Source organism: Macrotis lagotis, chromosome 2 (assembly GCF_037893015.1).
Source record: "Macrotis lagotis isolate mMagLag1 chromosome 2, bilby.v1.9.chrom.fasta, whole genome shotgun sequence".
NCBI lineage: Eukaryota > Metazoa > Chordata > Mammalia > Peramelemorphia > Peramelidae > Macrotis > Macrotis lagotis.
This window is the reverse complement of record NC_133659.1, coordinates 150704263-151280978: the sequence shown is the minus strand read 5'-3', so window position 1 is coordinate 151280978 and position 576716 is coordinate 150704263. Positions and strand designations below refer to the sequence as shown.

General features: G+C 35.1%; 2 protein-coding genes and 2 pseudogenes across 3 annotated transcripts; 3 read left to right on the top strand and 1 right to left on the bottom strand.

Annotated features, from left to right (window-relative positions):
- The first annotated feature begins 100388 nt into the window (after positions 1-100388).
- NTPCR (nucleoside-triphosphatase, cancer-related) lies at positions 100389-142309 on the top strand. 2 transcript variants are annotated; one of them, XR_012475759.1, is made up of 6 exons: positions 100389-100475; positions 104118-104280; positions 105739-105835; positions 125096-125305; positions 134937-137733; positions 141069-142309. XR_012475759.1 is itself a non-coding variant. In XM_074222997.1 (5 exons), exons 1-5 carry the CDS (start codon positions 100442-100444, stop codon positions 135003-135005), a joined length of 573 nt encoding a protein of 190 aa, XP_074079098.1. In that variant the 5' UTR covers positions 100389-100441; the 3' UTR covers positions 135006-142309. The 2 variants fall into 2 exon arrangements, 1 of the variants encoding a protein (XP_074079098.1); XM_074222997.1 differs by having other exon boundaries at positions 134937-142309.
- Positions 142310-143829: 1520 nt separating this feature from the next.
- PCNX2 (pecanex 2) lies at positions 143830-557095 on the bottom strand. Its single transcript, XM_074222998.1, has 34 exons — positions 556923-557095; positions 533609-533814; positions 532936-533056; positions 531549-531585; positions 514379-515677; positions 498124-498271; positions 497796-497941; positions 495283-495376; positions 467267-467435; positions 455480-455625; positions 451390-451543; positions 451258-451290; positions 443171-443342; positions 427100-427210; positions 425325-425416; positions 387540-387649; positions 385766-385862; positions 382121-382213; positions 380030-380180; positions 328284-328425; positions 324794-324971; positions 293039-293147; positions 286234-286363; positions 224822-224880; positions 222490-222705; positions 199126-199379; positions 191037-191270; positions 188277-188380; positions 166536-166680; positions 165772-166002; positions 163949-164223; positions 163078-163265; positions 147034-147482; positions 143830-144881 (listed from the first exon to the last, which is right to left on the bottom strand). The coding sequence occupies exons 1-34, from the start codon at positions 557073-557075 to the stop codon at positions 144711-144713; spliced, it is 6417 nt and encodes a 2138-aa protein (XP_074079099.1). The 5' UTR covers positions 557076-557095; the 3' UTR covers positions 143830-144710.
- On the top strand, positions 458272-459813 carry LOC141510855 (small ribosomal subunit protein eS8 pseudogene; annotated as a pseudogene).
- Positions 538181-546876, top strand: LOC141510854 (uracil-DNA glycosylase-like; annotated as a pseudogene).
- Positions 557096-576716: the final 19621 nt, after the last annotated feature.

Genomic DNA, 576716 nt, shown 5'->3' with positions numbered 1-576716 from the left:
ATAAAGAGAAATACCATAGATAAATTAACAGACCAAAAAATACTCTATCTATCTGATCTATGGAAAAGGGATAAATTTATGACCAAACAAGAATTAGAGCACATTATAAACTACATAATGAATGATTTTGACTACATTAAATTAAAAAAAAAGTTGTTTCACTAATAAAATCAATACTGCCACAATTAGAAGAAAAGCAAAAAACTGGAATAATCTTCAGAACCAGGAGTTCTGATAAAGGTCTCATTTCTAAAATACATAGAGAATTGCATCAAATTTATAAGGTCACAAGTCATTCCCCAATTGATAAATGGTCAAAGGATATGAACATACAATTTGCAAATGAAGAAATTAAAGCTATATATAATCATGTGAAAATGCTCAAATAATTATTGATTAGAGAAATACAAATTAAAACAACAGTGAGGTATCATCTCACACCTATTACATTACCCAGATGAGAAAAAGGGAAGATGATCAATGTTGGAGAGGTTGTGGGAGGAGTGGGACATTGATGCATTGCTGGTGGAGTTATGAATGGATCCAACCTTTCTGGAGAGCATATGGAACTATGCCCCCAAAACAATAAAGCTGTTTATACCCTTTGACCCAGGAATTCCAATTCTAGGACTATAACCAGAAGAAATTGTAAAAAAATAGGACAAGTCCTACATGTTCCAAAATATTCATAGCAGCTCTTTTTTGTAGTGACAAAGAATTGGAAATTGAGGGGATGCCCATCAGTACAGATCTCTGTTCTGCATCAAGCAATATATATCCTCCCTTTCTGAAGGCACACTGTCTCTCAGGGGAATGATCAACCTATTAAGGACTCTGACAAGAATCTTACCAACAGTGACTAAGACACACCCCTTTGATTGTCACAGGATAAATGGACAATGGAGACCTCTTTGAACTCCTAGGGGGTAATCTCATGTTATATAATCTGGAAAATTTTAGTCAGCTCTTGTATGAGCAATGGGACCCCCCCAACACACACTCACACACACACACACACACACACACACACACAAACACCCTTGTAAATCTCAGCTGAAATAGAATCAGCGCCAGGTGCTTTGCCACATGAAAGAAACAGCCTAATGGTATTCAAAATCTCTTCTTTAGTTGAAACTTCAGCTAGGGACAGAATTGTAAGGTGGATAAACTAGATCTATTCTAGTAGGATTAAAGTGAAATAATTATGTCCATTGTCCTTATTTTTATTTGACCTCAGAGATGTGGGCTATAGAAATAAAACAAGAATAAGAAATTAAGTTGAAAAAACAAATGATGAAACTAACAAATTGCTCCTTTCAGATGATATGATTATGTACTTAACCCTAGAGATTCAACTAAAATTAAGTTAAACAATTTCAGTAAAATTGCAGGATATAAAATAAATCCACATAAATCATCAGTATTTCTGTATAATACCAATAAACCCCATCAAGAAAGAAATTTCATTTAAAATAACTTCAGATTGCTTAATATATTCAGAAGTCTGCCTATCAAGATAAACATAAGAACTGTTTAAATATAATTATAAACCACTGTTCATAGAAATAAAGACAGACAAAAATAATTAGAGGACTATTAATTGCTTATGGATAAGCTGAAAAAAATTTAATAAAAATAATAATATTACCTAAATTAATTCATTTATATAGGACAAGGTCAATTCAATTTCCAAACAACTATTTTATAGGGAAAAAAACATGAAATTTATATGAAGGTAGAAAATGTAACAAATCTGTAGAGAAATAGTGATTATATGCTTTGATCATTTATCTATTGGAAAATGGGTCCAATTTTATTTTGTGATTTTTTAATACTAACTTGGTCATGCTCTCTTCTATCAACAGATATGAAAAATAGTTTATTTTAAGTATTTTATCTTTTCCCCATTACATGTAAAACAATTTTTAACATTTGGATATTTTTTATTTTAACTTTCAAATTACCTTCCTCTCTCTCTCTTTCCCTCTCCTGTCCTCTATGAAGAAGGCAAGCAGTTTTATATAGTTCTACATGCATAGCATGCAAAACATTACTTCCTCCTTTAATTTGCTTATGAAGTTATTATATCTAAATTATGTACCCCTTGGAGTTATTGATGTATGTTGTAAGATGTTGGTCTATTCTAATTTCTGCCAAACTTGATTTCTAATTTTCTCTGCTGTTTTTGCCAAATAATGAGTCCTTACCCTCAGTAATTGGAATTTTTTTACTTTATTGAATATAATTGCATTGCATTCTGTACACTTAATTTATAACAATGACAGACCTATTTCTTTTTAATTAGAATCAAATGTCTTTAATGATTACTTCTTTGCAATAGAGTTTGAGATCTGATTTGACTGGCCTATGAGAAATTAATGTTTTTCCAAATATTAGGGTCTTTTAAAATTATTCAGAGTATTTTATTTACTTTAATTGATTTCATATAGTCTTGGCAGGTAGACATAAATATTTCATATCTCTTGTCATTTGTTTAATGGAATTTCTATATTTCTATCTCTTGTGGAATTTGGATAGCAATATTAAGGAATTCTGATGATATGTGTAAATATATTTTATATTCTGTGACTTTTCTTAACTCAGTAATGTTTCATTTCATTTATAAGCTAACAGTTTAGGGTTTTCTAAGTCAAACATCTTATCTTTAAAAAAAAAAGATGGTTTCAATTTTTATTTGACTATACTTAGTTCCATAATTTCTTTTTCTATTTTATTGCTACATCTAGTATTTTTATGACCATCTTAAATAGGAGTGGCAATAATGGATATGCTCTCTTTACCTTTTAGTCATATTTAAAAGATGTCTACTTTTTCTCACTTACATATGATATTTGTTTTTAATTTTTCATAGATAATATTTACTATATTATGGAAAAGCTTATTTATTTCTATACTTTCTAGTCTTTTTAAAGAAATATGTGTTGGATTTTGTTAAACACTTTTAGAAAGTGTCTATATAAACATGATTTGTTTATTATTTGCATTAGTAAAAATATTCATTATTCATATTTCCTTATTTTCAACTAGCCCTAGATTCCTGGTCTAAATCCCGGTCATATTATATAATGTTTTCAAGCTGTTGTGGTAGCCAATTTTCTAATATTTTATTTAAAAATTTTGTGTATTCATTAGGGATATTGGCCTCTATTCTTCTCTTTTTGCTATGTCTTTCCTTGATTTATGTATCAATAGATACATAGAAGGAAATTGGAAATGTTCTTTCTTTTCATATTATTATTATTATCATTATTTTAGTTTTTACAAGGCAGTGGGGCTAAGTGACTTTCCCAAGGTCACACAGTTAGGTGATTATTATATATGTGAGGTCAGATTTGAACTCAGGTCCTACTGACTCCAGGGCCAGCACTCTGTTGCTGCATTGCACCATCTAGCTGCCCCTTTTCATATTATTATTTAAAAATGTAGTATATTAATTGATTCTGTATTGAATGTTTGATAGATATCACTTGTAAATACTTCTGGTCCTGATCTCTTTCTTTCTTCCATCCTCTCTTCCTTTCCTTCTTCTTTTTTCTTTCTTTGCTTCTTTGTTTCTTCCTTCCTTTCTTTCTTCATTCCTTTGTTCCTTCCCTCCCTCCTTCCTTCCTTCCTTCCTTCCTTTCCTCCTTCCTTTCCTCCTTCCTTTCCTCCTTCCTTTCCTCCTTCTTTCCTTCCTTTCTTTCTTCCTTTCTTTCTTTCTTTCTTTCTTTCTTTCTTTCTTTCTTTCTTTCTTTTTCTTTCTTTCTTTCTTTCTTTCTTTCTTTCTTTCTTCTTTCTTTCTTTCTTTCTTTCTTTCTTTCTTTCTTTCTTTCTTTCTTTCTTTCTTTCTTTCTTTCTTTCTTTTTCTCTCCTTCCTTTCTTTTGTTCTTTTGGATTCATTAACTGCTTGTTCAATTTCTTTTTCTGATATTGAATTACATTAAAAAGTATTTTTTTCTTACTTTGAACATTTTATATTTTTGAAATTATTCATCTATACCCTCTAAGTTATCAATATTGTTAGAACATATTGGGGGGAAAACTATTTCTTCTAATCTTTATTTTCTCTTTAACTGTGAGTTCTTTTTATATTTAACACTTATACTTTATTTTTCCTCTATATGATTATATCATTGCTTATATTAGTTTTTTATTTCCTTTTTATTTATTGAATTAGTACATTTGTTTTAGTTTTTGACTTTCAATTATTTTTTTATTATTTTTTAAATTTCTATTTTTGTCACATAGTTGAAAGGTTTTTTGTTTGTTTTTAAAAGCTATATGCTCAATTTATTTATTTGTTCTTTATCTCTTTTATTGATGAGTTTAAACATATACAATTGCCCCTACCAACTAACTGCTTTAGCTACATCTCATAAATTTTGTCTTATCATTTCATTATTGTCATTTTTTAAAAGTAAATTTGCAATTTTTTCTGTAACTTCTTCTTTGACCCACCAATAATATTTATTATATTGTGATAAGTAAATATTGTGTTTAGAATTTCTGCTTTTCTTCTTTTTTGAATTTGTTCCATGGTTAAGTTTTTTTTAATTCATACCATGAAGATCTACCACAGAGTCCAAGATGAAAAGGATTTTTTTTTTAACGTGGGTAGTGAAGTTCTCCAGATGTTGTCTTTTTAGATGAAATCATGCTAGTTGTGCAAGCCCCAGAACACTGCAAAATCTTCTAGAAGTGATATGCAAACATTTTAAAAAGTTTGACCAAATATCTATAAGGAAGAATCAAGTAGACAAAGGATAACTATTAGTCAAACCATGAAGTATTATTAGATGGAATATCTATAGAGCACATATTTCAGAATTTGGCACATAATATTCACTTAAATTCTTTTTCATTCAGTGTCTTTCTGTTTCTCTCTGTGTATATGTATTTATACATATTTATCTATACATACACATATATTTTCTATATAATAATGATATGATGAAAATATTTGTCCTTTGTTCTTGAAGAAGACCATGATATCAAGGAGCTGATGCCAGGATAAGCAAGGAAACTGGATTTGAGTAAAGGAGTACTGTGTTAAATCACTAGCCTACTTTATTTTCCAGAATCTTCTGGATGCAGTAGCCAGATATAAATAAGGATGACTAGAGATGACCCTGAATGCAAGACAGTCAGGGTTAAGTGATTTTTCAAGGATACACGATTAGTAAATGTCAAATGTCTGAGACCAAATTTGAACCTAGATTCTCTTTCCTTCAGGGCTGGTGCTCTATCCACTGCACCACTTAGCTGCTCCTATGTATACAAAGCTAGACTAACAATTAAACAGAGATATGAGACTAGAATGAATTTCCTTTGAGAAATTATAAAACTTATTTGATTATTACTAAAACAAAGGTACACTTTTAATACCAAAATTCCAGTGTATGTTGCCAAGTCATGTGGTCTCTGAAAAAAATTAAAATTTACATCACACAAAGAACAATGGAGAGGCACAAGATGGATATTATGCTACAGAATATAGAAAATTGGTTATTTGAATGGTATCAGGACATTGATTATTTAAAAAAGTCTGTCTGGTCACATGAAAGGTTACTACCAGACAGACTATATATCTTCATAATATCAGGAGAAAGCAAGGATGGTTCCCAGTACATTGGGTTAACCTTCTATTTTGAACTTATGAGATACCATAGATAAGAGTTGTACAGAATGGATGGTCAAGTTGTGCATAATAATTTTCATAACTGAAAGAATTGCCCATTTCAATTAGTTAAAAATTCATTTGACCCTTTGAGCACATACAGTTAAATGAAAATCAGAAGCATTCCTCATAAGCTTTCCACAGAATAATATGTCTTCTAAAATTTTTACAGAATCTAAGAGTTTAAATGGATATCACAACCATTCCAACACAAACTGTACCTAACCAAGAATCACCTCTAAAAAGTTCCCCCCCCAAAAAAAAACTGTTGCCAGCTTCTGCTTAAGGGATTCACAATTTAAGAATATTTTAGAGGACCAAGTAATTTCCAGGGTCAATTGATGCTGCTGGTCCTTCTAGGCAGAATTTTAGCTACTTCTCAAGAAATCCCCTTTTACTTTTCTTATAGCTTTTTGCAAGGCAAATGGGGTTAAGTGGCTTGCCCAAGGCCACACAGCTAGATAATTATTGAGTGTCTGAGAACGGATTTGAACCCAGGTACTCCTGAATCCAGGACCGTTGCTTTGTCCACTGTGCCACCTAGCAGCCCCCAGAAATCCCCTTTTAAATCACACTAATAGTTTTGAAGTTTTCTCTTTCTCCTAGGAGAGAAAGATAGAGTAACAGGCAGATTCAGAAAATAGCTACCTTCAAGGTACAGCAACTTTGTGGGTTTTTTAAAAATTAAAGAATTTATTTATAACATTTATTTAAATTTTTTTTCATTTTTGGGGAGGCTAGGTGGCACAGTGGATAAAGAACTGGCCCTGGAGTCAGGAGTACCTGGGTTCAAATCCGGTCTCAGATACTCAATAATTATCTAGCTGTGTGGCCTTGGGCAAGCCACTTAACCCCATTTGCCTTGCAAATACCTATAAAATTATTCATTTCAGATACTCTCCATACATCTCCTCCAAATTCCCCATTCATTGAGAAAGTAAGAAATGTGATATTAATTATAGATATGAAATAATGCAAAACATTTCCAAATTAACCATGTTGGTGAAAAATAAAGTGGAAAAAATTATGCCTCAATCTGCATTCAGATTCCCACAGTTCACCCTCTGGAGGTGGATAGAATTTTTTAATCTTGAGTACTTTTAAATTGTCTTGGATCATTTTAGCTGATCAGAATAACTAAGTCATTCATAGTTGATCATTGTATAATATTTCTGTTAGCATATACAATGTTCTCCTGGTTCTGCTCATTTCACTCTGTTCAGTTCATAAAATCCTTCCCAGGTTTTTCTGAAACTATGATTTATTATAGCACAATAGTATTCCATCACAATAATATTTGACAACTTGTATAGTCATCTCCCAATTGATACTAATTCCCTTAACTTCCAAGTCTTTACCACCACAAAAAGCTGCTATATATATATATATATATATATATATATATATATATATATATATATATATATATCTGTTTTTTCTTTTTCTTTTATCGCTTTGGGTTATAGACCTAAATGTGATAATACTGACTCAAAGGGTATGCACAGTTTTATAGATCTTTGGGCAGTTTCAAATTTTCCTACAGTGCATTAGTCTCCCAATTGTTCCATATCTCCTCTTACATTTATCATTTTCCTTTTCTGACATATTAGCCATCTAATAAGTGTGAGATGGTGCCTCAGGATTGTTTTAATTTGCATTTCTCTAATCAATAGTGATTTAGAGCATTTTTCGCATTACTATAGCTAGGTTAGATTTCTTTTTCTGAAAACTATTTATTCATATACTTTGACCATTTAATTGCTTGTGGAATGGGTCTTATTTTTATAAATTTCACCCAGTTCTCTATACATGTGATAAACAAAACATATATCCAATAAATTTTCAGAACCCTGCCCCCCATTTTTCTGCTTTCCTTCCAATTTTCACTGAATTGATTTTGTGCAAAACTTTTTAAATTTAATGTAATCAGAATTATCCATGATACTTCCTATGATCCTCTCTATATTTTATTTGGTCATAAATTCTTCCCTTATCCATAGACCTAACAATTACATTTTCCATACTCCCCTAATTTGCTTAAGACTTTACACTTTATGTCATTTCATGAACCAGTTTTGACCTTAACATGACAAACAATATGATGTTGATCTATACCTAGTTTCTGCCAAACTGCTTTCTAGTTTTCCCAGCAAAATTTGTCAGAGTTCTTGTTCTAAAAGCTTGAATCTTTGATTTATCAATACTAGATCACTATGGTAATTTACTCCTATGTATTGAGTACCTGAGCATCTAGGCAGCACAGTGGGTTGAACACCAGGCCTAGAGACAAGAAGAAGAATTCAAATCTGGCTTCAGACTTTTACTAAATGTGTGACCCTGGGCAAGTCAATTAACTCTGCTTTAGTTTGCTCATCTGTAAAATGAGCTTAAAAAGAAAATGACAAACCACTCCAGTATCATTGTCAAGAAAACCTCAAATAGGTTCATAAAGAGTCAGAATTAAATGAAAAACAACCGGATAACATATGAATTGAATAAGTGAAGGAAAGTCAGGAAGAGTTGTACATGACTAAAATAATGACATACTGAGTACCTTATCTATTTCCCTGATCTATCACTCTATTTCTTAGCCAGTACCAGATTATTTTGATGATTAATGCTTTGTAGTATAATTTGAAATCTATTTGTGCTAGATGCCTTCCTTCACTTATTTTTTTATTGATTCTCTTGATATTCTTGACCTTTTGTTCTTCTAGATAAATTTTATAATTATTCTTCTAACTCTATTAAATAACCTTTGCTAGTTTAATTGGTATTGAAATAAATCAATTAATTTTCTATAGTTTTCAGTTTTATTATGCTGACTTGACCTACCCATGATCAATTAATATTTCTCCAGTTGTTTAGATACGTCTTTATTTGTATGAAAGGTGTTTTGTAATTCTGTTCATATAATTTCTGGATTTGTCTACTGCAAAGTATTTTATACTGCAAAGTATTTTAAAAGGAATTTCTCTTCACATCTCTTGCTACTGGATTTTGTGGTAAGATATAGAAATACCGATGATTTATGTAGGTTTATTTTATATCCTGTGACTTTGCTAAAGTGTTAATTGCTTCAACTATTTAGGATTCTCTAGGTGTGGGAACTGCAAAGAGTGTTAGTTTTGTTTTCCTATTTTACTATTTTTCCTTATTCTAATTCTTCCTGCTTTGTTTTAAAATTTCCATCTGAAAGTATCTCACCAGGACACAAGATTATAACATCTCAAGTCATTCTAAAGACATGTAAATAAACCAAGAAAATGTAGCCCATCCAATTGGTTTATATTTTATTAATTTGTTTCAAGGTGAGGAAAAAACTAGTGGGAAAGAACAGAGAATAGAAAAACTGGAAAGAGAGAGTAAGAGAGAGATGGCATTTGTATGTGTGAACTAGCTTGGAAAAATAGAGTGGAATTCCAACAACTAGTTGATTACTTTTAAAATTTCCAGATAATTATGGAATGATTTTTTCCCAAAGATCAGTTTGTAGGAGTAGAGAAAAGAAAGGGGGGAGAGTGATGCAAGTGCAGGAAACTTGATTATGGCCTTTTATTATTAATAATATGCCCTAAGTAGTTAGTGGATTTTTAGAACTCCAAGGTCACATTATCATAATTTGCCTTTTTCATTTACTATCTGAAAATGGGGAAAAAAATCTTCCCTTCTGTTCTTTTCCCTTCCCCTTTCTTTGACAATTTAATAAACTGAACTCAATAACAAATAGCAAATGGCTGACAGGGGAGGCCAAGGCAGCACTGTGCTATTACTGAATCAGTGGCTGACTATTTGCTGATGGTACTCTGATAGAATAAATGGACAGGGGTCACTTTGCTTGCCCTTATGTCCCTGTTGAACTTGTAAACTTTGCTCTGCCATGAAAATGGTTGTAAACGTAGGAAAGGTTGAGGCTGAAATCTATTTCATTGTACCCATCTGGGCTTCCAGGTTGATTGCCAGCAGTACGACTATATCCTTCTGTTGAACCAAGTCTGGGCACCATGCCCACTTCTGTAGTTTCAGAAATGACATCCACAAAGTCATGCCACTTTTCTGTCTCAAAATCTGGCTTGCAGGTTCCAGCTCTGCTGTGATAGTTCCACATACTATCCCCTACCATTTGAACAAATGCAATGAGCTTTTGGTTCCAGGGATATACCTTGTAATAAAAATAATCAGCATTTATATAGCAGTTTAAATCTTTTGGTGTGGGAGCATGTTATGATGAAAAATACATGCTTGTTTTAGATTCATTTTAAGACAGAAACTAACATAAATTGCAACTTTAATTGATCCCTTGTGAAATAAATATTTTGGCCCAAATTTGCCAGAAAATATTCAACACTGGGACAAAAGGAAAAATAAAATCAGCACCAAGAGTTAAAAAAAAAAAAACTTCAAAATTACAACATCAGCAACACAAATACACTTCTTCATTCAGTCCTCCCAAGAAACTTGTAAAATAAATACTATAGAGATTAGAAATAGAGACTAGACCTGTGATTTTATTAGTATAAAGAATCCTTAGGTAAGGAAACTTTCTCTACCAGCCTAAGTCCACACCTTCTTTACAAATTATGAACCAGAGGATTGCCTAGAGCAGTCAAAGGTGAAGTAACATCCAGAATTTTACAGCTAGTGTAATGTTAATGCTAGGATTTTAGCTCAGTTCTTTTTGAGCGTTGAGAGCCAATATGGTATGATGCATAGAAGCCAACCATAGAGTCAAGATAACCTGGGATAAAGTATTACCTTTGTCTCATATTGTGTCTTGTTCTCTTAGCATCCTCAAGAAATTCTCTAAGATTAAAAATTACAGACTAAATTACTCATTAGCAATGATAGGCAGAGGCTTTATTTTTGCTTTTTTTTTGCTTTTTTTGTTGTTTTTTTAAATTGGGGATTCCATACAACAGAAAGATGTGGTAGGAAAAAAAAAACTACAGAAGTTCAATTTTAATATGATACCTCTTTTTTGACTTTGGAAATCTTTGTTGATATTTATCATTTATAATAAATTTTAAATAAAATTTAAAAAACAAGATAATGAGTTAATTTATAAGATTAGCTAGTCACCTAGCAAGGCCTTCTCCAAGAGAATGAAGAGAGGAAACCCAAGAAAGGTCTGGAGCAGGGAGTGCTATCAGAGGACAGTATCAATGAACTATTCCATACTTGCTGCCAAAGGGAATTTCCTTAAGCCCAGATTTGGCCATAGCATTTCTTTACTCAATAAACTCTGGTGGCTCTCTATTGCCTCTGGGATACAATATTAGTTCTACTGTTTTGTTTTTTAAAATAGATAAGAGCCTGGTCCTAACTCATCTTTCCCACCTTGTTGTTTGTAATCTCCCTCCCTCACTCTACAAGGTCTTTTCTCTATTGTTCACATAGGACATGTCATTTACCATCTCCATTTTTTTTACAGTCATTATATCTTACATATGGAATTCACTTCCTCCTTGTCCAACCTCTAGAATCCCTTGCTTCCTTCATAATGTGGTCTAAGCACCATGTTATACATGGTCTTTTCCAATCCCACCAGTTACTCTCTTTCAAAACAACTTGTATTTAATTAACTCCTTTGTATTAATTCTACTTAAATTCCTTATAAATGTACACATATTTTTGCCTATCTTGGCAGAATGGAAGTTCCTTAAGAGGAAAGATTATGTTATTCTTTTTATTTTTATTCTAGCCCTGTGCCTGGTGCATAGCACACATAGGATATTTAATAAATGCTTTTTGATTTATTGATTGCTGTTATATAAAGAAATAATAGTAATCAAGACAGAAGGGTACTAGAGACAAATTAAAACGGATTGGTGATCTTTCTGATGGAAGCAAGTATAGATTGCAATCTATCTTTGACTTTTCATCTTTCATTTCACTTGTCCAACTGTGTTTTCTTATGAATCCTCTAGGGGCTAGGAACAAATATATTATTTGAAAATGTTATCTTTCTCTCAATCTCTCTGCATAATTTTTTTTCAGTTATATGTCTCTGAAAAACCTGGAAAGACATACATAAACTGGTACAAAGTGAAGTGAACAGGAAGCACTGTATACAGTAACAACAATTTTGAATAATGAAATATGTAGATGGTAATCTATTTTCAGTAATATGATGATCTAAGACATTTCAAAAAACTAATGATGAAGCATATTATCCATGTCTAGAGAAAGAACTAATATTACTTGTTTATTTCTACAAAATCATTTTGGGAACAACCTCCCCAATATACCTCTTTATAGAGGCAATGTATCCTTTTGAAAAGTGTGTTGAATTTGGAATCTGAGAAGACTGAGTTTGAACCATGCTTCAAACACCTGCCAATATCTGACCTAGGTCAAGTCATTCAGTTTCTGAGTCCCAAATTCTTCATGTAAAAATAGGAACATCAAAGGATTATTATGTAAGGATAAAATGGGGAAATATATTTGTGAGACCTACAGGGTCATAAAAAATGAATGTTGAGTGTAAGTAGCTAGCTTCATGTTACCAATAATAACTTGCATGTGAGAAGTTGTGACAATGACTGAAGGGATGAGTATGAGTTAAAAAAGGAGTTAGAATGGTCATGGAGTGAAAATGGAAGCTTTTTTTGTTTGTCAAAACAGGTGCTACATTGGTACCTATGTGTGGTGGGAAAAAAGATTTGACTAAGGAAACAAAAGTTCAATCTTCTGAGCATATTGATTTATTAAGCAATGCCTGACAATTGCCCAACAAACCAGGACTAGAGCTCCTCAGTCTGTGTTTGGTCCCCAAATACAGGTGTAGACAGACTTTTTTTTCAGTTTTTGGAAGGCAATGAGGTTAAGTGACTTGCCCAAGGCCACACAGCTAGGTAATTATTAAGTGTCTGAGGCTGGATTTGAACTCAGGTAGTCCTGACTCCAGGGCTAGTGCTCTTTCCACTGCGCCACTGGCAGCTGCCCCTGGCAGCCAGACTTTTATACATTAAAAACATTTAATCAGACCAAATGATTAAATAGAAAAAAAAATACAAAAATTAGGTAATTGAATTTCTAATCGATGAAAGATTAGGAACTTTCCAAATGGGGAGAGGCAGAGTAAACGGATCCTGAATTCAGAAAAAGAGGTGTCCTCTTTTTGTGGGAACACAGGCTATTTCTAATGGCCACATGGATAGTCTCAGGAGCTGGCATGCCTCCCTGAGAGATAAGGTGTACCGGAGTCCTTGGGAGCTGGTCTTTCCACCCCATGGCCCAAGGGCACAGGACACAGCTGTGTTTTACCATCTCCCCCCTAATGTACCCCCTTATCCTATAATGCAAGATGCTGCATGTACACACTGCTTGTGCACCCCCATTCCCTCATTTTCTTTGTTCTACCCCGGAAGACCTAACAGTATATATGTAGAAGCTAGGCAGTAATAAAATTGAGCTGGAGGCATAAGGCAGTGTGGCTTGACTCCTTATTCTCAGCTCCCCTCCTGGAGGGAGGTCATCTCCCCAAGGTGAAGCAAGCCGCAACACTCTTTTGCTTGCACAAATCTTTGCATCTGACTGAGTTTCTGTTCAGCAAAGTCTAGTTAAAGATATCTATAGAGAAGATAGATGTAGTCTGCTTTCCAAGTCATGTTAGGGTTAGGTTCAAAAACACAATGTTTTCTCAGTAATTCAATAATTTTTTGAACTTGCCTAATATTATATTTTTTACCAATTATGTGTAAAAACAATTTTGAACCTTCATTTTTTAAAATCTTGGGTTCCTAATTTTCTCTCTCTCTCCCTCCGTCCCTCTCCTTCCTCTCCTTGAGATGGTAAGCAATTTTTAAAAGTATATATATATATATATATATATATATATATATATATATATATATATAATATATGGCTATGTGCATGCAATCATACAAAACATCTTTCTATAAGTCATGTTGTGAAAGAAAACAAAGACCAAAAATGATGATAATAAGAAGCTAAGAAATGTATCCTTCAATCTGTTTTAGGACTCTATCAATTCTTTCTCTGAATATGGATACCAATTTTAAGTCATTAGTCAATACTTTGGCAATTTCCAAAGTTGAATAAAGGTTTTTCACAAGATAGAAGTTGGACTGGACCCATAATTGAATAGAAAGAGAACTGAGCTAGCTCCAGAATTGTATCAGAAGATGGAGCCACTGAGGTTTCCTTGAGTCCCACAGTGAACCACCTGCTGTCCTAATTCCTTCAATTTCCATCTTTTGATTCATGGGAGAGTCAGTATAGAACACTTATCTATAAAGCCAAATTGAAAAGGTTTTTCATATTTTCATGATCAGAATTAAGTATCATGTTAGAATCAAAGTACTTGGGGTACTCACAATGCACTAATTATGAGAAGGGAGATTTACATGTCACCAAGGTAACCAAGAAAAATTTAACAGCAGAAACAGACCAAAATAATACAATAATAGTTATCAATATTAGTTGACCTCAAATCTCCTTGGATCCCAGCCATCCTTTCTCAATAACCATTTAATGAGTACATTTTTAATCTCAGAGGGCCCAGGTAGTTTCCCTGAAAAAATATATTTTTGGGGGGACATTCTGGAATAGGTCTCATTTCTCAGAGCTTCTCTTTGTGTTTTTGGTTCCAAATCACTTGTAGAGGTTCCTAGATAATTCTGCTAGTAATAAAAAATATAATTCAGTACAATCTCTTAAATTTGATTTTCTAAACCTGAAACTTCAGAGAATTCCAGTTTTTTAATATCATTTGCCACTTTTGTCTTTACCCTCTGCCTGATAAAAGAATCTTTAAAAAATTCATGAGAGTTTAACTGTAAAATGAACTCTTTTCTCTTTTAATATTATTAGACAGTTACTTTAAAAAATGGGGAAATAATTTCATTTCCTTTATAATTATCAATGTAATTTTTAAAAGTAAAATCCTTAATCCAATTTTGAGAACTTATTACTAAAACATAGCCTGAATTTCCATACTAGATAGATTTAGAAGTCAATCAATATGTATATGATTCTTAAAAAAATAAAACTAATCCTTTGCTTTCTCAAGATTTATTATTCTACTTAATTAGAAAACTTCTACAATACATTTTTGTCTTATTACTTTGTTTCCCACTTTAGGAGCATATCTCTGTATTATAATTTGATTACAAATACAGATTAAAAATATAAATTTTTCATATTTACATTCTAACATAGTAATTCAGAAATATTCCAGTATCAAACTGCTAATCAATAGATTTAGAATTGTTGCAAAACTTCTACTATTTACCTGTCCTATTTATAGAAAAGTGCTATAAAAGGAAAAGGAAGGACATAGCTATAACAATGTCAAGACTCATCCCCTCAAAGGCACAAATTGACCTTACATATTTCATAACAAGGGAAAAAATTCCCTTAGTTCTGTCTGATTCCAAGTATGAGTCATATCTGACAGCCAATCATATAGTCACAGAGCATGAAGAATCAAGACTCAGGATTAACCAGATGGGAAATTTCTTGTTCAGAAAGGAAAACACAATGGGGAAACTGAGTCAAGAAAATTCTACTTTATATTATGCCATGGTCATCTACTCAACTTTTTCCCCAGGGACAAATATTCACCTGTTAACAATTCTCAATCTGAAGTGCATGTCATTTTTTACTATTGGCTTCATGACAATTAAGACAATCATCCCTGTAATCTAAACTCAAAACAATAATATTATAGATGCAAGAATTTTTATCTTAAGTAGCAAAATTTCACTAACCTAAACTTAGGACTTGGCTATTATTAATTTCTCATATTTTCCTAACAATTACATTTCTTTTATCCTCTGCTTTTAAAGTAAAACTAACCACATTCTGGAGTTTCTAACACATAGCAAATATTTGATATTTGACCCATATTAATATATTAAAATATATATTCATAAGCTACCTTACATATTTTCAAAGTTTTCATAAGTTATAGACAAAAATTTTCTAAATGAAAGCTTACTCTTATGGTAAAGTATTATTTGTTTCAAAACAAAACATACCCACTTAACAATTTTGAAATAACATTTTTATCATATGCTTTTAGAAGTTCAATTCATAATCTAATAGAATGAAGAGAAAAATAGATATTGTTTGTCTAATAGCATACAATGGTTTCCCAAATTTCATGATATAAAAAATAGTTAGAAATATGATATCATAGATACAATGACATATATTTAAAATATGAAACAAAATTTATTACCAGTCATATAATATCAATTCAGCTTAATGCATTTCCAAATTATAGAAAATTAATATTATTTCTGGCATGTTATATTAGCTATATCAAAAATCCAATATGTAATTACATCCAATTAAAAAAGTAATAATTTAAATAGTGCTTACCACTTCACAATATCTTCTTGACTCTCACAACAACCCAGGGAGATATATACCATTACTATTTTCCTTTATACAGATGAGGAAACTGAGGCAGACAGAGATAAGACAACTTGCCTAATATCACACAGCTAATAAATTTCTGAGACTGGATGTAACTCTGTTTCCCCTGCATTTTTTCTGGCACTTCTATTTTTGGTAGTTGCTATCCAATACCTTTATTTGGAACCTGGTATGAGATGATATAGTTTAACAGGGTCTGAGAGGGAGGGTCTCTGACTTGGTGATGGTGTGGTAAAATACGGAAATTTCAGAGCTGGATTGGGAATCAAATGGTAATCTCTAAATTGGGGAGGGTGTTGGGGTCTCTGACCTGCGGTGGAAGTCAGAGGGACTGGAATGGGGAACAGAGGGAGTCCCTTTCCATTTTAAATCACCTTACCCATTCCTTAATTAAAATTTACTGATTTTTAAGATTCTCTCCTATTTAAACAATATTTACTTTTTTTTTCAAGGTCAATGAAAGACATAGCGGGACAATCTGGAAGCCTCCTTCAGTGCACTACATGATATTTTTCAAGGGATTTATGCAAAGATATAAGTGAGAACTGCATAGAAGAAGGGATAGAAAAAATAGGCTATATGCTGGTGGGGGAGTCACCTCACCAAGGAGATCATGGATCCAAATGTAATGAGTCCCTGACCAATGAAGTTCCATCCTGAGAGGATGTACAATGGTCTCTGTCTACTTCTGGACCATGTGAAAGAGTCTGAGAAAACTGCTTCTGGAAAGTCTGAGAAACGTAATGAGTAATAGAAGGACCCTGGTCCTCAGCTTAGAGCTTGCTCAGAGCATGGTTCTGATCTGCTGACCACATGGTGAAGAGATTGACTTTTAATTGTCTGTTGAGTTAGAATTGGTAAAAAGTTTAAAAGACTAGTCAGCCAAAGCAAGTCTCATGCTCTTTCCTGCCTAGCTCTATTCAAAGAAAGAGGCAAGGGCTCTTCTGAAAGGAGTAAGAAACTTAAGGCCTCTCCCATCCAGATCCAGCATAAAGCCTTGAGCACGTGGCTCTGCATTGCTTCTTACACTGTTTTATCTGTACTTTCATAATTTTAGGAAAAGGATCATGACATAGGAGGCAATGTCAAGACATGCAAGTGAATTTGATTTAAGTGAGGGGATGCTGGGCAAAGTCACCAGCCTCTTTTTTCTCCAGAGTCATCTAGAATCAGTGTCCAGATATAAATCAGAACAACTGGAGATGGTCCCCGGATGCAGTGGGAGACCTTGACTTTTTAAAACTAGGTCTTCCTCAGGTCACTGTCTGATTGAGACAATACCTATTCAGTCATCAAGGTTAGATAAGAGAGTAATGAAACAAAGAGGCCAAGAATGAAGACTTCCAAAAAAGGAGAAAAAAATTGGGGAAGGGAAAAAAAGAAGAAAGGAAGGAAGGAGGAAAGGAAAAAAAGGAAAGAGAAGGGAAGGAAAGGAAAGGAAAGAGGAAAAGGAAAGGGGGGGAAAGGAAGAAAAAAAGAAAGAAAAAGAAAGGAAGGAAGGAAGGAAGAGAAAGAAAGAAAGGAAAGAAAGAAAGAAAGAAAGAAAGAAAGAAAGAAAGAAAGAAAGAAAGAAAGAAAGAAAGAAAGCGGTAAGGAACACCACAGTTTGTGTCATAATCATCAAATCAAGTTTTATTATCTGTATTTATAACAATTTATTTGTGCTTCTTCTTACAACTGACTTCCTTTAGATTATGAGCTCCATGAGGGCAGGGACTATCTTTTGTCTTTCTTTATATCTCTAGCATATATATGCTTGACATAAAGCAGGCACTTGATAAATGTCTATTCAATGGCTAACTAGCATCTCTATCCAGCCTATTTATTTTAGTCGAAAGAGAGAAGTAAAATTCTGTTGATATTATTTGTATGTCACATTTTAATAATGTATAGTATTGAATAAAGATGCATTTCTAGGTGGAAAAGGCTCATTTATGGCGTATGACAATTAATATAATTTTTATTGTTCAGTCATTTTCAGTAAGGTCCAACTGTTCTGACCCACATAGGTTTTCTTGGCAAAGATATTGAGTGATTTGTATCTCTTTCTCACTAACATAATAGTGAAGTGATTAGAGTCAGCAACTGAAAAGAAGGGAAGTTCCCTAGTTTCTATGACTCTGAAATGTATCTATTATAAGTTGAGGGCTCCTTCTGAGGCAGTGGCATATTGCCATCAAGTAGATGGAAGTTAGATTTAGTATGGGAGGGAAAGCAACCTGCTTATTCAGTGAGTATCATGGAAAATCAGATTTCTAAAGACCTGTAGTGGAGATTAGTTTATGAGCATAGACTCTAGATCAAATAATTTTATTATCAAGAGCCGAGCTAGATAGGAAGATACAGGTAAAAGAACTGACTTCAGATGGAATATCAAAAAAAAAATGGAGGTGGGGGCAAGACAACAGAAATAAATTTCAGGGGAGCATAACTATGCCCACAGAAATGTCAATATAGCAAAAAGATCTGGTACATGGATAATATGTCATTTTTCTACTCGAAAAGAATTCTGTAGCAAATGAATGTTGTGATACAAGTTGTCATTTCATAGACACCTTTGCAACTGAGGATTCAGACATTTCCCTGGGTGCAGAGTAAAGCAATGAAAACAAATTGTAAATTCTGGGAATTGGAACCCTAATTAAGCAGTGAAGTTAATTCCTCACCCAAGGAAAGAGATTATATGGTGACCTCTGAACAAGGACAGACCTCTGCATTGGGATTTTTAAACTAGAATGCAGCAGCCTTTCTGTTATAGTCCAGTTCAAAAGTTGCCTACATGTCAGGAAGTCTGCCCCTATTCCATGAGTCATGATAATCTCTTTACTAAGCCAGGGAGAAAATAACATCAGTTATCTAGACCTTTCAATTCTTAGGACTTGGTTCAGTTTTAGAACCTTTCTGTGAGTTTTAATATAAACTAATGCTTTTTCTTTCTCATGGTTTTTCTCTTTTGTTGTGATTCTTCTTTCACATGACTAATGCCGAATGTGTTTAACATGATTGAACAAATATAACCTATCTTAGATTGCTTGTTGTTTTGGGGAAGAAGGAGGGAAAGGAAGGGGTAGGAGGGAGAAAAATTAGGAACTCAGAATCTTAGAAAAACTAATGTTGAAAACTATATATATATATATATATATATATATATATATATATATATATATAATTTGAAAGTGTTTTGAGTAAAGGTATGACTACCTTCTTGTTCTTTCTTCATACTGTTTTCCCTGGCATGTCCCAATTTAGACCTTTGGAATAATCTCTATCAAACTCCATCTTTGATTTTTGAATTTGCATGTTTCTATTCTCTTAGATATTTGTGTGGGTTATTTCTTTTCCCCAGGAGTATGTCATTCCTTTTTCTTGATAACTTACTAACTGTTATAATCACTGATGGTCTATTCCCCCATCCTTATGATGGGGATCTGACAAACAGAATGAGGAAATCTCACTAGGGTTAGGGAAAAAACAAGATCTATACCCCAACTTAGCCTATTTGGATGTTTTTTCCTGCCTGGAGTTGGGGAAAGGGAAGGACAGTGAGTTAAAAGTAAGGTATCATAAAATACCTTTCTTCTACCTGCACATTCCACAATATCCTATGATCTCTATTGTACTAAAAGAAATATCTTTTGTCTTATATGTTTTTCATAGTGCTTGGTGGCAAAAGTCTATTGCTGTGCTGTTATCTAGGAGTAGGAACAGAGGTAATTCAGACAGCTTTTCTGCCTACTATTTTTGGTACTAAGTGATAGGAAATTCAGGAATCTAGGGAAAATAGTGAGTATAAAAACCCAGTAGAGGACAGATTCTGACCTGGCTGCAGTAAAAGTAAGGGGGGAATCCATGAGATAAGTTGACTTTGGATGGGTGGGAACATTTCTGTTTATTATTTGATTTAATGAGTGCCTATCATGGATTAGGTACTTGGAAAAAATTAAAACATAACTGGAAATTCTCTCTTCCTCCCTGAATTTTTCCTGCCTCTCTCTAATGTTTATTTTACCCTTTTACAATGTTTATTTGTATACATCCATTAATCTTTTACTAGACTGTCCAGTCCTTAAAGACAAAGGACTATGTATTCCAAGCACCTAGCAGAGGGTGTTACAAATAGTCAATTGACAAGCATTTATCAAGGATTTAAAATGTACTGGGAACTGTATTAAGCTGGGCAGATACAAGGAAGAAAAGAATAAGATCAAAGATCTTATATTCTAACTGAGAAAAGGAGACAGCCTAATTGGGGAGACAAGATACAAATTACCCTGTACATACAAGATAGTAGAGATGGTAAGTTGTTGTTTTGTTTGTCCTTTGTTCTCAAGAGGACCAATAACATCAGGAGGATGATGCCTTGACTTAAAAGTGAATTAAATTTTAGTGAGGCAGAGCTGTGCAGCCTTTTAATCTCACTATCTCTTCCAGAGTCCTTGGAGTTCAGTGACAAGACAAAAGTCAGGACAATTGGAGATGGCCCCAGATGCAGTGGGGAATCTTGACCTTTTGAAGCTAAGGTCTTTCCCAGATCTCAATGTAGCTGAGGCAATGTTTTTTGGTAATTGAAGTCTGGGGAAGAATTGAGGCAAAATGGCATAGTTTGCTTCTTAAAAGAATAAGATAGTATAAATAGCAAGCAATTTAAAAGGGAAGGCAAAGAGAGTGTGTTCACTCCTGTGCTTTCTAAACGTAGCTTTGCTCAAAGTTTTTTTCCCTATTCCTAGAATGTTTTCCTTCTTCTTCACCTAATGAAATCTTTACCATCTATTTAAAACATCCCCTCCTAATTCTAGACACTGAAGTGGTACAGTGAATAGAGTACTGGCCTGGAGTCAGGGCCTGAGTTCATATTCAGACCTGAGTTCATATTCAACCTCATACTTGCTAGCTTATGTGACTGGGAAGGCACTTTACCATTTACCCAGTTTCCTCATCTTTAAAATGAGCTGGAGTAGGAAACGGCAAACCACTCCAGTATTTTTGTCAAGAAAAACCTCAAATAGAAAACTTGGGGGCAGAGCCAAGATGGCGACATGAAGGGATCCAGTCTTAGGAGCTCTCTGATAAAACGTGGAACTAAGGACTCTAACTAAACTTTCAAGAGACAGAACCCACAAAGGGACTCAGTGAGGCAGTTCTCCTACTCAAGGTAACCTGGAAAAGAGCAGAAAGGCTCTGCTCCCCAGGATCAGAGGGGTGGCCCGCCAGAGCGAAAGAACTTCAGCCTCCCGGAGGCAGCCCCAGGGCGCTGGGAGCCGTGGCTCACAGCAGTGGTGGAGCCTCCTGAGCTGCACCCCAGGGAGCACTGGGCACAAAGTGGGGGAACAGCGGGGACCTCTGCCAGAGCGAGCACATGGAGCCCAGACCTCAGGGCACACAGCCAGCAGCTTGGTCTTTTGGCAGCCCAGACCCGGAAACAGAAGCAGGCTGAGCAGGTAAGCAGGAGCCCCCAGGGCATGAGCCCATTAAGCTGAGGGAGGGGAGTGAAGAGAGAGAGACTGCTGAGCTCTGTCCTCTGCCTCTCAAACAGGACTCTGGGGCTCTGACCACATTCAGATCCTGATCACAGTCTAGGCCCCACCACAGAACAACATGCCCCCCCCCCCTCGGCCCCTGTGGCAGAGGGGGGCACTTATGGTCATTCACAGATCAGGAGGGAGGACAGAGCCTGACACACTGAGACCCTTGTGGGAGTGTCCCAAAAGCTCAGGAAGCACCCCAAAGCCAGGCTGAGGCTGGGAAAATGAGCAAGCAGAGAAATAAGAGGAAGACCATTGAGAAATATTTTGCAAATGAGCTCAAGAAGGATCAAAACAGTCTGAAGATGAGGAAGCACAAGATCCTCCATCTAAAGACTCCAAGAAAAACAGAAATTGGGCTCAGGTTATAACAGAGCTCAAAAAAGACTTTGAAAATCAAATGAGGGAGTTGGAAGAAAAACTGGGAAAAGAAAGGAGAGAGATGCAGGAAAAACATGAAAATGAAGTCAGCAGCTTAGTCAAGGAAAAATGCTGAAGAAAATAGCATGCTAAAACCCAGCTTAGGTCAAATGGATAAAACAGTTCAAAAAGTTATTGAGGAGAAAGAATGTTTTAAAAAGCAAAATTGGCCAGATGGAAAAAGAGATAAGAAAACCCTCTGAGGAGAAAAAATCCTTCAGACAAAGAATAGAATTCAGGGAGACTGATGAATTTACCAGAAATCAGGAATCAATACTTCAAAACCAAAAATATGAAAAATTAGAAGAAAATGTGAAACATCTCATTGAAAAAACTACTGATATGGAAAACAGACTTAGGAAAGATAATTTAAAAATTATTGGAGTACCTGAAAGTCATGATCAGGAAAAGGGCGTTGACATCATTTTCAAAGAATTACTACAGGAAAATTGCCCTGATATTCTAGAAGCAGAGGGCAAAATAGAAATGGAGAGAATCCACCGATACCCCTGAGAAAGAGATCCCAAAAAACCAACCCCTAGGAATATTATAGCCAAGTTCCAGAACTCCCAAGTCAAAGAGAAAATAGTACAAGCAGCCAGAAGGACACAGTTCAAATATCGTGGAGCTGCAGTCAGGATCACACAGGACTTAGCAGAAACTACATTGGAAGCTCATAGGGCTTGGAATACAATATACTAGAAGGCAAAAGAGCTTAGAATGCAGCCAAGAATGAACTACCCAGCAAGGCTGAATGTCCTCTTCCAGGGAAAAAGATGAACTTTCAATGAACCAGGGGAATTTCAAATGTTCCTTTTGGAATGGCCAGAGCTGAACAGAAGGTTTGATCTTCAGATACAGGACTCAGGTGGAACATGGAGATTGGAGGAGAGGGGGAAAATATGAGGGACTTAATGAGGATTAACTGCATGTATAGAAAAATGATACTGATAATATTCATATGAACCTTCTCATTTAATAGAGCAGGTAGAGGGGGCTTTTATAGTTGAAGCACAGGAGAAAGCTAAATTCGAAGAAAAAATATGGTGTAAAAATGGAGCCAATAGAAAAAAGGGAAATGGAATCGGAGAAAGAAAAAGGAGAGGGGAATAGGCCAAGATATTTCACATAATAAGTTTTTTTTTATTACAATGAGCTACTGCAATGATATGGAAGGGGGGAGGCAAAGGGGAATGAGGGAACCTTTGCTCTCATCAAAGATGGCTAGGAGAGGAAACAGCAAATATACTCAATGGGGTATAGACATCTGGAGTAAGAAGGAGCAGGGAGCAGGGGGAAGGGGTGGGGATGTGAATAAAGGAGGAGAGGATGGATCGTGGGGGGAGAGTGGTCAGATATAACACATTTTCTTTTTTTACTTCTTGCAAGGGGCTGGGATTGGAAGGCCTGCCTAGGACCGTAGGGCCAGGTGGATTCTGGGCCTAAGGGGTGGTATGGGGGCTCAGGGCTTCTTGGCCCCAGGACCAGGGATCTGTCTGCTGCGCCACTCAGCGACCCTACAGCAGAGTCAGAGTGAAAGGAGAGAAAAAATATAGTACATTGTAGTGGAGAAATAAGAAAGGGAGTTGTGATCAGCAATGGCAACGTTGGAAAAATATGGAAGTAACTTTTGTGATGGACTTATCATAAAGAATGTGATCCACCTGTGACAGAGTTGTTGGTGTTGGAACAAAGACTGAAGCACATTTTTTGTTATCATTATTTAGGGGAGGGTGCAGGCCAAGTGGGGCTGGGTGGCCTGCCTGGGGCCACATAGCAGGGTGATCTTTGGGTGTCTGGGGCTGGATTTGGACCCAGGTGCTCCTGGTTCAAGGGCCAATGCTCTGTCTGCCACCCAGCCACCCCTACTATTATTACTATTTTATTTTATTTTGGGTCTTTTTTTTTTCTTCTTTTTGTTTTTTGCAGGGCAGTGGGGATCAGGTGGCTTGCATGTCACATGGCTGGGTGATTGTTGGGTTTCCAAGGCTGGATATGGACTTGGGTGCTCGTGGTTCCAGGGCTGGTGCTTTGTCCATTGTGACACCTGGCCATACCTACAATTATTACTATTATTTTTTTTTAATTTTATTTTTTTTCTCTCCCCTTTCCTTTTTTTCACCCAAGCAAGTCTATCTGTATTCATGGGGGGGAGGGGTATTTTGTTTACTTGTAAACAAGAATATTTTATTAATGTAAAAAAACATTTGTACAAAATAAGAATAAAAAATAAATTTAATTAATAAAAAAAAGTAAAAAAAAAAAGAAAACCTCAAATAGGGTCATGAAGAATTGTTCACAATTGAAAACATCATCATCAACCAAAAACACTACTTAACTCAAATGCTGCCTCCTCCAGGAAGCCTTCCCTCATCCCCCATCATCCCTGTCAGTAATGACCTTCCTTCTCTGACTCCACAATTTTTTTGTTGCATTTTCTAGCATTGTTACACCTCACTAATATATTTAAATTATATTGATTATTGGTTAACCTTCATATTAAAGTTATCTGTGATGTAGTATTACCATAATAAGATACTGAATTCCATGAAGATAGGATCTTATCTAAACCTCATATCTCCTTACTGAATAGGAACTTTATAATTATTTGCTGAATTGAATAAAAACATGGCCCCAACCTCCAGGGATCTTAAAATATGACAGAAAGGATAAGACACCTTTGACAGATGTGAATTCTCAGTAAGAGATGGTAAAGATCATGAAGTCCATAGCATAGGGGTATACACAGGAAAATGAACAATTTCACATTAAGAGTTGAGTCAGACTTTTAAAATTAAGCCTGGTGGTCTTGAGACCACCACAACAGTTTTCCCTTAAGGGAGGTGGATTATAGAATCTATGCATGGAAAGCATTGTAAATAAGATTAGACCTGATGGTTTTGAGGCCAGCATGAATTTCCCATTGAGGGAGGCTATAAGTGTATTGAAGTTATTCATGTAAAAATACAGGCAATTATATTTGTAAAGGTTAGTACAGCTGTATCCTCCAAACATTTTTTTTTGTCTACCACCAGCTTGTTTTGTGTCACTGATAATAAATCCACAAAATTGTATTCTGCCTTGATTCATGATACAATTCAGTCAGTTCCAAAGAGATTGACCAAAATCATAGTCTAAAAATCCAACCCTTAAAAGGAGACTTTGGAGCATAATCTCCCCTTCAGCAGAAGCACAATTCCCTGCTGGAGCACCTTCTTCCTGCTGAATGAATCTATTTCTTTGTGTTTCCTAAAGCAGTGCTACCCTTATGTGTGTTAAACTCTTTATATTAGTGTGTATGTCTGAGTTTTATGTTGGGTCTCCTTTTCCTCTCTCCTTCCCTCTATTCTCCATTGCTTAGATATGCATGGAACTGCCTCCCATTGTTTTTTTTTTTTTTGTTTTTTGCAAGGCAAATGGGGTTAAGTGGCTTGCCCAAGGCCACACAGCCAGGTAATTATTAAGTGTCTGAGACCAGATTTGAAGCCAGGTACTCCTGACTCCAGGGCCAGTGCTTTATCTACTACGCCACCTAGCCGCCCCATATCCCAGTTTTACATGCTATTCTCAGCACCCTAACTCATTAAAATGTTGTTTCCCCCCTACATCTCTGGCTAGTCTAAGAAACTTTCCCTAGACATACACTGGGTGCCCCAACAAGAATTTAACATATTGACAGCTGTATCTATATTGAGGGAGTATAACACTGTGAGTCCAGTTGTAGACACTAAGAGTAAAAAAAGAAAAAAAAAGTAAAGGTCAACATGGGAAACTCAGGTCTTCTGAGAAGGGATTCCTTTGTACCAAAGGGCTGTCAAAAACAAACACTTGGTGTAATAAGCAGGCTCAGAGAACATAGACTAATAGAAAAAGAAGAGATAGGGTAAGGCAACAAAGAGAATTTGATGAAATGCACAGGGTTGGTACAAATAACTATTAATACAGAAGGCAAAGAGTTAGCTTGTGACTAGGGAGATCAGATCAGACTTCATGGAAGAGGTAGGGTTTAAAGGAGGTTTTAAACAATAGCTCATCAGATTTTACTAGGTTGATCATAAGACCATAGACATAACCAGGAGAAACCTTGGTCCAGTAGCTTCAGGTGAAGAAACTTTTGAGGACCAGGGAAGCCAAGTTGCCCAAAATTATACAGGAAGATGGGAGTCAAGGATTTCTCAGCATAGGAAATCCATAGCATAAAGGAAAGAAGGAGATGATCAGAAGAGATGGTATAAATAAATGAAGTCTCATCATCTTGTTTTGCAGTGTCATAGGCTTTACAAATGCCTGTGCTATCCAATAGAGGATTCTATATTCAATGGCTGCTGCAACATAAGAAATGATGAAAGGGGTGGTTTCAGAAAAACCTAGAAAGACCCATATGAACTGATGTAGCATGAAGTGAGCAGACCCAGGAGATTATTTTGCATTCTAAAAGCAATAATTTAATGTTGATCAGCTATAAAAGATTTAACTCCTTATATCAATATAATGATCCAAGACAATTCCAAAGGATTCATGATAAAAATTATTGTTATCTACCTCCAAAGAGAGAGAATGGAAATTAAATTATAATTTTCTAATTTTATTTTTCTTGCTTTTTTGAGACATATCTAATATAGAAATATGCTTTATTTGATTTCACATGCAATGGTGGGTATCATACTTTTTGCCTTCTCAGAGGATGAGAGAGGGACTGAAAAGAGGAAAAGAATTTAGCACTCAAAACTTTTTTAAAAAAGTATAATTATTTCAAAACCTTCCTCATTGAAAGGAATAATCATTATGCCCTTAGAGTTTACTTGCCTCAAACAATATACTTAATATGTAAAAAGTACATGCTGTATCTAAATATACCAAAAAAGAGAGAATCAGATTCAGCCCTTGTTTCATTCTCACTGCAACATTATGTGGTGGTAGATGACAAATATTAAGTTTCTTCTGTCTTTTCTTGAAACAGCCCTGAAATACCCCTACTTACCACCTTAATGCCTGTATAGAGAGCTGCTTCAAAAATACAATTTCAAAACCTGAGTTAATTGCACTCTTGATAATTTAAATGAATCTTCTTTGAAATTGATGAAAATGACAATTTTTAATTTGAAAAGAAACTGGATAGAAAAGAGTCCTTCTTTCTTCTTCCCTCCATTCCATTCCTGATTCTGAGAAGGGAGGGTGAGAATCATTCTGTGGAAAATTCAGATGCAAATTGAATTTTTTTTAACTGGTACTTTAATTTGCTCCTCACATGCCCTTGTTATTTGATGTGAAAAGCAACTTTAAATGGTGATAGCAGTCCCTGCAAATTAAATATTTTCTTTCCAGTTAGTGGTATCAATCATGATGGTAGCCAAAGTGAAACAATTTCATTAGTTAATCAAATTATTTCTAATAATCTAAGATGAGCCAATTTCCCATTAGCTTTTTTTATTATCTCCCTGCATCTCCTTTTATTTGAAAAAAGTTTTGTTTCTACTCATTGAGAAACTTTCTTTCCACCCCAACCCCTGTCTTTTTCCTTCTACATTTTCCATAAAATATAGTCTAGAATATCTTAAACCTCCATGTCTCAGTAATAATAAGTGAATGTTCCAGTGAATAACTGCTGCTAATACCATAATTTTGAAATTGTTTTAGGTTTTCTGGATCACAACCAGTACTAAGTAACACGAACTCTACTTTTAAGATTTCCAATGAATAATGGTGCATTTTCAGTTGATTTGATTGCTCTTGTCTTGAAGTGCTTATGAAGGGTGGTGTTGGTGTTGGGCTGTTTATCTATATGACAAGAAACCTAGCCAGCTGTGTGCCAGAACTTAGTAGAAAGGAAACAAAATTTGGGAAGAGAGTATGCCTGGTGACCAGTGCAAATAGGCAGTCATGGCTATGTGTTGGCTTGTTTGGGTTCTCCAAGATAGGAATCTCTGCTGAAAGGTTGGAGCAATATCTTGATGTTGCATTTCATGCAACCTTGCTCTTGGTGATACAGATACTCTAGAGTCAGAAGAGCTGGGTTCAAATTCTATCTATGACTCTGTCTGTGTGATGAACCTCTTTGGTTCTTAATTTCCTTGACTATAAAAGGAAATTTGAAAAGGTATCTTCTAAGGTCCCTTCTAGATCTATCTACTCTCCGACTCAAAAGTGATTTGTGGGATGTAAATGTGTATACATTTATATGCCTATATTCACTCATACATACAAACTTGTATATACATAGACCCTTGTATATATGCTTGTCTACACATACATAATGCATGTCATATATGCATAAATACACAAACATGCATACATACACACATCTATGCCAGATAGCTATATACACATACACAAACATGCACATACATATATATATATGCATGTGTATATTTTAGCTCCTCTGTACTCTCCCAACTCCCACTAACACTGAGGAGTTTATGGGATTTTTGTATAACCAATGCCTTTTTTGTAGCCTATGGTGACTTGGCTGATGGGTTATTTCACTATGAGACTGGATCAATCAAATTATTCCAATATCTTTGTTAAGAAAGTTTTCAAATGATACCATGAAGAGTCAGACATGAACTCAGTACAATAAAAATTGTAAGTTAATATTATTGTTTACTCCCTCATTACTTTATGGTCCCTTTGTAAGAAGGTTTAAAGACAAGGAAAAAAATTCAAATGAATCAAATCTTGCTGCTTTCTACTCACTTTAGTTAATGGGAATTAGGAGATGAGGTTATAAATAAACTGAAATAAACTTTGGAGGTGATGTATGACTTTCATTTATCCTCACTCTCCAGATAGAGCAAGCTTTGGAATGAAGTACAAGACCCAGTACTACCACAGTATGAATATGGACCACACATCATCAGATTTAAAGCAGGAGTGGATCCTAGAGTTTGGATGTGATCACCTTTTTCATTGAGGAAACATTCCCAGAGAGGTTAATTGTCCCAAGTTACACAGAGAGTAGCAGAAGCAGGAATTTCATCTGAGATTTCTGATTTCAAACATGACAATCCTCAGTTTCCTCATCTGTAAAATTAGGAGACTGGATCACCTCAAAGGTGAGTTCCAACTCTAAAATGTATAATTAAGGGTTCATCAAATATACAGGAGAATAGACTCCCTGTCAATCTATATGTGGGGGCAGATTAATTATCCATGTTTCTATGTCTGGCCCATTTCTCACTCTTGAGCCCTCTGGTCCCTAGGGCTGTTACACAATAACTGCTAGCCAGGTTAAAGGATGGCCTCAAGGAAATGAACCAATTAAAATGTTCATTCAATCATTTTTCCCCCTTTTCTAGAAAATTAGTATTGGGAATGGTCCAATTAGTGGACCAAGTTGTACTTCCAGGTGTGACAAGATAGAGAGAACTATTGGGGGGGGGGGGGAAGGGAGGGGAGGAGGAATCATGGAATGAGAATAAGAATCCTAGCAACCTTGTCAATCTGTCCCAGCAAAGCTAAAAATTAACAATGTAAACTTTTATCCAGTTCAGAGGAGCTTTAGGTAGGCTAATTATGGGCAGAGCTATAGAAAAGAGGGTTTGCTCAATATTGTAGTGAAGGAAGATCCTAGATCTACCCAACCTCCCTATCACATGGAAAAAAAATAAGCATTGACTTTTATAATTTCTATGACATGGCAACTTTGTCTTTTTTTCCTTTTACTTCCTAAAATTAAAAAATCCTTTAGAAAATCTCAAAAAGTGGTCATTCAGTTCACTCCTTTTCTCTCTTCTCATTCATTATTCAACTTAATATTTCCTTACAGTTTCTCTTTTCTTTTGAAATCTTAAAATTAGGCCTACATTTCAGTCAAGAAACATTACACGATGCACATTCTCAAAAACACAATTCCCAATAGAAATAGTCTGAAAATGGCATCTATCTATACAATGTGCTATTTTGCTTGTGGGAGAGAAGGGGGGAAAGGATCCAAAAAGCTTTGAGTTGTCACATTTCCATGTTTAGAAACTGAAAGATTCTGATAATGGTTTTGGGGGAAGGAAAAAGAGTCTATGAACTTAACTTGTAAGAAAATGTATGTTTGATGAGTGGATCAACCAGAAATTCCATGAATGATTCCATTCCTATCAGCAGCATCTTGCTTGGAGTTTGAGATGGTAACAAGTAAGGAACTGAATACTTTCTTAATTAGAGCTGATAATGATTTATCAAGTATTTTGGTGTCTGAGTTTTAGGGAATAAGAGGAAAAGAAGGTAAAGAAAGAGAAGGGGAAACCAGAAAGACTATGTTTAGAATTCTAAAAAAGAAACTCATGACCAATACCCACATAGGGAAAGGGAGGGGAAAGACTTGGAAATATCTACAGTATGTTACCAGAGGGAAGAGCTTTGTTCTGATCTTAGGCCTGTGACTTGTCCCCAAAGGAACTAAAAAGGAATTTAGAATTTTCTAGCCCTGGAGTGCCTAGTCTTAGTTAGTTAAACCTATTGATTTTGATCTATATTTCCAACATTTACCTTAGAGCTATTTTCCTTTATTGAAAGGAGTTAGCTTATAGTCCCATTTTGATAACAATAGAAGATATCTATCTATATAGGACATTAAAGTTTCCAAAGTGAATATTTTTATTTCATTTTCTCCCCTCTCATTATTTCTATTTTATAGATGAAAAAATTGAGGCTTGGACTTGCTCCATGTCACAGGAATAGTAAATGTCTGAAGCAATATGTCAACAAGATTTCTTAACTCCAAATCTTGTGTTCTAAAAGAATTTGCCTGGCTTTATAGACACATAAAACAAGACAGAAATGAAGATAAGTCAATGACATAATCAAAGCTTGATCTTTTGAAGCCTCAATAAGTCAAGGCCATTGGTGTTAGTGGAAGTTTGTTTGTTTATACTAAATTTTGTTTTTTGACTATGCCAGCATTTCTTTAGCAGAAGGAAATTATCTCCTGCCTAGAGAAAAGATGGGAAATTTTCTATTAGGTACAATCCTATAAAGTTATCATAAGTTTCTTCTTTCCTTTCCTTGCCTTGGCTAGCTGCCCTTTATTGTTGCTAATAATTCATTTCTCCAAAAGTTAATGATATAAACTTAGGGTGCTGCTCTATCCCAAGAAGTTTTGGACTTTAACAGAGGAATCTTTAAAGATTAGCAAGGCTTTCCACATTAAAAGTAAATGTAACTCGAAGGAAATGTAGGTCTTAGTAAGGGTTGGGGAGGTGAAGGGTAGGAAAGGGTATATCTATCAATACCTTTCAATCTACCTGTAGGTGCCCAAACACTTTGTCTTACTTTGAAGGATGGTCCTAAATTCTGGAACTGACATCAGCATCTCTGGTTAAGGAACTTTATAAAATTTTATAAAATTCCCCATTTCTTTATTTCTTTTCTTTATTTGCAAAGTGGAAATAACACAACTCACAAGGATGTCAGAATTCTGTTGGGAAAGAATATATATTAAAAGCATTTAGCTACATGGAATAAGTGTTCTATAAATTCAGAGGATGATCCCACTTATGCATCTGGTCTCAGGTTAGCATTCTCCATAAAGAATGAGAGAACGTTCATTTATAAAGCTTTTGGAACTGGCAGCCTAGCCATAACCCCTATGGATTAAATTCCATTAAATTCCATTCCACTTATGTGTGGAATATGTGGCATCTTCTTAGGAATAATTGCCCCAGTGATTGATCATGGTTTTAGAGTTATTTAAATTTTTCAGATATTACATTATAGGACCAAATGCTGTTTACTGCAGTGGTTCCTTATGATTTGTGTTTGTAGTTGGCCTACTTACATCTCATTGTAAAAGACTGAAACACAGTCACAGGACTTGTTATTGGGGAGAGGAGAGAGGGAAAGAAAAATCCCATAACCAAATGCAACAGGAACCAGATGACTCATACTCAGAGAAGACCTCATATTCCCTAAAGAACTGTCTAATTTGAAAGCAAAGAGAAGAAATGTTTCATACCATAGTGATGCTGTTCCATTACTAATATCATTCATTAGGAGGGAAAAAAATATAAAATTTGTCAAATACAAAAAGTTTGAATAAGGACATGCAATCCAACTGTCTCCCCAGAAGGCACAGGGGATCAGCTGTATGACTTTGACAGCCAGAAGACAACATGAACAGTGATTTCTTATTCATGAACTTCAAGAAAAATGGTAGCAATTGCCAAATTACTATCTCTCTAATCTCTTCTTGACACTACTTTTCATGGCTATCTCTTATATATGTCTGGTTTCCCTATGTTTAACATCTCTGTTCCTCAGTTTCCTCTGTAAAGTGAGAGTTGAACTAGATGACTGTAAGGTATCTTTCAGCTCCAAATCAGTGATTCTATCATCGTCCCTATTAGAATATATTCTCCTTAAGGTCAGAGGCTATCTCACTGCTGTATTTGTATCCCTAACATTTAGAATTGTTTCTGACCTATAGTAAATACTTATTAATTTTTACTTTCATTCTTCCTTTCATTCATTCTTTCACAAGCCACTGTAGATCTATGAGAGCAGATGTGGATTTGGCATAGGTCAGGGGAAGAAGCTACCCAGGAGGGTCAAAACCCTAATCAATTCATCCTAGTAACAGCTCTTGATCAGGTCAGAATTCTTTGGGGGTGAATTGGCAAACTCAGATAAGATGAGGGACACTTAGTCAACATTCATTCTACTTCACTTTCAAGTCAAAAGTATTTATCTGTTTAAACTTTGCAGGCTGGGTCTCCCCCCCCCCCACTTAAATAGTAGTGTCTCATTAAGTGAGAAGTGGTTTCCAGCAGCACTTTTTATTCAGACACTGACTTTATTCAAAAGCTGTGAAACCCTTTTCAGATCTTGAATCACATTTTCCTATTGTGGAAGTTATTGCCTGGAAGTAAAGTTCAGCCCAGTTGGATGCTCATTAACTCTTCCAGGACACTCTTTCCTCAAAACACTTAGCAAATTATTACTTCAATCATTCAGGCACCAGGGAGAATCTGACTCACACAGCTTGAACTTCCTCTATATGCAGGAATGAAAATTGTAGGAAGGGTAAGAATTGCCCATATTCAATTCAATTCAACAAGCATTTCTTAAGCACCAATGTAATACTAGGCAAGGTGCTCAGCAATAGGGCAGAATTTCTTAATCATTTGTGTGCCACGGACTCTTTAGACAGTCTGATAAAGCCTTTGGACCTATTTTTTAAAATTCAGTTTCATGGACCCTTTTAAATCTATCCATGAGTAAGAACTACATACTTGAGATAAAAAGACTAACCAGTCTCTGTCTTCAAAAGACCTTGCCTTCTCCTGGGTGAGAGGAAAGACACAACATGAAAAGAAAACAGTAAATACAAAACAAAGTTTTTTGTACCAAATCTGTGATTTTGTTGGTACAGGGAACTTCTTTTGAAGCAACTCCATCGGCCAATGCACATTGGAACCTGTTTTTTCAAGTTATAGCCTTAGAGTCTTGCCTGAAGTACTGATCTGACCAGGATCTCATGTACAGGAAATATTGTTGCCAGAATATTTGGGGTAGGGGAAATTCAAGGGGAGCAACTATGGCTCGTTTGAGTGAAGAACTCACCAACTCTCTGATTCAGGAAAGTAAGAAAGACTTAGAATTTAATTCATAGGTACTGCAAAGGCTTCATAGCCTTCACAATACAAAGCATTCACAAATTACTAAAAGTTCACAAAAGTTAAGAAAGGGAAAAGAGGAAGAGGAAAGGAAACAACCAGGAGACATAACTGGGCTTAGATCCAGGTAGAGCAAGCATAAAGGAGGGGGTTGGCCAAACTTGATATGGTGTTTTAGTTCATCTCCTGTGCAGGGAGGAGTCAGGGGAATGGGGTCATGGAGTGACTCACCTGGACATGACTGGAGTCAGGCATCTACCTTGGAAGGCTGAGTCAGACAGGTGGAGGAGGGGTAGAGGGAAGGAGCTGAGGTTGTTTTCTGTTATCTTGGGAAATTTAAATTTGAGAAGAGAGTTAAACTGAATAATAGGGAGTCAGAGATCCACAGAAAATATCAGACAAGCACAGATAATGGTTCCTCAACATTCCCCCTGGGAAATCACTGGATTTCCTTTTGTCTCTTCCAGATTGGGGCATGCTGCCTTTTCTCATCAGTCAATCCTAAATACTCTTTCTCTATAAAGGAAATCACTTTTTCCCTAGCTAGGTTGCTGCATCCTTTAAAGAGAAGAGCCTACTGGGTACATTCCCCCCAAATAAACACCTTTGCTTGGTTTGGAGAGAGTACAGAGTATCTGGATCTGAATTCTTTAGACCAGCTACCTCAACACCATCAAATGTACATCTGACCAGATGAGTTTACCTCAGATGCCCTTAAGTGTCCTAAAGATGCCCAGAAGAATCAGAATCACAAGATCTGTCTTGGAGGGTATAGAAGAGAATGTGAAATCCAGCCCATGTCTGGACACAAATGCCCAACAATCCAACAAGTATTCTTCTCATGTTAGCCTGAAGATCTCCAATGAGCATTTTACCACTAGGGGATCAGTCTATTTTGCTTTTGGTTATCTTAAATTGTTAAGATTTTTTTTTTCTTAAGTCAACTTAAATCAACTCCTTGAAGTTGCCACTCATTGCAGCAAGACCACCCTCTGGGGCCAAGTAGTGCAAGTAGAATCTCTTGAGATATTTGACCTCCAGAGCTCACCAACATCCTTCAATGACCTTCACACTTAGGAATATCTCTTCATACCAATGGCCCACTTCTTCCACTGAGTTCTTCCTGGGCTTTTATGTTGAGGAGAGATGTGGTCCAACCTTCCTTCATTCCTCTTCCAGTTCTTACGATTTCTGACTCTCTGGACTTCAGCACATCACTTTCTTCATATGAGCTCTTTAAGGGCTGGGAATGCCTTTTTGCTTTTATTTGAATTCTTTTCTATTTGAAGAATAGGAAGAAAATGAGACTGGCAACTTTGCAGAGCACTCCTTCACTTAAAGTCAAGTCACCTGTATGTCATGACATCACCTCCCTGATGTCATGGTCTTCTTTGAGAGTGTAGGACAAACATTTGAATCCCCAATGCCTAGCTAAGTATGGGACACACAATAAGTGCTTAATGTTTGTTGAATAAGTAAGAAGACTTACATTTTAGTAGGGTGGGAGGGATGCTATCCTACAAATTCCCAGAAATGAAAGGGAGACTAAGAAAAATGGGGAGGAGTACATTCACCATGACATCCCTTGCCCTAAAAATAAAAGGGGAAGAGTGGAATCATGAAGTTATTCCTGCAGATTCCTGTTTGGGGGGAAGAAGAAAGAGAGAGAGAAAAAGAGAGAGAGAGAGAGAGAGAGAGAGAGAGAGAGAGAGAGAGACAGAGAGAGACAGAGAGAGACAGAGAGACAGACAGAGAGATAGAGAGACAGAGACAGACAGAGACAGAGAGACAGACTATTTATTAAGGCACTTACTAAGTGGAAGTCTTTGAGGTAAGCCCTAGGGATACAAATAGAATTTAAAAAGGCACTCTATGACCTCTTTGGGGCTTAGATTCTGATGGGAAAAGAAAGGAGAGACAGGGCAAGGTGGAGAAGTATTTGAGGTACACGTTTGAAAAGAACATAATGGTTATTACAATGCTTCCTCAAATGCAGCTTTGGAGAGGAACTTGCCAATCAGAAGAGGCTGTGGGATGGAGGCACTGACTTCTTGAGAAGAAGGCTCCTCGAACAATAGAAGATTGTCTAGGACATCATGGGTAGGTCCAGGTAGGAAGAGAGCATGATGATTGGTAAGGACACTCCCTTAAATGCATTTTTTTGGTTTATTTTTGCAAGGCAATTGTTTTAAGCAACTTGTCCAAGGTCACACAGCTAGGTAATTATTAGGTGTCTGAGGCCAGATTTGAACTCAGGTCCCCCTGACTCCAAAGCTGGTGCTCTATCCTCTATGCCATCTAGCTGGCCCTCAAATGCAGTTTTAAAGAGAAATTTATCATGAGAAGAGGCTAAAGGGGTAGAGGTGTTGCCAGTCTAGGAAGGCCACCAAGGCAGAGGCAGAGAAGTGACCATCCAAGATGCTAGCCAGCTGTATTCTCATCCTCTTAATTTAGGAATCTCTGTTTATATATGAAATAAATGAATGAAAATGCATTTATTAAGAACTTATTGAAGGACTTGCAGCCAAGATGGCAGAAAGAAGACAGGCACTGTGTTAAGTACTCCTCTTTCCCCTCAAAAACAACATGAGAGAAACCTCTTAACAGGAATTCAATATGCAACCAAAAAATTAGAGAAAGAACAAATTAACCCCCCCAATTAAATACCAAATTAGAAATTCTAAAAATTAAAGGAGAAATTAATAAAATTGAAAGAAAGAAAACTATTGAACTAATAAGTAAAACTAAAAGCTGGTTTTATGAAAAAAAACAATAAAATTGATAAACCTCTGGTCAATTTGATTTAAAAAAGAAAGAAGAAAACTAAATTGCTAGTATCATAAATGGAAAAGGTGAATTCACCATCAATGAGGAGGAAGTTAAAGTAATAATTTGGAATTATTTTGCCCAACTCTATGCCAATAAATTTGACAATCTAAGTGAAATAAATGAATACACCCCAGATTAAATGAAGAGAAAATTAAAAACCTAAATAACCCTATCTCAGAAAAAGAAATTCAAACAGGTCATTATTTGAACTCCCTAAGAAAAAATCACCAGGTCCAGATGAATTCACAAGTGAATTCTATCAAACATTTTAGTAACAATTGGTTCCAATTCTATATAAACTCCTTGGAAAAATAGGTGAAGACAGAACTCTGCCTAACTCTCTCTATGATACCAATATAATGCTGATGCCTAAACCAGGAAGGGTTAGAAACCGAGAAAGAAAAGTATAGACCTATCTCCCTACAAAAATCTTAAATAAAATCTTAGCAAAATGATTACAGCAAGTTATCACTAGGATAATACATTATGACCAAGTAGGATTTATCCCAGGAATGCAGGGTTGGTTCAATATTAGGAAAACTGTTACTATAATTAATTATATCAATAACATACCTATCAGAAATCATATGATCATATCAATAGATGCTGAAAAAGCTTTTGACAAAATACAGCGCCCATTCCTACTAAAAACACTAGAGACTGTAGGAATAAATGGTTTGCTTCTTAGAATAATAAGCAGTATCTATCTGAAACCATCAAGCATAATATGCAATGGGGATAGGCTTGGAGCTTTCCCAGTAAGATTAAGGGTGAAAAAGGTTGCCCATTATCACCACTACTATTCAATATCATATTAGCTTCAGCAATAAGAGAAGAAAAAGAAATTGAAGTAATTAGAATTGGGAAGAAAGAGACAAAACTTTCAATCTTTGCAGATGACATGATGGTATACCTAGAGAATCCCCAAAAATCATCTTAAAAAACTACTAGAAATAATTAGCAACTTTAGCAAAGTAGCAGAATATAAAATAAACCCTCATAAATCCTCAACATTTCTATATATAACCAGCAAGACACAGCAGCAAGAGCTAGAAATAGAAATCCCATTCAAAGTAACCTCAGACAATATAAAATACCTGGAGTCTACCTGCCAAGGCAGTCTCAAAAACTTTTTGAAAACAATTACAAAACACTTCTCACACCAATAAAATCAGATTTAAATAACTGGGCAAACATCAACTGCTCATGGATAGCTTGAACTGATATAATAAAAATGTCAATTCTACCAAAACTAAACTACTTATTTAGTGCCCTATCAATCAAAATTTTAAAAAAGTACTTTAGTTAGAAAAAGTTGTAAGCAAATTTATATGGAGAAATTAAAAGTAAGTAATTTCCAGGGATTCAATGAAAAAAAAGTGCAAAAGAAGGTGGCTTAGCCTTACCAGATCTAAAAGTATATTATAAAGCATCAGTCATCAAAACTGTCTGGTATTGTCTAAGAAATAGAGTGGTATATCAGTGGAATAGACTAAGTGCAGTAAAAGGAAACGATTATAGTAATCTGCTGTTTGATAAACACAGAGTCCAGCTATTGGGATAAAAACTCTCTCTTCGATAAAAACTGTTGGGAAAATTGGAAGTAATTATGGAAGAAACTTAGATTAGACCAACACCTCACACCCTATACCAAGATAAGATCCAAATGAATACAGGATTTAGACATAAAAAACAATATTATAAGCGAACTAGAAGATCAAGGAGTAGTTTACCTGTCAGATCTATGGAAAGGGAAGCAGTTTATGACCAAGGAAGAGATGAGAACATCACTGAAAGCAAATTAGATACTTTTGATTACATTAAATTAAAAAGCTTTTGCACAGACAAAACCACTGTAACCAAGATCAGAAGAAATGTAATAAATTGGGAAGCAATTTTTGCAGCTAGTGTTTCCAACAAAGGACTCGTTTCTAAAATATACAGAGAACTGAGTCAAACATGCAAAAAAAGCAAGCCATTCCTCAATTGACAAATGGTCAAAGGATATGCAAAGGCAATTTACAGATCAGGAAATCAAAGCAATCCATAGTCATATGAAAAATTGCTCCAAATCATTTCTTATTAGAGAAATGCAAATTAAAGCATCTCTGAGATACTACCTCACACTTCTCAGACTGGTTAATATGACCAGAAAGGATAACAATCAGTGTTGGAAGGGTGTTAGTGGAGCTGTGAACTCATCCAACCTTTCTGGAGAGAAATTTGGAATTATGTCCAAAAGGCAACAAAAATATGCATACTCTGATCCAGCAATACCACTACTGGGTCTATAACCTCAAGAGGTTATGAAAAAGGGTAAAAACATCACTTGTACAAAAATATTCATAGCAGCCCTGTTTGTGGTGGCAAAGAATTGGAAATTAAGTGAATGTCCTTCAATTGGGGAATGGCTTAACAAACTGTGGTATATATATGTCATGGAACACCATTGTTTTATTAGAAACCAGGAGGGATGGGAATTCAGGGAAGCCTGGAAGGATTTGTATGAACTAATGCTGAGTGAGATGAGCAGAACCAGAAAAACACTGTATACCCTAATAGCAACATGTAGGTCATGATCAAGCTTGATGGACTTGCTTATTCCATCAGTGCAACAACTAGCAACAATTTTGGGCTGTCTGCAATGGAGAATACCATCTGTATCCAAAGACAGAATTGTGGACTTTGAACAAAGACCAAAGACTATTGCTATCTTATACTTTATTTTTCTTCCTTAAGGATATGATTTGTCTCATCACATTCAACTGAGATCAATGTATACCATAGAAACAATGTAAACACTAACAGAATTCTTTCTATGGGGGGTAGGGGGAGGGAAGCAAGAATGGGGGGAAAATTGTCAAACTCAAAATAAAAAAAATCTTTCTTAAAAAAAGAATTTATTAAATGCCATACATTGTTCTATCTCTTGGGGATATAAATGCAAAAGAAAAGACTGTACTTGTCCTTAAAAAGCGAAAAGTAATCAGGATGATAAGTGGAGTAGAATAACACATGCTTTCCAGTAGCAATAGCTATATAGATTTTATTATGGTTCCAAAATTGGAAAAAATTAATTTTTGGAGATGGATGGATTAATACAACATTTTGGGGGTTGCTCAAATGACTATATAGCAATTGAACAAGAGTAAAATGAAGCTAGTATGTAACCAGCCTGGGCTAATATAGTAGGCCATACTATTTACTGCATTTGCCAGTGCAGATAGTGGAGTAACCGGGGTCTGCTGAAAGGCTTAAGTCTTCCAGAACATGGTGTCTGAGCTGGGAGGTCAAGTGCCAGAGGAGATGGTCATGGAGTAAACTGGAAAACTGGATTGCATCTGATAAGTGCTGGTGGAGAGGAATCAATGCAGTTCAAATAGGTGGGACACCCCAATAATGGCAAAATCCTCATTGTGGAGTGAATTAAATCCCATTGGGTTTCAACCTGCCAAAACCACCAGTGCTTCATTACATTCCTAATAGTACAGGGACTGAGCAACCATAGCAACAGTAATAATAGACATTGCATTTGTGTCCACATCATCTTTGTTCCAGATCACACACCCAACAGAGATGGTGTCTTGTTTGATTGATGGACCTATCAATTGCATTCATAGTCATTAATGTGAAATATTGACCTCTTTTCTCTCAAATTTCAATTTCCATAATATCAAATAAGAAGAAAGACCATATACCTTCGGAGTCCTTTTTAAAGCTCTATATCCTAATCAGGATATAAGCAAACATATTGTTGAACCTGAATCTGACTATTGAGATCTGCCCCCTTATCACCATAGGTAGGTGTGTGGTACAGTGGGTAGAGCACCAGATCTGGAGTCAGGAAAACCTGAGTTCAAATCCAGATTCAGACACGTTAGTTTTGTGACTCTGGACAAGTCACTTAACCCTTTTGCCTCAGTTTCCTCATTTGGAAATAGCAAATTTCTCCAGGATCCTTGCCAAGAAAAGAGTAGGATACCATTGAAACAACTGAACAATAATAATCTCACATTAATCACCCTAGGAATTTGTAGCTGATACTCCCACTTAGACATCTTGATGACATAACATTGAATGAAAAGTGATCCAGGATTGCTTGCTTTACTTCACCTGTGAATATCAGAGGTGATATTAATATAATTTTGGATCCTGCTTTGAATGAGAATGAATCCAGGGTGTTCATAGATCTCCAATGTGTGTCGCAAGGGTTAGTGAGAGTCAGAATCATTCCAGCTTCAGGCTGAATTCATCAGATTGAGAAATTAGTGGTTATGCAAACTCATTCCAGTAATAAAAGAATTCATATTTATATGACTCTTTAAGGCTCATAAAATGCTTTGCATATTATTTCATTTTATCTTCCCAACAACTTTGTTAACTATTAGTAAAGATGCTGTTAGCAAAATCCCCGTTTTACAGATATATAGAAGTTCAAATCCTTAAGCACCTACTTCACTGACTCTTCAGATTTTCTACTGTTGAAGCTAAGGAAACTTCCATATCCTGGGGTGGGGCAGGGGAGTATAAGGGTTGTACATGGAAGCAAGTGTCACTTCCCATATTTTTGCCTAGTACCTCTCAGAATCAAGATTATATAGAGCCCTGACTGGATTTAAAAATACTATGGACCTGATCAACTAATGGTTGGTGAACAGAATGAGGTTGTTTAATGGTTTGAGGAAGAGAAAGATAATGTCTTTGATCTCCAGCAAGAAGTACTCCATCACTGTCATCTGGATTACAAGGGTACAGGCTAAAAAAGACTCATGTTCCTTGCTGATATGAAATTCTAATCATAAACCTGAAGGAGATTTTTCATGTGCTCAGAATGAAGGCATTGCTGTGAATCTGATGTCCATAAAGTCCAATCCAACACTTGTACAAATTACCTTGCCTCAGTTTCCTCATCTGGAAAGGGGTCAGACCACAGAATGAAAAAGGGAGAAAAGAAATCTCTGCTTCAATGAGCCTATAATCTTATGTTAGCAACCATATGTGGTTATATTGTACTTAGTTACGATTTTTTCCAGAGGTTCTGATAGTTCTGTTTCTATCCTATGATTAATAACCACTGACACAAGATTTTATTCTTTATCTCACCAGTGTCAAATTCATAACCTACAGGTCACATCTGGCCCACAAAACTCCCAAATGTGCTCAGATAAAAATGTAATTGGGATATATTTATCAAAATTAATATAAATGCAGTATAGCATAGATAATTTGTGGTTTTCTAAGACCATTTGCAGCCCACAGGGATTTTTTTTCTATTTGAGTTTGATATCATTGTTTTCCACATAATGAGAAGAGAGGACTCATTAGAAAAGATCCTGATGTTAGAAAAGATTGAAGACAAAATGAAAATGGGATGGCAGAGGATGAGATGGATAGATAGTGTCATGGAGGCAATGAGCATGCCCTTGGACAGAAAATAAAACAAGGTTCTGAAAAATACCATGCTCATCCAAATATCTCCCCCACATCTACATTGAGACCTTTTTTTAAAGTCACAGTAAGTCTTTCCAAACTAGCATATCATCACTCACAGAATAGCAAATCTGTTACAACAATATAATACAATTTATTTTAACCATTGACCAATCAATGGGGATCGATGTTTTTAGTTCTTTTCCATATGATCATATTTTAAAGACTTCCTAATAGAATAGGATTCTTTTCTTCCTCTCTCAATAGAAGACAGGATTCTTAGAAGAATACTCCTTCCCCTTTTCCTGGGGAGTTGCCTCCCTGGGTTAAACATGGTTGATCAAGACAATCTTAAAGTTCAAATCATTGACAGTCTTCATTATATTGTGGTGATATGGAGATTCACTCCATTGCCCCACTGGCTAAGAGAGTGAAGGAAACAGTAAGCAAACAATTTGACCACCTAGTGGGGTGACTACATGACTTGTTCTCAGTGGGTTGCCAGGTTGGAAATTCAATGGGAGGCAAAACAACCAGTCCAGACTAAAAGCAATTTATACACATACACAGATACACACACATACAAAAAGAGAAAAAGAGAACTTATTTCTTTATATAGATATTTACACTTCTGGGGCTCTGTAGATCATTCCAGACCACATGCTTGCCAGCATGATTACCCAGATGTTCGCTACTACTTACATACTTGCCTGTGATGTGGTTATTGTTTAATTCTACTGTAAAGAGAGAAGTGCTCAAATTAAACAAGACTGTGTAAATCCAAACCAGGCACTGCATTCCACCATGCATTAGTTACAGTCCCTTCATCAAAGCTAGAAGAAAGCAGCTTAGCAGTTTCTTGGCATTCCTATTAGTCTCTCAAAACACACTAACTGATGGCTAATAGCATTTGTGTGCCGTTTCCATTTGCATGTTTAAATTCAACTTCATTTGGGAATCACCCTATTAGAGCCATTATGTCACTTGTTCAAAGGGGCCAGACCAGGCTTTGAAATATAAAGGCAAAAAAAAATAACAACTCCAAAACAAAACAAGACCTGCATTAGAACAGGTCTAACTGACACTGTGGAAATAGAGCAGAAATAGGCAGATTCTTTATGGCCCTCCATATTCCTCTGCCTGACAGAAACAGATCAGAGGTAGCATGGGAAAAACTGAAAGAGGATTAGTCGTCAGGGTCTGGGAAACATGAGCAGATCAGAGGCAGTTATTGGAGAGAGTGTTTGATTTAGAATCTTGAATACCTGAGTCCAAATCCAGTCTTACTAATAGCTATACAAGTGATTGTAGGTAACTGATTTAGTTTTTATCTGTCTCGATCTCTTCTTCTTTAAACTGGGGATAATAATATCACTTAGTTGCAAGGATATTTTGAGGATGAAAATGAAAAATTTTGAGGATAACATTCAGTAATCTGAAAATCTCAAAGAGCAATAAAAATACTTATTATTGTATAGAGTAATATCTCGATGCTTTGACTTTGAAACTTGGCTCTGACACTTACTGCCAGTATGACTTAGGTCATATCACAACCCATCTCTGGGTCTCATTTTCCTTATCCATAAAATGAGGTTCCTTTCAGATATAACTTTTTTTAGGAATATAAAACGAATTGTTCAGACATTGGTGTTATAGGAATCCAGAGGAGGAAGACCACTTGAAACCATTTCGGTGAGAGCAAACTGAGTTTTCAGAGGATACTGACATTTATGCCTTAAAGAACAGTAGGAATTATTTTTTATCCCTTACTCATACCTATAGTTTCACTAGAGTGAGAAAACTCCCTCTTGCTAATATAGATAAGTTGCTGCTTTGGAATTTATAATCTAAAACAGTTGCCTACATCATTTCAGTGACTTCACTAAAATCACACAGGAATCTTGTGTTAAGGGGGTTCTTGAAACCAGGTCTTTCTGACTGCAAGGTCAACTATCTAGGTCCTTAGGCCCCTGCTGTTAGTTTCACTCCTGCCTGAAAAGGTAACAGATTAAAATGTAATTGGGAAATATTTAATAAAACATATAAAATTTTGATAAAACAAATAACATCATATTTGAACATTCAATCAATATATAGCCTACAGGAATTCTTATCTACAGATTTATGGCACCAATTTCTATTTGAGTTTTGATCCTGGACTATACCCTACTGCCTATAAATGCTATAGGATTATATATTACATAAGTTTTATACAACTCTCAGAAGGAAAGAGTAAACTCTATTGTTGTCACATTGTTTCAGTTGTGTCCTATTCTTCATGTCCTCTTCTGGGGTTTTTCTGGCAAAAATACTGGAGTGGTTTGCCATTTCTTTCTCCAGCTCATTTTATAGCTGAGGAAGCTGAGGCAAACAGTGTCAAATGACTTGTTCAGAGTGATGCAGCTAGTAAGACCAGATTTGAACTCAGGGAAAGAAGATTTTCTGACTCTTGGCAGTCTATCCTCTGTGCCATTTAGCTGCTCCAATTAGAGTAAATGACAACAAAGGACAGTCTAAGGATGGCAAAATTTTTATAGAAAGAGCCACTAAAATGATATAGAAAGCATGGCATTCATGTTCCTATGTGACAGTGGGAACAATAACTGTATATTTACATTATGATATCATCCAGTATTGTCTTATTAACACTTTCCTGGATCACTCATCTTGTGCCTCCTCAATAAATCTCTGTCAGTTGATAACTGCCTGGATTTTTGCTCAATGATTGATTGATGTACTCCCATTGCTTTATGCTCACCCTCTCAGTGACTGAAAATCCTTAGCTGAACAAATCCCTATCCCCCTATCCCCAACACCCCTATCGACCTCACCTTTCTCCCCTGATGTCCCACCCTAGATCTGTCCACCCTTTCAGTGTGCCCTCTAGAATGCCTGCTTTTAAAATGAACTAAACTTTTTTTTTTTATCTTAAACCTCTTTTTTTCTCACTTTTATCTTCTAACTTGAGAGATAGCTCCCTCCTGGATTAGCAGTACTTCCCTCAATAGCCTTTCCTTCACTCTACACTGGTTATGGCAGGGATATTATAATGCTCCCTATTTCCCATTGCTACTTCCAAACTCTCCCTCTGTCTCTTTCACAAGTCATTCTTTAAATCATGGAATCCAATTTTTTCAACTAATCCATATCCTGTGTCTATTCTCCTACCTTTCACCACAATCTTTTTCTACTCGTTTTTGCCTTTATATTAGAGGACTTCAACAAACCCCCTCAAATACCCAATTTACCAGTTCCTCAATCTACTTCAATCCTATGATCTCCAATTCACATGCAAATCCAGACATCATCTTCTTGATGTCATTGTTCCTCTTTGAGAACAAAGGATGAATAACATAACATAATTGATCTTCTCTTCAACTGAGCTATACCTAGAGATAATTACACCCTTGATTTTGCCATCCCCCATAAGAATTAGACTTCATATTCAAATGAGATAATATAAAAAACAATACTTAGTACAGTATTTAATACAGTATAGTAAATACTCATAAATGCTTATTAAAATCTTCCTTTCTTCATGAACTCCAAGATTACTTTATCTGCCCATAATCTTTTATAATTCTATCTTCCCTATGCCTTTAACCCCAAACCTGCTCTTCATTCTTTCTGCGACCTCCATTTCCTTTATCCTTGAGTTCTTTCCCATCACCCTTGCATTGGCTTTGTTATGCAGTTACTTTGCAATGACGGTCCTCCAGTTCTAGAATGTTCTCCCTCACCTCTGCCTCTCCATTTCTCTGCCTTCCTTTTTAGATTAAACTCAAAATCCTCCTCTGCAGGAGACTTTTTCTGGTGCCCCAGTTGCTAATGCCCCCCTCCTTTCCAATTACCTTCAAAAGCTCTCTAAATATTTTCATCAACCTTTTATCTACTTGTTCCTCCCATTAGAATATATGTTCCTTTTTGGTAGGGGGTGTTTTTGCTTTTCTTTGCATCCTCAGCATTAGCACAGTGTTTAAGAAAGATTTGCTGTCTGACTGACTTTCCCCACTCCCACAACAAAAATCAAAATGGGTGACAGGGTCAGAGCTGCAACCTTCTGCTGTCACTCAGTAAAATCTCATTGCTCCCAGGATGACACTCAGCCAGCCTGTTCATGTTATTGCTTTGGGTCACTTAGCCCCCAACATCTATACCTCCTCTTTACCCCACAGGCAATTTTCTTCTCATATGGACAGCTAGGAAGCTCAAGACCTCAATCTTTCTCCTGGGAGCCCCTGTTACAAAAAAAGATTAATCTCTTTCAAAGTCGGTAACACTGTTTGATGCTTGTAGTACCCTTCAAACCTCTTTCTCCACTCTTTAGAAGGAAATTTAATCCTATGAAACCTAAAGAGACTTTGGTAGAGGAGTGTCAGCCTCTTCATTTCAACAAGAGAGGAAATTGAGACCAATGGAAAGTTTCACTTTCATAAGGACATATAATAAATCAAAAGAAGAGCCAAGACTGAGTGTTCAATGTTTAATCAAATCCATGATCAATAAATTAACAAACAAAAAAATGTGCCTCTGAGGTAAGACATGCATTTTGCAAAGTATAGGTCTATATAGAAAAATGTTAAATAATTCTTCTCAAAGAATTTACATTCAAATGAAGGAGACAACATACATGATCTCATTTAGTCATTATCATCAAATAAAATAATATATATGTGAGGTAAGGATTACAGGTATAATATTGCTTCCATTAAAGATCTTGCTAAGTATTTTATCTAGGCTCAGACAGCTGGCAAATGTCTAAAATAAAATGTCAATCTAGGTCTTCTTGATTCTAATTCCAGAAGTGTATTCACTAAACCATGCCTCATGGTCAGTATTAAAATGAATCAGAAATGTATGCTCTGAGATTATGCATCATCACAAAGTGAATATCCAAATTTCAAACTAGTCCTCTCTGATAGGTATTTTTCTCTAAAATTGAACTGCTGTGGGGATGCATTATGATGTGTGTTGCAAGGAGAAAAGTAGACTATTTGCTATGAAGTAGTGTAATACTATTTCTAGCCAGCTTCAATCAACCATAAGACACTATTGTACTATTTTTCAAGGTATCACTCATCATATTCCAATGAAATTTGTTTTCTAGTGATGTTAGATGCTTTAGAAGAGAAACTACCTTTATTTGTTTTTTTAGGTTTCTTGCAAGGCAAATGGGGTTAAGTGGCTTGCCCAAGGCCACACAGCTAGGCAATTATTAAGTGTCTGAGACTGTATTTGAACCCAGGTACTCTTGACTCCAGGGCTTTTGCTTTATCCACTGTGCCACCTAGCTGCCCCTGAGAAACTACCTTTACAAAAACACGCTTGCCTTTTACACACTGTATATTCCTTCCAACATAATTGATTTGCTTTTACTCATACACAACATCCTCCATCTAGGCTCCATGTCTTTACACAGATTCTCCTCAAGCTTGCAATGCTCTCCTTCCTCACCTCTGTCTCGTCCCATCCCTAATTTCCTTCAAGACACAGTTCAAAGACCACTTTCATTTGTGAGAATTTTTAAAATTCTTCCCTATTCCAAAGTACATTCAACTTCTACTGCCTACTTCACCTGGAAGTAATTATAGCCATTTCACTTGATAGAATATGAACTCCTCAAGGAGTTTGCATGTGTATCGAATTCCAAGGGACTAGCACCATGCCTAGTACTTAGTAAGCACCTAATAAATAATGATTGGTTATCTTATTATCTAATATGATTTGACTCCATTTGTTAAGCTCTATGACCCTGAACCCCTTGTTTTTATTGTATAGACCTTCTTCCTGCCCTGTTACCTGAATTGGTATTGCTAGTATACAGGCAAACTTGAATGATACCATCAGTAACTTTTTTTTGCTCATTCTTTGACTTTACTAAAATCCCTAACAATGGAACATGGTTAAACTTCCTATCTAGCAGTCATTAAGTTAAAAATATTGTGCTCTATTGACTTTCATCAAACAAAGATGTATTAAGTAGGGTTAGATGGTTTAGTAAGAAATGCTTAGAATAAGAAAGATTTGGACATAATTTCTGTCTCTCAAATATCATCTATGTGAATTTAGTAAATCTACTCTCACCTACTTTTCAGAAAAATGAGCATAATAATAATACTTAAACCTCACAAGTTTATTGTTGAAATGTGAACTCTAATTAGACTGTGTCTCTATCTATCATCTATCTCTCCCTACATCTGTTCATCCATCTATTTATCTATCTGGTTGTCTATCTATCTATCTATCTATCTATCTATCTATCTATCTAATCTATCTATCTATCTATCATCTATTTATCTATGTATCTATGTATCTATCATCTCTCTATTTCTTTCTCTTAAGAATGGGAACATCTTTTATACTAATCATTTCATTTGTGTTAGGAACTGCAAGTGAGGAAATGCCCTCTACCAAAGAACTATAGACTACACCAAGACACTGAGAGATTATGAGACATACACAAAGAAAGGTTTGAACTGCTTCTTGATGTCTCTCATTACTTGATTTTCAACAATTTTGTACTCATGCAGAGCTACCTGTCCATTTGACTCAAAATTCCTATCTTGGCCCTGAGTCTTCTCCCCAAACACCTATGTCTGGGACACTATCTTCTAGGTCTTCTAAGTATTCTTTCACTCTTGCAAGAGTATTCTGAATGCTCACTGTTTCTACCAAGAATTCTTCAAGTGAGCAGAACTGAAGTGATGATTTTCTTGACTTTGTACCCAAAACAAAAAAGTATTTGCATAATATGCAACAACTGAATCACAAATACCAGAGTTTATAGACTCTAATAATTCTCTATCTTCTTATGTTCTTATTATAATAGTTTACTAATGTCATAGATCCTGTCTGATGTGTAGGTAAATACTTCTACCACCCACATAAACTCAGCAGCCATTTGAAAGTCATTATTTTGAAAAGAAGTCAATTGTGAAGTAAGTAGCTATGTTCCCTTCCTTTAGGAATCCTAAAATCTGGGCTCCCAACTGAGAGATAATACTCATGCATAGTCACAGCCTTGAGGAAGTTGTGGTGTCTGGAGGAAAGTGAATTTTGCATTGTGAAAATTACTTAATTAAGGAATCCTCCTATGCAAGATCTTGGAGTAACAGATAGGGAGTAAATTTCAGAGTTGACATATGTTCCAGACCAGATTCTGTCACATATTGGCTGTGTGATTATGAGACCCTGAAATGTCCTTAACTTCGCAGTGCCCCTGATTATTAATTGTAAAGAAAGAGTGTTACAATGCATTGATAGAGGGAAGTTTCTCACCCAGAGTTCTCCGTTCCGATAAAATTTAAAATAATGCGGAGGGGGAAGAGGAAGGAAGAGTGGCTGTGACAAATGAAAAACCTGAGTGGTAAAGTTTCTGAGCAATTAAGAATCATGATGTCAATGGTTGTCCTTCATTCTTGTAGAAGACCATGACATCAAGGAGGTAATGCCTTTACAAGCATTGGAATCTAACTTGAGTGAGGGGGTGTTGTGCTAAGTCACCAACTTCACTTTCCTCTCTAGAGCCATTTGACTAGTGGACAGATAAAAATCAGGATGACTGAATATATCCCTGGATACAAGATAATCATGGTAAAATGACTTGCCCAAGATCTCACAGTTAGAATGTGTCAAGTATACAAGGTCAAATTTGAACTCGGGTCCTCCTGACTCTAGGGCTGGTGTTCTATCCACTGTACCACCTGGCTGCTCAATTAATAATCAATTTATTAAATGGCTAGTTAATGACCAATAAATTAATGGTCAATGCTTTCTTTGAGATAACCAAAGACAAAAGATATGGAAAGCCTGAAAGTTTTAAATAATCCTTGAAAGGAAATTCCTTTGGCAACTGAAAATCAACCCTGACTAGTGGGTATTTAATGAGGAAGTGGGCTAGAAGTCTTCAGCTTCTGCTGAGAACCTGACTCCATAATGAGATTTATCTACCTCTAACCAAATGGAAAAGAAATTCATCTCCATTCAGACCATTCTGGATAGTTTTCTCCTTCATGAACTGCATCACTTTAAAGGGTACAAAAACCAGAGCCCAGACTAGATTGTGTTCTCCCTCCAAACAAAAGTAAGGTCTCTTAGTTGGGTAGGGTCTCACCCAAGACTGAAGAGCATATTCCTTGAGGAGGAAGACCATCACATTAATCAGTTATGTCATTCAGAGACTTTTATTCAACAGGAGCTAGGCATTAAATAAGTGAATAAAGGATAAAGAACTGGACCCCAAATTAAAAAATTGGTCATTAATATAATAGCAAAATAATAATTTCTCTCGACTCCATGGAGGACATTAGTTTTTAACTTACTTTTGAACAAATCAGCATATATTGATCACATTATTCCAAGCATTTTGTAATGGGGGTGTATATATAAGAAATATAATATTGCATCCGTGATTTTGTGCTTATGATATCATTTGATAGACATGCATTTACACATGGAATCAAGAGCTCTCTCTCTCTCAATCTCTATAAATATATATATATATATATATATATATATATAATATATGAGAAGTGCTAAAATGCATGCTATTAGCAATTAGATATAATTCTACAGAATTACATTCCAAATTCCCTTGGCCATTCTTTAACACCTAATTAAAACATTTTCATCCAGAAAAATCTACTTAAGCACCAACTTCTCAAATTAGAAGTTCACTCCACCCTGTGACCTCTTTCTTTGGCTGGTTCCTCTGAGGATTTCCATTTAAGCCCAGGTTGGTGATGTCTTCATTTCTCCCAAGGCTCTACTTTTTACTCTCAGACTTTCTTTACTATGACCCTTGGTAGGTATTTTCCCTTTCTGTTTTCAGCTCCCTTGTATATATTCTCCCACAAAAATGTAAAGGTAGCACGATGGTATAGTGGATAGATTGCTAGATCTGGGGTCAGGAAGAATCATCTTCATGAGTTCAAATCCAGCCACAAAGACTTATTAATTATGTGACCCTGGACATGTCAATTCACCCTGTTTGCCTCAGTTTCTTAGTCTGTAAAATGAGATGGAGAAGAAAATGACAAACCACTCCAATATCTTTGCCAAGAAAACCCCAAAAGGAGTCAAGAAGAGTCAGCATGACTGAAATGACTGAACAACAAAAATTGGAATGAATGCTCCTTCTTGCATTTTTTTAGTTCTCTCCCTTAACACAGAAGTGTTGTTAGATGGTGCAGTAGATAGAGCATAAGATCTGTAATCAGGAAGATCTGAGTTCAAATTTTGCCTCAAATAGTTACTAGATATGTGAAACTGAGCAAGTCATTTAATCCCTGCTTGCCTTAGTTCCTCATCTGTAAAATGTAGACACATTGAAGAAGGAAATGGTAAAGAACTCAATATTTTTGCCAAGGACTTTGTCATATAGAGTCAGACACAACTGAATAGCAGTAAAAGCAACAATATTTAACACAGTACCTAGCATATAGTATGATCTTAATAAGCATTGGTTGATTTTTGTTACTGTTTTCCAGGCATTTCAGTTGTAAATGACTCTTTGTAACTGTGTGGGTTGGGTTTTTTGGCAAAAGTACTATGGTTTGCCATTTTTTTCCCTAGCTCATTTTACAGAAGAGGATGCTGTTATAAACAGGGTTGAGCAACTTGTCCAGGGTCACACAGATTTCAATCTGAGGTCAGATTTGAATTTAGATCTTCCTAAATCAAAGCCCAGTGCTGCCTCCTAGCTAACCACTAGTTAATTAATTGACTACATTATAGTATTGTGAGTAAAAGGCTTATGGTTATTAATAAAAATAGCAGTAACAGTTCTTCTCTCAGAGCCATAATATCTACAATATCCTTCAAGTTTCCAGAGGGTAATCCTCCTAAGGGGTTGGGAGTGTTTCTCTTCTTTACTATCAGAGTTTCTCCATTCCCATCTCCATTATTAGAAACTGTAACTAGTACTCCAGTAACATTAACCACTTAACATTGGATAGCTTTTATACAGAGATATTTACTTTATTTTTTCTTTTTTTATTGAATATTTTATTTATTTTGAGTTTTACAATTTTTCCCCTAATCTTACTTCTCCCCGCCACAGAAAGCAATTTGTCAGTCTTTACATTGTTTCCATGTTGTACATTGATCCAAAATGAGTGTGATGAGAGAAATCAGAGATATTTACTTTAAAAGATATAGCAAGAACAAAGATATAATACCACCCTCCAACACCTGAAGGGGAGGGAGAAAGTAGGCTCCATTTTAGCTCTTGTTATACATAGCATTGGTTCCACCAAGATGATGTCAAAAGGTAGCATCTCTATCAAATATATCGTTGTCTTATCTATTGCTGGATAGGGTCCCAAAGGTCACTCTTTTCTTGTTTAGACTGATGCTATGGAGGCTACCAAAGCTGGCTTGAATTTTGATTTCTTGATTCCTGCACCTCATTCTTTTCAATTCTAGGGTTGGTGACTTCACTCTCAATACATAGAATAGAAAAGGACAAACAAAAAAGCCAAAGGACAAGAGTCTTTGGTTTTGGGGGTCAATGTATGTTTTTTTTTTTCACATGAGTAAAAGAAACAGAGATTCCACCGAAGAATGATTGAGGTGAAAGAGCAGTGGTTGATACTGACAGTTTTTGTAAATGCCTCCCCTTGACCATATGATTAGCTATGCAGAACCACGTATAGAAAGTCTATACCTGCTCCACAGTTTTCCCAAAACTCTTCCCTTACATGCCAACATGACTTTTTCAGAAGCAAGTTACCTAGGATCTTCTTCATGGAGAGGTTGCATCAGCTGTGCAAACTAATTAGGTATACCAAACCCCCATTACATTAATATTTATATAGACTTTAAGGTTTCTGAAAAGCTTTATAGATGTTAGCAAGTCCAACACTCAATCCACTAGACTACCAGCTACCTTTTAAGATCTTAAAGCAATATACAAATATGAATACAGTGCTCCTCTCCCAAACCACATTGTTTTTACAATTTCAAGGATTGTAGATTTTTCTTTCTTTAAGTCAGGAGTTCTTAATCTGGGGTCCACAAAACCCCAAAGAGTCTATGGATACATTTTCATAGGAGGATTTGAAATTGAATGGGAAAAACAATTTTTTTTAGATTTTTTTTTGCAAGGCAATGGAGTTAAGTGGTTTGCCCAAGGCCACACAGCTAGGTAATTATTAAATGTCTGAGGCCGGATTTGAACTCAGGGACTCCTGACTCCAGGGCCAGTGCTCTATCCACTACATCACCTAGCCTTCCTGAGAAACAAATATTTTCACTAGACTTTAACTGAAATTTAGAATTTTTTTCAATTATTTAAAAATGTAATAATGAGAAAGTGTCAATAGACTTCACTGGAGTGCCAAAGGTTCCATGATACAAAAAAAATGATTAAGAAACCATGCTCTAGGGAAATCCCTTAACATCTTGCTGAAATGTCTCCTTTTATAACACTTAATACCCACTCGGAGCCAAATTCTGTTAAAGACAATCACCATTCCAGACCCATAATGAAAAGATTTGCAGTCTTGGCTGATGTGATTTCATTTCTTTCAGATGATATGTAGTTAACAAAAGTCGATCTTTAACCTACCAAAATATTTAATTTGGCAAAATGAACCAAGAGTACCCCAAATGGATAGATAGGTGACAGACACAGAACACAGGCCTGTGAGGCTTATAGACTAGACTGGGAATTGACTTTGGAAGAAATTATCCCCCTTACTGGGAACTGCTTACAGGAAAACTGCAAGCTTCTAACTTCAGAATGGAAGTCAGCCTAACATCCAGGGGGGAAATGTATTTTTAAAGTTACACGTCAGTTGAAGTCTTTTACCAAAATCCTAAAGGCACGATGTTGTGAAAGAAGCTCTAAGAACTTGAGGAAAGATGTGTGGGCAGGTAGGAAAAAAAAAGGAAAAATAGCTTATCCTAAAGAAATAAAAAGAGGGGGAGGGTGTGGGAATTAATTCTATCTTCTGCTTAAGAAAAACTTTTTTTTTGTTTTTTTTTTCTGTAATTAAGTTACTTCCTATTTGAAAGTCTGACAAGTCAGATAAGCAATGTATATGATTTCCAAAATCATCATTTCTGTTTTTATAACAACCAAATGTGATTTCAATAATTGCAAAAGAAGCATTGGATGTGAAACTACTTGAAATTATTGTAGGAAACTTTGACATATATTGAGAGAAGTTTTATTTTTCTAATCACAACTCAAGTTTTAAAGTTTGCAAATAGCTTAAGAGTAAATGCGATCCATATAAATTTTGAGGAGAGATTCAGAACCTGCCAAGGTAACTGTCTCATAGAATGGTAGAATATAGAGCTAAACAGAATGTGATTCCACATTAGGGAAGCTAAGGTTGATGGATCCTTTGAGCTTGGAAGTTTGGAAATACAGTTGTGTAAAAGTTGACTTGATGTCCACGCTAAGTTCAGCATTAATATGATAAAGTCCTAAGAACTAAGGCACTTACTAAGGTTGGTGACTTCACTCTCAATACATAGAATAGAAAAGGAAAAACAAGTTCTTCATTTTCTAGGAGGGCAAATGACATTACAAGGACAATACTATTACTTGCTTCTGAATTAGATTTAAGTGAAGCAGAGTCATCAGACATCAAAGTCTAGTGGCAAGACAAAAAGTCAGGATGACTGGTGGTGGTCCAGAATGTAGTGAATGACCTTAGTGTGATTAGCCATGGAAAGAGCTCAGCAAGCCCTTATACCAGAGGAACCAGTTATCCAGACATCCAGATTGTCTAAGAAGGGAAGGATTGACCCAAAGCAGGTCAATTGTGGGATCAGGTGGGATCACATCAAAGAGTAGTACTTCCACCTAGGATGGGAAATAAAATTAACTAGATTTAAAAAAAAGTTAGTGCTAGAAAGACCCCCCCCCAAATTTTAAGATCTTATTATATGCTTACTTCTTATACTAAATCCTAGGGTTAAAAATTCAAAAGTCCCTGCCCTCAAGAAGCTTACAATCTAATGAGAGTAGGAATTGAAAAATGGTGACCAGAAAAAGTATGAGAAATCAATGGAATTGTGAGTGGAACAAGGGGTCATTGAGGTCTGGTAGTATTGACCTGCTTACAATTCTCAGATTCAGAGTAAATCAAGCAAGAATTCAGAGAAAATTAGGTAAGTGGTATGGTTTAGTTTATCCCAGGCATGGTCTCTAGAGTTCACTGGTGGAGGATAGTGGGGAAATAGATGCAGGTAGGGCTAGGTGAGAATGAGATTTCATGGTCCCAGGGAGTACAAAGATCAAGTTTAATGCCCTCATTGTATAGATGAGGGAACTGAAATTCAGAAAATGGAGGTGATTTTACAAAGGTTGCACAGTTAGAAGAGTAGACAACAAATTTCAACTATCTATCTGTCTGTCTGTCTGTGTGTGTGTGTGTGTGTGTGTGTGTGTGTGTGTGTGTGTGTGTGTAGTGAGCTCTTACTTTGTGTAGAAGCTGTGAGATTTCAACACAGGTTCCACTTCTAATCCTGTGCTCTACCATTCTACCACAATTCTAGATTTCAAAAAAAACCAAACAAACAAGAAACCTTGAGACATGGTGCTAAAATACAGATGGTCCAATCTAAACAAGCTATAACACAGTAGGACTATCATTAACTTCATTCTAGAAACTGTACCACTCTTAATTGAACCATTTTGGTTGTTATATCACATTTTAAATTAATTTTGAGCTTGTGATTCCCAATTTTTTATTTGTGCATTTTTTAAAACTCAAGAATACTATAAACATTTGCATATAAATCAGAATAAAAGAAGATTGTGTGTGCAGCTATAAATCTGTATTCTGTGTCTTAAAAAGTATATTAAAAACCAAAGTTATTTTAAAAGATGTCTTGCATGTCTGTGTTTCATTATAGCATTCATTCTATTCTTGGCTATATATTTTTATTTTAATTTATTTAATTATTTTTATTTTAGATCAATATGTTTACAGATTAGTCATCTGAAGTATGATGAATTAGGATTAAGGGAAAGAGATACAGAAGAGATAATTTTTAGAAAATGTTCATCAGATTCTGAAGGATTCTTTTTGTTGTGATAGTTTTGTTTTGTTTTGTTTTTCTTCCTCTGGATGGGGATTACTTGTCCATAGCTGGTCAAATATGGTTGTTGTAGCTCTCTGAGCTGCTGAGAGAAGCTGCTTCCATCAAGGTTGATCATCTCCCAATGTTGTTGTTAATGTGTACATTGTTCTCTTGGTTCTGCACCATTCACTCAGCATCAGATCCTCTAAATCATTCCAAGTTTCTCTAGATTACTACCATTTATGATTAAGGTACCATAGTATTCAGGTACCATAACTTGTTTAGCCATTCCCCAACTGATGGACATCCCTTCAATTTCCAATTCTTTGCCCCTTCAAAAAGAGCTGATATGAATATTGTGGAACATGTAGGACTTTTCCTTTTTTTATGATTTCTTCTGGAAATAAACCTAGAATTGGAATTGCTGGGTCAAAGGGAATGAACATTTTTATTGCTCTTGGGGAATAGTTCCATATTGCTTTCCAGAATCGTTGGGTCTGTTCACTACTCCACCAGCAATGTACCAATGTCCCAATCCTCCCACAACCTCACTAACATTGATCATTTCCCCTTTTTCTCATCTTGGCCAATCTGATAGATGTGAAGTGATGCCTCCTTATTGTTTTAACTTGCATTTCTCTAATCAATAATGATTTGGAGCATTTTTTTCTTATGATAATATATAGCTTTAATTTCTTCATTTGAAAACCATCTATTCATATTCTTTGACCTTTATCAATTGAGGAATAATTCGTAACCTTATAAATTTGATGCAATTCTCTCTCTCTCTCTCTCTCTCTCTCTCTCTCTCTCTCTATATATATATATATATATATATTATATATATATATATACATATATAGATAGATAGATAGATAGATATTACAAATGATACCTTTATCAAAACTCCTAGTTGTGAAGATTGATTGCCAGATTTCTGCTTTCTTTCTAATTTTGGCAGTATTGATTCTATTGGTGCAAAACCTTTTTAATTTAATATAGTCAAAATCATTCATTTTGCGGAGTACTCTAATAATTTTCATTTGATCATAAATTTATCATCTTTCCATAGATCTAATAGATAAGTATTTCTTGGTTTATTAATTTATCTGTGGTGTCACCCTTTATGTCTAAATCCTGTACCTATTTGGACCTTATTTTGGTATATATGAGATGTGTGGATCTATACTTAGTTTTTGCCATACTATTTTCAAGTTTTCCCAACAACTTTGTCAAATAGTGAGTTCTCATCGCAAAAGCTAATGTCTTTGGGTTTGTCAAATAGCAGATTGCTGTAGTCATTTACTGTGGTTTCTTTTGAACCTATCCTAATCCACTGATCCATTACTCTATTTCTTAACCAGTACCAGGCAGTTTTGATGACTGCCACTTAATAGTATAGTTTTGGATCTGATAGAGATAGGCCACCTTCTTTTACATTTTTTCATTAGTTCCCTTGCTATTCTTGTCCTTTTGTTGCTCCAGATGGATTTTGTTACTATTTTTTTCCAGCTCAGTAAAGTAGTTATTTGGTAGTTTGATTGGTATAGCACTGAATAAGCAATTTAATTTGAGTAGAATTGTCATCTTTTTTATATTAACTCGACCTAATCATGAGCAATTGACATTTTTTCCAATTATTTAGATCTGACTTTATTTGGGTGAGAAATGCTTTATAACTGTGCTCATACAGTTTCTGGGTTTGTCTTGGAAGGTAGTTTCCCAAGTATTTAATGTTATCTATAGTTATTTTAAATGGAATTTCTCTTTCTATATCTTGCTCTTGGACTTTGTTGATCATATATAGAAATGCTAATGATTTATGTGGGTTTATTTTCTATACTGCTACTTTGCTGAATTTGTTAATTGTTTTAAGGAATTATTTAGATAATTGTCTTGGGTTCTCTAAGTATACCATCATAACATCTGCAAAGAATGTATTGCCATTACATATAATAATTGTTGATGTAATTTATTATTTTAAGAAAAACTCCATTTATTCCTAAACTTTCTTTGTTAAAATAGGAAGGATGTTACTTTTATTCAAAGCATCTATTGAGATAATTATATTATTTCTGTTGATTTTGCTATTGATATGTTCAATTATGTTGAGTGTTTCCTAATATTGAAGTAGTGCCTGCCTGGTAAAATCCTACCTGGTCATGGTGTATTATCCTACTAATAACTTCCTGTAGTCTCATTGCTAAAATTTTATTTAAGATTTTTGCATCAATATTTATTAGGGAGATTGGTCTATAATTTTCTTTTTCTGTTTTGGTTCTTCCTGTTTAAGGTATCAGCACCATGTTGGTGTCATAAAAGGATTTTGGTAGAACCACTTCTATTTTTTTTTAAATAGTTTACATAGAATAGGAATTAATTGTTTGGTAGAATTCACTTGTAAATTCATCTGGACATGGAGAATTTTTCTTAGGGAGTTTATTGATGGTTTCTAAAATTTCTTTTTTTCTGAAATGGGGTCATTTAAGTAATTCATTTCCTCTGTTAAACTGGGCAGTTTTTATTTTATAAATATTCCTCCATTTCACTCAAGTTATCCAATTTATTGGCATACAGTTCAGCAAAGAAGTTCTGAATTATCTTTTTAATTTACTCCTCACTGGGTTAGTTCACCCTTTTCATTTTTGATACTAGTAACTTGGTTATCTTCTTTCTTTTTTAAAAACAGATTATCCAAAAGCTTTGTCTATTTTATTGACTTTTTCATAAAACCAACTCTTGGTTTTATTTATGAGATTAATGGTTTTCTTGCTTTCAATTTTATTACTCTCTCCCTTGATTTTCAGAATTTCTAATTTGATGTTTAATTAGGGATGTTTAATTTGTGCTTTTTCTAGCTTTTTTAGTTGCATACCCAATTCATTGAACTCTTTTTTTTTCTATTTTATTCATATAGGCATTTAGAGAAATAAAGTTTTCCCTCAAAATTGCCTTGGTTGCATCCCATGAATTTTGTCATGATGTCTCATTAGTATCATTTTCTTGGATATAATTATTGAATATTTCTATTATTTGCTGTTTAATCCACCAAATGTTTAAGATGATGTTATTTAATTTCCAATTAATTTTTGGGTTATCTTTCCATGACCCTTTATTACATGTAATTTTTATTATATCATGGTCTGAGTAGTCTGTTTTTATTCTTTCTACCTTTCTGCATTTGATTAAAAGATTTTTGTACCCTAATACATGGTGATTTTTGGTATAGGTGCAATCTGCTACTGACATAAAGGTATACCCTTTTCTTTCTAGTTTTTTCCAGAGGTCTATCATATCTAAGTTTTCTAAGATTTCATTCACTTTCTTAACTTCCTTCTTGTTTATTTTGTTGTTATAATTATCTAGTTCTGAGAGAGGGAGATTGAGGTTCCCCATTATTAAGGTTTTGCTGTCTGTGTCTCCTTGTAATTCATTCAGCTTTTTCCTCTAGGAATTTGGATGCTATATCTAGGTGCAAACATGTTTAGTAATGATACAACTTCATTACCAATTGTGACTTTTAAGAAGATGTAGTTTCCTTCCTTATCCCTTTTAATGAGATAGAATTTTGCTTTTACTTTATCTGAGATCATGATTGCTACCCCTGGTATTTTTAGTTCAGCTGAGACATAATATATTTTGCTCCAATCTTTACCTTTACACTGTGTGTATCTTTCTGCCTCAAATGTATTTCTTGTAAATAGCATATTGTAGGATTCTGATTTTCAATCCATTCTGCTATCCACTTCTGTTTTATGGGGCAGTTTATTCCATTCACATTTGCAGATAAGATTGATAATTCTGTATTTCCCTCCATGCTCTCTTTCTCCATTTATTATTTTTCTATTTCCTTTCCTCTTATTCCTCCTCACCAAAATTTTATTCTCTTTTCCACTTGGTTTTTCTTTTAAAATTTAACTTTTGGTTTGTTTTCACTTATACCTTGGCCTTCCCTTTTATCAGTCCCTTCTTCCCTGCTGATTAGGATAATTTTTTAGGCCCAAATGGGAATGTGTCATTCCTTCTCTGAGACAAATCTATCAAATAGAATTTACTCAAAATTCACACTCTTCCTTCTTTCCCTCTAAAAGTATAAATTTTTGTGCCTTTTCACTTGATGTTATTTATCACTCTAGTACTATTAATCAGGTATTATCAATCACTGTTTGATTATTTGAATGCTTGATATGCTTATAGTGTTTTCAAAGTGTCATCACATATTGATTGCTTGATAAGCATCATTGTCTCAAATTACATCAAATTATAATTATAAAATTATAATCATTTTTTTTCGCCTTACTCCCTTTTCAAGTACTCTCCAAGAACACACAATCCTGTTCATGAGTCAAGGTTTCACCCAAAGCCAAATCATTTCTTGAACTATTTGTGCCCCTCCCCCCAGGCTTTTTTTCTCTTAAGCTTTACCCCCCTCCCCAGGGTACTTAACCTTTTGCTAAGTGAATCCTGATCTAATTAAGGGAAGAATCTTAAAGGGCTCTAAGTACTGGGAGACTCTGGACATTACACCTGTGAACTTTACAAATTATTCTAAGTTACAGAGACACTGATTCAGGACTGTCCAGTTTATGAGGTCCTCATCAGAGAAAGTACTCAACTTTGTCAGCACAACAGAGAGAGACACCTAAATTTAAAGTTAGCGTCTCTGCTTTTCATCAGGACTTTTTGTTTCAAACATAGTGAAGTCTTCTTGGACCTCTTCAATGGAGAGATAAAACTCAACTATACCCATATCCTTTAAGTCCAATCTCTTCAATTCAAAATTCCTTTAATTATCCTAAAAGAAGCAAAATTCTAAAGAATTATGAGTGTTATGTTTTCCCTTTTAGGGTTGCATACAATTTGATGGTCTTGATCAATATTTGTTGTGTTTTGTATTTTCCTTTGCCTTTTCATTTACCTTTTTATTCAAGTCTTGAGTCCTGTATTTGGCAATTGAATTCTCTGTTCAGTTCTGGTCTTTGTGTTAGGAAATTCTTCAAGTCCTCTATTTTGTTGAAAATCCCTCTTTTCCCCCTGACAGTATATGCTGAATTTTTCAGGGTAGGACATTCTGGGTTGTAATCCCACGTCCTTTGCTCTCCAATATATGATATTCCAGGACTTCTGATCTTTCAATGGTGAGGCTGATAGGTCCTGTGTGAGTCTCATTGTGCTTCCTTTGTATTTGAATTGCTTTATTTTGTTGCTTACAATATTCTCTCCTTAATTTGAGAGTTCTGAAATTTGACTGTGACAGTCCTTGGAGTTTTTATCCTGGGGTCTCTTTCTGGAGGGGTTCTGTGGATTGTTTTCTTATTCTAGCAGATTTGGACAGTTTTCTCCTATAATTTCCTGCATGATGTTTTCCAGGTTCTTTTTTTTTTTTTTTTTGATCTAGACTTTCTGGTAGTTCAATGAATTATAGATTGTGTGTCTCCTGGATCTATTTTCCCGATTATTTGTTTTCCCTAAAAAAGTTCTTTACATTTTCTTCAACCTTTTTCAGCCTTTTTATTTTGTTTGATAGAATCTTGTAGTCTCATAGATTCATTGATTTCTATTTGTTCAATTCTAATTTTTTAGGATTTTATTTTCTTCAATTTCCTTTTTAAAAGGTGTGAATTCTTTGGTCAATTTTTCATAAGTTTCCTGCATGACTTTCATTCTTTTTTTCCATTTTTCTTCTTCCACTCTTCTTTGATTTTTTTTAAATTCTTTTTTAAGCTCTTTGGTGAGCTTTTGTATTTGAGTCCAATTTATAGATTACTTTGATACTTCCCCCTATGAGTGATTTTTCACTGATTTCTTCTTCAGATATGGCATTGCTGTCATCTTTGTCTGTAAAGTAGTTTCCTATAGTGAGGATCTTTTAGCTTTTCTTCTGAACTTTGTTGTTTTAATTATGCTCCTGGGGTATAGGGAGTATAGATCCAAGCTTTCTTTTTTTTCCCCTGTGACTGGGGTCTGATCTCTGGCTTGTTATTGACCAAGATGTTGTCTGTGTCACATGTTTGAGTTCATTACCCCTCTCTTATCATGGATATTATGTTTTATCACCAGTCCTCTGGAATGTGAATGGTCATTGTATTGATAAGAGATCTTAAGGTTTTAAAACTATCCATATTGTTGTTGGTTTTATAATGTTGTTATTGAATAATTGTTCTATTAATTTCATGTGTTCTTACAAATTTTCTGTGATTTCTCTGAAATTGTCCTCTCTATCACTTCCTGAAGAACAATGATTTTCTCTTACATTTAAATGCTGTAAGTTTTTTAGCCATTCTCCAATTGATAGACACCTTCTTAGTTTCCTGTTCTTTGCCACTATAGAAAAGACTGACTATAAATGTTTTTATACATGTGAATCCTTTTTCTTTTTCTCTGATCTCATTTTAGTTCTATTTGGGTATCATTGGGGTCAAAGAGTATGAAGTATAATGACTCTGCAACACTTATTATTTTCATTGCCATTTTTACCAGTATGATAACTGTGAGATGGCCCTACCCTTTGTTTTAAATATACATTTCTTATTATTAGTGATTTGGAACATATTTTCTGTTGTTGAATGGAGTTCTTCCTTTGACCATCAGTTAACATTCTTTGACTATTTATCCAATGGGAAATTGATCTTCTTTTTCTTAATCCATTCTTTATATATCTTAAATATCAGATATTTGTCAGAGAAATTTCCTTCAAAGATTTTTTTCATAGTTAATTGTTTACTTCTAATTTTAACTACTTTGGATGATTTGTGCAAAAAATTTTCCTTTTTTTATCTTCATCATTGTCTCTGGGTAAGATTGCTGATTCACAGTAAATGCCACTAAATTTCATTAAAACTATAATCCTAACTGATTGGGATTCTTACTTTAGGATAAGCCAATATAAAAAAACTCTTCTTCCAGATTTTGTGGTATCTGTAATTTAAAAAAAATAGCTATCTGCATTGAGCATCTGCATGTTGGGTTGATGAGAGCTTTGGACAGGAAAGATTCTTGTTTATCTGGTTTCTAGCTTTAAGATATCATGGTCCCAGTGGGAGAGTTCATTCACCCTATATATTGTCTGGTATATTCTCATCCATATAATTTCTCCAATTTTTGATTGATATTAGCTTAGGTAAATGTACTGGTGATATGGTGGGAATGGAATCAAACCTTGGATATGTAGCTTGGGGTACTCCTTTCTCATTAAAGAATGGTGATCCGGAGTACAATTTGAACCTTAAAATTATTTCCCTTGCTATCAATATTTTCAGGGGTTGAATAGTTGTCATTTTAGCCTGATATTTCTTCTTTGAAGAGAGAAGAGTGGCCAACTCCATGCTCCCAATCTCCCCTCCTGGAAAGAATCTAAGTTTTTCTTGAAGAGATTTGAGTGGAGGATACTAAAAATATCTACTCATGCCTCTATGCTATCACATCTAGGCAGATGCATGTAAACATTCATCCTACATGGGCAACTCACATCTTAGATTTTTTAAAAAGGAAAAAAATATGCCATAAAAAGTAAAACAAAAATGTGGGTTTAAAAAACATATGTAGCCATAAAAATCTTTTAGCTATAATTTGAAGAATTATATTACGTTAAACAAGATAACAAAATCATTCTGTCTAAGATTCTTCCTGGACTTTTCTATGATTTGTTGAGGTCAACAATTTTCTGTATTTCCATAGTTAAACTCAATTGCTCCTTTTTAAATGTTTTCCTCATTCTGTAACACTTAAGGTATATCATTCCCTTTTTGTATTTATTAATTCATATTTCTAATGTCTTTGAAATACAAATTGTATTTTGACTTCCATTGACAAGTACACATATTCAAGTATAAAAATAAAATCATGAGGAAAGAAATTGAGAAAAAAAGTATGTAAACTGCAGCTACAAAACCAACAAAATCATCAGAGACTCTAAATTATGCTTATTAATGCCACCAAAGTAGAAGATAAGTGTTTGACTTTGGAATCAGGAAGATCTGATTCAAATTTTTCCTTTGGAATCTATTAGCTAAGAACTAGATCAAGTCACTTAATCTTGCAGTAAGAGAAAGAAATAAGTATTTATTGTCTACTATGTACATGACACTGTACTAAACATGTTGCATATAATCTTATTTTAAGTCTCATAAACATTTGGTATTTAACAAATGCTTATAAGTTAAATTTGTAACTTGCATAATGTTATGCAGCTGTTTAATTGGAGAGCTAGAACTTGTACTCATGCCCTATAAGCATCTATCAGAAACTAGAAATATTTAGCCTGAAAGAAAAAAATACATATGAAGAGAAGGTGATTTCAGGTTTTTTTGAAGGGTTGGTATATAGAAGAAAACCCAGAGAGCAGACTAATGAGTAATAGCTGGAAATTTCATGGGAAATACAAAATTCTTTGTATTTCAAAGAATTAGAAAATGTTGGGAAAATATCCTGAAAAATTAAAGTTTTCTAAAAGGAAGATGAACTTCCTTAGAAGGTAGTGGCATTTTTTGTACCCCTTGGGAGGTTTTCAGGTACAAGCTGAATGATTCTTTATCACATATTTTGTGGAAAAGATTATCATTGAAGAATATGCTGGACCAGATGAGGTTTGAGATCTATTCCAACTCTTAGGTTCTATTGTTTTATCCTTTCATGATTCTTAACCACAGACATTTCTATTAAATAATAGAATCAGCTTATTTCTATTGTTCACTCACCTCAGTTTTTTTGTTTTTGTCCTTGAGATCATAGAATCTGTAAAGTACAAGTTTTTTTGGGGGGGGGCTTAGTTCCACACTTATTCCCTAGTACTGAATACTTCCGAAGAGGCTAATTCAGTAAGAGTAGACCATATGGATAGAATTTTAAATGGTACCAAAACATGAATTTCATAATCTTATTTTGCAGTGTCTGGGTCTTTGCTAGACCTGCAGTTCTTACCTCCTTCTTAATGTTATGTACTGAAAAGACTGTGATTTTGCCAAACAAGTCTGCTATAATAGCTGAGATGGAGTATGTAATGACTTTAAATTCAGCACAATATACTTGGATTGGAGGAAAATACTCAGTAGTCAAATAATGAATTCAAGAAGAAATTGCAAAGAAATCTTTAGGTTATTTACTAGAGGATATAAATTAATGCAAAAATGCCTATGTGTCTGGAATAGTATATTCCCTGTTATTTCCACCTGGAAAGCAAGGTGGTAGAGCTTAGGGAGTAGGAAGGCAGCCTCTGAGGTCAAGAACCTTCATGAGAAGCTTTGCCTCTCTCCCACTCTAAGGTTGTATGTAGGCAGCATATCTAAATAAGGAGAGCCCAAGATATGGTCAAGTATTTCTTAAACTGACACTTAAGGTATTGTATTTATAAAGTTAATTGTGTTCAGATGATGATGAGTAAAAAGTCAGTTGAGATCTTCATATGATATGGCAGTATAGCTTGGAGATGGTAGAAGTTTGGTGTTCCTTGGAATCTTTCCCTGTATATCTATAGTTGTCAGGAGAATTCAATTAAAAATATAAAGCCAGAAGGGGCCTCCTAATTTTATAAATATGGAAACTAATTCTGAGAGAGGTTAAGTGACTTGCCCAGGGTCACATGGCCAGTAATTTATCTGAGGTGAGATTTGAACTCATGTCTTGCTGATTCTAAGCTCATCATTCCAGCTATATAATATTCCTCACAGTTTTTGTGTTTGTAATTCCTTGTATCATATATATTCTTGCACATGTATTGGGTATAGGACTGTGCCACACATTATTTAGGGTCTATAAACTGTAGAGATCATCCAACGACTTAAGTAATAATGTCTCTATCACAAAGTGAAAGACAGGTATATCACTGACAGTAGCTTCTGAGTCCTACCTTATTCTCTATGGCAGACCTATGTCAGAGGATACATAGAATTCATGCAGTCAGATATGTCACCTGGGAGATGGGTTCCTGTCTACCTACATCTGGACCTCACAATCTTTTGGAATGCCACTATTATTAGTTAGTATTACTCATAAGCATCTTCCTTTACTCCATTTTTAATCATTCTTATTTCCTGTAATTTTAGAATCTGACAGGCTGGGATAGAGATAGAGCAGGTAAATGGTACAGTAGATAGATTGTCAGGCCTGGAATCAGGAAGACTGAGTTCAAATATAACCTCACATACTTAGGAGCTATGTGAAGCTGGGCAAGTTATTGAAACCTATTTGCCTCACTTTCCTCATCTATAAAATGAGCTGGAGAAGAAAATGACAAACCACTTCAGATACTTTGCCAAGAAAACCCCAAATGGGGTCAAGAAGAGTTGGATACAACTAAAAAACTGAGTAACAACAACAGGATAGAGATAGATAACAGTTAGGTACTATAAATAGATCTGGTATATTTGCAGGATGAATTAATAGAAAAGTTTGAATGACTAAACATAGTTTTATGCCATACCTTCTTTGTTATTAAGGACCATTTTAATATGCCATTGAAAAAATATTATATAGCCTGCCAACGAAGATTGTCGATACTTTACTCCACTTCATTCAGTTTGCTATCAGTTTTAAAAAAAAAGGATTATATGAGATAACTCTTAGGCCTACCTTCCAGTTTCTCTAGAGGGAAATGAGTAGTAAAGAAGACAGAGAGAAATGTATTTATTTGCTCCCTTAGGACAAGTAATGTTGTACAGTAAAGGATAAAGGCATTATTTCTAAAGTTTTCCTATAATTTTCAGTCAGCAGAAGCTTTATAAACTTGTCAGACTGATGGAGCTGAAACCTATCCCCTTAATTAGGAATATACAAGAAGACATGATGAGGCAGTGAAAACTGCCAATATTCCTATGGGGATGAATAAGTCTAATTAAAAGAACAGCCTACTTTGCCTGCTTGCATTGTGCAAACAATTCTAGTGATGATGTATTCCAACCAAATTAAAAAGCAATTAGACTCCACATGCAGATGATTTATAGGGAGACAATAAATTTGAATAAACACAGTTCAGTTTACACTCTAGTAGATAGACAGGTACCTCGTTATAAAAAAGCACTAGGTATTGAGTTGGTCTCTTCAGAATAGACCTCTAGATAATCTACAGTGTCAGTATAATAAACTCCAAACTTAGCTTTAGAAAGACCTTTAGCAGTATAAGAGCAGGGGAATCCATCAAATCTATTTATTCCTTGTCTTTTTTCAAGAATATCCTTCACCCACATTGGGTGGGAGCTAAGTTGGGATGATTGAATGTGATATATACATTAATGAGATAGGATTACCCTGGAGCTCCCTGAAGATGAAGAATACAACTAAGACAACCAACTCACTACCAGCCAAGAGATTTGGGTCCTGGTTAATCTGAAATTGATTTCAACCAGAATAAATGATTTATTATCCCACAAACAATAAATTTTCCAAATGACAAGAGCCAAGTATAATGAGTGTATAGGAACCTGAAGTAAACATAGCTTCAAAATCTTATTATTCACCATCAAAAGAGATTTAAACCCCAACTGATGGTTGTATGAATATAGTTATATCTCTAAATCTATGTATGTATTTGTGAATATGTGTGTGTGTGTGTCACTGACTTTTCATTATGTACTATCCTTTGTCATGGCTTGGATGGCACCATCTCTTTGGGATTCAGCCTAATGTGCTGCTCTTATTAAAAAGAGCATTAAAAAAAAAAAGAGTGGATAATACATCCAGAAGAATAAGAAAACTCTCTAAAGGGCTTTTTTAAGTCTGATAATGTTATATCCAAACTTGCAATCTACAGTCAAATTTAGGATCCAATAAAGTGTAATGGACTAGAGATAGGATTCTCAAAATATTCTCAGGTGTTCTCAAGACCCTTTTGGGCAAAACTATTATTATAATAATACTAAGAAATTTAATTCTAAACTGAAGTAGCAGGGTATCTATGGGAGAAAATAGAAGAATGTACCAGATTAATCAAATAAACACCACCACTATAACAACCAACACCCCTCAAATTCAGGACTATGAATTTGATAGTAGTATTGCTTCCAGTCCAATGACCTCTGCTTTTATCCAGGGAAGCTACAACTATAGAGACACAGCCTTTCAGATGCTCCTATAGTAAAGACACTGAAAGGAAAGCTCTTTTCACCAAAGTAGTATGTATCTAATTGCTAACTCTTGGCATGCTCAAAAATATCAATATCAGAAGTTGATAGTATTTTATCAGTGAAAAGGACTTAAAGAAGAATCATTGACTTTTGCTTTACTGCTGTACCCTAAGAACCATAGGCTATTTCTATCTGACATGGCTGAAATCTTCTACTAGCACTCTCTTTCATTAAAAATGAACTCCTGAAAGGAAGCACCTTCTAACTTTTCTATTTGTATCCTCCATGCTTAACACATTTTCCCTATTCCAAATGCTTAATAAATGATGTATTTATTCATTTTAATTTCTAAATTCTATATATATATATATATGAATATATTTGTAAATGTATATGTATATATACACACACACACACACACACACACACACACAGAGAGAGAGAGAGAGAGAGAGAGAGAGAGAGAGAGAGAGAGAGAGTGAGAGAGAGACAAAAAGCTCCTGGGAGGGAGTCCTCAATAATGTTTAGGAGTGGTCTTGAGAACAACAAGTTTAAGAACCACTGGACCGTATCTAATAAGATGAAATTCAGTTGGGGTCAAATGTAAAATCTTACTTTTGGGTTCCAAAAAATCGACTTTATAATAGTATGAGGGAAGAATATATATATATATATATATATATATATATATATATATATATATATATATACACATATATATGCATATACACACACACACACACACACACACACACATATATATATATATATATATTCAGTTTGTCTGAAAAAAAGGAGTTTAAGTGGGCTGCAAACTCAGACTGAATCAGAAGTATGATGTGACTTCTAGTATGAATCAAAATCCATCATTTAAACTTTGTGGGTCATTTTTGAGATATCCCTTTATGGGATTAGGATGTGAGAATAGGAAAGACCTGTGATATAAGTAGTCTGGAGAAATCCTACATGAGGAAACTCCCTTTACCAATGTAGGTTAGCACCTTTTTTGAAACTCCCTTAATTAGTTGCTTAGAACACTAAATTTTAAGAGACCAGTTCAGACTCATAAAGCCAGTATGTGTTCAAAACTCTAGTGCATGCCCTGTCAATGTCTCCCGCATCCATGAAGCTGTATCTATTCTGTAAGTATTTCTAATGTAATTACATAGGTATATATATTTTGTCTTTATAGTTCTTCAAGACAGAGACTATTTTCATTTTCATCTTTGTGCTCTCAGAGAATGCAGGTAGTGTTCCCACAGATAACGCAGTAGGCAGTTATGAATGTAGCCTTCCTTCCCTATCCCTCCGACATAAATATTTTTGAGTGACTGACTAAAATCATATGTCCCCTATTTACTTTGAACATACTGTTAAAGAAAGGGAAGATAGTTGTCAATTGATAGGAGCCCATTAGCCAAAAGGCATCAGCTATGTAAAATATGCAGGTAGAGTTAGCAATTAGATACATACTACCAAGCTTATTTACCAGTTACATTTTAATTATACCACCTCTAGAGTCTTGCTGTTTCTGTGGGCTCTGAAGATGATTCTCCAAAGCAAGGCACAGACTAGTAAGGATTCAGATATGAGTTTGCTTCTATTGCCTGAGAACCAGCTTCAATAAAGTCCCAAGAGACTCCTTCCCAGATAATTATATCTTACAAAGACCTTCTACTAATGTGCTCAGGAGGTTGGATCTGCCTCAGTGGAGGAACTAGCTAATGGAAGCATAGGTTCTTTAAGCACTGGAATAGATATTTGAATGGGTGGAAACATGGTAAGCAATCAAGGTGCCAAAATCAACATATAATCCTCTGTCCTCATTTTTATCAATGGTTTCAATATTGTGTGACATTTTTCTCTTACTATTGCTTGTATGGACTGAGGGAGGAAAATAAATCCCTTTTGTTAGCTTTAATAATGAGGAGTAAGTGATATAATTAATACGCAAGCTAAGAATGTATTAACCAACTTCCTATTCTTCTTGGTATTGGAAGGATGGGTTCAAGTGTAGTGATTATGAGTCAAAGCTTCTGCAGAGGAGCATTAGAGAAATGAAAGATCTTTTTTTCCATCCACATGGCTGCTTCTTTGGGTCAGGATAAAGATTTTCAGTCATTCTTAGTACCACCCAAATAATTTTCTAAGTAAACTCACTCAGTAGCTATTTCTTTTCCTCACCTCTTCTATATTATCTTTACACGTTTTTAATTCTGTGGTGCAGTGGATGGAGCAGCAGATGTGGAGTCAAGAAAACCTGAGTTCAAATTCAGCCTCAGACACTTAGAGGCTGTATGACCTCAGGCAAATCACTTGATCTGGTTGCCTCAGTTTCCACAACTGTAAAATGAGCTGGAGTAGAAAATGGCAAATCAAGCCAGTGTCTTTGCCAAGAAAACACCAAATGGGGACAGGAGCCTAACTCAACAACAACAAAAACATCAAAGCTGTAGCTACAGGTCCTTTGGATTATTTTCATCTACTTTTTATTTACTCTTTTGATTTAGCAAATCATTCACATGTTCTCTCCTCCACTAGAATATGAACTTCTTGTGTACAGGGGCTATGTTTTTACCTTTGTTTATATCTCCAACACTTAACATAGAAGGCTTGGCTAATAGAGTTTTATGTTAGAGGAAAAATAAAATGTTTACTTCTAAATATTTCTGATAGAAAAGATGCTAAATAACATGGCTTTTATTTATTGCATATATATTTCCTTGCCTTCTTTCTGAGCAATTCCTAAGTATTGTACTGCAGTGTTCCAGAAAGAGCACTGGTTTTGAAAACAAAAGACCTGGGTTTGAATCCAGAATACCACTTAAATGACTCTGAGTAAATCACATCTCCCTTGAACCTCCATGTCCTCATTATAAGCTAGAAATCATACATATACAACTGACCTCACAGTACTTGTATGAATAATGCATTTTGTAAACATTGAAGTGTTATATAAATACAAATCATTACAGTAAATAAATGGCATAGTGAACAGAGTTCTAGATTTGAAGGTCTGTTCATATCTTGCCTCTAACACTAAGTAGTTACATGATTCTGGTCAAACCATTTTACCTCTATGAACTTCGGATAACTTTCTACAATAGGACTTATCTTTAGCATGGGTAGAAGAGGAATTCCTAAGCTCAAGAAATCACAGATCCTTTGAGTAATAACAAGTCTATAATAGCTTAGATAATATCTTTATATAGGTCATCTCACTTGGTCCTCATAATATTCCTTCAATTCAAGCAGGACAGATATTAGCATTCCTGTTTTTACAGGTAAGTAACTGAGGTCCTGAAAAATTAAATGATTTGTTCAAGGTCACATGGCTAATTCAAGATCAAGAGTAGATTTGAACTTCTAAGGTTTTCTTACTATAGATTGTTAACTTATCTTTTTTTTTTAGGGTTTTTTTTTGCAAGGCAAATGGGGTTAAGTGGCTTGCCCAAGGCCACACAGCTAGGTAATTATTAAGTGTCTGAGACCGGATTTGAACACAGGTACTCCTGACTCCAAGGCCGGTGCTTTATCCACTACACCACCTAGCCTCCCCTTAACTTACCTTTATTTTGAATATTTCACAACAATGGATAAGTATTAAACATATATAAGTACTACTGGTGCTCAATAAATACTTGTAGATTTATCAGCATAGAGTAAGTTATTATGTTCCTTTATATGGCAGTCTGGTTCATGTCTGGAGGCTGATTTTAATTCACTAGCTGATGTTAGGCAAAAGAATCCCTCTTCCTTTAATCTCCTTTCTTTATGGAAACCTTCCCGGTGGGGGGACCTAGTCTCCCTACCCTGACATCTTAGTTCATTTCCTTTAAAGCCTCTAAAGGGTCTATCCTGTTTGTGACATTCACTACTACTGTTATCTGGGGAATTTCATTTGTTGCCACTTGGTGAGTTGGCCTATAACAGGAAAGGGTTGGGACTAGATTGCCTCTAAGGTCCTTTCTATAGTCCATCATCCTCTGATCTTATGATCCTATGATCTTCCACAAGAATACCTTCCAAGGACTTTTCCTCTTTGGTTCATGTTGCTGCCACCTGTGATATTCCTACCCTTAATGAAACCAGACAGCCCTGAATTTCAACCCAATAGACTTGGACTGTATGTATTTTCTATTGTGACAGTTTATTAATTAATAAAAAACTAATCTGGGTTTATTGATGAGAGAGGGTTAGTGGAGTCCTCTAGGTCCCTATATTCCCTTACAGGTAACAAACATGAATGTTAACACTAGGGGACTCTTGCTTTGTTGTATGGACAAGGAAGAGAGGATATCAGAGTGGCTAACCAGATGGGTTGTGAAGCCTAGTCAGGATCCGGTAAATATGATGGGCTATGTAAGGTTATGCTCATTCTCTCAACAGTCATGGCAACTTGGCTTCAGAGAAGGTGTTTCAAACCTGGATTAAATTCAACAGTGGATTAAAAATCACTCTCAAAGCATGAGTAGTTTTTTTGGTCCAGATGTTTGCTATGGTAGAAGAGATGGCAAGAATATAGTTGGATAGGATATGAAAAATATATATTCAGGAACTGATAAATAAAAGGGCTAGGTGACATGGTGTGAGTTTAGTTCTAAGGCTTTCATTTGCTAGCTATGTTACCTTCTCCCTCTGTCCACATGGGTGCTCTGTGCAAAGAAATATAAATTTTGATCAATTATGTTTAGCAAGGTATCTTGCTAAATCATATTTCTTCTTCCATCCTTTATTCCATCATTGGTTTTGTTGTTGGTATTATTGTTTGAAAAACTGGGACAATTAACCTTTTGTCTCATGTAATTTTCATTTATTTCTAGAAATATAGTTCTGAAAAAATGGACTTTACTAAAGCCCACTGGGATTCAAATGGAACTACTTGTCCATGCTTTTTAAACCAATATTATTCTGGTTTTCATTGATTAGTCAATAATAGGTACTAATCTAAGCTTTACTTGTTTGTTTGGCTTCTGATGGCTCAGAGTGAGTGTAAATAAGAATTGTTTCAGTTTTGAAAGAAATGCTGAGGGTCTTCCCTTCCAAGATTAATTCTTTTGTGAACTAAACTCAGCCTCAATTCTTACCTCTTTAACTACTGAATGGATGTTTCCAAATAAACTGGGACTTGGGAAAGACCTTAGTTTAAAAAGATCAATGTCTCCCATTGTATCCTGGGCCATTGCCAGTTGCCTTAACCTATGTCTTGCCACTGGACTGATGACTCTAGAGGAGAGATTGAAGCTGCTAGTCAAGACATCATTATCTTCCTCATATAATTGGTCCTCTTCAAGAACAGAGTACAAACAATAACAGTTTGTGTGATTGGAAAAGTTCCTTAACCTCACTAAGTCTCAGTTTCCTCATTTGTCATATGGGAATAATAGTATCTAGAATATCTAGAATAGGAATGAAACTCAGAAGCTATCTAGTCTAACTCCCTTGTCTTCCTTCCCCTCCATGCCTTGTCCTAGATGTTATTTCACATGTTATAAGAATACAGTGAGATGATATATATCAAATTCTTTATAATATGTTAAAAAGTTATATAAATGTAAGCTATGTATTACAGTAATGGAATTTTCAGTCCAAGAAGAATGAACAATTAAACTCATAGCAGTTCAGTAAGGGAGGTATTTTGGGATAGGTGCAAATTTACAGAACAACAGGAAGGCATCTACTTCCAAACAGTCTATGATCACTGTTAGAGGGCAACAGCTACTACCCCATGTGTGAAGTTGACCCAGTAAATTGAGCATGGGATCTGAATTTAAATCCTGCCTCAAACATTTACTGAATGTCTTCTTCACTAAGCTCACTGGCTGTCAGAATTATCAGGGAGCATCAAACTAGTTAGTGATGGTTTTAACTGTTATCAAAAAGCACTGATGACTCAGGGACAAGTGATGAAAGAATGTCAGAGTAGTCTGGATGTACTATCTTCTTCCCACTTGTCTCTGATGAGTCAGCACCAGAGTCACCTACTCTGGGGACAGTAGTCTGAGGATGACAAGTTTTACTTACTGCTTCATAAATGGTACAACAGTAAACAGTATTGTCAGTAAGCTGAGAATCATTCTGAGCTTTTCCTTCTCTCTCACATCCCACATGCAGTTAGTAACCAAGTCCTGTAAATTCTTCCTCCATAATATTTCTTGCATCTGCCCCTTATTCTCATTAATTAATTTAATTAATTAATTTAAGCTCTTGAGCATTTCCCCACTCCAATTCTTAGTATTCCAATAATATCCTAGTCTCCCTGCTTCTTTCTGCAATCCATCTTACATACAGCTGACCAAATAACCTTCCTAAGATACAATTCTAACCAAATCAGTAGTTAACTCAGTGATACCACTACTATACCTATTCCCCAAAGAGATAAAAGAGAAGGGAAAAAGGACCCACATATATAAAAATTCTAATAGCAGCTTGAAATTAACAGTTACCCATCAATGAGAATGGCTAGATAAATTATAATCTATAACCTTAAGGAAATATTGATGTATAAGAAATGAAAAAAAGGACCATTTCAGAGAAACCAGAGAAAACTCATATTAACTAATTCAGGTTGAAATGAAAAGAATTAAGAAAACAATTTATATAGTAACAAAAACAGCATAAAAGCAAACCACTTTGAAAGACTTAAACCATGCAATAACCAACCAAGATTTCAGAGACTGTTGATGAAGCATACAAACCTGCTCCTTGATAAAGAGATGATAGACTCCACATGCAGAATAAGACATGTATTTTCAAATATAATTAACATGAAAATTTGTTTTTCTTGAGTAAGAATATTATAAGAGCTCCTTTTTGTTTTTTTTTTCAGTTAAAGGAAGAATGAGAGGCGGAGAATCACTAGCAATAGGATGAGTTCAAAAAAGAAAGAAGAGAAAGTAAACATTGTCATTTTTTTAATGCATAGAGATAAGCAAAATAGGGTCAGAAAGAATCACAGGCAAACAGTGTATATCTATCTATCTATCTATCTATCTATCTATCTGTCTGTCTGTCTATCTGTCTGTCTGTCTATCCATCCATCCATCCATCCATCCATCCATCTCCATCTATCTATCTATCTATCTATCTATCTATCTATCTATCTATCTATCTATCTATCATCTATCATCAAGAAGACTCATCATTCTGGTTTCAAATGTGACCTCAGACACTAGCTGTGTGATTTTGGACAAATCACTTAAACCTGTTTACCTCAGTTCCCTCCTCTGTAAAATGAGCTGGAGAAGGAAATTGTAAATTACTCCATTATCTTTGCTAAGAAAATCCCAAATGAGGTCATGAAGAGTTTTCAACATAACTAAAAAAATCGTGATATACATATACTTGTCATATACACAAATATATATGATATGCATACATACACAAATATATATATATATATATATATATATAAATGCTTGTGTGTACATGTGAATGAAAGCTACATAAGAGAGAACTACCATTTTATATAAAAATATTTCCTTATTCTACTGGGTTTATTTGTTACTGTTCAGTATTTTAGGTGTGTCCAATTCTTCTTGATCCCATTTGGGATTTTTTTTTTGTAAAGATAATGGAGTGGTTTGCCATTTCCTCCTCCAGCTCATTATATAGATAAGGAACTGAGTCAAATTGGGTTAAATGACTTGTTTGGGGTCACAAAGCTGATAAGTGCCTGAGACCAGAAGTGAACTCAGAAAGTCCAGTGCTTGATCCACTTCACTACTTAGCTACCCTTTATACTGTTTGTTAAATTTAGAATAAAAGTAAATATTTAAAAACATTCATTAACATACCTATTTTTCTTCACAATCCCTCTAACACTGATATCACATTGACATGATTTATTACTTTTGCTAATCTTCTGGCTATGAGGTAAATCTCTGTGTTGTTTTGATTTTCATTTTTCTTATTTTTAAAGCTTTGGGGGGATTTTTTCATATGGTTGTTATGGCAATTTTAGATCTATTTGTGCATTTCCTCTGACTAGTCTAATATAAATATGTAAATTATATTATTTGTAATTATATAATTTACTAATATGTTTTATTCATGGTTATATAAATATACTAAGTATATTTAAATAAAACTACTTTATGTATTGGAAAATGGCTTTTGGTCTTAAATGATATTTAAATTTCCTGTAGTTATCTATATATCACAGATCGCAGAACCTTCTCTGAAATTTTAGATACAAATGCTTTTCCCTACTTGACTACTTCCTCCTTATCCTTAATTGCATTAATTTTATTCATGATAAATATTTAGAATTTCATGCAGAGTTACTATTTCATTCTTTGTGATTGTCTTAAGTTTTGGCTAAGAAATCACCTTCTCCCTATCCATGGAAGTGAAAGGAATTTGATCTGTTTTTCTTATAATTTTTAGTAAGATCCTCATGATTATAATAAGATCTACATGATAAAATAAAGATCTGTATGATCTTTAATATTCATTAATTTTGTTCATGTATGTAAATGATTTGCAAAGTCAATAATCATTAAATATTTATTAAGTATCTATCATGTTAGTAGTATAGTAGGATTAAGTTCTAAGAATAAAAATACAAATAGAATAAAGACATCCCAAAATATCAAGGAGTTTATAATCTAATGGGATAAGGCAATAATAGAAAAGGAAACTGAAAAGTGGGGAATGGAGGAAGATGGCATGAAGACATGATGGAGAAGTCCAAAAACTCTAAGTGTAACTGATGGGAAATAGGAGAAAAATGGATTTAATAAACTGACACAGTAACATAACATACATAACACACATAACCCTAGTCTCAAAGTCCACTGGTATGGTACTGTTTCCTCATTGATGGAGAGCAATGCCCCGTATCAGCATAAGAGGAAGGACAGAGTTTGAGAGAGTGACAGAGACTTTTAGTGTCTCAGTCTTTCCAAATTTTCATTGAGTTACTTTAAGGTTCTCTTTAAATTTTAGACTCTGTGGTCACTTTGGGAACTCCTAGCTTTCACTTTTAAAAGGAAAGATCAAAGAAGCCAACCCCACCTTAGGTTGCTGAAGTAAAAAATTCTGGAAAGACTTGGGAAGAGCTTCTAGTTTCCATCATATTCCTGTCCCCAGCTTGCTGTTTCAGATTTAAAGGAGTATTTCAATTGTAGGGAATAGTTCAACTGAGTTACCTTGTTCCCATGTTACTTCATTCTGTATTGTCTGGCATGTATTCTTCTATGTATACTTTTCCTGATTTCTGTTTTGCTATGATTTGGATAAATAAGTTCCTTTGCTATTTGCTATGTATGTTCATTGTGGAACTGATAGAAAAGGATCAAGCCTTGATCCAGCCTTTATAGTCCTTGGGGTCTTTGTTTTCCCACTCCAAAATTAAAATAGTCATCAGAAGCTAGATTGAATTGACCACATCCCCTAGACTAACAATACTGAAGAGACTAAAAAATTTTAATTCCAGAGTAGTACTTGTTTTCTCTGAGGAGAGTGGAGAAGTCAAATCAGCTGGCTCTAACTTTTGCTTCTCCTCCTAGCAGAAATTTAAATCTCTCTCTCTCTTGAAGAAGAAGAAGAAGGATGAGGGGAGAAGAGGCCAGACATGTCCATTCTGCCTCCCTTTTAGTCACACAATGATATCCTCTATGTTACATATGGGAGAGAGTCCAATTCTACATGTGGGGACATATTACAGTAATAAAATTAGAAAAAAAGTTTTCACAAGTTTGCCCCATCCTGTCTTTCTGAGCTTATTTAATTTCACTTCAATCTACATACACTATGGTCTATCCACACTGGTCTTCTTGTTTTTGACCAAAGAAAGTATTCCATCCCATGAATCCATGTATTTTCAATGGCTATTGCCTACTGCTTGGAATGCTCATGAGAATCTCTAGCTTTTTTCAAGTTGTACATAAAAAGTCACCTTCCATAGAAGGACAAACGCTCTTCTGTTCTTTTGGTTAAAGCCCCAAATCTGTTACCAAACTTTTTATTTAAAGTCAGAAACCTTTGTCTGGTGCCAAAAATGCATTCTCTTTAAGTTTCCCTTTCTTCCCTGACTCAAAGACAGAGCATTGGCTTCTCCCAACTCTTTCAGTCAGTATCTTGGCCAAAAAGCATTTCCTCTCCTCAATAAGACTTTCACTCATTAGGACTAAAAACAAGATGCTTCCAGATAACTAGTACCCTTAGGCTTAATTTTTATCTGTTTAATTTTAAACTTTTCTTCAGATCAAAGGTTCTTAATTTTTTTGGTCTCAGCTTTACTGATTAATTTTTTTAGATATGTCTTTATTCATTTAAGATCATAAATATTTTTGAACAATTTTATAAATATAAATGTATTTCAAAATAGAAAATGTAGTGAGAAAGAATGGCAATGTCTTATATAGTTTTACAGATCTCTTTAATGTCTGGTTTAAAAGAAAACAGCTGAATTATTTGCTTCTTCATTCGGTCTGCTATGATATATTGTTCTGGTTGAATTATATGAAGAAAAATCCAGCCTTACACTAATTTGTAGTTGGAAAAGGGAAGAGTATTTTTACTAGGCAAATAAAGACTTAGTGTTATTATGAAAATAGTTTTGACCTCAAGTCTCTCAGAGAGAGAACTTTAAGAACTTCTGGTAGCCCTTTTCTGGTCCAGGTGCTTTGGTCTCTTATGTTAAAGACCTCATTGTAGGTTATGGTGATCATTCCAAATAGGACTCCTATTGTTTATCTTTGAAGATTAAATTTCAAAGCAAGTTTTTTTTTATCTAATGACTCCTAAACAGCAGTGGAGTTAGAAGTTTCCCATTTTCAAAAACTAAACTGCTTCTGTTGTCTCATGTAGATGAGTGGACAAGTAAATGACATAAAGACAAACTAAGCCCAAAGGTAAGGTCACTGTCTCCTCTGGCAGTTTAACCATATTTCTGGTCTTTTCACATGCAGATTAAGTCAACTCAAAAGCTCACAGAGAACTTTTAGTGCTTCTTTACACATAAAATTAATTACATTTTTGAAGGTTAAGAGAACAAGATATAACTTTTTAAAATTAGCAATGGTAAATGTATCCTTTTCAGATCATGATACAATAAAATTTTGTTTCATAAAGGATCATGAAATGATAGATTAAAGTTATTTGGAAACTAAATAATCTAATCCTAAAGAATGAATGGATCAAAGAAGAAATCATAGAAACAATAGTTTCATTAAAGGGGCAGCTAGGTGGTGCAGTGGGTAGAGCACTGGCCAAGGAGTACCTGAGTTCAAATCCATCCTCAGACACTTAATAATCACCAAGCTGTGTAGCCTTGGGCAAGCCACTTAACCCCATTGCCTTGAAAAAAATCTAACAAAAAAAATCTATGTTTCATTTTCTTCATTTGATTATATTTTTCTTAGGATGGAGAGGAAGAGGGGAAAGAGTTTATTCAGAAACTACTAAAGTCTCAAGAAATAGTTAGCCAGTGATGAGTATCAGAAAAGTAACCTTATATAGTGGCAAAAGCATTTGATTTTTATTCAGAGTTCCTGGCTCCTACTAATTATTATCTGTTTTACTTGGGATAAATCACTTAATTCTTTGAGCTTGTTTCCTCACCTGCAAAATGAGAAGTTAAACTAGATGATTTTAAAGGCCTTTTTAAACTTAATATCTATGACTCTATATTCTCTTTTCTTAAACTTAAAATCTAGTTTTGAAGACAAAATTACATGCACAAACTAATTAGAGAATCAGTGTTTGAATGTGTATTATTAATTATAAGTATAGTAGGGATTCAGAAAAGAAAATTCTATGTAGTTTAAAGTAATTCAAAAAAGCTTTGTGGAAGAATTGGGTCATGAGCTGAGACTTTAAATTATGCTTTCTCATGAATTTGGAGTTATAGCTTGAAGGAAATCTGCATCAGAAAAGTGAGATAATGTATATGATAGCACTTTGAAAACTAAATGACTATAAAAAAATGTAAGAGATAATGGTGATGACTGATCATGTGTGAGCTAGTTACTAAGGGCAACATGACCTGAAGTAGAAACCACAGGATACAAGGTACTAGTGACTACTTTAACTAATAGGTTTTTGTAGGGAAAAGGAAAGATTTTCTTTCCTTTGAATGGACTCCCTTTTGATTGGAAAAAATACAGTTACATTACTGGAGTTAAATCTGTATAACTCATCTTCTTTTCACATGTGAAAAAAGCAGAAATTCTTATTGTTTATGAATGCATGTAAAAGCCCTAAGAGTAGTATGATTATAAAATAAAATTCACAAGTAAGTTATATTCTATTCAAGTCTAGGAATAACATCAGGCTTAGGTTAAGCTATAATTACTATCCATTGAGGATTAGTTAGAAAGGTATCAAATTGTGCTTAGATATTTATTTCTTTAAACCTTGCTATATATATATATATATATATGTATAGATATATATATATAGCCATCATATTTTTTAAAAAATAATACTCTTTAGCATGAAGTTCTTTTTATTATAAATTATGAGTAAGGAAAGTGCCACATTTATGTAAATGGTTTATTTCTTTTATTTGCCAAACCATATTGTATTTTTCTTGTTTGTTGCATGCATAGTGAAGCAGAAAAAACATTTAAGTCTAAAGCAGAATATCTAGATTGCAAATCCCATCTCTGCTATTCTTAAGATTATGGTTTTAATCAGGCCACTCAATTTATGTAAGCCTGTTTCCTCTACTATAATTTGGGAAGATGGTTCCTTTCCAGGGCAAGAAGGAATCTTGACCTATAGTGGAAGATCAGGGATGGAAGAATGTGATACAGAAAAGAAAGATAAAAAGAAAGACCCCTGATTCCTTCATGCTAAATAATAGATATGAGACTATTTTACAGAGGGTGAATCTGGATAATCTGAAGAAGAATCATGTTTGGGTTTCAATCATAATTGGAGGATGTCATCCTACAAGTCAGATCTGATGAACATGACTTGTGGACCTATTAGTGTTTCAAATGGGGACCAGTGATACTGCTAGAGGAACCTTAGGAAGTATTACTAGGTATAATGAAGTCTTTGAAGAAACTGAATTCCTCAATTGTGATGGCTTATTTTGTTTTTATCACTGCTACATATTCAAATAAAAAACTGCAAATGAGAAATACACTTTTGGGAAGTAAACAGCTGGTTAAGATATCTGACAATAGAATTTGAATTTCTGGATCATTGCTAATAACAAAGTAATCAAAACCTTTTGATTGGGAATGGAATGTATTCAATGAGGTCTGGTCAAATATATTACCTGTAGCTCAGAATTATTCTGAATTAATGTCTTACTTTCAAGAAGTCTTTCCTAGTCTTCCTTTATCTTAGTGCCATTCTTCTGAGGCTATCCCCTATTTAACCTTATATCTTATTTGAACATAATTGTTTACATGTCTCTCACTTTGGATTGTAAAGAGGGTCCTGAGAGTAGCTGTTGGTATTTTTGCCTTTATTTGAATCCTCAGGGTTTAGAACAGTACCTGGTATATTGTAGATACTTAATTAATGCTAATTGACTAACTAACTCACTCAAAGGTTTAGGTTGAAGAATTTCTCTGTAAAATCCCAAGGATTTAACCTTGGAAACATTGGAATTTGGCTCATGTTATCTACAAAAGAAGAAAAAGTGCTCTTAGAACAAAGTTTTGCCTCTCTCTCTCTCTCTCTCTCTCTCTCTCTCTCTCTCTCTCTCTCTCTGTATCTAGTACTAAAGGATGATTGGTGGATACCTAGACAAAAAGGAAACAGTGATCATAAATAGCCAGAATAATTGAATCAAGAAGAGGTCATGATAAACCAACCTTGTTTCCTTTACTGACAGGATTATTAGGCTATATAACTAATGAATGTTGTAGATATCATTTAACAAAATCTCTCATTTTGTTAGTAATGTCAGAATAGAGAGATATGAGTTTGGCCTTGTACTTTTTTTCTACATTTTTATCAGAGATATAGGTTATCACAGATGATATGCTTGTCAAAATTTCAGATTGCTCAGAGTTAGAAGGGATATATAATATAATGGATGATGGAGTAAATTTAACAGACCTGTTAACATAACATAACATAAATATAAAAAGTTCAATGTTTGAACTAAAATTAATCAATACTATGAATAAAGGTAAAGGGAGACATGATTAGACAGTCACAACTCATTTAAAATAACTGGTATTTTAGTGAAGTACAAGCTTAATATTACTCAATAATGGGACATGACAACTAAAATACTAATGTGATCTCATATTACTTTAAGAGAAACTTGGTATCTAGAACAAGGAAGGAATTAGACCTGCTATACTATGCTCTGTTCAGACCACATCTGAAGTGTTATGTTCATTTCTGGGTACCATGCTTTTACAAAGACAGTGATAAATTTGAGAAAATTCAGAGGAGGTGATGAGGAAGGGTTCCAAGACCAAAAACATGTTGTTTAAAAATATATATTTAAATTGTAAAAGAAAAGACAAGGAGAATATGATACTTGTCTTCAAATATTTGAAAGGCAGTTCAGAAATAGATGAAAAGGGTCAAATCAGATGAAAGAGAAATTTTAGGGGCAGCTAGGTGGTATAGTGGATAGAGCACCTTCCCTGGAGTCAGGAGTACCTGAGTTCAAATCTGACCTCAGACACTTAATAATTACCTAGCTGTGTGTCCTAGGGCAAGCCACTTCACCCCCTTGCAAAAAAACAAAAAAAAAAGGTCTATAGAGAAATTTTATTTTAATATAAGAAAAAGTCTTCTAACAATTATAGCTCTCCAAAAATGAAACAGGAAGCTTCAAGTGGTAATGGATTATTCTTTTCATTGAGTGTCTTAAATGAATAATGGGAAACCACTTATTAAGGATATGGTAAAGAAGATTCTTATTTACAGGTGACTAGGTGGTGCAGTGGATAGAGCACTGACCCTGGAGTCAGGAGTACCTGAGTTCAAATCTGGCCTCAGAAACTTAATAATTACCTAGCTGTGTGGCCTTGGGCAAGCCACTTAACCCCATTGCCTTGTGAAAAATCTAAAAAAGAAAAAAAGATTCTTATTTAGGTATGAATGTCATTTGGAGTTACTTCCATCTAAGGTCTAGAATTCTGGCATAAAAAGTAGTTTATGAAGGATAACCCATTTTTTTTAAACATGCTCCTTTTTGTTATCTATCTTCTGTCCTAGAAGCAAGTTATTTTGTTCTTAATTTGCTAGTTTAGGTAACAGACTTTTTTTCAATCCAGTAGTTGTTTCTTGTCCTCCCTCTGATTTCTGATAGAAGTGAAAAAAAAAGAAAAGGGACAATAACATTTCATGAGGGTTTAATTTGCTTTTCGAAAAGGTCATGTGTAAAATGGGCAGGCAATAGGTGCCACTGACACTTCTGCTGTTGCCTGAACCTGATATTTTTTTCTAGAGAAAATTTCCTTTCAAAAGCATTTGGGAGTAGAAACACTAACTGGTGTGATGTAAGCTAAGTAGAACCCTGGAGGTCCACATGTGGGCACAAACCGATTAAGTTAAACACTTACTAAAATTGCTTTCTGTACCCTAGATGAGAAATGATTGATCTCAAGTCAAAGTGTTCTCATTTAGAGAGAAAAGGCTTACAGGTAAATCTGGCCTAAGGCTAACCCAGAATCCTCTTCTCTGACATTCACATTTTGCCTGGTAAAGGCTAGGGGAAAGGGTGCTCAGACTGAGGTCACTTAATTCCTCACATATAGCATTCCAGCTGGGTCTTCTGTTGGTTTAATCTTAAGATTTGAGACATTAGTGGGAAGTGGGGCTTCAGACATATGACTAATGACCATCAGAGTGCAGACGTGCAAGCATACAACACCACCACCACACCACACACACACACACACACACACCCTAAAGTTTCTGGTTTCAAAGCATCTAGATTTAATGAAACTCTTAAGAATGACATTATTTACACTTTTTTAAAAATAAATCATTTAAATAAGAGAATAATTATAAATTATATAAAATTATAGAATAATAAAATGTCAAGGGACCCTAGAGGTCATCTACTATTTCAGACTCTAAAGCACTGTTTACATGTGAGGAATCATAATGATCTAGGCCATCTGTTCCCTTTGATTTATAGATCATAGATTCAGAGTTGGAAAAGACTTCAAATGTATCCTAGTTTTATAATATGATAGATAAAAAAATAACTCAGGCTCAGAGATGGGGAATACTTAAAACAACAAAATAACTATACCTTTTATATAAAATTTAAAGATTTCAAAACTCAATGATTTTAAAATTATTTTTTTTCTATCAGGGAAAGATTGTCTTTTCTATTTCCCCTTCCTTTTCTATTTATTAAGAAAATAAGAAAAACAAAATTCTTTTTTTGCAAATATTATACATATGGAAAAGTAAAACAAATTCTAGACTTCTACAATAGAGATACATCAATCTGTGCTCTGAGTCTATCACCTTTCTCTCTGGGGGGTGTAGCATGTTTCATCATGTGTTTTCTGTAATCATGGTTGAGCATTGCATTTAAAAATTTATTTAAGGCAATAATTAATCAGAGTTCTTAAGTCTCAAAATTATTTGTCTTTACCCTGTTTTCATTGTATAAATTGATCTCCTGATTATGCTCACTTTATATGTTTGAATTCATATGAGTCTCTGGGTTTCTCTTCATCATTTCTTCCTGCACATTCCCTCCTCTTCTTTAACCTTTGGATGATCTCTTCATCTTTGATACTCTACCTCTGCTTATCTGATTCAAGGGTGGGTCCATGAATGCCAAAACTTCACTTAGAGATTTCCAGCTCAAATATCTCCTTATCTCTCACCTGACTGTATTGCCTTGGGATTTCTTTAACTTTTCAACCATGTACATGCTGGGGTACCTTCTGTATCCTTTCCCCCTCCTCCATGCCCCATTTCACCTTCTTTTTTGCATTTTATCTTCCCCCATTAGATTGTCAGTTCCTTTAGAGTGGGAACTGTTTTTTTTTTTCACCTTGTATCTCCAGGGTTTAATAGGGCACTTGGCATATTTTGTTGCTGTTGATCAACAGTTTCAATTGTGTCAGACTCTTCATGACTATATTTGCCATTTTTCTTGGCAAAGATAAGGAAGTGATTTCCCATTCCCTTCTCCAGTTGAGGAAAACTGAGGCAAACAGGGTTAAGTGACTTGTCCAGAGTCAAACAATTATTGTGTCTGAGACCAGATTTGAACTCAGAAGATGAGTCTTCCTCTCTCAAGGTCTGGCACTCTATTTCCTATACTATTTAGTTGCCTGATATAGGTTTATCTACATTGTTATAGCATTACTTGTTCAGTCATTCCCAAATTGCTAGGGATTCCTGGAGTTTCCAATTCTTTGCAACAGCAATAAAAAGAGAGACCTCTTTTTTGTATGTATTTTCTTTTTTCTCTTTCTTCAATCTCTTTGAGGTATAGGTCCAAAAGTAGTATCTCTTGGGCAAAGGATATTCAGTTTTGTAACTTTGAGGGAGAGTTCCAAATTGACTTCCAGAATGGGTGAACCCATTCGCCATTCCAACAATAGCATATTAATATACTGTTTTTTTCCACTAATGCTTATCTTTCTACTCATCCTCTCACCATAAACCCATACATTCTTTTCCTTTCTTTTCTCTTTAACCACTCTTCAAGATCTACCCACCTTAATTAAAGTTTGTTTTGTTTAAGACTGATCCTTTTTCCCCTTAATATAGTCTACCTATAAAACTCCTTTTTCCCTATTCCCTGCTCTCTCCCCATTAGGTGAAATACATTTCTATATCAACTGTGTATATGAATTTTCCCTTCCCTTGATCAGTTTAGATGAGAATGACATTCAAGTTTCACCTACTTTTCTACCCTTTCCTCTGCTTTTTTGTATAGTCTTTTATTTTACAACTAAATTAAGTAAGATAAATTTTCCTCTTCCATCCCCCGATATATTATTTTTTCTCTTTTGTTTTTATTAAGACCATCAAAACATAACAAAACCCATCCCAGATCTTCTATCTTCTTAGATTCCCTTGAGGACCACTGGTGATAAAAGGGTTCTGAGGGAACACATGTATAATCTCCCCATGTTACATTATAGTTTATCTTTGGTCATGTATACTTTTTTATGTCTGTTTGGCTCCTGTATTTGTATTTCAAAGTTTATATGCATTTCTCATATATTTATGAGGAATAATCTAATTCATTAAAGGTACATTTTCCATATATTATTATATTTATTTTCACTGAGTATGTTATTTTTGGTTGTTTAAATCTATATCTTTTGTCTTGTGAAATATTGTATTTCAAACTCTCCATTCCTGTTAAAACTTGTGTGATCCTTATTGACTCCTTGGTACTTGAATTCTTTATTTTGTTCTGCTTCCAGCATTTTTTTCTTTGACCTGGCAACTGAAGGCATGTTTTTTCAAATGATTTCTTACACTGATATCTAGGCAATCTTTCTGGTTATGATTTTCCTCATTCTAGTTTCAAGGTCAGTTAATTTTTCTGTAAGATTACTTTTATTTTTTATTTTCTTTTAAAATTGTTTTAATATTTCTTTATGTTATGAAGTCATTAGCTTTTATTTAGTTTATTCTAATTTTAAAGGAGTTTGATGCTTTGGTAAGGTTTTGTATTTCTCCTTCCAAATTGTTAAATTTTCTTTCCAGTTCTGTCTTCAATAGATCTTATTTATTTTTCTATTTCATTACCATTTCATTTGTAAAAATCAAATACGTTATATCAGAAAATGATGAAGCCGATGGCTAGTATTTATATAGGGCTTTAAGACTTGCAAAGTTCTTTGCAAATATTTTCTCATTTTATCCTCATAGCAACCTTGGAAGTAAGTGCTATTATTATTTCTCTTTTACAGAGGAAGATTGAGATGTTAAGTTTCTGAGACTGGTTTCTAACTCAAAGTTCAAAACTCTATCCAATCTACCACCTAGATGCCTCTGATATTGAATATTGTGTTATTCCAAGGTTTCTGGAATAACAGTCTGGGGACCTTCAAGTTTTCAGTGTTGCCCAAGTATTCTGATCTATCCTCTGTTAGTTCTTGACATTGAAAATATGGTTGTGCTGCAATCAGGAAAAAAAGCCTTTAATGTGTCAAGATTTTTTTTAACATAGTTACACTGGATAGAGTTTAGTGGAAACTTTCCCAGCAATGTCAGTTGTAGTCATTAGGAAACTGAATTTTATTCTGGGCTCTAATGAGTAAATCTAAAAAGAATGTTATACTTTAAGGGGGGGAAAGCACAGTTAACATGTGTATCCTGGGTTTAGGATCTGGAAAATGTAAGGGGTCTTAGTGGCCATCTAGTCCAACCATTTATTTTATAGGAGAGGAAACTGAAGCAGCTGAAGAAAATGAAGAAAAGTGAGAGCATATCAACATAGAGTTCTTTACAAAGTATATTTCTAGTTTTGTTTTTTTATAATTTTTACTAGAAATATATTTCTCCCCTTCCCTTACTCCTTGATAAAGAAAAATATAAATACCATAGAAGGACCAAATCTGCCAGAAAAAAAATAACTCGATTTAATATTATTCTACAGTCAAGCCATTTCCAATTTGAAGAGAAAAGTTCAAACTGACGTAATTTTCTTATACCCTCTGCCATGCCTCTTTACCTCAGGACAATCTGAGGTAGGAACCTTGAACAAGAAAAAGAAGATATTATGTTAAAACATTCTAAACCAACATTCCAGCCGGAATTTCTTCCTAGATCACTCCCCTTCCTATAATCAACTTTTGCTAGAAGGAATGAACAAAGATGAGACTGATCTTATTTAGCTCAATAATTTCAGAGATGAGGAAGGCAATGATCATTCTAGAACAAGAAAAGAGATATTCTTTGATTTAAGTTTGGTTACCATTCATAGAAAACTTTCCTAATAAAGGTCACAAATTGAAACTTTTTATACCAGAGAAAATATTTTTTCCCACATTAGCAAGCTATCTCTTATGGCAAAAAAATTTAAAGATATAAAGAAAAATACTTAGAAAAATTAAGCAACATCTGGTGAATCTGAAAATATATACTTATAGTCCATTACCTCTGTATAAAAATGGAGTGCTTTTTCTTATTTCTTCTTCATGTAAAAACTTGGTAATTTTAATTATGGTATTAAATAACAGGTTTTGTATCATTTGCATTGTTGAGGTCATGTATAAATGGAGTTTTGTGTATAGTTATTGTCTTCCTGGTTCGGTTTTATTTCACTGCATCTTTTCATGTTTTCCTATGTTCCCCTGAAATGTTTATATTCATTAAAAAACTTTATTTATTTTAAACCTTCTTTTCTTTTTCAGTTTTTTAGTTCTAAATTATCTCTCTTACTCTTAACCCTCTCTCACCTGCTGAGAAGACTGGCAAAATGATATCAGCTTACTCATATAAAATTATGTAAAACATTTATATATTAGTCATATCACAAAAAGGCAATAAAAAAGTAAAGTGAGAAAATCATACTTCAATCTGTACTCAGAGTTCATCTCTGGAGGTGAAGAGCACTTTTTTAAAGATTTAAAAATGTTTTCCAATTTTTTTAACATTTTTATTTAAAATTTTGAGTTTTAAATTCTGGTATTTCCTTCTTCCATTCCTATTCCTTTCCCTTCTCCTTGAGAATAATCCATTGCTGACCTTAGAAGTTTCAATAGTAGCAACAGCTTTATGGGTTTTCAGAACAGAGACAGAAATGTCTCTGACAATTGGTCAGAAAGAGATTTTAGGGAACCTTTTGCTGGCACTTTTTGGCGACTGTGTTAACCATACTCATTCTGGATCACAGTTCTAAGTCAGAGAAAAGTGCTTCTGGTTGATCACCAGGGAGCAGGGCTTCTGTCATACTTCCAAGGCAGAGACAATCAGAGATAGGTTGTATGTGTGCAATTATGTAAATCATTTCCATATTAGCTGTCTGATAATATTTTTTATCATGAGTCCTTTATAATTGTCAGCTCCTTTGCTATCCAAAATAGCAAACACTAAGACTTCTGTTTTTTTGTTTGTTTCTTTGTTTTTTACATTGCAACTGTTAAATGCTGTGTGATTCTGACTATGGCTCCATGGTATTTGAATGTTTTCTTTCTGGCTGTTTACAATATTTTTTTCCTTGATCTGAGAGCTCTGGAATTTGGTTATAATATTCCTGGGAGTTTTAATTTTGGGAATCTTTCAGAAGGTGATCTGTGCAACCTTTCAATTTACATTTTGTCATCTGGATGTATAATATTGTCAGTTTTTCTTTATAATTTGTTAAAATATGATATCTAGCTTCTTTCTTTCATCATAGCTTTCAGGCAGTCCAATAATTCTAAAATTATCTTTCTTCAATTTATTTTCCAGATCAGTTGTTTTTCTGATGAGATATTTCACTTTTTCTTCTTTATTTACATTCTTTTGAATTTGTTTTATTGTACCTTGATGTCACATGGAATCATTAGCTTCCCCTTACCAAATTCTAATTTTTAAGGAATTATTTTCTTCAATAGCTTTTGTATCCTTCTTCCATTTGACTAATTCTACTTTCTTTAGTGAATTCTTCTACCTCCTTTTCTGTTTGGCCTATTCTGTTTTCTAAGTGGTTCATTGGTAAATTTTTGTACCTCTTTTACCAGTAGGCCAACTCTGTTTTTTAAATGTGTTATTTTCTTCAGTATTTTTTGTGACTCTTTTACCAAGCAGTTATTTTCATAATTTTCTTGCATCACTCTCATTTATTTTCTCAAATTTTTCCTCTACTACTCTTAAGAGTTTCTTTTACTTTTTTTCAGGAATTCCTGTTGGGTTTTGGTCCAATTTTCAGTTTTCTTTGAGGTCTTTCTTGTAAATATTTTCACATTGTTGTCATCTTATGAGTTTATGACGGGGTCTAATTCTTTCTTTTTTCCCCAAAGTCTACTTCTTGATTTTGAATGTTCTGTTTTAGCTGGACTATATTAATCTTTGGATGAAGAAGAATCATCTTTAATGTAAGATTTTTTTTCATGTTGCTGTTTTCAGAGCTAGGTGTTTCCAAGGTGGTATGAATTGCAGAGAACTGTGGTCATTGCTTTTCTAATATCTGTTCTGGTCTTTACTCAGGAAGGACGTCTCTTCATTGGCAGCCACAAGCACTAGTGTTCCTCTCTGCCTTGAAAGTATAATGGATTCCCTGTTCCCTTGTGATCAACCAGAAGCACTTTTCTCTGACTAGAACTGTGACCTAGAATGAGTATGGTTAATTCAGTTGCCAATAAGTGTCAGCCAAAGGTTCCCTAAAAATCTCTTTCTGACCAGTTGTCAGAGACATTATTGTTTCTGTTCTGAAAACCCATAGAGCTGCTACTACTATTGAAACTTCTAAGGTCAACAATAGGTACCTTTGTCCTGTTCCAGGTCAACTCCTACCTCATTGTCCTCTCAGAAATTGTCTTAGGTGGGAAAAAATTGTCTTACTCTGATTTTTTGTTGCGTCTACTGTTCCAAATTTAGATTTGAGCAGTTAAAGTTTTTAGAAGGAGAATGTTAGAGGAGCTCAGTCTGCTCTCTTCCTGTGCTCCATCTTGGCTCCATCATCATATTCTTTGTTTTTTATTTTTTGGCGCAATATGGCACTTTGTGGGCAGTTAAGTGGCACAGTGATTAGAGTACCAAGCTTGGAGTCAGGAAAACTCATCTTCCTTAGTTCAAATCTGGTCTCAGACACTTACTAGCTGTGTGTGCCTGGACAAGTTACTTAACACTATTTGCCTTAGGTTCCATTTCTGTAAAATGAATTGTAGAAGGAAAAGGTATACTGTGCCAATATCTTTGCCAAGAAAACTACAATTGAGGTCACAAAAAGTTGGACCTGACTGAAATGATTGAATCAAATATGGCATGATATTTATGTTGTACAATTGGTCTGACCATTCTCTAACTTATGAACATCTATTTTGCTTCCATTTTTGTTTTTTGCTACTGCAAGTTGTTGTGAGTATTTTGTTGTTTCTGAGAACTTTCTTTTCTACCTCTGTCCTCCCTAAGGTATAAACCTAGCTGTGGTATCTTTGGGGTCAAAAGCCAAGCATGGGTTAGTCATTTTCAGAATGGCCAAACCAATTCACAGCTTGATTAAATGTATAATAATAAATCATTTGTATATTATGTGCCTGTCTTTCAATAACTCCTTTAGCACTGACTATGCTCATCTTTTTTTCCTCTGATAATGTTTTGTATGAGGTAGAGTCTGAATTGTTCTGATTGTATATTACTTATTATTGATGATTTAGGGCATCTTAGAATACTAAATGACAGAGTCAGGATTTGAATCTACACATTCTGATTCCACAATTCATGTTATTTTGTTGTTGTTTGAAGAGACTTTGGAAAGCATCTTGTCCAAATATCTATCATATACATGACTCCCCTTTTATAATGTTATCCTAAAGTTGTCACCCCATCTCTATTTGAAAACTTCTAAAATAGAGAATTTATTAGCCCCATAAGAGTCTTTTGCATATTTGGTCATATACAGTTGTAAGTTATTTCCTGTTTTGAGCTTGTATCACTCTGGGGTTGAATCCCTGATCTGGGACAAGAAGGTTCATGGGCATCTGTCCACTAGGCTGTCACTACTACCAGTTCTGATTACTGGTAAAATCTTTCTGACGACCTTTTGGCTTCACCAGTTGTCTAGCACTTCCATCTCTGGCTACTCATCCTAAATACAAGAGACACAGGCGCAACGCATTCAGAAACATGTGGCAACTGGGTAGGGGAGTATTTGCAGCTGCCCTTATTCCATCTGATAGTGCATAGCAGTCTCCTTCACTAAAAAATTCCTGGGAGTTTAAAGCCTTAAAGTTCTAGTCTGTAGTCAATTAAAGGAGTTCTTTGTTTTTGTCACCACATAGTATGGACTTCTGAGACATCATAGCTAACAGGAAGCAATAGGATAACCTGAACATGCAAGGAGAGAATGGATTCCATCACCTATGACTGAACTAAATACATCCCAAACTTTTATTTATTTGTTTGGAGTGCCACTTAGGCATTCTTCAAGGAGGAATGTTGCAGAGGCAATACTAGGAGCTGTAGTCTCCTCCTTAAAAATTTGGACCTATCAGATTTAGTCCACAAGATTTAGTCATGGTCCCAGAACTATTATGGGGAGATATGAGAGCTTCACAACAATCAATAAATTAATGATCTTTTTACTAAATATTAGCTAAACAAATTGAACATTTAGGGGACAGATAAGAGTTTCACAACAATCAATAAATCAATATTTTTTATTAAACTTTTATCAAGTATATTGTATATTTAGGGAAGATAGGAGCTTCACAACAATCAACCAATAAATCAATGATTTTTAATTAAATATTTATTAAACCTATTGAACATTTAGTATTAGAGTTCAGACCATAAATCAATATTTTTGTTAAGCATATTGAACATTTAGGGGAAATTAAAGCATCACAACAATTAATGATTTTTAATTAAACATTTATTAAACACATTGAACATTCTGGGGAAGTTTAAAAATTTCACAACAATTAATCAATAAATCAATGATTATTTTATTAAACACTATATGCAATGAACATTTAAGTCAGATATAAGAGCTAAACAACAATCAATTGATAAATCAATGATTTTTTTATTAAACATAGTGAACTATTATTAAGCATCTACAATGGGTTGGACATTGTGTTAACACAAAATACATTATAAATCACTGCAGTTGAAAAAGGTATCCCTATATGACTATTTTTTTAATATGGGAGAGGCTCTCATCAAACCAGTGTTCAGCTGGCTAGCTGAGGCAGCCAGGAGGTACACTGGCTTGAAGTCAGGAAAACCTGTTTAGAATCCAACCATAAATACATTTAGAGTTTAAGGTAATATTGTTTAATTAAACAAATCATTTAACCTATATTTGCCTCAGTTTCCTCAATGGCAAAATGAAGATGATAATAATGCCTTCAATGAGGATCAATGAAATATTTCTAAAAAGACTTAGGACAGATGCCATTGTAAAGCTAACATGCTCCTCGAGCTTTTAGCAAAAGATAAAGCCTCTATTCTGACATTCAAGCTACAGATCCCACCAAGAAAAAGAGAATATTCAAACAGTTTTCATCTGTAGTCATTGTGGAGGATCTTTACTGAAGATCAGTAAAGATCTGTTTCTTTGGAAGAAAAGGGGAAGTACAGTCCAGGAGGCAGGAGAGGGTAGAAAGTCAGCAGAAGGTTTTTAGTCAAGGTGCAATCCAGTTCCAGACAGATTAATAACAGAAGAGGTCCTAGCAGCTAGATAGCAAGGCAGCAAGGAAGGTCCCAACATTAAACAAAGTCTGAACTCTAGGAACACCAGGGTAAAAGACAAGTCTAGGTTGGAAACAATCCATTGCTAAGTCAGAACCTGGACATAAAGGAGGGGAAAAAACCTCTGCAAAGGCAAGGCCTGTACTGTATAGGTAACATCTTGGTCAACAACAAGCCAGGGATCAGACCCCAGCCCCAATTAAAAAAAAAGTTTGGATTTATACTCCCTATACCACAGGAGCCGAATTAAAACAACAGAGATGACCAAAAAAGGTAAAAGTGCCCTCACTAAAGAAAACCATTTTATAGACAAAGATGACAGCAATACCATGTCTGAAAAAGAAAGCAGTGAAAAATCACTCATGGGAAGTATCAAAGCAGTCTATAAATTGGACTCAATTACAAAAGCTCATCAAAGAGCTTAAAAAAAAGAATTAAAAAAAACAAAGAAGAGAGAAAGAAGAAAAAATGTAAAAAAGAAATGAGTCATACAAGAAAATTATGAAAAATTGACCAAAGAAATCAACTCTGTTAAAAGGAAAAATATACAACTGGAAAAGCAAACTCAAAAACTAATTGAAGAAAATAAAACAATAAAAATTAAAATTGCACAAATAGAAACCAATGAATCTACAAGATTACAAGATTCTATTAAACAAAATAAAAAGGCTGAAAAAACTGAAGAAAATGTAAAGTACCTTTTAGGGAAAATGAATGACCTGGAAAATGGATCAAGGAGACAATCTACAAATCATCACACTATCAGAAAGCCTAGATCAAAAAAGGAACCTGGAAAACATCATGCAAGAAATTAAAAGGGAAAACTGTCCAAATCTAGAAGAACAAGAAGACAATATAACCATCGAAATAATCCACAGAATGCCTCCAGAAAGAGACTCCAGGATCAAAACTCTAAGCTGTTATAACGAAATTCCAGAACTCTCAAATGAAGGAGAGAATATTTCAAGGAAACACAATTAGACTCACACAGGACCTATAAGACCCAACATTAAAGGATAGGAAGACCTAGAATAATATATATTTGAGAGCAAAGAACCTGGAATTACAACCAAGAATGTGCCACCCTGCAAAATTCAACATATATTGTTAGGGGGCAGCTAGGTGGTGCAGTAGATAAAGCACTGGCCCTGGAGTCAGGAGTATCTGGGTTCAAATCTGGCCTCAAACACTTAATAATTACCTAGCTGTATGGCCTTGGGCAAGCCACTTAACCCCATTTGCCTTGCAAAAAAAACCAAACATATATTGTCAGGGGTAAAGATGTATGTTCAACAAAATAGAGGACTTGCAGAATTTCCTGACACAAATTTCCTGAACAAAGAATTCAATCACCAAATACAGGACTCAAGAATTGCATAAAAGGGGAAGGAAATAAAAACAAACAAAACAAATGTTGCTCAAGACCATCAAATTGTATACAACCTTAAAATGGAAGATATAACACTTCTAATTCTTTTTTTGTTTTTTGTTTTTTTGCAAGGCAATGGGCTTAAGTGACTTGCCCAAGGTTACACAAGCAAGGCAATTATTAAGTGTCTGAGGCCAAATTTAAACTCAGGTCATCCTGACTCCAGGACCAGTGCTCTATCCATTGTGTGAGAGAGAAAATAGACCTAGGGTGAGGGGAACAAATAATTCAAGAAATGATATGGCTTTAGATGATACTTTGGCTCTTGAGGAAAATTGTATGTACTTGAAAGACAAATAAAAAAGAGGGTAAGGTAAAAAATGATTATAATTATAACTTGATGTAATTTGAGACAATGTTGCTTATCAAGCAATGAAGCAAACAATCTGTGATGATACCTTGATATTATTATTAAGCAATCAAGTAATCAAACTGTGATTAGTAATACCTGATTAATAGTACTAGAGTGATTATTTAACACCAAGGGAAGAGGCACAAAGATTTATAATTTTAGAGATAAACAAGGGATAACGTGAATATTTAGTACATTGTATTCAATAGATTTAGCACAGAGAGGAAATAAGATACATTCCCTCTTGGATTTAAAAATCTACCCTAATCTACAGGGAAGTGGCAGGGGGGTGGACTGTGAAAGGGAAGAAGGGACTGATAAAAGGGAAGGTGAAAGTGTAAGTAGAATAAACTGAAAGTTAAATTTTTAAAAGAAAGGGCAAAGGGAAAAGGTGGTGAAATTTTGGTGAGGAATAAGAGAAAAGGAAAGAGAAAATATAAATGGATAAAGATAGCATGGAGGGAAATACAGAATTAGTGATCTTAACTGTAAATGTTAATGTGATGACTGTCCCATAAATGGAAATGGATTGCAGAATGGATTAAAAACCAGCATCCTACAACATGTGGTTTACAAGAAATACATTTGAAGCAGAGAGATACACACAGGGTAAAGGTAAAGATTGGGGCAAAATATATTATGTCTCAGCTGAAGTAAAAAAAATCAGAGGTAGCAATCCTGATCTCAGATAAAGTAAAAGCAAAAATCTATCTCATTGAAAGGGATAAAGAAGGAAGCTACATCTTCTTAAAAGGCACCATTGGTAATGAAGCTATATCATTATTAAACATGTTTGCACCTAGTGGTATATCAAAACATTTCCAATAAAATCAGGGATGAAAGAAAGATGCCCATTATCACCATCACTATTCAATATAATATTAGAATTTTAGCAAAGTTGCAGGTTATAAAATAAACCCTCATAAATCCTCAACTTTTCTATATATGTCTAGCAAGATACAAAAGGAAGAGCTAGAAAGAGAAATCCCATTCAAAGTAACCCCAGACAATATAAAATACTTCGTAGTCTATTTGCCAAGACAGACTCAGAATCTTTTTGAAAACAATTATAAAACACTTCTCACACAAATTAAATCAGATTTAAATAACTGGGCAAATATCAACTGCTCATGGATAGGTAGAGCTAATATAATAAAAATGACAATTCTACCAAAACTAAACTATCTGTTTAGTACCCTACCAATCAAAATTCCAAAAAATTACTTTAATGAGTTAGAAAAAAATGTAAGTAAATGCATATGGAGAAATAAAAAGTCAAGAATTGCCAGGAGCTTAATGAAAAAAAAGTGCAAAAGAAGGTGGCTTAGCCCTACCTGATCTAAAATTATATTATAAAGCATCAGTCATCAAAACTGTTTGGTATTGGCTAAGAAATAGAGTGGTGGACCAGTGGAATAGACTAGGTGTAAAAGCAGGAGATGATTATAGTAATCTGCAGTTTGATAAACCCAAAGAGTCCAGCCATTGGGATAAAAACTCCCTCTTTGATAAAAACTGCTGGGATAATTGGAAGTTAGTATGGAAGAAACTTAGATTAGACCAACACCTCACACCCTTTACCAAGATAAGATCCAAATGGTTACAGGACATAGACATAAAAAACAATACTATAAGCAAATTAGAAGATCAAGGACTAGTATACCTGTCAGATCTATGGGAAGGGGAGCAGTTTATGACTAAGAAAGAGTTGGAGAATATCACCAAAAACCAGTTAGATGATTTTGATTACATTAAATTAAAAAGTTTTTGCACAGATAAAACCACTGTAACCAAGATCAAAAGAAATGTAGTAAATTGGGAAACAATCTTTACAATAATGATTCTGACAAAGGACTCATTTCTAAAATATACAGAGAACTGAGTCATATTTTTAAAACAAAAAGCCATTCCCCAATGGACAAATGGTCAAAGGGCATGCAAAGGCAATTTACAGATGAGGAGATCAAAGCAATTCATAACCCTATGAAAAAATGCTCTAAATCCTTAATTATTAGAGAAATGCAAATTAAAGCTTCTCAGAGGTACCACCTCACACATCTCAGATTGGCCAATATGACCAGAAAGGATAATGATCATTGTTGGAAGGGATGTGGGAAATCTGGGACACTATTACACTGTTGGTAGAGCTGTGAACTCATCCAACTTTTCTGGAGAGCTATTTGGAACTATGCCCAAAGGGCAACAAAAATGTGCATACCCTTTGACCCAGCAATACCACTACTGGGTCTATATCCTGAAGAGATGAAGAAAAAGGGTAAAAACATTACTTGTACAAAAAATATTTATATAGCAGCCCTGTTTGTGGTGGCAAAGAATTGGAAATCAAGTAAATGTCCTTCAATTGGGGAATGGCTTAGCAAACTGTGGTATACGTATGTCATATAATACTATTGTTCTATTAGAAAGCAGGAGGGACAGGATTTCAGGGAAGCCTGGAGGAATTTGCATGAACTGATGCTGAGTGAGATGAGCAGAACCAGAAAAACACTGTATACTCTAACAGCAACATGGGAGTGATGATCAACCTTGTAGGACTTGCTCATTCCATCAGTGCAACAATCAGAAGCAATTTTGAGCTGTCTGCAATGGAGAGTGCCATCTGTATCCAGTTAAGGAGCTGTGGAGTTTGAAAAAAGTTCAAGGCCTATTCCCTTTGATTTAGAAAAAAACAGATATCTTATTGTCTGATCTTGTTACCTCTTAGAATTCTTGTCTCTTCTCTAAGGATATGATTTCTCTCTCATAACACCCAATTTGGATCACGGTACAATATGGAAACAAAGTAAAGACTGACAGATTGCTTTCCATGGGGGGGGGGGAAGTAAGATTGGGAGGAAAATTGTAAAACTCAAATAATATCTTTAATGAAAATTAATAAAAAATATATAATATTAGAAATGTTAGCTCTAGCAATAAGAGAAGAAAAAGAAATTGAAGGAATAAGAATTGTCAATGAGGAAGCAAAACTTTCACTCTTTGCAGATGATATGACAGTATACCTAGAGAACAGAGAAAATCATCTTAAAAAACTCCTTGAAACTATTAACAAATTCAACAAAGTAGCAGGATATAAAATAAACCCATATAAATCATCAGCATTTATATATATATATATATATATATATATATATATATTTAAATATATATTTTTATATATATACATATATATATGTGTATATATATATATGTGTATATATATATATATATATATATATATACATATTAACAACAAAGCCAAGACCAAGAGGTAGAAAGAGAAATTCCATTTAAGGTAACTATAGACAACATTAAATACTTGGGACTCTACCTCCCAAGGCAAATTCAGAAACTGTATGAAAACAGTTATGAAGCACTTCTTACCCAATTAAAGTCATATCTAAATAATTGGGAAAATATGTTAATTGCTCATGGTTAGGTTGAGCTAATATGATTTTAAAAAAAGACAGTTCCACCCAAATTAAATTACTTATTCAGTGCCATACCAATCAATCTACAAAATGACTATTTTACTGAGCTAGGAAAAAAATAGTACAAAATTCATCTGGAGCAACAAGAATAGCAAGAGAACTGATGAAAAATAATGTAAAGGAAGGTAGCCTAGCTCTACCAGATCTAAAACTATACTATAAAGTGGCAGTCATTGAAACTTCCTGGTACTGGTTAAAAAAATAGAGTAATGGATCAGTGGATTAGGATAGGTTCAAAAGAAACCATAGTAAATGACTATAGCAATCTGTTGTTTGACAAACCCAAAGACATCAGCTTCTGTGATAATAACTTTCTAACTGACAAAAATTGTTGGGAAAACGAAAATAGCATGGCAAAAACTGGACACAAATCCACATACAAAATGGATACTGGATTTAGACATAAAGAGTGACACCAAAGATAAATTAATAGACCAAGAAATAATCCATCAGATCTATGGAAATGGGATAAATTTATGACCAAACACGAATTAGAGCACATTATAAACTGCAAAATGAATGAATTTGACTATATTAAATTAAAAAGATTTTGCACTAATAGAATCAATACTGCCAAAATTAGAAAGAAAGCAGAAAGTTAGGAAGTAATCTTCACAATTAGGAAATCTGATAAAGGTTTCATTTCTAAAATATATTGAGAATTGCATCAAATTTATAATGTCACAAATCATTCCCCAGGGACAGATAATTTTCAAATGAAGAAATGAAAGCTATATATAATCATAAGAAAAAAAGATCCAAATCATTATTGATTAGAGAAATGCTTATTAAAACAACAATGAGGTGTCACCTCACACCTATCAGATTGACCAAGATGAGCACAAGGCAAATGATCAGTTTTGGAGAGGTTGTGGGAAGATTGGTACATTGATGCATTGCTGGTGGAGTTGTGAATGGATTCAACTTTTCTGGAGAGCATATGGAACTATGCCCAAAAAGCAATAAAACTGTTCATACCTTTTGTCCCAGCAATCTAGTTCTAGGTCTATATCCAGGAGAAATTATAAAAAAAAAAAAAAGGGAAAGTCCTACATGTTCTAAAATATTCATAGAAGCTCTTTTTGAAGTGGCAAAGAATTGTAAATTGAGGGGATGGCCATCAATTGGGGAATGGCTAAACAAGTTACCATACATGAATACTATGGAATATTATTTTCTATAAGAATCCATAAATGGTTGGACTCTAGAGAAGCAAGGAACGACTTTGGCGATCTGAGGCTGAGTGAAGGGAGTAGAGTCAAGAGAACAATGTACACATCAACAACATTGCAAGATGAACAGTCTTGATGGAAGCAGCTCCAAACCAACTGTTCAGAATCTGATGAACAGTTTATAAAAATTATCTCTTATGTATCTCTTTCCTTTGATCCTAATTCCTCATATTAAAAATAACTAATTTGTAAACATGTTTATCAAAAATTAATATCTACAATGCTTAACTTGACTGTTCTGCATTGAGGGGAGGGGGGAGTGGGAAGGGAGGATGGAAGGAAATTTTGTAACTTAAAAATATACATGTGCATATGGATGAAAATAAAATTAAAAAATAAAAAAAAGGTTTAGGACAGAGCCAGGCAGGTACCAGATGCTTAAGAAACTATCAAGTAAGGACTATCAAGTAAGAACCAGTGTCAGGAACTAGTAATATAACATTTCAAATGTGGATGATCTTTCCCTTTTTTCTGGGCTGCAGGCTGTCCAGATCAGAATGGAATTTCCCCTTCAGTTAGAACAACTCTGGATGCTAAAGCAGAGGCACAGGGAGCATGCGCAGGTGCTGTCCACCCTCCTCCAGCGGGGAGGGGGGAAGAGGCAGGGAAGGGAAACGGAAGAGGAGGGGGAGGAGGCGGGGCTTGAGGTGGCGACTTCCGGGAGGGAGGATCTGAGAGCTGCCAGAGCCCAGCATGACCAAACATGTGTTCTTAACGGGGCCCCCAGGTAAAGCCAGCTCCCCGGCGGTGCAGCCCCTTTCGAGACTTCCACGACAGGCTCACGCTGCTGAAGAGGGGAAGGGAAGTTAGGCCCCCGCCCCGCGCGGTGCCCCCACTCGGGCCTGGCCTCCCCGCACCCCATTGGCGCCTCCTGAACCGCGGCGCGGTAGTTGGCCCCTTGGCCCCGCCCCCTCCCTGCCCGGGACCAATGGGATGCGCCGCTGGGCTCTCGCGGCCCCTGCCCTCGCCCTCCCCGTCCACCCGCGCCGGGGCCGCCTCTCTCGGGGTCAAGACTCCCACACGCCCCCGCTCGAGGTCAAGTTTATTACCAGGCTGGATGATGGACCGCAAAGCCCTCGTTTTTGGCGCCTCCTCATTCATCCTCCCCGCCGGGCCCTTTTGGGAGGCGCCGGATGGAGGCAGGGATGGAAGGAGAAGCCATAAGGAGAGATGGTTCAACCCTTCGCTCTCCTGTGGCGGGTGTCCAGTGTCTGGGACGTTGGTTTCAGCCACGTGCATCGGGGATGGAGGCAGGGAGACCCGGGTTCAAAACCGACCCAGGAAGCTCCCGAGCTGAACACCCGGATCAGTGTTCTTGTTTGTGAAATGGGGATTGTGGGATGCTAGCCATTATTAATAAATAGCCTCCCGCATGGCCCTGGGCCAGTCGCCTGTCTCCTGGGGCTCTTAAGAGGAATGGCAGGAAAGAGACTGACTTGCGAGGAGAGACAGAGACTTTCCTCTCCAACCCTCTTATATGATTGGGGGAGACTGAGTGAACTCTCAGGTCCCCGTGTTCTCAAATAGTCTGATTACTAGGAAGAAGTTTTCTTTATTACTCATTTTGCCCAGTGGGCCTTAGAAATGAAACCCAATCGATTGGATTGATGGATTAGTGAATTTAGTGTTACTTCCTAATCCATCACCTGATGCAATTACTGATTCTCCATGTAATAGCATCTTGTGTTTCTTATATGTGTCTTTATGTAAGTCTCCAAGAGCATCCTCTCAGGGTCCAAGGTGGTTTTCCAGGTTGCTATTATTATCATTATTATTACTACTACTACTACTACTACTATTATTATTATTATTATTATTTCCTGGGTGCTGGTGTCTGTCCATTTCTTATGATATTCTTGATAATGCCTTAGGCCACTAATGAGGACACATACTACAGGCACTTCAAACCACTATTCCTCTTTCCATTGCCCAACTGAAACACTGACCTCTGGTATTTTTTCAGATAAAATCCTTTCTAACATACATGATTATTTCCACTGTTTATTGCCCTTGTAGCAAAATCTGACTTTGAGGTTTCAAATTTAAAAGGAACCTAGAAGAAGGCAATCAAAAACATTTAAAAACAATCTACAGGCAGTTTTCCAACATCTAAATGGATTATATTCTGAAATTCCATACACGTTTCCATATAGAATTCATTTCAGTTCAGTGAACATTTATTAAGTATGCACTTTTATATTTGTAGAGGATTGTGTTAGGTTGGGAGATATAAACATGAAAAAAAAATGATCCTCCCATCAAAGAGTTGTTATGTTAGGTTCACTTCCCAGGCTAGCTTTTAGATCCCTCTGACCAATCACTTAGTGAATCTGTTATGTTAATAAAATCTAGCATCACTAACTAGAGATAGGAAATCTTAAAATCAGAAGAACTCTTTTACAGGAGGGAAGAAGGCTTTTTTTTCCCCTCTTCCTGACTTCAGAAAAACTTCAAAAGCACATTAACAGTGTATTATCTTGTTCTGATGACGTCCCTTTGAGAAACATACTTTGTAATAGTTATAGCTAGTTAGGAAGTGGGGACTAGGGGTTTGGCATCCTAAGTGTTTAAGAGGAGGGGGGCATTTAGAAGAAGGGACTCTGTTGAAAATTGGTGCTTTCCAGAGTCTATGTCACTCTAAACTGGGAATTCGGTTTAATTCAACAACAATAAGACACAAAGGTATTTAAGGGCAATATCCCAAGTGATGTGATTCCTAAAATGGTGCTTTTACTAGAAAATACTTTTTTTCAAATTATTTGAGGTGATTGAACACTTGCCTATTGTTTTTCATGTTACAACAGCCTTGATCCAATTGGAATATTAGGGTAGAATCAGGAGTTCCACCCTAAAATAAGTGAATATAAAATTAAATGGTTCTGCCTGATCAATAAATATTTTAAAGAAACCTTAAAGATTTTTTTGAGGAATTTGGGTTAGCCCTGTATTGTTGCAGAATAATTGATTTTAATGATTATTATTAACCTGATTTTATTAGAGAAGGGTTCAAAATAATAATGATAGCTTATCATGTACGTAGTGTTTTGAAAGTTCACAGAGCTCTGTCTTGTGAATTAAGTAGATAGTGCAAAGAATATTATCCCAGTTTTACAGTGAAGAAAACTCAGATAAAAATTAATATTGATTTTATTGATTTATTAGTAATCTGATTAATTTTACTAGAGAAGGTTCAAAATAATAATAATGATAGCTTGTCATGTACATGATGTTTTGAAAGTTCACAGAGCTCTGTTAAGTAGATGGAGCAAAGAATATTATCCCAGTTGTACAGTGAAGGAAATAGAAAAAATAATAATAGCTGATATTTCTAAATTATTGTGTAGATGACTTGAACAAGGTCATACAACTAAGGGAATTGAGGTTAGAAATTGGGTTCTAACTGCTGGTACAGTAGGCCCTTTGCATCTCATGTCTTCTTAGCAGACTTGGCCAGAATAATTAGTCACTCCATTAGGTCAAGTCTTGATGTCTACAGAAAGCAAAATTTAAATACTTCCAAGATAATACCCCCTTAGTACTTATTGTTCTGCAAGCAGAGCTAATAAACTAGCTTGTTACATTCTATACCCTATAGGAATGGGCCAGAGGGCCAGAAGACCTGATATCTCTCGGGTATGATGGATTCAGAGGGAGGCATTGTAGTAGAGGGCAGGGCTTGGAGAAGGATGGACTCCATTGAAAATTAGTGTTTTCCAGAGTCTTTGTGTCCCTGAGTTGGAAATTCACTTTAATTCAACAAACATTAGTTACCTGCTGAATGCAATGCTTTGTGGTAGGTTGTAGACAGAAGTGGAGCAGTTCCTGTTTTCAAGAATCCCACATTCAATTGGGGATACAGCATCCTCACAGACACAGTCCAGTCCTCCTGAATCAGGACATCATTTTTCCTTATACTTCTACTGTTAAGTGAGCAAGAAGTCCAAATCTGGGTTTTCTTTGATTAAGGCCTTTGGCCTAGGCTCCTTGGTTTCACTTCCTAGATGGAAAAATGAGTCAATCCCAAGTTTTCTCTCTGCCTGGAGAAAACAAAACCTTGTTCCATAGGATGTAAATTGCCAGGAGATGAATATCAAAGCCCCTTTTGTTACTTAGACTTGGCAGTGGGACCTTGTGCTGCAAAATTAGGCATGCTCCAGAATATAAAAAGAAAACCCAGAAACTACAGATTTTGATTCTTCTTTTTTCAACTTGAGATGAAAAAGTTTTAAACACCTGGAGCAATCAGAATTAAAATAAAATTAATATTCATGGAATTCATTTGCACACCATTGAGAATGATTACTACTCTGGAATCTTGCAAACTCTGGTACTCTTGGCTTTATTAATGGGCACTTGTTTTTTCTTTTAGGGGTTGGAAAAACCACACTCATCCAGAAAGCCAGTGATGCTCTCAGATCCCTGGGTGTGCCTGTTGATGGATTTTATACAGAAGAAGTCAGACAAGGCGGGAGAAGAGTAGGATTTGATGTGGTCACATTGTCTGGATTGAGGGGGCCTTTGTCTAGAGTTGGGTACTGATATTTATATTATGGGGGTTCTTTTGGGAAGCTTCCTATTCTGATAAAATGGAAGCTTATTGCTCTGTAGGCAGCTTCTAAAATCATATTCAGGGTGTCCTCATCAGATTGACTATTTTCCCCCCACATTCCTCCCTTATATCTGGACATAGTGTTTAAAAGAGGTAGGACTTTAGGAGCTGAGTAAATTTCTATAGCAAATGCAAACACAGAAATAGATTTTGAAATCAATTTAGTTCTATAAATATTTATTCAATACCCACAGTCATTGTGCTGTGTTGTGGGAAATGTAAAGAAGAGAAAAACACTCTTCTCTTGCCATATGGATTCCCATGTAGAATACATATATACACATATATGCATATAAATATAAGACACACAAATATATAAATGTATGATATACATTATATAAATATATATTATTTTAATTAAAATAAAATGTGAAAATACTGGAAGAACTTTTAAAAAGGAGAGCAAGAAATGAGATAACTTTGGACTGGGGAATCTGATAAAGCTCCATGAACAGGTCATTAAACTCCTGCTGTATACCAGATATCATGCTGTGTTCTGGAGATAAAATAATGATGACAAAAGGCCCTGCATTATAGGAACTTAGAATCTATAGGGGAAAGCCATCCTTCTGTAGAAGGAGGGAAAGGGAGAAAACAAGCATTTATTAGGCACCTACTGTATGTCAGGCTAAGTGCTTTTACATATGTCTCATTTGATCCTTGCAACATTCTTGTCAATTAAGTGCTGTTATCTCCATTTTACAGTTGAGAGAATTGAGTCGGAGATTAAGTGATTTGTTCAGGGTCTCACAGCTAGTAGGAATTTTGAGACTAGATTTGAATTCGGGACTTCCTGACTCACTTCAGCCCAGCACTCTATCTACTGTGCTTCTAACTAATGTCTCTAACATCAACCTCTAGATATATAAGGAATAGATAATACTCTGGATTTGGAAAGAGGAAGTCCTGGGTTTGAATCCTGCCTTAGATATACATTAAGGACAAGTCACTTTGTTTCTCAGTCTCAGTTTCCTTATCTTTTAGATGGGTGTATTAATAGGTCCTACCTCAGAGACTTGTGAGGAGCAAATGAGTTAATGTTTCCAAGGGCTATGATGTAATGATTGTATTTTTGTCTTTATATCTCCCATGCCTAGATATTGGTATATAATAGAAACCTAATAAATGCTTATTGAAAGAATAAACAAACAGATACAACATTTGGAACCAGAATCAGTGTGAGGACATGTTTAACCTCTCCAGGTTCAGTCCCCCAGAGCAGTGCCCTTGGGTGTGGGTGGAGTCAGTCCTCATGGCTAGCTACCTAGTCAAGGGATGAATAACTCTGAGGATGATCCAGCTCCAAAGATGTAGCTCTGTTACCAGAGACATCAACAGAGGAAACTGATGATATTCAGAACAATCTGTTTTTCACATTTAGGTCAGAACCTTCCACTGGAAGACGTGAATACCGAGTGGGGCAATATGTGGTAGACCTTCTTTCTTTTGAGCAGTTAGCTCTCCCAGTGTTGAAAAATGTGAGTATTAACTTAAAATGTCTTTAACCCAAACTGTCAACATTGCCAACCAGGGGTGACCTAGCCTACCAAAGTAGCTTTTTCTGATTCATGGAAGGTCAGTTTTTCACTTTTATGACATTTAGGTCAATTGATTGGTTATTTCTCAGGTACTATTATTAAGTAAGCTCCTAGACTTAAAACACTACAGTTCTAACAATTATTTGCCTTCATTATTTGCAAGTAAGCTATTTCTTTCCTTTTTTTTTTTTTTAAAGGTTTTTGCAAGGCAAATGGCAATGGGGTTAAGTGGCTTGCCCAAGGCCACACAGCTGGGTAATTATTAAGTGTCTGAGGTCTGATTTGAACTCAGGTACTCCCGACTCCAGGGCCGGTGCTCTATCCACTGCACCACCTAGCCACCCCTTCTTTCCATTTTTAAGATGCTGAATTTAGCCTTGTTAGGTCCTGTAACCCCTGCATTTATACAATTGAGGAAGCTGAGGCCTGATGGTGAATTGATCTGTTTAAGGTCCTAGAGTTTGTAAGTGGAAGGGCCAGGATTTGAACTAAGGTTTGAAAATAGTACTTCTTTTCCTCCCATTGCTCTGACAAATTGCCTCTTGCTGAAAAAAGTAGGTTGAAGGCACATTGAGGAGGACCTCAAATGCTTGACTATAGAATTTGTATTTTATTTAATAGACACTAGGGAGCCACTGTGGTTTTTGGGGTTTGGAATTTAGATGTATACATTGGGAAAAGTTTTTGTTGTTGCTGCTGTTGTCATTTATGTCAGAGAAGGTCAGTTAGGTTATTACAGTAGTCCAAGAGAGAAGTACTCAGGGTCTGAATTGTGATGGTAATCCTGTTAGTGCATGGAAAAGGATAGATAAAATACAGAGTGGATGTAATATTGACAGGCTTTGGTAACTAATTTGATGTGAGGGGATAGGAAGTATTGGTAATGATTGAGCTTTTTGAGCCTTGGGTAAGTGGGAGAATAGAGGTGTTAACAACAGAAGCAAGATTGGGAGAAGACATATTTAAGTGAGAAAGATAAGCTAGAAGAGTAAGTTTTAGACATGTTGGGGGTTGGGCTACCAGTGGGCATTCAGATGAAGATGCTCTTTGAACAGTTGGAGAGTTGGGATGAACAGGAGTGATTGGGGTTGGATCTATAGGTTTAAGAACTGTTTCCATTGTAATGCTAATCGATGTCCTGTGAGTGTCTGACATCAGGAATGGAGAGAGTGTAGAGAAAGAAAAGAGAGCCTAGGACAGAGCTTTAGAGAATGCCCATATTTAGGAGATGTGAAGAGAATGATAAAATTGGTCACATAAGAGGAAACTTAAGAGAGAGCAGTGCCCCAAAAATTGATGGAAGAGAGAGGAGAATCTGTGGTCAATCCCACCAAAAATGGTCATTGGATTTGATGATGGTGGCCTTTGAGAACTGAGTTTCAGTAAAATGGTTCAGAAAAGGACTTGAGAGATTTTGAGGAAAAGTGGGAAGAAATATAGATCATGTTTACAGGCTTAGTGAAGAAGAGATGGTATTGCAGTGTCAAAGGAAGGTTTTGCATTGATTAAGAAAATTTAGCCTCTCTGAACAGGTTATTCATTGAAATAGCAAGTGTTCTCTACTTGAGAAACTTTTTTTTTTTTTGCATTATTGTATGTATTATCGTAATGGGCTTAAGGAAATTGATCCTTTTTAGAATTTATAATCTCTCATTATTTGTTTAAATTTATATATTTCTCTATATGTTTTCTTACTGCATATTCCCTAAAAAGAGAATTGCCTTAGGCTATCAACTATGCATAGGTTTTACATTTTTCAAATGAAAGGGAATTGTTTGAATTTTGTTTGAGAATTGAATTGATTCATCTTGAGAAAGATAGATCTTGGAATCTAGTAAAGTGAGGGATATGGATCACTGATTCACAAATACAGAATCCCATCCAGGCAATGAATGAATTCAACAGAAGCATGGAAAGACAAATATACATTTTCTTAGTTAAAAAAAAAAAGGGGGTCACTCCATGCCTGAATAGAAAATTAGAACTGAGGCATGACAAGTACCAAATTCCTTGGTCTGGTTATCTTTGATCACACACACACTCATATGAATATAGCCCTATTTCCTCCATGGTTAGAGAGTAATTCTGTCCAAAAACAGAAAACAAATGACTTTGTGACAGTGGAAAGAGTACTTTTTATAGTCAAAGATCTTGAGTTTGAATCCTAGCCCTGAACCTCCAGGCTTCAGTTTCCTCTTTGATGGGTTTTGTGCCAGTCATATCCAAGGGAACTTTAAGTTATAATCTATGATTCTGAGAGCCTAGGGAATTTCAAGTTAAAACTGAAACTCAATGGCCTATAATATGACTGACCCTAGGACAGTAGAGAATAAACTGGTTTTCATTTACCTTGCTAAAGGTGCATGCACACTATATAGCCTAATAGAAAAGTAAATTTTTTATATTTATCTGTGAGGTTGCATAAAAAATCATTTTCCAGTCTGAATAAAGAGCTTCAGTCATTTAGAAAACAACCTAAAATTTCTCCTATCCACTTCTATCTTTATTATTGAACTCAGCCTCTCACAATATTAGGGGGATATAGACTTCAGATTTATAATTCTCTGCTTCCTCGCTTGTATGATTTGTGAATCATTTGTTTTCCTTCACTTAAGTAGAAGAAAAGTATATTTTGGGGGGACTGTAGGCAAAGATGGGGAGGAAAAACCTAGAAGGGGAAAAAGAAAGGACAGAATTCAGAATGCTGTCAATGCAGCTAAGCAAATTGAAGACTGAGAAATCTGAATTGAAAAGAGGACTTTTAAACTGGGATATGGCGTATTAATTGGAATTTTGTGGCAGTGGTACTCAACAAAAGATTCCTCGATAATTCACACACTAGAGACTTACTATACCAAGTTGGCATTACACACAATGAAAGACTTGAACTCTGGTTTTCTTTCTTTTTTAAAAAAATTTATTTATATTTGAATCTTAAAATTTTTCCCCTAATCTCATTTCCCTACCCCCCAACCCCCACAGAAGGCAGTCTGATAGTCTTTACATTGTTTCCATGCTATGCATTGATCCAAATTGAATGTCTTGAGAGAGAAATCATATTCTTTTTTTTGGGGTTTTTTTTTTTTTGCAAGGCAAATGGGGTTAAGTGGCTTGCCCAAGGCCACACAGCTAGGTAATTATTAAGTGTCTGAGACCGGATTTGAACCCAGGTACTCTTGACTCCAGGGCCGGTGCTTTATCCACTGTGCCACCTAGCCACCCTGAGAAATCATATTCTTAAGGAAAAAATAGAGTATAAGAGATAGCAAAGTTACATAATGAGATACTTTTTAAAAAAATTAAAGGTAATAGTCCATGGTCTTTGTTTGAACTCCACAATTCTTTTTCTGGATACAGATGGTATTCTCCATCACAGATATCCCCAAATTGTCACTGATTGTTGGACTGGTGAAATAAGCAAGTCCATTAAGATTGATCTTCAGGGGTGGCTAGGTGGCACAGTGGATAGAACACCGGCCCTGGAGTCAGGAGTACCTGGGTTTAAATCCGGCCTCAGACACTTAATAATTACCTAGCTGTGTGGCCTTGGGCAAGCCACTTAACTCCATTGCCTTGCAAAAACTAAAAAAAGAGATTGTTCTTCAACCCATGTTGCTGTTATGGCATACATTGTTCTTCTGGTTCTGCTCATCTCACTCAGCATCAGGTCATGTAAATCTTTCCAGGCTTCCATGAAATCCCATCCCTCCTGGTTTCTAATAGAATAATAGTGTTCCATAATGTTCATATACCCCAGTTTGTTCAGCCATTCCCCAATTGATGGACATTCACTCAGTTTCCTTTTTATTGCTCTTTGGGCATAATTCCAAATTGCTTTCCAGAAAAGCTGGATGAGTTCACAGCTCCACCAACAGTGAATTAGTTAGACTCACATTTCAGAATATAATATAAATATAATCATAAAATAAACATTTGAGATTTGAAATTGATCAATTTCCTAATATGTCTTATTATCTATTAATATAGGGAGATAATTATAGATTTTACTTTTTCTAAGTGTCAAGATTGGTTAGTGCAAAGAGAGCTAAAGTCAGAAGTTTGTTACTGTTTAGTTGTTTTCCAGTTGTGTCTGACTCTTTGTGGCCCTTTTTGAGATTTTCTTGGCATAAATATTGGTATAATTTGCCATTTCCTTCTCCAGCTCATTTTACAGATGAAGAAACTGAGGCAAATTGGGTTAAGTGACTTGTCCAGGGTCACACAGCTAATAAGTGTCTGAGGCCAGATTTGAACTCAGGGAGATGACGAGTGTTCTGACTTCAGGTCTGGTGTTTTATCTGCCACACCACCTTGCTGCCCCTAAGTTAGAAGACTTGATTTAAGTTCCCAGATTGTAGGGGACATCCTAATCTCAGGTGTCATGATGATAAAGACAGTGGATCATAAAATAGGTTAACAATGATAATGATTTATGTAGACAGTAGTTAAATTGGAAGAGTTCAAATTCTAGCTCAGACATAGCTGTTGTGACTCTTGACAAGTCACTAACCTCTCAGCCTCAGTTTCTTCATCTGTTGAATGGGAATGATAATAATAATATCCCCTTCCCCAAGGTTGTGGGGATCAAATGAAATAATAAATGCATAGTGTTTTGCAAAACTTAAAGTTCTAGATAAATGCTAGCTAAAAATTTTAATGTATTTCTGAAGGTCAAAGAATTGTAGGCCTTTCTTTTCTTGTAGGACTGTGGAAGGGAAACTATGAAATTAACAAAATAGAAAGAAGAAAAGCTTATTCTATAAATAGAATATACAATTTAACAAAGGAAGAAAAGCCACAAGTAATCCAAAATAATCACAAAAGATAAAATCACAGATTTAGAATCGCAAAGGACACCAGAGGTCATCTAGTATGGCTCCCTTATTTTCCTTAGGTGGATGATGAAACCCAGGGAAGTTGGGTAATTTATTCGAAGTAACAAAGATAGTTTCAAGTGGCAGGGTTAGAATTTAAGTCTTCTATGCCAGAATCTGCTTATTCCACCAAAGCATACTGCCAAAAAAGTTTCTTAAAAATTAGATAAGTAATAAATAGTTAAGAGCTGGAGGGGATGTGGAAAATTACCATAGAACTGGTCAATGCAACTAAAATCTGTTTCTTTGAAAAGACTGACAAATATCAAAAGAATCTTTACTAATCTAATCTAGTCTAAAAGAGAACAGAGAGGAAAATCAGATTGCCAAAATAAAAAATGAATAAGATGAAAGTGGCAGCAGAGAAGAAATATCAGAATCTCCTGTATCAAAGAATTATTATTTTTTTTATCCTGTACCTGAGATTTCATTGGCATTCTTTGTAAGGAAACTTCTTATACAGGTCAGTACCATATCTGCACTCCTGAGGCTTGAGACCATTGCCTGGGCCAACTCAGGTTCATACAATGAATATTTGCTAGACGTGGGTCTTCCTTGTTCTGGGCCTGGGTCACTAATCTCTTGCCATCTTTCTGTGTGCTAGACAGTTACATGCCAGCAACTCTGTAGATTTAAAAGAAAAGATTATTTATAGTTACATAAAATATCAAACCAACAGAACATGAAAGAGGCATTCTTTAAACAATCTAGTTTCAGAAAAATGATATTAAATTAGCTTTAAGGAACTTCTAACATAAGAAGATGGGGATGGAAACTCTTGTTGAGGAAAAATTCACTATATTTACAGGTGAATTCTACCAAATGCTTAAGGATCAATTAACATCTATACTACACAGATTCTCAAAAATTGAGAAAAAATAACATTCTATCAAACTTCTTTTATGAGACAAATAGAGTACTAATCCCTGAAGGAGAAATCAAGTACAGAAAACTATAGATACTATAGATCACTAATGCTTGTTCATTCAGGAACTTTAAACCTAGTATTACATAATGACAACAACAAGGTAAAAAAATATTCACTATGATCAAGTTAGATTTATTCCAGAGATGTAATAAAAATAATTCAACATTAGGGGAATAATATAATTAGCCATAAATAAGAAGAAACACAATTCTAGATTGAGACCACTAAGTGAAGAACTATAGCATTTTGAAATTCACATCAGTCTATTTTTTGTTCAGAGCGAGATTTGTCAGAAAACAAACAAACAAAAAACCATTTATTTTTGAGAGTAGAAGCTGCTTTTGATTCGGAAATAAATTCCACCAAAGAGTTGAGAGATGTCATGGGGAATGGGAGAGAAAGTAGAAACGACTGTTGTGCAGAGAAATTTATTTTCTTAATACTTGACCCAGTAATGATGCTTATTTTTTTCCAGACCACTTGAGACAAATTTTTTAGAAATCAGCTTCCAGTGGGGACATACCTCTTTGAAGGGTAGGGAGGGGCTTATCTATTTCTTTATAATTGATAGTATATAATATAGTATATATTCTTTCCTTAGTTTATTCTTTAATCATTGTTTTGTGATTAGGCATCGAAATCAAAAGCTATCACTTTCTGTTTATAGAACCTCTTTGTAGAAAAAAATGGAAATGCACTGAAACTTCACTATCCTGTTCTCTGCCAGACTGAGGCAAAACAGGGTTGGTTTGCTATTTTCCCAAGGATACTGATGTCCACTGAGGGAGGTAGGGAGTTTTCTCCCCAGATCAGCTCTCCTGCTTCAATCTATATCATTTTTCTTATACTTTATGGTCCTATGCTAGCAATATGGTATGACCACTCTTCTTCCCTCAGATGCCTTCACTATGATACTTCTCTCCTGGATCCTCAACCTATGTAGATCTTAACCTCATTCAGGGATGCATGGATCCATAACTATGGGTCATATTTTTGTGGCATTTAAAAAGGTTCAAGAAATATAATTTCTGGCTAATTTAATCATTTTATTAATAATACCAGCATTTTAATAAAAAGAGTGGTCATTTTTATTTTGATCTTTGATCAAAAAATAATAAAAATGGTGCAGTCATGGCTTATATTACCATTGGAAGTGTATATTCCTGAGAGTGGCAATAAATTCTGATTAGTTAACATGATAATGGAGAATGAATATTACAGTGAGGCACTGGACCTGAACTTTGATTTGTCATTTACTTCTAAATTAGCCCTAGCCATGGACAGTCTATTCAAACAATTTTTTCCTCCCAAATGATTTATTCCCACCTACCCAAGTGAGGTCTGTCCTACCCATGTGGGGTCTGGGTAAAGAAGATCAACCTTTAGAGACTGAGCTCTTGAAAGGAGGATAAAAGAAAAAGCGGGAAATCTGAATTTCCCCAAATCATTGGTGAATAATAATTTCTCTCACTTTAGGTGTTTTGGCTAGACTCTCTTTAAGAGCCTGTCTTTCCATGCCATTCTTTGCCATGTGGAATTGTTGTGCCATATTTCTCTCTCTCTCTCTCTCTCTGCGGACCCCCACTGAATATGTTCCAGTTAGTTAAAAAGAATTCCTAGCTATGACTTCTCTTCAACATTCATTCTTTAGGACCATTTTTATAAGTGATTCAATTAAAATTAGATCTTTCTAGTACTATGGTTCTAAGTTCTGAAACATCATTAGAGATTCATTTTTTCCTTCTTTCCATTTGTATACCCTTGATTTGCAAATAACCCCAAGAAAAGTAACCCTATAATTTTCAGTCATTTCTAGATTATGTGAGTAAATTATTTTGTATCTTTTCCATAAGTAAGTGTTTTGATTTATGCATTAGTTGGGAGCAGGAGAATGTTAGGTAGAATTTGGGGACAGGCAAGCCAAGAAGAAGGGAAAAACAATTTAGAAAGAGAAGTTTGGGCACACATAAGATGAGCTTCACCTGCTTCATGATTTGTCTAGAGTGAGCACAATTTAAGATTAGAGGGAAGAAAGTCAGCTCTTCCCTGAAAAGATGAAAAAGAAAAATTCTTGTTAACATCTGCTGGAATTGGAGTCTTTGCAAACAGATACAAAGAATTTCTTATCAGCATTATTTATTTACAAATGCCTTTTTATTATCTTTTCCAGTCTTCTACATCCATAATGAAGCCCTAAAACAATTCATGAAGGAAATTTGTTTTATTATTGAATTTGCTAACTGCAATTAATTCATTAAAAAATTAATTGAACCTGTGATTTCTTTTGTTTATGGAATTCTTTCTAAGAAAAGTCACTCTACCACAGCAGGTGAGCACTTGCTTTTTGACAAAGTCTCATTTATTGAGGAGTTAAAATAACTTGTCCAGTGGTACATAACCAATGGCACATAGCCATTATGTGTCAGATAGGACCTGAACCAGTTTTGAATCTCACAGTTAACTTTTCTATCCTACAATAAAGAATTGAACAAATATAACAATAAAGAGTCTAACAAACATATGTTAGCACCAGTTATCAAAAGTTTGAAAATTTATCAAAATATTTCTCAAAGCAAAGGATTTTTTTTCTTTTTTTCAGCAATTATCCCTGAACACTTACACAGTAAAACTTCAGACAGAGATACAAAGGAATTAGTGGGAAGGTCTTTTCTCCCCCTTTGCAAAATATATATATATATATATATATATATATATATATATATATATACATATATATATGTATATATATACACACATACTCTCAAAGTACTAATAAATATATTTAAATAATATTTTAAGATTTGCATTTTTATCACTTGTTTATTTTTTTAGTTGTGACTGACTCACTGTGTCCCCATTTGGGATTTTCTTGGCAAAGATACTGGAGTGGTTTGCCATTTCCTTCTTCAGCTCATTTTATAGATAGGAAACTGAGATTAAACAGGGTTAAGTGACTTGTCTAGGGCCACACAGCTAGTAAGTATCTGAGGCTGAATTTGAATTCAGTTCTTCCTAACTCCAGACCCTGCACTCTACACACTGTGCAACCTGATTGCCCTAAGATTCGTAAGGCAATTTACAAATATTATCTGATCCTTATGTCACCATTGGAAGGTAGGTGCTTTTATTATCCCCATTTTACAGATGAGGAAATTGAGGTAAACAGTTTGTTTACTGCTCATGTTTGTGACTTGCTCGTGGTTAATGTCTGAGACCATATTTAAGCTTAGATTTTCCTGACTCACAAGTCTAATATTCCATCCATTGTTACTATCTAGCATCCCAAATGTGGAAGAGGTTCTGCAGCCCTGCAAGGACTAATTTACCTCTTTGCAAATAAGTACTTTTCTGAAAATGGTTTATAATGTATACTTATGTAAATTCATGTGTATTTCATTATTAGGTAGATTGAGATCTTAAGTACCATAATCAATGAATTATTTTAGATAACTTAATAGAATTGGTCCATTATTGGATTTTCTTGATCATGATGTGTCTGTTATTAAAAATATGGATTTTTAAAAAGTTATTCAGAATCATTAGGTTGCAGTATAGTTTCTTAATAGTTAGAGAATTAAGAGCTCTGACTGCTCATTATTAGAGAGAAGAAACTTGGCACTGTGAGGAGATAGGCAATGGATTTGGGATTAGAGACCTTGGTTTTAAGTCCTAGCTCTGACATTTATAACCCATGTGACTTTGGGCAAGTTCATTTTCCTTTATGGTCCTCATTTTTTTTCATTTGTGAAATGAGAGGGATTAGAATCAATGCTTCCAACTCTAAATCTATATTCCTCTGACTGTTTCTTGGATGTTATTTCTTGAATTCCCACTGAAGAAACTGAATGAGTTGGCAGATATTTCTTTAGCATTTTGGTGTGGGGAAGTCATGGTATCTCAAGCTTACTATGCTTATGGATTGGATGGGAATAGTGCCATCTACCCTTTAATAGGGTACCATTATCTAGACCTCTAGGCCATTTCCCATATTACCTGGAACTAAAGAATAGGCTAGAGTATGAGTTACCATGGGCAATCCCCATTAATTCAGGATGGCTCTTGTAGTCTAGAAGATTTCAGGGACTGTATTTTGATTTATGACATGTCAGAGATGATGAGCAATAATACCCTTAAACTCCCCACAACTCTAAAATTCAACTTAATAGATTGGAACCTGCTCCCACACCTACTTTGCACTTCAAAACATATCAGATGTTCTGAGGATTCTGGTAAATATTGCTATGCAGAGGTGAGAGGATCCTTATGAAGAGACTTCCATTAGACAAGAACAATGTCAGGATAGAACAATCCTACCCCCTCCCCAGTTCAGAATATGCACAGCTGTATAATGTTAGACTGAGAGGAGAGTGAGATTAAACTTTTCTTTTTTTATGGTTCTTTCCAGATTGTCTTTTTATCCCATGGAGATACTACATTCACATGTCACTAGACTGGAAAGGTATTTTGAAACTGAATGCACTGATTACATAAATGTTTAATCATAATGTCACATTTTAAACTAATACAGTGAATGTAGAACTTTTTTGCTTGTGTGGTGACTATCTGGTAGATCTCATCTAGGCTAGAAATGTTATGTAAGGATGCTATCATCTTTAAAAATTTAATTTTTTTCAGTGAACAAATATCTGTGTTCTCTCCCTCTTATCTTAATTCTCTCTTGTTGGGAGCAGGGAGAGAAACAAATCCCTTTTAACAAAAATGCACCAACAAGCAAAAATTCCTAGATTGGCCTAGTTCAGAAAATGTCTTAATTCTATACTTGGGGGACCATTGCATGATAGATAGTTTTCTCTTAGATATCCTAAGACTTGTGGTTTGCAGAGAAAGATTGTAGCAGGACTGGAGAAAAGCATATGACAATAGGAAGATCTTTGGAGAACTAGGAGACAGATTTCAGTCCTGCTTGGCTCTGACACTTAACTCCCCCAAGACCTTGAGCACTTAGCCCTTTTGGACCATAGCTCATTATCTATTCAATGATGGGGTTGGGCTAGAGGACTTCTAAAGGCCCTTTCAGCTCTTCATCTCTGTCTCTGTCTCTCTTCTCTCTTTCTGTCTCTGTCTTTCAGTCTCTCTCTCTGTCTCTCTCTCTCTCTGTCTGTCTGTCTCTCTCTCTCTCCCTCTCTCTCCCTCCCTCCCTCCCTCTCCTCCCCTCCCTCTCTTCCCTTGCTACCACCTCTTTCTCCTTCTTCCTTTACCCTCTCCTCTTCTCCCCTTCTTGTGCTCCTTTATTTTTGTCTCTCCCCTCACTCTTCTTTCTTTATCCTTTTCCCTCCATCTTTCTTCTTCTTCCCCAACCTACCCTTATACCTTCCTATCATTTGATATCTCCCCCTGTCTTCATATATCTCTGCCTTTTCCTTGAAAAAGGTAAGCACAGAAACCTATCAGGATATTTATTGTTAAAAAATATTAACAATGATCATGAAAACCTTTTTACATCTTCTATGAGACTTCTTCTTAGATTAAACCATCTTATATATGAAGCTGCTTTTGTATGGAGAAGAGTAACCTAAGGCTGTGGGGTTTGGGGTGGGGGGCAAGGAATGTTTGTTTTGTTTGGCCCCGGAGGATAGAATGTGAAGTTCTTAATATAAGGAAATCCTTAAATAATAATAATATTTCTATAGCCAGATGATTATTATTATTACTTTCATTTGATGCTTACAACCTGTAGGAGATGTTATGATTCCCATTCTATAGTGGGGGGTCTTGCACTGCCCACCAAGGGACTGAGACAAGATTTGAACTCGGGTCTTCCTGATTCCAAGTTTAGTGTTCCATCAGAAGCCCCACTTAACTGCTTCTTTGGAGTAATCTAAAAGTGAAATGGTCAGCTGTGGGAAGATAGTGTGTTCTTTCTGATTGGAAGTCTTCAAGCTAGATAAGCACTTGTCAGATGTAGAGGACAGACTTTCTGAAGAATGAATTGGACCAAATGAGACTACTGAGAGCACTTCTAATTCTGAAATTCTGTAATTTTTTGATATTACTATTACTAATCCTCAACATAGACTCATCTGATGAAATACTGTTCTATAGTAGTCATCAAATCATAGTAAACCTGAGTTAGGCTTCTGAGGCCATCTTGTCTAACCCCCTAAATAGATAGTACGTTTCACCATGATGATTTGAACCCAGGCCCTATGATTTGAATCAATGCTCTTTCCACTCATCATACATAAATTGAGATTCCATTGAATCACCTTTCAATAGAAATACTGTTTCTCTTAGGGTCAGTATTCCAAATTCCTCATTCCCAAGGTTTCCATAATGCTTGGATAAGTCTAAATCCTATTTTTTTTGCAAGGTGTGAAGGCTTAAGGAAGTGATATTTTCAAAGTGAGCATTTCCATTTGGTTGGAAAATGGAATTTTCACATGTGTCCAAATGTCTCTCTCTTCCCAGCAGTGTTTGAATGATGTAGGCGTGATCTAATTTGGGTGAGGATCCTTGAGAATTACAGGAAGAGTTATTGGTTTTTTGTTCTTTTTTTCATATGCATGCATATATATATTTTTTTCTCTCTCCCCCCCTTACCTCCCTTTTGAAGTGTTACATACTTCTTGAATTGGCTGCTTTCAAAACTGTCACTTTGACATGCCAAAATAGAGTTCCATTTGGCTTCAAATAGTGGCATAGGAAATTCACAAGGCACCATAATTATTCATAGAATCTTGAGATGGAGGCAGCAAAATGCACCCAACACATCCCTGATAAGAGTCATGCCGATTAGACTGGCATGCACCCAGAAAGATAAAACCTGCTGGTGAGGTGGTTGTCTTTTATGAGTGTCTGGGGGACAAGTGACTGCTGGCTTCAATTCCATTTTCCTTCCCATCAGTATCAGTATTCTAAAGAAAAGGCCTGTGCTAATTTGTGACTTGCCCTGAGAGGGGAACTGTGCCATCTCTTCCTTACCACTATTGGATGTGGAGGAGTTCTGTTTCTGACTCCCATGTCTTACTTTCCAGGACTACTATTGCTTTCCCTGCATTGACAAAGATGGCTTTGGACATTCAAAATGATATACAGTCTCAGAACTTTTTGCCTTTGCTGTCATCGTTATAATTTTGTATTTATGGGCCAACCTCCAGTGGTATAGTAGAGTAGTCCATGAACCTGAGAAGCTGTGTTATAGTGAAAACAAGATTAAGAATCAAGCACTTTTTTTAATGGTCCTGGACTAAGCCCTGGGGATACAAATACATTTCCTGGAGGAATACATCACATAAAAGGGAACCACATGTTTAGGAAGGAATGAGGTGGAGATGTAAGAACTAAGGCCAGGAGGCTAATGAAAGCTGTTCTGGATCCCCTCACCTAATGGAGGCCTCATCAAGAAGTTACCAATGGGTACTGGTTTGGAGTCAGAAGACCTGAGTTGAAATCCTGACTCTGTTACTTGTTATTACTGTGACTATGGGCAAGCCACTTCATTTTTCTAATCTTTAGTTTCTTTATCAGAAAAATAAGAGTTACTAAATAACCTCTTATTTCCTTTCTAGCTCTAAAACTATGTTCCTATGTTTCTGTGAACCTACATTTTTAGAATCAGATTTTTTAATTGCACTAATTGACATATTTTTGTTTTTATATTATAGACATCTCCAGATAAACCCCTCAGTCTTCTCTTGTTATAAGAAATCTTTTTCCTAACAAAGTAAATGGTTAAGCAAAACAATAGTGACATCCCCTGAAAGTACATATATCATTCCACACCTCTAGCATCCCACCTCTCTTATTTCATTAAGAGAAATCTATTTTCCCTCCCTTTCCCATCTCATTTAAAAATTAGAAAAAAGAAAAACCCATATGTATAAACAAAATATAAACAGGATAAATTGGGAATATTCTCAGTAGGAAGGCACAAGCATTAAGGAGAAAAACTTTCTTATAGAAGGGATTTCAGCTGAAACTTGAAGGAAGCCAGGACAACTTAGAAGCACAGATAAAGAAGGAGAGCAAATAAACTAGTATATGTTGTTTTTGTTCTGTCATCTCAGTTGTGCTGACTCACCATGACCCCATTTGCAGCTTTCTTGGCAAAAATAATGGAATGATTTGCCACTTTCTTTTCCATCTCATTTTACAGATCAGGAAACCGAGTTAAATGACTTGCTCAAGGTTATACAGCTAGGAAGTATCTGAGACCAGATTGGAACTCAGATTTTCCTGCCTCCAGGTCCAGAGTTCTATCTATTGCACCACCTCACTGCCTTCAGACCAGTAGTACTGGACTATGGAATACATGAAGGGTATAAGGTACAAGAAGACTGGAAATGTAGGAAAGGGTCAGATAGCATGGTTCTTTGTGGGCAGTTTTAGCATCTTTTGCTTCAATTCTTACTGAGCTTTTAAATACTGAATGGGTGTTGTTTCAAACAAACTTAACCCTGGGAAAGACCAAACTTAAACAGGCCAAAGTCTCCCACTGAAAAGGTTTTCAGTGCTTTGCAGTACTTATGAGAAGATATGGACAAGAATAGCATCGGATGGCTTGGTTTTATGATCTTTACTGATGGAGTAAGTCAATAGGTATTGATTAAACACCCACTGTATACACTATTGTGCTTAGATACTGATCCTACAAATAAAAAGGAGTCAAAACAATTCCTATTTGTAAGGATTTTATATGTGAGTGTGGGAATACACCCACATACACATATGACCTAGTTCTCTAAATTATTTAATACTTATTTTAAATAGACATGTATAGGTATTTAAATATATAAATTTTTATATATCGGAATATATATACATATATGTATATGTCTGTATGTCTGTATGTATAAAATTATACATGTACAGAAAGCTAGATGATGTGATGGATAGGGTATCGGGTCTGGAGTCAGGAAGACTATCATCTTCCTAATTTCAAACCTGGCTGGAGATACTTAGCTGTGTGATCTTGGACAAATCATTTAACCTCATTTGCCTCAGTTTCTTCATCTGTAATATGATCTGGAGAAAGAAATGGCAAATCACTCCAGTATCTTTTGCCAAGAAATCCCAAATGGACTCAGGAAGTGTTAGACGTGACCGAACAACAACAACAAAGTTGAGGGAGAGAAGGCATTAGTGGCAGGAGTGGGGAGTAGGGGAATGGATCAGGAAAGGATAATGTAGAAAGTAGAGCTTGAGCTGTTTCTTGAGAAAAGAGAAGTCTGTAAGATGAAAGGTGAGGAGGGAATGCACTCCAGAAATGAGAGAGAGCCAGTGTAAAGGTATGAAAACTCTTGAGTATTGTGTGTGTGTGTGTGTGTGTGTGTGTGTGTGTGTGTGTGTGTGTATGTGTATGTGTGTACAGAAATTACCAGTTTGGGCTGGAGGGAGAATGTATTGCTATAGAGTAAGCCTGGAAAGATAGATTGAGTTCAAGGCTTTAAATGTTAAATGGAGAAATTTAAATTTTATTTAGAGGCAATAAATAGGAAGAGGCACTCGAGAGTATTAAGTAGGGGATTGACATACCCCCCCCCCCAACATTTTGGTAGTGATCTGCATAGCATGGATTTGGATGGGTTGAAATTTGAGTCACTAGGCTGTGAAAATAGATTAGGGAAGAGGGGATGGCATATCTCAGCTCTGATCTGAAACCCTTGCATCAGATCTCAAATCCATGGTTGTATCAAAGTATCAGGTTTCCTCTCTTTTTGCTTCTTTACACAAACCTTGAGATTGAGTGGAATTGAATTAAGGTTTGCCTGGGAATCGCTTAGCATTAGAAAGGCTGCAGCATTAATGTCCTTATTTAAAAACTCTTTCTTGAGTCTAGTGCAGTGGAGAAGAACTCTGAAGTGTGGAATCAAATCCTGCCCAGTCCCTCAGATCTCTACTCAGTGTTTTTATCTGTTAAATGAAGGGCTTGGCCTTGCTGCCCATAAGATTCCTATCAGAACTGAATACATGATACCATGATGTGTTATTGTCAAGTGGGAATGACAAGTCATTTGGGGGAGAGAGGAGTTGATAGTGTTGATGTTTCTGGGTAAATAGGGTATGAATTTAAGACTATGTCATGATTAAAATTAAGGTAAATGGAGGCACAAAGTTCTAAGCATGGTTCAATTTATTTGTAAGGCTAGGAGTTACCAATAAAAAAGGTCTCTCAGCTCCCCAGCAAGCCAATAGACCCCAAATCAAGGCAGAGAGATCATTTTTTTAAAAATGATATATGGGAAAAATAATATGATTGGTTACTTAGCTTGTAGCATCACAGGTATGAGGAATAATATGATTGGCTAAAAATTGGGAGTGAGAGGTGATAGCAGCAACTCTTCCATCATGTTACTAAGAAATTTTCACTATTTTGAAGCTACCTGCAAAGGCAGGTCTGTGATAGTGGACCAGACCACCTTGGATAACAGAACAGATTCTGTGGCATCCCACCTACATCCTTCCAGGATAACAGAATTCCTTGTGACAAGAATAAAATAGTGACTGGCAGAAGAAATGAACTTCTAAACTTAACTCCAAGACTATGAGTGATTTACAGGAGAGGTGAACTTAAAAACTTAGCTCTGAGACAAATGAAACATGACTTAGGCAGTTTCAAAAATGTCACCAGTGATTCGTAATGAAATCAGTAACAGAACTGGTTTCCAAAAAAAAAAGACTTATCAATTTAATTTTCTTATCTATTATATGATGACTAGGAATTGATATCTACACCATGCTTCAATATTAGCAAAAGATCTTGGCAAGCATGTTCTTATTCATTTCTCAACCATTCTGTGAAGGTAGGTGTTGTCTAACGTGGGTTGAGAAGCCAGCTCTTTGTGACTTCCAAGCACAGTGTTCTCCCTGTTTTGCAGATTTCTCATTTGCCCAAGTGCTGCAATTACATTGCCATAGGGATTTAGCTAAACTACAATAGTATTGGTGAAAAATGTGGAGGATGCCCAGAGATAATTTGAAATAGCAGTCAAAGACTTTTTTTTCTGAGCAATTTAATCATTTTATTAATAATGCCAGTATTTTAATAAAAAGATGGTCATCTGGTCATTTCTCTCATAAATTAAAGACAATCCTAATGCCAAACCTGAGTAGACACAGTAACTGCCTAGCTGGATGAGGTCTGAATAGAGGAGAACTTCAGAGACTGAAGTATTGAAATGAGAATTAAAAAGAGCAGGGGAGATCTGAATCTCCCTAAATCATTGGTTGTTAAATAATCATTTCTCTCATTTCCCCTGTTTGATTCCATTTAAAGGCATGACCTCTTCAATGAATCTCTCACTGATAGGACAAACACTTCATCAAGGGTTTCTAACTTTGAGATTTATGAGGGGAGCAGTGTAAGGGGAAAAGGGAGAGGTAGATAGGCATTTTTTGACTGTCAAGGACTTTTAAAAATCCTGAAAGAGGAAATGTTTAATAAGTGACCCTTAGATCAGTTTTCAAAAACTTTGCCCCACCAAAGTCTATGCACATTACAGACATTATCCTTTATCCAACATTAATTTGTTCATCTCTTTACTGTGTACTTTTCCCCCATGAAGTGTGGACTCTGGAGGGGCTGTGGGAAACAGTGCATGAGCACAAGATTAGCATAATGGTACTAATAGTGTAAGGACAAGTCTACTAGTATAAAATCAAGGGTTGCCATAAGTGCTGAGTAATTGCAGAGTAGAGAATGATCTGGGCCAGGTGGGGTTAAGCAGCAAAGTCTTCTGGAGGTTGAGAGCTGTTGGAGTTAGGAGGGACTTGGTTATCAGTTCTGCCCTTACTATTTACTAGCTGTAAGACATGGACAAATCACTCCCTCTTCTATATAGAAGAAACATAATGACAGCATCTGTTTCATTGGTCTTTAAAGTTCATCAAAGCAGTGGATTTTGTAGGAAGTAATGGATATAGATTGGTAGAAAGGGCATTCAAGGGTAGGGAAAACAAACCTACCTACCTTTAGTGATGCTCATATCTGGAAATCTTTTCACCACCCCTCCCCAGAGTGGCTGCTGAAGACATGGATAAATTCACAATTGCAATTCAATTTAACAAGTATTTATTAAGCCTCTACTGTATGAAAGATACTTTGTATAGTGTGGAGACCAAAATTCATATGGAAATTAGATGTAGACTTATGAAAATAGAGTTTAAAAAGATGTAGAGAAGAGGCTTAATATCTTATATTTCTTTTTTTTCTTAAGTGAATGGGAATAATAAGGGAATAGTAAAGAATAATAGGTGACACAGGGCACAGAATGTTGGACCAGCAGTCAGGAAGACTCATCTTCCTGAGTTCAAATCAGTTCTCAGATACTTCCTAGCTATATGACCATGAACAATCACTTAACCCTATTTGCCTAAGTTTCCTGATCTGTAAAATGAGATCAGTCCACTTCAGCTTCTGTTTTCTTTAAAAATTGTTTTATTGATATATATTTGATATCATCTTCATTCAAATTTATTTCTCCTTTTTCCCCTGCCAGAGAGTGATTCATTGTAATAAAGAGTGAAAAAGAGAGGGAAAAATAAGATTCAACAAAACTAATCAACACACCAACTGACATAATAGACAATTTTCCACATCACTTCTGTATAGAGGAAGGAAATTCATTTTTAAAAATCTCTTTAGAATCAAGTTTCGTCATTATAATTGCAGCATTGTTTCCTCAACTGTTTTTATTATTGCTCTTTTCGTTTTCATTGTAGTAGTTACTTGTGTATATTGTTTCCTTGTGCTTATTATTTCCTTTTGTATCAGATTTTATTAGACTTCTTATGCTTCTTTGTGTTCTTCATTTTCTTTTGTTTCTTTTGACAGAGTAATATTTCACTGTATTAATTTATAGCCATTTATTGGTATTCCTGGACCCATGGGCTTTTACTCTGTTTCTAGTTCTTTACTATTACAAGAAGTTCTTTTAATGAATTTTGGAATCTTTTAATAAATTTTGGAACTTTCTTGAGGGCATATGCCTAGCCAGTGGAAACTCTGGGTCAAAGAAAATGAACATCACTTTCTTAACATAGTTTCATATTGCTTTACAGAATGTTTGGGTCTATTTTGTTTTCGGGAATGTATATATAAAATTTGGTCATTATTTGAGTAACTATAGTGGTTAGACAGGGATTGATGAAACAACTTTTGTAATGGAAATATCTGTTTGGGAAAAACATAGTTTTTATGGGTTGCTGTAGAGTCTTAGAGATAACTTATTAAATATTTCTAGGTTCTCTAGATGGATTATTTGCTTGCCACAAGTGACTGATTAATATCTAAAGGGTAATTGACTTGCTCAGGTGTATGATCAACTCAGATTCACACTTTTATTGGTTGACTGAAATATTCATAGATGGAAGAAGAATGCTTGCAGTCTACCCAGAGGGTCTTTGGTATCAGATCTAATATATCTTTAAAATTCACAGGCAGATGCTGGCCACAGTCCTGGGAAGAGGGTGTGTATCATTGATGAGATTGGGAAAATGGAACTCTTTAGTCAGACTTTCATTCACGCTGTACGTCAGACTCTCTCCAGCCCAGGGACTGTGATCCTTGGCACGATACCCATCCCTAAAGGAAAGCCATTGACACTCGTGGAAGAAATAAGAAACAAAAATGATGTTAAGGTGTTCAATGTAAGTATAAACAGCTCTCTGCCATCTCTATTGTATAAGGAGAGAATGATCCTAACAGCAAGAAGTCCAAAAATAATTTGATCAATCTTGGGAGTGCCTTTTCACACTTAAAATTTAATATGGGTGTGTCTGACTTTCTGGGAATTCATAACATTTCAAATCAAATCATGGGGCTATACTGTGAAGACCAGACCAGAGTCAGGAGGAACTGGAAATCTCCCCAGATTTTTTATCCTGCATTTGCCTGCATGGCCCTCCTTACCTCTGCCCCTTGGAATAGTTAATTTCCTTCAGATGTCACCTCCTACATGAGGCTATTTCTGATTCCTTCAAGCTGCTAGTGTCTCTTCCTAAATCTATTTTCTGTTTTTTATATATACACTTAAATGCATGTTGTTTCACCTTAAAGAATATAAGCTTCCTTAGAACAGAGATTACTTCATTTATGTCTTAGTATTTCTAATATCTGATTTATAGTAGGTGCTTAATAAATGCTTAATAATTAATTAGTAACTCCCAGAATTGGAAACAATGTACTATAATGGAAGGAATTCTAGATGTAGAGTCAGGAGAGACTTGGCTTCCACAGTTTTTCAGTCATTTCATTTGTGCCCAATCTTGCAGTGACCCCATTTGGAGTTTTTTTGGGCAAAGATACTAGAGTGGTTTGTCATTTCCTTCTCTTAACTCATTTGGCTGATGAGTAACTGAGGCAGACAGGGTTAAATGACTTGCCCAGGGTCACATAGTAAGTGTCTGAGGCTGGATTTGAACTCAGGAAGATGGGTTTTCCTGACCCCAGACCCAGCTGGCCCACAAGTTCTATAGGACCCCTACCAATTATACACCTTTTTTCTTATCTTTCTTCTATTAGAGATGACCCATTGATTATCAAAGACTATTCCAGCATACTTGTTAGCATTGGTAGTTTCTACTGAGCTTTAGAGGCTATGAGGATGGATTTCAGATGGTTTGTGAGCAGGACCGACCAAGTTAAGTTTGATACAAGCTGCTGAAGTTGACATTAAGTGACTTGCCCAAGGTCACACAGTTAGGTATAACCTTGGATTAAGTGTCTGAGGTTGATTTTGAACTCAGGTCCTCCTGACTCCAGGACTGGTACTTTATCCACTGAGCCACCAAGATGCTCTGCTAAAGTTTTTCAACTGCCTCAACTCTTCAGTCTCTGGGGCTATAGTTCAATGTGGTCAGCTTGCATGAAAGGTGCCCTCCCTGACATTGATAAAATCGTGGGTTTTTAGAATATGGAATTACTCTGTTTTCTTCTTTTCTTGGTTCCCCCTCACTTCTCTCCTATTCTATTTCCTTTTCTGTTCCTCATTGATGGTAGTAGTACTTAGAACCAACTGCAACAAACCAGGGTGATGAAGTGGGGTGGTACAAATCCATTCAAGTTGGTTACAACTGTAGAATATTAATCAGTCTGTTTTAAGTCATCAGACACCATGTAATCATAGTCAACATGACCACAGATCAAGCTGTTGACATGAAAACACCAAAGAACCCTAAAAATGTAGACTAGCTTTACCAGACTCATGAGAGGAACAATCTTGGTGTACATACTTAAACACTCAACTTATTTTTCAGAAATGATGGGATTTCCTTTTTGTTTTCTTTCTAAAGTTTCAGAGAGTTCAGACATTCACTGTTCTTTTTCTTATGGGGCCTCCTAGATAAGGAGTTTTCTGTGATGAATATAGTGTTTCTAGGGAGATAGGCAGTGGAAGACAATTGGTCATAAAGACAGATTAAGTTATCAGAGGTCAGTAGGTACAAATTCTGGAGTCTAGTGTTGGAGTATGAAGCAGGAGTGGATAAACTAATCTAATCAGAAGGGCCTAACAGATCAGGCAAATGGGGGTGGCTGGTTGATTTTTAAATCCAGAAGTTAGGGCCTGTTAAGATAATGCCATCATTTTTCTCTCTCTAGGATAGAAATTAAGATGATACCAACATTTTTCCCTTCTAGGATTCAAAATTAAGAAAATGCCAAGATTTTTCCCTCTCTTAGGATTAGAAATTAGTCTCGACTAGCCTTGTGTTGTCAAGTATGTAATGGAAAGGCTCTGTTTTCTCCAAGTATTTTTGTTCTCCTTATGTTCCTTCAGGTTTTAAATGTGTTTCCTTATAACCACATTGAAAGTAGGATATATAAACATGCCACAACAAGCGTTTATTAAGTCCTACCATGTGCATGGCCCTGTGAGGAGTGATGCAAATACAATGGATGAAAAAATCTGAACTTGTAAGGTGTTTATATTATAATTGGGAAAAACAATAAGTACATATATGGGTGTAAACAGAATTAAGATAAAGAATCTATTCAAAGTAGTGGAAGATACGGTACTTTAAGAGAAAGAGTCCAGCTGTTGAGGGTGCAGGAAATGTGGCATGTAAATGGTAGTGTTTGAGTTGCATCGTGAAAGAAGAGAGGGATTCTCTGAGATCAAGGTGAGGAGGAAATGCATAAGAGGCGTTGTAGATGGTCAGTGTGTAAACCCAGAGGGGCATGAGAAAAATCTATATGTGAAAAAGAGAAAAGGTTGACTTGGCTGGATCACAGAGAGAGAAAGGAGTAGCAAGTCACAGTTGGAAGGGTAAACTGGGTCCACATTGGTAAGGGGTTTAAAAACTAAGCAGAGGAGAAACTGTTTTGTCTCTGAGACAACAGAAGCCCCAATGATTTATTGAGTAGGCAAGGGGAAGGTAAGTTCTTTACAAATATCTCATTTGATCATCACTGTAGTCCTTCCTAATAGATTCTCTGATTATCGTCTCCATTTCACAGCTGAGAAAACAGAGACAGATAGAGGTGAAGTGGCTTATCTAGGATGCCACAACTAGTTAGCAGCATTTGAACCCAGGTTTTCTTACCACAGACTCAGTGTTGTCTTCACTATACTGTCTCTCTTCCTAGGGGATTGACATGGCCATATCTGGGCTTTAGAAAAACCACCTTGTTAGCACTGTTTGGGCTGAGAGGAGAGAGGCTCTATGGAGACCAGTTAGGACACATATGTAACAATAATGAAGGGAAGTTGGGTTTGGACAATATGTATATGAAAGGTAGGGAAGCCTTGGCAGAGGTCGGACTAGAATCCTCATTCCTGGTACTATGTTCTTTCCAAGTATACCCCAGATACCTAAAATGTATATATGGGACTAAATTGCTTTCAAGTCAAGAAACACAGGTTTTAGTCTCAGATCTGCTACCAATTCATTCTGGGACTCTGAGCAGATCTTTCTTCTCTTATGACCTCACTTCTTTCAACTCTTAAATGTTAGAATCAGTTCTTTCCAATTCTAATATTCTAGGATGCTAGTATATCATTTGCAACGTTTCTCGATGGCTGCTTTTTCCAAGGATCAACTTGCTTAAAGTTGATGAGAGGTAGTCTTAGGATAGTAGCTAGAGAACAGACCCCAGAATCAGCAAAGAATCTGGGTTCTTTTCAGCTTTGTGATTTCAAGCAAGTCACTTAACACAGGGCCATGTCCTGAGGCTATATAAATTCTGATTTGCATTGGGAGAGATATTTTCTTTACTAGGAATTTCCCATACCTGTGAAAGCATATATCAGGTTAAAAAAGATGAAATGACTAAGTTTAGTATGCATTTCAAGAGGATCTGAGCCTAAAGATATAAAATCTCTAAAAGGCATATTTTAAAACATATTTTACAGATAACATTACATTAAAGATCTGGAAACACAAATGTATTATAACTTAGAAGCATTTATATATTATGTATTTTTATTATATGTGGCATATATAAATATTTATATACATATATATTTATAAGCATTTATAGAGTGCTTTAAGATTTGCAAAGTACTTTGTTGTTGTTCTTGTTGTTGAGTCAGTTTGGTTATATCTGACTCTCCATGACCCCATTTGAGTTTTTCTTGGCAAAGATACTGGAGTGGTTTTTACATTTCCTTCTGCAGCTTATTTTACAGATGAGGGGCTGAGGAAAAGAAGGTTAAAAGTGACTTTCCCAAGGTGACATACTTTGTAAGTGTCTGAGGGTAGATTTAAACTCAGGAAACAGAGCCCAGTGCTCTCCACTATGTCACCTAATTTCACTTTACAAATCTCTTTTCATTCTCACAACAACTGTATGAGGTTAGTGGTGTTATTGTTATTTTATAGGTGAGGAAACTGAGATCGAGAAAGATTAAGTGATTTACCTAACATCAGATATATGAAGCAAGATTTGGGTTCAGAAGTTCCTGATCCTAAGTCTAGTCCTCTTTCCATCTTGGTGCTTCAATCATAAAATTTTAGAGCTAGAATGGACCTTGGAGTCAATCAAATAAAAATTAGAAAGAAAAAATTGATGTCATCCCAGTGTTCTTGGCTGACAAGATCTTTTTAAATCTTGACTTTTTCATCATTGTGGTGTTAGTTATCTCTCCTAGTTTTGATTTATCTATATCTCTCTTCCTTCACTATAAGAATTATCAGGCATCTTGCTAAGATCTACATACCTATCTCCTCATCTACTCAGTGATCCTGTAAAAAAAGGAAATGAGGTTAGCCTAGCATGAACTGTTCTTAATGAAACTATGGGGGCCCTTAGTTATCACCATTTCCCCTTTCTAAATGCTCATCAAATAGAGTCTTAGCAATATGTTCTAGAACATTTCTCAGAATCAAAGTCAAGTTCAATTTATTGTATTTCCTTTTGGGATAATCTGGATGATTTTTGTTTTAATCATTATAAAGTACCTCTTTAATTTTCCGCTGATCTTTCCAATCTTACTGGCATTGACTTGGTAGTCCTGGCCATCTGCTAATTCTTTCAGTCTTCGAGGTTAGAATTCATTCGGGACAGGTGACTTGGTGTTGCCTTACTATTTTCTCATTTATCCTGTTATCAACACCCTATTATCTTGCTCTCACTCTCTTCTCCTCCTCCTCCTCCTCCTCCTCCCTCCTCTTCTTCTCTGCCCTCTGTCTTTTTTCACTTTTGTCATCCCATCAAAGTTGTATAATAATAATTATATAATATATGTAATATTTTATATATAAATATATAATAGTTATAAAATTATAACTAACATTTCTGTGGTGCTTACTGTGTGTCAGGCAGCTACATAGCTCAGTGCCTGGCATCAGATATTAGCTGTGTGATCTTGAGTAAGTCACTTCTTCTGTTTACCTTAATTCATGGAGAAAGAAAATCCCATGCAGAGTCACAAAAAATCAGGCACAGATAAACAATCGAACAATAATGTGTCAGACACCATATTAATTATCTTATTTATTATCCTTAAACAATTCTGGGAGTTGGGTGCCATGATTATCCCCATTTTACAGATGAGGAAACTGAAGTTAACTGATTTGCCCAGAATCATATGGCCAAAAGTGTATAAGCCATAGTTGAACTCAGCTTCCTGAATCTAGGCACAGTACTCTACCCAATGTGCCACCTAACTGCTAAATCTATTTCCAGGCTATCTAAAGATAATTTTTTATGATACATTATGGAATCTACTTAATGTAAGTGTCTTAGAAAATGGCTATTTGATTCTAGTAATCAAACAATTTTTAAAAAGATACCTTTCCTATGAGGGAGCACATACTCACATGTGTAAATATGGAATCATACATGCATGCATACATGCATTCATACATGTATTAGTTTAGGCTGAGGTGTTCTTAGCCATGGCTCATGATTCTCCTCACACATTTATATATCTGTTCACCTGAAACATTCAAGAGTCATTAATTCTTCATTGATGCTTTTGTACTTTTGCCCATTACCTGTCTATATTAGTGTCCTCATCTGTTAACTCAGGGAGTTGAACTGCATGGATAATAAAAAATATGGGCAGTAAATAATTATTTGACTCTAATTTTCTTCAATCTTACAATTCTGGGCTATATTTATTATTAATGTTAATAGCTAAAATTTGTATAAAATTTTAAGGTTTGCGAAATGATTTACAAAATTATTTCAGTTTTAATCTTGGGAAGTGGATTCTATTCTATTTTACAAAAAAGGAAAATGAGGCATAGAGAGGAAACCTCCCAAAGTCACTTGGATTAATAAATGTCTGAGTCTAGATTTGATCTCGTATCTTTCTAACTCCCAAGCATTCTATCAGATTTACCACTTAGTTGGGATTAATCAATCAGTTCCTATGACTCACCCCCCCACCTACACACACTATGCCAGGCTTTCTGTTTTATAATTATAAGGAACAAGACAATAACTACTCTCAAAAATCTTTACATTTTATTGGGGAGATAACATATGTAGGTATGAGAATATCCACAAAAAAATTAAAAAAAATGTGACTTCAGTCATAAAAAAACTGAATTTAGATCCAGGCTCTGGGCAAATCATGTAACAACCTCTTAGTTCTCTAGCCAGTTCTCCAAGGGTCTAAGTTGGAGAGAAGGGGCCAACCCACGTTGGTAGATGGAGTGTCTTCCTCCACGAATCTCCCCTCCTAATGAAACCAAGATCCTTATCCCTATTTACCCTTAGGGAAATAATGCTCTCCAAACCCCATGTTAATTTGCAGTTACTTCATGTGTTTTTCACTCAATTTATATTGTCATATTTATTCTGAGCAATATTGGAGCTACTCAAATAAAAGTCATTCAAGTCTGATGGCCATGCAAATTTTTATGCATTTGTACCAGAGATGTCAATGACTATGTTGAAGAGAAAAACAAAATATTTTGTTCATCATTTGTAGAAGGGTATCCCAGAGTCTGTAACATGGGAAGGCCAGCTCTTGGAAGCCTGGAAACAGACTCTGTTGTCTTGAGAACCATCTTAGCTAGGTTGGAAATATTAAAAGAATAATACTCATAGTTGCCATAGGATGGCCCTTAGGGAATGACAAATAGGGTTTATATGACCCTATTTGATTCTCACAATGACATTCTAATATTGGAAATGTTTTACAGATGAGGAAACTGAGGCTAAGAAGGAAAATGACTTGCTTACAGTTGTATAAGAGACAGAAGTCTGATGTAAATCCCATACATCCAACACTAGTTCTTTTTTTAACTATGCCAACTGACTCTCTAATTATATGTCCCCATTCCCAGTGGCATTATCCACTTGACAGGGAAAGATGTCATAGCTGGCATTCCTTCTGGCTGTTTTTGCCCTTAGGAATCTCTAGTTGATTTCTTTGCATCAGAAGAAATTGTGCTTACATCCCTTTTTTCCTTCTTTTCTCCCTCTTTTTTGTTTCTTTCTGTCTCTACCTTCACTTTGTCTCTCTCTCTGTTTCCTGTTTTCTTCCTCTTTGTTTCCTCAGCCCTTTTTCTGTCTTATGTTTCTTAAGAAGATGAAGGGTAAGGAATTTTCATATCATTAATGCTGTCTTGTCCTATATGTTGTGAGATTGTCCTCTGTCCTATACTGAAACCTTATACACTGTCTATAGTCTGATTGTTTTCTCAAGATAGAATTTTTCCTCTGAGAGGTCATTCTTTGTTTGTGGAAATCAGAATATTTTTGAATCCCCACAGTGTTATTGGAATAGAGGAGGTAAGGCTTGTCTCAGCCCATACAAGAAGCCAGTGAGGTTGGGTTAAAATGATGAACCTAGTTCAGTTTAGAACTCAGGACAGCAAACCCCAGGGAGTTGGCCACACACCTTCATATTGTCCTATACCAGGGCATTTGGTAGAGTCACTATTACATTGATTGGACCTTGACAGACTTTTTGCATTAGAGTGATATTTGCTGTAATAAGACTTGAGCCACAAATCTAAAGGAATAAATAACTGGCTTTCTGGAAGCATATTGATCCTTGATAGGACATTGGGTATATTGAGTGCTCTGAGCATCCCTGAGGCCTTTTTTGGTTGTAAATTTTAAAACCTGTTTTCTTCTACAAAGATCAGATGTCCTCACCCTTTAGTTTCAATAAATTCTCAAAGATATTCTCAGCCATTAGAGAAATTAAATATGTTTTTCCATGGAAGTTTCTCACAGATTCTTGAGAACCACATCCTATGTCTCACACTGTTTGCCACCATTTATATGGTAACTCCTATAGCACTTCGTGACATTCTTTGACATTAAACCATTCATTAATTCATTAATTTAACATTATTATTGCATATCTTCTCTGTGAATTGCATTGCTCTAGGTTCTGGAAGAAATACAAGAAGACTGTGATATGGTAGTATGATGGACTTGGATTTGGGAAGAACAGGTCCAAAGTATGTTTCTCTGCTACTTAATACCTGCATAGTAATGAACAGGCCATGTAACATCTTAGACTCAGATTACTGAGTCAAATGAGAATAATAACCATATACTTGTACAGCCTCAAAATCCAGCTTAGCATAGTAGATAGAATGCTGAGCTTACAAGACAGGAACACTTCCTTTCCATTCTTCTTACACCATGTACTCTGCCATCCACTGAAGTTGCTTCCTTGCTGTTCTTCCCACAAGTCTCACTACATCACCATACTCCAGGTTTTTACCCCTGACTGTCCCCAAAACCTAGATTTTTCTTTTTTCTCATATTGTGTCTTTTGTGGCTTTCTTGAAGCATCAGCTAAAATGCCACTTTCTAGAGGAAGCCTATCCCAATCTATTTCTAGTACCTCTGAGATTATCTCCAGTTTATGCTGTCTAAGTTCCTTGAAGTCAGGGATTATTTTCTTGTTTGTTTCCCCACCACCACTTGGCACTGCCTGCCCATGGAAGTTTAATGAATATTTGTTGACTTGATTTGAAGACTACTTTTAAACCTTCCTTCTGACCAGTCATATGATTATGGTCAGATCACTTCAGACAACTCCATAGGAGTTAACATCCCAAGCTATAGACATGTTGGGCTCTGCTAGTTAGTCAAGTGGTTATGTTGAAGAAATAAATTTACAGATCCTTCAAAGATTCCCATACTTCCAACTCAGGATTGTTGTGAGACTTGAATGAGATCTTGTTTGCAAAGTGCCTTCACAGATTGAAATGCTATATAAATCTCAGTTTAGATTATGATTGTTACAGAATTCAATCAAATGGAGTGCATTTCATGAAGAACCTTATAGACCCTAATATGATTATAGCTTTGGAATAGAAAAAGAACTCGAGACCCTCTCATCCAAACTTTTGATTTTATAGATGAAGAAATCAAAAATTAGGGAGACTGAGGGAATTGCCCAAGGTCACAGAGCAGGATCTGAACCTAGTACCTCTGTCTCCAAAACCAGGATTCTTTTTACTATACCATGTTACCTTTTAGATAAATGCTATCTTAGAGGGTTCTCTGCTTGTTTCTTTTAAGTTTTTCTCCCTATCCAAAGTTTAATCTTGAGAAATTCCATATCCTTAAGCTTATTACATGATTGCTGGTTTTTTTTCAGTCACATCCAACTCTTCATGACCCAATTTGAGATTTTCTTAGCAAATATCCTGAGGTGGTTTGCCATTTCCTTTTCCATTTCATTTACAGATGAGCAAACTGAGGCACACAGGACTAAGTAACTTGCTCAGGGTCACATAGTAAATGTCTGAAGCTGGATTTGAATTCAGGAAGATGAAGACTTCTTTTGGTTAGTAAAGGGCCCGAAGGGAAGCCTGAAATCTAACTTTAATAGTCTTTTTTCTATTTTCCCCACAGGTTACGAAGGAAAACAGAGATAATCTTTTAGAAGAAATCATGGCAATGGTGCAGAACTGCCGCAAATAACACTCTGTTGTAAAGGCTTTTCCGTCAGCTTAGTGGTGGCGTGCGTCAAGTGGTGTCTGATTGGGACTCAGCCCGTTGGTTTTTATGCCATCAAGGTTTATGATAACTGAGTGCTTGAAGCCTTTGTGGCTTCTCCAAAGAAGTCTTGACAGATGTTTTCCATAAAATGTTTAAAAGATCAAATTAGACTTAATGCTGGATTGACTATACAAGATTAACAATCCATTATGGTTTATTTATGCTTAAAGCTTTCTGTTTATTTCCTCTTGCAGTCGTGTGCATGATTTGGGTTAATTATGAAATGAGAAATGGTTTGGAGAATATTAGATGGAATTTGTCCCATTGAAGTTTATAAATGTGTTCAGAGGAAGGGGGGGGAAGAAGAGTTCACCACTTAATCAATTTTGCATGTCATGAAAATCAAATTCCCATCCAGGTGCATCATTAGTCTTGTGTAACTTAAAGTGGCATAAGGGTTTGATTTATTACTATTATTATTTCAGAGCAAAATTGTTTAAACTCCTTTCCCTATATTTTTGTTGTTGTTTGCTTGTTTATCCTTACAAATATTCAAATAAATAAGATGGTCGAAAACAGGTGGAGCCTCATGTTGAAGATATTAAGTATTTACAAAAATTTGGAATTCTCAGATGAACTCAGAGAGAATGGCACTTAGTAGGCTGATTAATAGCATTAGAAACTTGGGTCTGGTGAATTCTAATTCCAGCTCCATCATCCTTTGACTGTGTTACATCAGACATGTTGCTTGACCTCTCTGTGTCTTGTTTTCCTATCTGTAAAATGAAGACATGAGATGAGATGAGATTTTCATTTTGAGATTGTAAGGAACAGCTCTAAAATGAAAGGCCATTTAGTGATATAAACTGCACTAAATTCTTTTCTCACAGCAACTTTGTAAGATAGGTAGTACAAATTTTTTGTACCTGGTTTATAGATGAGCAACCTCAGACAAAGAAGATTTATTGACTTACCCAGAGCCAGGATTTGAACCCAGGCCTTTCTCAAATCTAAACCCAGTATTCCTTCAGCTGTATCACACTCACTACCTGTTGTATATAAAAGACAGAATGTCTTTAGCATTGTGGTTAACATAGAACCCAGGCTTAGAATTCTAACCTAATTTGAAAATGAAACTCACCATACATGTACTTTTCAAAGTCTTGGTTGTTCAATTCAACAAGCATTTATTGAGATCAAACTAAGAAACAGTCATATAAAATGTTCACTTTTTTACTTAATATATAGCAGCAGTAGTTACCATTCTCCTAGATAGTTAATATGGGGCAGCTAGATGTCAAAGTAGATAGATCGCTGGGCTTGGAATCAGGATGACTCATTGTTTGAGTTCAATCTGGCCTTCAAAATGTACTGACCCTAGGGCAGGTCATTTAATAGTTTGCCTCAGTTTCCTCATCTGTGAAATAAGCTGGAGAAGGAAATGGTAAATCAATATCTTTGTTTGATAAAAATATATTCACTCTCTTTGCCAAGAATACCCCACATGGAGTCAAGAAGAGTTAGATATGATTGAACAATAAAAATTCTTGATATAGAAAAAAGAAAAAAAAAAAGGAAAAATTTGTCTCCTCAAGGAACTTAAATTCTATTGGCAGGCTATTGTGATAGTCCAAATGAGATGTGATGGGGCAGGAATGAAGGCTACAGATGCAATCTTTTATATCTATGCCCTCCTCTGACGTAACGAATCGGCGTTGGGGGCATGTATAAATCTTACCAGTGGTAAACTCCCTCATGTTTTTCCTAATCAGTAATCACAAACTAATACTGGAAAGAGGAAACTGGAAATTAAATTAGTTCCCTTTAGAGGTCTTTACAAAACTCCCATTTTTTGTAACATTGGAAGGCCTTTAAACTAATTAAAGTCAGTTGGATAATAAGCATTAATTAAATATGTACCCTGTGCCAGTCATTATGCTGTGGGTTGGGTCTATAAAGAAAAAGCAAAAACAGTATCTGCCCTCAAGAACCTTAGTCTGATGTGGGGATCCCCATAGAAATGACTCTGAATATAAAAGAGATATATACAGTGTAAATGAAAGGTAGCCTCAGGGAACATACTAATGGAGAAGAAGGAGAATAAGAGACATTTTGAAGAAAGTCAGATTTGTGCTGTTTCTTGAAAGCCAAGGAGGTGAAGTGAGGAAGGAGAACCTTCCAGGGCTTGGGGTTCAGCCAGATGATGTAAAAGTATGTGAGAAAAGACTGATGTGAAAATTGATTTTGGTCTTTCATAAGTTTAGTGTCTGTGTAAAGGGACTTGTCACTCTCCTGTATGACCTAATCCAAGTGTTACTTTTAGACACTAAACAAATTTGGGCCTCCACTAAAGCTCTACTCTAATGTCCCCTAGCATAGAAGTGACCCAAGATTCACAAAGGCAAGGGTAGCAGAACATCCTATTTGGAAAAGTTTCCAAGCTGGAAAAGCTTAGACATAGATCCAGAAACAGTATCTATCTATCTCTTACCCCAGGACCAGAAAAGGCTCAAAACATGAGGATTCACTACCTTTGATGAGTTCATTCATGTGATGTGGGTCACCATTGAGGAGGAACAAATTGTGGAAGTCTATGTTTGGAGAACAAGCTTGATCCATGCTAAGACGATAGCATGAGCTTTCTGAAATAAGATCCTGGCAACACACCAAGCCTTCTTTTGAATCACTTTGAAATCATGCATCATCACTGGTAAGAAAGTTTGTTGTGTTGTAGTTTTCCCTTTCCAGGTCTGCATAGAACCATCAAGTGGACTCAACATTAAAAAGTGCTTTAGGTGCTTCTCAGCTTCATAACTACATAAGAAGAGATTAATTTTTAATTTTAAAAAATTATTAAAAAATGTTTTTATCATTAAAAAAGGTTTTATTGATCTTTTGACTTTTGCAGTTTAAGTCATTGACAGCTAAAACCCTGCCCCTCAACAAACTTCTTTTAACAAAGAAAAACCAAAAGACTGTAACTGTCTGATAGCTTGTACAACATCTCACATCCATACCACCCTTCTCCCCTATCTCCCCAAACAAAGGAGAGTGATACATTTCTTCATTTCTTCTCCAGGGTCAAATTTGGTCATTATAACTATGTAATATATAATTATATAGTAATATAATATATATAATTACATAGTAGAGAACACTAGAAATTATTATGTAGAATGTACCTAAGCAATAACTGTTCTAGCACATCCCTAAATTTGAGGCAGCTTATCACTCATAATGTAGAGTTAATAGATTTTTTCCCCAAAAGTAATCTACTTGTCTATGTCTGCCACTGTAGAGTTGATCATGGGAAATCAAGAGAGGGTCTGAGAACATGGGTATGCACAGTAAACCTACCTTATCCAATTCCAGTGGTCCACATGGGTTGGGTATGATCAAGAAACAACCACTACCCATGTTATAATGTTTCCTTTACCACCACTGACCATCCCATTCCTCCCCCCACTTACAAACTTCCCTTAGGGAAGTTGGTAAAAGCTTGTAAAAGCAGAAAGCAAGATCAGAAACCTTTATTTAGATTCAAAATGTCCGAGACTCAGAAATCTACTAGAGATTTTCTGCTGGGTAGGAAAATAATTGAAATCTTGTGCATTTAAAACTTATATTCAGTTTTCTATCTTATTCATAGCTCTTTGTAGATTTATATCTATCTCCTCTCTACTCGGACATGGTTCTTATAAAAGAAGTAGAGCGAGAGAAAGAGAGAGGTAAGAAGCAAAGAAGAGAGAAAGGGAGATTAGTTCAGCAAAATTAGCATTGAGTACAATAGGATATTGATGTCCATTAGCTATGGTCCCCACAAAGAAGGGATAGAGGTGCATTTACTTTTCTCTTTGGAATATTTCTTTTCTCTTTCTTGTCCTTAGGGTTTGGCTACTGTCTAAAATGACTCTTTAATGCTTTTCAACCAATTGCCTTTCTTAGTTACTTGGATGAAGAGGTAGGAGGTGGACCTTGAATGATCCTTTCTTCAAATTATATAAAGTAGCTTTTTTTTTTCTAGGCATGTGTCTGGATGCAGAAAATTCCAGTAAATGTTGGGAAAACTCTTTAACTTTTGGTTAAAAAAGTTTTATGAAAGCACTTGTTTTCCTTATTAAGGATCTCTTGTGGAGGTTGGAGGGTAAATGAAAAAAAATGTGCTTCCAATCAATTAGTTGGTATTTAGCAGATAGGAGTGGGATCAACACAGATATTATACTCATTCATAAGATGTAAACTTTATTAAAAAGAAAATTCAAATGTGGATTTGTAACTCACCACTTGAAGGAGGGTTTATCCAGGGAAAAAAATTGGATTTGGGTGGGGCTTGAGTGGAACTGATGTCAGAGAGTTATTTTCCTAAGAGTTGCCTTCATATGTTTTGCCTTTCCTTTTCATAAACCAGTTCATATTCTAACCAAATAGCATTTTCCTGAGCAACAATGTCAGAGAGTTATTTTCCTAAGAGTTGCCTTCATATGTTTTGCCTTTCCTTTTCATAAACCAGTTCATATTCTAACCAAATAGCATTTTCCTGAGCAACAATTTTATCTTAATTTTTTGCCTTTCCTTTGAGCTTTGGCTTAAGAGTAGAAATTTTAGGAAGATAAACTTTTTTTCTACAGAAACATGTAATTTATATAATGTAAAGGCTTTGATCAAGGAATCTGTAGGAGGGATCCCTAATCAAGTTGCTCTTAAAAGCCCTGAGTGTCATATAGCCACCCCAAAAATCATTCTCAGCCCTAAAAACCAAGAATTAAAGAGGGTCTATCTTTAGCATGATGAAGAAATGACTAAATTTGTTGGATTGTGCTGGGATTTTCTATAACAAAGTTCAGAATATTTTTAAACATTAAAAGAAAAAAATCACTTCTGCTCTGCAGTTTTAACAATGAGAACTTTATACTGTAGATTTTTTTTTAATTTTGTAGGATAATAGTACACAAATGATAAAACATAAATGATAGTTTCAGGTTATGAAGATACCAACTTCCTAGATACACACGTATAGGCACTTCACTACTTTAGTCAGGGCTGGATTTTTAAAGTGATTAGTGGGCAAAAGAGCAAGGGAGTGGGAATGTTTTCTGCTCCCATCTCCCTCCAGGGAGTTGTAGTTTCTTGGAGTAGGTGAGTCTCTGTGTACCCTGCCATCAGGGGTTGTTCTCTTAGTCTGATTGCACACAAGAGGAAAAAGTGAAGGTGACAGGAGAAGGGGCTGTAAATAAAAATAAGCATGCTGAATGCACATTATATGAGCCAAATAGAAGTTTGTAGATCTAATGATTTTAGTAAACAACTTTCCAGACATGGCTGATTCAGACACATAGTAAAGAGTTTAAATCCAATAATACCAGATTAGCTACACAGTTTATATGAAACTAAGTCCCACAGTTCTTATATTAACTTTCAAGGAGAAGCAATTTTCTACAGCTTCCAAGTACTGAAAATAATTATTCAGCCTTCTGCTGGCAGAACATTTGGATACTCTGGCATAGAAGTGTCAGCCCTGGAAATGTCTTTAAGTGGAGCTAATAATGCATTATTTTGTATGGAATACCCTCAGATGAGCCAGCTGACTGGCTGAAGGCCAGGTTATTAAGCTCATGAATTGTGAATGGTCATATTAAAAGTGAGACTACACAGTTGGGGCTGGCCAAGAAGTCTAATCTGGAAAGGTCCTGGATAAATCAAGCATTGACAGTTGTCTCTTTTTTTTTTGACCAGAATGATCCAGATAAGTGGCATTAATAGGTTGGATTTATGGAGTAACTATGCTACCCTCTGATTTATATTAGCTTTAGAGACTCAGACTTTCCAGGGTGAAAATTGTTCTAAGTATATGTCAATATAATGATTTCACAATATTCCAAATCTGAAAACTAAATCAGAATTCAAAACTACCAAGGAACAGGGCAGGTATTACATGTACTAAACCACAAACTTAGAAGCCTATCCTTTTTTCCCCCAGATCATGTTTTTCTTAAATGGTTTAAAATTTTTTCAATTAACAAGCATTTCTTTTATCTCTCTTATTAGAAAAAAAGAAAGAAAAATCATATATTACTATGCCATGAAGGATTTTAGAGAAACTGAGAAGACCTGTTTGAACAAACCTGTCTTTAATGGTGGTGGAAAATGTCTTCAGTGGTGGTGGAAAATGTCTTCATGTAGAACTCATCTGATTCCTCATGTGACATTTTTCTATATTTGTTTACCTCCTAGTTTATTCAGGATAGTATTACTACTTATTGACTTTTTTTTACATTTATAAAAATGTTGTTTTTTTTTTTGAGGTTTTTGCAAGGCTTGCCCAAGGCCACACAGCTAGGTAATTATTAAGTGTCTGAGGCCGGATTTGAACCCAGGTACTCCTGACTCCAAGGCTGGTGCTTTATCCACTACGCCACCTAGCTGCCCCTGCATTTATAAAATCTTGAAAAGACTGCAAATGGGTAGCCAGCTTCTTAAGAATGACCCTGGGGGTCTTGACTTTATTTTTTTCATTTACTCAAGGGGGTGAAAAGATTCTTTTTTTTTTAATACAGAACTTCATTCACACTGTATGACATTTAGGTCATACAGCATTAGGGTAAATTTTCAGAAGCTCCCCCAAAATACTCAGTCTGCAGTACAGAATGAGGATGGAGAGTATATTGGTTTGATTTTTTCAAACTTGGAATTTCTTCATTCAGAAAGCAATAGAGGACATAAAATAAAAATTCCAGTCACCTGAGCTGACCCTGAGCTGGGCAATTTGCATCCTAGGGTACTGAGAGAACTTACAGCTGTGAATTCTAAATGGTTATCAATGATTTTTTCCAGGAACGTTGAAGGAGAAAGGTGCTGCAGGACTCAAAATGGACAAATGTAATCTACAAAAAGGAGAAACCATTTTAGAACTAGCAAACTAGATGGCAATGAGTTTGATGCCTGACAAAATTTTAATAGAAGTATAATTTGAACTCAGAAATTCTGAGCTGCAGAGAGACAGTCTAGTGTCAATGTGGTAAGCCCCAGGAGCTATTGGGTTGCTTCAGAAGGGGTGAACCAGCTCAAGCTGACTAGTGGAAGTGGGACCATTTTCTTAGTAGTAAGATGGGGAAACCCAATCTTTTAAGAAAAATCTATTGCAGAAGTACAAGATGGGCAGCAAATGGAGACTATAGTTTCATGTAATAAAGATCCTGTGGTATTTTGATGAACTCAGGATATCATCAGTATGAGGTGAGAGAGCAAGAGAGAGAGAGAGAGAGAGCAAAAAAAGAGATAAAAACTATTGCAAACTTAGGCTATATTAATTGAAATAGTTTTTTGTTTTGTTTTTTGCAAGGCAATGGGGTTAAGTGGCCTGTCCAAGGCCACACAGCTAGGTAATTATTAAATGTCTGAGTTCAGATTTGAACTCAGGGACTCCTGACTCCAGGACCGGTGCTCTATCCACTGTGCCACCTAGCCACCCCTTTATTAATTGAAGTAGAATGAAGAATAAAGCATTGTACTTCATCTTGTTAGACCACACTCTAAAAGTATTATACTGAGTTTGGGTGCTCCATTTTTACCTAAGACATTGACTAAATGATAATGAGCAATTATGAATTAGGATAACACTGGAAACCATTTCTTATGAGAATGAAGAACCCCTTTCCCACCAAACCCTCTTCCTTTTATGCTGAAGAAAATTTTATTTTTCTTGTTTAATGTAAATCTGTACAGTTGTTCCCATGTTGAATACTACAATCTATTGCTTTTATAAGACACAAATAAGGGCAACCAGGTATCAGAGTGGATAATGCAGGGCTTGAAATAAAAAAAAAGGGCTCAGTTCAAATTCCCTCTAAATGTGTGACTCTGGTCAAGTCACTTAACTGCTGCCATATTCAAATTCTTCATCTATAGAATATGGGTATTAATAACATATACATCATAGGGCTACTAACAGCTTAAAATGAGATAAAATTCTTTTAGCATTTTGCAAACAGTAAAGGGCTATATAAGTATTGTTTTTTATTATAATCATTATCATTATTAGGATGAGAAAGAGGAAGAGGAGAAGGCAGCTAGGCGCAGTGTGTAGAGTGCCAGCCCTAAGGTCAGGAGAACCTGAGTTCAAATCTGACCTCAGAAACTTAGTATGTGACCTTGGGTAAGACTCTGTGATTGCCCCTTATCTGGGACAATCTCCAGTCATCCTGAATCATATCTGGCCACTGGATCCAGATGGCTCTGGAGTAGAAAGTGAGATTTTTGTCTTAGCACAGTACCCTCTCACTCAAATCCAAATCACTTCTTTGTCATGGCTTCACCTCCCCTGATGTCATGGCCTTCTTTGAAAATGAAGGAGAGAGGCAACTAGGTGGCACAATGGATAGATCACTGGCCTTGGAGTCAGGAGGACTTGAGTTCAAATCTGACCTCAGACACTTATTAATTACCTACCTGTGTGACCTTGGGTAAATCACTTAACTGTATTGCCTTGCAAAAACAAAAAACAAACCCAAAAACCTAAGGTCAAAAAATATCAAGTAGTAGTAGTGAAAGGGACAGAATGAGAGTTCAAGTGAGAATAAAAGCTTGCATTCTTATTGAATTACATTCTTGTTAACATGCAACCTGTCTTGTATGAGTTTGCTCAAGAATGACCAAGTCAGAATTTATTAAAATTCCATTCTCAAAGCAAAAGAAAGCCACTTTTCTTTCCTCCCTCCCCCAAAGGATAACAACTGTAGCAAATCAAAACACCTGAACCCATGAATCTTTGTAAACATTTTAATTACAAAAACAAAGATGTGGATCTATGTCCTATGATACATTAAGGGTTCCTTGGCTTCAGAAACAGGCATGCATCCCTGCAAACTAAACAGGAACACATAGCCTTTTTCTAGAAATAACTCTTACTGAAAGTTAGGACCATCGTAAGATGGCTTTCCATGCACAGATTTGTGTTTTGTTGTTTTTCTTAAACTGGATTTCTTAATTCATCTGCTATCGATATGTGTTTTAGTTCTTTTACAAAATACTTTAAACATAACTGCATGCACTATAGCATCTCCTGAAATATATTACTATTGTGTCCTTGATTACCACCAGCAGGAATGTGGTAAAGAGATGAGGTTCTTCTTAAAAACTTAAGATTTTACTGTATCATATTGTAACAGCTCATTATATATATTCAATGCTACTATTCAGAATTTTTCATGGTGATGCATTATGTATAAAATTGCCAATTATTTAACATGCAATTAGCTTCTTTTAGTAATGGCTGAAAATAGTAGTCCGTGTATGCACTACTTATGTTATGTTACGATACTAAATGGCTTTTGTTGGTTATTCCAATTTGTAATTGCTTGAGCCCTCCCAGAAATCCACCTCAGCAGGTCTGGTAGCCTGGAATTATTGGGGCAATTGAATGGGAAAAGGAGAGAGAGCACAAAGGTTTTAGTCATAAAGGGAAAAGTTTCTGAGAACCTGAGATAGAGTTGCATTGTGATTTAAGAAGCTCTCATGTTTCAAGTGAAGGTCCTCCCATAGTCTGACCTATCAGCTTTTTTTGTTTGTTTGTTTGGTTGTTTTAAACTTCCTGGATCTTGAGTTCCAGAGAAAGATTTTTGAAATCTGTCCATTACAGGGGACAGGACAAGTTGTCTTCTGAAAGTGAGTCCCCTGCAGCCCTCAGGCCCCTCATGACTCTTCGGATAAACTTTGTTGAGAAGCTGTGTCATCCAGACCCATGTCCTCCTGACTGGCCCTCCGACAGATCACACTAAGACTCTCTGCCATTGCCTGGGGAAGAGGTTGATCGCGAAGCTGACCCTGTTCTGTAGCATATGTCGTTTCACAAGGCTCTGAGAACTGTTTCCAAAACAAAAAAAGAAGTATTCAATTAGCTTAGTCAATGTCCCTAGTTTAATACTCTTCAGTAACATGCATCTCTGTGAATAGACCCTCTGTGAAGGGATGTAATGGTCCAAAGTGACCTTGGAAACTCTGGTAAGACAATGACTCCCATTCAGTAAACTGGAATAGATTGTGCTCTGGTCAGAAAATGAGTTGATGATGGCCTATTTAAAATTCTACTTTTAACACAGGGTTTTGCAAATTGTAGATGCTTTTCTCATGTAATGTGGGCATCAATGTATTGGAATGATGTGACCTCAGGAAACAAGATCATTTATATTTCTAGATTTCCTATGATTTCATTTCCATTATATTTTACATTCATAACAAAAATTCTGAATTTATGATGTTTTGACTCACATCCAATTGAGAGGCATTTTAGTTTTGACTGCAGTTGATTGGCTAAATATGACTTCTGTGTAGTGGAGAAGAGAATATATGATAAATAACAAAGCTGTTATTTTTTCCTTGCCTGGTACTTGCAATGAGACACAAAAGATGTAAAGCAAGGATACCCTGCTTCTTTGCAGAGGTAGACTGTAGAACTGGAGTATTGCATACAAAGTCAGACATTTTCAATATCATGATGAGTTTTGCTGAACATTTTTCTTCTTTTTCTTCTTTACTATAAGGGATTCCTCTCAGGTAATAGGAAGAGGAAGAATACACAGGCAATATTAAAACAAAAGATATTAATGATTTTTTTTAAGCCTGGGAATAATTTCTCTAGAGCCACAGCTTCAAACACTTATTCACAGTCATTCATAGATAGCCATTCTATTATAGGAAATTACAATTCTGTGGTTCTCTTCATGAGTGGCTCTCTCTCAAGATTGATAGCTTATAATCTTCAAGGTCACTGTGTCTTCTGATCACTTCCCTAAGTGACCTTTCTTTTAAAAGTAAGTAATAAGATTGAGAGTACAAATGATGTAAATATTAAATAAGGATAAGGACTGGGCCATGATTTCATCATTACAGGGAAATCCCTATAAGAGGAAACCTTCCCATCAATTAATTCATCATCTTCTCTATAACATGATCTTCCCCCCTTTTCTTTTTTTTAAGGTTGTTTTTTTTGCAAGGCAAATGGAGTTAAGCGGCTTGCCCAAGGCCACACAGCTAGGTAATTATTAAGTGTCTGAGACCAAATTTGAACCCAGGTACTCCTGACTCCAGGGCCGGTGCTTTATCCACTGCACTACCTAGCCACCCCCACCTTTCTTAATATATGACTTTTTCCCCAAATTTTACATTTTACACATTCATGTTTTAAAATTTTGAGTTGAATAATCTTAAAAGTATTTCTTAATTCACTGAGGCTTGATGACCAGAAGCACATAGTCAGAAGAGGGACAGGAGTCCAGATCTTTCTGACTTTGAGGTCAGCTCTCTAACTTCTAGTCAGTCCTTGCTGCCTTTCAAATGATAAAATGTAACATGGGAAACATCCAACTTCTAAGATTCCATTTGCTAAAGCAACTTTTCACTTGTCCATAGCACAAATACCATTAAAAGAGAAAAGAGGAGCCATGAGTTCCTTCCAAACTAATGAAGTTTATGTATTAATGTAATATCTTCTACTTGGGGTCCTGGACTGTTAGAAATTCCCAACATTTTACTATTTAAAAACAGTATCCATCTCACCAGCTTGAAAATAGTGATTAATAATAGACATTTTGTGTACAAATCACTCCTTCATGTTCTTTTTTCTTTCCTTTATTTCAGACCAAGATGATCTAAAGAGACTGGGCCAAATAGAAAATGCTGCTTCCAGTATGGATGAGTGAAGAAAACATTGTTTTCTCTCATCTGAAGATTTTGTGCTAATGACAGCATTTCTACTTGCTCAGTTGTATCTGGCAATCTCCAATAATACTAGTATATCATTATTCATAGTACATGTATTCTAGATCCTGTTTGCTTCACAAAACTGCCAAACCATTTCATGTCTAATTACTTTGTCATTTATCACTCTAGGAACCCTATAGTGAAGAAGATGGAATCTTGGAAGTAGATTGATGGGAATCATTAAGCATCAAATGTTAAAACAATGTAGACAAGTATCCAAAAAACTAGATTACTCCTGCTAACAGAGCCATCTTACCCTTGTAGTTTGGCTCATGGCTCGAGCAGAAGGGCCCATTGCAATGTTGACACTGCTTGAAGACAGGGTATCACTGGTATTTCCTCCATCTGCAGCTGAGAGCCCGGAAATGACCAATGCACTGGAAAAACTTCTCTTGCCAAACAAGAAACTGAGGGTAGAGCTGGTAGATGAGCCTAGGCTGGATCTGATTAGTGCCTCAGCTCTCTCTCGGACATTGAGGTGACCAGTCGTAGAAATAGGGCGAGGCTGAGAGTGCAGCGATGTGGTGGAGTTGTGGAGGGACAGCTGGCTGCTGGAAAGCCTTTGGGCTATTTCATGGACTGATGTGGAAGTTTGGAACAAGGATGGATGGCTTTCCAGAACAGGCCCAGACAAACTTGAAATGGGTGGTCTTTGGATGAAGGTCCCATGAGACTGAGCAGACTGACTCCTGCCTTTTCTTCTGCCTTAACAAGAGAAAAAAACCCAAACATTTTGTCATTAACATATGATACCCCTCCCCCAAATCCTTCATAAAATATGTTATAGTAGATGAAATGTTGACTGGGAATCGAGGAATATCTGGGTTTAGAGTCTGCCTTTAATACTTCCTAACTTTGTACTCTGTTCATTTTGCACATATGTATAATGGGGACAGGGAGGAAGATTAGACTTAATCTCTGAGGTCCCTTTCATCCTTAAATCTATGACTATGTAATTTCTATAAGGTGAATAAAAATTAAAACTTGCTATTATTTTGGAATACCTTAAAATGATATATAAATCTGACTTATCAGTGGTTCAAGAAGTTCTGGCTACTCTATCAGTAAAGGAATCACAGTTAACTAGGTAATTCAGATATTAATTAGAACAACCAGTTTACTTTTAGGTCTTTGGACCAAGGATTAGAGACCCAGGAAGTTAGTGAAAGAAATGTCTCAAATCCTAGTCTACTGATTTCCTCCCCCCACCTCTTTTTTGCTTTTCCTTTTCTTTTTTTTAAACTACTTATTATATTGATGGAGTTGAAATTAATAATTCAAAACAAGTAAAGTAACCTGAAAAATAATCTGCTCAAGTCAAATAACCATTGAGTGTCAAATTCCAAGTTCTAGTCTAGACACAATACTATTACTTAATTCTTGAGATTTTGGTGGGAAAAAAAAGCAAAAAAAAAAATTTGATCACTTTAAATTTCCCTATGGAGGGTAAGGGGAATATCAATTTTTTTAATATTATATATTCCTTTGCAATCTGATAAAGGCAATGGACCCCTTTTTAGAATAATGTTTTTAAATATATAAAATAAAATTCATAGGTCTATATTGTCATTTTTAAATACAATTAACAAAAATGTTTTGAAAAGTTCCCAGACCATAGGTTAAGAACGCTTTTGCCTAAAGGAATTAAATTGAAATAGATGGTGTCAACTTTTTGGTGAGGTTAAAATAAGTTAATATTCATAAAGCATTTGGAAAAGTATCTGGTAATTGTAGAACAATATACATGTAGAACAATATAAATTATTATTATTACAAAATAACACCTAACACTAAGATTTACAAAGCACTTTACAAATACTATATCATTTAATCTTCACAGCAACGCTGAGAATTAGATGCCATTTTTATACCTATTTTACAGTTCAGGAAACTGAAGCAGAGGTTATTCAAAGTGATCATTCAGCTTCTATGTAAGACCTCCACTGAGGGAGAATTCATCACCTCTTGAATGCATCTCATTTTAATTTTGAATAATTTTGTTAGGAAGCTTTTCCTGATGCCATACCTAAATTTGCTTCTTTTCAGTTTCTGCCTATTTTTCCTGTAAAGTAATACCCCTTTTTATATAAACTTTTTTTTTTCTAAAGGGATACAAAAAAAAATTTATATGGAAAAAAAACAACTAGAGACAGTTCCAAGATCAGGGAGAAACAGATAAATATACTAAGAGGACCTATTTGAAAGTAACTGAAGGGCATAAGTACTGAGAGAAGGTGGGGGGGGGGGTGGCTGCATCACATTAGTGTTCATCAGTTTATTTTCATGCCACAGTTTTCAGGATTTTGAAGGATGCAGCTAAGAAACTTACACATCACAGAATTGTTTGGGGACTGGGAGGAAAGTGTATATTGTTATCCAGACAGAAATGTGAGTTGAGTTACTGAGATGTGCTATTCCTCCTGAGGATGCTTTGATTTGAGACTTTAGAGTGGATCGGTGAAAAGAAGAGATAAGAAGACTCAGAGGGAAGATGCTGATGGTGGAGACAGCCTCCTCCAGTTCTAGAGAAGCAAGGTGGAGGAGACTTAGAAGATAAAAAAATCTGCTTTGGGTTTGGTGAAGCCAAACAAAAAAGACTGAGAATTCTAGGCATCACTGGAAGAAAGAAGAATCTCTCCACATAAAGAGTTGATTGGATTTATTACCCTACATACAATCTACAATCTGAGACAGATAAAACTTCCCCAAAACTTACCTATGATGTCCTTTACTGCCCTCTGTGGCTTAAAGTGGATAAAAAGAGGGGCAAAGATAGACTTTGCATCTCATTTGCTATGAGCAGTACTAGCTGGAGAACAAATGTTGCTTTACTGAGAGCTGATTGAAGAAAATAGAATCCTATGATATTTGAAGACCTGACTGGGAGAAGGTTGCATTGCCCTATAAGCTATTGATAATTTGGGAAAGGGGAAGCCTACAGTGGCTTATTTGTATTTCATTTTAGTGTCTCTTATGGCTTGAGATGGGGGAGAGCTCTCCTAGTCCACCAAGAACAGATCTAAATAACTTGACAAATTATAGACTTAAAGAAAATGCTGTCACCAAAAGAATGTAGTGCTTTATGAAATAAATGACTTTAAAACCATACCCTTCCCTTTTCTCTCCAAGGATCAGAAACATCACCATTTCCTTCTCCAATGAATCCTCAATCTCCTTTGCTGTGTCTTCACTCCCTACCTAATCTCTTAATAGGAGAGTTCCTAGTGGTCCATCCTTGACCCTCTTCCTTTACTAATTCTCTCTTTGCAATTTCATTTATTCCAGTGGCATCAACTCCCTTTCCAACTTCTCAGTGGCAGTCAGTTGTAAAATGCTATCAACTCCACTTTCACAGTATCCCTTGAAATTGCACTTTTCTCTTCCTCCCCCCTTCTAATCTTTGCACTCCCTCCTGCCCCACTCATCCCAGATCAGTTCTTTTATCAATACTGCCTGGATATTAAAAGGACATTCTAACAAGACGTCCTTTCTCCGATCTTCTGTTCATATTATTTCCTGAATAATTTTTCTTTTGCATTTCTAATTTTTAAAAAATCTTCAGTAGATTCTTGTTGCTTGCTGAATAAAATTCTGATTCCTTTTTCTGGCATATACTTTCTTTTTTTTTTTCAAGGCAATGGGGTTAAGTGGCTTGCCCAAGGCCACACAGCTAGGTAATGATTAAGTGTCTGAGGCCGGATTTGAACCCAGGTCCTCCTGACTCCAGGGCTGATGCTCTATCCACTACACCACCTAGCTGCCCCATCATCTAGTTCAGATTTTTCAGTCATATTCAACTCTTCATGATCCCATTTGGAGTTTTCTTGGCAAAGATACAGTAGTAGGTTGCCATTCCATCACCAGTGCATTTTACAAATTAAGAAACGGGCAAAGGGACAGCTAGGTGGCACAGTGGATAGAGCACCGGCCCTGGAATCAGGAGGACCTCGGTTCAAATCCGGCCTCAGGCACTTAATAATTACCTAGCTGTGTGACCTTGAACAAGTCACTTAACCCCATTGCCTTGCAAGAAAGAAAGAAAGAAAGAAAGAAAGAAAGAAAGAAAGAAAGAAAGAAAGAAAGAAAGAAAGAAAGAAAAGAAAGAAAGAAAGAAAGAAACTTGGGCAAACAGGAATGTGACTTGCCCAGAATCACACAGCTGAGAAGTTCCTAAGACCAGATTTCATCTCAGGTCTTCCTGTCCAGGCTAGATGTTGTATCCATTGTACCACCTTATTGACCTGTTATTATCTGGTACCAGCCTCCTTTTCCAGCTTTAATCTCATTTTTTATTCCTCTCAACTTGCTCTGTTATGGTCCAAATGAACTACTCTCTTTTCTCTATAATATATTCTGTGCTTTCAGACCTCCATACCTTAATAAATAAAAGCTTTATTGATGCCTTTGTTTTCATGTTACTGTAATTTCTGGACATACTCTAACCCTTATATCTGAGAATTGAATTCTCCCTTCTTTGAAGACTTTGCAGCCTTTGACATTGTGGAGGACCATCTTAATTCTCTAAGTTTTTGTGACACTACTCTATTGCAGTCATTTTCCTATTATTCTTTTACAAATGTTTTACTGAATGTTCATCCAGATTATGCCAGCTAATGCTAAGTGTCCTTCAAGGCTGTCTGTCTTTTCTTTCTCCTCTATATTATTTTGTTTGTGATATCATCTACTCCCAATGATTCAATTTTCATCTCTCTTACTCTCCAAGCTAGAGGTTAATGTCTACATTGTCTATTCAGATCTCAAACTCAGACTTCTATAGAGATCGTAAATTCAACATATCTGAAATGGACATCTTCCTAACTTTCCTATTACTGTCAAGGTACCAGTATCCTCCTATTAGCCAGGCTTGCAACCTAGATGTCATCCTTAATTGCTACTCTTTACCCCACCCCATATCAAATCTGTTGCCAAGGCTTTTTGACTCAACATTTATAACATCTCTTGTATATACACTTCTCTGACACTAACACCACCTTAGTTCAGATCCAAATCACCTCATGCCTGGACTATTACTATAGTCTTCTGACCAGTTTTCTTCAAATCTTTTCCTATTCCTATTAAATTGGTCGTCCTAAAGACCAGATTTGAACAGATCATTGCCCTATTCAATAAATATCAGTTCTTTCATATCACCTTTAGAATCTAAGATAAAATCATTTCATTTTCATTTATTTCATTTTCAAAGTCCTTTATAACCTAGACCTTTCCTACCCTTCTAATTTTCTTAAAACTTGTTCTCAGGGGTGGCTAGGTGGTGCAGTGAATAGAGCACCGGCCCTGGAGTCAGGAGTACCTGAGTTCAAATCCGAGGACCTCAGACACCTAGCCGTGTGGCCTTGGGCAAGCCACTTAACCCCATTGCCTTGCAAAAACTTAAAAAAAAACTTGTTCTCTCCAACAAGTTCTTTTAAAAAATATATTTATTTTATTTTTAATTTATGGAATAAAACTCGCTTGTCCATAACAGTATAATAACAAAGATGATTACTCATGAAAATACAAATCTCCTATGTACAACTTCCTATTCCTTCTATTTCCATAGGTGATTAGGGAAGAAAGCAAAGTCTTCTAAAATATTTATGGCAGCACTCTGGAAATTGTGAGGATGTCCATCAGTTGGGGAATGGCTGAGCAAGTTATGGCATATGATTGGGATAGGATACTAGTGTGCTATAAGAAATGATGAATTTGATGATTTTAGAAAAGCATGAGTAGACTTTCACAAAATAATGAAGATTGAAATGAGCAGAACCAAGAGAACAATGTATTTAGGAACAGTAATATTGTTTTAAGAACTTTGAGTAATTAAGTAATTTTGACTATTATCAATACCCAAATTAACTATGAAAGACAAATGAAGGAATATTTTTCTGCATGTAGAGAAACAACTGATAAATAGAAGTATGCATAAAACAATTTTATATACATATGCATTTTTGTAGTCATTAGAAGGGAAATAAAGGAAAAAAATTATGGAATAACTTTGTTATATATTTTAAATGAATAGCAGTTGCACCCAACATACTCTTCAATCTAGTAACAATGGTCTCTGCTGATCCTTGAACAACGCTTACTCCTAGCTCCATGCATTTTTACTGGCTGCTCATTTCATGCCTGAAGTCTGCTTTCTGGATTCCCTTACTTCTTTCAAGTACCACTTGAAATCCCACCTTTTTTGAGAAGTCTATCTCAATTCCTTTTAATTTTAATGCTTTCTCTTAACTGCTTATCTCCAATCAATCATGTGCATATCTTATTTCTACGTAATTGCTTGCATGTTACTTTCATCAGTAGAATTCTTGGTTCTTGAAAGAAGGATTTGTTTTTATATTTCTAGTACTTAGCATGATGAACTTGATGATCTTAGAAAAACATAGATAGACTTCCACAAAATAATGAAGATTAGGGAGTGAGATGGTACAATGAATAGTGCCCTGGCCCTGGAATCAGGAGGATCTGAGTTCAAATTAGACCTCACTTAATGATTACTAAGCTGTGTCACTTTGGGCAAGTCATTTAACCCCATTTCCTTGCATAAAAAATAATGAAAATGGAAAGTACATAGTAGGTACTTAAGCAATAGCTGCTGTCTTGACTTGTAAGATTAAAAAAAATACAATTAAACAAAACAATTGCTTCAATTGTGATGTCAGATAATATATACAATATTCTATATTTGATCCCCATCTTTCTGCTGAGAAGATAGAAGCACATTATTTTATATTTTCTCTATGACTAAGAATTATTTTAGTTAGAGTTCTGCTTTTAATGTTTATAGTTAAATTATTATAATAATTATTGTATATCTTTTTATTTATTTCATTCTGCATCATTTCAAACAAATCTTTCTCAAAATCCCTCATATATTAAACAGGCAGTTTCTATACAAGAAAATAAAAACTATATATAATGATATGAAAAAATGTTCTAAATCATTATTGATTAGAGCAAGGCAAATTAAAACACTTATGAGGTACTACTTCACACCTATCAGGTTGCCTAAGATGACAAAAATGAAAAACAACTCATGCTGGAAAGGTTGTGGGAGAATTGGGACATAAATGCACTGGTTGTGGAGTTTTGAACCAATCATTTTGGAAAGCAATATGGAACTATGCTTAAGCAGCAATGAACTGCTCATACCCTTTGACCCAGCAATTCCAATTCTAGGCCTATATCCAGAAGAAATCATAAAAAATGGGAAAAGTCCCACATGTTCCAAAATATTTGTAGCAGCTCTTTTTGTAGTGTCAAAGAATTGGAAATTGCTTGTCAGTTGGGGAAATGGCTGAGCAAATTATGGTACATGAATGTTATAGAATACAATATGTTGTTCTATAAGAAACCATGAATGGCTGGACTCTAGGGAAGCAAGGAAAGAATTACAGGAACTGATGCTGAGCAAAGGAAGCAGAACTAAGAGAACATTGTACACATTAACAACAACATTGTGAGATGATCAACTATGATGTATGGTGCTTCTCTCAGCAGTTCAGAGAGCTTGGACAACCCTGGGAGACCTATTATAGACAATGCTATCCACATCCAGACCAAAAGAAAAAAAACCCAGAAAAACAAAAACCACAGAATCTGAATGAACAACCATGTCCACTTTAAAAAAAAAAATCTATGTTTTTCCTTCCTATCCCATGGTTTTCTTTCTTTTCCCCTAAGTTCTAATTCCTCAAGAAAAAAATGACTTGACTAATATATAAACATGTTAAACACAAATGTATATGTACAACGTTCACTAGACTGTTCTCTGCTGTGGGGAAGGGGAAGGGAGAGAAGGGTGGAAGAATATTGTGTAACTTATTCAAGTGGATGAATGTTGAAAAACTTTCATAACAGGTAACTGGAAAATTAAAATAAAGTATCTATCAAAATGCATCATTCCTTAAATTAATTAAACATTAAAAATTCTATTTAAATATCAGTTTGTTCATCTATCCCCTAATTAATTGGCACCTACTTTGTGTGTAATTCTTTACTACAATAGAAGATTCTATTGAAAAATTTGGTGTATATGGGGTATTTCTGTTTTGGGCCTCCTTGAGATATGTGCCCCATAGAGGGATTCCTGAATAAAAAAATATGAATAGTTTAGTCACTTTTTTTAATGACTCTAAATTATTTTCCAGAATAGTTGAACCAATTCACAGCTCTATGAATAGTATATTAATGTGCCCATTTTCCCACATTGTTTCTAAATTTTTCTACATTTTTGCTATTTCCCTGGGTGAAAGGTGAAACTACAGAATTGTTTTAATTTGCAGTTCTCTTACCACGAGAAATTTGGCTCTTTTTCATGCTCTTTCCTAGGCCCAGTATGTTCTCTCTAGCCAGCCTTTAAAAGTCTAATTCAAATTACAGTTCTTCTATAAAGTCTTACAGGGTCATTATTCCTAACTTCTTCTACCCCATAGCATTTCACGCAACCTACAAATGTATGTATCATGTAGTAATGTATAATCTAGTTATTTTTGTATTAAGATCCATGAAAATTGGGAGGGGCAGGATCTTATCTAATCTGAATTCCCCTTTGCCCAATGTTTTTTGCATCACAGGCCCTAAATGCCTATATATTATTTGAGTAATGAAATGAATAAAAGCTTTTGTCTGGTACATTTTGGAACATTATATTAATTATCAGTCTTCCTTATCATTGTCCATTTACATTATCTTACTCTGGTGGTATCTTATGATAGTTGAGTTAGTCTTTGTGGCCCACTGCCACTGGAGCTCATTGCTATTTTGTGGGAAAGTCTGGTCTAGTGTTAGAGGGGACCAATGAAATATATGAGCAATAGTCACATTTTTTAGCCCTTCTAGGTTTGTAGGCACACAAATAACAAGAAAACCACAGACCTTTTGATCATAGAAACCACCAGCTCATGGCTTACATTTTGCATATGACAGCCCCTAGATGTAAAATTTTTATTGCTTATTTTTCATGCATAGCCAGATGCTTATTCCATGGCTTGTTCACTGAATACCTCCTAGCAGCAAGATTTTAACCTTGCTCTACAAGAAAATTTAATTTAGCATTTATTATACATAGACTACATACAAGTCATTATAATGGGTGGTGGGGATTCAAAGATAATATTGAGAAGTCCTTGACCTTTTAAAGTTTAGAATATTGTACAACAAAATAAATGTAATCTAATGTTTCATATGGCTCCAGCCTATGGACATAAGAACTCTCCTCATTGGTGAACAGAATGATTACTCAACAAGCCCTATCTGGTTAAGGGACAATTTTGGCTGGTAATTCTCTTTACCAATGAGGAGACCTTTATGTAAATCCATAGGTTTTGTCCTAGCTTATACTGTAATCAAAATTGGACAATAAATACAAAACTGTTAACAGAAATTTGAGGAAGTAGCCATCAAATATAGCTTGAGGAAAAGGATAGATCAGAGAAACCTGATTTTGCTTGACTTTTTCTTAGTGAGCTTTTTCTGTGTTAAACATTTTAAGACTCATAGAACTACTTACTAAAGAGAAATATAAGCTTTTGCTTAACTAACAAGAGAATATAAGTGCTTACTTAACTAACAACAAGGAGTAGGAGAAATATGTTTTTAACTTCACTAACAAGAAGAAGAAACTATGCTTCTAAAATCAATAAAAAAACCTTTCTTCCTGGACAAAGGTCCATCCCCTGAACCTGCACTATTTACACTGGGAATGCTTCATAAACAACCAGATTCTTATTCCTTGACTTATTCATTAAATACCATTGGAAAAAAAGAACATATTCTAGTAATTTTGAGATGCTCCTCTTTAGGGAGGACTAAGCAGTGAAGTGTTCATTGAGGAGTAACTCCTTAGGGGACAAAACCTAATTATACTGCTGAGAAATTCCAAAGAGCCAATTTCCTTCCAAACAGTTTATTGGTTGAAGTGGTTTCTAATGAAATGACCCTTCTCCATCACGTCAAGCAAAGAATAGCAGCTGAGAAACAGAAATGGCTTAGTTGAAGTGAAGGTAATGATGGCCCTTGTCAAAAGGCAAGTCAGTGGTTGTGGTTTCCCTTCCTTTATATGACCCAGATTTCAATTTTGTTCTGGTATGTAAGAAGGAGGACACATTTGGCCTAAAGGACCATGGGTAAAGTTTGCCTGAATTTCTATTAGTTCTCTTAGAATTAGTGTGGTCAGACCCTTGTAAGATGATTTCATCATAGCCCCATGCATCTGAAGAAAAAGGGAGAGTTGTGGCCTGGGTTAACTGTCCCAAATGATTAGTTTAATGTTATCTTTTTAAAAATGTGGGGGGGGGGGTGGAGAAAAGGAAGATGACCTTGATAAATTAGGATTAAGAATGGAGATGGTGATTTGTTAGTTTGTTCAGAGTTTAGCATGGCCAAACATCTGTTTGTGATTTAAATTGTAAAGCTGACTGCTGTACAAAAATATTCTATATTCATCCCTTAGTCATTGGTTATGGTGTTGGATAGTGGGCCACCCATATATGACCAGGAATAATACTGAGAGACAGTGACAAAAATTTCACTACATTAAGGACTCCATATATGATTGAAGGTCAGATTGAAGGACTGACATACTGTTTTAGGTTTTTCTCACTTGTTCTGTGCATTTTCTTTGAGTTTTTTTTCCTCTTTCTTTCTTTTTCTTTCCTTCAGACAGACTGGCACCAGCCAACTAAGTTAAGTATTAAAGTAAGAAAATCTAAGTCTATTTTTTTGCTAAGATCATTATTCCACAATTAATCTTACTTTTTCAATTACTTTGCTATCAGATTAAATGTATCTAGGGAGCTCATTCTTAAAGTTTCTTAGAATTACAAGTTATATCAATCATTTGTAGATGATTCATATTTATAGCAGCATCCATTCAATCCTCTTCATTATCTATTTCTGGGGCAAGAATCCTTACTAGTAAATAAATAAGCAGTTCTCCTCTCCAGTTCCCTGCCACAGATGGATATACCAACCTCAAATTAGTTGTGTTATGATACTGAAGTTCAGTGGAGTCAAATTCACATAGAAATGAGGGCCACCAAATCATAAGTAACCCCTATAGGCCAAATATTGGCTTTCACAAAATAATATTATTTATGTTCTATTGCATTTTAATTAATTTTATCAAGTATTTCAATTATATTTTAATCTGGTTTAGTTGCCCTTGAGAGTGTTGTGAGTCCTATATTTGACATGTCTATTGTAGCTCATGAATATCTCAGTCATATGACTATGATGAGATAAGTTTAATTTCCAAGTTATTTCAATACATACATAGATCTATAACTTCTTCAATGTACATATATAATAGGCATATACATGTTTTCTCCCTCAGTTGAAACATAAGTACCTTGAAGGCAGGGACTGTTTTATTTTTGCCTTCATGTGCCCCTCACCCACCATATGATAATGATGATATTTATCCTTTGATGTCAAAGAAGACCATGACATCAGGGAGATGATGCCATGAAAAGCACATGAATTGGATTTGAGTGAAGTGGCGCTGCACTAAGTCACCAGCCTCACTTTCTCCTCCAGAACCATCAGGATAACTAGAGATGGCCCTGGTTGCTAGGCAATCAGGGTTAAGTGACTTGCTCAAGGTCTCACAGAGAGTAAGAGTCAAGTTTTGAACTCTTGTCCTCCTAACTCCAAGACCATTGCTCTATCCACAGTGTCATCTTACTGCCCACCCACCACATAGTGCTTAACAAATTACCTGAATAAACCAGGTGCTTATTCCCTGATTGACTGATTGTAGGTTCTTCCTTCAACATTTCAGATCATATCCTGTCTATGCCCTAACACTGTGTTGCTCCCAACTACGACCAAAATTTGTCTCTAATATGGTGATTGTCAACAAGTAGATTGCAAGTCATTTTTATTATGAAAGGTAAAACCCTTAATGAGGGGGATGCTTCTATGTACATGAGAGAATGAATTCTCTACAGACATAAGGAATAAGCACAAACCTTTTTCCAAACAAAAGATGAGAAATTGATGATATGCCTCACTAATACAGAAATCTAACACTTTTCTCAGCATCAAAGGATTTGATGATGAGCTGTGCCTAAATCCTTAAAAGCCTATCAGCCCACTCAAACACATATTCTCTTCATTTCACTCTTCCCATTTCAGCACCCTCATTGATCATGTACACAGTTTGTGTCAGTTAGATAAATCACTGTCCCAAGTATTGGTGACTCTTAAATCTTTGACTGATTAGAACTAAAGTGTAATATTTTCACATCTGGAAAATACCAAGATCAGAGTTTCATTAAAAATTAAACAAACAGGGGCAGAACCAAGATGGAGATAGGAGAAGAGCCTCTCTTAGGTGTTCTCTATATAATATTTCAAAATTCATAAAATAATGACTCTAACTAAATTTTTGAGAGACAGAATCCACAGAGGGATCCAGTAAGGCAATTCTCCAGAACAAGGTAACCTGGAAAATAGTGTAAAGGCTCTGCTCCATGGAGTTAGAGGGGCAGCCCCACCAGAGTGAAGGAACTTCAGCCTCCCAGAGGCAGCCCCAGGTGCCTGGGAACCTTGGCTCATGGTGGCAGGGGCAGTTTCCTGACCTACACTCTGGGGAGTACCAAGCACAACTTGGAAGATCAGTGGGGGATCTGTGCCAGAGAAAGCGCATGAAGCCCAGCCCTCATGGCACTCAGCAAGCAGTGGTGGCCTGGCAGATCCAGAAAATAGAAGCAGGCAGAGCCAGTAAGTAGAAGCCTCCTGGCAACTGAGCCTTGAGTGCTCAGCCTACCAAAGGTAGGGGAGGGGGAGAGAGACTTCTGAGATCGGTCCTCTGTACCTGGAACAGGACTCTGGGTCTCTGACTACATTCAGATTCTGACCACATTCAGACCCTGATTACAGTCTAGGCCTCCCATAGAACATCAGGGCCTCTCCTACCTCAGCCCCATGGCGGAGGGGTGCACTTGTGGTCATTCACAGACCAGGAAACAGAGCCTCAAACACTGAGATCCTTGTGGGGGGGTGTCCCAATAATACTCAAAAGCTCAGAAAGTACTCCAAAACCAGACAGAGGCTGGGGAAATGAGTAAACAGAGAAAAAGGAGGAACACCATTGAGAAATGCATTGTCTATGATCCCAAGAAGTATCAAAATACTCAATCTGAAGATGAGGCAGTACAAGCTCTTGCACCTAAAGACTGTAAGAAAAAGAGAAATTGGGCTCAGGCTATGACAGAGGTCAAAAAAGATTTTGAAAATCAAGTGAAGGAGATAGAAGAAAAATTGGGAAAAGAAATGAGAGAGCTGCAGGAAAAACATGAAAAAGAAGTCAGCAGCTTAGTCAAGGAGATCCAAAAAATGCTGAAGAAAATAACATGTTAAAAACCAGCATAGATCAAATGGATAAAACAATTCAAAAAGTTATTGAGGAGAAGAATGCTTTAAAAAGGAGAATTGGCTGGATGGAAAAAGAGATAAGAAAGAAAGCTCTCTGAGGAAAACAAATCCTTCAGATGTAGAATGGAGCTAAAGGAAGCTGATGACTTTAAGAGAAGTCAAGACACAATACTTCAAAAACAAAAGAATGAAAAATTAGAAGAAAATGTGAAACATCTCATTGAAAAAACAACTGATCTGGAAAACAGATTCAGGGAAGATAATTTAAAATTATTGGGATACCTGAAAGTCATGATCAGGAAAGGAGCCTTGACATCATTTTTAAAGAATTCCTACAGGAAAATTGCCCAGATATCCTAGAAGCAGAGGGCAAAATAGAAATGGAGAGAATCCACCATTCTCCCCCTGAAAGAGATCCAAAAAAAAACAACCCCCAGGAATATATTATATCCAAGTTCCAGAACTCCCAAGGCAAGTAGAAAATATTACAAGCAGCCAGAAGGACACAATTCAAATGTCATGGAGCTGCAGTCAGGATCACAGAGGACTTAACAGTAACTACATTAAGGGCTCGTAGGGCTTGGACTATAATATTCCAGAAGGCATAAGAGCTTGGAATGCTACCAAGAATCAACTACCCAGCAAAACTGAATGTCCTCTTCCAGGGAAAAAGATGGACTTTCAATGAACCAGGGAAATTTCAAATGTTCCTATTAAAATGGCCAGAGCTGAACAGAAAATTTGATCTTCAAATACAGGACTCAGGTGAAGCATAGAGACTGGAGGAGAAGGGTAAAATATGAGGGACTTAAGGATGATGAACTGCATGTATTCCTGCATAGAAAAATGGTACTGATAATACTCATAAGAAACTTCTCATTTAATAGAACAGGTAGAAGGAGCTTATATAGATGAAGCACAGGAGAGAGCTGAATTTGAAGATATAATATACTGTAAAATGGAGTCAATGGCTAAAAGGGAAATGTAATGGGAGTAAGAGAAAGTAGAGGTGGAATTGGTTAAGATAGTTCATATAATAAGATTTTTTTTTATTACAAGAGCTGTTACAATAATATGGAAGGGGGAAGGCAAGGGGGGAATGAGAGAACCTTCGCTTTCATCAGAGGTGGCTCAGAGAGGAAGCAGCATATATATACTCAGTGAGGTATAGACATCTAGAGTAAGAAAGGGAGAAGCGGGGATGTGAGTGATGGAAGAAAGGGTGGACCATGGGGGAGAGTGATCAGATATAATACATTTTCTTTTTTACTTCTTGCAAGGGGCTGGGATTGGATGACCTGTCCAGGACCACAGAGCCAGGTAGTTGCTGGGCCTTGGGGTGGTATGTGGGCTGGGGGGCCTCTTGGCCCCAGGGCTGGTGATCTGTCTGCTGCATCACTCAGCTACCCTACAGCACATTTAAGAAGACAGACAGAGTGAAAGGAGAGAGAAAATATAATGTATGGTAGTGGGGAAATACTAATGGAGGGAGTTGTGATCAGCAATGTCAACAGTGGAAAAATATGGAAGTAGCTTTTGTGATGGACTTATCATAAATGATCCTCCCTTGACAGAGCTGGTGATATTGGAACATAGATTGAAGCACAAATTTTATTATAATTATAATTTTATTTTTGGTTTTTGCAGGGCAGTGGGGTTGGGGTGGCTTGCCCAAGGTCACACAGCTGGGTAATTGTTCGGTGTCTGAGGCTGGATTTGAGCTTCAGTGCTCCTGACTCCATAACTGGTGCTCTGTCCATTGCACCACCTACCTGCCCCTATTATTATTTTTTTAATTTTACTTTTACTTTTAATTTCTTTCTCCTTCCTTTATTGTTTATAAGGGTCTATATTTGGGAGGGAGGGGGTAAAAAAATAAAAATCAAACAAACTGAATAAAAAACATGAGGTTTTTGTTTTGTTTTTGCATGCAAGAGACTAATGTTAATCAAGAGACCTTCTCAAAGTTTAGAACAATCTCTTGGACTTGATTTTTGGATCTCTTCCATCTGGTTGAGACTAATTACTTGAGCATGAGTTCAAATGAGATTTTTAAACTTCTGACTCATTGCAGCCATAGTTTTAGCTATCACTTGCATTCCTAATTTCCTGGCAATCTCTGAAATGTCAGAGATGGCTAGAAGGAGATAAATACAAGACTTAGGGCTGCAGGAATGCTTCTGTAAACTGCCTATTTGATAGGGTGAGCAGCTATCAAAAGAAATGAATTATCATTGTGGATCAACCATGAAAGCTAACACAGTTCTGTGTCTAACACAGGAGCCTTATACATGATGAGGGCTCAATTGATGTTTGCAGAGTGAATGTGTGAATGAATGGCAAAAGCTGATTCATCAGCACTTTTGCAGTTAAAAAAAATTAGTGATTGCTTGTCCTAAAACTCAATTCTTTCCTACCATGAAGCTCCTGATGTAAATTTGTCATACTTGTTTTTAGGGCTAAAATTAGAGATAGGCAAAATGGGCAACTACTCAAGCTTTATCTTACTGGAAGAGGGATTAGTGAAGAAAGGAAGGGTATTTAAAAATTTTGCATTTTTAAAAAATACAAACAATCTGGTGACTTAACCCTGGAAATAGTTTCATCAACTCCTTCTATGAAGGGTAGTAGTGGTAGTAGAGTCTTTGGCACATATTCCCGGGACTTGGACCTTTTGGGCTAGTTCACCTGGTCTAGTCTTCCCTCTTCATACTTTAGTTGCTGCATCCCATAGGTATCAACTAATTAATCAATCACAAAGTATTTATTAAACAGTGCTATGTGCTAGGGATACAAACAGAAAAAAATAATCCAGTCTCTTCCTTCAAGAAGTTTTCCAAGAAAAGAGAACATCATCTGGACACTCAGCAAGCTTTTTGACTTAGGAGGCTGCTTCTTTTGCTTAACCTACCTGGCCTGTAGGTACCACCTTGAGAAGAAAACCGAAACTGGGAGATTTCTTTCCTAGGTTGTTCTACACTGTTCTCCTGGCTTGAACTGCTTGAGCCACTACTGGTCCTTGCTGAAGTACCCCCTCCACTGTCCACTTCTTCAATGTTGCCTCCACTGTGCTGGCTGGCATTACAATCCTTGCGCATTCTGTGAACACAGGAGATGCTTCATCAAATTCTCATTAGGACATTTCATCTTGGAGATTCTGCTCAACAACCGAGCTTAAGATAACTACTGATCCCCTTCACCATGTCTAGGAGGTTAATAATGCAAGTGGGAGTGTTATGAGAGAAAGAAGTGTCCTTATTCCCACTTTAATGATTTTGTAGAAGAAATGTCACTGGAGTGAATAAGCAGTAGCCTTTAACTTCTGCCTGTCCTCTAATTAAAAGCCTGAAGATAAGTAGTATTCAGGCATAGTTCCTTAGAATTCATTCCAAGGAACCCAGAGTAGGAAGACAAGGTTTATTTAACTGACAGGGTCATGCTGAGGGAGTTCAGATCTGGCTTTCTTTAATGTAAGTGGAACAATTACTCATAAAGATCCCTAGACTCTGAAGCTCTGTGGGAACAAAACCAGATTATCAACCTATATAACTAGGAAATAGCCATCTTTTCAGTTGTGTAAAAATTCCCATCATTTCCCCATCTCAGTCAGTGGCCCCAAGTCTATTTACTGTTTTCTGTGTACACCCATCATGGGCAATAGCTTGAATCACAAGAGTAAAACTATTAGCAATGGGATTTAAAGTCTGAGTAATTTGCAGTTTGTCCAATCTACTCCAATCCACTTGGATGCAGGGTTTTTTTTTTTCCATTGGAAAACCTACCTTAACCACTTGTTTAGGAACCAGGACTTAATGTTGTCCAAGCTGATAGGTCCACCCCAAACATTCTTCATCTGACTGTGGGTCCCCAGGTAGGATGTTGTTAATGGGGAAACATACATGGGGTATCCTAGTGGCTGATCACAGGAGGAATTAATCAAGTTCCTTAGGACCTGTTTATTATTCTGTATGCTTCCTCTCTCTGGATTACGGTTACGTAGGAATATAAGCTCTTGCTGTTGGCCAGCCCATAGTCCTCGGACACATTCCTTGTTAACCTGCAGACCAGGGTCGGGTCAAGGAAGAAAAGCAGATGAACTGTTAAGTCAGGATCTCTGTTTTAATTCATGTAAGAGACAATATGGTGTACAGTAGATAAATGTGGGTTTAAAATCAGAGGATCTGATTTTAACAAAGGCCCATACAGTTGGGATCAGTGGATAACAATGGTAGACCTAACACCAAGAAGATCTGAGTTCAAATGCTGTCTCAGATCCTTATTAGCTATATGACTTTGGGAAAGACACTTAACCTTTCTCTGCCTCAGTTTCCTCATCTGTAAGAAAAGGATAATAAGAGCACAACTTCTTGCTAGCTTCTCCTGTTTTAAAACATTATTGTGAATTCATTTCCTATCTCCTACCAAGCTCTTGTATTTACTTAATCTATGAACACTGACTTACTTGTCATGCATTCATATTATTCTGTTTTGCACAACTAGAAGTACATTTTCATTATTCAGCAAGAGTATTAATTAGTCCCCCCAAAAGGCACAAGGGCATCCTATCCCTGCCTCTGGTATTGGCAGTCTAACAGTCATGCCTGGAAACCGAATCACTTCCATTTGAATTGTCTTAGGAAGATTCTGAGAATCACCTGGCAGGAAAAGATGCCAAACACTGAGGTCCTTTCTTAAGCTAAACTGCCAGGTATTCAAATGTTCCTACAGAGAGGGCAACTAGATGGTCTGGTCAAATGTAATGTCAAATGTCAACTTTCCACAAAGTTTATTTTATGGTGAACTCACACAGGGCAAGTGGTCATAGTGGGGTCAGAAAAGGCGATACAAAGACACTTTGAAGGTCTTTCTTAAGAACTTTGATATTTATTTTCAGCATGGGAGACACTGGTGCAGGGCCACCCAGCATGGCATGCTGCACTCTATGAGCAAGGCAGAATTGAAGTGGCTCAAAGGAAACGAGAGAATCTACTCCAGGTAATCTCAATGGATTATTTATGGCCAACTTGTGATGGAGCATTCCAAGCTTATATTGATTTGATCAGCCATAGTCAGACATACTGTTACTTGTCTATAAAACAGTGATGTCATTTTTGTCCTCTTCAATAGCTAAGGACAAATTTAGACATTCAATAGGACAAATTCAGGTTACTTCCCAGAATGAGACATAAGTTTATTTTTGTTTTTACTTTATGATGATGGCATGCTGGACATTCCCCCTCCTTGCTCTTTTGCTTCATTTAGTAGACTAAATGTACAATGGGCTGAGAAGTAGGGAGAAATGGACTAGATGATTTCCAAAAGTACCTTCTTAATCAAACAATCAACAAACATTTATGAAGTTCCTACTATGTAGGTTCTGGGGAGACAAATATCAAAGTGAAATGATTCCTCAAGAACTTTGCAATCTAGTCAGTGGTCACCTTGTCACTCTAGTCTGTTGATTAGCAAGTGCTCATTTAGAAACAAATTACTGAATAGGGATTATGGCATATGGATTTATCAAGATGGCACCAGCAATCCATCTACATCTCCTTGGATACACCCCAAAATAAAAAATGACTTTTCAAAACAAATTCTACTGTACCTTGATCACCTTGAAACTCAGGTAGCTTTTGTTTAGCATGATAACCTTATATTCATCAGTGCCTTCATCTACCACATGCCTCAGAGTGAGAAGTTCCTCTTTGTTGGATAAGACAGCACTCCTCCAGGCAGGATCTCCTTCGTGGCAAATTACCACCTTTTTCTCAAAGGACTGAATGGCATCATAGAGGACCACAGGATCCTCATATTCATCTAGACATGTGAACTGGTCCTGAAGAAATAAAAGCCAACTACATTAGAACCAGAATATCTAGTCTTGGTTAACAGAGCCCCATCTCCTAAGACTGAATGGATCACCAAATCCACCTTTCTTCCTTTGTTCTCTTCTTTTTAGCACATGTTCCAGGCAGGTGTAATTTTACAATATCAGATGTGTTTCTTAAGACTGGTGAATTTTTACTCCTTTTCACTGGGAAGGCATTTGACTAAGATCCATATCCAAATGTAATTCCCAGTGTAATCTGGATAATTTTGACCTCTTTGGGAATATCATGGCCATTGTAGTTCAGCACCTAAATTCAGCTTCCCATGAGCAAAAATTAACAACTACGATGACAAAAATAAGTGTGCTGGAGGGATTGAGAAATTTATGTGGAATCCAACTTCATAAGCAAACTAAACATCAAATCCCATGAAAATGAAAGAGGGGATGGTTCTTTTAAGAAAAGGAACTTTCTACTTTTTACCTTTATATTGATAGTGTTGGGGAGAATCACATATGCAAGAGATTAACAAAAAACATACCTGATGAAGCTTTAAAGACATTCTGATAGCTGGGGCAACAACTTTATGCAGCAGATCCATGTCAGCAAAAACCCATTCATCTCTTGATGTTATTCTAAAGTCACCTTTGAACAGGGCGTGGAGACCATACAGAAAGGAATCTAGGCTGTAAAACAATGTTGTTCCTTGTTTTTAACACAGAACGAAAGAGGCTTGGAGGAAACCAGTTATTGCAAACAAGGTTTTTCTTCCCATTTGTCTTTGTCAAGCTCTCAATGTCATTGTCTTAACATGAACTGAAGAACTGGAAATGCTACAAGCTATTCCATTGGGTCAAGATGACTGGCCTCTGATTCATAGCATCACTCCGACTCCCAGAGACCACAAATCTTATTTCTGTCCTCATATCAAATAATGAGTATTATACTGTTGTAATCATTTTTATCGATTTTATGAGCCACAGAACTGTCTGTCTGATCGATGTTATATTAGAGAACACAGAAAGCACTTTTGGTCAGAACACACCTTTGTTAATGATGTTCATGGCTAACCATTTGGGGATTCAGACTTCAGAGCCAAGAAAATAAAGAGACCAGCTTATCTCAATGCTGACAACAATCACAACCAACAACTTGGTGCTTGTAGTCAACACTCTTTTATCTAGGGGGCTGGTGATATAATCTGTACTATCCAGGGTCATTTATCTCCCTGGCTTCTGGATGTCATTTAGAGTTATGTCATTACTCCTTGAGGGCAGGGACTACTTTTTTAATTTTGCTTTTGGCTTTGTAGTCACATAGTGCCTTGCACATTGAAGATGATTCAGAAACATTTGTTGAAAATGAATTAAATTGAATTGAATTAATGATGAGATTCAAAATAGTACAATAAAAAAACAATATTAATAGAGTCAGGGTCTTAGGTTTTAATCTTGCCTCCAATGCTTATGTGACTTGTGTGACTTTGAACAAGTCACTAAATCCATTGGGCCTCAGTTTTCTCATCTATTAAAAAAAGAAATGGGATTAAATGCCCTCTGAGATCCCCCTGGTTTTAGGCCCATGACCCTATATCACTCTACCAGAGAATGGGCTAGGGAAATAAAGGAAAATGAAAAAAATATATATTCATTAAAAACTTTGGTAGGTATTATAGTGAAAGAAGTCAAAACTAGTGATGGAAATGATCTCTGGGAATTATCTATATTTTTCAATTATCTATGCTCTCCCTTTCCTCATCTGCTACAAATATATGATAACTTTCTACATGTAGAACAAAAGCTTCAGTTAACTGAACTTTCTCTCAGTATTTAGACTGCTCTTCTTCTCCTTTCCAACACTCACTTTTTTTGTGGAATATGAGAAGTAGAGTTTAGGGAGTTAACTCATCTTAAATTCTTGGGGTAGGGGGAGGTGATCTTCTCTTCTCTCTCTTTATTAGCATTAAAGCATTGTTCAGTATCCTTCATCTCACAAGCTTGGGGCATTTTATTCTGAATTCCTCACTGAATCCCAGTGAGGTAGTTAAATGACAAGTACAAGAAACATCATCCCTAATAGTATTGAACTGGGAGAGAATGAGAAGGAAAACGTGTGTGAAAGGGGCTCTCTGAGGATGGCTGGCTCATAAGGATTTAATGACTTGGCTCACTGAACAAATCTCTTGACTCAACACAATGTATTTAGACCTGCACATTAGGGAAATGGTTTCACTGATTACCATTTTAACATTTATTTGCAAAATGTACTATGTTCATTAATTTCTCCTCACTACTCCCTAGAGAGAGATGTCTGCATTCAGTGGTCAGCTTGGACAGAACAAACTGAAACTGTGAAGCACTGGCCAAGGGGGTTCCTCATTGACAGGGTGAGAACCTCAGTGAGAGAATGGTTGTGTCTCCTGAATGCAGACAAGTCTCTTATGGGTTGCCTTGGAGCAATGAGGCCCTAAAGGAGAGCCTTCTGTTATAACTGACCACAGGGAATTTGCTACATAAAATAATCTATGCTGGTTGATTTTCCTAGGAAGGACAAGGGATTAAAGCCAAGGGTGTGTGTGGGGGGGTTAAAATGCTTAATGTGATTTTTTTTTCCTAAGCTCTCAACTGAAAGCATTTTAAAATATACTCTGTCCCTGGGGACAAAAGCTAAGTCCTGGAGTTGGGGGAGTAAGGAGTGGGGAGAATTGGGTTATTTTCCAGGAAGGACTCAGTAATTCAGTCCCACACTTTAGACATGGCCCTGTAGAAATGTATACATAAGAAAAACACCATTCCCATTTTATGGATGGAGGAATTGACAAGCAAAGATGAATGGGTTTGCCCAAGGTCCCCTAGCTAATCAAAACTGAGGCCAGAGAGAGAGGAATACAGGGCTTCAGACTGCCACTGTACTTCTGTCTCAATTGTATTTAAAAGGAACAAAATTTGACTTTGGCGTATCAAGGGCCAAGAAAAACAAAGTTTCACCCAGGACTTGCACAGATGCTGAGCTCTGATCCAAAGCCACCTCCAAACAACAACAGATTATACGAAGTTTCTATTTTCAGTGAAAATGATATATCATGCCACTCAATACTGCTCACATGGAATGGTGCAAAATGGAGAAAATATAAAAATAGAATTTTTCCTCAGCACCTTAGAAATGAAACATTCCAACTTTATGATGCATATATTACATGTCTTCTCTTGAGAAGACAAAAACTCTCTTTAATTGTATTTTGTTAATTGTTCCAAGAAAAATGAAAACAACTATATGTGAGATAGGGTGGGAGTAAGGTAAAAAGGAAAGACCTGAGCTCTAGATACTGATAACATATTTCTGATTTGGATATGATAAAAGCTCTTGAATTTCCAAGCTGGAAAGAACTTGAATCTCTATGGGCATATATGTGTGTGTGTGTATATATATATATATATATACATATATATAATATATATTACACATACATGCACATTTATCTAGATATATTATTGCTTTTAATCATAGATCATCTTATGTGGCAAATTCACTGTGCCCAGTTGGACCATAAGGCTTTGGTTTAGGGCTTCATTGCTCCAAGGCAAGCCATAGGAGGCTTGTCTATATTTTGGAGACACATCCTTTCATTGAGTCAAGATATATACATACAAAAAAATGTATATATCTTGAGGGGCAGCTAGGTGGTGCAGTGGATAGAACACTGGCCCTGGAGTCAGGAGTCCCTGAATTCAAATCCGGCCTCAGACACTTAATAATTACCTAACTGTATGGCCTTGGGCAAGCCACTTAACCCCATTTGCCTTGCAAGAATGAAAAAAACTAAATATATATGTATCTTGAAAGAGTAATGTATGAAAGAGCAAGAAATTAATATGTACATAAATACATAATATATATTTAAAGGTAGTAATGGTAGTGGTGAAAGATATCGTGGTATTGAACAGGGACAGGAAATGTCCAGTCCTCTTGGCTGCTTGCAATCTGGTGCTGCCATGGCAATGGCAGGCGGGACTCAAAATTCAATAAATCTAGAAGTTTTTTAGGGGTTAATTAATTCAATGCTTGACAAACTATAGCCTGCAAATGATGTTATAAATATCCGAATGACCCTTGGCAGAAAAAAAAAAAAGGTTTGTCTTCCCTGGTAGAGAGGCTGGATGAATAGCCTGAAGTCAAAAGAACCTGAATGCAAGTTTTGCCCCTGTCAGAGAAAAGTGATCATCTTGCTAAGACAGTAAGTTAGAACCCATTTACTATCTAGGATTGATAGAGGAAGTTTCTACTTCAGAAGTTGAAATCACAGGTCCAGAGCAATCAATCAATCAATCAATCAATCAATAATCAAGTAAATTAATAGACAAACAAATGAATAAACAGATTGTTCCTCTTTCAGTTCCTCTTTCACCTTCCCTGTCTGTCTTCCATAGTACTACTATTTCCTATAGCCTCCCACACCCTCCACACACACATGTACACATATATATATTTGGACACTCCCATGCTCACACACACACACACACACACACACACACACATATACACATATACACATTCACATAGACACATAAATACCCACTCACATACATACACAGACCCATTCATACATGCACACACACACACACACACTCTCTCACATACACAAAAACTCATACCTGCACATACACAACATACACACACACTCTCTCTCTCTCTCTCACACACACACACACACACACACACACAAACTCATACACACACATTCACACAAACTGCTGGAAAGAATTTCATTATAGAGAAACTGCCATACAAAGCACAGTTCCTTTGAAAGAAGCAAGATCAAGCATAGCCAAGGAAAGCCCCCTATGAATGACAAAGGGCAACCAGGATATTAACTTTGCCCCTCAGTTGGGAAAGGGCATGCTCTTCAGGTGCCATGCATCATTTGTAATGAAAGAGAAGACAGTCTTTAAAAATAGATTTTAAAACCTTTTGAGGAAGATTGTGCAAAGCTAGATTTAAACACATAAAAGCACCTTTATATCGTAACAGTATATGAACTTCTAGACAACCTTACTTCTTAACAGACTGAATTCAAATCTGACTCCACTTAACCCTGCTTGCCTCAGTTTCGTGATCTGTGAAGTGAGTTGGAGAAGGAAATGGCAAGCGATCTCAGTGTCTTAAACAAGAAGACCCCCAAAAGGGAGTGGAGTCAGACACAAGTGAAAAAAGCTAGATAACTAATACGTAATATACTAATATATAAATTATGTTTTTCTATATAATTAATAATGTCTTCATATCAACATATTGGAACGCAGTAACTATAATAATGATATAAAAGTGATGATAATCATAATAAAAAATGCATATAGTGTTTACTATGTGCCATTCACTGTGCTAAGCACTTTACAATGATTATAATCCTCACAATAACCCTGTACATTTTACCGGCAAAGATACTGAATCAGCCAGAGATTATGTAACTTGTCCAGAGTCACATAGCTAGAACATGTCACAGGCTGAATTTGAATTCATCTCTTTCTGATTCTAGGCTTGGGGTTCTATCCACTGGGTTATCTGGCTGCCCCTATTTAACTATATCGAGACTATATACAAAATAAATACAAATTAGTTTTGAGTTTGAGGGGAGATGGTATGGGTATCACAAAGGTAGCTTCCTATAGAAGGTAATGATTATGTTAGTCTTGAAAGGGATTTCAAGAGGCTGAAATGTGAGATGGGATTACATTCCAGATCTGGTAGATAGCATGGGGTACTTTGAGTTGGGATGGAATATGAAAGAACAAGTAGGCCAGCATAGCTGGGCTGTAGTGCAAGGAGGGATGTAATGTGGGAAAAGATAGGAAAGGGTCAGACTACAAGGAGGCTTAAATGCCAAAGAGAGGAATTTATATTTTATTCAAGAAGCAATAGGAAAATGATAAATAGCTGATATTTGGGCATGGATTTTTTTTAACTTGAAAAGGCTGTTTTTTATTGGTTTTGCTATGATATTACACTATTAGAACAGTAGCATTTAGCTTCCCAGGAATGAATCCATAACCACAAACTCAACTCAATTAAGAGATTATTAAAAGGAACAGTGCATCCTAAGCAACGAATGCTAGGTCCCCTCACAATCATGTAGTCCAGCCCTTTCATGTTTTAGATTAGGGAACTGAAGTTCAAAGAGATCACATGGGACCAGAACAAATCTCTTGTCTTAGTGCTGTACTTTTTTGCATTGATTTGTTTTGAGTTCATTCTCTAGGGCTCAAGGAATGAGTTTGAAATCCAGTGATCTGTTCATGAGTTGGAAGAAATTGGTGTTGACTAGTTGAGAGCACATCACCAAGCTTTTTGGAGGTGGAGGGAGATCAAACATATAGACTTGTGCTAACAATTGAAAGTTAATTTTAGAGATCAAGGACAACCCTGAGAGACCTGCTATGGACAATGCCATCTATATCCATAGGAAAAAAACATAGAATCTGAATGTATATATTTTCACTTTAAAAAAAAATTTTCCTATGATTTTCTCTCCTATCTCATGATTTTCTTCCCCTTAATTGTAATTTCTCTTATGAAAAATGTCTAATAGGTAAATACGCTGCCATGGGGGGTGGGGAGAGTGGTAGAAAAACATTTGAAACTCATAAATTTACATATGGATGGATGTTCAAAAACTAACCTAGCAGGTAATTGGGAAAATAAAATAAAATTTCAATTAAAAAAGTAAAAAATAATGGAAATTCTAACTTATGACATTATATAAAAGACAAAATCAGAAATGAATTGCATACATCTAAGGGAATGGGCAGGATACTGAAGTTATAGGTAAGGAAAAATAGATCCAAAGTTAAGGTGGGTTTCATAGAGAGCAGAGTCAGAAGAACCTTGTAAGATCTTGGAGCTGCTAATAAATGATGATTTATTTCACAGAAGGTTCTTGAAGAATTTTGTGGCATTTTAAGTCAACAACATTCTGGCCCCTTCACCATCTGCCTTTCCAACTAGACATATATATTCAACTGATGATTGTGTATCTATAGGTTTACATAATGTGAACACAATATTTTAATGAAAAGATCAACTTATAAGCATAATGGTATCGAATAGCTGAATGAAGGAAAAACTGATCCATGGTAGGGGGAGGATCAAGGAAAGAAGGTTCTATCTGACACTTCCTAAAACTGAGGAGTTAATTCGAGTTTATGGTGTAAACACAATGGCCTGTCATATATAGAATAACCTATATTGATCATAACTTCAAGCATTCGTATTCAAAGATGCAGATATTACCAAGAATGATGATTGTTCTTTGTATGTAAAAGGCTGGAGTTCTGTCAAACATCAGTAGAACATAAGGGATCAGCAGGACTTTAACATGCCCATTCCCTTAATACTGAATACCTATGTACAATCTTATTTTAGAATCACATCATAGCCTTTTTTTAGTGTTACTCAAATGGTTCAAAACATTGCAGAATCACTGGTGTTCATCGATTTTCTTCCCCCTTCTTGTGTCTACAGATTGTTTTCAGTGTAGCAAACTCCCAGTAGAGAAACTTCCTCCACCAATGCAAATTGGTCCCTCCACTAATAGAATAGCAACTCATCTGTGAGCTACAGTTTTAGTTTCCTGGTACACTGAGACTTTAAACCACTTGTCCATGGATTTACAACCAGGATGAGGGATAGTATATTTCAATGAAATATATTCTGACTTCAGAGTCAGGAAACAGAGATTAAAATCCCAATTTTCCCAGTCCCTTGCTGTATGACCTTCGAAAAGTCACAGTCTCTCTGGACCTCAGTTTATCTGTAAAAGGAGGGACTTGGAATAGATAAATTCCAAGATCCCTTCCACCTCTAAATCTAGGTTACCACAGTTTTCTTGATTTCAATGCCAGTCTTTTTTATTCAATATAACATGCTGTCTCTTACCTTTCTCTCCCTTTGTTAAGATAATATTTTAGTCAGCAAACAGACATTGTATTGTGCTAGGGATTTAGGAATACCTGGGAACCCATTTGAAGTTTCAATGGCTAGATTAAAAGTATTTCCTCTTAGCTAAAGGGATCTTAGTTCTACTCTCATTCCATGCATTTATTCTTCCTCCCCAGAATCCAGTCTATTAGATATCTCTGAACTCTGTCAGGATGGAGCTATACACACACATATGCATCTGTATGTATGTGTATATACAGGTATAAATCCATACAAACATATTGACTTTATAAGGAATATGGAGAAGTTGGTATAAATCCGCTCCATTGTCATCTTCTATTAGTGGGTCCAACCCAAGTATCAACAATTCCTTCTCCTGAACATTCTGCAAAGGAATTTCATAATGTCAGATCCCACAGCCCAGTTTTCAAAGAGATGCCAGTCTATAGAAAGATTTCATATGAACCTCCAAATTATTTAGGGGCAGAATCCATCTAGATCTTTTGAACTTTAAATCCTTTACATATCAACCCTTTCTCAGCACAGATCTCTGACTTTGGCTACTAACCTATTTCCAACTTATTCCTGGTTTAGAAGTTCTCTGCTCTTAAAAACAAAACAGGGGTGGCTAGGTGGCATAGTGGATAAAGCATCGGCCTTGGAGTCAGGAGTACCTGGGTTCAAATCTGATCTCAGACACTTAATAATTACCTAGCTGTGTGACCTTGGGCAAGCCACTTAACCCCCATTTGCCTTGGAAAAAAACCTTAAAAAAAATAAAAACAAAACAAAGCAAAAAAAACATGACAGTAAGTCAGTTGATAATTACCTATGGGCTATTGTGGAAAGAGCACTGGAACTTGTTATATGACCCACCTTCAAATCTAAGATGGTATTTGAGGAAAACAACAACATAATGTGTTTCTTTTATTGATGTTCCATAATCAGACTTGATTTCCCTTGATTTCTCAGCCATTTATATATTTATAAATATATAGCAAATACAGAAATATCCTGACATTCATTCTTTGACTCTCATACAGCTTTGACTTTATCTATGATGCTATAGAACATCTCTACTATGAAAGCTCATTTTAACACTTGACTGCTTCTTATAATGAAAGTCACTTCCTTCTCTGAAGTCTTGTCTTCTGATTGACTGGTTCCTCATAGAGCTTCCATTTTAAGGAGATACACCCAAGCTAATGAAAACTTCATTCCTCTCCAGGCTTTGCTACTGTCCTTAAGTTTATATTTGCCTCTCATAAATAACAGGACTTTATTACCATGACCCATGTGCCAAGTACCTTCATCTCTTCCACTTTTGTACTTCAACTCTCTTTTATCTATTGTTTACTCCCATTTGGAATTAAGCTTCTTGATGGGAGTGACTGCATTTGTGCTTATATTTTTAGCACTTTAGCACAGTTCCTTGTACACAGTGAAGACTTAATAAATGCTTTTTGATTTGACTACTGTTATATGAACAAATACATCACTTGAGGATATAAACTATTAACAATGATGGGTCAAGTTTTCTTGTGATTTATTTGAAATGTCATAGTTTCTCCAGTTACAACTTTTCTTGAAGGATTTCCATGATATAACTTTGAACATTTAAACAACAAAATTGGTAGAATCCTTCCTAAAATGAGAAGCGGTGGCATTTCTGAAATCATCAGTCCATGACAAGACTGGAATTTCTTCCTCTGTTCTCCTAACCCTGTTGGCACGAGTTCTCCACATACAAAGAAAATCCACATCACATTTCTAATAAATACCCTCTCTAGAGAAACTTATGACCAGAAAAGAGATAGTGCATATTACAAAATACAAAATAGATAATTTTGATTAATTAAATTAGAAAGTTTTTGCAAAACTAAAACCAATGTAAACAAGAGTAGAAGGAGCACAGAAATGTGAGAAACAATTTTCACAAGAAATATTTCTGATAAAAGACACATAGCTAAAATAGAGAACTGAGTCCAGTTTATAAGAATACAAGTCATTTCCCAGTTGATAAATGAACAAAGAATATGAACAGTTTTCAGATGAAGAAATTAAAGTTATCTATAGTCATATAAAATGTTCTAAATCATTGTAGTTTAGAGAAATGCAAATTAAAACAACTCTGAAATACCACCTCACACCTATCAGATTGACTAAAATAACAGAAAAGGAAAATCATCAATGTTGGACGGGATGTGGGAAAACTGGGACTAATGCATTGTTGGTGGTGTTGTGAACTGATCCAACCATTCTGGAGAGCAATTTGGAGCTATTCCCAAAGGGCAACAAAACTGCGTATATCCTTTGATCCAGCAATACCATTATTAGGTCTATATCCCAAAGAGAGATTGTAAAAAATGGGGGAAAAGACCAACAGGCACAAAAACTATTTAAAGCAGCAATTTTTATAGTGGCAAAGACTTGATAAAGGAGAGGATTCCTGTCAGTTGGGGAATGGCTGAACAAACTATGATTTTTGATTGTGATAGAGTACAATTATAAGATATCATAAGCAGTTAGACTTCAGAAAAACCTGGAAAGATTTGCATGGACTGATGCTGAGTAAAGAGAGCAAAATCAGGTCATTACATACATTAATGGCAGCAGTGTGTGATGATCAAGTATGATGGACTTATCAAATCTCAGCAGTTCAGTGAGCAAGGAAAATTCTAAAAGACTTGTGACGAAAAATGCCATCCACATCCAGAAGAAAACTGGTGCCTGTATGCATATCAAAGCATATTTTCACTTGTTAAAGTGAAACTTTATTTTCACTTGTTAAAATTTGTTCTCTATATTTTTCTTTCTCATGTTTTTCCCTTCAATTCTGATTCTTCTTTCACAACAAGACTAATTGGAAATATATTAAACATAATTGTTCATGTATAACCTATTCCAGATTCCTTGCTGTCATGGGGAAGAGGAAGGAAGGGAGGGAGGTAGAAAAATGTGGAACAAAAATATTGAAAACTATTTTTGCTTATAATTGGAAAAAAGAAATTAAAAAAGAAGTTCCCCTCTCTGCCCCCAACTGCAGCACTGCCTAGCTCAGTCTGGTTTGTGGTCTATTTACTCTCCTTCAGCTTTGCTGACTATCTCTCCTGTTTACCCAGGGTTTATGTCCTACCTGCATTTTGCTCACCCAGAAACCCAGGGCTTGTGTCCCAGATGCATTTTTCTCACACTTCTATGCTAGGCTGGTCTCCTTATTTTCTTCTTCAGTAGTCTTTGGGTCTAGAGCTAAAGGGAATTTAAAAAGTTATCTACTCTAATACCTATACCTATTAGAAAACTGTAGTCTCTATGTGGGACTTGCTCAGGTTATATAAGCAGTGACCTGAGATTTGAATTTATGTCCCCTGACTTTCTTTTTCTTATTTTTTACACTATATTATGGAATCCACTCTCCAAAGCCTAGTCTTAACTAGGGTTTTTCTATGGTCTGTTTTTTTTCTTTTTTCTTCCATTCTGGGTAGAAAGGTATAAGACAGAAGATGGTCATTTATGTTTTAGGGTGATGGGCTGCCACAATGGACTAAGTGTGTAGGTTTAGATTGTGAGGCCAGACCTCAATGAATGAGCCCTTAGGTGCAAAGGTTTCCTCAGGTCCCTCACTGGAACTGATATATATATATATATATATATATATATATATATATATATATATATATATATATATATGTATATTTGATCATTTTAGTTAATTTCTGAACACTGCCAATATACAAAAGCATTTACACATTCCTGTTATGTTGTGGCTCTGAAAGTCAAGTCAAAAAATAATTCAGTTTTCAAATTTCTCTTACTTCTCTGCTCTAGTACAATCCCATAAGTAGAAAGCTTAAAGAACTTTTGTACACAATTAAGTCTGATATACAGTCTGGGTTTATCCATGTTTACTGATTAGTAAATGAGAGAGTAGCAAACAATGTGCAAATATCTGTAAATCAATTTTTGAGCCATGATATAATCTGCATCTCTTGGACTGGAATATGGATCTCCTGACTAAGGATTTCTAATCTCACAGAGGTACAGAACAAAACAAGCATGTGGATTATGTCTGACTAAACTATATATTCTGCTAGAAAGATTACCAAGGAAAATTCCCTGCCCAGGAGAAACTTCTTGATTTCTATGGAATAATGACTCTCATAGAAGGTAGAATATAAACTCCCTGAAGACACTCTATTTTTCCCCTCTCTTTGTTTTTACATCTTCCTTCCTCCATTTCTCCCTCTCTTACCCCCTTCTCTCATCCTTCTTTCTTTTTTCTCTCCATTTCTTCCTCTCTTCTTTCCTATTTTTTGGTATTTAGCTAGTCATTCATGTTATTAGCATATCCAGCACCTATATTTTAATGTACGGTAGTTGAATATTTTATAGCTCTTTTGACGATTGTCAAAAGAAAATCCTTAATCCACTTTCTTGACAGCAGTCATTTGGTATTCCCTGATATTTAGATCAGTATTACCAGGAAAGATGTCATAATATAGTGAATAGAGAGAAAGTTAGTCCTAGAACCAAGAAGACTTGAGATCAAGTTCTCTCTCTGACATGTGATCTATGCAAGTCACTATATCTCAATGTTCTAGGAAACTCTTAAGATTACAGAGAAGGTGCCAATTTATATTAATAGGGAGGTTCCTTACTTGGGGAAGTCAAATCCCTATCTCTATAACCTTTACCACATACTGTGGATTGACAAACTACAAATGTTTCTTAACAGAAAAATCAATCTAAAATTTTTTTTTCATCCTGAAGTGAAAATACAGGATATTTTATAGACTATTTATTGGCATTGACTTTTTGTGTGACTCTGGGTGAGCACGTCTCTCAACCTCTTGGTTAAGCCTTGGCTCCCTTGTCTCTAAAATGAGGGGATAGGACTTGATGGCCACAGCCCCATCTAGCTCCAAAGCTAGATTCCTGTTATATTGTGGCTCTGAAAGTCAAGTCAAAAACTAATTCAGTTTTCAAGTTTCTCTTACTTACTAGAATTACTATTCTGACTTCATTTAACCTTAAGAATGAAATCTAATTAGGATACTGACAAGGACACTGGAAAGAATAGCTCAGTTTAATGACAGTAATCTGTTTCCTAAACTTAAATCCTAACTAAAAAGATAAAATAACTCTGTCTCCAACCCCAAACTAGATAGCTCCATTCTTCCTTTAAAATGGATGCAGCTCAGCCAATATAATCTGCCAGAAACCTTTCTTGATTCCTCCAGCTGCAAGTATCCTCTCTTGTTTCTAATGATTCTGCATAGCTTTGTATTTTTAAGCTTTAGATTTATGCCATATATATTGTTATATATACTTGCTGCCAATTAGAACATAACCCATTCCAATAGAGATTGGTTCACTCCTTGAATTTAAATCTCCAGAATCTAACATTCTTGATCTTAGACTATTTATTATATATTTTTTTTCTTCCAAGGAAATTGGGTTAAGTTACTTGGCCAAGGTCACACAGCTAAGTAAGTATTAAGTGTCTGAGGCCACATCTGAACTCAGGTCCTCCGGAATGCTGGGTTAGCACTTTATCCACCATGCCACCTAACTGCCCCGGACTGGTATACCTTGAACCCAATGGCTACCACGCTGATGGCTCAATAGGAAGGATCAGATCCCTTTTCCTGTCAGAAAAGGACTAATTTCCTTCTTTCTGATGAAAATACATACAGGTCAGGAGAGGGAAATTAGTTATTGTAATCCTTGGAGAAATAGTGTTATAGCTAAAATAACCCTATGTATCAACATCTGACATATATACCTTGGATTATCAATACTTAATTTAAACCTTGTGGGCTGATTAATTTTTCTATTCTACTTCTGGATGATCTCACAGGGTGAATGAAGGCAAACTATTCATTTTCGTAGTAGAATGTTCCTGGGGTATATGGACTACATAATTTTTCTTCTCTAAGCCTTAGAATTTAATACCTTGGTAATAATTTAAATATTGTTGAATTGAATTGAAATGCTTGGAAGTCTCTTATACTAAAGAATCCTCATTGATGTGAAAAACAAACAAACAACAGCTTCAATTTTGTTTTTACAAAATGCTCATTTACCTACTTTTTTTTCTTCCTTTGTAGAACCAAAAGCTTTATAGACCCAAAGGCTGTGCAGCATCTAACTCATTAAATGATCTGCCTTGTATTAGAGAAGATAATCAATGCATTTCTTAGCTTCCAAACTAAGTGACACCAACTCCTTTGACTTCTCAAGAGGAATTATTCCTTGTAAATTATTTTATTACTCTTTCCAGTTTCCCTGTTCTTTGTAGATTTTAAAATAAAAAAACAACTTTCTATGAATTGCAGAACTATTGGTACATTTTTATGTTTTCTACCTAAATTAAAACATTTCATTATAACATTAGTATTTTAAATAGCAAGAGTCCTTTACCCTTTTTCATTCAGTTCATTCAGTCATTATTATGACTTTCAAGTCATTTTATTAGTCCTTTCCCATTTTATAAATGGATGACTTATTTCATTGAAGAATGGCTTGGTGGGGGAGATCACATTGTAGTCATGTTGTAGAGAATAAGAGGACCAGTTTTCCATAACTTAATCACTGAGATATTTTTTAGTGGACCTAAAGAACACTTAGCTTATTTATGCCTAGGATCACCTGATACTATATGAAATTCATTGTATGATTGGAATGTAACTTATTTCCCATTTCTCTAGTAAAGCACCATCACAACTGGATGCATTGATATGCTCCAAAAACATGGTGGGTCTGACTTTTCTTTCTTTGGTGGAAGGCAATAGATAGGAAAAAAATGCCTTAGGTCAGGAGGTCTTCACCTTTTTTCTATATTATGAGCTTCTTTGGTAGTGTGGTGAAACCCATGGGCACCTTCTCAGAATAATGTCTTGAAATACATAAAATAAAATGTAGAGGATTGTGGGGGGAACTAAAAAAATTAGTGAAAATAAATGTAAAATTCTTTCCCATTCCAATGCATGAACTCCCTGAAATCTCTCCACAGAGCTTATGAGGTTTGTATATCTTGGGTTAAGAATCTTTGCCTTGGGGGGGCAGAGCCAAGATGGCAACAAGAACGGATAGTATCTTAGGCTCTCTCTCAAAATCTTCAAAACTAAGGACTCCCACAGAGGGACCCAGTGAGGCAGTTCTCCTACTCAAGGTAACCTGGAAAAGAGCAGAAAGGCTCTGCTCCCCAGGGTTGGAGGGGTGGCCCGCCAGAGGGGTGGCCTGCCAGAGCGAAAGACCTTCAGCCTCCTGGAGGCAGCCCCAGGGTGCTGGGAGTCACAGTTCAGAGTGGCAGGGGAGTTTCCTGACCTATGCCCTGGGGAGCACCAGGCACAAATTGGGGGGGGGGCTCTGCCAGAGCGAGCACGTGAAGCCCAGACCTCAGGGCACACAGAGAGCAGTATGGCCACCACAGCCAAGGTCCAGGAAACAGAAGCAGGCAGAGCCAGTAAGGAGGAGCCCCCAGGGCATGAGCCCATTGAACCTAGGGGAGGGGAGTGAAGAAACGGAGACTGCAGAGCTCTGCCCCTGGAACAGGACTCTGGGGCTCTGACCACATCCAGATCCTCCTAAATTGCAGTCTAGGCCCCCCCATAGAACAGCAGGACCCCCCCAACCTCAGCCCTGTGGCAGAGGGGGGCGCTTATGGTCATCCACAGACCAGGAGGGAGGACAGAGCCTCACACATTGAGATCCTTGTGGGAGTGTCCCAAAAGCTCAAGAAGCACCCCCCAAACAGGCTTAGATTGGGAAAATGAGCAGGCAGAGAAAAAAGAGAACATCATTGAGAAATATTTTGCATATGAGCCCAAGAAGGATCAAAACACTCAATCTGAAGATGAAGAAGCACAAACTCCTGCATCTAAAGACTCCAAGTAAAAACAGAAATTGGGCTCAGGCTATGACAGAGCTCAAAAAAAGACTTTGAAAATAAAATGATGGAGTTAGAAGAAAAACTGGGAAAAGAAAGGAGAGAAATGCAGGAAAAACATGAAAATGAAGTCAGCAGCTAAGTCAAGAAAATCCAAAAAAATGCTGAAGAAAATAGCATGCTAAAATCCACCTTAGGTCAAATGGATAAAACAGTTCAAAAAGTTATTGAGGAGAAAAATGTGCTTTAAAAAGCAAAATTGGCCAGATGGAAAAAGAAATAAGAAAACTCTCTGAGGAAAAAAATCCTTCAGACAAAGAATAGAACTCAGGGAGGCTGATGAATTTACAAGAAATCAGGACTCAATACTTCAAAACCAAAAAATGAAAAATTACAAGAAAATGTGAAACATCTCATTGAAAAAACAACTGCTATGGAAAACAGATTTAGGAAAGATAATTTAAAAATTATTGGAATACCTGAAAGTCATGATCAGGAAAAGAACCTTGACATCATTTTCAGAGAATCACTACAGGAAAATTGCCCTGATATCCTAGAAGCAGAGGGCAAAATAGAAATGGAGAGAATCCACTGATTCCCCTAAAGAAAGAGATCCCAAAAAAACAACCCCTAGGAATATTATGGCCAAGTTCCAGAACTCCCAAGTCAAAGAGAAAATGTTACAAACAGCCAGAAAGACACAATTCAAATATCATGGAGCTGCAGTCAGGATCACACAGGACTTAGCAGCAACTACATTAAAAGCTCGTAGGGCTTGGAATATAATATACCAGAAGGCAAAAGAGCTTGGAATGCAATCTAGAATCAACTACCCAGCAAAACTGAGTGTCCTCTTCCAGGGAAAAAGATGGACTTTCAATGAACCAGGGGAATTTCAAATGTTCCTGTTGGAATCACTAGAGATGAACAGAAGGTTTGATCTTCAAATACAGGATGCAAGTGAAGCATAGAGACTGGAGGAGAAGGGGGAAATATGAGGGACTTAATGATGATGAACTGCATGTATTCCTGCATGGAAAAAATGACACTGATAATACTCATATGAACTTTCTCAGTTAATAGAACAGGGAGAAGGAGATTTTATAGTTGAAGCACAGGAGAAAACTGAATTTGAAGATAAAATATGGTGTAAAAATGGAGTCAATAGAAAAAAGGGAAATGTAATGGGAGAAAGAAAAAGGAGAGGGGGAATAGGCCAAGATTTTCATATAATAATATTTTTCTTTAATATAATGAGCTATTGCTATGATATGGAAGGGGGAAGGTAAGGGGGAATGAAGGAATCTTCGCTCTCATCAGAGGTGGTTAGGAGAGGAAATAGCATATATATATATATATATATATATATATATATATATGTATGTATATAGGTATACACTCAATGGGGTATAAACATCTGGAGTAAGAAGGCAGGACAGGGGAAAGGGGGGGGGTGATGTGAGTGATGTAGAGGATGGGCCATGGGGGGAGAGTAGTCAGATATAACACATTTTCTTTTTTACTTCTTGCAAGGGGCTGGGGTAGGAAGGCCTGTCCAGGACCATCGGGCCAGGTGGATGCTGAGCCTAAGGAGTGGTAGGGGGGCTCAGGGCCTCTTGGCCCCAGGGCCAGAGATCTGTCTGCTGCACCACTCAGCTACCCTACAGCAGAGTCAGAGTGAAAGGAGAGAGAAAATATAGTACATGGTAGTGGAGAAATACAAAAGGAGGGAGTTGTGATCAGCAATAGCAATGATGGAAAAATATGGAAGTAACTTTTGTGAGGGACTTATCATAAAGAATGTGATCCACCCACCACAAAGTTCTTGGTGTTGGAACAAAGACTCAAGCACATTTTTTATTATTGTTATTTTGGGTGGGTGCAGGGCAAATGGGGCTGGGTGGCCTGCTTGGAGCCGCATAGCAGGGTGATGGTTGGGTGTCTGAGGCCAGATTTGGACCTGGGTGCTCCTGGCTCAAGGGCCAATGCTCTGTCTGCCACCCAGCCACCCATACTATTATTACTATTTTATTTTATTTTGAGTCTTTTTTTTTCCTTTTTTTTTTTTGTTTTTTTTCAGGGCAGTGGGGTTGGGGTAGCTTGCATGTCACATGGCTGGGTGATTGTTGGGTGTACAGGGCTGGATGTGGGCTCGGGTGCTCATGGCTCCAGCACTGGTGCTCCGTCCATTGCGCCACCTGGCCATACCTACAATTATTACTATTATTTTTTAATTTTAAGTTTTTTGTCTCCCCTTTACTTTATCGCTCAAGCGAGTCTATATTTTTTTGGGGGAGGGGGTATTTTGTTTACTCTTAAACAAGAATATTTTATTGATGTATAAAAAACATTATTTGTACAAAATGAGAATAAATAAATATTAAATATAAAAAACAAAATCAATAAAATAATCATTTGATATTTTGCTTGGTATAGCACAAAAATCTATAAATTAAAGTAGGCAATATCACCATTTTAAAAAAATGGTAAACTCCAGTCATGGGCAATTAATATTTCTCCAATATTTAATTCTTCCTTTATTATTGTGTAACCCTGGATTTCCAGCCAAATCTGGGGTATTGTGTATGACACTCTCCTAATTGGTTGTGGAGAGAGAGATTTTGAAGCTGTAAATATGTATGTAATTTCCAGATTGCTTTTCAAAGACTTTGAAGAATTTCCTTTTATGAGATGGGTGGGGGTCTTTCTTAGTTTGACATTATATATATTGCTTCCAACAGGAGAATTCATTCACTCTTTGCATCTTTTGGTACAATTTATCTGATTTTTGTTTGCCATCTATTTTGAATAAATGGGTTTACTTGCAAAAAAAAAAGAATCTTTGCCTTAAGTGATGTTGTGGTTCTGAGATACAACCTAGTTTTGTCTAGGAACAACAGATAAGGAACATCCTTTTTAAGTTAAAAAGAAAAATAAAACCACTTCACAGCTCTCCAGAGTGAAGTCAAACTGTAGCAGGCATAGTTATTTTAATCATTTCCTGAAAGTCCTCAGATTATTGTAGTAATCTTGAGGCCTTTCCAAGCCTCACAATGATTGGAAACAAACAAGTGGAGTTGACTTATTTTAGGACATGAAAGTGAAGAACAAAAGGAAAATCCCATTGAAATAGAATTTTAAAAATAATAAAAGTAGCAGCCAGCAAGCATAGTGCTCAATCAAGAGAAAATGAAAGGAGAGCAAGAAATGAAAAGCATGGACATATGTTGAATGAGGTATTCATGTTCAAAGGGAAAGATTTAAAGAAAACTTTGAAAATTTTTCTGATATAAAAAAGTAAAAAGATTCAAAATGCATGTTTACCTTTAAGTGGGAGATAGTTATAAAATAAAAGTTTTAAAAAAAACCTTAAAATGATGAAAAGCTGGTTTATGTTTTTGTCTTAACCACTCTCTTGAAATACCACAGAGAATTCTGTTGCCTCTCTGACTGGTTCCTGCTCAGTCTTTGTTACTAGTCCCTTTCTATATTACCTTGTATCTGACTGTGGTTTTAATAAGAGTGATATTCTGAGCAGACAGTATATTGTTTGAGAAAATATGTGAATCACTTCCTACAATTTTGAACATTCACCCTATTTATTCACATTCAGGATACTGTCTGTGGAGACTAAAAAGAGATCTGTCCTGTTGGTAAGTTGATTTGTTTGTAATTTGCTAGAGTTTGGGGAGGTTGCAAGACGGTGGGGAAGAATGTTTCTACAATATATCCTAATGGAACATATTTAAGGTAAGAGATTTGGCTTTCCTGAAAAATGGCAGGAAGTGCTAGGTGCAAGATTTGAAAGGTTGCTGATAAAATAAACTGCTTTTCTCATCCTTTATTACTTCCTTATTCTTAGTAACTCTTAGCAACTGCATTTCCCAGAGTGAAATGACAATATATGCTGATAACATGAAGTTTGCCTGCCTTATCAGTCAGCAACTTACAATTTCTTTCACCTAACAGGTTGCCACTGGTGAATTACAGCAGATTAATAATTTATAATCACTTTTAACAAGAACTTTAGAAGAAGGGGAAAAAACATTACAATGTATTTCTCCTTTCACATAAGGTGGTCAGCTAAAGTTATAGGGAACTCAAAAAGAGACAACTACCTTTTCCCTGCAAAGAATGTGTACCTTATTGTGTAATTTATAAACCAGGTACTTGAAATCATAGAAGACGTTTACTGAGTAATCTAAGGCAAATTTACCCAGTATAACCTGAGTTTAGTTCCCAAAAATCAGTGGTTCTTAAAGGATGTACACACAGGGTTCTGTCTAGGAAACCTATGGAAATTGTCTTCTGGTTTGCAGGTGCTTTAGGGAGTCTCCTCCTCTCCTATAGGGGGGCTAATAAAAATATTTTCTCTCTCCAATTAGTTTTTCCTAGAATATTTTTCAGAACCTGTGTTTCATGTTCCCTATTTCTTATTTTATTTATGAGTAAATCATATCCCTCAGACCCTTATGGGGATGGACTGCCATTAAATCATATATAATGGACATTTAATAAATATTTATTTAATTAATGATTTTTTAATCTATTTAATTTGGAAAAAAAGTATTTTTTAATTCCCTAGTGTCATTTTTCTCATCTTTACAATGAATATGGGGCAGCTAAGTGGCACAATGGACTCATCTTCTGAGTTAAAATCTGGACTCAGCTATGGCACCCTGGGCAGCTCATGTAATCCTATTTACCTCAATTTCCTCATCTGTAAAATGAGCTGGAGGAAGTACTTGTAAAACATTCTAGCATACTTGCTAAGAAAACTCTAAATATAATCATGAAGAGTTGGTCAAATGATTCAACAAGAAAAACAAAGAAAACACAATATTCCTTTAAAGTCTCCAGAAGAAATGGAGTTTTCACACAGCTGCCCTAAGCAGCTCAGAAAATTGTTTCCCTTCAAGTTATCTGAAGACTGTGTTATACACAACAATTCTGAGAGTTCACCTTTCCATTTCACTCACAGAGTTTTTATTAAAGTCCAATTAATTATATAAACTGCTTTGCAACCTTAAAAGCATTGAATAAATGAAATAATGAATAAATGAAAAATAAGTGAATAAATAAAAAAGGTTTTTTTTATTAAGTATATTTTGTGCTAGGCACTGTGCTAATCTAAAAAGAGTCCCTGCCCTTAAGAGGTTTATATTCAAATAGAAGTTAACACATATATATAGGATTGGTGACCAGGAAAGGGAGTTTGGGGTCTGGGAAGTTAAAAAGATTATAAATTAATATATTTTAATATATAAAGTCCTCTTTTCAGGAAATTGTGGCTGATTACTGTACCTGGACCAAGAAATGGGGGCAGGCAAAATGGAGAGGGAGGAAGTATGGCATTAGATAATTCTAGCTATCATTATTATAATTATTATCCCTCAATGAATAGCAAGGGATATTTACTTTCCTTTTGAATCTACTAGCGCTTTGCAAAGTGATGGTTTTTGTTTTTTATATCCCCAGAAACTTATATATATTTTCATTGAAGCTAATTTATTATTTTCCAGTGATACCTTTCTCTTGGATTCTTCCTTGATACATGGGGAAGCTTCCTTGAAGCCATATGTGTAATGGACATCTAAAAATCCAGAAATCAAATATCAGGAAATATGGGCACATGTGAGTGGTGGGTATAGCTGGGTATATTGGAATCACTCCCTAGAATAAACTCAACTGTTTCTTTAATAGCAGTCTTTGAGTGTGGAGTATGGGGACAAGATTGGGAGGTGGAAATTAATATCACTTGATCTTCAAACTGAATTAAATTAGAAGGGAGTATTTAGAGTATAATATGATAAAAGGTGGCATATAAGATAGAGTATCATGGTATAAGTTGTCATAAAAGATAGAGTAACATGGTATTAGGTAGTATATTATAGCATAATATGCAACAGTAATATAGAAAAAAATTTCACTTGTTCACAATCTAATAGGTAAATTAATAAAGTATCTCTGATTTTATCAGTGTGGGAGAATTCCTGGTTGAGAATTCTTTCCAGTGTAGATTTCAACCCATCTATGAATTAGTAGATTAAAATATCAAAGATTTTAAGCTGGAAAGGAGGTTATAGTTCACAAGGTACAAAAAGTTCAAGTAATTTATCTAGATTCATAAACCTAATAAATATTAAAAGCAGCATTTGAATCCACTTCTTCCTGCCCTTTGGTCTAGTATTCTATCCATTATGCCTTTCTAACGACCTATTAATACTATGACTTTCTTCAGTGCAAATATCCCAGTCTAGATATCTCCAGTTCTTCAAAACCAATCTAGTCAATAGTTTTCTAACCAAGACAAAAAAACAATTTACAAAAAGAAAAAGCAAGATTTCAATGTGTTATTTTTTTCCTTACTTTTAGCTTGAAATGATGACAACATTCTCTTAAAGCCTACAGAGAAAATCTCACAATCAAGAAAATCCCCATCATTTCCTCTCTAGTTACCTGAAAGCCATATTGTGTGAGGCGGTTCCCAGAGCTCGCCTTCCCATGATGCATAGGGCAAAGGAAAGAGTAACTAAAGGAGAATCCTCATCGCTGTCCAAACGCTGCAAAGGTTGAGAGACAAGAATGATCATTTTACTTTCAAATTACCTACAGCAAGTACTGAACTAGAAAATTTATTTCTATGCACAGAAATATAGAATTTAGAGTGAGACTTTTTAGATGTTTTAGCCCAATCTTCGACAAACTGCAAAAATCGCTACAGTGAGAGATGATCACCTAATCTATGTTTGAATATCTAGTGACAAGCATCTCATTATTTTATAACTGAGCCCATTTCATTGTTAAAAAGCTACAAGGAGGTATTATTTGAAGAGAAGAAAGTTGCAAAAATTAATATGAGTACTCAAATCCTATTAGTTCTCACCTTATTGAGGTTCCATATATAGACCCTTAATCTAAAAGTGAATGAAATTGATTTGAATTTAGCAAAAATTAATAGGAGTCATCTATATACTCATATGAATAGTGCCAGAGGAGAGTGGGGTCCTTATAATCATGGCCTCCTGGTTTAGGAAAAAGAACCTTATTTAAGTACCAAAAAATGCTGAATTCTCTTTCAGTGAAAAGTCTTCTGCTTTAGCTACAATTATACAATCTACAAATAGAAATTTTCTTGCAAAGAGTTTCTGTCAGATGTTAAATGATTCACATAATGACAGAATATCTTTTGCAAGAAAAAGAGCTCCTTCAATCAAAGAGCAAAGTCATGAGGCTTCAGTTTGTTGGGTTCACCAGCTGGGATTTCTAGAATGGCCATCAAGATAATCATTCACAGACCACAACTTGGTTGAGAGAAACCACTGTGACCTGTGAGAGTAGTTACTGATTGACTAATCTGATGAGAACAAGTTTTGTGATTGCTAATCAATAAATATTTATTGCTGAAATGTAGCACAGGTCTTGGATGAGGTCATAGAGATTATACAATTATTCTCTAGAGGCTATATTATTCTCTCTGTATCTAACATCTAACTATTCTGTATTTGTCTTGAAATTTCAGACACAAACATACATACATGCATATAGAGACTCTCTAACCTATGTATTCATGCAATATATATATTTTATATATGTATATATGTATGTGTGTATGTACTCACCCTTATTACCAAAGACAAGACAATGTTTTTGCTTTTGTCTATCCTCAACACAAAGTAGAGTTTCTGCTACATAATAGGAACTTAACAGATGTTTATTGATTGATTAATGACTTCATCCCTACCCCTCCACACCCTATACTTTTATTCTTTACTGAAGTTTTCCCTAACTTGTAACTGCAAGGTTCCTTTTACTTTCTTGGTTTTTTTTTCAGAAAGTCTTGGTTTTTTTTTTCAGAAAAAGCACAGTGAAAAAGGACTTTCAAACTATGCTTCCATTCTTTTTTTAAAATTTTAATGTATATAGACATTTCTATAAACACATTATATATTATATATGTACATGTGTGTACATGGGGATATCTGTGATTGTGTCCACATACACATACACATATGTACATACATTTTCCTTTTCTCATGGCTAAGAGATATCATTCTATTCCAGAATTAACCTCATAAGAAATAACTAGACATAGTGATTGTTCAGCTGTGTCTAATTCTTTATGATTCTATTTGGGTTTTCTTGGCAAAGATACTGGAGTGGTTTGCCATGTCCTTCTCTGGCAAATTAGGCAAAAAAGAGATTAAGTAACTTGTCCAAGGTCACACATCTAGATTAAAAATTAAGTTGATTTAATTTCAAAATGGATCTGCAGAAACAAAGACATAGAGTCAAATCCAGACTCCAGGTCCAACATGTTTATCCACTGAGCCATCTAGCTGCCTCAATCATATGGTAACAAAGTAATAAACTAGGTCAAATATTTGCAGGGCTACAATAATAAATTATAAGTTATAAATTACACTAATTGGCAAATCATCCTGAAGATGGATTTCAGTAGAAATATACTTAGTGTAATGTAAAAACAAACAGTTTCAAAGATAAAGTTTATGAACAATGCAAACTATAGTGTCCCTAAGATACCTGATATACTCATAAAAGTGTATGTGGAGGCAAAGGCTGCTATATTCATCCTTTCACTCTATAATAGTTAATGGTTTTTTAATTCATTTTTTCACCTAACCTGTGATTTTATTGGGATAGGGTATTATCCATTAGAATATTTTCTCTATTAAAATAATGCAGAATGGCACTTACTCAGAAAGTCACCAGGAGCAATGAGAAATTAAATGAATTGTCAAGGATAACATAGCCATTGTATGTCTGAGGGTAGGGAACTCAAACCTAAATTTTCCTGACTCGAGTCTATCCACTAGCTTATATTGTTAAGTTGTTTAAGTCAGGTCTGCTTCTTTTAGAACCCATTTTGGGAGTTTTCTTGGCAAGGATACTGGAATGGTTTACCATTTCCTTATCCAACTCATTTTATAGGTGAAGAAACTGAGGCAGTGTTAAGTGACTTGCTAAGGGAAAGTACCTGAGGTTGGATTTGAATTCAGCTCTTTCTGACTCTTGACCTGGTACACTGTACAGTGCCCCCAACCACCAGGCTATATGCAAAATTACTTAAGTATTAATCTTTTCTACATGAATGAAATCAATTATATAAAATAATGAACTCAGTAAGCATATTACAATTGTGCTCTCCGACCATTGTGCTATGAAGCTTCCCCTTGGTACTCATACATCCCCACATACCTCCCGTCTTTTGCGTGCACAAAACTGAATCCATTCCAGATACACATTACAGTAGCTCGCTCTGGTTATCCCTTGAAGACATGGAACATAATCGTCATCGATGTTAATGCTGAACATTGCAAGATCACGTTCAATGTAGTGCCACTTGGCAAAAGGCTGTAGGGACTTGAGGATTGATTCGTTTTTGATCCAGGACAGGAGTTTAGGGGAACTCACTGTAAAGTATATTATACTCTGTGGAGGAAAAGCAAGAATTTGAGAGTCTTTCATCCATTATAAAAGTCAAAAAAGTTACACCTGAAAAAGTAAATCAGGCTCCAGAGAATGAGAAAAATTTTCATATATCCTCTTAGTCCTGTTTCCTGTTGGATATAACTCATAAAACCACTTGTACATTTGTAAAATGTCTTGTTTCAGCAGCTATTGGGATAAGGAAGAAAATTATCAGAAAGCAATGGTTAGCAGAGCTTCAGTGACTAGAAGTGCAAAAATGGATAAAGACAAGTATCCCACTACATATTCCTATAGCTTCCTCTGCCTTTTTTGGATGGAGACAGGGACACACATGTTATATACAAGAATATAATAAGAATCATCAAATATGTCAGTGACATAGGCTAGGTATACTTGGAAAACCACTTAGAGAGGTGAAAGTGCTCTCTCCCAAGGACTCAGGATACCAGCTTATTCACTGATGACTTTATTGGGAACTTATGGAATCAGACTATTTAGGATAATAAAAATAATAATAATAGTTATGTAAATCTTTAAGATTTGCAAAACACAAAAATATATTTTACTTAATCATCACAATAACCCTATTAGATACCTGCCATTCCCTTTTTTTCTGTGTACACTCCTAGAGAAGGACTGTCTTCTTAATTTTTCTTTGTATTCCTAATGTTGGCTTAATACCTTACACAAAATAAGTGCTTAATTAATATTCTCTGATTCCTTCTCTCTCTTTTTTGTCATTGTCTCTCAATCTCTGACTTTAAACTTTGCCCAGGGTCAGAACTATCTGAGGCAGAATTCAACATCCGACCCTTTATCCATGGTAGCAAACAAACAAAAACAAAAAAGAAAAATCTGTTGTTCTTAAAAATAAACAAAAAAATGTGAAAATATGACATTTTTCTTGGGAAAGGTATTTATGGATATCAAATTATCTATGATGGCCTACAAAAAGCTATTGTTTTTCTCTCCATAATCAGATTGTTAATTTGGAAATACCATGGCTTTTTATTGTCAAATGAGAAAAAAAAATACACACCTTCCTTCTACCTGTACAATCTGTTCAAACTCTACAAAGGTTTTCTACAAAGCCTTCCTATAGCTTGTAAATGGCACCATTTTTCAAAAATTTTTCTCTGTTCCTAAAAAAAGAAAAATTCAAGTTGTATACATTCATATGTCCACTAGCATGTTGAAGGGAACTGGGGAAGAATTTGCTTCCTTTAAGTTTCCACATTCCCATCAGAAAAGATAAACTGAAGTGGAGCCTAATGTTTCTTAAAGCTTGATCCTGGTGCTTGAAGCATGATTGTGCATCTCATCTAGACATCATCTGCTGCGCATGGGTGTGCAATCATTGTCTTTGATTTAGCCAGAGAGGATTCATGTTCATGATGGGATCAAATTCTTAATTGGTAACCTTCTCTGACCATTAAAACTACAGGCCTTTCAAACAATGAAATGAAAGCAGTTACATAGAGGCTGCCTTGAACAAAGAAAGTCTCAGGTCTCCAATATCTGTGGAAGTAAGGTGGGAATTCATCTTATGATTAATAGGCATTATTTCCTCACACCCACTGTGATGGTTCCCACCCCAGCAATCCACAGTTCCTTCCTCCCCACTAGGGGAACCAAGATGATTGGACATTTTGCTTGGTTTTGTTTTAGTCTTTAGTGCCCTTTCCTACTGGCCTCTGGCTAAATGAATGTAAAATAGTGGACTCAGCCTTTCACAGATGCTAATGTACTGATGGATTTGAGAAAGTTCCACCCAGTAATGAGGGAAATATTCTAATCCTTCAGGCTGAGAAAAAGTACTATTATCCTCTTACTTAATGGCAACAGAAACTCCTCTGTTAAATGGCCCTGCTATCCCCAGACTCTAAAATGAGCCCAGGAACATAAAGTCTACAAGGTATCAACAACAATTGGAAGATGGCACAGTGGAGGGCACTAGACCTAAAAGGAAGCAGACCTGAGTTCATATTTGGTCTCAGATATTTACCGAGGACCAGTTCTGTTTGCCTCAGTTTCCTCAGTAAAATGGGGCTAATGATACCTCCTAGAGTTGTTGTAAGGATAAAATATCTGAGAAGTTCTTTTGAAAGAAAGTATTTAAAAAGTTAACTCATTGACTATCTAGTAATAGTGGTGATTGTAATTTTATTTGTAGTAGTAATAGTAGTAACAATAATAACAAAAGTAGCAATTGAAGCTGTAGTAGTGGTGATAGTGATGGTTGTAGTGGTAGTAATAGTGATAGTGATAGTGATAGATGACAGACATATAATCCATGACTAGATGTAATGGAAGTCTTTCAATTTGACAAGATTGTAAATATATAGGATCATAGATTTAAAGTGGAAAGAAACTTTTAGCTTAGAAGTCGTTGACTCTATTCCTCTTTCTGATGTTGAAAAGAGAGATAAATTAATGGGGCAGCTAGATGGCGCGGTGGATAGAGCTCTGGCCCTGAAGTCAGGAGTACCTGAGTTCACATCCGACCTCAGAAACTTAATAATTACCTACCTGTGTGGCCTTGGGCAAGCCACTTAACCCCATTGCCTTGCACAAAAAAAAAGAGAGAGATAAATTAAGTGACTTGGCCAAGGTCTCCCAGTTACCAAATGTGTGAAACAGGATTTGAACCCTCCTCTTCCTGATCCACTTTCAGTATCCTAGCCAACAAGTCATGCAGGCTCTTATATGGTTTTACCACAACTTTCATTCTGTTTGATAATTAAAAAAAAAACATCACCTCTGTATTATAAAGAAGAAGCCTAAAGCAGGACTTCAGTGGAAGGCATAAAAGATGGCAGGATGGGATTAGTTTATGAAAATAAAGGTGGAAATGATAATAATAACAACAATACTAACAGCTAGCATTTATATAGATCTGAAAATGTTCCAGATGCTTTTAAATTATTATTTCATTTGATCCTTACAGCAACCCTAAGAAGTAGGTGCTATTATTATAATACAGATGAGGTTATTGAGGCAAACAGAAATTAGGTGACTTTCCCAGGATCATAGAGTTAGTAAGCATTTGAGATTGGATTTGAACTCAGGTCTTCATGAATCCAGGACCAGGACTCTTTTCACTGTACCATCAAATGCTTAGGGAAAAAGAGAGAAGCAATCTTATCTCTCTCAGAATTTAGTTACAGCAAAGTTTTGTCTCCAAATATCCACAGCAAGTGTACCACATAAGAAAAATAGAAAAAAAAACAAGGAAATGGGACTTATTAATTCACCATTGTAGCCTGTTTTCAGTGGATACCTAGAGCTACTTGAAAATGGATATTAGACAGATTAGCAAGGATTTAGAACTTTAAGAGCTAAAAAGTCTGGTCACTTACTCTGTGACCTTGGAAAATTCATCCTCTTTTTCTCTGCTTTAGGTTCTCTAGGTAGATAAAGGAAATCATAATATCAAGATCTCTCATAGGTTTGTAAGACAAGACCACCAGAAACATCCAGATTATAAACCACACAACATTTTTCATCCTGATTTCTTAGGACTGATGGTAGAGGATGAAAGCAGCATGTAAAATTCTTCAGGATGCATCAAAATGAAAGATACAATAGGAATAAATAAAACTGATAAATATACATGCAGTATCAGAGAGCAAGATTCAAACAAACAAACAAAAAAAAAGATGAAACATATCCTGAAGCCCTTTGGAGACAGCTGTCCCTCTAAGTCATTTAAAATATCTGGCCACTATTATCACAGATCTTTTTGAATTGTCCTTTAAAGTGTAGATCAATATTTTAATAGAGAGCTAATTCTAGGGAGATGGACAAAGATGGACAGATAGTACAACATGATCATTAGGTGAGATATATCTTTCATTCTCAACCTGCAAAACAACTGATAAACACATTTCCTCTTTGAAGAGACTGAAAAGCAGGGCACTCAGAGACAGTTGATTTCTTGAATACTAAGAGGTATTTAAACAGGAATAAACTGAGGAGAGATAGAGAAGGCACAGGGGAAAATCTCAAGTTGTCAGGAAGGAAATGATTTCAAATATATGCAGAGAGGCTGAGGGAACTGACCCACTTTATTAGGAGAGAACAAAAAAAAAGTACTTTAATATAAAAAAATTATTGGGGGCTTTTTTCTTCCTTCTTTACTTCCCTGTCCAACACCCCCCCCCAAATAAAAGAAACTAAACTCTTAAAACTTGAAGTAGTTCAAAGAAACCAAAATAATTTCATTCACTCAGCAACCAAGGACAGAAGATACTAATTTTTTTCCTCTCTGAAAAGAATTGGTTCCTCCATTTTAAACAGCTATTTAATTATTCTGAATTCTGCATGGCTAGCTTAAAAGTGAATGTATTGTATAATTACCTGCCCCCGTTCACCCACCATCCCCTCCTCCAAAAAATATATTGCTAAATGTCATTTGGTATTGTTATTTAGGAGATGACTGGGTTGGCAATTGCCTACTAAAAGTACTATCTTTGAATCACAGGACGTAAGAGTTGAAAACAAGATGAGGGATCACATAGCCTAGATCATGGTAGATATTTAATAAAAGGTTTTTGGTTAATTGATTAATCATTTGACAAATGAAGAAACTGAGGATCAGAGTTTAAAAGTGACTTGCTCAAAGTCACATAGCTAGACAAAGGTACAAGTCCAGGGATCAAGGGATAAACTAAGTGATAAAGCATTTTAATATAAGTGAGTTCTGTAGGGATAGAAAGAATCTTGTTCTATTTTAGATCAATTCATTCAAAATTGAGAAATATTCTGAGGGGCACTATTGGGTCTCATTTGCATACACACATTATATATATTGTTTGATACCCATGCCTAGTCTCATAATCACCTTCTATGCCCTTAACTTTTTCTTCAGAAAACATTTTTTCCAAGATAACCATCTTATTATATGTATTTATATTTATATACAGACAGATGCAGAGAATTATGATGCAATAGCAGAAATATCTTTTTATATAATATTAAGTAATATAAACATTTTGATTTTTAATTTAATTAATTTTTTCCTTTAATTATCTCTCTCTCTCTCTCTCTCTCTGTCTCCCCTCTCTTTTGCTCATCATGACTCTTAGACAGGCTCCCTAGTCTCTTCCAAAAATTATTTGCCAAGTCAGTCCCCATTCTACATATATGCATACATGTACTCATATATATACATATATTCAGAGAATTATGATGACATAATAGAAATGCCTTAATTATATATTAAATGCACATACATTCATTCATATATATATATATATATACACATATAAACTCATATACATACATATATATACATCACACCCAGCAGCTAGATGACACAGTATATAGAACACTGGATCTGGAATCAGGAAGACATGATTCAAATCCTGTTTTAGTAACTGTGTGACCCTGGGCAAATCGTTTAATAATGCTTGACTCAGTTTCCTCATCAGTAAAATTAGCTTGAGAAAGAAATGGCAAACCACTCCAAGAAAACTCCAAATAGAATTATGAAGTCAGACACAACTGAATGGTTGAATGACATAACTACAACTATATACATGTATATATGAATATATATACATATATATGTGTATGTATTTAACAACAAAGTCATGATTTTCTAGAAGGATCCCTAGCCAATTCCAAATGAGGAGTTTGCAGAAGCCAAGTCAGTATCCACCCCCACCACACACACACCTCATTTTATCTTTATTTCTTTCTCTCCCTCCTTCCTTCTCTCCCTCTTTACCTCTCTCTTTTCCTTCCTTCTCTACATTCTTTCTTTTCTTCCTTCCTTTCTCTTTTTTCTTCCTTCTTTCCTTCCATCTTCCTTACTTTTTTATTTCTCTTTCTTTTCCTTCCTTCCTTCCTTCCAAATATTTGTAAAGCACTTTGCAAAACTTAAATACTTCATATATATGTTAGATATTTTTATTTTTATTATCTCAATGGGCAGGGACTTTATTAAGACATCCCAAACTTTAACCCTGGGAACAGTGATGTCAAACTCAAATGGAAGCAGGGATCACTAAATTGTATTTAAGGATTCTCATTGGCTACATATTGACTTCACACACACACATTTATATAAAATTTTATTAAATTATCCATTTAGGTAAATATTTTCCAACTACATTTTATCCTTAGAAGTATTGTGGACTCATATGTGACCTGCCAGACATGTTTGATACCCATACCTAGACTCATAATCACCTTCTATGCCCTTAACTTCTTCTTCTTCAGAAAACATTTTTTCCAAGCTAATCATCATATGTCCTTTCTTCCCCATTCTACTTTCATACATTTTGACATTTTTCCTCCAAGGGAAAGATTCCAAACCAGTATATATTTTCTATACCTTTCTAAAAGTTGTAACTTATGACTCTTAGTGCCCCAGGCATCTTTCTAAGACTATAATTTATAGATGAGTTGCTGAAGTGTATGAAGGCAGGAGTTGGGATTTCTTTGCACTAGGAATTCCCTAAACTGCCAGACTCATAGTTTTAGATGACAACAAAAACAATAAATCCCAAGGCTCAAAATATCAGCCTGGGATTTACAGGAACTGGTTCAATCCTGTAGGTTTCTCAATAATGGTTTTTGTCCCCACTTGAGGTTGACTTTAGGAACACCAGAATTTATCTTATGCTTATAAATGGTCACTAAAACTCTCTCTTTACTTTGGACATCCACTTTTCTACAATAAGCTATATAAATTTTTTATTTTTAAAGTAATACCTTGGCTCCTGTAGTGAACAAGAGAACATTACTAGAGGTTATCAGGGTAGATTTCTATTTCCTCATGGGTCACATTCTACCTTTACTATATAGGGCAGAACTATCCTGAGTGAGAACCCCCACAAGGTAAAAGAACTTTGGGGCTACTAGGGAGTTAAGTGTCCCCAATTTCAGTGTGCCAGCCTTTCCCCAAAGATCTGCACAGTCCATGTAACTTATAAAATTGTCCCAGATGAGTCTCCAAAAAGGGATACATTCCAGGTTTGCCCCCCCTAAGCCTAAGGCCAGGCTCTGTATCTTGCTGCCTCTTGGTAGAAACCTTCCCTGGTCATTGTTTCATCTATGTACTACTTTCATTACCATACTATTGGTGCTCTGGTCCTCTTTCTGAGTCTGCATTACTAGAACTCCTTCCAGATTTGTGTCCGTGTGTGTGTGTGTGTGTGTGTGTGTGTGTGTGTGTGTGTGTGTGTGTGTATTGAGCTGTGAATTTGAATCAAGGTAGAACAATATCCTCATCAGTGTAGCAAGGAGAATCGAGGGAAAAAAGCTTGTTTCACACCCTGTTTAGGGGATTCTTACCTGATTCAGAAGATAAAAAAGTGAGGATGAATTTACTTACATCAGATTAACCGCTGCTTTAGACAGACATATTTAAAAGGAAACTGAGAAATGCCCTAATTATGGGACAAGAATGAGGGCAACACAAGTTGGCTATTATTTTTGTTAGTTTAATGAATAGCATTTAAAAATGAGGAGTTTCCCTGGTGAAATCTATTTATGAATTTAATGTATTTAGTTCCTCTAACATCTTTGCAAATATATTTTCAATCTGTGTGTGTGTGTGTGTATGGGGGGAACATATTACATAAACGATCATGTTGCATATAATAGCATAGATGTTGAGATATGTTTAACATTTCAATGTCTTGTCTACCTTCTTTAATCATTATTCTCATTGGCTACTACTGATGATATTTTTTGAAAACCAAAGGAAAAGTTCAGATGGGAAATGGCTGATCCACAGCAGAACTGGGAGTAGAATACAGCTCTCTGGATTTGTAGTTCAGAGCCTAAGCTCTAATCTCAATCATAAAACCCTCCTCAACTGTCTTCTTATGAAAAGAATCAATACCTTGATATAATATCTAACAAGGATCCTTCGGAGATCAAAGACCTGTAGCATGGTGGCTGCATTATTGTCAATGATGTTGTATCCTTCCAGGATGTACTGAGTTCGAGTGATCTCCCAAGTCAGCCAGCGTAGATTGAAAGCTGCATTGCAGGACAACAGGTGGGGCAAGTGACCTGGCTTACAGCAGCAGCAGCTCCGGTCATACTCATCACCTTCCATGATTGCTTCCACCTCTCTCTGCTGGCAGTATGTCCCTGAGAGATTTGCAAAAGTAAATTAAGATGAAGGTTACCAAAGCAATTTCTATAGGACTGACTGCAAGTTTTTATGCATAAAAATTTGATAAGCAATATGGTATAGTGAAAACCTGTTGGGTCTGGTATAGTGATATCTGACTTTGAAATCCATCTCTGACAATTAATAGCTTTGACTATGGCAGGTCACTTAGTAAAATGGAGATAATATTTGTACTGCTTATTTCACTAGGTTGATATGGGGAAGAATGTTTTGTAAGCCTGAATATACTATGTAAATAGTTATTATTAAGAATAGAGAAAATTGGATAAACAGAGAGGAGACATAGGTTCTTTTGTTGACTTTTCAAATAACTCTTTTGTCAAAACTGAATAAATCACTTTTCTCTGTTAAAGTGGAAAGATATTACTAGTTCACAGGGATATTGTGGGGAATTAGTATTTTAAAACCAAGGTGTGTTCAGTCTGTCAGGGAAAGAAAATAAGCAAGCTGAGGAATTTTCCAGAAATTTAAGAAAGGTCTTGGAGGGGCACAGTGGCATATAGGGAAATGTAAGAAATCCCATGAGAAAGTGATGGAGGGAGATGTCTAATATACAGAGTGGCTGGCTTTGGGTGGTCCAGAATTTAACCTCATACTCTGTCAAGAGAAAGCAAAGTGATAGAGGTGATGAGTGTCTAAATAAGAGTGTTGAAGCAAAGTGATGGAGGTGATGAGTGTCTAAACAAGAGAGACCTTGAAGAATTCAATGCCAGCTGTCAAAAGAGCAAAAAAGTAGTCAGAATACAAGAGGTTAAGGAGTGAATGATTAGTAAGGAAATGAAGGCAAGAGATGTAGACCATGTTGAGAGATTTTATGATGAAAGGAAGCAGAGAATTAGAGTAGGAGAAGGGATAGCAAAATCAAGTGAAGGTTTTTCTTTTAAGATAGAGTAGACTGACGCAGCTAGATAGTGCAGTGCATAGAGCACCAGCCCTAGAATCAGAAGGACCTGAGTTCAAATCTGACCTCAGATATTTAATAATTACCTAGCTATGTGGACTTGAGCAAGTCACTTAACCCATTGTGTTGCAAAAACCCCCCCAAAAAAAAAGATAGAGTAGGTCTATGTATGTTTGAGGCAGCTATGGGGTACAGTACTTAAAGTGCTGGTCTTTGAGCAAGAAAAACATGAGTTCAAAACCTCCCTTGGGTACTTAACCTAGGGAACTCATTTAATTTGTCTTCTTCCATTTCCTCACCAAGTCATATACCTCACAGGGCTGTTGTGAGGATAAAATGATATAATATGAAAAGCACTTTGCAATCCTTAAAATGCTTTACAAACAATAGCTTGAGCAAAGTCTCTAAAATTGTTAGAGGAGATGGTATCCAGGGTGCAGTTGCAGTAAAAGAGGAAGAATATGAAAAAAGAATAGATACATAGAGTACAAGATTGTAGATTAAAAGCTAGAATCAACCCTACAGTACATTGATTTCAACTGTCTCATTTTACAGATAAAGAAACAGAGGAGAGAAGAGACTTTCCCGGGGTTAAATTGCCATTGTCTGTGGTGGGTCTAGAACCTGATTCTTTTTGATCCCAAATCTCACCACATGGGCTCAATGCTGGTAATGACTTTTCTATATAATAGAAGGGAAAATTTGGCAATGACATTTGAGGTGGGAAAATTTTAATTGAGAAAGTGGGGGGGGTTGACATGAGAAAAGCTTGGGAGCATATGAGAAAACACTTGAAAGAATGAAGTTGTGTGGAGTATGCATTCACGCAAAGGCTCTTAAGAAGTTTAAAACATGATTTTATGTTTAAAATAAATTATATGGATAGGCCACTACTCATTTCTTTTACATGCTATATAGAATAGAAAATGACCTATTATATTTTTCCCTGAAACTTTTAAAAAGAATAAGTGGTTTGAAAAGGAGATGAAATTCTTCTAAAGAATAGAGCAAAGAGGCTCCTTTAACTAATAGTGATATGGATCATCAACAAACCTTGCTAGGAAACATGCAGCATAATTGAGGTATCCTATATATGAAGGCAATTGGGGAAGGTACTATATGAGTTGAATTCCCATAACATACATACATACATACATAAAAGATATTCAGACACCAGGGCAAAGGAAGACCACAACCTTCAAGGTTATAATGCTGACAAGATATAAAACCTAGGAAATAAATGAAGGAAAATCACTAATAATAAATCATAGGATCTAGAGCTAGTAGGAACGCCAAGACATTTACATATGTATATATATATATGTATATATATGAATGTATTTATATTTATCATCTATCATATCTAGCTGTCTATATACTTATCAATCCATCTATCGCAATGGTCTCATGTTTCAGGTAAAGACAATGTTACCCATGGGAGTTGTATATGACTTGTCCAAGGTCACCAAGCCAGGATTTGAATCTAGTCATTCTAACTTCAAAGGAGCTTCATTTCAATCCAATTTTGCTGTTTATTACCTGTATGCCCTTGGTTAAATCACTAAACTTTCCAGACACTCATTTTTCTCCTTTGATAAAATATAAATATATAGTATAGATTGGAATACATAAAATGGGATACATAGACTCCCCAAGAGGTCAATGGATAAATCTCAGGTGGTCTGTGAATTTAAATGGGGGAAAATACATATTTATTATAACGAATCTTAAACTAAAATTTAACATTTCTTTCAACTATTTAAAAATATAATTCCGGGAACAGGTCTATTGGTCTTATCAGACTACTGAACGAGTCTAGGACATTAATGAAGACTAAAAATTCCTGGACTAAATAATTTCTAAACTTCCTTCTAAGATCCTATATTTCAAATCTCTTGAAATTCTAGGATTTAGTCATTCAGAAATAATCGAAGTTTCTAATAGTATGGAAATATTGAATAGCTAAATTTCCTACAAGTGAGCCTTCAGTACAGTCAGACATAAGTTTTCTAGACAGCCAGGTGATGCAGTGGATAGAGGGCTGGGTCTGGAGGCCTAAAGACTTGAATTCAAATCTGGTCCCCCATTCTCATATGATAGACCCTGGACATGTTACTTAACCTATGTTTGCCTCAATTCTCTCAGCTGGGCTGCTAATAACACCAGGATTGTTGTGAGGATTAAATGAGATAAAAATATCAAAGTACTAATAAAGCAAAAACAATTCTAAAAGACTTGTGAAGGAAAATACCATCCATATTCAGAGAAGGAACTGTAGAGTTTAAATGCAGAGCCAAGCTTACTATCTTCAATTTTTAAAAGTTGTCTTGGGTATTGTGTGTTTTCTCTGTAATATTTTCCTGTTTTGATTTTATTCTTCTTTCACAACATGATTAATATGGATCTATGTTTAGCAAGGATATACATGTAGACTATATTTGATTGCTTTCTGTCAGGGGGGAGGGAAGGGAGGGAGGATAAAAAAAATAAAACTCAAAACCTTCCAAAATTGATCATTGAAAAGTAAAATAAAAGATAGAAGAGAGCATAACAGTGTCTGTAAGATACTAAGCACTACATTAATGTCATTTATCATCATCATCATCATCATCATCATCATCATCATTTTGTTGGATAGGAAAAATCCCAAGAACAACCAATTAATAGCCCTGGTTTGCAGATGATTTCACTGAGACGCATTAAGGAGAAACAATCTTTACCAAGAAGATGGTCAATAGAGTTCTCAGAAATGTGCTATGTAGAAGTGTGGAGGAGGATTTTAGCATTATAGGGATTAACTCACTTGTTTATATAACACAATTCAAAATCCTAATTTATTTCCTACCGTTCTCTCCACCTCCTCCATCCAAACTGCAGCAGCTGTTATATAACACTGCTGAAAATTGTTTTTTTCTTCACATCAAATAAACATTCATTGTCTCCCATTGGGTGGGGGTTGTGGGAGAGGTGGGAGGAGGGGCACAGTTCCAAAGTGACTGAATAAAATGCACATTTAACACAACAGACTGTGAAGAGAACAAACAGACATTTTTGCATTAATTAAATGGCAACAGAAATAACAAATTTTGCCATGAAGGGGGCAGCCGCTTACTCAATAGACAGGCAGCCGCCACTGGTGAAAGTAGCCCAACCTCAGGATTCAAGCTACTTTCCTCGGAGGACAAAATGAAAAAAAAATCAAAACAGCAACAACAAAACAGTCCTTCAGTTACAGCCAAGCCCCAGGATCAAAAAGTCAATAAATTTGAGGGGCAATGAAGTAGAATTCATTGCGAGAAGACATTAATGCCACTTTGTTACAGAGAAGATTGACCAGTGAGAGACATACTAGCTGAGAAAGTTGAGTTTGAATCCCAGTTCTATTATTTTTTCTCTTTTATATAATGGAAATAAGAATTACCTATGCTACCTAACTTGAAGTTTGCAAAGGAAATAACCTTTTTTAAAATCTTACAACATCATACAAACATGAGATACTGTCCTTTCTAATTGGTCTCAAGGAGAAGCTACATAATCTTATCGGTATTGCATTCTGCAAAATGTCCACGATACTAATAGGGTGATGGATGGCTATACAGACTTCTTTCACTTTTTGCAGTCTTGCTTACCTCCTTGTTCTAAATGCTGCCTCTTTCATGCCTTTTTGTTTTTGTTTAGGTCCTCCTGACTCCAGGGCCAGAGTTCTCTCTACTGTGCTACCTAACTATTCCTATTTTATGCTTTTTAAAGCTTTGATCTGTTCTTTATTGGTGAAAACAAGTACTGTAGTTATATTTAATGGATTGAAAAATTAACTGTTTTCATCATTCTTCTTTCTGACAGTTTCCAGGGTATATTATTGACAAAGACTGAGGCCAGATATTCTTTTGGTACATCCAAACTCAAAATACGCCACACAAACTCATCAAATCTCACCCTTAACCTGCCGTTCCTCCAAAATGTCCTATTTGTCATTGATGGCACCCCATATCTCTATTTAATCCATAATTGAAAACTTGGAATCATTTTTGACTCTGTCCTATTCTTACCCTGTACATTGCTAAATCCCATTGATCCTCCTTCCACAACAACTCATGGCCCTCACCTGCCCTTTCTAATCTCTTTGTCATTCCTCTAAGGCAGACTCTCAGGCCAAGTCAAATCCACAAGCATATGTTAAGTGTCTAACAAATGGCAGGTACTACAATATATCTATGGAAAAAAATAATAAAAAATAATTCTGGTTCTCAGGGAGCTCACAGTGTAACAGGGAGACATCCTTCAAACAAGAATCTATAGAATGAATGGGTGATAATCAAAAAAGAAAAGCACTGGCAATAAGAATTGGGAAAAGACTTCTTGTAAAGTTATGCTTTTAATTGCTACTTGAAGAAGCCAAAGAAGCCAGGAGTTGAAGATGAAGAGGTAGAAAATTACAGGTATGGGGGAACCTCCAATGAAAATGAACTCATTTGAAAGAAGGAATGTCTTGTACAAGGAGTAGCAAAAAAATCAATGTTACTGGATCACTGAGTATGCCTTCACTATATTTGTTTGGTTGATTAGTACTGTCAGTCTCTTAATGACCCAGTTTGGGATTTTCTTGGCAAAGATGCTGGAATAGTTTGCCATGTCCTTATCCAGCTCAGCTCATTTTACAGGTGTGGAAACTGAGGCAAACAGGGTTAAATGACTTGCACAGGGTCATATAACTGGTAAGTGTCTGAGGTTAAATTTGAACTCACAACATCCTGACTCCCAGGGCCAGGGATCTGTCCACTGGGTCACCTGGTTGCCTCAATTACTTTCTTTATAAAAAAGTAAAAAAATAAATGAATACTAATTACCTTTTAACTGAATAGTTAGGATAGTGGTGTTCCTAATTTCAACCTCTTCCCAAGTAATCTTTCATTAGAAATCACATTAGTGATCACAAACATTCTCAAAAACTTAGGTGACTTCCTATCATATATAAAATGAAAAAAAAATCAACAACAATTTCCTTTTCTAGGCATTCAAGACTTTTTATAATCTGGCTCCATGCTAATTCTCCATCAGTTTCTTTTATGAATTCTGTCTTCAGTCAAATTGTACTGCTTATTTTTCCTCCCATTTATCTCATATCTTCTACTTCTGTAAGTTTATACAAACACATATAAACCATCATACATACCAACATACAAACCAACATACATATATTTCTAGTCATTGATATCCTTTCCTATCTTCAAGATCTAGCTCAAGTGCTCTCTTCCATAAACACTTCTCATGCCAAGAAGCCCTTGAAGTTTTCCCTAGTGCTCCCAATTAGAAGTGAGACCTCTCTGCCCAACACCTCATTCCTCTCTATTTGACTTTTCATTCACATTCTAGTTTGTTATTGTTGTTTACATGATGTATTACTCCATCACTAGCTTGTATGACAAGTCTTCTGGAGGCCAACATAGCTAAATTCATGCACACTCATCAGCAATTTGGCTACAGATGAGTTTTTAAGTCTTACACATTATCAAAGATTGCCACCAAATCCTTGAGGGAGTGGAAGTGGGGGCAATACCCAAATTGATGAAATTATACAATTCTAGAATGAAATATTGAATTAGGTCTTTCCCCATTATTAAATTTTAAGATCTATGTGAGACAGAGTCTATGTCATTTTTCTTCTTTGTATTCCCATTGGTATACATGTCCTTAATCATAAAAATGATTTAATGAGATAAGGAACTCCCAGTATAGAAACTTCCTCCACTGATGCCAATCTACATATAATTTATAAGCTTGGAGAGTTTCCAAGGGCAACAGGAGGCTAAATGAATTTCCTACACTCACAAAGATAGAATTTGAATACATTTCTGTCTGGCTCCAAGACTCAGACCCCTACAGACTATCTCATATGGCCTCTCAACTTGTTGCTGAGAGATATTAACTAGATTGGAGAAATTGCTTACCTAAAAAAATGATAATTAAACTTAATTATCTGTTAATAGTCCATCTGGTGCCATATTTTCTACCATATTCCCAGGTATTTAGATTTCTTGGACAGTCTAAAGGCAGTGATCTATTATTCATAGTACATCCTTTATAGAACATGTGTTCCTGGTAAATCCTCCAAAGTCAGAATTATCAGGATGCTATCCAGACATTCCCATCATATCTAGAAAACATCCCCATAAATAGGTTTTATATTTCCTCTTGTTTGAAGTATAACTAGTTATCTCATAACTGAGCTAACACCTCATAAGAAATGTCTTCAGTGGTTACTGTGGTATGCAAGTATTTTTGAAGACCATTAGTTAAACCAATTGTTATCAGAATCTAATCCAAATCCAGACCCTCACTTTTATTCTCATTGGTTCATTTAAGATGAGTCAAAGCCCTCTGCTAATCTTAGTGATATCTTCTGCCAACATTTGGGAACTTATCTTAAGCATTAGTTTAAAACCATCTACATTGGTTGAGCAATCTGTTAACCTTATTGTTCCACTGTTTTTCAGTTGTGACTCACTTTTTGTGACCCCATTTGAAGTTTTCTTGAATTGGCCAGCTCCTTTTACATCTGAGGAAACTGAGTCAAACAGGATTAAATGACTTGCTCAGGGTCATACAGCCATTAAGTGTTTGAGAACATATTCAGACTCAGATCTTCCTGACTCTGGACCTAGTATTCTGTTCATTATGGTGCCACCTAACTGCCTGTCTGCAAATTCTAATATTATTCTTTCTGTTCTCCTGAATTCTATTGCCTTCCCCATACTGATTACCTCCAGTTTATCCTGATTATATCTCATTTATGCATAACTGCTTGCAGATTGTCTTCCTTATTAGACTATGAGCTCCACGAGAGCAGGGATATTTCGGTTTTTGATTTATTTTTGTTTATGCCTTTCTTTAACTCCTCAGTGCTTAATTCAGTCCTTTGACATATAGTATGTGCTTAATAAATGCTTGTTCATTGGCATTCTCCAGGTTATCAAAGGACTTTCAGAAGTTCTAAACATGTATTTTTTCTTATTTTCTAGAAAGTGCAAAATAATAGTAAAACGAGAAAGTCAATTTTTACCATAGATAGTTTAGTGAAGAGATTAAAGCTATATTTAATCATATAAAAACTTGTTCCAAATCATTATTGATTAGAGAAATACAAATTAAAACAACTATGAGATACCACTTCATACCTATCAGAATGGTGAAAATGATCCGTTCTGGAGAGATTGTGGGAAGATTGAATGAACATTAATGCACTGTTGGTAGAGTTAGCTGTGAACTAATACAACCATTCTGGAGAGCAATATGGAACTATGCTCAAAGGGCAATAAAACTGATCATACACTTTGACCTAGCAATTCCAATATTAAACTTATATCCAAAAGAAATCATAAAAATGGGAAAAGTCCCACAGGTTCAAAAATATTTATAGCAGCTGTTTTTGTAAATAATTGGAAATTGAGGGAATGCCAATCAATTGGGGAATGCATGAACAAGTTATGGTATATAAATATTATAGAGTGCTGTTGTTCTATAAGAAATGAACCTTTAGAGATGCATTGACTTACACAAACTGATGCTGAGCAAAGGGAGCAGAACCAAGAGAACATTGTACACATTAACAACAACATTGTGAGTTGATCAGCTTTGATGGATGTAGCTCTTAGCAATTCAGAGAGCTAGAAAAACCCTGGGAGACCTGTTATGGACAATGCCATCCACATTCAGAGAAAAAAAAACCCCAACTCCACAGAAACTGAACAGATACCATATTCACTTTTTAAAATCTTCTCTTATGTTTTTCCTTTCTATCTATCCTATGGTTTTCTTTTCCCTCCGTTCTAATTTCCCATACACAAAATGACTAATATGTAAACATGTTAAGCACAAATGAACTTATACAACTTGTTTGTGGCTGAGAGAAGGTGGTTGGGAAAGGAAGAAAAATGTGTATCTTTATAAATATGCAAGTTGATGAATTGAAAAACTTTTGTAACATGTAATTGAAAAAATAAAATAAAATATCAATAAAAATAGTTTTAGAGAGGAAAGGAAATTTTTTTTGTATTGAAAATTTCACAAATTTCTACATATATTTATCAGTGTTAAAATGGGAGTTAATGGTGCTTCTGAAGAAAGGCTAATGAACCAGAAGAAAAGTGCATCTGATTTATTCTGTGTAAAGTTAGTTTCCCAACTTGAAAATTGGGAAAAGGGAACCCAGGGTGGCTAGGTGGTGCAGTGGATAGAGCACTGGCCCTGAAGTCAGGAGTACTTGAGTTCAAATCCAGCCTCAGGCACTTAATAATTACCTAGCTCTGTGGCCTTGGGCAAGCCACTTAACCCCATTGCCTTGCAAAAAAAAAAAATTAAAAAAAAAAGAGAACCAGTGTCTGTCTTCTGGAGATGCTTCAGTATGCATTATCTCTGTCTCCAAATTCAGGCAGGGTTTTATTACATTCCATAGACCACAGAGGACTGGTAGGAAAAAAATGGGGCTGTTAAACTTTGGCCTACTTGGCTTCATGAGTTATTGATGCTTCTTGGAGAAAATGGCAGATAACTCAAAGACATGATTATTCATTTTTAATCTTGTCTGCCAAAAAAACCAGCTTCAGAACAATTTTAATCCCCCTGGTATAGTCCCTAGGGGAAAAGGAAAGCTCCCAGGAATTGAAGACTATTAAAAAAAAAAGACCACTACTATGTCTACTAAATTAACAACATAAATTATGTTAACTTGACTCTGTTCCCTTTCTCAAGTGCAGACTAAGTCATATCTGGCACACTTGGCATAAACATTTGTCTTACTCTCACACATTTATTTAATATATTTACATACATGCATGCATATATAAGTATAAATATAAAAATATAATATATATATACATATACATACATACATAGAGAAATATAGAGACCAGGGAATCATAGTGTTTAAGAGATTTCTGAGGCAATGAAAAGTTCATTGGTTTGGGAGGTCAAAAGACCTAGTTTTGATCCTTGGTTTTGATTTTAATGAGTTTATGACTCTAGAGTGAATTGAACTTCCTAAGCTTCAGTTTCTTCATTTGTAAAACACGTGTCATATTATTCACATGCTTACTAACTCATAGATTTATTGTACAAAAATTTTTTATGAACTTAAAAGTATTGCATTATATAGCCTTAAAGACTTTTCAGACCTGTGGTTATAAGGAAACTCAGACTACCTGATCCAAACTTTTCTTAAAGTCTATGGCAATAGAATTAAGCTTTGTAAAGTTCTAAAACACTCATAAGACTTCAAATATAAACCTGTCAGTCTAATGATCTGACTATCTAAGTTGGGAGAGAAGCTTCTTCAGAAGGATGTCCACCAATGCTGATTTTTTAATCACCACATTTCATGAAAATTATTTTACCATGACATTGAAGGACAATAATCTCTGAAAGTATTCTCTACATTTAATGATAAAACCAGAAAATCTTGAATTATTAAAATAATAGTCAATATTATTAAGAATAATGCTTGTCCTTCATTTTCAAAGAAGACCATGACAACAGGGAGGTGATGCCATGACAAGTACATGCATTGGAGTTGAGTGAGGGGGATGCTGTGCTAAGTCTCCAGCCTCACTTTCTCCTCCAGAGCCATTTGGATCCAGTGGTCAGATATGACAGTACAACTGGAGATGGACCTGGATGTGGGGCATTCAGGGTTAAGTGACTTGCCCAAAGTCACACAGCTAGTAAGTGGCAAGTTGTCTGAGGTTGTATTTGAACTCCTGTCCTCCTGAATCCAACCTAAAGCACAGGGCCTATTGTTCTGATACTCCACCCTGCCAATGATTTCAGTCAACCCTAAATTTCTATAAGCAGAAAAGCTTGCTTATTCAGAATCAGAATAGTTTTATTGGGAAATGGTGCTTCATTGATGAGCAAATAAATGATCATTTTTTTAATTCTCCCCAGAGGTCTACTAATGATGAATTCCAGTTCTTAAAGGTTAAATGATAATGTAAATTCCCACCAGACTCATTAAATTTGTCATTTTGAATCTTTAATTTTGGTCTAGGATGGAAGAAAAAAGGAAACTTCTTTCTTCCTAAGGTCATTATGTTTCAAAGCTTAAATCTTTGAAGACTCTAACAATTAGAGTTACCCAACAATGAGACAACTGGCATTAAGAGGATAGTTTGACTAGAAGATTCTATTCCTAGATTTAATAATTTGCTGAGCATATCTATATCTCTCTTTTAGGGGAAGAGGGAGACTAAGGAGAAAAGACTGGGAAAGTCCTCCTTCCATTTTAAGGAAGGAAAGATGTCTTAGAAAAGAAACAAAATTACAAACCCCAACTCTGAAATGCCTTAACATTTCTGTTAGTAATAAATCAGATTCTCTGTTTAATAGAGGGTGCTAGAATAACAAAATCATTTTGCATTCATATATCAAGCAGGATGTTGAAGAATGCTTCTTTTTTCAACTTACTGCCACCGAATTGTCCTCATCTAGGGGTCCTATTCCTTTAGTAGGTTCAAAAAACTAGAAATTTTGCTGAAAAAGGAACTACTTGTAGGACCAGAAAGTATCTCTATCATCTAGACACTCATGATGGTTTTTTTTTTTAGGTTTTTGCAAGGCAAACGGAGTTAAATGGCTTGCCCAAGGCCACAGAGCTAGGTAATTATTAAGTGTCTGAGACCGGATTTGAACCCAGGTACTCCTGACTCCAGGGCTGGTGCTTTATACACTATGCCACCTAGCTGCCCCATCACTCATTATGTTTTTAATGGATATTCTAAACCTTGCTTCTCCTCCAACCTAGCATTCATTTACTAGTCATTTTGTTCTTTGATGGGATATTTTCAGTTCCAGTCTATAATACTTTAGACTATCATGAGATTATAGATTTAGAGGGAATTTTACAGACCATCTGTGACAACCCCCTCATCTTAGAGAAAATAATTGAGGCTCAGAGAGATTAAAGTGATAGCATGTGGCTGGTCTGGGATTTGAATTCAGGTCCTCTGATTACAATTACAAAGCATTTCCTCTGTATGCCTCACTAGAGGAATCAAGGGGTGATTGGAGTGTACATAGTAAGTTATGACCATAATTTTTATTAATTTCTTTTCTCAAAGTAATCTATGTTATGATACCTTATATATTATTTAAACTGGGATGAGGTTTTACAATCTAAAAACCAACAACACAAAGATTTAATTACACAGAAAATTATGCAGGTACCAAATAAATAAGTGATACATTCACAGATCAATAAGATTCTTTGTTAGCCTAATCCATACTATCTATCTTACAGTAGCCATACTTCATTCATTACATCTTCATGATACTTTACAAATTTTTATCAAATATAAATTTATCTCTTTCTACATATATATGAGATACAAATCATAGATGGATATAGAAACAGATGACTTTATATATATGTTGGATAGATGAGTAGGTAAATAATAGAGAAGTGGATATAGATGAGAGAGACAGAGAGAGGGAAGGGGAAAAGAGGGAGGGAGGGATAGAGTGGGGAGAGAGATAGAGGAAGAAAGGGAGAGGTGGGGAAAGGAAGTTATATTCTAATAGAGAAAAACAACACATAAAAGGAAGTAGAAAGGGGGAAAATATGGAGTACATATGGTAGAAAAGTGAAATGTAGGCCTGGTTCTGCAAAGGATGTCAAAAGTTTATCTATGAAGACTTGGACTATACAGCCCAAAAGGTTTGAGGATGAGCACTGGAGTGTTGGTGGCTTGGTGTGGAGATGGTTGGGAAGTATCATGGAAGCCAGGTTATGATTTCTGGAACCTGGTCTTCATGCTACAAGGTTGAAGATTAGTATAGTGAGAGAAATTTATCATTTGTTTTTGGTTGAAAAGCCACATAGTGTAGGGGACCAATGGCTATCCTTGGAGTCAGGAAACTCTAGGTTCGAGTTTTACTTCTGATACTGGTTACTTGACCATGAGTGAATTACTTGACATCTTAGTCCCCAGACAAGTCTCTAAGATTGTAAATTGTATAGTTGTTGATCTGCATTAGTGAGGTAATTTCTATATTGGTAGTTCCCCATGATGACACCATCGCAGATTTTCTCTTCCTCCCTACCCTTAACCCCAAAATACTCTTTACTAACTGTTTACAATCTGTTATGGCTGACTTTGATCAATTAACCCAAATTGTCAACCTAAATATTTGGTTAGGAAACTTTTAAACTGATATCTAATTGTTAGAGATCATTAACAAACCTATATCCATGTCTAGACTACTCATAATTAGCCAGTAACTTGTCTGGTGGCCTCTGGGACTTGACATGTATTCTTTTTTTTTCCTTTTTGGTTTTTTCAAAGCAGTGGGGTTAATGGGGCTTGCCCAAGGTCACAGAGCTATGTAATTATTGAGTGTCTAAGGCCGGATTTGAACTCAAGCCCTCCTGACTCCAGGGCTGTTATTCTATCTATTGCACCACCCAGTCGCCCCTTGACATGAATTCTTAAGGAGCAGAAGGAGCTGTCATGGACTTGCATCTATGGAAACTTTGACTAGAGACCTGATGTAGGGAAACCACTTTATAGATTTATTTCACAACCTTGTTTAACTGTTTCCATGTGTTTTCAAAATTTTCTCCTGCTATAACGATTTTCAGTCTTGTGATGTAGCCTGGATTTGTTCTTGGAAAAAGGATAGAGTTTCATTTAAAAGAAGCCAGGCTATAAAAGTTTAGTGAATCCACTTATCACTACATGATCATTTTAAGGAAATTCTAGGTAAGAGGGAAAAGGGATGGATCACTTTAAGGATGAGAAAAAAAAGAAATAGGGAAAAGACGGGGAGATAGAAATTTTCTAGTGTCTGGTGAAGACAATCAATTAGTTTCATATTGCTGGCAAAAGACACATACTACACCATTCCTCCTTATTAACAATGCTTCAGAATACCACTCAAGGAGTGAGAAGACTGTCTCTTGTTTCCTATTTGACTTTGGAAAAATCAGTGAACCTCTTCGGGCTTCAGGGTAATCCTATGTAGAATAGAAAATCTGGATTGTAAGGACTGAGGGCTGGCCAGAGGATCTTGTCTTCTGCTATTATTACTTACTTACATAGAACCTTGCCTAGCCTGGCAGAATGTACATACTACTCTTTACAGACCCTTAAGTTAAAATAACTGCTAAAAAACCAGAGCAGAGAGCAAATTCTTTTCTTCCTGTTTTTCTAGCTATACTACAATTGCACCTAACAGTTTCTAAACCTGAGCCACTGCCTATCTATTCTTTGTGTGCTTCCCCAGATTAAAACAATGACCCCTAGATTCAGCTACTTCTTGCTTCTTCTTGCTCCAGTCTGCTTAAATTGACTTCTGAAAACTGATTCTGTGTAGAAATAATGATGAAGATGATGATGATGCTAATGATGAAAAGAAAGCTTTTGGCAAATGACCTGGAATTTTTTCAGTGGAAACATAAGGCAAGGTTCTCAGCTGAGAGATGAGGGGGAGAGAGCTAGGGAAACTGAGAGGAAGGATAAAAAGGTTACAAAAAGCTGCTGTAATGAGGATAGTCACTTGGGAAGGTGTGAAAGGATTGCTTTGCTGTGGTGAGAGCCCAGATGAGATTACATAATATAAATTTAAAGTGGATATAGTTAGTAAAGTTTCATGATTTTCTCCACCTTTATTTGGCAGCATGTGAGTAAGAACAGACAGCTTTGTCTAGGTAGACCTAACTTTTGGGAGACCTGTATGCTTACTGTGAAAAGCTCTGTTGCCTTTGGACCTTTCCTTTTTACCTATGAGATTTGATTGACCCCAGAATATTCCCCAAACCCTGGCTATGCTAGTTTTGAACACTGCTGTTTTCCACTATGTCAACTTGATGAAATGAAAACTTTCTCTTATTTCTTGTTTTGTCAATCAGACTTGAGGGAAGTCAGTTCTATTTCTATGCATGTCCCATTTGGCCAGAATAACATTGTACTCTATTAACAAGCATTCAATAAATCCTTTCTGAGTTGCTTTTTGTCCCTCTTTCAATATTCACATTCCTTCTAATTATATCTCATCCAATATCTTCTGTCTTTTTTGGCTTCTTCCTTGTTCCTGGGAAGCTTCTCTCAGGTTACATTTTCCCAGTTGCTCTCTTTACTTTTAAACATTATTCCTCTCTGCTGACAATGCTAGTGATCCTGGCTCTTTAACCTCTCCCTTTAGGAGAATTAACCCATCCACCTGCTCCAACTAGCTGACTGAAGGAGATCAGAAATGACTGAACTGATAATCAACTCTCCCTGCTCTATTCTTTCGCTTCCAACTACACAAATGAATGACATTATAATGGGATGTGAAATCCAACAGATTCAATTTCCTTTGAGAAACTTTGAACCTGGTGCCCCTGACATCATTGCCCTCCTTGCAGAGTTCATTATTTGTTACCCTGACTTGGACCTAAAGCCGATTATTAAACTGTCAAATCTTGAATGACTTCTTTAAAAAGCCCATAACATTTGGTAGTTGGAAGAATTACTCATAAAATCTCAAAGTGAAGAGACCAGTGAAGTCCTGTAACTCACTGCAGCCCAGTTCTTTGGAATTACAAAAGAAGCAATGGAGTTTCTATTCTGGGACCTTCACTATGCCCAGGCTAAAAGAAAAAGGAAAATAGAAAAAAAAAATTGGCTCCTTCAATGAAATTTGTCTCCTGCTTGTGCTATCACAGCAGTATCCACATTAATCATTCACTTCAACCCCCTCAATATAAATAGGGTTGCTTTAGATTCAGACTTCCATGCTCAATTATTAGCAATACCCAACACAGAGAAGGAATCAGAGAGTTTTGACTCCTGTGCATTCACCCCTTGTGGGATGCCTTTTTTTTCTTTGAAAGAAAGCAAACTATATTTTTACTAGCTCACCCTTTAATTTCCTGCACTCGAGCTGGTGGAATTAGTGACTCAAGGAAGAATACAATGGGGTATTCTGAACCCAGTTTATCTGTTAGGGAGAAGGGTAAAATCATAGGGTCATACATCTTATATAGAGGCAGAGATGACAAGATATCTTAATTAAACAAGAGAGGAGGCAGAGCCATACTCAAAGCACTGGTTAGATGCAATTGAAAAAAAAATTGAATTGTGAAATGAGTCATCCCTTTTTTCTCTTTATCATTTTGGTTCCTTTCTTCTTATCTTCAAATCTAATTGTTTTCACCATCCTAAAAAACCTTCACTGGACCTTTCCAGTTATCGACCTAGATGTCTCCTTTTTATGAATTAAACTCCCTGAAAATTTAACTATACTGGCTACTTCCATTTTTCCCCTCACCCTCTTCTTTGCCCTTTGCAATGTCTTCTGCTCTTGTACCTCAAGTGAAAAAGTTTACTCTGAAGTTATCAATGACCTCTTAATTTCCAAACATGGTAACATTTTTCTTAGTTCTAATCTTTCTTAACCTACATTTGATATTTTGACTTCTGTGTATGGCTAGACAGATAAGAGAGCAGAACTCAGAGTCAGGAAGAACTTAATTTGAATACTGAATCAACATTTACTAGCTTTGTTGACTGAGCAAGTCACTTAATTGTGTACCTACATCAGTAGTTCTGAACTAGAAGTTCAGATAATAGCACCAATCTTTCAGAATTGCTGTGAGAATCAAATTAACTAATTTATATAAAGTAATTTATAAAACTCGAAATCACTATTTAAATGAAAGCTATTATTTGTGATGAAGCTAGATAGAGCACCGAATCTGGAGTTAGGAAGATTCCTCTTCTGATTTCAAATCTAGTCTCAATTTATTCAATTTGACCCTGAGCAAGTCTATAAGATATAAGCTTTTATAGTTTGCCTCAGTCTTCTCATCTGTCAAGTGAATGGACAAGGAAATGGTAAATCATTGCAGTATCTTTGCTAAGAAAACCCCAAAAGGGGTAATGAAGAGTTGGACACAACTGAAAAATGATTAGACAACAAATTAAAATTATAAAACCATAAAAAGAATCTCTTACTATATATACTGTCTCCTCTTTTTTTTAATGACAGTACTTTTCTCTTATTTGCCTCTTCCTAACCATGCTTCAATCACATTTGCTTGCTCATTATCCACATCATACCTTTAGGTAATTTTCAAGGTTCTAGCCTGTGCTTTTCTTTCCCCCTCCTCCAATCTTTCTCTAAATTCTCTAGTCAGTTTAATGGTTTTAATTGTCATCTCTATTCAGATAACTTCCAGATCTCTGTCATATCTTCCCTAATCTGCCCCCCCCCAAACTTCAGTCCCAGATTGGGCATTTCAAACTGGATTTCCTGGCTGCAACTTTTTTTTAATGATTTATTTTCACATTACTATAATAATCTTATTGTGAAAGTAGACATAAATCCCCCTCCCCCCCAAAAAAAGATAGAGAAAGCTCAAGAGAAATGAGGTGAGAGGAAAAACAGTGTACTTCAGTCTGTGTTCAGATACCTTTGACTTTGTGTTTGGGATGAGTTGCATTCTTTATCATAAGTCCATCAGAGAAGTTGCTTCAATATTTTTTCCCTTAGTTACTATTGTTAACTGTATTTCCCTCCATTCTATTTCTCCCCACTCCCATTTATTTTATTCTCTCTCTTCTTTCACCTTGTCCCTCCTCAGAAGTGTGTTTTATCTGACTAACCTCTCCCACAATCATCCTTCGTTTCTATTACTTATACCCCCTTCCCCTCCCCCTGTCCCCCTTCTCCCATCCCTTTCCTCTCCTTTTTCCTCTAGGGTAAGATTGATTTCTATACCTTATTGAGTGTGCATGTTATTTCCTGTCTGAGACATTTCTGATGTTCTGTCTGTATCTTAAACAACATATCTACAACTAAACTAATTATTTTTCCCACTATACCTTTCCCTTGTCTGATCTTCCCTATGTTTGTCAAAGGACCACTAGACTTTCCTGATTCTGGAGGAGAGAGTGAGATTGATGACTTTGTGCAACTTTGCCTTATTTAAATCCAATTTACTTGCAAGTCAAGATACAAGTCATCGCACTCATGATGTCATTGGTCTTCTTTGAGCACAAATGATTTATGTCATTGGTCCTCTTTGAGAACCAAAACAACAATTTATGTCAAAGATATGACCATCTTTCCAATGTATCTAGTTTGTAACCTTGGCATTATTCTGGACTCCTCACTCTTTGTCTTGCCACATATCCAATCAGTAGTCAAATATTATTTCTACTTTTAAACATTTCTCTTACTAAACCACATCTCTCTACTAATGCAGCTACCACCTAGATGCATTGACCTCTGGTCATTCCTCCAGGATTTCTGTATATTGCTGTCAAAGTTATTTTCCTCTTACTCAAACATAGAGTAATTCTCTATAGAGGTTTCTTATTGACTCTATGATAAAATATAAACTACTCTATTTAGCTTTTAAAAGCCTATGCAATCTAACCCAGATCCATATTTTAGGTCTTACTGGATATGCTCCCCAACATACTCTTTAATTAAATCAAAATCTTTGTCCCTAATGCCATTTCCTATTCCTGTGCCTTTATATGCCTGGAACATACTCACACCTAATCTCTGTCCCACAGAATTCCTTATTTCTTTTAGATGCATCTTAAACATCATGGACACCATCTTCTAAATGAAGCCTCTAAAAATTATTGCCCTCCTAACTATGCCTTCTTGTATGCTTACTTTGCCTTTTTCTTTTTTTGTATTCACATTATATTAATGCTGTATCTATTTTGTATATGCTTCTTGTCTTCCTAATTGGAAATGTAAGCTCACTATGAACAGAAACTGCTTCATTCTTTTATGTAAATCTCCAGTGCCTTGGTGCAAAGTTGATCTTTTTCCTTTGTTTTTGAAGAGGACCTTGACATCAGGAAGGTGATACTATGATCTGAATATGAATTGGATTTAAGTGAGGCAGGGCCTTTTTTTCCTTTCATAGTTTCTACCTGGTGCTCCTGATTTTACCTTCTGGGGTCAAATGGAACAAATCAAATCCTCCAAATGTTAATCTTTCCTTCTGACACTTGGACAAAGCTAGGAGGTTCACTCTCAGTGTTCTCAGATAGATAGTACAGTGGATAGAGCATTGGACCTGGAGTCAGGAAGACTGAGTTCAGATTTGACCTTAGTCATCCACTAGTTATATAACTCAGTTTCCTTAATTGTAAAATGGGAATAATAATAGCACCTACCTCCCAGGGTGAATGTTTATTAATTGATTAGAGTTAGGGCACCTAAGATGCAATGAAATCTCTGACAATTACTATGTGTTTGGCTATAGACAAGTCAATCTTGGTCTCAGTTTCTTTATATATGCCTACTAAAAGGTTTAGACTAGATGACCTCTATGTTCATCTTAGTTCAAAATTCATGATCCTATAGTCTGCAAACCAGAGCCTCAAGCACAGAAACATCACACCAGTGGACTAAAGTGGGCTCTGTTGGACCCAAATAAAGTCTTCAGTTTGGAAAAATGGAAAACAAAGAAGAAAACAGAAAGTTGAACAGGGCTGTCAAAACATATAGTCAAATAGTTCCAAGAAAAGCAAGACTTCCATATGTAACATAAGCCTACAAAACACAACAATCATTCATTACCTAGTGCATTCCTCTTACTGTAAATGTCAAAGCAAGATGGTGCAAAATTATGTACTCTTTGCAGTTGTGTTAAGGTAAAATAAAGCAAGGAAAAATACAATAGATTACCCAGTAGGGAGAAGTCCAGACCAGTTTAACTGGCCTTCATTTTTCTCCAGACATCATTATTTTGCCTGCATAACCCTTACAGGCTGGACATAATAATGTTCTGTTTTGGAGGAAGGAGGGAAATAAACCAGCGATAACAGAGAAAAATCTCCTGGGCAATCTCAGAATTACCCAAACAGCTGTCTCTCCACTGTGCACAATTATATCTGCTTCATGCAATTACATCTCTGCCTCTTTCCATATTTCATCTAATGAAGTTTCAAGTGAGGCATAAATGCTTCATTTGGTGGTCTGAGAGAAAGACCTGTGAGGGGCACCTGACTAAGAAAATGCCTGCAAGAATTCCATCAAGCAACCACACCTCCAATCTAATTAGCTTTGTTTGCCTCACATACACATGGACTCTTTTAGGTTTATTGAAAGAAAAGCAAGCCTCAGGAGAACAAAGATTAAAGTCAGCCAACCCACTCTGGCAGATGAAACTGGCTATTTTCATGGACTCCTTTGAAATCAGTGAAAGTGGAAAAGTATTAGGTTTATCTCTCATAAATTTAGAAGACAATTTCGCCCCATGTTATTTCCTAATATTTATGTTTGGTAAAGCCCGGACCCCCAAAGAATCATTGATACAGTGGAAATACAACTGAGTGCAGCATCAGAGGACCCAGGTATTTAAACCTCTCTTTGAAGCTTGAAACTATGCCACCTTGTGCAAATCCCTTAAGTTCCCTGTACTTCAATTTCTTCATCCGTAAAATGAGGAGAGTTGTCTAGATTGTCTCTGATGTATCCTAGGTGGTATGCAGACTTGGACCCTGGGTCTGGAGTCATCAAGACCTGAGTTCAAATCCATCCTCAGGCACTTACTAGCCATGTGACCTTGAACAAGTCATTTAACCTCAGTTTCCTTATCTGTAAAACAGGGATGACACCTCCCAGAGTCTGTGTGAAGATCATATGAGATAATAATAAAGTGTCTTGTACAGTGCTGGCAAATAGAAAGCACTGAATAAATGTTAACTATTGCTATTATTTGACTATCCTTTGGGGATAGCTACATGGTACAGTAGATTGAGTACTGGACCTAGAGTCAGGAAGACTCTTCTTCTTTGGTTCAACTCTGGCCTCAGGCACTTACTAGTTGTGTGACCTTGAGCAAGTATCTTAACTTTGTTTGCCTCAGTTTCCTCATCTGGGCTGGAGAAGGAAGTGACAAATCACTCCAGTATCTCTGCCAAGAAAAACCCAAAAGGGTCACAAAGAATGGGACATGACTGAAACAACTGAAAACAAGACTATCCTTGAATACTGATCACCATTGCCTTCTAATCAAGTATAATAAAGTCTAGTTTATAATAAAAATGTAAAAATGCTTAATATCATACAAAATTTGTTATACAAAATTTGATACATGAATATAAAAATTAGTTAATATAATATACAATATAATAATATAGCATGATAATCTAAACTAGATCTATAAAACATAAGATTACACAAAACAAATATTGAAGATGTGTCACTCTTCCTTTAAACTGAGCTTTAATTTTCAAATTGTAGCTTATCTAGAACTAGAGGGCTGAGTTGTTACTGAGAGCTGCCTAAAAAGTTATTGACAATTTTGATAGGTAGAAAGCTTAACATGTAGGTACTAACTGAAAATAATTAATTCAAATAAGAAGTTATCAGTTCACAGTCTTCTTATGCTACTCCCAACCTCCCCAAGCTTTACTTCAGATGAGTTTTTCCCTGACAGAGCTCCATTTTGCTTTCTCCCTAATATAAGCTTCAAGTTGTCTCTGGAGTCTTCACCCATACAAGGACCAAGGTGTTCCCTTCTCTTCTCCCCTTCCCCAAGCTCTTCCTGACTGATGCCCTTTCTCCATCTATACAGAAGAATGCCTCTCAGTCTTTGTAAGTATAATAATTAATAACAATAATTAAAATTTACAAGTATCATAAGGTTTGTAAAGCACTATAAAAATGTTTTGTTTTATTCTCACAGTTCTGAGAGGTAGATATACTATCTGTTTTTCAGATAAGATAACTGAGGCAGAGAAAGGTTAAGTGACTTGTCCAAGGTCACAGAGCAAATAAGTGCCTGAAGTAAGATTTGAATTCAAGCCTTCCTGATTCCAAATTTAATGCTCTAGTCATCATTTTACCCAGCTGTCTTTTAATTTAAAATGCTAATAAGCTTTCAGTGGATGGAGAGACAACTTCAAGGATAGGAAGATCTGAATTAAATGGCCACCTTCAACATATTCTGGTTGGGTGACTTTGGGCACTTAACCTTCTAGGGTCTTGATTGCCAAATGAGAAGACTTGGGAACATGACCTCTGAAGTTCCACCCAGCTCTAGAATTTGATGTTCTTTGTTAGTAGAAGGAGTATAGATGAAGTTGGAGAGCTTTCAGAAGCCTAACATAACTGGAGAGCTCCTGAATATTACATTTATGACAAACTATATTACCCTATTTTTAAAGTACATAGCAATCAACTGAGCTCTGAAGAATGAGGCATCAGTATTACAAATATACAAACACACACACACACACACACACACACACATACACACATCTCATCACTGAATTTTGTTTCATGATATTTTTTAAATTTGATCTTTTTTGTTCATATTAATATAAAAAGTAAGTTGAAAATCTTTAATGGTCAACTCTCAGCACAGTGGGTTATATTTACTCAACCAATTAATTGTCATTGTAATTATTATTATTATTACTATTACTACTACTTATGTGACTTTCAGTTTTCAAAAATGTCAGAGTACCTGTCTCCCATGATTTTTTTGGTGAAAGGAGACCACTATTTGATGGATTATGTGTAAATCAGGGGATATATAAAGTCCATGTCATAGTCTTATTCCTTTAACTCTCCCTCAGTGAAAGGTACTTTTTTTTAAAGATTTTGTCACTCTGATAATCATTCTTATATAATTATTTCATATCAATGATGTGAATACAATAATTAATTGGATTTTAATTGAATATTTTATTTAAAAGTAAAAGTAAATTAAAATTAATTAAATCTTTGTGATCTTAAAGTACTCCTGATCCTTAAAAAATTCTCATCTCTAATACACACAATGGCTAAAACTAATAAAATAAAAAGAAAATGGAAATTAAATACTATGTATTTAAAATGACTAAACTTGCAGCCAAAGAAGAGATAAGAAAATGAAAATTTTGCCTCCCTCCCTCTTTCTTTGAAACATTATATAAATACTGTTAACTCGTTTGATGTGTTAGTTTTGTTAAAAATCCTTTTTCTCTTGTTCTTCTTTCCTTTTCTTCTTCTTTCTCTTTCTTCTTCTTCTTCTTCTTCTTCCTCCTTCTTTCTTCTTTCTTCTTCCAATTTTCCAAATGATGACTTTCCAAGTAGGGGAATGGGAAGGTAAAAAGGAAATGAAGGTGATATACAAACAAAAGATAGAAATACAATTTAAGAAAAATTCTTACCTCTAAATTCCAACCCTCGAAGTTGAAAGGTAACAAGTCCATTTCCAATTTCAATAAGGTGGACAAAGGCATTGAGGTAATCTGAAGCCAAAATAAAGCAATCTCCAGAGCTGTAATTACCCCAGCGCCCAAGAACCAAATCTCCACAAAGAGATACTTGGAGAGATCTTGTCAAATGCTCATAGAAGATGGAATTCAGATTGTTGTCATCATTTCCTTAAAGAATAATTATAAGGAATCAAGTTATATTCAGTTGAGTATTTTATGCATTAATTTTTATCAAATTATATTCAAAGAATTTAGAATTCATAGAGGATTCCATTTATTCCAAAAATTAGATAATGCCTACAACCCTTGGAGCTTAGTGGAGCAAAGCGCTCCTAACATCTTGGGATCCTTGCATTACAGCTCCTCTCTCACCCTGTCATATTATTCATTTGAAATAATATTATTATAATAGCTATAATGTATAAATATATCATGTCATATGTCATACATAATATGCAACAATTTCTCAGAGAGTAATTTGTTACTCTGATAATCATCCTTATATGATTATTTCATATCAATTCTCTGATGGCACAAATTCAAACTCTCATACTATCATAGATTTTGAGCTCAAATACACCGTAGAAACCATCTAAATCCACCTCCCTCAATTTACAAATAAGGAAACTAGGACATAGAGAATTCAAGTGACTCATGTAAGGTCACAAAAGTAATAAGTAGCAGAGGCCAGAATGAACCCAGAACCTTTGACTCTGAATCTAGCCCTGTTTCTGCTACCTTGTCATGTTAAACTTTGTGGTTCAGAATCTGCTTTAGTTTGAGAATTCAGGGAATAATCACAAATGCAATGTAGACTTAGTTGTACTCCATGAGACAACCTTGTCAGACAAACAACATGTGCCCAATGCCTGCTTGGGCTACTGAGTGGGTTTTTCTGCCAGGATAACCATAAATCAATGTTTCATTTGATCTATGAAATAACAGCATCAGATTATGAATGTCCTCATCAACTGCCAGAAGCAGAAAAAAGAGGAATTGAGGAGACTGCATTTGTAGTCTAATTATGATTAATGAGATGAAATAAATTTCCTATGAGCTGAGACGGTGTCACATAACCTCATAAAGTATCAACATAACTGAAGTTCTGACATATTACCTGCTTGACCTGACTAGTACATTCATTTTTTACAGTGACTCAGCTTATATTCAGAGACTTATTTAAAGCCTTGGTGCTTAGAAGAAGAGACTCAAAGGAGGGAAATTTACTATATAGTTTAGTTATTCCCAACTTCTGATACCTAAACAGATATCTACAAAACATAGATATCAGTATATCTATATATAATGAAGTATACATATCCATATAATATCCATATATTATATATATATTCTAAATAGATGATAAAGAGAGATGGAAAATACACTTTAAGCAACGGGTACTAGACCTTTAGACCTTGCTTAGAATAATTTGCTAATAATATCACAATTACTGTTAAAATGGGGCAACATTTATGACTGACTGCTGATAGCACAAATGTGTAAGAGAAGACATCACTTTTATAGCTGAGATAGATATTACAGTTTCATGGATTCAGAGATATTGATTCATCATACTTACCAGATATATAATCACATATATAATTATTCAGATATGTTTAATTTTATATATATATATATATATTATACAAGTGTGTGTGTGTGTGTGTGTGTGTGTGTGTGTGTGTGTGTGTGTGTTACCCTGGTTACTAACTACTTCATTTGTATTATGGAATGTTTAAACAAAAAGAGATGTTATAGAAGAGAGAACATTCAGAATTTGGAGATGCTGGTTATAGGGAGATTTATTGCTCTTTGGAAATAGGAAAAGAAGAAAAATAGTTGAAGATGCAGCAATTTGTGGAGGAAAAGCATGTTTTTTTAGAGTCCTTTTGTAGATTCTAGGTCATGGAATCAGGAAAGATTTTGCCCAGTGGAGGGCAGCTTAATTCTGATTTCTTCAAGTTGCTGTGCTTGAATTTCAAGACGTACTGCCTAAGTTTGGTATTTACTCCTCTCATACTCAAATGTCTTGATTAACAAAGTTATTCACTACTCAAGACCTACCTAATCAATTCAGAATAACCAGTGAATGCATTTCCATACCAAATCAGGGGGCTTAATCAGTCCTCTTGCAGAATTTTATTTTATTCTAAACATATTTGCCCCAATGTGCTTTGTTCCCATAATGATTATTAAAAACAACGTGAACCTAATTTTCCCTGCTTAGTTCCTAGCAAAAACCCACCTACATTTTCAGAGTGGGGAAAGAAGGCTCTTGCCATACCTGGGTCTTTTTCAATTTGGACTGCAAGCCGTGTATTAGAGTTGTCTACTCGTCTTGTGCTGAGAGAGAGGAACAAAACAGTAAAAAAGAAAGACAGAATGAGACCTTTTAAAATTATAGTAACCAACTGCTACAGGACAGAAATAAATAGAATATAACATTTAGGGTTAGAAGGGTCCTTCTTTGAAACTTCTTTATTTTATAGAAGAGGAAATAAAGATCTTAAAAGGCTTATTTGCCAAAGTTGCAAAGATAGTAAATGAAGAGTCACTTTTTGGACTTAAGTCTTCTAAATTGCAATAAATTTGACATAGAGTATAATAAACATCAAAAGTATTTGTTACCTTCTAGTTTGGTGATGTTTGGCATGGGTGAGGTGAGGTAGGGGTTCGGGTGGAAGTAGAGAAAGGATTGTGAGAGAGAAGAATTTAACAATTGGAGGGTATTAATTCCTGAGTATTTTAAGAATCTGTATTCACAACCTGAAGTCAACATCTAGATAGCAAATGAAATTCCACTTTTCCCCAGTATGGTAGGAGAAATATCAGCCATATATATTGGGCTAGGTTTTTTTCCTTCTAATAGGTAGCAAAGTTGACCTTGAGTCTTGACAAGTTCATGGGAAAAACATTCAAGCTTGAATTCAAGCTTGATATTGATTTGCAGTAACCTAAAACATAAAAGGCCAGTTATAAGGAATCAGTGCCCTTCAGATTTGATGAAATTCCATTATAATGTGAGTCAACATACTCAGTTATGATGATGATGATGATGATGTTTGTCCTTCATCCTCAAAGAAGAACATGACATCAGGGAGGTAAAGCCAGACAAAAAAGTGAATTTCATTTGAGTGAGGGGAGTGGGAGGGGGGGCTGTGCTGAGTTACCAGTCTTGTTTTCTCCTCTGTGGTCATCTGGGTTCTGTGACCAGATATGAATCAGGATGATTGGAGATAGCCCTGGGTGTGTGTGGGAGGGGGCAGCAATCACAAGGTTAAGTGACTTGCCCAGGGTCACACAGTTAGTAAGTATCCAAAGTCAAATTTGAACTTAGGTCCTCCTGATTTCAGGATCAACCCTCTACCCACTGTACCATCTAGCTGCCCCATATATCCTGCTGATTAGAAATCCATATAGAAATGGTTGGGGGGATAGGGGTAAAGGGAACAAGGAGGCAGCATCTCTCACAGCTGCTGAGCATCTTTCAGCATATGCTGATTCCTTCCTGAATATTCTTCACATACTATGGATAGATGACTCTTTTATGTTAGATGGGCTATGAGTATGTCATTTCATGTCTCAAATCTGAAACATCAGACCAGTTTTAATCAGTCCTAGTCTAAAATATCCCCCGCATCTAAAGATACTGTGTATAAAACTCAGTGATGCTCTTTTATAACTGATGCCAGAGAATAATGAGGATAAATTGAATTGAGACCTAAATGATAACTACATGGATTTTCCTTCATCAAGCAAATTAAGAAGAACAGATTTTTTTTTACCATAAATATATTATGGTCCTATTAGATAATAACACGAGCAACTAGGTGGCACAGTGAATAGTGTTGGACCTAGAGTGAGGAAGACATCTTTTTGAGTTCAAATCTGACCTGACACTATCTATGTGAACCTGGGCAAATCATATAAGCCTCTTTATCTCAGTTTCTTCATCTATAAAATGAGTTGGAGAAGAAAAGAGCAAAACTACTCCAATCTTTTCCAATGAACTGACTGAAAAAAAGAATAAATATCAATAACAACTATATTTATTTATATAATTCTTTACATATTATAAAATGTTTTTACAATAAACTTGAGAGTAAAAGTATTATCACCATTTTACATATGAGGAAACTAAGGGTATGAGAAATTGGGCCAAGATCTCAAAGCTACTAAGTGAGAGGGTCAGAATTCAAACTGAAGTCCTCAGACCTCAAGTTCAGTATTCTGCATATATTTGTCCTTCATTCTCAAATAAGACCATGATATCAGAGAGGTGATGAATTGACTTGAATTGGATTTGAGTGAGGGATGCTGGGCTAAGTCACCCACCTCATTTTCTCCTCCAGAACTATCTGGGCCAAGTGGCCAGATAGGAATCACAATGACTAGAGATGGCCCTGGATTGAGGCAATCAAGGTTAAATGACTTGTTCAAGGTCACATAGCTAGCAAGTGTCTGAGGCTGGGATCTGAACTCCTGTCTTCCTGACTCCAAGACCAGTGCTCTATCCACTGTACCATATGTGGAAAGGTAAAGATGGTCTACTAGGCATGGTTTCATTATGGATGCTTATTGATAGAGCCCTATTTAGCAGTAAGTCTGACAAGGGACACTCCCTATGTATCTCCATATCTTTCCCTATGTCCTTGCAAATCCTAGGCTACTCTGGCCTTAATAGTAGCTGCCCATATATGTGATCTTGGTCATGTACACTTGTCTTTGGGGTAGACACAGATACTATTCCATAGCACTAGATGTTAGTTCGTGTTAACCAATCCTTTAACTCCACCCCCCACACACTTCAGAAGTGTATTTAAAGAGGGACTCACATCCCTCGCCCTCTTAGTCCTTTTCGATTTTTTCTACATGGCTCAACCAGGCTCAAGTGGCCCTGTTACTACTATAAGGTCTTCTCCATGTGGCCACATCTCTTAAAGAATTCTTAAACTTTTAATAAGATGTTGAACTGACTAACTTTCTCTGTTAATTGTTTATTTTTTGTTATAACTTTTAATATATATTTTTCTTTTTTTTAATCTTTGCACCCCAAGTTCAGATGGTTCTGTGAATTCTTCACTAAACCAACCCTAACTCCAATCTAGGAACTCAGCAATATCTCATTATACATAGTTTATCATCGATATTGACACATTTTATTAAACAGTTAATAAACATGGTGGCTTCAGTTCATGAATTAACAAGCATTTATTAAACACCATGGACTAAATGCTGAACTCTGACCAATGCAGGGTCCTATATAGTAAGGAACCTCTTTTTGCAAAGTCCAAAAGATAATCAATCTGGGAGGGGAAGACTCAGGGATTCTGGCCTAAACAGAAGTAATTACTGTTTGAATTTACTTTGAAAAAATTAGTGCCCAAACAATGGCTAAGTGGGATTAGTTTAAGACCCCTAATTGACCAATCAAGGAGAACCAGAGTCTTAATCACTGAAATACTCTGAGGGTCTTACCATTCCAACAATTTTTTTCTATCTTCTTTTTTTTGAGAAAGCAGTCATTCTTGATCTTTTTGCCTCTTCTCTTTCTTATCTAGCTTTAATGATTGATTGAGCACTGATCCAGTCAAACCTGGGAAACCATTTAGCTTTAAAAAAATCAAGGTCTGCATCCAGGATATCTCTAGTAGTCTTGTGATATAGCTGGCTACTGGACCCATTTCAAAGAAGTGAGGCTGGTGACTTTACAGAGTTCCCCCTCATGTAAATTCAGCTCCCTGATGTCATAGGCATTTGAGAATGAAGAACAAAGAACTACAGTCCTAAAGTGAATTCAGTGGGTGAAGGGTGAAACATGTCTCCTATTTCTGATGAAGTGGATGCCAAGTGAGGCATACATTTTCATACATGGACAATGTATTGATTTGTTTTGTCGTATGACTTAACCATTTTTATTTTATTATTATACAAATGAGGAAAGAGAACCTCAAGAAAGTTAAATGATTTACTAGTAGCCATATTGCCAATTAATAGATAAGTATTCAAACTGAGAGCTTTACCTGACTTCAAAAAGCAACTTTCTTTCCATTAAATCTCATTGTTTCCTTCAAATATTTGAGAGCTAGACAACCAAGAGAGTTTTTTAACTTCACTGAATGGGCAATTGGGTTGGTAAGAATGTGATGATTTTCCCTATCCCTAACTAAGCAGGTACCAGAAAACAGATTTCTACAGTTGTTCTGTTTTAAGAACCTTATGAGCAATCTTTGAAAATAAAAGTTCACAAGATTCTAGAAACTAAGACAAGTAGCAAAAAATCTTCTTAATGAAAATCTTTGCATAAATTTACCCAAACAGAAGTTTAAATTTTATCATAAAAGCTAATAAAATGGAATTTTTAGGGAAAGAATAAATAACTTTTAGAAAGGAACTGAACCAACCCACAAATCATCTCCAACATTTCTTTGGGAATTAGAACACTTTCTAAAAATCTATTAGCTAAAAGGCTGGTTTCTTCTTAAAAGTGATAGATAGAATTCCCAGTGTTAAATTCCATTCAACAATAACTAAACTAAAGTGCCTGTGCGCCCCAGGGTCCCTGGCTGTCAACCAGACTGTCTTAAGAAGATGAATTTTAAACCACAGTGAATAACTTGAATTTCCCCCTGTGATTTCTTACTGTAAATTTGGTGCTTACTACTCCAAGGTGCTAATTAGTTCAGTAATTGGATTTCTTTTGCAACTATACTATTCCATGAACATCAATTCTAAATCCTTTGCTGTTGGAAGGGAAAATGCTTGTGCCTAACACCCTTATACTTGGTGTGCAAAAATTCAGTTCTCTGAATGTTAGACATGTGAATGCATGCATATCCTGTTAGGTCACCTGTTTGAATTTTGCTCTTGCTATGTGGTCTCTGTTATTGTACTATCATGCTGTTCAATGGAAATACAATCCCAAAAGCCCAAGTAAAAAGTGTCATTCTCTTCCTCATATCCAGACTGATAATAATCACATTAATTATTCTCTTTTTAATTGCAGAAATTATAGATCTAATGCTTCCCTCTATTGTCTGCTCTCTGATTCTTGGCAACCTAGTTACTATCTGATGTAGTATACAATATATTTCTACCTAGAAACAGACTCAAATCCAAATATTCTTCCTCCTATATGCACTAACTACTTTCACCTGAGACATCTGAAGGATTCATATTCCATTTTCTCTAGTTGCTACAGAGGATGTTCTAATCTGAGTCTAAGAGGGAAATAGAATCTACACAGATGATAATGTCCTCTAGTTGCTCAGATTTGATGATGAAATTTCATCCAAATACATAACAGTATAAATATGTAAAACAAGTCCATCCTTACAAAACTTTGTTATAGGAAAAGTAGTTATTATTCATAAAAGTGCTATTTAAACATTTCATGGCTTTATTATTATTTAAATGAATCAATAAACATTTTAAATGTTTCTAATATGGTAAATATCAATCTATTGATGTTAATATGTTGATACTGAATATGATGTTGTCCTTCATTCTTTATTGTTCTCTTTTTTTTTTGAAGGGGAGGTTTGTGGGGCAATGGGGTTATGTCATCTTATCTGCTCAAGGTTACAGAGCTAGTATCAAGTATCTAAGGTTAGATTTGAACTCAGGTTCTCCTGACTCCAGAGCAGGTGTTTTGTTCACTGGACCACCTAGCTGCACCCTGTCCTTTATTCTCAGTAAAGATCATGGCATCAAGGGAGGTGATGTCATGACAAGCACATAAATTGGATTTGAGTGACAGGATGCTGTTCTAAGTCATCAGTCTCACTTTCTCCTCCAGTGTCATCTGTATTCAGTGGCCAGATAAGAATCAAGAGAGCTGGAGATGACCCTGGATGCAAGGCAATGAGGATTAAGTGAGTTCCCCAAGGTCACACAGATTGTAAAAGACAAGTGTCTGAGAGCAGATTCAAACTCTTATCCTCCTGACTCCACTGTATCATTTAGCTGCCTTTTATCCTATATTTATTGATATTAAGCACATAATTACCCACACTAGCAAAAACAGTTTGGGATTATCAATAATTTTTAAGAGTATAAAGCTTTCTGTGTCTCCAAGAAACTGTAGCATGGATAGTGGCCACATCCAAGAAACCATTTTGGTAGATGATTGAGGGTAACTGGGGGTGGGAGGGCTCAACCTATCAACCCCAAGCATGTGAAGATTTCCCTTTGTTAATTAGTTGATTGAGGAAAATTCATTCTAATAGCCATGAAGGCCACTAAATGTAAGCATAGTGGAGTACTTAGAGCTTGGTTAGACCTCAAAGACACCAAAGTCATCTATTGCATATCAAGCCATCTTGACTTTGTCTTACCACTGAACTATGATGACTTTGGAAAAGAGGGTAAGGCCAAGGACTTCATGCAATTCTGCCTCACTTAAATCCAATTTATACACAAATCAAAAAACATCACCCATATCGCTTTGCCATTCCTATCTCAAAATCCTGTAGTGACAGGCATATAATGAAGTAGCAGGTACAGATACACTGGCAGTGGTAGTCACAACTCAGGTCATAGGGTTGTCTCCTCTCCAGAAATAGCAAGCAGTGGGATTTGGCAAACTGGAGGTCTATAGACCCTTGGATGTCAGAGAATTTTTTTTTTTAGTTTTTGCAAGGCAAGGCATTAAGTGACTTGCTGGAAGTCACATAGCTAGGCAATTATTAAGTGTCTGAGGCTGAATTTGAACTCAGGTCTTCCTGACTCCAGGGCCGGTGCTTTATCCACTGTGCCACCTAGCCACCCCTAGAGCAACGTTTTAAGGATTACACTGCTCTCCTCCTGGTGTATGGAAGAGGCTAGAAAAAAATGCCCTAAAAATTGTTTGTGTATCCAACCCTGACCTGATTACCATGGCAAGTGAGGATCTCATCCTGCTGTCAAAATACAATAAAATGTACAAAAAGTTCTTCAAAGAAAATTCCACTCATCAATGGTGCTTGGAATGTATGCACACTCATAGATGCTACAAGATTAAATAGACCTTAAAGACAAACAGCTTTTGTTGCAAGAGAACTCAACAGTTATCACATCCAAATAGCAACCCTGAATAAAACAAGACTGGCAAATGAAGGTCAACTTATTGAAGTTGAAGTGGCCACAGTGAAGGGGAGCAATGCAAAATTGGGATAGGTTTTGCAATCTAAACCAATCTAGTCAACAAGTTTGTATGTATACCAAAAGGAGTGAATGAATGATTCATGACAATTATGATGGTTATTTGCAGAAAAACAAAAACAAAAGCATGCCACCATCATCAGTGCCAAGACAAATTATGATGAGGCCAAAGAAAAATTTTATGAAGACCTGGAGATTCTTATCATCAGTGTAGCAAAAGAGGATAAGTTTATAATTCTAGGTGGCTTTAATGCTAGAGTAAGCTCAGAATACCACACATGGTAGGGAGTCCTTGGGAGGAATAGAGTTGGAAACAGCAACTGCAATGGTCACTTACTACTGAAGACTTGTGCATCTTTTGGTATTCTCATCACAAACACTCTCTTCCATTTACCTAAATGCAAGAAAATTTCCTGGATGCACCCTTGCAGCAAACATTGAATTTAAGACACCATATGATTGTAAGGAGAAGAGACAGAGAATGAGGAAGGCAATGTATGATGCAGAGTGTTGAACTGATCACAGACTCATCCTTTCCAAGTTAAATATTCACATTCAACCATAGCTGCAACCCAAGGCAGAATGACTACCAGAAGAATTAATATCAAAAGATTGGACTGCTTTTCTGAGCAGGCAATTTGTTGATAAATTAGAGGGAAAGTTGAGCTAACACAGAGTTGGCAACAGTGGTGCAGAAAAGGAGTAGGCAACTTTCAGAGATTTGGTGTATAGCACTACATTTGCTCATCTGGGTCAGAACACAAGGGAAGGGGAAATATGGAAGCTGCCAAATGAAAAATGAGAACTCCTCAGGGGTTTGCCAGCAAGACGGTTCACCTATTTCTAAGAAGGCAGAATTTAATTCAAAAGTAAAATACAAATGGAACTTAGAGAGGCAGGATTCTTGACTCAGTAAGAAGACAGATGAAATTGAGTTTTAAGTGTATATTAAATCTAAAAGTATTTTAATGAAACCCTGAAGATAGATGGTAAATTCTTCAATTTGAAAAGGCTACAAGCCAAGACCACCAAAGTGGAGGAAATGTTGGTGCATGATTTTCTCTTTGTAGATGACTGTGCACTCAATGAAGCCTCTGAAGCTGAGATGTAACACAGTATGTATCAATTCTCTGCTGCTTGTACTAATTTTGACTTAACATCAAAGATGCCCCATCCGCCAGTACTGTGGATAGGTTCACTTACCTTGGTAGCATACTTTCCAGGGAAGTATACATTGAAAAATGAAGTTGACACATGCAATGCCAGAGCTAGCTCAGTGTTTGGGAGGCTTCAAAATAAAGTGTAGGAGAGAAGAGGTATTAGATTGACTACCAAACTAAAGGTCTATAGAGATTTTGTGCTGACCTCATTGTTGTACGTTTGTTAATCCTGGAAGGTCTATGAGTGCCATGCAAAGAATATGAATCACTTCCATTTGAATTGTCTTAGGAAGATTCTGAAGATAACTTAACAGGAGAAGGTACAGACGCTGAAGTCCTTTCTTTAGCTAAACTGCCAAACATTCAAAGATTACTACTAAGAGTGCAACTCCAATGGGTTGGTTACCATTGCATTCTGAGCTTTGTATTTACCTAAACAACCACAGTCAGACACACTGTACCTTGTCTCTAACATAATGATCTCCTTTTTGTCCTCTTTGATAACAAAGGACAAGAACCAACCAATCAGCTGGACAAACTACAATATCTGAATATAATGGAATGTTACTGCACAAAAAGAACTTACAAATAGGATAGATGTAGAGAAATCTGGGAAAACTTGTATGACTTATACAAAATAAAGTGAGCAGAACCAGGAAATCATTTTATCTGGTGATCATAGCAATATAAAGGAGTACAACTTTGAAAGACTTCAGAAAAAAAGCAGTTCTCTACACTGTATAGAGTGACTTGCATTTCTAAACTCTACTAAGTATAGAGATTAATCACGATTTCAAAAGATTGATGATAAAGCATGTTTCTCACATCTGCACAGAGGCAGCTGACTTGAGAATGAGACATTTTCAAACATGATCAATACACTGACTTTTTTTTATTTGAGCGCTTATTACAATGGGGAGCTTCTATTGGTAGGAAAGGGACAAGTTGATAAGTACTACTTGAAATTAAAAAAGCATCAATAAAATACTATGCAAATATGTTGAAGAAAGCAAAAAAAATCATCAAAAGGGATCTAAAGATAATTTTTACTACTGAGTTAAATATAATATATGGTTTTAAAACATACCATTTCAAAATTCTGAACTTAACAAAGAGAAAGAGGAGGGAGAAAAGAAGGGGAGGGGTAGAGAGGGAAATTGAGGGGGGAGAATAATTCAAAACACAAAGGAGAATAGAAAAAGTATTATACAGAAAACCAGAAATCTCTATTATTATAGCAAGTTTATTTTAAAACATAAATAACAAATTTAACATTTCACTTTAAAAGCTATCCTGCTTTTCTTCTATGCATTTTATTAAAAATACTTCAAGGATGTTTTCCTCTTTTTTGAAGGTAATACTATCTTTTCCCTCCCAAAAGTCTTCCCTCCAGTTAACATATAACAGAAGTTTATAGTTTCATATCTTCCCTTTCTTTTTTGTTCTTTGTAATAAAAGGTTTGTTGATTCTAATTTAATGCATTTTTTAAAGAAAAAAGGTTCATAGAAACAAATATTATTGCTTTTTCATCAATACTCAAGGTGAGTTCAAGAGGCAACTAGGAGTAACAGGATCTGGATTCAGGTTCTAAATTCAATCCTGCATCAGACATTTAGCTGTTTGATCCTAGGAAATTTAACCTATAGCTTCCTCAATTTCTTCAACATTAATATGAAGATAATACTAGCACCTGTATTCCAGAGTTTCCAAGATTAACAAATGAGATAATATTTGTAAAGAGCTTAGCACAATGCCTGTAATACAGTACATGCTTAATACTTGTTTTCTTTTCTCATCTTACCAAGTAATAAACATTGAGGGGCAGCTAGGTGGCACAATGGATAGAGCACTGGCCCTGGAGTCTGGAGTGCCTGAGTTCAAATCTGGCCTCAGATATTTAATAATTATCTAGCTGTGTGGCCTTGCACAAGTCACTTAACCCCATTGCCTTGCATAAAACAAACAAATAAATATTGAAAGTTCTTTGTTACCTTTAGTAAATTTTACCTAGTTTTTTCCTCAACATATGCTTGTTACCAATTCCTAGATTTGGACGACTCTGCAAAAAAGTCATTACCAATACAAAAACACAATATTTCTGTTTATTGTTAATTCTCTCTTTGTGTGCTTATTTGCTATTCAGTGTGACAATGAAACAACAGCTATAACTCATATAGCACAAGCAAAGAAGATCTCATACTGTATCCATGCATAGTATTACATGGAGGCCAACTTTGCTGAGTGCATTCTTATTTGCTTAAGTTTCTTTTTTATGATTAATATTTTATTTTTTCCAAATAACATACTATGAAAGTTTTTCAGCATTCATCCATATGCCTATGTATATTTTTAAATTAAAAAATTTCCTTCCATCTTCCCTTCCCATCCCTTCCCCTCAGTGGCAAACAGGTGAATATTGTACATACACATTTGTGTTAGGTATGTTTACAGATTAGTCATTTTTGGTATGAGGAATTAGGATTAAGGGGAAGAGATTTTTTTTTAAAAAATTGAATGTAGTGTTCATCAGATTCTGAAGGCTTTTTTTATTTGCTTTCTTTTTTTGTTGTTTTTCTTTCTCTAGATAGGGAGAACATAGTCCATAGCCAATCTAATAGGGTTGTCCTAGCTCTCTGAACTGCTGACAGCAGCTTCCTTCAACAGGGTTGATCATCTCATAATGTTGTTAATGTGTACATTGTTCTCTTGGTTCTTCTTCTTTTGCTTAGCATCAGATCCTTTTCATGCATCTCTTAAATCATGTATTTGGCTACTGAATTCTCTGTTCAGCTCTGATCTTTTTGTCAGGAAATTTTGGAAGTCCTCTATATAGTTGGACATACATCTTTCCCCCTGACAGTATTGACTGAATTTTGAAAGGTAGTAAATTCCTGGTTGCAATCCTGGGTCCTTTGCCCTCCAATACATAGCATTCCAGGTCTTCTAGAACTTCAGTGTTGAGGCTGATAGGTCCTGTGTGAGTCTGTGTTTCCTTTTATTTAAATTGTTTCATTTTTGCAACTTGGAGAATTTTCTCCTTTATCTGAGAGTTCTAGAATTAGGCTAAAACATCCCTTGGAGTTTTTATCCTGGGGTCTCTTTCTGGAGGGGTACTATGTATTCTTTCAATGGCTTTATTGTCTTCTTGTTTTAGTATATTTGGACAGTTTTCCCTGATAATATCCTGCATAATTTTTTCCAGGTTTTTTTTGTTCTAGGCTTTTTAGTAGTCCTATGATTCATAAATTATCTTTCCTGGATCTATTTTCCAGATCATTTAGTTCTCCTAAAGGTACTTTACATTTTCTTCATTTTTTTTCAGTCTTTTCATTTTGCTTGATGGCATTGTATAACCTTGTAGATTCATTGCTTTCTGTTTGTCCAATTCTAATTTTTAGGGTTTTATTTTCTTCAATTAGCTTGTGTGTTTTTTTTCCAGTTGATTATTTTTCCTTTTATTTTTAAGTCTTTTTTATTGTATAAATATTTTATTTGTTTTTCAACTATATGCAATAGTAGTTTCTACCAATCATTTCTAGTGAGGTTTTGAATTTTACATTTTTTTCCTCCCTCCCTCCCTTCCTTCTCCCCTTTCCCCAACAGAAGGCAATCTGATACTCTTTACATTGTTTCCATGATGTACATTGATCAAAATTGAATATGTTGAGAGAAAAAAACACATACTTGAGGAAGAAATAAAATATTAGAGATAGCAAAATTATGTAGTACATAACTTTTTTTTAAAAAAAAATGAAGATAATAATCTTTGGTCTTTGCTAAAACTCCACAGTTCTTTCTCTGGATACAGATATATTCTCTATCACAGATACTCTAAAATTGTCACTGATCATTGCACTGATGGAATGGAGCAAATCCATTAAGCTTGATCATCTCCCCATGTTGCTGTTAGGATGGTCTTCTGGTTCTGCTCATCTCACTCAGCATCAATTTATGCAAGTTTTTCCAAGCTTCTATGAAATCCCATCCCTCCTGATTTCTAATAGAATGAAAGTGTTTCATCACATACATGTTCTACAATTTTAGTCATTCCCAAATTAATGGACATCCCATTGATTTCCATTTCTTTGCCACTACAAACAGAGTTGCTATAAATCATTTTGTACAAGCAATGGTTTTGTCCTTTTTCATGATCTCTTCAGGATATAGACCCAGTGGTTGTGTTGCTGAATTAAAGGGCATGCACATTTTTATTGCCCTTTGTGAATAATTCAAAATTGCTCTCCAGAAAGGTTGGATCATTTTACAGATCCACCAACAATGTATTAGTGTCCCAGATTTCCCACATCTCTTTCAACATTGATCATTGTCCTTTCATATTGGCCAATCTGAGAGGTGTGAGGTGGTACCTCATAAATGCTTTAATTTGCATTTCTCTAATCAGTAATGATTTAGAGGAATTTTTCATATGACTATAGATAGCTTTGATTTCCTCATCTGCAAATTACCTATGCATATCCTTGAACCATGTATCAACTGGGGAATGGCTTAGTTTTTTTTTATAAATTTGAATCAGCTCTCTATATATTTTTAAATGAGTCCTTTGTCAGAAACACTAGTTGTAAAAATTGTTTCCCAATTTACAACTTTTCTTTTGATCTTGGTTACAGTAGTTTTGTTTGTGCAAAAGCCTTTTAATTTAATGTAATCAAACTTATCCAGTTTGTTTTTTTTATGATGTTCTCTATGTCTTCTTGGTCATAAACTGCTCCCCTTTCCATAGATCTGACAGGTAAGCTATTCTTTGGTCTTGTAGTTTGCTTATAATATTGTCTTTTATGTCTAAATACTGTACCCATTTTTATCTTATCTTTTTTCAAAGTTTTTTGCAAGGCAAATAGGGTTAAGTGGCTTGCCCAAGGCCACACAGCTAGGTAATTATTAAGTGTCTGAGGCCGGATTTGAACTCAAGTACTCCTGACTCCAGGGCTGGTGCTCTATCCACTGTGCTACCCAGCCGCCCCCTTTATCTTATCTTGGTATAGGGTTTGAGATATTGGTCTAATCCAAGTTTCTGCCATACTTTCTTCCAGTTTTCCCAGTAGTTTTTATCGAAGAGTGAACTTTTATCCCAGAAAGTGGACTCTTTAGGTTTATCAAACAGTAAATTACTATAATCATTTCCTGCCATCTCTTTTGCACCTGGTCTATTCCACTGATCCATCACTCTATTTCTTAGCTAGTGCTAGACAATTCTGATGACTGAGGTTTTAGAATATAATTTTAGACCTGGTAAGGCCAAGCTACCTTGAGTGTCCATTACTTCTGACTTTTTATTTCTCCACATGACTTTACTTACAATTTGTTCCAGCTCATTAAAGTACTCTTGGAAGTTTGGTATGACCCTAAATAAGTAGTTTACTTTTGGTAGAATTGTAATTTTTATTATATTGGCTTGATCTATCATTGAGTGGTTGATATTTGCCCAGTTATTTAATTCTGATTTTATTTGTGTGAAAATTGTTTTATAATTATTTTCATAGCTTCTGAGTCAGTCTTCACAGGTAAATTCCCAAGTATTTTATGTTGTTTGAAGTTATTTTAAATAGGATTTCTCTTTCTAACTCTTGTTTTTTGCATCTTGCTAGTAATATACAGAAATGTTGATTTATGTGGGTTTATTTTATATCTTGTGGCTTTGCTAAAGTATCTAATTTGCTAAAGTATCTAATTGTTTCCAAGTTTTTAGATGATTTTTAGAGTTATCTAGGTATACCAACATATCATCTGCAAAGAGTGAGAGTTTTGCTTTGTTAATATCAATTCTGATTCTCTCAATTTCTTCTGCTTCTCTTATTTCTACACCTAGCATTTCTAATACAATATTGAACAGTAATGGTGATAATGAGCATCTTTGTTTCACTCCTGATTTTATTGAAAATGCCTCTAGCTTTTCCCCATTGATTATAATGCTTGTTGATGGTTTCAGATAGATACTGCTTATCATTCTAAGGAACAATTCATTTATTCATATGCTCCCCAGTGTTTTTAGTAGGAATGGGAGCTCTATTTTGTCAAAGGCTTTTTCATCTATTGAGAAAATCATGATTTCTATTAGGTTTGTTATTTATATAGTCAATTATGCTGACAGTTTTCCTAATATTGAACCAACCTCATCCTAGAATAAATCCTGCTTGATCACAGTATATAATTCTTGTGATAACTTGCTGTAATCACTTTGCTCAGATTTTATTTAAGACTTTTGCATCCATATTCATTAGGGAAATTGATCTGTAATTTTCTTTCTCTGTTTTGACTCTTTCTGGTTTAGGTATCAGCATCATAGAAGGAATTAGACAGAATTCTGTCTTCACTTATTTTTCCAAATAGTTTATGTAGATCGGAATTAATTGCTCCCTAAATGTTTAATAGAATTCACTTGTTGACTCCATCTGGCCCTAGAGATTTTTTCTTAGGGAGTTCGTTGATGGCTTGTTGAATTTATCTTAGATAGGGCTATTTAGGTGTTTCATTTCCTCTTTATTTAACATAAGCAACTTATATTTTTGTAAATTCTCATCCATTTCACTTATCAAATTTATTGGCATACAGTTGGGCAAAATATTTCTGAATTATTACTTTAATTTCCTCTTCATTGTAAAAAATTGAGGTTCAACTTTTTCATTTTTGATACTAATAATTGAATTTTCATCTTTCTTTTTTGAATCAAATTAATCAAAGATTTATATATTTTATTTGTTTTATTTTATGTATTTGTTATATTTTATTTATAATTTTATTTATTTTTTCATAAAACCAACTCAGTTTAATTTATTAGTTCAATAGTTTTCATGCTTTTACTTTTATTAATTTCTCCTTTAATTTTTATAATTTCTAATTTGGTATTTAATTGTTCTGTCTCTATTTTTTTAGTTGCATGCTTAGTTCATTGAGTTACTCTTTCTCTATTTTATTCATGTAAGCATTTAGAAATATATCCCCTAATAACTGCCTTGACTGTATCCCATAAGTTTGGGTTTGTTGTCTCTTTATTGTCATTGTCTAGGATGAAATTATTAATTTTCTCTATAATTTGTTGTTTGATCCATTCATTCTTTAAAATGAGGTTATTTAGTTTCCAATTAGTTTCAGGTCTGGCTCTCCATGGCCCATTATTACATGTGATTTTTATTGCATTATGATTTGAAAAGAAAGCATTCACTATTTCTGTCTTTCTGCATTTGATTATGAGTTTTTTAATGTGCTAGTACATGGTCAATTTTTGTGTAGGTGCTATGTACTAAAGAAAAAAAAAATATTTCTTTCTATCCCCACTTAATTTTCTCCAAAAGTCTATCATGTCTAGGTTTTCTAGCATTCAATTTGCCTTCTTAACTTCCTTCTTGTTTATTTTATGGTTAGATCTATCTAATTCTGAGAAAGGTTGGTCGAGGTCTCCCACCAGTAGAACTTTGTTAAGTCTTCCTGAAAATTCATTCAGTTTCTTCTTTAAGAATTTGGATGCTATACCACTAGTTGCATACATTTTTAGTATTGAAATCACTTCATTGTCTATAGTACCTTTTAGGAGGATGTAGTTTCCTTCCTTATCTCTTTTAATGAGATCTATTTTTGCACCTGCTTTGTCTGAGATAAGGATTGCTACCCCTGCCTTTTTTACTTCAGCTAAAGCAGAATATATTATGCTTCAGTTGAAGAAAAAAGGCAGGGGTAGCAATCCTTTGACCTTTTCTCTGTATGTCTCTATCTGCTTAAGATAAGTTTCTTGTAAGCAGCATATTGGAGCATTCTACTATCAGCTTATGTTTTTGGGGAAAGTTCATCCTATTCACATCCAAAGCCATAATTACTCTTGATTACCCTCCATGCTATCTTCCCTCCATTTGTATTTCCCCCTTTTTTCCACCATATCCCTATTTCACAGTATTTTGCTTCTGAATACCACTTCTTTCAGTGTGTTTTCTGCCTTATATCCAACCCCCCTCCCCTTTGTTCCCTTTCCCTTTGCCCTTCATTTTGCCAGTTCCTCTTTTCCTACCCCCTCCTCCTTTCCCCTCTTAATACTTGAAAGATAAATTTCTAAACACAACTAATTTTGTGTGTGTGTGTGTGTGTGTGTGTGTATGTGTGTGTTAATCCCTCTTTGAGTCTGTTGAATTTACATGAAGGGAAACTCAAAACCTGATGAGATTAAGATTCAAGAGGTTCTTGCCTCCTCCCTTCATTCCCTCTATTGCAATAGATCTTTTGCACCTCTTCATGTGATATAATTCACCCCCATTCAATCTCCTCTATCCTGCTGCCTCTTTTTTTTAAGTATGATTTTGGTTTAATTTTATATTATAAAATTTTTATAAGAGTAAACATAAACACCCTCCTCTCCAAGAAGATGAAAAAACTCAAGAATAGTAAGAGAGAGAAAAAAATGTACTTTAGTCTATGTTCAGATTCCAATGGCACTGTCTCTGGGGTGAGTTGCTTTCTTTATCATAAGTCCACCAGAGAAGTTGCTTCAATATTTTTCCCACAATTACTATTACAAGCTGTATTTCCCTTGACTCTATTCCTCCCCACTCTCGTTTATTGTATTCACTCTCTCCTTTCATCCTGGCCTTGTCCAAAAATGTGTTGCATCTGAGTACCCTCTCCCACAATCTTTCTTTTTCTCCCACAATCTTCCCTCTTTTCTATCACCTATTCCCTCTTTCTTGCCCCCATTCCCTCTTATTCTGTCCCTCTCTTCTCATTTTTTCTCTAGAGTAAGATAGATTTCTATACCCTATTAAGTGTTTATGGTAATTCCTCTTTGAGCCATTTCTGATGAGAATGAAGGTTCACTCATTCCCCCTCACCTTCCCCCATTCCACTCCATTGAAAAAGCCTTTTCTTGACTCTTATGTGAAATTTCTTAGCTCCTTCTTCCTCTCCTTTCTCTTCCTCCCAGTACTTTCCTTTATCACCCATTGACTCCATCTTTTTACTATATTATACCATTATATTCCACTCTTTCCTGTGCCCTGTCCATATATGCTCCTTCTAACTCTTATAAATGAGAAAGTCCATAGAGTTATCAGTATCTTCTTCCCATGCAGTAATACAAAGAATTTAACATCATTAAGTTCCTCAGACTTAGTCCTTCTCTCCCACCCCCTTTATGGTTCACCAAAGTCCTGTACCTGAAGATCAAACTTTCTGTTCAGCTCTGGTTGTTTCAATAGGAAAATTTGGAAGTCCCCTGTTTCATTGAAAGTCCATCTTTTCTCTGAAAGATAATGTTCAATTTTGCTGGGTAGTTGATTCTTGGTTGTAAACCAAGATCTTTTGCCTTCTGGAATATCATATTCCAAGCCCTACCAGCCCTTAATGTAGATGCTGTCAGATCCTGTGTAATCCTGACTATGGAGCCATAGTAATTGAATTGTTTGTTTCTGGCAGCTTTTAGAATTTTCTCTTTGACTTGGGAGTTTTGGAATTTGGCTATAATATTCCTGGAAGTTTTTCTTTTGGGATCTCTTTCAGGAGGTGACTGGTGAATTCCCTCAATTTCTATTTTACCCTCTGCTTTTAGGATCTCAGGGCAATTTTACTGTATTATTTCTTTCTTTTTTTAGGCTTTTTTGCAAGGCAATGGGGTTAAATGGCTTGCACAAGGCCACACAGCTAGGTAATTATTAAGTGTCTGAAGTCAGATTTGAACTCAGGTACTCCTGACTCCAGGGCCAGTGTTCTATCCACTGTGCGACCTAGCCTCCCTGCTGTATTATTTCTTGAAAAATGAAATCTAGGCTTTTTTCCTGGTCATGACTTTCAGGTAGTCCATTAATTTTTAAATTATTTCTTCCATTTTCAAGGTCGGTTGTTTTTCCAATGAAATATTTCACATTTTCTTCTAATTTTTGACTTTTTTTGGAAGAGTTTTATTTCTTCCTGATTTCTTTTCTTTTTTTTTAGGTTTTTGCAAGGCAAATGGGGTTAAGTGGCTTGCCCAAGGCCACACAGCTAGGTAATTATTAAGTGTCTGAGACCGGATTTGAACCCAGGTACTCCTGACTCCAGGGCCGGTGCTTTATCCACTGTGCCACCTAGCTGCCCCATCCACTGCACTACCTAGCTGCCCCTTCTTCCTGATTTATTGCAAAGTATCATCTTCCTTTAGTTCCTTTCTCTGTTTGAAGAAGTTATTTTCTTCAGAGAGCTTTTTTATCTCCTTTTCCAGCTGGCCAATTCTGCTTTTTAAGGCATTCTTCTCCTCATTTGCCTTTTGTTTTGCTTTTTTTCCATTTGGCCTGAACTGGTTTTTAACATATTATTTTCTTCAATTTTTTTTTTTGTATTTCTTTCACCAAGCTGCTGATTTGGTTTTCATGATTTCTCTGCATTATTCTCATTTCTCCTCCCAATTTTTCTTCCACCTCCCTTAATTGCATTTCAAAGTCTTTTTTGAGCTCATCCATGGTCTAGTCCATTTTCTATTTCTCTTGGAAATTTTGGATACAAAAGCTTCAATTTTGTCATTTGAGTATGTGTTTATTTTTGTTTTGGGTTTTTTTTTTTATATTTTTGCAAGGCAAATGGGGTTAAGTGGTTTGCCCAAGGCCACACAGGTAGGTAATTATTAAGTATCTGAGGCCTGATTTGAACTCAGGTACTCCTGACTCCAGGGCAGTTGTTCTATCTATTGTGCCACCTAGCTGCCCCTAGAGTATGTGTTTTGATCTTCAGTGGGACTAAAGTAATTTTCTATGGTCAGATTCTTCTTTTTCTGTTGTTTACTCACTCATTTTCCCAGACCAACTAATTAACAGCAATTCCAAGGCTTTGGGTTTTTTGGGGGGACACCCCACTGGGACCTTTATTTATCCAAGGTCTTATGCTCTCTTGCCTGTGCTTTGATATGTAGATGACCACTGTGAGCAAGCTATAGAAGGCCAAACCGCAAGCTGGACCTGAGTGCTGATAAAAGCAGAGTCCTGCCCCAAGGAAAGCAGAGAGATTTCTGCAGTCTCCACTGACCCCCTTATCATCTGTGGCCTGTGCTTTGGAGGTGCAGTCTGGTTTCTCCCAATTCTCACTGCAGTTTCTGTGGCTGGTGCTCCTCACTGCACACTCTTTCTGGTATAACAGAGTTCTCTAACCACCCCTTCAAGCTGTTCCCAGTGATCCTTGGGCTGTGCTGTGCTGTGGCCAGGGCTTTTTGATGAAACAGACATTTCCCATTGAGCTTCTAAATTATCCTGGGCTGGTAAAATGTATCACTGAGTCTTTCTGTGGCCTCTGCCCCTCTAAATTTTGACTAGAGTCATAATCTGACAGCTTTTTGAGTTTTTTCGGGGAAGGAGTTCCCAGGAAATTCTGCCTTCATGCCACCATCTTGGCTCTGCCCCCATCCTACTGTCTCTTTACTGTCCCCCCTTTTTGAGGAGATATTATTTTTAAATCATTCTATTAACCTCACAGACAAGTCATGAGTGTCCATTACTTCTGGCTAGGTATATTCTCTCTAATAGAGTTGCAGTTCTCAAGAGTTATGAGAATCTTTTTCCCAGTTGGGGATATAGCCAGTTTTATCTTATTGAACTAGTTCCACCCCCACCCCCAACTCATCTCTTGAATTTCCTGTTTGAAGTCTAAATTTTCTATTTAGCTCTGGTCTTTTCATCAGGAAAAGTTGAAAGTTTCCCTTAGAATAGAAGGCTCAGTTTTGTTTGGATAGTGAATTCTTGACTGCATTCCAAGACTGCTTGCTCTTCAAAATACCATATTCCAGGCCCTTCAGTCTCTTAATGTTGATACAATTAGGTCCCATGTAATACTTACTGTGGTTCCTTGATATTTGAATTATTTCTTTCTGGCTGCTTGTAGAATTTTCTCCTTTATTTGATAGTTCTGGAGTTTGACTACAATATTCCTTGGTGTTTTCATTTTGGGATTCCTTTCAGGAGGGGCTGGATATATTCTTTCCATAACTATTTTGCCCTCTGGTTCCATGATATAAGGTCAATTCTCCTTCATTATATCTTGAAGTCTGGGACTAGGCTTTTTTTCTCCCCAAATTTTTCAGGAAGCCCTACTATTCTTAAATTACTATTTACTAATTACTATTACTACCTGGATCTATTGTCCAAGTCAATTGTTTTGTTGATGAGGTATTTTACATTTTCTTCTATTTTTTCATGTTTTTGATTTTGTTTAACAGATTCTTGGTGTTTTGTGAAGTCATGAGTTCCATAGATTCCATTTTCTTTTTTAAAGAAGAATTTTCTTTACTTAAATTTTGTAGCTCCTTTCCCAATTTGTCAATTCTATTTTTGAAGTTTTCCATTTGCCCAATTGTGTTTATGAGAGAATTATTTTCTTTTTGTACTTTTCCAATTGTACTTTCAAAGGATTTTTTTGATATGAGATATTAATAGTGTTAATTTTCTTTTGTTTCTTTTCCCAATTTTTTCCATTTGAATTTTAAATTCCTTCCTGAGCTCTTCTAAGAAGTCTTTCTGGACTGGAGATCAATTCATATTCTCCTCCAAAGGTCTAGTCCTCTCTGAGTTAGGATTCTCGTCTTCAAGGTTCTATTCAATGGACCCTGCTTTCTGTTGGCCTTTTTTCATTTTGGGCTCTTTTCCTAGGACCTTGTGTTAGGGAGGGACTGGTTCACAGATCTTTGATATTGCTATCCTTAGGGACTTTACTCATGGGCTTAGTAACTCCAAGTTAGCCAGTCAGTAGGGGTAAACCAGACACTTTCTCTGATGTGTCTGTGACCTTGATTAGTGTCCCATTCCCTAGGCATGGGAAGCTGGGGGGGGGGGGTAGCAGGATCTGTTTTATCCTCGAAAAATGTGACTTGGGTCCTATATAGTTAATATAATGAATCCTCAATCAGCACTGGTGGTGATCTGCCACCAATCCCTGAGTCTGGGGGTGGGGGAGACTGTTACTGTGTTTGTTCAGGGGAGAGTCACTTTCTACCACAAGAATAGGGAAGAAGGTATTTCACTGGAAACACAGGGACTTTGCTGAACACACCAGGGCTCCTGGCCCTGGTCTTTCAAACCAGTAGAGCTAAACAGATAGATATCCACCACTGTTCTCAGTTAAGTCCCTGTGTCTCACCCCACCACCCTGTGCTTGATCTTTGCTCTCTAATCACAGTTTGCCCACACTCCCCTGTGACAGACCTTGCTGCAAGATGTTCTCCTAGGTTCTTCTCTGGGTTCTGTGGATCCAAATTCTACTAAGAGGTTTGGTTCATGTTACTTCTGGGGGAAAGTCAGGAGAGCTTAAGATAGTGCTTGACTTCTCTCTGCCATCTTGGCCAGAAATCTATTTTTTCTTTTAACAGAGTTGATTTCTTTGGTCAATTTTTCATATTCTTTCTCCATGACTCTATTTCTTTTTTTCTGTTTTTCTTCTTCCTCTCTTCTTTGATTTTTAAATTCTTTTTTAAGCTCTTCTGTGAGCTTTTGTATTTGAGTCCAGTTCATAGATTCATTTGAGACTTCCCCTGTGAATGATTTTTCACTAGTTTCTTCTTCAGACATGGCACTGTAATCAGGCAAAGTAGTTTTCTGTAGTGAGTGCTCTTTTAGCTTTTTTGCTTATCTGTGTTGTTTTAGCTCTGCTCCTGGGGTTTAGGGAGTATAGATCCAAGCTTTTTATGCTGGGGTTGGAGTCTGATCTCGTCATTGGTCAAGAAGTTGCCTATGCAGTCTAGGCTTTGCCTTTGCAGAGGTTTATTTCCTCCTTTATGTTCAGATTCTGCCTGTGCAGTGGTTTGTTCCCAACCCAGTCCTGTCTGCTAATGTCAAACTATTGGGACCTGGACTTCCCTGTAGCTAAAAACCTCCCACTGGCTTTCCTCCTCCCATCTCTTGGGCTTTACTTCCCCTTTCCCCCTCATTTAGATTCTCCATGTTTACCATTGAAAATTTCCTTGGTTCTTCTCTTTTTCTTGGTGATATCTGTAACTTTAATGTCCATGCAGAGGCTTCATTTATCTTTTTCTCTGAGCACATTCTTACAATAATGACAAGGTGCTTTGGGACAGTTAGGAGGCACCATAATACACAGAGTGTCAGATCTGGAGTCAGGAAGACTTACCTTTCTGATTTCAAATCTGACTTTATATTAATTATCTATATGACCCTGGCTAAGCCATTGAACACTAACCACCTCAGTTTTCTCATCTGTCAAATGAGTTGAAGAAAGAAAAGGCAAACCCCTCCAGTATTTTTGCCAAAAAAAAAAAAAAAACAAAACCCAAATGGGGTCATGAAGAGTCAGACCTGAATGGAAAATGATTGTAACAGTTGGTTAAATACATATTTTTTCATGTGATCTTCACAACAACCCTGTGAAGTATTTGATCTTATGATTCTCAATTTATACATAAAGAAAATAAGATAGAGAGGGGACACATCACCTGTCTAGGATCATACAATTTAGTAAGTGTCTGAGACAAAATTTGAATTGAGGTCGTCTTTACTCTGAGGTTAGCACTCAATTCACTGTGGCACTTAGTTGCCTCTTGTCTGAATATTCTTTGGTAACAGAATAGTTAATTATATTACTTTTCACCATTAGTATTTTTTGAAACTATTATATGTGGATAGCTAGTTGAAATGGTGAAAAGCATATTGGACCTGGACTCTGGAAACCTGGATTTTCAAATCCTGCTTTACACTTAGCTGTGTGACCCTGGGCAAGTCACTTCCAGTTTTCTCATATGTAAAATTGGGATAATAATATTTCTCCTACAAGTTTATGAGGAACACATTAAAAAAATCTGTAAAGTTTATTGCAAACCTTAAAGCTTTATACAATTACTAGGAATCCTCTTCCTCCTTATTATTAATTATTGATATCCTAAAATTTATACTTTTGACTTGCTATTTTGAAATTATGTATTAAGGAACTTGAAAGGCTGAAAGCAAGTCATTGCACCAAATCTGACAAGTTGTTCTATTGACTACTATTTTTTTTTTGCAAGGCAAATGGGGTTAAGTGGCTTGCCCAAGGCGTACTCCTGACTACAAGGCCGGTGCTTTATCCACTATGCCACCTAGCCACCCCTATTGACTACTATTTTTAACTAATAACAATAACTAAAGTAATAATAATATAATTTATAAAAATCATTATGGTTTATAAAGCACTTTAACATATTAGTTCATTTTACCCTCAGAACTACTCTGGCATTTTGGAGATGAGGAAGTTGAAGTCCACAGAGGTTAAATGTACAACACAATAGTTGTTTTGTTTTGTTTTTAAGGCAATGGAGCTAAGTGACTTGCCCAAGGTCACCCAGCTAGGTAATTATTAAGTGTCTGAGGTCAGATTAGAACTCAGGTCCTCCTGACTCCAGGGACAGTGCTCTATCCACTATGCTACCTAGCTTCCCCAAAACCACAGTTTTTAAATATGTGAGACTAGATTTGATCTCAGGTCTTCCTGCCTCAGATATAGCACTTTACTGTGTCATTTAGTTACTAAATTATGTGCCCTGAATTTTAAAAAAAAGGGGAAAAATTTGGATGAGTTTTTCCTTTTTCCATTTTTAACTGATATTCTTCAAGTTTGTGTACTTTTTTGATGAGGCAATTGGGGTTAAGTGACTACTTAACTTCTTAGTAATTTGGGTGTTGGGTGTTTGAGACTGAATTTGAATTTAGGTCACCCTGACTCCAGGGTGTGCTGAATCTACTGTGCCAACTAGCTGCCCCCATGTTTATATGCTTTAAGAATCATTAGTCCCTGCCCTTCCTCCCTACATAGGAATCCAAAATGCACTATCAAACATGAAAATCTTGATATGAAACATGACCATTCATTTAATCAGTGGATAAGACTAGGGGAGGAAAGAAAAAAATTACAGTATGGAGATATTCAGCTTAGCAAATATCTACAAATAATAGTAGCAAAGTAGTCATAACAGCAACAGTAGCAGCAGCAGCATTAAAATTTAAATTGTGAAGAAACACACACAATTAAAGAGTAATTGAACCAAGGATAAAATGGAGGTCCAGAGGGACAATTGTAAACAGATGCTACTTTTTTTCTTCCTGTCTAATTTCCTTGATTTTCAGTTGAGGTCCACGGTGTCCTGTTCTGCTGGCTACAGAGAGAGTCAGTGTCCTTTGCCTCACACCATTATATATAACATAGCAGGTGAGACACCTGGGGCAGCCTATTTCAGGAGCATATCAGTTCCTGCAACAGTGTTATCTGCAGAAAGTATCTCAAGATGCTTCTGAATTCCAGTGTGACTCTCCTTGCAGTAAGAGGAAAATCTTATCCTTGGCAGAAATACTGTAGCATTTTGTACAGAAACACTTTCAAAGCTATTGGATTAATTTAGGTGTACAGACTTGAGAAAAAACTCTCCCATAACATGGAATTCATTAATACATGTTGTGATTGACATACTAGTCATTCATAGAACTTGACTGAACAATGAATGCCATCTCACCCAATTTCCTCATTTTACAGCTGAGTAAACTGAGATTCACTTAGCAGATGTGGACTTCAATAACATCCCTCAGCTACATTTTCCACTGAGATGATCTTCCTTTTTTTCCTTATGGTTTTGTCTGTTAAGTGTAGAGATTTCTGAAATCTGGTCACAAAAGCAAAAATTCATAAAACTGCTTGGAAATTTTCTTGAGTCATTGTATCTAGCAGGATTTAGCAAGTCATTTACAAACTGAACTGAAATTAGAAATGAAAGAATTTCTTACACTAAATTTTGACTTTAAAATATATCCCTTGGTTTTACTTTTTGAAATTGTTTCACTTGCTGAAAGAAGTGTTTGGGAAAAATACATTCCCACTCAGTGCAATTTGGTGGAAAAAATGAGAGAATGACCCAGTGGAGGGGGAGTCAGCAATTCAAAATTCTGATTTTCTTCCCATTATTGACATGCTGAATGATTTAGAATAAATCATTTAACCATGCTATGCCGAACTTTCTTGTTTCTTAAAAAAATGATAATTCATATATGTAGAAGCCATATTAGGAGGATTAAGTAATAAAGAGACCAGTATCCAATTAAACTCATAGTTAATTGTACTCATCTTGCAAATGATCCATTATCCAAGGAAGTAATTTACAAAAAGTGAGAGGAAAATATTTAGAATATTATTGATTTCCCTAAATAAATATTTCCTGGGATGATAGACAGCCTACTAAAAAAGAAAAAAAAGGAAGAAAATAAAAGCATATGTGGCTCTTTGTGTGTGTGTGTGGGGGGGGGGGTATTTCTTTCTGATCTAGAGTTTTTTTGAAACATCTAATTAGGTTGCTCTCCCCCTGAGCAAAAATACAACAACTAGGCTTTCTCCCCAATAGCTTTTATTATTACTAATAAAATATTAACAGCAATATTAATGATCATTTATATAATGATTTTGGCAACTAGATGGGGAAGTGAATAGTGCTGGACCTGGATTTAGGAAGACTCATTTTCTGAGTTCAAATCTGATGTCTGACACTAGCTTTATGACCCTGGGCAAGTCACTAAATCCACTTTGCTTCAACTTCCTTATCTACAACATGATCTGCAGAAGGAAATGGAAAACCACTCCAGTAACTTTGCCAGGAAAACCCTGAATACACTCACAGAGTTGTCTGCATCCAAACAATAACATCTAGAGCTTTAAGATTTTTGAGGAACTTTTCATAGACTATCTTACTTGATTCTGTGATGTGAGCAATTCTGATATTGTTATCTCTATTTTACAGAATAGAGGATAATATATTTCGAGATAAAAGTAACTTAGAGGTCATCAAATTCCAATTTCTAACTTTTACAGAGCGTCAAAATAAGGCATAGAGAAATGAAATTACTTACCCAGAGGAAGGCAGCTTACTAGCTGTCTCAGGCAGGATTTGAAACCATGACTTTCTGACTCAAATACACTGTGATGAGAGGCGGAGACAAAATGATGGAGTGAAGTCAGGGACTCCCATGGGCTCTCCCCCAAAGCACTCCAAATACCTTTAAATGATCAACCAAATTCTAGAGTGGCAGAACCCACAGAAAGATTTAGTAAAACAATTTTCCAGTCCAAAACAACTTGAAAGATTCACTGGAATGATCTGTTATACACTGGGGTTAGAAAGATCCCAAAGCACAGCTCAGGCTGAGCAGGAACATACTGGTTCCAGTTGTCCAAGAACAGATAAGTTCCTGGGGGGCATCTGGCATTTCCCTAACTGTCAGCCTAGGGCTTGCCAAGGACAACTGGGAAGCTCAGCAGGAAATTCTGCTGCATCAGAGTGAAAGAGGAGCCCCATCCAGCACAGACCTCAGCAAAGACCTGGCTCCAGAGGACCAGGAGCAGGCCTGGGAAGCCACCTGGCAGGGAGCCCCCAGGAAGCTGCTTCCAGATTGCTCAACTCATTGATGGAAAGGGGGTTGACAGAGATTGCAGAGGTCTCTTTGCTATCCCTGCAGGAGGGGGCAGCTAGGTGGTACAGTGGATAGAGTACTGACCTTAGAGGCAAAAGGACTAGAGTTCTAATTGGACCTCAAATACTTGACACTTACTGGCTGTTTGACCTTGGGCAAGTCACTTAACCCTGATTACCTCACATCCAGAGCCATCTCCAATCATCCTGATTCATATTTGGATACTGGACCCAGCTGAATCCAGAAGAGAAAGTGAGTCTGGTGACTTAGTACAACTCTCTCTCACATAAATCCAATTCATGTGCTTGTCATGGCATCATCTCCCTGATGTCATGGTTATCTTTGAAAATGAATGGCAAACAGTATGTCTGAGATAGGATTCTGTTGCTTCACTTATTCTCAGATCTGGCTCACATAATCATAGCCTTTCATAAGACCTTGGAGGAATTGAGTACTGTCAGGTCCCAGGGGTGTCTCTGAAAAACAGCTACCAAAAGAACCCTCAAAAATTTGGGACAGTGTGTCCTCCACCCTGGAAGCAGAGCCCCACTTTCTTTTTAATATTTATTCTCATTTTGTACACATTATATATTTTTATACATTAATAAAATATGCTTGTTTAAGAGTAATCAAAATACCCCCTCCGCCCAAAAAAATATAGATTCACTTGAGCCATAAAGTAAAGGGAAGAGAAAAAACATTAAAATTAAAATTAAAAAAATAATAGTAATAATTGTAGGTAAGGCCTGGTGGCACAGTGGATGGAGCACCAGCCCTGGAGCCAAGAGCACCCGAGCCCATATCTGGCCCTGTACACCCAACAATCACCCAGCTATGTGACAATGCAAGCCACCCCAACCCCACTTCCCTGCAAAAACCAAAAAAAGAAAAAGAAAGACCTAAAATAAAATAAAATAGTAATAATAGTAGGGGTGGCTGGGTGGCAAAGAGAACACTGGCCCTTGAGCCAGGAACATCCAGGTCCAAATCGGGCCTCAGACACCCAATGATCACCCTGCTATGCTGCCTCAGGCCCATTTGCCCTGCACCCCCCCAAAATAATAATAATAAAAAATGTGCTTCATTCTGTGTTCCACCACCACCAACTCTGTCATGGGTGGATCACATTCTTTAGGATAAGTGCATCACAAAAGCTACTTCCATATTTTTCCACCATTGCCATTGCTGATCCCAACTCCCTCCTTTTCTATTTCTCCACTTCCACGTACTATATTTTCTCTCTCCTTTCACTCTGACTCTGCTGTAGGGTAGCTGAGTGGCGCAGCATACAGATCCCTGGCCCTGGAGCCAAGAGGCCCCGAGTGCCCATACCACCCCTTAGGCCCAGCATCCACCTGGCCCTATGGTCCCGGACAGGCCTTCCAATCCAAGCCCCTTGCAAGAAGTAAAAAAGAAGATGTGTTATATCTGACCACTCTCCCCCCATAGTTAATTCCTCTCCTCCTTCATTCACATCCCCACCCCTTTGCTCTGTCCCTCCCCTTCTCTCCTTACTCCAGATGTCTATACCCCATTGAGTATATATGTTGTTTCCTCTCCTAGCCACCTCTGATGAGAGTGAAGATTCCCTCATTCCCCCTTGCCTTCCCCCCTTCCATATCATTGCAATAGTTCATTGTAATAAAGAAAAAATCTTCTTATATGAAACATCTTGGCCTATTCCCCCTCTCTTTTTCTTTCTTCCATTACATTTCCCTTTTTTCTATTGACTCCATTTTTACACCATATTTTATCTTCAAATTCAGCTTTCTCCTGTGCTTCATCTATAAAATCTCCTTCTACTTGCTCTGTTAATTGAGAAGGTTCATATGAGTATTATCAGTGTCATTTTTCTATACAGGAATACATGCAGTTCATTATCATTAAGTCCCTCATATTTTCCCCTTCTCCTGCAATCTCTATGCTTCACCTCAGTTCTGTATTTGAAGATCAAACCTTCTGTTCAGCTCTGGCCATTCCAACAGGAACATTTGAAATTCCCCTGGTTCATTGAAAGTCTATCTTTTTTCCCTGGAAGAGAACATTCAGTTTTGCTGGGTAGTTGATTCTCAGTTGCATTCTAAGCTCTTTGACTTGGGAGTTCTGGAACTTGGCTATAATATTCCTGGGGGTTGGTTTTTTGGGTGGATTCTCTCCATTTCTATTTTGTCCTCTGCTTCTAGGATATCAGGGCAATTTTCCTGTAGTAATTCTTTGAAAATGATATCAAGGCTCTTTTTCTGATCATGACTTTCAGATATTCCGATAATTTTTAAATTATCTTTCCTAAATCTGTTCTCCATATCAGTTGTTTTTTCAATGAGATGTTTCACATTTTCTTCTAATTTTTCATTTTTTTGGTATTGAAGTATTGAGTTCTGATTTCTCATAAATTCAGCAATCTCCCTGAATTCTGTTCTTTGTCAGAAGGATTTGTTTACCTCAGAGAGTTTTCTTATCTCTTTTTCCATCTGGCCAATTCTGCTTGTTAAAGCATTCATCTCCTCAATAACTTTTTGAACTGTTTTATCCACTTGACCTAAGCTGGTTTTTAGCATGCTATTTTCTTCAGCATTATTTTGGATTTCCTTGACTAAGCTGCTGACTCCATTTTCATGTTTTTCCTGCATCTCTCTCTCATTTCTTTTCCCAGCTTTTCTTCTAACTCCATCATTTTATTTTCAAAGTCTTTTTTGAGCTCTGTCATAGCCTGAGCCCAATTTATGTTTTCCTTGGAGTCTTTAGATGCAGGAGCTTGTGCTTCCTCATCTTTAGACTGAGTGTTTTGATCCTTCTTGGGCTCACAGGCAAAATATTTCTCAATGATGTTCCTCTTTTTTTCTCTGCTTGCTCATTTTCCCAGCCTAAGCCTGTTTTGGGGGTGCTTCCTGAGCTTTTGGGACACTCCCACAAGGATCTTAGTGTGTGAGGCTCTGTCCTCCCTCCTGGTCTGTGAATGACCATAAACACCCCACCTCTACCTCAGGGCTGGGCAGGGCCCTGTTGCTCTATGGTGGGGCCTAGACTGTGATCAGGATCTGAATGTGGTCAGAACCCCAGCATCCTTTTCCAGGGGAAGAGGACAGAACTCAGCTATCTCTCTTTACTCCCCGCCCTAGGTTCAATGGGCTCATGACCTGGGGGCTCCTGCTTACTGCTCTCCCTGCTTCTGTTTCCTGGAGCTGGGCTGCCTTGGGCAAGCTGCTTGCTGTGTGCCCTGAGGGCTGGGCTTCATATGCTTGTTCTGGCAGAGGTCCCCCACTGTTCCCCCAAGTTGTGCCCAGTGCTCCCTGGGGCATAGGTCAGGAAACTCCCCTGCCGCTGTGAGTCTGGGCTCCCAGCGCTCTGGGGCTGCCTCTGTGAGGCTGAAGTTCTTTTGCTCTGGCAGGCCACCCCTTTAGCAGGCCACCCCTCCAACCCTGGGGAGCAGAGCCTTTCTGCTCTTTTCCAGGTTACCTTGAGTAGAAGAACTGCCTCACTGGGTCCTTCTGTGGGTTCTGTCTCTCCAGAGACCCACTTTCACAAAGAGTTAGAATTAAGTCAGAGGTTGGGAAAATGAGTAAACACAGAACATTAAAAAAAAAATCAAAGCTTTTGTAACCAAAGACTCCAAGAAAAATATGAAGTGGTCTCAGGCTACAGAAGAGCTCGCAAAAAGATTTTGAACATCAAATAAGGTGAAGTACAGGGAAAATTGGGAAGAGGAATGAGAGCAATGAGGGAAAATTGTCAAAGCTAAATCAGCAGCTTGATGAAGAAGATACAAAAAATGCTGAAGAAGATATCATCTTACAAAACTAAATGGGTCAAATGGAAAAAGCTCTAAAGACCAATGAGAAGACTGTGCTAAAAAGGAGAACTGACCAGATAGAAAAGGAAATACAAAAGCTCTCTGAAGCAAATGATTCCTTAAAATGGAACTAAAGAAGCTGAAGACTTTGTGAGAAATCAAGAAACAATAAAACAAAGCCACTCTAGAATTGGTTGAAAAACTAGAAGAAAATGTGAAATATTTCATTGGATAAAGAAATGACCTAAAAAAAGAGATCCAGGAGAGATAATTTAAAAATTATTGGCACTTAAATAAGAGCCTAGATATCATTTTTCAAGAAATAATCCAGGAACACTTCCCTGATATACTAGAGGCAGAAAGCAAAATAGAAATTGAAAGAATTCATTGATCACCTCATGAAGGAAATCCCAAAATGAAAACTGCCAGAAACATTATAGCCAAATTTCAAAACTCCCAAATCAAGGAGAAACTATTACAAGCAATCAGAAAAAAACAATTCAAATACCATGGAGCTACAGGATAATACAAGATTTAACAGCTGCTACTTTAAAGATGTGTAGGACTTGGAATATGTTATTCCAAAAGGCAAAATAGCTTGAATTACAACCAAGATTCAACTACCCAGCAAAACAGAACATACTTTTTGAGAGGAAAAGATGGGTATTTAATGAAATAGGGGACTTTCAGACTTTTCTGATGTAATGACCAGAACTGAACAGAAAGTTTGATCTTCAGGTAAAGCATAGAGAAAATGTACAGGAAGGGAAAATTATGAGGGGCTTAATGATATTGAACTACTTGTATTCCTGTATGAAATGATACTTATAATACATATGAACCCCCTCATTTATTAGGGCAGTTAGAAGAAACATGTATAGACAAGGCACAGAAGGAAATTGAATTTGAAGGTATAATAAAAAGATGGAGTCAATGAAGGAGAAAGGAAAAGGAGAGGTAGAATGGGGTAAATTGTTTCATGTAAAAGAGGCAAGAAAAAGCTTTTGAAAGTTGAGTGAAAGGCGAGAAGATGAGGAGGAATAAGTGAGCCTCACTCTCATTGAAAGTGGCTCAGAGAGGGACTAACATAGACACTCAATTGAAGAAAGAATTCTTTCTTAGCCTAGAGCAAAATAGAAGAGGAAATGGATGGAAGAACAGGGACAGGGGGAGGGGAGGGGAGGCGTAGGTAACAGAAGAGAGGAAAGATCACAGGAGAAGGTAGTCAGATACAACACACTTGATGTAGGACAGGGTGAAAGGAGGGAAAGAGAAAAGAATAAATGAGGATGGGAGGATAGGATGGAGGAAAATACAGCTAGTAATAGCAATTGTGGGAAAAAATATAGAAGTAATTTTCTGATGTACTTATGATAAAGAATGTTATTCATCCCAAAGACAGAATTTATGCTGTCTGAATGTAGATTGAAGAATACTTTTTTCCCTCACTTTCTTTTTCTCTCTTTTTTTTGGTGTCTGAATATTTATTTGCTGTTTCTTAACCAAAAACTAGGCAGTTTTGATGACAGCTGCTTTATTGTATAATTTTAGATCTGGTAGAGCTAGGCCACCTCCCTTAATTTTTTTCATCAGTTCCCTTGCTATTTTTGACCTTTTCTTGCTCCAGATGAATTTTGTTACTATTTTTCCTAGCTTAATAAAGTAGATATTTGGTAGTTTGATTGGTATGGCTCTGAATAAGTAATTTCATTTGTGCAGAATTATCATTTTTATTGTAGCTCAACTTAATTATGAGCAATTGACAATTTTTCCAGTTTTTTAGATATGATTTTATTTGTGTGAAAAGTGCTTTGTAATTCTGTTCATACAGTTTCAGGGTTTGTCTTGGAAGGTATATTCCCAAGTATTTAATGCTGTATGCAGTTACATTAAATGAGATTTCTCTTTCTATCTCTTACTTTTAGAATCTGTTGTTCATATTTTTAGAAATGCTGGTGATTTATGTGGATTTATTTTATATCCTGATAGTTTGTTGAATTTGTTAATTGTTTCAAGGAAATTTTTAGATGATTTTCTTGGGTTCTCTAGGTATACCATCATATCAGAGAGTGAAAGTTTTGCTTCCTCATTGCCAATTCCAATTCCTTCAATTTCTTTTTCTTCTCCTATTGCTATAGCTAGCTGTTCTAATACTATATTGAATAATAATGGTTTTAATGAGCATCCTTGTTTCACTCCTGATTTTATTGGCAATACTCAAAGTTTATTCCCATTACATATAATATTTGTTGATGGTTTTAGATATACTATTTATCATCATCATCATCATATTATTATTATTATTATTATTATTATTATTATTATTATTATTATTATCTTTATTAGTAGGTTTTTACAAGGTAAATGGGGTTAGGGGGCTTGCCCAAGGCCACAAAGCCAGGTAACTATTAAGTGTCTAAAGCTGGATTTGAACTCATGTACTTCTGACTCCAGGGCCGGTGCTCTATCCACTGTGCAACCTAGCCACCCCTACTATTTATTATTTTTAAGGAAAACTCCATTTATTACTAAACTTTCTAGTGTTTATAATAGGAATGGATGGTTTATTCTATCAAAGGCTTTTTTCAACATTGAGATAATCATTTGATTTCTGTTGGTTTTTCTATTGATATGTCCAATTATGTTGACTGTTTTCTTAATATTGAACCATCCCTACCTGGTATAAATCCTATTTGATCATGGTGTATTATCTTAGTTATAATTTTTGCATCAATAACCGTGAGGGAGATGGGTCCATAATTTTCTTTGTTTTGGTTCTTTCTGGTTTAGGTTTTGGTATCATAAAAGTAGGTTGGCAGAACCCCTTCTTTTCCTTTTTAAAAAAATAGTTTATGTAGAATAGGAATTAATTGTTCATTAAATGCTTGGTAGAATCCACTTGTAAATTCATCTGGATCTGGAGATATTTTTCTTAGGGAGTTTATTGATGATTTCTTCAATTTCTTTTTCTGAAAAGAGGTTATTTAAGTAATTTATTTGCTCATCTGTCATTATGGGTAGTTTGTATTTTTGTAAATATTCATCCATTTCATTCAGGTTATCCAATTTATTGACATACAGTTCAGCAAAGTAGTTCTGAATTATCTCTTTAATTTTCTCCCCATTGGTGGTTAGTTCACCCTTTTCTTTTTTGATACTAATGATTTGGTTATCTTCTTTCTTTTTGTAATGATTAACCAAAGGTTTTTCTATTTTATTGGGTTTTTCATAAAAACCAACTCTTCGTTTTATTTATGAAATCAGTAGTTTTTCTTATTTTCTTTTTTTATTAAAGATTTTATTTTGAGTTTTACAATTTTCCCCCAATCTTACTTCCCTCCCCCCTCCTACAGAAAGCAATTTCTCAGTCTTTACTTTGTTTTCATCTTGTATATTGATCCAAACTGAGTGTGATGAGAGAGAAATCATATCCTTAAGGAAGAAACAAAAAGTATAAGAGATAACAAGACCAGACAATAAGTTATCTGGTTTTTTCCTAAATTAAAGGGAATAGTCCTTGAACTTTGTTCAAACTCCACAGTTCTTTATCTGGATACAAATGCTATTCTCTGTTGCAGACAGCCCAAAATTGTCCCTGATTGTTGCAAAGATGGAATGAGCAAATACATCAAGGTTGATGATCCTCACCCCCATGTTGCTGTTAGGATGTACAGTGTTTTTTCTGGTTCTGCTCATCTTGCTCAGCATCAGTTAGTTTTCTTATTTTCAATTTTATTAATCTCCCTCTTGATTTTCAGAATTTTTAATTTTTTTGCTAACTAAAATATTGCATACCCAATTCACTGATCTCTTCTTTCTCTATTTTCTTCTCTCTTTATTTTCTTCATATAGGCATTTAGAGATATAAAGTTTTCCCTCAAAACTGACTTGGCTGCATCCCATAAATTTTGGTATGAGGTCTCATTAATATAATTTTCTTGGAAATAATTATTGGTTATTTCTACTATTTGCTGTTTGATCTACCCATTATTTAAGATAAAGTTAATTTCCAATTAATTTTTGGTGTATTTTTCCACAACCCTTTATTACATAATTTTTATTGCATCATAGTCTGATAAGTATGTATTTATTATTTCTGCCTTTCTTCTTTTGATTGTAAGGTTTCTGTGCCCAAGTACATAGTCAATTTTGGTATAGGTGCCATGTACTATCAAGAAAAAGACAGATTCTTTTCTATCCCCATTAAGTTTTCTTCAGAAGTCTATCACATCTAAATTTTCTAAGATTTCATTTACCTTCTTAACTTCCTTATTGTTTATTTTGTGGTTAGATTTATCCAGTTCTGAGAGAGGGAGATTGAGGTTCCCCCATTATTAAAGTTTTGCTGTCTGTGTCTTCTTGTAATTCACTCAGCTTTTCCACTAGGAATTTGGATGCTATACCCCAAGGTGAATATATATTTGGTAATGATATAGCTTCATTACCAGTGATGCTTTTTAAGAAGATGTAGTTTCCTTCGTTATCCCCTTTAATGAGATCAATTTTTGCTTTTACTTTAACCTGAGATCAGGATTGCTACCCCTGATTTTTTCTTTTACTTCAGCTGAGGCAAAATAGATTTTGCTCCATTTTACCTTTACCCTGAATGTATCTCTCTGTTTCAAATATATTTCTTGTAAACAATATATTGTAGGATTCTGGTTTTAAATTCATTCTGTTATCTGCTTCTGTTTTATGGTCAGTTCACCCCATTCACATTTACAGTTAGGATTGCTAATTCTGTATTTCCCTCCATGCTACCTTTCTCCATTTTTATTTTCCTCTTTCCTTTCTTCCTATTCCTCCTCACCAAAATTTTACTCCCTTTTCCTTTTGACTTTTCTTTTAAAATTTCACTTTCAGTTCATTTTCACTTATACCTTCACTTTCTCCTTCCTTTTTATCAGACCCTGCTTCCCTTATCTTTCCCTTTCCCTGTCCTCCCTTCCCTGTAGATTAAGATAGTGAGAATGTGTCTCATTCCCTCTCTGGGCCAAACCTATTGAATAGAATTTACTCAGCATTTACATTCTCCCTTCTTTCCCTCTAAAATTATAAATCCTTGTGCCTCTTCAACTGGTGTTATTTATTGCTCTAGGATTATTAATCTAGTATTATTAATCAGGTATCATTGGTCACAGTTTGATTATTTTATTGCTTGATAAGCACATATTGCTATCAAAGGGTCATCACAGATTGATTGCTTGATAAGCAGCATTTTCTCACATTACATCAAATTAGAATTATAATCATTTTTTTACCTTACCCCCTTTTCAAGTACTCTGCAAGGACACAAAATCCTCCTCATGAGCCAAAATGTCATACAAAACCAAATCATTTCTTGAAATATTCATGCCCCTCCCCCCAAGCCTATTTTCTCTCTCATACTTTACCTCCACACACACACACACACACACACACACACACACACACACCAACCAGGATACTTAACCCCTTGTTATGTGAAGCAAGCATTAAATCAAACCCTGATCTATAAGTAATGGGAGGGTCTGAAGATCTCATCTGAGAACTTTACAAATGACTGTAAGTTATGGGAAACACTGACTCCAGACTGCCCAATTTATGATGCTCTCATCATACATAGTGCTAAACTTCTTCAGCATAGCAGAATTGAAGTGAATCAAAGGATAATGAGACACTTAAATTTAAGTTTAACACCCTTGCTTTTCATCAGGGATTTGTATCTCAAACATAGTGAAGTCATCTTAGACCTCTTCAATGGAGAGACAAGACCCAACTATACCCATATCCTTTAAGTCCATACTCTTCAATTACATTAGACCCTTTCATTATCCTAAGAGATGTAAAGTTCTGAGGAATTAGAAGTATTATGTCTTCTCTTTTAGGGTTGTATACAATTTGATGGTCTTGACCAACATTTGTTTTGTTTTTTCTCCTTCCCCCTTTCATTTATTTTTTTTTATGCAACTCTTAAATTGTGTGTTTGGGATTGAATTCTCTGTTAAGTTCTGTTCTCTATGTCAGGAAATTCTGGAGGTTCTCTATTTCATTAAACATTCATTGTTTTCCCTGACAGTATATGCTGAATTTTGCAGAATAGTATGTTCTGGGTTGTAATTCCAGATCTTTTGTTCTCTGATATATGATATTCCAGGTCTTTCAGTCCTTCAGTGTTGAGGCTCATAGATTCTGTGTGAGTCTGATTGTATTTTCTTTATATTTGAATTGTTTTCTTTTTTGCTGCTTTGCTCTCTTTTATTTGAATGTTTTGGAATTTGGAGTTTTTTTTATCCTGAGATCTCTTTCTGGAGGAGTTCTGTGTATTCTTTCAATGGTTATATATTGCTTTCTTGTTCTAGCAGATTTGGGCAGTTTTCCTTTATAATTTCCTACATGATGTTTTCCAGGTACTTTTTTTTTATCTAGATTTTCTAGCAGTCTGATGATTCGTAGTTTGTCTCTTCTAGATTTATTTTCCAGGTAATTTGTTTTCCCTAAAAGGTACTTTAACATTTTCTTCAATTTTTTTTTCAGCTTTTTTGTTTTGTTTGATGGAAAATTCTGCTCTCATAGATTCATTGGTTAATATTTGTTCAATTTTAATTTTTAGATTTTTATTTTCTTTAATTATCTTTTGCATTTTCTTTTCTTTTTTTGCTAGGCAGTCGGATTAAGTGACTTGCCCAAGGTCACACAGCTAGATAATTATTAATGTCTGAGACCAGATTTGAATTCAGGTCCTCCTGACCTCAGGGCTATGCTCTATGCACTAGGTCACCAAGCTGCCACTTGTATTTTCTTTTTAAAGGTGTTGAATACTCTAGTCAATTTTTCATAATTTCCCTGCATGACTCTTGTTTCTTTTTTCCATTTTTCTTCTTTCTCTCTTCTTTAGTTTTTAAATTCTTTTTTAAGCTCTTCAATGAGCTTTTGAATTTGAGTCCAATTTATAGACTGTTTCGATACTTCCCCTGTGAGTTATTTTTCATTAGTTTCTTCTTCAGACATGGCATTGCTATCCACTTTGTCTATAAAGTAGTTTTCTATAATGAATGCTCTTTTAGCTTTTTTGCTTATCTTTGTTGTTTTAGCTCTGATCCTGGGGTATAAGGAGTATACATCCAAGCTTCTTATGCTGGGGCTGGGGTCTGATCCCTGGCTTGTCATTGGCCAAGATGTTGCCTATGCAAGGTTTGTTTCCTCCTTTATGTCCATGTTCTGACTTAGCAGTGGTGTGTTCCTGACTCAGTCCTGTCTTTTGCCCAAGTGTTCCCAGGGATTAGACTTTGTTTTGGGTTAGGATTCTCCATGCTGGCTTGCTATCTAGCTGCTGGGACCTCTGCTGTTGTCAACTTGTTGGGACCTTGATTGCTCCGTGGCTAAAAGCCTCCTGATGGCTTTCCTGCTCTCCCTCCTCCTGGAGTTTACTTCCCCTTTCCCTCTAAGAGACCTTCACTGAAGATCATCCATGATGTCTTCAATTGAAAACTTCTTTGAATCTCCCCTTTTTCTCAGTGGGATCTGTAGAGTGAATGTCAGAGTAGAGGCTTCATTTATCTTTGATAGGGAAAGCTCCAGGAGAATATTAGCTTCAGGTCATCCATCTTGTCTCTGCCCCAGAATTCCCTCACTTCATTTTTCTTGATGTTTATCTTTCTTTTGGTGGGGGTTATGTTTACTTTCCATTGTGGATGACCTTGGTGTCTTTGATATCCAACCAAGTCCTAATTGCTCCACAGCACCTGCTTCAGCTGGCTTCTTGGCTGTTGGAATGAATTGTTCTCCTCTGCCCATTCATTCAATGGAAGACTTCACATGCTTGGGGTAGATGCCAAGATCATCCACTGCATAGAGCTATAACCAGTTGTCTTGACTCTGTCTTGCTATGCTGGATCATGATGACTTTGGAAGAGAGATGAGATGGTTGACTTCATGCAGCTCCTCTTCACTTAAATAAAATTTATGCATGCAACAAAAGACATCATTCTTAACCATTTCTCAAATTTCTGCAGTGACAGGCAAGTGACCAAGCAGCAGGTATGGATATACTGGGAGCTGTAGACCCTGCACATAGACAACCCAGGCCATAGGGTCATTTCCTCACTGAAAGCAGAGATGAAATTCAACTGCTCCCAAGTGACTGAGTAGCCTTTTTAAGGATCGTGCTGCTCACCTCCTGATGTGAGGAAGGGGATAGAAAAGGTGCCCAGAAAATTGCCTGCTTACCCAACCCTGGGTAACCCTGATTACCATGGCAGGCAGGGAATCACACAGTACAGTCAAGACACAAAAAATCTACAAATCTTCTTTAAACAAGATTCCACTCACCATAGCAGCCCTGAGTGAAACAAGGCTGGCAAATGAAGTCCAGCTTACTGAGGTCAGAGCTGGATACACATTTTCCTTCAGTGACTTCAGTGAAAGGCAACACCGTGAACCTGGGGTAGGTTTTGAAATCAAAATTAATCTATTCAATATTCCTGAATGCCTATCAAAAGGAGTGAATGGCAGACCCATGACAATGAGATTGCCACTTCTAGGGAAATGTCATGCCACACCATCAATGCCTTTTCTCTTACCATTACAAAACTGACAAAGTTAAAGAAAAGTTGTATGAAATACTGGGAACCCTTATCAGTATATCAAAAGAGGACAAACTTATAATTCTGGATGACTTTAATGCTAGAGTAGGCTCAGATTATCAGATGTGAGAGGGAGTCCTTTGGAGGAATAGAGCTGGAAACAGCAACAGCAATGGTCACCTACTACTGAAGACTTGTGCATCTCATGACCTCATCACAACTGTCTTTCATATACTTAAATGCAATAAAACTTCCTGGATATGTCCTCATAACAAACTTTGGAATCTATTAGACTATGTGATTGTAAGAAGAAGAGAAAGAGGATGTGAGAGTTACCAAGTCAATGTGTGGTGCAGTGTTGGACTGATCACAGATACCCTTTTAAGCTAAATATTCACATTCAAAGTGGCAGTCCCAAGGCAAAATGAATATTAAAAGAATTAATTTCAAGAGATTAGAGTGTTTCTCTGAGCATTTTGTTGCTAACCTGGAGGGAAAATTAAGGCAACATACAAATGGCAACAGTGGAGCAGAAAAAGAGTGAGCAGATTGCAGAGATCTGGTGTACAGTACTGCATTTGCTCATCTGGGCCAGAACATTTGCAAACATCAAGACTGGTTTGATGAAAATGATGGGGAAATACAGAAGCTGTTAATTGAAAAAGGAGAACTCCATAAGGTTTAACAGCAGGATAGTTCATCTATTTCTAAGAAGGCAGCATTTAATTACAACAAAAGTAAAGTACAAGTGAAGTTTAGAGATGCAGGAATCTTGGCTCAGGAAGAAGGCAGATGAAATTCAATTTTATGCAGACAGTAACAAACTAAAATACTTTTGTGATGTTCTAAAGGCTATTTATTGGTCAAAGACATATGGTGCATCTCAACTACTCAGTGCTGATGGACCCACATTGATTAATGATAGAGGCATAATCCTAGAGAGATGGGCTTAACACTTCCATAGTGTTCTTAAGAATCCATCATCAAGCAATGTAGAAGCCACTATTTACCTCAAGTTGAAGTCAGTCAGTCCCTAGCTGAGATTCCAACTGAAGAAGAGGTATTGAATCACCTAGTGTTGATTTTTATTCCCACTGAGATCTACAAGGTGGGGAGGCGGGGGGTTTCATTGCTCATCCAAAAACTGACTGAAATTTTTCAGATTATATGGCATGAAGAGGTTATCCCCCAAAATTTCAATGATGCTTCCATTGTCCATCTCTATAAAAGGAAAGAAAATGGATTGTCCTGTGATAATCACAGGGGTATTTCTCTTTTAGTCATTGCTGTTAAGATTTTTCTCCAGAGTCATTCTCAATAGGTTGATTCTTCATTTGGAAGATGGTCACCCCTCTAAGAGCCAGTGTGGCTTCAGAATGGGTAAAGGAACAGTCAATATGGTGTTTGCTGCCCACCAACTCCAGGAAAATGCTAGGAACAGAACAAAGGTTTGTATACAATACTTGTAGATTTGATCAAAAACTTTGATACCATCAGTTGTAAGGATTTATGGAAAATTATGTCAAAATTTGATTGCTCAGAGCAGGTCATTATGATGGCATGCATGCCTGGTTCTGGATAGGGGATGATGCTCTCGAGATTTCCCAGTCACTAAAGGAGTAAAACAAGGATGTATCCTTGCTCTCATACTTTTTAGCATGATGTCTTCAGCCATGTTATCAGATGTCTTCATTGAAGATGAACACAGACTCAAGGTCAGCTACTGCACTGATGGCAGATTCTTCTAATTTGAAAAGGCTACAAACCAAGTCTAAAATAGAAGGAGTGTTGGTGTATGATCTTCTGTTTGCAGATGATTGTGCACTCAAGGCAGCCTTTGAAGCTGAAATGCAGCAAAGTATGGAATGATTCTCTGGTACTTGTGCTAATTTTGGTCTAAGAATTAACACCAAGAAAACACAGATGCTCCATCAGCTAGCACCACACCATCCATATGTGGAATTATCAATTTCAATAAATGGAGAAGTTTTGAGTATTGTGGACAAGTTAACTTGCCTTGTCAGTGTCCTTTACAAGGAGGTGCACAATGACAATGAGGTTGACACACCCATGGCCAGAGCTAACTCAGTATTTGGGAGGCTCCGAAAGAAAGTATGGGAGAGAAGAGGTATTAGACTGAATACCAAATAGGTCTAGAGAGCCATTGTGTTGATCTCATTGCTATATGCCTGGGAAACCTGAACAGTCTACCAGCTCCATGTCAGGAAACTGTGTTGCTTCCATTTAAATTGTCTTAGGTGGATTCTGAAGATCACTTGGCAGGAGATACCAGACACTGAGGTTCTTTCTTGAGCTAAACTGCCTAGCATTTCAATATTACTACATAGAGTGCAACTACAATGGGCTGAAAATGTTGTTAGAATGTCATATGTACACTTGCCATAAAAACTATTTTATGGAGAACTCACATGGGGCAAGTGCTCACAAGGGGATCAGAAGTAATACTGAGACATCCTAAAGGTCTCATTGAAGAACTTTGATACTGATTGTACTGCATGGGAGACACTGACACAGGACCACCCAGTGTGACATGCCCTAAATCAGTGAGGGTCCTGCACTCTATGAGGAAGACAGAATTGAAGCAGCTCAAAGAAAACATGACAGCCATAAATTTAGAGTACCCACACCAGGTGTTCACATGCACTATTTGTGCCTAACCTGTGGTAGAGCATTACGAGCTCATAGTGATCTGATCAGCCACAGTTGGACACTGTAATTTGTCTCAAACATAGAGATGTCATTTTGGTCTTCTTCAATAAGAAAGGACAAGAGTTGTCGTTTTAACCTATACTAAGTAACTTGCTTTCTCCATAGGGGAAATGGGGTGGGAGTAAAGAAGAAAATTTGGAACTCAAGGTTTCAGAAGTAAATGTTGAAGCTTGCTTTTGTATGTAGCTAGGAGGTTAACTTACAAATAAAATAAATAAATAATACAATGTGATGAGGAAATAAACTGAGAGAATAAGTATTTGAGGAATTGGAGTCTCCTACCAGTGCTCTATTAAACATTGTCAGTGATGAAAAATATTATAAGGTTGATATAATTGATCTTATTGACCAAAGATCTTTATTTGCCATGCCAAGTCAATTTAATTTTCTGTCCTTATTCCAATCAGAACACTGCCAACACCATGATCATTTTATATTGTTCTTCCATTTGGACCAACATATTCCTCCAGTTCCATAATCATTCTCCCTCTTTGACTCCTTAGAAAAGGAAATATCTTCCCTCCATACCTACAAGCCTTTATTAGTTCATAATATTACAAAATCTAAAATGATCTCTCTCTCTCTCTCTCTCTCTCTCTCTCTCTCTATATATATATATATATATATATATACATATATATTATACATATATGCATACCACTTATCCTTTCACATGGTGATATCTTTTCTGATTTTGTGTGTCTAGGCATATTTTGTATTGTTTAGTCCTGACTAATATCATTTTTCAATTCTGTGCCCCACTGAAAAGTTTTGAAAGCCTGCTTAATCATTTGATTCACTACTCAAGGTAGACTAAAGGATTCAAGGAGAGAGAGAGAGAAAGAGAGAGAGAGAGAGAGAGAGAGAGAGAGAGAGAGAGAGAGAGAGAGAGAGAGCGCAAAATCAGTCCTTGTTTGAGAATAATAAGACCTAGGTTCAGATTCTACCTTTGACCTTTATTGACCTGGTGACTTTGGGCAGGTCAATTAATCTCCCCTCATCTGTAAAATATGAGAGTTCAATCAGACAGCCTCTTAGTCCCTTTGAGATCTAGATTTATATAATCCTGTGATTTTATAATTTTTTAAAAAAGAAAGTTATAAAGAAACTTTCTTGCTTTCCAATCACCAAAAATAAGACAGGGTCCTTTTGTAGAGATCTGAATTATTGGCAACATAATGTTTAATGAACTTCCCACTAATAAACTTGTTTTCCTTCCATATTTTGGTAATGAATGTATGGCTATGGTTGCTCTTCTCTTTTCCACTATTCCTCTCATACTAGTGCCCGTGATAGTGATGTTTCCTTTTTTCTGTCCCATCAGTTGCTGGGTGACTACCAACTCTAAAGGGTTGTTTCTAGGATTCCTGTCATTTACCTTTCTTCTAAGTGAAATATATATATATATATATATATATGTATGTATATACTCATATATACACCTAGAAGTACATATGTAGACACAGTTACACAGAAACATGCAGACCAAACCCTTGCATGAAAATGAAATAATTTTTCTTTTATTTTGATTCATTGGAACCTTAGTGTTTAGTTCCTCCTTTCAGACAGTTGAAATAGTCTTGTTACCTGGTGTCCCTGAACCTTAACTTCATATTCCTGGTACTGCTCAGCTCAGCCTAGCTCTGCATCTAGTTCTTGGTCCTTTTACTTGCTATTATAGTTTTAGTTCTCTGAAAAGACCTATTTTAAGCTTTCATAGGCTAAATTTTGGTTACTCTGGAATTTAATTCCCACTTGTAATGTTGTTCCTATATAACCAACTATTCTCTGTTATTTGGTTTCATGTATCATTTTTCAAAAAGCCAATTGTTATTAGGTGGAAGGGGCCCATCTGTGTAATTCCATACTCTATGAACTCCATAGGAAACACATATAGGATGAAAAAACCTTGCAGAACAACACTGGGGTCCATTTGATTGGGTTTGGATGGCACCCAAGACAGCAACCTTTAAATTGTAATGGTCCTTACCCTAGCTTTAATAATAATATTAAAAATTTTCATTTATATAGATTTTTAAGATGTACAAATTCTTTAGTATATTTGTAAAGAGTCATATAGAGGTTAAATAAATTGCCAAGAGTCATAAAATTTCTGGGTCCAGTATTCTACCTAACTGTGCTGCATTTAACTGCCTTCTTTGGTCATGATGATGATGTCAGAAAGTTTCCAAATTGATAATGTATTAGATTTTGAATTCTTCTTATGTTTTCATCGTTGCTAATCAAACAAGAAAATGAAATGTTATACAAGTATCTGATATATATATATATATATATATATATATATATATATATATATATATATATATGCAAGGCATTGGGCCAATTAAGCTTCTTTGAACTTGATCAAATATTATTAAAACTAGACTTTCTAAAATAATGACTCTATCAAAGAAACCCCACAAGAATTCATTAAAATCCCATATGAACATGTTGTAAATGCATAACCTTATTGTTTAATGTCACTGGGCTTAGCATTTATGTTTCCACCTCAAGATAATAATCAGATTAGAGGATCAAGGAAATTTAGGGTTGAAATAACCTTGGAGATTATGTAGTTCAACACCTCATTTTAGTGACATGTCTGGGGCGGCTAGGTGGCACAGTGGATAGAGCACAGGCCCTGGAATCAGGAGGACCTGAGTTCAAATCCAGCCTCAGACACTTAATAATTACCTAGCTGTGTGGCCTTGGGCAAGCCACTTAACCCCATTTGCCTTGCAAAAAAAAGAAGTGACATGTCCAAGGTCACACTGTCAGCAAATGGTAGTGTTGGCATTTGAACCCAACTTCTTTGACTTCATATGCTTTCCATTGCATCACACTATCTGAAAGATCTTTTACCTGTATTTTATACCTACCTCAGAGAAATCCAGCAAGTGATGAGTTCAGAAATACAATTGTTATCACCTCTATTTTATAGTTGGTGAAAGTGAGATTCAGAGAAGTTAAATTACTCATTGAGCTCTGATGGATAGTTAGTAAGGTAGAAGAACCAGGATGTGTATCTAGATTTCCTTTTTTAATGAAAATTTGCTGTGTGCCAGAAATGCTTGCCAAATATCTTGAGACAATATTTTTGATCTTTTCTGTTTTATAAAAAACAGTTTTCTAAGTTGCAAAGGTCACCACTTCTTAATTTCCTCTCATTACTCCAAGGTTTTTATGAAAATTAAATCCAAACAGAGTCCTAAGTTAAAGAAGTCTGCGGGAACAGTTAACAATTCCAAATACCAACACTTCTTAAATAAAAGGAATTAGAACTTAGTGCTTGGAAAGAATTATAAGATCTTCTATTTTTAAACTGCATAGAATACACAGTGTAAAATGAGATTCCTCCTTTTACATATGGGGAAACTAAGGTCTACGGAAGAGAAATAAATTGTCCAAGGTCACAGAAATGGTAAGTGATGGTGGAATATAGATCTTCTGACAACAGATTCCATGTTCTTCCTACTACCTCCTGCTGCCTCTCCCCTATCGTACTGATTTAGGAAAAAAGAAAGGATTTTTATTTGCTCTATGTTGTAACAAATCTGAAACAATCCATCAACCTGAATCAGTCACCAGAACCTGACTTCTGGGTGACCTTGAAGTATACAATCTAAGGCAACATTAGAACAGCTGGGAAGCAGGTGTGGGTGGGCCTGAAGCAAAGCTATTCTATGCCTTCATACATTGGAATGGTTTATTTGACTACTCTGCACTTTTCAAATACTATAGCTATTCAGCAAAAAGTTCAAGGGCCCTGAATAAAATTATTCATGGCAGCATCATGAATAATGAGCTAAAACCAGCACCATGTGAGAAGCTTAACATGTGGGGGTTTCTTCAAAAGCATCATCCTTCTGGAATACATTTGCATAATAACTCATCATCACACCTGAAGTGTCAAGCCTTGCCCTTGGATACATGTGTGTGAGTATACTCATCCATCAGCTCAATGGCAGGAAAGGAACCAAATTCATCATTCGGCTTTTTAAGGTACTCATCATTAAAGTACACAGCCAAGTTGTACAAATGCAGAAATCTGAGGCAAGGAACTTAGAAGAAGGAAAGTGACCCAATGTCATGTATAAAGTTGTAGCAGAAGTGGAACAAAATAAAAATCAGTGTTTGATTTGAATTAGGGCACAATTACCTCCCCCTCTCCCCATGATGATGGGTATTGCAGTTCCCAGTGACATTTTGGGCCCCTTTGCTAACAAACCCAGAGTAACAAGGGTCTTTAGTCAGGAAGATGTAGATTCAAGTCCTACTCCTGACTCTTATTGATTCTACAAGTCATTTATTCTTTCAGAGCTTAAAACAATTCCCTAAGATGATAAATCACAGAAAATATACAAACTGGTGTTAGATAAAGGAGTTTCCTAGTGTACAGTCTCCCCACCTATTCTTTAATAGCAGGTTATGACTTAGCTGGCTACCTCTGTTTACTCCACACTAGGACTTCTCTATTCACCTGCATTTCCTTCCCACAGGTACTCTTGGATCACTTTTGGCTTTTATATAGGTGAGTTTGTGCCTTATCTTATAGGAGTCCATGCTTCTCTATGCCATTTCTTGATACATTTTGCATAACATTGCCATGTAACCCACATCACCCCCCCCATTTTCCATCTCCCCTTTATATACTGGCATTCTTCATGAAAACTCCATGAGGGCAGGAACTGTCTTTTTTGCTTATATTTGTATCTTAGCTCTCAGGACAATGCTTATTACATAAACAATAAAAGCTTAATTTCTCTCTCTGCCTCTCTCTCTGTCTTTCTCTCTGTCTCCCTATTTCTGTCTCTCTCTATATATATGTCTCTATGTCTCTGTCTCTATCTCCTCTCTCACTCTGTTTCTCTCTATCTCTGTCTCCCTCTCTCCTGTCTCTGTCTTAATCTGTCACTGATTTCCTGTTGTCTGTCTCTTTCTGTCTGTCTCCATCTCTCTCCTCTCTCTCTCTTTCCCTCCCTCCTCTCTCTGCTTTGTCTCTGTCTCTCTGCCTCTCTCTGCCTCTGTCTCTCTCTCTCTCTCTCTCTCTCTCTCTCTCTCTCTCTCTCTCTCTCTTGTTTTGTCTCTATCTCTTTCTGTCTCTGTCTCTCTCTTTCTGCCTCTCTCTGCCTCTGGCCTCTGTTTGTCTCCCCTGTTTCTCTCTCTCTCTCTCTCTCTCTCTCTCTCTCTCTCTCTCTCTCTCTCTCTCTGTTCTCTGTCTCTTGCTGTCTCTCATTCTCTCTCTCTCTGGCTTTATCTCTCTGTCTATGTCTCTTTATCTCTCTACCTCTCTCTGCCTCTGTCTCTGTCCTCTTTGTTTCTCTCTGTCTCTATCATTTTCTCTTGTCTCTGCCTCTGCATCTTTCTGTCTCCCTGCTTCTCTCTGTCTTTCTCTGTCTCTCTATCTGTCTGTCTATCTTTCTCATTCTCTCTCTCTCTGGCTTTGTCTCTCTGTCTCTGTCTCTGTCTCTCTCTCTCTTTTTGTCTCTCTACCTCTCTCTCTGACTCTGTCTCTCTCTCTTTATTTTCTCTCTCTCTGTGTCTCTTTTCCTGTCTCTGTCTCTGTCTCTGTCTCTGTCTCTGTCTCTGTCTCTCTCTCTCTCTCTCTCTGTCTCTCTCTCTCCCCCCCCCCCCATTATATTCTTTCCAACTTTCAGATTATATGAACCAAACACCATCTTGGAACCTTCATATTGCCTCTTCAACCTTCTGCTTTGTGTTTTATCTTAGCTATTTCCTTTTTCCATTTTGTCACTCTCATTCTCTGTGCTTTTGTGAAAGAGATTCATAGAATTATCATTTATTGACTCACAAATGAAAGGGACCTTAAAATCATATTTTAAAAGGAATCATAGATTAAGAGCTAGATGGGGTCTTGGAGGCAATCTAGTCCAACTTCATCATTTTATGGATGAGGATACTGAGGCCCAAGAAGATATAATAATTTAGTCCATTTACTTATTGAGTTCCTATGAAACAGGAACAAAACCTCCCTCTATCCATTTTACAACTTCTATGAAGATTAGTTATGATTATTAGAAAATTATAATTTTATAAGTAACTTTATGAATTATAATTTTAGGTTACCCAAAGGGAAATGAAAATACACCTGTCATGTACAATTTGGATGTAACATGAAAATAAGGGCTGTATTATTTTTATCTTTCTATTATAACCCCTAATATAATGGCTGACCCCAAATAGAAGCTTAATAAAAGCTTGTTTATTGGCAGAACTCACTTGACTGATAACATCATCTTCTTTTTCATCATCATCATCAACAAAAACATTTAACTCTAGCATGTTTAGATTAATTTTAGAAACATTGAACAATAAAAAAAAAGCATTCAGGATAGTTAGTTGATCCATTTAACCAATTTCCCAATGTAACTCTGATTGTTAAAACTCTTTTTGATTATTCTGTCTTATGAAAAGAAAGACTCATTGAAACTCAAGTCAGGATGGTACAATGGAAGGTGTGCTACCATTGAAGACAAAGAACTTGAGTTGATATATCATCTCTTCCCTTTGTGACCTTGAAAAAGTCACTTAACTTCCAAGGGCCTCAGGTTCCTCATGTATAAAGCGTTGGAGTAGATGACCTCTGAGGTCTGTGCCAACTCTAAAACTCTTGTCCTATGATCGGTTGTTCTTCTAGGGATTGAAGACAGTCTAGAAATTTCTATTTTAGTCACTTTTAGATAATTCTTAGAAGACATGAGTTAAAAAAGAAATGAACACTATTTCAATGCCCCAAGAATAGCAGAAAAATGACTTTATCCAACAGGAGACTGAAAGGACCTAGTGGAGGAAGATACAAGTAGCTAATGCTTGGGTCATGATTTAGACAATAATGTATTTGAAAAAGTACTGGACTTGAGTCTAAAGATCCAGGCCAAAATCCTGATTCTGATATATAATTCATGGTATTTGAGGGCAAGTCACAACCTCTTTGAACCTTAGTGTTTAATAGGAATAAAAGTATTTGCACTATCTCTCTTCCCCCCACCTCAAACTCCTACCTCCCCACTTCCCCTGCCTCTGGTCGTTGGGAGGGAGATAATTCAAGAGCTGCAAACCTCTATGAACAAGGTAAATTTATGAAATAATAAGCAAGATATTATTATCGACCAACAGAAAGATGGTATTTTTCAAAGGCATGGAGTTATAAGGTAGGAAATATAGAGACCAGTGGGGAAGGAAAGAATAATTCAAGGCACTTTGGCCTGGGAAAGGAAGAAAAGAGAGTTTATATAGCTATAAGGTACCTGGTGATTTAATTACAAAATCCTTGGGGACATTTCACTGGTTAAGTTACAATGTACAACCATTCCCTAGAGACTTGCAAAAACCCATACAGACTTTAGACTAGAAAGCAAGCACACAGAGACAAAAGAAAATTGGAAAGTAAAGAGGAGAGCCAGGAGAAAGGATTGTAAATGAAATCCCCAGATTTCTGGTGGCAGTTTATCATAGCCCATTAACTGTCTCAAATTAGAATGTCTTTCACAGGCCTTTTTCAAGCAATGAAGTAAGCAGGAGGGAAAAAGTCACAAGAATACAGTCTATTATCCTTCTGCTCCCATGTAGCAAAAACATAAGGTGATAATGAGATCTAAAACTTGCAAACATTGGAGTAGTACTACTAGAAATCACTATTAGCAACCAACAAAGCAAAAGCAAGATATAAAATCGGTTTCAAAGAAACATGAAAAACTTTCAAGCCAAATGATATTTCCTGCCTACACTAACTCCAGTCTCCTCTCTCACTCTTTAATTCTTTAAACAGATGAACAAAATGATTCTCCATTCAGATACTGTAATAGCAGGTAACAACAGACCATGGATCTGGGTTTTGCATCATGACTTTTTTCCCTAAAAAAATCTGGAGGAAAATTTCTCAAAAGGTGTCGGGATCTCAAAAAGAGCTAATAAATATGAAAGCAGTGGAGCCTTGACAACCCCCTCCTTCTCTGTACCCCAGATCATATATGCACATATACACATACACACAGCACTTTGCACACACCAACATACTTACTAACATGAACAAACTTCATGACATTAGAGAAGGACTCTCCTTATATACTCTCCCATACTTAATATGGCATTATTTATTGATGCAAATCAGATCCTGATTAGATAAGATGCAGAAAACAATGTAACCTGACATTGGAATCCCTAATCTAATCTAAGGAAAAGAACACCAATAATTTGTAAATAAAAATATCATATAAATAGGTACTTAATCTTAGATTTCAGCTAAAATAACAGCAGTAAGTCATGATTCATATTGTTTTAGGGTGTTCTGATGGAGTCCTATGAAGCATCCTCTCCCAGATCCTTCCTTTTTTCATTTTCCTTGTAAGCTTCTCAGGTTATCCAGTTTATATTTGCTAATTTAAAACTCTCTCCCTTGGGAAAGACTAGGTGGTCTGAACAGAAGAAAAGTAATTTATATTCACCAAGGATTCTTTGCAAAAGATTTTGCACATTTCTTTTTTATAAATTTTAAAGTATTATATCACCAGCACTGTTTATATTATACTTTCTCTTTTAAAAAGTTTTATTGATATTTTTAACAACATTGGCATTTAGCAATGACATTACCCCAAACATCTTTTCTTTGTAAAAAATAATTATAACTGAACAAAACAAATCAATACATTGACCATGTTTGAAAATATATACCTCATTCTATACCTCTGCTTTGCAATTCATCATCAATTTACTGAAGTCATAATTGCTCATTGCATTAATTATTGTCCTTAAGTCTTTAAATGTAGTTTTCTTTTATATTACTGTTGTCATCTTGTAACTTATACTCTTTTTGCCTACTTTACTCTGCATCAGTATAAATAAGTTTTTCCAAGTTTCTGCATTTTTCAAATCTGTCATTTTTTACAATCCAATCAAAATTTGTTAAGCAGTGAACACATATTTTATATTTGGTTCTTTGCTACTTTAAAAATGCAGTTGTAAGGGGCAGCTAGGTGGCACAGTGAATAAAGCATGGACCCTGGAATCAGGAAGACCTGAGTTCAAACCCAGTCTCAGACACTTAATAATTACCTAGCTGTATGATCTTGGGCAAGTCACATAACTCCATTGCCTTGCAAAAAAACTCGCAGTTGTAGCTTTAGATATTTATATGTGCGCGTGTGCGTGTGCGCACACACAAACACACACACACACATACACACATATATGCCTGTGTATCTATGTCTACCCTATATTTCACTGGTATTATTTTGTTAAAGATATGTTCAGTTTAGTTCCATTTGGATAGAATTACAAACTATTTACATGAACAGTTGTTCCAATTCATAGCTAAGTTAATATTCAGTACATTAGTATGCATATCTTCCTACATCTGCTACAACATTTGGCATTTTTGTATTTCTGTCATCTTTGCTATTCTACTAGCTGTGATGTGCTATAAAACCTCAGTTACTGTAATTTATATTTCTCTTATTAATGATTCATTTATCTTGTATATATTTTGCACATATTTGCATTTTGCATATACTTAGATGTATACATATGCTTTGCTCAGTAGAATATAACTTTCTTGAAGATTGGGAATATTTCGTTTTAATTTCATATCTTCAGTGCCTACCAAGTGTTGGAACATGGTAGATACTTAGTTAATAATAGATGCTGATTGATTAATTGATCAAAAAAGCATCTTGTAGCTCATCTTTATACCTTAAGGTTAGTATAATATTATGGTTGATCTAGGACTGAACTCTTCTGTTAATAATATCACAGTAGCATAATAACTGCGTATTAATTTATATGGCTTCTTTATATGCAGAGTTCCTTAGCATATAGTTCTTTTCCTGTTAGGAAATTGAATTTTGAAAAAAAGAAATTAGGAGCCCAAGGAATCTATCGAATAGAGGGTGATGCCATTTCAAGGAAAGTCTTTCAGTCAGTCAGTCAATAAATATTGGAGGGCATACTATGTTTTAGGTATTGTGTAAAGTGCTGGGGATACATAAAAAAGCAAAAGACAATCTAAGGGGGGAGGCCTCCTCCAAAGCACTATGTTCAAACAAGCTATAATACAGAATAAAGTGGAAACAATTGATAGAGGAAAGGCATGGCAATGAAGAAGGATTGGGAAAGATTTCATGTAGAAGGTAAGATTTTAGTTAGGACCTGAAGGAAGCAGGTGAAGAGCAAGAACATTTCAGGCATAGTGAACAGCCTTTGAAAATGCTGGTAGCTGAGAGATATAGAGTCTTGCTTAAAAAATGGCAAGAAGTCCAATGTCCCTGTATTGCAGTGTCATGTAACTGGAAAAATAGGGACAAGGCCAGCTTATGAATGCAAAACAGACCATTTTATATTTGATCCTGGTGGGGATAGGGAGTTTCTGGACTTCACTGAGTGGGAGAGACATGGTTAGATCTGTGCTTTAGGAAGATGACTTTGGTAGCTAAGTAAAGAATGGACTAGGAAGGAGTGAGATGTGTGGCATGCAGATCCACCAGAAAGCTATTGCAACAACTCCAGGCTGGTGGCAAGGTCAGACGATAAAGAGGCATTGGTGAGAAATGTTAAGAAGTTAAAATTGACAGGTCTTGGCCACAGAATGGATATGGGGAGGTGAGAGATAAAGAGTGAGGAGTCAAGGCTAGTACTTAGTTATGAGCCTAAGTGATGGCAGGAGTGGGGGTGGGGGGGAAGGAATACCATATCCTTGAGAGTAATAAGGAAGTTTGGAAGATTGTTGGTTTGATAGGGAAAAATAATGAGATCAGTTTTGGGCATATTGAATTCAAAGTTATTATAGGACATCCAGTCCAAGATATCTAATAGGAAGCTAGAAATGTGCAACTGGAGGTTTGAAATGGATAAGTAGATTTGAGACTCATCAGCCTAGAGTTAATTGATAGAGATAATTGAATACATGGGAACTGATAAGATCAAGTGAAATAATATGAGGGAGAATTAAGGAGGAGCTAGGACAGAGATTTATAAAACATTCATGTTTAGAGAATGTGATCTAAATAAAGTCATCAAAAGATCTGAAATAATGGTCACAGAGGTAACAGGAGAAGCAGGAGAGAATATTGTCATGGAAAATGGAAAGGGGCATTTCAAGAAGGTGATTGATAGTGACAGAAACCATAGAGAAATCATTGGTTGTTTGACTTAGAATATTCATGGTTGTTGATAGGTATTTCCTGTTTAGACAAAATGTTTTTTTCAAGTCCTTTTATATTTTGTAGAATATTTCTTGTTCTTATATATTTGTAACATTTTCCCATATAGATGAAATATAAGTACTTTTATCAGAGATTTTTGCTGCAAAAATATTTTCCCTAATTAAAGGTTTCTCTTCTCATTCTAGCGATGTTGATCTTGTTTGTGCAAAATCTTCTCAATTTTATGTAATCAAAATTTCTTATTTACTTTTATGTTCTCCTATTCTTTGTTTATTTAGGAATTTACCACTAACCATAAATGTGTAAGGTGCTTCCTTCTATTCTCCTCTAGTGTATTTATGATTTTTAAATTTATATTTATGTCATATATTCATTTAAAGTTTAATATTTTATATATTATATAATGTGGACCAAAAACTCACTTCTATCAGTGTTTTCCAATTTTTCTATCAATTTCACTGAATACTGAATCTTTAATCAAGTAATATGATCCTTAGACCTGTAAAACATTCCTTTCTTGCTTACCTAATCTGTTCAATTCTCTATTTTTAACTAATATCAAATAGTTTTGATTATTATGACTATATAGGTGGCATTATGATTGACCAATTCCTTTTTTTCTCTCCTCTGACTATAATATGCAGAATATTTTGTAATATTCTATAATATGCAGAAAAGCTGATAATTTTATGGGATTATATATATGAATATGCATATATACTTCTTGAAAATTACCACTTATTTCATTTGATTTTTCTATTGAATCTCAAGAAGTCTCTAAACCATTAAATCATCTGCAAGATCATTTTTTCTTCTCTTTGTGCATGCTTTCCTCTTCAGTTTAATTTTTTTATTAAATTGTATTTTCTAGAACCTTGCAAATAAATAGCAATGACAAGAAACATTCTTATTTTCTCTTTCATTATAGTGAAAAGTTTCTATTTCTTGGTGTTATGGGAATATATGAAATGATTACATTATTCTAATGTGGAATATTAACAAATGATATAACTTATAATTAAAAGAAAATTTATGCTTATTCTTTTGATTTATTTTTTCCTAGCATAAATGAGAGCTGTATTTTGCCAAAGGCTTTTTAGTTATATAATTTTTTTATCATTTTTGTCTATGGTAAATTGTGTTTATAGTTTTCTCAATTTTGAACTATCCATGCATTGCTGGTATAAATACAAGCAAATATTCATTAGTTATTGCTAAGAAGCCTTCCATCTTTATTTTATTTTATTTTTTATTTTTTAGATTTTTGCAAGGCAATGCGTTTAAGTGGCTTACCCAAGGCCATACATCTAGGCAATTATTAAGTGTCTGAGCCTGGATTTGAACTCAGGTACTCCTGACTCCAGGGTCAGTGCTCTATCCACTGCACTACCTAGCTGCCCCCATCTTTATGTTTAAAAAAAAATTAGTGTAAATTTCTACAAAACAGAGTATAAAAGAATCTTTCTAATATGAAAAGGCTATCTACCTAAAAATACAAGTTAGCTCTATGTGGAATGGAGAGGTACTAGAAACTTTCCAAATAAATATAGTAATAAATCAGAGATATCCCCCTTCCCTCATCTTATTTAACTTAGTTATAGAACTGGATAGAGCACTGGTCTTGGACTTGGGAGTTTGAGAGTTCAAATCTGGACTCAGACCTTGACTCATATTAGCTGTGTGACCTTGGGTAAGTCACTTAACCCTGGCAGCCTCTCATCCAGGGCCATCTCCAGTTGTCCTTATTCATATATGACAACTGGATCCAGATGGTTCTGGAGGAGAAAGTGAGGCTGGTGACTTAGCACAGCACCCCCCTTGCTCAAATCCAGTTCATGTGCTTGTCATGGCATCACCTCCCCTGATGTGGTCTTCTTCGAAAATGATGGACAAACATTTTCATTCCAGCCATGAGCACTAAATGCCTTTAAATTTACTTGTTAGGTTTTGTGTTTTCCAAGAACATCTTATAGTCTTATCTATATTGGTCTTGAGAATGCCTTGAGAATGCAGATATTTTAGGTAGTCTATCTTGTAGCTTTTTGAATGAGACTTTTCTTTCCATTATTTCCCCTTGGATTTTTTTATTGTTCTATAATCAAGTTATTTGTTTTTGTTGATTTGTATAATAAACAAATATTAATACTAAATATTAAAAATAAATGCACGTGCATATATAATAAATATGTAAAAATAAATGCACATAAATAAGTTGCAAGTCTCTGTGCCTTTGTCTCTCCTGGAGTCCTAGGTGAGGTAGTAAAGTTGGAATTTTAATGGTTTATGGATTTGCTCCCAGCATCACCTTGGATTAGAACTCTCCTGGGGCCAATCTCTGCTTACTCCTGTTTTGGATAGGGTCACTAAACCTAAACCCTTTGCCTGATCTAGTCTTGGCGTTACTAGAAGTAGGAATCCAGGTCTTCTGAATGGGACCCTGAGATAGAAATCTTATTATGTGTACTTTTCAATTATAGACAGTTAGTTTATCGTGTGGAAAGGAGTTCACCTCAGTTCTGGATCAGATTCAGAACTTATATCATGATCCTTTATTGTTGTGCCTTTTTGGGGGGAAGGGTATAGTGATTATTTTGCTGTAGTTTCTTTTTTGACTCATTTGTTCTCTTCTTCACTTGCGCTTATTTTCTTTTATTCCTAAAGAAGTCCCAGTAGGAATTGTGAAAAATTGGAACTTTTTCCATCATAATCTTTGTAGTCCTGTTATATTGCCTAGAAGAATAATTCAGAGTTCTAGAAAACCCTCTAAAATGATTTTCTTCTAAAGTAGCTTGAAATTAAGTCATTATGGATATTCATGTCTTCATTATTGTTTGTTCCATAAATTTTATTAATATTTTAATAAATAAGGCAAAATAATAAGAATGCATAAACAAGAAAAGCAATTAGTTCAATGGATAGGATGCAGGATCTGGAGTCAAGAAGACTCATCTTCCCAAGTTCAAATCTGGTCTCAGACTTTTATTAGCTGTGTGACCCTGGGCAAGTTGCTTAGCTTTGTTTGCTTTAGTCTCTCATTTATCATATCAGCTATAGAAGAAAATGGCAAACCACTCCAGTATCTTTACCAAGAAAATTCCAAATGGATTCATGAAATTAGAAATTTCTGAAATAATTCAATAAAAGGTAAGAAAAACTGCTTTGGTGTCTGAAATTGTTACAACCTATGTATGGTATTAACTTCTAGTAGTGGATGAAGGTTTACAAGGTCATAGATTTAAACCTGGAAACAATCCCAGAAGTCATGCTAAAATTAGGAAACTGAAGACCAGAATGGTTGTGACTTACTCAAGGACATAGAGCTAGTATGTTATAGAAATTGGATTTGAATCCAGATCTTCTTATTGCAAGAAAACACTATCTTCACTGTTCTATACTGCTTAAATATTCTGGAATACAAAAATCATTAATTCTTTTGATCTCAGTGCTATCCTGGTATTCTCTCAGCTTGGATGTTTCTTTTGATTGATTATAACATTATAGAGGGTTTCTCTTAATATACCATCATTGGGGCAGCATGGATTAATAATGTTTGATATATGACAGCAGGAACAAATGTTTGGAACAGCTGTTTTTAAGAAAAGAAACATTATAAATGACTTATGTTTTTTGTGAACATAAACTTCCCATGGAAGAAACATTAAAACACAGTCCTCTTAACTTATCTTTGATTTAAGGTATAGATAAAGGTCACACTGTTAAGTGTCAGAGCTTTACAAAATGCAGACATATCAACCATCCAAAAAAGATCAGAATTTAAATGCCAACATGGCTAATGAAGTTGAAACAAATAAGATATGGAACTGATCTCATACTATTGTGGATGCATGAAGTACTGATTATCCCTGTGCACTAAAGCCCTATTAAAAGTGGTTCATGAAGTTGTATTTTTTTTTCATTTCTAGAATTTAATTTAGTTCTAGGAACGGTTAGGAAGTTCTTGTAATCAAGGATCATCAGAATGATTTCTTTTGGGGTGGCTAGGTGGTGCAGCGGATAGACACCATCCCTGGAGTCAGGAGTACCTGAGTTCAAATCCGGCCTCAGACACTTAATAATTACCTAGCTGTGTAGCCTTGGGCAACCCACTTAACCTCATTTGCCTTGCAAAAGCCTAAAAAAAAAAAGAATGATTTCTTTTAGGCTACTGAACTCTACCTACTTCTTTCTCACATTTCCCTATGTCCCAAGCATTTTCATTTGTTTTATTGGAATATTCCTGGGAAAGTGGTACAATACAAAAGGAACTGGGCTTCAGGTTTAGAAGAGGAGTTGAGGCAGCATATCTACCCTTAAGCATTTTGAGGCTATTATATGAATCAGAATTTGTCTTATCCTACATGACTCCCAAGAGTCACTTAGAATAGCCAGCTAATAATAGGGGAAAGTTTCTGAGTAACAGATTTGCACTTGATAAATAAAAGAACAAAACAAGACAAGAAAACCTCTTAATAATTAGAACTATTGTGGAAGAAGAAGGAAAAGCCTTGAAGGTTAGAGAGTTTTTTTTGACTTGTGTTCATTAAGAAGAGAGAAGATTACCACTGATGTCATAGGATGCCATAGGAAGGATTATTGTTCAGACCTTTGAGGGCTCTTAGAATTCTGAGATCTGTGAGAATTTAAAGATGGAAGAGACTTAACATTTTTTTTCAGACCTTTCATTTTTATAGGTGGGGAAATGTATGGGACTAGTACAATGTCATACCCATAGCAAAGAGTTAAAAGCTGTGTTTAAAACCTAGGTCATTTTTTTCCTTTTTACTCTTGTAATGTAAAAATATATACTTAATTATCAAACAAACAAGCAAATGTCCATATGCAAAGGGGAAAAGATGATTACACATGAAACCATGAATCTCTGGTAAGTTCAACTTTTTTGGAAAGTACATATTAAATTTAATATAATAGTAACAGTAGTACTCTTCCTGTCTGTGTTCCCTTCTGAACCTCCTTCTGTTTTCTTCTATGTATTTTTAAAATGTTTCATTGATGCTCTTTCCTTTCTTCTTTTTATGGCATCACTATCACTACCCCCTACTGCACCTCTCAACTTGCCAAAAGAAATACATAATAAAAATTCCTATAAAGATAAATATAGCCATGCAAAACAAAGTACACATTGGCCATGACTGAACTATATGCCTCATTCTGAACCTTTAGGCTATGACCTCTTTGCCAAGAGGTGGGAAGCATACTTCATCATCATTTTGCTGGAGTTGTAATTAGTGTTTACAAGTTTCAGAGTTCTTAATCCTTTTGAAGTTTTTCCCTTCTTTTACAATATTTCCATTTCATTCATAGGATGGTTCTGATTATTAATTGTTTGTTCCTTTCCATCTTGTACCCTTCTACTTTTACCTCTCTTTGTCCTTTATAAAGAAGTAGGCAGTAATGCCGGGGATGTCGTTCTACATTCTTCTCCATTCCCCCCACCATTTAAATTAATATAATGTAATAAGGGCATGAGAAAGTTTTAAAAGTGAATTCCTTTGATCTTTCATAAGAAATGAATCTTTTTTTTTGGCCATGAAAAGATAGAAAGATTGACTAACCAAAAAAGCAGACCATACCTCAGGGTAGAATTAAATGGAGAGAAATTTCAGCAAAAACTCAATCTAACAGAGAAGCAATCAAGCTTTGAGGATTTTCAGACTCAGGAGCATAATGAGAAGATAGACTCTTCCAACTATACCAGAGGATAAAGAGGTGGGAGAAGTAAACATGCAGAGAATGCTATACTCTACTTTTGTCTGTGTCATCAGAAAAAAATGGAACTAATAAGAGACAAACATATCCAATCAAGAACAGAGATAAAGTCAGAGCACATATATGGATACAGAATGGTACATAAAGAAAGTTACTCAGTAGTGGAAGGAGCCTTAAAGTGTGTAGCTCCTTGAGCCTGAAAATAATTCTGACTATAGACTCAAGAAAGGATTTCTGATAACTAGGAATTGGGAATTTATACTTTGTTTCCACAAGTTCACTCCAAGTTCACCCCATTGAACTACATTTAATCCTCATAACCTGAATTTTCTGTGGACTTGTGTAAGATTAAGAATCAGACTTTAGAAGTAAAATGTTTGTACCAACTTTTCTTACAAATAATACCTTAGTAAATACTTTGCTTAGACGTATAGCAGTGGTCTGGGAAAGATTATTTCATAAGTCAAATTTTTATGCCATTAGCTATCTGAGAATTTAATTAATTTATTTTTTTGACTTATCTATATTCACCTTTACACAGCACTTGTCTGGATGAGCAGGACCTGTTTTGTCCTGTCCCTATTATAGTCTGGATGTTGGTGAAATCTGGCATTAGATTCTATCATCTGATGGAAGCCATCACTTCTAGTCCTTTCTTGGTGACCCAAAGCAGATATAGGTTTCAGGCTTTTCTGGTGTCTTTATGCTTGTACAAACCCCAATTAGGGGTTGAATCTGTTCTCTACTGTGACCATGACATATTCCAATTGGATATTAGGATTATGCTGGCCTCAAACTTTTTAAAAATATAGTCATTGAATTAGATCTCTTTCCTATTGTTGGCTGCAAATGTTCCAAAGCATTCATTGCCCTACCTTATCTTCCAAAAAATTAACTAATTTTGATGACTGAATATGTCTCCCACTACTATTCTGATAGGTCAGGACCAAGATTCTACTAGCTTTAGGTCTATTATCACTGTTAATGATTATTTCTGTCTCTTCTAGCATATCCTTACTCAGAGAACCCACATCTTCCAGATCTTATGAGAAGACAGACTCCATTTTGGTTCAATTACTCAATAAGCATTTATTAAATACAAAAAAAACAAGAAAAAGGATTATTCCTGTTTTCAAGAAACTTACATTTTAGTGAAGGGAAACAAAATGCATAAAGATTGCAGATAGAAGACATAAAGAGTAAATGAGGGGGCGGCTAGGTGGCACAGTGGATAAAGCACCGGCCTTAGAGTCAGGAGTACCTAAGTTCAAATCGGTCTCAGACACTTAATAATTACCTAGCTATGTGGCCTTGGGAAAGCCACTTAACCCTATTTGCCTTAGAAAAACATAAAAAAAGAGTAAATGAGAGGTACTCTTAGAAGAAAGGAGTCAATTGTGGGAGCTCAGAGTGTCTGTGTACTTTTGGTCAATCACCAAAACTTTTATTGCTTTCTTCCTCCCCTGTGATAGCCCCCTTGCAAAGGCTTATGGAATTCTGGCTGTCTTTTCATGTTCTAGTCAAAGAACTTGACTGACTTTTCTCTTTTGTCTTCTTGAACATTGTCATGGTTGGTGCCTTTTTTAGATATGTGTTGAAGTGTATATAGGAAAGTTGGGCTCCTCTATTATTTTCCATATCATCACCATAACCAGAAGTTTCCAGTGCTCTTTTTATAAATTATTACATCATTATTTTATTAAATGGAAAACACAAAATCCCTGTTATTCTCCCTATGTTAAGGGCGGCAAATGATGGTCTCTTCTGAGGTATGTTCTATTCTGGTGTAAGAAGTGTATATTTGGGTTATGGGTAAATATCTTTGACTCTTAAAAAGATTGGAGAGATATTTTCTGGGTGATTTGATCATTTTATTAATGATATCAGCATTTTAGTAAATGGATGGTCATTTGGCTCTCTCTTAGACCAAAGACAATCATGGCAGCTTTATGATGGATTATATGTTCTTTTGGAAGAGGAGTTTTCAAAGGATGACATTAAAGGATGACCCTAATTGATCAACAATTAATGAGAGAATGAATATTACATTGAGGGTATGGAACTAAATTTTGATTATGCATCCATTTTAAGTTCCCCCTAATCTTCAACAATCTAATCAAAAAATTCATGCTTCACCTAAGGCTGAACAGAACACAATGGCTGTCTCATCTGGGTAAGGTCTAGATAGAGGAGAAGGTTGACTTAACCTTCCGAGACTGAGGTTTTGAAATGAAGAATAAGAAAAGTATGAAATCTGAATCTCCTCAAATACTGGTTATTAATAATAATTTCTCTCATATCCTTCTAAATGAACTCCAAACAGAACTAATGATAAATAAAAAATTGACTTATAAGAACCTTTCCCAGGCCACATGTCAATATATAGTAGTAAGTTACTGATTGCTTCACTACTGAAAACAAAATAGAACTATATCAGCACATCAAAATCTCATGTATTTCAAGACATTTAGTTATTTTCACAGAATATTACAACAGTTGATAATGGGTACATTGTGACCTAGCCCTTACCCTTCTTCTCCCTCTTAACTGGAGAGTTAATATGGTCTGATGGCTCATTTGCAACTTCTTCACAATTGTTAATACCCTTATGAAAGAAACTAAACAGTAAACTAAACTGGGCAAAAACAATGACTTGAAAAAAATACATCAACAGACAAGTGCTTGCCTATGTCCCACATCAGTAAGCATTGTGAAACCAAAAAGACTCTCCAGTCACAAAGGGATGATAGCTATCACTAGATATTTTTCTTCACTTATAAGGGGTTGAGCTAGAGAAGACCCTGATCAATTTGAGAAGTTTATCAATGAAATTTATAAAATTACAGAAAACAGGCCTTTATTTGAAGAACTCTGAAGGTTACTTCCCCATGTAGTAGTTAATGAATCAGTCAATAAATATTTATTAAGGGTCTATTATAGCCAACTACAGTGGTAAGATCTATACATATAAAATGAGGCAGAAAAATAGCATAGAATAAATACAAAATTCTTACTTGTAGTTCTTCTCCCAAAACTTGACAGGTCTGGCATAGGAGGTGATAAAAATGACACTTCCCAGGAATGGACTCAATGGAGTAGAAAAGATAGAAGTAGCAACAGTTTGGAAGAAAAGCATGGCAGAGTCTGAGGATGTTAAGTTAAGGTAAAAAGAAATTATTTCATCATTTTTCTATTAAACTTTCTTTTAGATAAGCCCTGACTTGTAATCTCCCTACCTCCTCCTCAAATAATTTTCAACTCAAGGAAGAAAAGAGTAAAAGAAAGACATAAACAAATCCTTTCTCTAAATATGTATGCAGAGAGGAATATAAAACTTTCAGTAGTACCCTGCTAATTCTCGTTTCCCTAATACACAAGACCAATAATTCTCATAAAATTCAAAGTCTCACTCTGCTTCTCAGCAAAAAAACCTAGAATCTGGAAATGAAAAGAAATAGTATCTTATTACAAAGATATCAATAATTGTACAAAATATACTCTGACACATTTACTAAAGTATTAAGAAGCATTATAAATAATTAAAATTAAATTACACTGTTCAAAATAAGTGAATACCACAGGCATATGTGTGAGTATCCTTGTTTTAAGACAATAGATAGTTTTCCATTAGTATTATTGGTACAATATTCTTTAGTTTATATCAATTTCTAATATGTCCATTCAGATTCTTAACATAATCATGCCTGTTTTACAGATTAGGAATGCATGTATTATAAGCAGTAGAATGAGGTAGCAAGTAGTATGGTAGATAGAATGCTAGGTCTTGAGTCAGGAAGACTCATCTTCCTGAGTTCAAATCTGGTCTCAAACACTTTCTAATTGTGTGTCCCGTGGCCCATCACTTAATCCTTTTCCCCTCATTTTCCTCATCTGCATAATGATGTGGAGAAGGAAATGATAGACTACTCCAATATCTTTGCCAAGAATCTTCCAAACAGGGTCATGAAGAGTAGGGCTTGACTTAAACAACTGAACAATGACAAATAGTGGTATGTTGATAAATATTTAACAAACATATCTCTAGAGAGGAAAAACTATGCATGCCATGTTTTTAGATTTAATCTTTCTTATTAAAATTTTCTATATGATTTTCTTAAGTATAACCCTACAAATTAAGGTCTGATTTCAAAGGTGTAAATAACTGCAATAAAATTTAACAATCTTTTCTCACAAGTCTCCAAAATATGATCCCAGAATACCCCTGACCAGAAGTCATCTCATTTCCTCTGCTTTGCTAATTTCAGCACTAAGGTTCTTCCCAGATGGAGATGTTCAGTCAGGAATTGAAAAGAGCAAAATTCTACCCTGAGATAACATGTGGGCAGAAGCAACTGTGGTGCAGTGAAGAGAGCTAGCTTTTGAGTTAGGAATTCTTGAATTCTTTTTCACCTTTAATACACACTTTTTGAGAAATAATGAGAAAATCATTTAACCACTCTAGGTTCAGGGATTTCCCTATACCAGTAGTTTTTAGGATACTTAAGGAAGAGCCAGAAATAAAGTTCTTATTCCCTGGACTCCTTTTCACTTCAGTGTGACCTAACCTTGCTCAACACCCTCAAGACAGGTTTAACCCTTGCTGTCCCTACCTATATCCTTTTACCAGTCACTCTCATAGTGGCAGACATAGAGATAGAAAGATCAAAAGGCTCATGAGATAAATTCTTAGTGGAACAGAAGGCAATGGGCAATGAAATCACAAACTACAAATGTCCCAAATAATGTCAAACTATTTAAATTTTTATAGATCCAAGATGATCATCTATACTCAGGCAATTAGAATGCTCAGGATTCTACAGTGGAATCCAGGGTGGATCTCTCCAAGAAGATTGTCATGTTCTCTCTTCAAAAAGACTCAAATTTCTGGGTCACTTGATGTACTTCCCCAGATATCAGGATATCTGGCCAAAGGTTGATTCATATGTCATTTGCAAAACAGAGATGTGAGCATGCTGCCCCAACACCATCACCACAGTAGATACCATATCTTTTTCCACATACTCCGTGTTTCAATTAGGCAACATAGCTCCTTCCTCCCTCTCTCCCTTCCTTTCTCCCTCCCTTTCCTTCATTCCTCTCTTCTTTTCTTCTCCCTCCTCTCTCTCTTTCAGCATAGGGAATCATGCCCTTACCTGTCAGTACTTTGCCCCAGAGAATATAAATTTTGATCCCTGAAGCCTAGCAAGATATCCTGGGGTTCATGAACTAGATTTTTTTTTCTTGGATCATACCTTAAACCCAAATCATTCTGGTTCTCATTGATTGGTCTACAATAAATCCTAGTCTAAGCCTCAGTTGGTCTTTGTTTAAATTCTGCGGCTCAGAGTGAATATAAATAGCAATTGTTTCTATTTTGACTTAGAATCCCTGAGGGTCTTCCCCTCTCAGATTAATTTTTTACTTGATAAAATTTTTAATTTTAATTTTTACCTAGCCTTGATTACTAAATGGGCATCAACTCAGACAAACTGAGATCTGGGAAAGCTTTTAGCTTAAAAGGACCAAGGCCTACCACTGCATCATGAGCTATCATCAGTATTGCTGAATATTGCCAAATGGACCCAAATGGACCCAAGGACCCTGGAGGAGAGTGAGGATTTTGACTTTGCACAGTCCTCTGTCACAGAAATCCAGCTCACTTGCAAATTATAATACCTCTGACATCATGATCCTCTTTAAGATCAGAGGACAAACAACAGTGCAATAGAGATAGACTCTAGGGCCATCTCATACATTACTCTTCTGATTTGACTGTTTTTCTTAATTGTCCCTAATGGATTAATATTTATCCTCTTTCTGAACATCTTTGGGTAATCAAATTCCACAGCCTCCCTTGATAATTCAATTCTAGTACTGAATCATTCCATGATCAAGAAGTTTTCTTTTATAAGAGCTAAATACTTTACAACATGATTTAAATCTATCTTTTCTCCCTGATGGTAACTAATCTTAATCTTTTCTATAATCTCTTTTCATACTGTTCCAATCAGTTATGAGATCATTCCTCAGATTTCTCATCATCTACTCTGTCTTTTAAGATGTGGAAAAGCTGAGTATATCAGAGCTACTTCTCCAAGGAAGCATCTAATCAATTATGTCTTTTATCTGAGTAATATAGGGAAGGGAGCACAGAGAAAATAGGGTAGAGTTCAAGTAGAATCATGATGGATAGGACAAGGAACTTAGAAGAAAGTTACACCAAAGTAAATACCGGCAAAACAACAGCTCAGCTTAAATGTTCAGCCCTCAAGTACCCTCTCCCCCAAATGTAAAAACCATTAAATGTCCTTGTTCTTTCATTCAAAGATAACAGTTTATATTTTTGAATATGATATAATTATATAGGAATTAATTTACAGAAGGGAAAAGAAGGCAATACTAACCTACTAATTATATATAACAAAATTCAACATGGTAATGAATAAAAACCTCAGGTCATTTACAAACAGAAAATTTAACAAGATATATTTTTAGTTCCTGTGTTGAAAGACTGAACTCATAGTATGGCTTCCTGGATAAGACTCCTACTTTACTTAGGAAAGAACAATAAATAAATATAAAATTCTCTGTGTAAGTATTAAAGAACACAATCATGTTCATCTCAGTGGAACCAGGAAAGGAGAATTCCTCCAAAGAGATGTAGGCTCTTCAAAGTCACTTTTTAGTTTGTCTTAGTAAGATGTAATTTTTGAGACATTTAGAGACTTTTGAAAAAATGCAGATCCAAGTGATATACATTTAAAATTGAAATGGCAGTGAGGTATGGGAAACTAGTTAGATAGAAAAGAAAATCCCCTGTAACAGAATAGGCTTTCATTAAACATCCAACTTCACATTTAAAGCAGTAAGGTGCCTCTCTTAATATAAATATTTAACAGAGATAACCCTGCAAATTCTTATACTTATTAAAAGATAATGGTTTTTGTGGTGCTTCAACATATTCAAAGGCAGAAATGTTCATCTCCCCTTGGAGATTAAAATTTCAGGAGGGAGACAATGTGTTAGTGGAGGACAGCAATTTATTAAACAGTGTGCTAACGGTCTGAGAGTCCATGTTCGGTATATTGCTCCCCAAATTGAAGAAATCAGTCCCTTCTCTTTGGCAAGATCATGGCCCCAGACTCCCTAAAGAGTGTGATGAAATGACTAGCATGGCAAAAATAGTCACTCTTTGTAGATGACATTTAGGAATACAATAGCTTATATCTAGTTAGCTCAACATAACATAAAACATTTTTTGATATGTGAAATACAGTGGTAGACTCCAGGGAGCAAATTTCTACCCTGACCCATGCTTGGACAGGGGCCTTCTGTGGTTAATTTGTGGGGGTAACATGAGAGAGGATTTTCTACAGGCTGAAGTTCAAGTACCATACCCTACCCAGTACTACACAGTAAATTCTAAGAATGACATTTTAATAGAGTAGAGGAAACAGATGTTGCTAATTGGTCATTGTATTTTTAGAGGACAAAGCATAGAGATGGAATGAGTGTTTTAAAATAGAATTACCAAATGTCTAATAAAATGGACATCTCTGATATATTCAATTACTTACTCTCCATAAGTACAAAAGATCTTGGACTTAAATACATGCTGCATGCATTACAGTAGAGCCATACTTGTGTTCTTTTTTTTTTCTTATTAAAGGGGAAGAATTTAATGCAAAACTTTATACCAATGTGCTTATGGTTGAAAACTGAACATGTAGGCTGGGCAGGTAATTCAAAATTAAGGTTCCCAGAATGGTCTTCAAGTGAGCCGTCTAGCCACATCTAGTAATTGGTATTACTGAACTCAATTACAATGTCTTAACATCGGTAGAAAGGCTATATACATAAAGGAGGCCAAAATTATGGGGAAAGTGGGAGCCATAACTAAGTTTTAAATTCACAGGGCCAATTCCCTACCATAAATATACATTAATGTCATGATTTAATAAACACACTTTAAATTCCAGATACTGAACCTCATACACTCTTAAGATATAGCCCTATAAATTACCTCATTAGCTTACCTTTCTGTCTTCCTTTTAGAGAGATCTGCTTAAGGAAGTAGAAGTTCTTTGGAAGGCACAAAAGGAATGTACTAGAAAGGAGGATACAAAATCTCTATGTTTGCAATTTCTTTTTTCTTTTGCCACTGCTAGCTTTTTCTGACAAATAACCTTGAAAAAAGTTGTTTCTTTTTTTTTAAAATATCAATGGAGGTCTAAAAATAGGTCCATGAAACAATATGTATTGTGAGACTGGCTCCTGTTATGGTTTCTGTAAGAAATGACATTATAGGAAAGCATTTTTCTCCAAATGATGACTTCCTGGAATATATTATCACTTAGCTATTACCCAGAGTATGCTTCCATCAGTGTGTACAAAGTTCAGATCACGGAGTCTTCTTTACTCTGAACACTCACACAGGGCTCATTAAAATGACTAGCAGAATGCAGTGTAGCACCTTGATTCATTAAAAATGCTATCAAATTGAACCAATAACACAGATGTGTGAACAATGTTGTCCAAAAGATATTAAGCAAGAAAAGAAATCCTTAGAGAGAAAACAAAGTTTCAGACTGCACTCAAGTACATTTTTCTTTTGATTAAACAGGACCCAGATAATCTAAATCAAAGTAGGTTATTTAGAAACTGAAACAACTCAAATATTTAAGGAAAAATAAAAAAATTTAAAAAATAAAAAAGATCACAGATAATATATCAACACCAGCTCTCTCATTTTATGGAAGAGATAACAAAGATGTGACTTGATTTGTCCAGTCATATAGGCAAGTAGCAGAAATTGAATTTCAACCCAGGTCTTCCAACTGCAAATCTACCACATTTCCAATTGAACCATTCTAGAAAGTCTAAGAAAGAACCATTAAGAGTAGGAAAACTTAATGAAGTAAAGTGAAAACTGGTGAGAGGAATCTAAGATAAAATAAAAAAGGTATTTTTTTAGCCTTAAGAACTGAACAAAGATTCCCCCTTAATCTGTGGCTTCACTGGAATAGGGAACTCCTGGTGTGGAAATTCCTTCTTTCAATGAAGATTAGTAACTTCAAAATTCACATTTCTTAGAGAGCATTCTGGGGTACCAATATAGTCAGATTAATGAATCAATTTCAGAGGCAGTGAAACTTGAACACACATCTTCAAACCCTCTATTCACTATATCTCACTTTCTCTTTTCCTGTGTTATGATGCAATATTAAATAATCTCTGCCCATATTTCTCTTTTCTTTTTCTCTAAATCATTTTAGATATTTAAAAAATTTTAACATTCAGTTTTTTAAATTTTGAGTTCCAGATTCTCTCTTTTTTCAGTCCCTCCTCCCCTTCATTGAGAAAGCAAACAATATAATATTCATTATAAATGTGAAATCATACAAAACATGTTTCCATCTTAACCATGTATAACAGTATTTTTCAAGTTTGTCACCAAGTATTAATAAAAGTATTCTGATTTGTGTTACTTAATGTTTCTTAACTTAAGATAATTGGGCTAGGAATAAAACAACAAAGCCTCAATTTCAACTTATGGACTAAGATATCTCAAAACAACTTCTGATTAGGTAATATGGAAATACCAGGGTGGGATGTAAGGAAGAGAATACTACCTAAGCAAATATTAAGATTGTAGAGTGGTTCAAAACTAAGAAATATCTTTAAGTCTAAATGAACTTGCAAACCATGTCTCCCATCATCCTCATTAAAAGTGGCATCAGATTCTTAAAGGATGGAGTTTGATGAAAGTGATACCCTTAGATTCCATGAGGGAGTACAGCAGAAGCAAAAAAAGGATACGAGGTATTGCAAAGAGCTGAGCAAACACATGAAAGGATGAGCCCCAAGCAAGTTGCCAGGGAGCCACGTAGGTCATAACAAACTGTAACTTGTGAAGCAGATCTCCAAGCTGAAAGCAAAGGAAGAAAAATATGTCCATCAATACCATTAACAAGACAAAATGGTTAGTAGAAGTATTATTACAATTTCACAAACATCAATCCTTCAATAAGCATTTATTAAATACCCATTGTGTGCTAAACATATAGGTGACAGAAAAACTCAGTGAGGTAATGAAGAGCACTGGGTCTGCAGTCAGGAATACTTGAGTTCAAATCCAGCCTCAGACACTTTTAATTGTGTGATCCTGGTCAAGTCCCTTGACCCTATGTGCCTCAGTTTCCTCATCTGTAAAGTGAGTTGGAGAAAGAAAGGCAAACCACTTCGGTATCTTTGCCAAGAAAACCCCTAAAAGGGGTCAGAAAGACTCAAAAACTGACCACAACAATAACTATGCTTTATGAAACTCATTTCTGTTAAAACGTAAGTTCATCCTGGTCAGAGATCTCTCTTTATCCCAGTGCCCAACATATGGGAAAGTACTAAATAAATATTTTTGATTTGCTGATATAATAGACAAAACAAAAATAGTACAAGGGGAAGTGGGGGAAGTTATGAGTAACAGGGGGAATCAGGAAAGGCTTCATGTGGAGATAGTGCTTGAGCTGAGCATTAAAGGAAATTAAGGATTATGGGAGATGTAGAAGAAGAGAAAGAATGAACAGTTCATTGTTAGTATATTGTAGTAAACCATCTCCCTCCATGCTGGGTCTTACAACACTCCTTCCTTTTCCCTTTCTCTTACTCTTGATTTGATTATTTAATGACAGTTTGAAATTGAATGACAGACTGATCAGAATCACCCCAATCTCATGTAGGCTCTTATTCCCATGCTTGTTATAAGCCCCAGCTCTGCCACATCTCTCTGCTGCTCTGGAGCAAGGGAGGGGGAGCAGTCACAGCTGGTGAACAGACATTTCTGGAGGCAGAACTTCCTCCTTTCAAATGAAGCCTTTTAGAGCTAAATCCATATGCAACTTAATCACAGAAGCTGTTGAGTTTTCTCTGTACTAATTTCCTTTCATAACTTCAGTTGCTCTTGCCAAGGAAACCAAAACCCAGACCACTGAGTCACGAATTGCAAAGTATTAAAAAAAAACAGAGTTAGAGCTTGGGAGGTGTGATATTTGCTGGGAAAGCCAACACAGACGGGAAAAAGAGACAGGTGAGAGGGAGAAAGAGGAGAGATGGGGCCAAGAATGGATAACCTTGTGGAGAATCTGACCAAATCCCTACCAGATGCTCAGCAGTACATGTTGGAACATTTAGCAAAGAAGTCTGTCATAGGAGAGAAACAGAGCAGTGAAGTATGTTGGTTATCAAGACCAGCTTTGTGATCATGGATTATCAATCCAGAATGGGAAACTACAGTCTTGTCACTTCTGGCTACAGTCAAATGCTCTGCAGATTCTGTTCATCAATAATGGGAAAGGAAAGTGACAGGTTGTGTTTTCATTTCCAGACTTGCTAGTATATGAGAAAACAAAACACCACTTAGGAGTAAATAAAAAAAAAAACTTGAAAATTTCATTTAGTTCTGCTACATACCACAGTAAACTTCCAGAGAAACAACAGTGACTTGTATAGAATGTCAATTGGATAGCTCCCCTACTACAGATGTTTATTAACAATGAAACTAGCTCAGGCACTGAGAAATAAGATCAATGAAGAAAGGATCAAAAAACAAATGAAGAAACAAAAGCGTCAATGAAACATTTAAAATCTACTTAGAAGGAGCAGAAATTTTGGAAGGGAACGTGGGCAAACAGGGCAAGTTTGGTCAATTACTGTGAGTTTTGCATATAAATTATTTTTCTGTTCTTTTTTGAGTATTGAAATGTTCATATTTAATGGAATTTGTTAAATTTATAATAAAACAAAGAGAAAAAGGAATGGTAAGGCCAGTTATATAAGATGCCAGAAAATGGCATTTCCTAACCCACTCTTGGTTTCAGAAGACCAAAACTGGTCCCAGAATTAAATCAGAAGTGATCTAGGGAGATCTTTAATATTGACACTGAAACATGTTGCAAAACTTTAGTTTTGAGAAAACTTTAAAATAAAATTGCTGACTTTTTTAAAGGTTTTTGTAAGGCAATGGGGTTAAGTGACTTGCCCAAGGTCACACAGCTAACAATCTCATTCCTCTAATTTCACAGGACATATAACTGGCCATACTGAGTGGTTAAATGATTTATGTGAGAATATGTATTCAAACACAGACAATTCTGGACACAGAACCCAGATTCATAGGCTCCAGTGTATGTGGTTGAAGCATGGGAATCATTCTAGTTGGCCCTAGAAGACAGCTCTAGCAACAATGGGAATAAAGAGTTAAGAAGCAGATTTTGACTCTACCTAAGGAAAACATTTATGTAACAGGTATTTGAAAACAGAAGGAAATTCTGGGATTTGTAGTCCAGAGGAACAAGTCTTGGTTCTCAACCCTAAAAGAGATTTGGTACTATGATCCTTTTTAGGTCCAAAGATGGGTTTGAGTCATGTCTAGGAATTTCTCTAATTTATCTCTCTCTCTCTCTCTCTCTCTCTCTCTCTCTCTCTCTCTCTCTCTCTCTCTCTCTCTCTCTCTCTCTCTCTCTCTCCCTCCCTCCCTCCCTCCCTCTCTCTCCCCCTTCTCTTTAAGGCAATTGGAGTTAAGAGGCTTATTCAGGGTCACATAGCTAGTAAGTATCTGAATCCCAGGAGTTCTTAAAGTAATATTTGCAATTGTGAGAAGCAGACTGAGACACAAGGAGTGGGAATGGCAAAAAAAAAATGAAAAAAATGAATGGTAGCAACAATTCTAACTTAGAAATTAATGAATAAAACTAGAAAGAATTGATGATACAGGGGCACAGGTGAAAGAAGTGAAAGGAGGTCTAAGTACAAAAGAGAACGGAAAGATCACAATGAACTATAGGACTTGCAAGCAGCTTGGTTGGGATTGATTGATTTTATTGATCTCTATAAAAATTAGCAAAGTTCTCCCCAAAATGATCTTATCTTTTCTCAGCTTGCTTATTTTACCTAAACATTTCCTATATCTTCATTTTGCCTCAACAAAAAAAAAGCACATGAATTAACTAGATATACACAAAACTAAATTAAATCAGACAGTTGAAACTCTGTCTAAATGTTAAGGATTTTCCTAACCGGGGGCAATGAGCAAGTTTGATTGTTTCGATAACTTTCCATCTAGTATAAAGTTCATACAATAGCAGAGAAGGGGGTCTCATGGGTCTGAAAATCTTTATATTACTTCTAAATTAAGGGTCTGCTAACTTTCATAATAGAGTGAACCTAACTACATCCCATGATTGATAGGAAAAAGGAAAAGAAGGTATTATTCAGAAAGGGCAGCTGAAGTCTAGGTATGATTTTGCTCTGCCCTTTCTAGAGTAAAATAAAAAAAGATTTATTGAATGACTTTTGCATTATCAACCACTAGTGTGATAATTAGGGCTATTTTAGACTAGAATGTTTGATGAGATAGTAAGTAGTGCTCTTATTAAGCAATATTTAAGTGAAAGCAATATTTTAAGATGTGGTAGAAGAGATTCCTATCCAGATATGGGCTGATTCTTTCTAATTCTTAAATTCTATCATCCTATAAAATATTACCTTTCCAATGCTGCATTATTAAGCAAATAATGCCCTGTAAAAACATGTATTCTCCCCCACCCCCAAATCAGTAGGTGAAAAACTTAGCTGAAAATCAAACAAAATATGTGGAAACCTAAGTTTTAGGCAAAAGTCAGAAGTGGAGTCATATAATATTTATGCTTAAGCATACTTTACTACAGGCCTTTGTGACTCACCTCCGGAGGTAGAATAAACACCTGCTGTTGTTCTGTCGTTGACATGTTGTTCTCTAAGTATTGAGGACTAACTTTAGTCAACATGACTCACTTTTAGATGAAAATTGAAGTCAGAAACCATAAAACTAAAATTTGCTTTATAAAATACAAAAACCCCCAAAGGTTGTTAAAATGAGTCATAGGTTGTTAAATGTTTCCATCATTGGGTTTTTAACGTATAGAGTATTCTGGGAAGGTTTTAAGCTACCTTCAGAGAACACCAATAAGTAGGTCAGGCGGAACAGCTACAATCAGACAAGCAGCCCCAGGGAACACCTCATCTGCAAGTTTAAGGTTCTAACAAGTTAAACTTTGCTGCATTATGATTAAATGAATCTATTATAATTATTTTTTGCTTAGCACGGCAACTTGTATTTAAACATAAGCAGCCACAGCAATCAGACATCGAGGGGACTGAGCATGGGGAGTCTCCTACTCTAATTGCAGTTAAGCCCTGGGGTACCTTGATATCTCAGGCAAGTCACTCAGTCTTTGCCTCTGTTTGTCCTTTAGGAATAGAAGGAACAAAATACTGACTATGCCTTGTTTAAAAAAATTAAGTTACACCAAAAACAAGATTAACACAGAAAAGTCTGTATTATGTCCATAGCCATAACAAAAATCAGGTTTTCTGAAACCTAATTCTTATATTTTATTTATCTTTACAAATAGGTATCACTGTGGACCCCAATATAGTTTTTTTTTTCTGGGTAAGGAATATCTTTAGGTGGCTCAATGATTAGAATGCTGGATTTTTGAAGACAACAAGACCTGAGTTTAATCCTATCTCAATCATTTATTAACTTTATGACACTGGGTTTATCATTTAACTTTTCTAAGCTTTAGTTTCCTTATCTGTGAAATGGGGACAGTAGTAATGCCCATTTCATAGACTGGTGAGGATTAAAGGAGGTAATCTATCTATAGAGCTTTTGAAAGTATAAAATATCACATTAATGTTAGATATTTTCTTTAGCGATTGAATAGTAACAAAGTAGTCAATGCATTAAATTGTGATTGCAAGTCAGAAGAGGAAAAGAAATATTTTACAGCATATAATTAAAACCTACCCAAGAATATCAGAAATGCAGAACTCTTGAATTGCAGAAATGTATGAATCCATCCCCCTCTAGTTTGAAATGAGGAAACTCAAAATTATCCAGAGTTAATGACCAAAGAAAGACTAGAATCAGCTTCTTCAGAATCCCATTTCAAGGTTCTTCCCACAACACAACAATTCAATATGGCACAGTTAAGTCAATCGGTTGGTCATCAATAAACATTTATTATGCTCTTACTGTCTATATGCCTTGCTATATAGCACTTCCACATTAGCCCTCCACAATGCTTTAATCTTTTAGAAAGTAATACTGGCTTTTAGACTTTTTTGTATCTCTTCTAGAAAGGTACAGCTGTTTAAAAACAGCAACAAAAACAACAAAACACAAACAAAAATACCCTGAAAAGTTATATTCAGGGAATGATGCCCTGAGCAGGAGAGGTCTATGCAACAGAGCTAATGAAACAACAGTAATCGATGAAGATGATGACAACAATACCTATCATGTTGTGTGATTTGGGATGATTTGACCCAGGCAGCCCCTTTTTCATCAAGAGGATATTAGAAGGAGTTTCTGTCCAGGCAAAAAAAAGCCTTTTATTTTTGTTTTCTTTTAGTCCAAACCTATGATTTCATTGGTCTAGGAAATTCTCTGCAAATGCTCTCTACCAATCAGCAACTTATCTATAGCTTAAGGGTCTCAGATCATTACCTGGGGGCATTGCAAGATTATACAGCTGCCTATAGTTGACAACCAATACAAATGAGGTCCAGGTCTTGAATTCAGGTTTTCTAGATTCTGAGACTGGAACATGGTACCCCCTCATCATATAATTGGGTATAAAAAAACCCAGATCATTAGCTTATAATCAATGTTCAACAATAATTTTAGAAAGATGAGGTAACTAGGTAGCTCAGTGGAAAGAGCAGTGAGTCTAGGTCAAATCTGACCTCAGATACAACTGGGCAAGTGACTTAACCTCTGATGATTTCAGTTATTTCAACTGTAAAATGTGGGGGGTATAATAGCATCCACCTCCCAGGGTTGCTGGGAAGATCAATTGAGTACATATCTGTAAAGTGCTTAGCACAGTGTAGTGGTTATGTAAAGAACTATACAACACTATATAAAGGTTATTCTCTACACCTTCCCCATTTTAGAATGAAAAAAATTCTGATGCCTCCTGCATAGAAACCCATAAGTAATTCATGATTATTAATAATTTCATTATTAATGTGGATGATTCCTCTGTTGATATAGATTGCAATCCTAGTGTGCCTTAGGATAAGTTTCTATGACTGACAAAAAAAAATCATCTCCTGGAAGCTAACATGTGCTGAAGAGCTTTTCTGACTTCAGAGTCTAGTCCTTGGACCCAATTGGAGTCTTTAGAAAATTGATATAGAGTTCAATCCTCTATCTGTCATTCAAGTCTTTCCAGATGGATAAAAATTGTCAGAAATGGTACTATGTTAGAATAGTCTTAAAAACCTCATGCCCTTCATGACTCTCCATGCTCCTCATGACTTCCTGAGATGATATATCCCTGTAGTAAATGTTCTGCTAATAACACTAATATTACTCATGAAAAAGGATTGAGTGACGTAACTAGATCAACTGACTTGTCTGTGATCACACTGTACATGCAAGAAGCAAAAATTTTATATATATGGAGGTGTATGTGTGTGTGTGTGTGTGTGTGTGTGTGTGTGTGTGTGTGTGTGTTATCTTTCTACCTCTAAGGCTGGCCTTCTTATCCATCCTCCTTTGGTACTTCTCTCCTTACAATAAATATTGCATAGTAAATTCTAGTAGAATGTAGGTCTTGAAGGAAGACTTTTATATGCATATTTATAGCACCTGGCACATAGTGCTTAATAAAACATTTTTTCACTGATAATCAATGGAATTGATAGACATTTTGAAGAAAAACAACTCAAACCATTTCACCAAGTGTTTTCTTTTGCTTTGCACTGAACTGAAACCAGTCACCAAATCAATATGAGATGTTACTTTCTCAAAATTCCCAATTTCTAAAAAGCTACTGCTCCTCCAAGTGTCTTTATAGCCCAATCCATTAAATAGAATACAGCTTTAAATAAATCAATATACCATGAGGATATTGTTTTCACAAACTAGTAGCACAGTCAATAACCTAGGTCTTACCATAACGTGCTCCTTCTCAAAATGCTTCCATGACTTTCTATTACCTTTAGGATTCCTTTATTGGTACTTAAAAACCCTTTAAAAATCTGGTTACATGCTACTTTTCCAGATTGACACATTATCACCTCCTCTCCAGATGTCCCCCCCTCTCTCACTTTACATTTCAACCAGATTGGGCTACTTGCTGTTTTTATTAATGACATTCAATCTCCCAACTTTGATGCAAAGTCTCTTTACTCTGCTCATTGCTACCACTTCGAATTCCTAAGTACATGCAAAACTCAAATGGGGGCAGCTAGGTGGTGCAGTGTATAAAGCACAGGCCCTGGAGTCAGGAGGACCTTAGTTCAAATCTACCCTCAGACACTTAATAATTGCCTAGCTGTGTTACCTTGGGAAAGTCACTTAATCCCATTGCCTTAAATTTTTTTTTAAAAAAAGCTCAAATGAATTGTCTCCTTCTACAAAAGTCCTTAGCTGATTCAAGTTGTTAGATCTCCAAATCCCCCAAAGGTACTTTGTACTTATGTGGTGAGTTGCATAGCTAGGTAGTACATAGGTAGAACACAGGGCCAAGCATCAGGGAGATTTCAGTTCAAATATGACCTCTGTCACTTACTAGCTGTGTGATCCCAGGCAAGCCATTTAACCTGTTTGCCTCAGTTTCCTTAACAGTAAAATGTGGATAATAATTATTATAATAATTATCAAGTGAGATAATATTTGAAGACAATATTTGTTCCTTTTCTCTGCCCCAGTTCATATCTTGTGTTTAATTATCTGTGAACTTGCTGGCTTTCCCCCTCATGCTCTTTGGGGACAGGGACCTTTCATTTTTGCATTTGCATCCCCACATTATAGCATTGATTCATAGAAGAAGTTTGATAAATGCTTGCTGTATTTAGCTGAGTACTTTAAACTGTGACATCATACTATCCTTTTTTGAAAACTTTTCTTCTGTTGTGTGAACATTAGTGTAAAAAGAAAGAAGTGGTGGGTGAAAGAAAGAATTTCTTAATCCCAAAGGCCTACAAATTTCATCAATGTAGAAAGATATTTGCAGAAGCTCTCCCTTGTTTCAGAACACTTGTGTTTGCAGCAATGACACATTTAAAACCCAAGAACACAAGATGTGATGGAAATAGCGACACCTTTATAGTAAACAGTGCCACCAGCCATTATAACATTCTGTTGTCATACTTTAAATAGAAATTCATTCGGATCAGCAGGAACAGATTTTATACAGCTTTTATTTTCCTCTCCTTAGACAGTTTGAGGACTCTGTTTTTATGATGCATGTCTCACTCTTAATGTTTGCCTCCCAAGCTCTTAAATCCTGGCCCTATTAAAACACAATAAAAATCACAAATTAGAATTTGACTATGACACACAGAGAGGAACAAGTAAGAGTTGTAGACATCTGGTATTTTCAACTCAATTAAACAAATGTATCAAGCAGGCAATCACCACACATTTATTGAGCACCTATTTTTGCCAGGCACTTTGTTCAGAACTAAAGGAATACAAATGCAAAAATGTAAAATGCTTCTGCCCATCAACATATTTGGGAGAGAAGATCAGTTATGGAGTTTGAAACTATAATAGCTTTGTGACTAGCCATGAATGTCATCTATTCTCACAGTCTCAGGTGAAGATCAGTTACCATAAGCTGCCAATCTACATTGATGAAGAGAGTTGTTCTACTTAGAGCTCCCCAAAGGGATAAAATCACAGGTATGGACCTTCCCTTACCATTCTGGTTGTTCTTCATTCTCCAAGAGGACCAAAGTGAAATCACTATGTTGAAGTCAAGGTACAATGTGTCCAACTGTGTCTGATCAGACCAATATGAGCTTGGAAGGTTTAGTCACAAATAGTCCCATCTGAACATTTGGAGTGGTTATGTCACCAAATTTGAGCATCTCATGTTTCTCCTCACCATAACAAAAAGCATAAGGCACTTCCCCCATAGAAAGCATCAGAATGAGACTAAAGAAAACTGAAATAGTCATCATTTTAGATAATCTCTAAGAATGCTTCCAGCTCTTCACATTTCAAAGTAACCTAATTTGAAAACGTCTTTTAGTTAGACATAGATATATAGATAAGACTTATAGCTTGTATACACAGTCGACACGCTTTGTATAAATATGCAAAACATCCTTAAAGAAGCTTTCCCATGAGCACTGAGCTGGCCCAGTTAAATATTACACTTGCTTACTAATGCATTTTAACTTGTTCTCTAAATGAGACATAAAGAAATTGAATTCATGTGGTGCTAATCTTGTGAAAGACCTCAAATTATTCTTTCAACATAATGTACAAAAATGAAAAAATATCACTTCCTCTACCTTAAAGAAGTTTACAATTTAATGGAAGTATAAAATGTGTAAACAGATAACTGTGCTATGAGATCAGTGGTTATGAGGAAATGAAAGATCCAAAGTGCCATGAAAATATTTAAGGATGGGGAAGAGAAGACTCTCAGACAATATTTGGGGCAGGGACAATCTCTTGAACTGCAACATTTCTATGTGGTTTAGGCCCCATATTAACCTTCTCTTCCTGCCCTAGACTTCTTGCTTTTGGTCTCTCAGAGTAGTATCTTGCTAGATCTCATTTTTATTCTGAGTTGCTAGGTTAAGCAACAGGAAGGATCTTTTAATCTACTTAAAGATTCAGTAGCTAGGAAAGCTTGAAGGGTCGATGCCAAGTCCCAGAGAGACAATTCAGTTCTGAGGAGAAGGAATGACAAGAAGAAGCAATTGAGAGCTGGGGGGTGGGGGGGGTGGGACATGAGTTAGCTGAGAATTAAAGGTTATTAGTAGGGATGAATGGAGTAAGAGAAAAGAGTCAATTGAGATTTAGAAGCAAAGGACAAAGCAAGATTTCCAGGGTTAATTGGAGTAAAGAAATATTTAACAAGCAAATAAAAACAATAGTTTATAAAACACTCAGCTGAGGTAGGACTCCTTTGGAACATCAACCTTTGTGAAAACAAGCATAAATATTCTATTCAATGTGAAATGATCTTAAGTGGGACCCAAAGAAGAGGAGAATGAAAGAGTTAAATAAACAATGGCAGGCTAAAAGGATATAACTCATTGCCAGGATTTCAATAAGCAAAAACAACTAATGATATAATTCTGGAAGCTTGAAAGCTTGTCAGACTTAGAATAATACTGGAAATGAGAAACTAAATTCCCATCAGAGTCAAGTCAAGAACATATTTGAGACTTATTCTAATAAAGACAATGGTGTAGGTCTCATAAAGTGAATGTCTAGGATTCAGTGAGGATAAAAGGTGAATTGGGGTTCTACTTTCCTGGAAGAAGATGGAAAATCTCATATATGAGTCCTGATTCTCTTCCTGGGGTCCTGGTTTCCTTCCTGCTTTTAAGAAAACTCCCTGGTGTTAGTGGCAGTATGAAGTCCAATGGGGAATCAGATTAGGAATGTGGCAAACTGGCTATTGTAGGGCAATTATGGTGGCATTACCAAGACCACTGGCATGTCCTAAAGAACACCAGAGCTAAAGTTAAAGGATATGATTTTAAATCCTCCCTCAAATAGTTGAGCAAGGAACATAAACCTCTGTGCCTCAGTTTCCTCATCTGTAAATGAGAGAGAAGGGATTTGCACTAAATTTGCCTTTAAGGTCACTTCTAGCTCTAAATCTATGATCCCATGATCTCAAACATTTAAGATATGAAAATGACTTGAGGGAAAGGGAATGATTGAAGGAGACTGAGAAGAAAAGAGGGGAAGACAAGCAAATAAAACAGTAGCTCCAGTTTAAAAATAGAGTTCCAGTTTTAAAAAGTTATCATTTGTGAAGTGCAATTTTGAAAAAAAAAATAAAACTAAGAAAATACAAAGGATTGGATAATGCAGTGATAAGAACACCCAGCAGGGGTAAGACTACTTAGGCAAATTAGCATGGTGTTAATGAAGGGAAATTTAGCAATCCCTGGTTCTTTGATTAGCAGATCTTATGCAGTAAGACAGGTTCAGACCTCTCAGAGAATATGACAACCAGAAAATATTAGGTGAGTTCATACTTTCTAATCACTAATTAGTGTATCCATCCATGCACATAAAGTCACCACTACACATTGAAATTGTCTAATATACCAAGAGATGATGAAGCAGAAAGTACCCCAACTCTTGAGCATCTGGATATTAATGTTGTCCTTTCCCAGAAAAGATGTCAGGAGATGAATTAAGGAGGATAGAAGGTCAGACTACACCTGCAAATTCTTTGAAACTGAATAATGGAGGGAAAATTCTTAAGGGAAATAGAAGATATGAAAATAATTAAAGAATGTATTTTCAGCTACCTGTCCAATTACTTACATATGAAGAGGTGAATAAAATTTCTCTGTCTCTCTGTTTCTGTCACACACACACACACACACACACACACACACACACACACACACACACAAAAACATAGGCACAAATTTCCTTCTACTTTTTTATTCCCTTCATTTCTAACAAAATTGTTCTTTATCCAATTCATTACTCCCCTCACCCTCCAATATCTCTCCATTTCCTGTTTATTGAGTGCAGATTTTCTACATCCCCTACTCCAGACCCATTTTCCTCCCAAAGGCCCTTTATCATGATTTTTGTTGGTTAGATTGCTGCTTTGGAACGGTGAAAGAGATTATCTTTCCATGTAACATTACAAGGCCTATTCATCTCTCCATATGGCTTCTATCACCAAAGTATCCCACTGCTTTGACCCATATACTATTTTAGCATGCAGGAAAATCAAATAATGTTAATAAATGCAACCGTGAGCCAGTTTTCTTACTCTCTTTGATTTTGCCTTATAACTCCCTCCTGCTCCACCCTTCTGCATAACCTATGCATTCCCTTTGGTTTACAATTACATTTATCTGGCTTATTTCTGAATCAAAACTTTTATTTTAATCCCTGTTCATGGAAATCTTTGTAAAACAAATTGGAATTTTAGAATTTGGAGGTATATGCAAATTAACTTCAAAAATATTTTTATGATGTTTGAAACACCAATTAAAAGGGATTTTCAACTATGTTTTTTGTCATGTTCTTCTCAACCAATCTGATGAAGTCTCTGGACCTCTTCTCAGAAAAATATTTTTAAATTTATAAAAAATACATAAAATTACAAAGGAGATAAATTATACTGAACTGCATTTATCAAAATATTTTTAAAAAACAAGTTCAGACTCCAGGTTAAAAAGCTTTCATATACAACAGTAGAACAAACAAAGAAAATTGAGCATGGAATCATGAAATTCTTTTAGCACATGAGTCTTAGAATTTGGGAGGGGAAAAGTTTATATGACAAGTATACATTTTGCTTTATATCACCTAACTTGTTAAAAGTATGTGTAAAATAAAAATAAATAGGAATTGAGCTAGTACTCTTGCATAGGCATAATTATGTAGCTTTTCTATATTGGCTGCACAGGCCACCTCTTCCCTTTTTCTTTATTTCCTAGTTTCTAGCTGGGTTCCACTTAGCTTGGCAGGAGATAGAAAAGTGAGTGATTGCTATATAATTGAGATGTTATTATGTTCCTTTCTCTGAACATCTATAATTCCCCAGAAATACATTAGAAATTTCTCGAGGACAGAAGCTGCTATAGTCATCTTTGCATCACCAGTAGGTAGTCAGTGTCTTGTCCATTTTAATAAATCTTTGTTAACTCAAATGAGTTAATATGTTTAAAGTATTTTGAAAATTTTAAAATGTGACACAAATGTTATTTTTATGTTTACTATTATTAGTGGAAACAAATTAAATTATTAACAAATGTATGCTATTCCCACTTAGAGCATTTTTTCACACATTATTGCCTACTTCCTCCCCCCCCCCCCGCCAAAAGGCAATGAGTAAATATGAGAAAATGTAGGGGAAATCCAGGATCCTATGCTTAAGTTAAGGTATAGGACGTCATCTTGGTATAGGAAGTCATCTTGTCTATGTAGCTCCTTCTGTAATATCTAGGCAAACTACAGATCCTGTAGAATATTCTAGTATACATGAATTCAATAATGTTTGTCCTTCATTTTTGAAGAAGACCATGACATCAGGAAGGTGATGCCATGACAAGCATAAGAATTGGATTTGAGTGTGTGTGTGTGTGTGGGGGGGGGGGTGTTGTGCTAAGTCACCAACCTCACTTTCTCCTCCAATATCATCTGGGTCCAGTGGCCAGATATGAATCAGGACAATTGGAGACAGTCCTGGATATGGGGCAATCAGGGTCAAGTGATTTGCCCAAGGTTTCACAGTTAGTAAGTGGCAAGTGTCTATTTGAACTCCTCTCCTCCTGAATCCAAGGCCAGTGCTCTATCCACTATACCACTTAGCCGCCCTCATGAATTCAATAAAACATTCAAAATAGCAATGGCTACAGTAGTAACTACTTATTCCACTTCAACACAACTATAACCAGGAAAATCCTAGCCTCATTCCTTATTAAGTTGATGCATCTTTCCTGGGAGGTTTTCTGGAGGATTTGCTTTAACCCCGATCTCAATTGCTATGTAGATGGAGAGCTCTCAGGGTGTATTAAAGTGAGTCAGAATAGCAGATTAGTTTTAGGACTTCTAACACCAGTCACCTTCTATGAGTTTTCATTCCTTAATGGAATCAGATTCCCTGGAAGATTTGGAATGCATCTCAAAGGCATACCTGCTCCAGAAATTTGTGAAAATTCCATACTGAAGATTCCAGATATACCAGAAGGAAAAATAGACTTGAAATTAGAAAATGAGGCTTCAATTTTTGGCTGCAACGTTTACTATCTAGCTTTTTGGAACCTTTGCCCAACTGTGCTATCCCAGGAAAAGTTAAATTAATATTTAATATTGAATTATTCATATAAGTATTAGTAATAATTATTAATAAATTAATATTATATTGAACTATATTGTCCAGCTCATACTGAGATTGGGAGAGAATAGGATAAGGATAGCAATATAATCTGGATTTTTCTCCCTGCTACTGAGAATTTAAGCATATTGAATTTTGATGGTTACGAATATGAGTATATATTGTAACCAAAGAGTATGTAAATCTTTGGTAATTGAGATGAAAAAAATGTACTGCCTCACACACTGAAAGGTAAGTAATGAGAAGTTAGAGAAAGATAATTTCTGCAAAGAGACTCAATACCCAAAAAGAGAATATAAATAAATTTACTAAAAGATAAGAGACATGAGTATTATTTAAATCTTTCTTCTTCCCCTCTTAGAAATTACTAAATCATTATAACATTACAAAGTTTACATTAAATGAGGTTCATTGTTCTGGCATGTGCTATGAAAGACTAGAAAATAGAGGGTAGAGGTAAGAAGTTAGACATTTGGGGCTTTTGATCATTAACACAGGGCTGTCCCAGTTCTCATTTGACATACAAGGTAATTAATAGTGTCATAACCCACAGTTATACAGGGTTGGCACAGTTGGGTCACATCTACCCGTCACCACCAGGTTAACTGTACACCTGGAAACAGATTTTGGTTCATGCTTCTCTATCTTGTAAGGAAAAACTTAGCCCCCTACAGAGCAGAGAGCAATACACTCACAGCTGAGAACCACCTCTGTTGGTCTTAAGCTAGATCCCCAGCTGTGCAAGGGACAGCAGGACAGCAATGAGGCGGCAAAACAAGATTTACAGGAAGCCAAAGAAATCAAAACACGCACCATGAAAAGACAGCTATGAGAACTCTAAGTGACCCAAGCATCTAAATGTAAAACCCTCCCTTCCACCCTCAGCTTTCCCACTGTGAATCATCAACTCTGAAAAATAGATTTAAAAAAATGATCCAACTACCAAATCTAGTTAGAATCTTCCTTTAAGCAAAACCCAATTTGTTTCTCTCAAGATTTTCAAATCAAGTCAACAAAATTTATCAAACAATTATTAGGAACTCAGTTCTGTGCTAGTTGCTTTGGGAGAGGGTGAGGTAGAAAAGAAATAAAAGACATGACTTCTGATCTGAAAAATCTCATAATCTTTTGGGGGTCAGAAAATTGATAAACACTATGGTCACATGAACCCACTTTGACCCTCAACTGATACATTTTTCCCCTTTCTACTAACAAATCCTAGAATTTCACTTGCTGTGATCCCCTGCTGGTTTCCATCCCTGCCACCATCTTTCTTTTTTAGGACTAGACTCCCTACCTCTCAGTTGACTCTGCAGGACAGGATACACATTTTTTTCCTCCATTCTTCCTTACCCTGTTCTCTGTTTATAACATACAACTCTTTAATGTACCTGTTGTTTTAAAAAGAAAGATTTACCAAAGCATGTAATAGAGGAAATAGACTGGGGTAGAGGGGAGAGAGAAAAGTGAGGGGGAGTTAGGGTTGCTAGATTATAACAACAAATTCAAGGAGAAAGTTCATGGGTCACTGAGGTCTCAGGAGCTAATTACTTGCCCTACATGACAGCCATGAGAAACTAAAAATGACTACTTAATAGTTTCTTTTCTGGAAGGGGAGTAGCCTGCAAATTTTACATATTAACAAACTTGGCTTCTAATTCTTGGCAAAAAACTAGCACATGTTATTTAAAGGAATAGTTTGTTAATACCTAAGATTTTAGATGACAAAAGACAGTGACTATCTGTTGTCTCTTTGAAGCATCAACATTTAGCACATTTCAATAAATGTTTATTGAATAAGAAAAGTAATACCTAGGAATTTTATATTATATGTTTAAAAAAATTTCTTAAAAGGAGAACACAGGCTTCAGCAAACTGCTAAAGGGTCCATGGCACAAAGAAATTTAAGAACCTGGAGTGCCATTAAGCATGTCACTAAATCTCTCTCAACCTCTGTTACATCATTTATGCAGTAGAGGTAACAATAGTGCCTAACTTACAGAGTAATTTTGAAGATCAAATGACCAATATAAGTAATTTATTTTCAAATTTAAGCATCGTGTAAATTCTAATTATTTATTACTAATGTGTTATTATTATTATTATTATTTCCTATTTATCCTTTGTATAGCTTGCTTTGTATATATTTGTTTGCATGTTCTTTCTTACTAGATTGTGAACTCCTAGAAGGATGGAATAGTCTTTTGTCTTTTTCTGTATCTCTAATACCTTGCATAGTACCTAGGTGCTCAATAAATGTTTACTGATTGATTTATTAATAATAATACCATGCTTGCAAGGTGAGAATTAATAAGATGCTTTCTTCCCCAAAGTTACTTCCAGGCCTATCATCTGTTGACATCCCATGGCAACTTCTCCTCCCTTGAGGGCTACTTCATCCATCTGTATTGCCATACTCAGATGATTCTAGCCTGACATTTGCCAGTAACTACCTCTGTGATCTCTGGATCTAAGTTTCCTTTTAGGTTCCTTCTAGCTATAATAATAATAGTAATAATAAAAAATAATAATAATAATAATATGATGATGATGATAATGATAATGATGATGATCTTCCCACTCCCACTGCCATAATATTTATATGGTACCTACTATATTTCAGAGACTACGTTAAATATTTTTAATGTAAGTAAATAATAAAATAATTAGTTGTACTATAATTTTAATTGCAACTCTAATAATACTAGTTAATATTTATCTATTGTCTTCCCAATCATTGTGCTGTGTATCTGATCCACAAAACAACCCTGGTTGGTAGTGCTGCCATTATTACCATTTTACAGTTGAGGAAAATGAGGTAGTCAAGTGGTTTGTACCAGGGGATTAGGAAGTACCTTAGATGAAATTTCAACTCAAGACTAAGTGACTCCAGAACTAGAACTCTATCCATTGCACCATCTAGTTGCTTTACACTCTGGTCATTTTTGTTGTTGTTCAGTCATTTTTTCAGTCTTGTCCAGTCTTGTGATCCCATTTGGGTTTTCTGGGTGAAGGATACTTCAATGATTTGCCATTTCCCTCTCCAGTTTGTTTTGCAGAAAAGGAAACTGAGGTAAACTAGTTAAGTGGCTTGCCAAGGTCATACAGCTAGTAAGTGTGTGAGGCCAGATTTGAATTCAGGAAGATGAGTCTTCCTGACTTATCACCTAATTATTTAATAATGGGCCCTATGATTCCCATACCTTTTAAATTTAGAGCTAGAAGGGATTTAGTAGTTTTCCCTCCTTATAGTGTTAGTAAAATTGAGTCCCCTGTGAGACTAAATGCCTTTAGTCATACAAGTGATACAGGTAATACAGGTGAGAGTGACTGATCTGGCATTCAAACTCAAGTCCTTTTAATCCAAATCCCACATATATTACAAATCCAACATACATTTTACACTGGTGAAGGGCAGGGTTTCTATCTGTTCATTTGCTTTGCAATTTATGTAGCACTGTACAAGGCCCATGTAGATATTTTATCTTTATTTTTGTTTTGGATCTGTGGTTCCATCAATTTAAGAGACACCTGTGGAGAAACTCTTTCCAAAAATGCAGATTAGCAATTTGTCTATAATTTGTAGTCTTGGGGATTTGTTTGGATGAAGTGATTTGTTCATGGTCACAAAGATAACATATGTATCAGAAGCAAGATTTTAGTTTAGGACTTCCAAACTTCTAGGAACTCCTCATATACTAGATACTATTATTTCTTAGGTAGTATATAAATTTTATCTTGAGATTCCAGCTGATAAGCAGCACCTTTGTCTCCCAAATTGCCTCTCTAGGAAGGAATGTTCCCTCAGAATAAACCTGAGGAAGAAATTTATGAATTAGAGAACAGAGCTGAAAGCATGTAATATAAATTTAGTGTCTTGCAGACAGATTCTATATAGATGCTAAAATGCAGCCAATACCCTCTTAAGCCTCACTCACACTTTAGCACTCCTTCCTGGGGTTATTTAACTATTTGTTATATATTTTCCCAAAAGAAACAAAGCTGTTGAACAATTTAATCACATGTTTTTCAGGAGACTATTGACCAAAACTCCCAGGAAGAAGCTCTAACCTTTTGCAAAGCTAAAACCCAGACTAAGTCTTAGTAACTAGATCACATCTTGAAATCCCTTTTCTGAATTTCTAGAAATAATTATTATCTGGGGCATTTGACCAATACAGCAAAACCTTAGCACTCAGGAAGGGAAAAGGATCTTTGACTAGAACAGTAAAATCCCTTGAAAACTGTATTTTGCTATATTAATCATAAAGAGAAGACCAAGGAGGTGAGAATCAGCTAAAAACTCTTCTTTCTTTCTTTCTCTTCCCTACATTAAGACTGGAGTGGAGATACTGGAATGAACTAGATCATATACTTATACTTATCATATATACTTACTAGCTTAGAGAAGAGGAGAAAAGACAGAGCTAAAGTGATAGTCTTTCAACTTCTTCCTGTCATTTTAAATCAGGTTTCAACAATCCAAAGGTTTTCAGCACTACATTAACTGGTAAGGGTACTAAGGATCATAAGTAAATATGACAGCTTCTTTATTTTCTATCTTTTCCATCTCTGACCTCCATTTTCATACTTATACCTCACAACTCCACCCCTAAATGTACAGTACCTTCTTGTTGACCTCTGACTATTCAAAATCTCCCACTTCTCCCAAATCAACCCTCTAATTCAAGATCTTTCATCTTACCAACCAGCCCAATCTTCAAAGTACTTTTTGGTTGTAGGACTCTGGGAGATAATGATCTGATTAGAGTAATTCACATTAAAGTGTAAGTGAGGCTTAAGAGGGTATTGGCAGCATTTTAGAATGAATTTACTAACCTAAAGTTAATAAAGTAATGAAGATTTTCCTGATTTCAAATGTCACAAACTAATTAGTAAAGTGTAGAGGAAAAAAAAACATATTTTGATTATATAAAGGGCTTTCCTGCATTCTTTACTGGTGTTCTGATGGCCTGATAAGCATATGCTCTGTGCCCCACAGTCTCATTTTCATAAACAGAACTTACCAAAAACCAAGTATGAATGGGCTGAAGAAATTGCAAAATGTGAATCTACTAATATAGAATGCATCCAGTACTGCATCATATTTGACACTCAACTTTTTCAAGTGTGTGTCTTCTAAGTATATTATAATAAACTGCAGAAAGATAGAAAGTGAAACTTAACTTCTATGTTTATCTCATTTTCTAGCACAGAAAAATACCCATAGTTGATCTTCCATAAATCCTTGTTAAATGAATTCAGTACTATAATTTGTAAGATGGTGAATTTTTTACTCTTTCTTTTTGGAACATCTGAACATTTGTAACAACAGCTGAATGATATTCTCCCTCCTTTTTGTCTGTCCTCTCCTTCTAACTGTTCTCCTCTGTTTTTGATGCCCTGTCCTCCTCCCTGCTTAGCTCCCTGGGTTTCTGTTCTTTTCTCTCTTACTTGTGTTCCCAGATGACAATCTGGTTCCCAGTATATTCATAGGTCTCCTTTAGAAAGTTGACAGCAATTTTAAACTCAACTTCTGAGAAGATGTCATTACCTTGAAGATAGGACACCATAGGGTAATAAAGATCATACCAAGCCTTAAGGATTGAAGTTATAATGGGGCTTAGACTTCTCTGGTGGAGAGGAAACTTTGAGATGACCTTACTGATGATTTCAGGATTCTTTAAAAGATCAATAAAGCTGACAGCTACATTTTTCAACTGCTGTGGAAAAATACACTAAAAATAAAATAAAGTAAAAGTGAAAAGGGCATAATCACCAGAGCTGTCTAGCCCAAGAGATGATCTAACAATATTCTTATTATTGCCATTTTGGACCTACAGTGCAATTAGATATATTAATCACTGTCAAAAGGCAGGAGCAGTATTACCAACTGGAAACTAGGAGACTAGAGAAGTGAATGTCAGGTCTAGATCTTCCTGACACTGGAACAATGGATCCTTCAGCATTCAACTCTTGTAATAGAAATAGCAACTCATGCACTAAATAAATAGCTTATGCAAGAGTCCATGAACTTATATCCTTAAGATTTAATTTGTTTATTTTTCTAATAGTGCTTAATACAGCTAGAGAGGACCAAGGTGTCTGAATTCTGGTTCTACCAACCTTTTAGCTGTTTGACCCTGAGTCAATCATAGAACGTTTTTGGACTTGAGGAGCCTCATCTGTAAAATGAGATTGTGGAAATATGTGAATCCCAAAGTTTTTCTCAGATCCAAATCTAAGATATTAAGATTCTAAATCCAAATTCTTTCCCACTATATATACACACTCTCTAATATAAATTAATAATTTATATCCACTACCCAAGTTCGAATCCAGATCCTCTCTATGATCATGGATTTGTAAGTCTGTTGAGGGTTGTAAACTTTTAACACCTGTTGTCTGCAAGCAACTGGGCATTGTTTGATTTGTAATTAGAGAATGCCTCAGGATTGGAAGTGGAAAAGGGTATTTAAGCACTTGCTTGGGGTTGAATAAACAGAGAGCTTTTCATCTTTGTCTCCTGCCTCTTCAACATTAGTCTAAGTAAAGGATAAGCTAGCCAGCAGGAACACAACATATGACACCCAAACAGGGACAGGAAGGCAAGAAAAAAAACTGATTTCAGGGCTATTGATTGGAGTCTGGGATAAAGACCAAGCAATATTCCAGGCAACATCCTGGAGCAAAATACTTCAAGTTAATTATTATCATGGGCCAGATATTAAAGGTATTTGAAAGGAAGTTGGAACAAGGAGGTGTGGATGAAATCAAAGGGAAAGGGAAAGTGTATTTGCCTCCATGGCCTGAGGCAGAAGAAATAAAGAAGTATTATCAAGACCTGCTTAGGATCAGTCCTACAGCACCTAGTGAAAAAACTTCAGCATTACAAAAGGCCATCAAAAGAGCAAAAGAGAAGGGAGAAAGTTTGGAGGATTTAGGAGCTGAGTTTCAGTCATATCCTGTTATTGAGGAACCAGATCCTTTTAATCTGGGAAACCTTAGGTGAAGACATAAGCCAGTAGATATAAAAGCAGTCAGAGATTTAAAGAAGGCAGTAGGGGAATACGGTCAAGATCACCTTTTGTCTGGCTTCAAATGGATGCTCTTGTATACTCCATATTAACACCTAAAGATTGGAAGCAGAAAGAACATGTTTGTCACCTGAACAATCTGTCTCTTGGATGATGGAGCTTATAGAACAATGTAGACAGATGGCTTTGAGGCATACGCAAGGTCCCAATGTTGCCACATATTATGAACAGTTAAGTGGCAGATCAATTTCTCAACAATGTAGACCAAATATATTATGGGTTAGAAACATATGACAGAATTGCCTGTGTAAAGAATGCTTGAGGATCTATTCCAATATAAAATGAAAAGACACAAGCATTTGCACTTATCAGACAAAGAAATGATGAGGCTTTTGTAGATTTCTTTGCCTGGTTACAGGAGGCAGTAGGAAGAACTTTAGAAGATGTATCAGGAATACATGTATTAATTTTAAAAATAGCATTAGCTAATGCAAATTCTGATTATCAGAAAGCAATGATTGGTTTAAGAAAGGATGCCACCATTGAGGAAATAATTCAAAGATGTGACAGAGTAGGGTCTCAGGTATATCATACAGAATTAATGGCAGAGGCATTTGCTAATATGCACATGGGAAATAAAGAGAAATGGACTTGCTTTGTTTGTGGAAAACCTGAATATTTAAAGAAAAACTGTTGGAGTGCCCAAGTAGCTAAACCCTGAAAGGCCAGGGCACATCATCCTAAAACTCTGTGCCCAAAATGTAAAAAAGGCAGGACACTGGGCATCAGAATGTAGACAAAGAAATTTGAGCAGATAGAGGGTCCCTCTCCTAAGGGCCCTTTAAAAACAATCATGGGGTATGACAGTTCAGGACAAGCAAGAGATAGAATGGAAAAACCAGTATGCAGCTTTGGCAGCAAACCAACTCACATCAAACTATTGATGGTCAAAGGTGCTGGGAAATTTGGGATGCTTCCATATGCTTCTACTGAATTACCTATTCACCCTTTATGATTAACGGATAAGGAGTTTGCGATCATTTTGGCTCCACCAAATCCAGAGTATACTCACATTATTTCTTTAGTAAAGCATGTGAGTGGGGAAATTTTCTCTATTGCAATAGTGAATGCTAATGATGATGAAAATTACAAAAATGAAAACTAATGCATAGCTCATTTACATGTTTTCTCAAGATCTGGTATAACTTGGAAGAAGGGAGTGATAAAAGGACTAAAACTGAGACCACAATGAAACTATGTTTACTACTATGATTTCTTCAGAAAAACCTCTTTGTTTTATCCAAATAGAAGGAATTGCTTTCCTAGGCTTGATTGACACTGGGGCAGATTGGACTGTGTTCCCCATACAGAACTGGCCATAAACTTGGCCTAAACAAGCTGCCTATACTAATCTAGTAGGCATTGGGGGTCAACAGGAAACAGAAATTTCTTGTCAACCCTTGAAATGGAGAAAAGAAGATAAAGCAGGGACTGTCACTCCTTTCATAGTTGAAGGACTCCCTACAATATTATGGGGAAGAGATATATTGTGTCAATCAGGGGCAAAAATTAGCACGGCTTCTTTGATTGGGGCTGCTTTTGAGTTGGGAAATGAAGTCTCCAAAGTGATGCATCGGGGGACAGAGCTTCTTCCTCAGCGGCAGTCCATCACCTGAGCACCAGCACCAGGAGATGCAGGAGACCTGCTGGCCACTCCTTTTAGCCTCCCCTGCCTGCCTGGCTGCATTATGCATGCTAAATGCTACCCAAACCTCTAAATCTATGGCCACCTCCAGAGACTTCTACATCAGTGCCCCCGACTCTGAAGTCCACTCTAATGCCCCCAATGAATTCCACTCCCAAAGCCACAACGAATTTCACTCTCCAGCCCACAACCAAGCATGCCACAACCCTTGCTCTGGCACCAGAAAGTCATGAAGTACACTGTACTTCCTATGTTGAGAGCAAAAATGTCACATGTTATTGGATAGTTGGTAATAGTGCTGGCTATTGTTCAGAAAATGCAACAACTCCAAATTGTACTGTTGTTAACAACTCAAGTAATTTCAAATGCTCTCTCTCATTCCCTGCCACCCCCACCCTCTGCAGAGGGAGGGGGAGGGAGAAGGGAAATCTTCCTTTTAAGAAATTCAAAACTCAAACCTATGTCTCAGAAGGTATGCATGATTTGCTGCAGGAAGGACAAGATGCCCCCCAAAACCTTATTTTAGAAATCAAGGGACCCCTATGCCTTCTTCCTGGTTTGGGGAGGGAGGATTGGGCAATGACTACGTTTTTCTTAGGCTATTGATTGGGAAGCTTCATGGTCAATTAGTTAAGAAAAAAGGGGAAGAAGCCTTTTTTATGGGACTGGGAAATTCAGGTTTCATCTTTTGAATGAAGCCTGTGCTTATGGCTAATATCTTTGTAATAGAGTAGCTAACTTTGAATTTTTGTGAAGTTGAAGAATGTATTCAATTTTTTTGATTGGCTGTTTCAAGATTTTCATGAATATATATATATATATACATATATATATATATATATATATATATATATATATATATATATGAGGTTCCTCAAGGAATTCTAATTGATTCCAAAAGTTATTTTTCTTTACAGGTCTTAATTGGTGCATTATGTGTATATATGTGTATTTAATCGTCAATAGGACGTTTTCACATGGCTCTCTACTGGCCTGGAGAGATGGAAAAATGTTTCTATATTCTGAGAACTGGTACTGACCAGGGTATCAATCTCAGCTTGGTAAACATGTTTCAAGAGAGTTATTTCTGTTGTTTGTGCCTGTGTCTATGTGGGTGTGTAATTCAGAAGGAAATTATATTGGAATAAATTGTATTTCTAGGATTTTGGAAATTACTAAATCATACAATTTGATGATTTCTTTTGGGAAAAAGATATTTGTACCATCTGATCTGTTTTGATGTTAAAGTGATATAATTGCCAAACAGCTATTTATGTTAAATATTACTCCTTTTGGTTTGGGTTTTGGATTTAATTGATTTGGGGAAAAATAGCAAGTGAAATTGATAATGCTTCAATACAAGATCTCCCTCATGATCATGCTGAGTCTGAAAATAATGATAGCTTACAGGAAATTCACCTCAAAAACAAAAAGGGGGATTTGTAAGAGTCCATTGAAGTTGTAAACTTTTAACACCTGTTGTCCACAAGCATCAGAGCATTGTTTGACTGGTAATTAGAGAATGCCTCAAGATTGGGAGTGAAAAAGGGTATTTAAGTATTTTCTTGGTGTTGAATAAACAGAGACCTTTTTATCCTTGTCTCCTGCCTCTTCAACTTTAGTCTGAGTAAAGGATAAACTAGCTAACAGGAGCATAACAATGGATGCTAGTCATCTCATCTTTCTGGGTCTAAGTTCCTCAAGTGAGCTGAAGAATGAAATGTCAAACCACTCCAGCATCTTTGCCAAGAAAAGTCTAGATGGGGTCATGAAGAGTTGAACATGACTGGAATAACTGAAAAGCAACTTCCTGAATCTAGATCCAATACTCTGTCCATTTTCTAACCTCACTGCTCCATTAAAATAAATCTAACACTTTTCACTGCACCAAGTTAAACAGTTGCTATACAATTCTACTGTTGATGAAGAGTTGCTACTATAATCAAGAAGTTAGAGCTTGTCTGAGTGTTTTGGAATAGTGAGTGAGATGGCATGAAATTGTCTAATTTCTCTTTGTTCCCCATTCTGATTTTTCCTTCCCCTCAGTAAGACAAAACGGAACACATAAAAACAATAACAAGAAGAGGTGAATGATCTAAGTCACCTGGTTCTAAAAGGAACGAGTACACCTCATGAGCTCTAGATAAGAGAGAGGGGAGTAGGAGTAGGGGAAAGAGAAAATGTTAATATCCTCCAGTCCATGCACTGAGAGGTAGCATATATGATGCCTCTCCCATTGTAGCACCACCATGGGACTTACAAGAGGACCACCCTTTTCCTATGGGCTAGATTAAGGAACTCTGAAGAGCTGTAGCTTATTAATGAGCTATCAGTCAGTCTCTCTCATTAATAGGATGATTTATACTAAATGTGGTCTGGCTCCAGGACTCATTATCTCAAATGTTTCAGTAGTTCTCATAGACTGAAGAGAATAGCATGCATTCGTCTTCCTTGGCTCACTGGTAATTTTCAGGCAGAGATAGATGGAATAAAAAGACCTCTGGAAGCTATCTAGTTCAGCCTTTCCCCTCTAGACACTACTTTTACTGGGAAGAGCATCTCTAATCTCTTCTCTCCCTTTATCTCACCTTGATCCTGTCAAAGAATAAGGGAGATTAAGAGAAACTTACTTTAATAATAATGCATTCTGTTTGTATAGTCTCTTTCTTCCAGGGAATTTATGTCTTTCTAAATGTTCCTTTATTAATCTTTCAACAACTCTGTGAGCAAAACTGGCAGCATAACAAGAACTGTCACCATTGATCACATAAGAAAAAGGAAGGGGAGAAGGGCATGGTGACAACAAGAGCCAGTCAACTAGAGAATGAGAAGTTAAGACATGCAAAAGAATTGGGGTTGGCTACTTCCCAATCAGACCAGAAAACCAAATGATTTCTAGGATCTTCTATTGTAAATACAATCAAAAGTTTTTAGAGTTTTTAAAGACAATATGAGTAACAGAAAAAATATGACAGCAATACAGAAGATCAGGTGAGTTAGGAAAACCAAGTAAGATGCATGTTGAATAAATGGGATGTTGTTGCAGTTAGTTTTTCATTACTGTAAACATAATATTTGTTGTAGCACTTTGTATTATATTTTTGGTTTCTAAAATCATGTTTTATATTATATTGCAGTGATTTGTCTTTTCCCTTCCAGTAGACTATAACCTTTCTGAGGGCAGAGACTGTTGTCTTTTTTTCTTTTTTATCTTTTTTTTATATTCATCATAGTGTTCTTTGGACATTTATCATATTTAAAAACTGAATTAAAGTTACATTCTTTCTAGGAGCTTAACTGTATTTCCTTTTTTTTAAACTATGTACTTTTGGTTTCCTCTGATGAAAGCAGATCTCTTTCTAATAGCTTCTCCTCAATTTTTGCTTTGTTTTTGTTAATGAACTTTTTTGGACCTCAGTAAATTCATTTAACCATCCTGGACCTCACTTCTCTAATTTGTAAAAATAAGAATATCCTTCTAATTAATCCCTCCCATCTTTGAACCTATTTATTTTTATTGTGCAAGAAAACTCACTTTTGGCAGATAGAACAAGGGTAGACCTCAAAGAGCACGGAAGCTCTCAAAATTCATCCATCTTCTTTCTCCCTTAGAGATTCTTTGCTTTTTCAACTTCTATCTCTCTCCATATTTTATTGGCTTTACTTTCAACTAACTTGGTTTTCACAGCATAAAGAACATAAAGAAAAACATGTGAATTATCCATTCAATAGTATGAATATAGAAGCTAGCACTGCTACATACTAAAAGAGTTTATGTTTCTATTATCTCATCTAAAGCAGTTATTTCCACTGGATACATGGATCAGGGCACACACAGGGGTTTTATCCCTCAAAAAAAGTATCAAACAGTATAAATTCATAAGTATTAAGATTAGTCTTAAACTTATATTTAAAAGTAACATGAAATAGTTAATTAAATGAGTATTATTCTTGGAATTAGGAAACCTGGGTTTGAAACTCTTATCTTCAAATCATTAATTTTATAACTTTGAGAATGCCACATAAACTTTCTTATCTTTAGTTTTCCCCCCTCATGTTTGAATGGGGGCAATAATACTTGTATCACCTAATTCAGGGGATTATTGTGAGGAAATACTTCTCTTTTTAGGACTGGGAGACTTGAGAATATTTTTAGGTATGTAAAAACTAAGGGAGAGGGAGTGCATCAAGATAACCAAGAGGAAGAGGATGACTACTGGAGAAAGTTCCTAGAGATGACTTGGAGGGTTGCCATCAAGGGTCCAGATAAAGGGATCAGACTTAGAGATAACCTATACATATATATAAGAAGCCAGGAGAAATAGATCACTGAGAACTTGTAAGTGGAGATTTGCTTTTCTTCATGAAAAGAAGGGCACGGGATAACTTAAGAGGAAACAGCTCTTTTTATTCCAGGTAATGGTGGTGTGGCTACTCAGGTAAGGGAACATCCAGAGCAAGTTAAAAGAAAAAGTAACATAAGTTATTAATTTAAAGGTTAATATCCCTGTTGATGGGATATGGTTAAACTTTAGTGCTTTTCAGTTATGTCAAACTAGTGCTCAGTACAATAGTTGATGCAGAGTAGGCAATTAATAAATGCTTGTTGTAGGGGCAGCTAGGATATGTAATGGATAGAGTACCAGTCCTGGAGTTCAAATATTGCCTCAGTCACTTGACCCTTACTAGCCATGTGAGTTTGGGCAAGTCATTGAACCCTATTGACTCACAAAAAATAAAAATAAATGCTTTTTAACTCACTGACTCTTCTCCTTTTGTAAGGAGGTAAATATCCTTGTTAAAAATGAAGATAAAATTTTTTTTAAAAAAGAAAAAATAAATTTTAAAAAATGAAGATAAAAATAGAACTGTTACTATGTTTTGCAAACTTCACATGTATAATATCATATTGGTTGCTTTCTCAATATAGAGGAGAACCTGTTGGTTGGGAGGGTGAAAATAAAATAAAAAAATAAAAACATAAGGCCTTATGGAGTTTACAGTTTAATAGAAAAGACGGAAGATCTTATTTCCAGCAAGTGTGAAGAGGAAGAAGAATTTTTACAATGACCTATAACAGAATTCAATGTCTATTTTTATGCCAAGGTTAAATGACCATTAGCTATTCTTAAGATATAAACTGGTCTTTCATTCCTAGAAATTAAGGTAAAGGACTTTAATAAATCTTCCTCAATTTTGTAGGTTATCAGGGAAAATGAGGTGTTCCTTAAAAATCAATCAATAAATGAAAAGTAACCAAAAGAGTTCCAAGTAATTCTAAGGAAATAAAAAAAAATAATTGAACCACAGGTCCTGATTTGTACTAGAAGGTCAGAAGGTAGAAGAATATTATACTTTATTAAGGGAACAGGAGAGATAGATCACTTAGAACAGGACTGTCCAGCCTTACTTATAAAAGTTTTTATTAAAACAATAGACTGTATATTTTTAATTTCCATTTTAGTGAGATTTCTGAGGTAGCTTGGCTTCATTTACTAAAGCATTTAGTAAATTCACAGGTGGGCTGCACAAAATTGTCCTGCTGCTGAATTTTAAACAGTCCTGACCCAGAACTTGAAACTTGAGATTTGATTTTCTTCATGCAAAGAAAGGCACTGGATAACTTGAAGCTACCAAATGATTTCTAAGTAAATCCAAAGGAAAAAAAATTGAACTCCTGATTTGTACTAGGAAGTCAGAAGATAGAAGAATAATATACCAAGGAGCCAGGAGAAATAGATCACTGAGAACTTGTAAGTGGAGATTTGCTTTTCTTCATGAAAAGAAGGGCACTGGATAACTTAAGAGGAAACAGCTCTTTTTATTCCAGGTAATGGTGGTGTGGCTACTCAGGTAAGGGAACATCCAGAGCAAGTTAAAAGAAAAAGTAACGTAAGTTATTAATTTAAAGGTTAATATCCCTGTTGATGGGATATGGTTAACCTTTAGTGCTTTTCAGTTATGTCAAACTTTTCATAACCACATTTGGGATTTTCTTGACAAAGATATTGTTATGATTTGTCATTTTCTTTTCCAGCTTATTTTACAGATAAAAGATTTGAACTCATGAAGATGAATTTTTCCTGACTCCAAGTCCAGTGCTCCATCAGCTGTGTTCACCTAGCTGCTGAAATAGTGAAATAGTTTTTTGATGATCAGTTGAAAAATCTTTCTGATCAATGTGTTTATATGCATTGATGAACAGGATGGTAACACATAGGACAAAATGTTATTGCCAGAACAAATATAAAAGCTTTGTTAAATATAATGAAATCTTAAGCTGATGACCTTAGTAACAGAGGTGGTGATACTGCTTCAGAAAAGGCAGATCTGGGAAATGAATATTAAGTCAAGATGATACTTTCTGCAAAAGGAATTTGGATTTCTGGACCAAGGCTTAAAATACGATAAATGACAGATTCCCTGACATTGATGGAGTATACCTAATATTGGTTGGTAAAAAGTCTATTTACTTAGAATCTTGCAAATCTAATCAAAATAACTATTGAAATTGAAAGAAGAAGATGTATGTGCATGTAGATACATACACATACACACAACTGAATATATTTATTCATGAATATTTATGTTTGTATATAATTGTGTGTATATATATATATATATATATACACACACACACACACATCACATACACATACCTCATGTTCTATAACATAAAAAGTAACTAAATTATAGGAAGAAGAATGGCAATGGTGACAGCACTTGGTAATAATTTAGAGAATACAAAAATTCAAGAAATAACGCAACAATAATAACCAGTCTCTCAGTCTCTGTCTGTGCCTCTGTCTCTCTCCAAAAGCATAGCAGCTAATAGTTTCATTGCTTTTCTTAATAATGATAGTTCTTCTAAAAGTAGAAAAACCAACATTAGTAATATCAATTTTGCATTATATTATCACTAACAAGGAGAAACTGGTTATCATAGTTGGAAACACAGTGCATCTTGGGGTACACAGTAACTACTTCATTAAGAGGAAAACTGAGCATAGTCTGACCTGTACTCTAGATTTCAAAGCATTCATAGAAGGAATAGGTAGAATATATGGGACTAGGACTGGGAGCACTGAAATGAAATTCTAGACTCCAAGAGAAATGTGAAAGTGAAGAAAAAGGAAGATTTGTTTTAAGAATTGGGTTTAGTTATACACAGAATTCATCAACCAGTTTAGATTAAGAATGACAGGTGCAGAAAATAGAACAAGTTCAGATAATAAAGGAAGAGTTCAAAAGAATGCCATGAACCTATAAAAACAACCTCATGAAAAAAATTAAAACACAAATCTAAAGTTTAGAGTGAATTGAGGTTGGTAAAGAAAGCTAAGGTTGGGGCGGCTAGGTGGCAGTAGATAAAAGCACCCGCCCTGGAGTCAGGAGTACCTAGGTTCAAAGCAGGTCTCAGACACTTAATAATTACCTATAGCTGTGTGGCCTTGGGCAAGCCACTTAACCCCATTTGCCTTGCAAAAACCAAAAAAAGAGCTAAGGTTGTTTTTGCCTTGTCTGTTTTTTAAATCTAAATTAGGGAAAAGAGAGAGTGTAAACAATGGATAGAGTAACACACATGAAGGCAGAAAGACCTGGATTTAATATCTACCTTTGATTCTTACTAGCTGTATAGCAATGTCAAAACCATTTAAATACTTTGAATATATTTTATCATCTTTCAAATGAGATGTAAAAACGGAAGTGTAGTTATATGTATCTTAATTTGTGAGCATCTAAAAGGAAATAGTCATCATCAAAAGACAAAGTGGTTTCATAAAGAATATTTTATGCCAGAATAATCACTCTCTCCTTTTTCAGGATTCCTAGAGTAGCAATCAAGTTAACAATGTAGATATAGCTAGTTAGACTAGATTTTAATAAAACTTCTGAAAAAGTTTAATGAAACTTCTTGTGCTATTCATCCGGACATAATGAAACACTGAGGACAACATGTAGATAAGTTAGATGGCTTTGAAACTATTTAAATGGATACATGAAGTAAAAAAAAATTAATGTTAAGTTAGAAGTTTTCCAGTGATCAGCTTGGTCCTGTGTTATTGGACATTTTTACTCAATGACTGATAAATGGTATATTTATCAAGTCTGCAGATATCAAAAAACCTAGGAAGGATGATACTCCATTGGATGACAGAGTTAGGATTCAAAAAAAACTTGACAGGCTTCAATGTTGGGTCAAATCTAATTTGATGAATTAAATAAGAATAAATATAAAATCTTGCACTTTGATTCAAAAAATACACTTTACAAAAGTACAAGATGGAGATGGTTACCTAGAAAGCATCATGACTGAAAATGATCCAGGTCTTTTAGCCAACTGTATTTATGATATGTGATATAGCAGTTAAATAGCAACCATGATCTTATACTGCATAAGATATTGCACTGGATATTTTGATTTTCATATTCTTTGATGACATATTTTGTTTTGTGTAGCTATATCCTTAATAATCAAAGAAAACTTGAGCTGAAATGAATTAAGGAAATAACACTACTTGGAAGTGTTTTAGAGACTAATAAGTACAAAGAAAAAGGACTAGACTAATACTTAGGTAGTATGAACCTGTATGAACACCACTATCCTATACCTACTCAACCTTATTGACTTGAGTTCTGTAACATGAATGCCAATAGAAAAATCTCTAAAAAGTGTTTAGTGAATATATGTTTAATAAACATTTGAGTTGATTCTTTTGAAAGCAGCAAAGAAATAAGTGAACATTAAAAATTGTGAATCTAGGAACTAATTTGAAATAGATTGAAATTCTATTTGGAATTTATTAAAATTAAAATAATATAAAATTAATTGCATTAACTCATTTCATTCTACGTATATCTGTAAAGCAAAAATAGTCTCAGCTCAATATCTGATTTTTGTTTGAAAATAAAGGTCAAAAAAAGTTAATCAACTTGCCTTGCTAAACAAAATAGACACCATGAAGAAATCCAAGAGGAAACTCTCTGAGAGATTTTTGCAGTCAAACTGGAAAAAGATGACAGTGAAACTCAAAGTAACAAAATGATGAACAGGATTACAGAAGGAGGTACGTAACAGCTTCATGCCAGCTATTGTTATCAGAAAGATATCACAGCTGTTGAAGGAGGAAAGAAAGGAGAAAAAAAGAGATCAGTAATATTTTCAAGTAAAGACTAGGTAAACACAAATAATTCACTTTAGGGGCATAGACTTCTCATTTTGCTCCTCTTCTAAAAGAATTCAAACATGGAACAGTCAGGGAGCTTATAGGAAATGGCACATTGGGAGAAAGTTTCACAGACTTATTGAATCAAAATCAGAAATAATCTTAATTCTGTATGTGTGTGTATGTGTGAAAGAGAAAGAGACAGGGAGAGACAGATAGAGAGAAGAGAAACAGAGAGACAGAGAGATAGAGAGAAAATAAGAGAGAGTGAATAGAGACAATAAGAAAGATAAAGAATGAAAGAAAAAAGTGAGATAAAGAGAATGAGAAAGACATACAGAGAGATAATAAAAGAAAGAGAATAAGAGAAAGAGAGAGAGAGAGAGAGAGAGAGAGAGAGAGAGAGAGAGACAGAGAATGCATACGAAACTTCAATTATGAGCAAAATCAAGTAAATGAAATACTCTTCTCTGACTGCTGAGCTCAGGAGTTACCTCCTACAGGGAACCAGACAGTCCTGAAAGAGACTATTAGTGTATAAAGGGAACATGTTTTACTCTTACTATTGCAAGGGAGAACTGGTTTCCACAATATTTTAAGTGGATATAAGGATGAAAGACTGCAGGGGGCTACCTCCAAACAGAGTAATAGGATGAAAAGGTATATTTTAAGAGGTCTGTCTTTGCTTGGGTTCACATTGTAAGGTAACTATCAACCCAGTAGCCATTTGGAACGTGGTATTAGCTTTTCCCCTGGAAAAAAAAAACAACAGGTGTACTAAAAGTCAAATATACTTCTTTCTCTAAGAAGATACAGAAAGGAAGGACCAAAGCTTATATAATCATGAAGGTTTAACAGTCTATATTTCTGAATTTCTCTCAGATTTAGTCCTCCTTCCCTGGTGCTTGACCTCTCATTCCATGAGATAAACTTTAAAAAATTCTAATCCAAAATTCTTACACATATTTTTTAAAAGCTTCAGTTTTAGAGTAGTTGCTTTCCCTAAGCCCCACTAGCTCTAGGCTTCATGGACCACATACTCAGATGAGTATGTTCTTTCTACTTGTCAAGCTGACAGAGCTCAATAACATTACCAATACTGGATTGTAAAGAAACCTTGGAGGCTAATCTTGTAGAGGATAATAGATCTAAAACTGGGTAGAACCTTAGAGGCCATCTAGTCCAACTACCTCATTTTGCAGAAAAGGAAATGGTGGCAAAGTGAAATTAAATTAAACCAAAGCCATGCAAGAAGTAAGTACCAAAGGTAAGTTCTTCACTTAACTCCTCTGACTCTAGTTCCAGTGTTCTTTTCATAGGACATTGATTGCCATCCAACCAATCCCTCCAGTTTTACAAATGAGGAACAGAAAGGGTGAGTTACTTCTCTAAGATTGCAAAGATAGTAAGTGATAGAAAGGCAGATTTGGAATCTAGAAGTTTTGACTCAAATCCAATGCTCTTTCCACAGTACTGTGCTATGAAGATGCAGATTTGTGACACTGTATAGGCTGGGATTTGGCTTTTGTGAAAAAAAATCGCATCCATTAATACATGGAGAGATATGGGAAATAGGATCTGCTTCAGAAGGCAGCTGCTATTGAACCAAAGCAGGATTACTTATTTCTTTCATGAATTATAAGACCTTAGATAGTGAATTTTCTCTGCTTCTTTTGCCTTCAAGAGCAAAGTGTGAAATCTATAGAATAAAAACTGCTGAAAATCTGTGGTTCCTCTTTAAATGGTAAGGGGAATTGTGACCAAATGATCTCTGCAGTGATGGAAGAAGCAAATGACTTTCTCTTTTTATGAAAGAGAGGCTAACTTCTAGGACCAAAGATACTCTGTGGGTCTCAGGAATCTTGTAACAACCTGGACTATTCTAGAAAATCACAGAGAAATGCCAACTCCAAGTCTGAACTTTTGGGGCCCCTGGTTTGAATGACTTATTTTAATTGGAGGATTTATACTGAAGAAATCTAACACTGAAATACTTAATTGATTCTACACCAAGACACAACAGATGAAAACCTAAAGCTGCTACTTATCAGGCTTTACCTGAGATAACCAAAGCATTCTGAGATGGCAGGACAAAACAATATCTGGTCCAAAGTCACTTTATAATAATGCAATGTCCAAAAAGAAATCAGAACTATAGTAAGATTATCATAGTTAAATGTTCCCCTATTGTAGAAATGAATTATGTAGATATCACTAAGCACAACTTAGTGATAAAATGCCATTAACCTTGGCTTTTACCAGTTTGGCAAATATCATTATGGGATCACAGCTTTAGAGTTGATTGGGGCTTTACTATTTATACAGTCCAACTTATTCAGTTTAAAGATGAGAAAGCTGAGATGCTGAAAGACTGATCAATTTTTCCATGATTGCAGAGGTGTTAAATAGTAATACTGGGATTCAAACCCAAATCTTTTGATGCCAAATTCAGTGCTCTTTCCCATTCCAAAAGGAATAGCAGTTTCACATTGTATGTCTGGTATTATATAGCATGGTTTTGCAGACATATATTGTTTAAGCAAAGTGCCCTGTGCCAAAGCAATAATTCTATAAAAAGAATTCATGAAATATTCTTTTTATTCTCATACAATCTAACAACTCATGTGATGAGAAACTTTCACCTCCTGACAGAATGATAAGTCCACAAGTTATCAGCTGGATTTTCATTTAGAAACTCAAAATTAATTTAAGTATGTAAAACTGATAAACCTATTATACATTATTAATACCATGCAAAAACACTTCCAAAGCATCTGGACTAGATGAAGCCTCTAGGCTCTATCCTTTTAATTATAAAACTGAACCTGATAATTGCAAGAAAGGGAGTGACAGTGATTAATTTTTCCCTCCCTCAACTACAGATTAGTTACCAAATGGAAGGACAGTAGACAGTCTGTTAAGTCCTTACAAGAGATTTGGACTTATACCATGTCTCTGTCAAATAATTTGGAATCTTGGTCTAAATATTTCTGGGTTGATTTTCATATTGACTGTCATTTATTTGTAACATCACCTAGAAAGATCTAATTTCATATGGATTCAGAACATTCAAAATAACCAACTAAGCAATGTCAAAATGAATTAATCTAATACTGGTTCCCATTCTTTCATGGTCAAATTTTTTAGTTTAAGACAGAGCAGAGGAGCCTGCTGAAATGTTTTAAAGCAGTTAAAAAATTCACTGTTGTTTTAAAGAATTACAATTTAAATTATTATTAGATTAAACTAATATCTACTTACTGGCTACCAAGTCTCCGGTAATTGCTTATAGAAAATGCATCAATAGTGAGGGCATTCAGAATTATTGCTGGGTACAAGATGTATTTCTCCAAACACTGAAGCCAGACATAAAGTCTTTCAAACCACATCAGATGGGCAACATCTGGGGAAAAGAAAGAAAAGCAAACAAGTTCAGAACCTCCATTTGCTAAATTATTTATTTGTAGGAGTATATTATGTAAGCATGATATAGCTTGAATCAAAAGATGTTGATTGAAAATCCCAGACAAAAGTCACAACTTCATTTATCTTACTCAAATAGATCTGTGATCTCATCACTCTGGATGTCTCCAACAATGAAGCCAATTTGCAATACATCTTTACATGCCCAATATGTATAACTTTTATCCTTTTTCTCCCATCAATTTATGATAAGGCATCCACTCAACATTTTGGAATGTTTCCTCACTTTCTACTGAAATTTCAAGGACACCACTGGAGCATCTGAGTCGACTACCTATTGCTGTTCACCTGGTTGCATGATCAGCCCATCTTTTTTTTCCATTATATATATTTCCATGATAATATTTTTACTCCCATTCTTCTTTTATGTTATTAATTTGTTCTATGTTGTTGCCTGTTCATAGGCATCATAAGGTTTCTCCATTGTGATATTCAGGTGTCATTTAGAGAGTCATTCAAATAACACAATTAAATATTAGCATTTATAAGATGACCCTTTGTTTCTGGGAGTTGGAAGTCATTGAAGGAGCTTTGCAATTTCCTAAAGGCAATCATTTCTGTTCTTTTCTTCTTGATTAATTAATTCTGGGTTTAACTCATTGTTCATTTATAGTGTCTATCCCGGATACACAAATAAATGGATGATTTCTATAAGCTATCTGTCATAATCTGAAAAAAATAAATATGCTTTATGTATTTGGTCATTTCCATGTGGAAAGTCAGGACATCAATCTTAAGGTCAGAAATATTCATCCAACTTCAGTATTGTGTTCGGGTAGTATGATTGATATAGAATATTTCTTCCTAATTAACCATTGTCCTTTTATTTTGCTAAATTGAGATGCTCAACCAAGCTGAGAAATTTTAAGTTGAGTGTATGGTTCAATTCAAAAATAATAAATATACAAACCATTTGTGTTAAATTCTTCAGCTATAACAATAGATACAACAATGGCAGTGTTAAATGAATTTCAGTTTAATAAAGAAGGGAAAGAAATAAGCATTTATATAGTGTCTAGTATGTTCTAAGCACTGAATTAAAACATAAATTAAAAGACTGCATTTGATCGGCACAACAACTTGAGAGATAGGTAATTCCATCTTCCTCACTTTACTATTAAGGAAACTGAAGCAAACAGAGGTGAATTGACTTGCCCTAAGTTATCCAACTTAGTGTTTGAACTAAGATTTGGATGGAAGTCTTACTTGACATTGAACCCAGCATACTTTCCACTCTGTTACCTATAATTATTGCTAATTGGAGCAGTGAATTGAGTCCAGACTTGCATAGAAAGCAGTTTAGTATATGATAATTTTGATATTTTTAAAAAAAGGAATAAATAAAAAGAAAACCAAAAGAATCAGAATCAATACTTCTTGCAGAAAGCATGTGACAATCAACTATCCTGATTCTATTTACCATTGTTGTGACTGCCTAGATCCAAATTTCCTTCCAGAGAGACCACTCCCAAATAAGGAATGTGAACTCCTTGAGGGCAAAGAATGTTTGACTTTTGTAATTATATCCCTAAAGCTAGTATAAGGCCTACAATATGTTATAGGTTCTTAATAAATGTCCTTTCATTCATTCATAATGACAGTAAACAATAAGATGTGAGTCATGGTAAAAAAAAAATTAAAAGACTGTATTAAACTACTAAATTCTGATTTTGCTAAAGTGTTATTCCTATATTTTATACTTGATTTAGAAGTTTATAAAGGTGAGATTAAATTGTGTTGATGAAGAGCTAACATTTTAAGGTTCAATCTACAATATTTTCCATCATTTTCTTAAGGTTAGTCAATCAATAAAATAATAATTCCAACCATGATTCACAGCATTTGTCAAATTCCAAGTTGTAAATGCTCACATTGAAAATTTAATCATCAGTTTTAATGAATCGATTTCAGCTGACTCCAGCATATCTTTAATTCCAAAATACCACAAACTTATGAAATAGGCAGCAGGAGGTGTGTCTATCATACAATGACCAGTCCAGCCTTGAAAAAGGCTTATTTTCATCTGGTCTTCAGTTACTGATTTTATTTTTGTCTAAAACAATTCATGGACACTGAAAAACATGGAGGCATAATCATACTGATGAAATGTCAAATATTTTGATATTCTGAAAATATTATGCACATTAGAAATATAAAAGAATAGGGTAGTCAAGGATCAGACAATAAAAGCCAGTATAATAAAAGAGGCTTAAAAATTCCTCAATATTAGGAGCTTTGTTAGCTCACTCATCATTTACAAAACAGAAAAAGATGTTGGACAATAAGCAATATCATTTTTTAAAAATTGTTAACATGCAAATATGCTTCTGAGAAATAAACAACTACATAATATAAATTCATCAAAAAGTTTGCAGGAAGAAGTTTAAAAGGTCAGGAAAATTTTTCTGATATGTTGATTCTCATACTTCTTTTCCTCTGTTCTTCTGGGATCAGTTTACTGTCCATTAGCAGTGGTTATATGATAAATAGACATAAGACATGTGCAATGATCAATCACTCAATGGGCTGCTCATCCAAAAATATGGCATCATTTAAGCAATATTTATTTTATTCCTATTTGAATAATAACATGTCAGGAAAAGTTGGTTGTAATGAGATTGTATGAGTTAATTAGAAATGAGTTTCCATTTTAACCCAGAGGTGATGTGTTAAGCTCCCTGAGGAAAGGACTAATATGGTTAGACTTGAACTTTAGGAATATCAGTTTGGCTGCTGTGTTGGGGACAGATTTGGAGAGGTAAGAGAGTAGAGGTCAAGGTGTCAATGATAAGGCTATTACAATAGTCCAGTTGAGAAGAGATGATAATTTGAACAAGAATGAGAGAAAAAGATGGTTCAAGAAATATTGAAGATGTGCAAATGACAAGATTTTGCAACTAATTAAATATGGCAGATTGGTGAGAATGAAGGTTTCAGGATGGAGGAATCCTAGGTTGGAAATGTGAGTGACTGAATGAATAGTACTGTTCATTACATAAAGAAGTTAAAAGAAAAAGATTTATGAGGAAAAAAAATCTATTTTGGTCATGTCAAGTTTGCAATGCCAGTGGGACATAAGAGTTGTAGAAGCAAGAGTGGAACTCAGGAGAGAGATGGATTCAGATTATGTGAATTTAGAAGTCTTCTACAGAGTAGAGAAACAAGTTGAATCCATGTAAACTGATGAGATCACTAAGAAAAAGAGAGGAAAGAAGGCAGATGAAAGTGCATGGGACAGAGTCTTATTTTACACCATGAATAGGGACCAAGATATGGATGGAAAATCTGTCTGAGAAGGATCAATCTTTTGGATTAGAGGAGAGCCATCTAGGGAATGTGGTGGAAAACAGTGTCCAACAAAGAAGTCAAGAAGTAGAAGGCCTGGGAAACAGTCATTGAATTTAAAATAGAAGTCAGGACTTTTGGGTCAAGATGGCAGAAAGAATCCAGGCACTGTCCTAAGGTCTCCTGGCTTTCCCCCAGAACTAATATGAATTAAGTCTCTTAACAGAATTCAGATCAACAAAATCCAGACAAGACCAAAAGAGAAGAATATCTCCAACAAGATCTGTCTCAGGGGAATGTGGATGAGCCAGAGTCAGATAGCAGAGAGCCAATGCAGAGGCAATGGGGTAAGAACCGGGACTAACCTGAGAAAAGTTGTAGAAGCCTTGGCTTGTAAGCAGGAGATCTCCAGCAAGGTTGGAAGGAGAATTCCAGTGCAGCAGGAGAGCTCCAAAACAGCAGCCAGACATCAATCCTGTCAGTTCTACTAGTCTGAAAGACCAGGGCCACAAGCCCATATTTTAAGCAGAGTGCCAGTGTTTCCAGTTGAATCCCCTCCCCCTATTCCTGTAGGAGAAAGTGATTCTTCCCAGAAGAAACACAGAAACAACCCCTCACAGCCCCAGGCTCAGGTGTGGGTAGCAGATCTTTCTCAGTAGAATAAGAAGATTAACTATATAGCCCAAGGGTCCAGCCCACATGGTGCTAGGCTAATCCAGACTATGTTGCCTACCCCAGGCCCAGGGAATAGGCCACAAATCAAGGTCACAGACACTCCAGAGAAAGCCTCTAGTAACCCTTACTTGCTGGCCCACTTAGAGTTACTAAATCCAGTGAGCAAATCCTCTGGGGATTTCAAAACCAAAGGTCTATGGACCCCCCCCCCCCCGCCCCCAGTACAAGATCTAGGAAAATATAAAAAGGTCAGTGGAAAGGGGGGGTTCCATTGAAATTTACCTCCAAGACAAAGACCCTAACTCAGAGAGAGCTAGAACTTCTGAGGAAAATGTGAATTGGTCTCCAGCACAAAAATACTTCTTAGAAGAAATCAGGAGGGAGTTTAAAAATCAATTGGAAAAATTGGGAAAAGAAACCCAAGAGAAAATTAACACTTTGCAAGAGAAAATTAACACCTTGCAACAAGAAAATAAATCCTTGGAAAATATAATTGGACAAGTGCAAAAATCATTCCCTCCAAACCACATTTGGGCAAATGGAAAACTCCTTCAAAAATAGAAATGACCAATTAGAAAAAGTTGCAAAAGGTAAATGAAGAATATTCTTCTCTTAAAAAAAGAATGGAATCCATGGAAACTAAAGACTTCATGAGATAACAAGATCCGTTAAACAAAAAAATAGAAGAAAATGTAAAATACCTCACTGGCAATAGTAACGACCCAGAGAATAGATCCAAGAGAGCAACTTAAGCATCACTGGGTTTCCTGAACCCACTGCGGATAAAAAATTTGGATCAATTTTTCAAGATCTGTTGAAGGAAAATTGTACTGATATCATGGAAACAGAGAGCAAAATAGTTATTAAAAGAATACATTAATCCCTTCCGGGAATGGATCCCAAAATGAAAACACAAAGGAATATTGTGGCTAAATTCTGGAACTATCAGATAGGAGAGGAAAGTCCTGCAAGCAGTCAAAAAGAAGCAATTTAGATACCAAGAAGCCACAGTAAGGATGACACAGGACCTGACTACATCAACATTAAGGGATCGAAGGGCCTGGAATATGATATTTTGAAGAGCAAGGGAGCTTGGAATGCAGCCAAGAATTCACTATCCTTCAAAACTGAGGCTTTTCTTCCAGGGGAAAAGATGGACAGTTAATGATATAGAAGACTTCTAACTTCTCCTGATAAAAATATCAGAGCTAAATAGAAAATTTGGGTTCAAACAGGAGTCTCAAGAGACAGATGAAAAGGTAAAAAAAGGGAAAAGAAAAAAAAACCTGCTATTCAATAGAATGAAATTGGCTATATCATCACCCGGGAGAAAGATTCACATAACTTGTGAAAACTGTAATTCCATTAGAGAGAATATACTTAACCAGAAGTAATGAACACTCATGACTTGTCTGTGACTCTGATAGAATGATTTAAAAACAATATCTCCTTTGAAAGGGGGGGCAGTAAAGAGACAGAAGGATGGAGAAGATTGAATGGGGTAAATCACATTACATGAAGCAGTACAAAGGACCTAATATAATAGAGGGGAAGAAGGGAGGAGGTGAGAACCACCTGAATCTTACTCTCATCAGATTTGGCTCAAAGAAGGATTAACATTCACAGTCAGTTAAGTTAAGAAACTTATCTTACCTTCCAAATATTAAAAGAGGAAAGGTGGAGGAGTGAGGAAAAGAGCAAATAACAGAAGGAAGAAGGGGCAAAGGGAAAGGGGAAAGACAGGGAAAGAGGGTGGATATAAGGGCATAAACACACTGAGGGAGGGGTATTCAGAAGTAAATACCAGGGAATGTGGATAAAGAGGAAAAGGGGGGGGGGAATACAAGTGGAGGAAAAAATAGTATGGAAGGCAATAAAAGGTTAGTAATTATAATTTAGTGAATAAGTGAATATCAGAGTGGATTAAAAAACAGAATCCTGCAATATGTTGCTAACAAGAAAATCATTTGAAGCAGTGAGATACATATAAAGTAAAGGTAAAAGGTTCGAGCAGAATATATTTTGCTTCAGCAGAAGTGAAAAAGGCAAGTATAGCAATCCTTATCACAGACAAAGCAGCTGATAAAATAGATCCCATTAAAAGAGATAAGGGGGTGTGGTTAGGTTTCACAGTGGATAGAGCATCAGTCCTGGAGTCAGGAGTACCTGAGTTCAAATCCAGCCTCAGACACTTAATAATTATCTAGCTGTGTGGCCTTGGGCAAGCCACTTAACACCACTGCCTAGCAAAAACCTAAAAAAAAAGAGAGAAAGAGGGAGATAAGGGGCTGGGGGAACTAGGTAGCACAGTGAATAAGAGCACTGGCCCTAGAATCAGGAGGACCTGAGTTCAAATCCAGCCTCACACACTTAATAATCACCTAGCTGTGTGACTTTGGGCAAGTCACTCTTAACCTCATTGCCTTAAATAAAAAAAAAAATGAAAAAGAGATAAGGAAGGAAACTATACTATCTTAAAAGGCACTATAGACAATGAAGCAAACTAAATATATATCTGTCAAGTGGTTTAACATCCAATTCTTAGAGGAGAAGCTGAATGAGTTACAGGAAGACATAGACAGCAAAGCTCTACTGGTGGGAGATCTCAACCTCCCTCTCTCAGATTTAGATAAATCTAACCATAAAATAAATAAGAAGTTATGGAAGTAAATGGAATATTAGAAAACCTAGACTTGATAGACCTTTGGAAAAAAATTCAATGGGGATAGGAAGGAATATCCTTTTTTTTCTGCAGTACTTGGCACTTAGTCAAAATTTGACCATGTACTAGGGGCATGAAGACCTTATAATCAAATGTACAAAGGCAGAAATAGTGAATACCTCCTGCTCAGATCATAATGCAATAAAAATCACATGCTAGAATGGGCCATGGAGAGACAGACCTAAAACTAATTGGAAATTAAATAGCCCCATTTTTAAAGAATGAGTGGATCAAACAACAAATTATAGAGAGGAATTAATTATTTCATCCTAGATAATGCCAATAACTAGAGCACATACCAAAACTTATAGTAATTATTACTATTCATTAATTATTAATTAATTGTTAATTATTATTATTAATGATTAATTATTACTCAAGGTAATTATTAGGGGATATATATATTTTTAACTGCTTACATGAATGAAACAGAGAAAGAGGAAACAATGAACTAAGCATGCAACTAAAAAATTTGGAGAAATAAATTAAAAGCCCCCAATTAAATACCAAATTAGAAATTCTAAAAATTAAAGAGAAATTATTAAAATCGAAAACAAGAAAAGTATTGAACTAATAAATAAAACCAAGAGTTGGTTTTATGAAAAAAACAATAAAATTGATAGTTAATTTGATTTTTAAAAAAAGAAGGAAACAAAATAACTAGTGTCATAAATGAAAAAGGTGAACTCACTACTAATGAGGAAGAAATTAAAGTAATAATTCAGAATTATTTTGTCCAACTCTATGCCAATAAATTTGATAATCTAAATGAGATGGATGAATATTTACAAAAATATGCTGCCCACATTAAATTAAAAGGAAATTAAATACCTAAATAACACTATTTCAGAAAAAAGAGATTCAACAAGCAATCATTGAAATCCCTAAGAAAAAAATCTCCAGGGCCAGATGGATTCACAAGTGAATTCTATCAAGCATTTAAGGAACAATTGGTTTCAATTCTATATAAACTCTTTGGAAAAATAAGTGAAGAAGGAACTCTGCCTAACTCCTTCTATGACACCATTATGGTGTCACAAAGATTCATAACAAAGAAAGAAAATTATAGAACAATTTCCAAAATGAATATGAATGCAAAATCTGAAATAAAATCTTAAGCAAAGCAATTACAACAAGTTATCACTTTGATAATCCATTATGACCAAGCAGGATTTATCCCAGGAATGCAGGGTTGGTTTAATATTGGGAAAACTGTCAGTATAATTGACTATATCAATACAAACCCAACAGAAATCATATGATTTTATCAATAGTTGCTGAAAAGGCCCTTGACAAAATACAGTACTCATTCCTCCTAAAACACTAGAGAGTCTAGGAATAAATGGATTGTTCCTTAGCATGATAAGAAGTATTTATCTAGACCAGGCAATGGGGATAAGCTAGAGGCATTCCCAATAAGATCAGGGGAGAAACAAGTATGCCCATTATCACCACTACTATTCAATATCATTTTAGAAATTTTAGCTTCAGTAATAAGAAAAGAAAAAGAAATTGAAGGATTTAGAACTGGGAAGGAAGAAACAAAATTCTCACTCTTTGTAGATGACATGATGATTTACCTAGATAATCCTAAAAAAATCATCTGGGTCAGCTAGGTGGTACAGTGTATAAAGCATCGGCCCTGGAGTCAGGAGTACTTGAGTTCAAATCCAGTCTCAGACACTTAATAATTACCTAGCTGTGTGGCCTTGGGCAAGCCACTTAACCCCATTTGCCTTGCAAAAACCTAAAAAAAAACCAGCTAAAAACTACTAGAAACAACAACTTTTACAAAGTTGCAAGATATAAAATAAACCCATATAAATCCTCAGCATTTCTATATGTGACTAATAAGTATTGCTGCAAGAACTAGAAAGAGAAATCTCATTTAAAGTAATTTCAGACAATATAAAATACTTGGGAATCTACCTGCCAAGGCAGACTCAGAAACTCTATTAAAACAGCTATAAAACACTTTTCACACAAAATCAGATTTTAAATAAGTTGGCAAATGTCTACTGCTCATGGACAGGCCAAGCTAATATAATAAAAGAAACAATTCTACCTAAATTAAACTATTTATTTAGTACCTTACCAATCAAACTTCTGAAAAATTACTTAAATGAGCTGGGAAAAAAATCTGTAATTAAATTCATGTGGAGAAACAAAAAGTTAATAAGATTCAGGGATTTAATGAAAAAAATGCAAAAGAAGGTGGCTTAATTTTAATCTAAAATTATATTATAAAGCATCAGTCATAAAAACTGTCTGGTATTGGCTATGAAACAGAGCAGTGGATCAGTGGAATAGATTAGGTACAAAAGAGACAGCAGGAAATGATTAAACTAATCTGCTGTTTGTCTCCTCAAAGAGACCAGCTTCTGCGATAAAAACTTTCTTTGATAAAAACTGTTGGGGAAATTGGAAGTTAGTATGGTAGAAACTTGGATTAGACCAACCTCTCATACCCTATACCAAGATCAGATCAAAATTGGTAAAAGATTTAGACCTAAAAGACAATATTATAAGTAAACCAGGAGATCCACAAATAGTTTACCTGTCAGATCTATGGAAGGCGAAGCAGTTTATGACTAAGGAAGAGATGGAGAACATCATTAAAAACAAATTACACAATTTTGACTACATTAAATTAAAAAGCTTTTGCACAAACAAAATAACTATAACCAAAATCAAAAGAAATGTATAAATTGAGAAAAAGTTTTTACAACTAGTATTTCCTGACAAAGAACTCATTTCTAAAATATAGAGAGAACAGAGTCAAATTCATAAAAAAAAATCAAGTATTCCCTAATTGACAAATGGTCAAAGGAGGAAATCAAAGCTATCTATTGTTAAATGAAAAATTGCTCTAAATCATTACTGATTAGAGAAATGCAAATTAAAGCATCTCTGAGATACCATCTCAAACCTATCAGATTGCCCAATATGACCAGAAAGGATAATAATCATTGTTGGAAGGGATGTGGGAAATCTAGGACACTAATACATTGTTGGAGGAACTGTGAGTTCATACTACCTTTCTGGAAAGCAATTTGGAATTATGCCCAAAGGGCAATAAAAATGTGCATACCCATCAATACCATCAATACCACTACTGAGTCTATACCCTGAAGAGATCGTGGAAAAGGGTAAAAACATCACTTTTACAAAAAATATTCATAGCAGCCTTGTTTGTGGTAGCAAAGAATTGGAAATCAAATGATTGTCCATCATTTGAGGAATGGCTGAACAAATTGTAGTATATGTATGTGATGGAACACTATTGTTCTATTAGAAACCAAGAGAGATGGGAATTAGAGAAGCCTGGAAAGACTTGCAAGAACTGATGCTGAGAGAAAGGGGCAGAACCAGAGGAATTGTACACTGTAACAGCAACATAGGGGTAATGATCAACCTTAATGGACTTGCTCATTCTATTAATGCAATAACCAGGGACAATTTTAGAGGATACCGTCTGTATCCAAGATAAAGAACTGTGCAGTTTAAACAAAGACCAAAGTCCTTTTCTTTAAGTGTTTTATATATTACGTAATTTTGCTATCTCTAATATTTTATTTTCTCCTCAAGGATATGATTTCTCCATGAAACAATGTAAAGATTATCAGATTGCCTTCTGCAGGGTGTGGGGAGTGGGGAGGGAAAATAAAAATTCAAAACCTTTCATAAAAATAAATATGCAAACTATTTTCTATAATTATAAACCAAATAAAATATTTTTAAAATAAAATAAAGTAACTTTTGATGTCATTAGGCTTTTTTTGTAACAATGTTATTTGTGACTTTTCCCATTCTTCTAAAATCTTCATGAAAACTAATACCTCCATGTCTTATAGTTCCTCCAACCTAGACTTCTTCTGAATGTCATTTAATTGGATTCAGTTATTCTTGTCTTCATTTTAGAGTGCCATTTCCATGTCCTTAAATAGCACACTGGATATGAAAATAGGAGAGCTCAAATGCTGCTCCATTGCCAATGATGACCACATTTGCAGTATTATTTTTTGTTCTTGGTACTGAATTTTATTCTCAAACAAATGTCTCCACAGAAGTGTGGTCAGGAAGATCTAGAGACTCATGAAAAATACAGATTATTTGAAGACACAGGTGACATTTAACTTAGAGAAAATGCTACTTGAAGGACATGATTGGGCATTCTCCACTTGGAATGCCGTATCTTTCCTTGGTAACTGTAAAACCATTCTATCTCTTGGTTATTCTCTTTACCTGTCTGATCACAATCTCCTTTGTTAGAACATCTTCTTCTTCACACCCACTAAGTAGAGATGTTTTCCCAGGACTCTGATCTGGATTCTATTCTCTTTCAACATTCTTTCCCTTGCTTATCTCATCAGTTACCAAGAGTTCAATTATTCTTTCTTCTCAAGTTGTCTAATTCTACATATCTAGTCTTATTCACTTCCAGTTCAATAGCATGAACTGTCTCCACCAGAATGTTTCTTAGGCATCTCAAACTCAGCAAGCCCATAATAGATTCCTTATATTTCCCTCCAATGTATCCCTTCTTCAATTTTCCCCAGATCTATTTATGGTCCCTCTATTTTTTCCTCCCCAAGTTTGAAGTTCATTTGATTTCTCCCCATATCCAACCAGTTTTTAAATCTTGGCATTTCTATTTCCATAATAGCTCTTGCATCTTATAGAGATGCTGTTGTTGTTTATTAGTTATGAAGGACTCCCTATAATTTTCTTGGCAAGTATACTCTATAATGGCTTTTGCCATTTCCTTCTCCAATGTGTCCACTTTTTACAATTAAGAAACCCAGACAAAAAAGGGTTAAGTGACTTACCCAAAATTATACAGTTAGTGAAGGTCTGGACCTTGATTTGAACTCAAATCTTCCTGACACCAGAACCAGTGCTCTAACCACTGCACCCCCTTACCTATTTTCCTTATAGTCATTATCACATTTCAAGTTCTCATTCACTCTTCCCTGGACTATTGAGATAACCTCTTGATTGTTATCTGTGCCTAAGATCTCTTCTCTCTCCAGTCCATTCTCCATCAGATACCAAATCGAAATTTCTAAAACCTGGATCTATGTCACAATCCCTCTCACTCACCCCCCCAACTCCCACAACAAATCTTTGTTACCTTCTGCCCCTAGGGTAAAATACAAAATCCTTGGTTCAACATTTAAAACACTTCACAATATGACCCCCTCCCTCTTTTTCCATCTCATGCCTTAGTTCTTCTACACAGGGAACCCTCCTCTCCCCTTACCTTCCCTTGTCCAAAATAACATTTCTCTCTTTACCTTCATCTCAGGATCCCAAGCTAACTTCAAATTACTGCTCAGGTATCACCTTTCCTAATAAATGTAAAATCTAACATTTTGTCTTGAAAATATTTTATATTACTTTGTATATCTTTCACCTTTACTTACTTGGGTGAAAACTGTTTTTTTCTTTCTTTTTAATATTTTTTGCTTCTCCAGTACCTACCAGTTTCAACATAGTAAGTGTTTAGCAGAAGTTTATTGAGGTTATTAATTACAAAGCACTCATGTGAAAGAGTTGTACTGCTTGTTCCTGATATAGGTGGAGGAGACATAGCTAGATTCTTAAAGGTTAGAAGCTGAAAAGAATTAGAATTTAATTTAATAGAAAGAAAAGCTTTCTAACAATGAGAGTCAAAAAATATTCTAAAGCTCCTTCTAAAAGACTGTTTATGCCTTGTTCATTAATGGAGATCTTCAAGGGGAGACTGAGTGACTATTTTTTAAAGATTCTATAAAGAGAATTTCTATTCAAATTTAAGTTAGACTAAATAAATAAGGGGCTGGTGAGCAGGCCTCTGCTCACTTAGATAATGCATTTGCTCACATGGAAGAACATGTAGAGTCTGTTCTAGAGATGTATGATGGCATTAATGAAAAGATCTTGCTTCCTATTTTGAAGCCTATGCAGATATTCTGTAACTAGTTCTATAGTCTGCTAACTATATAATGAATAGCAGTCTTTTTGATGAGCTACATAGGCAAAAATGGGCTGCATTCAAAAAAGATATGCCATCTTGCCTCTCTGGAAACAGATCCCCCAATCTTTTCCACATGGAGAATTGTATTAGTTGAACATGCTGATGTTTCCTCAACTGTCACCTATTATTCTTATATAAAACTGAATGTATTATAGAGCTCACATTCTATTCCACTGCTACCAGTTAGAAAATTGATGCATAGAGTTTAAATAACCAAGCTGATATAGATAGTAAGCAGAGTTTAAATTCCAAAAAGACTCAAAATTTAACCACCTTTTTCACCTTAACATATTTCATTTCTGTAATTTTGTGAATAGGTTGATCTAGGAACATTAATAAATCCCATCTTTTAAAAAAACTTTATTCAATTCATTCATCTATACTTTTTATATTCCTATATGCATCCTATATTTTCTTATAGACTGTTCTTTCTCGGCTGAACTCCCTGAGCATCTCTGCTATTTAGTAATAGTACTTCCTTTCCTCAGCTCCCATTGCAGTTGTGGGCATCAGTCTCTTTTGCCGAGTCTGATTAGAATTCCAAATACTCTAACATTTTCACGTTCATAAAATCATTACCTATTTAATCAATAACAGTAGAGGAAAGAAACTCTCTTTTCCTTACATAAGGCAATTTCCTTTCAGGTGTTCTTGCACAAGATCCTTCACTGTCCAACTGACTTACTACTAGAATGCTTGATTTCTAATTGGCTTGCTGTCTTATACAAAAGACCCAGAGGCTTTTTTGATTTCTTATGCCAAACACAAGCCATTTCCTATGAGGAGTCATCTGTCTTCATCCAAAGATCAATTTTCTTCACTCCTTCCACTGATTCAGGGCTTGTTCACATTTAGTTTACACCATTACTTGATTGATTGAGTCAATTCAACTATCTGGACCTTTTGTAATTAGAGTAATTTGAGTAGGACTAGAAGCCCTGACCTTTAGAAATGAATGATGTGAATAGTCTTGTCATTAACCATGTTAAAGTTAACACTCTGTTTCAGAAATCTTAGTGTTCATCCAACAAAAAGGAGAAATATCTCCTACCTCAATCTTCAGAATTTGTGGTTAAGATTCTGTGGAAGGAGTAAAATAAAAGGGAATGTCAAGCAATGCAGAACATTAACAAGAAGGTAAGGATGCTTGCTTTATATAGGGCAGCAGGAAAAGAATGATTAGATTTCAGATAGTTAATGGCATGGGAATTAGAGCATTATAGGAAAACAGTAATTAACACTTAAGAAACAGAAGGAGGCAATAGAAACTTTACCAAAGAAAGCAATCCAAATAATTAAGATGATTTAAACAGCTCACTATAAAATTCATTAAAATAATGAAATGAAATGAAAAGAAAATGGAGTTCAAAATATGAAGAATGTTGAACAGAAATATTGTTATATTCAGGTTTGTTTTTTATGGTTAATTTATATTTTCCATATGATCAATTTAGAAATAGTTTTTCACTAAATGAATGAGTATGTAATTTTAAAATGAATAGATGTTGACTTTGTATATAATATCCCCTGCCTCCATAAGTACTCAGTATATTTTAAATAAGGGTTCAAGAGGGCTTTAGATCCTTTATCTGTAAAATGAATTATTTGCTCATTTCAAATTCTTCCTGACCCCATTATAGGTTTTCTTGGCAAATAATCTGGAGATGTTTTGCTGTTTCCTTCTCTAGCTCATTTGACAGATGAAGAACTGAGGCATACAGGGTTTTGACTTGCCTAGGGTCACACTAGTGTCTGAGAACAAATTTGAACTCAGATCTTCCTGACTCTAGAACTGCCATTCTATCACGTTTATCTCACAGTTTTCCAATTTACTTATTTTTCACCTCACCTGAGCCATACACAGACTTTTGATTGGATCATTCACAAGTTTCCACTTCTATGTTAAAACTAAAATTCATTTTTTTGATTACAAGGTTTTCATTCCACCCCTTTCAATGTTTTCCGATTCAAATACTATTCTTCATTGTCACTGTGACCTCCAATCCCCCTGGGTCCTCTTTTCCTTTGAAACTAGTGATCTCATCAGCTACTATGGAGTCAATGATTATCACTATGCAGATAATACCCCTTCCTCTCATCTGACCTCCAAGTTCCCATACCCAAGTGTCCACTGACCATCTTAAACTAGATATCCTGTTAGTATTTTAGATTTCCTATCCCTTCTTACTAATGTGATTCACCTGAAAATATTAATCTTAATATTTTATATTAATAATATATATTAAATTTAACCTTAACTTTAATTTCTCCAACTGTAAAATAGAAATATTATTTTATTACCTTCATTGTTGTATAGTATATAAAATACATTATATAAAAGAGCTATATAAAACTAAATTATTATTTTTTTTAATATTTTAGATTATAAATTACTTCAGAGGCAGTATAGAATAGAAGACAGAATCCTGGACTCAAGTACAGGATGATCTGGGTTTGAATTCCTCTTCTGACATTCACTTGCTATATGTTGTTGAGTTGTTTCAGTCTTGTCTACCTCTTTGTGACCCCATATGGATATTTTTGGGCAAAGATACTGGAGAGGTTTGTCATTTCCTTCTCTAGCTCATTTTACAGATGAGGAAACTGAGGCAAACAGGATTAGGGGACTTGCCCATACAGCTAGTTAATATCTGAGACTGAATTAGAACTCAGGAAGATGAGCCTTTCTCATTCCAAGGCCAGTGTTCTAAGTACTATCAAGCTCCCAATAAGCCCAGCCATATGACTGTTGGTAAATCATATAACCTTGTTGAGTTTCAGCTTTTTTATTTCTAAATTGAGGGGGTTTGATTTGATAGTTTCTAAGGAAAGTCTCTTTGATCCTGTGCCTTTGTGTCTTTTGTTTTTGTATCTCTAGTGCCTTTAAAATTCTTGCCACATAGAAGGCACTTAATATTTCATAAATTAATGAATACTGACCAAAAATTTCTTGGTAGAGTATGTTAAAAAATCACTTCTGCATTTTCCTATTGTAAAATATAGGCAAATATAATAGGCCTTATTTCATTCCTATTCTATTTTTCTCCTTTTTCTATTTAGGCAGAGATCCCCCATATAGAGGGGCGGCTAGGTGGCACAGTGGATAAAGCACCAGCCCTGGAGTCAGGAGTACCTGGGTTCAAATCAGCTCTCAAACACTTACTAATTACTTAGCTGTGTGGCCTTGGGAAAGCCACTTATCCCCATTTGCCTTGCAAAAACCTAAAAAAAAAAAAACAAAAAGAGAGATCCCCATATAGCAAATAGGCTTCCCATCAAACAACAATCATCTCCCTTACAAAAATGCATCAGCTAAGAATACTTTTTGGATAAATACCTGCAATAAAATTTTAAATGAAGATAAAAGTAGGCCCACTTGATTCTCATTTATATTTAGACATTCTTTTGAACTGAAAATAAATTTCCAAGGACTCCTCAAAGCAGATTGACTCAAGGGGCTATTTAGATAAGGGCAGGTAAGTTTTATATTCTAATTTTTGAAAGCTGCTGAAATAGCTTTCAAAAAATATGATTTGAGAGGATGGGAGTTATGCTATTTAAAGTGATCCTGAATTTACTAGTAATTATTTTAAAACTTTAAAAAATCAACACATAAAATTCCCATAAAAATTGTAGTCCAGTAATTTTTCTAAAGCATTGAATTTCAAATAAATGAAAGGTCCTGAGTAATATTTGTATTCCACCCTTTCCTTCCTAGTGTAAGCTTCTTCTTTGTTATTACAACTAGTTAGCACAGTGGAAGAATTTAACAAACATTTGCTGAATGAACAAAAGTTCCAAAGTTAAAGTGAAATTCTACCTCTTTACAAAATTTTCAATTATGAACAAATGAAAGAAAGTACATTTTTAAAGAGCTTACTTTGTGTCAAAAATCAGAGAAAGTTCTGGAGATATTGTACTAAAGTGAGACAGTCTCTACCTTCATAAAAATTACATTCTAAAAAAAAAAGATTACATTCTAATTGGAGGAGAAAACACAAATAGGGAAATCATATCCAGGAAAGGAAATTTTGATTTGGGAAGATGCAAGAATTATTGGTAGAGCAAAAGGGCAATTCACTGATGTATTCTTTCCATAATAAAAGATTGCTCATTTGATTACAGTCTTAAAAGATGGAGATTGAAGGGAAAATAGCTGGTGATTCAGAGTGAAAAATGACTGGAGGAATCCATGTCCCCACTCAGTTCTTGCATAGTATCAAGCAGTTATCAATCAATAAACACAAAAAATCTAAGGTGTGATAGGCAATGTGCTAAGTGTTTTGGATATAAAGACAAAAATCAAACAGTCCAATTACTGAGTCTTATTATACTCTTCTGTTTGTCATTTTTACCACACAGAGAAGAGAAGAAATTCAGTGAGATTTAATGGAGTGATGGACCTGGAGTCAGGAAAAACTGGGATTATATATACTTCCTCTGATTCTCACTAGCCATGTTCCCAAGTCACTGACTTTTCAGAGTCATTTTTTTTCAGGTTATGATCTGCCTTGTAGAAGGGAACTCCCATTCTAATGAAATTATGTCATTGACATTCTTAAGGGAAGGCTTAGTTTTTATGCAACCCTTTGAGTGTCTTATTCTTTTAAAGAGGACAGAAAGATTCATCACCTCAGTGCATTCAGACAGAATTGAATTTAAATACCATCACAATAACCTATATCAAGGGTTAATTCTCAGATCTGTCAAAAAATGACAGCCAGAAGTCTGGCCAGAAACTAAAACAAGATGATAGGAGAAAAGTAGTCAAGTAGCACAATAGACCTTTAGAAGAAAATCAAAAACAACCTCGAAATCAAAACTGACAGAGAACTGGAAACTAATGTCCCCTGATATTTGTTGTTGTTTTTTTAATAGCACCTGCATTCAGTAGCCACAGGAAAAACCATGCTACAATCCAGTTTTAATACACAAGCTGACAGCCTGCAGAAATTACAATGATGATTTTTAGTATCTCAGTATAATATTAAAGCCACCACATGCCTCACTGATTACTGCAAAACATGGATTTGTTTGAATTCAAGATAAGAAAGTGCCAGCTGAGAGAACAATTAGCTTTAAATTGCTTATGGAAATACACTGTGTGTGTGTGTGTGTGTGTTTGTGTGTGTGTGTGTGTGTGTGTGTGTGTGTGTGTGTGTGTGTGTGTGTTCTGAAGAAAAAAGGATTATAGATTCAAATTAGTAGTGATCATTGACTCTAATCTATACCTGGAACATGAATTCCTGCTACAATACTACAGAATCACAGACTCTTTGAACTGAAAGAATTCAGAACCATCTGCTTCAATTCAGAACTGATTAAGAATCTTGTCTACAGTCTACTCAATAAAAGAACATTCCCAATTTGTCTGAAAATGTCTAGGTAGGAGAAATTCCACTACTTTGAAAGGAATCATAATCCAATTTGGTATAATTTTAATTGTTGGGAAGTTTTTCATTACCTCAAGTTGAAACCTATTTCTGTAAATATTTTTTTTTTAGGTTTTTGTAAGGCAATTGGGGTTAAGTGGCTTGCCCAAGGCCACACTGTTAGGTAATTAATTATTAAGTGTCTGAGACCAGATTTGAACCCAGGTACTCCTGACTCCAGGGCCGGTGCTTTATCCACTACGCCACCTAGCCTCCCCCCTATTTCTGTAACTTTAACCATTACTTCTGCTTCCACTCTGAGGCCATGCAGAATGAACTCTGATCCTACTTTAAAAATCTCACTTTACCCTCACAACAGCTCTGGAAAGTGTTATTATTATCTCCACTTTACAGATGAGGAAACTGAGGCAGGCAGAGATTAAGTGATTTGCTCAGGGTCACACATCTAGTAAGTATTTGAGGTTGGCTTGACCCAAGTTTCATCTTCTATCATCTTTGCCACCTAGCAGCCTCAAAATGATAGTCTACTAAATATTTCAAATAAATTATCTTATACCCATTCAAGTTTTCTCTTCTCAAGGCAAAACAAACCCAGTTCCTTCATTATTGTTTCACAGATTGTGATCTCAAGGCTCCTCATATCTTGGTTAATATCTTCTAAATACTCTTCAGATCATCAATGCCATTCTTAAATTATTAGCCAAGAGGAGACATTTTCTCAGTCTAGGATACTCTTTATGTCTTAATTTAAGCTAAGATAAAAGAAAATGACCCTAATTAACCTTGACCATAACTAGGAATAGTGAATGATCTAATATGGGTCTACCCCTGGTGAAGTGGACATTATCCCTGGTCTTCTATCTCCCATCAAAGAAAGTGTCCAGTGCAAAGGGGTGTGTCAGCACACCTACCATGCTAAATGTATGGTACTGATTCTTTCAATCCATTAAAATCTTTTGAATTTTTCAAGTTACTTCTTATCCAGGCATATTTTCCTATGCTCATATAGTTAATTTCTACAGCTCAAATGACTTCCCATTGTTTCTAGCTTTTTTATTTTTATTTAGCCTAGCATTCTTAATCCAATTGACAAACACACAACACAACTCTTATTTTAAGACCTCCAGTGTGAACTGACAAAATATTGTTGCATTCCTTTTTTAAAAAAAAATTGGAATAGAAAGTTTTTTGTTGAATTGAATCTAACTCTATATATCTTTCTAACAATGGCTTTAGTTTTATTTTTCTGAGTCAAGGTAAATATGTTAAATCTATCTTCCACGGGAAAGGATGCCTTAGAACATAGTTCTAGAAGGACTGAGGTGTAGTGGAAAGAATTTGATTCAGGAGACTTGGATTTCATCTGCATCTTTGATGATTAAAGGTTGTGAGAAACTAGGTCAGTCATTTAATTCTATGCTCCTCAGTTTCCTTATCTGTTTATGGGAATAATAATATACCTTGTTGAACTGCTGCAGAATCTACTCACCTAAAAAAAAAGAATCTACTCACCTAGCTCCTTGAAGGGTTAGCTGGGACCAGAAGTTGCTGGAATTCCCCACCAATGATATCACAGCTTAGAATAGGGAAAGCTCCAGTTCTAGTTCACACTGAATCCAAAGTTCTATATCCTGGGCTAAGTGTTAATCCAAGTTTACCTGGAACCCTAGTCAACTGTCCTGTACTTTGTTTCCTAGGTTAAGACTCCTCCCCTACACCCGTTTCTGCCTTTATGTGATGAGTTGTAGTTTGGGATCTATTTTGACTACTCAAAAAGGACTGTCAGCAGAAAACTAAAGCTAAATCTATACATGCCTAAAATTCCTAGGTCCAGATCATTCTTATAGATTTCTGGGATTTAGGAGAATGTCAGGCTTATAGTAATTTGAAAGATGTTTTATTTGTTTATTATGCATTGTATTATCTAGCCATCATATGCTGTTTATTTGCTTATTGATTGGACTCTAAAAGTAAACACTACATGCAATTGTATTCTTATCTTTTTCTGTATAATGCTGACACCATTACATCAAGGTCATATGAATACTTCTCAGGAAAATACAAAAAGCCACATAGAGGAAAGGGTTGGTCAGTGAATAGGGCTTCAGAGTTAAGTTCTGCAAGTCCACACATCCCTAGACAATGAGTCTGTGCTGTCTCATAGAGATGGGCAAAAATGAGGAAAGGTCACTAAATCTCTGAGAAGCACAGAAATTATGAGTTTATTTGCCCTTTGACCCAGCAAACTTCCCTAACTGTTGGGTTAGTCATGGAACTTCCCAATGAATGACCATCAGTGTCCTGGTGTTAAATATAAAATAAATAGCACATAATGAACTTAATAAATAAATAAATAGCAATGGCTTAAAAACTGAGGTAATGAGAAGAGGTCTCTGAGAGGAAGTTGCACTTGAGCTGAGCCTTGAAGGGGTTTTGGAATTCTAAGAGGAATGAGTGAAAAAGGAGGTATAAAGACAAAGAGGCAGTAGAGAATGCTGTGCCTAAGGGGAGTAGTAAGTGAGTAAGTAAGTGGTTCATATAGTACATGAGACTTGAAGGGGAATTGTGTGAAATCAATTGAGAACTACAGTCTCACCTAAATTTTGAAAGGCTTTAAATGCCAGAGGAGCTTGCAACTGATTTTAAAGGCAAAAAGGAACCACTGAAGCTTCAGGAACAGATGAGTGACATGGTCACACCTTTGCTTTAGGAAAATCAATATGGCAACTGAATAGAGGATGGATTGGAGAAAGGGTAGACTTGATGCAGTTCAATTAGAATGTCATTATTATAGTCCAGGCAGGAGGTGATGAGGACCTGAGCTAGGGTTGTAACTGTATGAGTTGAGAGGAAGGCTATATGAGAGATATTTTGTGGAAGTGGAATTGATAAAACTTGTCATTTTACAAGAGATATTCTCACACCTAGAGCAGAAGTTCCCACCACCCCTCTATAGAGGGTGTCCCAAATTTCTTAGGTGTAGTTTTAAGCTATTAAAACTTTTATATTATATACCTGGTATACATACATGTTTCTATTACAAATCAAAATTATACATGTATGTTCTAAGTAAATTCAAGATCAATATTGTATATACCTAAAAAACAGTGAATGGTAGAAATGAATTAGTTCACAACTCAGAAATTCGAAATCACTACCAATCTTGATTTTCTTACAGGGTAATAACTATAAAAATGGACAAGAATGGATACTTATATGCTAAACTTGTTTTTTTCAGCACTGAATTAATTTCAGATTTCATAGAAAAAGAGGTTTAAAAAAATCCTTCATTGCAGTGCCTCACTGTTATGTTTTCAGTAATACCCTTATGCAAGAGAAACAATGAAAATACATTATTTTAACCTTATTACTTCTCTTGCCACTGGAATATTATGCCCTTGAGAAAAAGAATAAAAACCAATTTTGTCATTTACAAGTTCATACATGAGTTATTATAATTAAACACTGTAACTTTTCCTAAAGGGTTTGCATGTTCTTTAAATGCTTGGGCTATTGAAATGAGTTTTTCTCCATAGTTTAAGAAGTTAATATTGCAGTTTTTTTCTTAAAGAAGTATATTTTCTCCATCAAAGATATTTTATTTTGCTTCACAGCTCCAAGACAGGTTTTCCTGTTTTATTATGTCTGGTCAGAGCTTTAAGCAGATCAGTATGAGTTCATCTTTAGATTTGATCTTATTTTGGTCCCTGGGGCATCTGACTCCAAGATAGTAACTCTTACAAATAGATTTAAGATCTGTGGGCTGTCACCCATCATTTTATCATAGGCAACATCTCTATTCTGTGAACATTTTCTGCTCCTTTCTCCTATTTTTTCTTGCAAGGTCAAATCCATAGATTCAAAATCCTCAGTACCAAGTACTCATACATGATGTAATTTAAGCTAAAACAATGTCCTTCACTCACAAACTCAGTAGTTTTGAAATTTATGAGTATAAAAGAAACCTTTCCTTTAATTCAATAAGCATTTAGTAAGTAATCACTAATGATGTAAACAGAATTGTGTTAGGTCCTGAGCTATAAAGTAACAGAAATCCTTGCCCTCAGGAGCTTACTATTCTACTGGGAGATATGAAATTTACACAATTAGAAACAATATAATTTGAGAAAGTGGAGAGAATTAACAGCTAAGGCATTTAGGAAAGGCTCCCTATAAGAGGGATACGTTTTAAAGGAAGCTAAAAAAATTCTACTGTAAGATGTGTGCTTGAGGAAAGAGTGCATTCTAAACAAAGGAGTACAGCTTGGTAAGAGGTAAGGAATGAAAAGCTGAAACACTGCATTAAGGGAGCAGTAAGTAGGCTGGAAGCTAGAATATATGAAAGGGAATAACATGAAATTAATTTGGAAAGGTCAACTGGAACTAGATTATTAAGGGCTCTAAATGATCTTCCAGATACAGAATAGAAAGCCTAGTCATCAAGGAATATAAAATCTGAAGAGTACTTTAAAGAGCATCTCATCTTATCCCATCATTTTAGTGATGATAAAATGGAATATTATGGTGATGAAATGACTTGACCAAAATCAGACAAAAAATTAGCAAAGACAAGAAAAGTGTACAGGGCTTCTGACTATCAGCATATGGCTCCAAGATTTAGTTTTCACTTGTTCTTTTTTAAAATATAAGTATCTAACTAGAGATGGTAACAGTCTTAAATCTAATATGATCAGTGAAATAATAATGGTATTCATAGCAAACCAACTTATCACTTATATGCTAGAGGTCATAAATTTAAAGCTAGATGGAACCTTGGAAGTAATTTAATTCACCATATTCATTTTAGAGGCAGGGAAACAATCCTAGGTGGAGTGATTTGTTCAAGTAACAAAATTGCAGAGTTAGAGATAATGATGATAATAATAATAATAATCTATTATTTACATAGCACCTTGTTTATAAATGTACAAACTGAAGTAAAAAAAGGTTAAGTGATTTGCCCAAATTCATATAACTAGGAATCCAGATTAATCCAGATTTAAAATTTGCATTTTCTCGACTAAGTTCAGTGCTCTCTCTATAATTCCATATAGCTGCCTAGGTGTTCTGACTTCATAATCAACATTTTTTTCCCACTCAAAAATCATTTACTATTTTCAGGTACTACATGTTTACAATTTTTATCACAGTTATGTGAATATATATCCTATCTTCTCTAGTATGTTACAAACAGTGAAGGAAAAGGGATTGAGCTTCATTCTTCTATGTATTCCCCTATTGTACATAGAATAGTATCTTACAAATAGTAGCTATTCAATAAGTATTTCTTAAGTTAATATTTCCAATAAAATACTCAATTTTTTAATATAATCTCTTTAGAAATTCAAAGTTATAGGTGATCTGAAGATAAATTGATAAAAGAGAGAATAGAGGTTGAGTGAGTGACTGAATATATGTCCTTTTATCATCTAATAACAAGATGTGCAATAAAACTTTTTTAAACCCATAATAATAGCAAAAAGAAGAAGAAAGAATTCTTTCTAAGGAAAGTCTCATAAAAAACCAAATAAAGAAACTGAAGAAGTAAGCAAGTAAAAATGAAGACCCCAAACAATAATTTTTAATTGAAGAGGAATTTCAAGAAGAAAAAATAATAAAAATTTAGTAATAAAATAGAGGAATATAAAAGTAAATGTAAGTAAGGGAATGTAAGATTGAATTGAAAATTAGAGTTCTTACAGATTAATTCAAAATAACAAAGAAGGTAATTAAATGTTTTTAATAAATGATACTCTCTAAAATAGAATTAGAAATGTAAAAAAACAGAAAATAAAAAATCACCATTTGATTTACAATCAAATGAGAAGAAAAAAGAAGATTGTGTTATACAAATGGAGAGTTAAATATGTGACTTTGAAGACAGTGCTGGTGAGATTTTCTCAAAAAGCACAACAAAACAAGATACTGAATATCTCTTTTTTTAAGAAAATCATTTTTAAAATATGCAGAATGTTGGAAACAGAAGGCAAAGTGCAGATTGATAAAAATCCATGAAATACTATCAAAAAAAGAAACCCAAATATAACTCACTCAGAAATGTAGTTGCCAAATTCCAAGGCTTTAGCATCAAATAATTTTAAGCATCCAATTCATATAACCAACAAGAAATAATTAATAAATGAAGAAACAATCATAGAAATCATCTAGTACTACCACTGACAAGAAGTTAAAGAAAATCCTATGATATGATACAGGCAGTATGGGATAGTAAAATGTAAAATAGACATGGATTCACTGATATGGGTTCAAACCTGGATTCTTCCACTGACTATGGGTGTGATCCTGGGCAAGTCTCTAACTCCCCAAATTTGTATTTTACTTAATGTAACAAAACATGTTGAGTTAGATGACCCTATTTTTCCTCAAGTTCTATATAAATCAGACTTTGAATATGTGAATTATCAAAAGGCAAGAAAACATATTATACCCTCAAAATATCATTTAGATGGAGATAGGGAGGTATTAGTAGAATATAAACATACAAAACTGAATATACTTAGTTTGAAAAGAAGTAGCTTCATATAAAATCGAAGAATTAAAGATTCAAAGTTTTAAAGGTCCTTAGAGATCAATGAGTCAAACCACTTCATTTTAAAGATGAGAAAATTAAGACAGAGAAGTTAAATGACTTGCTTAGAGTCAAAAAGTAACTGAGGTAGGATTTGTACTTGGGTGTATTATTTCTCAGAAAATCAGATATGACTAGAGCCTTTTATATGCAATTTCAATGATGGAGGGGAAAGGGGGAAGAGAAGATTATATTGTCCTTTGAAAGCACCATCTTGTTGTGGAACATTGAGAGATAAAATATAAATATATTCCAGCTAATTCCAATAAGGGATATCAGACAAAAATATCTTAGAATGGTAGAAAAGTATATTTAAAGAAAAAATAATCCCTATAAAAAAGAGAAAGAAGTCATTCTCTCAAATTTTGTTTCTGAGATAAAAATGGTTCTAATAAACTAAAAGGCATATAGAATAAAGAAAAGGAACTATGAGGAGCAATTATTAATGAATATTCATGCAAAATTTTATTTGTTTTATTTTAGTTTTTTTAGCTTTTATGAGACAGTGGGGTTAAGTGACTTGCCCAAGGCCATACAGCTAGGCAATTATTATGTGTCTGAGACCAGATTTGAACTCAGGTCCTCCTAACTCTAGGACCAGTACTCTATCCACTATGCCACCTAGCTGCCCCTCATACAAAATTTTAAAATAAAACATTAGCAGATACTCAGATACCTGTTACCAAAAATCATGTATTATAGCTAAGTTGTGCAAAGATAGTTCAACATTAGAGAAAAATAAATAATTAATTATAACAGTGAAATTTAATAAATTTAATAATTTTATAAATTTCATTTATAGCAATAAATGTATAAAAATGTTAGACATAATACATGTTCATATTAAAAACAATAAATTGTTCCAGAATAGAAAGATATTTCTTTAAAGTGATGAGAATAATTTATCTAAAACCAATCTAAAACAGGAAGCTTCTCTAAAAAGATTAGGGATAAAGCAAGGTTGTTACTGCTTCCACAATTAATTGAGATTCTAGAAATTAGAGCTTTAGAAATGCTAACTTAGGAATTAGAAAAAAAACAACATAAACATGGAAAAGAAGAGGCAAGATCCTCTTTATTTGAAGATTACATGATAGTTTACTTAAAAACCCTAAAGACTAAGCAAAAAAAAAAAAACCAACAATAGTTTCAACAAAGCAGTAAAATAAAAATAAATAACCAAAATAAAACATAAGTATTTTTGCATATTACTTATGGTTTTATTTTGGTTAATTATTTTTGCATATTACTAATAATCAGGAGGATAATATTATAAAGAATTTTATTGAAAGTAACAACAAAATGCATTAAATATCTGGCAATTCACCTAACCAGATAGAGATAGAATCTATAAGATTATAGCCACAAAACTGTTATCACAAAAATAAAAGACCTAAGGAACTGGAATTTTTTGTGTACTGCTGTTTAGTCTTGTATGACTTTTTATGACTATCTGTGGGGTTTTCTTGGTAAAGGTACTGGACTTGTTTGCCATTTTCTTCTCCAGATCATTTTATAATTGAGGAAACTGAGGCAAACTGGGTTAAATGAATTGCTCACCTAAAGCTAGTAAATTTCTGAGACTACATTTGAACTTTTCATCCTTCTCCTTTTCCTCCTCCTCTTCTCTTTCTTCTCCTTCTCCTCCTCCTTCACTTCTCTTCTTCCTCCTCCTTTTCTTTTCCTCATTATTATTTATAGTATTTTTACTATTATTATGACTATTATCATTGTGAGACTGATCAGGCCAAAAGTTTTCCATTGGTCACAGGTATCTTTCAAAACACTTTGCTATTATCAGAGGAAATGCAAACAAAAGGAAGCATGAGGTATCTTTTCACTATTGAGTTGAAAAATATGAGGAAAAGATGGAGGAACTCAATGTTGAAATAACAATGAGAAGACAGATCCAATAATTTACTATGACGTGATCCAACCATCCTTAAAAACAATTTGGGATCACATAAAAAATAATTAAGTTGTTTGTGCTCTTTGATATAGTGGTTCCACTGATCAGTTTATATCCCCAAGAAAATAAAAGTAAGGAAAAAGCTAATGGCATATAAATATTTCTAGCAATACTATTAATAGTATTAAAATACTGGAAATAAAATATTCTCAAATATTGAGTAAGGACCAAAAAACTGTGCTATATGAATGCATTGAAATATCATTTATTATTAATAATAATCACCTAGAGGACAAATTAAATACAGAAAATTGATGCTTACAAATACTTTGATATTCTCTAAGGAAGATACATCAAACATAAGGCTATGAAGACCCAACTAGGGAGAATCCTATCTCTGATTTGGAGAATGGGGTATTAGTATATTAGTGATGGTGGGAGAAGAACCTAGCTGACAGAAGTCAATGCGCAATCTTTGGCTAACCATTGGACTTGCAGTAGTCCACAGCCATTTGAGATTTGGCCTTGGGTGCCAGTTTCCCTGGGTCCAGCCTAGATTCTCAGTTCCGGGTCAGAGGTGCACTGTGGCACAGGATTCTGATCCAGAGGAGAGAAACATATGACTGAGTCAGTTCAAGGTGACTCTTGTTTACACCAGTCTAGCCAAGATAGTTTCCTGGGGTGTAGCAAATGGCTGGACATGTCCAGAAGGAGGCTACATATATTCTGTACTATATATACAACTTAAAGAGATAGGTGACTGAGACTCATGTGAGATGTAATGATGGTCCTGGATCCCTTGTAAAGATGCACAAACTGGAGACTTGTTAAGGGAAACTAATTAGGAGTTAGTATGGACTTGCAAGGAAAGTGCAAAAATGAAATTTGCAAGAAAAATAATTCAGAGAATATCATTAGATCTATTAGCTATTCTTGGGGTTGGTCCAATGACATAAAATCAGAGATTTATTTTGTTCAGTTTTGGAGCCAGGAAAACCTATCTAAGGACACTGGTATAAAAATCTGGCCAGTGGAAGGAGCTACAGCAACTTTGGAAATGTACTTTAATTATGGCTTATTTAGAAGGACCCTTTGGAAGTAAGGATGAACAGTATTATGTATTTGTTGGAAACCAGGAAGCAGTACTCCTGGAAGACCAAACAGCACTAAAGGTGATGCAGAAAATAGGGGTATAGGGGTTGATGGGATCAATTGAAGACAAACTTTGTAAATTTTTTTTTTTGCATAGTAAAGGGAATCTTCCGTTATCCTCTAATTTAGCCCACACCTGAGGGCCTGACCTTCAACTTGGATTGCAATGCTTATCCAGGAGCACAGGTCCTGGAAGACCACCCAAAAGAGACCCCTCCCCAAATCTCCAGTGAGTAACTAGGGTCATTCCCAGGTCACCACCCCCTCCCATGGACTGAGGGAGAGAACTTAAGGAGAAGGAGTGGAGGGCTCCAGTACCTGAGGCTCTTGCTGAATGCTAGCCAGCTTGGCTACGTGGCCTTCTCTTTAAACTCTAACTTTTCTATCTTTCTGAATATGCTGTAACTTTAATAAATCTATATTTTCTTTATAAAACCTGCATTCCTGAGTCTGAATCACAATTCCTCCCTGGGCAGAACTAAACCCAAGAAACAAATCAGCCACAACAAAGAGACATTATTGGATTTATGGGACTACTGCCTACACCCATTTGTCCAAAGGGTTGGTCAGGGAGTTGTTATGCAGACTTAGGGGCTTGGGCACAGGATGGGAGTTTGAGCTATGGAACCCCAATTTATATCCTGATTAGATTCTAGGCTATGGTGGAAAAATTACCAATTAGACAGCCTAGGACCTCAACTTGCTGGCTGGCTAAGCCATGCAACAAATCTGTTGATTGGAGAAGGAGGAGTTTGTGATAAATGTGGTAAAATCTTATCAAGATAGATGTCAACAGGCAAATAGTAAAAGATCTCAGAAAGTTGACATGTGCTTCCTCACAAACCTGGAAAATAGGATGGGTCCATGTCTCTGATAATGAGGAAGTAAAAATCTTGATAGAAGAAAAAGTCAGTAGTTTTATCAGTAGCAAGGGTTGTGATTTAAGAAAGAAATCTCTAATAATGTGTGGAACCCAAATTCTCTTTATAAAAGAAAAAGGGAAATTGTGAGGAAAATGTTTGGGTTCCAAAAGCATGTGAAGGAGGATTGTAAGTTTATATTACAAAGACTAGGGTCTGCCCATATTGTTGCCTCTAGGCAGGTCCTGAGTTAAGATAAAAGATTTAGCCTCCATTTGATCAAAAACTGATGAGATTGCCCCACCTGTTTTTAACAACCTAGAGACTTGACTTTCTCCTTTGCACATGCTCAAATAGATCTAGCTGTTCTTGCTCATTACTATAATGAGCAGGGTGGGGAAAATTATAGGAACCAATGTATCAATTAGATTTGTGACCCCAGCCTATGATTGGCATGAGGGGGCAGGAGCAAAGCCTTTCAAAGTGCATAAAAGAGCTTGTATGTTAGGGTTTCCTCACCCCTGTCTCCCATCATGAGACAGGTGTGCCATTTTATTAAGATATCTTAAAAAAATAAAAAAAAGATATCTTAATAAAAACCATTTGAATCACTCTGGATTAAGAATTCTCGAGCCATTTATAACACACTGTACACCAAGATAAGGTCAAATTGGATTTATGACTTATACATGAAAGGTGATGACATACATTAAGAGAGCATAAAATAGTGTATCTGTCAGATTTATTGAGAAGGGAAAATAGGATTAAAGATGTTAAAAAGAGCATTATAAAATGTAAACTACATAATTTTCTTTATATAAAATTAAAAAGCTTTGCACAAACAAGACTACTGCAACCAAAATTATAAGGAAAACAGAAAACTAGGTGGGGAAAGTTTGTAATATATCTCCAATAAAGGCCCCATTTCTTTTTTTTTTTAAATAAAGCTATGAAGAAGAAAACTGAGGCTGTATATATAAGAGATATTTTTGGCCCCTGAAATCAAAGTTCAAATGGAAAAACAGAGGAATAAATGAAATAGAAATTTTAATATATATATTTCTGCCTCAGTAAAAAAAACACCTCTATCTAGTGTCTGGAAGAAACCCTTTTTAATGTTAATGAAGTATAAGATTCAACACCTAAGGGCAGTTATAGAAAGCCTAATTATTCCACATCAAAAAAAAAAAAAAGCATTGATAGATGTTGTTAGATTATATAATAACTAGAATAAAAATTTGCAGAGGTTCTTTAGGAACAAATGAACCTAATAGTACAAATCTATAATAAACACTGACAATTGGTATATACAACTGAATTTGTTAAACACAACAAAAGCAGTTTATCTTTGGGTACAACCAAGAATGGTATCAAAAAGTCTTCCCTGGTTTTCCACATAAAATCAAAAACACTGAATAAAAGGATGAATCATGTGAAATTGCTTATAGCAATTGATGGACATATGTTGGGATGTAAAATCAGATCACTGGCATCAAAAATTACAGAAAAATTATCCTACTTACGCAGATTATGCAATGATATGATAGAAACTATGAAATATATCACTACAGGTTACCAAAATGTAGCATATACTGGATACCTAGAAAGACAGAATCAGGTGGCTACAATTATACACCAAAATTTTGTTAACTTTTATAAACTGACAGACAATAAATTCCTTTCAGATATCAAAATATCCTAGAGAATTAAATAAATAAGCAGTATTGGAATGGGGACATCATTAAAGACAGAATTTCTTGTTATCAATAACTTTCTTGACATAACATTTATCCATAAAGGTATAAAACCAGTATTTTTAATATGTGTTCTCAAGCTAACTACTCATAACTTCCAAATTATATGTAGCAAAAAGCTTTAAAATTATAGAGACCAAACAGAAACAATATGAGGTACCTGTCACCTTTGTCACCCCATTCCTGTAGTTGAACTAAAGATATTTTCAATGAGTCTAAAGCAGATGATCTGACAATGAAATACTGTTAGGTGAAAAAAAACAATCATTTTTAGCCTCCTCTACTTCAGTTGCAGAATATAAAATATTTATAAATAGAATAGTGACTTCTTCCTTAGACTACTTCTATCTGAATTCCATGAAAAAAAAAAAAGATGAAAAGAATGATATTCTCCTCTGATTGGACCATCTGACTGTAAGATATAGGTGCATGAGGTCCAGGGCCTCTAGTTAAGGAAGAGGCTCAGTACAATTTTTTTTTCTCCACAATTCCCACTGGTTGTTGTTCATCCTTTGTTTTCAATAAGAACTGATGACATCATGGGTGATTCTTGACTTGCAGTGAATTGAATTTAAGTAAGGCAGAGTTTCACAAAGTTCTCTTTCTCTTTCTGTTTATTTAGAGCCCAGTGGCAAGACAAAATTCAAGATGACTGGTGATGGCTTTGAATGCAGTAGATGATGACTTTGGTATCTTTGGTGTCTGACCAAATGAAAAACTTCCATTGCAATTGCTTCTGCCACTTTCATGGTCCATTAAAATAAAATGTTCCCACCATGTATTTTGCTAGGGAAGTCTTTATTTACATGCCTCCCTAACTCAGCAATGGTTTTTGTTGGCTACCTTCAATCTGATTTAGCTCATTTGCCAAGATGGTTTTATGGGGTGGTTGCTACACATGCTACACATCTTAGAGTCACAGTGACCAACTGGACACCAAAGTTGGAAAGCAGCCCACAGCCAGCAGCCCACAACGATCACACCAGAGGTATTAGTTCTCCCTAAATACCCCATTATACCCTACCAGCTACTCTGCCTCTGGACTTTTTTAGAACTCTCTAACAAGCACCTCATGCTGGGTAACTTGTTCACCCCCAACTTTTTAGTTTTCTTTGGTACATTGTTTTCTCCCATTAGACTGCAAGCTATTTGAGGACAGGAGCTTTGTTTTCATCTGTGTTTGCATCTCCCATATTTATCACAGTGTCTGTGATATAATTGATAAAAAAAAAAAGTTTATTGACTAACTGATAATAGTAATAATAATAACTCATAATAATTAATAATACTTAAAGACTTTCCAGATCCATTAGGCACAATGAAACAGTGTGGCATTTTAAATAGAGCACTTTCCTTAAAGTAATCAAATGAATATGGACAAAGAAGAGGGGCCCAAACAACTTCTTAGGGCCCAAACAACTCATTAAGAGAATAAATTGGAGACAGCATTGCTGTTCTCCATTGGTGAAAGAATTCCCATGCTGGGAGTTCCAAACCCAGTGAAATTAAAGGTCTAGAAAATTCTCTCTTACCTCCCACCCACCCTCAAAAAGAAAAATGAATATGAAGAATTAAGACAAATGTAGAAAGACCTGCTTGAAGCAATGCAGAGTGAAGAAAGCTGAGTCAAAAGAATAATGCACCATGTAAATCAAGACATCAACAAAAGGCAACAAAATTCTGGTCAAATCACTAAAGCTATAGTGTGCAAGCTTCCCTTCTGTTAAAAAATTAGTAAACTACAAAAATAGTCACATGTAATATCAATCATAATCACTGTATTGAAATTTTTTAGTGTTTTTTAGAGCAGAACGAAGTATATTAGGAATAAAAATCACTTTTAAAGATTTAAAAAAGAAAAAAAGTGATAATAAAGGAGAATTATGGTAGTTCAGGAACATAGGATAATATAAATAATTATCTAAACTCTACTCCCTAGCCTCTCATTGACCTATTCTCCACTAACTTTCCTATAAATTAAATGGGCATTATAGTTTGCTTTTCCTTCATCCTCACCAGACTGAAAGAATTCTGGGCATAATGAGTTATTGTATTCTGTTCTCCTTCTATCAATACCGAATGGTAGTGTTTATAACTGACAATTAACAAAACCCTGTCAAAAAGATTATACAAATATATCTGGGTCCAGTTTGACAGAGTCAATTGTTTCCATCATGGCAACATGGTGAAATATACTTCCTGGCAAATTTAAACCATGGACCATACTTTGTTTAAATTACAAAACTTTACTAAAAGCAATATTTCTATTTTGTCCTCTGCTTCAGTCCATTTTCTCATACCACTAAGGACTATAAGTGTTAAAACACTATAGGTATGATTCCTTCTGACAAGAATCCTGGAGACTGAAACAAGACTTTTCATTCTAGAGATTTTGATGCATTTGAATGACTGGCATAATCCCTCATCACAGCTTCCTTGAGTCCTTACTATGCATTAAATGTCAATACATAGCCTAAAGCTGTTGCCAAATTCCCCTGCATCACAAATTACATGATGCATATTTATACTTGGTGCTATTTCATCACTTAAAATTTTATCCTTTTCCGGTAGCTGTAAATGCATTTTATTTTTACATTGTGTTCAATTATCATTAGGTTTGAATTATTCCAGTGAGTACTAGAATATTTATGTATGTATATATGCATGTATATATAGACATATAAATATGTATGTCTATACACATATATATGTAAAACACATCATATTATGAATTACATGCATGTGTGTGTACTATGCCCTGTGGCTAGTCAGAAAGCCAGTGTGTAGTGAAGGGGTAACTGACTAGTAAACTTGCCTCTTTCCACTACTACATGATGTCAACAAGATTTTTGTCTATTCCTTCAGACCCCTTGAAGCTGAGGTAACCAGATCCTGCTTTTCTTTTTTCTATTTTAACACAAATCTGACTTTGCTGTCGATCTCCTTTTTCCGTGCTATTTTGACGACTGAAACAGAAATTTCCTGCTAAATTAGAAGGAGGTTGGGCTACAGTGAGAGACAGGGAATGGGTCTATAAGAAATCTCCTAAGAAGGTGGGTAGATAAGAGAGCAATGAGTAGAAAATAAACTGACAGGGATAGGACTGATGATGGTGGTCATAATAATAATCCTCAGAGTTCCCATATTACAAAAAAGGTTTTATTCTTTAAAAATTCTACAAACATTGTTTGGAACTTAAAATACATGTTTTCATATAAACACTGATATAATGATAGTTAAGTTCCCAGACACCAACAGTATTTATAACAATTTCCTACAAAAGTTTATCCAATGAAAATCAATTGTCACAATGAGCCCCCAAAAGTCTAGAAATTGGTTCAGCTAGCATAAACTTGGTTTCTTTGCCAAGAAATTTGCCAATCACTATGTGGTGGTCAAGAGCAACAAAAGTTTAGAAAGTAAATTAATTTATAATATCCTATGGAGAATTATCCATAGGATATTATAAATTAGTTTATATATAAATGGTATCACCTTGTAAACTGGAAGAAGCACTACAAGGAAAAATAAACTTAACAATGTTTGGTGAGAGCCTCAACTAAGCAGTCCCCCTAGGGAATTTAAGGATGACCATGGGAGAAAGACAACCACCAGAAGAAAGATAGAAAAAGATCTGTAAATAATTTTTAAAAAATATTTTCACCATCAAAAACAGTGGACTCACCATGTTTGGGATCTAACAATACAATCCCAGATGTGCTACCTGAGAAAGTGGTAATGGTGCTGCAAAAAAATATGGGAAAAGCAGATGGACTAAATGAAGTATATGTTGAACAGATCTGTCCTGGAGGCAACACAATTTTAAGGCCACGGAGGGACTGAATCTGAAGTTATATGAAAGACTGGAGAATATCAAAGGCATGGGGAAAACATCTTGTATTTCATTATTACTGCCACCATCACCACCCCCAGCAACCAGAAGGATATCCATAATTACCAGACCATATGCATATTTTAAGGGTTACATGAGCCTTTGAAGACTAACTTTAATTTAGCCACCATTTATAAAATTGTTTCTATGAGAAAACAAAGTCCAATTTGGAACTTTTTCCCTTCTCTCAGTACTTGTCTTCCTTCCCTTTCCCAATGCAATTATTTAATGAAAAATGAATCTACCTAAACCAGGACCACAGTGCTGTCTTCTCTTTCAAATGCATTAGACATTGATGAATCAGGTCTTTAGGAATCTGAAAGTTCTTATAATGATATTTTGTATTTCTATAGAACTTTAAGTCTTCCAAGACACTTTCATAATTATTTCATTTGTCTAAATTGCTATGGCAATCTTAAAAGGCAGGTAGCTGGATTATCACCCGGATAAAGAAAATTAGACAAAGAGAAGCTGTGTGAGTTTACAGAAACAGGACTAGAAGCCAAGTTCCTTAAATCTTGGCCAATGTTCTTTCCACTAAAAATAGAAAAGGGCTAATAGGAAGAAAAAGTCTCAGTGTTTGTGAAGATTGAAAGTCATCAAAAGTTGATCAGAATATACTATAAGTTGCTTGTGGGGGTCCAAATCTCTAGGAAGTCATAAGTAGTCAACTGAATGTATGTATGTATATATATATATATATATATATATATATATATATATATATGAATAGATATACATAAACATATATAACTATATATGCACATATTATGACATATAATACACTATATGATATATACAAATGTGATGATATAACATTAATATTTGCTAAATAATATAATACATAATATATGATTATATGTATTTATGCATACTGTTTGAGCAGGATAAGAAAGGTAGCATGGCACAGGAGGTATAAGGCTACCTATTCATATTCATTTCACCTTTGCTATTTCCTAGATAGGTGACCACAGATAAAACACTCATCTTCATTAAAACTCCATTTCCCCCCACTCTGGAAAAGGGGATAATAATGTCTATAATCCCTGTCTTTCAGGGTTGAAGGGTAAAGATCAAATGTAATAGTATAAAGTGCTTTGCAAACTTTTGGGGCTTTATCTAGATGTTACTTATTAAGATATGTGGAAAGATCAGTTAGGTCTTTGGCAAGTTGTTGAATTTTATATTGAGCTAGTATATGAATATTTTATCTGCAAGGCTAAATTAAGTTATAAATTGAAATATGCCCAGTAAAAGTCATGTTGATAGGTCCATGCCAGTTTACATATAAACAAGATTTTCTAAATTTGTATAGGCAATTTATCTCCATAATAGAAAATTATGCAATTAACTTAGAAAATAAATTAATGAGTCAATAAAAATGTGTTAAAAATGAAATTTAGAAAAGGGGTAAGCTTACTTTCCTAATTTTCTTAATCCAAGAACAATGTTAGACATCCTCTTAATAAAATATTCATACCAACACTCTTTGCACAAGTAAATAACTTGAAACAAAGTTGGTAATGGCTGAGCAATTTGTATATTTTGAATGTCATGAAATAGTTATATACTATATCAGATAATGAATATGAAGAATCCAGAGAAATAAGAAGATTTATATGAAGATATGTGGAGTAAAAAAAAACATTGCTAATTTATAAATCTTAGAGATAGATAAATTTACAAAATGACCAAGACAATGTAAACAGTAACAATGCTAAAATATAGCTGAACTCTAATGAATTGTAATAAATATTCCCCTTCATTTCAGTAGAGAAAAAGGGAAGTGATAGGTACCCTGTTAGATGTCTATGGTTGGCATTTGGTTGGTCTTGAAATGTCTTTAATTTTATCAGGTAAGTTTCAATAGGAACTGAGGCATTAAGGAGAAATAAATGTAGTAAAAAAATAAAAAGCGAAAATAAGATTTAATATGAGAACTAAAGACCCACTCCAATTCATATAAACATAGAGATCCCTAACTTCTCAGTTAAATCAATCAATCAAAAAAGATAAATTAGGGTGAATAAGTCCTTCATCATAATTGAATGAAAGTAGAAGAACCACCAAGAAATTTTGTGATTGTTCAAGGAGAATCAGATTTGTTTTGTGTTGCTATGGATGATAAGAGTATGAGATTTAAGAAATAAGATTAGATTAGCAATGAAATAGTTAAGCTTTTGAGAGTTTTCAGGCTTAGGAGCATCTGGAGGAGTCAGACCTTTGCACTTCTACTGGAAAGGAGAAATCAAGAAGGGGAAACTGAGTCTAGAGGGAATGTTACACTCCTCTACCCACTGACATGTCATCAGAAAGACTGGATCAATAGAACAAGCAGCTTCAGAAACAGAGAAATACGGTATAGGACTCTATTGAAGAGTAACTTTATGAGTACTCCACAAAGAGAGGAAAAGACTTATAGTAACCTAGAGCTGTTAGCTATTGTTTTGACACATAAATGCTATATGTTTGATTTACCATCTCTGTACTTCAAGACTGAGCCTACTTTTTCCATTTTTCTTATATAACATGTATATTTGTGGGAGAATGTGCCACAGAGCTTGGAGGGGAATATGTTTTTTGTACCAACTTTTGAACTAGAAGGAAGGAAAAAAGGCAAGCATATATCCAGTGATTACTATCTATTAATCATTCAACAAACTTATCTCATTCTTTCCTCACAATAATTCTGGAAAGTAGGTGCTAAAATTATCTCCATTTTTTTAGATAGAGATTTCATTTGTTCAGTCACACAGGTAGTATCTGAGGTTGGATTTGAATTTAGGTCTTCATGATTTTTGACCCAGTCTCTTATCTACCATGCCACCTAGTTGCCTCAGCTCCCCAATTCCACAAGGTTTTTTTTAGGACTATATCCTGAGTATCTCAGACTATCATTGTGAGTAGAAATTGATAGAATAATGCCAGAGAGATGCTATATTGAAATTTTTTTGAATTTTTCTTTCATTCATTAAATTATAAATATTTATTAAGAAACCATGCTTTGTAAGGCATGTGCCAGGCACCCATATGCTAAGCATTAGAGGTAGTTACAAAGATCAATTAAATATAATCACTGCTTTCAAGAAGTAAGTAATCTTAGCAATAGGAAAAACACAAAAATTATAATTCAGAATAGAATATAATACACACAATTACACAATAAACATGTATGTATATTGCACATGTTCATATATACCCATACACTTATATACATATATATGTCTCTGTGTATTTACAATTAAATTGTTCATCAATTTGGGTATTCCTTCCAAATACATAAATCTGTATCTGCTTGTCCTATAAAACTCCAGTTCATGTTTTTCCACAAGCTCATTATATGTGGCCGCTATATGTACTTGGAACCTTCATGTTCTTATGACATGAGGCTGCCAGTGGAGTACATCGGTGATCTTTTACTCTCACCACTCAGCTACTTTTTCAATTGTGGATCTCTCTAGTGATGCTCTTTACACTCCTTTTTCCTTATAAGTCCTTGTTTTTAACATGCTAGACAGTAATCACATTAACTATGTATCTACTCTATTGTTCTTTGGATCATTCTCAACTTCAATTCTGTCTCACACAAATAAGTAATATAAATATATGCATATATTTATCTAGGTTTATCAAACTAGAGCTCTTGGAAGAGTACTGAGAAGTCATCTAGTTTTTACAAATGAAGAAACTGAGACCAAGGAAGGTTGAGTGATACCCAATTTCATCCTATTTATAAATATTGATTTGAATTCAGGTTTTGTGAGTTCAGAGTTAGTACTCTTTCCACTATACTATATTTCTTGCCCATAATTACAACCTCCCTATACACTTTTTAAAACTGGGTTCATGTGGACATAGGAATGGTTTTACAAAATGGTCATGCCTATAAAATATATTTTCAGACTGAAATAATTAGATTTTATTGTCAATCATCACCTGCAAGTACATAGACATACCAGGTCAAAACACAGGCACTGTAAACATGTGCTATGTCTTCTTCATATTAGTCATTGCATACTAATTTGGGGAGAAAGGTGAGAATTAAAAAATACATAGAGTGCACAAAACCATCATTGCACCCTATATATTCAATTACCAGCCTTGTTCTTAATCTTCATTTTTATCTCTCTTTGGGCATGTGACATAATTTGATCTCTTTCTTCAACTTAATTAAACCTCTTCAGCTTTGACCTCCAGCAAAATACCTCATTCTCCTTCTTACCTCTGTAAGCTTCATGAGATCTTTTTGTCTTTCTGCTTTCTAACTGTGGAAGCTCCCCAAAGCCCAGAATATATAGCATTTTAATTTCTCTTTATCCTCTTTTTAGCAGAGAATTCACATGCTCTTACAGTTTCAAGTAACATTTCTATGCAGCTGACTCCTAAATGCACAAATCACGAATACGACCATGTGTAATGGACAAAAACCAACCCCTCTCCATTCCTGGACACATAAATAATACAAACAAAATAAAGATACACATCCTGGAATGACTCAGCGTTTCAGCCTAGGAGAAATCTAAGTGATCTTTTAATGCAATTCATTCTTCCAACATAGACTTCCGATAGTGGAGAATCTATTATCTTCTAACAATAGCCCATTCCACTTCTAGAATGATGTACATGAAATGCGAAGAAATATCTCCTTATATAGAGTTGAAATTTTCCCATCTGCAGCCTACATAAATGACCTCTAATTCTAGTTCCTGGGTCTATGGAAAACTAAGTTAATACCTCTTCTATTAGATCCAACTTCTCTTAATTCTATTACTTTCCTTTTGTTAGTTATTTCCAACTTTTCCTATAGATGACTTGATCTGTGAGTATGTATATTATTTGCATGTTGTTTCCTCCATTAAATTGCAAGTTATGTGAGGACAGGGATTGTCTTGCTGCTTTTTGTATCCCCCCCAGTAATTAGTGCAATGCCTAGGTAGGTGCTTAATAAATATTGATTGATTCATTGATTACCTTTCAAATGCTTGAAGATTGCTAATGTTTCTTTTCCTCAGGATAAATATCTCAAATAACCTCAAAAATTTAAGTCTCTTAATTGTCTTGGTTTCTTTCTTCTAAACTTGATCCAGCTGGTGAATCTCTTTCCTAAAAATAGGTATCTCACCAAACTCCAGATACTATCTAACCAGGCTGGATCTTTAACATCTTTCACTCTTGGGATTATGCTTCTATTATTAATTCGGCACAATATATTAAGTTTTTTGGCTGCCATTTCTTAATGTATCTTGAGATTGCAATCCAACAAAACCACCTATAATTGTCATCTACCTTTTCCTTTTTTGTACTTGTGTAGTTGATTTTTTTTTAACTCAAGGAAAGCACTTTTCATATATTATTATTAAATTTCAATTTATTGGATTTGGCCCATTGTTCTAGCTTAAACTATAAATATTGGTTTATTTCTCCCTACAGCCATTTATTTTTTTGACTTTTTTTTAAAGTTTTCATAAGGCAATGGGGTTAAGTGGCTTGCCCAAGGTCACATGGTCACATGGCTAGGTAATTATTAAGTGTCTGAGGCCGGATTTGAACTCAGGTACTCCTGACTCCAGGGCTAGTGCTCTACCCACTGTGCCACCTAGCCGCCCCCAGTCAGTCTTTTAAATAAACAGGGAGGCACATGCCTAAAGAGTATACATATATATATATATATATATATATATATATATATATATATATATATATATATATATATATATGCTGGTCAGGCAGGTAAAGTGCTGAACTGCAAAAATTATATATATATATATATATATATATATATAAAATATATTTTATATATACTTTAATTTACTTTCTTAGGATTCAGTGGGGAATATGTTGATTACTTATTTTTGGTTTATTGAATCAATTTTGATTTCTGCATTTAAAGAGGCATGGTATTCTGATATCACACTATGCTGATATGTATGTATATACATATACATACAGATAGATGATAGATAGATAGATAGGTAGGAATGAAATGGGAGGAACACTACTTCTCATGTAGGAATTGTTTCATATTTGTTTTGAAGAATTGATTTTTTTGACATCATTTTTATTCTTTGCTGTAATGGTTCTCTGGATGGGAAAGGAAGGGAAGGAAAGTGAAGGGAAAAGAAAGGAAGAGAAGTGATGAATATACACAGTTATACTATCCAACAGATATATGAAAGTCTAGTCTGTTGCTCATGAGACAGGTTAAGGTTGAAGGTATAGATTTTGGTTCTCAGGGTAGAGATGATAGAGAAAACATGGGAGCAGATTAGTTCACCAAAAGAGAAAGTGTAGACAAAAGAGACAAGGGAAGAACTTTGTAGAACTCCTATGATTAAGGAATGGAGGTAGATACAAAAATATTTAAACAAATTTATAAGGCTAGATTATAAGATCTAAGTCCTTCATAGTATCTCTATTGACCTCTAGTAAATTGAGATTTTTATAATAAATGCATGTTGGGCCTAATTCTCACATTGTTAAGGGTAATTGGTTTGTTATAGGCAGTATATGAGTAGTTCTGGTACTCATATTTATCAGTAAGGGCAAATCAACATATGTATATTCACAGAAAGGCAATATAGGTAGGAATAGAGATTAATAAGCTGGATAGATGATAGATAGATATAGTGATAAAGATTAGTGAGTTTGATAGTTTAACTAGTAAGCACTTATTAAATATTCAACCCTGTTCTCAGAACTGGTAATACAAATACAAACAAGACATACCCTACTCACATGGAGTTTGTATTTTGTGGGGGGAGACAACACATAGAGGGCAAAAAAGGTTGGAAGAGGTTGAGCAAAACAGCATATTTGAAGCTGGTGGACTAGAAAGAATGTGGATGCTTCATTCCTGTGATAAGGAAAAAGCTTACCTGAGTAGCTCCCAAGATGGGAGTCTAAAACTCCAGGTAGGGGAAGACGAGATTTATGGCCAGAGCAGAAGCAGCACAATGTGAAGTTGGTAAGCCAGGTTCAGAATCACAAAGGCATATTTCAAGACCCACCTCTAACAAGTACTGACTTTAGGATGATAAAAAGTCTTTTATTCTATAATGTGATAAAGTATAATAAAATATAATAAAGTATAACAATAAAAATGAATATAATAATAAAACATTTGCTTTTTATACAAAAAAGAACATATTTTTATGTGAATACTGAGCTGGCTTTTTCTATATCAGTGCATCTATATCTGGTTTGATAGTGGTTGTAGTGATGTGAAGAATATTTTCAAGGTGCTCACCCAAAATTTTGGCCTATTCTTATTTTTAGTTTGCATCATATGGGAAAAAAATGCTTGCAAATGTATTTTCCCAAAAGAGAAAATCATGAATAGAATATTTTCATTAAATTCCAGATAGTTTTCTTTAGACACATGCAACTTATAAAAGTCCAATAAAGACACAAATAAATTTTTCTTTCAGTTCCACATCTGATGCAACCTTATGCATTCTATTTACAAGTTTATAAGGCAACAGATCAACTGAGAATGGAGTAGCAAAATATACTTTTATTTTGTCGGGGGTTTCTTTGCAAGGCAATGGGGTTAAGTGACTTGCCCAAGATCACACAGCTAGGTAATTATTAGGTGTCCAAGGTCAGATTAGAACTCAGGTCCTCCTGACTCCAGGGCTGGTACTCTATCTACTGTACCACCTAGCTGCCTTCAAGTAGCAAATACACTGAAATGGAATTGGTGTTTTCTAAAATCTTAAAATTTATTCTCAAAATCCTGGGAAAAAATAGTTGATATTACATATTTTTCACTGCTTACATTGCTTTGTTTAGAGAGTACTTTAAAGTGAATTCAGATATTGATCTTAATCTGAGATGGTCAAAAAAAAGTAAATCTGCCTCAATAGTTAGTTTACAAAGTATTTAAAAACTCTTAAGATTTGTGATGGTTTAATGCTTTTGATCTTATGAAATTTATTGTTTTAATGATAATGTTCATAATATTGTCCATTTTTAAAGTCATTGGACACAAATTTTCTTGATATATGATATACCAATACTTCATGAAATGCAGATTTCTGATGTTTTTCATTTTCTTCTATTAGTCTTACTAGTCCTTCCTGCTTATCAATTATAACTGGCTCATCATCAATGGCTATATTAGATATGTTGTCAGTGGCTAAAGAAAATCTTCATAATGTTGCTTTTAATCTTTCATATGAATCAACAGACTTATTTCATCCTTCATTCATATTAATTCATTATCAATATTTTGAATAAATATGGAAAGTTGAACCATGTCCATAGCATCAGGACGTTGATCCAAAGCTAAGGAATAAAACTTGAAAATAGATCTCTGAAATTCCAAACATTTATCAATGGATTCCACTATATCTTCAATGCACCTAGAAATTGTTTGGTGTGATAAACTTATTTTTTAAAAAAATCAGATTTTTTTCCAGAAACAATGATGTCTGTTACACTTTCAAGACATTTTGTTAATAAATTCACCATCATTAAATGGCTTTGAGTTTTTAGCAGTTAAATTTACTATGACACAACTTGCCTGGGCTAATGAATCAGTTTGAGAAGTCATTTTTCAAAATAACTGTTGAAATGCAAGATTTTTATTTCAGATCTAATTTTTTGTTTATAGTTCTTTCTTGCAATTAATTACATTTTGAATGCATTTGAATATAATGCCTTTTCAAATTGTTGTCTTTAAAAATGGATACTACTTCTCTGCATATCACACCAAATAATTTATTATTAGATTCAATATAAAATAGTCAGCAGTCTATTTTTTGTGAAATGCTCTATTTTCATCAACTAATTTTCTTTTCACTTATCAATTTCATTTTGAGATGCTGAAGAAGCCATGCTAAAAAGTAAATGAGAAATTTTTAATTACTTATTCTGAATTATTACTTATTACTATGTTTTATTATTTTCATTTTAAATTCAAAAATTTTATATTTAAAATTTATTATAAAATTAAAATGTAATAGTAAAATTATTACTAACAATATATTACAAATGGAGAAATAGATTTTTAAGTTAAATGAGCAAAAGAAACACAAATATCTCACTAATGTAGACATATTGTATAATAAGAAAAAGTAAATACAGTAATTTTATACAGTTCAAAACAATTTTAAATATATTTTTTAAATATATACAATGATAAACTGCCTATGGAAAAGTGAAATTTTGCCAAGTGGTCCATGAAATCATTTAAGATGACTAAACTTGTGCTTGAAGGAAGTGTACAATAGATAGGTCTCATCTAAATTTCATGAATCCACACAAACTGATTTATTATCTATAAAATAAAGCAAATACTTAGATTATAACATGATGAATAGTAAAACACAATTGAATACTATCCTTTGTAATCGGCAATTGCACAAAACAATGTACCATGTCCAAGAGCACATTTTATACAGATTGACACATCACAAATTCATGGAATAAGCCAGAACTAACATTGAACAGTGTTGTTTTGCTTGTAATTATTTTTTCCTTGAAGTACTGGTGCCTTTCCTCCTACCTTTCCTGTAACTTATCATCTAAAGATAGTAGTAACAACCATGATATGATACCTTTATTGTTGTTGCTTATCATCACTTTTCTGAGTTGTCAATAAATACCTCTAGAGAACACATTATATATAGATTGTAGGATTGCACTCATTACAACCATATCATGTAAATTATATATAAATTTATGTTAATTTTTCAGTGCATAAAATAAAAAAATAACAAGAGTTGTCTGTTGCAATTATTATATCATGTTTTACAATAAAGATCCTATTATGCATATATTTTATGAAAAACAAACAGACAACAACAAAAGAAAACAGACAAAAACTCCAGCAGTCTGTAAGACCACACAATGATAGTTACATGAAAAATTAGAGCTATGTTAGTTAAAGGTTAAGCTGGTCTGTGATGCTGCAACATTGGCTCATGCATTTACCCATTCCTACATTTTTTGGTTACATGATGTGAGTCGCATGAATGGATTTGAAGACCATATACAACCTGCGGACTGTGGATTGGACACATCTGCTCTAGATTTTGATTATAGACCCTTTCCCAGCACCTAGTGGGAAGGAAAGCATACTGGATTGAGACAACCACTAGGACAAGAAGGTAAGGTAAATTTGATGAGGTGAATTAGTCTGCTAAATAACACTGCCAGTCCCTTTATTTTTTTTCACCCTGTTGTAAAGTTTCCTGGCCTATTCCCATTTATGACTGCTCTGTGATAAAGAGAATTTTGATGCGACTACATACAACAAAATCCCACAGAAATATTTTTAAATAATAATTTGTGAAGATATACAAGTAATTGCAATTCAATATAGGAAAAGTATGCACAACTAGAACCACTGTGGTAAAGAGAGCCCTACAGTTGTGTGTGACCCTTAGTGGCACCATTTGTGGTTTTCATGTTAAAGATACTGGAGTGATTTTTATTTCCTTCCCCAGTTCAATATACAGATGAAGAACTGAGGCAAATAGGGTTAAGTGACTTGTGTCCTATAGCTAGTACATGTCTGAGGTCAGTTTTGAACTCATGAAAATGAGTCTCCTAAGTCCAGGCCTGGCACTCTTAACTGCTGAAATACCACCATTGCTATATAGAAGTAGTAATAATAATAATTCACATTGATAAAGCCTTTTAGGATTTGCAAATTACTATACATATGTTATCTTAGTTTATTTGTATAACAACTTTTTGAGATTTGTAATCGAGTTGCTGCTATTTTACAAATTGAGCAATTGAGACTGAAAGAGATTAAATGATGATAATAGTTAATATTTATGCAATATATACTATGTAACAGGCACATTTGATCCTCAAAACAACCCTGAGAGGCAGGTGCTATTATTATTCCAATTTGAGAGATGAGGAAATTGAGGCAAATGGAAGTCAAGTGACTTGCTTGGGTCACACAGTTAGCAAGTGTCTGAGGCCAAATTTAAACTTAGGTCTTTCTGATGCTAAGAAGTCCATGATCCTATCCACTGATTCATCTTGACGTTTTCCTGATATCCCATTAACAGAGAAGCAGTTAAAATGCAGAAATGCAAACAGTAGGTACCTTTAGTATTTAGGCAGAGCATCTCTGCCTATTGGGGGAAAAAATATTTTTCCTCAAGTAGGCTACACTGTATCTTTCAAATGTGACAATAGCAATATGCTCAATGAGTTTCCTGCTTCCATCAAGCTCTTTCCCTTTTCAAACTCCAGAACAGTTACTGTCTGAGAGAAGTGCTCTCAGTTCCTGACTGGTGACTTGGATTTTCCTTCTCTGTTCTTGTGCAGTATGTGTTTCTCTCTACAAGTTCTTCTGTTTTTCTCCTTTTCATTCCACTTGACTACATCTAAACATGCTGATGAGATGGTACAATGTCTTACACTGCCTTCGACAACAATTGACATTTCTATAGTGTTCTAAATTTGTTTTTTAAAGTCATTAAGCTTTTGTTTTTCTAGCACTTTGTTTTCAAGTATATCCTCTTTCATTCCCTACCCAGAGACTCATCCATTCATTGTAATAAATAACAACAGGGGACATTTTGATCAAACATATCGACCAAATAAGTTAATATGCAATGATTTATGAAACTAACCCCCCATAATTCCATCTCTACAAAGAAGGAAGGGAATTATATTTTCTAATTCTTCTCCAGGACCAAGCTTAGTGGGCATTCATTTTTTTTCTTTTGGTCATTCTATTTACATTATTATATTCATTATACATATTAAATTCTTGGTTATGCTTAATTATACATTGCACATCATTCCTCTTGCTTCTCTGAATGCTTTATATCCACCAATAATATTCCATTACACTTGTATAACATAACTTGTTTAGATATTTCTCAATAGAAAGTTGTCTACTTTATTTTTAATTCTTTACTGATAAAAAAAAGCATTTTTGTGATTTTTGTAATGTATGTCAGACTTTTCCTTTTGTTTTTGACTTTTGGGAATGTGTGCCCATCATTAGGATCTCCAGATCAAAGGATATGACTGCTTTAATTATATGTTATCATAATTCCAAATTTCTATCTTGAACGCAAAACTTGATTGGAAATATATGAGTGACAACTTTTCCATAATTCCTCAATTATTGTTCATTTTCCTTTACTGTCAAATTTTTGGCAAAACAATAAAGAGTTCTTTGAATCTGCATTTCTCTTGCTAATAGTCATTGGAGTAATCTTTCATATAGTTCCTAAGAATGTGTAATTCTTTGAGAAATTTGTCATGTCCTTTTAATATATATCCATTGAGGTCATAAATATTTGCTTTGGTTCCATTACATTTTATATGACAAAACTTTATTAAAGTCATTAAATGGGGTAGCTAGGTGACACAGTGGATACAGCACAGGACCTGAGTTCAAATTTGACCTCAGACACTTAATACTAACTTAGCTGAATGATCTTGGGCAAGTCACAACTCCATTATCTTGCAAACCCCCCCTCCCAAAAGTCATTAGATTTTGTTTATGTAAAAGCATTTACATTATATGAAATTGTATGAAACTGAACTACTCTATTTTAATTTGATGGTTGTCTCTTGTGAAAGGTACCTATCTGATCTAGACAACTAAGTACTACTTATTATTTAAAGTTTGAAAAATGTTTTACAAATAGCATTTAGTTTGCTTCTCTCAACAATCCTGGGAGGTAGGTATAATTATCATCATCGTTTTATAAGTGGGAAAACTTGAGGCAGATAGGCTAGCCTAAGGTCACTTACCACTAATAAGTGGTAAGGTTAGATTTGAATTCAGATTTCCTAACTCCAAGTCCAGCACACTTCCCCACCTAGTTGTCTCAATTTCCTTCTCCTCTATTTTTTAATGATGTGACTTTTAATACTCAAGTTGGGGAATCCATTTTTTGTACTTGAGAGTTTACAAAAACATCTTCTTCTCTATACTACTTTTAGGTAGGCAGTTCAAATATTATCCATACTTTACAGATGAAGTTCTTGGAATCTATGTGTTTTGCCCATTGTCACAGTTACTGGATGTTAGAAAGAGTACTTGCTATTACATAATAATATCTCTACTTGTTGTGAGCTTAATGAAATAAAATCTCAATTCCTTTAAATCCTGCGATCCCACGATCCACAGAGTATGGATAAAATAGAGTTCTGTCTTTGAGTCATTTTTAATAGTTTTCTTGACAAAGATATGGAGTGGCTTGATAGATAAGGAAGCTGACATAAACAGGGTTAGTGACTTGCCTTGGTTCACGTAGCTGCTAAGTATCTGAGGCCAGAGTTTAACTTATGAAGCTGAGTTTTCCTGACTCCAGGTCTAACAATATCCACCATACCATCTCATTTACTATACTTACTATAGAGCAGATGTATCCAATCCTTGGCCTGTGGGCTGCCTGTGGCCTTGTGGAACCAGAAAATGAAGAAATGAGTGAGCACATAAACCAAGACTGAAACATCACAACCCTTAACGAACATGGTTCAAGTTTTTTATGTACCTAACATTGTGCAATCTCACAGATTGTTGGAATTTTTGTTTTGTTTTGTTTTTTTCAACAGATAGGCATATAGGAATTAGGATCGTTATTTTAAAACATTATGTGGCTCATTGTGATCAGAAAACAATTTTGTTGTTATTATTTTTTCCTTTTATATATATATATATATATATATAGTGAAAAACTAACATATTATATGTATTTCACCTGGCATGACTGTAAACAAGTGCAATCCTACAATCTATAAAAGGCATTCCTTTGGGACACTTGTTGACAGTTTCTCAGAGAAGTGATGATAAGCAACAACAATAGATGGATCAAATGATGGTCGTGGCCAGTATCTGTAGTTGATACTGCACAATGTTAGTTCTGGTTCATTCTATGTGTTTATGATGCGGCAATCTGTATTTAAGTATACATATAAATTTTCTGTTGTATAGCAGTTTATTGTTTTGTGCAATTATTGATTTCAAAGGATAGTGCCCAATTGTGTTTTGTTACCTCATCATATTAACACATATGCATTTGTTTTATTTTATAAATAGATAACAAATCCATTTGTGTAGGTTCATAAAATTTAGGAAATGGCTTGTCTATTGTGTGATTCTTTCTAGAACAGGCCTGGTCAAGCTAAATCATTTGATGGATCACTTTGATAATACATCACTTTTTTCCATGGACCACTTATCATTGCATATGCTTTAAAACATATTTAATTTTTTTTAAAGCAATATAAAGGGGCAGCTAGGTGGCACAGTGGATAGAGCACCAGCCCTGGAGTCAGGAGTACGTGAGTTCAAATCCAGCCTCAGACACTTAATAATTACCTAGCTGTGTGACCTTGGGCAAGTCATTTAACCCCAATGCCTTGCAAAAAAAAAAGCAATATAAAATTATTGTATTTGTTATATTATATCAATGTCTACATTAGTGAGATAGTTGTATTTATTTTCTTTCATTTAATTTTTTTTTTAGGATTTTGCAAGGCAAATGGGGTTAAGTGGCTTGCCCAAGGCCACACAGCTAAGTTATTAAGTGTCTGAGGCTGGATTTGAACTCAGGTACTCCTAACTCCAGGCCCGGTACTCTATCCATTGTGCCACCTAGCTGCTCCCCCATTTAACTTTTAAAAATCTATTTTTGTAGTTTATATTTTCAGTAATAATTTTAAAATGAAAACAATAAAGTAAATACATATTAATAAGTAACTAATAATTCAGAATCAGTAATTTAAATTTTCTCATTTATTTTTCAGTTTGGTTTCTTTAGCATCACAAAATGAAGCTGGTAAAAGGAAAAGAAAATTAGTAGACAAATATAGAGTATTTCACAAAAAGGGCTGATGATTATTTTTTGTTGAAACTAATAATGAAGTGCTTTGATTTGCAGAGAAGTAGTATCTATTTTCAGAATATAATTTGAAAATGCATTATATTCAAATGCATTCAAAAATATAATGAATTGCATGGAATTCCATGTAAAACAAAAAAAAATCTTATATATCAGTTTGGAATTTATCTTCAAGTTTTATTCCATAACTTTGGATGAAAGTGCTAATGCTATGGACATGACTCAACTAACCATACTGGCTTCCCTAGTTCCACTGAAGGACACAACTCAGTCTCTTGATTTGTGTGGAGTAAAAGCAACATTAGCAAGATTTTCTTCAACCATTGACAATATATCTAGTATAATCACTGATATTGTTACAACTATGATTGGAAAGAAGGAAGGGCTAATAAGACTAATAGAAGGCAATGCAAAAAAGATCAGTAATCAGCGTTTCATGAAGCATCACTGCATCATATACCAAGAATATTGCAACCACTTTTAAAATGGACAATATTGTGTTTTATAAGGTTAAAAGCATTAAACTATCATCAATTTCAATAATTTTTGAATACTTTGGAAACCATCTTTGGAGACATTGTGTAATTTACTGTAAAAAGATGGTTAAGTAAAGATAATATTCTTAAATGCTTTGATGATTTCAGAAATGAAATACAGTGTTTTATTGACTTAGGAAAACTTGCACCTGTTTTTGAAAATGAGGACTGTTGTCTGATTTCTGGATATTAATGCTCTTTTAAATGAACTGGACATGAATTTGCAAGACAAAAATCATCTAATAAATGATGTGTTTCAAACAGCGATGGCATTCAAAATGAAACTGAAATTGGGATAATCTTAGATTAAGAACAATAACTTAATTCATTTTGAAATACTATTTGAAGAAAACAACACAAAGAGTGAAAAATATGCAGCATTAATTACTATTTTGTCATAGGATTTTGAAAATAGATTTCAAGATTTTAGAAAACACCAATGCATTTCAATATATTGCTACTCCATTCTCAGTTGATATCAACACATCGCGCCTGCAAACTTGCAAATAGAATATATAAAGTTATCAAATACACAACTTAAAAAATTGAGTGTTTTTTGTTGGACTTTTATAAGCTATACTTGCCTAAAGAAAAAATATTTGGCATTTCACTAATATGCCCTGTTCATGGCATCTCTTTTGGAAAGTATGTATATATTTTCCCCCTTACGAAAAACACAAAAAAGTAAAAACAAAACAAAAAATTAGTAGAGCATCTTGAAAATATTCTTCATATCACTGCAACCTCTACCAAACTATATGTACATTCACTGGTAGAGAAAAAGCAGGCTTAGTGATCACATTAAAAATGGAATGTTCTTTTTTTGTTTGAAAATAAATGTTTTATTATTGTATTCATTATTTTTAATTATTAATTATAATTTTATTATTAATTACAATGTTAATTGGTAATAATTTTATTATACCTTATTACATTGTATTGTTATGCTATAGAGCTTACTAAAAACTTATTTAAATGAATCATAGTAGGTGAAATATTTAAAAAAAGACTTTACTTTCTGTGCCTGCTCTGCTATAAACTGGCAAAGTAACTTAAGACAAGTAATTTCTTTGCTTCTCAATTTCTCCTTCCATAAGATAATAATAATAATGCTAATTGAATTGTGTACTTCATAGAGTTTTGAGGATAGAGTAAGATTACATGTAAAAGCATTTTGAAAAGCCTCCTAGATCCCTATTTCTATCAGGTATACTTATAGTTATTGTTTCAGTTTTCAAAATATTCTGGAAGTTTCCTATTTGTGCTATAATAAAGATTTTTCCCTCTTACATGCCAAAAACTTGGCCATAAAATTAACAAATTAATCTTGCTTACTACTGGTGTAAGTAAAAGCAGTCCAGTAAACTTGAGCCCAAGGATATAGAAAGTATAGAGTTTGTTTCCTTTATTGCAACCTCTCTCTAGAGAATGGAAGAATATAGAATAGAAAGTTTCTGGAATTACAAAGAGCTAGCTCCCAAACACACCTTTCAAACAGAGTCTATTCTCCAAGTTATGGATGAATGGAATGGATGATTTATTAAATGCCTTCTATCCAAATATCAAGGCCCAAATTAATATTTTTTTTAGGGTTTTTTTTTTGCAAGGCAAATGGGGTTAAGTGGCTTGCCCAAGGCCACATAGCTAGGTAATTATTAAATGTCTGAGACCAGATTTGAACCCAGGTACTCCTGACCCCAGGGCCAGCGCTTTATCCACTGTGCCACCTAGCTGCCCCGCGTAAATTAATATTTTAAAGAAAAAAAAGTCTATCTTGCCTCACCTGAAGCCTTTATTAAGTTTGACCAGAATATTTGGGGATAGGATAATAAAATCATACTGTTGTTTATTTCTTGGGTAGCAGCAAGCATGACATTCTTAGGTAAAAGCAAGCTAGAACTCACCTTTCACTTCTTGTTGACGATATTCTTTGTTTTTAAGAATAGGGTGTGAAATCCACATCCATGGATGGTGTTTTCGGAGCTGAGGAAGCATATAATGCGTTACAAATCCCACAGCACAGGCCAGGGCAAACAATATGAGACCTAGGAATGGCTGAGATAAAAGGAGAAAATCCAAATTTCATTATTTAGTTGGGGAAAGGAGGATCCAGTGTTATTTAATCACTCCTGTCCTTTCTGTTTCCTTTTAAAGAAACACAGCACCTTGTTCCATAGCTCTGAGTTTATTCTGCACCTCATGAAATTGATCTGTCTGCTGAGAAACATTAATAAGCTCCAAATTCACAAATATTTATGATCTGTGAGGTTGGAAAAGCAACCCACAGAAATACAGAAGCTCATATGGATTCAGCAACTTGGTGTGACTTTACATTACTTCTAGCTGTGTTTGAGGGAAGGTTAAGAGCAAGAAATGAATTCGATTCATTTTTGTCATTCAATAGGTTGTGTTTTGGGGTTAAAAGAGTGGAAAGGAAGGCATCTGCCTGCTGGAAGTATCACCCAGAAATTCCATGGAGTGCTTTACTTTTTGATTACTAATATGTACACATGTTCATTTTTTAATAAAACCTGCCTCTAGTCATTTAATAAATAAACTCCTTGTGTGCTCACATTAATCTGTACCTACTATATTGAAGGTTCATAATGATACTCTTAATGACAAGAATTATAATGAATAAGTAGTTTTCTCACCTAAGAGAGTCCACCACAAAAATTAGGGGATAGGGGAAGAATTAAAAAAAGTTGCTGCATCCAGTTGTATCTACTCTTCTTTGGCTCCTGGAATAAGTGCATCTGGGAATGAGGTCAAAACTATCCAAGTAAAGAGATGCTGGAGAGGCAGGGGAATATGGAATAAATAGGTCAAATCAGGAAGAAATCATGGGATATTTAACAGGGATAGAGAGTTCTAAGATGAGGACAAATTGTTGTGTGAGGACTCCCTTTTTTTGAGGAGTATCTTTGAAGACACTATGCTCCATTAGTGATTTACAAGCCAAAATAAGTATCAGGACTCTCGACTGGAAAGGCAGTATCAGAGGTTCCAGTGACAAACTGTTAAGTGGGTGGAGGAGGAACCACTGCCTTGGGTCCCAGGCTCCCTTGATAACTAGATATTGAAACTCCAGCAGGATTTGAATGGGAATTTTTGAACAACATTGTCATTTCCCAATGGGAATTGCTAATGGAGTGAATTGATTTCATGAATCTGAACTGTGTTGAGTTTGGGGTATCTCATAAATTGGTTAAGGATTGCCTGGGTTTGGAAGAAATCATGAGTGTATAACATATATGGTTGTTGTATCAATATATTTAATTTTATTTGATTCTCTTTGTTTCTATATGAATTTAGAGCCCTGAAGTAAACCACATTAATGGGAGTGACTCCATTGTATTTTGATAGAGTGAATTGAAATACAAAATGAAAGAAAGAGATTAAGTTTTTCTGGTGAATGGGGGGGGGGGGTTGAACAAAAAGACTAATCTACAAAGAACACAAGATGAGTACTTCCACTCATAAAAGAAGTGGTACTGGGCATAAGAGGTTGCCAGCTCTCTGAGAATCATACAGAGGTTAGTTTTTTCCCCTGAGTACCTTGGACGGATTGGATGGATTGGATGGATGGCATAGCCACAAAAAAATTGTCCAAAAGTGATCCAGTGATCATGGATTGTCAGTAAAATAGTCTTTCCTACTGAGCAGGATCAACAGTTCATCCAGACAACTAAATACAATGTTTCTAATAACACAAACTCACTCAGATACATACATATATGTATGTATGTATACATGCATGCATATATATTGAATATATATCCTGAACTTTGTTCTAGGGCAACTGAAATTTGGGAAATTGAATAACTAAAAAGAATTTTCCTTAAGTCTCCAAACTTCCACTCATCTCCTTCCTCTGGTCTAACCATCCATTCAAAAGTATGCAACTCATAAATAGATAAATAGTACCTTGAAAACAAACAAACAAAAAAGTCACAAGTAACATGAAAGATGAATATGAGAAATTCAATACTTACCCTTAATGACAGAAATACAGTGCTAGCACTCACTGCAAATGAAAGAATAGCAGCTACGGTGCAGACAATGAGATCTGATTTTAGGATTTCCTTCTGTAAAGAGAATTTATATTTAAGTCTCTCCTCCCCATGTTCTAGGAACTCAAGTCCAAGGAAAGATGGATGGCATTCCATCAACCCACCTAAGAGAAGCTCTATAGCATATCTCATACTGGGATGCAATGGAACATGCAGTATTCCATGAGTTAGAAGCAATGGGATACCAAGGTTGGATAATTGGAGAGGCAAAGCATATATTCCTGGTAGGATATCCCAGACCCTATCAAAGAGCAGATCTTGCTGAAAGTACAAAAAAGCATAAAGTTCCAGCTCCATGAACAACAGTTAGGACAGTGTATCTGTCCTTGAAAAAGAGCTAGGAATCCTTGATTAAAGTGGTTCTCCCTATTCCACATGAAGACAAATGAAATGTTTAATATTGGAAGTAGCTGGTGGCACAGTAAATAGAATGCTACTCCAGGAGTCAGAAAGACTGTGTTCAAATGCAGGCTCAGACTCTTATAAATTGTGTGACCTTGGGTAAGTCCCTTAGCCCCTGTTTGTCTCAGTTTCCTCAGTTAGAAGGGTATAATAATAGCACCAACCTCCCAGGGTTGTTGTAAGGATCAAATGAAATATTTTTAAAAAGTGCTTAGGACAGTACCCAGCATATTGTGGGCCATGGATAAATCTTTATTTCTTTCCACACCATAATCTCTTCTTGGTTTCTTAAGCAAGGATAAAAGAAGATCCGAACAGACAGTCAGCAATCTTCCAATTTACTCCCAAAGAGTAAAGTCTTTTGAGTTTACTATGAAGCAGCATGGATTTTAAAATCTCCAACAGGACGGAGTGGAAATTATCTTATAAGAAAAATCCACTTTATCGTCAGGAAGATGGCAGGCTTATTTAAAGTGTTGTGGTAAAGGGTAAGCAAGAGGAACAGTGTCAGGATAATTGTTTAATGAATTAAATCCCAGAAATTTGGAACTAGAAAGGACCTTAGAGAACAAAATTACCAAATCAAGGTCCCTCATTTTCCAGATAAAGATTAGCAGTGCTACCCAATTACTCCAACTTGTTAGGAGACCATATTACTCAAGAGTTTCTCAAAGGTAATTATAACTGAGTTTAAACTGGAGTCTGAAAATTCAAAAAGCCAAAAACAAAGTCACTCCTCCTTTCTAGTCTGGAAAAGGAATTGTGCCATTTAAATGATTGTTTTTGGATGTGGTCTGCCTTGCTGAATGAATAGAAAAGTATACCTTAGGTTTTTTCTTTTGTTTTTAATTATGCTTTGGAGCTCCCTACAAGCCATGTTGCTAGTTATCTGGCTGTTTGTACTAAAGGCCAATCTAAAAGGAAGGAAGTAGGAAGCAAAGCTTGAATTAACACCCTCAGGCCTCATTTTTAATGTAGTAATCAACCATAGGCTTGCCTATAGGAATTAATTATAAAGCAAGGAAGTGCCATTCTCAAAGTTGAATGGTCAATTATCTACCACAGCTGCTTTGAAATTCAATTCTCAATAGCTGACAATCCCTTCCATAGTTATTGGATGGAGAGGAAATCATATAACCACACACACTATAGATGCCATGTTTATTTTCTGTAATGGTAATCTGAAATTAGCACAGAGAAGAACAGATTGAGTTTTAATATTCACCCTATTGAATGTGGCTCTCAGAGACTGTTAACAGTCATTTGCTTCTAATAATGGCCAATTTTCATAAGTCTCTCATTTCACATCAAATGCCTTATTAAAGTCTAGCCTTTCACAAAGTGCAGTTCACAGTCTCTGAATGATGAGGGACAATGGTAAATTCTTCCCTTTTAATTTTCATTGTCACATCAATTAAAAATAACAACAATAACAAAACTACAGCATCTAGGCACTGTTAACCCCATTTATTAGAGATTAAGAATATAAATCCTCCTCTACCTCAGTAACTTAACTCAAAAATCAGGGATCATCTTAAGCAAGTTTGCCATCTAACAGTGATTTTTGTTATTGTGATTGTGCTGTAGTTTCAGTTGTGTTTAACTCTTTGTAACACCATTTGGGGATTTTCTTGGCAAAGATGCTGGAATGGTTTTCCATTTTTCTTCTTCAGGACATTTTACTGATGAGGAAACTGAGGCAAATTAGGTTAAATGATTTGATGTACCAGATTTGAATTCAGGAAAATGAGTCTTCCTGACTCCAGGCTTGACACTAACCACTGTACCACCTAGCTGCCCACCTAATATTTGTGTTATAGAAATTCTAGCTATTGTTATTAGCATGTTTTGAAGGTAGATCTTAAAATTTGGTTTACCCTCTTTTTTAGGTCAACAAAAACCTCTCTCTCTCTCTCTCTCTCTCTCTCTCTCTCCCTCTCTCTCTGTTTATATGTATGAAAGCATACTCAGGTGTGATGTAAGAAGTTTCAAATTTCAACTCTTGAAAAAGTATTGTGACTAAAAAGTGAGAGTTGAATCTGATTTTTAAAAATATGGTGGGAGATGAATTGTGTTTCCTAATGGCCTAATGTACAATTATTAAGAATTATCATAAACATCATATCTAATTCCTAAAAATAATATCCCTGAATACTGTAAAACAAAGCATTTCTAAAGTGCACACTTCAAAAAGGGAAAGACAATAATCAAGCACAATGAATTAAATATATGATGCAATACAACTCTCACACACAAAATTATTCTTGTTCTTAATCACTTTTTTTTGCAACAAGAGGTCAATTGATAATAACAGTAATACTAGTAATAATAGCAGCTAGCACTATTCCACTTTAAGCTTTGCATAGTATTTTATCTATATCATCTTATTAAGATCATAGAATGTAGAAAGGGTATGTTTAGTTGATTTTTGAGGTTTCAGTCTTTGCATTCTCAGAAAACTATTCCTTAGCTCCTGTGTTCTTTTCCACTCCTCCTCCCTCTGCCTCAGTTTACTTAATCCTGCTCTTTCCTTCCTCTGTGGCTGTCAATAGCCTTGAAACTTCTAGACCCTGGTATGTTCTCAAGGTCGAGGAAGAGTCTGGGAAATACAGGAAGTTTCAGAAACCCATCAGGTAACATGCAGACTAAGATGAATTAATTATTGTATTACTTGCCTACCATAAGTGATTATGATTGGCAGAGTGCCCAAAATGTAAATTGCTGTGAGTTGGTACTGGTTTTTCCTAAGGTAGTCTGCAATTTAATGAATAGGTTGTGTTCCAAAGGATTGTTTATAAATTGGTTGTTTGAACCTAGAATGCCTTTTTACTGTAGAAATGAGATTTATACATGGTGGTTAGGATCCTAAGACAGCCTATAAAAGTCAACTGAAGTATCCAATACAAAAGATGATGTTAACAAAACCATAGAATTTAACTACCATGTTTCCATGGGAAACTTGTGTTGAGTTTCAACTTGGGATTCCAGAAACATATATCTTCCTTGCCAGACTTGCCAAGCAATGTGAAAGGGACTCCCTTGTCTCAAAGTAATTGGTGACCTGGGACAGGTTTGGCATTGAGTTGGAGGCTATGGAAAGGGATACTGCAGTGGTGGGGTTTGATGTCATTCATCCCAAATATTGCATAAAGACAATGGACTCACCACTGAGTCTCTCATCTTCTTGGGAAGTGGGTCTGATGACATCTCTTCCAAATTTGGTTGTAAGAAGTGAGGAAATAATTTACATCTAATAAAAGACCTGAAAAATGGATAAACACAAACTGGACCTTAGAAAACATGTTCTTCTGATAGTGTTTTTAAGTAAGGAAATAATTTATTTAGTTATATAGATAAATTTATTCCTAAACATATGACATTTGAACAACTGAGGCACACAAATATGATTTTTTGTTTCTCTTTGCTCTTAATAGACTATAGAAATTGTACATTAAGAAATGCCCACTCCCCTTCATCCCAAATACAATGATCCTCATCTTTTAATTTATAAAACCCATCTCTAGAAACTCAAAATTCTGTACCAAAATGAATTCAATTACCTGCATTAAATGGATATAACGAAAGGAATGATATCATATAACTTTCTAAGATAACAGAAGAGAAGAATTGATTTTTTGTGCTAGACCCCAAAGTGCCTAAATCAACCATAATATAGGTTGATCCCTCTCAAACCCTGAGGGGAGTAATGGCCAACCATTGTGAAGCAGCTTTGACAGGTGTTATATCTGCATATCCAGGTTCTAGCACAACATTTCCTCCCCGCACCCCACCCACAGATCTCATGTAGTAGTCATATGATAAAGGCTTAATAAATGGAACTGAATCCTGCTGAAATGAGAAAATCATCAGCAAGACACAAAGGTACTTTCATTTTTTGTGCTATTCAGTGTATAATTATCAGTACTGAGAATTTTAGCATGAGTACCACAATCTTTTCTGGTGACATCCATAAACTTTAATTTTATCATACTAGAATATCAGTTACCTTAAGAGGATAAAATAAGCAAGCAAAAGGCAGCTTTACATCTAAGCTTGGTCTTCTTGCTGCCTCTTTCTCCTGTGTTTTTCATTTTAACATTATGGAGTGGTTAGAGTCTCACTGATGTCCACAGACAACAATAACTGTCTGTATCAGTCCAAGTGTTTCCTATACCTTTGGGGAAAGTATGCAGGTTGGTATTTAGGACATTTAAAGTACAGTTTTGATGGGGAATAAAGATATTTTAGTCTAAAATGACATGTGCAGGAACAGTTTATATTGTCAAAAAATGTAAATAAGGAATGGGAGACCAGCAAGTGGACAGGAAATTGGCAAATGTTAATGTTAAAAGATTTAAAATTCTTGGGCCTAATAAGTAATTTTGGTTCCAAGGAAATCATCAATCCTTTGGCCAAAATGAGCTGAAACACTTTCTTTCATCCTGAGCATATTCTATACTACATTAAGAATTATTTTTTCCCTAATAGATTAAAGTCTTAACTTCAACCTCCAGAGTTAGATTATTTTAATTTGTGTATAGGTTTACTCTGCAGCAAAAACCCAGTGTAAATGAACAGATCACAGGTTCCTTGATTATTTCACCAAAGGGGAGGCAAAACCCTGGCATTGCGAACCACTTATGATCACAGCCCTGCAGAAATTCATCTGTTTATTCCCTTGCATTATTTACTTTAAGGCAATAAAATCTCAAGTAAAGTTGGATCTTGACCATTCATTTCACGTGTTTAATGTTTTGCCCCCCCCACCCAAGTGAATTATTAATTTCATGGGAAGATAGATCAAATCCCAATGAATGCTGAGCATGGTCTCCATTTTTTTTTTTTAACAAAACTGTGACCCTGCAGAAATCTTGTCTAATATGAGTCTGTGGGAAAATGTGGGAATAGCACAAAGTAAAGAATCAGCTGTGGTACTTACATTAAAACAGATGGATCACTGCTTTGTCTGCTAAGGTGATAAGAAACTGCAACCAAAAGACCACAGAAGGCAGAAAACAGGGCTGGAATGTGTTGTGTGCTCCAAGGTTCCTAAAGAAAAAAAAATTAAAAAAAAAACCCTATATGTAAATGATGAAGTAGATAAAGATTCATGGAAGCAAGAGCCACTTCCTAAAATGTCACTGATTCATTCACTCATCAAAGGATCTTAGTTCAATTCCTTTAGTCTTTCAGTACTTCCCATATCCTTAAAACCTCTATTGTCAACTTACTATTTTGGGTGACTTCCAGATTACTGATGCCTTTCCCAGATATATGGTAAACAGAACTGAATATGATGCTCCAGATGTGAACCAATCAGGGCATAGTACAAGATCATTACCTTCTTTACTCTTGATATTTTATCTTCTTGAGGGCAGGGACTTTTATTCTTTTCTGTATGACTAGCAAAAAGACCAAATAAATGCTCATAGATAGAGCTTAGATCTCATTGGCTTTTTTAGCTCCCATGTCACTACGCTGTTTTTATTTTTAACTATATAAACTTCTAGTTCTTTTTCATGCAATCACCTCCCAAATTTAAATTTCCTCATTCTTTGATTATGTAGCTAATTTTTTGAAATCAAGTATAATACTTTGCAGTTTTCTATTAAATTTCATTTTTTCTATATTTGAACTATGTTCTAACCTGCTGAGATCTCTTCATAATTTTATTCTGCAAATTTAATAGGTTACCTATCCCTTCTCACTCTGTATCATCTATAAATGGTATAAGCATGGGATCTATGCCTTCATTCAGTCATTGATAAACATGCTAAAAAGCAAAGACTAGATTCTTAGAAGAATATACTAGTGATCTCTCTCTAAGAATATAATGATCCACGTATCACCATCTTTCTGAGTATTCAATGATATTGAATGATATTCAACTCTTAATCCACTTGAATCTACTTTACATCTCTTTATCTTATTCACAAGGACATTATGAGAGACATTGCTACATGTCCTTTCTGAAATCTGGGAATAATATTATCATAGCATTTCACCAATCTATGAAAAAAAAAAGAATAAGCTAAGTCTGGTAAGCCCCTGTTGCAGTGTAATGATTGCTATTTTATTTTTTCAAAATTGTGGCCTAGATGATAGTACGGTTTAATGGAATTGGCATTGATTGAATGACCAAAACCAAAGAATACATATTAAGATAACAATGGAAGGAAGTCTCTAGTATACTCTCTCAGAGACTTGTCATTGGTTCTATACTATTTGATTTGGATATTAATAGCACAGAAGGATGAATAGAGGGCTTCCCTATCTCATTTTTAGATGACATAAAATTAGAAGAAAAGTTAATTATTCATCAAGATAGAACCACTATTAGGGGAATCTAGGTGGTGCAGTGGATGGAGCACCAGCCCTGGAGTCAGGAGTACCTGAGTTCAAATCCAACCTCAGACACTTAATAATTACCTAGCTGTGTGGCTTTGGGCAAGCCACTTAACCCCATTTGCCTTGCAAAAACCTAAAAAAAAAAAAGACAGAACCAATATTCAAAAAGATTTCAAAGGCCTTGAATGAAAGGAAGCATGGTATAGTAGATAAAATATTAGACTATGAAACAGAAAAATCTTGGTTCAAATTTTGCCTCAGTCACTTAGTAATTGTAATTCAGGGTAAGACCCCTAATGTCTCTGTGCCTCATTTTCTTCCTCTGTAAAATAAAAGATAAATGACCTTTTAATTTCCTTTTCAGTTCCAAATCTATAATCCTTTGGTCTAATAAAATGAAATTGAAAAGGGATAAGTATAAAGTCCTACAACTTGGATCCCCAGAATATACAAATGCAGAGTGTAGAAATCATGACTAGGAGATAATTTCTTGAGAAAAATCTGTGGTATAGGAGGTTAGTAGTTTGGGTTTTTTATTTTTATTTTTGTACAAATGATTTTTTTATACATTACTAAAATATTCCTGTTTAAGAGTAAACAAATACCCCCTCCTCTGAAAATATAGACCCTCATGAGCAATAAAGTAAAGAGAAAAAAATTAAAATAAAAATAAAAAATAATAATAATAGGGGCAGCTAGATGGCACAGTGGACAGAGCACCAGCCCTGGAGCCAGGAGCACCTGAGTTCAAATTCAGCCCCAGACACCCTACAATCCTGGGCAAGCCACCCCAACCCCATTGCCCTGCAAAAACCAAAAAATAAAATAAAATAAAATAAAATAATAATAGTAATAATAATTGTGCTTCAGTCTGTGTTCCAAAACCACCAGCTCTGTTGCACATTCCTTATAAGTCCATCACAAAAGCTACTTCCATATTTTTCCCACTGTTCCCTTTGTTGATCACAACTCCCTCCATTCCTACTTCCCCACTACCATACACTATATTTTTTCTCTCCTTTCACTCTGTCCCTTTTCTTAAATGTGCTGTAGGGTAGATAAGTGACAGCAGCAGATTGATCATCGGCCCTGGGGCCAAGAGGTCCTGAGCCCACAAACCATCCCTAAGGCCCAGCAACCACCTGGCCCTGTGGTCCCGGACAGGCTATCCAATCCTAGCCCCTTGCAAGAAATAAAAAAGAAAATGTATTATAACTGACCACCCTCCCCCACAGTCCACCCCCTCCTCCATCACTCACATCCCCTCTTTCCCCCTGTCCCCCTTCTCTCCTTCTTACTCTAGATATCTATACCCCAATGAGTATATCTGCTGTTTCCTCTCCAAAGTCACCTCTTATGAGAGTGAAGTTTCCCTCATTTCCCTCGCCTCCCCCCCCCCATAATATTCCTGGAGGTTGTTTTTTTTGGGGGGGGAATCTCTTTCTGGGGAGATCAGTGGATTCTCTCAATTTCTATTTTTCCCTCTGCTTCAAGGATATCTGGGCAATTTTCCTGTAGGAATTCTTTAAAAATGATGTCAAGGCTCTTTTCATGATCATGACTTTCAGTTATCCCAATAATTTTTAAAGTATCTTTCCTAAATCTGTTTTCCAGATCAGTTGTTTTTTCAATGAGATGTTTCACATTTTCTTCTAATTTTTCATTCTTTTGATTTTGAAGTATTGAGTCCCGATTTCTCATAAATTCAGCAGTCTCCCTGGGTTCTAGTCTTTGTCTGAAGGATTTGTTTTCCTCAGAGAGATTTCTTATCTTTTTTTCCATCTGGTCAATTCTGCTTTTAAAAGCATTCTTCTCCTCAATAACTTTTTGAACTGTTTTATCCATTTGACCTATGCTAGTTTTTAACATGTTATATTCTTCAGCATTTTTTTTTATCTCTGACTAAGCTGCTGACTTCTTTTTCATGTTTTTCCTGCATCTCTCTCATTTCTTTTCCCAATTTTTCTTCTATCTCTCTTACTTGATTTTCAAAATCTTTTTTTGGGCTCTGTCATAGCCTGAGCCCAATTTCCATTTTTCTTGCAGTCTTTAGATGCAGGAGTTTGTACTTCCTCATCTTCAGATTGAGTATTTTGATCCTTCTTAAGATCATAGACAGTGTATTTCTTAATGGTGTTCCTCTTTTTTTCTCTGTTTACTCATTTCCCCAGCCTGTGCCTGGTCTTGGGGTGCTTCTTGAGCTTTTGAGTATTATTTGGACACCCCTCCCACAAAGATCTCAGTGTGGGAGGCTCTGTCTTCCCTCCTGGTCTGTGAATGACCACAAGTGTACCCCTCTGCCACAGGGCCTAGGTGGGGGGGTCCTAGACTGCAATCAGGATCTTAATGTGGTAAGAGCCCCAGAGTCCCATCCAGGTACAGAGGGACAAATCTCGGAAATCTCTCTCTCCTCCCCTGCCTTTGGTAGGCTGAGTACTCAAGGCTCAGTTGCCTGTGGGCTCCTGATTACTGATTCTGCCTGCTTCTATTTCCTGGATCTGGGCTACTGCTGCTGCTCACTGAGTGCCCTGAGGGCTGGGCTTCAGGTGCTCACTCTGGCAGAGGCCCCCCTGCTGATCTTCCAAGTTGTGCCCAGTGCTCCCCAGGGTGTAGGTCAGGAAACTGCCCCTGCTGTGGAGAGCTGTGGCTCCCAGGCACCCTGGGGTTGCCTCCAGGAGGTTGAAGTTCCTTAACTCTGGTGGGCCACCCGTCTAACTCCATGGAACAGAGCCTTTCAACTATCTTCCAGGTTACCTTGGGCTGGAGAATTGCCTCACTGGATCTTTCTGTGGGTTCTGTCTCTCAAAAATTTAGTCAGAGTCATTATTTTATGATTTTTGAAATATTATAGAGAAAGAGCACCTAAGAGAGGTTCTTCTCTTGTCACCATCTTGGCTCTACCCTGGGTTAGTTTGAAAGCTCAAAATAAATTCACAGTTTAACTTAGGAAGCCCTCAAACTAACACAAATTTACTTAGGTAGAAATAAGGAAGTTATAGCATTTAAGACTGGGAAAGGGGATAGACTCACTGAATTTTGCCATGTTCAGACTAAAATTTGAGTCCTTTGTCAGATCTGAGTTCATATTTTACACTTTTTAGGAAGGATATTGAGAAACTGGAACATATCTAGAAAAGAAGTAGCAATACAATAAACCTTTATGATGTATGTAAGCAATTATTGAAGGAATAGGAAGAGTTAGCTTAGAGAAGAAAACACTTAGGAAAGATTGAAATATCTTCCAATGCTTGCAGATCTTTCATGTGAGAGAGAAATTAATTTTGGTCTGTTTGACCTTAGGAAGAATAACTAGGACCTAAAGATGGAAATGAAAGAGAGACAGATTTCAGCTTTACTTAAGGGAAATTTTTCTAATATTAGAGATCTTCAAGCAATTTCTAGACAACTTCTAGCCAATTATGCTTTAAACAGAAGTTCTATTCAGGTCTGACCTTAGATACTTACTAGCTATGTGACCCTGGGTAAGTCACTCAATCCTGCTTGCCTCACTTTCCTTATCTCTAAAATGAGCTAGAGAAGGAATGACAAACCACTCTAGTGTCTTTATCAAGAAGCCCCAAATTAGATCACCAAAAAAATCAGACTCATCTGAAACAACTGAACAATAACAACAGTGACTAGGTCTAGATGTCCTCTGAGGTCTCTTCTAACTTTGAGTCTGTATGAAGGGAAAAAAATGGCAGGCATCATTTTCAGAAAGGAAAGTTATATGCTCCTAGAGAAATAGAGACTGCATTCCTCAAACCCAAATATATTTATCACAGAATACTATCTTTTGACAAGATGATACATTATAAGATCCAGTCTCTAAATTCCAGGCTTATCTTTTTTCCTTACTCCCACACAAGAATCTAGGCAAAAGGAGAATCATAGCCAAGAAAATTAGAGAGATTATGAAATATTGGTATTTAAATCAAATGAAGATTTGATAGTACAACATGATTAAAATAGTAACACTATTTACTTAAAAAATAATATGGTTTAAGTAGTTTCTTCTCACTCTTGGATAATACAATCCAAAAACATATATGTTCTTTTGAAATATGGTGTGTCAACTTTTTTTATCTTTATGATGTCACTGTATTTCTTTATTCTTTGCATGTCATGTTCTTCCTTAGTTCTTCATCTGCCAACTAGATTGAAAACTCCCTGAGGACAAGTTTTTCTCAAATATTTCTTTCATATCTCTACTCCCAACTCAAGCCAAGAACAGTACTATAAAAGTGATGATACTCAGCAAATTCTTGAATATGAAAATTTTCTTCTATTATAGCTTAATGCTTTTTGCTTCTTTGACATCCTTTTCTGATTTCCTTCTCTGTCAGGTAAATTATTCCCCTTTCCTTAAATTTACTTTGCTCTTACAAAATGAAAACAAAACAAAAAAAACACTAAATGAGAAAAATCTTTAAAGCATTTCTCCCCCCCCCCCCCCCAGCTGGATAAGGTTCCTTACTCATTTTATTATATATTTTTTGCTTTTTTTAAAAAAATGATCTATTTATGTATATGTATATATACATATATAAATATATGTATATATATATATATATATATTTGGTCTGTGCTACTTTCTAAATTAGAAATTCTCATAGGCAAAGATTTTTTCTTTAAAAATGTGCTCCTATGCACATCTATGGATGTCCTTTGGACATTCAAAATCTACTCTTTAGTTGACATTATAATTTAAGAATATTAGATTATTTGGTTATTTCACATACCCACAAATTATTCCCTTCAAGGACACTTCATTTATTTGAAGATTGATCCATAAAGCAGAGATTCTTCATGTAGTGATCAGTGCCAAATCAATGAAACTGAATCCCAAATTAAGATTTATAGATGAACATCTTTATGGACAAAATGATATCTTGTTAGGTGAAATAAGAAAAATAATGACAATTCAAAGTTTCTTAAGTCAAATCATAGGACAGAATTTTAAAAGTAAATATTTCCACTTTAGTTAAAGAATTAAAATATCTTAAAGATACAAGATGTGCAAGCATTAATGAGAAATATCTCATGTAAACTAACATTTATGTCATGTTATAGTTTGGTTTTTATAAAGTGCTTTGTCTATAATACTCTTATGAGACAGATAGGCAGTGCAAGAATAACAATTATATCCATTTTACAGATGAAGAAAGATGATGAAAGGCTTGTCATAGTTATTTCAGTTAATGAATATTGGATCCAAGAGATAAAAGTGTATCTCCTAATGTAGTGGAATAATTATAATATTTGATATTAAAGTAACTAGGTTTGAATTCAGCTTCCACTTCTTATTACTTTTTGGTGAGCTCCTTAGCTCAGTTTTCTTATCCATAGGTTGACCTTTAAGATTTAGATGACTTTAGGGGTGGCTTGGTGGTGCAGTGGATAGAGCACTGGCCCTGGAGTCAGGAGTACCTGAGTTCAAAACTGACTTCAGACACAATAATTACCTAGCTGTGTGGCCTTGGGCAAGCCACTTAACCCCATTTGCCTTGCAAAAAATAAAAAAATAAAAAAAAGATTTAGATGACTTTCAAGGTGCCTTCAAGCTTCAAATCTATGATTTTATCATTCCTAAGCCATCACTTTTTCCCCATCAGTTCAGAATATCACTAATAAGTATGGCAATAGTTTTCATTACAGTTGCAATGTATATGATCTGTACATAAAACTAGTAAAATCCATGTTTTTAAAGATGGAATTAGATGGTCAGAGCATCTAATGGCACAGTGAATAGCATGTCAAGTCTGGAGTCCAGAGACCTGAGTTTAAATCCAACCTGAGAAACTTACTACTTGTACGAACCTAGACAAGTCACTGAACCTTATTTCCTCATCTGTAAAATGGGCTGGAAAAATGAAATAATGAACCACTCCTCTATCCTTGCAAAGAAAATCCCAAATGAGGTTAAGAAAAATTGGACATGAATGAAAATGGACTGAACTGTTGTAATATTTAGATGGGCAAATTTATTTTTATAGTCAAGCTTTCATGACTACTCTCACAGTAAATTTACTGGTTATATCAACCTTGTGTGAAAAAATTTAGTAAGCATCAAACTGCTTAACCTCAGATTCAGGACCCTACACAAATCTTGTGCCATCTTATCCCTTCATATCATTCACAAAACTCTCCTTTATATACTGTAATCAAGTTTTAATACTCTCCACCATCCATGTTCTTGTCCTAAAACAAGTAAGTCCTAAGTAATCTATATCAGGGGATCCAGACTTTTTCTCTATTTCCTCATTTTTAACTAGGTAAAAGCAGCCTCTGAAGGAGGATTAACATTCTACTCAAGCTAGAGTAAGACTCCACCCAACTGAGGATATAAGTGGTTTGAGTGGAAGCAGATCCCGGTGTGAACATTGCCCAAGGCAGGGGTGGTCTGAGTAGAGATAGGTAAGTGTGACATAATCAATGTCTCCAGCCCCTTATTAGGATAAATCCAGCTCTCTTTATAATATCATTCCCTCATTATCTGTTAATTTGTTGATTTCTACATGCCTGGAACACCAACTATTCTAAGTGTAGCTAAACTCTTAGCCCCCCCCCCCCCCCCTGTGCTGCTAACTCATTTCATTATTTGCTAGCTATAATTAATAAATTGATATCAGTTACTCCAAAACTATTTCTCTTGGATTTTCCATTTGTCACAGTTTTGATTTCCATCTCTATGACTGCTTACTACAACCCCCCCATATCTGGAATAGTTTCTCCACCCACCTCTACTTCCTTTTGACTCCCACTCTGTCTTCAAGACCTAATACCATGATAACTCCCTTGTGCTTATGGGAATACTCAAATACATCATATTTTCTAATTTCCCCCTCCACTTATGAAGAGGTGAGGTTCAAGACTCTTCTATTTTTAAATGGAATTAGAAAATATTACAACTGGAGGGGAATTTAAAGGTCACAGGGCTATTTCTCTGAATTTATATGTGATAAAAGATTCATTGTGAAGAATGTGTTTGACTTCCACAGAATGTAAGGAGATTGTTAGTTAAAACACACACACACACACACACACACACACACATTACAAAGTCTCCCAGGAGTCTCATTTCCTAGAGAATTTTTCACAACTGAATAGACACTTGCCTGGAAGAACTCTGATGTTTCCTTTGCTTGTAAAGTGCTTTACAAACTGTAAAATAGTATTTAAATACAATTTGAGATCTGATATGGGTATGACTAGACCACATTCCTTCACATTTCTTTTTACTTATTCCCTTAATATCCTTGGCCATTTGTCCTTCCAGATAAATTTTATAATTGGAGAAAATTATTTATCTATGAAAATAAAATTAGCAATATGTTTGTGGTAGGGGGGAAATCCCACTTATTCATCTTAAGAGTGATTGGTAATGCATATAAGATCCCATTCTGTCACCTAAAAATTTTTGCATAAGTGTTGCTTATTATTATAATAACCTGACAAATCTGTGAAGGTAGACAGGGTGACATTTAAGAATTCTTCCATAAAATTATTACAGGATATGAGTTAGTATTTTTTTTTTTTGGTGTTTTGATCTGTGATTTCCTCAGTGCAGACAGTTCTCATAGAGGAAAAACTCTCTGCTAATGCAGATGAGCAACCATTTAGCAATTTATAATCTTAGAGAGTTGTCTAGGGAACTGAGAGGTTAAGTGATCTGCTTCTGAGTCATATAATCAGTATGTGTCAGAGGCAAGATATGAGTCTAATTTTGTCTGTCCACTCTCCAATATTCCATGATGCCTTTCATGGATTACCATAGGATGTCAGTAATTCTGTAGAAGGGTTCATTAACTAAACAGTGGTGTTATCAACTTTTCTATAAAAATAGGTACACAACTGGGGCAGTTAGATTGTGTAGTGGATAGAGCACTGAAATTGGAATCAAGAAAACTCATCTTCCTGACTTAGCCTTAAACACTTACTTGCTGTGTGACCATGAGTAAGTTACTCAACCTTGTTTGCCTCAGTTCCTCATCTATAAAATGACCTGGAAAAGAAAATGACAAAACACTCTAGTATTTTTACCCCCCAAAACCTGAATGGGGTAAAGAAAAATTGAACATGACTGAAAATGAATGAATAACAAAAGGTACGTAATATATTCTTTTGGAATATTTTATTACTATGCCAAGGTATATATAATTTAAACTTACAATTCTCATTAGAAAGAAATTATCATTTAGTATTAGACCTCAAATTCCTTCTTGGATATGTCCTGTATTATTACACTAAATAAATCACTGTACTCATTCCTTCACATATGTGATTTCTTTCATGTATAATCAATGGTTTAAGGATTTATTATAGATGATAGTGTGCTCACAGGAGCAGGAGAGGTAATATATATATATATATATATATATATATATATATATATATATATATATATATATATTTCACTATAGTGGAGGCAAAGTAAGCCAAAATGGCATATTTCTTTCTCTCAGAAGTAGCAGGTCTGGATACCACATTTCAGGTCTTGCTTTGCATGTTTTTCAGCCTGGATTCTTATCTCCATATGGATCTCTCTCCCTTAGAAATAGCCAACTTTTTTCCTGAGCTCTGACAGACAACAAAGTGGCAGGCCACCCAGATGGTCCTAGGTTCTTGACTGGAAATTTTCCCTGGAGCTCCAATCCCTTCAGTTTGATCTGTATATTGTAAGAAGCAAATTTCCAACTCAAATGATACTGGACTGATGAGGCCACTTAGAAATTATCATGAATTCCTCATCCACTTATGAAGTGATGAGGTTCAAGACTCTTCCATCTTTAAGTGGAAGTAGAGGATTTTCCAACTGGAAGGGAATTTAAAGATCACAGGGCTAATTCTCTGCTTTTATACATGATAAAACTGAGATTTATTGTGAGGAATGTGGATGCTTGGTTTCCACAGAATGTAAGGAGATTCCTAGTTTAAAATATATGTGTGTGTCTGTGTGTGTGTGTGTGTGTGTGTGTGTGTGCGCGTGTGCCTGTGTGTCTATTTACATATATACATACATATACATTACAAAGACTGGGATCTGCCTGTGATTATGCCTATGTCCAAGCATGCAAGTATAAGACAAAAGAATTGATCCTGACCTGATCATACTTGAGATTAGATCAGACCTGCCCCATTTGTTTCCTGATTGACCTAGGGTCCTTGTCCTTTACAAGAGCTCCTGCTCAAGGTGATTAATGCATATTACTGTTCACTCCCCCTTGCTCATTAGTATAATGAGCTGGACAGGAAAAACATGTAAGGGTAATTCTATCAATTAGATTGTGACCCCGATAAATAATTGTCATGAAGGGAAGGAATAAATCTTTCAAACTGCAAATAAGATGGTCATTGTAATTCACTGCCCTCCCTCTCTAGGAGAGATGGTCTTTTGAAAAGAAGTTAATAAAAGCAATTTTAATCACTCTGGACTAAGTATAATTATAAGTCATTGATAACACTCATCAAGGTAAAATAATGTGTATGAGGTATTTAATAGGACCAATGTTTTCCTTGATGACTACCTTGATTTATCCTCTAATTCAATTTGATTGGCCCCAGTTTTCCCATGCAACTTCCTGGCCTGGGGGCATAACTATGTATACCTAGGGTCTCTAAATTTTCATGTGCCTGAGTCCACACAAGTCACCATATCCTAATGTCTGACTGACGAAATCTATCACTAGTTGGAGAAGAGAAATGGTATGTCCAGAAAAATCTAAATGTCACTATATCTTCATTGTATATCTTTGCTATTTTAGGGCAAAATAAACCTCTTCTTTTGTTCAAAGACTCACAAGTAACCCATTTCCTCCCAACATGGAACCTGAACTAAGAGAATGCTAGGGTCAGAGGCATGTCAATAACAAAGTCACATAGATTGTTATTGGCAAAACTACAACTAAAAGCACCACCCCATCCTTCTCACACACTGCTGTCTAATTCTAAAAAAGATCTAGGTCAGCCTCTTTTGAAGAAACTTCATCACAGTACTATGAATTATAAACTCCTGGAATTATAGTCTGACTTTAAATAAGATCAGAGATTCTTAACCTGAGGTTTGTGAACTTGTTTAAAAAAAACTGACTTTATTAAAAAAGACTAGAAAAATTGACTTTATTTAAAAAGACTAGAGAACATTGTAATAAATGAAATTTTTCTTAAATTATAAACTGCATTTATCTAAAATCATCAGCCAGAATTATATGTAATAGGTTAAGCTAAAAGCTTGCCCAATAAGTTCAGGGGTCAAACAAGGATGCCTGTTATCACCATTATTATTCAGTACTGTATTAGAGATGTTGCTTAACAATAAGAGAAGAGGGGCAGCTAGGTGTCATAGTTGATAAAGCACAGGTCCTGGAGTCAGGAGGACCTGAGTTCAAATCTGACCTCAGACACATAATAATTGCCTCGCTATGTGACCTTGGGCAAGTCACTTAACCCCATTGCCTTAAATAAATTTAAAAAAAAGAGAAATAAACTGAAGCAATGAGGAAACAAAACTCTAATTCTTTGTAGATGATATAATGGTTTACTTAGAGAGTCCTAGAAAATCAACTAAAAACTATTTGACACAACTAACAACTCTAGCAAAGTTGCAGGATGTAAAATAAACTCACGTAAATTATCAGCATTTCTATATATTATCAACAAAACCCAAAAGCAAGAGATAGAAAAAGAAATTCTGGTTAAAGTAACCGTAGCCAATATAAAATCCTTTGGAATCTACTTGCCAAGATAAGCCTAGAAACTATATGAGCACAATGACAAAATACTTTCCACACAAATAAAGTCAGAGCTAAACAATTGGAAAAATGTCAATTACTCATGGATAGGCTGAGTTTATTTAATAAAAATGACAATTCCACTTAAATTAATCTACTTTTTCCAGTGCCATACCAATGAAATTACCAAAACATTATTTTATAGAGCTAGAAAATAATAATAATAATAATAAAAATTTCAACTGGAAGAATAAAAGGTTAAGAATATAAAAGCAATTAATAAAAATGCAAAGGAAGGTAACCTAACTGTACCAGATTAAAACTGTATTATAGGGGCAGCTAGGTGGCGCAGTGGATAGAGCATCAGCCTTGGAGTCAGGAGTACCTGAGTTCAAATCCAACCTCAGACACTTGATAATTACCTAGCCGTGTGGCCTTGGGCAAGCCACTTAACCCCATTGCCTTGAAAAATCTAAAAACAAAAAGCAAAAAACAACAAAAAATAAACTATATTATAAAGCAATGGTTATCAAAACTATTTGGTATTGTCTAAGAAATAAAGTGATAGATCAATGGAATATGTTAGGTAAGTAAGAAACAGTATTAAATTACTATAGTAATCTATTATTTCATAAATTCAAAGTCTCCAGCTTCCATTAAATGCAGGTAGTTATATATTAGATATATTGTCATGTTGTGAAAGAAGTAACAGAACAAAAAGAAAAGAGAAACATGAGAAAGCAAAATAAAACAAAACAAATTTGAAAAAAGTAAAAAGAGTATACTTTGATCTGCATTCAGATTCCTTTGCTCTTTGATTGGATGTGGATGGTATTTTCCATCTCAAGTCTTTGGTCACTGTATTGTTGAGAAGAGCTAAATCTATCATAGTTGATCATCACACAATGTTACTGTTGTTATGTACAATGTTTTGGTTCTGCTCATTTCTTTCAGCATCAGTTCCTGCAAGATTTTGTCGGTTTTCTGAAGTCTAGGCTACTCATGATTTCTTATAGAACTGGATCAAAAGATATGAACAGTAAAAGCACTACTAGGTCTATATTATCATAAAAAAGGGAAAAGGATCCACAAAGACAAAAATATTTATAGCAGCTCTTTTTATGATGGTGATGATTTGGAAGTTGAGAGGATGCCAATCATTTGGGGAATGACTGAATAAGTTGTGGTATTAGAATGTGATATAATACTATTGTTCAATATTTATATGTAATTGGGAAAGTAAATTAGATTAAAATATCTTGGTTTTATTTTTAATATTTAATTGGTTTCTTTTGCAACTCTATGTATCTATCATCTATCTATCTATCTATCTATCTATCTATCTATCTATCTATCTATCTGATACATTATACTGAGAATGGACCCATGTGGTTCACTAAAAAGGGGTCCATGACACAGTAAAAGTTTAAAAACCCTGCACAAAAGTGTTGCCTACTGATGTGGACTTTAGGCCTCCTTCTCCCATTAATTTCCTTCTTTGGGTCTTCATTTTGGGTATGGGACAAGTCCTTGTTTATTTCATCCTCACTGTGTTTCTGACTCTAACTTCACCACCTTTCCCTAGGAAGGAATTTCTTCCCCTCCTTTTCCCAGTGACTATCTTTCTTTTAGCTTCTATTTATATTCCTAGTCTTTAGCAAAGTTCCTAGTGCTTTGTAAACAGTTAATGAATGCAAATTTTCTGCCTGGAAGGCCAGATAAAGGGAAAAACTTAGAAGTATCAAGGTCCAAACTTTATAAACGTTCAATCTGCTTTAATAAAATGTGATGTAATATGGTAACTGATGAAGGAGAGTCCAGCATCTTTGCATGCTTAAAGGACCTGGTCTTCACTGTCTACCTTCCTGCCATTACAATGATAATATATGTGTGTATATAGATATAGATATAGATGATATAGATAGATATAGATATAGAGATGGAGATAGAGATAGACACATATGTGTATGTATACACATATATACATTTATATATAAAATCTATTTTAAATTTTATTTATAATGTGTTAGAGATTATTTCTCCCTCCATGACAAAAATAACAAATGTTTTCAGAATGACTGATTGTGAAGAAAAAAAAAATACTAAAAAAATCACATTTTGTGAACTGTTTTATTCCAGTGGCAGTACTCCAGAAGTTCAATCCCAATAAAATATAGATAAAATTATGGATCATTAGATAAATGAATTATCAAATTAAAGAGTATGTGAAGGTGTTGATTCCATCATCCAGAGGTATGGATATATGCATCAAAAACTTAATAACCTAATCAACTCTTTAGAGTTAAAATCTATTATAGAATTCAGTTCTTAGTGGTAAATACAGTGAGAATTGATACACTAGCAGAAGAAGCGGCAGAACTTGGTTAGAACTTGAGCACTTGCTTCAATACACTTGACAGTTTTTGGCCCTAAAGTACCCATTAACTGAAAACCAAGACAAAATTCTTAAACGAAGTATTTTCTTCCAACCTCCATAATGCCTGCGGCCCTGGAGTGGCTGCCCACACTCCTATCCTTCAGCTTTACTCTCTTTAGAATCTGCATATCAGACTTAATATTCAATTGGAAGTCCGAATCAATAATAATGATGGCCTGGAATATAGCCTAATTGCTATCATTGAAGTCATATCATTTGTGTACTGTATTCTGGCAGAACTTATACAATAGAGGTATAATCATAGGATCCAAAAATAGATATTGTTTGAGATTCTACAACAGGGTGACTATAGGTTGGACAGGAAAACAAAATTCCATAGAGGACTCTCTCATGAAAGTCAATTCAAAGACTGAGGGACTGTCAGAAAATATGCCAATCTGACAGAAATGAGATTTTTCTTTGAACATTTTTGGTCAAAAGTCACAAAGCCTAGGAATCAAAGAAGAATCCATATAAATATGCATATACATAGAAAAATACTCAATAGAATGGGCAACTTTGCAGGGGAAGGAAGGGGAAGAAGGGAGGAGAGAAGGGGATGAAGAAAGAGGGAGATGGAGAGGAAGAGGGAAAGAAGGAAAAAAATGGGAGAGAGGGAGATAGAAAGAGGGATAAGTGAGGATATATTCTTTTGACTCCAGAAATGTAAAGGGTTTTGAACCACCATTTATAGACCCAACCAACCTCTATGTTCTCGACTTCTTTCAGTAAGATAAATTTGATAAATTAAAAGTCAAAGCTCTTAACTCTTACAAAACAAAATGAAATAAGACAATTTAATGTACATAGAGAAACAGGATGATAGAGAACAGAAAAAAAAAGAAGAATATTCTGATTCACTGATGCAGCAAATGTTTTCTAGCAAGGCATATCATCTGAAAGAGGGGGCTCTTGAATCAGCAGAACTATTAAGGAGCAAGAAAAGAAAAAAATAGTCCATAGCTAGATAATAGTTACACTAAAAGGAATAATATGAAATGTCAATAGTTTCAACATTGTAAAAAAACAGAATGTACTGGGCTTTAAAGTAGAACACACTTGCTCTTTATAAGGGGTAAAGCTATATCTCTACACATGTCTTCAAGAAAAAAAATAAGTGACTGAGAAATGGGTAAAAGCAGAATTTCTTCTTCAATCTGGATAATGACAGAAAAATTGATGCATACTTTCAAACTTGCTGAAAGCCACACTTCTCTTAATGACTATTATATGGGCTTAAACTGAGCATGCACATTAGTAGAAATGAATGTTTTATTTAATACCAGCATATATTTTTCCTTACCATGATCTTTTTATAAAATGTTTCTCATATCCCTCTTCCTTTCATTTTTTTCCACTTTGGCTTTTTTAGTCACTTTAAGTTCAGCAACATTGTGATATAATCATGCTTTGGAGATTTGCTTTTGTGTTTTAGCCATCATTGCAATCATTATCTTAGAAATAAAACACATTTTTCTTCATCTGCCTTGATTCAAGGGAATCTAAAACAAGGGAATTCTTCTCTAACATAGGAACTCTCTACCAATACAGGTTGATCACCATCTTCTAAACTGTCTATTGAATAGTGTTGTCTATTGAAGCAATGCTTCAGCTATTCTCTAACTCCACTGATCTCAGAAGAAAAAAATGTTTTAAGATTCACCATTTGAAAATTTAATTAGATACATGAATGATTTTCTTGATATCCTTGAAAATTTTAGTAGCTAAAAAAATGAAATGGATGAGCCAGGAAAGCAAAATAATTTCTTTTGCTGAAAGTCTTTATAAACAGGGCATATGTTTGTCTTGGGTAGCTTAAATGTAATTTGGATGAGACAGAAAGGAGCAACAGAGGCATTCTAGTAGCTCCCTGTCCTGTAATTACACTGGACATAAATATATCACTATTTGATAATTCTGAAAATCTCAAAATAGAAACTAAAACTGCTATTATCTTAGCTGTAGTTAAGTGTTTTTCAGTTGTTTTTGACTCTTCATGACCCATTGGGATTATCTTGGCAAAGATACTGGTATGGGTTTTCCATTTCCTTCTCCTTATTTTACAAATGAGGAGACTGAGTCAGACACAATAAAGTGACTTGTCTAGGGTCACACAGCTAGTAAGTGTCTGAGATTGAACTTGGATTCATGATGATGAGATGTCTTGATTCTAAGCCCCATGCTCTATTAGCTGTTGTGCCACTTAACTGACTGCCCCCTTGGTATATAACTGCTCAATACTAAAACATATGTATGTATGTGTGTGTATATATATATATATATATATATATATATATATATATATACACATATATATGTGTGTGTGTGTTTATTGCTTATGTGTATGTGTTTATACAGACATGTGTATATATACATATATGAAATCAATAAAAATTCATTTTCATACATTTCTGATTTCACTGATTTTCATCCATGCCCAGGTCAATTTCATACCAAATCCTAGCACATACTCCCCTCTATTGCCCTTCTCTAACTTGGCCTCTTGCTTTCTAACTCAAGCTCTGACAACATCAATCAAATCAACAGTACTATTTATGGAAAGGACTTGGTAATTTATTGTCCTATAATTCTATTCATCATTCTCATCATCCCTCTGACTTTTTTGGTGAAAATACTCCTACTAATTCCCCACTCTCATATAAATATGTGTATGTGTGTGTGTGTGTGTGTGTGTGTGTGTGTGTGTGTGTGTGTGTTTGAGTGTGTATTATCTTTTGCAACTAAAATGTTAGCTCCTTGATGGCAGAGACTTTCTTTTTTGGTTAAACCTGTAACCCCATCAAATAATATTATTCTTTGTACATATTAATACTTAAAGAAATGTCTTTTTTATGCATTCCTTTCAAGAGTTCTACCTGTCTTTTCTATGGACTTCAACCCTTAAATGATTAAAAAGTCAGTTTTGTGCCCTTATGTATCCCTGTTAAGTTGCCATTTGTAACATACCTGTTCCAAGCTCATGCTTTGCGAAATTTATACAGAAATTGACAAATAAACAAGAAGCAGACATTTCTAAAATGACTCATAACAAATGCCTGAGAGCACATTTGTCAAATCAGAGAGTTGACATAGGAACAAAAATGCATTTGGGGATATTTGAGTTTGGGGGTATTTGTTTTTTTTTTTATTTGGGGGAGAAGTGTTGCATTTGAAGACCTAGAACATGATTGACTAGAAGTTAGATTCTTGAAGAAAATTATAGATTCAATGGTTTAAATATGATATATAGCACAAAAGACTCTATCTCAGAAGAGTTTTTATTTCAAAATTAAAGATTGTGTAAGGAGAAGCAACATGGACCTGCTGATACAAACTTTACTAGAAGAATTCTTTCTGACAGATTTTTTTCTTTTCTGTGCATTTATGTCTAAAGTTGAACTTTTCCCTACCTTAACAATTTAACTAAGGATTTGCAGATTTTCTCCCTTCTATCCCCACCTTACTAAATTCATCATAGAAGGAAAATGCATACGTATGTACATAGATGTAATATATACACATATCTAAATATATGTGTTTCTCTATGCATAAATATACACACATACTTATGAATATTGGGTAGCTAGGTTGTACAGTAGCTAAAGGGTTGAGTTTGGAGACAGAAAGACCTGAATTCATTTCCAACCTTATTTGCTTTGTGACTCTTGGAAAGTCACTTAACATCATTTGCCTCAGTTTCCTCATCTGTAAAATGAAGTGGAGAAGGATATGGAAAACTAATCCAGTATCTTTACCAAGAAAAGCCTAGATGGGATCATGAAGTCAGAAATGATTGAAATGACTGAGCAACATGTGTGGAATATATACATGTTTATGTATGTATAATTTATGCATATTCATATGTCTTCTATGACTCTCAAATAGAGAAATAAAATTATATGAATTCACATATAAATTCAAGAGTTATAATGATAGTTGTTTTTAAAACATAGGTATCAAAAATCCATGTCATTAAAGGTTTGAGAGGGAGATGTAGTTTTAAACAATTTATCATCCACTAATAATAAAGTAAATAATATTTGACAGTTCTCTTCAAAATTAACATCCCTAATTGCTCTGCAATGGGTCTCAAGAGCCTTTGAATTGGGAATGATATGAATTGATGAGTGTTGGATACAGAAAATTCCCACAGGCATTGAAATGTTTTTATATCGTGGAAATACAACCATCTTATGACCTTAGAATTTTACAGTAAGTTACCTATGCATCTGCAAATTATATTGGTTTTAATGTATAGTTGGGTACAGTTTTGCTTAAAAAGACTTTGAGAAAAGAATCATATCTTTGAAGAGTATCTTATTTTCCTTATTTTTCCTGAAAAATTATAGATATGTATTTGTTGAAATATACTGCCAAAACAAATTCAAATTTTAATTACTTAATATCAGGAGGCCAAATTGTAGCTCACACCAATTTTAAATGACATCTTTAAAAAAGAAAGGAAAAGGATAACCTTTCTCCAAATAACAGAAGTACATTTTGAGCTTCATATCTTCACATTGACCACAATGTGGAAGACCTAGCCAAAAAATCAATTTGCTATTAAGCTAAAAAAAAGGATAAGAAGAAAATTTTTCATAGAAATTCAATAATGGAGAAATGTGCTGTAACTCTACTACTCTGTTGACTCCATAGTTCATATCAACCATGCTGCCTTCTGTCAAGTCTCAACTAAAACCCCATCCTCTCCAAGAATCCTTTCTCAATTCATCTTTATTCTAGTCCCTTTCCTCTATTAAATATCTCCAGTTTAACTTTTGTAGAATTGCTTGTATATAGTTTTTTAACATTATTTCTCCTATTAGATTGTCAACAAGGACTGTCTTTTACCTTTCTTTGTAACTCCTCTGCTTAGCACAGTGACTAGCATATGGTAGGCACTTAAAAAATGTTGTCAAAGATTTAGCAGATGACCCTAAACATATGTGGGCATCCATTTTATAAATGAGGAAACCGAAGCTGAAAGGTTGACTTGCCTATGATGACATAGCTAATAATTGTCTGAAACAAGATTCTAACCTATATCTTTCTTACCCCCAAACTCTGTTATCTTCCTACATTTCTCAGCTACTTTTCTTTGTTTCAAGAGATTTTTCCTAATTTCTCCTCCATCCCTTTCTTGTTTTAATTTTTATTTGCATAAAATACCAATACTTACTTTATAGAAGGGAATGAGCCAAGAATAATTTGATGCTTTATATTTATGTTCTTGATTGTGTTTTTCACAATATTAGGAAGATTCTTATTTTAAGAACAGGGACTTTCCTCATGGTTTTAGTCTGAATGTGCCCTTAAATTACATGCACAGAAATAACATAATACAAATTAATAGGTGACAAATGTTCCATAGCAACAAGTGTTCTAGAAGATGAAATGAAGGAAAGATCATGTTTGGATGGTGCAGGGGCATCTTCGTGCCTTCCCCAAGCCTTTTTAGAGATGTAGTCATCTTTCTACTCACCATTCAAATTCAGTCATTTTCCATTACATCATTTAAAGTACCTTCTAATCACTTTCTCCAAATAAGTCAGTTATAAAAAACACTAACAATTTCTTCATAACATCTCCAGTATGTATAGCTTGTTTTGTGTCCCCACTACTAAAGTACTAATCTAGATTTCACTTTGTCTAACAATTGCAGTTTGTTTTATAGCCATCTACATATTAGAGAAGGCTAGGTAGAACAGTGGATATAGTGCCAGGACTGAGTCAAGAGGACTCATCTACGTAAGTGCAAACCTGATCTCAGACACTTACTAGCTGTGTGATCCTGGGCAAGTCATTTAACGTTATTTACCTCAGTTTCCTCATCTGTAAAATAAGCTGGAGGAGGAATGGCAAACCATACCAGTATCTTTGCCAAGAAAACACCAGTTGGACAAGACTTAATCATTGAATAATAACAATTCCATATGTCTCCCTTGCTTACTGTTAGCTAACCCCATCTAATTCATCTAAAATACTGAGGATAAAATCTTTAGGGTTGATTTTTTTTTCTCCCCTTTTTAGAACAAGAGGGTTGGACTATCTAAGATCACTTCCAGAGCTAAATTCCACGATTCTACTGCACATTTCTCCATAGCTTATGGAGCTATCTCCACTCTTTCTACTTCCACAGGAGACAAGAACAAAAATTAAGAAAGAAGTACTCTTCTTGAAAATCCTCCCATGAGAATATGCCTGTCTGGATTGATGACAAAGTCTAACACTCATAAAAATATATTTTTAAGAGCCCTTTCCCCTAAGGTATCAGTATCAATTATTACAAAGTTCAAATGTTGCCACCTTCCTGGGATGCATGAGTGAAGGTAAACCATTCTATCCTATTTTTGCTTAGCCATCTTCCACCAAGAGATAAAGAACAATCCACCTTTTCCTATCTTTGTAGTCATTTCCCTTTTGTGGCTTTGAATTTACAGTCTCTCTTTAAATGTCAGCTATTGGGGTGGCTAGGTAGCATAGTGGATAAAGCACTGGCCTTGGAGTCAGGAGTACCTGGGTTCAAATCCAGTCTCAGACACTTAATAATTACGTAGCTGTGTGGCCTTGGGCAAGCCACTTAACCCCATTTACTTTGCCAAAAAAACCACTGAAATGTCGGCTATTAAACAGATCTTGACCTATTAGTCTTTTTATGACCATGACACATCGTTATCATCATATGAAGGAAGCATGCTCTACAACAGACATTTGCAAGTTATCTAAAGTCATAGAATATTTATGATAAAAATAGATAGAAGTCCTCAAAACCTAATCCAGATGGTTGTTTCAATTAACCAGGAAATAAAACAAGCATTTATTAAATAGTTACTATACGTTAGATGTCAAATGTGTACAGACAAAAATCAAACACTCCCTGTTCTCAAGGAGTTCATATTCTATGGGGGAAGACAACACACACATATATAAGAATATATCAAAATAAATGCAAAATAAATATAAGGTAAATTCATGATGTAGATAGAGAGTTCAGCCTTAAACCAGGAAAAGCTAAACTGCTTCTGAGACATACTAATTGCATGACTTTTGACAAATCACCTATCTTTTTTTAAGTTTTAAGTAACTGATTAAGACTAAATTGCAGGTAGGTGCAAAATTGTATTGGTGTAGGAAATTTTCTCTTCTGAGAACTCTCAATACTTATAAAAGTCCAGACACTGTCTCTAATATTTTTGGGGGAAGAGGGAAAAGATGGCATTAGAAACTGGGAAGATCAGGAAGGGTTTCATGTAAAAACTGATACTTGAACTGAGTTTGAAGAAAACAAGAGGTATCAAAGATGCAGAGGTGAGGAGGAGATGCATTGATATAGGGAATAGTCAGAGCAAAGGCATAGAGATATGAAATATTGTCATGTATGAGGAACAAGAAGGCAAATGTGGTGATTTCAAAGGGAAATAATATAAGAAAAGGCTCAAAAGATAGTTTAGGATTAGATTGTGAAGGGCTTTCAGTAACAATGGAGTTGGTACTCAAAAAGTTTAATATGTTTTGTATTTCAAAATAAAACCAGCTTATAGCTAAGAGGAAGTCTAAAATAGTATTATTAAGTATATTTTAGGGAGTAAGGTTGGGAATGAAAGTTATTGTTGGGATTGTGATAAAATTAGCTCTTTCCTTTTATATTGTTCCTTATCTGGGTCAGGGTAAAAACAAAGGTAATACATTTTCCAACTCTAATGGTCACACTTCACCATTTGTTTTCTGGCCTACTTCTTCACTGACCTGTGGAACAAATGCATTGCTGTGAGGGTGACAGTATCACTTGGAAACAGAAGAAAAAGGAGCTGGATTTAGAAATAATATCCTCCTCTGAACTTAAATATGGAAAAAATTCATCCATTTTATAAAAGCACCTACAACCTACTTCCACTAGTCAAATACCCCATAGAGACCTGGAAAGCTTTCACATAACCCTAGGGTTCTTCAAAACACAGCACGAAAAATAAGTTTCTAAGGAAAAGAAGCCTGAATTATATTTGCTCTGTCCAAGGTCTTTCTATTGACTTTCCATTTATATAACCTCTTTGCATTTTTTGTCTCCCACTAGGATATAAGCACCTGAAGGAAAGGAATATGTTCTTGCCTTTCTAAAGAAATTCCCAGAACTTAGTACAATGACTGAAAGAAAATAAGTGCTTAATAGAAGCTTATTGATTGACTCGAAGGTCACCTGTGGTCTTCTATTCACCAATAAATTATCCTTTCCTCTTCTCCTCATAGGTAAGTATCTTACCAGATCAGCTACAAAGTGATGAATTTTTCCATCACACCGATTCATGAAGACCATTTTCTAAGGCATAGAGAATCGTGATTTTTGTTTGTGAAAGGAGACTCCATATTGATAAAAATATAGATCTACAATGTATTGAACTTTGAAATATTTCTCTATTTCTATCTTCATCTTCCTCAATTGAAAACATTGTTGACAGTATCTTTTGTCTAGATCATTTCTTCTCGGTCTCTGTAACACTTCCATTTCATGATTCTTTTTTCTAAACACTGACTTGGCCTTTCTTTCTCCTCCCAGACTTTAAACATTGACATCTCCCAGGGCTCTGTTCTTTGCCCTCTCTTTTTTCTTCTATATTATCAACCTTGATGTCCTAGACCAATCCCATGTCTATAATTTTCAACATTATCTATAGGAAAAGATTGTAAAAATCTAGATGACCCCAAATCTACTATCATTTCCAATATCTCATAAAATTTCATTTCTATATTTCCAACTGTCTATTATCAGTTAATGTCCTGTTAGTATCTCAAACTCACAATGTAGAAAACTACCATTCTATAGTGTACAGGGGGAAAAACAACCCACTGGATTTTGTACCAATAAACCTGACTTTGGCTCTGCTAGTTTTTTTTTTATGTTTCTGCAAGGCAATGGGGTTAAGTGGCTTGCCCAAAGCCATACAGCTAGGTAATTATTAAGTGTCTGAGGCTGCATTTGAACTCAAGTACTCCTGACTCCAGGGCCGGTGCTTTATCCACTGCGCCACCTAGCCACCCCTTGCATCTAGTTTTCTTAAAAAAAGTCTCTTTAACCTATCTTGGCTTCCATTCTTTCATGTGTAAAATTAGAACATTAGACTAGATGGAATCTGAGGAATCTTTAAGTTTTAGATTATAATTCTATCACTAGATAATCTCTAAGGTACTCTATTTTTTTCATTTTTTTCAAACAGAAAGTTTTGAGGATGTATTACACAGGTGTGATACATTTAGCCACAAAGAAAAAAAAAAACTATTCCAGAATGACAAGAGTCCCATGGCACAAAATCATGAGGCAGGTAGGTGGAATTTGCATTAAAAGATGGTAAATCCTTTTTTTTGCTAGGGAGGTGTGCCAAATAGTGGTAAAAGAGTCCTTTATCAGATATTAGTGCTTGTAGAGTCTTTTGTAGGGTGGATGATGTCTCCTGAAGGAGTCTGCCTTCCCAAGAATGTCACCAAAGGTCATTCCATCTCTGCTCCTATGGCCTGTGGTCAGTGCAATCTGGTTACTTGGGCCTCTGCCTCATCTTTCTCCTTTTGCATTTCAGCCTACTCATTCGCTTCTTCTTCTACTTGGTTCTCATGGTGCAATGGACAAAATGGTGCCAGGAAGAAGAGTAAGGTACTCACTTGATATAAAATTCTATGTCCTAAAAAATTTGGTTCTTCTCCTTTACATGCCTATTTTTATTATTAGTAACACCACCCACCCAGCAACTTAGGCTCAAAACCTCAAAGTTATTTTTTGCCTTCTCCCCTTTCCCTCATCTCCAATATCCAATCAGTTGCCATGTCCTATTAATTCTACTTCCAGTGTATCTCTAAAACCTTTTCTCCCACATACATCTCCTTTCCCTAGTTTAAGCCTTCATCAGTTTTAACCTGGACATTTGTAATGTCTTCTAATTAATTTTCCTGCTTCATATTTTTCCTCACTCATTAATTCATACTTCATATCACTGTCTAATTCTGGACATGACTCAGTGACTATAATCTCAATTCTGCTAAAAGCAAAATAAAATAATTTATGGTTTTTCTTTTACCTGTTGAATAAAGTACAAAATTTTTATACAGGTATTCAAGACCTTCACAATCTAATGCCGAATTTAGTATTATTTCAGAACAACTCCTCTCAATATCTCTGTGTCTTTACACATTCCTGGAAATCTACCTGAATCTAACATCTTAGCTTGGTAGAATCTATCAATCTTCCTCAGATCCAACTGATGCCATGTCTTTATTCAAATTCAAAATGATCTTTTTTTTTTCAAATTTCTTAGATTAATTTGCTTGGAATGGACACTAGCATGGTACCCAGCTTACATGCTTTCTGTTTGATTGTATTTCTCTTTTGTATTTATTGTTTTAGCTATTTATCTATGTTTTATCCTCTTGTTAGACTGCAATTTTTTATGGGCAGAGATTATATCCCAGTTCATCTTTGCATCACCAGTATCTACCACAGTTGACTTTTTTCTAAATGCTGAATAACACTATCGAAGCTAAGATGTTTGCTTTCTAGTTTCAGTAGTGATACTGATTCATTCTGTGATCTTGGTTAAGTAATCTCTCTAGGTTACAGTTTCCTCATTGCCCATATGAGAGCATGAGGATCATGATTTTGATTATCTCTTCTAGCTCTGAAAAGTTTCTAGTTGTATGGAAGCAGTTTGCCCTCTTTCTGTGATTTTAAAATAGCAAGGGTCTTGCTCTGTAATCTTCATATATTATTAAGTACAGGGAAGGTTTCCTATAAATAATTGTTAATAAAGTAGGTATATGAGAATAGGTAGATTAAGGAGTACTTGAGTTTAAGTCTACTTTGACACTAACTGTGAGATTTCTGACAAGTGACTCAACCTCTATTTGCCCCAAGCCAATGCTTAGTATTTAAGCACTAAGCAGATTTTAATCCATGTTGGTCAAGGTCATTTCCACATTGAAATTTCTTCTCCTTGATGAAATCTAATCTCCTCCTATTAAAGTTTAATAATATCAAATTATAAGAATTCTTTAAAATATAATCTCTTAATAAGTAATAATGATAGTAACAACTACTTTAAAGTCTGAAGAGTGCTTCACATACTAAATCTCATAGAAAATATAATTTACTCAGGCACAAAGAAAGTACAACTAATTACTTACTAAATCACCCTCCAGGGGAGTAAATATGCCAGTTGTTTCCATATATCACTATCCAATACACAAGTCAATCAGGGATTCTATTTTCCTGTTCCATACTACAAATGTGGAAGAAGGGGGGAAAAGCACATGAAATTAAATGACAACTAATTTGCTTTTACTAATTAACATTCTGGAAAGCAAAATTAACTTACAATCCTTCAGTCTGGTTCTAAGTTTATTAGCCTATAAAGCTATTTTCAATAACAATAATAAACAACAGTGGTGAATAAAGATACCAAGGCAGGTCAGAGAAATCTCTTAGGTAAGATGTGGGATGTATTGTGATGGCTCACCAGAGTTCACCATCCTAAGGCATTTAAAAAATATATAGCCAATCAACTCACTGAACCCAAAGAATAGGTTATAAAGGCATAATAATAGCATTGTTAATTATGAAGGCAGATCATAGCTCTGGGTTTGGGTGCCTTATACTAAAGAGAACCCTGTTTATTCACCACCCCCCAAATCCTGCCAATTTGCTAGCCAGTCTTACACAACTCAAGGGAATTAATACATGCTGTATTTGAAAATGAAATCAATCTGAGAGTTCATAAGGAAATTCTCGTTACTAAAAAAAAATAGTGTGAAAAAACAGCTCTTCATCTGCAGTTTATAAAGAGATGTTAAGGATCTATGGACTAGATAATCTTAGACTGGTGTAGTAGAAAGTCCAAAAGACCTGGTTCAGAAGAATGTGAAAAAGGCTCTTTGCCTCAGTTCTTTATCTAGAAAATAAGGATAATAATACTTTTACTATCCATCTCACATATTTCTTCCAAAGAAAGCATTTTGTACAGCATAAAGTACTTCAGCATTGTGAAAAGTTGTTATGTGGACTATACAGTAATTGCATACTTGCTCCTTTGTCAGTCAAGAGAGCTAAGAACCTTTATTCAGTGTCTTCCCCCACTACCTCCCCTCCTTTATATTTGTCTTCACTGAAGAAGGCCAACTCTTCTAGATACACTCTTAATCTTTCCCCTCCCGTTTTCTCCAACAGACTGCCCTCACCATCTTCCCCCACTCTTTCCACTCTTCAGTCTCTCACTCTTCTGCTTTTACCTCTGCTGCTTAAAAACACACACTATCCACCCCCACCCCCACTTAAAATGTCCTCAACTGATCTGATGATGCCATCTAGCTCTCTTCTTGCATGGAGGTTCTCTTTCCTGGTTCTCCTCCTTCTTGGCAGATCACTTTTTGATTTTCTTTGCTAGATCTTCATTCAGGTCACACTCTTGATTATATGGGTGTTCCCCAAACTCTGGAATGGACTCTTTTATTTCTCCCTCTAGGCAGCTAGAGGAGCAGTAGACATGGAGTCAGAAAGACTGAGTTCAAATTGTTATTTTATCCTGGGAAAGTCACTTTACTTATATTTGCCTCAGTTTCCTCAACCATAAGATGGAGAACCAGAGCATCTTTCTCTCAGTTGTTGTAAGGATCAAATTAAATTATATTTGCAAAGTACTTAGTACAGTACCTGGCAAAACATAAATGGCATTTCTTTCTTGCCATCTCATTTGATGACCTCATCAGTTCCCATAAGTTCCCACATCATCTCTATCCAGATAATTCCCAGACCTGTAAATCTAGCTTTCTCCAGAGCTCCAGTCACATAAGCACCAATTGTCTTTTGGACATATTCAATTGTATGTTATATATTGGCACCTCAAACTCTTTACATCTAAATCATAACACTCTTTTCTCAGAAAATGTTCCCTTCTTCTCAACTTCTCTGTTACTGTAAAAGGGAATCAACAACCTCCCAGTCACCTAGGCTCAAAACCTCAAGACCTCTCTCTGTCTCATTCTACTCATCCAAACACTGCCAAATAGTGTTGATTCTACTTCTGAACATTTCTTGTTCATGTCCCTCTCTACTCACACAATCACCACTCTAACATAAGCCCTAATCACCTCTTTCCTAGATGATTATAATAAAATCCTTTAAACCAGTCTCAGTGATCCAGTTTTTACTTTCTTAAAGCATGGATCTCAGTCTGTGTTTAGGAAAAGGAATTACTTCTTTGTTTGAAATATGAAGCTTTTTTGTAATGTGATCCCCTTTTTTCCATAATAAATTCAGCAACTGACTCACAATCTTTCTTTCATCTCCAACTTTTGCCTTCCTACTAGGAGACATATATTTTATTATATATATATATATATATATATATATGTATATATATATATAGGAGATTATAGATATATAATTATATATAATAAAATATATATGTAAATCATATATACAGATTATAGATATGTTATTGCTTCCAACAACTCATCTTTCTAATTACTCAATTTACATATTTCCCATGACTCTTTCACTCTACCACAGCCACACAGAGATTGTTATAACTCTTCATCTTGGCATTAGCCAGAAGCATTCCACTTCCATGTTTATGGAACTTAACATATCTACTCACAATTTATTTTCTTTCCACTTTCCTCCCTGCCTTGCAATCCCTACCCTCCATTTGAGCCTTACAATAACTTTGGTTGATTATCTTCATTTTACAGATGGAGAAGCTGAGACTCAAAGAAGTTGTGACTTGCTATTTTCATATAGCTAGCAAATGGCTGAGGTAGGATTTGAACTCAGTTTTTCTGAACTCTAAGTTCATCATTCTATTCATTATTCCACACTAATAATAGACACCTAATAACTAATATTAGCCAATAGTAAGGGTAGGAGAGGGAATTCCTAATAAGTTTTTATTCAGTAACTCTGGAGAAGACTGAATCAGATTAATTCAGACTCCAAATGCTTAGAAGTTTCCATCAACAGTAATAACATTATCTTAGCATTATAATTTATTATCAACAGTATTATTAGTGCTATGAAGACAACTTGTGAAATTCCTTTTTTTTTAGATTTTTCAAGGCAATGGGGTTAAGTGGCTTGCCCAAGGCCACATGGCTAGGTAATTATTAAGTGTCTGAGGTCACATTTGAACCCGGTCCTCCTGACTCCAGGGCTGATGCTCTATTCACTTCGCCACCTAGCCACCCCCGCTTGTGAAATTCTTGAAGAGTAGAAATGACCATTAACTAAGTCTTGGAAAAGATAGTTTACCAATGACAGGTATTTTGCCAAGCTTTATCTAAAACAATCAGAATTCTAATGTATGTATTGCTAATTAAGCAAACTTAGAACATGGCACTATTGAGAAAAACAGGTTGAAAAATGGTTTAGAATTTTTCAAAAAATTTTCCAGGGAAAAGAGTCAAGAAAGGAGCAGGTAGTATGGTTACAAAGTAGAAAAAGTACTGACTCAAGCCTGGGCTCACATCTTGCCTTTGATACTTAGTACCTGATTTAGGACAATCCACAATCTTCCTCTTCTTTTAAATGAAGGGATTGACTTAGATGGTTACCTGATGTTTTTCTAGCTCTAAATCCTATGAAATCCAAAGAGAAGCTCTTGTGCTTTAGTTCAGGTTTTTACATATGATCCAAGTCATATTGTGTCCTGTTCCCCCAATATTTATGATGTTTATCACTTTTAATTTTAATAAAATAAAAACTCCTTTCTCACCAGGCTGTATTCCAGTTTAGTTCTCCAGCATGTCCTAGACTCTTCTTCATCCATCACTTCAGTCCTAGATTTCACCCTTCTGAGGTACCCTCTGACCCAGTGTCCCCTCTCTCTTCCATCAAGGAGAGAAGCCAAGTTTGCCACTTCCGATTACCTCTCCAAACTGTACTCCTGACTTTCTCTAACGTGCCCTTACACCTGGGTAATTTTCTTCCCTTTCCCACCTGCCCCCTTTTTAGTATCCTTTTATCTGTTGTCATCTCCCATTAGAATGTAAGCTCTTTAGGGACAGGACTGTCTTTGTTTCTGTTTATATCTGTATTTCCAGCACTCCAGAAAATGTCTGGCACATAGTAAATTCTTAAATATCTTTTTGCTAACTGACCACTGATAATCATGATGACCATCATCTTTAGTTTTAATAAAAATAAATAATAAATATTGCTTTTGTCTCTCAAACTTAGAAGTACTGCAGCAAAAACAAAGTTATAGATTAATAACATTCAGCAATTATAGAACACCCTCTAACTATCAAATCACAGGAGAAATTTGATTAAATTTCTCATCAATAAAAGAGCAGTTAAAAATTGCCTCAAAAAAAAAGATGGTCCAAGAGAAGCCAAAACAATAACAAAAACAAATTATACCTAGTATTAGAACCCAAGTTCTGGTCTTATGTATTATGTCTTTTTCTCTCTATTTTTTCTATTTGGATTTGATTCTTCTTTTACAACATGATTAATATAGTTATACATGTATAGCTTTTATTAAATTGCTTTCTGTGAGGAGGAGGGAGGAGGGAAGAGAGATGGAGAAAATTATAAAACTCAAAACCTTGCAAAAATGATTGATGAAAATTACCATTGCATGTAATTGGAAAAATAAATAAATAAAATATTAAAAATGAACCCAAGTTCTGCCTCTGATTCTGAAACAACTACACTAGCTCATGTTTCTCATTCATTAACATTTATAAATCTCATTTGAACCACTTAATTCAATACCTGATCAATGTTTGTTAAACTTTTTACTTTTTTACTATTTATTTATCCCTCTTCTCATTTCAAAATCCACTTTTAAAAAAGTCACTGGTTGTTTTCTTAACATATCACCACTTTAAAACATAAGAGAAAAGATTTTATGGATAATGCTCTCAGTCCTGAGCTTCCTATTACCTTCCTCCTGGCAGAAAGACAAGATAGAACAAGTGAAATGATCTTTCTGCTTGCTTTGAATTACCTGCTTAAAAACATAAAGAGAAAAGTCCTATCTAAATTCAAATTAGGTATAATTTTTCTATGTAAACAGAAAGAATAACTTCTTATATAGATAATTCACAAGTAATTTTCTGTAAATCTTGCAATTGTCCCCTGGAAACTTATGTTAGCATAAAAAATTTGTGAGTTTAACCCAAGGGCAAGATTGCTTATCAGCAAAATATACTTGCTTGTCAATATTTAGACTATTGTGTGAAAACAAGAGGGGCCTAAGTGAATATTTTAAAAAGGATTTCCATAGTATTCTTATATATACGACATTAAACATACCCACCTCCACAGAGAGAGTGAGAGAGCACTAAAATTTCTTGAAGCTTTAAAGTACTAATAAGTGTATAAATCTATTTCCTGGGCATCATAATCATCTTTCTTTCTTTCACACTGAAAGCTTTCTTTTTTTTTCAACATAATAAAACAACCTGAGTTATCTCAATATTGTTTTAGTGGGAGATCAGGTAAATTCTTTCTCCAAACGTCTCATAAAGAGAGAAGTCCTCTCCCTCCTTTTTATGTTTCAACTGTAAAAGATTCAGTTTGGACTGTGTTCATGATCTTAATTCCCTCCAAACAGAAAATTGTAGCTGATAACACAAAAATTCATGAAATCACGTTTTTATCTTCATGGAGAACATGAGTTATTTGAAAGAATGAATAAGCTAATATACATTCATAAAGCTCTGACTATGTACCAGATGCTGAGTACCAGGAATACATCTCCTACTCTTATAGAGGTTACATTCTAATGGGGGAAGATTTGCAGGAAAGTAATGACCAAGGAGGGGTCTTTTTATCTGGGAAGTCAAAGAGAAAGTAAGTAGTGTTATAAGGCAAATTATTAACACAATGTCTCTAGTGATGGTAGTGCTGATTTGATGACAGAAACTCATACATATCACAAGGATCTCAGTTTTTGAGTCTATCTATTAATATTAAAACAAAAGGCAAGGGAAAACTAATAATTTCCATTTTGGACATCTAAGTGTACATTGGGTAAGCAAATAGCAGAGATTAGTAGAAAAATATCATTTTGTTTAATTCTCAACAAACTTGTATGTGTGTGATCCTATGCCAGTTTTTCCTAATATTGATGGTGGGGAGAGGGAACCAATTACAAATTCAAAATGTACTTTTCCACATTATTATCTCTTCTTTCTAGGTTGAAATCTTTGACTGTGAGCAATCGATCAATATACATCTATTAAGAAACATTGTGTGGTAGGCACTAAGGATATAGATTAAAAAAAACACAGTCTTTGCCCTCAGTGACCTTATATTCTGACACAATCAACTATGCACTTCACAGGCACCAATTTATTGTGTATAAATAATCATAACTTATGAATGTGGCTCTGATATTAAATTCTATATTTTTGAATATTTTGTAACATTGAGATTACTGATATGTAGTTCCTGATTATCTAGTTTTAATGTTTGTTGTGCTAATTGACTACAATTTTTTTTAAAATCAATTCATTTTAGTAACTTCTGCATTTCACGCAAACAAATGCATTCCTGCCTTAGAACCATTGCTCACACTTTTCCAATGACAAAAAATGTCCTCCCTTTCTTTCTTCATGTGTTGAATTTAAACTGTCTTTTTGTTCGCAGGATTTCTAGCTGAGTCTGAGGCATGAAAATCTTCTGAGGCAGAGAATGTTAATACTGTGCTATATAACTGTGGGATGGGGAAAGGTGGTGCAAGAGAGTTGGAGAGGAAGGACATTTTTCTTAAATAGTGTCTTGTGTGGTTCCAGACTCTCTTCAGGTTCACTCTTAGTTACATGAATAGAGAAAGGTTGATTTTGAAAGCCATAGAGATGTAGGAGAAGATGGTCCCACAAAGGCTGCCTCATTTCTGGGTTGTCTCTCTGACTTCCAAAAAATGTTGTTCTTGATTGACATCAGGACCTGTGTCAGTTGAATTGAGATCTCATTTTGCTGCTATTAAAAAAATCATTCACTTTATTTTGTGATATATAATCTATATAACTTCTCTTATTGCTGTTTGCTGTTTATATAAATGAGTTTTTTCATTCTTCAATTTATGAGATTACTTTTGCTATAACTAGCAAACTATGGACAGTCTTTTATGATTAATCAGAAATACGTTTTATTTTTAAGATAATGTATCACTAGATCAACACCATTTAGGTATACAGAGAGATATAATTCTAGTCACCTAAGAGATTGCTCAGCCTGGCAATGCTCAGGAACTTGCCTGCCCCCCTAGTCATTTTCCTGGGGATGGTCCAGACTTTAGATTATATCTATAAGAACTCTGATGCCTACTATTCAGATGGCTCATGTAAACAAACATATAACAGGGGCACCCACATTCATTCCTACCTACTTTACACTTTGCAACCCAATTCAGATGCTACCTTCTCTGAAGATTTCCATGATTTCTCTGCTATTAACAAACGTCCCTTCTTACATAAGCACTTTTATTCATCCCCCCTCAATGTTATTGAACTTCATTGGGGGTTTTTTGTGTCTATTTCTTATCCCACTGCCAGGTTATAAGCTCCATAAAGGGCAAGACTATATAATTTCAAATGCTTATATCTTCTAGCTGTATTTTGCAAACCATAGATGTTTAATAAATACTTTTTGAACTTGTTGAATCTGACCCACAGCTAGAACTATTTTATTATATCTTATTTGGCTGAAATCAATTCCATTATCAGTTTAGACCACAAGCCTGAGTAGTGAAAAACATTGATCTAATTAGGGAATATTTCAGTACTACTGCTCTCTCCTATTTCTTCCTCTCTGCTTCTTCTCAGTGTGACAGCTGATTATCTCTTGATGACAAAAAAATTCAGCAATCAGAGTTATCTCATGACATTTGGCAGCACATTTTTATCATCACCATCAGCTGCCAGGACCTTTTTTTGATTGGAAAAACTAGCAGATTGATTGGTTTTCTATTGTTTCTTTTATTTGCCTTTTTTCTCCTTATGTTTCTTGCTGTCTAGTTTGTATTTTTAACCAGAAATTACAATGTTTTGTACATTGCATGTATGTTAAGGTTCATATATTATAAATAACACATATCTATACATATGCACATATATGTGTTGTCTATATACATATATTAATGTATGTATGCAAGTGTGTATATATAGAGAATAAATGAATTGCATACATATTCCTCATATACATACATATATATGTACATAAATTTTATATATATCCTTGACTTTCTAAAGTTGCTGACTTGTTTGTTCATGTTCTCAGTGAAGATGGGCTTAATTGCTATGTGGCATTACCGGAGATCACTGGGTTTAGTCAAGACAAACTGAGTTCAAATTTTACCTCAGACATTTACTGACTATATGACAGCCCCAGTTTCCTCATCTGTAAAATGAGGAAATTGAATGGAATAGCTTCTAAGGTCCCTTATAGCTACAAATCTATAACCTTATGAAACCAAAAGCAAATGATAGAGAAATTCCAATCAAAATAAAAACAAAGTATAAAACACATCTGAGATATCAAAATATTTTCACAGCAGATAATGAAAGTTAGCTACATTTTTGTAAAGAAAGTTAGATTTTTCTATTTCTGGGTCTCAATCTTTGGACTTCTCTACTCCCTTTCCATGAGACTTGCCCATTGTACCCAACACCACTTCATGAAGTCCTCCCCCTCAAGTGTTTTCCAGTTGCTCTCTTTCCTGTTTTCCATCACCTCTTGTGTTTTTTTCCCATTGGAAATGTATAACTGTCCTTGATAATATGGACAGTTGTTTTTGTTCATATCCTATGCCTGTCAGATAGCAAATGATTAAAGAAAGATTGTTTACCATCTGATGGTATGCTGGACAAATCCAATTGTCTATTGACTCAAAATCAACTTATCCAAAATAGAAATCATTTTCTCCTTAAACCTAGCCCCCCATCTAACTGTCTTATTTATATCAAGGACTTCACAACTTCAAAATTATCCTCAGCTATTCACTCTCCCTCCCTACTATATCCAATCAATGGTCAAACCTTGACTATTCGAAGACCATCATTCCATATTTATCCCCTTCTTTACTCATGTGTTACCACTCTAATCCAGGACCTCCTTAGCTCTCACCTGAAACAATTGCAATAGTTTCTTAATTGGTCCCTCAGCCTCCAATTTCTCTCCTCACCAATCCATCTTCCACACAACTGCCAATTTAATGTCCCTAAAACATAGGCCTGACCATGTCATTCTCCTGCTCAAGAGGCTTAAGCAATTTCCTATTATGCTACAAGATAAAATTCACACTCCTTTGTTGGGCATTTAAAACCCTCCATCATCTGACCAATATTTTCAAAGTTATGTTACCGGATTCCCCCTATATTCCAGCCATATTACTCTAGATAAGAGTAGTATCAACTTCTGCTTCAAAAAAGAACTGAAACAAGGCAATAATCATATAGAACTGATTCAAGTAACTAATTAAAAGAGGAATGAACATTTATACTTTTGAGTTTAATCTCCCATTTCCCAAAGTAGCAAAATTATGAAAGATAGAAATAGTAAAAACTGTGGATGGAAAGACACATTAAGGCACCCATAGCAAAGTTATGTTCTTGTTTACCCATTATGGGAAACAATTTAGAATTAGCAAAAAGTAACAAAATGCTATGTACATTTTAATCTAGTGATCCTAATGGTTGGCATATACTCAAAGAAAGTCAAAGACAGAAAGAAAATCCCAGATATTCATATTTGCACTTTGGATGATAACCTCTCCCATATGGGTTTTTTTTCCCTTTTGGTTCTAAGCTTAGAAAGCCTGGCTTTCTTGTTTCCTGTCTCCACCAATCTGCCCTCTCTTGTCTGAAATCTATTCTTCTTCCTCCTTATTCTTCCATCCCTATACATAGCAGATCAAAGATGTTTAGTGTAGGCCAGGCTTTTCACACTGCCAAATGTGTCTCAATTTGTAAACTACTGGCATTCCAATTAGTTAATGGGAATGCTGAAGGGCTTCATTTGAGAACAATTGACTAGAATTAAAAATACCTGGTAATAACCCTAGTCTTCATGATTATACCTTGCATTAGAGAACCCTTCTCTCTGAGGAACTCAGACTTCACACACATTCATTCAATTAATCCTTTTGGGAACACTGGAAGATAAAAACAGTTTCTATTTTACAGATGAGGAAATGAAGGTAAATAAAAAGAGAAGTGACTTAATCTATTCACATAATAGCCTGAACTCATTCACTGGACTACAATGCAGCTCATCTATTTGGGACACTTTATAACATTGTATTATGTACCTTACTATATGTAGCCTTTAATTATTTTTTAATGACTTCTTGTCTGGAAATTCAGTATCTTCAATAAAACTATAATGAAGGCAAGAATCAGGTCATTCTCTTTCCATAGATATAGAAGCCAAATAATGAAATGGAAAAAAACTTCATTTTTGGAGTCAGAGGACATCAACTCTAAATTACCATCTGTTTGACCTTAGGCAAGCCACTTCCCCTTTTTGTTCTCAGTTTCCTCATCTGTAAAATGAGAATGCTACACCAGTTAGTCTTTTCTAGCTTAAAACTATAATTATGACATACATTCCATATCTAACATAGTGTTACTCTATTTTAGAGGGATAGAAGACTTGCAATAAAAATATTATTGAATAGAATCACATAGAATGTCAGAATCAAATAAAACCAGATGATACCATCAGTGAAGGAAATAGTTCTTGTCTGACATTACTAATAGAAATGCATGTAAGTCACAACAAGAATTTTTTTTCCGGTTTAGATCTGTGATTTGAATATTGTCAGTCAACAGCATTTTTTAAGCATTTACCATGTAACAGAGACTGTGTTCAATGCTAGGTATACAAAGCAAGCAAATACAAATATATGATCCCTGCTCTCAAGAAACTCACATTTTAATAGAATCAATATCACAAAGTGGCAGCTAAGTGGCTCAGTGAATAGAGTGCCAGACCTAAAGTCAAGAAGATTCATCTTTCTGAATTTGAATCCAACCTCAGATGCTTAACTAGTTGGGTGAGTCACTTAACCCTGTTTGCCTCAGTTTCCTTATCTGTAAATTGAGCTGGAGAAGGAAATGGAAAAACACTCCAGTATTTTTGACAAGAAAATTCCAAATAGGGTCACAAGTCAGACACCACTAAAAAAAAAATGACTGAAATCAGAAATTACTTGATGAAGGGACTCTCCTTGTCAAAGCAGATAAACTATTGTTCTACAACTCACAGTTTTAATTAGTTGTCAAAATGAGAGATTAAATTGATTTATCTAGGGTCGCATAGCCAGAAACTGAACGAGAGACATCTTGACTTTGAGACTGGCTTTTTATCTATTATTCGATGCTGCTTCACAGCATCTTGTAAATAGGGCTTGTGGGATCATTTTGCATCATTTTGGAGAAACTAGAGAAAACTGGAATGATTTTTCCCTTGGCCTTGAAAAAAAGAGAATGTAATTCTAGATAGATACATACTGCATTATAAAAGAGCATTTCTGAAAGATTTTGGGGACATCATAGACACATTTACCTATACACATATGCACATTTATATGGGTATGTGCACATGTGTGTGTTCTTTTATACACACACACCCAACACACACACTTATTTATACCTCTATCCACTGTGTCATCTAGCTCCCTCAAGGAATATACATATAAATACACACAAACATAAATCTATAGATATAGACAGATAATATATACACACATACATACATTCACAAACATGAATGTGTATATGAATGTACATTTGTGTATTTTATATATATATATATACATATATATATAAAATGTATGAATGCACATGCATATGAAGAAAATGGCAAACTATTCCACTATTTTTGCCAATAAATCCCAAATGAGGTCACAAAAGTTGAACATAACTGAAAAATTGACCCAGACAACATGAATAAGATTGATTGACTGATTGATTGATTTTGGAAAATGAAGTAAGTGCCTGCCAAGATCACCTAACTAGTTAGAGGAAAAACTAGCATGGCTTCTGAAAAAGCGTTTAAACCATTCTACTCCCTCTATGTCTTTCAAGAAACATTAATAAATCAAACATCCAAAAGGCAATCTGTTAGGTTCCAGTGAAAAATCCAAACTTGATATGGAGACAAGAACAATTGTCAAATAGGCATGTGTTTTTTTCAGTCCGTATATTCCTTCTCATCCACACTTACCTTTACAGAGGTGAAACAGAATGCGTACAGCACGATGGCAACTACAAAGCTTCGGGAGATGCTATAAATTGCAGAGATTGTACCAGAGGCAGCTGAAATACAAACATCACCAGTTAACTCCTCCCTAGATCTGATCCCCTTTCTATGCTAAACTAAGTTAAAGAACAATGAAGACAGCAGGTGATAAAAAGGAACCATCAAAATGATAAGCAATGGAAATGACTTGGGGGTGGGAAGTGGTGGGGCCAAAAGAGAAGTTCAGGTTGAAGCAATCACAATACAAATCTGTCAACTATTTAATGATGGCAGGAAGCTTAATAAAAGTGAATATATTTAATTGCTTGGTGGTACATTCCTGTAGACATAGCCACTGGGGAAGCTGAGGCTGGATTTTTTTTTAAGCTCAGGAGCTCTGAATTGCAGAAAGCTATGCCTATTGGACATCTAGGATAGATTTGGCATTAAAAAAGGTAAACCCCCAAGAATAGAAGAGGGAGGAAAGAATCAGAGAGGCATTTTCTGATTGTTGCAGTGCAACTATGATAGGAAAATCCCAGAGATGCTCCTTCTGCTAATATATATTTATAATTCCATTGGAACCTAGAGTCATAGTATCATAGAATCAAGACTAGAAGGGATCTTAAAGGTTATAAGATCATAGATCTAGAGTTGAAAGGGATCTCAGTTACCTAGTTTGATCCCCTCCATTTGCAGATGTGGAAATTGAGGCACAGGGAGGTGAATATTCTTGCCCAAGATCACATGGGCAAGAAGCATCAAGAGATGAGATTTCAGCCAAGATTCTTTGGCTTCATAGTTGAAATACTTTTCTCTTAGAAAGTTTCTTGGGTCTCTGAGAGTCTAAATATCCAAGATCTTTCAGTTAGTATGTGACTGAGGGAGGACTTGAACCCAAGTATTCATGACTCAAAGACCAGACTTATGCTACAAAAGCCATCAAGTCAAACCTCATTATTTTTTTAGATAAGGAAACTTGAGCTTAGAAAACTTAACTGCCCTGCCCAATGTCACACAATCAATATGAGTCAGAAGCAAGACTTAAACCCAGGTCTTCCTAATTTAAAGGTCACCCCTCTAAGTATTATATAAGGCAGCTCTGGCTATATGCAATGGGATTATTTAATGTGTCATATCAATATACCAATATTCTTTCAAAGTTTACACAAGTCTACACTTCACTAATGCTCTCAGGATATCCTGGTGGGGGCAAAGTGAAAGAGTCACTTTGAATTATTCCAGGAAAAGCAGTGGTTTTTCACTTTCTTTTGCCTCCTGGACCCCTTTGGCAGACTGGTAAAATATATAGAACCCCTTCCCAAAATAATGCTTTTAAGAGCATAAAATAAAAACATGGGATTACAAAGAAAACAATTACATTGACATACAATTACCAAAATATGAATAAATACACCCATATATTTAAATATATGTATATATATACATATAAAGTTCTTAATATAAAATCATGGGACTACAAAGAAAACCATTTACATAGAAATTGTTACTAAAATACAAATATGTACACACAAAATATACACATATATGTATATATTTGAGTTCATAATAAACATGTATATATTTAAGTTCAATGACCCAGATTAAGAACTCTTGATCTAGGTAAACAAACAAAATAAAATTTTGGCCACAAAACAAACATAACTAACCCAGTCTCTCACTCTATGTTTTAGGATTTATTTTCTTCTCAAGAATTTTAGGCTCTCCTCTTAACAGAAAAAAGAAACTATATGACTTACCAGAACCACCAAAAATCAGCATGTCAATTTGTTCTAAGAGATAAATGCAAAAAGTGTTGATCTGAGGGAAGAGGCCAAGAAGGGAAATTGCAGGAAAGCAGTATAAAAATACTGAAAGATGAAACAGAAGAAAAAAGATTATGATACATTTCAATCAACTAATCAATCAATAAACATTTATTAAGTACCTGTCATATGCCAGGCACTGAACAACTTTACATATTGTAAGAAAAACAAACTAAAATTTCAGTCTATTAAATAGCAATTTTTTTTTAGGTTTTTGCAAGGCAAATGGGGTTAAGTGGCTTGCCCAAGGCCACACAGATAGGCAATTATTAAGTGTTTGAGACCGGATTTGAACCCAGGTACTCCTGACTCCAGGGCCGGTGCTTTATCCACTGTGCCACCTAGCTGCCCCAATAGCAATGTTTTATCAACAAAATCTTTGCGGGGTGGGAAGAATGCCAAGGTATTTTTCCTGATAATTGCATGAGCAATTCTCTATTACTTTCACTATTCACTTGTTTGTTCTGTTTAAATGGATTACTTCTGAGAAGGGTTGCATCTTTACATCAGTTTCTGTGGGTGTAACAGCATGACTTAGAATGGAGAGATTTCCATCAGAAATGCTGAATATAAGTAATTCAGAAAATCTCATTTGGACCCTAATTGTCCTTTTTGATGAGATGTGTCAGCATTCTCTATACACCAAAGCTTTTGTGGATGTTGGGACTGAATATGAAAGGTTTAGAGTCACTTTTGAATGCTGGGGAATAATGCTTATTTTCTGTAATGAAATTATGGGAGAGGTGACTTGCTTATACTTTTTCATCTCTCTATGCCCTAGTTGAAAAGAGATCTGAGTGAAATCACACTACAACTGTTAGAGAACTACTCCAATTCATTTCTCATAACATATATTTATTGAATTAATCATAGTAATAATAAATATAAGAAAGGGTCTTTGGTCTGGGGCATGAAACTATTTTTTCTTAGTCACATACCATTTTATGTTGTTATATAAGATTTAAATAAGCTCTGACTCAGCTCTTACACTTGATATCTATATGGTCATCCATAAGCAAGTTGATTAATCTTTCTGGGCATCAATTTCCTAATCTCTAAAAAATGGTAAAACTACCTCTTCCTATCTGTGTGACCTTGGAAAAGTTACTTAACTTCTCTAGGTCTCAATTTCCTTAGCTATAAAACAAAAAAAGAAAAAGTAGTTAACATATAAAATTCCTTCTGTCTCTACCTCCATGACTCTAAGTAAGCAAGGAAGTTTATAATAAGGATAGCTCAGAAAAACACAGATAGTGAAGTTGTCTGATCCATCAGCCAGGGAGCCTAACCTAAATGAAGTAAGGAGAACTTGAACACAATGAACAATGGAATCAGAAGCCTGAAAATGAGTATCAGAGACAGTAACAAACTATCTCGGGGGGGGGGGGGGGGGCGGGGGATGGTCTTGCCAGATGTGAGGAAATAGAATTTAATGACACACTATGATAACAATCGAATCTGTAAACTGGTAGCACCAGCAGCTAGACCTTCTGGGGAACATCTAAAAGGATGGAATCTACAGCCTTTATTTTTAAAGTGTAGAGGTGAAATGAATGGCAAATGGAGACTGTAGCACATCTGTCAGGTTGCAGTTGTGGTGAAAGAAAAGCAATCAGACTCTTATTATGTTAGTAGGGCTATTGGAAAATTGTACTTGAAATTACAGCCATTATTTTGTACTGTTTTTTTCAAAAGTAAAAAAATAAAAAAAGTAAGTCCCTGCTGCTGTTGGCAATGTTCCCTGGAAACAAACATATATTTGCTAGTATACCACTGAGCAGGTCTGCAATTTTCTCTCCCTTCTTCCTCATCTTCATTTTCCCTAATAATTATTATAAATGAAGAAACTTCTGGTAAAGCTCCCATTTTTTTTCTAGCAGCATTTATAAAGAAAACATTGGCAATTTGATTTCTTTCTTTGTTGAAGTCTGAAAGATTTCATGTTACTATACCTACAGGTTTGGGATTTAAACATTGTTCAGAATTAAAATTCTACAAAATAAATAACTAAACTAATTTTATCCAATGTGATTAGCTATGTCCTGTGTATTTCTCCATTCCATCCTATCTGACAATTATCTTCTTGTTTAACTCCTGGGATGTTAATAAAGTAAAGAGGTCCAGAAAAAAAGTAACACAAAACTGATAAACTTGAATATCAACTGAGACATATACAAGGAATAAATAATTATGGTTAACCTTTTAACAGTGTTAATATTATCTTCACTCTTTCCACACACATATTTCTAATATGGTTACATAGAATTGCCTTCAGTCTGCTACAGGATTTATTCCCATAATTTTGTATCATTCCAAGTTCTAAGGTAATCCTTAGGTATATTTGGATATTCTTTCATTAATTACTAAAATGCCAAACTTTTCTAATCAATGACATATAGAGCTCCAACCCTAGATTAAAAAAATATTATTTTTAATTGAATTGGAGAAACTTCCCTTGCTACAAATAGTTACTTATAACATATCTTTATCTAGATATATATAAAATCTATATATCTCTATAACTACAAAATCCACATAATACTAATCTACTAGAAATAAATGAATACCAAAAAAAGTTTATTAATAATGAATTTAATAGGAGCAGCTAGGTGGTACAGTGGATAGAGCACTGGCCCTTATTCAGGAGGACCTGAGTTTAAATACAGCCTCAGACACTTAATAACTGCATAGCTGTGTCATCTTCAGCAAGTCACTGAACCCCTTTGTCTTAAATGATTAAATGAATAATTTTTTAAAAAATAATGAATTTAATAACAAAATACATGAAGCATTATTATATTTCATCTATGTGAAAGATCAGTCCCCTTCAATCATTGCTGTATATGCAAAGTCTAACTTAAAAAATTCTCTTCAATAGTAAAAGTTAAAAGTTTCATATAAAAAGATCTTTCTTCTTTTTCTCTGTCCTCCATAGCTTCTCTATAAACATGACAACAAAATAGATTTTTTCAGCTTCTCTTAACCCATCATCATTTGTGTTTTTTCTTTATTTTCTTCTAATTACATGTAAAGTTATCAAGATTCATCTTTTGTAGGATCTTGAATTCCACATTTTTCTCCCTCCCTCCCTTTTTTGTCATAGAAGTTATCTGATAGATATGAGATAGCAGCTCAGAATTGTTTTATTCATTTCTTTAATCAATAGTTATGCAGAGCATTTTTTCAAATAACTAAAATTAGTTTTGGTTTCTTTATATGAAAACTGCCTGTTCATATCCTTTGACCATTTATCAACTGGGAAATGATGTATTTTTATAAATTTGACTCAGTTCTCTATATTTATGAAATGAGTAATTTATCAGACATTCTAGCTATAAAAAGTATTTCTCAGCTTTCTGAATTCCTTCTAATCTTGCTTGCATGAGTTTTATTTATGCAAAACCTTTTTAATTTAATGTAATAAAAATTTTACATTTTATAACTTATAATGTTCTTTATATCTTGTTTCATCTGACATGTCATAAATCTGACAGGTAAACTATTCCATGTTCTTCTATTTGGCTTATGATATCACCCTTTATACCTAAATTTATATATATATATATATATATATATATATATATATATATATATATATATATATATATATTAACTTTAACTTGGTAAAAGGTGTGAGATAATGGTCTATGCCTAGTTTCTGTCATACTATTTTTCAGTTTTCCCAGGAATTTTTGTCAAAAAGTGAGCTCTTGTTCCAGAAGTTGGAGTTTTTTGGTTTATCAAATAATAGATTACTGCAGTCATTTATTACTACTGTTTAGGTTGTACTTAATCTATTCTGCTAATCCAATGCTCTATTTCTTAACCAGTACAAGCAGTTTTGATGATTGTCACTTTGGTACAAGCAGTTTTGATGATTGCCACTTTGTAATATAATTTAGATCTGATATGCACCTTCTTTTGCAATTTTTTCATTAATTCCCTTGAAATTCTTGATCTTTTGTTCTAGATGATTTTTGTTACTACTTTTTTAGCTCTATAAAATAATTTTTCATAATTTGTTTGGTAAAGCACTCAATATGTAATTTAATTTAGGGAGAATTGCCTAATTTTTATTCAGTCTATCCATATACAATTAACATTTTTCCAGTTCTTTAGATTTGATTTTATTCATACAGAAAAGTATTTTGTCATGTTCATATAATTTCTAGGTGTGTATTGGGAAGTAGATTCCCAAGTATTTTGTGTTGTCTACAGTTACTTTGAATGAAATTTCTCTTTGCATATCTTGCTACTATTCTTTGTTGATAATATATGGAAATGTTGATGATTTATGTGTTCCTATTTTATAACCTCCTACTTTGCTCAATATGTTGTTTCAAGCAGTTTTTAGTTGATTTTCTAGGATTCTCTAAGTAGACCACCATATAATCTGCAAAGAATGAGATTTTTGTTTTTTTCATTGCCTATTTTTTCCTCATTGCTAAATCTAACATTTCTATTACAATATTGAACAATAATATGTATATATACTCAATATTAATATTATTTCATTGTCTGTAGTGATGTTTATATGTTTAAAACATTACATGTATTTATTCTTACAAGTATATGTAGAGATAATTTTATACTACCTTTTTTGAAAATTTTCCCCTTAATATAGATTACACATGTATAATCATGTTACACATATTTTCATATTGAATACAATGTTTGATCATATTGAACAAGTGTGAAAGATGAATCAGAGCAAAAATGGAACAATCACATGAAGGGAAAAGCAAAAAAACAAAATATAAAGGTGAACATAATATGTTTTGATCTGCATTTGGTCTCCATTGAGCTTCCACCAGATTTCATATGGGCAGCTAGGAGATAGAGAGCCAGCCTTGGAGTCTGACTTCAAACCTGACCTGAGTTTAAATCGGACCTGAGACACTTGACATTTACTGGTTGTGTGATTTTTGCCAAGCAACTAAATCCTGATTGTTTCACATCCAAGACCATCTCCAGTTATCCTAATTCATATCTGACCACTAGACTCAGATGCTTCTGGAAGAGAAAGTGAGACTGGTGACTTAGCATAGAACCCCCTCACTCAAAGCCAATTTATTTGCCTGTCATGATCTACTTTGAGAATGAATAACAAACATTATCATCAGACTCCATAGTTCTTTCTCTGGATGTGGATAGCATTTCCCATCAAAGTGCTTTTAGAATTGTTTTGATTGCTATATTGCTGAGAAGAGCTAAGTTCATCATAATTGACCATTGAACAATATTGCTGATAAGGTATACAATATTCTCCTGATTCTGTTCACTTCACTCAACATCAGTACACGTAATCATTCCAGGTTTTTCTGAAATGCCCTTGGTCATTGTTTTTTATAGATCAATAATATTTCATCACATTCACCTGATACAACTTTTTCAGCCACATCCCCTCAATATTCAATTCTCTTGTCACTACAAGAAGAGCTGCTATGAATATTCTTATACATCTTTTTGTGATCTCTATGGGATACTCTAGTAGTGGTATTGTTGGATCAAAGACTTTGCACAACTTTATTGCCCTTTGTGCATAGTTCCAAATTGTTCTTTTATAATGATTGGATCAGTTCACAATTCCACAAGCTGTGCATTAGTATACCAAGTTTCCCATATCACCTCCAATATTTATCACTTTCCTTTTTCTGTCCTATTAGCCAATATAATAAGTGTGAAGTGGTACCTCAGAGTTGTTTTGATTTGCATTTCTCTATTTAATAGTGTCTAAGAGTTTTTTTATATGACTACAAATGGGTTTAATTTCTTCATTTGAAAACTGCTTGTTCATATACTTTGATCATTTTTTCAATTAGGGAATGTCTATATTCTTATAAATTTGATGCAGTTCTCTATATATTTTACAAATGAGACCCCTATCAGAGACACTGACAGTAAAAATTGTTTCCCAGTTTTCTGTGTTCCTTCTTTTCTTAATATTGAAATTTCATTTAATTTTTTCAATGACATGCAAAAGTAGTTTTTAACATTTGCATTGATATGCAAAGTAGTTTTTACCATTTGCATTAATATTTAACATTTTCAAGTTTATGAATTTCATATTATTCTACCATCCTCCCTTCCTTCTCTACTCCCTGATGTGGTGACAGACTGGTAAAAGTTGTACATGTATATTCATGTTTAACACAATTCCATGTTAGTCATGTTGTGAAAGAGGAATCAGAATTAAAGCAGGGGAAACCATGAGAAAGAAAAAAATATATATATATATATATATATTTTATAAAAGTGAACATAGTATGCTTTGCTCTGCATTCAGAATCCATAGTTTATTTTCTCTATATAGATGCCATTTTCCTCAACAAGTTTCTCAGAATTGTCCAAGATCACTGAACTCTTGAGAAGAGCTACATCCATCATAGTTGATCATCCCACAATGCTTTAGTTAATGTGACCAGTGTTCTCTTGGTTCTGCTCACTTCAATCAGCATCAGCTCATGGAAGTCTTTCTATGCTTTTCTGAAGTCCAGCCTGTCAAGGTTTCTTATAGAATTATAATTCATATATTATAACTTGTTCAGTCATTCCCTAATTGATGGCCATCCCCTCAATTTTCAGTTCTTTGCCACTACAAAAAGAACTCTTATAAATATTTTTGAACATGTGAGACTTTTCTTGTTTTTACATCTCTTTGGGATATAGATCTAGTAGTGATATTGCTGGATCAAAGGGTAATCATAGTTTTATTGCCCTTTGGGCATAGTTCCAAATTGCTTTCTAGAATGACTGTATCAGTTCACAACTTCACCAACAATGCATCCAATTTTCCTACATTCTCTCCAAAGGTAAAGAGGCAAAGAGAGCAGTTGGAAGCTATAATGGTAATCAAATTGAGAAGATATGAGGTTCCAAAAAATGGGTGACTTCAGTGAGAATTGAAAGAATGAGATAGGCCAAGAGATATTCACAAAGTGGGGAATAACAGATCTTGGCAGCTATTGGATGTGTGTGACAGAGTGACAAAGAAGAAAGGATTACATATGTGTGAGCTTTGGTTTTTCCTCTGGGAGGCATAGTCTACATTAAAGAAGAACATATGCAATTCTCTGGGAAAGATCATTGGATTTAGAAGCACAGAGCCTAGGTTTGAATCTGTCTGTCCTACTGTAGAAATGCCACTTAAGCATTTTGGGCTGCAGTTTCTTCAGAGAAGAAACTGCAAAATCATATCATTTTATTATGCAATCTCTCTTAAGGATCTTTCCATTTCCAAATGTATAGTCTTTACTCTAACACCTTGTTATTATAACTAACTCATTTTAAGCCTAGGGCAGTGTAAGGGTCCCTGGGGTTCATATGGTTTCCTTTTCTGCTTTAGGGAGTTTATATGAAATAAAAACTTAGGAATACAATGACATTTACTTCAAGCCCCCAATTAGGAAAATTTCAAACATTTAAGCAGAAGTTTGTCATTCTGCATTAATATACATTTATATTTATCACTTGTTAATTCCTGTCCTCTTTGTGTTTGAAACAAGGTTCATGTTATTGAGAATGTTTGGGGAAAGAAGCAGCAAAGTATATTACAATGTCTTAATAGACAAGCACTAAAAGGGAAAAGAAAACTTTTTAGAACTTTTCGGTCCTTAAGAAGATGGATACAACTTTTGGCATTAGCCTCAGTCTTTGTTGCCAGAGATAGGTTATCTTTCTCTGATTGCTACTATTACTTATTCTTTCCATGAATAATGAAAGTAAGTTCCCAGATTTCTAGTTCCCTTCTTCCTTTCTGCTTTAAAACACTTGAAATTTCTCCCTGGTTCTCAAATATCTCCTTTAAAAATTTTTTAATATGAATTCCACAGCATATTCCCAATCTCATCCACAAAGACTTCCAATTGAACCTAATTGATTCTAATTGAACCTGCAATGGCCAGGACTCATTGACACCTGGTTAATTCTGAATTATTAAACCAAGAAGTGGTCTTATCTAACAAAAGTTATTACTTTTGAATTGTGGCAATCTATGAAAGGGCAGCTTAAATACTTTAATGGATAGTGCACTGGTGGAAGGAATCAGGAAGATTCATTTTCACAAGTTCAAATCCAGTCTCAGATACTTGCTAGCTGTGTGATCCTGGGCAAGTCATATTTACCTGTTTGCCTCAACTATAAAATGAACTGGAGAAGAAAAGGCAAATGACTTCAGTATCTTTGCCAAGAAAACCCAAAATAGGCCAGGCAAAGTCAGACATCACTGAAAAACAAGAAAATCAATGAACTCTTACATTACTTTTGCTCATCATCTGGTTGGTAACCTGAAAATACTGGCATCTCCTTTAAAACATTAAAAGTGACAAGAAATTTAAAAAAATGGCAACAATTATAATTGATAACATTTAAAACCACTTATTTCCCAAACATGAAATTTGACACTACCAAGGGATAAACTATTCATATGTCAACAGAAAAGTCAGAGACATATCTGATCCTATGTAAAACTCCATTTAGCTTTTAAGACATTCAATAAAAATAAAAGAGTTCTAAACAATCTTAGACTCAGTTCATTCAAACTAAGAAAAAAAAAGCAAGTTTGGTTCAAGCATAATACACCATCTGGCTTATGTCTGCTACAAATCAGTAGAGACATAAGGAGCTAAAGTGAGGGAACTAATAGCAGCACTATGACCACTATTGTTGATACTCACAGGAATCATTTAGTATTTCAATGCCATAAAGAACCTTTGGGATCATCCAGATCATTTTACACTCGAGAAAACTGAGGTCCAAAGGAACTAAGTGATTTGGCCAATGTCACACTGCTCAGCTAATAATACATCAGATTCGGTTCTTCTGAATCCTAGGCTGATGTTCTTTAACATGTGTTCCCTTTCATCTAACTACTATTAAATGAAATAATATATGTAAAGTACTTTGCAAAGCTTAAAATGCTCCATAAATGTTGGCTATTATTATTATAAGCAAATCTTTTAAATTATGGGTTTTATTCATTCTATTTCCTCCTACTCTCTTTCCACTCCTGCTAAATTTTATATTTAATTCCTTCCTGCCTGTTTCTTAGACCTTCCAAGGATGGTCATGGGAATGGAGCCTCAGAATACTGGAATTGTGTCCGAGTCTTCAGATGTCTTTGAAAGTGAGTGTAATCACAATCTAAGGGAAAAAATGTTTTAAAAGGAAAGGCCTCCCATCTTTCCATTTTCTACAATAATTTAGTTTATGTGTAAAAATAAAGTGATATTCTGAATAGGAAATTACAATCTCCAAAACATTCTAAGTAAAAAGTCAACTGTTTATAGACTAGTGTATAATCAAGATAAATCTCACAAAATAGAAAGGACTATGAATATCTTGCAATGGTGGTAAACAGCAATACAAATTTACATTTTAATTTTACATGATTATTTTACAATTAATTTTAGGGGTTTTACTTTTATTTATTTTTTCCCATTACTATAATAGTTACGTTAAAAAAGTAAACATAAGCCTCCCATACCCCTGCCACAAAGCAAGAGAAACCTCATGAAAATGAGAGAAAAAAAAGTGTGCTTCAGTCTGTATTCAGATACCATCAACTGGTTTGGGGATGGATAGCATTCTTTATCATTAGTCCACAGAGAATTTGCTTCAATATTTTTCCTCACAGTTGCTATTGTTAACTGTATTTCCCTCCATCCTATTCTTTCCCAACCCCCACTTATTCTATTCTCTCTCTCTCTCTCTCTCTCTCTCTCTCTCTCTCTCTCTCTCTCTCTCTCTCCTTTCTCTCTGTTCCTCCTTAAAAGTATGCTGTATCTGACCACCCTCTCCCATGATCTTCCCTCTCTTCTATCACCTACTTCTATCACCTACACCCCCACCCTGGACCCTTTTCTTCCATCCCTATTTATTCCACCCTATCTTCTTCTAGGGTGAGATAGATTTCAATACCCATTTGAGGTTATATATTGTTTCCTCTCTGAGCCACTACCTATGAGAGTGAAAGCTCATTCATCAACCCCCACCTTCCCTTTTTCACTCAATTTCAAAAGTTTTTTCTTGCTTCTTTTACATGAAATAACTTAGCTCATTTTAACTCTCTCTTCTCACTTGTTAGCTACATCTTTATAATCTATTATACCTTCAAATTCAACTCTTTCCTATACCTTGTCTATATATATGCTCCTTCTAACTGCTCTAATAAATGAGAAAGTTCATATGAGTTATCAGTATCATCTTCCCATTCAGAAATACAAGCAGTTCAATATCATTAAATCCCTTATAATCTGCCCTTCCCATTCACTCTCTCTATGCTTCACCTGAGTCCTATTCTTAAAGATCAAACTTTCTGTTCAGCTTTGGCCATTTCAACAGGAAAGTTTGAAAGTCCCCTATTTCATTGGTGTCTATTTTTCTCCCAAAAGAGGAAGTTCAGTTTTGCTGAGTAGTTCATTCTTGGCTGTATGCCAAGCTCTTTTGCCTTCTATAATATCATATTCCAAACTCTATGAACCCTTGATATAGAAACTTCCTAAATTTTGTGTTATCCTGACTAAAACTCAATAATATTTGGATTTTTTCTGGTTGCTTGTGATATTTTCTCCTTGACTAGGGAGTTCTGAAATTTGGCTATAATATTCCTGGAAGTTTTTATTTTAGGATTTCTTTCAGGAGGTGATTGGTGGGCTCCATAAATTTCTATTTTACCCTCTGCTTTTAATATATCAGGACAATTTTCCTGTAGAATTCTTGTAAAATGAAGTCTAAGCTTGTTTCCTGGTCATGACTTTCAGGTAACCCAATAATCTTTAAATTGTCTCTTTGTATTTTTTCCAGGTCAGTTCTTTTTCAAATGAGATATTTCATATTTACTTTTAATTTTTCATTCTTTTAGTTTTGTTTTATTGTTTCTTGATTTCTCACAAAGTCAGTTACTTCCCTTAGCTCCATTCTACATATGAAGAAATTATTTTCTTCAGAGAGTCTTTGAATCTCCTTTTCCATATGACCAGTTCAGCTTTTTAAGGCAATCTTCTCCATATTTACTTTTTGGACTGCTTTTTCCATGTGACCTAAACTAGTTTTTATGATGTTATTTTCTTCAGTTTTAGTTTATAACTCCTTCACCAAGTTGCTGATTTAGTTTTCATGATTTTCCTGCATCGCTCTTATTTCTCTTCCCAATTTTTCCTCTACCTCCCTTTCTTGCTTTTCAAAATCTTTTTTCAGTTCTTCCATAGCTTCAACCCAATTCATATTTTTCTTGGAGGTTTTGGATACAGAAGCTTTGACTGTTATCTTCTGAGTGTGTATTTTGATTCTCCAGGGGATCAAAGTAATTGTCTAAGATTGAATATTTTTCCTTCTGTTGTTTTCTCATTTTCCCCAGCCTATGACTTGATTTTAACTCTTTAAGGTAGAATTCTGCTTCCAAGATGGAGGACACACTATCCCAAGTCTTTGAGGGTTTTTGCAGTTGTTTTCAGGAACACTCCCACAGGGACCTGAACTCCTCCAAGGTCTTATAAGAGGTTCTATTTATACTTTTTTTTTTGCAAGGCAAATGGGGTTAAGTGGCTCACCCAAGGCCACACAGCTAGGTAATTATTAAGCATCTGAGACAGGATTTGAACCCAGGTACTTCTGACTCCAGGGCCGGTGCTTTATCCACTGCACCACCTAGCCACCCCCCTTATAAGAGGCTCTGGCTGCTCTCCTGGTCTGTTCTATGGTCTGTGGCTGACCACAAGTACTTCCCTCTACCCTGGAGCTGTGAGGAGGTTCCCTGCTCCACTATGGCAATAAAGCTCCTTTTCCTGAGACTGAGGCCTCAGACTGCAATCTGAATCTGAGTATGAGCAAAGCAAGAGTCACACTTCAGAGATAGCAAAGAGACCTCTGCAATTTCCCCTGATCCCTTACCATCTGTGGGCTGAGCATTCTGGAAGCAGCTGCCAGATGGCTCGCAGGTCTGTTCCTGGTTCCTGAACTGGTTCTACACTGAGACCTGTGCTGGACTGGGATCTGTAGTCACTCTGGTACAGCAGAGTTTTTTCTGCTGACCTTCCAAATTGTCCTTTGCAATCCCTAGACTGAGAGGTCAGGAAATCACCCTGCTACCAGGGATCCAGGAGACCCCAGGGACCCAGCTGTCCTGGGCTGTTCCTGGATGGCTGTTGGCAAGACCCAGCCTATGCTGAGGCCCTTACTAACCCAGGTGCCACAGACTTCCTGCAAGTTGTCTTGGACTGGAAAATTTTTTGACTCAGTCTTTCTGTGAGTTCTTTCACTTTGGAACCTGGTTAGTGTCATTATTTAGAGGTATTTGCATTGGTCTAGGGGAGAACTACCAGGATTTCCTGCCTTTACTCTGCCATCTTGGCTCTGCCCTATAATTAATTTTAATAACCATTCCTGAATTTAATTATGTAATATCACTTCTTATTTCATAGTAAATTCATGGGGAAAAATTAATCAACTTGTTGATAAAATGAATCAATGGTCAAGAAACTATCAAACCTCTTAAGTATCTTGGTCCCAGAGCAGAAAACAAGTTTCAAGATGAATATCTGCTTTTCTAAGGAAAGAATTTACCTTTGGATTACCGATTAACTACTTCTCTTTTTACACATATTTGAAATAATGTCTCTCATTTAGAATTTTTTCCCCCATAATCTTTTCTAGGCAAGCTCAGTTAATATAGTTAACATGACTATTGTTCTTTCCCCCCATTTATCTTTAACCCAGATGTCACGGAGTCTGCTTGCTAGTTTTTTTAACTGCCATTTTTACTTGTTGACTTTGACAAAAATAAAGCAAGATATTTTAATGAGGAAAAGCAATTTCTAATGAAAATTGCTAATGAGAATGAAAATGCTTCATTCTTTTCTATCTCTCTCATCATATCCTAACCCTTGCTCTTTCTCTTTTCCTAAAAGATTGAGTTGAAGTTAAATAAAATTAATATGTACCAAAAGTCAGTAAGCAGTCCATGAGTGAAACAGGGATTTCTTCTCAAAACAACCCTAAGGTTTTGCAACATACATTAAGGCTTAAGGTTTCAAAGTTCAAAGTTCAAATATATTTTACATATTACTGTTAGTTCTGATGTTACTGTAAGTTTTTCATGCCAAAATATTAACACTGTTGTTCAATTTTTTAAAAATAAGTGAAGAGGACAGTAATAAGAGAAGATTTATTTGGAGAGGAACTAGCTATAAATTCAATAATCTAAAGGAAATTTTCTCCAAAGACAGAATCTAAAGTATTTATAAGATCAAGAGTTGGAATTTTATATTTTACAAACAAAGAAGCACAAGACTTGGATCATAGGACTCCACTCTTTCAGTGTGGAGACTTGTCCAAGGTCACAAACATAAATCAGCATCAATGCCAAGGTTTAAATTACATACATACATATATATATATATATATATATATATATATATATATGTATATATATACATATATATATATATATTTCCTGACTATAAAACTAGTTCTATTTATATCATACTTTGCCAAATATCAGTAACTTAGTAGTAAATAGATAAAATGTTTTGCTCCAAAAGTTCATTTAAAGGCTAGTTGCTTATAATCTGGAAGACCTTTACCCTTAGAAATACCCCTAGAAATAATATTATCAATGGTGACTTTAGTCTAAAAGGGTGGCCAAGTTCATCTAAAAAAAATTAAACTATTATATATCACAATGATAAAATATGAATTTTTGGTCCAATGAAAAGAAGTTCAATGTGACTCAGGACAAAGGAAGATGGAGAAGATTTCATTTCCATTTTCTAAAATGGGGCAAGCTCTAGAAAATTCAAATCAAGGAATATTTTATCATTCAACAAAACTATATTGAGCACCTATAACATACAAACAAATAGTGTAGGTACTACAGTGATAGTTGTAACATAGTCCCTGCTCTCAAAATAATTTACAAACTAACAGGGGAGATGATACATGCATCTTATCCATCTGGATAAGACACTGCTACAGTCATAGGATATAACAATGTCACTACTGAATTTCTTCTCCAGCCCCTACCCTTTTCCATCTAGATCTGCAGATACCAGACCAGAGAGTTTGCCCAGGAAAGGTATAGTACAAACATATATTTTCCTCTATCCTTCTGCTTATTACTTAGGTGTATTTGTGGGTAAGGTTCTGTCTAAAATACTAGGTCACTCACAAGACTTGGCTGTATAGCCTGGTGGTCCAATATGCCTAGTAACAGAACTGAATTTTGAATTCTATGAAAAGTCTCTCTTGTATAAGTCATGTCATTAGAGTGACCACCTTGACTTGGGCAAGTCACTCTTAAATAAAATCAAATTCCTCCTTCAGATCTGCTCTACCAAGACTTCATCATTTCAGGTGATTCTTGACTTGGGCCCCAGAAGGTGCTACCATAGTTAACTACCAAGTCTCTTTCTGTTGCCAGACTGTCCAGATGTATCATCACCTGCTTTTCAAAATTTGATTTCCTGACCTATAGCTTCTCTAAGTATTTCCTTTTAAGATGAGAATGGATGAGGGGAAGATGTGTTACCATTTCTGATTAAAAGAATTAATCTGCTAAAAGGAGAGAGGAAGAAGGGGTGGGAATAAAAGAGAGCAATAATATATTTTATAGTCCATTAGTATTACAAATAGTAAGACTCAAGAAAGTAGTTTGAATAAAATCCAGCAGTATACCCTGACTTTCCTCCCTCTCCCCCCAAATCCTATGAATTTCTATAATTTGTACTGCTATAGTTCTGGTAGGAAATCTACCTCCATGACTGTTCTTTTGTCCTTTTCCAGCATCTTATTGAATGATATCTAGAGAAAGACCACATGAAGAGGAGTGCTTCGGTAATAGCTATGTCACAATGCCCTCCTTTTTTGCTTCAGTCCTGAATTTTCAATTTCACCAAGTGGCAAAATGTGGTTTATCATGACATCTCCTGCCCATGATCATCTGGGTCAGTCTTCAAAATGGACCAATGAGAAATTCCTTTTCAAACTTCAAAATTTAGTTTTTACAAACCATTCTCAGAATAAGGAAGCCTTAGTGGAAAGGTGCAGGAGTTTTGTATGACCAGCCATTTGTAAGCTGGAGACCACTGCATATGATTAGAGATAAAGAAGGCAGACATGACAATAAATAAATTTTGAAATATAAGAATTACGAAAGCATCTACATGATATACAAGATAAGGGATGAGTTCATCTTCTTTCCTCCCTTCCAATATTCTCATTCATTTGGAAAAGCAAAAGGTCAAGAATATTAATGGGAATATTGAAAAAAGTAAAGGAAGAAGGTTTAGTAGTACCAGAGTTTAAACTTTAAAGTATCATTTATCAAAATCATCTGATACTAAGAAACAGAAAGGTAGATCAATGAAATAGAGTAGATAAGCAATTTAAAACAGCAAATATACATAATAGCCTTGTATTTGGCAATGTGTAAAGATAAGATTTTGGAATGAGAATTCATTATTTGGTAAAAATTGTTGGGAAAATTAGAAATCAGTATGGCCCTGGAGCAACAGCCCTGGAGTCAGGAGTACCTGAGCTCAAATTCGGCCTCAGACACATAATAATTACCTAGCTGTGTGGCCTTGGGCAAGCCACTTAACCCCATTGCCTTGCCAAAAAAAAAAGAGAGAGAAATCAGTATGGCAGAAACTATACATCGAACCATATCTTATACCATTTACTAAGATGAAGTCAAAATGGATATATGACCTAGATATAAGGAAAAATATTCCAAGAAAATTAAAAGAAAAAGGAATTTATTAATTATCAGACATGGATATATGAACAATTTATGAATAAAGAAAAGACAGAGACCAAAGCTAGGTATAAAATGGACAACTAAGATTATATTAAATTAGAAAGTTTTCATACAAACAAAACAAATGTAGCCAAAATCAGAAGGAAAGCAGAAATTAGGGAAAAAATTACAGACTCTCAGAATATTTCTTCATTCAAAAGCTTCAAAAGGAAGTCCATTCTCTGCAATGTTATAAGCCATAAATAACTTACCTATCAAATGATCTCTGGCTGATTGAAGGGACCCTGATGAGAAGAACCTCAGACCATACATAGTGTAACTGGGAGGGTGCCTGGCCTTGGATGCAATGTCAAGAAGCAAAATAAATCCACAAAGAACACAAAAGTAGATGGGTCTGCTGTATGTAATTATTTGGTTGTGTCCCTAGAAAAAAAATACAAAATTTCTGAAGAGAAAAAAAAACAATGTCTATACTGTTGACATACAGAATGAGTGCTTAGAAAACAGTTTTTTGGGGGGGGAAGAAAGTTGTAGGAAACATTCCCAAACATAATAAAATACGATAGGTATTCTTTTGAATCTGGAATCTCAAGATTATTATCATGCTTCTCTTTATCAAGTTCATAATTAATGCTGAAAATTTACTTTTCCCCCATAGAGGAAAATTTAGATCTAACATCACATTCCCCCCTCTGATAAAGCATCATTTTTTTTTGTTGTGCTTCTTATGGGTAAAACTTAAGACATCATTTTTTCTGTGCTTTCACTTTGGTTCTACCTTAGTAAGATATGAAATTGTAAATTTTTGGTTTCAAATGCCTGGCATTTCATTAAGATAGGCACTTTTGCAGATTAAACATCTAAACAAAGTGAGTGTGATTTAATGCAGCAAGAATGACTAGTTGTATATCAAGTATTTCTCTGAAGAATGCTAAACACTTGTCAGACATCAGTTCCTGAACTTTCACAACATAGTTATTGGAAAGGAGAAGCAATCAGTCATATTGACCTTAAATAGTTAGAAAACCCAAGGCCCAGATGTGAAATTAATTTCCCAAGGTCACTGAGCAAATTGATGGAAGAACCAAGAAGAGAATCCCATGTCTCCTCAGTGAATTAAAGTAACAGTAGCATCCACAAAGTCACTGATAGGTAAAGGAGACACACTCTTCTGGAAGGGTACTTAAGGGCAAATAGGGTATATTATATTTTTATAATTTATAGGATGATTTAACCATGATTACTCAAGATGATAGCAATATGACCTCAGATCTGATCTTTTGTAAAGTTACTGTTTTGGCCCTGTCACAGTTAGAAAATTTAATTTACTCTTTCTGAAATAAAAATTCTTTTATTCTGAGACAATTTTTAATACAAGAGAAAAGTCCCATTTATCAACAGGGGTTAGGTATTTGGGGACAATTTTGGTCCTATATCTTCCCTTATTAACACATTCTGAAATTCCATTTTTGATCCAATCAATTTCATGTCATTGGATAGGGAAAAACTTCCTTTGCATCTCAAAATAATGATATTGAAATATTACTTAATATTAAAAACACAATTTAATCCAAGTATAAAAAGTTTCTTAATGTATGCAAAATGTATCTTTGCAAGGAGAGTTATAAAATCCTTTCTCCTATCAGATATATTTAGGAAATACAAATTAAATGTCCATCATGTGGGAAAGGAGAATCTTGTTCTGAAGTTCTTTTAATATGATGGATTGTCCTTAGGAGTTGTAAATTTTGGCACCGAATCAGCTGAGACTTCTGCCATATTAGTGTTAATCTGAAATTTATTTTTAATCCAACTAAGCCAAAGATCACTGAGCATGGGGATGCATGTTAAATTTATGAAATCAAAATTTAAGATTCAATTCCCCAGCACAGTACCTCATTATCCTGTTCATTTTTAACTTCATATTCCCACATTGCATTGTATTCCCAAACCATCCTAAATCCATTCCTAATATATGGGCAATAGGAAAAAAGCACTTTTATTTTCTTCAACCTCCAAAAAACATAAACTAATAAGATTTCTCAGGTGACTAGTTACATTCTTCATATGCCTAAGAATCACAAAAACCTAGGGTTTAATTTTCATTTTTCCATAGAATTTCATGAATTACCATGGAATGAGAAGCCTATCAGAAAATTTCAAAATCTGTTGGAATGCTTCTTCCATGCTTTTAAAATATTTTTCCCATCTATCTTTGTTCAATAACATGTATATAACAAAAAAAATTTCATCACAATATATCAAACATAGAGTAGACCTCTCTTGGAAAACTTTTAGTATGTCATGGATAAGAATAACACAGTATGGGCCAGCATGGATAGTTTGCAATCTACATCATTGGAGAGAACTCTAAAATCAATAGGATACAGATCTCTTCCTGTGTCTGAGTAGGCATTCCATTTTCTATCATTCATGTTAGAGTTAAAAACCCACCTCTTGTTCACAATACAACAAAAACACTGATTGGGAATGTTTACCAATAGTTTCTTCCCTACACACCTGTGATGGATATTATGGAGGGCAAATTTTAGAGCAAGTTGATAGATTATTCTATTGCCTTTGGGTCTTCTGAAGGTTGAGTCATGGTGGAAAACATGATGCTTTATTTTCAAGACTGGAACAAAATAAAATTTCTGACTGAATCCTTTCAGAACTGAGGTCATTATCTTTCATAGAAACTTTAATGTTTCATGTGAGATTGAGTGAGTTGTACAAAAGAGCACACTGCATCATGTTGGAAAAGCTTTAATAACTGTCCTCCCTTTCCTCTGGGTCTGCCTCTCCCCTCCCCAGATGGAACCACTAAGCTTTTCCAGGAAGATTCTTGGCAAGGAGAAAGGTTGCTGAGTTTGAAAAGCCTGCAGCATATCAGAAACACAATCTCCTTTCCATCACCATGTTTGCCTTGTCACTGACACTCAGTTGTTGGCTTGAGACTATGCTCAGGGTATGGGACATTTTAATCTACAGTCAATACATTTGTGATTTGGGACTTTCCTTTACATTTTTTACTTTTCTACTTTATATATTTTCTCTTGGTCTATTTGAATATTTAATTTCTTTTGTGTTTGGTGAATCACTCTGACTGTTGGCTTGCTCTATTCATGTAAGGACTCAGGAAAGAGATAGAATGAGAATAAGAGGGACCTAAGATTTCATTGGTTTAAGGGGCTCCCATTGAATATATTCTTCTGCAGATGACATTATTATCAATGGGTCATCAAAGTTTTTGACAGTATTCAAGTACTGTATTCAAGAAGAACCCCCTGCCTCTATAAGTTCCAATAGGCACTACATTGTGTGTACACAAGTGTGCCACAGACCATTGTAGAGAAAATATGCAAGAAGAAAAGGAGACTTTCTACTTTTAGGAATATCTCCTATTTTGCAAGGCACTTTACAATGCCAAAAAGCTCTTTCCTCACAACAACCCCTAACTTAAATTTTAAATAATGATATTTTAATTGTATAGATGAGCATATTGGGACTCAGAAAGGAAAAAAAAGGTTTGGAACAAGTGCTAGTTACTGACAGAGCTAGGTTCAACAACAAGCTGGATCATGAATGGAAGAAGGTATTTATGAGATCAAATAAATACAAAGCTATATCATTTGAACATTGGTTGAACATGGTCCAATGGAAAGAGGGGTAGTTTCATAGCTAGAAGACCTACTACCTAGCTTAACATAATGAATAGAATTCTGCACTTAAGAGTCAGAAAGAAATGAGTTCAAATTCAACTTCAGATATTTAATGGCTAGGAGATACTGAGCACTCTTGGCTTCAATTTCTATATCTATAAAATTGGTGTAATACTAGCACCTAACCCTCAAGAATTATTGTGAGAATAAAATTGCAATGTTTTCAAAGTTTCAAAGCTACTCAAATGCTAGCTATTATGATTATTAATACTCATGTGATCTTGGCAGCCTGATTTCATCTCTTTGGACTTGATATGCCTTATCTGTTAAATGAGGAGAACAAATTAGATCACCTCTGAGGTTCCTTCCAGCTCTAATTCTATGATTTTTTTTCCATAACACTTCTAAGAAAATAAAATATATAGGCTACAATTGAAACAAGAAGATTTCTGAAGAGAGATAACCTAGTTCTAAGTGCTCCTTATTCCTAAGATAAAGAGATCCATTGTGTCACACTTCTAAGAGGGATTCTGATGATCTCTTGATCTCTTTGTTCTTGATACCAAAGACTGGAATTGATAGATCTGCTTTTCTCAGGTAGATGATAAAGTCATAAGAAAAGTAATCTTACGATTATTAGATCTGGGAAAAGATACGTTTTAGATTATTAGGTGTGAACTAATTGTTAACATTCCAATGCCTTTCAAGGTAATTTTTATTATAATCAGGTAGAAAATAATAAGGCTAGAGGGAATTTGTATTTTATCTGATTTACATTTCCTGAATTTCTCCATTAGGTGCTAGATGTTGCTGAGTTAATTATACAAACATGAACCCCTACCCTCTATAATATAGATAAACAAGACAGACCAGACCTATGTATTTAGATTTATAGGATTGATTGAAATCTGCAGAAGGGAGCTCACATTTTTTTCTTCTTAGTTATTATTGTCCACGTGGATTAGGTTAATTGTGCTTTGATTAGAGAGACTCATGTAAGACTATCATTAAGTTTGTAATAGAACTATTCATATTGACCTTTAGCACTGTTTTTACATTAAAACTCTCAGCTCTTTTATGGGGTGGCAAAGAATTGAAAAAATGAGGGCATACCCATATATATTGGAGAATGGTTGAACAAGTTGTAATCTATAATTATGTTGGAATACTATAAAAATGATGAGCAGTATATTTTAAGAAAATCTTGGAAAGACTTACATGACCTGATGCAAAGTGAAGTGAGCAAAACAGGAAAATATTGTATGTAGTAACAGCTAGATTGTACAATGATCAACTGTGAATGCAATATAAAGATGTGAGACAATTCTAAAGGATCTACAATGAAAAATGCTATCCATCTCCAGAGGAAAAACTGATGGAATATGAACACGTATTGAAGCATGCTGTTTTCAAACTTTATTTTTCTAGGTTTATTGTCTGCTTTCTATCACCATATGACTAATACATTTTGCATGATGGCATAGTTATAATCTTTATCAAATTACCAGCCTTCTCAATGAAGGGGAGGGATTTTTTTTTAGGGTTTTTTTGCAAGGCAAATGGGGTTAATTGGCTTGCCCAAGGCAACACAGCTGGGTAATTATCAAGTGTCTGAGACCGAATTTGAACCCAGGTACTCCTGACTCCAGGGCCAGTGCTTTATCCACTGCACCATCTAGCCGCCCCCAGGGGTGGGAGGGATTTTGAAATTCAAAAAGGTTAATATTTTTACATCTAATTGAAAAAACTAAAATGTGAAAATTAAACAACAACAAAATCTGAGTTCTTGGCCTGATTTCCTATAAGTCTGGACTGATTTTAGTTTTTTTTCTTTTGTTTAGTCCTAAATTTATTACAATGTCTTTAACTGATTCTAAGTTCATTGCAGAAAGTCTGGAATGTAATGAATTGTGCACCAGAAATTCAGTTTTATTTCCCTTTTGTTTTCGTTTTTAAGATTTTTTTATTTGTTGCATCCTGAAAAGAAGCAGTGAGGGAAAAAAATCATTCACTCAAAGGAATATAAAGCTGAATCTCAATTGGTTCCCATTCAATTCAGCAGCATCAGGAAAAAGATAAAAAAAGAAAAAAACAAATCAGGTTCTTCTGACATACCATGTAAGAGAAGAGTGCAGTACAGTGCCTCAAACAGAATTGTTAAGGATAGGGTTTAATTTCTGCCTTAGACATTTAGGAGCTGGGTGAATTTTGGCAAATTTAATGACCTCTAGCTCTAAATCTGTCATCTTATCAATCAAGAGGACCATAGTTTAGACCAGCTCCTCCACTCTTTTAACTTGGGTCACTTTGAATACTCCCTTTCTAAGTTTCCTTCCCTCTAAAACAGAGACAATAGATTTTGCCTTCTAATGTCTGCCCATTAGTTTACTGAGAATTGCTCAGTTCACCTTTAAAATATTCTCACTTTGTCAGATTATAAAAAGTAAATACTTTTCAGGGAGCTGGTAAGAATTAATAAAGTACTAGCAACTCAAGTCATTCATTAATCAATCTATTGAGAACTAAGTACACAGCAAATTAATTACTCTACTCAAAAGTGTATTTTGTTAGATATACAAGATGACATGTCAAGTAGGGCTTTATTTCTTTCTGTGCATCAGTTTACAGAAAAAGGACAATGGTGGCTTAAAGTGCTTTAAGATTGGGCATAATTAACATCTCCTAAAAGTAGCCACAGAAGTAGGTATATGAAAAACCTTTCAAGAGGAATTGGATATACTCATGTGCAATAATATTTTCTTTGATATATTAAACCATTACTATTAGAATCAATAAACTAAGAGAATTTACCCTACCCCCACCCCATCATCTTATTCTCAGAGGTGGGAGAATATAAATATGGGAACCTTGCATATAATACTGGGCTTGGGTTAGTGCCCCAGTTTTATGATATTGATTTTTTTCCCCTTTTTCATTTAAATATTCTTTGTAATAAGAGGTGATACTCTGGGTGGGAGAGTGTATATATATATATATATATATATATATATATATATTATTTAAAAGATGAATATTTTTTAAAAGCTTCAAAAATAATTTTGAGGAAAAAGCCCTGTATTGAGGAAAGGTATGTTTCTTACTACGACAGTATTTCATATATTAAATTCCTTCCCTCAAGTCATCCCTAGAGGTAACACTAACTCCAGTGTGATCTTTCAAGAAATGAGAATTCACTGAGGCAGGATAATGGATAATTTGGGACTTACAGTTGGTTTGAGTGATGAATTTCAGAATTGCATATCTCTACCCATTTCTACCTCACCCAGATTTCTCCTGATAATCACAACAATCCATTCTTAAGACCCTAATTATGCTTCTTCTGCTTGTCTTGACATTCAGTCTCTGGGATAAAAGAGTTGTATTATATGTAAACCAATTACAGAGAGCAGACGAATTCAACAAGAAGGAAACATGTGTCATATGATCATCCAATCATGTGCTTTCCTTAATTACAATGGGGGAAACATTAGTTATAGCAGATTTAAAATCAATTCTAAATCCTAGTGATGAATTTTAAAACCAGAAAAGAGAATTGATCATGCTTTAATTTAGCATGGTTATTTCATGTACTCAAGGGAATGTAAGATAACAAAGAAAAAAAAAGACTGCTTAAATAGTAGAGGTTTTGAACTGCTTATCTGTCTGGCTCAAAAGCATTTGGACAGGCTCTGCTGGGAATATGATAGGTTATATTTCATAGCATATACCATAAGATGACTAATAAAAACAAAAAGACAACATAATTAAAGGGAATAATTTTAGCTTAAAGAAACTGAGGTTTCAGTTCCATGTGACTGAGTTTAGCTCCACTATCATCCATAAAATGGGAACAGTATTAAGTTATTCAGAGGATTGTTAGGACCAAATGAGACAAACTTGAAAGTACTATGAAAATGTAAAATATAAGTCATTGTTATCATTATTGATTTATTATGATTAATATTAGGCAGTCATATTATTACATTTACTTGTATAGAACTTTATAGTTTTATAAAATAATTGGAACTATATATAATGTCTAAATATAACAACAGATAATTACTAGGCTAAAAATTCAACAATGGGGGTAAAAAAGTAGGTAATAAGAAGGGTGAAACTTGTAAATTTGAACTGGCATTTTTCTCTTTTGTATAACAGAGATAGGAGATACTATCTTCTTTCCATATAATTTGTTTACTGTGGCACCAGAAAAAGGTGGTGATAAAGTCCAGGAAGGCTATTTTAAGCTCATCTTTCTTCATGTGTAGGACTCTCACTGTTATCATAAATATGTTTACAATATGTAGAACCTTCTGATAGATGAGGTAGGGGAATATGAATAAATTTCCCTTTGTTCCTGGGTCATCATTCCCTTGGGCAAGAAGAAAAACTGTTTGAGCAGTTAAATGTGAAAGGGGAAGTATCAGATTTTATCCACCCACCCATTCGTCCATCTGTCCATCCATTTTCCAAAGGAACAAAGCTTTTTAAAATATTACTCAGCAAATATTTGTTAAATGATTAGAAGAGGCTGGACATTTACTAGATGGCCCCCTTTTATTTAACACCATCACTGCCTTTTACCATAGTCACGTTCTACCAGGTGAATATTTTTGGATTTTGTCCTCAGTGAAAATGGACAAGACAAATTACTTGCCTGTGTTTTGAACACTTACATGTATTGGTGAGGCAGGGTCAGGTTGAACACTCTAAAACACAAATCAGAAGTGTCAGTGAGATCACATGATGTTTTAAATTACATACATTCGCAAAGACTTTGACCTGATAAGAAATAGCTTTGGTCTTGCCTTTAAAAGGGAATACTGGCAACTGGCCATAACAAGGCAGAAGAGCAGGAGCCATATATCTTTGCAGAAGCCTTGGTTCAGTGTTAGAAATCCAAGCAGAGATACCAGAATGATGAGCAGAACAGCAAATATATTTTCCTTAACGTCCTCAGTTCTATGAAAAGATAAAAATAAGGGGAAATTTTTAAGTCTCTCTTAAGTAGAGAAAAGCTCTATGCTTCTGAAGAGATCACAGTCAACATTTATTACCCTTTAAATAAATTTTTAAGCTCTGTAAAGGAAGGGAAGAAGCAATTTATGAAGCTATGGCCTGCTAGGTACCAGACAGCTTATAGTAATTATCTTATTTGATCCCCATAACAACTCTGAGAGGTAGGTTACTACTATTACCATTTTACAGATGAAGGAATTGAGACTGAGTGACATGCCTGGAATCACATGACAAAGTAAATTTCTGAGGCTGAAAATGAACTCAGTTCTCTTTGATTCCAGAGCCAGTACCTTCACCATTGCACCATCTAGCTGCCTTATTAACTAGTCAGAAATTTTAGTCTGGGGTGTGTGTGTGTGTATGTGTGTGTTTGTGTGTGTGTGTGTGTGTATTCATGCACACATACATATATATCATATATATATATATGCATGTGTATAATTATGTATATATGTATGATTGTGTCACCCTCAATTAAATTTAGTTAGCCGAGATGCCAAAAGCTCATCAGGTAAGAACATAACTTTGAGTTACGGAATTGATCAATTAAATATATAAAATTGGAACAAATAATTCCTATATACATTTATTAACCAATCAAAAGCATAGCCTAAGTTTAAAACAACTTTTGCTGTTTGGTTTTTGTAGGGGTAATGGGGTTAAGTGACTTGCCCTAGATCACATAGCTAGTAAATATCAAGTGTCTGAGTCCTGATTTGAACTCAGGTCCTCCTGACTCCGGTACTAGTGCTCTATCCACTACACCATCTGACTGCTCCTGGTTTAAACCAATTTTTAATCAAGAGATGTAGTAAAGGGCTTTCATTTGTTGGATGATATCAGATGACCAAATGCAATAGAACTAGTTGAAATAATTAGACTTCTGGACCTCTGAATTTTCGTGAAGGTGATACTCGATAGGAGCCTTATAGCAACTGTTTGGGGAGCATTTTGAGAAAGAAGACACTTTGAGCCTGTATCAGAGGCCAGTGTGAGAAAGGTAGAGGAAGTGTCCCATTTCTCACACACCCCCCCTCCCCTTTAAAACATTAGCCAGGTCTTGGAAAGTCAGAACCATTAACAATGTATCCCAGCTGGAACTTCAGAGAGAAAAAACTAGACACATTGAGGAAAAACAGTTTCAGTTAGCATGATTTACCTCTTTGGGGCAAAGAGACCTACAGTTTCCAGAATTAAAAACAAAGGTCTTGACCCTCAGGGACTAGCAGAGAGCTATATGATAACTCAAAAGGATTAAAAGGACTTCTCCAAGCAGTAGCTGTGAATTATTCTTTGGTCAAGTGGGTTCTTTAAACCTGAGCTCACTTTCTCCTGGCTTATATAGGCACTTCTGTAAAAATATATCACAATTTTTTTCCAGGGAAGGGGAGTGTTTTTGTAAGAATAGTCTTACTACACTAAATCCTTACATTTCCTTTTCTGAGAGCTGTCTGGGTGGGTTGTAATCAATGGGGCACATACTAGTCCAGCCTCATGATAGTAATCCAAAAGAGAGGAGTCAACTTCTTTCTGTAGACCTAGCTCAAGGTCTATATACAATTGATGCTATAAATGTCTTGTTTAATGTAATTGTTTGCACACCCATTGAATTATAAATGTCTTGAGAACCAGTTATTTTTTTGCCTTTCTTCATCTCCCCCATGTCTTTTATTCAGTGCTGGGCAACTAAGTACCAGGTGCTTAATAAAATGCTTCTTGATTTGACTGTCTCAAAAAAAAACAGCATTCTTTCTATTGTACTACATTGACTAAAGCTATGAAGGCTAAAATATTTTTTAATTATGCTGTATACAATTTATTTTTATAAGGAAATTTGGATTGAGTGACTTGTGCAGGGTCACACAGTCAGTAAGTATCAAGTGTCTGAGGCTGAATTTAAGCTCTGATCTGCCTGACTCCAAGAATGGTAAACTATTCATTTCACCACTTAGCTGTCCTTATAAAATTTTTATTTTTAACAAAGTAAGAGTTTGGGTTTTACTTTTCTGAGCAAAATATGTCTTTTTGGTTTTAGTCATTTTAAATGAACTTTGAAACAAGTCTATATTACTGAAATATTAGGGCTGATTTTGGGAATATTGACAAACATTTTAATATTGAATGAGCAATATATACTTACAGGAAATGCTCAAACAAACTATATTATCTTGGAATATTAGTGAAGCGTTAAATAAGTGTATATCCCTTGGGAAACAATGTCGCTAAAAGGACCATTATCATTCCATTTTCTGACATTTCAGTACTGATATTTACATTCCTAATTTTGTAGCACTGTGGTTTTTTATTATGTGATCATACAATTAAAGACTACTGAAAAGTAGTCACTAGGGGACATGTTACAACTGAGCAAGCATTCAACCTTTACTGTATTGCCTCTTGTTTGGTATTTAAGTATGAAATCTTAGCATTTCACTGAATAGGTTTACTAATAGAAACACATATTTGCAAAAACAGTATTATAATCAGGAAATTAAATCATCCATTCTAGTTACCTTAACATTCATATAAATTATCTTTTCTACCCTTTGATGTGGAGAAGAAATTTAACTGAAATATTAGACTGTCTCTAGCTGTACCCTTAACCATCACTCCCATTATCAGAAGCTAAACCTAGAACTACATGAGGAGACAAAGGCTGATGTAGCAAATCCTCAGAAAAGTCTATAGAAAAATCATCATCTGGTTGATTTATAGATTACCTCTCTCTAGCCCACTCAAAGCCCTTTACTTTCTTTCATGAAGATGAAAAGGTTGTTATAGATTCTCCTCCTATTTTTCCTCCTCCTCTTTCTTCTTTTCTTCTTCCTGACCTTTCTCCTTCTTCTTCTTCTTCCCCTTCTTTCCCCTCCCTCTTTTTCTCCTTGGTATGCCTCCTCATCCTTCTTCCTCTTCATTATTATCATTAAGATGATATTAATTAAATACTAACTACATATCAAGAACTGTGTCAATCAACCCCCCCAAAGGCAAAAGATGCAAGACATATATGCTCTGTGCCTAAAGAATTCATAAATTAATAAGGTAGATAATATGCCAAAATTGTATGTAAAAGATATATACAGTGCCAATGAAAAGTAATATTAAGAGGAGAGATATAAATAACAATTTACATATAAGAAAACTTGAATTTGTTCTTCATCTTGTTATCTGCCTACCTCCCACTTTAGTGTTTCAGTCGGAGGAGGGAAAGGAGAAGAGGTGAACCAATGGAAAAAAGGTCAAAGGAAAATTTTAGTGTCATCTCATCTGCATATTTTCTGAGACAGAAAATTTAAAGCTATTCCTTCCCCTCCAAAAAATGGCAATCATTAATACTTCCCTTTGTCCCCAGGTCTTTTCTTCCTACTCTCTATGTCAAGCACTTCTCTTTACAAAAATACGTGAACCTATCTTCAAGGCTGGAATAGACCAAAGATAACCTAGCCTCAGAAGTTGGAAATATGAAGTAGCAAACTTTCTAGTAAATGCTCAGAAAAGCTAAGGGGAAATAATCTTCAGACCACTTGAGGTCCTTTGCCCTCTTTTTTGCAGATGTGGAAATTGAAGCCAAAAAGTTGCCCAGAGGATTCTTTCTGATCAGAAAGTACTGTTAAAATATCATTGACAGTCCAAACCACATTGCTCAGATTGATTCTAGAAAGGCTCATTCCCAAATGTCCTGCAGTGATTACTAAACCATATTAATTCTTAAACTTTCATGATCTTTTTGTCTAGGTTTTGAGATTCTGGCAAAGAAGACAGATCCTTTTTGAACATTCCTGAGGTTTCCAGCATCTCTTATTCTTTGTTTAAATAGGGTGCAACTCTACACCACTTATTAGGTACTCCTGTTGTTCATCAGCATGAGCAGGGGCTTACCGATCCAGCAGTGCCAACAAGGTAAGTCGATCATACCAGACTTTAATCCACTTGCCAGGAAAAATTATAAATTTGTAGAACTGCTCTCGGTTAAATTTTTTGGGGGCTGAGGAGCAAGAAGACTCTTCCAGGTCCTGACTTGGATGCTTTTAAGTAGAAAAGAAAGAATAGAGGGTTTCATGTTGACATTATTGTTTTAATTAGAAATTCAAACTTTAAAATATGAGAGGCAGAAGATCAGTTTCAGAACTTTATATGAATATATTCTCATAACACAGATAAGGTAAGAAAATTTTCTAATTGATAGGAGGGTATTTCTTAACAATATAGCTGATTTTCTGTAGACCTGAAATTATGCCAATAATATATCACATCAATATATCATTATTAAAGGCATAAATTGCAAAAGAAATTTTGTGTAAAATGAGAATTTGGCATAAGATTATTTTGCAGGAAATGTTTTTGAAGTGCAGCAAGACATTTCATTTATGTTTTTTTCAATACTTATGTATTTAGAGTTTTTTTCAGTATAAGTACTCCCCCTGGCAAAATTTTTCTTGCTTGGCAGGATCCAGAGATAGGGAACTGCTGGTGTACTCTTTAGCTATCTAAGGTCACCCACACATCAAAATAAGCCATTGCTATAAAACTTGAGTAAATGTTTACTAGAGATAATAGAAAACTCCAAAGCTTAATGGAGAAAAGTCATTTAGCTGATATGCAATCCATAAACAAATATTTACTCAATATCTACCATATTTCAGGTACTAGGTATTGGGAACATAAATAGAAAATATGAGACAGCATCAGTTCAAAAAAACTTCAATTCACTGGAATTTCAAGGAAACAGAATTCCACTGGAAGTTACAACATATTCATAAGTAAATTTGAGATATGAGCCAAACAAATCCATGTAAATATGACAAATCACACATGTGCAGTACTTCATAGTTGAAAAATTGCTTTCCTTGCTACAATCCTGGGAAGTAGAAAGTTTGAGAGCTAGTCTTTCTTCAGAGCTATAATAATTAACCATCCCCAACTATCTTCTAGACGTTTTGAATATTTTAGTATTGTCAAGAACACAACCCTCCTCTTACATTCCTCATAGATATCTATTGCCAAATCTTGTCATTTCTATGTTTCCAACATTGTTCTCTCTCTCTCTCTCTCTCTCTCTCTCTCTCTCTCTCTCTCTCTCTCTCTCTCTCTCACACACACACACACACACACACACACACACACACACACACACACTTTCTCTATACTAATACTTTTGCTATCTTTGTTCAAGTCCTCATCACCTCTCTCCTAGAAGTCTTCTTACCAGTCTCCTTAGGTAGCAATGGAAGGAGAAATAAGCATTTATGAAATAATTACTATTGTTAGACACTGTGATAAGCATTTTGAAAATATTTTATCTACACAAGAACTCTGGTAGTAAATTCTATTACCGCTATCATTTTATATTTGAGAAAACTGAGGCAGACAGATTTGTTCAGTGTCATACAACTAGGAAGTATCTGAGGTTGGATTGGAATCCAGGTCTTCTTGAGTCTGGGTTCAGTGGCCATTGAACCATCTGTGAGATTGTGCTACCTAACTGCCACAAATCAAGTTCATATCTCTCTGTGTCAATCCAGACTTTATTCGGGTACCAAGATTTTTTTCTCCAGTATAGGTCTGATCATTTCAGTCCCCTTGTTCAGGAAACTCTCATTGCTCCCTATTTTAGACTTCTCTGTTAGACATTTAAAGCTCGTCATACTCTATCCCTTTTCTAAAGATTGCCAACCTTCTTAGATTTTGTTCCCTATCAAGCAGTCTAGAATCCTTCTTGCTTTGCCTTGGACATGATAAACTACTCCCCAACTTTTTTTTTTATTGTCTGTCCCCTACATACCTACTCTTTTAAATGTCTCTTAGTTACTTGCCCTGGCTTCCTAGAAGATTCAATTTAAAATCTCTTCTGCAGGAGACCTTCACCTTTCAAATTATCTTCTATTGACTCTTTATGGATCTTTTTTGTATCTAGTTATTTACATATTGTCTCTTCCATTCAACTGTATTCTCCTTGAAGGTAGTGATAGTTTTGTCTTGCTTTGTATTTACAGTGGTTACTACAGTTAGTACAATTACTAAGATTAATAATTGCTATATAATATTTTTTGATTGACTGAGAAGTATGATCCCTTTAAGAAACTCTAATATAAAAATGAAGAAACAGATAAAGGTGGACAATGAAATTTAGATCACCAGGGCTTCTGTTTCTTAAGTTTTCAAACAATTGAGGTAGATGTCCTTTATCCTTCTACAAATATTCTAGGATTCTAAGAAGCCAATACTATAGTTTATCTATTATATGTAGTGCTTGTCTAGCTAGCATATAGTTGAAGTGCAATTGAGCATTTCTCTTATCTGAGAATATACTTTTGCTCAGTCAGTGGTTAAATTTAGGCTAATGCTAAACTATGGCAAGTAGGTGGCACAGTTGATAGAGTCACCCCAGCTGAAATCATTAAAACTCATCCTACTGAGTTCAAATCTGGCTTCAAACATTTACTATGTGACCCTGAGCAAGACATTTAACCCTGTTTGCCTCAGTTCCTGTTGAATCTGGGAAGGAAATGGTGAACCATTCCAGTATCTCTGCCAAGAAAACTCCAGATAGGGTAATGAAGAGTCAGGCATGTTTGAAATGACTGAACAACAAAATGCTTAATAGATATATAAGAACAGCTAAATAAATGTTTGCCTCCAGAAAGACAGAGTTGGCACAATCCCATCTTGAGATGGTACTAAAGGAATTATGTAGAACAGCGGACACAGTAAGAAGATCAAGTAGTATTATCTGGGACAAATGACTCAGGTTTTTATGACCTTTGACTTCCCAGCTTTGTAATAGAGATAAAAGTCTGACAGATAACAATAAATCTAAACGAGACAATGAAGTGATCTCTGAACTACAGTAATCATCTCATTTTCCATCTTACAAAAGTCAATTTTCCAGATCACTAAAGTTTATTTTTTTTAAATATCATAACTCATTTTATGGATGGAAATTGTTTTAAAATATACTACCCACTTCTCTAACTTCTTAAATGATGTATATTGAATAAAAAGTTATATTTTCTTGTTGTTTCATACTAATCCCTATGAATGTCAACAACTTCATTTTGCTTTGCCCTGGAAGTAACTCAGAACTCTTTGTCCCTACCTTTAATAGCCCAAGATCTCTATATGTTGAGTTTCTTTTGTCTGGTTTTTAGAGTTTTTCTATGTAGACTATATGCTCCTTGTGGGGAGGAATTGTTTCACTTTGTCACTATCACCTAGTACAAAGACTCCACCATTAATAAATAGAACATTTTGATTTGATTTGAATTTGATGAATTCCTGTCAAATTGTCAGCTGCTATTCTTGCTTTCCAGTTCTAATTTTAATATCTTCCTTCTAATCTGCAATGATCTTGGAAACAAAATGAAAACTTGCTAGGATTTCATGCAAACAAAAGTTAAGTCTCTGAATGAGGGACTGAAAGACTCTGATGTGAGTAAATTAAATGAATTTAGTTCTAATGTTAGTGACAGCTAGTAGAGCCTCTCCAATTCCTTTTATGCTTCATTTCAGACTCTTTATCTTTTGGAGAGACGAAGATGTGGAATTTGTTGCTTTTGAATAAGTGAGACATTGCTTATTTCTTAGGAAATAGGGTTGAATTTGAAGTTAGAAAGAAATGAGTTGGTCTTTGCAGTTTGCCCAACCATTGGGATCTTCTGGAATAACTGGCACAAATGCCGCAAGACCAGTGGCAAGGGCAAGCCCTACCACAAGAAGCACAAGTATGAGCTGGGCTGCTGGCCCGCCAACACCAAGATCCACCAAGGAGGCAACTAAATGTGCCGGTTGCAGAGGCTTGGCATGGGCAACTTCTCCTGGGTCTCCGAATGCTGTACCCGAAAAACAAGGATAATTGATGTGGTCTACAAAGCATCCAGCAATGAGCTGGTCAGGACCAAGACACTGGTGAAGAATTACATTGTGCTTATCGATAGCACCCCATACTGCCCACTATGCCCTGCCATTGGGTCAGAAGAAGGGAGCAAAGCTGACTCCTGAGGAGGAGGAGGAGGAGGAGGAGATTTTATGAAGAGAGGAAGAAGAACAGGAAGATCAACTTAGTTCTGGAGGAACAGTTGCAGCAGGACAAGCTCCTTGCTTTCATAGATAGCATCAAAGTCAGACCAATGTGTTGGAGCAGACTGCTATGTGTGCTCAAGGGCAAAGAGTTTGAATTCTACCTAAATTAGATCAAAGCCAGAAAGGGCAAATAATCTCTTAATTTAGACATTTCACTAAATAAAACCCCAGATTGATTGTTTAAAAAAAAAAAGAAATGACTTGGAGTCCTGCCTCAGATACTACTAGCTGTCTGTCCCTAAGCAATTTATACTGTCATCATCATTGCTATCATTATTAACATCATTCTCATAAATATCGTGATTTAAGGTTTAAAAAGTAATTTTATAGTTATTATCTCATTTTATCCTCACAACTATCAGAGGATATAGGGCTATTTATTATTACCATTTTACAGCTGAGAGAAACTGAAGCAGATAGGGAATCAAGTGTCTTGGCTAGGATTACACAGAAAGTGTTTGAGGATGGGCTTGATCTCAGTTTTTTTAGATTCCAGATAGAATGATTTTTTCCAAATATCATCTCAGCCTCATCCATAAAGAAAACAATTATAGCATGTACTGAACAGGATTGTAGTGAAGATTAATGAGATAATATATAAAATGCTTTGCAAACATTCAAGAGATACAGAGCTACTACCTTTTATTAGTTTTATTCTTGACATAAAAATTATATGTAGAAATAAAGTTCCATCGAAATTCAGTTATCTGAAATGTAATTCTCATGTCCCTCATGTTTCTGTGACAGCTCTAGCTCCAAAAAGGGGTGGGAAATGAGAAGGTGGTAAGTCATATTTCCCAAATCCCTTTTTTAGGCAAAGAAGCATTTCTTCAATATATATTCAGCTGACAAGTGTCTAAGACTTGAAAATCATATTTGATATGCTGTGATTTACCTGAAAAAAAAGAAAAGGAATTCTCTGATTGACTGGTGTTGACTACAGAGGTCAGTCTTTCTGTGCTGAAAAGCATGAAGAGGTGACAAGTGACCAAAGAAACTAGAACAAAGAAATGTGGGGGGGGAAAAAAGAGGTAAGGGAACAACAGATGCCAGCAATGACAACATCCACAGTTGTAGCAATTAAGAGGAATGACAGGGGCAGTAAGCAGCAGACTGTCTTAACTGTAGAGGAAAAGAAACCAAAGAATGAAGAGAAAGAAGTTAGACAGCTCTTCAATTTGGAGGGGGGAGGGGGATGATAGTGGGGAAATAAGCAGTTCTGTTGAATATCATTGCTCTCAAAAGCATCATCATGGCATGCTGATAGGATGTTGATCAGGAGGGGTCAGAAACTGAGGGCAGGAGAGGAGATTCACAGTATAAAGTATGAAAGAATGTTGCAGTGATAGAGAAACAGTGATAGTCGAACTGCAGTGATCCTGCAGGCTACAAAGTTTGTTAGTATAATCAGCTCAATGTGCTGTCAAAACCCATATCTGGATATTGATTCCAAACATCCACCATTGAAAGGATAAGGAAGGAATCATAAAATAATTGTGCTAAACCTTCAATGAAAAAATGCACATTGTACATGATTCTAGTTTTCCTCAAATCTCAATTCAAATAGTATTTCTTGCATGAGGTCTTCCCCAGCTAAAAATGCTTCACTCTGAAAAAATATCATATTTGTATATTGCATGTGCTTATATGGATTGATAATGTGTCCTTTGATAAAAAGTGAGTTCCCTGAGACAGAAATGGTTCCATTTTTAGTTTTGTATTCTTCAATGATAGACATTGTATGTGGAATAGATATTTATTGATTGATTTATCTACTCTAAGTAATGAACTCTGAAAGGGCAGCTGCTCTATTACTATGTAAATTTATAAATCATCCAAAGATGGGGTAGTGCCAAATAAGGCATCTCTCCCTAAATCAGGCTACCTGAATCAAGTTATTTGAGTGGTTCTCAATTAAAAGATCCAAGGATTTCCTACTAATGACCTATTTACTGAAAAAATATATTTTTAAGAGGAAAATGTAGTTAACTGAGCTAAATTTTCAGTATTTCCAGAAGGATAACTTTGCTTTTTCAAAATGAGAGATCTTATTAAATGGCTAAACAGAATGAAAAGGAATCAATAAATTATAAAGAAAAGAACTTTGTGGAATTTTTAGAGAACTTTTTTCCTGAGTACAATCTATCCTTGAACAGTTTAAAATGGTGAAAAAAAAATCACTCTGTATTGACAACTGCTCTCCTGGCAGGTGCCAGTGAATTGTTTTCTCCAGGATTTAAGCAGAAGGAGGAACAGTTGACTTTGTTCACATGTTTTTCATTGCAGGTACCTTTGGTGATTAGAATTTTTGACCATCCTCGAATTTTCAAAAATATTACTTATATTTATATTATTTGTACTCATATATATGTGTGTGTGTGTGTTTATGTGTGTATGTGTGCATATATGTATGCACACTTATATATGAAACCTGAATATTCTATCCACTTTTCTGTTATGTTAATTGAAGAATAATTCTAGAAATAATAGATTTAATTGAGAATAGTTAAGATTTACTGAGCAAACTCCTCATTGCTAGTTCTATGTATTTTTAAAACCATTTTCTCCATCCAAATTTTACTTTGCTGTGATGTTATGCATAAGAAATATTGTTACAAAAAGTTCCTTGACAAAGTTGATATATCATTCAGAGATTATATGGGGTTTTTCAATTTTAAAAGATTAAAGACATTATCTAAATCAGTGTTTAATAAATGAATTCTGTCCAAAGTCAAATACTAAGAAGGAAGTCATAGGAGAAGGGAACAAGCTTTTATTAAGCACCTACTATAAATAGGTTTCAATCACTATACTAAGGATTTTACAAATATTATTTCATTTGATCCTCACAACTACTCCAGGAAATAGTTTCCCCATCTAAAAAATAGGTATTATAATAATAGTAGCTAAGACAAAGATTAAGTGACTTGCTAGGTTCCTACAGTTAGTATGTGAGAATGGATTTGAACTAGGGTCTAGTCCTCTAGCCATTATTCTACCTTGATACCTCAGTTATGTCAATAGAATTGTTATCTTTTTATGACTTGTGGTTTTTGGAATAAGTCTTTCACCAAATAGCCTTGCAAAAATATTTTAAAATGCTAAAAGAGACTTCTTCATATACCATAAAAAATGAAAACAGTATACAGATGTGCTTAAAGGTGATAAGCATGTGCCTTATAGACCCATGTGTTAGTGATGGAGATATCATGATGTTTTTAATAATACTGATAAGATAGAGTCCTCATACAAAAGCAAAGATGACTTTACAGGAAGTAATAAACCCATGGTAAAAAGTTATAGGTGTAGATAACAAAAACCTGAGCTGAAAATAATGAAAATGAAAATAAGGAAAGGCACTATGACAGAGGTGAGAGGACTGATATCAAAGTCAGGAAGATCTGCGTTCAACACTTGGTTCTCACAGGATTGTGTGATCCTGGGCAAATCACTTAATCTCTCAGTGTCTTGGACAACTGTTTGAGACTACAAATTATAGTCAAATTGTCAGTCTTTAATGGGGTGAGGTAAGTTTTGAGAATGGGAATTCCACAAACTGTTGAAATTCAGAAGAGAAGGAAATGATGATGATGATGATGATGATGATGATGATGATGATGATAGTAATAATGATGCTGCTGAATCTAAAATGTCTTACTTTATGGAATATGTCAAGATATATACATATATATATATATATATATTCCACTGAAAATCACCTCATAGAATTTTTCTTCAATGATATATATTTTTTACATTCCCAACATTTCAAAATTCTTAATGTACACAAAAGAAATATAGAGATTGAAGGCTGCAAATTTGAATCTGGAAGGCACATTGAATCACTGGATGAAAGCAATACATACACATAATTTAATCCCCTCTGAGCCTAATGCATTGATCAAAAAAATACCAGGGAGAGGGCTGTGCCTGAATACACAAAAATACAAACTGACACGCTTAAATCAAAGATGAATGGGAAGAACACATTTAAAGCAAGTAAAACTTATACAATAACAAGTCTTAATTTATACCACAGGAACAATATCCTGAGTACTATGACAGATTTGGAAAGAAACCTAATAAAAAATTTTACAATCACAATGAAGATAAGGGTTTAACCCTAAAATAGCTATAAAAAGATTAACACTTCCTTGACAAAAAGAAGTGAAAAAATTGAGACAGTTTCAAAGTATATAATAAACAAAACAATATTCTTAGATCAAGTAGGTATTGTTTCATGAATCAGGAGTAAATATTTGTGCTAATAGGTTTGGGTTACTGAATTTAACAAATTTACCTGGATGGAGACTATGAAATGGCAAAGGTCTAAGAAGAAAATTCAAAGGTTCCTTTCCACAAATGACATTCTAATGTCATTGGATTTCTTTGGTGAAAGGAATTAGTTAATGGTGGCAATTCAGTACCAGACTATTTCCAATGGAAATTACAGAAAGGTTTTTCTTAAAGAGAAGATTTCATCTCACAGCTAGAAAATCGCAAAAGTAGCAAATATGGGAATTCTCAATATTCAAGATATGTTAGAAATACATATTCTAAAGCATTGTTGGTAGAGCTGTCAGCACATCATTTTTGGAAAGGAATTCAAAATCATTCAAATAAAATGATGCCTTTTTCTACCCACAGGGTGCTATACTACCCTAATAGTTTCTTTCATATTCATTGTGAATTCTCTCTTTTCATTTTTCCTCTTTGTTTTACAATCTCTGGTTTTCTTCTCTGTTTTACAATCAGTCTAAATAAGTATTGAATAAAAAACACACTAATGTGGTGGTGGATTTTGTTTTCAGTCTTTTATTAATCTCTCCTTTGGTTTTCAGAATTTCTAATTTGGTCTTTATTTGGAGTTTTTTGATTTGTTCTCTTTCTAGTTCTTTTTAAATTACAAGCCCAATTACTTAACCTGCTCTTTTTCTATTTTGTTGATAAGTGTTTGGAGATATAAAATTTTCCTTAACTACAACTTTGGTTGCATCCCAGTATTGTCTCACTATGGTTGCTTTCTGTGGTGATGTTTTCTATTGTTTCTGTGATTTGTTCTTTGATTCTGCAGTTCTTCGAGACTAAATTATTTAGTCTTTAACTTTGATTTCTTTTTTTCAAATGCTCGATTGAATATAATTTTAGTACCTTAGGATAGTTAAAGAATATATTTTATATTTCTCTTTACTGTATTTGTGAGGTTTTATCCCTAATGCATGGTCAAATTTTTTGAAGGTGCCATAATACATAATACACATATAAACTTCTTTCTACTCCCATTAAGTGATTACCAGGCATCATTTCTCTGTAAATTTTCTAAAGTTCTGTTTAAGTTATTTTTCCCATTCTTGTTTGATTTATCTAAGTCTGAAAGGGATACATTTAACCTCCCCCCAAGAAATTTTCCTAATAATTAAATTAGCCTTCTCTTATATATTTTAGATAATATGTCAATCATTAAATAAAAAGAAAGATAGATAGCAATAAAGATATTAATTCATTATTTATAGCATTGTTAATAATCTCCCTATTTGTCTTTTTTATTGTGTCTATTTATATTGTTGCCCAGTATGATATCATGATTGGTTTTTCTAATTTTAAGTTCATCTGAAGCATAAAAAAATTTGCTTTAGTGTCATTTTTAATTATGCATAAATATTTATGTTTTGAGTGTGTGTCTTGTAAACCACATATTGTTGGATTCTGCTTTCTAATTATTTCTGCTATCTTCTCTTTTATAGGTGAGTTTATCCCATTCATAGAGATATTATTAATTGTATATATCCTTTCATCTTATTATTTTGTATTTTCTCATTATCTTTTTTCCTCTCTTTGCTTACTGCCTTACCTTTTAATAAAGACATTGAAAGAAAGGTTTTCTTAATAGTAACTTATAATTAAACCAATCTGTTTTTGTTTTTTTGCCTCTCCTTTCTTTCTCTTGATCTTCTCCCTAATCAGGAGTTTGTTTTGCTTATGACTTCTCCCTTTCCTAGCCTGTCTTTCCTCATAAAATTCCTTTCCCCTCTCCTTATCACCATCTATTTTCTTATTACATTTTATGCATTTCTAGCACAAGTTCCCCTGTCCTTCTCTCTCTCTCTCCATTCATGTGTGCATATGTATGTATATATATATATATATATATATATATATATATATATGTAATACCCTATCCCCCACACCTTTCTTCCATGTTTGTTTGCTCTCCAACTCATGAAGTCTTATTATTTAAGATAACAAATTCTTTCCCCTTTCCTCTACAATGTATTGTCTTTTCTCTTCCATTTCCATTTCCTAAGATCATTAGATCATTAGAACAGGAAAAAACATCCAACCCCCAGGGTCACTACCTTTGTTATTTTTCTGTGATCCTTTCTGACATTAAGATTCCAAGAGGATGCTTGTTTCTTCTCCCTCTATTAGAAAGAAAACAATTACATAGTCCCTTCAAATCAGTCAAAGGTGCTTTCTTTGCTCATATTTTCATTTCAAATGTTCTATTCAGTTCTGGCCCTTTCATAAGGAATACTTAGAAACTTTTTAATTTGTTAAGTATTAAGTCTTTTACCTGTAGATTTATACTCAATTTTTCCAGATAGGTGATTTTAGGTTGTTATCCTTTATGTCTTACCTTTTTGAATATCATTTTTCCAAATTCTCCTTTTCTTAAGATGCCCAAAGCTGAATCCATCATCTTTTCCCTAACTCCTTCTATCTTCCCAACTTTCTTAATACTACCAAGGTCACAACCATTCCTCTGCCATCTAAGCTTACAACCTTTGGGTTGTCCTTATAACTCTCTTCACTCTCTCAAACCCTCCATTCCTAATTAGTAGTCAAATCCTGCCTTTTCCAACTGCATAACATCTTTACACATGCATCCTTCTCTCCTTTTTAGAACTGCATACACTCTATTACAGACCCTTAACATCTTACATCAGGATTATTGCAATTGGTTATCTCCCTGCCTTAAGTTTCTCTCTACTTATCTTTTCATATTCAATTTATCTGTCAGATTGATCCATCTATAGTCCATGTCTGATCATATCACTTAAACTTCAGTAACTTTCAATCACCTCTAGGATCTCATCTAAAAGTCCTCTGGCACTCAGTGCCCTTCATAACATGATCCTGTCCTACATTTCCAAACTTCTTATATATTACTCCTTTCCAACCCTAACCTGCCCCATGTACTCTTTGATGTAATGAAATTCAATATTTCTATTTCTCCTCTATTAAATAGAATTTTATTTAAAGTGTTTATGATATGCAACAACTTTTTTAATTTTAAATAAGTGGAATTTTCTATCCTGAAGATATTCTTTATGATTACAAGTCAATATTTATGGGTTACAGAAATCTATTTCAAATATGAAAGTATTACATAGGCAAATTAGTTTGGGAAACTGGTCTAAACATATTTCTTTCTCCTTGCCATATATATCAGTGTAGTGTCCTCTACTGAACTACCCTGGGAAAACATCACAGAAGCTACTGCCATTGAATAAAAAGACTGAGTCCAATTTAACTAGCTTCTCAAGAGATCCCTTAATAATCCTATAGTTAGAAAATATAACCTACTGAAATATTAGGAGCAGTGATATTACACTGTACCCGTGGGGTTTCCGACTGGGTCCTACGAGCCACCATAAGTAAAAGCTGTTGTTGGAGCGCACTCAATGCTGGTTCCCCAGAAGATGGTTCTTGGCTTGCAGAAGTTGTAGTGCTGGAAGAACTGAAATGTCTTTCACTACAAATGGATAAAACATACAAATATAATATTTTTAAATTATTTGTAGTTGTTTTAGTTCATATACATATATGCAACACACAGAGAGAGACATTAACGTAAGCTGAATGACTCCCCAAAGTCTCTCCCTCCTCAGTGGTAAATGTTAGTTCCTTGAAGGCATGTATTTTATTGTTTCTTCTTAATCTTTGTATTTGCTTTGTATCCCTGACACCTAGACTAGGTTCTTGAACATAGTAGGCAATTTAATAAATGGTTGTTTAATTGAATTGAAGATTGGCAGTGAACTGACCATAATAATGATAGAAAAGACATTCCACAGCAAAAAATGTCAGTTTCAGTCAACAAAGAAATAATGTTGTTCATAAATAGGATTATATAAGATATACAAGTTGCACTGCTTTCTAGGGCCACTGAATATTTGTCTGGTAGTCTAGGGAATAACCTCAAATTTTTGCACTTTAATGGGCAGGAAGCTATCAAGAGTCATAAATTATCTTCTTGAAATAGTGAATAGTGGTTTGGAATCTTGGGAATGTACCTGATTTGTGGAAGCTGTCTAATCCTTATGATCCTCTATTTTAAACATTTCACAATAATGGATAACATCTTTCCATCTAACTTCTCTCCTTGAAACCAAGTTTTCTCAAGTCAGGCAGTTAAATTAATATGAGTTGAATTCTTTATCCCTTCAAACAACCAAAAATAAACATATATTTATTAAACACCTCTTATATGGCAGGCACTCTGATAAGCAGTAAGAACAGACATATAAAGAAAGAAGTCATCTATACCAGGAATAGTGTTAAACCATAAGAACGTGAAGAGTAACTGCTTTCTTTATTTTTCCACTATTCTCAACTCTCCCCTAATTGTCAAGGACCTTTTCTCACATAATCTAGCTCCGTGTTGGTTTATGCTGCTTAGGGTACTTTCTTTCCCATGTGGAGCCTACCAATGTTGTAGAAACAATCTTTGTTTTACATGGTTTCCTATAAAGGAAACACATATGCTGTCCTTAGAATATGGTTGGTCAACAGGTCTAGGGTCTGAATTGTTAGCATGGTTTCCTTGTCACCTGAGCATAAAAACACACTCTATCAAGCTCTAAAATGTTGGAAGCCTAACAGAATTCTCACTGCCATGCAAAATGCCATTCCAATTATGAATTGCTGCCATGGTGAATGTGGAGACAGAGGGGGCTAGCTTCATTTTTTTTGTAATTATCCAATTACCATTTTAAAATTTTATCACAAGTCAATTCATTTTATTGCATTTTTATCAGTCATAAGTATTTCATTATATTCCAAAAATAGATTTGAAACACTGACATGAGCTAAACCCAGAATATTTGGTATTAATTTAAAGGTTTCAGTTCCAATGATAATTGTGATTCTCAAAGTTGAAATGGGGGAGGGGAAATGTGAATAACCTATCTCAATTTATGTAAAACAAATGATGTTCCTCCCAACTGGAATGACAAAAATGAGCCATGAATATACATCTTTAGGGCTCCATCATCACTGCCCTCAGATTTGGAATCCCATCACAGGCACAGTAAGTACCAGCACATACTAAAGCTCACTGGCTAGGCACATCAGCTGTTGCTGCCAGTTTCTATGTGCTATCATAATCCTTACTCTTCCCTTACTCCCTAGGAGTAAATGAATACAAATGAATAAGTATGTTAAATGTGATCAGTACGGAATATTTTTTGCTCAATAAGATGTTCATATCTAATTTTTTACATTTGTATATGAAATATCTCAAAAATTTTAATATAGTTTAAGCTTAAATATTCGATGATCATTAAATAATAATTCTATTTAAATAATAATGAATTCAAATAAATTATGTTATTTTATAATAGTAAATTTAAAATTCATTAGAGTTTTTGGAATATCTTATAGATATATATCTAAATACAAATGTATACACTGGAATTGCAAGTTAGGATGAAAAAATATCTCATAGGATTAGGGTTGAAATAAAATCAAATGTAGAATAGAAATGAGGAGTTTTGTTTATATTACCATACTGATGGCTTGCATTCAAGGGTAAAAAGAAATGTACAGGTTCTCTCTTCTCCAAATTATTTGGAGCTGTATTTATTTCTTTGATTATCTCTCCTCATTCTTAGTTCCACCAATGACCACCATATCCGAGATGTGTCAAATTCCTATTGATTTGGCCCTGATGATATGTAAATGAGAGTTTGACGTATTTTCATGTTCTCTATTAATAATTATCTGTGATTTTTTATTTTTCTGCCTTCCACTTAGGAGAGAAAAGAGAGTAAGTATTAAGGTTTACCTTCAAAGGCAATTAAAATCCTCTGGAATCCACACCTAAAGATGATCACAGATTTTATAAGATATGTATCTAAAACATGTCCTCAAATTGCTCAGTGCTCTGCATCCATGTAACTCCACATAACACAATTCCACTCTCTAATCAGTCTCTCTCCTTCTGGTATTCACACAAATATTCTTCTTCCTTTCTCCATGAACACAAACTCATTATCTGTACAAATTGTATCAGAAAGTTAATGCCAAGAGCCAGCTTCCTAACATGCTTACTCCTCTGATTACCAGCATCAGGAGAACATCTTGAGCATTTCTTTAGAACTCAGTAGGCAATTCATAACCACAGACAGCTGGGAGACTTCTTTGACTTAGATATACAACTGTTTTCCTTTATTAGCTCTAGCAATATTCAAGAAAAAAACAAAGAGTTTAAAAAGAATAAAAAAGAGTGAAAGTGAAAAAGGCAGGAAGGAGGGGGGTGTTCCTAACAGAGAGCATACAAATAAGTAAAGTTCTGCACCTAGGTAGTTGCTAAATTTACTTAGGTTATTTACATATTGGCAGGGTAAATCACTGGGTAGTTGACACATCTCAGATATGATATTTATATTGTGGAACTAAGAATGAGTGAGTAGTGATGGTCTAGGAAATAAATAAAATCTCAACTGATTTGGGGAGAGAAAATCAATACCTTTCTTTTTACTTTCAATGCTTGTTGTCAGTACAGTGACATAAACAAACTTCCACCTCTTTCTGTTTCAAGATTTTTTCAGATATACTAGCTTAAAACTAGAATATCCTACATGCATGCATAAACAGATGGATGATATTTAACATGCATATTTATTTTATACACGTTTCACATAGAATATCTATGATCATCTGTAACATAAACTATATGCACTGAATACCTATATTATATACAGAACTATATCTAAATATATTCTTTATGCATATGCAAATATCATTAATTTCAAGGAGATGTACATATACACATTATATATGAATATATGCACACATGCATATATCACAGAACACATATATCACAAAAAACATGCATATGCTGTTATATTTTGAAAGTTTCCTAATAAGAATTTCCTATTTTTAAAATGGTAGCCAACATGTTTCTTTTAAAGAGCTCATCAATAGTTATCACATAGTAATATAATATTCCACAAACTGATTCAGGCAATATATAGAGAAAGTCAATCTTGATTTAAAGAACATTAGGATTCAAACTGAATATACTGACTCTGTGACTCTGGAAGTCATTTAACATATCAATGCTATAGGCAATTATTTGAGACTATAAATTGCAAAGAAAGTGATTGCTGGCTCTTGAAGAAGGAACTCCTTTATTGAGGGGTTCCCTACAACAATGAAATTACACAACTAGTCCCCTTCTCAAAGATATGATCATGAACTATAAATGTTCTAAGATAGACTCTAGATGCTTGAAAATGTGGGATTCCTATCTTGCCATTGTTCAAACGACCAAGTCAAAACAACCAGGGCTTCCTATTATTGAGTTTGCCATATCCAAATCTTTTGACAAACAACTCTCCTCTACTGGTAGCTAGGTGGCTTGGAGTCAGTAAGACTTATCTTCCTGAATTCATATCTGTACTCCAACACGTTCTAACTATGTAACGAACCCTAGGCAAATAACAACCTCATTTGTCTCAGTTTCCTCAACTATAAAATGAACTGGAAAAGGAAATGGCAAACCACTCATTACCCTTGATAAGCAAACCTCAACTGGGGTCACAGAGAGCTGTGTACATGATTGAACAACAACAAACCTTGTTTCTGTATCCTCTGACTCAGACTGGTAGAAGATTTGAGGGACCTGAATGAAGGGCATAACATTACTTGAAGGAGGAATTTTTAAACAACAAAAAAAAATGAACTTTGAGATAAAATTTCTGCTCATTGCCATGACACAACTGTAAAAGAAAATTTCTAGATAATGAAAATGGGAATTTGAACAATAAAAAGTATCATGTGGAACCTAACCCAGGAACCGAAGGATAGACAAGCAAAAGACTAAAGAAGAAAGAGGAGGGGGGGGGAGAAAGAAGAGGAGATGGGGAAGAAGGAGGAAAAGAAAAAGAACAAGAAAAACAAGAGGGAGAAGAAGAAGAAGAAGAAGAAGAAGAAGAAGAAGAAGAAGAAGAAGAAAATGAACCAGAGTCCCTTGCCCCCCCCCAGAGAAGAGAAGGGGAAGGAGCAGGAAAAGAAGGAAAAGAAAAGAAGAAGAAAGGAGAAAAGTAGGAGGAGGAGGAGGAGGAGGAGGAAGAGGAGAAGGAAAAAACAAGAAGGAGAAAAAAGAAGAAAATGAACCAGAGTCCCCTCACCCCCAGAGAAGAGAATCTTAAATTACCTCAATAGAAATAAAAAAAAAATCTAAAGTAATTACTACCAGGAGCTTCAGATGCTATGAGGGAAAGAAAATGAAGTTTTTTCCCTTTATGGAAGATTTTCTTCCATCTCCTGTTATGGTATAACTGGGTTGGCAGGTAAGAGATCAGAAGAAGTAAATGAAGTAGAATTCCTCCTAGAGAAGAGAGGAAAAGAGAGGAGAGGAGAGGAGAGGAGGGGAGAGGAGGGGAGGGGAGGGGAGGGGAGGGGAGGAGAGGGGAGGAGAGGGGAGGAGAGGAGAGGAGAGGAAGAGGAGAGGAGAGGTTGAAGTTAAGGGATGGGAGTCATTAAAAAGCTTCAGGAAGTTGTAGTCTCAGGACTACTGCTTGTTGGTTTAGGAGACTGTTCTGAAAGTTGGGAGAATGGTGAAATGAGAGGATGTTTTGGGATTGAGCTGATAGGAGATTAGAGCCTGAGGAAGTCAGTGTGGATATGGGTTAGAGCAGAGCTTAAAAGCTATAGCAGAATATTATCTGACATTAGCTCAAGAATACACACCTAAAAATGAAAAGGTGCAACTAAGAATATGTACAGTTATGATATAATTGGGAAGTGACCAATTGGAGACAGTTGAGTGGGAATAATAGTGATAATAATGAAAATAATAATGATGAAGATAGCACTTATATGGCATTTTAAGGTTTCAAAGCATTTTACACATGTTATTTATTTTGATCCTCATAACAACTCTGAGAAATCGGTGTTATTATTATCCCCATTATATAGATGAGGAAACTGAAGCTGAGAGAGTTAAGTGACTTCGTCATCAATCCACAGATAGTTTCTATCTGAAGCAAGATTTGAATTTGTGTTTTTCTAACTCTGAATTCAACACTCCATTGTTGACCTTTTGATCTTAGTCCCAGTGACACCTTCTAGAAATATGCATCAGTATGAAATGAGATTTACAGATCAAATTCTACCTAGAGCAATATAGCTGAATCATGGGGGTCTGAGCTCTCCTGATTTCAGGTTTGCATGGAAATTATCAGAGGGGCACTGTATTACTCTGGCATCAGATGATGGGATAACCACAATATGCAGGGACTTTAATAGAATCAAAACCTGAATTAAATTATGTTTTAACAAGTAGCTATAAATAGATCACAATTGAATGATTAATACATTCTGCATTTGTGAAAAATGTGGAAGGTACAGAGCATCCTCTACTGGTAATTGAAAAAAAATGAGCATCTACTATAGTAAAACATGGAAAAGATGCATTTTATGACATACTTTACTTCTGGGGTCCAGAAAATATGATATAAAGAAGATCAGGAGGAGAAAGAGAGGGAGTTTCCTTCCTACAAGTTTTCTCCATATACTGCTCTCAACAAGTTATATCATCCACAGATTATTAGGGGATAAAAGAAGAGTACTAACATTTTCAAGAAATAGGACTAAAGAACCTGGTTTATACCAGAGATTGGCAAGAAATGGTTGGCTATTATAAGGAGGCAGATTTTGGTTCAATAAAAGGAAGACATTTCTTATAATAGATCTGTCCAATATCAAAACAAGTTTTTGATCTCATTCTCTTCACCCACTCCAAGAATTACTTTGCTTAATTCATTTATGATATAATAATAGCTAGGACTTATATACTGCTTTAATATTTTCAAAATATTTTACAAATATTTTTTCTCCTGATCCTTATAACAATTTTGGGAAATGAGTATTATTGTTAACTCAATTTTTACAGATGAGAAAACTGAGGTAGTCAGTGGCTAAGTGGCTTACCCAGGGCCAAACAACACATAAATGTCTAAGACTGAATTCAAGTATTCCTAACTCCATATTCAATAGTCTATCCAATGTATTCCCTAATTACCACACGCACACTGGTCTAATGGAGAGATCACTGGAAATCAGGATACTTGATGTTAAATATCAGCTTTACCACCTAGAAGGCATATAAGTGGTAACTGGATAGAGTGCCAAGCCTGATTCAAGAATAATTATCTTCATGAGTTCAAATCTGGCCTCAGACACTTACTAGATGTTGACTCTGGGTAAGTCACTAACTCTGTCTCATCTATAAAAGTAGCTGGAGAATTAAATGGCAAACCCTTTCAGAATCTCTGCCAAGGAAATGCAAATCAGATCACAAAGAGTCAGACACATATGAAAACCTGAAGTCTGCCTGCACTAAGACTTCTGAGATATATACTTTATTTAATCAGCACAGTTCCTTGTTTTCTAGTGGCCTAAAAATACCAGATCTCAAGCTATATTATAAAGTAACATTCATCAAGGCAATTACTGGCTAAGACATAGAGAGATGAATCAGTAGAATAGATAAGGTACACAAACAATAGAAGATGACATAGTAATCCAGTGTTTGACAGACCCAAGGTTTGTGGACAAGAACTTATTTGACAAAAAATGACTGGCAAACTGGAAAATAGAATGGTAAACCATTTGGAAACTAGATACAGACCAACAACTTACACCATATATCAACATAAGATCAAAATGGATACATAATTAGGACTTAATGGATGATACTATAAACACATTTAGGGAACATGGAATATTTGTCAGATCTATGAATAAGGGAAGAATTTATGACTAAACAAGAGACAAAGAACTTTATGAGATGTTAAATTGATAACTTTGATTATACTAAATTTTAAAATCTTTTGCATAAACAAAAGCAGGATATAAGGAAAGCAGAAAACTGGGGAGAAAATTTTACAGCAAATGTCTTTGATAAAAGTCTCATTTCTCAAATATACAAAGAGCTAAGTAAAATTTATAAGAATATAAAATAGTCCCAAATTGATATAGTCAAAGGGTATAAATCTGAAAGTTTTCAGATGAAAAAAACTCAAAGCTATCTATAGTCAATTAAAAATGCTCTAAATCACTATTGGTAAAAGAAATGAAAATTAAAACAACTCTGAGGTTGTTAGATTAGCTAATATGACAGAAAAGAAAAGTGTTAAATGTTAGAGGGATGTAGGAAATCAGAATACAGATTCAATCATTATGTAGAACAATTTGGAATTATGCCCAAAGAAATATAAAACTATGCAAACCCTTTAATCTGTATCCCAAAAAGATAAAAGAAAGAGTTGGAAAGGAATCGATTTGTACAAAAATATTTAGAATAACTCTTTTATAGAGTAATAATGAATAGGTAATTGAAGATATGCCCATCAATTGAAGAATCTATGACCAAGTTGTGCTATTGTATTGGAATACTTTTGTGCTATAAGAAATGATAAGTAGGCATATTTCAGAAAAACTTGGAAAAACTTACATGAACTGACACAAAGTGAAGTGAGTAGAACAAACAGACCATTGTAAAAAATAGCAATATTGCATGGTGATCAGCTATGAATGACTTAGCTATCCTCAGAAACACATGATACATGACAATTCTGAAGGACTCATGATCAAAAAATGTTCTTTCATATGCAGATAAAGAACTGATAGAGTATTAATGCAGACTGAATGATACTATTTTTCATCATTTTAAGTTTTGTGATTTTTTTGGGGGGGAGAGTCTGTATTTTCTCTCTCAACATGACTAATATGGAAATATTTTTGCATGATTGCATATTTATAACCTATATCAAATAATGTCTCAGGGAAGGGAAAAGGATGGAAGGAGAAAATAGGGAAGTCAAAATAATTAAAAATTATTGTTATGTGTATTGGAGTGAATGAAATTTTAATAAAAGTTCTCCCCCTTTCCCCAAATTTCTTTAACATTTGCTAAGTACTGATTTGAATTTCCTTCTAAGAGCAAGAAAGGAAATAGGAAAGTAAATGATTGTCTTCTCTAATCACACATTTTTCCATTTTCCTTGCTCTACAAATTTAGGCATTTTAGTATTTCTCAGAATTGAAAATTTTAAAATAGGTTGGATAGATAGTATGTCAATTTCTTAAGCAGGTTAAGAAATGTCTTCTTATTAGACCTTGGGTTGATATTTCTTGAGACTGTCCCTAGATTCCTCCATTATCCTTTGTAAAATATACCTCATGCAGTGAGGAAGGGATCTCTCCATATTATGTCAGTCATATCCTATTTGCTAGGCTTTCTCTGTCTTGCTCACATTTATCTCTCTGAGAACCTATTTTCAGATAATGCTCTTTTATTTCATAGGCTTATATGATTATGGGTCTTTGGAAAGAGCTCTGGCTTCTGTACTCAAAAGACCTAGTTTCAATTTTGTCTTCTCATATTTGCTAGGAGCAAGTCACTCAATCTCCCTGGGTCTCAGTTTCCTCATTGCAAGACAAGAAGCAGAGAACTTTATACAATTGCCTAGAGTCACATGAGTAGTAAGCACCAGTCAGGATTTGAATACAGGTCTTCTAATTTGTCATTTTTCACATTCCTACTTGCTCAAAACTTGAAAGCAAATTATCCTATAATAATCATGGAAACATCATAGTAACCCTAGCTCACAGGAGTCTTTGTCTCATCTATCCTATCCTGAACATGAATTCTTGCTAAATATCACATATCCTGTTCCTTCTACTCTTTCTACAGATGTCAGCTGCACTGTTTTTAAATAGTTGTTGAAAATTGATATGTGTCTTAAGAGTTTTTGTGGTTCCCCACATTGTATCATGCTATGGTGAGGCAGCTGTGGTAGAATGGATAGAGAGCTGCCCTTGAAGTCAGGAAGATCTGTGTCCAAGTCCCATCTCTTACCCATAGTGTGACCCTGGACACATCAGTTAACTTTTTGGAACTCCAAGCAACTTGTTAAGACTACAGAGTAGAAAGCAGTTGGCAGTCTACTTAGTAGAGGAAATCCCCTCTAACCAATGAAACAAGTTTGATTCAACAACATCAGCAAATTACCTCATGGCTGATATTTTCCTATCAGTTGCTAGTGATTTAATACAGTACTACCAAATTTCACTGTATTTTTTTTTATAATTTGTAAAATATCCATTAGATTGCCAGTTCTTTGAGGACAGGGACTGTGTTTTTGCCTCTTTTTTGTATCTCCAGTGACTAGTATAGTGCCTGGAATATATAGACACTTAATAAATGTTTATTGATTATTTTCTTTAGAATAGGCATTTGAAATAGAGCAACAAGCACCTATTTTAAACCATGCTATGTTATTTAATCATTTTCTTTTCTTTTTTTAGGTTTTTGCAAGGCAAGTGGGGTTAAGTGGCTTGCCTAAGGCCACCCAGCTGGGTAATTATTAAGTGTCTGAGACCGGATTTGAACCCAGATACTCCTGACTCCAGGGCTGGTGCTTCATCCACTACTCCACCTAGCTGCCCCTATTTAATTATTTTCAATCGTTTCTTATTCTTTTAGAGTCACACATGTGATTTTAATAAATATATGAGGCTGGATTTGACTTCAGGTCTTCCTGACTCCAAACCTGGCACTCTATCCATTACTACCCACCTGCCCTCTGAACCATACAATAGAAGAATTTTGAAAATCTGGCATTGATCTGGGGTCAAGACAGGGATAAGACACAAGATCAAGGATGACTATAGGGTATTGTGGATTAGTGAATAATGAAGGTAGAATTGACACTCAGAGCTAGATTGGTCTGGGGTAGGAGTACAGAGTGAAAAGAATAATTAATAGGAGCAAAATAATTCAATCATTCATATGATCACTTATCAATTTATTTATATTGAATAAACTGAATTTAAGCTTTCTGAAACATTCTGCTACTGATATGTTGAAACATATCCCCAGATTCCCATTATGCCAAAAAGTATGCTTGACTCAGTTCTAATGGGAAAACCTGATTTTTATTTATTTACCAGTATGCCACTGTATATTGCTGTTTCAACTTCAAAGTATACTCTTGATCTCACACTTGATACAGAAATGGTTCTATTTCTGCATCTTTCTTGATATCAAGTCAGGCAGTAAAAAATTGAATAATTAGAGCTGATGGGTCATCTAGTTCAATCCTTTCAGTCTTAGGAGCTTAAACAAAAAGACACAGGAAGGGCTTATCAATATGATAAAGCTATCTGACCTATATTTAAGGTGTCTTAACACAAAATCCAAATGCTCAGAAAAGGGTTTCTACGAATCACTGGGGACAATTTGGACACACACACACACACACACACACACACACACACACACACACACACACAGAATGGGTGTGATTTGAGCAAATCTTGGGCAAATGGGTAGGATTGTTGGCAAAATCACTCAAATTCTTGTGAAATAGAGACGTCACTATCAAGGGCTGCCTACTTTCCTGAATGGACTATGGTTGCCATCTTGTGGCCAAAAAAAGCTATGATTTTTCCCAGTTCTCCATATGGTGAATGACTTATTCCAAATCCATACAGGCCTCTTGGGTTTGAACGTTCAAAGTAGGTGCCTTGTCTAGAGTGAGCTCTCTTTTAGGTGAAGCTGATCAGGAGAATCCCTCCACCATAAACTACTGCCTCTGAATGGAATTCCATTCTCAGATTCTGGAGATCATTGCCTACAAAGAGGAAATTAAGCTCGAAAGAACTTCCTGGGACAACTCCATCAAGTTTTATCCAATTCCAAAGCTGATACTTGGCTTATTATAGCAATAAAATTATTTTCCTCACTAGAACTTGAGCACTAATGTTTTAAGAGTTAAAAGATAATGATACAGTGGGTAAGTCACATGGGGTAATAGACCTTAGTTTTTGTACCTGTAATATAAAGAAAATAACTTTTACAACCCACTTCACAAGGATATAGTGAAGAAAGCACTTCCTAACCTAAAAGTGCTAAATAAATGTGAATTATTAACATTACCCTTACTAATAAGTATAATTGACTTCAAGTGACTAGAACAGGTTGCAAAACACATTTCAAGGCTTTTTGTATTTGCTATTTAATTATATAGCACTATTACTGATAAAAAATAGAACACTAAAAGCCAAATGAAAGACAGGAAAGGTGGCACTAGATTTAGAAGTCCTGAGTTCTAGTCCTTATCCCAAAACTATAGTGCCTTGGACAAGTCATTCAGCCTCTCTGAGTCTCAGGTTTTTTTCCAAGGGAATGACTACTAATGACTGCTATTCATATATTCCTGTTCTGAGATTTTGAAACTTTATTTCATATATTCAACTCCTCCTTCCCTTTTTATCCTTAACACCAAATCTCTCTTCTAGTTCCTAACCTGAATGTTCCCTTTGAATTTCCTAAGTATGTCCACATTGTCATTGCTTTTAGATTAAAAACTACTAAAGGGGGGCAGCTAGGTGGCCCAGTGGATAGAGCACCAGCCCTGGAGTCAGGAGTACCTGAGTTCAAATCTGGCCTCAGACACTTATTAATAACAATAAGTTGTGTAACCTTGGACAAGTCACTTAACCCCACTGCCTTGCAAAAATCTAAAAAAAAACTACTAAAGGACAGAAACTGTGCCCACTTCATTCTGCCAAACCATTACCTATGACAAATTCACATGTAACTGGATACTTAATATATCTTTCCTCAAGGACTTTAGGCCCTTTTGAAATAAAATGATTTCATTTGGAATAATAGAATCTGATCTAAATACAAATTTATTGGGGAGGAGGGGCTAGAGGGTAGATGGAGAAGGGACAATAAAGGAGTTGAAGATCTTGCACAGTTTAAATCACTGCTTTTGTCTAAAAGGCTATGAGAAGAGAATGAATATAAGTCTTTAAGAATAAATATGAAGTATATATATATATATATATACATATATTTAAAAGGTAGGAAATGAAAAGGAAGTTGTTAAATCAATGAGATATGATGAGGAAATACACAAGGGAAATAAAAGTGATTTAATGCAACGTCAAATCTGTTCAATCTACACAAATATTTGGGGAATTTTGAAAAAAAACTCTTGATTAATTCAGGGACAAACCACAATTCCAGAGAACTGAACCAATTGCCTGCCTTCTGATAGAAAGTATAAATTTAAGAAAAAGAATGACACGATACTTTTCAGACAGTGCACACATGGGAATTTCTTTTGCTTGACTATGTACATTTATTATGTGCTTTCCTTATTTCTTTTTTTCCCCTCCTAATGACCAAAGAGTTGAAAAGAGGGTGGGGATTAGCAGCAGGGACACCAAAAAGAAGAAAGGAAAAGAAAGGAAAAAGTTGTGATTAAAGTGATTTTTAGTTCACAGAAGAGGGAAATAGAGAAAAGCAAAAGAGATTTGAAATGCTGACTTTATTACAAGCTTTAAAAGAATAAAGTATTTCATAATACAGGTTCAGGAGTTCCTCTACAATGTTTTTTCCATTTTATTTATTTGGTGTTTTTTTAAGTTTGAATAAAGAAAAATAAGCATCACTTTTGGGGTTTTTTAAGGATCAGATTCTCTTCTTGTGCAAGAAGTAAGTATGGTTCAGGAGAAGTAGAATTGACTTTGGAATTAGATGATCTAATTTTTGAATGCCACCTCTATGAATTCATTCCCTATTCTAAGTTTGGGGTATGTGACAATAGCTCTAGGTCTCAGTTTTCTCAGCTGAAAATCAAAGCATTTGGACAAGATGACCTGAAAGATACATTCTAATTTCAAAATCTCATGATTTTTGGTCTTTGTTGGGATTAAAACCTTAAATATGATTTAATTGATAAGGATTTCACTTCTTTAAATTGTTTCAAGCAGCTTTTGCTTATACTCATCAACTCTGAATTATCCAAGAAAATAGATTACAATTCATACTTAACCACCATGTTCTCTACTAGTATTCTTTAAAATTGGGTGTGTCTAATGTTCTATAAATAAGACAATTAAGTCACAGTGGACAAAATGAAGGACCTGCAGTCAAAAAGACTCATCTTCCTGAATTCAAAGACCCTTACTAGCTATGTGACCCTGGACTAAGTAACTTAACACCGTATATAAAATGAGCTGTAGAAGCAAATGGCACACCATTCCAATATCATTGCCAAGAAAAATACTGTAACTGAAACAATTGAACAATAGGTTTCACAAAAATAACAAAGAAGCAACCACAGGAAATTTTGAGAAACTATTCAGCTTCTCTATTCCACAACCTAAGCAGGTATAAACTGTATCCTCCTCTCAAACTGATTTGAATCACCATAAGCAAAGCTATGCTTTGTCTCTATGCATGGGTCGACTGTCTGAATGCTATGCCCTATTTCTATTAGGATTACAATCATAGGATCATAGTTTAAAACCTGAAATGGATCTTTGAGGTCACCTAATATAATTCTTTTCTTTAACAGAAGAGGCTGATGCCCAGACAGTTGGCATGACTTCCCCAAATTCATACAAGTAGGAAGAGTAGGGAGTCACATTCAGGTACCATGAATCCAAATTTGGCAGTTCAAATTCAGTATTCTTTCTGATGTAGGATAATCATTCTCCCTTTATTTGAAGGGCTTTTTTCTCTAGTTAAATATAAGGAAGAATAAAGTTCATTGAAACAGAAAATGTCAATTGGGGAAAGGTTAAAAAGAAACATTAATAAAAAAACATCAATAAAGAATGATTTGTTTATGACATCACAAAACAGACTTTCTTCTAAATTCTCTGAAATTGCAAGTAAACAAAGTTGCTTGCATTGATTACTTAGTTATTCTTCCAAAAGTCCATTAAATAGTCTGAGTACTTGGGAAATTTTGATCAATATATATATAAAAATCTTATCAGAAAAAATCTCATATCATCATAATTCTCAGTAATACAAGTTAATTTATTTTAAATTGAATGTGAATATTTTTACTAGAAAAGAAAATTGGTTAAGAAATGTACATGGTCCAGACACTGGCATGCAGCCCATTGTATATGTCCACCAAGATATAAAACATTGTGCAAGTCACATCACCCATGATGACATTTGTCCTCTTCAGGAACAAAAACAAAACAAACAACGTAACATAGACAAAGGTTGTAATGTACAGGCAGATAGTACAAGTGTCATTTTCATTTTACACATAAATGACAACAAAACTTAGAGGAAGTAGCCTGCTCATGGTCTCATGGTAAATGTGGAACAGCATTCAAAGACTTAGGCATCATGGCAAAATGGAAAGGTTCAAAGACTTTGGAGTCAGAAGATTGAGGTTCAAATCATACAAATTCCTAACTCTGAGGCAACTTTTGGCAAGCCACTTCACCTTCCTAGCCCTCAGTTTCCTCAACTGTAAAATGAATGATTTTGTTGCTAGCCCCTTTAAGTGCTAGATCTATAATCCTATTCAGTATGCTCATTCAGTTATTTTTCCATTATACCACATTTCCTGCAACTTAAATAATATATAAGTATCCTCAAGCAACAAACAAAAGATGTCTCTAGTTTGCTGAATTTACCTCAGTACACAGATTTTTGATAACTCTTTTAAAATACTTTTAAAAAGTATAATTGATATCTTTAGCATATGATTTCCCCAAAGAAGAACATTGTAAGCTATTTTTTAAAGTAATGTACCTTCAATATACCTTCTTTATTTCCTTGGATGTGTGGCCATGCCATTTCCCCAGTCACTAAAGCCTAATGACTCCCCATTATGTTTTTTTTTGCAAGGTAAATAGGGTTAAGTGACTTGCCCAAGGCCACACAGCTAGTTAATTATTAAGTGTCTGAGCCCGGATTTGAACCCAGGTACTCCTGACTCCAGGGCCAGTGCTTTATCCACTGTGCCACCTAGCCACCCCTTCCCCATTACTTTTACGATCAAATAATATACTTCTCTACCATTAAAGTCCTTCATAGCCTTACACTAAATGTCCATGCTATCATCTATTCTGTTTACCTATTCTGAGTTCAGCAAAACAAATGTTTTTTGCTGTTCCCACATGGGCTATTCTATTTCCTTCTCTGTGCTTTAGAACAGTAGGTCCCACATATCTAGAAAGCATTCTTGCCTTATCCTTGCCTCTTATAATTCCTTGTTTCCTTTAAATTTATCTGAAACATCACCTCTTAAATCAAAAAATCGACATTTAATAAGCATCTCCTATGGGCTCTACCCCATGCTAGATACAAGGGATGTAAATACAATGACTGAAACAATTCCTACTCATAAGGAGCATCTAAGACCCCTCCCAAACTCCCAGTCACTAGTGCTTTTCCTGGTTTTTAGCCTTGTTTTGATATTATCTTATATTTATGTACACATTGTATGCCTTAATAGAATAGCTTTCTTGAGGGAAGGGACTGTTTAATTTTGTCTTAGCACAATGTCTAACAAATACAGTAATGCGTACATAATAAATACTTGTTGATTGATTGGAGAGGTAGGGAATTATAGTTGCAGAATGTTGCATGTGCTGTCCAACATGGTTGCTATGTTGGTTGGTTTTGCTTGATTGTATTTCTTTGTTACAAGATGATACACAGTGAATAGAAATTGGAAAGGGATAATTTCTAAAAATGACTATAATGTAAAAAAATATATATTACTAAAATGTTAATTTTTAAAAAATAAAAAATGAACATTCTATTCAGGTTGGTGAGTACTTCCTCTTTGTGGAATCTACAGCATGAAGTTAAATACACAGGTCTCAGTCTTTTATTTCATTTGGGAACTCAATGTATTCATTTTGCTTGATGTACTGATATATTGTCAGGCTAGGATGAAGGAAGGGAATAAGGATTTTTAAAACACCTACTGTGTACCAGACACTGTGCTAAATATATTAAATATCTCATTTGATTCTCTTGATGACCTTGGGAAATAGGTGCTTTAAAATAGTCTTCACTTTCCCAGGATAATTCTAAAAGATTGTAATGGCAAATGCCATCCACATCCACAGAAAAAACTATGGAGCCTGAATGCAGAACAAAAAATACTATATCCATTTTTAATAGCTTCTTTTATTTTTTCATTTTCTCATCTTTTTATACCTTAGTTCTGATTATTCTTTCACATAACCCATGGAAATATGCTAAACATGATTATACATGTAGGTTACTATATCAAATTACTCAGAGGAGGGAAGGGAGGAATTAGAAAAATCTACAACTCAAAAGCTTACAAAAATATGAATGTTGAAAACTATCTTTGTATGTAATTGAAAAAATAAAATAACATTCAAAAAACAAGAAAGTTATCCAAAAAAGTATCTTTACTTTACAGTTAAGGAAAAAGAGATTTAGTGATTTCCCCAGCTAGTAGATATCTGAAGCTGAATATGAACACACATTTTAACTCCAAGTCTAGCACTTTGTTCAGTACAGTTGGATAGAAGCAATAACTACCTTTCACATGATAATAGCTAGCATTTATATAGGGTTTATTATATACCAAGTTTTTTTCAAATATTATATCCCTAATTTTCAAAATAGGTGAAACTGTCTTTTTCTGAAGCATGACTGCAAACATATAAAAATATCATTCATATATAAATATATATATGTGTATATATATATATATATATATATATATATATTGGACATAGTATGTATCTGTGAATACTGTGTCAGCAGTTAGTTAACATTAAGTGTTTATTATTGCTAAGCATGGTGCAAAGCATTGAGGGAACAAAGACAAAAAAACAGTCCCCATTCTCAAATGAGGGAAAAATAAGCAAATTATGTTAATATATATATTTGTATGTGTATATGTGTATTTATGTATATATACACATACATACATATGAAGGTATATATAAAAGGTTTCTTGCAGAAGATGACACTTTAGCTGAGTCTTGAAGGAAGCCTGAGTAGCTGGGAGTCAGAGATGAGAAAGGAGAGTTCTAGGCAAGGAACAGTCATTGCAAGTGGCCACAGTTGGAAACTGGAGTGTTGGGAGACCATTTTAGGCATTCAAAGTACATGGAATAGAGGAAAGAATGAGAAGTCTGAAGTTAAGAAGGGGCTGGTTTATGAGGGAAGTAATAGTCAAACAAAGAATTTTTTATTTTATCCCAGAGATAATTATGAAACACTAGAATTTAGTGAATAGAGGAGTGACATAGTCAGATCTGAATTTTAGAGAGATCAATTTGACAAATGAATAGATGATGGAATGGAGCAGACAGAGATTAGATGGTATAACAGACAGTTTCAGTCTTGGAACTCAAAGGGGAATGAATATTGCTTTAGAACTAAGGAGTTGGATGTAACTGGGATAATCTTTATGTTTCAGTTTCCTTATTTATAAAATGGGGAAATGAACCTCGCAAAATTGTTATTCACATGAGATTATATGCACACGTATACATGTGCACACATGCATACCTATATGTATATACATATATTGTATTATATACATGCATATATATGTATGCAAAAACAAAGCACTCTATAAATGATTGCTGTTATTATTTCTAATATTATTATCTTAAATAGAGTTTCTTGGCTCAATAATCATTCAAAGTTTTGCTAGCTAAATGACTAAAGATATTACATTTTACTATTCTGGTTTAAGATCAATATAACAAGGAGCAGGAATCCTTTCCTTCTCTCTTAATCAGAGTTGATAATTATCTCCAAAGCCAAGAACAACCTTTGAAACTTCTCCATCTAGCAAACTTTGGAAGTTTCTTGGCTACATGACAAGCACCCAAATGGAATGTGCATCCAAATACTAGACCATATATATGTTCTATGAAAACTTTCAGGAGCAGTAACTCAGAACTCTGAATGCTAGAATCAAGGCCTTGCCCATTGGATTCCTTCATTTTTTGTCACTGGAGGGGGAAAAAAATCTACTAAGATAATGGTACTTATTTAAAGACAGATAATGCAGGGCCAGAAAATATTGTTTATATTTCTTTGACAGTAAGCAAAATAATAAATTTGTTCCAACAATGTCAGTAGGGTCAGTGAGGGAAGTTAGTTTGTTCACCTAGTTCCTTTCATGAATCTCCAGAGTCAATGGCGGTTACGTTGACATAATTTTCTCTGTTCACATTCTGGATATGGTCATAAAACTTCACATGGAAATAAGCTTTTAACAATGGGGAAAAGGACCATCCTGTTCAACCATGTTAAGAATCAATAGCTCAATGATAAATCTGGAGGTTGTCCCAGTCATTTGTTTCAACTTTCAGAGAAGAAACTGCATTTATGATAACTCCCAGTGTTAAATTACTGATAAATGGTCTCAGCTAGAATTTCCCCACAAGTTCAAAATCAGTATAACACTTTTTTACTTCCTTTTTAATTTTAATTTTAATTGTTTAAAATATTTTTAATTTGTTTGTCCAACTATATGCAACTGTAGTTTTTACCCATCATTTTTTTGTTTTACATTTTTCTCCTTTCCTTCCTTTCCTCTCCCCTCTCCCTTACAAAAAGCAATCTGATATAGGTTCTACATTTATAATCATGCTAAACACAGATCCATTCAATATTACTCTTTCTTTTAGGATTTTTACAAGGCAAATGGGGTTAAGTGGTTTGCCCAAAGCCACATAGCTAGGTAATTATTAAATGTCTGAGGCCAGATTTGAACTCAGGTACTCCTGATTCCAGGGCCAGCACTCTATCCACTGAGCCACCTAGCCTCCCCCATTCAATATTACTCTTGACAGTGGTGAGGGGAGCGCAGAATCTGATGAGACTAAAATCCAGAAACATTTAAATTATTTAGCAAGATGGTGCTAATGATGCTACAATGTACAACCACAGCACAAATCCCAACAGTTATCTAAAATCTAATAAAGTGGTGCCTGTAAATAAAGGTGTTCTGGTTTGACTATGACTATTTAGTCAGGAACACCTGTGATTTAAAGTATTCGTAAGGCTCACATTATGACTTTGGTCTAGCAGGCACAATTGTCTTGGATAACAATTTAAATTAAATTAATTCTAAAGTAATTAAATCTAATTGAATTAAATTAAATCTAAGGTAATAAACTGACTCTGACTTTGAAATAGGGAACCAACCATCCTCTTTATTGAATAGTTTACTGAAAGATGTGATGAGTCCATGATCTGATGTTAGTTTTATGATGGGTGGTTTTAGAAAGTCATTTCACACTCTTATGTTCTTTGCTTCCTCAATGATAAAAGACAGTTGGCTAATATAACAATAACTGTTGGCACTTCAGTCTTTCCTTCACAAACTATAAAAGTAATCACGAGCAAATTTATAAATTTATAACAGAAATTTGTTATTTCAGTTCTTTACTCAAAACTTCAAAATGATTTACTTCCCTTCCTACAAGATAAATGGCAAACTCTTCAGTCTGACATACAAAGTCTATTCTCACTTATACATTAATTTTAGGTGGAGACAACTATTAGAATGAGTATTGATAGTTATATATATATATATATATATATATATGTATATACACACACATATATGTGTGTGTGTACATATATATCATCCATATATATCATCCTTTTACTTTGTGCACCACAATCAATGATTGACTTCTGCCCTGAAACAATTGACCATTTCTGGGAAAGAGGCTAGTGTGACAGGTCAGCAAAATGATAGTACTATGAACTTGGTCAACATAAGCACTGAGTGACATAAACTTCATCCACTTGTACATTTTAAATCTATTTCACACTGTATTTCTTTTCTATATTACTTCTTTATGAATACAAAGATCATCTTATCATCATGGGCTTATACAAAATCCAGGATTTATTGTAAATCTAAGGAAATTAGCTTCCCAAAGATCTGTGGCACAGCTTTTCAATTCGAGGAGCCTGGGGAGGAGTTCAAAATGATTAAAATATTCAGAAACTAACAGTGACAATGCAGATGAAATTCTAGAAGATGATCTGGATTTGCATGGAACTGAAGTGTTTTCTCCAGAGCACGAAGAGAGCAGATGGTATTGCTTTAACATTGTCTGGGAAGAATGCTATCTATAAGAGCAGATCGTTTTATTTTAATATCTATGACTCTGCTCCTGTGATTTATATAATCATAGGATACAGGAAGCATATCATGTGTTTTTTTTAATCAAACAAACCATTTACTTTTTAAAATAGTCTATTATCTTTTCTCCCCCCAAAAAATCTTTTATAAATTGTTTAAAGGATAATTTCATAAAGTTACTCTGTTAGTCTCAAGAAGTAAATCATATAGGGAATAGATATATTCTCAAGAAACAATTTATACCTATAAGATCAAAGATATATTACCTCTGACAAGCAAAAGTATTGAATTTCAGGAGCGTGAGGAAAAATAAGTGCCTCTGCTTTCTAGAACTGGTGAGACCACACCTTCTCAGGTTATCCAGAGGGAAAGTCAGGTAACCAGACAGTAAATTAGTTTATAATACTTAGCACATAGATAAAGGAGCTTAATCTAACTACCTATTTATGCTCAGAAAATGTTAAATAATAATAGACCTGTGTTCTTCATTGCAAAGGTCATTTGCAAAATATGTCTGATTTTATTTTCTTGTAATGCTTGAATAGGGCAAATAAACAAACAAACAAACAAACAAACAAATAAATAAATAGATAAATAATGCTGGACTTAGAGTCAGGAAGACTTTAGTTAAAATTCTGACTGACATTTGTCAGCTTTGAGGCCCTGGGCTTGTCACTTAACCTTTCTGAGCCTCAGTTTCCTAATATGCAAATAGAATTCTCAAATGAGAATGCATATTAAGCACTGTACAGTTTTAAATGTGTTTTACAGATGAGCAGGATGTGCTTAGAAAAACCTGGAAAGATTTATATTAATTGATATCAGTAAATAAAATGAGCAGAACCTGGAAAACATTGTATATAGTAACAGTAATATTGATCAACAGTGAAAGACTTAGCCATTCTCAGAAACACAATGATCCAAGACATTTCCCAAGGATTTATGATTTAAAAAATGCTATCCATCTCCATAGAAAGAACAAATGGAGTCTAAATGCAAATTGAAGCATATTTTTTTTTATTTTCTTGGTTGTCTTTTTCTTTCACAAGATGAATAGTATAGACATGTTTTGCACATGTATAACTTTTATCAAATTGTTTTCTTTCTCATTGGGAGAAGGAAAAATAAAGGGAGGGAGAGATTTTGAACCTCAAAATTTAAAAAATTGAATGTTAAAAAATGTTTTTACATATAATTTGGGGAAATAAAAACATTATATATAAAAGTTCTATATACTTATTACTAATATTATTATAAAATCATGATAGTTATTGTAGTTGAATCAATAAGAATTCTGATGGGAAGTGAAAGTGGATAAACAACTGGAACTTGAATTCATGGTCTGACAGTCCTAGTCTCTTTTTACAAAATCTACTAAAATTACACTGCTTTACAGAGAACTTCATGGCAAGAATTTTAGCAATGTCATACCATTTTCTTCATGCTGTAAACCTATCACTAAGTACAATCCAAGTTGATACCTCCATTCTGATTTCACACAAATTGCTTCACTAACCTAATTACAAATGTAGAGTGAAGACCTTGGAATCCAGATTTTTGGATTGGTTATTATAACCAGACCACCAAGAAAGCCCTAAGAATTGAGGTTCTCAAGACACAAGGCCAGGTGTGGCTTTGGATTTGCAGCTTGGTGATATTAATGTTTTGTAGGAACTGATTTAAATTGTCAACTTAATCCTCCTCCCTTTCCCAGAAACTGAGGGTTGTAAGATTATACCCCAGATCTGTTGTGTTTTGTGTGTGTGTGTGTGTGTGTGTGTGTGTGTGTGTGTGTGTGTGTGGTTGTGTGTAGAAATGGTTAGAATGTTGAAGTACTTATTTCTTTGTAAATGACACCATACTGTTGAGTAGTTAAATAGAGCTGGCTTGAACCCATGGAAATGAGAGAAATAACCCTCTTCAAAATTCTGAAAAATTCTGGGAAAGTGAATTCACCTGATTTGAAAGCAAAGTGTAACATTAGGAGGTACTGTTACATGGGGTGGGAGAGGGAATTATGCTAAATCAGAGATGAATGAGAATATATTTACTTACTGTCACTGTCATATTCTCCAACTATTGCAGTGAAGGTGGCAGCAGCATGTGACAATAATTGAGGGCAAAGGCAAATTAGGAGAAAGCTGGAGGCTAGATACAATATTTTAGTGGCTCTGGGATCTGATATTTGCAGGTAATATAATAAAGTATGTCCTTCATTTTTGAAGAAGACCCTGCCTGACCTCAGGGAGGTGATGCATGGTATGCACATGAATTGGATTTGAGTGGGGGAGGGGGGTACTATACTAAGACACCAATCTCACTTTCTCCTCCAGAGCCATTGGGGTCCAGTGGCCAGATATGAATAAGGACAACTGGAGATAACCCTTGGATGCAAGGCAATCAGTGTTTTCCAAGGTCACACAACTAGTAAGTATCTTAGGTTAGATTTGTCTTCCAAAAGAGAAACAATTTCACTTTGCTATCTTATCTTTATGTTATCTGTTGTCCCCATCTGTTCTTACTCCTCAGATCCAAATATGCCAGGAGGCTGAATGTTGTGAAAAGGAAAGAAAAGGCAAAGGAGGAATTAGGTTTGAACCCTGCCTTTGCTACCTACTACCCGTGGGACATTGAACAAGTAGTCACCCACCAACTCTGGGTCTTAGTTTACTCATATTAGAATAAATGCCTTCTAGGGTCCTTCTAGCTGTAAAGTTTATTGTCCCGTAAATATTGAAAGAGGATCAATTCAATATACTAAAGGCCTTCTTCTAAGGCAGGGGTTTTTAACCTTAGACTCTTATGAATTCTCTCTCTCTCTCTCTCTCTCTCTCTCTCTCTCTCTCTCTCTTTCTCTCTCTCTTTCTACACACACACACACACACACACACACACACACACACACACACACACACACACACACACACACACACACACACACTCATACACACACACACACACACACACACACACACACACACGTATCCTTTGCTGTATCTAATTTTATCTATTTAAAAACATTATTCATAAGTTTTACCCAGAGTGCCAAAGGGGTTAATAGTTAAAAAAAGATTAAGAAACCCTGCTCTAAGGTCAGCTAGGTAGTGCAGTGTCCTGGAGTCAGGAGACACTGGAGTGGGGAGGACCTGAATTCAAATTCGACCTCAGACACTTAATAAGACCTTGGGCAAGTCTTGCATTGCCTTGCCTTGCAAAAAAAAAGAAGAAAGAAACCCTGCTCTAAGGTAACTGTGAAGTACTCTTCATCATGCTTACTACATAACTAATCCACACAACTTTTATGATCACTGGATCACACATTTCATTCCTTTTTTGTCTTTTTTTGCACTCTTTTTATTCCATAATGTAAGAAACATACTTAAATTACAAGGTATTTTGTATTCTGTAAAATGTTTAAGTCCTCTGCTGATTCTTTTTATCTTTCTTAGTATCAGAACTGGAGCAGACCACTCTCCTAGAACTCTGTCCTGTTATACAACTCTGGTGTGCTTAAGGCTTAATCTGCACTCAGTTCTAGTCAAAACTTGCTGCTGAAACTTTTCAGAAAACTCAATGATGGGGCATAGTGATGATGGTTAAATTTTAGAAACTCCCCTTTTGTAAACCCTTCCCATTTCCAGAAATTGAGACCTTTTGCTTGTGGTCAATGATCCTTAATACCATAATCCTACCAGTGATGTGACAGCTGCCAAAGGAGACCCTAGGTAGAACTTGGACTCCTACTTCTTCAGTGTTCAACTAGAAATACATCCCACTCTACCATCTAATTAATTCAAAACAACAAATATTAATTTAGCACTTACTATTTTTCAGATACTGTGCCAAGTTCTGGATTTGTCCAAGACCACCCAGATGACAAGTAGCAGAGTTTGGTTTAGATCCATATCCTATGACTATAAATCCTACATCCCCTTTTCACTATATCACACCCCCCAAAATGCTAATTGGTATCACTAAAGTATGACAAATACAATTTAACCACATTTCTAGCATGTTGGAACTCAATGGTTAAATGAAACTGATATATATTCATTCAATCCTACCTCTACCCCCCTCACTTCCCCAACAGTGGAAAAAAAATAATACATTGAGAAAAAATACATTTTAGCTTTCCATGATTCATTTATATTAGTATTCTCTCCCCTGATGGAGATCATAGCACAAGGTAGTCTATAAAATAAACTTTTGCTTGTGGTCAGTAAAATGTGCATGCCTGTATTATGACCATGCACATACACATATACAAAAATTGGTTTTGTATATATGTGTACATATATACATATATTCACATATCTTTATAGACAAACACATACATACACATATGCATCTCCTACTGATGGCTTACAGAGCTTATGGAAATGAGTTTCTCTCTGAATTTAGTGATCCTTGGGTAACAATCACCAAGTCTATATTTGAAATTTTTTCAGTTGAATAGAACTATCACAGCTATTGTGCTATTGTCTACTAGCATAGACTTTAAGCAACCAGGGTCACCCCCATACCCATATATTACTGAAAGAGGCAACTAAGTGGTACAGTGGATTGGGTGCTGGACCTGAAAGTATCATCTTTCTGAGTTCCAATCTAGCCTCAGACACTTATTAGCTGTGTGATCAAAGACAATTCACTCAGTGCTGTTCGCCTCAGTTTCCTCATGTGTAAGATAAACTAGAGAAGGGAATGGTGAACTACTATATCTTTGCCTAGAAAACCCCAAATGGGATCATGAAGAGTTGATACAAATGAACAATAATGAATAGAAAAAGAGAAATATATAGATTATAAAGAGTCCAACTTTCAAGTGTTGGTTCCAAAATAGTACAATTTTTTCAAAAGTTGCCATACTTAGCCAAAGTGAACTAAGAGATATTCCCCAATCCTGTCCTCCTCCCCCCAAACTTCCATGTATTTATCTGTCTCTGGAAAAGACTCCCATCATATCTTTGTCTGTAGGAAGATTTCCATTTCTTGAAGGCCTGGCTTCAGGTATCACATCTTCTGTGAGTCCTTCCCTCATTCCCAAAGCTGGTAGAGAGCTATGCCTCCTCGTATTTCACTCCTGGTTTTTATTAATTTTCTTAAATTATACTTGTATTATATTTATTGGTACATTGAATTGCTCTATTAAGGTTAAAATCCATAAAGGAAGGAATTATATCATCTTTCATGTTTGTATCTCTGGTATACAGGGCAGAGAGTATCAACTACTTCACCAATGAAATGAGTGTTGTGGGTTAGAATAGTTGGTTTCCAAGTCTCTTCCATTTCTAAATTTATGTTTCTATGGTCCTAAGAACCACATACTGGTTGTCTAATTTCTGGATTGAATCATCTCATGAAATAGACGTGAATTTGCATAGTTTATAATATTGTAATTTGGGGTGATCCATGCTATGTAAAACATAACAAAATAGTCATTTACAAATTATCAACTACAGGCCATTTTCAACTTATGAACAGACTGCACTCAAGAATCATTTCTTAAGTTAGTTGTTAGTTTTGAACTCTTCACATTTTTTTCTCAAACAGAACACTAATAATGATACTTAGCTTCTTGAGTATGTACTTACTACTAAATAACTTAATCACTATTTACAACAATGTTTCTATGGGAAACCTTCACTAAAAGCCTCTCCAATTCCTCATCAGGGTAAGGATGTGGGCTATATTCTCTAAGACTATGCCAAAAATACACAAGCTCCATCAAATTCCATCAATCTGAAAATGTCTTAAACATGGAGCCAGTGATGGACTCTATGTCTGTTGTCAATGAAAAAGTCCAAGTTTAAAAAGACTCCTCACTATACTGATGAAGCCTTCTGCCACAGAAACTAGAAAACCCTTTTCTCAAGTCCTACAATTTTTCTCCCATTCCCTGTAATTTTTCAAAAATCTCTGGCAATGGCTCAGCTACATTTATCTTTTCCCCAGTTCTACAGAGTGCAGTTTATTTGGACCAAGTCAACTTAACTTATCAAGGACATTTACATGCTCTTTTAATATGTCCTTACTATTCCTAGGTATCACTTTTCTATTAGTCATTTTTGTTTTGTCTTTACCAGTCCACAGATTGTTTTCCAAGGCAGGAAAAACAGAAACAAAATAGGGATTGAGCTGTTCTGCTGTCTCTTGATCACCAATTGGCACTTTTATTTTTCTGTCTTCTAAAAAATTCAAGGAGTACTATATTATTTTCTAGGTACCACAGTTTAAGGAAGACAATAATTTCTATAGTGTTTGAAGGAGTGATGAATATGGAGGATGAAGAGTTGTAAGTTCATGTCTTATGATGGACAATCAAAAGAACTGAAGTTATTTAGCCTGAAGATGAAAAGGTTTATGGGGAACATGCAAGCTATTTTGTAAGTAATTGAAAGACTAACATATGGAAGAGGGACAAGATGTGTTCTGTTTGATCCCAGAGGGTCAAAAATATTACAAATTACTGTTGTTTTTCAGTTCTGTCCAACTCTTCATGAGTCCATTTGAGGTTTTCTGGGCAAAGATCCTAGAGGGTTTACCATATCCTTCTCCAGTTCATTTTACATATAAGGAAACTGAGGCAAATAGGGTAAAGTGATTTGTACAGGGTCACTCAGCTAGTCTGGGGACAGATTTGAATTCAGGAAGATGAATATTCTTGGACTCCATCCATGCACTCCATCCACTGAGCCACCTAGCTACCCTTGTATGAATGGATAAAAATTGAAAAGAGACAAATTTAGACTTGATTTCAGTAAGTTTCCCACCATAGTCAAATGGCCTATTCTGAGAGGTCCTTTCTTTGAGATTTTTGAGCAGTGCTGTATTATCATTTGTCAATTACTAATTCTTTTTAATTTATGTATTGAGATATAACAATCAATTAAGGTCCCTTTCAATTTCCAAATTTTGAGATACTGGAATCTGTGTTTTAGCATTACTTTTTATGCATATTTTATTTTAAATACATGTTTATTGATTTTGATGTTGTCATTTCCCAATTACAATCCTTACTTCCAACACACATAGAATTCTCTAGTGTAAGTAATTTTTGCAATATAAAAATTTTAGCTAAATGCCCCATTCCATACCTAGGCTTCACCACTTAATTTCAGTTCTGGAGGATGCTCAAAATGTCTAACTGATTTACAACTATTATTAAACTATAATACCCCCTTCTTGCTCCTCAATTAATCTTAGATTTTTTTCTTTGTAGAAAAAAAAAGCCACAAGGCTTAACACTTAAAAACTAATTAACATATTCATCCTATGCTAGGTTCCTCACTTCACTTTCACAGCCAGAATAAGTTGCATATCCCCCAGCAAAATAAAACCTAATGAATTTCAGATTAACTCTCCACTTACCGAGCATTAGAAACACAGTCACAATTTGATGGTTGACGGATTAATTCTCCTTCCTTTGGATTCCCAGACTTCAAATAACAGGATCTAATTTCCCCTTTAAAAAAATTAACAAAATATGTAATGCAAAATTATACAAACTCATTCATGTTTTACAATTATGAGGAAAATATTCAAAATTATTTTTAGTATTAAAGATGGTAACTGGGGTACATTTTAAAAATCTTCCTAAAGAAGGAATGTATGTCACAGTAGACTATAAAAATTTGAAAGATCTTTTAATAAACATTTTTGTCTTCCTGAAAACTCACTTCCCCACTAAGAAATCTAAGTAAATATTAGATTTGTATTTGTATTTAAACTATAATTACCTTTTTCATTTTCTATATGTTATCCATTTAATAATGTCAATATTATATATAGCACCAAAAATGTCATATACACATTAAAGCTTGCTAAGTTTTAAAATTAATTAAAAGTATTTCCATAAAATATGTAGAGATGGAATAGTATCATAATCTGATTGGTTCATACTTTTTGTTAATGATGTTAGATGACAGGTCCTCTGAGTTCAACTACATATTTTACTCAGAAGAATATCATGGATTGATGTGTCTCAGACAAGCAAAATCAAATTGCTTTTTATATGTAAAATGTCTCAAAGTGTTTTATTTAGGTAAAGAAGTAAGACAATGTTCCATGAGGAATTTATACAATTGAAACGTGGATAATGGTACATGTCAGGGATAATCTCATGGAGAGGTATCCTAAAAAACTAGTGCTATATATCAGCCTTCATGATTTGATATGACTCTGAGGTAACTTCTTCAAACATATAAACCAAAGTCACTTCCCTAAGCTTTCTATAATCTGAGGTTCCATCAAGAAGTAGCACAAATGAGGGGTAACTAGATGGTACAGTGGATAGGGCACAGGCCCTGGAGTCAGGAGTACCTGAGTTCAAAGCCAGCCTCAGACACTTAATAATTACCTAGCTGTGTGGCCTTGGGCAAGCCACTTAACCCCATTTGCCTCGCCAAAAAAACCAACAACCTTAAAATAAAAGAAGTAGCACAAATGCACATGATAACTGGTGGTGGAGAGAGAGAAGCAAGGGTTATGGAAGTGACTTTCAATTTTCCACTTGATCACCTGGGGCTTCAGTTTCAGGATCTGTAAAATGACAGGGTTGAACTAAATGATCTCTAAAATATCTTTCAGACCTAATAATCTATAGTTCTAAACATATATGATCATTTTCAGGGCTATTTATTGTATCTAGGCATTCAAAGGTAAAATATCTTAAGTAGTTAATGATGTTTCTGGTAGAATCATAGTTGCAATAGCATATTTTTGTCCATGAAAAGACAAGGAAAGTGTAGGAGGAAGAAACCTCTTGGTCTTAACATTATCTATGTTCCTTTCCTTCACCAACTATTCTATATGGAAAAATGGAAGAGACTTAGGGTTTGAGAGGTTGGAGAGCACCAAACCTCAGAGTTATTTGAAGTTCATATTATTATACATAGTATATTTGTATCTGGGAAGGAATTTTGAGACCATCAAGTATAACCCATCACTTTAAAGATGAAAGAACTGAGGCAGAATGAATAAGTAGCTTGCCTAGCTTAGCATCCCAAAGCTAAAATGAGATTTGAAGTCAAGTCTTTCTGATTCAAAGTCCAACTATTTCCTAATTTATAATTCATCTTTCAGAAATTAAAACTGAAAAGTATGTGAAATGCTTACTATAAACTAGGATGAAATTTCTCAGAGTGACCCAAGTCCATAAATTAGGGAGAGAAGTTCAAAGACAATACTTAGACCTGAGTGCATTAGCTCTTTGGGCATTAGCTGTTTGGTCTAAAATCACATGCGCCTAAGCCTGAGAATTTCCCACAGACAAGGTAAAAGTCTTCCATAATCTTAGGCCAGACTTTTGAGACTTTGGTCAGGAGAATGTAAAATTCCATCAATTCTCTCTATATGCCTCCATGCAACTGGTCCAGCAAGGGAAACTTTTTTTGCAGGTCCCAAGCTAATGTTTCTTTCCTTACTTAAAAAAAATTAGAAAAAGTTTAAATTGAAGGATAATGGCAATATACAATCTTTCTTTGAGGAAAAGAAACCCAAGGATTAAAGATTTCAACTGAGGCAGAAACTGGAGGTATCGGGGTACCCATCAGAGCAGTGACTGGCAAAGATTATTATTAGAGCAAAGCAGCCTCTGATATTGTAATGGCACAGATCATTGATCCAGACACATAGTATAAAAAGAGGACAGTTTTACTCAACATTACACAACTACTAAAGAGGCAAACTAGGGTTTGGAAACAAAATAACAAGTCAGCAATACATATAAAGTGGTTACTCTGTACAAGTTAAAAACTGATAAAAGAACTGAGACCCATTACCCTATATCCTAGCCAATACTTGATCAAATACCATGCATTTTCTCTTAGAAAACTTAAGAGACTTTTCTTAATTGTATATTAGCAACTATTGCAGAGACTTACCATGTTCATCAATGAAAACATGCATAGCATCTACAGGTATCTCATCTTGGAGAGATGTCTCAGGTCCACTTATAACTTGTAAGACAGAACTATCTTGCTGGGAAGTAACTCGGTAGATTATTTGTCTTTGTCTATTGCCCTGGAAACTTGATACACACAAATTTTAAGACTCCCATTAATAACTTCAAAAATAAAAATATAAGCACACATACCCACAACCACCACCACCAGCAAAAAAAAAATGGGATTGTCATTCAGATAGAATATTGAGACTCATATTGTGTGATTTCTTTGATTAGAAAAGCAAAAATGAGTATATTGTCCTTACAGTGTAGTAATCTTGGCAGGTTCAGTAAGCACAGGACTAGCACTAGTATAATCTTGGCTTTGTACATCTGCTTTTCCTTGTTTGGAAATATGCTCACTTGGTTTTTCACTTTCCATGATTTCCTCTTTTTTCTCCAAAGGGTGGTTATCTGAAAAACATTCCTTTGAGTGTTAATATAGAGAATTTGAAGGTATCTTGGGTTCAGCCCAAAAGTATTAGCAGAATAGTAAAATAGAACTTTCAATTAATAAACCAGATTTATAGTCTCAATTTAGGGGCAGCTAGGTGGTACAGTGGATAGAGCACTCCTGGAATCAGGAGAACCTAAATTCAAATCTGACCTCAGACACATAATAATTGCCTAGTTGTGTGACCTTGGGCAAGTCAACCTTATTAAATAAATAAAATTTTTAAAAAAACTTTAAAGTCTCAATTTATAATATTTCCTAACAAACTAAGGTAAAATTCCAAATACACTCTTTGTGATACCTTTGTTCCACTCCCTTCCATATTTCCCATACATATCTATTAGAAATTTCAGCTCTTCCATCTTCTCCAAAAGTTTCCATGGATCTATCAATCAACATATACTTATTATGAATATAATAATATAACAAGGTAGTGTGGCATAGTGGATCTCAGTTCAGATTCTTCTTCTGACTATGTGATTTGCTATGGGACCACGTATAAGTAACTTCTCTCATAACCTAGGTAATTCTAAAAATATAATTTGTATGTGAGTAGATGAAGTCACAAGTGGCAGCCAGAAAAAAAGTGGAGGAGAGAGAGAGAGAGAGAGAGACACAGATAGATAAACAGACAGACAGACTGACAGAGAGAGGCAGAGACAGAGACAGAGGGAGACAAAGACAGAGAAAGAGACAGAGACAGACAGGGAGGGAGAAGGCATATTTTGGGTTGAATATTTCCTCTCAAGAATCTTAGAATTTAGATAGGGAATCAAGCAGCCATATTAAAAGTTAAACAGTTTAAGAAATAAAGTTCACCACAATAACAATGCCTTTTTATTTATTTCTAAAATTATTTAACTTTGAGAGTTAGTGGTCATTTAGTTCAATGCATACACAAAAAATAATTTCCTGTAACATAGCTGACAAATAGTTATTTAGGTTTCGCATGAAGATCTTCAAGGTGTGAAAAACCATTGCCTGTCCAATCAGCTGATTCTAGAGAAGCATGGAATGACTAAAGGGATATGATGCTGAGTGAAGGGAGTAGAAGGAAGAGAATAATATGCACCTTAACAACATTGATGGAAGTAGCTCCTCTCAGCAGTCCAGAGAACTAGGACAACTGTATTTGACTGACTATGGATGATATTATCCCCACCGAGGAAGAAAAACAAAACAAAACAAAACACACAACAAAAAAAACCCTTCTGAAACTGATGAACACTTTATAAAAATTATCTCTTATGTAGCTCCTTCCCTTAATCCTAATTCCTCATACTGAAAATTTGTAATTTGTGAACATGCTCATCAAAATATGCATGTACAATGCTAACCTGAATACCACTGAGGGAAGGGGGGTGGGAAGGGATGCTGGAAGGAAATTTTGTAACTTAAAGATATAGATGTGTATATGGACAAAAATAAATAAGTTTTTTTTAAAAAAAGAGAATAGTATTTCTATCATGAAGATAAAAGGTATATATTTTGACAAAAGAGTTGTAAGTACAAAACATGATAAAACAATAAAAACTTAAAAAGAAGTACTATACTAGGAGAAGGCTAGACATTAGTAGCTAAATAACATCAGATGAAGAGGCATAAATACTTACTATAATAGAGGGAAAGAAGGGACAGTGTGAACACTGAGTAAATCCTACTCAGTAGATTTGAACCAGAGAGAATAAAATACATTTCCAATTGAGTTTAAAAAAAATCTATCCTACCTGACAGGGAAGTGGGGGGGAGGGAAAAAAAGGGGAAGAAGGGACTGATAAAAGGGAAGGTGATGATAAAAGTAAATGTAAAGTTAAAGTAAAGCAAAAAATTGGTGAAGAGGAATAAAAGGGAAGGAAAGAAGAAAGTATAAATGGAAAAAGGTAGCATGGAGGGAAATACAGAATTGATAATCTTAACTGTAAATGTGAATGGGATGAACTCTCCCTATGGGAAATAACAGACTGGATTAAAAACCAGAATCTTACATAGTTTACAAGAAACACATGCGAATCAGAGAGATATAAATAAGGTAAAGGTAAAAGGTTGGAGCAAAAATATATTTATTATACTTCAGTGGAAGTACAAAACAGTGGAAGTAGCAATCCTGATCTCAGACAAAACAAAAGCATAACTTGATCTCATTAAAAGGAACAAGGAAGAAAATTATATCTTCTTAAAAGGCATCATAGGCAATAAAATTATATTATTATTATTATTATTATTATTATTATTATTATTATTATTATCAAACATATATGTACCAAGTTGTATAACATCCAAATTCTTATAGGAGAAGCTTACCAGGAAACATAGACAGCAAAACCATAACCTCCCTCTCTCAGAATTAGATAAATCTAACCACAAAATAAACAAAAAGAAAGTTAATAAGGTGAATAAAATCACAGAAAACAGTTGTGAGTGTTCCAACCAGTCTGGAGAGAAATATGGAACTATGCCCAAAAATTAATAAAACTGCTTGTACCCTTTGATCCTGCATTACCATTACTAGACCTATATACAAAGGGAATTAAAAAATGGGGAAAGTTCCACATGTTCAAAAATATTTATAGCAGTTCTTTTTGTAGTGGCAAAGAATTGGAAGTTGAGAGGATACCCATCAATTGTGTAATGGCTAAATAAATTGTTATATATACATATATATATATATATATATATATATATATTATGGAGTACTACTGCTCTATAAAAAAAATGGGTCAGACTTTTGAATTGATGCTGAGCAAAGGGAGAAGAAGCAAGAAAACATGAAACACAATAACAACAACATTGTGAGTTGATCAATTATAATGGTATATGGTTAATACATAAGGTATAAGATTTTCCATGGTAAGGCCTTATAGTTTAATTTCAGAGAATTACTGACCCCAAATTTACCTCTGGTGTACAGAGAATTACTGACCTCCAATTCACCCCTGATGTATGGGGAGGGGAGATGAGCAGGATTGATCATATTCATATATTTAAAACAGCCTGAGTATTTAAAAGAACCACTGAATGTCCTTGTTGAGTCCTGGCCAGACTCTCCAGCCTGAACATGATTAACACTGCCTATCTTTTCAGGAACTAGTTATTCCTGAAAGTAAACACTATAATTCTCAGGGAGGGGTGGCTCTCTCCTCAGACAACCTGGAAAATTTGGTTTTGTTCCACAAAAAAAAGGAAAAAAACTTTTCTTTGTTCTCAAACTATATAAGATCTAATTAGACCTTAGCCTAATTGGAGTCTTACCCACATAGAGGATGCTCTGCTTGGGACTTTCCCAATTGGGACTCTGGAGGCTGTACCCCAGGGACTCTCCAGCTGCTATTGATTCAGATGTTGAAGCTCCTTCAAATTGGTGATGTTGTCTTAGTGTCTATGTTTATGTAGGCTTTGCTGTTTATATTATATTAGGACTTATTTGTTACTTTTGCTGTAAAACTGATTTATTTCTACTTTTTTATAATCACTTTATTAAATAAACTTTTTAGTTTTGTTGTGTGAACATATCATTTTGAAGGAGCAAATTGAAACCAAACTTATTAATCAAACAGATCTAGGACAACCATTGGAGACCTTTTTTGGACAAGGCCATCCTCATCAAAAAAACAAACAAATGAACAAAAAAACCCACAGAATCTGAATGGATACTATGTTCATTTAAAAAATATTCTCTTATACTTTTCCTTCTCATCTCATGATTTTCTTTCTTTTCCCTTAATCCTAATTCCTCAAACACAAAATGACTAAGAGGTAAGCATATTAAACATAAATGTATATGTGCAGCTTTTACTAAACTGTCCATGATGAAGGGGAGGCAGCAAAGGAGGGTGGCAGAAATCACATAAATATGTAAATGGATGAATGTTGAAAAGCTTTCATAACATATAATTGGAAATATAAAAAAGGAAAAAAAATTGGTGCTATATTCAGAGCTCCCAGGTGAAGGAGCAAATATTGCAAGTACAAAGAAAGAAAGAATTTAATTATTATGGAGCCATAGTCAGGATCACACAGGATTTAGCAGCTTCTACATTAAAGATTATAGGACTTGAAATATGATATTTCAGAAGGCAGAGGAACTTGGATTACAAACTAGAATCATCTACCCAGCAAAACTCAGCATCCTCTTGCTTTTTCAGAGGCAAAGATGGACATTCAATGGAATATACTTTCAAACTTTTGTCCTAATGAAACACCAGAGCTGAACAGAAAATTTGATCTTCAAATGCAATTCTCAAGTGAAGCATAAAAAGGAAAGACAAATCATAAAGGACTTGATGTTGATGGGAAGATGATACTGATAACATACAAAGTTTCTCATTTGATTAGGGCAATTGGGAGTTGAATATGAAGGGATAATATATTAAAGAGTTGGTGCTAAAGTTTAAGAGAGGAATGTTCTAGAAGAAAGGGAAGGGGGAGGTAAAATGGGGTAAGTTATTTCATATAAAAGAGGCAAGAAGAAGCCTCTGCAGTGGAGAGGAAGAGGAAGTAGGTGAGAGTGAATGATTGAGTTTTATTTACCCACTCAAATGAAAACAGAAATCTATCTTACTCTATATGAAAGCAGGAGGGGAAGGGAAGAGGAGGGGGAAGAAAGTAAAGGGGTGATAGAAGGGAAGGCAGATTATGGAAGGGGATAGTCAGAAGTAAAACAGTTTGAGATGGGACAGGGTAAAAGGAGAGAGAGAACAGAATAAATGAGTGTTAATAGGATGGAGGGAAGCACAGTTAGCGATAGTAACTGTGGGGAAAAATTCTGAAATAACCTTCTTTGATAGAGGGCTCATTTCTTGACAGAGAGGACTGAATCAAATTTATTTAATAAAATAAAAGCCATTCTCCAATTTGTCAATGAACAAAAGATAAAGTTATCAATGCTATCTATAGCCATATTTTTTAAAAAATCTTCTAACACTACCAATCAGAAAAAATGCAAATTAGAGCAATTCTGAAGTACTACCTTATATCTATTATATTGGCTAATAAGATAGAAAAGGAAAATGATAAATGTGGAGGAGATAGAAGGAAAATGAGAAATTAATGCACAGTTAGAGGAGTTGTAAAATGATGCAACTATTATGTGGAATGCTTTGGAACTATGCCCAAAGGGATATAAAACCATGCATACCCTTTGACCTTATAATACTACTAACAGGTCTGTATTCCAGAAGAGATGAAAAAATGGGATGGAAAAAGACCTATATGAATAAAGATAGCAGCTCTTTCTTGGGTGCAAGGAATTAGAAATTGAAGGATGCCCATCAGTTGGGGAATGGCTATAGAAGTTGTGGTATGTGGTTGTGATGGAATGCTATTCTGCTATAAGAAATGATAAGCAGGATGCTCTCAAGTAAAACCTGGAAAGACTTACATGAACTGATGCACTATGAAATGTAATATAGTAACAGCAATATTGTATGATGATTGGCTGTGAATGACTTTAGCTTTTTCAGCAGTGCTATGACCCAAGACACTGAAGGATTTATAATAAAGAATGTTATCCAACTCCAGAGAAAGCTGATGGTATCTGAACACAGACGGGATCATAATTTTTTAATTAAAAAAAAACAGTAACAATGAGTGATGATGAACTATGATATACTTAGCTCCTCTTGGCAGTTCAATGATCAAGTACACTTCTTAAAGATTTATGATAGAGAATGCCATCCACATTCAGAGAAAAACTTATGGAGTCTGAATGCAGACCAAAACATACTATTTTCACTTTTTAAAACTTGCTTTATGTTTACTTTCTTTTTATCATGCTTTTTTCTTTAGCTTTCTTTGGTTTCTTTTACAATTTGATTAATATGAAAATATTTTAATGTAACCTATATCAGATTATTCACTGTCATGGGAGGGAGGGGAAGGGGAGATAGAAAAATGTGGAACTCAAAGCTTAAAAAAGATGAATGTTGATAACAATCTTACATGTAATTAAAAAAATAGAATGACACTTTATTTGCAAAAAAAGATAATATTGTGTTACTGTAAAAAAAATAAACAAAATGTACCTGAAAGACTCAAAATATACAAGACAAACAAACAAATGAATCTCAGGAAGCAAGCACTTGCAAGTGTTTCTATTGCATGTTGTTTGATCCTTACCTTTGATGACAACCATAGTATCTGTGAAATTTTTGAAATGTTTTTAATCTTTTAGTAAAATGTTGGCATCTTTAAAAAAAAGAATTGGTGCTATATCTCAGCTATTGTGGTGTGTTTTAACATGAAATTTGAAGTGGTTTTTGAAGAACATAAACCAAAGTCTCTTCCCTAAGGTTTTCATAATCTGAGATTTCACAAAGAAGATAGTACAAATAGATTGATGGTTGGCAAGAAGTGAGAATGAAGGAAGAGGAAATTGTATGACTTTGAGTTTGCCATTGAAGTACTCTGTGGGTTCCTGGGGGCTTCCTATTCATCATTTGTAAGACCATTATTCCAAAAATGGGTCTATTTCAGAAGAAAAGACAAGCCTTCAATGCCTAGGGAAGTTAATAAATATCTTAGAATATAAATTCTGTTATGCATTGTGTCATAAATACTATAGGAATTACAAGTATAGTACAAAGCTTCTCTCCTCAATGCACTTGTCATGTCAATAATTATAAAGCTAATATTCGATAGATCTTATTGCATCCTTAGGATCCTCTTAAACTGTAAGATAAAATAAATGGATTTGGTTTACCATACCTTCAAAGAATTGCTTAGATCTTATTAATTGAAGTAATAAACTTTTAGTGATATATTCTTTACTCCTCTGCCTTTGACATCCTTATGATCATTTTTTAGGAGGAATAGAAACAGCTTAGTATATACCAATAGTCACTAATTCATATAGATGACATAGTTCTTGGCATAGTTGGCCTTGAGCCTGAGAGAAGATAAATGTTGAAGATTTGACATTTGAGTCAATCAATCAACCAACATTTATTAAGAACCCAATATGCCAAGAACTCTGATAGCTACTGAGAATATAAAGATAAAAGTCAAATCATCTAGCATTTCCTTCTTTCAAGGAAATTAAATTCCATTGAGTGAGACAATATACATATATATATATATATATATATGCATATGCAAAACATGTGCACATGTTTATAACATTAATATAAAAGTGTATACATATTTATATACATATATATTTACATGTACAAAATCAATGCAAAATAGGTTTGGAAGAGAGATAACTAGCATTAGGATGAACAGAAAACACTATATAGGTGGTACTTAGCTTTAGTTGCAAAAGAATTAATTGGTTACATGAAGTAGAAGGGAGGAGGAAGTGCATTCAAGGTTTTTGAACTAACTATGCCATATTTGAGAAATGGCAATGAGACCAGAGTGGATGGACCATATCATTCAGGAAGGGAAGGAATGTATAATAAGGCTAGAAAGGTAGGTTGGAGGCAGGTTATAATGGACTTTAAAAACAAAACAAAGAAATTTACATCTGATCTTAAAAGCAACTAGATTTTTTTCAAGTAGGATATTGAGATGGTTGACAGTTAGGTGGTGCATAGAATAGAGTGCTAGACTTGAAGTCAGGAAGACTCGTCTTCCTGAGTTCTAAACTAAACTCTCTTACTAGCTGTTTTAACCTAGGTAAGTCATTTAATCCTGTTTGTCTTCGTTTCCTCATCTGCAAGATGAACTGGAAATGGAAATGGCAAGCCCCTCCAGTATTTTTGCCAAGAAAATCCCAAATGGGGTCATGAGAATCAGATAGGATTGAAATGACTGAAAAGTAACAAAATGACATAATCCTTAAAGGAATACTTTTGACTTATGTGTTAAGAATTGATTGGCAATAAAGTGATGTTATCAGATCTACCCTCAAGGAAAATACTTTTAACAGATAGGTTGAGGATTGATTGGGGTAGAGAAAGAATTGAGGTTAGGAGATCAATAGGGAGGTTATTGTAATAGTTCCCATCACAGAATGGGATGATAAAGCCTAAACTAAGATGGTGGCTGTGTGAATAGTGAGGATGGCACATATGCAAGACAAATTGTGGAAGTAGAAATAATAAGATTTGCCAACTTATTGGCTAAATGTGGTAATAGAAATTGAAAAGCCTAGGATTACCTGTTTATTTCACATGACCTATCCCTCTACCCTTCTTCAGCCACATATAAAAATAGTCATACCCTTGATCTTGCCATTACCCATAAAACTATCACTTCCACATTCAAGAATTCCCAGTTCCATTTTTCTGATCATAATTCATTGATTTTTGTCTCTCCCTCTGTCTTCCTTTACATAACCTTACATTTTATCTGCACTGTTATCCCTTGACCCCTCAGTCTTCTCCCAGACTATCTCCCTTCAGATAATCATTCTCTCCTCTTTGTCCCATATGACCCCATTGGTCAACCACAATATACCTGATGCACTAGCCCCTTTATTTTGCTGATAATGCCACAGTCTTGAATCACTCTTATAATTTGCCCTCTTCCCTTCTATACATGTTTCTGAACAAAAGAGAAAATCGTACATCCATTTTGAATGGTTCACTACAAATCTGTTATTCAACCTCCAATGAGTCTTCACGGCTGCTAGGTGGTACAGTGGATAGAGCACCAGCCCTGAAGTCAGGGGAAGAGCTTTAAAGTGTATAAGAGTATGTACATTTTATTTACCTTCCTTGAATTCCTCACATACCTTCCTCTCCTGTTTTCTTTCTACATCCTCAGGCTCTCATTTTCTGTCTCCTTCACTGGCTTTTCATTCATGTCCTATTAATGTTGAGTACATAGGTGACTGCCAAGGTTCTACCTCTGTTCTCTTTGTTCCTTTTACTCTTAGTACATTCCCCATTTTTACCTGTGTATAAATGAATTATGATAGAAAATACAGGAATAAAATGGGGGAAAGCACAGTAGAGAGTGATTGAGTATTGATTAATTGAGTAAACATTCCAGCAAATACTGTTTGAGATTATACTAAAATTAGAAATGCAAATTAAAACAATGAGATTTCATGTCACTCCCAATGATGAAAGAAGAAAAATAACAATTGCTGGAAGGACTGTAGAAGACAGCATCATTCTGGAAAACAGTTTGAAACTATACCCCCAAAAGCACTAAATAGCACATACCCTTTGATCCTGTAGTGCTATTATTTGTCTCAAAGAGGTAAAGAACACAAAGAAACTTATATGTGAAAATATTTATAGCAACATTTTTGTTACAGCAAAGAACTGGAAATAAAGTGGGTAATCATTAATTCATTTAAATTAAATAAATTAAAGTATATAGCATGATGTAATATTATAGTGCAATAATAAATGACAAATATGACAGATTTAGAGAATCTGGAAACATTGGTATTACTTGATAGAGAGTAAAATAATCAAAATCAGAACAATTAACAGAATGACCATAATACTTCTACTTAAGTCAATATTCTGATAATTGCAATTGACATTATGACTTTAAATTAAATATCCTTTTCATTTCTTGACTCAGAGGTGATGGACTTGAAGTGCAAATGAGATATACATTTTTAGTCATAGTCAATGTATTTATTTTTGTTTATCTATACATATTTGTTATAAATGGATGGCTTCTGCTTTGAAAGTGAGTAGGAATTAATGAGTAATAACAATGTTGCAAAAAAGAAAAGAAACATTTATGAATATTTTAAAAGAGCAAAGGGAAGTTCAGAAGGGGACAGAAATAGACCAGTTTTGCTATTGCTACCTCATCTTTCAAGAAATTATCAAGGAACACTGCCTTGATATTCTAGAACCAGAGGATAAAATAAAAATTGAAAGAATCCATCAATCACCTCTTGAAAGAGATCTCAAAATGAAAATTCCCAAGAATATTATAATTAAATCTCAGGGTTTTCAAGTCAAGGAGAAAATATTGCAAGCAGCTAGAAAGAAATAATTCAAATACTGAGTAGCTACTGCCAGGATAACATAAGACTTATCAACTTCTATATTAAGAAATATAGAGTTGGGAATATGATATTCCAGAAGGCAAAAGAGCTTGGATTACGCCCAAGAATCAACTACCCATCAAAACTGAACATATTCTTTCAGAGGCAAAGATGGGCATTTAATGAAACAGGGGACTTTCAAATCTTCTTTATGAAATAGGAGATTCAAAGGAATCATAAAAAGTTAAAGTAGAAAAGGAAGGATTTAATGATGTTAAATTGTTTATATTCCTACCTACATGGGAAAATGATATTTATAATTCATATGAAGTTTCTCATTATCAGGACAGTTTGAAGAGAATATATATATATATATATATATATATATATATATGAAGAGAATATATATATATACATATTATATATATAGACAGGACACAGGTGTGAGATAGATATGAAGGGATAATATATAAAACTATAAAATTAAGGGATGAGAAGAATATACTGGAAGTAAAAGGTGGTAGAGTGGTGTTAATGATTTCACTTAAAGATCTTACAGTGAAGTTGAAGAGGAGAAAGATGAGGGGGAGTGAATAAATCTTATTCTTATGGGAATTGGTTCAAAGAGGGAAGAACATTTGGTATAGAAATCTACCTTATCCTACAGGAAAGGAGAAGGGAAAGGAGATAAGAGAACGTGGAGAGTGGAAGGAAGGAAGGGCAGTTTGGGGGAAGGTGATCCAGAAACAAAACTGTCCAAAAAAATTAGCCAGAAACAAAACTTTAGGAGAGGGACAAGGTGAAAGGAAAGAGAAAACAAACAAACACAGGTGGGGAAATAGGATAGAGAGAAATACAGTTAATAACTGTAATTCATTTTTTTTTTAGGTTTTTGCAAGGCAAATGGGGTTAAATGGCTTGCCCAAGGCCACACAGCTAGGTAATTATTAAGTGTCTGAGACTGGATTTGAACCCAGGTACTCCTGACTCCAGGGCCAGTGTTCTATCCACTGCACCACCTAGCTTCGCCAGTAACTGTAACTCTTAAAAAAAACACTTTGAAAGAAGTTTCTCTGATGAAGGTCTCATTTCTCTAATAGAGAATTAAGTCAAATTTGTAAAAATTAAGATCATTCCCCAATTGATAAATGATCAAACTATATGAAGTTTTTAGATGATATTGTCAATGCTATCTATAGTCATATTAAAATAATTGTTCTAATTCACTATAGATTGGTTAAATTCAAATTAAACAATTATGCAGTACTATCTAAAACTTAATAGATACATTTGTAGGACAGAAAAGTAAAATAACAAATATTGCAGGGGACTTGGGAAAATGAGACAGTAATGCATTGTTGATGAAGATATGAAGTGATTCAAACATTCTGTAGATCAATTTGCAAATATGCCAAAATATCCAGACCCTTTGTCTTTGCACTACCACTATTAAGTCTGTATTCCAAGAGATGAAAAACAAAAAGGATAAGAATATATATATATATATATATATATGTATATATATATACATATGCAAGAATATTTATAATAGTTCTTTGTTGGTGGCAAAGAAATGGACATTAAGGGGATGCACATCAGTTAGGGAATGACTAAATGAATTATGATATGTGATTTTGAAGTATGATATTCTTCTATAAGAAATGATGAGCAAGATGTTCTCAGAAAAACTGATATGAGCTGACATAAAGTGAAAAGTACAGTGTAACCCTAACAGCAGCATGGGGGGTGATGATCAGCCTTGACGGACTTGCTCATTCCATCAGTGCAACAATCCAGGACAATTTGGGGCTAGCTGCAATGGGGAATACCATCTGTATCCAGAGACAGAATTGTGGAGTTGGAACAAAGACCAAGGACTATTACCTTTAATTTAGAAAAAACCTGATATCTTATTATCTGATCTTGCTATCTCTTATACTTTATTTTTCTTCCTTAAGGATATGCTTTCTCTCTCATCGCATTCAATTTGGAGCAATGTATACCATGGAAACAATGTAAAGATTGGCAGATTGCCTTCTGTGGGGGAGTGAAGTAAAATTAGGGGAAAATGGTAAAACTCAAAATAAATAAAATCTTTAAAAGGAGAAAAAAAGAAAAGTACTGTGTACAAAGTTACAGCAATATGTAGGATGATCAGCTGTGAATGACTTAGGTTTTCTCAGCAACACTGTGATCCAAGACAACATCAAAAGATTTAAGATAAAAAATGCTATCCACATTCAGAGAAAGAATTAATGGTGTCTAAATTCATATTGAAGCATGCTTTTTCAGTTCTTTATTTTTCTTTTTTAGCATGAATATTATGAAATGTTTTGCATGACTATATATTTATAACCTATATCAAATTGCTTTCTTTCTCAAGGGGAGGGGGGGAGTATGGGGAGGAGGAAGGGAGATTTTTTTTTGATTTTACAAGGCAATGGGGTTAAGCGACTTGTCCCAGGTCACACATCTAGGTAATTATTAAGTGTCTGAGGCTGGATTTTAACTCAGATCCTCCTGATCCCACAGCTGATACTTATCCACTGAGTCACCTAGCTGCTCTAAGATATTTGTTAAAAAAAATGTTAAAATTTTACTGAGGTAAAATAAAATGCTAAATAAATAAATAAATTTTTTAAATAAATAAATAAAATTTTTGAAATAAATTTCTATAGGAGTAGAGATAGAGAAACTAGTTCATATAGTGGATAGAAGTCTGGATTTGGAAATCAGTCTTTATCCCTGGCAGATTTATTTTTCTAATGTATTAATTTGATCATTTCATTCAACTTAGAAATAGTAAGTACAAATAGTTCAAAGCGCAAATCATAGATTTGGAGTCTTGCGTTAGAATTTTAAGCTCTACTCACTAAGCAAGCCCCCTAACCTCTCTGAGATATATTTTTTCATATCTATAAATTGGAGGAATTAAAATATATTCAAAGTCTATCCCAGATTTGGTGAAACTTTCTTTCTATTATTACTTCATACTTTGTGTTTATGTTACTGTCAAATTGAACTATTTATTAGCTTCTGAAAAACTTGTGGTACTTTTCCATTCCTATAGTTTTGGGACAAGAAATTCCCTATGTCTAAATTTTTCTCTTCCTTCCACCTATACTATCTACACTCTGTTGAATTCTGATATATTCTTTAATGTTCCATCAAAATATTATCTCTACCATGAATCCCTACAATAATGACTATCTTTTCCTTAAAATAAAGTATTTTGCTTATATCTTCTTTTTATACTCAAATATAAACTATCTGGTTTTTTTTAATCCTGCTACAAGACAATGAGTTTGATGAGGGTGAAGACCATGCTATACTTATTATTTCTATTTCCCCAAACTGTTTTACTTATAGTAGGCACACAATAAATGCTTGCTAATTGAAAAAAGTGAATTGGAGTATAGATTGAAACTGAAGATGGAGGAAATGAAAAATAAACAATATAGTTATTTTATGGTTTAAATTGTGTACTTTTAAAAATTTGAAACTAAAATTCTTGACTTTAAATAATGTAAAAATATCAATTGTGGGAGGATTTTATTTTCTTATAAAACCATTTCCAACTTTAATGTATCATGAGGATGTATGTAGATTTCTTTTTTTTAATTTTAGTTTGTCAATTGAATTCATAAAGATATTGAAAATGAACAATGAGTTTGACCTAGAATTGATTAGGATAAGAAGAATGGATTGGATTGCCTTTGAGAAATTGCAAAGATCTTGTTATGATCTTATATTCCCCTGAAATCAAATTCCTATCTCTTTAATGACTAATATTCTTTTTTTTACATTTTATATATATTGTATGCCAGGGGCAGCTAGGTGGCATAATGGATAGAGTACTGGCCCTGGAGTCACGAGGACTTGAATTCAAATCTAGCTTCAGACACTTAATTTCCTAGTTATATGACCTTAAGTAAGTCATTTAATCCAATTGCCTTAAAATAAAAAATTAAGAAAGTATGACAGCAAGTGATAGAACACTCCAAAATCAAAAAATAAAATTGAAATTAAGGCTGATTCTTAGGGCAACAGAGAGACAAATGGTGGACATAAGCAAGTCACAATATAGGAAAAATATAAAATTACTTAATAGCATATGATATATCATCAAAAAGTATGATTGAAAAAAAATGGGTTGATCACAGGGTGGAAGCAAGCTATAACTAACAAAAAGCATACATACTCTATTGCTTCATGCTCCATGGATATGATCCATGTCCAGGTGACTCAAGGAAGGACCTTACTATATTGGGTATGGATCATACAGAAGGACATGGATGAGCATCTTTAACTGATAGGTTCTCATCTATATCACTGGAGAGAGAACATTGCATTAATGTGATCCAGAAGCTAATAGTTCAATCTGACTGTAACATACAATACATGAAGTATTATCCTAACTTAAATCTTTAAACAAAATTTTTGATTTATGGGATTGAGAAATACAATTTCAAAATAACTGAAAGCATTTTCAGTCAACAGTCTAACATATGAAAGATGAAAGGATTGTAAGTATTATATTATAATTGGTTCAATAGTAATTGTCCCAAACCAAATGCCTAGCTTTCAGAATACTGACCCCCAGTTAAAAGAAGAATCTGTTTTAAAAAAAAGATCCTGGAGATTTAGAAGAATCAGCCTCCTAACTGATGGAGAAATCAAAGCCTCTTTAAAACTGTAGTCCATCAAAAGGCTATAGCAGTTCTGAACTAGACACAAAAGTTTCTTGAACACATTGAGATATAATCACTATCCCAGAGAATCGGCACCATCTTTTCCTTTTCCTGGACCCATAAAACTAGGAATTTCTCCAAAAGTGGGTTTAGCCAAGGAAGTTCTAAGTCATCCTATGCAAAGTCTTCAATTCACAGAAAACTTATCTCCTAACAAGCTCTTTTTGGTGGCATCTGGGACTCCAGTCTGTTTCTTCTCCATCTGCTTCTCTAACTTTTTATTCTACACTCAGTCTCTCTCACTCACTAATCTATCTTCTTTATTCCTTTTGTGATGCTACTTTGGTCTGCTACCCCAACTTATCCTGTTGTGAGCCTCTGCCTGGGTCTAAGATATTATTGCCTCTGTTCTGCCAGAGATCTAATCAGTTTTGATCTTGGTTCTTCTCCCTGCTTTTCATTTTAAGTACTCTATTTCAACTACCTTGTCAATCTTTGCATCTTAATTGAATCTGTCTTAACTCAACCTCCCAACAAAAAAGGTAGCAACAGTTCAGTTCTACTATAAATTATAAATTATTAATTATAAATACTTAAACAAAATAGGGGAAGAGCAATTTTTAAAGTTTTGAAAGTACAGGGACAACAATAACCTGATTGCATCACAAAAGGTTAATAGCAATACTTCCAAGTTGGAATGGAACTAAATTTTTTAAGTTTCTGGGAAAATATTATTAGTCCAAGGGGTTGGACTAGATGAGCTTTTCAGATATCTCTCAACTTCTGAATTTTTTAATTCTATGTCCTCCTAGAGAAGCTAATTATAGAGTATTATAGGACTGACTGCCATCTAAGTCATGGCTTCAAGACATTCTTGGCCTCTAAAATTGGCATTAGAATGTGGAGGGGACTTAAGATAATCTATTTTAAACTCTTAATGGTGTAGAATTGCAAACTGAGGCTTCCCAAAAATAATTGCCCATTTTTAAGTGAATTAATGATCTTTAATCTCTTCCTTATAAAAGATATATCCTATAATTTATGATTCTGTTTATGGTGAACACATTCCTAATTTCATAAAGGAAGTCACCAGAAAAATAAAATCAACCTATATTTATGATAAATTTTATGAAATACTTTGCTTTTTAAATGAAGAAATATCTTCTTGTCATTTACCATCTTAATATCTTCTTGAAATTATTCTAATAAAGAAAATTAATATTTATACACCAGAATTTTATAAAATTTATTTTTCAACCATCCAAGACTAGCCCCTATATCATTAAAATAATTTAAAGAAATTGATAGGTCAGCACTTAAAAAAACACCCCCCAAATATTATAAACTTTCATTATAAATCTAAACAGTAAGGGTTTCAGAATGCCTATATCACTATTTGGCTTTCACTGTGGGGAGGCAAGTAGTAAATAATCTACTTCCCTTCTTTATATCAAAACAGAGCTGAACATTACTCATACCTCCAATGACTCCTTTTTCTTTGATCAGTTCTGTTGTGACACTGGATGGATTAGATGCTATCACCTTGGATGTATTAATAGATTCCAACAAAGAGACAAATTCTAGAAAATTGGATTCATTTGGTATTTGCCCCTCCTTAGCTTCTAGGTCAGATTTTGAAGTTGGCAATGTCTTCTCTTTATCACTTGGGAGTTCTGTTGAAGTTTTACTTAACAGAACATCTGTCCCACTATCCACACTGAGAACACGAGCATGTCTTTTTTCATGAGCTGTTTTACAAGATGATGGGTCAAGACTATTTTGGCCTTCCTTGTCCAATTCCATTTTGCAGGTCAGATTAGATATCACCAGAGGAGTTGTTTCTGAATCACCATTTGGGGTCTCATTGCATTCTTTTGCTGCATTATCCACCTCTCCAGATTCATAGCCAGAGCAAGGATTAGAAGAAATGTCCACCATTAATCGTTCTGGAGTCTTTTCTCTTTCACTGATTTCTGGACAAGTATTACCTCCCCCATCTTCTGACAATTCAAAGGTGATGACAGGAATTCTTATCTGCTCATTGTTTTGAGTATAGGTTACATCTGTGATAGGTGGGTGAGCTTCTGGCCTTACTCCCATTTTCTCTGTGCCAATCACCTTCAGATGCAGTGAACTTTCTAATTCAGTCATGGAGTTTGCAGTACTGCTCATTGTGATAACTATTTTGATAGGTTCATGCAGACTCAGAGGGTCTCCAGGGAGAGAACTATCAACAAGAGTGATGGCAACCTCACTGTCTGAACAGTCAGCTTCCTCATTTAAGGACTGATCTGCCTGACAGGAACTGTTTACTGGCTTTTCTTCTGTCTGTTTGGTGATGACAGTATTACATTGAGGACAACTACTGCTCAGGGTGTCCTGAGGGGATCTGCTTTGTAATTGTTCTCTTTTGGAACCCTTTGGGTGACTGAAAGGCTCAGTGATTAGCACTGAATTTTCACTTCCCCAGGGCTGGAAGGCAATACCAGTTCCTAATACATCACACTGAGACAAGGAGAGATGTGGCAACTTTTTCATTACTTCTTTGCCCACCAAAACATCCTCTGATCTGTGGTGGTGAGGAGGTTGTACCTTTTCTCCTTTTCCCTTTACTTCATTATTGATCACAGTTTCCATGGCAACTGGCTTCATTAATATTGCTGCTGTAGTCACGGTATCAGACATGTTTACTGTAGAGACAGGCAAATTTTCTGTCTTGATACATGGTGAGGTAGATGACACGGGTGCTACAGGCTGATCTTCTGATAGAATGACACCTGAAAGAGACAAATACCATGTTACCAACAGTCCACTGAAAAGTCACTGACTAGCACCTCAAATGCATAGTATACCAATGAATCAAACATTAGCAAAAAGTAAAAAATAAATCAGCAACAAAGATGGGGGGGGACTTCAAAGAGAGAAAAGTCTCCAGCAAGAAACTGTCTTGAAATCACACTCTTCTTATTTCATTCCAGACATCCAATTTTGTACCTTATGGCACTTGGTTTTTGTTTTGTGACTGAATCTGAAGGAGAATAATTATGATTTCTAAATTTGTCTAAATGTTTCATAGAGCATATAAAGCACCTTCACATATGCTAACAAACTCATTTCTGTGTGGTGATGAAAACTACCAATTTATCCCTTTCCCAAAAAGCCAGTAGTTTTTTTCCTAAATAGAGAATTCTATGACTCCGAATGGTGTTATCATTCTCCTAATCTCACAAGTGTAAAACTTATGTATCTTCCTTGATTCTAATCTCTTCCTCTAACTCCACCAAGCACTTTAGGTTCCTCCTTCCTGATATTTCTCAGATTTGTCCTTTTGCTTCTTTTCCCTCTATTTCCCTAGTTCAATTAAAATAAAAAAAAACACAAATGAATAGCTAATAAGGCATAAATCTAGTGGCAGTCTTGAAATCAGGAATATCTAAATTCAAGTCTTGATTCTGACTGTCTAGCTGTATGACCAAGGGCAAGTTATTTAACATCTCAATGAGCCAATATCTCAGTGAATTAAATACAGTTATCTCTTCTATAGGATAGAGGCAAGAGGTATGGTGCCCCCATAATCTGAAAAATTCCCAATAAAATTTTTTTGACCTTCTCTGTATAACAGAGAAAAAAGTCTATATTTTCCTTTTTCTTTTATTGGGTGCTAACAGTCCTTTATTATAAAATTTAAGTTGGTATTATATAATATAATATATATATATATATATATATTTCATGCATTTCTAAATTTTTTCTGTTATCTTCTGATTTTTCCCTATTGCCTGAAAATTTCTCCCCAAATTTCCATTTAATATCTAATGGTGGCCTGTGATATATCAAAACCACAATGGAGAAAGCTGCAATGCAGAAGGGATCACTATAATTCTTTAAGACTCTACATTATTAATCAATTGTCCATTTGAACCAATTGAGGGGATTGCCATACTTGGAGATTCTCACACTGATTAAATCACAAGTTTGATAAAAGCAACAAAAACTCAAGAGACAGGTTTAAGAACTTTAAAGTTCATAAATCACTTTACATAATTTACATAAATTATATAATTATCTAAATGATGTGATTATATTGTTCACATATGTTATATGAACTTCAAAATAACTCTGGGAAGTGTTACAGACTTTATTATTTCTATTTAATATGAAGAAACTAAGGCTCAGAGAGGTTAAATCTCTTGCCCATAATCACTTAGCTAATGGTAGAGATTGGATCTGAATCCAAATTTCCTTATTCAAAAATCAGCATTCTCTCTACTATGCTACCCAGCCTTAATCACTGAATAAATGTTACCTATATAAAACTGAGACCTGTGAAAGACTTCAACTTAATAAAGGAAAGATCTCCCAATGCATCCAGGGTCATCTCAAATCTTCCTGATCTCTATCTGACCACTAGACCCAGATAGATTTGGAGGAGAAAGTGAGGTTGGTGACTTTGCATGGTCCTCCTTCACTTAAATTCCATTCACTTGCATGTCATGGCACTACTTCCCTGAGGTCACGGTCCACTTTGAGAATGAAGGACAAATAACAAAACAATTTCATCAATTACTTATTATAGTCAAGGTGCTATCCAAGGTGTTAAATTTCAGGACTATCAGTTAATATTTCAAATGGATTTCCCCTAACTGAACTCATTATCTCTAGTCTTTACATCTGAGAATTTATCCTATATCCTGAACAGATTTATTCCAGATTAATTCTGATTAAAATTTATAAGTAAATCTTAAAACACTTCTTCCATCATCTCTCTCTCTCCTGAACAAAATCTTTCAATGTCTCCTGTTGCCTGTAAAGCTCAAACTCCTTAGCTGAGCAGTCCTCTAGAATTTTGCTCCAAATATTTTTTCAATATTATCTCCCACTATTCCTCTAAATATCTTTTATATTATAACCAAAATGCCCTTCTAATAGTCTTCCAACTTCCCCAAATGTATTGCTCTTTCTGTACTTTGGAGCATGTTATTTCTTTTAGATGAAATTTATTTTCTTCATCACTTCTCTAATATCTGGTAATGTCTAATCCCTTTAGTACACAGCTGAACTGCTAATTCCTGCGTTAAAACTTTACTAGATACTGTATTTCCCCCAAATAAGCCCTAAAATGATTTTTTCAGGATGCTCATAATATGAGCCCTACCCCCAAAATAGGCCTCAGTTAAGATTGTCAACCAGATGGATGAATTTGGTACATCCATTGCAAAACATAATAGATGTATTGAATTATAAAGTAATTATAAAGTAATAATATTAACATATAATTAAGCAGTATTGTAAGTATAAGTAATTATTGGCAGTAATACTTAAAATTAATAATATAAATTATAATTATAAATATACAAGTAGGCTGCCTTTGGATGTGATGTAAACAAATGCCTATATAAAGAGATGAACATCTCTCTCATCATATTCAACTTACATCAATACATACCATGGAAACAATATAAAGACCAAGAAACTGTCTTCTGTGGGGGGGGGGGGTGGAGGGAGGGAAGCAAGATTAGGGAAAAAATTGTAAAATTCTAAATAAGTAAAAAAAAAATCTTTCTAAAGAGATGAACAAAAAACTTATTGCTGAATGACCAATAGGAGCACAGACACAATACAAGGATAATGTGTGCACTTGGTAATGTCTGGATTGATAGAAAGCCCCATCTCTAATCATCACTAAGAGCAAGAAACATAAAATTGAACATGTTTCAGGTATTTTTGTTCTTGAAACTGAAAAACGCCTGAAAAAAAAAAAAAAAGCTTTTTAGGGATACTAAAATATCTCTCCCTGGTCACCACTCCGCACATGTGTTGTTTCCAGTTATAAGGAAGTGGGCTGATTTAATGCTGGCATTTTGCACATGGAAATCAATGACTACTCTGAAAATAGAATGGACAAAAATCAGCCTGGAAACTCTGTGAAGCCCAACTTGCAAGAGATCATGCCTTGGGGGAAGAATTATTGGGATAAAATCACTGACAACTGTGTTGTCCATGCAGATTACATGGATAAGAGGTCATCACTTAAGGAGATCTCTATGGCCAGACATGATAGATTGGGGTCAATAGTTCTATAGGAAATGGATTCACGAGAAATTCAGGCAAAAAGTTGGGGTTTGGAGAGTTATAACATGTTTCAGAAGAAGACGAATCACTGTATTTGAATAAATGTAGATTTTTATACATGAATAAATATAGATTGTTGTACTGAAAAAAATTCCCTGAAAAATAAGCCTAAATATATCCTTTGGAGCAAAAATTAATATAAAACTCAGTCTTATTTGGGGGGAACTATGGTAGCAAATTCTCTCATTCTTTCTTAAATTCTAAATCATTTAATATTTGTAGGATATCATTTGCATTTACATAATGCTGGCTACTATAGTTATTTTTACTGGTTTGTGTTTTATACCACTGGCTTATGAACAATAAAAAAGAATTTATTAAGGACATATCACACTCAATTGTAGTTGCCGAGCACATAAAGACAAGGAAATTCTTTTATTTTTCCCTCATTTTAAACACCTAGAGAATAAGGTCTATGTTTTATTATTATTTTTTGGTCAGTTACTGCTACTTATCCCTGATACTACTCTAGTATTAGGGAAGAAAATACCTTAGAAACACATTCAGACCAAGACATGGGATTCTGTTATTGGTTTTTCTTTTGCCTTACTTTGTATCTCAAGTACTTAGTATAGGTCTTGGACTAAAGTAGGTGCTTAATAATAATAATAATAATAATAATAATAATAATAACAATAACGAAACATTTATTTAGCACTTACTATGTGCCACTCACTATGCCAAGTTCTTTACAAACATTCCACTTGGTCCTCATGGGTACTAGTTGCTATTAGTATCACCATTTTATGATGAGAAAATTGAGGCTAACAAAAAGTTAAATGGCTTGCCCAGGGTCACACAGCTAGTTAAGTAACAAGCCATATTTTAGTTCAAGTTTTCCTAATTCCAGGATTAGAAAACTACAAAGAGACATCTCTACTCTGACTTGGCAAGCTCCAGACACATTTCCTTTGCCATCCTTCCAGAGCAATCTTCTCCTCACAGATACATTCTCCTCTTATTTCCCCTTCAAAAACCTATCAACTCTTGAAGCATAAAGAAATCATTTACTACCATTACTACAAGAAAAAAAAAAACGTGTCCATCTTCTTCACTGTGAGTTACTCACCAAAACAGGAACTTTGCAAAGCAAAATGGTATTTTTCCAAACTAAAATATCTCTCCCTGGTCACCACTTCCCCAAGTGTGTTGTTTCCACTTATTAAAATATAAGCCTTCTAAGAATAGAAACATCTTTGTTTTACATTTGGATCGTCAGTCCTTTGTACATAATAAACACTTCTTAAATGCTCAGTCATGCTATTCATTATTTGATAATCTGTAACTAAGCAGCTCAACTAGGTACTATCTTCTGCCTTTCCATCATTTTCCCTCTTCTCTTTTCACTGTTCACAAATCAACTTCTATCAATTTTTGGTCATCCCCAGAAGTTTGTTCTGCTGAAAGCTCCTGAAGGAAGTCATATAACTATGTGCTAAATCCACTGAAAATTAACATAATTAATCTCAACAAGATCCTTGTGCTTTAGAGTAATTGTTTTATTCTTCTCAAATCGACCCTTTGCCAAACAAACAAATAAGCAAGTGCATTGAGGGTCTACCATATGTCAAATTCTGTGCTACCTGTTGGAGATCAGAAGACAAAAATGAAAGTTTTTGAAATCAAGAGGCTGACATTCTAAAGAGGGCAACATCATGTACATCCAGAAGTACACACTTATTTGGAAAGAGAGACAAGAGCAGCTAGGAGGATCAGGAAAGGTAACCATTCTTTGCTTGAAGTCTCTCCCTTTTCTCTCCATTCCATCCAAATCCTGTCTTTCATGTAAAACTTTTACCTCCTCTGTGCCTCCAATATCATAGCACTCATTTTCAATTATTACTGTATGAGAAGCTTTTTGGTTAACTAATTTTTTCAATTATCTTATCTTATCCAAGAGATTTTAATCACTTCAAATTCAGCTTCTACCTCATACCTCTTCCTTTTCCCAGGACCTATCAAAGTGCCTACTTTATTAAGTGTCAGTCAGATAATATACCATTATTAATATTTGGCAGGAATGAAAAAAAAGACAAAAATTAAACATTCCTAGACCTTAAGGAACTTTCTTGAAAATGGGTACATAAATATAAAATACATGCAAGATAATTACAAAATATTTTGGGGAAATGAGATGGCACTATCATTTGAGGGATCAGAAAAGGTCTCATATAGTTGTGTTTAAGAAGTTATGAGGACTATAAGGAATCTTAAGAGTCAGAGGTGAAGTGGGAGTATATTCTAGGCATGAGGGACAAACAATGCAAAAGACAGAAGATGGATTGTCATGAAAAGAATATTAAAAGTTTAGTTTAACTCAACCAGGGAGGGATGGGTAATAAGGCTATAAATGTTGAATTAGAACAAGTAGCAAAACGTTTTAAAAATTATACAAAGGAGTTTAGGATTGCTCTTAGAATGAACAGGAAGTTGTTGAAGTTCACTACTCTCCTCTAGATATTATGAGGACACAAATTCCAAGAAGAAGGAAGGAAGGAAGGAAGGAAGGAAGGAAGGAAGGAAGGAAGGAAGGAAGGAAGGAAGGAAGGCAGGAAGGAAGGAAGGAAGGAAGGAGAAAACTAAGAAAAGAAAGATGGAAGGAAGGGAAAAAGGAAAGAAAGAAAGAATTCTTAATTTAAGTGATCTTATATCCTATCAATTAGGAGGCTCTTGTAATAGTGCAGGTAAGAGATGATAAGGGAAGGAAGCAACAGGGTAGCTTTCTGAATTCAGAGATAAAGGAATGTGAAAAATAGCAAAATCTGACAATTAACCAGATATGTGGCATGAAGAAAGGGATGAATCAAGGATAATACTAAAGTCATGAAATCTGTCTGTTAGAAAAAGTTTGGAAATTGGGAATGGATTTGGGGGAACATATAAATGAATTCTTTTGTTAGATATGATGAGTCTCAGGTGCTTATGGGATATTCACTATGAAATATCCTTTAGTCAGTTGGAATTGCAGGAATGGACCCCAGCAAAGAAACTAAGGGCACAAACGCACACAAACATGAACACACTTGTGTGTAAATAAACATACACACATACACATATATATATATATAATCTATATCAAAATAATAACTAAATCTATGTGAGCTGATGAAATTTAAAAAGTGAGAGTATATAGAAAGAATAGAAGACTTAGATTTTATGGATGATAAAAGATAGAAAAGGGTCTCTCCATTGACTTGTCTTTAATTATGTGCTGCTTTGTGCCTTGAATTGTTCTGTGCCTGAATTACTTATTTGTTCAAATGATTGCTTCAAGGGTTCTTAATGGTCATAACATTTTACAACTACTCCATTTATTTTTCAAGATGAGAAAACTGGGACCCAAAGAAACTATATGACTTATGTAAGGCAAAATATTTAGAGACCAGGTGATTGAATCAAGATTGAACCAAGGAATTCTGCCACCAAATCCCTTGCACCATGCTCAGACTATTTTATATGAATATTTCTTGTGTTCCTAACTATAATAGTTTGTATACCAACCATTTTTATATTATTTTGCAATCATCCTCAGGCCTAAGACAGGTTTAGGTACACAAAAAAACTTGTGAAATGACTGCTGAATAAAATGCTAGTTTAATTGATTTTGAGAAAAACATTTATGGTGATCATTTTATGAGAGTGTAATAGCATCTAAGCTACTTTTCAATGTTTCTAATCTTGCCATGAGTTTTCTGTTGAAATGACATAGCTGACTTTTATAAACACAAAGCTATACTATTAATATGTACCCACCTGTCAGTATTTTGTTTGTAATGATAACATGAGAGCTTACCACTTCCCGGGGTCAATGGACTTATATGCCTCAGTGAATTTATTCTTTTTTTGTACAGCTATACTCAAGGATATGACAACAAAGTTCGTGAGTGAATATATTTTCAGTCATTTGGAAATAAGATCTACTTTAGCAGACTATAATGTTCCAAGGCAGACTTAGAGACATTTATTTTTAAAGAAATCACTGCATGCTGATGAGTTTGCCCTAGAAATATAAAAATAAGCTATAAAAATGTGAATTTACTTTGAAACTATATTCTTTTGAATTGGGAATTCAAAAAATATTTAGAACTTGGGCCTACATTTATTTGAGAAGAACTACATGCAAATAACAATCTTCCCTAGCAGTATATAGAAAGGGAAGTGATCCCTGAATCTTATCTATATCATGCTACAAATCAATGTATATTCATACCAACAAATATTCATACTGCCAAAAGGAAGTTTATGTAAAGAAAACCAAAATGGAGACTTCTGACCAAGATGGTGGAGACAAGCCAGACACTGTGCTAAGGTCTCCTGGATTTCCCTCAGAATTAAAATGATATGAGCCTCTTAACAGAATTCAAATCCACAAAATCCAGAAAGAGCAAATGAAAAGACCATCTACCAACAAGGTCTGCTTCAGGGAAACATGGGGTAAGTAGCATAAGATCCAAACTAATTTCAGAACAGCCATGGAAGATTTTGGCTTTGTAAACAGGAAGGAAAGCTCCAGCAAGTTTGGAGGGAGAGTTCCAGCACAGTGGAGAGGAGAGATACAGCTTGGTTAGACAATCCAGTCAGCTCCACTAGCCTGGAAGACCAGGGTCACAGGCCTCATATTTTCAGTGGAGTCCCTGTGTTACCATCCTTTCGAGAGAAAGGGACTCTTCCCAGAACAAATACAGTAAAAACCTCCACACCCCCCAGTACTGAGTGAATAAAAAGATTAACTACATAGCCTGAGGGTCCAGGGCACATTGTTCAAGGATAATTCAGATCCTGCTATTCCCCCCACTCCACCAGACCTAGGGAGTGGGCAACAAATCAAGAGCACAGACACTCCAGAGAAAGCCTCTAGCACCCCTTATGGGTCACCCACTTGGAGTTACTAAACCCAGTTAGCAACACTAGGGTTTTCAAAACCAAAGATCTATGAACCAGCCCCTCCCCAAGACTAGATCCTAGGAAAATGAAGAAAGACCATTGGAAATGGAGGTCCATTGAAAATTTCCTTTAAGACAAAGACTCTAAATCAGAGAGAGCTAGAACTTCTGAGAATACAAATTGGTCTCCAGCCCAGAAACACTTCTTAGAAGAAATCAGGAAGGAGTTAAAAAATCAATTGGAAAAATTGGAGAAAGAAACCCAAGGGAAAATTAACACCTTGCAAAAGAAAAAAATCCTTGGAAAACATAATTGGTCAAGTGCAAAAAGAAAACAATTCTCTCAAAGCCACAATTGGGCAAATGGAAAACTCATTCAAAAAAGGAGTTGGAAAAGTTAAATGAAGAATATTCTTCTCTAAAAAAAAGAATAGAATCTGTGGAAACTAATGACTTCATGAGACAACAAGACTCTATTAAACAAAACCAAAAAAACTTGAAAAAATAGAAGAAAATGTAAATTACCTCACCTGCAAAACTACTGACCTAGAAAACCAATCAAGAATCAATGGGCTTCCTGAATACATTGAAGATAAAAAAAAAAGCTTGGATCAACATTTCAGGATCTTTTGAAGGAAAATTGCCCTGATATCATGGAATGAGAGAGCAAAATAGTTATTGAAGAGAACACATTGAGCCCCTCTTGAAAGGAATCCCAAAATGAAATTGTGGCCAAATTCCAGACCTATCAGATAAAAGAGAAGATCCTGCAAGCAGCCAAAAAGAAACAATTTAGATACCAAGAAGCCACAGTGAGGATTACACTGGACCTGGCTGCATCAACATTAAGGGATCAAAAGGACTGGAAAACAATATTCTGAAAAATCAGGGAGCTTTGAATGCAGTCAAGAATTCACTATCCTGCAAAACTGGGCTTTCTCTTCCAGGGGGAAAAGATGGTCATTTAATGAAATAGGAGGCTTCCAACTTTTCCTGACCAGAGCTTAATAGAAAATTTGGAAATGAAACAGGTGATTCAAGAGACACATGAAAAGGTAAAAAAAAGGGAAAAGGAAAAGAATTTATTTTCAATAAGATGAAGCTGGCTATGTACCCACATGAGAGAAAGATTTTCATAATTCTTGAGAATTGTAACTCTATTAAAGAGAATATACATATCTAGAAGTAATCGACACTCACGACTTGTCTATGACTTAGAATGATTTCAAAACCATATCTACTTAAACGGGGGGGGGGGGGACAGTAAAGAGATGGGATGATGGTGGAGATTGAATGGGGTAAATCACTTTACATAAAGTGGTACAAAGAACCTATTGCAATAGAGGGGAAGAAAGGAGGAGGTGAAAACCACCTGAATCTTTCATCAGATTTGTCTCAAAGAGGGATTGACATATACACACTCAGTTAAGTTAAGAAACTTATTAACCTTTTAAATATTAAAAGGGGAAAAGGGGAGGGGGAGGTAAAGAGGAACTGACCAAAGGAAGGGAAGAAAGAAGGGGCAAAGGGAAAGGGGAAAGATAGGTGAGGGGTGGATATAAGGGACAAATACACTGAAGGAGGTGATATTCAGAAGCAAAATACTGGGGAATATGGATAAGGTGAAAAAAATGGGAAAATACAAACAGAAGAAAAATATGAAAGGCAATAAAAGAGGTAGTAATTATAACTTTGAATGTGAATGGGATGAATTCTCCCATAAAATATAAGTGAATAGCAGAGTGGATTAAAAATCAGAATCCAACAATATGCTACTTAAAAGAAATTCATTTGACGAAGAGAGATACATATAGAATAAAGGTAAAAGGTTGGAGCAGAATATATTTTGCTTCAACCAAAGTAAAAAAGGCAAGGTTAGCAATCTTTATCTCAGACAAAGCAATTGCTAAAATAGATTTCATTAAAAATAGATAAGGAAGGAAACTATATCCTCTAAAAAGCTGCCATAGACAATGAAGCAATTACAATACTAAATATGTATGGCACCAAGTGGTTTAGCATCCAGATTCTTAGAGGAGAAGCTAAATGAGTTACAGGAAGACTTAGACAGGAAAACTTACTGGTGGGAGATCTCAACCTCCCTCTCTCAGATTTGGACAAATCTAACCAGAAAACAAACAAAAAGGAAGTTAAAGAGTTAAATAGAATGTTAGAAAACCTAGACATGATAGACCTTTGGAGAAGACTGAATGGGGATAGAAAGGAATATACTTTTTTTCTGAACTACATGGCACTTATGCAAAAATTGACCATGTATTAGGACATTAAAAACATATAATCAAATGCAGAAAGCAAAAATAGTGAATACTTCCTTCTCAGATCATAATGCAATAAACAATTATGTGTGATAAAGGGCCATGGAGAGACAGACCTAAAACTATTTGGAAACTAAATAACCTCATTTTAAAGAATGAGTGGAAGGGGTGGCTAGGTGGAACAATGGATAGAGCACTGGTCCCAGAGACAGGAGTACCTGAGTTCAAATCTGGCCACAGACAATTAATAATTACATTATCTTGCAAAAAGAACTAATAAAAAAGAATGAGTGGATAAAACAACAAATTATAGAGAAGTAATGATTTCATCCTTGAAAATAACAATAATGAGACAACATACCAAACATATGGATACAGCCAAGGCAGTTATTAGGGGATATATCATATCTTTAACTGTTTCCCCTGAATAAAATAGAGAAAGAGGAAATCAATGAACTAAGCATGCAACTAAAAAAATTAGAGAAAGAACAAAGTAAAAAACCCCAATTAAATACTAAATTAGAAATTCTAAAAATTAAAGGAGAAATTAATAAAATCAAAAAAAGAAAACTATTGAACTAATTAATAAAACCAAGAGTTGCTTTTATGAAAAAAACAATAAAACTGATAAACCTTTGGTTAATTTGATTTAAAAAATAGAAAGAGGAAAATCAAATTATTAGTATCATAAATGAAAATGGTAAATTCACCACCAATGAGGAGGAAATTAAAATAATAATTCATAATGATTTTGCTAAATGATATGCCAATAAATTTGATAATCTAAGTGAAATGGATAAATATTTATGAAAATATAAATTGCCTGAGTTAACTGAAGAGGAAATTAAATACCTAAATAACCCTATCTCAGAAAAAAGAAATTCAACAAGCTATCATTGAACTCCCTAAGAAAAATTGTCCAGGGCCAGATGGATTCACAAATGAATTCTCTCAAACATTTAAGGAACAATTGGTTCCAATTCTATATAAATTCTTTGAAAAATAGGTGAATATGGAACTCTGCCTAACTCCTTCTATGACACCATAATGGTGCTGATACCTAAACCATTAAGAGTCAAAACAGAGAAAGAAAATTATAGACCAATTTCCCTAATGAATATGGATGCAAAAATCTTAGCAAAGTAATTATAGCAAATTATCACTAGGATAATACATTATAATCAAGCAGGATTTGTCCCAGGAATGCAGGGTTTGTTCAATATTAGGAAAACTTCAATATAATTGACTATATCAATAACAAATCTAACAGAAATCATATGATTATCTCAATAGATGCTAAAAAAACCTTTGACAAAATATAACACACATTCCTACTAAAAACACTAGAGAGCCTAGGCATAAATGGATTGTTCCTTAGAATGATTAGCAGTATTATCTGAAACCATCAACAAGCATTATATACAATGGGGATAAGCTAGAGGCATTCCCAGTAAGATCAGGGCTGAAACAAGAATGCCTGTTTTCACCACTACTATTCAATATTGTATTAGAAATGTTAGTTTCAATAAAAGAAGAAAAAGAATTTGAAGGAATTAGAATTGGGGAGGAAGAAAAAACCTTTCACTCTTTGCAGATTACATGGTGGTATACCTAGAGAACTAAAAAAATCATCTAAAAAACTAGTAGTAACGCTTAGCAACTTTAGCTAAGTCACAAGATATAAAATAAATCCATATAAATCCTCAGCATTTCTATATATTAATACCAAGATACAGCAGCAAGAGCTAGAAAAAGAAATTCCATTTAAAGTAACTTCAGACAATATGAAATACTTTGGAGTCTACCTTCCAAGGCAGACTCAGAAATTCTATGAAAACAACTATAAAACACTCTTCACACAAATAAAATCAAATTTAAATAACTGGGCAAATATCAACTATTCATGGCTAGGCCAAGATAATATAATAAAAAAATCACAATTCTACCTAAATTAATCTATTTATTTAGTGCTTTACCAATGAACTAGAAAAAATTGTAACAATTCATATGGAGAAACAAAAATTCAAGAATATTCAAGGATTTAATGGGAAAAATGCAAAAGAAGATGGATTAGCCTTAGGCAATCTAAAATTATACTATAAAGCATCAGTCATCACAACTGTCTGGTATTGGCTAAGAAATAGAGTGGTGGATCAGTGGAATAGATTAGGGGCAAAAGAGAAAGCAGGAAATTATTATAGTAATCTGCTGTTCAATAAACCCAGAGTCCAGCTTTTGGGATAAGAACTCTCTCTTTAATAAAAAACTGTTGGGAATATTGGAAGTTAGTATGGCAGAAACTTGGATTAGACCAATATCTCACACCTTATACCAAGATAAGATCAAAATGGGTACAGGATTTAGACATAAAAGACAATATATTATAAGCAAACTAGGAGATCAAAGAATAGTTTACTTTTTCAGATCTATGGAAAAGGAAGCAGTTTATGACCAAGGAAGAGGTGTAGAACATCATTAAAAACAAATTAGATAATTTTGATTACATTAAAGTAAAAAGTTTTTGCATAAACAAAACCACTGCAACCAAGATAAAAAAAATGTAGTAAATTGAGAAACAATTTCTCACTTCTAAAATATCAAATTTATAAAAAAAGAATCAAATTTATAAAAAAATGAATCAAAATTATTCACACAAGTCATTCCCCAACTGACAAATGGTAAAAGGATATGAAAAGTCAATTTATAGATGAGGAAATCAAAGCTATCCATAGTCATATGAAAATTTGCTCCAAATTATTACTTATTAGAGAAATGCAAATTAAAGCATCTCTGAGATATCACCTCACAACTCTCAGAGTGACCAATATGACCAGAAAGGACAATCATCAGTGTTGGAATGGATGCAAGAAATCTGGGACACTAATACATTGTTGGTGGAGCTGTGAACTTATCCAACCTTTCTGGAGAGCAATCTGGAATTAAGCCCAAAAGGCAATAAAAATGTGTATACCTTTTGATCCAGCACTACCATTACTGGATCTATACCCTGAAGAGATCATGCAAAAGGGTAAAAGCATCAATTGTACAAAAATATTCAAAGCAGCCCTGTCTGTGATAGCAAAGGTTGGAAATTGAGTGAATGCCCATCAATTGGGAATGGCTGAACAAATTGTGGTATATGTATGTTATGGAGCACTATTTTTCTATTGGAAACCAAGAGGGATAGGAATTCAGAGAAGCCTGAAAATATCTGCATGAACTGATGCTGACTGAGATGAGCAGAACCAGAACATTGTACATCCTAATAGCAACATGGGGGTGACTATGAAGTTTGATGGACTCGCTCATTCCATCAATGCAATAACCAGAGACAATTTCAGAACACCTGCAATGCAGAATATCATTTGTACCAAGAGAAAGAATTATGGAGCTTAAACAAAGATCAAAGGCTATTACCTTTCATTTTTTAAAAAAGTGTCTTTTGTACTATATAATTTTGCTATCTCTAATATTTTATTTTCTCCTCAAGGAAATGGTTTCTCTTCCAACATATTCAATTTACATAGCAGGGAAACAATGTAAAGATTATCAGACTGCCTTCTATGGGGTGATGGAGGAGGGAAGGGAGAGTAGAAGAAAAATTGTAAAATTCAAAACCTTACAAAAATGATAGGTAGACACTAAAATTGTATATAATTGAAAAAAATAAAATATATTTTTAAAAAAGAATATTATGCATTGGGGTAACTAGGTGGTGCAGTGGATAAAGCATCAGCCCTGTAGTCAGGAGGACCTGAGTTCAAATTTGGCCTCAAACACCTAATAATTGCCTAGCTGTGTGATCTTGGGCAATTCACTTAACCCCATTTCCTACATTAAGTTAAAAACTTTTTTAAAAAGAAAAAAATATAATACTCATTTGACATTGCCAAGAAGACAACTTATTCAAAAAGTTTTAGCCAATGATCTTTAAAAGGTAGTAGTTTTGTGGTTTTATGCATCATTTTTTATTACTAAGTGCTATACCCTGATATTTTGTATTTTTAGTGTTGTATTTATATACTGTGCAATTTTTTAAAAAAATGAGAATTCAAAAAAAAAAGAAAACCAACATGTCTCCTACTTGTAAATGAATCTGTTATCAGTTAGTATGGTACCATTTGAGATTGAACTAAGGAAAAGTGAGCTAAATTGATTTTTTAGTGAAATGGAGACAGAACAACATTCAGAGATAATAATGTTAGGGAGGCTAAAATAAACAATTTAGGGTCATTAAAATCCCCAGCAAAGGCCTGGGACCACTAAGAGGTTAAATCACTTGATTTTGGTCACAGCTTTTATGTATTCGAAGTAGGACTTGAAACCAGGTCATCCTAATTTTTAGGCAAAAATATATCCATTTCTATATTCACTTCACAATGTTGCCTCTCAAGAATTACTTATCTGTGCAATTTTTTTTTAAAATATGGAAAGTCTTCAAAGATAGGTAGAATCAATTACCTTTTAAAAATAGATTAACCAAAACAAAATGGACTAACCAAGATACTACATAATCTGTCTCACTCATTTTTCAAAGTAGATGCCACAGGAAAAATACTTGACATCAATGACAGTGACTATATTTTCATCTATCATTGAACAAGCTTCTGAGGCACTAATTTTAATTAATGAATTTAATGATCTAAACAAATATGAAATTTGAACATGACATATATATGTGTGTGTATATATATATATACCTACATATATACATATATACATATATTATCTGATAAGAAACATTTAAACTGAATTTTTGGTTTTTGTTTCTTCAGCCATTTCAGTCATGTCAGACTCTTAGTGACCCAATTTGGAGATTTCCTGGCAAAGATAGTGGAATGGTTTGCCATTTCCCTTTCCAGTTCATTCTACAAATGAAGAAACTGAAGCGAACAGGGTCACACAGTTGAGTATCTGAGTTCAAATATGAATTCAAGAAGCCAATCTTTTTTGGTTTCACAGCCAGCACTACATCCACTTTGTCACCTGGCTACCCTTAAACTGAATAAAACACACACACACACACACACACACACACACACACACACACACAAACACATTTCTTTCAAGAAGTAACACAATTATTTGTCATTGAACTCATGCTTCTTCTGACTCTCCTGATTTTCAGGAATTTATTTCATGCCTTCTCTATGGGAGCATCTTTTCCTCCCTGTTTTCAAGTCCTCTTGACTCTATCATCCTCTTCTATTAAAATATAAATTCCTTGAGTGTCAGATCTGTGTTCTTTTAACCATTTTATTTGTATTCCCAGTATTAAGCACAATGCCTAGGACACAGTAAATACTTCATAACTGTTTTATCTATCAGTCTACCTATGAACAATAAAAACACTATACCTTTCAGATCTTCAACTGTCTCTTGGGCAGGCAATTCCTAAACAAAAGAAATGAAAAATATCAATATTACTTAAATTGAATATTTTATCAGGAGCTTTAGAGTTATTTATTGAACAGATGGTGTTAGCAAAGTGCTGTAGGGGGCAGACAGTATAGTCCCTGCATTCAACAAGCTATGATCCAGTGGGTAGAACAAGGCTATCACAGATATATTCATAGCTATACAATTAATTATAGCTGTACTAATATAGAGACATGCACAAATTATTTTAAGAAGTGAGAAGGAAAATGATAGAACAGAAATATTGTGTGAGTGCTTTGCAGAAATGAGAGCCAGGAGTTATTTTTCAAAGAATGTAAATTGTAGAATTTTGAAGGAAAGAAGGAACATTACTTTATGGAAAGAATCACAGGAGGCATTCTAAGTAAAAGAAATTGTATAATTGATGATTCCAAAGAGAGAAAGGAGAATGTGGAGGATCCTAGGTAAGTTTTTCTTCTCTTCTGAGAGTGCTGAAAGCATATAGAAGAAAATGAAGAAAGTAGCCCCCAAATCTTAGCACAATTTTAAAACTTAATGACTTGAGAATTTTGGAACACTGTGTATTTATAGTAAGAAGTTAATTTGTAAAAGTCTAAAAGTCCATGATTAGTAACTTAAAATACTTTGTGAAAGACCTATTTCCTCTCTTTAGAGGGCAGAAAAATCAGTCTTACTAAATAACAGCAGCAACAATAATCGTATGTATTTATTTTTTGATCTGGGCCCCTGATTTCATTGATATAGGAAACCCCTGCATGGGGAAATTCTTTCTAACAATGCATACTGACATTTGTTCTGTAACTTGTAGTCACAGTGTCCCTTAGGTGTCTAATGACTAGCCACAGGTTACATAGTCAATATATGTCAGCAGTAGACTTGAAGGGTTACTACTTTGCCTCTCATCAAATGTTCCAACCAAATTAACTGCTGGGAAATTTGCAGTGTTTTACAGATATAATCAAACTTGAGACTCACATGATCCTGGGGAGGTAGTTGTTAATAGCAGCATTATCCCCATTTTACATTCATGAAAACAGGAGTTCTAACAGATTAAATGTAAGTCCAAGTTCATGAAAAATCTCAAGATGCAAATCTGTACACTATTTACCATCTAGTTTGTGTCAAATATGTCATTAGAGCTTAGGTCTTCTTGACTTCAGGTCTGACACTAATGGCTATCTGAGTCTACTTTTATTTAACAGACAGATGCTTCTGTCTTCACATGAATATAAATCAGCACACGTACAAAAAAAAAACATAGCCTAAATCTCCCACATATAGTATTGCTAAAATGTGAAAATGATTTTTGCAATGAAATGAGAGCAATTATATAGAAATACTAACCAATAAGCCAGAAGAATGATGAGAATTTATGCTGTGTCCTCTTGAGCTACAGTGGAGTGGAGGGGTAGAGAGATTTTGATTGACCTCTTCCACTTTCCCATTATTGGTCTGTCTATTATTGCTGATTCGAAAGCAGGAAGAGAAAAAATTAAAGCACAGATATTTCTAAATAAACCATGATGATTTTCATGGTGCTGTAACAAAACCAATTTCTCCCAGTCTATTTTGTCACCATATAAAAACCACAAACAGGTATTTCGTCCTTACTCTTTAGAATTCCAAGGCAAATTCAAAATTGAATTATAAAAGTAAAGAGCTAAAGTAATAATCTGTTTGTTATGATCAATTTTAGATGAAATGCTAAGCCTTATCATAAATAATTAGGCTAGTTTGCTAAAAAGATGCTTCATGTTTATATGATTTTACTAGGGAAAAACAAGGGGAATAAATATATGTATATATGTATATATATATATATATATTTATATTTATAGAGAATTTCACACATATTTATAAGCATAGAATATATAATTACATATATAAATAATAAAAGTTAAATGCAAAAACAGACATGTCTGCTCACTGAATCAATGGAGAAGAAAATATATATATATATATATATATATATATATATATATATATTCCAATACAGAATGATTTTATAAATTGTTACCTTGGACTCTTGTGATGAATTATATTTTCACTATTAACCTCTTTATCTTTACTCTGCCTTTCATTATTTAAGGAGTTCTTTTGCTGAATTACTTCTCCTTCATCAAACATAAGGTGCAGACGATAACTGATCAATTTTATTACCGTGAAGAATATAGTCACGGAACTGCAGTAAATGAAGATGGTGATTGCATTTGGAGGGAAAGCCTATGGAAGAAAACAAGAAATCAAGATAAAATCAAACTTAATGTGTCCCCAACATCATTATTTACATACAGTCCAGAAAGTTCTTTCCTACTTCAGTTTCTAATCATATGATGTTGATATCTCAAATCTTATTCAATTGTTTTATATTGTTTATCCTCTAGAAAAGCATCTAATGAGGGGCAGCTAGGTAGTGCAGCAGATAGAGTATTGGCCTTGGAGTCAGGAGCATCTGGGTTCAAATTCAGCCTCAGACACTTAATAATAATTACCTAGCTGTGTGGACTTGGGCAAGCCACTTAACCCCATTTGCCTTGCAAAACCTTAAAAAAAGAATTTAAATTTTAATAGAAAAGCATCTAACATGTTAGAAAATAGGGACATAACAACAGACAAGGTCTATTTTCTGAGATCCAATCTAGCTATGTATAGAAAGGTCAATCACAGGAGATTTGATATTTGGTAATAGCCATATCACCATATGAAACCAAGTCTAGAAATATTTCCAAGTCAAAATTGAATAGAATATCAAATTTGATGATTTTTTCTGGCAGTCAGAAATACAAAGACTACAGGAAGAGAAGACTCCAGCAACTTTCTAAAAATAAATCAGCCAATTATTTATGAAGATAAGAAAATTCATCCAGAGTTATTAGATAGTTAAAGATAGTAGTGGAAGAAACCTTGGGGATCATAACATCTATCTCTTTCTTTTTTTCATATGAAGAAACCAAAACCTCAAGAAGTTATCTGAATTGTCCAACTTGACTAGATAACCTTTTGGCAGGATCAGGAATAGAACTCAGGGTTTTTGACTCTGAGAGAAGGAAGACAGAGCTCATCATCTCTTGATATGGGAATGAAACTGACTAGATTGCTGAATAAATAGTTGATTTAAAAACAGAAATGCCACAGCTTTTCATGGAGCAGAAATCAATTTGATTAACTCATTAAATGAACAAATGAATGAGCTATTTTTTCCATGACAAGTTAAGTGGCAGGAAAAATTCTACTATTTATATCATCTGAAATACTGGGAGCAGTGTTCAAGAAGAGATCTACAGACCATTAGAGCTCAATAAAAGTTTCTTGTGTCTCTCATCATCATCCATCCCTGTTCCAGTTTTACATGCATCTATACAATCTGGCATATACATATAAATATATATAAATACACACATACATACCTATATAAATAGATAAATACACACATACACATATAATATATATACATATATATATATATGTGTGTATATATATATATATATATATATATATATATATATACAGAGAAAAGAGAGGGGGGGGACAAATATATGAAGGAGGGCAGGAAGGAGGGAGATAGATTAAAGGAACACAAAAGACAACCTGTAATGAAGTATAACTTGGAAAATCCTTAAGAAAATCTAATTTATTTAATCACACATAAAACATACCTGAATACTCTTGTCAACTTAATTCTACAATAAAATCTTTGTATTTTTCCTTTGTTTAATTGGGAATTTCATTTTAAGAGGAAAATTCCATTCAAATAACATAAGGAAATGCTGAATAGGGAGGAAAACATCATTTATAGAATAACTAAAGCAGCTAGGGGAAGGAGTATAACTTCATTCTTATCCCTGTTCTTAAAGTATCTTAGTTTTAATACCACCACATAGTCTTCTTAGAGACTAAAGAGTGTAATATAAACCTTAGGAAAATCATAATGGAAATAACTCATAATAAAAACAGTTCTCTCCATTGTGTTCCATTAAGGGAAGATTTCCTGTGAATTTTGCATTAGTTTGGATCAAGACTTTTTTTCCTCTTTACAGAACAGGTTTAGACACATAAAAGATAAATAACTTACAGGTACATTCACCTAATGTCTTTAAATAATTTCAAGAAACTTGACTTTGGATGAAATAACATTACAGAGAAGCAGGGTGTATATTATTGAGATATTAGATAATTGAAAGAACTGATGCAGAGAAGCTTTGGTAGTAAACGGAGACTGTTTTTCACAGTCAGAAACATATTATGAAAAGACAGATTCATCAGAGTTAGAGAAATTAACAGTAGAGGAGAAGTTGGGGAACCTAGGAGGTTTAAAACAATGGTAGTGCTCATAGTCTTTGCTTTGAGATACTCTTTTCCAAAATGTAGTTCTTAGAGCACGTAAGGGCTTTTATGGGAGTCTTCGTTTTCACCCAGGTCATGCTATAAGGCCCAACAAGTCATATATCTGATATAGAACAAGAAAAGACCCCAGAGATAATGAAAACTCAACCCCTTTGTTTTTCTGATGAAGACAGTGAGGCCCAAAGTAGCTGTGTGACTTCTCCAAGGTCACATAGCTAAGAACATCAAATAAGGATTTGGACCCAACTCTTCTAACTACAAGGCTAATACTTTTTCTACTCTGCCAGGCTGCCACCATCATTTCCTTGTATGGTTAACCAGTAATGATGAAGCTAATTAAATTAGATGAATAATAAACTAGGTCTAGAGTGAGATATGAAAAAGATAGTGGTCAAGACTGCTTTCAGGAAAATGTAAAGCTCTTTACTGCCCCCAAGTCCCTATCTTTTTAATATTAACATTTTATCAATGCTGCTAAATGTCAGAAGGACACGAACTAATGCTGCTTCCAAAAAACTGAAACTAAAAATAAGTACCACACAGAGGACATTGGAAAGGAAAATGGTTAATTTAAGTAGGTAGCAACATGTGAACAGTGAGAAATTTCAATGAAAAGGAGTAAGCGATAGTATCAAAGAATTACATGATAGGAAGAGAATATGGACTTGTCACATTGCAAGAGAAAATGTAGATTGTCAGAATATTGCAATTGTACCTTCATAATGTTGGAGAGAAAAAAAAAACAGTGAGGGCCTCCAACACAGTGGCCCTGATATAGACAAGAATAGCACAGCATGGGTAAGCATCTTTATTATTGGAGGGAATATTGAATATTGATGAAATCACAAAACCACATTAGTATTTTCCAAAATAGTTGGCAAAATAGGAAAATATAACCTTCCTGTTTTCCTTCTAAAATGTCTGAATCTACATTAATTAACAGTCAGATATTTGGAATATAAGAAAAAACTAGAGACAAAGAAACAAAAAAGCTTCCACATAGCCAAGATAGATTTGCAAAGTGCTTGTAACATCTGAATGCTCCCTTTTACTCATAGGAAAAGCACTTGAGGCTTTCACTCAGAACCTATTTATTCTAACTTTAGATATAGTTCCATCTTAGTAAGGATGCTTATTGATTCCTCAATCCATAGAAGATTAAAAGCAGCAAATCATAAAACTATATTAGATGTTTAGCTAGGCTTCACAATGGATAGAGTACCAGCCCTGGAGTGAGGAGGACCTGAGTTCAAATTCAGACTCACACTTGATGCTGAGGAGGTCACTTAAACTCAATTGTTTCACCAAAAAAGAAAAGAAGAAAGAAACAATATTAGAAGACAAATCAGAACAAATATTATAGCTAATAGTTTGGTGATGAACAGGACAAAAAACCAAAACCCTCTAGGGAAACTTCTATATGCCTCCAACATCTCAGAAGGCATCATCATATAGTAATGCCTATAAATGGTGAGTGAAAATCATTAAGAAAATGTTAAACTATGCTTATTAACCTTCACTGGAAGAGAAGTATCTGATACAATTTTAAAATATTTCCATCAAAACCAGTTCAAAGTCTGGACACTTAAGGAGTTAAGTTGCTAAATCATCCAGAAAATTAACTTTATGAAGTTTCTCCCCTTTTCTCATAATGGCCATGCAAGTGAATTATCAAAATAAAAATTTCAATTAGGGTAGTGTCTACATTTGGATTTTTTCATTAATAATTTTATGGTACAAGGAAAAGAACACTGGATTTGGCATTGGAGGACTAGGTTCAAATCTCAGATCACCAAATTATTAACTGTTTGACATTTAATAAGTCACTTGACTTCCTCCTTATTCTGAACCACAAAATAAAGAAGTTGAACAAGATTCCTTCTAGCTCTCAACATATGATGATTTTTAAATACTCAAAATCTTAGATTCAAAACTTTATGTAGATATTTTCCTTTTGTTATATTTTCTAAAGACAATATACAAATTCAACAACATAAAAAATGGCTGTTTGATCACAGTTGGAAATCCCTCAAGGAGCATAAAAATCTTGTGCCATTTCAAAATTCTGCTCTGATTTCTTCTGGTGTCCAACATACATTTTGTTTAGTGTTTCTTATTTTTGCAAGTAAATTTGTTTCTTTCAGAACTTCAGAGAGTTTGTTGAGTACACTTTTGCCTCTACTTCTCTCCCCAATTGCCTCCCCCCACCCAATTTCCTTGTGCTTAACTGAAATGGTTACTGAGCATGTACTTAGTCTCCCCTTTTGGACAAAGTCTAGTGGATATTTTAGCTAAGCATATGGAAGCTTGGAGTGGACCTGCCTTCATACACGAAGAATTAGGAAGTAAAGAAAGCAGAGTAGAGTAGAGAGGTTTTTACATATAATTTTGCTAGTAGGAGTGTTTTACACCACTGATCTAGAGTGCAGAACTTTGTAAATGTTCTTTTAGAATTGCTGGTGATAAAAAAATAATTCACCACTAACCAGACAAGAAATGAGACTCTATAAACTAAGCTAGTTAAACAGTTCCTCTTCTGGGGCTACATTTAAACTTTTCCCACTTTGTAGTATTAACAAGAGCCGATGGTGGTGGTGAAAACAGTCTACGAGAACCCAGGATCACCTTGATATCACAGTAAGGCACTGGAGTAATTGTTTTCTGTTAAGCAGTGTTCCTAGTTTACAGACTAGTGATTTACTATTAAAGAGTATGCTTGTATATGCTTTTCCATTATTAGTGAAAGAAACTTCCAATAAATTTTCTTCTTTCAAACCTTTATGACTTTAATAGAAGTGACTTCCACTAAACTTCCTAAACGCAAATAACTACCTGACCCATGTTCTCAAAGTAATAGTAAGTTGTGGATCAGTCAAGTAGAAGGTATCTGGGGATAGCTAGGAGTAGTAGAAGTGGACAGAGGATAGCAGTTACAGGGGCACTGAAATTTTCATGAGACAGACAGAGACTTTCAGCAGAGCTTGACTTAACTTTCAATTTTTTCCATTTATAAAGTAGAGGAAGAACAATCATTTATTGTCTACTGTTTACCAAGTACTGGGCTATGTACTTTACAAATTTTATCTCATTTGATCCTCACTTCAACAACCCTGTGAGATAGGTTATTATCTCCATTTTACAGTTAAGGAAACCAAGGCAGATAAAGGTTAAGTGACTTGTCTAAGGTTACACAGATAGTTCACTATCTGAGGTAGGATTTGAACTTATGTCTTTCTGTCTTCAGGACCAGCATTCTATCTACTGTGCCCTTTAGCTGTCTCCTCTCATTAGAGTAAATCTGGTTAAAATGACTCCAGCACTAGATATCACAACACTGAATGTATGTTCTACTGGGATTAAGATGCCAGACAAAATTACTAGAAAATATAGTACAGAATGGGAAAGGGCATTTGAATCAAACCATTGAATAAAAAAATTAAGAAGAATATAGAAGGATTTTCTTTCTCAACACTAACATAGACATCCACAAATAACCTCAACATCAAAAGTTTACAGCAAAATATAGTTAAAAGTGAATAAAGACAGAATGTTTAATACAGAAGGAGATAGGTAATTCTAAGGCGCATGTATTAAAAAATAATTATATATATATATATATATATATATATATATATATATATATATGAAAGTTATCCTCATGAACCTGATAGGATCTGTGGGATATCTGTCTTTGGAAACCTGTCAAGTAGAAAAGACTTCTATCCTATTCAAGACAAGTAAAACAAATTTAAAAATACAAATAGAATTGGTGCCTCTCACATCCACATGAGTGTTGTCTTCTGGGTAGAAAGTGGAAGAGGCTACAACCCAATGATGACTGGAATTTATGTAGTGAGTACCAGCAAAGAGCCTGGTTTTCTGTTATCTTTTAAGTTAAAAGTCATTATGGTAATGGACAGAGACTTTTAAAAAAATCTATATTTGCAAGTGTTCACATAGAAACAATGGTTTCAGTCAATCAATAAATTTATTTAAAGGCAAGCATAGTGCAGCTACTTAGACTCACACAGTATGTACCTTCATGCATTTAGATTTTCATCTGCTGATATATATGGTACAGTTATATGAGTTTGAAATTCAAAGTCCTCTATTTACTAATACAAAAGATTACCTGTTATCAGGGTAATGAATAAGGATCTACTATACTTGATTTGTATTACATTGAAAGCATGATATAAATGCTATAAATACATAAATAGGAAATAGCATGCAATGATATGTCTAAATTATCACATATGCACATTATATTTTGTGAAATACATATCATATAGAGAACTCAGATATTAATTCCTCAGTAAAAGCTTAAATACATTCCTGAGAAGTCATAACTATTGACATACTATGGCATGAGTTCATCTAGGCAGAACTCTCATAATTTTTCTAGTCTTCTTAAGTGGAAGAACAAGTAAGTGTAGGGAATATGATATTATGAAATTCCAAATCTCTCCACCAATTAATATTTGATTTAATTAATTTTAATATCAAGATATTTAACTATTTTAAAGTATCATGCCTCCAAATGCATTACTCTAAAAAGTACATTAAAAAATGAATTAATTATATAAAAGTAGGATGCTCATTCCCCAACTGACAAATGGTCAAAGGATATGCAGAGGCAATTTACAGATGCGGGAAAATAAGGTGATCCATAGTCATATGAAAAATTGCTCTAAATCATTACTTATTAGAGAAATGCAAATTAAAGCATCTCTGAGATACCACCTCACACCTCTCAAACTGACCAATATGATGAGAAAGTACAATGATCAGTGTTGGAAGGGATGTGGAAAACCTGGGACACAAATACATTGTTGGTGGAACTGTGACCTCATCCAACTTTTCTGGAGAGCAGTTTGGAATTACACCCAAAGAACAACAAAATTGTGCATGCCCTTTGATTCATCAATAGCACTGCTGGGCCTATACCCTGAAGAGGTCATGTAAAAGCCTAAAAATATCACATGTACAAAAATATTCATAGCAGCTCTGTTTGTGGTGGCAAAGAATTGGAAATTGAATGAATGTCCATCAATTGGAGAATGGCTGAATAAACTGTGGTATATGTACATTATGAAATACTATTATTCTATTAGAAACAAAGGATGGGAGTACAGAGAAACCTGGAGGGATTTTCATGAACTGATGCTGAGTGAGATAAGCAGAACCAGAATTTTGTACACCATGACAGCGACATGGGGTTGATGATCAACCTTAATGGACTTGCTCATTCCATGAGTGCAACAATCAGGGACAATTTTGACTTATCTGTGGTGGAGAATACCATCCATATCCAGAGAAAAAAATTGTGGAGTTTGAACAAAGACCAAAAACTATATTACCTTTAATTTTAGAAAAACCATAATCTTATTATGCAATTTTGCTATCTCTTATATTTTATTTTTTATCCTTGAGGATTCTCTCAACACATTCAATTTAGATCAAAGTAGAGCATGGAAACAATGTAAAGACTAACAGTCTGCCTACTATGGGGGATGGGGTGAGGGAAGCGAGATTAGAAGAAAAAATAAGTGAGATTAGAAGAAAAAAAATTGTAATATTAAAAATTAAAAAAAATAGGATACTGAATGGTCTTACCCTCAATCTACTACTGCTACTACAATAATCTATGGCTAGTGGGGCTCATAAAAGAGTATTCTTTTTTAATGGGTGAAAAGTTTTCTTTATTCCATTGGAGGAAGGAAACTAGGCACATACACATATGTGTTGCCTCCCCCCACCCAATATCCACCCCCTAAGAGACCAACTTTACTACATACAGGTGTTAATCCTTATAGCAGTGGCTACACAGTGAAATGTAGCCCTGATCTATGGAGGGAAGCAGTTAATGATCAAGGAAGAGATGGAGAACATCATTAAAAACAAACTAGATAATTTTGATTACATTAAATTAAAAAGCTTTTGGGGGCAGCTAGGCGGTGCAGTGGATAGAGCACTGGCCCTGGAGTCAGGAGTACCTGAGTTCAAATCCAGCCTCGGACACTTAATAATAATTACCTAGCTGTGTGACCTTGGGCAAGCCACTTATCCCCATTGCCTTGCAAAAAAAAAAAAAAAAAAAAAAACTTTTGCACAGACAAAACCACTGTAACCAAGATCAAAAGAAATGTAGTAAATTGGGAAACAATTTTTTGCAACTAGTATTTCTGACAAAGGACTCATTTCTAAAATATACAGAGGGGGTTGCTAGGTGGTGCAGTGGATAAAGCACCGGCCCTGGAGTCAGGAGTACCTGGGTTCAAATCTGGTCTCAGACACTTAATAATTACAATAATTACCTAGCTGTGTGGCCTTGCACAAGCCACTTAACCCCGTTTACCTTGCAAAAAGCTAAAAAAAATATACAGAGAACTGAGTCAAATTTTCAAAAGAAACAAGCCATACTCCAATTGACAAATGATCAAAGGATATGCAAAGGCAATTTAAAGTTGAAGAAATCAAATCAAACCATAGTCATATGAAAAATTGCTCCAGATCATTAATTATTTGAGAAATGCAAACTTTGAGATACCACCTCACACCTCTCAGACTGACCAATATGACCAGAAAGGACAATAATCAATGTTGGAATGGATGTGAGAAATCTGGGACACTAATACATTGCTGGTGGAGCTGTGAACTCATCCAACCTTTCTGGAGAACAATTTGGAATTATGCCCAAAGGGCCACAAAAATGTACATACCCTTTGATTCAGCAATACCATTACTGGAGCTATTCCCTGAAGAGATTATGAAAAAGGATAAAAACATCATTTTGTGCAAAAATATTCATAGCAGCCCTGTTTGTGGTGACAAAGAATTAGAAATTAAGTGAATGTACTTCAGTTGGAGAATGTCTTAACAAACTGTGGTATATGTATGTCATGGAACACAATTGTTCTATTAGAAACTAGGAAGGATGGGAATTCAGGGAATCCTGGAGGGATTTGCATGAACTGATGCTGAGTGAGATGAGCAGAACCAGGAAAACATTGTACACTATAACAGACACAGAAACATGGGGACGATGACCAACCTTTATGCTCATTCCATCAGTGCAACAACCAGGGACAATTTTGCAATGGAGAAAACCATCTGTATCCAGAGAAAGAATTGTGGAGTTTGAACAAAGACCAAAGACTATTACCATTAAATCAGAAAAAAAAACTGTTATCTTATTATGTAATTTTGCTATCTCATCCTTTATTTGTCTTCTTAAAGTATATGTTTTCTCTCTCATCACATTCAACTTAGATCAATGCAGACCCTGGAAACAATGTAAAGACTAACAGAATGCCTTCTGTGGGGGGGAGAGCAAGAATGGGGGGGTGACTGTAAAACTCAAAATAAATAAAATCTTTCTAAAAAAAAAAGAAATGTAGCCCTGACAATGGAGAGGTAGCAGTAGCAATGAGACAAGTTTGATTTATAGCAAGACTTTGTGATTGGAACATGGTACTACAGTTGCTTTTTCAAGCTCAGGAATAACATGATGCTGGAATGAAACAATTCTGGGATTTTGCTGTGACTGAGATCATCCAGAGGGTGAATCTTAAAGGAGTCAGCTTCTTTCTGGTACTTTGTTCTGGAAAAATACAATGTCTCCTAATAATAAATAGAGAGAAGTAAAAAATTAAATATTTTATTTGTTTATCCAACAGCATACAATGGTAGTTTTTACCAAACATTGTTTTGGCAAGATTTTGGGTTTTTTAATTTTTCTCCCTCCCTCCCCACTCCCCCTAACAGAATGCAATATGATATAAGCTCTATATTTATAACCACATTATACATAGATTGGTTTTGAACATGTTATAAAAGAAGAATCAGATCCAAACAGAAGAAAGAAAATATTAGAGAGAAAAAAATGGCATAATACATAAGACAGCTTTTAAAAATTGAAGTTAATAAATTTTGGTCTTCATTTAAACCCCACAGTTTCTTCTCTGACTATGGATAGTGTTTCTGTCACAAGTTAAAAGAGTATTCTTCAAGGTACAATGAAATTATCAAATCATCTGAATTAGGGGCATTCTAGATTTTATCTCATTTTCTTAGCCTTCTTCCCTTTATGATGTGAAAAAAGTTTATGGGAGTATGCACTTTGGATGACAGCAGACTGACAGTTTGAATTTGAACCTAATGAACTGTGATTGAGTCCTCTAAAATATGCTATGCACAGTTCAGTCACTTGGAATTAACCAATGATAGAAACAAATGTCCTGTGAGAATCAGAACTGATCACAGTTAGGGGATGCCTTGCTTTTCCCTACCTTTATCATTTATTCCACAGGTTACAGTTAAATATACCTATTTGCCTTTCCCTTATGGGTCCAAGTCAATCATGCTTGGGGCCTGGCTCATGCCCTAAGGAAAAAAAAAATAGACAGAGACTGTGCTGATTTAATGTCAAGATTCTTGCTGTTGTAAGAGCAATACATTCATTTTTCCCAGACTCTTCCAGAGATCTTTATTTCTCCTATCCATACCCCTTCCCTAGATTCCAGAACTATTGCTTCTTCCTCTCATGACTGTTTAATCTTTATTGATGTTACCAATACTCTCCCAGTCATTACCACATGAAACTTTAAAGACATCTTTTTCTCCTTCCTTCCCTAATCACCAATTCAATCAAATTGCCAGGTCAAATTCTTCCTTCAAAATGTTTCTCATATTTTTTTTTCTTTTTTTCCTTTCCCACTACTAGCACTCTAGTTTGATCACTCACTGCCTAGTTGTGCTCTCCTTGGGGTCACATTTTCTAGTAGCCCCTCTTTCCAATTCAACTGTTACAACAAGATAAATTTTATAAATTGTCCCTTAAATGAATCTCTCTTTTGTTATAACAAATTCAATAGTTCTCAATAAAGTCTGACTAAAGTCTGTAAAGGGGTCATGACTCTTTTTTAAATCTCTCTTCTAAAATGAAGTTATGAAGTTTCAGCACTGGGAACTAATCATATGAATTCCAGGCCATCGGTCACATGTTTTAGGTATCCATTATAGGTCCAAAATGAATTCATCTTGTGAGGTGTGGATTTTTCTGTGCCTCAGTTTTCCCCCATATGCCATGCAAGATAAATGAGTTGTTATTTCCATCCTAGGAGATATTGTGGAAAGTCTTACTATTAATTCAAAGTAAGTTCCTCCATAGAGAGAGTCATAGACATAGTGAATAGAATGAGAATAATGATATAAGTTTATTGTGAGGATAATATTTATAAAAAGCATTTAGTGTGATATTTGACATATAGCAGTTTTTACATAATGCTTATTCCCTATTTCACTACTTTGTATTTTTTATCTCTATCATGAGATATTGTCTAATAAACAACTAGAATTACACATTTAGAGTCTCCTGCCAATGTCCAAACAAATAAAGGCAATAGTACATTCACAACCAGGAATTTGCTTATGGAAATCTAGTTTAAGATATAGTCATCTCCAGAAACTTCTATCTAAATTCTGGATCCATCTTTAGGTCTCCTGCCTCAGCAAATATGGGGGAAACGAACCATGAAAGAAATTAGAGAAATGAAGATCATGATGTATTCATAAGCATTTTCATTAATGTTTTTTTAACTGTCTTATAAAAACTTTACTGACACTGATATAGCAATATAATTTGCGATACATATATATATAATATTCATATATATATATATATATATGTACATTTAATATACACATACCCATTTGATGCACCCATCAACTCAGTAAAGTAGATCTTACCAATTTATAGACGAAGAAACCGAGGGTCATGGAAGCTAAATAACTTGTCTCTGGTCATACAGCAAATAATTTTCAAAAATGAATTTGAATCCATCTCTTGACTCCAAGTTGGGACTTTGTTCCCTACACCATGATACTTCTTTTCTTCTTATCTCAAAAAGTAATTATTAAATAATAGTGTTTAAAGATATCTGATGCAATATGTGTCTATATAAAAAAGTAAACGTATGATTTGAAATGCCTTTTATAAAATGCTAAGCATGGCCCCCGGCCAAGCCGAGACGGGCCGGAGACGGCCCGGAGCCCCCCTCGCCGCCCCTGAGCCCCGAGCAGCTGCAGCGGATCCAGAAGAACAAGGCGGCGGCCCTGCTGGGCCTGGCCTCCAGCAACGTGCCCCCGGGCCTGGGCGAGGGTGACCGCTGAGCGAGGAGTTCTGCAAGCCCTACTTCCTCCAGCTTCGTGGGCTTTGTAGCCGAAGAATGGAAGCGCCATACCATCTACCCACCTCCAGAGCAGGTCTTCACTTGGACCCAGCTGTGTGAAATCAGGGATATGAAAGTTGTCATCTTGGGGCAGGACCATATCACGGACCCAATCAAGCTCATGGACTCTGCTTCAGCGTTCAGAGGCCTGTTCCACCCCCTCCGAGCTTGGAAAATATTTATAAAGAGCTGTCCACAGACATAAAGGACTTTGTCCATCCTGGTCATGGCGATTTATCTGGATGGGCCCGCCAGGGCATCCTTCTCCTCAATGCTGTGCTCACTGTCCGAGCCCACCAGGCCAACTCCCACAAGGAGAGAGGGTGGGAGCAGTTCACCGATGCTGTGGTGTCTTGGCTGAATAAGAACTCCAGTGGCCTTGTCTTCATGCTCTGGGGGGCTTATGCGCAGAAGAAGGGCATTGCCATCGACAGGAAGCGCCACCATGTCCTACAGACTGCCCACCCCTCCCCGCTCTCTGTCCACAGAGGGTTCATTGGATGCAGCCATTTCTCCAAGACCAATGAGTTGCTCAAGAAGTCTGGCAAGACACCAATTGATTGGAAAGCTCTTTGAGGCGGTTGAAGCCCGAAGAGGAGGCATGAAAAAGCTCTTTGTTGGGGCCTGGGGTGGGGGATTTGGAGAAGCCAAAGTCTAATTGAGGAAACAGGTGCTTGGGGCCCTGGGTAGGGAAGAGGGAGGAGCACATGGGAAGACTTGTGCACCTTGAGGTCAGAGTTCATATTGAGGGGTGCAGTCTGTTTTGGGCTACCTCTGCTAGGTCTCTTTCTAAAGATGCTTCTCCTTGCACAGTTCTCAGTATCTTTCTGGTTAACGAAAAAAATCATGTCCCTTTTTACTCTGTGACCAAATAGTTAGCTTGTGTTGATGTCTACCCAGTCAGCGTGGGTCATCAGAGGAAGACTTGTCATTTTGTTAAGATGCATGTGAATTCACTGTGATCAGGAAGGAAGACAAATGATTCTGCACCAGCAAAACTTTCTTTTAAGCTCTGGAGGCATCTGCAGAAGGAAAATTGCATCTAGGTGCTGAAGGGAATAGGCAAGAGAACCAGACTCATCATTCCAGAGTTTTGTTTTGTTTTTTTGTTTTAAGAGCTCCCTGGTGGTGTGGGAATCCAAAGGTGAAGAAGCTTCTATGAAAGTTTGGCAGGATGGTTTTACCTTTCCTGGGAGAAGCATTTCCCTTTTTTGGTTTTTTAAAGTAAGAATCCGAGTTTGAGATGTTGACTACTAAGCATTGCAAGATAATCAGCCAACAAGTCAGTGAAGGAGAAAAGTTACTCTTATTTTTTCTGGTCCCTTTTCCTCATTGAGATGGCAGAATCTATCAATGACTAAGTTCTTTCTTGGGCAGCTCTAGAATGTAAGCTGCTCTTGTTCTTTAACGTAAGGAACGTTCTGGTGCCTTCCCCTTCTGGGAGCCAGGTCTTGGCAGGGAGAAGCTTCCTGGGGATCAAATGCATGTCTGTCATTTGGGGGTTAGGAATTGGAGACTCAGAGGAGAGAGTAATGGGTTTTTTCCTTTTGTGGACAAAGCCCTTTTCTCAGCTTGTCTCACTGTTGGGACCTTTTTCAAAGCGGTGCAGATTCTACAAAACGAGATTTACATTTTTATGGACTAAAATCGGTTTTACCTTTTTTGTAATATGGAAGTTTTGCTGTGTTCTATTTTTCTATCACTTATGCAAGCAGACTTTTATTTTTGTTGGGGTGTGTCTCTAAATCATCTGTTCGTGGGCTATCTCACTGAAGGCCAGCCTCGGCTTGGGTGCAGGTGCCTTCTTTTGTTAATAAAAGATGATTTAATTCTTCTAAAAAAATGCTAAGCATGCAATTCCATTGTGTGACAATATTTTTCTAAATCTTTGAATCTAGGGGTTATTCTCCTTTGAAAGTATATATTTTGGGGGTGGCTAGGTGGCTCAGTGGATAGAGCACCAGCCCTAGAGTCAGGAGTACCTGAGTTCAAATCCAGCCTTAGACACTTAATAATTAGCTAGCTGTGTGGCCTTGGGCAAGCCACTTTACCCCATTGCCTTGAAAAAAATCTAAAAACAAAACAAAATAAAAACAAACAACAAAAAAAGAAAGTACATATTTTCCTTCTTGATATTTCTCATTCCAACTCAATTCAACATATCTTTCCCAAGAACTTAAAATGTGTAATACATTATTCTAGACATAGGGAGACATCTTACCACCAATAAATTATGAACCAATGGAGAAAATCATGGATAATACATTGAAGAATAAGATATATTTAAGAGGAGGGAACAAAAAATGTATTATGGAAAATTGGGGGAGGGGCGTGACATCTCTTTTCACCTTAGGTGATCTTGAGGATCACCTAAGTCAAGGAATTTTTCATGGAGGAGCTGATATATAAGATGGACTTTCAATGAAGGGAAGCTCTTCAAGAGATAAAGATAGCAGAAGAAGTAGATTGCCAACATGCAAGTCATCAAGAGTAACAACATGGAGTTAGGAGAGAGGAGAGAATAAGATTAGAAGACATAGAGTAGCTCAGTTTGGTTATAATGCCAGGTATGTGGATAGTGATATGAAATAAGGCTAAAAAATAAATGAGAGGCAAATTATAGAAAGCCTAGAATGCCACAATCAACAATATACTCCAGCCATTTCCTAATTCATGAGCAGTCTTTTAGTGTCTATTTTTTTTGTTTTGTCAACAGAAAAGGAGATGCTATCAATATCTTTGTAAACACTGAGTTCTTTCCTCTGTCTCTGATCTTTTTTAGGTAAATTTCTAGGAAAGGTTTAGTTGGATCAAAGAACATGCACTCTTTAGTACCTTTTATTATTTTTTAAATTAAATTTTAATTTAGTTTCATTTTTTATTATTAGAGTTAAATCATTACAAATTATTTTCAGAATGTTAGATCCATTCACAGCTCCACCACCAATGGAGGTAGAGGAGTAACAATCACCAGTGGGGGGCATCTAGGTGATATAGTGAATAGTGTGCTGCATCTGAAATCATAAAGACCTGAGTTCAAATCTGACCTCAAGGACTTATGAGTCATCTGACCATGGGCAAGTCATTTAAATTTTCATCTGCCTCATATTCCTCAGCTGTAAAATGAGAATAATAAAAGCATCTATATCCTAGGAATGCTATGAGGATAAAATGAGATCATTTGTATAAAGCAAACTGTCAGACACATAGTGATTAACAAAGGCTTATTCCTTTCATTCCTGTTTTTCCACAACCCCTCCTACATTTGTCATTTTCTTTTGTGTCAGCTTTATCAAACTCAGAGTTATGAGGTAGAACCTCAGAACTTACTGAGCAAATTGTTTTATATCAATGTAATAGAATATCATTGAGCTAACAGAGATGAGAAAGAAGTGCATGATCTGGTGCAGAGTGAAATGAGCAGAACCAGAAATGAGCAGAACCAGTTATAGTTTAACATTACTATGATTTTAAAAAATACAACTCTTACAGTCTAAATAATTCTGATTAATGAAATGATAAAACATTATTCCAGAGGACTGATAAAGAGGAAAATTTCATGACACCCAGATCAGATTATCAGAATAAGGATTTTTTTTTAAATGACCAATGTGAGAATATTTTGTTTGAAACTTAAGTAGCTGTGTGATACAGGGAACCTAAAGTCAAGAAGACTTGAATTAAAATCTGCCCTCAGACACTTGCTAGCTATGTAAGCACAGGCAATTCATTTAATGTTTGTCTGCTTTGGTTTCCTGATCTGTAAAATGGTGATGAAAATAATACCTGACTCCCACAGTTGTCCTGAGGATTAAATGAGATGATAGTTGCAAGACATTGTGTTAAACAGTGAATGGTTTGTAGAAGACATTTATAATAACTTGTTTCTTTCTTGACTATTCTTGTGTAACAAAAAAGTTCTGTAATTCTTTGTTTCTATTTGTTTCAATGAACAGGGATATGTGGGAGGGAGAAAAGTAGGAGTTTTAGGGATTTCTTTAAAGTCTAAAGTGATATAGATACAATAAAAAAGATAATTTTTGTTAAAATGAGTATATTTTATTAGGCAATGGGGAGCACTGAAACTTTTTGTATAGAGGTTATCATGAAAAGAATTAGTGTTTTAGGAAGATTGCTTAGGCAGTACTGTGAAAAATGCATTTGAAATAGGATATAGTAAAAAGAAAAGATTATTTAGGAAGCTAATATGCAATTCCATACCAACTAACTACCAAAAATTAATTTATATAACTAGAAAAATAATCATAACATTCATCTGGAGAAACAATATTTCAAGAATATCAAGGGAAGGAAGGTAACCTAGCAAGATCATATGTCAAACTATAATACAAAGCAATAACTCTCAAAACAATTTGATAATGGGTAAAAAGAGAGCCTGGATAGTGAAATAGATTAAGGTAAACAGTATGCAAAAGCAATGTTTGATAAACCCAAAGATCCCATATATTGGAATAAGAATTCATTACTTGACAAAAGCTATGGGGAAAACTGGGAAGTAGTTTGACAGAAACTAGAATAGATCAGAACCCCACAATGTATATTAATGCAAATTTCAAATGACTTCATAATTTGCACCTAAAAGATTGCATCATAAATAAATTAGACAACAGAAGAAGAAGGTGCTTATCAGATCTATAGATAGGAAAAGAGTTCATGATCAAACAAGACAGAGAAGATCACAGAAGGTAAAATAGATAATTTTGATAATATAAAAGTTTTTGCAAAACAAAAGGAGCACCAGAGCTCTCCCTCAAGCCCCTCTAAGCAAACTTCAGAACAACAGAAGCCACGAAAAAGACAGAATGAAACAATTTTCTAACCCAAGACAATTTAGAAGGTTGGAACAAAGGAGTAAAGACCAATTCAGACTGTGCCAACACAGACTAGGCCAAAGCAAACCAGGAACAGATCTTGGGAGCCACCGAATTAGTAGCAACCATGGCAGTTTCCTGTCCTCTCAGACCAGAGGTGCCAAAGACAATTAAGAAGGTAAACAGCAAAGATCTATCACATCTGGGTGAGAACATAAATGTGATTATGATGAACCCTCCCATAAAACAGAAGCAGATAGTATAATAGCTTAAAAAACAAGAATCTTACAATATATTCTTTACAAGATCCACATCTGAAGCAGAGAGATACACAATAGGCTAAAGGCTGGAACAAAATTTGATATGCTTCAGCAGAAGTAAAAAAAAATCAAGGGTAGTAATGCTGATCGCAGACAAAACAAAAATAAAAATAGATCTGATTTTTAAGGGATAAGGAAAGAAACTTCATCTTCATAAAAGGCACCAAAGACAATGAAATAATATCATTATCAAATATATATGCACCAAGTGGTATAGCATCCAAATTCTTAGAGGAGAAGTTAATGAATTACAAGAAGACACAGAAAACAAAACTATAATAGAGGGGGACTTGAAACTCCCGCTCACAGAATTAGATTAATCTAAATAGAAAATAAGCAAGAAAGAAGTTAAGAATGTGAATAGAAACTTAGAAAACTTAGATATGCTTGCCCTCTGGAGAAAAAGGAATAGGAATAGAAAGGAATATTTCTTTTTCTCTGCAGGTAGAGGCGCTCTCTCCCAAAACTGACCATATACTAGAGCACAAAAACATTACAATCAAATGCAGAAAGACATAAATATCAAAATCATGTAATTCAGATCATGATGCAATGAAATTACATGTAATTAAGAGCTATGGAAAGATAAACCAAAAATTAACTGGAAACCAAATAATCTAATTTAGATTCTATTGAGAAACTTAATCAATCTATTCTACACTCTTGCTATATGAGTGACTCATTTTCTCTCTCCAGTTAGGATCACATATGACTCAGTTGCCACTAATATAAAAGATAAAGATCTTATAATATTCTAAATAACAAAGGATATTGACTTATACCCAAAAATGACTTAGCCTTGAAAAACTAAGGATAATCCTATAGAGTGGGCTTTTAATAGAGCATTTCTAAACATTCTGAAATAAAGACTATAGCTGCAAAGACATTTGGGGGGTATAAACTGAGTCAATAGAAACATACACAGGTAAATATTAATGAATAATTATAAGGGACTCAGTGAGTATAAACCATTTATTTTATAATATTAGGAGATGATAAACTTTTTAAACAGCTCTAGCAGCTGGTTCCAGCATACCTATCTCTCCTCTCTCCCCATCAAGAATATTCCTTTTCATTCTTATTTTAATATCATCAAGACATAACAGGATCAGAAAGGGGTGGTAGGAGCAGATAACATTGGAACTTAGTACATTTCACTATTGGAGAAAAGGAAATAAGGTGAATAGATTAAGGAAGTATTTAGTTCTAAATAAGACAAATAACAATTTGGCAACTGAGGGTGTGCTCATCAATTATGGAAGAGTAAATAAGTTGTAGCATATGTTTGGCATATGTATGTGATAGAAAGGGAGGCTATGCTGCACAGTGAATAGAGCGTCCTACCTGAAGTCAGAAATAGTCATCTTCCTACATTCAAATCTGTACTCAAAAAAATACTATCTGTGTAAACCTTGGATAATTCATTTAAATTTGTTTGCCCCAGGCCCCCATCTTTCCAGCACCTTTCATGAGAAATTACCCCAAATAGGGTAATGAAGAGTTAAAATAAATTACAACAACAACAAAAGTAAAATGTGATAGAATGCTATTCCACTCTAAGTAATAATGAAGGGGATGGTTTTAGAGAAAAATGGAAAAGACTTTTATGAACCTATGCAGAGTAAAGAGAATATAATCAATAATTGGTTTTATAGGATTATCACAATATTATAAAGAACTCAACAATTTTGAAAGATTTAGGAACTCTGGTCAGCAAAAAGTCCAAACACATTTCCAAGACATGTTACCCAGTATCTGATAGAAAAATGATGTATTCTGAATTGAGAAATTTTGGGAAATGGACGAAGTAGAAATTTGGTTGGCTTCACAATACTTGTATATAATAGGGTTCTTTTAATTTCTTATTTGAGAGGTGGAAAATGAATGGGTAAGAAAGCAGATTTTTTGATGATTGCAAAAACTAAAATTGAATTTATGAAAAAATGGGCTTTGGTGGTAAGGAGAAACTTGGAATCATTATAAGTGCTACATAATTTCTCAAGTGGGATCTAAGTCCATTTTAATTTGGATCTAGTCTATCATTCATCTACAAAGAGACTACCCTACAAAATTACAAGTTGTAATTCTGCATTTTACTAATTATTTTAAAGAGTTGTCCAGGACCCTAAGAAATTAAGTAACTTGGTCAGTGTCAAAAAATTAGCATGTATCAGCATGACTTGAACTCAGAGATCACTACATTTCATTATTTATCTGTGTTAATAAAAATAATAAATGATACTAAACTATAAGTGCTGTTTGAAATCAACATCATACACATAATACTAAAGAACCAGAGACATCAAATTCATATAAGAATATAGGGAAAGGAGAATAGCAAGGAGAAGAGAGAGTATAGGACATTAGACACACTAGGTGATTAGTAAATGCAATTCAAATTTCTTAAATTCAATAAATATTGGTCTTTTAACTGATTCAATTAGGTTGAACAATTTGTCATATGTGATTATTAGGAAATACTATTGTACTATAAGAAATGATGAGCATCATGCTCTCAGAAAAATCTGGAAAGGTTTATATGAGCTGATACAAAGTGAAATGTACTATGTATAAAGTAACAGCAGTATTGTAAGATGATCAGTATGAATCACTTAGCTATTCTCAGCAATACACTGATCCAAATAATGCTGAATTACTTATGATGAACAATTCTATCCATCCAGAGAAAGAACTGATTGAAGCATACTTTTTTATTTTACTTTCTTCATTTTTCTTGAGATTTTTTTCTTTGGAGGGAATCTGTTTTCTTTCACAAAGTGACTAATATAGAAATATTTTGCATGAACACACATGTATAACCTATATCTAAATGCTTACCTTCTCAATGAGAGGGTAGGTTTGTGGAGAGAGAAAGGGAGAGAATTTGGAACCCAAAGTTTTAAAAACAAAGGTTAAGAATTTTTACAGATAACTTGAGAAAAGTAAAATACTAAATAAAATTTTTTTAAAAGACTATAAGGGTCAAGTTTGTACTTTTAGACTAGTTCTGCTAAAGGTCTAGGAAGTATCACTGGAAAAAGTATTACTGGAGTTGCTTTAAGGTCTTGCATCCTTTGGTTCACATTATAATACCTCAGAGAGTAAGATAAAAGTCAGTAACATGAAAGTATCAGGATTCTCCATCTTTCAACAGTGGTTCTGTTTGGTTTCAGCTCCACAAAACATTGTGTCTTCATACTTTATAGCTTATATACTCAACAACAAAAAAACATGAACTATTAGTTTATTATGGCTGCCAATTCATACACAAATGGAAGTATTCCTAAAAGCAAATGAACTCTGATGTACTGGGAAGAGCACTGGTCTTGGTGGCACATGACCTGGATTAGAGTCCCTGCTTTGCCCCTTACTAGCAATGTGACCTTCAGTAAAATACTTTATTTTGATGAACTTCATGCTCTTAATTTGTAAAATATGGGTTATAATACAATCCACCTCACAGATTCATTGTGAATAGTGTTTTCTTAACCTTAAGACTCTGTAGAAATGTAAGAAATTTTCTTGATTTTCCCAAAATTTATTGATGTTGATAAAAATACAAGATGGATTCTAAAAACAATTCAAATTGGTTTAATGTGCATTGTTAATATTTCAAAGCATATCTTAGAAATATTATTGAACAACTCATAAAAACAATAATCCCTTTCATTGTGCTTAGTCAATTGTAATGAAAGCATTTGCACCTTAGACTGTTAGAATATGATTCATTTGTTGAATCTGGTCCACTAGGTAAAATGAATTTTGGAAGTTGAGCTACCTTGATTTGGTATGTTTCTTCTTTTGGTTTTTTTTTTTTTTGCAAGGCAATGGGGTTAAGTGGCTTGCCCAAGGTCACACAGCTAGGTAATTATTAAGTGTCTGAGGTCAGATTTGAACTCAGGTACTCCTGATTCCAAGGCTGGTGCTCTATCCACTGTGCCACCTAGCTGCCTTGGTATGTTTTTTCTTAAACTAAACCCCAAATCGAAATTTGAAGTAGTTCATTCAGAATAGGTTCTAGATCATTTGATTCTAAATAGGGTGTGCTGTAAATGAATCACCATGAATTAAAGGATAACAAGATTCAAAGCATGTTGAAAATAGAAGTTGGAAGTCCAGAATTCAGTTCCCACCTTTTCCACTCTCAGACAAGGCATTTCATCATGGTCAAGATTTCCTAATCTGAAGATAAATAATTTCTTAGGTCTCTAATAAACACAAACCTATGATTTTATATATATATATATATATATATATATATGTATATATATATGTGTGTGTGTGTGTGTGTGTGTATACATATATATGAATATATATATACATATATACATATATATATATATATATATATATATATATATATATTACAGTTCAAGATTTCAAGATCCTGGAAGTGAAACCAACAAAGGAATCAGTTATCATTGTTGCTCAATCCTGGGAGAACTAAGTTTGCAATCAGATTTAAAGGACAGGGTACTGAGGTAAAGCACCATCTTTTATTCCTAAGGTCACCCATGGAGCCAAAAAGATCAAAACATGACAAGAAAAGGCATAAATTTTCTACTGAATATAAGCTGTTTTATAATGGCAAAAATGACCTCAGTTATTGTGTTGTTAACCAAAGAGTCCAAAGTAAGCAAATGATATGAGTTTTTTTTTTATTTTCTAAAATAGTTAAACTTAGTAAAAACAATGATCAGAAAAGATAATAGGGGAACTAGAAACATAATTTTCTATTCATAGATACCCAACAAAATTACACATTTGCATAAAGCAGAAATAGGTAGATTATATATCCCCATGATGTACAGGCAGATGCACTGACAAAAATATAGGGAATAGTATAGGTCTGGGTGAAGAAAGTGATGCATATCAATCTCATGTTAACCAGAGTAAATATTGGAAGAATGACATTGATCAAAATTTGTGTTCCAGATAGAATAAATGTAATTTGAAATCTTAATTATGAAATGATATAAGGTTTCATTTTGGAAAAAGAATGACTTCTCATTTTTTTACTGATTCTGTTAATTATGTATTTGTAATTTTTTCTATGTGGGTCATTCAAATGCTTAAACATAAAGTATTTCTAATTATATCTAATGTGATAATCTTGTCAGTTTATTTTTTCACTAATCTAGAAAGAAGTATAAGAAAAATTGCAAAGTGGGTAATTAAGAATTGGTCATTTCTTTCAAAAACCAAAAAAATCACCAATTGAAATACATTTGCTCTTTTGAAATTTTATTTACCATTTGAGTTATTAGACATATGCTTACTGTACTCCCACACTAAATATTGAGAAAACCAAAATTACCCATCCATCAAATAGAAGCCACATCATCTACAAACCAATCAAACCAAAATGCAAAAGCAACATGCAGCTTGGTGACTCATCCTTACATCCTGCATCAAATTTTAATGAGTCTCAAGGCCCCAGAGTCTAAGTCTCCTCTCTCTCTCTCTCTCTTCCATTTCCTGTAATCTCTTCTAGTGTTCTTTCCAGTTTTCTTCCAGACCTATTTCTCAGTCAATGTCAGTGCTGAGCCTTTCCCTCCTCTTCCCTTTCTCCTTCCATTCTCCTCAAAGTCCTCCTCACTCACCAGGTGCAGCGTCAGGGGCAGCAGCAGCAGGAACAGCCACAGGTAGAGGTGACAGCTATTGGTGAACTTGCTCTGTTCCGGATCGTGGTACCAACCTCCGGTGAGCGCAGCCCACACTCCTTGCCGGAGTAATTGCAACACCTGGGACACCATGCTAGCTGTAGCCCGGTGGCCCAGGGCCCTCAGTTTCCCTTCTGAGCACCCCCACGCTGCTCACCGGACCCCCCAGTCCTAGCAAAGGGTGTCCCACGTCGTCCCCCCACCACCACCTCCTCCTCCACCACCACCTCCCCCTACTCCCCCTTGATTAGAGCTGGGACTGTTCGTCTGCCAGGACCCGCAGGTGGGGGCGCCGGCGCCGGCTGCTGCCGCCGGGCAGGTGGGCGCCATGTCCAAGGAAGGAAGGATTTTCCCATCGTGCTCAGAGGCGGTTGCAGATGCTCAGAAGGCTCCTCCCCTCCTGCCCTACGCCGGGACTCCTCCCAGAACCGCGGCAGCTGGAGGGGGAGGGAGTCGTGCCCAGGTCTTTTCCAGTCCTCTACTCCCATTGCCTCAGCTACCACAATCCTCTCCTTTCTCCTCCCAAACTCGAATGAATAATCTAAACTAGAAAGTGTTGCTCTCATACAGCAACGATAGCAGAGGACACATTGTCCTGGACTCATTCCTTTGCTCCTAAGATCAAAATGCTTGCAGGACTTGAGAGTCCGCTGCATAGCTCCCATTGCAATTTCTTTTCCCATCCCTGGGATGTCCTAGTTCATATCAGGTCACTCGCTAGAAGAAACTTTCCCCTTTTCAAACTCTTCTCTGTTCTGCACTCTCTTGGGCCTTTGCTGTTGTTGTTTTAATTTTTGTCCCCTTTTTCATGTCAGGTGACATAATACAAGTAATATACATTGCTAACCTAAAATTGTTTTCAGGTCATCGGCCCTTTTGGAATTTGAAGCTCTCAAGGAGAGAGACTATTTTGGTCTCTCTCTCTCTCTCTCTCTCTCTCTCTCTCTCTCTCTCTCTCTCTCTCTCTCTCTCTTTCTCATTCCCAAAGCTTAGCATAGTGCCTAGTATATAGTAAGCTCTTATTAAGTAGCTATTGACAAAATTATTTTAAGTGTTATATATTATTATTGTTATTATTAATTTTCTCAATTGCTCACCTGGAGACTGTTTTCTTTGAATCTTCGGAGTAGATAATGGCTTGTTACAGAAAGATCCCACTTCCTTAAGAAAATAATTCTTGGGGCGGCTAGGTGGTGCAATAGATAGATACTCCTGGAGTCAGGAGTACCTGAGTTCAAATCCAGCCTCAGACACTTAATAATTACCTAGCTGTGTGGACTTGGGCAAGCCACTTAACCCCATTTGCCTTGTAATTATAATAATAGTAATAATAATAATAATAATAATAATAATAATAATTCTTCAAAGTGAGTCTGAAATTCCAATGGTGCATTTTTTTCCCTTTGGATTAAGAATTTCCATAATTTTCACTTGAAAATGAACACAGTTTCTGTACTTCCCTGGGTGCCAGATTTGAAAGGGGAAAAGAAGAACTGAAAAGAGAGAAAGATGCACTATCCTAAAACTGGAAAATATACTGACTGGGACACTTAAGGCAGATTTCTCCTTTTTTTTTTTAATCTCCTTCCCCACAGCCAGGAGCCTCATGCCACTTACAGTATTTTCTCAGACTCTTTCACCCTTAAATTATGATGAATCTTCACTGAGCAAAAGTAACTTGATATATTTCTGCTGAGCATAGGCAATGAGGAAAGAATTTTTTTTCAGCTCATAGGATGTTTTAGTTAGAAAACTCCAGCGAATTCCCTACAACTAACTCAACCACTTAACTTCAAGAAATAAAATTGGTTGTTTCTTGTCCTTTATCATGGAAGAAGACCAAAATGACATCTCTATGTTTGAGACAAATTACAGTGTGTCTGACTATGGCTGATCAGACTAATATGAGCTCAGAATGCTCTACCATAGGCTGGGTACAAATTGTCCTTCTGAACACCTGCAAACACCATATGAGTACCTGGGTACTTTAAATACATATATCAGGTTTCTTTTGAGCTGCTTCAATTCTGCCTTCCTCATAGAGTGCAGCACCTTTAATGATGAGGGCATGCCATGCTGGGGGGGGGGGGGTTCCTGTGTCATTGTCTCCCAAGCTGTACAATCAATTCTAAGGTTCTTCAAAAAGATCTTCAGAGTGTCTCAGTATCACTTCTTCTGACCCCATTGTGACTTCTTCATAAAATATATTTTTTAGCAAGTTTAGATCTGGCTTTCTAACAATGTGTCCAATCCATTGCAGTTGCACTCTTGTAGTAATGTTAGAATGCTAGGTAGTTTAGCTCGAGAAAGGACTTAGGTTTCTGGTATCTTCTTCTGCCAGGTGATCTTCAGAATCTTCCCAAGACAATTTAAATGGAAGCAATTCAGTTTCCTGACATGGTGCTAGTAGCAGGTTCCACAGGCATATAGCAATGAGGTCAACAGCTCTGTAGACCTTCAGTTTGGTAGTCAGTCTAATACCTCTCCTCTTTCATTCTTTTTTTTCTGAGTTTCCCAAATACTGAGCTAGCTCTAGCAATGCAAGTGTCAACTACATTGTCAATGTGTACCTCATTGGAAAGGAAAAAATATTTTCACCAAGTTTGTCTGGTAAATATCTCACTTCTAGGATACATCAGGAAATGATTAAAATTTTAAAAGCAACAAACATTCCCTAATTGATATTTAGTGAAAGAATAGTAACAGGCAGCTTCCAGAAGAAGAAACTCAAACAGCAATAGCAATATAAAATGTGTCAAATTACTAAGAATAAGAAAAATGAAAATTATAATAACTCAGGGTTCATCATACACCTTACAAGGTAAGTGAACCTGTCCACGGCATTCAACACTTCTCCATTTGCTGTAATCAATGGTTCCACATATGGATGTTGTGTTGCTGGCTGATGGAGCAACCTAACTTGTTAATTGTTAGACCAAAATCATCACAAGCAGCAGAGAATCGATTCATACTTTGTTGCATCTGGGCTTCAGAGGCTGAACTGAGTGCACAATTATCAGCAAACAGAAGATCATGCACAAGCACTCCTTCCACTTTGGTCTTGGCTTGTAGCCTTTTCAAGTTAAAGAATTTGTCATCAGTGCAGTAGCTGACCTTGAGGCCATGTTCATTGTCATTGAAATAAACTCAGATAAGTCAACAGTATTTCTATATATTATCCCAAAAATCCAACAAGAAGAAATAGCAAAAGAAATTAGTATAGGAAGTACAAAATATTTGGAAATATACCTACTGAGACACACACAAGAACTAAATGGACATAAAAATAAAATTATTCTTTGAACAGATAAAAATCTAAGTAATGGAAGAAATATTAATTGCTCATGAATTGTCAAAATGACAAAAATTAACAGTATCACTCAAATCAATCAAACCATCAATGAATACATTATATTTGGTAAGAATAACAAAATTATTCTACAAGAACAATATTTAGAATATCAAGAGAATTAATGGGAAAAAAGGAGACAGAAGGAAAGGGTCCTAGAAATATTAGATGTTTAACTATACTACAGAGCAATTATCATCAGAGTAATTGAGAAATTGATCAATGGAACACATTAGGGACCCAATAGATGGAATCACATGAGCACAGTAGCCTAATGGTGATAATCCCAAAGATGATAGCTACTTGGGCAAGAACTCGTTATTTGACAAAAACTATCAGGAAAACTAGAAAGTGGTCTGGCAGAAATTACACATCAATCAAAACTTTACAATGTATGTCAAGATGAATTTGAAAAGGATAGATACATGATTTATACATAAAAGGAAACATTTTATTTTAAACAAATTAAAGTATAATAGAAATTATGTCAGATCTATGGATAAGTGAAGAATTTATAACCAAATGAGAGATAGAAAGAATCACAGAAGGTAAATGAACAATTTTAGCCAATAAAATTATTTTTGTCTTGTAAACAAAAACCATACAGATAACATTAGAAAAGAAACAGGTAAATGGAAAAATATTTCACCAAATTTGTCTGGTAAATATCTCACTTCTAAGATGCAACAGAAACTGATTCAAATTTTAAAAGCAACAAACATGCACTAATTGATATTTGGTGAAAGAATATTAATAGGCAGTTTCCAGAAGAAGAAGCTCAAACATCAATAGCAATATAAAATGTGTTAAATTACTAATAATAAGAAAAATGAAAATTATAATAACTCAGGATTCACCTTACACTCATCAGATTGGCAAATTAACAAAAAAGGAAAATGACAAATGCAGGCAGAGCTATTGGAAACAAAGGCGTATATTAAGGCACTCTTGTTTGAACTGGTCCTGTTATTCTTGGAGCTATTTGGAACTGTATTCCCACAACTATTAAAGTATGCATATCTTTTAAATCAGCAAAGTTGTTATTAGAACTACTACTAAAACTGTAGACAATATGATATATTTGGGTGTCTACATACCCAGAAACTATATGAACACAATTACAAAACACTTTTCACAGAAATAAAGCCAGATCTAAATAATTGGAAAAATATCAATTGCTCATGAGTAAGTCAAGCTAACATAATAAAAATGGCAATTCTATCTAAAGCAATCTACTTTAGTGACATATCAATAAAATTACTAAAAAATTTTATATTTTAGAATTAATTTATGATTTTTTTGTATCACCAGAATTTTTTTTGCATTATTCCTCCCCTTCCCCAACAGTCACAGCACATAGGAAATAATTTTTAAGAAATAAAAACAAGAAAACATCATCAAAGAAGAATACCTCAAAAAGTCTAAAAAGATATGTAGTATTCCCTACCCAAGGACCTCATTCCTCTGGAACTAAGTGGGATCTGCTCATATCTCTTCTTTGCATGTTCTTTGTGGTTTTGAAACATTTACTTTTGATCATTTATAGTTTTGAGTCATTGTGTATAGTTTTTCCTTGGCTCAGCTTATTTTACTCAGTATCAGATTGTAAAAATCTTTCCAATTTCTCTGTATTCATCATATGTACTGTTTCATTTTTTGAGTTGCAATTTTTGATTTTTTAGAGTTACATACAAATATAGTTTTCAACATTCATCATTTTGCAAACTTTTGAGTTCCACGTTTTTCTGCTTCCTCCACTCCCTCCCCTATCCCCATAGCAGGTAGCAATCTGATATAGATTGTACATGTACAAGCATGTTTCACATATTTCCATAGAAAGAATTAGAATTAGAATTAAGGGGTAAAAACCATGAGAAAGAAAAAAGCATAAAAATAGCTTTAAAAAGTGAACATAGGGGCAGCTAGGTGGAGCAGTGGATAGAGCACTGGCTTTGGAGTCAGGAGTACATGAGTTCAAATCCAACCTCAGACACTTAATAATTACCTAGCTGTGTGGCCTTGGGCAAGCCACTTAATCCCCATTGCTTTGTAAAAACTAATAAAAAAAAAAAGTGGACATAGCTTACTTTACATTCAAACTCCATAATTTGTTCTCTGAATTTGGATGGCATTTTCCATAAAGGTCTCTCAGGATTGCCCTTGTTCACAGAATAACTAAGAGGAGCATCAGAGTTGATCATTTCACAATGTTGTTGTTAATGTATTCTAGTTCTGATCAGCATCAGTTTATGCAAGTCTTTCTAGCTTTTTCTGCCCACTCTTGATTTCTTACAGAAGAATGTACTGTATCACATTCATATATCATGACTTGTTCAACTATTCTCCAATTGATGGACATCCCTTCAATCTCCAATTCTGTGCCACTACAAAAAAAGCTATAAATATTTTTGAACACGTGGGTGTCTTCCTCTTTTTTATGAGCTCTTTGGGATATAGACCTAGTATTGATACTGCTGGATTAAAGGATATGCAGTTTTATTGCCCTTTGAGCAGGGTCCAAATTGCTCTCCAGAGTATTGAACCAGTCTACAACTCCATCAATAGAGTCCCAGTTTTCTCATATCCTCTACAACATTTGTCATTTACCTTTTTTGTCATTTTAGTCATTGTGGAAGGTGTGAGGTGATACCTCAGAGGTGTTTTACTTTGTATTTCTCTATTCAATAATCATTTAGAAAATTTTTTCATATGCCCATAGTTAACCTTAATTTTTTCATCTGAAAACTGCCTTTTCATAGCCTTTGACCATTTTTTAATTGGGAAATGATTTGTATTCTTATATATTTGACTCAGTTCCCTAAAATTTTAGACATGAATCCTTTATCAGAAACACAAACTGTGGAAATTATTTCCCAGTTTTCTGTTTTTCTTTTAATCTTGGATGCATTTGGTTTTATTAATGCAAAAATTTTTTAATTTAATGTAGTCTAAATGATCAATTTTGCAACTTATAATGTTCTCTATCTCATGTTTGATCATAAACTCCTCCCTTCTCCATAGATCTGATAGACTGCTCCTTGCTAATTGGTTTGTGGTATCTCCCCATTTGTCTAAATACTATACCAATTTCATCTACATCTCAATATAGGGTGTGAGATACAGGTCTATGCCTAATTTTTGCCATACTATTTTCCAGTTTTCTTGCCAGTTTTTGTCAAATAGTGAGTTCTCATTCCAGAAGCTGTATGTAGTCTTTGGGTTTATCAAACAGAAGACTACTATTGTCATTTACTACTATTTCTTTTGTATCTAATCTATTGCATTGATCTACCTCTTTATTTCTTAGTATCAGTCAGTTTTGATGATCAGTACTTTATAATATGATTTTATCTGTTACAGATAGGGCACTTTCCTTTGCAATTTTTTCAATAATTTCTTTTTTTCCTCCAGATGATTTTTTAGTATTTTTCAAGCTCTGTAAAATATCTTTTTGGTTATTTGATTGGTATGGCACCAAATAAGTGATTTAATTTAGGTTGACATGATTTTTATTGTATTAACTCAGCATACACATGAGAAATGATATATTTCCAATTGTTTAAATCTGACTTTATTTGTGTGAAGTGTTTTCTAATTGTTTCCATGTAGCTTCTCAGTTTGTCTTGAAGGTTTATTGTCAAGTATTTTATGTTATCTACAGTTACTTTAAATGAAATTATGCCTTCTATCTCTTGCTGATGCTGATGATTTTTGTGGGTTTGTTTTATATCCCGCTACTGTGCTAAAGTTGTTTCAAGTAGTTTTTTAGTTGATTTTCTAGAGTTTTCTAAGTATGCTATCATATCATCTGCAATGAGTGAGAGTTTTGTTTCTTCAGTACCTATACTAATTCCTTCCATTTCTTTTCTTTCTCTTATTGCTAAAGCTAATGTTTTAATACAATGCTAAATAATAATGGTGACAGTAAGAATCCTTGTTTCACCCCTGATCTTATTGGGAATACTTCTTATACCCATTGCATATAGTGCTTCCTAATGGTTTTAGATAGATAGATACTGCCTAATATTTTAAGAAAAACTCCATTTATTCCTATGCTCTATGTTTTTAATAGGACTGGGTGCTTTATTTTGTTGAAGGCTTTTTTTAGCATCTTTTGAGATAATCATGTGATGTCTGTTAGTTTTGCTTTTGATAGTCACTTATGCTGATTGTTTTTCTAATATTGAAGCATTCCTGTATTGTATAACTGCTTCTTTGTCATAATAGATTATCTGAATGATAACTTGCTGTACTACCCTAGTGATAACTTGCTGTAATCTTTGTTAATATTTTATTTAAAAATTTTTGCATCAATATTCATTAGGAATATTGGTCTAGAATTTTCTTCTCCTGTTTGATTCTTCCTAGTTAAAGTATCAGTACCATGTTGGTGTAATCAAAGGACTTTGGCAGAATTTCTTCTTTACCTATTTTTTTCAAATAATCTAAATAGAATTGAAATTAATTGTTCTTTAAATGTTTGATAAAATTCACTTGTAAATCCATCTAGTCCCGGACATCTTCTCATAGGGAGTTCATTGATGACTTGTTCAGTTTCTTTTTCTATAATGGGGCTATTTAAGTATTTTATATCTTCTTCTGTTAATCTGGGCCATTTACATGTTTTTCAAATATTTATTTCACTTATATTGTCAGATATATTGGCATAGCATTGGCAACATAGCTCCAAGTTATAAGATATTTTCTCCTCATTGATGATGAGTTCATCCTTTCCATTTTTGATACTGGCAATTTGGTTCCCCTCTTTTTTTAAATAAAATTAACCAAAGCTTTATCTATTTTAATGGGTTTTTTTCATAAAACCAACCCTTAGTTTTCTTTCAATTTTATTAACTTCTTTGATTTTCAGAATTTCTAATTTGGTATTTAATTGGGGATTTTTAATTTGTTCTTTTTCTAGCTTGTTTCTAGCTTGTATTCTAACTTGTTTCTATCTTGCATGACCAATTCATTAATCTCTTCTATCTCTATTTTATTCATGTAAGCTTTTAGAAATTTAAATTTTACTCTAATAATTATTTTGGTTGCATTTCACAATTTTTGGTATGTGGTCTCATTATTGTCATTGTCTTGGATGAAATTGCTGTTTCAATGATTTCTTGTTTGAGCCACTCATTCTTTTAAATTTTGTCATTTAGTTTCCATTAAATTTTTAGTTTATCTTTCCATGATCCATTATTACATGTGGGTTTTATTGCATCATGATCTTAAAAAAAAGATAAATTTACTGTTTCTGTGTTTTTTGTGCATTTGATTATGACATTTTTAGACCCCAATACCTGTTGAATTTTTGTTTTGCATATATGCAAAGGAAAAGGCATATTCCTTTCTATCCTCATTTCATATTCTCCAAAGGTTTATTATTTCAAACTTTTAAAAACTCTATTTGCCTTCTTAACTTCCTTATTTTTAATTTTACAGTTATATTTATCCAATTCTGATAGAGGGAGGTTGAAATACCCCATTAGTACAGTTTTTGCTGTCTATGTCTTCCAGTAACTCATTTAGCTTCTTCTCTAAGAATTAATATTGATATTGCTTCATTGCCAATGGAACCTTTTAAGGAAACTTCAGTTTCCTTCCTTATAACTTTTAATAGGATCTATTTTTATATTTCCTTTGAGCGAGATCAGGAATGCTACTCCTGCTTATTTTTTTTAATTCAACTGAAATATATTATGCTTGAGTCTTTAACTTTACCCTGTGTGTACCTCTCTACTACAAATGTGTTTCTTGTAAACAGAATATTTTAGGATTCTGTTTTTAATCCAGTCTACTATATTTGTCTCTTTTATGGGAGATTTCATCCCATTTACATTCATTGATTACTAATACTGTATTTTCCTCCATCATATCATCCCTTTGTACTTTTATCTCTCCTTTCTCTTTATCCCTCCTCACCAATGTTTTACTTAGATATGCTTCCTCCCTCAATCTGCCCTCCCTTTTATCAGTCCCTCCTTCTGCTTTCTCTCCCTTTTCCCTTCCCTGAAGGGTAGGATAAATTTATAAACCTAATTGGTATTGTATGTTATTCAGTCTTTGAGTTAAATCTGTTGAAAGTAAGATTTACTCAGTACTCACTCTCTCCTTTCTTCACTCTGCTATAAGTCCTTTGTGCCTCTTCATGTGATATTATTTATGCTCTTATGCATCCACCTTCTTCTATAAGTATAATCTTTTCTTTCATATCTTACTAGTTTCATATCTGGCTTGTACCCATACCATCTATCTAAGAATAGTCCTTTCAACTATGCTAATAGAAGTACAATTTTCAAGTGCGATAAGTATTAACATATCATTATCAATTTATACCCCCCATCCTCTATCCAGGTACACTCCCTCCAACTATTCCAATAGGAATACAACACTCAAGAGCTCAAAGTATCTTCACATCACAGTCAATTTATACTCACATACTCTAAATATACTTCTTTTAAATATCCTAAGAGAAATATAATTCTCAAGAGTTACAAATATAGTCTTTCTGTATTGAGATGTAGCTGGTTTAGCCTTATTGACTAACATTTTTTCTATGTAACTTTTTACACATCTCTTGAGTGCTGTATTTGAAGATCAAATTTTCTGTTCAGTTCTAGTCTTTTTATCAGTTAAGTTTGAAAGCCCTATATTTTATTAAAATTCCATCTTTTCCTCTAAAAGAATGTTCTGAATTTTTTCAGGGCAGTTGATTTTTGGTTGTAATCCAAGCTTCTTTGCCCTCCAGAATATCATATTCTAGGCCCTCCAATCCTTTAATGTTAGAATTGACAATTCCTACCAAATCCTGAATGTGGCTTCCTGGTATTTAAAGTGCTTCTTTTGGCTGCTTATATTGTTTTTTTCCTTTAATAATTCTGAAATTTGAATATAATATTCCTTTGAGTCTTTATTTTGGAATCGCTTTCGGGGGGGTGATTGATAGTCAAGGACTATTTAATCTTCTTATTCTTGTATACCAGATAATTTCCTGAAAGATATTGTTTAAGCTCTATTTTTGTGGTTTCAGGTAGACCAATAATTCATAAATTATCTCTTCTGGATTTATTTTCCAGGTATGACATTTTTCCTACTTTACATTTTTTTTCTCTATTTTTGGCCTTTTGGTTTTGTTTGATGGAATCTTGGTGCCTCATAGAGTCATTAATTCCACTTGTCCAATTCTAATTTTGAGGATTTTATTTTCTTCAGTTAGTTTTTGTGTTTCCTTCTCCAGTTAATTTTACATTTAGATGAGATGTTTTGTTTTTCCACTTGATTACTTTTGTTTTTTGATGAATTTCTTTCCTTTTCCCATTGGTCAATTTTGTTTTAAAAGGTTGTTTTCTTTTTTCATTTGGTAATTTCACTTTTAAAAGTATTATTTTCTTCAGTCAATTTTTCATAATCCTTCTGCATAATTCTCATTTCTTTTCTCAGTTTTTATTCTTCCTCTTTTCTTTGTTTTTAAAATCCTTTTTGAGTTCTTTCAAGGCATATTTTTGAATATGAACCAATTCACAATCCACCTTGAGGCTTAATATGTAGCCATTTTGTCACTGCTTTCTTCTTTTGAGATGGCATTGTTATCTTCCCTATCAACATAGTAGCTTTCTATGGTTAACTTTTTGATTCATCGTTTTGTAAGTTAAGTTTTTCTCCTGGGGCATGGAAGGTACAACCCCAAGTATATTGACTGAGGAATAGGAATTTAGTCCCTGACTTTCTGCTCTGGTATCTTAGGTGCTTGAGGTTTGCACCCTGAATTAGGGTAGCCCAATCCAGTCCTGCCTGCTGCACCAGGTTTCCCAGCTTTGAACTTTGCCTTCTGAACTGGGGACCCTCAGTGCTGACCTGCTGTCCCACTAACCTCCTGAGCTGGAACCTGAGCTGCACTGTGGCTAAGAGCCTCTCACTGGCTTCCCAACTCTCCCACTTATGCTGGACTGCACTCCCCCTTTACCTGTGAAACAGGACCTTTCCTGAAGTCCCTCCAAGCTGAAAAATTGTTTCACTTTGTTTTTTTGAGGGGTTTGTAGTTTTAAGATCTTTTTAGAGGCTTCACATAAAATTGTTTCAGGAAAAACTCCAGGAACTTCCTAGCTTTTCATCACCATCTTGGCTACCCACATTTGTTATTTCTTATAGAATAGTTAAATTACATTGCATTCATATACCATAATTTGCTTAACCATTTCCCAATTGATGAGTATCTATTTGGGGAAATCATTTATACTAAAATAAAGATGTATTGACTTTTTAAAAATAAATTTATTTTCTAATCATATATAAGGATAAATTTAACATTCATTTTTGTGAAGATATCTCCCTTTCATTCTTCCCTCTCCCAAACCTTGAATAGGAAGTAATCTGATCTAAGTTCTACATGTACAATTGTGCTACATTTATTTCCTTATTATTCATGCTGAAGTAGAAGAATCAGAACAAAAAGGGGGAAAAACCACAAGGAAAAAGGAAAAAATAAATTTGAATGATAAAAATATTTCTATGCTTTGATCTGCATTCAGCTTCCATAACTATTTCTCTAAGTGTGGATGGCATTCTCCATCTTTGTCTTTGATCATTGTATTGCTGAGAATCTATCATAGTTGATCACACAATGTTGCTGTTAAGGTATATAATATTCTCCTGATTCTACTCAGTTCACTCAGCATCAGTTCATGTAAGTGAGCAGAACATTGTACATAGGAGAACATTGTACAGCAATATTTTGTGATAATTAGCTATTTTAGACTTAGCTCTTCTCAGCATACAGTGATTAAAGACAATTCTAGAAGACTTGTGATGGAAAATGTCATACATATTCAGAGAAAGGACTATGGATTCTGGATGTAGATCAAAGGTTACAATTTTCAATATTTTAATTTTGTTTATTATTTTATCTTTGTCATGGCTTTTCTCTTTTGTTCTGATTCTTTGTTCATAATATTATTAATATAAAAATGTTTACATGTTAGTTTCCAACATAGATTTTTGCAAAATTTATATATGTATATTGCTTATTGACTTGGAAGAAGAGAAGAAAAGAAAGGAAGAAGAAAAATTTGGAACTCAAAATTTTGCAAAAAGATATGTTGAAAATTATCTTGGGAAAAATAAAATATTATTATTAATATGAAAAGAACTACACCTAAAAGAGATCAAAGTAAGAGGGAAGGGACTCATAAATACAAAAATATTTATAGCAGTTCTTTTTATGATGGCAAAGTACTTGATACTGAGAGTGTATACATCTATTGGGTAATGGATGAACCAGTTATGGTAAATTACTATTGTGTTGAAGAAATGATGAGGATTGTTTCAGATAAAACCTAGGAAGACATTTAGAAACTGATACATAGGGATGGGAACACATTCAAGAGAACAATTTATGCAATAATAACAATATTGTACATTTAGAAGATTTTGAAAGACTTTGAAACTTCAATGATCAAGCACAGTTCCAGAGGACTCATGATGAAATGTGCTATCCTTCTTCAGATAGAAATAATGGATTCAAGGAAAATATATGTGTGTATGTATGTGTATTTACATTTATGTGTATATATATATATATATATGTATGTATGTGTAAACATATATTCAGTATTTTATAAGAAATTTAATTTTTCTTGATTTCTTACTGGGTTTGAGGGAGGTTAGTAGGAAGAGAATGCACATTTGAGAACAATTTGAATTTTAAAATATACTTGTGCTTAAGTAGGTGTATTTTTTTAGAGTTTATATTTTGCCTACAGAAATCATAAATGGATTATCTTTTTTGAACCATATTGAAAAGAAAAATACTTTAGGCCCACCCCAAACCTATAAAAGATCATCAAGTCAAAGATTACCCATCTGAATAATTAACCCATAAGAGTTATGCTTCACATAATTTTGGAAACTACAGCTCTGTGAATTTCATTTTCATGCTAAGTAAGTTGTAGAATATGTAATAAAATATGATTGAGTCACCAGACACAAGAGAAAATCTTATTGGAAAATGGTAACCTGGTATTTGGAAGATGACTACTGAGGGAATAACTAAGCATGGCTGAGATGTTGGAGAACTTGTGCATTTTATTTGTTATGTGGAAAATGATAAAGATGATGATAATAATAGCTAATATTCATAAAGTTCTTGATATATACTATCTCATTTTACCTCAAAACAACCCTAGGAAAGTGAATGTTACTATTATCATCCAATAAACTGTAGCAGAGAGGGCAAATGACTGCCTAGAATTATAGAATCAATAAATATATTATATAAAAATATATAATAATGTTTTCAAATGTGGGAAGAAGAATATTGCAATCTTTCATTCTTGAAATAGATTGTAGGTGAGTGTAGTGTCATATATAAAGTACTTGAAAAATTATATACTGATTAAAATTATTGACTATGCAATAAATATTTCATCAAAGTTATCTTTTCCAACTTTAATACTCTAATCTTTGTAGAGTTAACAGTTAATCTTTGCTAATATTAATCATAGATAGCATTTATTTTGAATGTTATGGTTTGTAAAGCATTTCAACTAATTATTTTATTTAATCTTCCCAGTAATCCTATGATATGGGTTATTATTATCTCCATTTTACAGTTGAGAAAATTGAGACTGATTGGTAAAGTAATTTGTTCAGAGTCACACAGATAATGAATTTCTGGGACAGTATTCAAAATCAGAACTTCCTAACATCAAATTTATTGCTCTATCCACTATATCATTTAGTCATTCTTTCATCAAGATTCCTATATACAGTATATTCTACTATACAGTAGAGGAATCAATAACCACCTTCCAACTGTTAGATCCATCTGAAGGTCTTCACTCATTTTCTGAAAATTAAGTTATTTCATAGACATAGCTTATCAGTTCTTAGGGATGTTTTCTTTTTCAGCTTCAAAATATTCTGGACTCAGCTTATACTAGCTCATGAGAGTAGATTGTCAAATTTTCACTGTGAGAATTTATACCTAGGAAATCACTGAATTCTACAAATCAGTCTTGGTGAATGTTTTTGTTGATTATCTAAACATTAGAAGATGATGGAAAATTTTAATAATGAAGATGAAACTTACAAGAGTGTCATGCATATTTTATTTTTTAAAAAGATTGTTGTTAAACATACTAGAACATCTTTGCCTACATGTGACTGACTTCATTTCATTGTGAATTTTAATGATTCTTTAAAAACTTGACTTCACACTACAGCTGCTGCAGCATCTCTAATAGTCATTATAAACATACTCATTACAGGGTAGAACTTTTCCACATTTATTTGGAGAAATAGCCATTCTAAAAATCATATACTCAAAATGGCCCAAAAATAATTTATTGAATTTGTTAGGTAAAAAATAACTATTTAAAATGGGAAAGTTAGTTCGATTGGTTTTATCTGATCAAACTAGAGTTTTTCAGTCAACCAAGTCTTAACAGAAGTATATGCATTGCCATTCCTGTAACAAAATGAACCATGCTAGGGTACTCCAGTACACTCAGTGGGTAGGAAATCATATCTCTTTTTTATCTAGCCTATCTTTGACTCAGGATCCTGCCAATTATAGTCTCTTGATTTTAGGAGTGCCCAGAACTCCAGTCCCATTCATAAAATTTTCAATCAGACTAGCCTTTATGAAGGAATATTTACTTCACAGATATTGTATGAATAAACATATAAAAATTCTCCCCTCAGCATTTAGAAGGGACATAATCTTCCAAGATCCCATCATTACCTAGAAATGGAAGGGGAATTAGGTCCACAGCTTGGCTCAACTGTCATGTATTAGTGTCTGCAAGACCAAGTTTAAAGCTATTCCTTCTCCCCACCACCACCTGCTCTGCCTTCCTGTTCAGCACCCTGATTTCTCAGGGCTTCTCTGTGCAACCAGTTGCAATATCTAGCCCAGAATAAGGGTTCACAGGTCTCCATGGTTTGAGCATCCTTCAACTCCATTCTCTAACCCTAGAACTGAAAATGACAAATAAAACAGACCAAATGCTCAGGTCCGCTTCTTAGGGCTATAGGGCCTGAGGGAAGGAAATCCTTAAGCCCTTCCTCAATGACTCAATGATGTTACTTAGTGAGAGAATAAAACCTTTAGTCCTAGATGCTTCTGAAAAGGAAGAATGCTGGATCTCCATCAGATAGATTTTTAAAATGAAGCCAGTTTCAGCTTTATAGACTAATGAAAAGAGACTCCTTCAGCCCATGTGGTGTGGAATCACAAAATGTCTTCTCCCTGAAATAAGCAGAGGGTATCTCCCACATGGGTATGGATGTGTTGATCCTAGGTAATCCAGGTGACATATACATACACATATAGGTACATACACTTGTTCATATATATATAATATATACATATATATATGCACATTATGTGTCCTTGATGGTAAGACAGTAGATACAATTAACTCAAAGTAAATGCATTTACTAAGGTGATATAGGAAGAAGAGTAACTACAAAACATTTCTACTCCCTTCCCTAACTTTGAAGCAAAGCTTCCAACAATTACAAACAATATCAATGCAAAGAGTGGTCATAAACTTAAAGCACACAAGATAATAGAGCACACATGTATTCTACTTATGTGTCCTAACCTCATACTTCTGGTTCAGTAGGATCTTGATATAATTTCTCTTCTTCTGCTGTCTTCACACAACTCCCTCTTGTTTTCAGTGTCTCTGTTGAACAAGCATTCAGCTGGGCTACCTGGGTTTGCTTTACTCCTTAGCAACTTTCTCAACTACAAGAGTTATATATTCCTTGAATCATAGTTCTCCTGTTCCTCTATCTTATGTAAATTTATCTTTGACAGATACAGTATCTATTTATGGGAGATTAACTCTGTTACAAGTCACCATGACCATTGTGGGGGCAGAGAGGGAGAGGAAATAAAAAATTCCCTTCTCTTCACTGTATTACAATAGAAATATAAGGGTTTTATTCCAAAAAACTGCTAAATTGTCTCCCTAAAATGAATTCCAGTGATGGCTAGGTGACCCAGTGGATAGAGCACTGGCCCTGGAGTCAGGATTACCTGAATTCAAATGCCATCTCAGATACTTACTAATTACCTATCTTTGTGGCCTTGGGCAAGCCACTTAACTCCATTTGCCTTGCAAAAACCTAAAAAAAAATGAACTCCAGTGTTGGAAGGTTGGAGGGTTCAGCTAGGTGGTGTAATGGATGCAGCACTGACCCTGGAGTCCCGAGGATCTGAATTCAAATGTGATTTCAGACACTTAATTACCTAGCTGTGTGACCTTGGAGCAAGTCATTTAACTCTATTGCCTTGCAAAGACAAAAAAAATTAGTATAGTCAAAATCATCCATTTTTCAATTTATAATGTTCTCTATTTCTTATTTGATCATAAATTTCCCCCCTTTCCATAGATCTGAGAGAGATAGAGTATTTCTTTATCTCTTAATTGGTCCATGTTATCACCCTTTATATCTATACTCTGCACCCATTTTGTCCTTATTTGGGTATAGGATGTGAGCTGTGGATCTATGCTTAGTTTTATCCATATTATTTTCCATTTTTCCCAATAATTTTTATCAAATAGTGAGTTCTTATCCCAGAAGCTAATATCTTCGAGTTTATCAAACTGTAGATTATTGTATTTATTTACTACTGTTTCTTTTGTACCTAAGCCAATGGTCTGTTACTCTATTTCTTAACAAGTACCAGTTTTAATGACTGCTAGAGTCACTTTCTTTTGAATTATTTTTCAGTTCCCTTGATATTCTTGTCCTTTTGTTGCTCCAGACAAATCATTGCTATTTTTTCTAGCTCTGTAAAATAGTTTTTTTTAAATAACTTGATTGTATGGCACTAAAGAAGCAATTTAATTTGTGTAGAATTGTCATTTTTATTATATTAGCTTGGCTTAACCATGATCAATTGATATTTTCCAATTGTTTAGATCTAAGAGCATGAAAAGTATTTTGTAATTGTGTTCATATAGTTTCTAGGTTTGTCTTGGGAGATAGATTCCCAAGTATTTTATGTTGTCCTTAGTTACTTTAAATGGTATTTCTCTTTCTGTCTCTTGTCCTTGGACTTCATTGTTTATATATAGAAAAGCCGATGATTTATGAGAGTTTAATTTATATGATTTTACTTTGCTGAAGTTGTTAATTGTTTCAAATAGTTTTTAGCTGATTTTTCTGGAGTTCTCTAAGTATACCACCACAGCACCTTCAAAGAGTGATAGTTTAGCTTTCTCATTGCCAATTCTAATTCCTTCGGTTTCTTTTTCTCTTGTTGATAAAGCTAACATTTCTAATACTACATTGAATGGTAGTGGTGATTATGGGCATCCTTGCTTCACCCTTGATCTTATTGGAAATGCTCCTAGTTTATCCACATTGCATGTAATGTTTGTTGATGATTTTAGATAGATGTTGCTTATTATTTTAAGGCAAAATTCATTTATTCCTTTACTCTCTAGTGTTTTAATAGGAATGGATATTGCATTTCATCAAAGGTTTTTTTCAGCATCTATTCATATGATTAAAATATGATTTAAACTAGTTATGTTATTGATATGTTCAAATATGTTCATTTTTTTCCTATATTGAATCATCCCTGCCCACTTGGTATGAATCCTAACTGATAATGGTATATTATCCTAGTAATAACTTTTAATCTATTTGCTAAAATTTTATTGAAGATTTTTGCATCAATATTCATTAGGGAGATTGGAATATAATTTTCTTTGTCTGTTTTGGTTCTTCCTAGTTTAGGTATCAGCACCATATTAGTGTCATAAAAAAATTTGCCACAATTCATTTTTTTCCTATTTTTAAAAAATAGTTTATTTTGAATTGGAATTAATTGTTTCTTAAATGTTTGGTAGAATTCATTTGTAAATCCATCTGGTCCTAGAGATTTTTTACTTAGGGAGTTTATTGATGATATCTTCAATTTCTTTTTAACTTCCATCTTGCTTATTTTATGATTAGATTTATGTAATTCTGAGAGAGGGAAATTGAGGTCCCCCATTATTATAGTTTTGCTATGTGTTCCTGTCATTCATCTGGCTTCTCCTCTAAGAATTTGGATGCTATATATCCCTTGATGCATATATGTTTAATAATGATATTATTTCATTGCCTATGGTGCCTTTTAAGAAGATTAGTTTCCTTCCTTACCCCTTTTAATAATACCTAGTTTTGCTTTTGTTTTATCTGAAATCAGGATCACTACCCATGATTTTTTTTTTACTTTTGTTAAAGCATAGTATATTTTGCTCCAGCCTTTTACCTTTACCCTGTGTGTATATCTCTCTCCTTCAAATGTGTTTTTGTAAGCAACATAAAATAGGATTCGGGTTTTTAATCCATTCTGCTGTCTGCTTCCACTTTTATGGGAGAGTTCATAATATTCACATTTAAGTTAAAATTACTAACTCTCATTTCCCTCCATGCTATTTTTCCCTATCTTTACTTTTTTTCCCTTTAATCCCTAATGTTTTTCTCTCCTTCCCCTTTAACTTTTCTTTTTTAATTTTCTCTTTAACTTTATTTTAGCTTCTACTTTCATCTTCCCTCTTCTTTCTTCTTCCTCTTTCCTTTCCCTTCCCTCTCCCCCTCCACTTTTCTATGGGTAGGATAGATTTTTAAACTAAATTGGGAAATATGTTATTCCCTCAATGGGCAAAATCTGTTGAGAATAGAATTTCCTCAATGTTCACACCCTCCCTTCTTTCCCACCACTATAATAGGACATTATGCTTCTTCACGTGATGTTATTTATCTTCTAATACCTAGCCTTCTACTAGAATAATCTCTCTTTTCCATATCTTTATTGCTTTTACCCTATCTTGTATCTATAACCCTTCTGTCTAAATATATTAGTTTTGATAGCAGTACTTTTCTCAAGAGTTGATTGAATGATAAACAATAGTGCCTCATAGTCACTGTCTAAGTACACTCCTTCTTCTTTTCCACTTCTGAGTACCTATCCCTCTTCTGAGAAACAATTCTCAAGTGTATAAACACTTCCCGAGTCAAAAATCACATCAAATTATAGTCAATTTATATCACACCCTCTTTTCAAATATCCTCTGTGAACACAGAATTCTCATGAACCACAGCATCATGCAAAGCCAAGTCATGTTATGGACAATTTATGATTCCCCCTCAAAGCACATCTCTCCAATTGTAGCCAAAGCATCAATCAGCACAAAATTGCTTCATGATCTTTTCAAGTTCAAAACTTCTAAAAACATTTTCTCCCACCATCCCTATATTACTTCAACCATTGCACTACAACACTCCCCAGCCAAAGTATTGAGAACACTCTCTCCCACCATCTCTACATTGCTCCAATTACATCACTACATGCATTTTAACTAAAGAATGGAATAAGC

Bases quoted from the DNA above. Each gene is read 5' to 3' on its own strand.
- PCNX2 (XM_074222998.1), bottom strand. From the start codon at position 557,075: ATGGTGTCCCAGGTGTTGCAATTACTCCGGCAAGGAGTGTGGGCTGCG. The intron at 531,586-532,935 runs GTTAGTATTTCT...TCTTTTGTTTAG, and splicing joins ATCATTCTTCTGGCTTATTG to GAATTGCCTGCCCAAGAGAC. The intron at 380,181-382,120 runs GTAAGTATTGAA...CTTTTATCTCAG, and splicing joins CTGTATTTCTGTCATTAAGG to CCATTCCTAGGTCTCATATT.
- NTPCR (XM_074222997.1), top strand. From the start codon at position 100,442: ATGACCAAACATGTGTTCTTAACGGGGCCCCCAG. The intron at 100,476-104,117 runs GTAAAGCCAGCT...TTTTTCTTTTAG, and splicing joins GTTCTTAACGGGGCCCCCAG to GGGTTGGAAAAACCACACTC. The intron at 104,281-105,738 runs GTACTGATATTT...TTTCACATTTAG, and splicing joins GGGCCTTTGTCTAGAGTTGG to GTCAGAACCTTCCACTGGAA.